This window comes from Dromaius novaehollandiae, chromosome 1, assembly GCF_036370855.1.
Source record: "Dromaius novaehollandiae isolate bDroNov1 chromosome 1, bDroNov1.hap1, whole genome shotgun sequence".
Lineage (NCBI taxonomy): Eukaryota > Metazoa > Chordata > Aves > Casuariiformes > Dromaiidae > Dromaius > Dromaius novaehollandiae.
The window spans coordinates 149,208,855-149,785,570 of record NC_088098.1 but is presented as its reverse complement, the minus strand read 5'-3'; the positions used below and the strand labels follow the sequence as shown (position 1 = coordinate 149,785,570).

The 576,716-nt window shown below is 41.8% G+C and overlaps 9 protein-coding genes, 3 long non-coding RNA genes and 1 other non-coding gene across 34 annotated transcripts; 7 read left to right on the top strand and 6 right to left on the bottom strand.

The window, feature by feature from the left end:
* Positions 1–4,054: 4,054 nt before the first annotated feature.
* IL1R2 (interleukin 1 receptor type 2) lies at positions 4,055–19,016 on the bottom strand. The gene is made up of 9 exons (XM_026103165.2): positions 18,949–19,016; positions 17,024–17,154; positions 16,673–16,931; positions 14,098–14,272; positions 12,573–12,747; positions 11,081–11,146; positions 9,721–9,856; positions 7,386–7,531; positions 4,055–6,058 (listed from the first exon to the last, which is right to left on the bottom strand). The coding sequence occupies exons 1-9, from the start codon at positions 18,960–18,962 to the stop codon at positions 5,931–5,933; spliced, it is 1,230 nt and encodes a 409-aa protein (XP_025958950.1). The 5' UTR covers positions 18,963–19,016; the 3' UTR covers positions 4,055–5,930.
* Positions 19,017–47,623: 28,607 nt separating this feature from the next.
* MAP4K4 (mitogen-activated protein kinase kinase kinase kinase 4) lies at positions 47,624–214,205 on the bottom strand. Of its 10 annotated transcripts, none has more exons than XM_064502615.1 (32): positions 213,824–214,205; positions 213,447–213,512; positions 136,557–136,613; positions 107,986–108,111; positions 107,123–107,233; positions 104,032–104,122; positions 102,321–102,451; positions 99,975–100,029; positions 97,505–97,583; positions 95,350–95,525; positions 94,581–94,653; positions 93,892–94,102; positions 86,398–86,559; positions 84,208–84,294; positions 83,314–83,550; positions 79,801–79,962; positions 77,564–77,794; positions 76,548–76,654; positions 75,479–75,630; positions 74,618–74,715; positions 73,161–73,336; positions 72,509–72,629; positions 71,134–71,325; positions 68,586–68,703; positions 68,146–68,313; positions 64,114–64,257; positions 58,425–58,559; positions 54,889–54,989; positions 53,973–54,122; positions 53,157–53,316; positions 50,991–51,130; positions 47,624–50,822 (listed from the first exon to the last, which is right to left on the bottom strand). In XM_064502615.1, the coding sequence occupies exons 1-32, from the start codon at positions 213,878–213,880 to the stop codon at positions 50,739–50,741; spliced, it is 4,158 nt and encodes a 1,385-aa protein (XP_064358685.1). In that variant the 5' UTR covers positions 213,881–214,205; the 3' UTR covers positions 47,624–50,738. The 10 variants fall into 10 exon arrangements, with proteins under 10 accessions (XP_064358685.1, XP_064358694.1, XP_064358679.1 ...); XM_064502624.1 differs by having other exon boundaries at positions 68,146–68,316; positions 77,564–77,788; positions 213,824–214,204; XM_064502609.1 differs by having other exon boundaries at positions 68,146–68,316; positions 213,824–214,203.
* Positions 214,206–214,440: 235 nt separating this feature from the next.
* Positions 214,441–216,171, top strand: LOC135325115 (uncharacterized). The gene is made up of 2 exons (XR_010386305.1): positions 214,441–214,761; positions 215,732–216,171. It is a non-coding gene; the product is annotated as an uncharacterized LOC135325115 (long non-coding RNA).
* A 43,920-nt stretch (positions 216,172–260,091) lies between these two features.
* On the top strand, positions 260,092–294,958 carry RFX8 (regulatory factor X8). 3 transcript variants are annotated; one of them, XM_026103297.2, is made up of 16 exons: positions 260,092–260,418; positions 263,516–263,573; positions 266,911–266,972; positions 268,558–268,644; positions 272,690–272,752; positions 274,383–274,446; positions 275,492–275,584; positions 275,670–275,747; positions 276,294–276,407; positions 277,073–277,223; positions 278,686–278,744; positions 282,974–283,130; positions 284,684–284,778; positions 285,983–286,097; positions 290,054–290,346; positions 294,183–294,958. In XM_026103297.2, the coding sequence occupies exons 1-16, from the start codon at positions 260,369–260,371 to the stop codon at positions 294,342–294,344; spliced, it is 1,701 nt and encodes a 566-aa protein (XP_025959082.2). In that variant the 5' UTR covers positions 260,092–260,368; the 3' UTR covers positions 294,345–294,958. The 3 variants fall into 3 exon arrangements, with proteins under 3 accessions (XP_025959082.2, XP_064358674.1, XP_064358667.1); XM_064502604.1 differs by lacking the exon at positions 263,516–263,573 and having other exon boundaries at positions 275,450–275,584; XM_064502597.1 differs by lacking the exons at positions 260,092–260,418; positions 263,516–263,573 and adding an exon at positions 263,798–263,894 and having other exon boundaries at positions 275,450–275,584.
* Positions 294,959–296,120: 1,162 nt separating this feature from the next.
* CREG2 (cellular repressor of E1A stimulated genes 2) lies at positions 296,121–315,161 on the top strand. Its single transcript, XM_026103150.2, has 4 exons — positions 296,121–296,734; positions 298,764–298,933; positions 310,468–310,581; positions 311,540–315,161. The coding sequence occupies exons 1-4, from the start codon at positions 296,276–296,278 to the stop codon at positions 311,685–311,687; spliced, it is 891 nt and encodes a 296-aa protein (XP_025958935.2). The 5' UTR covers positions 296,121–296,275; the 3' UTR covers positions 311,688–315,161.
* Positions 315,162–318,277: 3,116 nt separating this feature from the next.
* On the top strand, positions 318,278–342,504 carry RNF149 (ring finger protein 149). 2 transcript variants are annotated; one of them, XM_026103149.2, is made up of 9 exons: positions 318,278–318,909; positions 326,586–326,836; positions 329,411–329,479; positions 332,352–332,434; positions 333,454–333,550; positions 334,064–334,093; positions 336,271–336,466; positions 336,835–338,895; positions 341,878–342,504. In XM_026103149.2, the coding sequence occupies exons 1-8, from the start codon at positions 318,450–318,452 to the stop codon at positions 336,891–336,893; spliced, it is 1,245 nt and encodes a 414-aa protein (XP_025958934.2). In that variant the 5' UTR covers positions 318,278–318,449; the 3' UTR covers positions 336,894–338,895; positions 341,878–342,504. The 2 variants fall into 2 exon arrangements, with proteins under 2 accessions (XP_025958934.2, XP_064358645.1); XM_064502575.1 differs by lacking the exon at positions 334,064–334,093 and having other exon boundaries at positions 318,380–318,909.
* LOC112985010 (small nucleolar RNA SNORD89) lies at positions 339,192–339,305 on the top strand. The gene has a single exon (XR_003259638.1). It is a non-coding gene; the product is annotated as a small nucleolar RNA SNORD89 (small nucleolar RNA).
* Positions 342,505–345,122: 2,618 nt separating the features above from the next.
* CNOT11 (CCR4-NOT transcription complex subunit 11) lies at positions 345,123–357,170 on the bottom strand. The gene is made up of 7 exons (XM_026103285.2): positions 356,573–357,170; positions 355,777–355,941; positions 351,325–351,477; positions 350,555–350,757; positions 349,251–349,453; positions 348,185–348,281; positions 345,123–345,463 (listed from the first exon to the last, which is right to left on the bottom strand). The coding sequence occupies exons 1-7, from the start codon at positions 356,991–356,993 to the stop codon at positions 345,266–345,268; spliced, it is 1,440 nt and encodes a 479-aa protein (XP_025959070.2). The 5' UTR covers positions 356,994–357,170; the 3' UTR covers positions 345,123–345,265.
* Positions 357,171–357,542: 372 nt separating this feature from the next.
* LOC112984981 (uncharacterized) lies at positions 357,543–380,734 on the top strand. Of its 5 annotated transcripts, none has more exons than XR_010386300.1 (5): positions 357,543–357,793; positions 361,541–361,713; positions 362,367–362,470; positions 376,157–376,233; positions 380,264–380,734. It is a non-coding gene; the product is annotated as an uncharacterized LOC112984981 (long non-coding RNA). The 5 variants fall into 5 exon arrangements; XR_010386301.1 differs by having other exon boundaries at positions 357,544–357,793; positions 361,599–361,713; XR_010386298.1 differs by lacking the exon at positions 357,543–357,793 and adding an exon at positions 372,938–373,069 and having other exon boundaries at positions 359,446–361,713.
* Positions 380,735–381,223: 489 nt separating this feature from the next.
* Positions 381,224–383,365, bottom strand: LOC112984982 (uncharacterized). Its single transcript, XR_003259632.2, has 2 exons — positions 382,806–383,365; positions 381,224–382,401 (listed from the first exon to the last, which is right to left on the bottom strand). It is a non-coding gene; the product is annotated as an uncharacterized LOC112984982 (long non-coding RNA).
* Positions 383,366–383,381: 16 nt separating this feature from the next.
* Positions 383,382–434,264, top strand: TBC1D8 (TBC1 domain family member 8). Of its 3 annotated transcripts, none has more exons than XM_064502527.1 (20): positions 383,382–383,688; positions 397,144–397,299; positions 401,166–401,284; positions 403,649–403,877; positions 407,547–407,787; positions 415,252–415,459; positions 416,653–416,847; positions 419,197–419,379; positions 419,769–419,919; positions 420,803–421,017; positions 421,865–421,982; positions 426,296–426,581; positions 427,123–427,252; positions 427,517–427,615; positions 428,187–428,255; positions 429,602–429,842; positions 430,889–430,954; positions 431,560–431,649; positions 431,880–431,980; positions 433,327–433,576. In XM_064502527.1, exons 1-20 carry the CDS (start codon positions 383,562–383,564, stop codon positions 433,336–433,338), a joined length of 3,036 nt encoding a protein of 1,011 aa, XP_064358597.1. In that variant the 5' UTR covers positions 383,382–383,561; the 3' UTR covers positions 433,339–433,576. The 3 variants fall into 3 exon arrangements, with proteins under 3 accessions (XP_064358597.1, XP_064358590.1, XP_064358579.1); XM_064502520.1 differs by having other exon boundaries at positions 383,383–383,688; positions 397,144–397,254; positions 433,292–434,264; XM_064502509.1 differs by having other exon boundaries at positions 383,383–383,688; positions 433,292–434,264.
* Positions 434,265–434,808: 544 nt separating this feature from the next.
* RPL31 (ribosomal protein L31) lies at positions 434,809–440,140 on the bottom strand. The gene is made up of 5 exons (XM_026103164.2): positions 439,983–440,140; positions 439,329–439,445; positions 437,645–437,770; positions 435,417–435,529; positions 434,809–434,875 (listed from the first exon to the last, which is right to left on the bottom strand). Exons 1-5 carry the CDS (start codon positions 440,123–440,125, stop codon positions 434,844–434,846), a joined length of 531 nt encoding a protein of 176 aa, XP_025958949.2. The 5' UTR covers positions 440,126–440,140; the 3' UTR covers positions 434,809–434,843.
* A 2,786-nt stretch (positions 440,141–442,926) lies between these two features.
* On the bottom strand, positions 442,927–548,325 carry NPAS2 (neuronal PAS domain protein 2). 4 transcript variants are annotated; one of them, XM_064502486.1, is made up of 22 exons: positions 547,097–548,324; positions 496,701–496,754; positions 491,607–491,755; positions 490,255–490,332; positions 488,258–488,349; positions 484,809–484,898; positions 478,841–478,961; positions 477,752–477,865; positions 468,866–468,984; positions 466,480–466,562; positions 465,422–465,528; positions 464,037–464,184; positions 463,327–463,408; positions 462,477–462,618; positions 461,668–461,774; positions 461,399–461,491; positions 455,007–455,153; positions 448,861–449,055; positions 447,801–447,952; positions 447,447–447,539; positions 445,605–445,791; positions 442,927–444,419 (listed from the first exon to the last, which is right to left on the bottom strand). In XM_064502486.1, the coding sequence occupies exons 1-22, from the start codon at positions 547,387–547,389 to the stop codon at positions 444,222–444,224; spliced, it is 2,844 nt and encodes a 947-aa protein (XP_064358556.1). In that variant the 5' UTR covers positions 547,390–548,324; the 3' UTR covers positions 442,927–444,221. The 4 variants fall into 4 exon arrangements, with proteins under 4 accessions (XP_064358556.1, XP_064358564.1, XP_064358571.1 ...); XM_064502494.1 differs by having other exon boundaries at positions 461,399–461,473; XM_064502501.1 differs by lacking the exon at positions 477,752–477,865 and having other exon boundaries at positions 547,097–548,325.
* Between the last annotated feature and the right edge of the window lie 28,391 nt (positions 548,326–576,716).

The following is a 576,716-nucleotide window of genomic DNA, read 5'->3' as shown; positions in this document are numbered from 1 at the left end:
CAGAAAGGAAAAGAGTGGTAGTCACATATGGATACTTGTAATGATACTCTTTAATTAACTGTGAGTTCAGCTGTGTCCCCAGCTTGAAAGCCACAAGTCACTTGAGTGTCTTTTTTTTTTGTAAGTAAACAAACATAATATCAACTATTTCCAGGCATAGTCTGGCCTAACTAGCACTTATGACGAAGCATAGCTGGGAGCCAAAGTAAGCAAACAGGATGACTCATTTATCCTACAGCTAAGCAGATGGACAGATCCTCCAGGACCACAGCAAAACAGGACCAATAAAGCTTTAAATGAAAAGTACTGTGCAAGCCCTGCAAGACAGAAATGCTGCATTCTCTGAAAAGCAATCAGAGCCCACCAAGAGCTGCATTTTTGTGAAACTTAGATATATAGAAGTGAAGTTCCTGCAGCACTATTCAACAGGTGACAAAACAGTAAAAATGATGAAAAAGAGGACTTTCACTTTGTGTCAGGACTGAGAGATTTATATTTTAAGCCACATTACAGAGGAGTTTACTGTTTACAGTGGTCAGTTCTGAGACAATTTAGACTTGTGTAAAAACGTAAAATTGGTTGGTTCACCAGTATAGGGTGCGTTTCCCAAGTTCTAACAAGCTGGTTTGGATCCATGTGAGTTTTTGAAAGTTTCTGCATTATTACTAGGTGCTTGGCTCACCATGTAAGGAACCTCAAGAAAATAATGATGCATCATACTTCTTGAAAACCAGTGCTATATTAGCTCTTCCTGATTTAGCAGTTTGCGTCATGTATAGTAGTCAATGTATAGACTGCTATGGAGTATAAGGTCTAGTGTAATGAACACACTAGAAATGACTAGTGAGTCAGCAAAGAAGGACAGAAGGAAAACGTTTGTTGCCTTCTAGAGGCAAGGTGTTGATAATTAACCAGTTAAGTGCAAGAAAAGATACCAGTGTTAGAAGGAGACAGGGCATCTCTAAGGAAGGGGGAAAAATGCTTATTTTAATTAAGAGATTCTTCTAGGACATCGATCAATCCTGCAGGTAAATAGTCTTTCTCCCTGAACCACAATAATTTTTTTTCTAAGTCTGTCCAGACCCTTTGGAGGACTTCAAATAAGATACCGGCCATAAAGGTAATGTTCCACCCATACGGCATATGCTGTAAGGTATGCAGCATGCAGTTTAACCTGCGAAGAGAGACTGAATCCCTGATGGACAATAAGTTAGGAGAGAAAGAGAAGAGAGAGAGAGTCCATGTTTCATTTGATATAACTACATTAAACATGATTTTCTTTCATTTCTTAACCTGTGCCACTTAAAATATTTGTTTCATCCATTTTAGTGAATAAACGCCCTTCTTCATATCAAGTCATATGTGATTTTTAAGGTCCTGGATTACAACAAGGCCTTCTTCACCAAAAGTGAAGGAAAATCTATAAACTAAGCCAATGCTAGTATTATCCTTCCCAAGTAGTCATTTTGACTACACAGGTCAAGTAGAGCGCCGACACCACCAATGGAGGAAAAACAGAACTGTCATCCAATAATTGATGGCGAATAGGAAGGGTCTGGCAAGCAGCAAGAAACAGGGATGCATGCTTGAATGCAGAGCACCCAAAGGAGACCGTCACAAAGAGCTTGAGGTGTTTACCATGCTGAAGGCTATAGTTTCAGCTGCCCTCCTGCAGTGGTACAGATAGGACTCTGATACAGAAATTCCTGTAAATGTGACTACTTTATATGTTGAAGGATAGTATCTTTTTTTTTTTTTTTTTAGTGGTGTTCTTATAAACAGTCTCTGTTTTTCCACTGGCAGTAGATTAGTTTTATGGTATACCATTAAGTAGCAACATTTTTTCTGATCTACTAGTGCTGCTTGGCCTGCTAGGAATACATGGGCGCTGGCTCCAGCTGGAACTGAGCTGGCTGAAGGCTGTGGAACGGCTGGCAGCCCCTTTTGCAGTATGCATGCACCGAGAGCCCTTGGCTTTCCTACAGTCGCACAGCAGACTTCCTCCCGGGGAGACTCTCTGTGCTTCGGCCTCACACACGCACACTGCAGGTCTTTGTTTTCTTCCTGCAATAGCTGTGGCATTTCTCCAACTCATGGACCATTTTCCATGAGCCACAAAAGTTTTTCCAAGACATGGACCAGACATTTTCAGCACATCTTGTATGCTGCGGTCCACGAGGCATACCTGGATGCCAGATTTCTGACCTTTTGCAATATTTTCTTTTAGCATGAGTCTGTGTCCTTGCTCTGCACAGGGAGCTGCCAGCATGAGAACCATTTCCCAAGGTAGCCCAGCAGCCTCGATTATGTGAAAGGATGTCTCTGGGGTTAAACCTCTCCAACAAACTGCAGTCACATGTCCCGTGACCAATCTTTCCTGTAATCAAGGGTGGATTCATCTAACTTTGTCTTTAAATTAGTAGTTTACCCTGAGTAGCTATTGGAAAAAGACAGACACCTCTAGAGGGCAATTCATCCCTTTTATTTTAGACACCAGAGATAACCGTCTTTCTCCGTTGAGTGGAGAGGAAGCATAAATGGCTAGCTGGGATCAACTGTATTCCTTTCTGATGGTCAAAGGTTGGGTGAGAGGCACCTCACCCTTGGTTATCTTTAGCAACTCCAAGGTTATGGGTAGACTGGGAGTTCTCAACTCAAAAACCCATTTCTTTTCTTGTTTTGCTCTTCTGGAACTCTTGCTTTGCAGACTTGAGTCAGAATAATCATCAAACATTTTCATCAGCTATTCTCATATTTAAAATGATATTTCTGGCTTTCCTGGCAATTTATATGTTTGTTGTGCTTCCCCCCCTTCCACCTTCCCAGCTAATAAAATACAAAATTTGTAAGCTTCTCCCTATCTTGATCTACTAAGATAAGTTCTGTGCACAGAGTCAGTTCTTATTTCCACTGCTCTGACATTTATGCAAGGGTTTAGTTTGGGAACCAGCATGTCTAGTTTGCTGCTCTTCAGATTACAAGTTTGCTCTGTTTTAGATGCTACTTTTGTCAAAATTATACTGTCTGTTTGGCTGCAAAGCTGACATCAAGATCACCTGTGCTGAGCAGAACAAGAAAATGATTTTTGGTACCTGAACTCAGTTTTCCTTAGAAGAACTATTACCACAGAAGCTGTCACTGCCCTGGACGCTACCTCACACCAAGACCATGGGACACCAGCCTGTTTCCCCCTGTAAATGTTTCTTTTAAGTTGTTGCAGATAGATGAGCTCTGCTGACCAAGTGCTACACAGTCCCATGAATGAGGTGGCCTGGTCGCCTTTCCATCGTTAATTTTTCTGAACACAGATGTTGTGGTATAGAGCCTGAGTTCTTGATGTGAGATGGCACTCTCTGATACTGTAATGTTTTTCAGGTCCAATCAGAAACTGGTAAAAATAAGTCCTTAGGAACTGGAGTTTGCCATGAGATTCAGGACATTTTCTTCTCAAAGTATATTGGGACTAAAATCTCTGAACTTGCAGGGATGGCCCTCCCCAAAGGGCTATACCTATGATGACTACCAGCATACCATAATTCTGACTGAAAAAAAGGAGACAAAAATTTTGATGTTTGGAAGCTGAATAAAAGTGACACACCACTTCGGGGAGTTCATGTTAAATTCCTATTCCCACAACAAAAACCATCTCTATTAGTCTAAATTTCCAGCCACAGGCTCAAGAGGAGCCAGTACTTCAAGTTAGTAGCCAGAGAGACAGAGATTACCCAATTCTGCCTGCCCGCAATGAGCCAAAAGCCTCAGGGGACCCCAGAGCAAGGACAGCCATGAGCGTGCTGGGCCCCGAAGGCCCAGGTCCTTTGGCTCGCCAGTATATGGTCTGCCTTTGGCATGGAGGGGCACAGCTGTGAGGATGGAGTGGGAGAGGAAGTGGCCGAGGGATGAAGATCATCGCAGAGCGCTGCATTACCCCACAACACGGGCGTCACTGTGCAGTCGGGGGCTGAGCTGGGAAAAACACACCACTTCGAGAACGGCCTGCCACCCCCATTAGCCACTTCACAGCTTCCTTCCCATCCAGCCAGCACGCCAACACTTATTTTGGGTTTTATTTTTTTCATTTTTCATGAAACATTCTCAAGAACAGTACAGACTATGATACATTTGTTTATAACAATACAGATCAATGTAAAACATTTACATCATTTACTTGACTTGAAAAAGTCTACCTACCATGGAAGCCTTCAGCATGTTAGTATACTAGTAATCAGAGAAGCAAATATCACTTACTTCTTAAAAGATAAACCTTTGTTTCTTTACATTCCCACTGCGTTCAAGACCCCACTGAGTATGTAACATCGGTTCTCTGTATGCCTGAATTTTTATCTCACATTCACATTTCTTTCCCTCCTCTAGGAGGATCTGAGGTATTTAACCTTTTTATGGCACAAATATTCCATATATCAAAAGTTCTATTTCTTTTCTACCACTTAGTCAAATCCAACCCTGCTGCCTACAGCCAGATGTGCTATGATGCTCTTGGAGGATACAGATGGATGGAAAGAACGAGTCACCTTTTGAAAGGTTATACTTATTAACAAACCTAATTTGATCTCTAGTTAGAGACTAGCAATTGCTGATAAAAATGGGCATTACCAGTGTACCTAAAACTTTCTTGTTTTTTTCATGTTCCTTCCAGCAATAGTTCCCCTATAGCTTTCTTCCTTCAAAGAACAGATATCCAAGTGGATTGGCTTTTTTCCACATTTGCAGCCAGCTTTTTCCTATCTGCCCATAAAACGTGTATTTCTTCTCATCTTCAGCATCCTGCACTTGACAACAACAATTCCTGTGGTCTTGTTTGGTTATCACCAATGGTTACCAGTTATTTACTCCCTCCTGATCTGCATCAAGACTGGAATCTAGTTAGATTAACCTAAATAGGAAGTGTTTTGCCTTATGAGTATTCAGTTTGCATACTTCAATTTAAAGGATACATGGTTCCTGAAACTGCACCAGTTTTAGATTGGTGCAGGTTCATTGTTTATGGGAATCCATTCCACACTTTTATATTCATATCAGAGAGGAGAATCAGGTCAGTAATAAAAGAATTAGAAGCACAGAAGGGCAAGATTGCACATCATTACCGATAATTTGTCAAATCACTTCCTAGAATAAAAGCTGGCATTAGTCAAATGACTGTCAAAACAATAAAACATTCTCCAAGTTCTTTTCATGGCAAAGACAATAACATTACACTTGCCTATGAATCTCTAGCTATGAGAGGTCTGTAGATTAAACAGATCTGAATTAGCCAGCGTGCAACCATTATGTTGATGAAGTTACCCCTGGGGGAGGGATATTCTGAAATAGGACACTTAAGCAAAGATTAATCGAAATGGTTAAAAAAAAAAGTGGAAAAGTTCATGGTCATGCAGTTGCCATGACAACTGTATTTGGCTCTGGAAAGAGGGGAAAAAATGGTTCTTCTTAGATTGAAGTAAAACAAAGTGAATCTGGGTATGTAAGAAAACTACTTTCACTCTGGTGTGGAATCATCCTTTTAGAGCAAGCCGCCTTACTTTATTTTTGTAGGTGTTAGGATTTTTCTTTTCCTTTTTTTTAGATGATAAGACTAGTGGAAGTAGAAAGGGTGGGAGTACCTCCTTTTCCCTACACTTCATGTAATCAGGACACAAATCTGGGATTCTAAGTGCTCCAAAATAATATAAATTGCACTCTAGTTATAAAAACAATAGAAGGAGGTTTCCTGCATCTAGGCAGCGTTTTATACAAACTTATATTTATAACTTAGTCAGATCATGGAACACTTGGAGAAGAGGAAAACAAGCTGATATACATCCATCCACTGGGAAAGCAGCAGGCCTGTTCTGAAATGTCTCTCTGTGTCTTATGCGAAGGATATCCAGAATGAAACATTTTCTGCTTGCAGTTGGAGAACACAGCAGAGTTTAAACCTTCGCTATTCTATATCCTTTATCGGCTCTCCGCTTCCAGCACTTGTGTATGCATATCCCCCCCACAATCATACAGGCCAATGCGACGGGAATCATTGCAGTGTACCAGGACATGCCGACAGCTGGAAAAGTAAAGAAATAAAATATTTTCAAAAAAACTCCCAGGAACATATTCTCTAAGTACAAGGGGGAGGAGGGGAAATCACAATAGAAAGGATGTCTGTGAATTAACCTTTCAACAGGGTTGATCATCTGTGAGAGGAACAGGCCTACTGATTCAGCGCTTTGGGAAATGGGTTTATCAAGAAGGGAGGAAGATATTGGAAAACAATAGAGGGTGAGAATTTAAACTTCAGTCTTTTGGCGTACACGTGGCTCCTCCCAAGCCCTGTTCAGAGTAACTATGTGCTCCCTATCTTAATTTGGCCAAAGTAGAAACACTTCAAGCAGGAAATCAAAGCATCACTTCGAGTGTCCCTCACCTCTCCAAGTGGAGAGGGAATATGTAACTGCTAGTCCACTCTGAAACTCTGTGTGCAATTTTCTCATACAGCAAAGCCTATGAATCACTCATTAACAAGCCAAAACTGTGATCTTCCTAAAATACATCTAATTTCCAAGACCAATGTCAATCCACACCATTTTGGATTACACTGGCCTGTACTAGTTCATGAATTGCCTCCTCTGTAGTAACACCTGTGTAGCTCATGGAAGATGTGAGCAGCATATCATTTAACTAAATCCCTCATCATAGGATGCTTCAGTGAGTCATGAGTTATAACTCATAATGAAGACTGTAAATATTCATGTGCCTTTCTAACATGATATGAGCAAGCCTTAGTGATTCATCAACATCAAGCAAAGAAGCAATTAGCATTGCTTAACATTATTTTTACAGCTGGTTCTTGGCCAATGGTCTCTCACATTGTAACATTAATTGCACTGAGCTTAGGGCTTCTTTTCCCGTCACTGTAAGCCAAAATAACAACACCCACCATAATTTACACTTGTTGGGCGGCAGTCTGCATATAAGGAGAAGGAATACTCTGATCTTTACTCTGCTACAGTCTTCCCCCCCGCCCCCATACTCGTTGAGGCACTGGGGGAGATCTGGCCTTGCTGCACCCAATGGGAGTTTGCCACTAATCTTGCTGGGGCCACCATTTCACTCAGTATGTCTAAATTTTACTCCTATCCAATGAACAGATCTAACAGCACAGATCCTTACACCTGTGAAAAAGTTCAATAAGGGGTCTACAGAAAGTGTTTTTTGTGCACAGGCTATTCTAAAACACAATGTAAAGTTGAGTCTACAGGAACCAGTTGTCCCAGGCAATAATCCCGGTAATACTTCCAGCAGTGTAAATGGCTTGGATGGCAATTTAGCACTAGAATAATGAAACTGATTATCACAGGTTTGTCTCTCAAGTAAGCTGACAAACTAGCTACCTTCCTGCTTGACCCTTGTTGGTAGTACTTGGTGTCCGTATCTGTTCCAGGCCAGACACTTGAAGTCTGTGTAAAAATCCACTTCTTTGACAGAATCAAAAATCAATGGTACTTCAATGAAGTTTTCACCATTTTCTATGGTTTCTCTGGAAGAAAAAGAAAAGTAAAATTTGAATTCCTGTTATAAGCCAACTTTTCCCTATTTGATACATTCATTCTAACAGTGCATAGCAGGAAAATGCATTGGATATTTGTTCAGTTCTGAACCAACCCCTCTGTATTAGAGGACACCTGTGTCTTCCACCCCAGTTGTGCCAATAATTTGAGTCTCAGTACGCAGTATCCCTTCTACACTAATTGAATCTTCCAGGAGGAAATAAGAGCTGGATTTGTCCTGCCAAAATAAAGGGAGGGGAGAAAAGCAAACAGAATTCTGTGTACCTTTGAGCTCTCTACACAGCAAGGAAAGACAGACCTAATTCCTTCCATCTAAAACCTATTCATTTCTTACTATCAGCTGGAAGAAGACCTGTGGAGAACATAACCCTGCAAACGTTCACTCAGGAAACTGAACCACTATTCCTCTATAGCATGTGCCCAAAACCAAGAACTTAGTACAGGAAACTGTCTAAAATGTTTCCAGCTTACTTTAACCTGATCATATCATCACCGCAACTATTTAACAGTGGTTTTCTAGCCGCAGTCAAACATTGTCTCTCAATATCTTTTAGTCATTGCTGGAGAAGTCATACAGCTCTTTAATGATTTCTTCATAAGCCTGCTATGCGCTGCAGCAATGGAGTTCCCTGCAGACTCATCCCGGTATTGTACCACAGGAAGGCAGCAACACAACTGGGGGTGCTTTGCCAGAGATTTCTGCAGACAGTTTGTTTTCCTAGCGACATTCAACTTATTTCACCTTAACGCCATTCTGAGGGCTTCCAGCAGAACCTAGGTGGTTCGTACACCATGGGCTCCACGTGACCCCAAGCTAGAGTGGCCATTTTCTGGTGCAATTATGTAACACTCTGCTCATTTGAGTAAGAAACTACACATGCTACTCCCTCCTAAAGCCTGCAGAGACTATAGATATTCCGCAGTACACTTTAGGGCTCCTGAGCATGGGTTTAAGGCTCTCCCGTTTACCCACATACACAACATTATAAATGAATGGTCTCAGTCAAGCTTCAGGGAATATCAACACACATAAGAGCTCTGGCTCACAGCTTAGTTACCACATCACCTCTGGCTACAACTGTGCAATAAATCAGACATGGCCAAGTTGTTTTCTGACACTGAGGCCAAATGGCCAAAAGCAGCCTATATCCATAACTGTTAAACACTCTCATCCCTCAAAATAGGGTTGCTACATGCCAAAGCCCTGTTGGGAATGGTTCCTGCTCCATGTTAAGTCTCAATCCATAGCCAGGATCTGTTTGGGAAGGTGCTAGTTGGAGAGCAACCAGTCTAGCCATTAACATCGTGGGCAATGATGTTCCAGAGCCCAGGAGCTTTTCTGGGTTTGTCTATCAGTAGAGGCAGAGCCACAGTGACCCAGATGAGGGTAACAGGCTTTGTGGACAACCTCAGACCTAAAAGTATGCACGCAGTGAGTTAGCGCTGCTCAGGTGACAGGTACTAAAAGCAGATCTTCCTCCTTCTAGCAGAAAAGCCTTGAGGCATGCAGTTAGGAAGCAACTCAGACTGTCTCTGCAAGACAGGGAGAGACAGTGGATCAGTGCAACAGGATGTGGGACATCCTCCTTCCCCCTCCCCCTAGCACCCCTCCTTGATGCTTCCTTGGCACCAGCTCTAGCACTCACTGGGCTTCTGTGAGTCAGTGTAGCTCACTAACACAAAAAAGAACAACCCTAAGGGAAAATAATAATAATAAAAAAAACCACTGCATCATTTTCTGTTGTCTTAGTGTGATCAAAAGCTCAGTGAAATATGTCATGAATGTGAGCGTTGGCACAAGGGAAAGGATGTTGCAGCTTCCCTGGAACAGGGCAAGGGGAGAGATAAGAGAAGGACTGTGGAGGATCAAATCCTGTTGCTTTCTGCTGCAGTCAGCTCTTACATCAGCTCAGCTGCCCATGAAACTACGCTTCATAAGAAATGAAGTGTTAGCTGCTAGGATGGCAGCATAATATGAACAAAATTCGGAAATAAAGACTTGATTTCACTCCTCATGAGGCTTTCCAGTTTGCCCGTTTGTTTTTCAGCTATCACATTTACCTCAGAACTGTTCATTTCCCATTTCATTACCCGACTTTCAGCTGCACAGTGCAAGTTAAAACAATGACCACAACAAAACTCTTTCAGCCTGACTTACTGTTGTTCCCCAACTGTAACTCTGCTTTGCTTGTAAGCCACATCAACGATGGTGTCATTTGCAAGCCATTCTACCTCAGTATAGACATGGCTGCTCAGTCCAACAAACACTTTACATGGGAGAGTCATCCTGGAGCCTGTTTAAAAAGAAAGATGAAAAAAAAAACATTTGGAGACGTACTAAGAACTGCTCTTTCTCTCGGTGAAAACCAACATCTCCAGTGGGTGATCAAGTTCCTACACACACCAGCCATTACCGCATTCAAAACTGAAGTTAACCCCTGACTGTTTTTGATCACCTACTCCTTGGCAGCAAGATCCTTCAGTTTGTCTATCCTATCCCCTTTTAACCAGATTACTTTACCATTGCAACAATTAGTAACTCTTGCACTGGACACATTCATCAGGAGGCAGAACTGTGATGGCCCACCTCCTTCTCGTGTATTGCAACCTAAAGGGACTGATGTGATCTACTGCTCCAGAGCGACTTGCTTAACCAGCTGTGAAACATCATTCATGGACGCTATAGGCACGGGCACTCAGTTCCAGATAGGATCTCCAGTGATAAAGTGATGATGCAAAAATTCAGGAATTTTGTTATAATTATCGTAACACAGAGATAAAGTGTCTTCACACATTATATTGAAAACACAGGGCTCAATAATGCATACAGCTTCTTGTTATATCTGCGCAGCTGATGATAAAAGGTATATAAACCACTTCAGGGAGCTATACAGGCAAGAGACTGACTTGATAGTCAGTGCTGGAAAGAAAGGTGTCAGCGAAAACTAAGAGTTATGGGACACAGCTCTATGTGTATTACTCGAGTAAAAAAGCATGGTGTAAGATATACCTGGCATTTTCTGAGAAGGGGGAAAGGGAACAGAAATTTCTTGTCATAATATAATCTTCTAAGAAAAATTAAGACCTTATCAAGGTGCTTTATAACTAATGACAAGTGTCTGGGTCAAACATTAAAAAGCAAAGAAAACTGTTTCTTCTCAAGAAAGCTAGATGGCCTGTTCAAAGCTGTCATTCAATATATCTATTTTGAGGAATATTGAAAATGGAAAGTTCTTAATGGAGGAGAAACTCTAAACAGATGATCTAAGGATATAACATGGTTTTCTTGCTTTGTCAGTTGCTAAAATCTCCAGCAGTTTTGTTTTAGCTTCTCCTACATGGAAGATAACATCCAGTCATAGACGATAAGAAGCAAAAATCACTACAGCACAGACCCTCAGCTGATATAATCGAGATGAACAGAACTATAACAATTTATACCTACTAATTACACTCTGAGAGGACCTACTCCAATTTTTCCCTGATTAGATATTTTCAAAAACAACTTTGGGCCTTACCAAGAGCAGCTGATGTAGTCTTTTGAGTTGGATACACAATTACTGGAGTAATTCTCTTTTCTTGTTCTGGACAGAGAGAGAACAGAGGGTCAGTGCTAGCACAACAGAAAATTTGGCCATCCTCCCAGAATTACAAATAGAAATGTGCCACATTGCTCAGCATCTTTCATTTCCCAGTTAACCATTTGATTATACCCACTGTCAAAGAGAGGAATTCCAATTTCAAGTCCAGACAGATATGTTTGTGGAAATAGTGAGATAGGATCAAGCTCAGCTCACATCTTGATCTTGAAAGCAGTGGTCATATGCTGCACCACAAAGAGTTTATGGCAGATGGGTGAGTGTCTTTTGGAAGCAATGGTAAAGGTAAGCGCAAAGCACAGTCCTCTTCATGAGCGGCAAGTGTGGAAATCCTTGCACACCCATTCTCATACTTGCAAAAGTGAAAAGGCCGAGAACTTAGGCAGAGAATGGATGTGTACATCGTGGTAAAATTAGACCTTTGACACTAGCACACTGGCAAGGTACTCTTACTTCAAAAATTGTTTTCACTAATAGGCATCAGTAAATAGGAAGCAGCACTCACAGCCTATCCCTCCCAAAGCCTTATTTCCCTACTTGTGATTTTGTGCTTGAAGGCACAATGCTCTGTACTTGGACCTGCTGGAAAGCAAATTATTGCAATTTAAAAGCACATCCTGAAGATTTCTCTTTGTCTCTGCAAGTTACTGTATGTAACTGTAAGTACTCTGGAAGGTTATTGTAAGAAATCTGCAGTCTGTGAACAATTAACTTACATACTGCAAGCTGGGGAGCAGAACGGCAGTAACTGCAAGTGAGGACAGGTCAGGAGGGTTTGACCCACCTTGTGGTGCCAAGAGGACAAAGATAGGTTCAGACCTCGTGGTCTTTGCAGGCTCTGAATTGTGCAGCCCTGCAGCTGCCGAAGCATCGCCTGGGCTGGGTGGCCAGACTTGATGTGACACTCCTGTCCTCTGGTGGCCGAGCTGCGCACTGGCACTGTGCTCACCGAAACACTGCCGCAGCCATACAGCCAGCAAGGCGATTTTGTTTTATTGGTTTGCGAAATAGTGGCTTTCCCCCATCCCTATTAAGTATATCAAATGTTTTATTTCCTAAGCTCTCTGAAGTCATTTTCAGTGACCCACCGTGACATAAATTATTCAATTTAACAATCACGGGCACTTGCAACATTGAGTTCTGTCTCCCACAAATGTGCTGCTAAATCCCACGGTAAGCGTGATGGTTAGCCAAAGTGCTGATCCGAGCCGCATCAACAGTGCAATGGGAAACTGTTGGATCAGTACCAACAACAAGCTCCTCTGGCGCCCCACGTCCCACTTTTTTGGGCAATTAACTTGGCAGGGCTAAGAGACTGAATGTGAGTTCTCCTCCTGAGTTTCACTAACAAAGATCGCTCTGGCAAGACATTTTCTTAAGTTCTATAAGGTTGTAAAAGGTGAATATTTACCAACAGTCTGCAGTTGAATTGTCCTGGTGATTTCATATGTTACACCTTCATATGGAAAAGACATCTTGCAGGTATAATAGCCAGAGTCTGTCGGTAATACTGAAGTGATGATCAGAGAAGTTGAACCTTCTAGTTTTACAAATTTTTCATTATTGTCTTCCAAAGGCAGCGCATCCTGGAGAAATGACAACAACTAGTATTATGGCTCAAATAGGTGTGGGTCTCTATTACCTCCAGGTGAAATCACTTATCCTTGTCTCTTATAAATATAAGTTCCCTTATGACTGTGGAATCTGAGCAGCTCCATTTTCCCACCAAAGAGCAAGTCCTTCAAATGTGTAACCATCTCTAAAATGCTCTGAGGCACTGTATGAAGTGTGAAGAATTGCTATTTCAATATACATAATGTGCATGTATAACTTATCAATAAAACACATATTTTAAGACAGAGAAGATGTAATAGGCTTTTTCCTGAGTCCTCATAACAGTAATCTTATAAGAGACAAGTACATTTCAGTAACCATGCAGGTTTGCGACAACACTATTACTTTCCCTACATGATCTCAAAAGCTGTGATAAATTCCTGCTCTGTATTACTAACACTCTGTTCATACACAGGTTGAAGTGCTGCTGGGAACTGTTACGTTCCTTTGCCATGAAGACAGGGTAGCTCTTTCTGACAGTTGTGACATGGATTATGTTTTGGAGTGAACCTTTGACTTAAATAAGTTAGTTATAGCCTGGTTCTGAAGGAAAGCCTGCACAGAGAAACTTTGTTAGTATGGTATCAACCATAGCATAGGCACTGCTGTATGAAACCACCCTAGGTGTTATGTCCTATGTTAAGAATGATAGTTGCAAGGGGCAGAACATATGATCATGGTATGAGTGTAAATGAAAGCTAAACCAAGATAAGAGGAAAGTATAAGAAAAATCCCATGCTGTCCAGTGCAAGATTAGACAGCTGTGGCCAGTCAAGTGAGGGATATTTGGCTTTTCAGGCAAAACCAGGCCTGCCTACTTGAAAAGTAATGGACTAGCAAGTTAGGCAAGAGACCAGAGTAAGCTTTGTGTAATAAGTCTGTTTGCAATACCTTCAAATGCTGGATTTCAATTGATAATGAAGACTACACTATTTGAAACAGTTCACGCAGGGGATGCATGCAACAGGCAGTCCACTACAGGGGCCATAACAAGAAACTCACTACCAAAGAGAAGGGCCTAGTGTGAAGTGGCAAACCCTGAATCGGGGTAATCTAGCCTTAAAAAAAGTTAAACTTACTGCAAGAGCATATAATGTGGAGCATTTCAGCCAGCTTATGCATCACATCCTCCTAGGTCTACCCTGGAGAACCTCTCCTAAAATTCACATCTGTCCCCAGAATCCCAGAATATAATGCCATACTGTCAAAATGTTAATGACTTTAACATCCTCACATTCAAGAGAAACAGAAGGTGGAAATGTATCTACCTTTACAAGAGGGATGGGATTAGGCTTTGCGCAAAGAGAAATTGAAAGTTCTACCTTGTACCACCTGAGCTCCAGGTCTGTTTTATTTTGTGTAAAGTCCCACAGGTCAGGGCAAACGACATTTCCAGCAGTGAAAGTGAAAAGGACTTGGAGATAGGCGATCTCACGAGCAGCTGTTTTTTCCACCACTGTGAGGTGGATGGACACCTCAGCACAGTAGGAGACATTCCTGCAGACAGAGCAGGGGACACATTCAGCTGTGAGCACACACCCACTACGAGGACTCAAGTTACACCCTTCAAATCAATGGGAAATGAATTTGAAACCTGACAGCCGCGAGTTAAAGCTGATTTGAAACTGGTAACTCCTGGCACTGAAACTTTTTCTCTAGTAATTGAGCTGATGTGACCCAGGCCAGTGTATTCCTCTCTGCCCCTGTGTTTCCTGCTGATGTGACCAAATCCTGACCACCTTGTGGTTTGAGAGGTGCCCTCGCTCCCACAGCCAAGCTCTCTGCCCCTTGATTTGATGCCTCTATTTTGTGTCATTCATTTCTTCACCGCTCTATTTCTCTCCTTAGCTCTTGCTAAGAGGTCAAGACTGAGGTCATACCAGCAGGGATGCTGGAAAATCACTGATACTGGTTTTGGCACAATCTAAACATGTTGATGACGTTTGCTTCAGAGTTTCAAACTTTATTTTTTTGGTACATCAAGTTTGCTCTAGACCCTGAGGCCAAGTCATGATTTTAATTTTGCAAAGAGGGGAAAAAATGTGTCTTCCTAAGTAGTAGCAGGTGCGTCATGAACCATTGCTTTCAAAGAACTCTTAACTGTAAAAATTCTAATGATCGGGACGTAAAGAACAAATAAAAGCTTAAAGTATGTATTAAAACACATCTACGCATCTATTGCACAACAACTAATAGACATTTCTGTGAGAATATGTTGTTTTCCACAGAAAAGAAGGCATTCCTGCTTTGAAAGTTTGACAATAACTTTTCTTTCTGGCACAAGGTGGCAATCACTTCCAGTCCTGAGGAGGAACAACTTTCTCTTTCTGTTTAATTGCTGCACTAACAACATCAGCATAGATCATTTGGGGGGGCAGGTTCTTAAGCCCTGCCCTTTCCAACCTCTGAGAGCATGTCTCTGAGAAACACCTTCATGCACAGCAGCATTTAACTTCTGCCAAGTGTCCCTGAAGCAGGGGTCTGTGTGTGTGCTGGGCTGAGAGCTGCTGGAGCACTTCTGCATGCTCCATGAGTCCAGGCAGATGGACTCGCAGTACTGTGGAAGCACTCTGTTGGGCTGTCACGTACAGCTTGGGCTCCTAAATCCAAAATATTTGTTCAACAGAAGCAGAGATCTGCAACATTTGTCTCTATGCTCATTTTAAAGAGTGTTGAAAAAATGGAGTAGTTGAGGAGCTGAAGCAGAATAGTCCCCAAAAAAAAAGGGGGGATAAACAACCCTTCAAAGTCTCAGGCAACCCATCGATGCTCTTGGACAATGATTTCCAACCTTTCATTATTCCAGCCTCACTATCAAAGTCTTCTCTTCTGCCCCACCACTGCAATCTCTGTTAAGACATGCGGAAGGACCAACTTATTATGCACAGCATAATTTATTAGCTTGAGTTTTACCTGCCTCTCTCTTCTACTATTGACACACCTCACTCATGAGGTATGCCTTGCCAGCAGGAAAACAGTGCTTTATAGAGGCAACTCCAGATACCGAGTTATGTTTTACACCATAAATCCCAGAACAACAAGGTGCCAGTTCTCAGATGTGTACTGGAAGGCCGAATGGAAAGCAGAGATGGCAGCGTACAAGGACACAGGAAGCCTTCCAAAGTTGGGAGGTTCCAAGGTTCAGGCCCTAAGAAGGACAATTATTTCCTTCTTCCTCAGTCATCCACAAATGCAGATTCTGGATCCTCTTTTGAAACTATAGGGCAGGCTGTCAGACTGCAAAACCTCAAAAATGACCAAGAAGGCTCAGAAAAATCATGGCTCAGGTTTTACCCTACTGCAGTATCACAAGTCAAGTACTGTTCTCGTAAAAACACTAGCTATCAGGTCTCACGAGATCTTCCAGAGAAATCAAGGCAATCGAATTCTGTTTTAAATGTAAAATGGAAAAACAATTAAGATCAGGGAAAAGGAACAGTCACTTCAAAGCCACAGTGCCCCGATATATGCTTCATAATGCAATCTGAAATGAGAATGATACTGTTTGCTTCTTTAAAATTGTCAGGTAAGGGTTCCATTCTATAGAATAGTGTCTACAGTATACTTCTGTTTGACGTAACCCTGACTGACTAGTAAATAAATTAGAACAAAATCTTTTGTATGCTATTTCCACATGATATTGCAGTCAGATTGGCAATATTTGGTCATGACTTATCCAAATGGTAATGTATTTAGCAGGCACACAATGCATTTAACAGTTCTAACTTTCCACATTTTTTCTCTAATAAAGTTGGTGAGGAAATGATCTTATCCAAACCTGCTACAAGATAAGCTGCTGCAAGATATACAAGATAACTAGATACTAGAATCAAGCTAAGAATGCATTTTAGATACAGTCTTCTTGTTAGTGCACTGGATTTTCTTTTCCATACCTACCTTCTGGTGCAGATATATACTCCTGAGTCTTCTAACATTGCTGGTAAAAACCAGAGTGCATCTCCTTTTGCCCAAATTCTTGGATCTTCCTCTCTTCCTGATATCATGGTTTTTGAATCATTTTTATACCATGTGATATTAAGGGTCAAGGCAGAAAAATCCAAATGTTTGTATCTGGGGGAAGGGCATTTCAGAACCACAGGTTCTCCATGCAGTTCATAGTAGTGTTTGAAAAACACGGTGTGATCTGGGCATTTTTCTACATAAATCAGAGACATTTTTATATTACTATTAGTCTGTCACATTAAAGAGGGAGAGAAATAGAGACAGAAAAATGAAGCATATCCTTACCCGTGCTTTCCACTTGCTGGATTCTGAAAGCAGAGGCTTCCATTGTGCATGCAACCAGGACAAAGAAGACCCCACACATTTTTTCCCAAAGGAAATGGAAAGGAGGAGACTGGGGGAAAGCTTCTTGAAATCTGCAGCAAAGTTTATTGAAAGACACAAGATACAATATAAAATACTCTACATTAACTTGTATTGTAATAGTTTTTACATCATTAAGAATTAACTGCTCTTTTCCTAACTGCAGAACCTGGTGAGCTTTGGTTCACCCTGAGCAAAGAGAAGGGCTTCTTCATCTCTAATTCATGCAGGCTGACTTGTGGAATAAGAGCATCTGGTTTGGCACAAACACATCAGTTCTGTCACATTCCTTTCACTCCAGGATATGCCAACAACATGCAACAAGATGCTGCTGTCCCCACGGCTTCTGAGGGCAACAGCTAAGGGTGGAAAAACATAGCTCTGCTTATTTTGCAATAAAGTGTGACTGAGGCACAGGCCATCAGATTTGAGTTAGCTGTAGCACAGCTAGTCTGGGTAACCACAGGAACAAAACTGCAGCAGAACAAATTTTAGCACCCTACACAGTCACTCCACGTCTGTCCCAAGGTTGTACAGCCCTCACTAAAGCCTGTTTTGCTTTACCTTTCCCCCCTCCAAAGTAGACAAGCTAGCATAGCTCAGGCTGCAGGCATACTTCCTCATATAGCCAGAGCCAAGCTTTCAAAGCCTTCATCCAAACTTTCTCTTGGGACAAAATACTTTGCATCCCACAGCATACATACCCACCTTGCTGCTCGTACGCAAGGGAGTTTTCAGTGTGCCTGCTATTACCATCTGTGCAAATAAAAGATGAGGAAAACCCTGAACAATTTGTCCTAAAAATCTGACACAGTGATACAAGGGGAAAAGAACCTATCCACTGCCAGTCATTCATTAACTATATCATCTGCATTGGCTTAGCTGGCACAGGACAGCTTCTGTGTACATCACTGAATATTTTCTGGTCTGCCACAAGATTTCAACTGCTGTAATTCAGTTGATTTCAGGAGAGTAAGTCCTGTGGACTTGGTGTATAACAAATAGAGACTTAATATATAGCAAGTGCAAATGTCTCATAGCATGTGTTTATATGTCATCTGAGTGTACAGCATGCAAAAATACATGAAACATGCTATATTTGGGCATCAGTTTATGCCCTATATATAAAGTATTTATATACATATACACACATGACACATGACTATATGTATTATATAGTACATATAGACACATGACATATGGTCTTTCTACTTGCTGTAGCTATACAAAAATGTAAATTATATACACTTAACGTTAGCCTAACACTATGATTGTCCTGTAGGACAATTATTAAATGACTGGAGAGCTACTTCAAACTGTATCCAAAAGCAGAAATGTATTTCTCACAGAATGAATGCACTCATACTCATAGACACATACAACCATAGACGTCTTCTGTGTATCCATAGTGCTTGTATTTATAATGTGTATTTAGTCATAATTTCTCCCTATTCCAGTGGCTAAATGTAGCTGACATCTAATAGTTTGACTGTAATAAACTGTTTCCAGCTTATTATCTTCTTTACAATAACACAAAAGCAACAGCTATCTCAGTAATACTCTTTCACAACGACGTCTTCTCCCATACTGCTAGGTCTGCAAACATTTCCAGAGAATTGGGATGGAGCAGTATCTCCTCTCCTCACAAAGTCTGTGCCATTGTTTGCTGCATTAATAAGCCTCATGGTTCAAATGCTATCCTAGTTTGCCCTATGAATGAACTTGGCTCTTTTGTTCAGAGCTTTCCAGTCCTTCCAGTTTGGTATCTAGCAGCCTCCACAAGTCCCTATCCAATCTGAGGCTTTAGGGGTGGTTTTCATTCCCAAATTTCCATCAGATTCACTTACCTGTGGTTCTGCATTCTTTCAGCATTAGTTTCTCCTGAAAAGATGTAAGATCAAAAATTGCTACTAAGCAGTTTATATAGAGTTTAACTCAATACAAAACGGAAATTTGTCTCTTGTTGCCCAATCAAGTTTGTGTCAGAACCAAATGACATTTTAGACACACCTTTCTTTCCTTCCGTAGAGTTACAGTGAGAGAAAGAGAGGGAGAGCGAGAGAGAGAGAGAGAGAGAAGAAAAAAATATGTGTATGGGTTTCCCAAAAAGGGGAAATGACTGCTAAATATATGACTAAATTTCCCTTTTTCTGACGAACTGTAGTTTGCATACACTCATATTTTCACATGACTATTTTACATTCTATCTAATATAAAACATTCTCACAAGGAACAAAAGCTATCTTGCAGTTTATTTGGCGTCAAAATAATCACAGTCTTCATATGTTGTCTTTAGTAAGTTTTCTTACGGACAATATGGCAGGATTTTCTTCTTTTGTGATTTCTCACATCACTTGTGAATCACAAATGTGTTGGTTTCTCATCCCTTTCATAACATCCACCTCATTGTTACAATTTATATTAAAGCTCTCATTATAATTGAGTGTAAAGAATTAAGAGATGTAAGCAGATTATGGCCTCCAGGCTCATGAGAAGAAAGGGTAAGACGTGGCTTATTAAGTGTAGTAATGTTGACCTCAGCCTGTCTAGGACAGGGCTACCGAGTGGAGAACTTCAGCTGGAACTGGACCACAAGCAAATTTTTCCTGAGTCTTGCCTAGACCCAGGTGATATTTCTGGCAGGCAACTCTGTGCTTTTTACAGTTTCTTGATCTATGAGGGACCAGTTACCATGCATTTCCATCTGCTAGCCCATGAAGGCAATGCGTGGTGTCTAACTGACCTGCCAGAGCTGGAATCAACACACAAGTCCCTGCTAGCAGACCTCAGTAAAATGTCCCCACAAACTTGGTAAACCTCAGCTGAGCAGCCCAGGTCTGGAGCAACAGGGTCCTAGCCTGAGGGTAAGGCTTCGTGGTGCTGTCATAAACCAAATAATGACCAATAAAAACAACATAGCTGTTAACAATGCACAGACCCCTCATATACCATTTATTAATAAAACTCTAATATAAACCATGAACTGTTTATTTAACTGAAAACAGCCTCAGTTATACTGAAGACCTCAAAATATTGCTTAAGAGCTGAAAAATTGATGATTTATGAGACCATGCTGCCATCTTCACAGAGAAGAAACATATAGCTGATAATATCTGTTCATGTACTGCAGCTTTTGGGGATGTGTCATATGTTTGTGTTGCACCTATTCCTTTGCACAGGCAACAGCCACCACATTACAGCAATTTCAGTGAGTAAAAGAAATGAAAAAAAAGTCACAAAGCCCCAAATTTACATCTGGAATTCTCTTTACAGTTTTTATATTCTGATCAACACAGTTGTTGCAAGGGTCACTGTAGCTACCTGCCCCACGATGGCTGTCCCATTGCTCTTAAGCAATCCTGTCAGCTATAAGCATGAAAGGCTGCTAAGGAACGAAAGTTAGCTACAGCCCTGTGCTATAGCTGCAGCTGTGGTGCTGCACGTTCTCTGTCAAATGAAAGGAATCAACTCCATTGATGCTAGACTGCCACATTTGGGGAAAGAATCCATTGGTCTGGCTCTCTGGAGCCACTGCACTTCATTCTGAGAATCTGATCTTACGAATTCTAAAATGATTATAGTTCTTTCTTTGACAGTTCAGGGACAGAAGGACCAGACAGAAGGACTATCAGGTAAGAACACCTATTTTATATTAGATCTAATTCAGGATTTCGCTGTATGATAGTCTTTCTACTTATGCCACAGAAGTGGGAAGCTCAAATGGTAACTTCGTACAACATCATAGGAACCAGACAAATTCCCAGCAAACAAACCCAGACCTTTACCAGACTCAGAAAGAGCAAAATTGCAGGAAATGAGGTTTGATGTCTTTAAAAAGCTGACACCTACCTGCAAATTCATTGCATTGAGTGGATAAAGTCATCTGAAAGCAAGATGTTCAATGAAAAGAATGAGGAATACTTGCTTTTCTGGGGATATGTGTCCCACATCCTTAACACACACATGCATACACGCACATATACGCCATCCACTGCAGCCACTTCAGCTCTCCCCTCATGCTGTTTACCTACCACACTCCAGCCCTTGTCTCTCCTCCCACCCTCACCCATGACTAGTTTGGCTGGGCAAGATGCGGCACATCTTGGGGCTGGCTCACAGCTACATCTATGCTAACTGGTCAGCTCCTCACTGCCCATCAGCACAGATAAGGAGCAGTCTTGACTTGCCCTCAAGGAAGCAAAGCTTTGGGTTTCCCATCTGTACACACCACCAGCTACCAATTTTCTTTACACTTCTACAAACCTAGACTCTTTGCGAATATGACACCTTAGAAAACACAGCTGACGCTGGCTAAAGGATTCAAAGTGAATTCATAGAACAATAATGTGTGCTGCCCAGCCTTTGAAAACTAGCCTAAACCCAAGTATCTACAGAATAACAGTGCAGTTTCCAGATAGTGTGATGTCTTCAGCTACACCTAACAAGGGCCAACACTTTCAATCAACTTTCTTCAGAAGAGTTCCATCCTGGCTATCTTTTTCTCCATAAAATATTCTGGTCACATGCCCCAGTCCTAGAACTTTAAGTTAGAATGTTACAGGTGCAAAAGCCTTAATATAGCTCAGGAGGAAATGAAAGATAGAACAAGTGTTTTTTTAGGAGCTTCGTGCTGAGAAAACCTTGTCACTTTGCGGTCTGTTATTATCGAGTCTTTATAAACAGAAATACACAAGTCTAGCATCTATATATATATAGACTCTTTTAGGGAAGCTGGTGTCATTCTGTGGTTTGGCTGTGTAGCTGATTCATTTATACAGCTCAAGATGCTGGAGCACAGCTGTGAAATTCCTGATCTGAAGACCTGGCTATTCCCCATGTCTCACTCTTTGCTCATCTCAGTAGGTTAGCTATTTCCTGCCTCAGGGCTACACGCAACTGCCTTGCTACATTTGGGTAGATTTTTCTTTCCTAGGAAATCCCACTAAAACAACCAAAATCTTGTATAATACCTAGCATTTCCACAGTTCCTTACAACAGAGGCTTTCAAAAGGCCTTCACAAGTAAGGTCCATCTGTTTATTAACCCTTGTTCATGGAAGGGGAAATTCGGGCATCACAGAGGGAGGGATAAGACCATTTGTGTGAGGGATGGTTAAAGGTGCCAGCTTTTTCTACTGACTCCCAGCTTCTGCTTTCTTTCCTGAAGGAACTCATCAAAGTGGCTCTGTGGTTAATGCTGCGTATGGCATCCAGGAACTCAACTCACATGAATTTTGCTATTTATTCTGTTCCTCAATTTGGCTGAGCCAAATTCACATGATTAAATATAGGAGTCAATTTCTCTGGTTCACATAAGAATAAGGTGGTGAGGCATTAAGAAATATCGAATGTTGAAAGCTGGCTGGCAAGCAGATGCAAAGTAAACCACAGCTATTGCACCAACACATGTTCTTGGTCTTACTGATATGGGCAAACCCGGTTTTAATTTATAATGTTCCTGTGAGTAGTTCCCAGATGGGCTCTTGGGGACCACAGGAAGGGAGAGGGAAGAAGCTTTCCAACTCAGAGAAAGACCAAATAGATGGGACAGAAAGAGTAAGAGCAAGCAAAGGAATTAACTTGATGTGCAGCAGACACCAAGAATACATGAATTCATATGCTTTGCCAGAGAAATAAGTGCTGTCATACACCAGTTGTGTCTAAGTGTGACTGAGAGACTGGGAGGGGTGGATGAGCCATATATACTCTGTTATGAGACAGTACTCATTTTGCAACAGCAAGGACACCTTGGTAACATATTGTTTCCCTGCTATCCCTTGGTTTCCTAAGTTTTCATAAGACCCTTTTACTGCAAAAACAACTGGTGAGGCTGTGAAGGAGCTAGAAGGGGAAGGGAGGGGGAGGAGAGCCTTGCTGTAGACATCAAAAGGCTGCATGGGACAAAGTAAGTGCTTGAAAGCCTCAGAGCCAGCAGCTATTAAGCCAGAAGTACTTGAGGTGGACAAGGGAGGCACTGACCATGCGACATTGCTGGCCATGGCGGGCACGCCTGGCAGCACAGGCAAGTGGAAGAGCATCACCAGCGTTTCTTGGAACAAGAGGGGTGTCAATGGCCTAACGTAATGTGGTCTCCCTCTCTCTCTTATCCTGTAATAAAAAGCTGTATCTACCTTCTTTGGTGCCTCACCTGCCCAAATCAAATGGAGTTTGAGTCAACAGAGGAAGGCTGGTGGAGAACATTCCCCCATGTCAGTCATTGCCATTGGTGTACACATCACACCCATGTTTGCAATCTGTGCTTCGGACATTAGAAGATCTTTATCCTGACCACTACTGTTGCACAGGGGCTGCTGGCAGCTGATTACATTGTCTGTGCACATACGCACAGCTGTAGACTGGTGTAATAAAGGAATGATTAGTAAAAAAAGTGGGCTTTTCTGGCTTTATATTTAACTAAGAAAACCACCCTGACACACTGCCTTCACAACATAGAGTGCAATTTCAACAAGCAGTGAAGGAGGATTGTTGCAAGATTGTTGTGAAGTTGGGATTGCTGAAAGTTGTAAAGTTAAATGCAATCTCTATGCCTATATGCAGAACTGGCGAGGATAATCTAAATCACTAAGTAGTGACAATCTCACCACTGCCATGTCTGAATCTCACCACTGCCATGTCTGAATGCCTCTCAAAAGTTAAAAAATGTGTCTTACTCCCCTTCCCTTTCCCACATGCAAAATGATATATAGATTCATATAGTACGATTTATAGTATTCACGGTGTATCAAGCAGCTGGTTCACCACGTAAAGCCTCAAATGCAGATAATTACGTATTACAAGTGAAGTCAATAGGATTACTGCTGAAATGAAAACACAGATGTGTGTGTACTTCTTTGCAGATCTGCAGATGATGGCTGAGAAGATAGGCAGACTGCAGCTTGCAGTTCAGCTTGAGCAGTTTCCCAAGCTACCAACTATTCCCACTGCTCAGATGCAGTAAACCTACAATGTAAGTTCCTCTACTGTGTCTCCATGCAAGGCTTTAAGCAAAGCTGCAGCACCAACAAGGTCACTCACCATGTCTGGGCTGACCAGTGGGTGCTGCTGATCCTGAGGAAAAACAGTGAGCAGACGCTTCCCACAACTATGGTAGTTTTTCAAACCACAGGCAATGAGTCAGTAGGGGCACCAGGGACATGGTTTGACAGCTAGCAAAAGCAAACCTGAGATTGCTGAACAAGTATTTTTTTTTCTGCTTCCAAAATCACAGTGTCTGCTGGCAATCACAAACACTCTTTTATATGTGAAGCAACATAACATGCTTTATAGACTTTGATGTGAAAAGTATACAGGAATCTAAAAACACAACAGTGATTGTGAAAAGCCCACAGTCACAATAGATGGGGGAAGAAGAGTACTCTGTACAGTCGAGGAGCATGGAGTCATATGGAGTTACATTGAGCCAGAATAACAGGATTTCTAAATCCGCTGTGCTTGTTGGTTGAAGCAGCCAATCCAGAAAACAAGGAAGGTATTTCAGAAGCTAAGCAAAAAGAAAAACAGATGAGAAAGGCTTTTTTTTCACAATTACCTTTTTGTTAGCTGAACTTTAACTGGTGAGAAGGTACTTCATAGCTATGAAAAGCAGTGTCAAATATATATCCTATGGTCAGGAAAAAACTGAGCTAGTATGGATCCTACATTATTGTTGGTGTACTGGGAGAGTAATAATTTTTTTTTTTTTTTTTACATGGACCTGAATGAAATCTTTGTCTCACCAAGAAGATGAAGTTATTTACTTAATGCAGGCAGTAAATCTAATTTATCTTAGTTTTAATATCCTTCTGATACACATGTGTATTGCACCCACTTGTTTTAAGAAGCAGAAAAGTGAAATACACTTAGTGGACACAGTTACCTGAGGTATTTCTTTCCTAATCCACCACCAAGATGTGTAATTCAGAATCACAGAAGTTGCAAGGGGCTAGGAAAGAGTCACAAAGCAAAACATATGAAAGGAAAGATGATAAAGAAATAAAGACACCAAAGTTTCAGTTGTACTTTGCATTCTTTCTTGGTACTTGATCTGCGTTTAACATCATGATGATCAGCAATTCTGACTGGCATTAAGAGTTGCTTGAGAAAAAAATGAGACAAGATAGGCTCATTCTGGACCAGTGATATATTGGAAGAAAAGATTACAAATAAATGTGTAACAAATAAATAGATGCACTAGATAATGCTTCTCAGGGAGAAAAAAAAAACTTTTATGCATATTTGAAAACAGAATTTCGGAGAAATCAAGTCAACTCAGAAGAAAGAGAGAAAAATCTCAACATCACCATTGCACCTCTAAGAAAGAAATGCAAGAGCAGCCTAAAATCATGTTGGGACATAAGATCTGCTTGCAGCAAAGTTTGGATATGCTTAGCCTTTCTTTTTATCTTCTACTTCTCTGTTCAGTATGTGCATGTAGACTGTGGAGCGATGAATAAGATAAAATTTTGGACCATTAATTCAGGTTAATGAACACACTTATTTGAATAAAAACAATTAACATCAACTAAGCCTGGTGGGTTCCATTGTCTTCACAATGGCTGACCACATAACAAAAGTGCAACTATCTATGGGGCAGCAAAATTAATTTTAAGTTGATGTCAGACTTTGAGTACACTAAGCTAAAACCTTCTTCAGCAAATGTCACTCTGTACAAGCTGCAAAGAGAACTCACCATTTGGCAACTGGTTTTTAAAGACACTGTGAGGTTTTTGCACATGATGAAGTCAAGACAATATTTAATGTTTAATTGAGGTCAGTGTTATCAATTCCATGTTGGAAAGAAAGAGTAGAGGTTTCAGCAACAACAACATGGCTTTACTACGCATGTTTTCCTTAGTCACAGTCTGGAAGATGCTTCACTGGGATGCAGATAACTGTAAAAAGAAAGAACCCGAAATGAGGGTTTATAGTTCACAGGAAAATTTGGGAAGCTTTAATGAAAAATTGCCACAATTTTTTTTTTAACCTCTTCGAAACATCCCTGGATTCAGAGCTTCCCAGCAAAACTGAGATCTTTGTTGATCCTTCTGGCTGTAGCTTTCAGGATCTGTTATCTCAGGGACATTATTTCACCAGGGTCCTGGCAGGGACCAGGCAGAACCCTGCATTTACTTTAAGGACAGCTCATCAAACCTGACCTTTTCAGAAGTGCTGAGCCATTCCTCTCGTGTTCACGGAAAGCTGAAAGATCTCAGGACCTTTACACATCAGTATCTTGATTAAAATACCAGTTCTCATGAGTAGGCTTCCCAGGGAGAGTGGTTTTGGCAGGATGTATGAATAATTGATACAGCTCTTGGCTTGATACCACAGTTACGGGAACAAAAAAAAAAGGAGGAACTAAATTTAACCATGTAATGCCCTAATGATATGTCAGTACTGCTTGGAAACCTTAACCACCACTGGCTTTCTTAGAAGTTGCAACTGGCCAGGTCTGCACAGCAAGAACACAGCACCCAGGAACAGGATACCTTGCTGCTGCTTGGCAGTTCAGAGCTGCTGCCTGTTTCTTCACATGTTTGTGAAACTGGCCTGGGATGAAAGGTCTGTCATTCCATGTTCCACATGGAATTCACAGGGGGTTTTTTTTGCTATGTTTTAAAAGCTTCAAGAAAAATTCTGAGAGAGAATAAGTAAGGAAGCACATAACGCTTGGCACTCCAATGGTAATTTTTAGATTCATTAGAGTCGCTTTCTCTCTCTCAATATATAGATCGAGAGAAAGAGAGAGAAATATTTATAGATACATATTTGTCCATATATGGATATATAGAGAGGCTGGCACTTACTGAGAGGAAAGACATGTATTCCAAGTGCAAAAGTTCTGAAAAGAAGGGAGGAAAGATGAGAAAAACAAAGGAGAGAACCAGGAAGTACAAAAGTAAGCCCATGCAAAACCAGCAGTTGTCTTGGTGGACACTGCTTTACATGAGTCTGGAGAGATTTTAAGTATTGCATCTAAATCTACATTTTGGCCCACCAGGTCTGGACAAACATTTTCCGTCTCATCAGAATGCCCTCTTTCATAACTGGGCACTTCGTGAGGATGAGCCAGAGGGCTTTAGACATAATTCATGTTGGTTTTTGAAAATGCATTACACAGTGCTGACAGTGTGGGGAGGAGGAGTTGATTTTTTGACAGCACCAGTGAAGTTCCACTGTACATTCAAAACATCTCACAGATCTTATGTGTCTTGTAGGCCTTTTTAAGGTTGCAAACCTCCAGCATCAAGAAACATGTTCTCACACTCTGAGAGTGTAGCTTTGTGCTCTGCTTTGCCACATCAGATCTTGAAAAAGGAGCAAGAGAAAGGGCCCGCTGATTAAAATCTCTGCCTGGAGGGACAGGGATCATCTGAAGGCTTTTGCTGGTGCTGTTTTGTGTTGATCACCAAGCTCAGTGAAAACCCTGGAAAAGGGTGACCTGTTCATCATATCCTGTCTTTTGCTATCACAGACTGATGACATGTAACTCCTTCCCCTGATTATCCTCATAGCCAGACTGTTACAGTTTAAGTCCACCATTCTTAAAGTGGAGGGGACCAAAACTGTGCTGGGTAAGACCTTCCCAGCATCTCTGTGTGTGCAGTAATGCTTCCTTGCCCACCCAAAATGCCCTGCCTTACAGCTACTGATTATGCAGACACATTAGCTTGGTATTTTACAGTCTAAAAGTCAGCACTATTTGTGACTGATGTGCTGCCCACAGTAGCAGAGGTTAATGAGGACCCAGCAGCTCGCCCTGCCTTTGGCACAGCTGACTTTCAGCCCATTTCCACAACTTTAGGATCATTCAGTTCTCTTCCTCTCTCCTCCCAACTCATTTGTTATTCAGTCTTCAGACTAAAGTCAGTCATGAAAACATCACAGCAAGCAACCCCAAAACCAATCTTTGAGAAATTCCACTCATCTTGTGTTCCAGCCAGATATCCTCATTTCAGCATTCACCTCTCGTCTGGCTCATCAGTTACCTACAACTCTTCTCCATACTCCAGCCTAATAACATTTTCCTTGCTGTTCATCTTTCTATCCACAATATTTATTTAGATCTTCAAATAGGTAGGTTGCAACTCAGAAAGACTATGAGGAAAATGAGCACATCTTCAGAAAATTACTGCTAAGAGGTCTTTACAGTATTCTCCCCCTTTACAGTCAGAACAGTCATTATTAGAGCAACACCAAACACTACTACCAATAGTTAAGATGATTGAGACTTTTAGGCTGAATCGGGGGGCTGAACCTGAATCTCCCACAAGAGTCTACCTAGCCTCTTTTATAGCGTCTCAGTGTCTCCTGCTAAAGCAATTCTCTTTGATCCAGAATGCTTATTCTTTTCTTGCTCTTCAAGAAACAGACTTGACCAAGGAACCCCTTCAGGGTTTCAGTTCCTGCTCTACTGCCTTTTTTCATTGTGCCACGCAAAGTGAAACAGCTACAGGACCTTGGATGTGTTAGCCAGGGGAAAAATCTGGCTGAAACTATTTGCTGTAAACTGAGAAAAGTTTTGGGAAACTCAAAACTTTTTTATAGCAAAATACAAGCTAAAAAAAAGGCTACTTACTATAACACAATTAATAGCATTTTAGTGAAGTTTATATGTATAGTGAGAACTTGAGGACTACTTTAAAATGTGTTTATTTTGTATAGTTCTACTACATTAAAGAGTTCAGTAGCAGCAGTGCTGTGTGTTTTTTAGGTCAAGATCAGTTAACGGCTTTACTGGTGATATCATGCTTACTACAGGTTGATAGCCTCTTGAAAGCCCTTGTAACTAGTTCATGGAGCCATCAGAACTAGAATTCCACTTTCAAAAGCATGCTCAGACAATTTGTCTTCCTCTTGGATAAATTTGCTTCTTTACTTTCTAGAGCCACTTCTATAATAGAAGACTGATTTTCTAGTATATCCTCAACTCCTCACATGTTTTATAGCTGAAAGTTTGGTAGAGTACAAGAGGTATGAAATTTTCTGGCACTGAAGTCTGCAAAAAGGAGCTATGCAGTGTTTTCTTAATGATTTAAACAGCTACCATTTTTAACAGACTTCTTAAATAAGTGTTTCAAAATCTTGTAATGTTGTAATGAAAAAAGGTGCCTGGCAGAACCATTCCTTGAAGCTGTACTTTCTGAGAAGATGAGGAAACAGCACCTTGAGGAAAGGATTCTGTCAATGTGTCAACTTTGATGTTTTTGTAAGAGGGGTTTTCATCAGAAGTTGGTGATTGTTTCTGATTTCATCAGGAGAAATAATTATCTAAAGAGGCAGCGCTTTCAACAGGGCTCATCTCTGACTCAAGATCTGTTGTGAGTAAACTTGAGCTGCTTTGAGTTCAGCTGTTCTATGTTCAGCAAACAAAACATAGTGTTTGCAAACCCTGTAGTATTTTATGCACATTATCAAACTCATTTCAGAAACAGATTTCCCTAGACAGAGGACAAATTTCTCTGAAGCAAAGTGAGTGCAAATTCAGCCACACTGAATCAAGTTCTGCTGTGCCTTTGACAAGTGTTCTTATCATGTGTCACCCCCCACTCTGCTCAATAACCCTCACCTCCCTGCAAACCTGTCTGTTCTTCTCCTGGTACCCTGATCAGTCATGCCCTAGGCTGCTGTATCACATATTTGAGATGAAGGATTTTGTTACCCTTTGCTGTTAAAAGAAGCTTTATTTTGTACAGAGGCAAGTTGCCTGCTCATACATCTACAGTAAAGGGTAGGTCATAAGCAGAAGCAGTACCATGTACCATAGGCAGATAATGCATAAAGTTGTACAAAGCCAAGAGAGATTGTTTTACCATAAGGAGTTCAACTGTATCATGCTCCACCTTTGTACCACTGTAGAGAGGCCTCTCAACCACGTGCCTGCTTCCCCCACAGAGGCTGTCCACATCGCAGCAAGCAGCTCTCATGATGTCTCCTGGCAATGTTCAGCCTTCATCACAGTACCTCTCTTTACCTTTCTTTCCTGCAAATACACATCCCATTGTGTACATATACATGCACATATATATATATATATACACCTTGCAGCCACTTGGGATAGAGTTAACTCTTTTGCAAGTAAAAGTCTTTGCAAGCCAAAGATGAAAGGTGTTCTGGATCTTCCACATATCAGGAGGAAGATCAACATCATACAGGCAAAAGCTCCTTAGTGAATAGACAATGTGGCAGCAATCACCTCTACACCTTCTAAGGGCCCTTATGAACCTTCACAGGCCATCCAACTATGAGGGATCAGGGCCTGCAGCATCCCAGAGAAATATCTGTGGTCAGATGGTGAATCTGAAGCTGTAAGAATATAAGAGCTGTCACAGCGGGTCAGACTGAAGGTCCACCTAGCCCAGGATCTGACTGCTGACAGCAATCTGCAGCAGATGTTTAGGGAGATGCAAGATGCAAGAACAGGGCATGTGAAGTGTGACCTTCCCCCTTGCGTTTTTCTGGCAATCCACAGTTCAGGTCGTCCAGAGCTTCCAGAAAGGGTTGATAAGGATCCCAATGATATTTGACTTCCAGGAATTTGTTGAAGCCCTCTTTCAGTCCATGATTACTTCCAGCTTCTACCACACCCTGTGGCAATGACTTCCACAGCTTAAGTATGTTTTGGATGGAAAAATAATACTCCTTTTTGTACATTTTAAACATACTGATGATAATTTCACTGGGCACTCTCTAGACCCTGTAGCGTAGAAGCCAGAAAACACCCATTCCATATTCACCTTTTCCATACCATCCCAGGTTTTTTGCCATAACTCCCACTGGCAACTCTCCTTTGTACTATTGAGTATTTAACTTCGCCACAGAAGGATGAAGTTCCAGGTTTTCTCTCACTCCTGCTACTCACCTGCATACTTTTTGTAATCCTATACCTCTGTTGAGGTAGATGGCCGGAACTGCACATATGTATAACATGGACTTTAGAAGGTCCAAAGCGATATTTTCGGGTTTGCTCTTTGTTCTGTTTCTACCGCAGTGCAGTCCCAGAAATCCAGCCATGTCTAGTCACTAACAGTTTCCTGTTTGCCAGTTAGGCTTAATACTGGGCAAAGGCACTTTACCATGGCATTGCACATCCCTCTGTCATGCACTATCATCATCTATCAAGTGGGTTAGCAAACAAGGGCTGGCAAGTTTGCAAAGAGCAAAGTCTGCATGCAGGAGTTCTTGTGTTGGCAGGCCCTTGCAGCAAGCTCTACCCACAGCCCTAGGAAACTGGCTTTTGACATAATGGAGATCTTCCTCTGCTGCACAGTCCATCTGACCCTCAGCACTACCCCAGTGCCTGCTGCCTGGGTGCTCTGTTGCTTGACCCTTCCCAGAGGTAGGGCAACCTGACTGCTTCCTTTCTTATTGTCTTCAAATTCAGTTGCTCTCCAGTTCCCTATTTATATGCCCAACTGCAGGGACCATTTCTCCAAGTGACCAGGCAGAATTTTAAAAAGGCATCAGTTTGCAGGAGCAATGGAGCTGCGGGAACAACTCTCGTAGGTCCCAGATGTCCTGTACTTTCTAGGGTTCACCATATTACATGTGGATGTTTCCAGAAAATGTCCAGGAAGGTGCTGGAGCAACTCATCATGCGACAACTGACCAGAATTCAGAGCATTTATCAGCAACCCGCACGTGTGTGCCACATACTGAAATGAAAGCTATGGACATTGATTGCAGAACAGAGTGTACTGTACGTGCTCTACTCACGCAACCACATGGAGCTCCAGCACAAATATGCAGCTGCAAATGTAGATATGCCCCTGAGGGCTATCTCACATTTGAAACCAAAGGGCTGTGGATTCACCCCGTGCCTACATTTTGTGCCACACTCCATGCTTTGCACTCTAGCACATAAGGCAGGTTTTCTAGGTGAAGGAGGTAGCCATAAGGTACCCAGAGGCAGAAGGCATCTGTACAGTACACAAATTCAGTAAAAATGCTTGTGAAATAAGATCCTGTGACTGTGTTTACTTAGGCAACATCCCTGTGCAAGTATTCATTGATCTGTTTTCCACGGGGGCCGTCCCGGATTGCATGTAGCCTGCACTGTTCCGGAAAAATTGCCACACACTGAGAGGCTTGAACTTGCTTCCTCTTTACAAACCTGATTTTGACAAATATGCTACTCTCTTTGACAACAAAATCTCAACCTGTTTGACTTGGTCTAAATTTCAACTAGTTAACTCCCAGGGCAAGTCAGCAATGCTGAAGAGTGAGGTGACAGGACAGCACCTGAGAACAATTAGAATCTACTTCTGGAAATGTTTCCTCATCGATACCAGGCCAAATGTCCATTAATAATTGCATCTGTCATAAATTTTAATATGGCCTGTTGATGTATAATTTCAAAATTTTCTGCAGTCCTTGAGATATGGGAGTTTGGAAAACCTAGCTCAAATTACTAATTATTACATCTTGCAGAATATCAATTATGACCATCATTGCCTACATGTTTTTCCTTAACAAATATGACAAGGAATTTGTTCTACACTGTAGGATACTTCCAACCTACATTTCTCCAATTTTGGTGCATTTTGGAAGTGTTTCCCTTTGATGACTTCAGTCATCTAAGAGTCTGTACAAAAGTATGGACAGCCAAGAAATGGCAGTTAATGTGAATGGCAGACACCTTAACATTGCCATAAGTATGACCCAGAGCACTGGCCTTTCTTAACAATAACCCAGCAGTGTTGTGGTGACTTATTGGAAAGCAATGCCTTTCAAGATATGACAACACAGATGCCTTGTTTCAGGGCTCAGCAATCATCACAACATGGTGGGAAGAGTGGGAGAAGCGAGGATTTTCCTTAATAGCACATCAGTTTCAAAAACAACTAGTACAGCTGTGGACATGGCAGTTTTAAGAAACAGAGGTCACTGTTTCCAGACATGATCTACAGGTGAGAAAGAAGAGCCATGAGCTCTCGTTAGCTAGTCTGGACGGTAGCATAATCAGTTCAACATAACAGAATATATCAACAGAGACTTGGGGCTTTTTAAAAAAATTATTCACCAACTTTCTTATCTATCTAATCATTCCCTTCCAGCAGCTGGAGTTGAAGGAATATCCTATTCAATAGTCATTCTTGCTGGTGAGGTTATGGATACTGAATCAGTGACTATGTGTATCCAACTAGTCCAATTCTAACTACATTGTAAATGCAAGTACACTGGGGAAAAAGTGGACACACAGTGCAATTTGCCATGTCAGTACTTAACTTACTTCTCCTTTCAGCCCTAATTCTTCTTTCTTCTTCCTTTTTTTCTTTCTTTTTATTGGACTCTTCTCTCCACTTTGCCAAGTTTGAATATGCGATATAAAATTGATGTTTTCCAAAGGGTGGTCTTGTTTTCTTTTTTGATCCACTGTTAGTTTTCTTTTTGTGAAAGATTTAATCAACATTTCAACAAAAAAGACACCATGTATCATTTTTGCCTGTCTCCAAAAATAATAATTCCCTTCCCCATCTGTGATCCACAATAAATATTCATTTTATCAGGTATCCAGAGGTTTTTCAGCAGCATTAGAGACAGGCAACTTACAGCTTGAAATGTTTTCCCATTCAAACATTAAAGAAAAACATACACTTTGCATCAAATATGACCCTATTTATTTTAGAAAAAAAAAATCATCCAGGTTTCATAGAGTTTTTTTTTTACAGATCTCCTTTGCCATTCTACAGTGTTAGCAGGGTTCAGTTCCTCTTCCCCAGTTCATACAGCATATCTTGGTCTCTCAGCAAAAAGACAGCTGGTACCCATCTGTTTGTACAAAATGCCACTTACACTGCTAACTTAACAAGCTCTGTTTTTAGATGCTTGTTCCCTCCCTTCCTTTCTCGTATCACACACTGTTCACTTCAAGGATGCCATACTTTCTTTAAATATGTCTCAAATACATCCCTTTTTAAAAATAATTCCCAACACCGATCGAATAAATATGTTTCAGTCCATCAATTTAATCAAGTCTCAGCACAGCAGCACAGATGTTGGGGGGTTGTCCATTGACATATGCACCTACTCATGCACCCTTGTACAAAAACCTTAGAGACTCAGATCTAAACAATATGCCTAAACTACCGCAAACCTGGGAAGTGACAAAATCTGAATCTGACCCTGTCCCAGAATTATGTGTCTCAGCACTATCACCAGCCATGGGGAAACCTCTGACAACCACGGCTAACCAGCTTTGCTCCTCTAGTCCAGCTCGTGTTGTGCAGCACAAACCAGTCATACTGTTCTCTCAATGAGGAAAAGTCTAGGTTTCTAGACAGGGCTCATTTAAGGCAGCACTTTCACTTTCTTGCAGCATCTAAAGTGTTTTTTTAAAATATAATAAAAAGGTTTATATCAATTTTCTTTGAGTAAAGCAATACAAAACATGCAAAGTATCTTCCTGAAAATCTACACACATTTACACTTGTGCTGTTTTAAGACTGACATATGAAAATAAATGCTCACAGTTGTACAGTATTTGAGAAATAACAGACATGCTAGTTGCTATACCTGGAGATCAGAAACTTAGCAGAGAACAAAGCATAAGATCACTGTAGTTAAAGGAGACCTCTGGTAAATGGCAGCAAAATGGACTACAAACCTTCTGTTTCAAATCACAAAGAAATAAAACTATTTACCTGTGAATACCAAGCATTCTGCAAAAGCAGAAAGGATTAACAAGTGTTTGGGTACTGTAGTATGTTGTGAACAACATCATCAGGTCAATACATCACGAGCTTGCCTTGCAGAATTAGCAGGAATCATATTCTTCCAAACTGGGTGCATCTGACACTTAAATTTTATTCAGTAGAAGTAGTTTGAAGCTTCTAAGTATAGTGAAGTGAGAATTTTAATCTCCTGACATGACAAAGATAGCAAAAGGGGTTCCTAACACTTTAAACTGACAAGACTTCAGATATAACCTTTGATTTTTTTTTGAAAAGACAGAAAGAAGAAACTAAAGGATAAATTAAAAGGATGTCTTCAGCTTTACTCTGTGTCTTTTTAGAGGCTCTCCCTCACCTGCCTTCTGCAGGCAGCATCATCACTCCAACCTCTTAACTGGTGTCGCAGGACAACCGACTATCTTTACAGTCCCGGACTATGAGGGTTTCGTGTGGCGTGAGGGAGGGGAGGAGGGAAGCGGGGGAGATTTACTGCATGACTCCACAACTTATTTTTTAAAGATCTAAATTTACCACACAAGTTACAACAGTAGAAAGCAACAATTCTTATCAACAGAAACTTAGTTCAACTAGAATACTTGTTTTCCAATCTTACCCACGCATTGCTTGAGTGGCCAATGTACGCTCTTATCCACGTGTTGCCTGAGCAGCCAACATACACTCAATCCCAGGGCAGTAACTGCGGGAGGCTGTCCCCGTCCGGAGGGGATCCGCAAGTTGGCAGACCTGCTGTCACCCAGGAAGAGCCAAAGACAGCCTCCGGGGCCAAACTATTTACACCCTTTAGGGAAAGGTGGAGGTGGAGTCACTAGGCCAGTTGCAGTTCTCTGCACGCAGTCGCAGTCCCTAGCTCTTGGCTGCTGCAGGGTTCAACTCTCCTCCATTGTGTTTATGACTATCTCACCCACAGTCATGGGGTGAGGGAGCAGAGGGGGGGGGATAGCCAAACACCCCCAAGGGCAGGCTAGCTGCCTTGAGCACTCTTCAGCACTGGAGAAAGGAGTTTGAGTGGCTGTGAATGACTGCTTTACTCTTGCAGTGGTGGTCCCAAGGAGAGATCCCATAGCTCGGGTAAGAAGGAGTTAATTCCAGTCCGCAATGATTAACACTGCCCCAGCAGTGAAAGTAGGTGTTATCTCCCAAGGTCCTGAGGAGGAGGAGATAGTCCAGACCACCCTAATTAACACTGTTTCAGCAGTGAGAGGAGGCTTTGTTTCCCAGGGTCCTGGCACCCAAGCAGCCTTATTTCAAAGCCTTGACACCCTCCTTTTCAGACAGTGAAGCACAGGAATGAAACTGCTTGTAACTGGCACCAGATGGGGGGGAAAGCTGGGAGCATCCCCCCACAACTGGCAACGCATATGCTTGAAAGATCTTACACAGGTAAGGTGGGGCAAGCACAAGCTTTTGACGCTGAGCCACAGGTAAGTGTGCATGGGAAACAGTTCTCTCTCTGAGATTTTTCTGCCGCAATACAAATCTCTTAAAGCGAATGCAGGAGTACTACCTTCTGTGTAAGGGACTAATACTGTCCATTTAAAATGTAGCATATTTCTACTTAAAAAGCATTGTTCCCTGTTGTCTATTACTAATAATTCACCTAAATTAATTGTCAAAATACCTAGACAGCAGCAGCCTTCACAGAGCCTTCCAGGAAAAGTGTCTCTACTTTAGGAAGACCACAACGGACATCCCAAGTGTGGGAATTAATTAAACTGCCTTCTAATTGTTGATAAATGAAATTTTATTTTTCTCAGAGGCCTTTTCAGAATAGGCTTAACTGGTAAAAATCTTATGAATTAAAAAATATATACAGTCACTATTAAACCTTTTTAAGGCAAGATAAAAGAATTCACAGCCTCTTCATACTTGCATCCTGACAACACGTACACATGGAGAACAAAACCTCTCCTCCCAAATACCTCTCAAGTCTCCAAGGCCTGTGTGAAAACTCTCACTCTGAAATGGCATTAAAATGTACTTTATCTGAGACATGAACCCCTGTAGGCTGTGGCTTGAAGTTTACTGTCTTAACTTAGTTCATCTTGAAAAAAAGGGGGGAATACTGGCAACATGCAGAGTGGTCAAGATACTGCAAGAAGTAGAATTTGCCCATCTTGACTGGAAGTATTTACATACACAGCACCAATGTGTTTCACCTGAACAGAGAAAGGCACACTTTATTTTTTTACCTCTGACACCATCACAACATCCAGAAGTATTAACCACTGCTGCATCTGCAACCTGCAGATTTGTGAGCACCTCCCCACCTATTATCATTGCACAAACCCCTCACAAGAACCTGCATGGCCTGCCAGCAAACTCCTCTTGCTGACTGATACTAGTTCAGCTCAGGTCTTACCGGAAGCCAGATACACTTTTCTATGGTCATCTCTTTATGAGAATAGTGTGGGCTGGAGTGAGATTAGAACTTGCAAAATGGGCTTGCTTAATAACACCACATTTCAAATCCAAAAGAAACTTCTAGGCCTTTGCATTCAGTGTTTGAGAAATGTCAGCATAGAAAATGCTTTCCAGAGTAAGTAGTGAAGAAGGCTATTACAAAATGTCATTAGTCAGGCCTCAGAGTTACCACAGTCAACTTGAACCCAAGTCACGTACATGAAGTTATAGCATTTGCTGATATATATTTTGCAAACAGATGGCCTATTTAGGAGCAGTAGTTGGATTTGGCCTGTTCAAAACCCCTTTTGCAGCTTCATCCCTTCATGTAACTCCTCTATTATTTGCACAAATTTCCATACCAGTCCAAAGCTTTGTGATTAAAAGGTAGAGCTTCGGCCTATCTTGGGGAATTTTGTACTGGAATGGGCACATGGTTATACACTGCAGTGTAGAAATGAAATCCCAGTACCACACAGAGCGCATTTTTACTAGAAGGAGCAAGAGCTGCATTCACTGAAAAATCTTCAGTGTAGAATTGCTTCAGCCCATCACATTGCAAAACAAACATTGCTTTGGGCAGAAACAGAAGTAGGGTAGTAGCTATTTCAGACACTCAGATGTTAGATCAGTACAAGAACTCTGAAGACAAACCTATGAAGGAAGCACCGAGGCAGCAAGGAGGAAAAGCAGTAGCAGGAGGGAATGGAACCAACAACACTTTTCCACAGAAGGTTAATGTCACACCAGCTGCAAAAAGCCAAACTTCTAAAACTTCTCAGCTCTTAGGAGTCCTGCAGGCCCTAAAGGCATGATTCCCAGAGGGAAGAAAGCTGCTTCTCCTGCAGTGGAGGCAGCCAGTTTTGCAGTGGCCGTAAGGGACAGGTCTTTATTGTACAATGGGATCTGATGCAGAGAGATTTCCCTAACTGGTGGAAACCCCCTTGGAAGCCCTCACGGTGCAGCACAGAGCATGCAGCCTCACCAGCTTAGGCCTGGCTTGATGCCCTGAGGTTATGGAGCATGGCCGTCTCCAGCACCCAGCCTCAGTGCAGCTGGCATGCAGCCCCTGGTGTCTCAGCATCCTTCCCTAGGGTCATCGAGAGAGGAACTTAACCTCACCATGCAAACATCTCCCAGTCCCTCGGAAATCATGCCTTTCTCCATCCAGTGCTGTTATTGCAAATGAATGGGAACAAGACCTGAAAGCCAGTCATTTAACTAACGGTCATAAGAGTGTAGTGCTCTCAGTACCACTAGAAATAAAACTGAAACCGAAAGGGTGACCTCTTTATTGAATGGGAGCAAAATGAAAACAGCAGCTTCACTTGGCTCATTTTCATGAGGAGGCCCATCTCTCTTCTTCCTGCTCTGCACGGCTGAGCTGCAAGGTGGAATAGGCAGGGCCTGGCTCACAACAGACTCCCCTGGCCAGTGCATGCCCAAACCAAATCTCTCACTGCCATCTGGGTTGCCCTTTGCAACAGTCCTGCACAAGGAGAGCTGAAATTCCTTCTACATGATGCACACGAGTCTCAGAGCACTTTATCACCTTCCACACAGAGAGCAGATAAAGGCCCAGGTGGGCTTGCTGGTGTAATTTATCTGAGTTAGTTTTTATTGTCCTGAGGTATTTTGGAGTGTGGTTGACTTGAGAAAGGAGCAGAGATTTCCAGATTTCTTCCAGTTTATGCTCTAAGTTCCTCCAGAATCCAGATTCATAGATTTCACTTCCAGGCAATATTTCTGACTAGAAAAGGCGTAAGGGAATGTTTTAACCATTAGTACCTCCCTAAACCCTCTATTCTGACTGGTCCTTTTGGAACAAATATTTTGTTGCAATGAATCTTATCTGTAAACTGATCCCAGGAGATCAATATCTTGGGTCTATTTCAATTAAAAAACACAACTGTGAGGCATTTTCTGTGAAAGCATGAACAGCTCTGCATAATGCTGTTTGAATTGCAGCTGCATGCACATGTGCAACAGGAAACACAGGGGAATCTGTTCCCCCTTTTGCCCACATGCTGCAGTGCCCATCTCCCATGTCACCAGTGCAAAGAGTTTCTCTTTAAAAGCTCCCAGGCTGTATCATGGCAAAGCTTCTTTGCCAAGCAGAATGGGTGGAAAAGTCTATTTCACACCATTACCTCTTCCCCCCCCCCCCCCCCCCCCACACACACACACACAAAAAAAGGAAAGATATGAGCCTTATACTTCTGGACAGAAGATGCATCTTTAAAGGCAGTGAATAAATCATCTTCCAAAGACAACCTTGAGAAACAGACAGCAGAAATGGCACAATCATCCTTTTTCCTCCTTTCACCCTAAACCTCTCTCTGTTCTACTGGCTACACATTTTTCTCTTAAGAGACAACCAGCTTATCTCCTGCAAGGTCTCTTTCCTCTGAACAAGTTGGAGGCAGCCAACTGAACTCAGAGGGCTCGTTCTCTGCTCACATTTGGCCCACCTGAGGAAGGGTTTGTGTGCTTGGCAGAGTCTCTGAGTTGTTTTTTTCCCAGAAATATCCATTGTTCTAACAGAAAATAGCACCTCAGCCCACAAATCCTGTCTGGTAAACTCTTCAACAGCTGTTACACCGCCTCCCATATCCCAGCAAGAACCAGAATGTGTTGTGCATAACATTTTTCCACCCACTGAGCATGCCACACTACTCTTTTCCTTTTACTTGGAGGCCAGGGCATGGCAACAGATGTAAATGTCCCCAGATGCCTGCAGGCAGTTACATCAGCCAGCAATACCACTTGTGAAATACTACCCTTGTCATCCGGTGCCTCTTACCGTCTGTCTTTGTTCTTCTCCACTTTTGTCCTTTTCAGACCATCCTTTGCCAGCACAGCTATTCTGCTCATTCTACCATTTCCCCTTTATTGAGGGCACCTTTGGCTCTTGCTGTCCACAGAATCAGCGGTTTGCTCTGGTAGAGATGTTGAGATGAAAAAAATTTGTGACACCTATAGTTCCATCTTTCATGTTTCTAAGTGAATTCATTTGTTCATCCACTTATTCATATGTGTTGGTCAACTTGATCATTGCCAGTGGTTTCATTAAACCAAGAGAATTTGGTTTCTGCTTTGTTTTCAGATCCCTCCTCAACTTCTGTAAAAAGTGTTACAGTAAACCCACATCAGAACTGGAGCATTTTGTAGCTAAGGCTGGAATTGAGCTCTGTTCTAGTGTCTCACATAAACCAATTTGATTATCCCACACTACCCATTGACCTCAGAAAACCCAGCAGCCACACTGTATCTGCAGTTCCATGAGAAGAAGGTAGGAAGCAAACAGTTCTGACAGTGAAGGAGTAACCTTAGTGTAAGCTCACCTGCCTCTGGTAATTAAAAGAAATGGAGAACACAGCATTGTTGTTATCAAAGGCATTGCTTCATAAAGTTTGGAAGCACTGCATTTTTGTGGAGGCCCTGAGGGTGCAGGCAAGACCCACCACTGCACCTTGGAGAATGCAATGTGCTGGTCTGCAAGGCAGGACTGTCAGGAGGCCTTCAGTCAGGTAATTCATCTTGCAAAAACAGCCCTTGCTGCTTGGTGAGCATGAGAAATGAATGGCTACACATAGAGTAGCTTAAGAACCAGAACTAGACTCACCAAAGCCAAAAATAAGTGATCGTGCCTTTAAAAAGGCCAACCAAAAAAGCTTTTTTTTCCAGTTTTCAGGGTGTTTCCAGGGGGGTTTTGAAGCTCTGCCTGGTGACTTTGTGAGGGGACACATGGCTGGGGGCAGGGGGGACAGGATTCACCTGATCACCAAAGAAACCAACATCTCTGTTATTCCCCCTTGGCATTCTTAGTAGCCACTATTACAAAATAGGTAGTATTACAAAAAACATTTACCACCTCTCATGTCAACAGTTAAAAAAAGGTCAGATGAACAGCCCTACTCTCAGAAAATTGGATTTCTCTCTGGCTTCTGCCAGAGATCCTCCCAGCCCAGGTAAATGTCTGCAGGCTTGTTGCTGTGAGCTCTTCTGCCTTAGGCACCTACCTGGAATACATGTGACTGGTCTGCAGCCCTCAAGCTGCAGCTGAGATCTGCAGGTGCTGTGGTCTGAAGGTAGCTAAGGGCTTCCTTCTCACATGGGGCAGCTAGTAAGGCACCCAGCATCTCATGAGTGAAAACACTGGCTAGCTGCATCATACTGTTTCAGTTCTTCATATATAGAAGTCAGAAGGGGCTATGAATTTTCCATCTGAATCTTTCTTTTAAATCAGAAAATTAATTTGCCATTTAATTGATACTTCCCATGGAGAAACTTCTCATCCTGTAAAATGTATATATTCTGATCAAGGAAAGTGAGAGGTAAATTTCCTTTGAGGTCAGTTTGATTGAGACAGAATATTATGTTTAATCAATACATTCTGAAATGCTTAATCAATGCCATAGAAATTATAACATATTTACGGATCAGCACTTTGTCTGATAGGACTCTCGTTTAGCACATGGGCTTTAGAAGTATACCTGCCCCCTCAAAAGCATACATGTCACCTAACATAACACATTTCCTTCAACCTTTTTGAGCTGGGCTATGGCCACTGACAGAGAAGCTATCATTTCAAAAAGTGTGGCCTGTAGGGAGCAATGTGAAAATACACTCAAAATTCAAATTACAATTAACATAATGACATGATGGAGGTTGTTAAAGGAAGGTCTCTCTATATATATTACAACATCAGGAGCGAAGAAGTTAGTTTTGACCAAATACTGTAATGTTTCATTTTGACTTTTCTGAAACAAAATGCTTTTGAAATTCCTTTCCAAAAAAATTCAGGTTTACACTCCTTATTTCAAGCAGGGACAACCAGCAAAACATAAAAATACTTCTAATGATAACCTTCCCATTTTACAGGAATGTAGATAAGTTCATTAATATTTGGGATTCACAAGTTGATACAACCTACGAGAAAATGGGCACTTTGGATGACACAAAATAAGACATATATATCAGGCTTCAGACTAATTAATGAGGATAAAGAGAGTTTTTGAACACTCATCCACCCAGTGAGGACCATCTGTTGTACAGTAAATAAGGCACTTTAGGAAAAGTTCATAAATGTAATTAAATGATGAGCAGTAATAAGATGTGTCTGGGCTAAGTCAGTAACATTAAACCCTGAAATTTTCCAATTTTTTCAGCTTTTTTTTTTTTCTAATTTCTGTTTTTAAAGATTTGTATTACAACATGGGCCGGGCATGTTACGCAAGGCAGTTCACAAACACACGCAACGGATGACAAGCTCTACACCGAAGAGTTCAACGTCATGACGAACGTGGGAAAACCTCGCATGGGATGTAGGTACCTAAACCAAGCGTGCACTTCTCTCAAGGGTGGCCAAGGCATCTGAGCTGCCCTCAGCGGGCTGGGAACCCCAGGCAGCTGGGCGGCAGCGGCTGGGAGCCTGCCACGACACCAAAGGGCAGCCAGAATAGTGTGAGGTTTTGGTGTCAGCACCTGGATCACTGCCTCCACAAATATGCCTGACCAGACAGGGTCATTCATAGAGAGACAGTGCTAGAACAAAGCTGCAACTATTGTCATTGCTCTTTCACTCTAGCTGCTATGTGATATAGGCAAAACTGACTTCTGTCTCAATTTTGGGTTGTCAGTCGTAACATCTGAGTTTGTAAACCAGTACTGGTAGGAAGTTACTCTCCTACTGCAAAGTCTTCAATGTCATCATTCATAACATGCTGCCATGTCAGGTCTCCTCATTTCATGAGCAGATTTTGGGGTCATTTGCACTCCAGCCCTGGCTCCAGGATGGCTGGGCTGCTTGTGACTCAGCTGCTCACCTGCCACATATTACAAGGGGCCTTTTAAAGCAAAGTGACATCGATGACTGTCTCAATATTGAGACAAACCGAAGCTTTCCAAGTTCAGACATCTCAGCACTGTGAATTGATGCTGGAATGCTGTTAACCACTCTAAACTGTGTATTCTTGCTCTGAATTAGGGCCCCAAATTACCAATTTACCAAATCCTTACCTAATGTCAAGCATGTGAGTAATTCTGTTGAAACTGGTTGCTGGGCTTACGTGATTGATGGTAGGCATGGGTTTATAAGCTTCTCTGAATCTGAGTTTAAATGATGCCACTAAACAGCTATGTGACATGAAACAAATCTCTTCATAAATATCCCTGGTGTTTTCACTAGTGTAAAACTGGGATCCTTCCCACTGGCACATTTTGAAAAGCACTAGAAAACTGTTTTTATTTGCATCACAAATAATGGATAAAGTCACACTTGACTTGAATTACTTGATTTAAAAATCTGAGTAAAAGGAAAAACCGTCACAGAAGTACAGTAATGATAATTGCAGCTTAATTACCCATAACTGATTCTTTATGCCCTGAAATAATTTATTCTCCTTTTATACTTGTCTCTGATATCCATTAGAGTCATTACAACTGCGAGTCTATAATTACATTCTCTGCATTTTAACGTTCTATGCTGGTTGATGCTCTCCTCTTATCTTACAGCTAATTTCATTACAGAAACATCGGGAGAATTTCCACATGAATTTTCCAGAAGTTCTTGTGATTTGATTTGGGTACATTTAGGACTTAATGAAGCCAGTCCTCAGGATGGAGCTTTTGTGCACGCACACGACTCTCGCTCCCCAGCCACTTCACATAGCCTCTGCACTGCAGCAGGCTCCATCGCAAGGAAGTCTGCCTCCAAGTCTGGGGCTACATTTACAGATACTCCTGGCCCAAAACACTGTGTTCGCCTGCAGCTTGCATCTCCCACCTGCTCTTGATAGGCACCGTAAGAGCTCTTCTAGGAGAGGACTCAAGTCCACTTTCTGCCTCGTGTCCCCAGCAGTAGGAAACACCAGGCTGCCAAAAGCCAGGAACCCATCCACGTTGCGAGTAAACATGCTCTATGCCATATGTATGCATGTGTACACTCAGCACCAGTGAAAAATTCAGTACATTCATTGCAACACAATAGAAGACTAAAAAGTCAGTTCCCTCAATGCTTTGCTTTCTCACAGGTCTAATCTTGCTAATGGCTTTCTGTCTGACTTATCAGAGGTTAATATGTATGAACATCTGACCCAAAAAAGCAACATTTTTATCACCTAGAGCAAACGTCAAGTAAGCCTGCAGCACCCCGAGGGGATAAGTCGGTTTAACGCTTAAGGTGAAAGATTTCAAACTAAAACCTCTATTTTCTTACTACAACTCTGACTCACTAAAAGCTCCCAAATGTATCATTTACTCTCTTGTCTTTCAGCTTCCCTTATTTGTAAAGCTGGAGTCTTGCTAACTATACCAACAGGCCTGTACTGAAAATTGTCTGTAATCGCTCTATGACAAAAGCTGGGGCAAAAAGTATTTTACAATTCCTTCACTCTAACAGTTGTTTCATAGCCAGAAAAATATTTTATCATGCCTAACCTGGTGTGGGCAAAATGACTTAGGAGATGCAAATATTAAATTAAAACGGAAGTGTGGCAATGCCTTTTAATGGACAGATGATGTTGAATGACAAGTATGAGGTCGGGCAATAAAAAAATTCACACAGAGGGCAGGTTAAATTCGAGTTGGAACAAATTAATCTTACTTTCCCATGCCACACATTTACCCCATAGAACCACAACAGCCTGAGAATGAAATGTTAAACTCAATTTCCTGTTACAATTTAACAGAGGAAAAAACCCTGTAATTTCCTCAACTGGAACGGGCACATTTTTATGGAGTCAGGGGATCTATTTTCTTAAACAACAAAACACCTTCCTCCCTACTTTTCTCCCTAGTTTATTATTGTTTAGAACAAGATTGGGATAAACCAGAGAGAGAAACAAGAAGAAATAAGATGCTTGGCATTTTTAAAACAAACCTTTTACCCTTTATTGGAGAATATGCTCTGTGGAGCAACATGATCACGGAGAGAAAATTAAGTGACTGCAACTCCCTGATGTCCTTTAATTCCTCCAGCCAGTCATCTCCATAGCAGCTCACACTGCAACACTGGTGCATCAGCCTGCTTTTCCATAAAAATGTACTGCTCCCTGAGCAGTACAACATTGCAGTGATTTAAAAAAAAAGAGAGAGAGAGAGATAAATCAAACGAAGATAGTTGTTTCCAAGTCTGCTCTACTTTAATGGGTAAGTAATAGGCCAACATCTGGGTGCTGGAGCTCAACAATAAATTTGCACATACTGGAACAGAGCTGCAGCCCAAATTTTTTCAGCTGCTCCACAGACACAGCTCTTTGAACATATGTCCTTTATATGCACCAAAGTGGCCCAGCAGGCAAGGGACCCCCATTAGGCAAAGCTGAAATCCTGGCCACGAGGCATGTTCCTCAGCGGGCAAAACAAGTCTTCGCATAGTTAAGTTCCCAAGATTGCTTCCCCGCTGGAGTACTTGTGATTTAAGGGCAAAGTGGAAGCTAGCAGCAAGTAAAACAGGCCAGCAATGACAAGTGTTTATGGAATACTACCGAAGAAATACTGCACAATGCAGCCAGAATTTAGTGCTGATTTTTCTCCAGTGATGTTGGGAGGGTGCCGATGTGACAGGCACAGCTTGTGGGCTCTGCCACCTCAGAGGAACTATCCCACACTAACTGAGCCCTATGCCTCGGATCCCAGCGAGGCGGTGACAGGGCGCTGAACACTGGAGTGGAAATGCATTTGCACTAAGATTATTAGCAGTCCGCTGCCTTTGACTATTCCGACATGGCAAAGTCCTGTCGAACACACAGCTCTCAGTCTTCTGTCTGCCGTAGGCTCTTCCCTTTCATTTGCAGTTGTTTCTTCTACAACTTCCCTTTTTTTGAGCTCTCTGCACAAAACAACAGTCCACAGAGGTAAACTTCCCCCCACATAAATTCCTATGCAATCCTATTTCTCCAGCAAAGCAACCCCTGACAAGGGCTGCCTCTGTATCTTTTCTGATTTGCAGTTAACTTCAAGCTCATGTTTAAGTGTTCTTTACTTTTCAGCACTAATATTTAACTTGCATTTTTATATCTTTCTAAAATTTTTTTCCGAGTGGTCCCTTTGGTGTTTGATCATTTCTTTCTCTGGTTGACTACTGCAGTTTTTAATTTTAAATGTGCAGGTACTCTTCTGTTGTGCGATTTACTCTTTTCTGTTGTGTGTATATCCCTCCTCCCCTCACAAGATACTTCTTTGGGCCGGTCTCATGACCACTATCTACACAAGTCCAATGGAGGAATAATACCTGCTTCAGAGTTTCAGATTTTCTAATTTTTATTTCCTTCTTCTTGGGAATGGCTGCTAATTGTGTCTTTCTTCGAAGAAGCATGGATTTCCCATATTCTCCATTGCCTCTGTTAACACCCCCTATGAGGCTCACACCACAAACTTACCACTGTGATTGCTGGTTTCAGTTACATACAATAGCTTTTGCCCACAAAGAGCAACATCTCATACTTATCTCCGTGGGTGGCAATGGTGTTTGACTATGCTAAACATGTTCTACTTCAGGGAAATTTTCAAAAGGTTAAGAATGACTGAAGAAAACCACCAGGTCTGGAGCAGCAACTGGACTGGAGCCAATATGAGCCTGACTCGCAGTTTGTTGTCCCGCTCATTTTTTAAGCTCAGTCGCCCTCGGTATCTAGTACTTGCAGAAGCGGAAAGCTGTGCGGCTCGAGGATTTCAGATACCTTTGTCCATAGGAAGCAAGTGAAACACTGAAACATTTTTCAACTTACAACACACCTCTTGCCTTCTGCAGATGAAAATGAAAGGAAAGCCAAGAGGCCGGGAACACATACTTCCTCTTCTCCTAGCAGAGAGACCAGCCTATTCGGAAGGAAATGTCTACTGCTTATCTCCACTTAAGAAAATAGATGCAGCCCATGGTGGAAAAACACGTGCAGAGGCCCACAAAAATCCAGACAGTGCAAACAGCTGCTTTATATCAAACCTGCTTAGTATTCGAGGCTTATTACTTGGAAGACCTTGATTTTTTATGGAGCTGTGCTATTATACCATGCAAAACTCTGGCTCAAGACTTCATCACACTCTCATAGCCGTAAGTAATCCTAGTTGTTCGAAATCACATGTCTCAAAGTGGTGTGGTGGGAGGGAATATTCACCACACATCCAGGTTCTCCTTTATGCAACTTCTTGTTTCTGAACCACTGGGCTGAAAAAGTTTCCCAGCTTTTCACTTACTTTTTTTTAAAAAGGAAAACTGTAATGCTCAAAAGAGCCCCAGAGACAGGGCTTTATGGAAAAAAAAGAAAGGACAACAAAAAAAGCCCTCAAAAGCCTGTGTTTATTGTCAAATTCTCTATAAAGTTATGAGATTTGACAATAAGGCTTTTGTTCTTACCATACATGCAACTATGCAACATGCAGCTTGATTTCTGCAGTCAGAAGATACTCAAAATACTTTCCACATACAATAGGTGTCATTTTGACTTTATTTAAGGAAAAATGGGGAAAAAACAGTAATTTCCATAATACACAGAAGACAAGTTAGATAGCACTGCAAAAAAAAGGCTGAGTGTTTTACTTGTCACCAGTCTGCTTTGCAGCTCTACGATTAGTAATTTTAATGCAGTTTGTCATTTTGTATTATTGTTTAGCATCTTTATAATCAGCAGAGTTTGGGGTTATAAATCACAAAAAGTGTACTACTACTACTATGAAAAACTAAAAAACCCACGAAAATCACTTTCAAATAAACCATAAATATGTGATGCACATTAGTGTAACAAAACCATTTTTGTAAACATTTTCTCCAACATAACATGTGCATAAGATAAAAAATAAAAACACTGCAGTCATACAAGTTAGGGTTACTTTGACTTAAAGATACAGAAAATTATTACTTATTAAAGCTTAAAACTAAATCTAGGAACTTTTCTTTTCTTCTTCGCTTACAAAAGCACTGTTTAAAGAGTTCAAATGTCTGTTTATGTAGTGGTTGTGTAATACTGTTTTCACCTTGCCACACTGCCACTTCCGCGGAGGCAAAAGCCACCCTGCGAGCAGCCACCCTGAAGGAGATTCCCCCCAGGAGCCTCCAAGCTTCAACGGCATGTATGCGCCACCGGGGGATCCCTACAGCACTGGAACATCTATGTGAAGAGCATCAATTTTTAAGGACTAAATTAATTTTGACCACATAGCGCTGGAAGAATTAAACCACGCAGACTGACATTTGATCAAATCAGTTTCCGCAAACTATACTACAGGGCCACTGTGTGATTACACCCACATCTACAATCAGGTTGTTCTTCTAAGTCCCCTTTAATTCATTATAGTACAAAAGACTGACCGTTCCTCTGGCTGATCAACCAGGCCTGAAAAGAACACATCCTCCACCTTCGACGCTATCCAAAAGTCATACAGTTAAAAAAAAATATTTCTAAGTATTCTTCTGCCAGCAAAGTAAGGCTTTATTGAGTTTTAAATCTTTTGGGGGGGGGGGGGTGGGAGGGGTGCGTGTGTGTTTGTGTGGGTATGTGCGCGTGTGCTTGTGGTATGCATTTACCACTCACTTTTAAACCGTCTATGATGGTCAAAGGAGAGTCTTCAGCAAGAGCGATGGGGAGTTGAGGAATTTACAGCAGATTTGATGCCGAAAGATGGGGTTTGCTGAGCCTAAGCTTTGCACGGGCCATGCTCCTGACCGCTAATTGATTGTGTGACCAGTTGCCCAAACGAGCTGGACCGAAGAACGTGTGTTTAGAAAGCCCTACCTGTCATGCCATGAAAGAAAGCTAACCACAGCAGAAGACAAAGCCCATGAAACACTGAGAGCCTGTTCACTGAATGAACAGCTTAAGGCAGCTGTCAATAAAGTACCCCACCGAAAGAATAATAATAATAAAAAAAAAGTCCAAACAAAAATAAGGAAATCGGCTGACTCATGACACTGTGCATTATTACATCACCAACAGATTATTATACACTCAAGGTTTCTCAAGTAATGAACATGTAGCCATTAAACAAATTATTCCTCTGAAGACATTTATTACAAATGTCAGAACTTATTCATAAAATAAAACTGACTTAAAATTAAAAAAAAAAAAGAGAGAAAGAAAAAAGCCAGAGCTGGGATCTTACATCTAAACACAGGTATATGCTGTTTTTATGAATAAGCAGTATTAACTACATTCTTAAAAGAGTTTTAGTGCATTGCATTCTTAAAAAAGAAAAACATCACCGCCCCAAAATGTTTCCTACGACATTTAACAGTTTATAGAACTAGCCTAGTTATTTTTACCTGCCTGTTACTAAGCCCACGTTAGAAGAGTGAAACCTCCGGTTTTAGGCTAAATTCAGACTTCTATTAAGGATGAAACTCGTTTAAAAAAATGCTTGCTTTCCAAATTTAGTAAGCAAATTACATTTATCAGTGTCTCACTGCCGTAACGCTACCACTATTGCCCCAATGGACCACTCTCTCCTCCTGCTGAAACTTGCTACACAATAACAGTCAGAAACCTCTCAATCTGGTAGTTTTGGTATTAAGATTAAATTAGACATTAATGGTTTTCATCTAAAAATGTATAAACTAAACCACCTCTTTTATTTTACGTATTAAAAACAATGAGGTAGGCACAAAAAATAAACATATGTAGTTTCGATTTTATTTCTTTTTTTTTCTTTTTAATTCTGCGAGTGCAGACTGTGGTAAAACTGCTGTTGCACTTCTAGGTTTAAACAAAAATTAAACCTTTAACCGAGGCAGTGCTAATACTGTGACATATCCAAGATCTGGCCTAACACAGAATCATTATAGAAAATGAATTTTTTTCTTTTTTTCTTTTTTTTCCTTTTTTTCTTTTTTTATCATCTGCACATGTTTCAGGCAATACCTGGTACACAGAAAAAGACTAAAGTTATTGGCCAGGCCAAAATAAAACTGCAGAAACAAAAAAACAAGAATTCCACCCCGACCCCTTCCCACCCTCCCTGTCCCCAAGAAGAAGTTATCCTAGTCACTGTGTCTTTCACATTTTATAAATATTAACTTCTTAAAACCTGCACCTTCCTCTTTGTCCACATATTGTCACATTACAAAAAAGAAATGTCAATTAAATACATTGTTAACATTACTAGACTAGATCTGCCCTCTGTTTCAGCAAGTCTGACTCTCAATACCACTTGTCACCTTCTCTTGCCTGCCTCCTGTCCATTCAACAGCATGGTCATGGTAAGTCTTTTTTTTTCCCCCTCCTTTTCTTTCCCCCCTCCTCTGTTTTAATGCTAACAAACAGAGTCCTTCAAAGCCTAGGAATCCTGGAGCTGAAGGGAAAAAAAGACCTGTAGCTTTCTAGTGATCCCAAATCTCAAAGACATTGTAGCACCTGATGGCAATATCTTTACAGCACCAGCTGCGTTGCAGCCTCAGTTGAAAAACGAAAAGAAACCTAACACCAGTGACGCCTGCACACACATTGACACAGTGCTGCCTTAGTGCAGGTCTGTACTCCAGTTGAAAATAATTCCGAGTTATGAAGATCTCCAACTCTGGACGTCAGCCACTCCTTGTCAAAGCCCACCGCTCTACCAGCTCAGAAGAGAAGTCCTGCCCAGGGTCATGAAATACACTTGGCTGCTGCCACCCGACCGCACAGAGGCGAAGAAAACCTGCCAAGGAAAGAGAACCAGAAGTTCAAGCAAAGGAGCCGTGACACGCCCAGCCTCCCCGCTAGGACAGCACAGATTTTAATCTGCCTTCGCTATCCATGATGTTGCAGCACACAGCTGAAGCACACAGTCAAAATCTCGGCAAGAAATTGGGGTGGGGAACGGTACCTTGTCATTGCGTTCACATAAGAACTTGAGTCTTTGCGCCCTTTTGTGCATGAACACGCCGTCCAAGTGTCCAGTTTCCACTGATCGTATTTCAATAGCTTTTTCTCCCCAGCCCATAATCTGATTGGATCGAATGTATGCTTTGGAAACAAAACACAACACGCGGCAATTACTACAGGCAGAGGGCAACACGGAGTAACCGAAAAAGCAAAGGACTCTATGCAATCTTGGTTACAAACCACCTGCATGTACAATATTATAACCACATACACGTTCAGAGTGCTATTTTTGTCTTAAACATCCTCATGATGTCTAAAGAGTCCTGGTTTTTTTAATTATTATTATTTTCCCATGTGTTTTCCATGTTCTTGCCTGAGCATTCACAACATAGTGGGAACTTCGCAGCCTTCAATTAAAGGGAAGGCGCACCGAGTTTTGCACAGACCTTCTCTCCCAAGTTTGGCAAAGGGACAGGCTTAATTAGGTGTTGACAACAAGGGGAAAACAGTACCCAAGGTTTAAATAGACAAAGTCTATCCCCTCGGGAACATCCTCTGCATCCATTCTGTGTCTTACAGTGTTATTTCCACTCTCTGAAGGAGTCTGTCAGCAAAAATAGAGAAGGCAGAGAGGGGAAGGGAAAGCTTGAAAAAAATCAGATAACATCCTTTAATAGGAGTAACACTTCAAGAAACTGTTTTCCTTGTCGAGAAATTCTGTTGGACTGAAAAATATGAGAGGTTTATATTAGCTCTCCAGGGGGAAATAATATTATTTGTCATAGTACTCTCCTCTGCACACAGAAAAAGAAAAACTCAAATACTTTTCCTTAGAGTGTCACTAGGCTAAACAGATTAGTACCAGCAGGAGGAAAAAAAAATCTGTTCTGGATAGCAGTAAAAGTCAAATAAAGGAGAAAGGCTCCAGTATTATGAAAAGGTGTTTTAAATAAGCAATTTGACAGATAGTCTTAGGAACTCTGCCAAAGATAGCATATGGGAACTTAATGAGGAGTAAGCTGTTGCCTCTGATTTGCATTCATTTTTAATAGAAAAATAAAATGAAAATCAATTGATCTTAGTAATGATAATTAAAAAAATTTAGCAGTATTCTCCTTTTAAATTTTTTTTCATATTGATCTTCAATGAAATTAAACCAAATTATTTACTACTGTATAAAATACACATATAGCATCCAACATACTATCACACTGGAAATTTATTTAAACATGTCTGGTGTGGTAACTGGTTTAAATAGTTTCTTAAAATTGTCAGACAGATCTCAGATGGTGTCAACTGCCTCAGAGCAATTTACTTCACACGCATCTCCGTCCCCAAAGACTGAGGTTCTGGGCTCTACAGTTTGCCAGTTGGTAAGTTCACTTGCTTTCAGAAGAGCTAGTCAAGAGTTAATCGTCACAGGAGCAAACATGCTGGACATGAAACCTCCTTTATTATTGTTTGCATTGCTCTAGCAGTTATCAGAAGTAACCTCCTAATATATGGATCCATTCCAAAGCAAGTAAACCCAGTGTGTTCGCACAACAAAATGAAGCTGCAGCACTGAAATGGGGAAGCATAGGCAGTAAGGGTATCTCCACCAGCCAGGGATCCTAGCACATACTTGTGTCCATAACATGTCTACATCCATTTTGCCACGCTTCATTGCTCCTGCTCTCAAAACCACCTATTTTAAACTGAAGAGATTATGCTATCGTGTTAGGGCAATCTAAAATACTGGAAAAGTAACCTGCAGGCAAATTACAATAAATGCATTAAATTGGATATACAGACTGTTAGCAACAAAGAATTAGCCACAATAATATCCTACTCATCTGCTACCTTATATGCCTTTATACTGAAGGGTTTTCATAACTTTGTTGCTGACGAGAAAAAATTTTGTAGCAGCCCACAGAGCCCTGGTGTTTATTAAATGAGCTTGTTCATTCATGGGCACCACAATACTTTTGTGTGGATTTTGTTCTTCAAAACTCAGCAGAAAACAATCCCTATGATTACCCTCCACTCTGCACAGCTGTTTTCCAAGAATATTATAGCATCACTGCTTTCAAACCTGAAGTCAAACCTGATGCATCTCCCTTCTGCCTACGTGCACACACTCCTACTCCCTAATTGCTTGTTATATTGATTCTCCTGGGGCACTTACCAACGGATGTTGGCATTTCTCCCCACTGCAGAACCACATCTTTGGTGATCCTTCCATACGTGTTAACATAAACTCCCTCATCCTCGTAACAAACCAGCAGCTCCATTCCATCCGTGTTGGGGAGAATTATGATTGCATGAGGTTGGATACTACTCTGGATCTACAGAAGAAGAAAAGAAGACCTTTTTTTTAATGCCACAGAGCCTGCTCTGGCAGAAAGGACTGGGTGACCTGTTATTTTGGCAGGTAGCAGAGTGGGGATTTGCTCACTTTGGAGGTGCTAGCGCTCTGCTCCCCCTGAGCTAGACATCCTACACAGAGCCAACGAAGAGAACTGGGCACATTTCAGGCACTAATCCCCTCATCCTAAGGCAGACATCTAAAAACAGGTATGATGAACTGCTCTGTAGGAGTGCCCATTTCTCCCCATTGGCAGAAAGGGAGCCTGGTCTTTGCCAAGTCCATCAAATCCCATCAGTTGGCTGTTGTACCATTTGTACTGTCACGTTCCCTGCAGCCCCTGCTGAGCATTTTCAGTGGACTTTGCCATTAAGCTATTACGTAGGCCCACTGCAGACTTGACTGGGCAGCTCCCAGCCAGTGAGATACACCAGCCCCAAAGACGAGATGGACAGTGAGTTGGAGAAGCTCATACGTTCAAATAGCCCCATCAGTTTGGACACCTCCACCTCATTTACCATTGGGGGCAGCTGGTGGTGGTTCACAGGGGCAGCCTGAGGTGTTGGGGATCTGGGGAAAGCGAGTGGTGGGAGCCAGAAGCAAAGAAGAAATCCCCACCCCAAGAATAAGTCTTACATGTGTTGGTAGATAAATATCATAGACTGATCCTGAATCCACATCAACGGCATGGAAGCCAGCACAGGAACCATAGATCACTTTTAGCCTCTGACCCTCTTCTACAGTTAGATCCACCAGCAATGGCTTATGTACCAATTCTCCAAACGACTGTAAGACAAGAATAAGTGAGGAGTGAGACTTACTGTATTGCTGAGAACCTCAATGGTTTTCATAAAAATCATGCTCTAATGCACATATCGTTGGTTTATTCCTTCAGTGTACCTCTGGCCTCCACCCAACAGACCAGCCAAGCTAACATGTCTTCCAAGGACAAGGATAGATTACTCCACACCCTGTAGCATTTCAACCACAGAATATTATAAGCTATTGGGGGGGGGGGGGGGGGGCTGTGTTACTTCAGTTGTTTTGTTTTTGGTAAGAATTATTTTCCCCACAGTTCAGGGCAATTTCAAACCCCTTTACTGTTTACTTCAAATTGCACAACTGGCAATAACTAATTGTCTGCAGATCAGTTTGGTAATGATACCAACCAGCTAACGTCGTTCTTGCAGCATGCAAAAAGTAATAATACTAAATACCACTTAATGACTCGTTTTGCTCACATGAAGATTTTTAGACTGAGTTCACTTCTCTCTGCCTCATATTTTATTTATAGAGAGAGGAAATAAACGGTTATGCTATTGTGTCATCTTGAGTCTTCTGATTTTACACTCAGTTTCAATTCAAAATTTTAGGTATACTGGTTTTTTTAGAACTAATGAGCTCCTAAATTAAAATATTCTACAAAGTTCATGACTGATTTACCAAAGAACCTGCAATACTGCCATGAAAAAGTGTCAGAACATCTTTCATGAAAGGGGTAGCTACAAGTGGATAGGTCAAAATCCTACATATGGCTGAAATATACTGTTACCTTAAAGGCCATAAATTTGTGGTATGGCTTTGGTGCCCATGCATAGACTTCCACAGAACTCTTCAATGCAATTACCAAAAATTTGATTCTTTCATATTTTACTGAAATTAAAAGAAAACAAAAAGAATTTAGCAGTAATTCCACAGTCATTTCAGTTACTTCAGAGAAGCTGAAAACGACAATATTTCTCCATACTTTTATACTTTAAAGGTTTTTAGTAACAGTGTATTTTAGGATTTATAATTATATGTAGTTAAGTATTTTGACATATTTATGCCAAAAAACCTTCACTCTTGTCAGTGTCACCACGTTTGGAATTATCCAGTCAGCACACACTTATTTACAGTTATTTTTTTCCACATTAGATGCGGCTCACTCATCAAAAAAAGAAAAATTCAGTTTTCAGTCAGAGGTATTTCCTATAAAAGAAACCTATGACTGTGGCACAGTTTATTGGCAGTTACAATCACTATACTGGCATTACTCAAAACACCAGTATATTTTGAGCTGATAGCAAAAATTCCCCAGAGGAAAGGAGGAAAAAAAGGGAACTGAAATGAAAGTTAGAAATGAGTCCCTTTAAAAAGCAAAGGGCAAATTTGATAGTGGAGCACTTTCCTTTGCTCCTGAAGCCTGAGATTACTCATTAGTAGGAAAATAATTAAACCCAAGTAGAGAACAGAGAATAACCATTTTCATACTGTTGAAAAGAAAAACTGTTACCAAAAACTTCACAGAGAAAGACTAAGTGGCTGCCAAAAAGGCTTTTTGTTAGCCAACAACTTAAAGGAAACAGGTAGCTAAGCAAATGCAAAAAGAGTTATACCACCTGAAGTTTCTCTAACCGACCTTATTCCCCAATTCTGAAGTAAAACAGAGCAGCTCAAATCACCTTTACTGACAATTTTGTTAACATATTTTACCTTCTGTCTAAAGAATGGAAAAGTCTTCTTAGGTTTTAAGGAGTCAGGATTTTCTCTAGGACATTTCAGAAATAACACCCCAAAAGCAGATTCTCCAAGAATATATGAGATACTCTTCAATATTTCACAACTTCCCCCCCCCCCCGAAACAAAAGCAGCAACTGTACTATTTCGGCCACAAAAATGCTGCTGGGCAGTGTTACTCCAAAGACTGGAAAAAAATCACACCATTTACCAGGGATAGTAATGTGCCATTACACAGCAAACTGCTGCAAGTTCTTGACTATATCTCTGTTCCCACATTCAGACAGCTGACAAACTAACAGTCGAGCAAAGCTCTGCTGCTACCATTTTCAAGAGCGGACTGATGAAGCCTAGAAGTGTTGCTGGATCTGCATTTGCAACTGCCATCTGAATTTGGGAAAGAATATACCCTGGGGACTTCCAGAATGTTACATTTTGTTAGCCCATTTCCGGCGCTCTTTTTCAGGGAAGAAAAAAAATCATTATTATTTGGATAATACCTATTCAGACTCAAGAGGTTTCTGGTATCTCTTAACCCCAAGTTTTAGGCATACGATGCCTTTCAGAACCAGGGAGTAATGCCCTGGACCTCCACCTTCTACTATTATATCTCCAATCCAAACCTGATTTTGAAACAGGGCAAGAGTGAAAATCGCAGTCCTGTGAAAACAACACTGCTTTAATAAATACTATTTAATGCCTTTTAGATACTCTACTATTGTACAAGTCTGTAGTTGTTCTCTCTTGGTAGGCAATAGGGAGACAAAGCTATTACTTGCTCTCTCTTGCTCTGCAGGGAAGGAAGAATACCGAATTATAAGTGTTAAAGGACTTGACAATTTTTCAACGGAAAAAAAGTCTCAACCTCCCCCAGCTGTACTGACTGTACTGAAAAAGACAGTTTTTGTTCAGTTGTGTCTACAAGACTTCTTGGAATTCTTTTTTTATTTATTTATTTTTTTTTGGTGGTAGTGGAAGGGGATGTCAAATACAACCACCTTATTTGTGAAAGGGAACCTTTGATAATCGTCATTCTTTGCTCTGAGTACTATCTGGGAAGGCACCCAAGTTTTAGTTTCAAAAGAGCAATTTATCATTTAGAAGAGCCAAAAGTTGCCCAAAGCCAACTGAGATCCATAAATACCACTTCACCCGGAGGTTTGAGACCCCTGGTGCATCAAAGAGAGAAGGAAGCGAGCAGTGCCAGCTGCATCACTGACAGCTCCCCGACTGCAAGTGCAACTGTTCACAGCGCTCATCCCCCTTGGGGTGAGACACAGTCCTCAAAGAGGCCTCCCACTACCTGAAGAAATCTGCTGTTCATTTGTGGTTCACACTAAAGCCCAGTGCCAGGCTGCAGCCCAGTTTAACAAATCACTCTTCATCTGGAAGAAAATGCCCTTTGTATTCCCGTCCTTCACTGCTGGAAAGGCTCCCTTAAATAGCTGTTAATGTATTGTTAACAGGCCACTTCATTATGCTGCTGGCACCCTGGGGTGTGATACCAGAGAATTACATTATAAATTGTTTTCTGGGTCAAGCTTTTGATTCAGCACTGACTTACTGCAATATTTATTGACTATGCCCCACTAGCAGGTTTTTCCAAGGGCGCACGTATGAGAGCACATGACTGAGCGCAGCCCAATTGCTGCTGCTCTGCATTGACTGATGCAGCCTGAAGGGTACTCAATCGACTGCTGGGAGAAAACCAAAGAAAACGCAACATCCAGGGTCTGCTAAGACACACCATTTCCAGAAGATGGTATCAGGAAACTGAAGCAGGAGAAAGAGCTCTTAGTTCATATCCCCACCTGCAGGGCAGCAGGCTCACTGCATAGTCTGCTGACTGGGAAAATGCTAAATGTCTTTCACTGGTTTCAGTGGAAGTTTCTACAGCTAAATCCATTTAAACGAGTTAAGACCATTCACAAGCAGCCTGCCTAGTGGAAATATGCTTCAGCCCATAACTGTACCAGAGTGGATCTGAGAAGGCGTTAGGAAATATCATGAGGCAAGGCAAATCAGTGAATCATCGGGAAGTTAAGCATATGCTTCTGTTCCCAGGTGCCCCTCCAAAGCTAGCACACTAGTTGGGCTGGACTTGCTTTCTCCTTCTCCCCCCCTGCAAGTTCTACATTAAAAAGGAGACATTTCATCTTTCTGTTTCAGCACATGATTTCATCATGATTGAAGTTCAGAGAAACCCATTAGCACAGAGAACAGCAACTGGATGACATGAGCCCCTCTGTTGCCTGCAGGGTCTAACAGAGGTGGCTAGGTGTCATCAGCCCTCACTGTCCATACTACCACTCTCCTGGTAGTTACCTCCAGCACGGAAAGGAGACAGAAGGGAGTCTGTGCCTGTTCCAGTTCATAGCCCCACATCCCATTGCAAAACTTCTTCCATATTCAGTTTAACCAATATGCTGGCATCTACTCTGTCACTTTGCCAGAAAAGTTTGCCCTTAGGGACAGAGAAGACAGGCAGAAATAGAAACAACTCTTAAGCCCAGCAGCTACATGCACAGCAGTCCTCTGTCTCAGCCAGCTTTTATCCTGACAGTTTTGATCACCTCATTTGCTACTTACCAACTTTATAGTGCACACAGCCTTCCAAGTCACCCACAGTTGTCCAACCCTGTTTCTTTTCTACTTCAGGATCATTGTGAAGGATTTTATTTCTTAACCAGGACAAATAGTAAACTCGCAACTTGTTCTTCTTACCTAGCCACAAAGTGAAAAAGATTGGTTTATCTCCACAGAAAGATAAATGCAACCCCCCCACAGCCAAACAAACAAAAAACACCCGCAGAACAAACCAAAACAACAATGAAGGGGAAACTGCTGCAAGCACAGGGATCTCCCTCAGCACTTATGTCCACAAGAGCTTTATTTGAGACTCCACCCCAACATACACTTACGTGATAATCAATGACAGAGATACATGGTAATACTACATGAACATAAAATGACAAACTCAAGGAAATAAGTCTTCGGTTCTCTGGTTCTGCGGACTCAGATAACTTTTATTTCAAAAAGAACCACAAATAAACCCACCAAAAGGACCCCAGAGATTCATGCACCGAGATAAAAAAAAAGTAACTGAGACACAACAGCTCTTTTTTGCACAGAACTTTAGGAGAGCAGCACGACAGAATTTGAGGCCTAAAATCACCCACACAGCTATCAGAAGACATAGGACTGGTTTGAAAGGAGGAAGCAAAAACCAAGAAGAACCCGGCAACAAAATATATTTTCTACAGTCTTCACAATTAGTGATCTGGCCATTTCCATCACTTAAACCATCCACTAAGACACAAACAGGTTAAGTTTTATTAAGATTGTTTCTTATTCAAGTTTCTTACTCAAATACACCAAAGAAAAGTGCTAAATAATCTCAAAGTATAACTAACTACTTTACACCCATTCTGTTTTAAGTAAAAATGTACAGTATCTCGAACTGCAGCAAGAGAATTCCCCATTGCTCATGTAAACTTCAGCTTGCTCAGAGCTGACAATGGCTTTGCCAGCAGACTTTCCCTTGCGCTCCAAGGGGTGTATGTAATACTTCTCAGGCTGCAAAGTGAAACTCCAAAAGCTGCTTCTTCTCCACAGGCTAGAGATTCTAAATACTTGCTCACCTTGAGCTATCTTCAACTGACATCGTATCTACCATGGTCATTAAAATACAGCTCAGACTAACACTCAATACTAGAATGCCTCCTCAAATGCAGAACAAGGTTCACAATAAACTTTATCAGTGGTTCTTTAACAACTAACAGCCTACAAAGCATTCGCTGAATTAATGAGAAATAGGTCCTAATGCACATCCTCAAAGTTTGCAACTGCCTTGCTGTACAAAGCCATTAAAATCCTGCAGATGAAACCAGAGGTGAGGAAGAGTGATCTTTGACTAGGAGCCCCTAAAAAAGGCTCCATGAGGTCTCTGCACAAGGAAAGGAAATAGGAGATGCTCGCAGGGACCTGACTTGTCAGCAAAGAAGCTCCATGTTTCCCTCTTAATGCTTTAGCAGTCGCTATGAGGAACCTGCGTGACTGTGGAGAGTGTTTCATGGCCCCTGGAGCCGAGTGTTATACAGCTACAACAGTATGAGTCCACTCTGCAGAAAGCTGTGACCCACCAGGATGGTCCACCTGGCAGCCTGACAGCCAGGTCCTGTTACAGGGCAATGCTGTTCAGCTAATGTCTTTAATTTGCTTGCAAGTTTTCATACAGTACCTACTGCTGCACCAGACCAGGGCTAGCTGCTCGTTCAGGAGGAGGCGATGGGAGCACGGCAGCAGGGGATAGCTGCTACAGCCGTACACAAAGCCTCAGCGTTGAGAACTTCCTACTGCACCGGGCTGGATCCCCATGGGGGTCCTGGAGCTGGCACACAGCCCCTTCCCCTGACCGAAGAGGCTCGGCTGTGCCAGCCAAGATCACACTGCAGACACAGGCGCTCAGGAAGGGCTGAAGAAGCACATGTGGAAGGAAGCACAGCTTGTGAACAGACTACTCTATTGACAACAGTGCCATCAATCTTTCCATTACAAAGACGCACAGTCTAAAAGATCTCATATGTGATTAGTTGGAGGGGGAAGGGCAGGAGGACGAGAGAAGGCAGTCTGAAAGTGAAAAATCTGTTCACTGAGTTTAGATGTAAAGTGGAATTTGAGACCCATTTTCAAATACTGGATCTGCTATTTCATTTTAAAAAGCCCCTCTGCTCTGATGGCACCACATGAAAAGCGAGGCAACATCATGCTGTCTTTTGTTTATCCCCACTACAAATGCAGAGAGCAGTCCTGGCAGCAAGTGAGCACAGTGATTTATTGTCTGACTTCATATTTATTGAGCCAAGTTTCATAGAGATAAAGCTTCACGACCGCCACATCTCTTGAAGATTAGGAAAAGGCACCAGAGCATAAAACAGTAGTCCCAAGAGACCCACATCTGACTAAAGGTCCCCTCACAAAAGCACTGGAAAAGATGGTCACAAGGGATGGAGCATAGGAGAGCTCAAGGTCAGAACGATGGTAGTGACTGTTTGCAAAACCATGACAACTCCCTGTCCATTAGGGTACAAATTCTCACTCAGATATTTCCATGGCTTAATCCTCCCCATTAGCTTAGTCAAACTTTAAGACTCAGAACAAATAGCACATACGGAGTTTCCCAGCACGTGGCTCTTTTTTTCCCATGCCTCCTCACATGATATGCACCAGAGTGTTTCTCTCCAGAAACATTTTTCACAACAACAATAGAAAAATATCTGAAGTGCATTCCCATTGTGTTTTAGTGTCTAGACCACAAGGAAAGTCACAAGACAGGAAATTCCTCTGCCTTTCAGCAAGCTGACACAAAAAGAGCACAACCAGTTAGTTATATAAACATGGCAATGCATGTATTTCAACAAGTTATGCTGCTCTTAATATTTAAATTGGAGATGGGGGGTTGGAGGGATTAGATCCTTCTGCTTGTTAATCTATACCAGTCAGCTTAAACAACTCTCAAAAAACCTTCTTTTTTGGGAGTGGGGTGGTAATTGTTACGGCCATGAAAGCAGGAGAAGAAACCCTCTGCTCCAGCCATTAATAAGCTGATCAGACAGTGACTTCTATGAGAACTCCTAGTTCTGCTTCTCCCACAGACACTGTTTCAAATGCAAAGTTCCTTTTCCTATACCAAGTTTTTTCTTTTCACTTTTGCTGTGGTTTTAATTATTAAGCAGGAAGATTGCAGTTGTTCTGCTCTGTCATCCTGTTCTACCTTTCCGGAGCACCACAATCATTCGGCTGTGCTTGCAAAACCCTTGGGGAGTCACAAATGGAGCATGTTCTGTAGGCACGTCGTTACTTTGTTTTCCAGTATTTTTATGGTTCTCATCTGAGCATCTGAAACTGTTTTCTGCCTCCTGACTGTATAAACTGAAGAACTGATTAACTCATGTGCTTTAACCTGCAGAGCTGCCTTGTATCATGAGTTGTGGCTCAGCATCAGAAGCTTTGCTGTCCAAGTCAGTTTTGCACTCAAGATATATACTGAGCGAAAAAAATGATCTCAGCTCTTCAAAGTTAAAATACTGTATATTAAAAGCAATTTTAGGTGCTTTTAATTTCCTCAAGATTCTAGTGCACAGCAATTTCTTCACACAACGTGTGACACCTTTCAAATCTCACCACCACGAGCACATCACTTCCTGAAAAAGCCAAGTGAACATATGGCCCACAGAGCAGTAATGAACTGAGCAGCGCTCCAAGCAGAATGATAGCTGTCACTTGCTGAAATCCTGAAACAAAGCACAGAGCGACAGCAACATAACCAAACTAAACGCATTGTTTGCAGAAATATGATAACATTTCAACTTCTCCTACTTACTTGGACAGATGGAGCAACTTCCATAAATACAAACCAAAAGGACAGTAAGAAAAGTATAGTAAGAGGGTATGTTAGGCTGAACATTACAGCGCAGAAGCCAGAACAGCAACGTAAGGGAGGTCTGGGTATAAAAGGAGAATGGTTTCCCCAAGCGTGTTCCCCCAGGCCTGCCTCTCGGTGGGCAGAAATACCTCTTTCCTTCCATGTACTCTAGTAACCTCCCATAAAATGCAGGATAAGGGACAAAGATGAAGGCATAAAACAACCAAAAGATCACCCGATTTCTTAAGGGTTAATGTAGCGTGTCTCGGCAGAGGAAGCAATAGCTTTGAAGGAAACAAAGAAAACGGATGTGCCAGGGTACTCGGATCGTGACTGACGCAAACATAAATAAACCTAAAACAATTACACACGAGATTTAATCACAGACACTTGTCATCTGCGTAGGATATGCTTCAAACCAGCAGGTTTTACACAAGCTGGATTATACAATACTTCTGTTTCTGAGGTCTACTATGCAGCAAACTATCAAATGATCCTTCCCAAATAGGCTTTCTTTTTTAATGTACAACTCTGTGTTAGACATCAAAGGGACACCAAAGAAGACACACAAGAGGCTGGGTGATTTTTTTTAATCATCCTTGATTCATTTTTTTCTTTTTAAATGTTTTGCAGCACAGCTGTAGCTGAAAACTGAACAAGTTTACAAGCCAATAAAAAATACAGTTGTTTTAAACAGCAATGAAGTCCAGTGTTGATCATACTAGCATGGGCATGGTTCTTTGGCCTCATAGCATAATACCACTAATAAATTAAATTGCCTGGGTGTATGTTTACCAGTAGCCCTGGCAGATACAATCATTACTGACTACTCTGAGTCCCGCAGAGCCTACCCCATTGGCACAGAATAGAGCTTTTCCTTTTGCACAAGTGTTGGGAGAGCCGGAGAGCTCCTCTAATGGAGCCAGAGGGGCTCTGGAGCCGCAACAAAACATTGGATGGTTTTGAAGAACACCACGCTTCCACAGTGCAAAATGCCGCATAACATCCTCTCTCTCACCACAGCATAGCAAAGACTAAGTTCACAAACAAAATGAAACAAAAGCAAAGGTAAACAGCTGAGCTACACCTGCGAAGAAAGATTAACAGTACACCACATCAGGCTGCTTAACAGCAGAATGACCTTATGCAATAACTCGCTGGAGCCTAAGAGTCTGGAACCTCAAGCTTCATAAAACACATTTTTCATTGGCACACACAAAACAAACACAGCCATCACCACCACCCTTCATCTGCTACTGCTTAGTTGTCTGCTGTTGCATTCAGGGAGAGACAAGGCCAAAAACTGCACCAGTCTGCCTTCTCACATCTGTAATCTCCCCCACATGCCTTCTGCGCTCCTCTCTCTCTCATACACACACACCTCCTCCATGCCATTCTTATTTCCCTCCTTTGCAAGAACATTTCCCATTCTACTGATATAAACACACAAGATGTCTTTAAGCCCACGTAGCAAATCATGTTTTGATTAAAAGAGGACAGGTTGAAACTAATCATGCAAGAGGGAAAGAATGCCATTTTTACGACTTCACAAAACATTAACTTATAGCTCCCAAACATGGAACAAACAAAGCAGGATGTTTCCTCCAAATCTGTGCAGCTTTCCGAACAGCTACCTTACAGGAGGAAGAACAAGGGGCAAGCAGGCACAGGGTGTTGTATGGAAAATGACTCATCTGTAGAAACAAACTGAAAACTCGGATAGGTGAAATGAGGGAAAACCCATCAACTTCAGTCAAGTCAGGACTTCCCCCTCAACATATAGACTGCCGAGAGAAGTTTTTTGCCATGCCATGCCAGATAGGGGGAAAAATGACACTGAACAGTTAACTTTACCAGAAATTGTCACCAAGACATTCAGCCCTTCAAGTACATCCATTTGCTGGAATCGTCTTCGATTGATGAGTGGATAAACCTTCCCCTGACCACTTCTGTCTAGCAGCATCAGACCACTCTCAGTGCCCACTAACAAGTTCACTCCTAGATGAAACAACAAAAACAGAGATCGAGGTTAGCAGGCAAATTTTACACATACATTGATGAACTAATGCTTTACATAGCAATTGTCTTGCTTCAAGCATGCCTAACCACTGCTGGTCCCACCTGACTGCCAAATAGAAGACCTCACGATGTAGAAGCTCTCTTAGCTAACTGCCGCCAGTGGTTACTGACACAAAATTGCACTGTACAGGACAATGGAAGACTAGTGTACCACGGGGAGTTTTCTAGAGCACCAGTTTCCAAGCAAAAAGGCATGTCATCATTGGAGGAGCAGTGAGGCATGGAGCTTATATATTCTGAAGGGTCTGTAAGCTGCAACCAGCCTAGCTAATGGGACGCTAGACAACAACATCGCGAAAAAGCAGTGGCAGGGGCTTGAAAGGACCAATGGGAGGAGAAGACTGTGGTCTCCTCCTGTAGGAGAGGCACAGGGTTGGCTCTCAACTTCCCAAAAACCTGAAATAGTAGAATTCTGGTTATAACATCTTTTTCATCCAAATTGCAAAATTACAGCAATGATTTTAATCTGATGTTTCCAAGTAGTCACAGATTTCTTCTAAAGATCATGCAAACAAAAATGAGAAAGGTCAGTAGGCCAGTTTCTTTGTACAAAGGTCCACACTTCCATTGAAATATTCTTTAAGAGTCCACAAAACCTTAGAATATAAAACCAATTACATTTCTGAAGTAAAAAAAAATCGGTAAGAATAGGTTTTAAAAATTGATTAATATATTATCACTATAAAATTTCGTAACCATCTGCTACAATTATTACAGTGTTTCAGTCTAGGATCCCACAAATTGTGCAGAGACAGGTCAAATACAGTACAAGGAATGGAAATCAAACCAAATGCAAGGCTCACTTTATTAGACTTCTGTGTTGCAATCACAATGTTAAACTTGTTATCCTTAAGCATAATAAAATAATGAAATAATAAAAGAGAAATTTACACAAAAGATAATCATAATTATATTGCTAAATGGCTTTAATCCCTAGTCAGACAATTATTCCCAAGATATAACTATACTGGAGCCAACGGAAACATCATACAGACTGATGACATAACAAAGCTCTTCTAAAGTTGTCCCAGTACATGGGAGTCTGTTTCCCAGTACACACAGTCTGGATCTGTAGCAATGACAAGACACAATATTCTGCTAGTTCACTAACAGAAATCTCTCTGTTCTCTCCATACCCAAATATCCAAATAGCATCCAAATTAATATCCAAAAAGCGCATTGTTCACAAAGACTAATCATCCCTGAGACATGAGAAGCCGACCCAAATGCTACCCTGTCTACCACAAGTGCAGGCGGTTTGCAAAAGGGAGGGCATTTTCTCCCAGCTCAGGGGAGACAACACATGAGGCTGGAAACACGGACATGGCCTGTGGAGAGCTCAGAAACCACCACGCTGCTCCGCTCTCCCTCTCTTGCCCTCTCAGCAGGGAAACTTCAGAACTTCCCCAGAAACTACCGCCTCTCCTTGCTTGGACTCGTGTTTCACACCGCCTGGCTCCCAGCCTCTCCCAGGGAAGCAGTCTCAAACTGGGAAGAGGAGGAAGGAAGAAAGGCGCAGGGGGTGCACCGAGGCAGGACTCCACACAGGGTGCACCGGGACCAAACTAGCCAAGGAAGCGCCGTGTACTTGGTCTTGCTACTGCAACTCCCAGATGGAACAACTAAAGCTGTGAGTGAATCAGCTTTGATACATATTTTTGTATTTTTTCAGTGTGGTTTATAGTTCAAACAAAGCCACATGCAAACTGCTCCCACACGGTCTCTTCCCCTTTGCACGCCAGGGCTCAAACGTTTCTTCCTCCACCCTCATCTTTCTCTCTTGGCTTTGCGCTGTAGTTGTTTCTGCTTCAAGTTTCTAGACTCCCCTGTCCATGATGCCTTTCCTTAGCTATATGCATCTCAAGATGAAACTAATGAGGTACTATGCTGGTGGCAGGCAGCACCTGTGCTTTAAAAATGTCTTTACATGCAGCCAGCCAACTTCTTCTACCTCCACCCTACAATTAAGCTGTTCTGATTTTTCAAACAAATGGAAATGCTGCCTAAAAAAGTACAGGTTCCTTGTGGAGACTGGGCTTAAAAAGCTATGGTACTGCATCCAAGGCATTAACATTAACTTTCACGACTTAGTACTAGTAGAAATAGTATCACAGATCTAATGTAATCAGCAACCTACCAGATACTCTATGAACACTAGAAAAGGTAAAACAAAACAAAGCAAAGCTAGCCCCCCCCTTTTTAGTAAGAAACATCAGCATGAAATGGCTTAATTTGCTGTTGAGAAAAAAAAGCTAAACTTTATCAAGAAATAAGCACGTGCACCAGCTTACACCACCATCAGTTTGGCCCTAAATATTCAACAAGAGAGAGCTTTGTTACAGCTGTAAAACACCTCTAGGATTTTACACTTATACTTTAAATCACCATAACAGTCAGATATGTAGATCAAAGAAATACAAAATCATTAACACAAATTGCTATTGGCAAAACAAGGCAGATCAGAGAGACTATGAGTCATCTTTACTGATCCTATACAATTTCCTGCTGCCTTCACTCTCTTGCAGTCAGAAAGTTTACATTTGCACAAATCTCTTCATCTTATCAGAGAATTATTCATATGAATGCATGCAGAAATTGCATTTGGGTAAAAATTCTTACCAATGAACTCTGGAAAGAAAGAAAAAAAGCAGCTAGAAAGACAATAAGGTGTCAGGGGGTTGCTACTTAAGTGACATGGTTTTGCAGGCAAGATGAATAAGACAACAGTGCTGTTCTGAGAAACAGGAAGGCTGGAAATAACCTGAAAAGACAGGTAAAGTCTTGCAAAGAGCTATGTAGATGTAAACAAGGAATGCACTCTGCTACTATATACCCATCATTTGACTTTAAGGAAAGGCTAACTCTCTTCTTAGTCTTGAAAATGATATACATGTGCATTTACAACGTTTTCACTTCAGAACTAGCATATAAATATATACATAAATATAATATACATGTATATACATAAATTTAATATACACAAGCATCATCTATTAACATCTAGATAATGAGAAATTTCAGGTGGCCCCATGGGTTCTGGCCAAAAGAGAAATTACCCGGCAGAGAAAAGCTTTCAACTGGGTGTTGCTGCAGTCATTCCATGTTGTAACAGGCAATAAAAGAACTGCCCTAAGCCTTTTACCAGTGTAGGATCCTGTCTACACTGTCTGACACCAATATAAATTAGCCCTTGTGACCAGAAAGCCAGACATACTTAAGTCAGCTGACATCCCATATCCAACTTCTCTCTGCACTAACCAGCATTAAAGAATCTAAGCCATAGTTTCACACTGGAAAAAAATGTCCCAGCTCCTTCCCTTTTCCTTTGGCCTTCCTAAATAAACTGATGACTGAGGTGGAAAGTTATCTAACAAAACACATCTTCATCCAGGTCTGCAACAATACTTTAGCAAGAGAGTATCAGGAAAACGGTATCTGTCAAAAGATGTGAACAGGCGCTGGCGCAAAGTGTACAATGCAAAGATGACCGCAAGCTGCCAAAAGCTGCAAGAGATGTACTAACAGGGGGCTAGAGAAAGCTGAAAAGAACATCCCAATAGGTTGAATCGAGTCTGAACTATACCATTAGGAGTATGTATATAACAGTGGGAAGCTGTATCAAAGCAGAAGCAACATATTTTAAAAACATAATAATCAGCTCTTACAATGAAAGCATGTAAGCAAGCATTGGATAACGCACAGGAACAGCTAAGGTTTCAGAGACTTGTTCTTGAAGACCTTATGCTCACACTGGCAAGTCTACATTTCAGTACTGCAGGAGGTAAGTGAGAAATAGGAATTCATTACCCCATAAGGCAGCACACAGAATCTCAGAATTGAATCTCTTCTTGTATTTGCGAATCTCTGGGGTATCGCTCTGTGGCCGTGTGTTTGTAGGGTTCACATTGACAACTGATCCTTTCCGTGTGGGGTCTTGCCTTATTGCCTCTGATCTCATTGCTTCACTAGAAAATCCTACTGAAAAAAAGAAAAGTAAAGTGCATGTAATATCCCCTAAGTCCTAAATTCTGACCATTTATTCTTTACACCAAACAACCCAAATCAGTAACTGAGAATACTAAGCAAGTCTTTCTTTTTGTAAGAAATGTAAATGGAAAAAGAAATAAACTATGCAATCCATTGCAAATCAAATAAAAAGCATGATGATAACATTCATAAGTACTTTAAAGAGCCACTGAAGTCACTGAACCCTTTTTCAATTGTCTTCTTGCAGCTACTTTACTTACCCACAGAAGTCACAGTTGTCCCACTAGATGGAGAAATCTGTAGTAATCTGGGGTCTATAAAAGGTGTAAAGGAGGAGGAAGATTTGTGTTTCTGGAGTGTGTTACTAGCGGACTGAGTCTGCAATGTAAATTTCAACTTTATTAATATTAATGACAATAAAAAGCAAGGATAACAACAACCAACATTTTTAAGTCACTACAGAATTGTGTTACAGAGCCTCCCCACTCTTTTATGCTTCCTTTATAGATATATAATGCACTGCAGGCACCATACCTGAACATATGCAAACTGCACGTTACAGTGAAATGCAGTTAGCTAAATTTTCATCCCTGTCACCTCAGCTGCTAGATAAAATTTTTAGGACTGGCCACTATGATCAGGCATAAAGTGAGGGAATGTCTCTTTTTTCCTTTTTTGTTTTTTTTTCTTTAAGTCTGCTTAAATGCATATGTCTACTTTCTTATCTGCAAGCTGTCCACTACATACAACTTCTGTATTTATGAAGCATATTCTAAAATGAGCTAGTTTAATAAGCTATGAAATTTGATCTTTTGGCTTGTGCAACAAAACCCGAAACATCTGGGATCAAGTATTCACTCCTACGATGGATTATGTTTCAGTGTCCAGTACTGTTCATTCTCCCTATTTTGTTTAACCTGAGCCTCTTGCCAGAAAGCTGCAGCAGGTTCTTCCACCTTTATTTGACATAGCAAAATATTAAACCTGTATCGAACAAAGGGGCTCATTAGTGTGGAAGGTGTAGAAAACGGTGATATGAAGCTATGAATATGTATTGGATAAAATCACTGGTGCTTGCTTGAGTTATGTGGTCTAAACATGAAAAAACATAAAGAAAGGAAGAAGACAAGTGAAACAATGAACTGTTAAAAGTGGAAATGGAACAACTTAAAAACCCTTGCCAGTTTAGTATTATAGTGACAACATTGCACACTGAAGCAGAATGGGACAAGTAAAAATATGTGTAAAGGGTGTGCATGTGGGTAAGTTATACCAAGCAGAACTGGGTCTTTGCTCAGCTTTATGCAAACATAGTTAGAGGTACTTCATCATCATCAACTAATCTTCAACCTCTGATTTTTCTAAGCCTCTACTCTCTGCACAAAAATAGCAATGGGTCTTATGAGGACACAACTCCCCTGCACAGCTAAATAATGAATAGCTCCAGCACCACCAGCCAGGGCCATAGCTTCCACTTCCCAAGCTCCCCGAGTTAACTGAACCCTGCTTATTCATTGCCAAGATCAAAGTAATGAGCAAGTATATCTCCGTATCAATCAACCGATCTATATAATCTACAAGAGCGTGCTTTTAGAAAGATCAAAGACCAATGAAGCATAGCTGAAAATGAAATATTACGCTAGCTGAGTTTCGAGGAGGAAACCACCTCTCCCAAACCACACACGCACACCACCCTGCTGTTACACGGTTTCACAAGCATTTTTAATCCTGTGGTAAAAATGTGTATTGCCACGAACTCATCCAGCTCACCGCACCCTATTCTTGTCACAGCTCTTGCATGCCTGCATGGCGAGACACTTCTACCCTTTTTATAAAGTTCACTCTCCCTGTACCACCCTTGTCTGCATATAAGAGAGTGGTTCTCCCTAAAGGCTATGCTGGCCACCCAACCAGGCATGGAAAAGTCATGCCAGGTTCCTCACTTGCTGCTAGAGGTGGTAACGGGCAAATGACACCCTTCATTCACACGTGTGCATCTCCTCTGCTCCAAGGAGCAGGAGAGTTCATACACGCATGAACCATTAGGCACCACGAGAGCCCCGTGAGCAGAGGAAGGCACCACTGCCACGTCACACCGAGAATAACAAGAGAGAGCTCCCGCAGCAGCGAAGCATTGCTTCTCCATGCAGACACAAGCTGCGCTGGTGGAGAGCCCACAGTCATCTTTACACGGTTGCTTTTCGGAGTACAAACATACTTGAAAAAACACAAATTTTCCCCTGTTTTTTATTCCAAGACAGCCACCATCCAGATGTGAGAATCCTCCCGGGCAACACCTGACATATTCACCCACCCCGCGTGGCAAGTTCTAAAAATTCCCAGATCCCCCTGTGGCAGCTTCCTCTCCCAGCAAGTTTCCGCAAGCAGCTCCTCATAGATGCATAGTTACTAGCCCAGCCTTCAGCGACAAAGCCAGAATTAACCACTAATTTTTAGGAGGCACACTGCTTGAAATTAGCCTGCTCCCAGAATAAAACAGAATTAAAAAAAAGAAAAAAGAGTATTGGCTTGAAATTACAGTAGTCAAGTTTAGTTTAAAACAAATGCCATGCAATTAATGACTCACTGAAAGGAAGCAAAAATAGTAAACTGGCAAGTTTGGCGTGGGACTGCTCTAGAGTTAGGGGCTTCTTAAACAGAACTGAAATGTGTTATTTTGGGGGTGGGAACAAAGGTGACAGAAAAAAAAAAAGCAAGGGGAGATTGGCTGGAGTTCCTTTGCAAACTAGCTACTAGGCAATGCTACTATAACCCTACGAAAGCAGCCAGCTGTGGTGTACGACATACCTCATTAGTAGTGAGCTTGTCCTGGGGTGTCTGTGGGGACATGGTGGGTGTCGGCTGGCTGGAGGATGGGGAGGAGGAGGTGGAGGAAGTGGAGGAGGAATGGCTTTGCTGTAAGAGATCTGGCAAGAGGTGAATGCGACCGGCAAAGCCATTGCTCTCATGATGGCTGGCACGCTTTTTGTCAACTGTACTCTGCAGAAAAAACAGGCACACTTGTCTTGCTCAAGTGCTGCTTACAGGCCTATATCCCTAACAAGCTCTCTGCTTCTCTCCCTCGCTCTCTTTCTACCTCTTCTACATTTTTATTTATTTTTTTAAATAAGCTGATAATTCATGCCTTGATGCTTGGGTTGAAAGGGAAGTGGGCAGAACTACCAGAATTCAGCACATTCCCACCATTTCTGGCAGGCAAAAGCAAAGATGATGTGGTTAACTTGCACAGCCAGTTCCACTAAGAGAAGAGTAACTGAGCTGGCAAGTCCTCTACCACGACACGGACAAGCACACTTTGTTGGGGGTGGGATTTCTTCCCCTGTTGTTTTGTTTGAAACTAACTTAAATCCTACACAGATATGCACTTGGACCGTCTGGTGAATGTACTCAGCTAACTATTTAAAACAATAAGCATGAAATCTTAATTTTCAAACCAGCGGGCTCAATTAAGAAATTGGCATTTGGTTGTGAAATTCAGAAATGTGATTACTGAGGAAACTCCTATAAGCTAACACGCTTATTAACAGATGAGCTCATTTAAAAGCAGGGAAGCATTATCTTTCACAGGCACAAGAATGCAACATTTCAGCATCAAAAGAAACAACACAGCACTCTAGCTCTGTCCACATTCTCTGCCTTGCCACCCATTTTGCCTCTTCATTCCCCTGTACTAGTTGTTTGTTGTGTGAGTTTGTATATACGTGTGTGTGTGTCTGCGCATGTGTTACCTGGGTGGTCAGTATGCCTTCAACTTCAGGTTCAAAACAATAATAATTAAAAAAAAAAAGCTTCCCCCCAGCCTCCTTCCCAACCCCACTCCTGAGACCCCTGTTTCATTCTACAGTAAAACTGAACTAAGTTTCTTGCTCCAGGTACTTGCTTCACACACCTGCAGCTTTTCTACCATCCTCTCCCATAGTCTTTGAGGTACTCTGCATGGTGCTGCCATGGGTGTCACCGGAAAGCATGCAAAACAGCAGCAAGGGGTGAAGACTACTCTTTTCTTTGCATGCATCAAACGTCTTGCTCATCTGAAATTCACTACAGCTGTGTCTTGATAATATGAACAACAAATATAATGTAGAAACAGCATGGGTGAATGAGCGAGTGGGTTAATGAGCACAGGAAAGGTGCAACGCTGCACAGGAAGGAAAAGCAATACCTGTCGGACAATTAAGGTGCCCTCCTTAGAAGGAGTCAAGGCTGGTTCACTCTCCACATCGTCATGGACAATCATGGTTTTCACTGATTCTGTTTCACCATTGCTCAAGTTCAACGTTGACCTATTAGCCAGGCAAGAAACAACTGGGGTGAGATAAGAGCATTTGTGCTCTAGCTTTCACTGCTCCACACCAAGGCACAGTCAAAATTCATTTATGTTGTGTCCAAAGTGGACTATTTACATAACCTGCCTAGAAAAGCTTCTCTGTCAAAAAATAAGTCAAGAATTTGTTAAACACCCCTTCTCACTTAATTACAAATCAAAAGGAGAAGGGAGAAAGGACGCTATTTCTAGAAGTACCATTCAGTCTGCTTTAATACATACCAATAAAACTTTCTTGAGGAGCTGAGAGACTTGTTTCCCATTTGCAGAAATGACTTAAAGAGACTTATTTGCTCACTTGGCTCCTAAATGCTCAGTTTGATTTTGAAAACATTACCCTCAGAGTTTGAAAATGTGAGCATAAATGCTGCTGTCTTGCTCATAGATTGTTGTAAGCTGAAAGAACTAATATACAAGCCAAAGTACCTAACTTTCTTTTCCTTCAAAACCTCCAAGAGGGAAAACAAAAGCAAAATACAAAAGAACTAACACTGCTCGGACATCTTCAGGTCCAGAAGTAGATTCATCTGCTCCTTCTTGTTCCATATCATCGTCTTCCTCATCTGTTGTCCCTGATTCTTCACTAGAGGATGAATAATCCGTCACCTTATGTGGAGGTCTCACATCTTCTACCGCTCGCAATTCCTTTGCCAATGCAGTTAAATCCTGATGGGAGAGGGACAAGAGAAGTGATGATGCAAGCAAGAGAGGAAGACAGCTTGCAAGACAGCCCCACTGAGTTACCACTTAGTGCCCGAGTTTGCTCAGCAGTCCACTGCTGTTCCCATAGCTCCAGGCAGTATGTTTTTTTGACTTATTCATTTCTGATAGTTACCAATACTCCTTTGCAGATAAATCAAAACATCTAAAGAGCCAACCTAAGGAGTCCTTGCCATATTAAAGAAAAATGCATATATATTCTGAATCTAAACCATCTTGACTATGACCTTATTTTATCCCATTATACTATCCAAAAGACTTATATAAGCACCTGGACCCACTCTCACACAATGGTTGCCTGTCACAGTTCATTTTTCTTAACCTTGCAGGCTAATAGCATCTACCGCAAGGAGCTCTGGACACTGAGATAGCAAAAAGATCCTAAGATTTATTGAGCTATCCAAGGCACAGCATATTCAATCAGCTCAGAAGTTCATCTAAATGGTCAAATTCATTAGCACTGGCTCACTCATACACAACTGTCAAACAGTTTGAGACATAAGCTGACTTTCTCCCTGCAACCTGAAGTGTGGGAAAAGCAGGTTTGCAGTGATCTGCTCTCAATCATGTAGCTATGCATTATTAAGCTACAAACAGTTTATAGCAAATACTTCACACATTATACTAATCAGAAGTGAAGGAACAATCTCTACGTTTGTTTAAGAAAGTAGCTTTAACTGGCAGATTTGTGTGCTAATGCAGTAACAGCAAGAGAAAAAAGTTTTAAAGAAAGATAGAAGTACTGTGAAAACCTACTGTGATCCCCTGGATACAACAGGGCATAAAACTGTAATCATCTTAACAGTAGCCACATTAAAAAAAAGAAAAAAATCAGAAATCTTTCACAAAAAATAGCAACAATTTAATGTCTTACCACTTCTCCCTGCACCATTCAGCACAGCATTGATACATTCAGGTCAAATGCGTTATCATTGGTCCAGCCACAGAAAGGAAGCACAGGATGAAAAAAGAGAGAGAGAAAGGTTAGAAAGGAAGAAGATGAGAGAACAGAAACCAATTCCAAAGGCAGAGTAAATTCTCATATTTAAAGCTCTGTCATGTGCACAAGCAATAGTATAGCACAGAATATACAGCCAGGCCCATGGATACGAACTCAAATTAAAGCTGAAGCTCACTCTCAATGACATCACGAATGAATGTTCACCTTGTGTTTGTAGGGGCCCATGTAAAAACAAGCAGGGTCGGGGGAGGGCAGTTGCTACTTACAGCAGGCTTGATAGGTCTGAAGACTTCCTTTTTCTCTTCAGGCTTTTTGGCTGCATTTTCATGACGCTGCGATGGTGAACCCTCTGATTTTGATGATGCTGTGTGCGCCAAGACCCCAAAAGGAACACATAACAAAACAGGGATTCACCAGGAAGGTAAAATACATTTTCTTATTTCACTTTGGAGGAAGGAACATAGGTGAGAAGGTTTCAGTGTCTGATAGCAAGACATCAGTTTCACTGGTTTACTGTTACATTTTCCCTGAAAGACTATACAAAAAACCATCATAAGTTGTGACCTGCATAGGTGCAGCTGACCTATGACCAAAGTCAAAATAAACTGTCATGCAAGTGTAAAGTCAAAGTGGTTGTAGATGCTGTGTTCACTTGCACAAGGGATTGGCTTAACAAGTAAATCGAACTGTTTAACTCAACTGAAGTCACAAGCTGAAAGACCTGGACTCAGCATCCGAAGTACTCCAGCTGAGACCTGTCCTTAGCAGTCTGCACCCTTTCAATAACCATCAGGGTGATATGGAGCAAGGGTCAAAAGGTGCCCTTGCACACGTGAGGAAGGGAATTATGAAAGCATGGAGGCCAGGCTGTCTGCACACTGGAAAATGCAACAGTAACTGAACATGAATCAGAGAACATCGAAATATTTTCCTGACGTCTTCTACATCTATTGTCTTTCCCGAGCAAGAGCATACAGCCAGGAGGGGTATTTCAAAGTGCTGAAGCTAATCTGGTTTTGGTACTGCATGCTCAAAGGTCCTTTGAAGTGAGGGTTATCACTCATTATTAAGTGTTGCATGACTCAACTAACTCCAGAAATGTTAAGAAGGGAGGGAGAAGGCCTTACATCTCATCCGGAACCGCTCTCCAGATCCACTCTGAGAGCCGGGATGGGAGCCGGGCTGGGAGCTGGAGTTGCTTGAACCTGAAGAACTGCCACTGCCTGGCCTTGGTACGAGCTTCTCCACCCTTTCCCACAGCAGACGAGGCTCTATATTGCTGTTTCAGGGGAGGGAGGAAAGTCTTTGTCATTCACGTCAGTTTCAGATTCCTGTTTCTAAACTCAAACATCATTTCTCCTCTGTATTTTGCTGCTAACTGATCTGAAGGAACACTTACAAACACTGAACTGAGAGCATCAGTGACACTTCACAATCCAGGCAGTGGCTCCCTTTGAAATAGCTACTACCTTATTTAGGATGGCAAAGAAAGTGTAATTGGGTATTAGCTGCTGTTTTCTATTTGGGACCGTGTTGTGTATCTAAGCCAAAGCAGACAATTCTCTCAGCCTGCATACAGCAGGTTTAAAATTAGCTCACATAAACACATAACTTAAAGCCAGCACTATCTTTCCCTCTCAGAATACCCTCAACCACCTTCCAGTGACCGATTCTGGGACTGTCCGTCCACTTTGCTCTGCTGCTTTGGAGACAGCCCTTCCTCCCCCTTTCTGACCTCAAATGTTCTGTGTCACAATTCATGGATGTTTCTGCCTTTCTTAAAGTCTAGTTCTGGCTGAGATGCTGGAAAGTTTCTGAGATCTCTTTGCTTTAGATCTTACAAACACTTTTGCTGCCAGCAACTCCCACAGCAACCCAACATGACCTGTTACACCAAAAGGCACGATGTTCATGAATGGCTATATTTTTTAAGGAATCTTCAGGATATTTTGAAATTATTACAAAAGCTATAGGACAGACAATTCAAAGGAGAGGCAAGAAGAAATTTTGCCAGTGTTTGCTGGCATACATGATACACCAAAGAAAATTAATATTAATCACTGCTGAAAAGAAATCCAAATTCCTCTTCCTTTCATGTCCAATAGACAATGCCAAAAGCCCTCTGAAGAAAGCCTGGCTTCCCATCAGCCTTTTCCTTCCAGCACAGGAAAGGCAAGGACACGTAGGCTTACAAACCTCGTGGAGTTTCTTTGACCTGCTTGGTTATTTTGCTGCCCACTGCCCTGCAGTGGAGAATCACGACGGGACAGGACAGGTGATCGGGACGTTGTTCTCACAGGTACCTTGGGAGAAAAATGGTTATGTTAAACCCATGAAAAGGAGAGAGAGAAGAGGAAAATTAAACCTCTCCTGCTACAGGAATATACTCTTAAGATTTTAACAACACTTATTTTAAGTCCAAGTTAGTATCAAAGATCAGAATCAATAAGCAAATACCCACAAAACCAAAGAGCCTTAGTTGGGATACTGTTCAGATTTTGAAGAGAACTCCAAGTTTAGTCTTAATACTAAGTAGTACTTAATAGCTACCACACAAAACACATACACACCCCCTACTATCCAACTACTGAGACATTTAAAAAGAATATGGCATTTTGACTGAAGCAGGGGAGGCACAAAGCAATTTGCTGAAACAGCATGAGAATTAGGAGAATAAGCTCAGGGGAACCAAACAAATGCCTGGGAATGAATCAGCAGAAGGCAAAGACTGATGGGGGAGCAAGAATATACTCAGAAGAAGCAAATCCCAAGTGGATGGGGGAGGGAGAGGAGGAGGAAATATATTGAATGTTTCCTTTTTGTTCAGTTCCATCTCAGTTTTAAATACGTGCATGATTCACAGTTTGGGTTGCGAACAGATGAAGAAGAAAATTAACTCTGAGCAATAACCTCGGGGATATTTTAAATTCTTTCTTGAATACGGTAATGATTTGTTAACTTTGCATAATAAATTGTCTCTCTGCAATAGCTGCATTCTCTAAATAATTGCTAATTTTATATGAAGTTTCAATATTGTACTCAAGGTTGATTATCATTAACCCATTGACTGAATATCTACAGTATAATTTCCCTTCTAAAATACCAATACTGGCACTGTCCCAATGGCATGGTCTTCCCAGTGCCCAGGCTATAACATCCTCAAATAAAAATAAAAAAAAAGAATAGCACACATCTGTCTTTCTACGTCTTACCCTTGGAGGCACCTCGTCACTGTCTGATCTAGCCCAAGCCTTTTGGGTGGGGTCAGGTACCTCCGACTTAGAGTCAGAACTCTGATTTAGCACTTCACTGCGTGAAGGTGGATATGGGTCCTGGGAACGAAGATGGTGATGAGCAAATTTGGGAGAAGGGTCACTGAAGGAATGGGATCGCGAGACAGGGGAAACATTGTTCTTGAGAGATGCCAGATGGGACCACTGTACCTTACAAGAAAACAAAACATAAAACATTCAATGCGCTCAGTATAACTGGCTTTCCAATTAACACAGAATAAAGGCAGGTGGGGCGGGCAGAGACAAATTGGTTATGGCATTAGGTAAGCGTGGGGTGGAATCAATGCACTTAAAAGCAAGGCAAGCGCCCAAAGAACGTAAGAGACTGAAAATACAGCACATATGCACTTTTGTGAGATACACTCTCCACATACACATACACTAGTGCCTGGAAGAAAAGGGGACCTAATATTTGCACTGTGAGGCTGGATTCAAAGGCCCCTGAAGACAGAAGTCTTGCTCTGTCTCCCAGTCTTCAGCAGGTTTTGACCAGGCCTCAGGGCAGCACCAATGGGTTGGGAAATTTGAAGCAGATAACCAATCGAAGAGAAGTAAAAAATTAAAGAATGCCACCAAATGCCGCCAGATGTGCAAACCAATAGACATTGTAAGGAACTAGATACAGTTCCAAACCTTTGGAGGAAGATCATAACACAAAAGCCTTTATTCCATTACAGTCATTGCAATATATATATATAAAAAACCCATAATATATATTGTATACAGTATACATATGTATAATGCATATTATACATATCCCATATATGTACCATATACTGCACATATAAACACATTTATACATAAACTACGCACAAACACAAGTACACACACACACATATTCAATTACACATACTAAGAAGGCACAGCAGTGACTCCAGAATTAAAAATCCATTGGGATTTCCACTGAAATCCATACTGCTCCTTCATCCTACTCCCTCCTCATGCATAAACCCGTGTTTCAAAATTAATTTCTGAAGCTGAGGAGAACGAAAGGTCATAACTGAGGAACACACTCTTTTCACACCTAATAATTAATTAAAATTTTGCTCTCAATCCCAGTTTCAGTAGGCTGGTTGTATTTGTTTTTATATGATCATTATTTCCTCAATTTTTGTACACACAGCTGTTGAAGAGCCTGATTATTCTTAATGTGAGTAGAAGACCCAGACTTTAAAAGTAACTGGCACAGACAGCATGAAGATACAAGTCCAATATTTTGAAATAATCATAGAGGTTTGAATTAAAGCCAGGAATTAATGAGTAAGAGATGAAGTTCTGTCCTGATTTCTCTCACTCTCCCGTCTGCTCAATTTTTCCTGTTGCCCAGAAGAGTTGCAATACCTATTCACAATAAGGTAATCAGGAACAGTTTTAGCATGCACTGTCATCAACAGACTTATTTGGGAGAAAAGAATTCTTCATAGACACAGAGGAACTATACTGTTTAATGTCTAAATAGCTCAGAATTTTTGGGCTATTTGTAAGTTTTAGGCAAAGGTTACTTTTTAAATTCATGCTCTTATTCCTATGAGATACAGATACCAAGCTCTGAAGGTTATTATGAAATAACACAATGATGACAACCACTTAGTTCAGTTCAACCTCTTTTTGATTTTTCAGGGGTGCTACAAAGTTCTATTTAGCAAGAGTGAGCCTACTGACAACCAGCTTGCTTTTCTTTAGCCATGTTTTGTGGATCTCTCTGAAGCAGCACTCACACCATAGCATATCCAAACCCACTTATTTAGTTAGCTTTTCCCCTAATAATTTAAAAAAGTAAGCTAGCTCACTGTTTTCCTGAACATCCTCTTTCATAGTAAATATTTTACATACATCACATTCTGAATTGTAAAAGCGTACTGCAACCGTGCCCAGTATGTAGCCTACCAGTCCACTGTTGGGCAGATAATCACAGAATGCAACAGTTCTAATTTAGTTCTAGTTAAAAAAAAAAAAAAGGAAGACCATCAGCTCATTAATAAAATAAGCAAAAATAGACAAAGAGCAAATCTACTGAATAAACTGTTTCGCATAATAGTACTACTCTTTGCATAAGACTTTCTATATGCCAAGATCTGCAAATCTGAAGTCAAAAGAGACATGGTTGGGACTTCTGCATTTCTTCCAGGCTGACCAAGATTTTCCTCGGCATTTACCTGGGGCTCCATTGGCCTCTGCAGGGCAGGCTGAGCAGGTTCTGAGTTTCCATTGGAAAAGGACTCTGATCTTGAAGGCACTGGTGGCTCCAACACTTTGCCCATCTGCTTAGACTGTGCTTCAGGGGAGCCCTGATTAGTTTTTCTAAACCTCTCCTCCACCTAAGCCAAAATAAATGCAGGTTAAGCCCAGAGTCAACAAAACCAATTACAGTAGAAGTATGAAGGTGACTACCCTTTTTTCTTTTACCATAAAGAAACCAAATACATTTGAGGTTTGGCAGAACACTTCTGCTTTTCCCTATAGCTTTCACCAGCTACAGAAAACAGTGAACGGCACCAAAGTGGCAAGTATGCCAATATGGAAAATCCGTACTAGGAAAGAGGCTACAGGAGGCAGTAAGATGTGAAGTGATTTGATGAAAGACCATTATGGTGCTTCTTTCTGTCTAGACTATCCACCAGAATTTTCCTCAGAGACAACAGAAAAGGATAGGTGAAAATAGAAACAACTTTACAATAAAGAAAATACATTTCCCATCGCTATCTCTTAGTGTAGGTTACCCACCTCATTAAACCCAAGGGAAGTATGTTATCTGATAAGCTGAATTCCTGTGCCTGTCTCTCTGGCAATGCAAGAACAGATAGGATACACTTCTCTTTCCAGTAATACTGGAGGCAGTTCAGCTTTAGGTATGAAACTGTAGGATTGGTCATCCTTATCAGATATTCCCAAAATGACATCAAAGCACTGTACTCTGACCTCACAGACTGCAGAAAACAACCCCATCAACTTATTTCCAGCTGGTTCTGAGGGGTGGGTAGAAGCGACTGCACACTAATCTGGAGAGCTTTTCCAGGGGAAGACTAAACCGGGAAGTGCTCAGTCCTCAGAAGGACATCAAGCGAACTCCCCGTGCAGAACCCTCACCTCTCTCAAGTCCACAGCCCTTAGAACAAAGCAAGCAGTAAGGAGGGGAAAAGATGGAGGGGGGCTACAGGCAAAAAGGAAATATACTCCCATTTCCTAAAACAGTCTGTTGTTGGAATCATGGCAGAGTGCGCATTTCTTCCAGGGGAGCTACCACTGAGGAATGTTAAACTTCCAGTACTTTATCAAAGTGTCAAAGAAAGATCAAACTACAGCTTGGACTGATTTCATATGTTGAGATTCTGCTCATAAGATTAGTTTTAATCCTTGAGCCTGGAGCATAAAACCAGTTTGGGGATTGTTTCTTAACTGTTCCCTAGCAAGGATGGTCTGGAGAGACTGGCTGTTTGCATACCCATGTCGGAAGACAGAGGCAGGTCTCCAGGACTCATTGGCTGGGCTATCTTTACAAATTCAACCTGCCTCTGCCTTCCAAAATTTGAGGACAGCAATCGTTTGCCTATGGGAACAAGCAGACAAGCTTCCTCCAGGTCTACATGCATTAAACTGTGTCTTGGGAGATACGAAAATAAAGGAGGTGAGAATCTTCATAGTACAATCATTTTCGCCACCATGTTCAACCACCCAAAGCCATCCTTTAAAGTTTAAAAATAGGCCAGACTCCACCTAATAGTTTTCTTGTTATGCATAGAACAAGGAACAGCTTCAAGTCTTTCTGTCTGAAGGACTAGACTTTATATGTGTCTAGCTGTAGACAATAGGAGGTTTCCTCCACAGAGCACAGAAACTGCACCAGCTACATTTCCTTACAAACAAGCAAGAGGTGGGAATGAGATGGCCAGGGCATTACTGGATAGAAACAGGCCCCGTTTCAGACACCTGAAGCTCTGAGCTTCCTTTTGCTTCACAAAGCCAACATCAGAGGTCCTTTCTCTGGTATCCCCTTTCCAACTGGAATGGGAAAAATCCCTAATCATCCTAATCACTTTGCCAGAAAAACCCACTTTGGCTTATCATCATGGTGGTCATCATCTCAGTAGACAGATGTTTTCTCTGGACAAAAGTCCTCCTGAAAGTCATTATTCATTCATTATTCATTATTTTATGTCAAGAATTAGATCAGCGTTAATGTCTGCTTTTAAGATTAACTGGTGTCACTCCCACTGCCAAGCACAGAGATATTTTGGATACTTCTATCACACTTCTTTAAGGTAAAATATTACATAGCAATCTCCGAGAAGATCTGACTAATACCATGATCTTTCTTTGCTCTTGTTTTATTCCTTTTAGCTAACTCACTCATAACAGAAAAGGAGGCTGACACAGAAAAAGAGCTGAGTTAGTGGTTCTGCTAAAGGACACAAGCAAACCTTCAGGAGCCTCTCCTCTTTCCAACTCTGAAAGGAAAATGGGGGAGGAGGGATAGAGACAGTTCTGCCTCCTTCCAAAACCAGCTTTCAGAAACCCTGCTAATGGGCTGGACAGGAGTGCTGGATTGGCACTGTACTTTCACGGAGATGGGCCAAGAATTTGCAACAAGTACATGATGGCTGATTCCATGCATGCACATGCTGGACAAGTCTGAACTTTTTCCAGAAGAGAGAGATGTACCAGGTATTTCGCCCAAGAGGAATGGATGAGATCACAAAAACATGGTTTTTGAAGAACAAGGACAATAGCACCTATAAGAAAATGAGTTGGTGTTTACCATGTCAAAACAGCAATACTTCAAAAGCTGTGAACAATTATTGGATAAAGGTGGATTGAAAATTATTTATCATGCTCAACTCCATGGATTTTTTTTTCTTGTTCCAAAATGTATTTATCTAGTTCCCACATGCTGGCAATGAAAATCATTAAGAGCTTTGACCAGTACTTCCCAGTCTAGTGGTTTGTGGGCAATACGGTGCTCCATTATTGCTTAAGCGAAACAGAAGAACAAGGCCACTGAAAGAGAGCCAGCTATGCATCAAAGAGGCAATTAATTGCTTAGCAATGTTACCCACAGACCAGTGAAGACTGGGGACCACTCATCAAGACAAACAGCACTCTGATGAGTGCGCTCAGTCCAAGAAGGCCTCAGAGAGTTTTATAAGAGCAGGATGTGCTCTCAGAAAGGAATACTTAACACTCCAAAAATGAAGTGAATGAAATTCAGGTTTGTGCTCATGAGAAGGAAAGTTCCAAGAGCACAGGTGAAAGCAACAAATCTGTAAACAGGGGCTGTGCAAGCATCCCTCGCAGGTTTGTGCTTTCCAATTGCCTCACAATTTCCAGTCCTCAGGACTTGCCAGAAACAGAGTTCACCAACTGCACCACCGCTTCCCAGGAAAAAGTGTCTGATGTGATGCTTCCAAAATCAGTTCCCCTCAGTCTGCAGGGTTCCAGAATTTCTTTCCACCCTTTAAACCTAAAAATTCTGCACTACAACACTTGCGGTAGAAGTATTCGAAGTACCTCTCAGGTTTGGAAACCTGTGACTGACATTTGTAGATATCCTGCCCCTTATCAGTGACACTTTGGCCTCCAAATGTACTATAACAGAACCACAATCCCTGTGATGCCTACAGACAGGGAGAGAGGAACAGCTAGCAGACCTCCTCTCCATCTGCACAACTTACCTCCCGTGCTCTTTCAGTAGGCTCATAGTGGGATTTTGGCTCAGGGGTATGATAGCTTTGTTTATTTCTTTCCTGCTGCTGTTGCTGCTGCTGCTGCTGTTGCTGCTGCTGCTGCTGCTGCTGCTGCTGCCGCCTGTGATCGTGCTGCAGCGACAGGAGGTAGGCTTGCTCCTGCTGCAACTGACGCTGGAGCCGCTCTGCCTGCCGATGCTCCTCCATCTCTCGCCATCTGTATTCCTTTGAGAGAACGCGTGAGCAATTCAAGACATGACACTGAACGTATGGCAGATGCGTCCCTATCCATCCCGTTAAAAACACACCTTTCTGGTTGCTGTTGCATCTTTTTTTGTTTATTTTGTTGTTAAAGTGTAACCAAAAGCTAAGTTGGACCAAAATGGCATGTGTCTCGTGTTGGGAAAGTTGAGAGTGTACTGCTAAGCTTGACATGATTGGAGAGTTATGTCAAAACTGATTTTTATTAGAAGAAAAAAAAAGTTATTTATACTAAATCCAGTGTAAAGTTCATAAAGCAATGATTTACAACAACACTAGGCCATTGTATCCCGGGGTAGATTTACATATCATGTGTGCTTTTGATCTGCAACATAAGCACTCTAGTTCTTCACTGAATGCCAAGGTCTGTTCAGAAACTCGACCACCAAACCAGAACTGTTCCACTTTAACATAAAGCCTCCTCTTACTGCCCAGAAAGCAGTGTGACCATACAGCACTTCTCGTATGTGCCTGTCAGCCCACGACGCTAGCATAAAGGGCCTTTTAATCAAGCTCCTTTGTTCATACTGTTAGTGCAGCTGTGCCCAACTAAGGGAAGCCTAGGACTGGCCAGATAAATGGATCCTATAGCTACTGAACAAAACAGATACAGTGCTTTACCAGTAACATGGCCTGCTCCTGGAGCAGCTGCTGCTGTAGAATTTCCAAGTGCCGCTGCTCCTCTTCTAGCTGTCGCCTGATATACTCCTGTCACATAGAAATTACCCAGCAATAAATTTATTCAAAAGGAATGCATCAGAAACCCCTGGGTGGAACACCACACACTACTTCCCCAGTTCAGCTTTAATGAGAAACGCACTTCAGGATTGATTAGTGCCTACAGAACAATTTAGGAAGTCCTGTCACCTAAACATTGTATTTTGGCCCATCGGGTCTGAAATTTGGACTCCTGCAAATGTTGCCGGCGTGGGCCAGAGCTCATTTATGTATTTTGGAAGTGATTTCAAGAAGCAGCAAAATGCACTTGAAGGTTTTGCAAAGTTAAAACACAGCAAGTCTGACTCAACACAGCCAACACAAAGTCACATGCAAGTTGTATTAAACATTAGTTTGTTGCACTGGTGCGATGAACTGTTAGCAACAGCTAGAGCCAGGCTTAGTGTAGGCAGACCTGGTGTAAGCTTCCCCAGAGGGGCTCTGCCAAGTGCAGTTCAGTCCTGCCCTGCCGTCTCCCCTGCCACCCTCACCAAAAAGCTTCTCCTGAGCAGACACTGCCAGCCTTGCTGAATTATGCGATGGTTATGACACAAACAAACATCCACCAGGAAACAGATATTAGACCAAACTCGTTTGCTCTTGCGATCTAGCCATCTTTTCACTTGCATCCTCAACAGGTCGAGATGTTTGCCTGCTGCTTCACCTAACCCCCTGGAACAACTCAAACTCTGAAGCACCATTCCCAAGCTGGTAACATCCTATCATGCAATTAATGGAAATGTGTAATATGTGCATGCGCACACACACAAGCACACGCACACACACACACGCACACATTTACAGTGTATGCATAAAGAAATTAATGAATCAGTGATACAGTGATGGGAGCTACAAAAAAAATCTTGTGACAAACTGATGATATACACTACATTGTCATTATACACAGTCTGATCCATAGTTTGAGTTAAAATTTTTAAGAGGGGATGTGTCATTCCTTTCTTTTACAAAAAGGATAAAAAATTCACAGTGGCTCAGTCTGACCACATCAATTAACCATTTGTCATTAGTGGCAATGTGCATAATTAGCATTTCAACAGATTGAATAACAGCTGGGGGAATACCCGGTGTCTGCCCAAAAGCAAATTGCTGTGCTGTAATTAGAGATTTTCCATATATTTATTCCCATTGGTTAGTCTTCTTTCAACTCCAAAAATGTTTGAAACACAATAAAAATTCCCTAGTAACATGATCATCAATGTTCTCAAATACTATGATTTTACACAGGAAAAATAAAGTACGTCAGGCCAAAACCCATATTCCTGAAGTTAATGGTAAATTTACAATCAGCCTCTAGGAGAACAGATTTTGGCCCTTTATTTGGGATCAGTATTTTGCAATACATGCATAGTAATTATTACCCTGATTAAAGTTTGTAAAGGATTTTAAAACATGCAGATTTCATGCATAAATATGGCAGCTGAATTTCACAGTTTCAGAGGTTCCTCACCTGTACCTTCAATGTTTCAAGGGCACACTGATGCAACTTAAGATATACTAGCTGCCTCAGTTGGCGCACATATTTATAGATGATTTTAGATAGACAGAGTAAGAGAGAGGAATTATATATTTAACTATATAAACTTAAGGAAGGAAAACCCTCTGCAGCTCAAAGGTTCCATTTCAAATACCAAATACTCAAAGTTTATGAACAAGCCTCTGACCAATTTGGGGTGCCAGCATCTGATACGCAAGACAGCTGCCTTTCTCTCAGAGGCCTTCTGAATGGGGGCATATCCCACAGAACTGTGGATCCAGCAAGGTAACTCTAGCATCAATTTTCAGCACCAGTGATTATTTCACCAATTCTGCTGAGTTTTAGTTAAGCCCAGGGGTGCGAGCTGAATTTAGAGAAAGTATCGTAACAAGAGCTCTTTTTCAAGGGACTGTTGACGCTGCCAGAATTTTCCATAAAGCCCTACAGTCTATGTTAGTGCATTTGCTGTCAGAGATAAAGATTAAAGGGTCAGCATTAGATTGTCTCTAGGCTTCTTCATTCTTACTATTTTTTTTTTAATAAAATAAGAATTTAGGAGAAACAAACCTACTGCACACATATCTCTATCATGGACTCACCTGCTCCCTTTCTACCCTTCTCTTTTCCTCTTCTGCTCTTCTTCTCTCTTCCTCTTCCTTACGCCTCCTCTCCATTTCTTCCAGACGTCTTTTCTCTTCCTGTTCTCTCCGCCTTTGCTCACGCTCTTGTTGCCTTCGAGCTTCCCGTTCTCTTCTTTGTTGCTGCAGAAAGGGAAAAGAAACCACAAAGTTTTACTTTTGTTGTTATCAAAGAAAGAGGTGGGGTCTTTTTCTACTGGGAAGAAAAGGATTTACCAGGACTGGCAAGTTCTGCTACTGAGCAATAAAACTATTTATGCAAGCGTTCCATCAGGAGACAACTTGTAACCCCCCCCACACACACACACACTAATATCCCTAAAAGCAGAATCACTTATTCTCTTGGGTTTCCTCACCAAAAAAAAAACCATTTTCACACACCATCTTCTTGGCAAACAAGGTGTGGAAGCTCACTGTTGCTCGTCAAAACCAAGAGGGGCTCAAGCTGAAATCTCAATCTTTGAAGAACTGTTGAACTCGCGTATTAACCAAAGTGACTATTTTCTTGACTTCAACACATTGAACTCACAAATGTTGCCAAAAGGAAATTATTAGCCCCACTGAATCTGCTAAAATTCAAATGACAATCATCTGAGTTCTTCGTAAGGAGTTTCACTCTTAACACAGTCCATGGTCTGCTAAGAATTTGGTGTTGCTGGGACAACAATCAAGCTCGATTTAATGCACTGCCCAAAACTTTGCCTAACAGAGAATGAAGGCTGACCAACAGCACCTCAGCCCCTCCCAGAACATCAAAAGCACCTATATTTAAAACAGGAAAAAGAGCTGAGCTAAGCTTCTATGGTTACACAGATAAGCTTCCATGCATGATCCAAATGTAAACTGGTGCTGAGAAGTCATCCCAAGTCTGAAAAGAATCTGGAAAACAGCCCTAGAAAGTACTTTTGAAATTCAGAGAAGAAATTTAAGATGTCCATATACTTGTGACCAACTCTTCCTGCACTTCTGCAGAAGCTTCCAGTAACTCCACCTACATCAAAATTCCAGGCAGCCTCCCACAGCTCCTTAAGTGTCAAAAGACCCAGCTGTCTCCTGCTCAACCATCAGCTGGGAATTTCTCTGCAGCATCTACTTTCACTATAGATTTCTACAATATGCTGAAAATCGTAAAAGAAATTTAGACAAAAAAAGCACAGACAAATTTAATCTGATATCAAAAGACACAATAAAGAACTATACTGGTTATTCTTTTTCACATTTAGGTCAATGAAATCACCTCATTTTTTCGTTGAGGCAAAGCTGCCACAGATTTGTCAATCTTAAAACACTTCCAACAGACACACTGTTTCCTCATGGGATGAGCTTTCTTTGCTCAGTATATTACCCTACATGTCTGTGAAGTAACTAAAAGTTCAATAGCTTTTTCTGTCTTCTGGGATCAACACTGACCCCAAGGTAGGGTATAACCACTGAAAGAAAAGTGGGTAACACATGGTAAGAACTGGTAATACTTAAATAAAATGGAATGCTTCCCAGGTCTCTTAACTAGCTGCAGTTTTGTGGAATACGCACGTTTCTTGAAGATCACTGCTTAAATATACCCAATTTGCAACTAGGACACTGTTCTTCCTTCTCTATAAAGTCATCCTGGGTTCACTACTACCTTCCTATGCCACAAGACATAAGCTCTTTTCTCCCCTGTGTTTTCTGTATGTTCTCGGAAACAAAGCTTCCATGCTCTTGCATCTCCTCTCCTAACTAAATACATCTGCTACGTTTTTCTCTCTCGTTTAAACAACTTCTTTTCAATGCATGGAGATATAAAAATAGTGAAAGTGCTCCAAGGCAGCTATCGAACACAGTGGATTTCATAGGTTTCACTGCTTCCCTTCTTTCATTTTTAAGCGCTTTAAAAGGATTAAGCAGGCACTTTTATTTCTGAATATACACATCTGTGTCAAACAATTTCTATATTTAAGTCAATATATTCAGGTGCCTCTTGGCTAATCAAGTCTGACAGGCTCTTTGTTTAAGAAAACTAAGATATGAAGTACAATAATTCTGCTGCCCTGAGGATGCAAGAGACAACACACTGCTGACTGGTTGATATGCACATTTATCAACTCAAACGCTTCTTAAACATATGAAGCCTGTCTGTCTAACAACATTTTGTTGACATCGTTAAGTGGATATATTGCAAATCTTGGGATGGCATCAGTTTCATTCCAAGGAAGATGGGTGGACTTTAGGTCATTCTGAAGAAACAAATTCATCACTGTTTGAGTCAATGGAGAAATTTTCAGCAATAATTATAAATAATCAAACTTAATAAGATAAAAAGAACAGAAGTTCTGAATTGACTAAGAGGACTGATTTCCCATGACATCATGAAATAATCAAAATCCATTCCACTTTAAAAGAAGAGATTTTTAAGCAAATACTGAACAAGACTGCTAGCCCAGCACCTACAATACATATTTACTAATATCTATCAGCAAAAGAAGAAGGAAAAGAAAGGTTCTCTGCCACCAGTGTGTATTTAAGTCAAATCTCCAAAGCACAACTGTGCTATTGTCTGTGCGCCAAAGCACACAGAGATGGGGTTGCTCTGCATCACTTCTACCTTCCTGTCAGAAACCACTTCAGCCTCCTTGCCAAGTGGGTGAAACACAAGGCACCTGGCAGCAGAAGAGTCTGCAAAAAAGCTGGACACAATCTGGTCATGCCTAGACCTAGTCATAAGAAAAAAGCTTCACTTCCTTTGAAGGTGGTCTTTGAAACCTGAGCATTGAACTGTTGGCTGCTAACAAAATGGAATTTGCTCTAAGCAAGCACAGGGAAAGGAAACCTACTGCGACAAACATCCCTCAGGTCCTACTCTAAATTTTGGCAAAAGCAATGTCAAAACTGTTTAGCTGCAAGCTGCCACTGACCCAAGCTGGCTTTAGAAGCAGCCCTTCGGCTGACTTCCTACTATGACTCTGTTGGCATAAGGTCACCTTCTAACCAGTTTTAGTAACTCTTCCATGAGGATATACTGAAAGAGTGTGTCCTTTAGGTTTGCCCAAAGGAGGGGGAAGGAAGAGGGAAGAACATTACAATTCCTGGGCTGAATTAAAATAAATGTAAGCTTTGTTTATAAAATTTGCACTTCTACATTTTAAAAGTGTGTTTGTTAGATATTTTAATTCTTATCATACACCATTAAGCATTAAATAACCCTGATGTAAAATACTATTCCTGTACATGCCCATTTAGATAGCAGGTACAGACCTGGATTCACTGAAATTATGGATGCCTATACAGATCTTCTTCAGCTGGATATAAGATTGTCAACCTTCTTGAACATGTCAAACGAAAAGGTTCATTTCAAAGAGTTAAATGTTAACTGGAAGGTAAGCGGAGAAATTCTTTAAAGAAATTTCAAAAATGCTGAAACAGAATTTTAACAGAACACAATCCCAAACTTCTGCATCTAACAGAACATTACTATGTAAAAAAAAAAAAAAAAAAAAAACCAGAAAATATAGTGTAAATGCTCTGGCTTCTTATCTGACTTCAGGGTGACATTAATGATGATCTCCTATGGTACTCTGCCATCTCCCAATGGAAGACCATGCAGTAGAGCATGATTTACCAGGAGGGGGCAATGCAACTACACATGCAGTTGGTATACACAAACAATCAAGGGACCTAGCTCATACAGTAAATCACAACAGATGAATACAGACTTTCTAATTTTATATTCATAAAATATTATTACTGTGTCTTACATTCAGAAGAAGGTTGATGCATACATATAGTAATGATTCTTCCATGAAGAATTAGGTAGCCCGGTATCATCTTTGGAAGAGGATTGGAAAGCTTGATACAGTACCAAAAGAGACCTTTTCTTTGCCCGTACTAGAGAAAAGCCAGAAGTAGAACTTCTTACTCAGTACTTCTTACCTAAACCAAACTGCAGGCAATGCAAATGAAGTAGCTACAAATACTCTCCCCTTCTAAAAGAAGCAAAGTCCTGCCAAAAAGCACCTGTGGGTGCATCTACATGAGCATCTCAGTTCAGATCAGGAGTGCTCTTCTGATGTGAATCATCCAATCATCTCCATTTACCAGGTTTTGTTTCGTATTTTGAAGTGGTCTTAGAGTGCCAACCACTCCTTTTGGATGAAATTAAAAAGGCGGATGCACTCCAACTACAAGCAGGCATGCAGTGTAGACCACAGCTAATCCAAAGCAACTCCTCCTGCCTTCAAACACATGTAGTGAAGTGTTTGGGTCCTCAGCACTGGAATTATTCATGCTCCACAAATCTGTTTCTACTGGACTGGACTGCACTACTTGCCAATGGAGTTCTATCCCTATCAGTTCAAAAACATCCATCTTAGGTTCCTGTAACCAGGAACAGAGACATCATTTAATCCAATTATCCTGAACTGAGGAGGCCCACACAGAACGGGATTCCATCACCGCTAATTCTGAATTTGCCAAACCAGACTGATTTTGGCAAAGTGCAAATTCAAATGCCTTTCCGTACCTGTCACACTTAGCACTGGTATCTACCTTTTACTGAACAGAAACACATTAGAACAGCCTAGAACAGCTCTGATTTCTTGTTTTAACCATCTACAGTACTTAAAGTCATACAGCTGGTATTTATGCAGTTAACATTTACACTGACTTAAAAAAAGGGGGGAGAGGAGCAATCCCCTTCTGCAGTGTTTCAAATAATTTTCTGCACTTTGACCACATATGATTTCTGCCTCTTAAGTAATACAAAAATTAAAAGGTCCCTGCAACAACGGCTTTGATAGTCACCCACATGCCTTTAAAAAAAAAAAAGTAATCTTTTCTCTAATACTGCTGAGAATTACACAGCTTTTGGCAGATGTCCTAAACACCGTTCCTGTAGCAGTCTCAGTCAAAACTGTCTAGGCTCTGTGCCAGCATTGTAAGAACAAGCCCTCAATTTTAATTTAGGAAAGGCGGGGGGGGGGGGAAGGAAGATATGAGCAACTCGTCCAGGGAGAGATTATCTAATGCATAAAATTCTTCTCAAGGAGTGTCAAACAGGTTTACCAAAATACACGCTTACTGTGCACAACCAAGTATTACAAGAAAGCCACACCTGGTAAAAGTCTCAACAAACTGATGGAAGCCCAGAGATTCAACGTCTGATACTAATCTTAACTCACATCACCAAGCTTTTCCTTGTTTACTGCCTTCATCAACACAGTGGGTGAGTTAAGGACAAAGCAACAACATTTCAATATTTTGGCCTTTAATTGTGTCACAACACTGATGTTATCTAAGTATGTGGCTATCACCCTTCCCCCATCTTAAAGAGAGTTTGTTTTGGCTGTTGTTTGTTGAGAATCACTTGGGATCATACATTTTTCCAACAGAAGATCCAGTGAACTAAATGCATTTAAGTGCTTGATGTGAGCCACTTTCTTCTCTTTTTTTTTCTTAATAATTCCCTTAAGAAAAACATTCCCCCCCGACTTGAAAAAGGGAAGTGTTATAGCTCATCACTCATACTTGTATCTCTAAGGGAACCAGGCAGAGGTTATAGGTTCAATAAAAGGCAAAAGGTTTTCTCTTTCAAACTTTACATGGTTTACTGTGTAACTTTATTCACCAATATCAACCTACAGTATGCACTGTCATGTGGTTGCTAAAGTTGTTGGTTCTGTTTTGTATTTTAAGAGGCAGCAGGACTGATTAAACATAACTTGCAGGTAACTGCGTTTGCTTTTTAATTGCTCATTAAGTTATGATTTCTGCAACATTCCAAAAAGCTAACTTTCAACTCTGTGCAGCCAAGAGATGCATTTTTTGTTTCCATTATTAACAGTAGCATATCCTTTATTTTAAATGGAAATTCCAGACTTTAAAGATTGTATTGATCACTGAAGATAAACGAGCTAGATAATTTAATCATAATCCCCTTCCATGCCAAAAATAATTCCCTCTGAAGAACCTTAGAGATCATACAGGCATTTAAAAGAACTCACTGACTCCTATACTAAGCCAAATTTTAGAGGATAACTTTTGTTTGCCTTTCATAATATTAAAAAAAAATCAGTTTTCATATTGTCCGATGTTAACTTTGCCTAGCCTCATTTTATCACCTTCCTCCCGCCCCCCCAAACTGCTAGAGAGCCAGAGTCTAAAAACAGGCCTACAGCTGGAAGAGCAATGATGTTTATCTTGGCAGTGGCAGAAGGGTGGGGAAGAAACAGCAGAGAAATGGAGTTTACATGCCTCCCCCTTATCCCACCTCCTGCTCCATGTGTGGCTGAGTCTTTGCTACCAGTCCCTCCTTACAGCAGCACTAGATTTGCTTGCATACCAAAAAGGAGGCATAAGGAGCATAATGCGGACCAAAAGGCTATCTGGAACCTTGCACTAGTTGTTATGCAAACGCATCACGTGAAATTTAAAGTTAGGATGCAAATCAACATTTGGTCCTCGTTGTGTCCTCATTAAACATTACCAGCATTTGGAAAACTGGACTGAGTGTAGTTTTTTCCATCATAGCTGCGTGAACAGTTGAAACAGCAATGCAAACAACAGAGGTCATTTAAGGACAACTGGAATTTGACCCTGTGCTTCCTGAAGAGCTAGATGATTGGTTTCACTTTAGCTCTCATATCCAGTTTTGGCCGGCAAAACTGTTTTGAAATCTTTCTACCTCTGAAACTTACACTGAATTGTCCATTTATATATACACCTAAACACATATAAGATCTCATGAAAACTAGGACAAAACAATATTGTATATGTACAGCTACTGTTTTTTTTTAATCTTCAGGTAGTGTATGCAAACTGCGCATTTACCATATCACAAAAGTATGATTTACTTTTATAAATCTTACATAACTATAATTTTTTCACAGATTTATAAATCATATTTGTATTCCTTATTTATAAATCGGGGGGGGAGGGGAAGGAATTATTCGTCAGGCTACTGTGGATGGAAGAGTAATACATCAAAAAATAGGCTTCTACCTACCCTGAATGAGTGCCAAACACAGATGTCTGTGAAAGCTTTAAAGTGAAATTCTAAGCATGTAATGTCCCCAAAAAAGTTATCTTGGGGCACTGCTCACTTAAAAAAAAAAATCATATGGGAATAATTAATGTCTCCTCTTCTGTACAGCTACCCAAAGTCCAGACATGTTGCCTCTTCTTTTGAACAGGGACCAAGACACAGCCTCCCCCCAGTACCTTCAAACAACCAGGCCTTGGCTCCCACTGCCTCCATAGGAGCTGCTGGATATTCAGTGCTTTAAGAGACTGCTCACATTTAAGTAGACAGACATGGATTTAAGTGCTTTGCTTTACATTCGCCAAGGGATTCGTACGTGTTGTTTTCTTTCCTGAGATGTGCTGGGACTACAGGGAGCTCTTTCTAAATGGGTGTGGGAATGGGAAAAACAAGTGGAACAGGGGCTCCTGCAACCTGAGCTCCAGCCTTCCGGCTTCTACCTCTTCTAGCCGTCTCCTTTGCTCCTTCTGCTGCTCGATGCGCTTCTGCCTCTCCGCCAGCAGCTGCCTCTTGTACTCCTCCTGCTCGCGGAGCTGCTGCTCCTGCAGCAGCTGCTGCCTCCGAAGGGCCTCGGACCGTTCCTTGTTTTCCTGCTGCAGCCGCAGGAAATCACGTCGGAGGGTTGATTCTCCAGGCACATTGACAATGGAACTGCAATAAGAGGAAGTTAAAGCCTCCCTTACAATGAAGCCTGATGGACCATTAAATACCTTTTCCAAAGCAGGAGGAACATTAATAAAATATACTGTTTCTTTAAATTTTAATCTTGTTTCTTTCAGAATGAAGACACTGGATGAATATCAAACACATGCTCTCAGTGGAAGGTGTGAAATGAGGCCAAGCAAAATAAGGACCAACTTGGACATTTTTGAGCCCCTGACCAGAACGCACCGACCATTCGCTGTAAATCTCCCTCCATCCAGAGCCCTCTGACACTAAGCCATGTGAGGGGAAGCTTTAAAACCTTTAGCAGTCACAGAATAGGTATTCAAACCCTTTGAGTGGTAGGGTTTGTGTGGCTTGTGCGTGCACTTAGAGACAGAAATTTAGTGTGCTCCTGATTTATAATCATTGATTTTTAGATTTATTGGCGTGGAGTGCCCAGAGCCCTCCGAACAACAATTATTACCTCGGCTCTCCTTCTTGTTCAGGCACTTCCTCCTCCTCTTCCTCACTTCCACTGTATTCATACTCCGTCTCATCTAGCAGGAAAGAAACAATGGCCTAAGTAGTGCTTATCTCCGAATTTTAGGACACTTGGGACTTGCACTAGCACCTTCACGAACCAGCTGCCAGCCCCTGCAGTGACAAGATTCACTTCAGACCCTAGAATTCATCCTGCATATACCAGCACACCTTCCTAGACATGTGAAGCAGCATCGTGCTTTCCAGCAGACTTTCAGCAAGATCTCCGAATGACGCTATGTTTTCAGTATAAGACAAGACACCTGGAAAACCTCTGCGCCACCTGAATAAAGAGTGCAGGCTGCCCAAGACATTCACTTCATAGCTCTTGTGATGGGTTATTTCCTGTGTGTGAGCCTGATTTATGGCATCATTCCAGGAATGAACCTACCACAAAACAAGAAAGAGAAGTGGAGGGATATGCCAATATCCTCCTAAGCACTGTTTAATGCTCGTCTGGAAGAGATAGTGGCCTAGAAGTGAGTAATTTTAACTTATCTGAAAATAAGACATTTGCAATTCATAAGTCCTGTGTAGAAAGACAGAACAAAACACAAAAGCCTGCTGACAGTCAAAACATGAATTAAAAAAGAACCTTTTGAGGTTTTGAGCTGTTTGTTTGTTTTGGTGGAGTGTGTGATTTAGAACGCAAAGCAGGACAAAAGTACGTATTTTTAATAAGCCACAAGACTTGATTTTTAGAAGCTGCATACCTTTCTCTCCTCTCTTCTTTCTGGTCCTGTCTATATGGTCCTTAAGCTGGATTCGGACTTGCCTTTCATTTGGTTGGTCACGTATAAACGGATGTTTCAAAAGTTGCTCTGTAGAAGGTCGCTGCATGTAATTCTTCACTAGGCAACCTTCTATAAAGCTGAAAAACTTTTTTGACCTGAGAAAGCAGGCAGGGGGAAAAAAAAGCAAAACAAAACAAAATCACAGCTAAAACTCAGCTCAAACATTTTTTTCCGTTCTACCCCAAAGCTTAATTCCTTTCCCCTAAGAGCAGCATGTCCCAGAGGAGGATTCAAGCGCTGCCTGAAAGTGTGCCGGCAAACCAGACCCGAGCTTGCTCCAGCTGCACACGAGGCTGGATGGACACTGGGCGATGCACACATACATGCAGTACTTTGGCACAGCGTTACAGCGACATGCCCTCTTTCACAGGCACCACTGCCCTGAAAGGCAGGACGCATTCATGAAGGCGAATCATGCAAACCCAGCTCTGCAGCTTCTGGACCGGAGCTGGCTTGCATCCAGCTCGCTCAGAGCACAGGCAGGGCAGCTCTGGTGTGTCTCCACCTGCCCATGCTATCTAAGGGCATGTCTCCTTCAGAAAAGCCATGAGGAAAGCCGCAAGAATTGCTGCCAACATTCCACTGACGCAAGTAACACTAAGCTACTTTTATATGCACCTGGGTGCAGTGAGATAGGTTTGCAAGAATTTAAGATTATTTTAATTTTTACATGAAAAGCCACACACAATTCTTTGCAGAACACTATGCGAGTGCTGAACGGGGCCATTTGTTTAACATAGGCACCTGAGGCCACATTCTCACTGATGCAATTTAAGGGCGCTAACAGAACTGAACGTACGCTGTAACTGCTGTACGCGGGATAAAGTGACAGGGTACATAAGCTTGTTAAACTGGAGCACCACCTTGCTAAAACTGCACTTCAGTTGAACCCCTGAAAGTAGACCCACCCAGATAAAAATCATTCAACAAGCAGAATGCCAATAGTGAAAATATTCAGAACCGTATTTTTCTTCACTTGGCCTATTTTCTCATAACCCGCCAGTCACTTCACTCAATGAGAACAGTTGAATCACAGCAGCCTTGGCTTTGGCCAGATTCACTTTCTGATTGTTAGGTGCCCTCAAACTGTTGCCATCCTTGGATGGCAGACACCTCCACCAAACAGTTAAGTGTAAAAACCAAAATGGTTTCCATCTGTTGCTTCATTTTCCTGCTGTAACCTAAAAAGTTAAATTCAAGGTAGCCTCACCATTTTTCATTATTCCCCACACCAAACATTACGCTTCCAAGCAAAAAGGTGCAAGAAAGGCACGTGCAAATACTGTACACGCATCTCTATCCTTTAATATATGCAGAAAGCAAGTGTGAGAGACAGAGAAGGATGCTCTGACAGATACAAGTACATAAATAAGCCAATCCAGGCAAACACCAAGCCCAGCAGCAAGCCAAATTTCTATTAGGTTGATATTGAATAAGCAGTCACATCACTTCATTATTTTGACAGGTTCACAGCATCCTGTGATCACGTTCAATCTATACGAAACCTCTTTCTAGGGAATATTTTTGTTTCATACATGCCAGTTGTAACGAGTAACTGAGAGGAAATCCTCCAATACTAATGGATTCTTCTCAGCTGGCAAGAAGTGCACACTCAATTTCAATCGTTTACAATAATTATAGTAAAAGCTTTCATTAGTTTTAATAGCTCCTTTCAACTTAACAACTAGAACACTATAGTACTGTTCTGTTTCTTTATTATGCTACATCTGAGAAAACATACTGCATATGAAGAATGCTGCAGGAGTTTATTTTGAAAAAATATGGTACCATTTGTCACCATAATATGGATGCTGTTCTGTCAAGAAAAAAGCTTGGTTTTTATATTCCCAGAATTCAAAGATAAAATTCTCTGGGATAAACAGAACTAAAATAATCAATGCACACTTTTTATTTTATGCTTTGATTTGATGGCACAGAAGATAACAACAGATTGATTTTAGCCAACTTCAACTGCTTTACAGTTCTGTGGAAGCAATAACAAAGGAGCATGCTGTGAAATGCAAGAAAGCATTGTGATATAAAAAGGGGTTACAGACCAGAAACTACTACATACCATTTCTTGGATTTTAACCGCGGGGGAGGGTTTCTGGGTATCAGAAAGAGCGCTCTCATGGGATGCATGTCACAAAGTGCTGAAGGAAAGAAAACAAAACCAAACAGAAACATACAGACATTTGCTTTGCTGCTCTCTGTCTGCTCAAGACTCTGTCAAGACAATGGCTTCAGCTGCCACGAGCATCCCCACCAAACCCAATCACTTATACAGTAGATACAGATAGGAACACAACTAAATGGAATTAAATGAAAACGACCACAATTCCACAGCTCGATGCGCGAAGGGAGGCCCCCAAAGGGGAAAGAAATCAAGGCACAGGTTAACCTTCAGAATTAACCATGATGGCAACATTTGTGCACAGCCCTCCTCCACTTCAAAGTCATCTAGCTTATGTTTTGGTTAAGATGATGCCAGGAAAAGATCATGGAGGACAGGAAGAATGACACAGTTACCATCTCATACAAATTTATTTATTCCATCTGCCCTCCTCTCCCATTTGCAAACAAATGAAGCAGGACACCTCCTCATTTCTGCTCTCCAAATTTGTGGACCTTTTCTTTATTCCAAGACCTGCTGGTTTTAGAGCAATGAAGGGTCTGCGTTAAGAAAAAGGGTTCCCTGTATAATCAAAATGCAGACCCGCCACTGTCAACAACAAGCCCACTGGCTTCAGCAGATGCTTAATGTCAGAGATCTCTGCAGAGCTGTCCTTCGGGGTCCCGCTCCAGAACAATAGCCCCCACTGCAGGGCTGACAGAAAGGAGGCTACAAGCAAATCCTCCATTTGTACCTTCTTCCTATGCTTGACCTCTTGCACCATCAGTCTCAGCCTGAATGAGCACTGCAGGAAGCGATAATGTTTTCCCAACAGCAGAAGTTCAGGCGAAACAGACTGATGGGAAGGAGGTTCTGTATTCAGAGATACAGGCGATACACCCTTTGCACAGACAGTCCCCGGATTCCTGTGGCTCCTATAAGAGCACCAAGTTCAGGGATGGACTTTTCAGAGCAGGCAGATCCGGCACACCAAAGGGCAGCCCAAGATGAGAGCTGTTTAGGATTCACAATGAATCTTTCTTTGCTTCCCAAAAGCCACTCCTGTGATTTTACACTAAGAGGGGCCAAACCAGAACCTCTGCTTCGGTTTGGAAATGAAAAATATTATTGTCCAATTCCAGGCTTGCAAAACCCAGTGATAAGAGCTTTTAATTGAGAGCCAGACAGGCAACACAATGTTCTGAAGAAAAAAGTAAGACAGAAAGGAGGTCAAGTGGTAGCTCAAATACTGTTAACATGGTGCTAGGTGAGGTACCCTGGGAGCAGCTCTCATATGGGCAGTCATGCAAACGTGAAATTAGGACGGGGGCAGGGGGGATCAAACCATCAGACCTTCTAAAACACGAACCAAAACAAGATCATTGTGCTTCATTTTATAAATTTTACATTTAAAAACAAACAAGCAAAATCAGTCAGAGGCTATAATGAAATGACCATTTTCTAGCCAGGAAGATGTCAATACTTCCTTCTCAACATGATCATTTCAGAGAGGGTTGTCAAGATGGGCTGTTGAGTTGGGGGATTAATTTGCTTACGTACAAGAAAATGTATTAACTCACTCATAAGTAACTCAGGCTGCTATTTTTAAACAGAGTGCTCCATTTGGGGATGGAGGAAGCATATTTGCCTGTTCACTAATAAAGGATTTTCATTAAAAACCAAAACAATACGTATAATTTCTGTTTGTTTGCTTTGTAAATCCTCCTTTCCGCCTCAAAAATATCAGCTGTATGCTTCATTATTCAGAAGGAACAAGTATGTGAGGGGAAGAAAAAGCTATAGAGTTCTGCATTTTTGGTTTTCACGTTTCTCTCAAAAATATCAGTATTGACTCATGAATATTCTGAAGTAGTGAGCATTAAATTCTATATTCTGTGCTGAAGATGGATTTATAGTTTAAGTCACATAATTTCTAAGGAAGATCAACACCATGCATGATGAGTTGAAACAAAAGAAGAGTAATGTTACCATTACACAGACTGATGTAAAATCAACATAGAAAAGAGTGCTACAGAAGCATTTTTCATGAAGGTCTATTTTCTAGATGCCCCACTGCACCTCTCCTCAGCTGAGGTTTAAACATCCCAGGCAGGCCATAGACAAATTGGGACACAATTCCAAAGTACAGAATATTTATAGCAAGGACATTTAAAGCTCTATTAGCTTCCAAATATTCAGGCTGGAGAAATTAAATTACTGCATTATAATGCTTAAATACTATCATATCTTTATCAAAAGCATTGCTGTTTATGGGATTTTATATTTATAGTGCAGGCAAAACCAAAGAGAACAGAAATAACAACGAGACACTTTCAGAAACCTCAAAGCTAGGCTTAGATTACAACCAGCATCTCCTAAGTATATGTTTCAGCTTTAATCAGTCCACTGGAAAAGCTCACACATCACTTACGGGGAGCTCCTTCTGCCATCTCAATGGCTGTAATGCCACATGACCAAAGGTCACTCTGTATAAAGAGAGACAGAGACCATATGTTAGTAGGTACACTTCCCCATTCAGGCAGTAAAACAGTACTATTTACAGAGGCCCTGTAGGTGAGACTGAAACCAAACACCAAGGCTATTTAAACACTATAAGCTACTTTTTCTTCTAATAGTATCATAAAATGCTACTTCTCATATCATATATATACAGACAAATGCATGCGCATTCACACCGAGTATGCAAATAGTACTTGCTAATAACACCTAAAAATACATTTACATTACAATAGTCACATATATTTGCGCCAAACCTAGGTCTATCAAACAATAGAAGAATTTTTCAATATTCCCCTGTTAAAAAAAAAGTGAACATCTTCCTGTAATATCTTCATAAAAAACCCTGCATCCATTCTCTCATACGAAAGACAAAGCAAATAAAAGACTAAGATGCTGGGCGGGGGGGGAAGAGAGGTCTTTTTCAGGGTCTAAAACAGCAATAATAAACAAAGAAACAGATTAGTGGGCTATACTTCTGAATATTTTCTATTCCCAAAAATTAAATAATAGGTTTATATAGGGAAATAACCATCACTTCTGAATTTGTAAGAAGCCTCTGTTTTACACGATACTTGTAGCCAAAGCTCCTTCCCAAACATCTTAGCTTTGCTTGAGACATTATGAAACAAGAGTCCGTCAGTGGAAGTCTTTCAGGACACTACCTCTGGATACTGTCCCTGACTAGCAGTTAACTGCACTCACTGCTGAATGACAGCCAACGAGGGTCAAATACAGGCAACTGATGAAAGGGTCCTGTAGAGCAACAAAATCAAGAGACTCCCACAGCTTTAGGGGCAAAATGCTGGAGGGAGGTTGCTGAAAGGAGTAAGGCAGTCTTATAAAAGATAACCGTTCTTGAGAAAAGCAGTGTTCATTTCTGCTAGGCTAATGATGATAATGATTAAAATTTTTAAGTGAAAACTAATGAGTAAACAAGCTTTTTTGTACTACGAGCAGAAAAGCACTTCTAATGACTTGCCAATTGCATTTTCAGACCCAGCAAGGCAATAATTTCTCTTGGTCCAATCCATTCATTTAAGCTAAACTGCATAGCCTCATGGTCTTAAAAAGCTTTGAACCATGAATTTTCTAAAGGATGGAAAAAAAGGATGACTGCTCCAAATCCCTGCAGGTCTCCCCAGAAACAAAAAAACAGGTGGGATCAGACAAAATGAATTTCTTTCTACTACATTAACAAATATAATAAGAGAGTTTTTTCTCCTTTATTAGTCTGCATTCCTTCTTAATAACTCCATCCTGGACCAGAAGGAGGAAAGCAAAGATGTAAAGTGTATCTTTAGTACAATGAGCTGATGGATGTAAAATGCCATTAAATCAAGAAAAATAGGCTCAATCTTAGTCAAAGGTGGAAAAACACCAATTCAAATCATCTGGCAATTTAGACCTACACAAACATACTGACAGCTAACATCATTATCAATTTCAGCAAACTGTATTCATTGTAAGAACTCAATCATAGATTTTCTAATATCCTCATTGCCTTTCTTGGGTAAAAGTTGGAATAGTTGCATTAGTCTAAGTGAGGATTTTTTAAAGCACATTTTTACATTTTTTCTTCTTTTGTGCTTTCATAAGAACATGCTAATAAACACTTTGAGGGTTTCAGAATGTTTTTATTAGAGAAATATAGCTTTAAACATATATATGTAATACTCTCAGGGTTCTGCAAATACCATCAAGGCAATTATGGTTTTGCAGTAATGAGGTCTTTGGTTTGCAGCAAATTATGTGAAAAATAATCTTTCTTAAGAAATACTGAGATGGATGAATCTCTATCAACACTTATACAGTATCTCAAAATCAGGAACAGGCATGGTATAAACAGCTCCTTCTGTAGTTCACTTACTCTCCAGACAGTGGTTCTATTTAAGGCAACACCTAAAATGTACTGTTCTGAACTATTACAATAACTGGGACATATTCAAACACAATTTAAAGTACAAACATCATACAAACTGAGAACATCAGCATTTACAGTTAAAATTCTTTTTTTGTCTTATCTGAGTACTTAACAGCACACTAAAGTCCTCCTCCTTATGCCTGGAAGCTATGACAACACAAATAACGTGAAAGGTCAAAATTTGACAGTGACCCACACCTTGCACTCCTGTACAAGAAGGCACCTATACAAAATAAATTACTCTTACAAACAATGAGAAGTCTCAAAAACTGCAATCATCCATGAACATTCATACTGCAAGTGTAATTTGTTTTACTCTGCAAACAGGACTCTTACTCTGTAATCATACGTAGCATCTGGATTCTCATCACAGGCAATAACTTCTGGAGCCATCCAGTACGGAGTTCCAATAAAAGTGTTTCTCCTGCCAACTGTCCTGTCCAGCTGAGCGCTCACACCAAAATCCACTGCGGGTGGGAAAAGATTAAAATAAAACAAGAGGGGAAAAAAATACACAGTGATTACTTCTGTAAGATGATTTGGAAATAAAACCATGTAGATGTTCCTTGTGGGAGGACCATGCTGAAGAGAAATATGATGATTAATACCAAGGCAGCCAAGTCCTTGTGTTTCACATGCAATGTGCTCAGGCCGCAAAGTCAAGAAACACAGCAGCGTACGACCATCTCTTCTGCACCTCTCCTTGGCCTCCCTGTACAGCTTTCTCTTCCCAGAAGGGAGAGCACAGCTGCAAAACTACTGTCTTGGAGGCTAAGGAAAGACTCTTCCCCTCCCAAACGTTGGAGCCAAGAAAATTTGTCTATACAGAGGGACCCCACCTCCCAAAGGTACTGCTCACGTTGGGGGAGAACCACACTCATGAACAAGTCTCTTTTTCAGCTGTCTGCATTTTCTGCTCAAAAATCAGGCAGCAAAAATAATCTGCTGCTCAGAGAATTGCTCTCTGCTCTAACGCACAGAGCAGATGCAATGATGAGAGCAAAAGATGAGGATTACTCAGGAGGTGCTAACTTTGAGCACATACGCACATGGGTTCTAACAGAGCTGCACACTTCATTAGGTGAGTGTTTTCCTCCCTCCGATTCTCCCCGCTCTCCCAGTGATGCTGGTACGATGGTAGTCACAACAGCAGTGGTACAAGCTTTTCTATACCAGGAGCTGCATCTGCTCTAACAAGGGCTGCGTCAGTGTCACTAGATCCATCATGTGAGTGACACAGACACATGAGCGTAGACAAACTCTGTGGGAGCACTGGTTTGGGAGCTACTGTGCTCCACTTTAGACCAGAAGGAGGAAAGCTCTCCAGAGAGCTTCCTCCTTCAGCAGCCAGGATGTTTTCCCATGCCTTGTGCAGCACGAAGGTGTAATGCAAAGCATACGGAATGTGGGCTGGGTGGGAGGGCTTCAGCATCGTTCTATATTTAACCAAAAAAAGGTGGTGAATGCAGTGTGATACAAGTACAGAAGGTTAAAGCATGCAGTAACTGGAAGAGACAAATTAGAGAAAAAGAGTATGTCCACTTGAGAGGGATGGGGACAGGCCAGGGATGAGAGTCGTTCCCAGCAGGTATCAGCAGGTATTCCAGGGTGGGAATTATATTTTGAACTTCATGCTACAGCTTCACTGAGAGGGCTGTCCAGATCACATATTTGTGTCCAGAACCTAAACAGCATGGTGCTATTTTAATTAATTGTTAAATACAAGAGTGATCCCCATCACTTCCTGAGTCCAAAATAAATGGAATCAGCATGAACCCAAGTCACGCAAGCCTCAGTAGGAGATGCAAAATGATCTGCTCACTGATTCTGGTGTGAAAGCTAACAACCTCTAACAAAATGCAACAGTCTGGATTCCAACATCTCAAAGCAGGAGACAATACGCGCAGGGCCTCGATTCATACAAGCGCAGCCACAGAACGCACGTGCTAACAAGCACACAATGCTCTTAAAGGATGAAATTAATTTGGGAACATCAAAAAAACCAGAGGCTACGTGAATCGGGAAGTGGATGCGCTTGCCTACTTACCAAGTTTCACTTCTGCATTCTCTGTTAGCAACACATTTTGCCCTTTGATATCCCTGTGAATCACGTGATGGGCATGAAGATGTGCCAAGCCCTGCATTATAGACAAGAGAGGAAGGAGATGACATTTAGTTAGCTCCTTGCTTAGCACCAGACTCTGTGCCCCCCACCCCCAAAGCCCATCGCACGGTCCCCTGGGGCCACCCGCGCAGCGCCTGATAGCTGAGCCAAAACAAAAGCCTCGGGCTGCGCGTGCGGGCGCTTTGCACAAACGAAGGCCAACATCTGCACTGTGCAAGCACTTCTCAGCTGTCAATTAAAGAAAGTTCATCAACCAGAAAGTCTCAGCACAATGGCACTGTAAATGGCATTTGTGCCAGAGTATGTCAGTGACATCTTGACACACACAGGGTCACCCTTAAAAGAATGGGAATTTAGGGAGGGAAGGGGGTAGAAGGGAGAAAGAAGGAAGCACCGACATACATATGACTGATGCCTGTGAACCCCTGAGAAGGGGCAGGAGGGTGAAGGACTAGCATTTATGTTTTGTTTGAGGACAAGGGAACACTGACAACAAAACAAAAGCTCCGTTGCAAAGCTGCACTTCTCCAGACGCCATAAATATGAAGCCAGATAATTGCTCCTCAGCAGAGATCATGTCACAAAAAAAAAAAAAAAAAAAAAAAAGGGAAAGAAAAAGGAAAAAAAAAAAAAAGAGCAAGAGAGCAGTATACTTTCCAAAGGAAACAAAACCTCCTGGCATACGGTGCTTTTTGTTGAGACAGCACCTGGATGCATGCCCCAAAGCGTTAGCCATGTGGAGGGAGGGATGAGGAAGACATATGTTGCATTTTACTCTCTAATGTAATTGGTAGAACAATAGACAACCGTCTTGGCAACTGCCTTTATTTTGATCTCTCCTCAGCACTCTGCTTGGAAAACTGCAGTCTCTGGTGGGCTCATCTTGCCTGTTCATGTTGCCCTCATAGACTTTTAATGTTTTATGAAAAATAAAGAAATTGAACCTTTACAGCTGCAAAAGGTTATGAGAGTAGTGGTTGCTGCAGAGAAATATTTTCCAACACATGTTATTCATTAAATGGTCATTTACCAGTTTGCCTACATAACCATTGGGCTATTTCTTTTTTTAAAACAGTTAATGAGCGTGACAAATAATAGAGTCTACAGCTCCTCCCTGCATATGTCACAAGCTAACAAAACGAACGGTTAATGTCCTCGATACCATTCACTGGCTGTTAACACTAAGTGTGGTCTTATTTTTTGGAAGGACGAAGGCTTTTCCACAGCTTCACACAGGATACTTTTTAAGGCCTTATGCTCCACTGCCCCAGCCAGGAAGATAATCATATGTTCTCTCCAGAGTACAATCTAATCTAACTGAAAAAAATACATTTGGGTTTGTGAAGAGTTAGGAAGAGACAGGGGGTCAAATGCTTGATTCTTCTGCAGTCCCCATGTTAGTCCCTTCAGGGACTCTCACCAGCACACCAGGACCCATTAGGTGCACTCTCACCCGTGTCTCCACCTGTAAATATCTTTGGCACTTTAACTCATCTAACTTTCACTCTATTACACAACCCCTCTGCGTCCATCTGTGACATAAACTCAGTGTCAAATCAGGTTTTGCAATGCCTCATACCAATGTGAATTTAGCACTCCTTTTTTTCCAGATGTTCCAGTTCCTGCTGGCAAACAATTAAGGCTTCTTTGAAAAATATCTAACAAGAACGAGAAAGTAGCTTTCATGTACCTCTGTTCCAAGGTAAATGATTTTTTTCCTCTTCTCAGCAAGCATGACTCTACCTCCTTATTTACAGAGAATTTAGGACAAATGCAATATGGCATGCAATACATCCAAAGTGACACAGGTGTTCTCAAATCAAGCATAAGGTGAGTATTGCAACAGCTAGCTTTACTAATATTAAAGCATGAAATCCATTTGATTTGAAATACAACCATCAGTCGGTATTCATGACAGCAACTTTTCTGCTTGTTAGTATACAACAATTTAAAATGTGCCAGCCCAAACACCAACAGCAGCACTCTCTGCTAGCGTTTGGAGTTAGAGCAGGAGACCACAGTTGCACATCTCCCTCCCTCATAATCTCAAAAATCACTGAGACAGAACAAATGTGCAACACAGACAACAGAAGCATTGATTTATGTTAGAGCCACTGGTGGTTTCCTTTAACATAAAGCCTTTAGAACTCCCTGTATGATGAGGCAATTGAATAGACATACTGTGTAATGGTATGGGTAGGAGGCAATTTGTTTTACAAAGAAGCACGAGGAAAACCATACCAGATTTATTCAGCACAGCAAACAAATGCCAATTCAGAAAGCACTTTAACTATACCAACTGGAAATTAAATATGAAGAGTAATTAGTTAAAGCTTTAGTTTAAAAAAACCTGCTAAGTGGCATCCCTCTTCCTGAGGAACTTCTTCAGTGCCGTATGCTAGCACTCTACAGTGCTCAACCATATAAGACATATCCGTTTGCTTTAGATAGACTGCAGGAATATTCATCATGTGAACACATCACAGCTCAGAAGTCCCAGCCGTTGCCCTGAGCCAACAATCTCCTTTCTCTGCACACTCCACTAGCAGCAGAGAAAAACAGCTGCAAGCACATTTGAAAAACCCATTCTGCACCCCGTTTTGCTATGACACTCCTGCAATCTTGGCATTCTACAAGCAAGCACCTTGTAGACACATGGACGCTGTTTCTCAGCTTCTAAAAGGTAAGGGCACTGGTTCTTACTCTAGCTTCTCAGGACACAAAATTGCTACTTTCTGCAAGGCTGCTATTACTGTATAGTACAACTCACACAACCCGCAAATATTTGGAGCTCCTGTCCTCACTGCCAGTTACAAGGCAGAGTTAAATGATGTGGAGCAGTCATCCATCTATGATGACATGGAGCAGCCATCCACCTACTCCTACATACTCTTCAAATGAAGATGTGGCTAAAGGAATTGGTCAGAAATAATTTCTTGCAGAACCTCAAGCCAGGTTACATCTCTGTAAGATTGCTTCTGTATTTTCAAGTGCAATGGACTATTTTACTTACCCTGAGAATCTCTCTGGAGATATATGCTATCCAGTCTTCTTTCAGAGTATTCCCTTTCGTGTTCTTCACGAGGTCAGTGATAGAGCCTGCTCCACAAAACTCCATAACAAGCTGTAAGAGAGAAGCAAAATAAGCAGGGTGCAGCAACGATTTGGGAAACCCTCACGAAGCACAGAATATAATCTATTTTATGTTCTCTGCCTGGAACGTGGATCCAAACCAAATGTCTCCAGCGTGTGTCAGACATATATGGAATATGTCTCACATTAGTTACCACATTTTCAAGGACTGATTTAATCACTGTAATTTAATGCTAGGAATCTGGATTTGCTCAGCTATGCAAAATGCATTAGTAGTAACGGGAATATAGAACACATCCGGATGCTGAAGGAATCAAACTGATCACACCATCGCAACGCATCTTATTTACAACCCCCGCTTATTTATGGGAGACAAGAACACCCACTGGTGCCTGTGAACTGCCATTTCATACCCAAACTTCAATCCTCCAGGGGGTATAGATGGGATGACAACTGTCATGAGTAAAATTTCCAAGTGCAGCTTTATTTTTACAGCCACACATTCTTACTGCTCAGGTCATCTGCCTTGCTCCCATGAAACATGTTAACTATCCATCTGGGAAGTGAGGAAAAAGTTATTTAAAGAGCAAATCAATTGCTAATAGCAAATCTTGGTTGAGCCTTTCTCTTAAGGATACCTGATTAGCCTATGTGATTCACTTATCTGTTTAGGCAAGCACCAAATTCTACTAATTTGTCTTTCCCAAATATGATATTTGTGTTGTCCTCAAATGCTATCCAAAAGGAAAAGGCTTATGAGCATGTTGAGAACTATCTGCTTACCCACAGTTGGTCGTCATGTCCTGGAGGACTTTTCTTAATGAAAGCACCATAATAAGTTGCAATATTTCTATGATGAGAATATTTCTTTAGCATATTAATCTCCAGTTTGATTTCTTCTTCTTCATCCTTTGGAACAAAACAAAAAAAGATACGTTTAATACAGTGTGTGCATCGCCTACTTCCTCTTCTCTCTCACATAAGTAGGTTTAAGAAAGTTCAGTTTATACCAGCATCATGCTCAATAAACACATCCCAGGTTCGTGCCAGCAAAATCTATTGTTTATTAGGATGTTCTGAAAATCTATTGTTTAGTAGGATGTTCTGAAACAGACCTTTATTTTCCCCACTTTTCAGCAGTTGAAAAAGCAAATAAAGGATGCACTGGATTTCAACTAGTAATGAAGCAGGACAGGATCTGTTTAAAAACCCTGTGCTTATAATACCTTAAACAACCATGCAGCCAGCAGGCTTCTGCTTCTACATAACCCAGAGAGACAGAAAAACCTGTGACGTTCTGTTGGAGAAGTAGGATTTCCCTCCTCATTATTTTTGTTCAAATTCCTCCAGCTTTTAAAATTTTGAATTCTCTAGTTCAAAGGTGATCCGGCGCAGCACTGCCACTCAGCGTGTGGCAGGGCCCACTGGGGCCCAAGGGCAGCACGGCCGCCTTGGAGCCCCCTTGACCCACCTTCCTGCTCCTCCACCATCCACCTCGGCAGTGGAAGAGCAAGTGCAGCAGGAAGCAGGAGCCGGGAGCCGAAAGTGTAAACAGGATGCTGCCGCGCAAAGGCGGAGGGAAACGATTTCCCCCGACCTCCACCAGGTGACCCGCACAGAGTCACTCAGGTGAGAGGCGGCCATCCCGTCCTGTCCCCACCACGCGCGAGGTGAGCTCGAAATAAAGAAGTAAGCGTGTCTGCAATGAGTAATGCTATGCACAATTCCTTAAAAACGATCCATTTTTGCAATTCCGTTTCCGACATTTGGGTAAGAGGCGCGGAAAGGGCGGGATGCCGGCCACGGGCACTCCGGGACCATCGGGCACTCCGGGACCATCGGCACACACGGGGATGAGGAGCAGGGAGGAAATCCAGGAGACGTCACCCCTCGCCACAGGGCAACGCACCTCCACCCACCTTCCTCTTAACACACGTAGGCCACGGGCACCCTACTTTAGTGCTTCTCAAGCCAATGAATAAAAAACCAAGCTGATTTACCCCTTTAGTCATAATCTTTAACCCCTCTGCAGCTTTCGGCACCTTAGATATCCAGGGGGAAATGCCTAACTTGACCTGATTTCAGGAAGAAACTCTCTTCTCTCGAAGCGGCAGCAAATATTTTGATTATCCTGTAATGTCAAAGCTGATTACATAAGACAGTTTTAAGCCTTAAATTTCCTTGCAATCTGTATCACGCTAGCAATCAAATACCCTCTTCACAACATATACCAAGGTTAATACTAACTTCATGTTAACACTACACACTAGCAGGCACAGCTACAGCTAACGAAACCACCATTTGCAACAAAGAAAACAATTACTTCAAATAGACTAACAGGGGGATGCAACGCTTACTTGTAAATGAGTATAAAAGAATTCCCCAAATGCACCAGGGATAAACTATTCTTAAATCTGTTCATGATGCTTCTTTAAAGGAAAATACTGTGCATTTCTGAAACATTGAACAAAACAGTAAAATAATCTTGTAAATCAAAGTTCCCAGTGAGCCTGGGGAGAAAGCATGACCACCAGAACAGCCTGTTGAGCCAAAAGCTAACTCGGTGCTTCCTCAGCTGTTTCTACTGCCATTGCTGTTGTGTGAATTTTTGTTTCGTCCATATGTAAAAAAAATTTAAAAACACAGAAGAATACATGCTTGTGCTAGAAACAACCATGCTGAACTTTGTGAACTTCAACTTCAGACAAAAAACTATAAAGGGAATTTTGTTAACCTTAGTAGTTTGGGACTTGCTCACTACTAGGTTCAATATATATAACTTGATCAATCTGCTATTTTGTATTGAGTCTTCATATAAAAAATTATTTTCTGTCCTCAGCACATGAACACAGTAACTTTTACAATACAATGGGCAGGATGTCCTAAAGGCTGTTCATGCTTATCTACTATAACAACAGTCAAAATGACAATGCTTAGACAGGATCTACTCCTGAAAAAAACAAACAAACCAAAAAAAAAAAAAAAGGCATGTATAAATCCAGCAGACTGCAGGTGGTTAATGCTCTTTCAGTTTTCTCTTGTAGCTATATCAAGGCACCTACTCCGTGACCTGCAGCAACCCTAAGCATCTCCCTTAACTCAGACTACAAACGGTACTAAATTGCTGTTTTAGCTGTAGTAGAACATTTGTCCACCACACAGAAGAGTGTGGTGATCTGTGATTCAATCCAACTTGAATAGCAGCTTACAAAAATAGATGGATTCAACAATTCTTGCCAGATTTTGGAGGATTTCACTTACTGCGGATCAATAACTCCATGGCACTGAGTCCTGAAGACTTTCTGGTGACATGAACAATTGTAAGAATTAATCAGTTTAGGCAACTGTGCAGCATCTCTGTATTACATGAATCATTAAAAATGGTGGCTCATCTAGAATAAAATTGTTCTGCTCAAGTTCCAGGTCCATTCTGATGAATATTCCAGCCTTTAGTCTTGAATGTGTCAAAAAGCACCATTTCATCATTTTTCTGAATTGAGAACCATCATTGTCCAATTCAAAATATTGTTTGCAGTATTTTATTTTCATTAAAGATCAACCATTGGTTTTTTTTGGCGGGGGTGGGGGGGGAGGTGACACATTGTGTCTGAGCCACAATTCCTTCACAGTTTCAGCCCTTTAAAATTAGGGATAATTTCCTTTCTTGATTCAAGGCCTGAAAGCATCTCAAAACTGTGGCTTCATCTGACCAGCTCTGTCACCCAGACTCCTTTTTCTATCAGTGGAGAAAAACAGGTTTTTTTCAGGGTACAGCTGATTTCATCCCAACGCAGACATCCGAAACAATTTGTGCCCTACTGGTGTTTACTTCTCTCCGCTAACTATAAGAGGAAGGATGAGGTCATTAGCAAAGACAGACACCAGCCTTGCAGATGTCTTACATTAGGCGAGGTGAATCCCATCCCAAAATCTCACCGGATAAGGAGGTTTCCGCACAGTCCTCTCTACGAGCACGTGCGTCGCAGGGAGAACATACTGCTGACTGAGGGGTTATTCCTGTGTGCGGGGGCCCCATTTCTGCTGCCGCCCCAGGGTTAGAATGCGCTACGGCCAGCCTGAAGGATGGCAGCTCCCTCGCCTGCTCCCCACACGTGCCCTGCGCAATTGCCACTAATAGCCCTGCAGTTTGACGGGGCTCCAGAACCACAATGGGAAAAATTAAAACCAACTGAGGAGAGCAACTGTCATTCTTGAGAAGGAATACAGAAGTACCTCCTTTTTCTTGGGGGAGAGAGGCAGCTGGTAAGCCCTTCCTAGTGATTTTATGCAGCTGGCATCAATTACCACTTTAGGCCATTATCTGGGGATACAAACTGCCATTGAAACGCTCTTTGTCTGTGTCTGCAATGGGGCTGCTGTAAGTGTTTGCACTCACACATCCACTGTCTGTTTGTGACAGCATGTCTGATTACTAGTAATTTTTGCAGTAAACTACACTCCTGCAAGAGTCACATGATTAAATCAAGTTTCAGAGCGGATTTCCTCTTCGGTTTCCATGTATTTCCCTTCAAAGACTGTATGGACACGTTAGCATCTCTAGGCATTTTTAAATACCATGCTGTTTTATCAGAAGGACTTTGTCCATAAAATTAAAAACTGCATACACATCCACGGAGAAATTCACCACCATGCAGTAAAATAATTTTTTGACCATTTGAATAACACGTCAAAAATAAAAGCAGGAGGGAATATCACCTATCGGCATGCCACCTAGTGGCTCCCAAACAGCTTACACTGCAATATCCCCAAACACCCTCTCACTTCTCTGCCAACACTGCGTGCTTTTCCGTTATTTAGTGCTCCCACTAAATACGTGATCACACTCTCTCACACAGAAAGCAAATCAACTACTTGTTATTTCTATTACTTAAATCAGGTTTTTGCAAGTGGTGATCTAGCTGAACACCATGCCACTGGAGTATAAATAACAGCAAATAAAAGCAACTAAAAGTTTCATGTGAGGAATATTAAATTGGACAACTCAACTATGCAACTTCAGCAGCTTTTTCAAAAGTAAGCTTCTTGAATCATTATCTCGAAAAAATCCTGCTTATTTACACACATTTTTAGATGATGAGGAATTCAAAAGCACATCGGTGGATACGCTGGTGGGGAGGGAGCGGAAGGGGACTGAAGCTCAGGACGTGCCTATACCATTTGCTGGAAGCAGGGAGCACATTACCAAAGGGAGGGGAGAGGGAAATTCACTCCATGCCCACCCCATTTTCATACCCTTCCTTAACCATCACTGTTCAGGCAACTCAAGAGACTAAGCTAAATAGCCCTTGACCTCTCCCAGCACTGCAACTCTTACGGGACCCCTGAGAAGATCTGACTTTAAGAAACAGACCCTGGGGGAGGAAAGGGGAATAACGCTGTCTCCCAAGCTCTACAGCACAAGGAGATCACTTCAGCAGCTGAGAATACTACCAAAAAAAAAAAAAAAAAGTAAAGGTACAGTGAGAAATTATCCTAGGCCATGTAAGTGGTGACTTTCCATCCACCCTCACCTTGATGAAGAGCTGCCTCACCACTGCAGCTGTCTCAAAAAGCAGCACGTGCTCTTTGCTACTTTTTGATTTTATGCTCTTAAGGGATGGCACAGATGGGGGAGGAGAAACAGAACATTTTCAGAAGATTTTATTTATCCTAGTAGTACTATGACGGGAAACATGAATGAGCAAACACAGCCAAGCAGGGATAAAGCAAAACAAACTTGCTCTTACCTTCATTACAGAACCTTATCTATCCTGCCAGATAATTTATATGCTGCTCTAAATCAGTTTGCAGAGGAATATAAATTGGTTCTTAACTCTCCTTTTTGTTTTATGAAATGAGACAGTGCAAAAATCTCAGCCCTCCCCACACAAGCAACATTCAATGGTTTTAAGCTATAACCGAGGATTTTAAGAATTAACAACGCTACCCCAACAGTGGCAACCCAAATAAGCAGGAAAAGGGGTGGAGGGAGGAAATCTGCACGTACCCTTTTGTTTGCTTTTTCCCCATGCTACCCATGAAGCTCTGCCAGCCGGTATCAAGGGAATTGCATTGCTAGGAAAATGACAGCTGGTTACGCTATACCTGGGATTTCAGAATAAGCTACGCTGGCTAAGAAGCACTAGCTTCGGGGCTGGTTTCTGGTGTCTGAGGACCTTAAAATTGTTTGAGAATTCAGATACACGTGGAGAGAGAGAGAGACATAGCAGCATCTGTACAGCTCTGCTACAAGACGGCAAAGGGAGCACTACACCACGAGCACCCAGAACGGCGAAGAGGAAATGCTTCTGCCTTCAGAGGCATCAGGACTTGGACAATGCATCCTTTCTTTCACCATCTCCCCCCCAGCCCCACCATGTGAGTTCAGGAAAAATCAAACAAGCCACAAGAAACCCAGTTTGTTTTCCTTTCCCCTTCCTCTCCCCTCTCATTTCTGGTCCCCTCCTCCAAAAAATAAAGTCTTAGAAGGCACCAAAAACCAAACAAAACCTTCCCGGATAAATCATGACACCAACTTTTGCAAACCACCATTCCACTTGTGTGTCACATCCTCTCTCCTCCCTCCTTCCCACACCCCAAACCTCTGGCTTTCATCCATTTGAAACTGGATTTGTCCAGGACAGGGAAAGGCTGAATAGTGCCTAGCACAATAGGTGACCTTTTCTGGTACTGGAATCCATAATATATACAGTCATTAATAAAGTTCTCACACACAAGGGGGAAGTTTTGGCAAAAAGAGCTGGGGAAGGATTGCATACAGCACAATATTTAAACCAAGAGCTGTGGTACTCCCTTCAAGACGGGAAGGAGGTTGTAACTTTGGGAGGAACCTAACCACAACAAAAATGAGATCCCAAATGCTAGGCAAGTCCCTGCCAGAGCCTGCCAAGGTGGGGAGTTCATATAAAGAAGAACAGTTTGCAATGCTGAGAACGCAACTTAGAGAAATCTAATCCTTTCCAGCATCACAACAGAGTGTCAGAATTGGGAATATGATACAAAATAGTTCTTAAAGAAAACAAACACAGGCTTCTTGGGAGGGAAAGTCTAAGCTGTTGAAAAGACTTTAATCACGACATTCAGTAAACATTTAACAAGTTCATATACAGTCCCTCCTAAGTCTTAACATATGAGAGCCTCTGCTTTGTTACTACAACCCACCTTTCTTGGAGTCTTTTACTGAGCTTTTGAGCTTTGTTATCCTCCAAATCAAAGACCTCAGGCAAGTTTATTTCACTTCCCTTTCTCTTCCCTGTTACTTTTTCACTCCCAGCATTCATTATACCTATCCTGCTTCAAGAGTAAGGTCCTTCTTTCATGCACCTCTTTCCCACAGACTCTCCCCACCTTAGAACCAGCACGTTCATTTCTCTGCACCGTCCTTCAAGTCCTTCCTAAACATGCATTTCTCCAAAGGCCTGCAGACTGTTCACCCTTCAGCAAAAGCATTCAAAGTGCTATGCGCTGAAGTGTTTCAGAGGGAACACTGTAGACATCTAGGAACTAACAACATGGGCGCCAACCTTCCCCCCACCATCGCTGTCAGGTTGCATCTCAACCTCTGCCCCTTGTCTGGGCTGCCACGCAGAGTAAGACCATCGCGGTCTTCACCATTTACAAGCGCTCTGCAGCCCATCTTGTCACTGCGAGATGCCCACAAGTCTCTGAAATGCTGCCAGAGTTGGCACATAGCCAAGCCACCAGAAGCAGCTGAACAGCAACATCCTGCTCTGGTGCCCTCAAGTAGAGGGATTGCAAAAGACAGCTATAATATTTTTTCAAGGGTCAAAAATCTCAGTTTTGTCCAAACTGGCTAGGAGAACAGGGCTGCCCCTTCTTACTACATTTGGTTACCTTCAGTTACAACATTTCATAAAGCAGGTTAAAAACACACTTCCCAATGCATTCAAAACAGAGAGAGCACTGTCTCCCTTTGGCACAACCCCCTCTGCTGCATGCTCAGGGCACCATCTGAAACAAGAGAGAAAAGGAGCCAAACTGTTTGCAACAGTGCCATCACTGAGGCTGCCGCCATAAAGCAACAATAAAGTTAACAGGACAAAAAAGCGCGAGGGACAGATAGCTTTTAAGAAGGGTCCCAGCACTGCCCAAAGGACCCCGTGTAAGCACTAGTGCACGGACACAAGATGGAATCACGTGCGCACAGCAAGGAGCCAAAAACCACTTGAAGACAATACTTGTCTGTTGTCTCCCCAAGACTACCTCCCCTGCCGATCACTCCGACAACAGTATTTTCTTTCTTGCCCGACGCACCCTGGGTGCCTTTGCTGATCACTAAGCGAGCTGCGCTGATGGCACAGAGACTGCACTGCTCCTGACCTCCCCTAATAAAGCCCCAGGACACTACGGGCTTTTCAGAAGACAACCAAGAGGGCAACCTCCTTAGGGCAAATCCCTTCAACCATTTCCAAGGCTGGCCCCTTGATCCTTGGTCACGATTACTTAAGAGTTTCCTGCTCAGACTGCATGTTGATCTCAACTATACAATTCAGTTGTCCATCCTCATCAAGCCTAAATTATTTACAAGTTATGCAACAAGCTAGCCTTGTACTGACATCTTCAGAGCTCCCATAAAACAGGGAAGGTTTAGTACCCTTCTTACATTACTTATTACTCACATTAAAAATGTCTACAGCTGTACAATTGTATGTCTGTTCTCAGATTTTTGTGATCAGGGCAAATCCTTGCTAGCAGATATCAAAAATAAGTCTGCATACAAAGGAAACAAATGAAAACAATTTTGCTTTATACAAAGCTCTGGGCTCGAGCAAAAACAGGAGAGACAGATGACAGAGAGAAAAATCATCTCACGCAGAAAGCAAAAAAGTTGCCTGACATTTCAACCTCCAATCTCAGCATCCATTTAATGCCAAGGAAAGCAGCATCTCTGGGAGTTGGCAGGGGCAGGTTTTCCCAGTACTTGGCCCTGGCAGTGTCCAGCCCTAGCGTACCACCACTCCCACCTGGACAGGCAGGTTTCCTTCCCAAAGGGGGCCGACATGCAGACACCTCCTGCACGTGCAGTCCAGGCATTGCTGGGCCACCACCTGGACCCAGGAGCTGGGAAAGGCTCTGGAGTCCAGTGGTTTTGATACAGCCAAAGGGAATCAATGAGAAATTAAAGTTCTAGTTTGAAACTAAGCTTAAACTTTGAGGGGGATGGGGAGAAGGCAAACATCTGACAGAGGCGAGAAAACAAAAGGCTGAAATTACTGGAAGGGTTGTTCTACGTGCAAAATACCACACGGAAACTATACTAACAGCTATCTAAGACGGGAAGGTAAAATACACGTCAGAAAATGGCAGTTCTGGCATAACATGAATTGTCTTCTGGTATATATGTCATGATAACCTATAATTACATGAACAAGCTAACAAGTGCCTGACAGAACAGATTCATCCAGTATACAGCTTCACACCCCAACTGACCGACAAGTCCTGTACATGAACAGGAAAAAGAGACTTGCACAATCCCTCTTTCGTTTTGTACACTGAATGAAACCCAAGTGCTAAAAAGAAAGTTTGCAATCAGGAGACCAAAAGCTGCCACCTTGCACAGGTGAAAAGGACAAAGAAGAGGAAGAAAAAGTAATCCCGCTCTGGCATTTCCTCTGAGCTATTTCAATATGATCCTTTATTAAAAAGGGATCGGGCTGGAGAAGTAGCTGAGGAGAGAAATGCAGAAGTGCCACCGCACACCACCATTTCTTCATCTGACAGCCACAGCCCGGGGAAGGCTAGAAGCAAACACATGGTTTTGCAAAGCCGAAGGAGCGGACCGGTGCCAGTACTCCAAAATCGATTATATGTAAAACAAAGGAACGGAGGAGCATGAACCAGCACCAATGTAGGTGCCAACAGTGAGCAGCTGGCAGGCACGAAACTAGCACTGTCTGCTTCCAGGAGACATAGTCATCCCAGTGACAGTCACCCCTCCAAAGGATGAGTCCAGTCCTAGGAGGGCAGACCCATCCTCTTATAGGCATCTTTTCCCCCACGCTATATTGCAGGAGCCCAGGGCAGCTACGCTCCAGGCTTCAGCACGACAAGGCCATTAAGAACATCAACAGTTTTCTCAGAAGGCCAGCAAATAGCCACTGGAGGCCTAAAAATGTTGTTTGTTATCGCTTCTGAAACTAAATCAACTGGTAGGTGGAACAACTTGCTAATCCTTCAGCTGCCCAGACTCCCAAAGTCTTTCAGGCTTTAATTAAGCAAACCCTCCTCATTAAAATGTTGCAAGTGCTGTAATTATTCCTTCCACATATTTATATCTCTGTATGCAATACTAACACAGTATTGCATTTTGTCAGAAAATGAATATTAAAGAAAAAAACAGATTTACTGCATTTTCTTTGCAGCCCACCAATACACTCATATAAAGCAAAATACTTCACTTAGCACATATCCCATGAAGAAATAGATTTAACACTTCCTTTTTAAAGAAGTCGATCTGAGGTGTACCTGCCAGACAAAACAAGATCTAATACACAGCCATCAAACCTCCAAACATCTAAGGTAATATGTTAGCTTAGGAGCTAACAGCCCTGTTTAAAGCCTGCTGTACGTGCTGTCTTTAACCCATGCTCTCTTTTACCCACAAAAGGAAAACTTCGAATTTTGGGCCACACTACAGCCTCCAAAAAACTCCTTGTAAGCAAGGACTAGTGTGAGATCATGATCAGCCTTATTCAACACAAGGTTTCTTTTGTGAACTAGCCAAAATACGTAAATTACACAGGAATAAAATGAATCGTCCCATCTGTACATGTGTCTTACAAAGATGACTGAATGACATAGTGAGAACGCACAAGTCCTTACAAGTTTTAATCTCAGGTAATCTTTGCCTAAAGGTTAAACACTTCAGCTGCTCTGGTCCAATATTAGTCACCGTTCAGCCTCTGCAGGTAATCAGCACCCTTCTGCTGTGCCTTACATAAAGTACTGAAAATGCAAAATGACAATAGCTAGCAGATAGGATCTGACATGTCCAAATGGCAGTTTCTCTCACAAGAAGAGAGGCAGAATGGATCACAGAAAGAAAACTGTGTTGGAAAGACAGCAGCCCACTATCGTCTGTTTAAAATACAGGCTTAATATACATCATATGCAGAGACTGCAGGTGGCTGCAACGAGAAGAAAGAACACAGAAAATCTGAAAACCCATCAAAAGTGACACTAGCAAAACACTCTCGTGACAAAGGCCTGATTTGCACAAAGAGGGAAAGACACCAGGGAGACAAGATGACCCAAATTTTATTTCTGAAATGAGAATGAGACTGTACACAGAACAATACAATCATGGAGTTAAGGTGACTGGGCCCCAAATTTGCCAAATGACTTTATTTCTTCCCTTTTAGAGGCTTGTCAAATTCCATTTTCTATTTAAAAAAATCCCCAGAAAAGTAGCTTCATTTTTTTCCACCAAAATCACAAAGAAAGCAAACTTCAAAAGCCCACAAAATGAAGTTTTACTCCCACCACCACCATTTTTCCCTCCTCACCTCTACTGTTCGGTAAGAACAGCTCCTCTCAGTAGCTGCAGAGCAGAGGACCAACATCTGCTTTCTAGCTATGAGACAGTCAGCTCTATAAAAACACAAAGAAGCCATACCATCCTATGCCCTAGATCAGGTTGACTTAAAATCCTTGATTCTTACTAAGTAAGAAATGGCTCGCTAGATTTGGTATCAGCGGTACTACTGTAGGGTGCCTTTTTAGCCACAGGTCTGTGGCATGGAAGGAAATGCTCTTCACAGTTGCGAGGTCTCAGTCCTTTTTCCTTAAGAAGAAAAGTCTCCTTCTGCAAAAGGCAAATGTAGGCCCATGACTGATGTCAAAATAGACCCAAGAATTTCTGCTCTTTTGCACTCTTCAGCAGCATTCCTGAAGCCTACAACCAGCTAACGTCTTTGGGTGTACAAAAAAACCCACTGAATGAGAGAGCTGAATTAGTCTGTGGGAATGAACTCTGAGACAGAAAAGAAACAACTAGAAAAGTATGGCCTGAGAGCATTCTGATGGAGCAATGATCTCTCTTCAACTTGCTTGTTCACATAAGAGAGAGATGCACATTTATAACCCTAAAGGTTCTCAAAGCAGGAAGGAATACTGATACTACATTTTACCTCCAGAATATGTTTGTACTCAGAAATTCAGTTTTTTTTTTTTAAAGGAAATCCATTATAGAATGATTTACAACTGACTGACAAGATGATGATGACAACTCTGTAATTATTAGGTCCAATCACTCAAATTATAATTTACCGGCAGACACACAAACTACTTGATTCACGGCTAGCATTTCCTTCAGCATATACTAGGCTCTTCCTAAGGGAGGAGACAGATAATCTCTATCAGCGACAAATAAATGTGACTGCTCAAGAAAGCAAGCCAGGGACATTTGCAAGGGGCAAATCTTGCTTTACGTTTGTGCCAAACCCTTCCAGAGAGGTGAAGGCAAACAGGGCTGTGACAATAAGGCTTTTTCCTTTATATTCAGATGAGAACAGTTATTAGACAGGTACAAAGGTATGTCCATGTCTGTGCATACACGATAAGCGAGTTCTTTATCAAATCGGCTGCTCAGGTTTTTTCTTATTATTATTACTATTTTCTTGGGTAGATTTATGCTGACTTACCCACAGCATTTAAAATCCCCCTGCATTGCCAAAGCTCTATAAAGGCTGTGCACTTTAGTGTACAAGTAAGTGTGCTTGGTGCCGTGCCACTATGTACAAAATCATTTTCATACAGCTGCCAGCAGAAGGGAACTATATTCTTGGACCAGATGTTTTTGGTGCCAGTGCTGCCAAGCACGCCTGGAAACCTCGCAGCTGAGCGGTGCTGCAGGAGTGAATTAACAGTGAACAGAGCCACAAGATGCTCATGTCCATCTATCAGGCAAGGCGTCGCAGCCCACTCTCCCGGCCTCCCCCTCTCAGAGCAAGGAAGCTGCCGACAGCCAGCTAATTATTTACCTGCCTGAGAAGAAAAGCCCTTCCACCTCTATCAATATAAATAAAAGCAGCAAACGCTTTCAGAAAATATTGCACCCCAGCTGCATCTATCCTTAGCTGGGCAGGTGACAAAGAGACCACGATTAACAACTGAGAAAACAGCACTGGGGAAAATAGAAATGGTCCTAATATTACAGTACAAGTGTGTTTTTGCTGCAGGCTGCGAACAAGCTTTCATTTATTAAACAGAGCTTTTCACCTCAAAAATTAGAGCTGCTACAGCATCTCCTCTCTAGCTCAAAAACAAACATCTCGGATCCCAGCACAAACCTCTCACTCTTGAGCTCAAACCCTGAGGATCCCCAACCAAAAGATTTTGTGGCCAAAGCCCTAGCCTAGGCTGAGGACAGGAGTCCGATTCCCAGTCATGACCCAGATGCCCAGTGAAACTCCAGCTCCAGCTCCAGCTCCTGCAAAACAGGGGCTCCCTCCTGCCCCACCAGCCTCCAGACTTGGCCTGAAAGCCCCAGGGCCTTTTATGATTGTACTGTGACCAATGCAGGGCACCCACGGGTGCTGCAAGGACAGAAATAGTAAATCAGCTGCCTAAAACTGTGGACCTGCATACGGCAGACAGAAAGTGACCTGAGCACGAGAAAGGGAGCCGGACACCCATGTGCTGATAAGAAGAAAATCAGCTTCGCTCAGTCCAAAAGCAGGGAAACAACTACCTTGATAGCGCCACTCCCAGTCAAGAAGTCCGTAACAGACTATAACACAAAAAAAAACCCTGTATCAGGAACAAAAGAGGTGAAAAAGAGGTGTGTACACACGTGTACATACTCACACTGGAGCAAAGTCTGGGGTGATGAGGGGGAATACTGCTTGTTTGGTTTCATGGTGAGGGGGTTGTTTGGTTGTTTGACTTCTTGTGCATTATACGTGACCAAAATAAAAGGTGGACAGAAAGAGGAAGGGTCTGTTTTGAGTCTACTGGAACCTGTCTCAGTCTCTTTTTCTCCCCATCTCTCAGAAAGGTAGTTCAGACCTGAGCAGCCTCAGCTGCTGCTCTAGGTTATGCCCAGAGACAGAGTCCTCCCTGGCAAGTGTCAGAGCATCACTTATAGCTCTGCAGGCTGCCGTTCCTCATACTGAATAAAAACACATGCACCTGTCTACACGGCTGCTTCCCAAGCAGGCTGCTTTATGTTTTCATTTCTAGCGCTCCTATTTTTCAAATGAAGTCACAAGCTAGTCGTCCTCCTTGCTTCCATGGTTAAAAAGTGACGCACAGCATCTTGACAGTAAAACAAATGTACTCGTGGTGTATTTCAGTGAAATCCTCCTATATGGAAAAAAGCTGATCTCCCTTGGAAAGAATATCATCTCACTTTCCCCAGCCTCCAGTAGCCACGACATCTCCTGTGCCAAATACAGCCCCAGCTTGCTTAGCGACGCCAATCAGCTAGCATCTGCACAGGAGCTGCGCTCATGTCTAACATTTGGAGTAGTGCCTAATTTAAGAATAAATTCAAAACTCATATGCTTTAAAAAAAAACGGAGAGCTGTTCTTGTCTGCATAAATAAACAGTCTCCTTCTCAGGGACTTTTCCTTTAAAACAAAAGTAATGCTATCACTACGGGGTCTCTTGGGAAGATGATTCATAAACAGGAAAAGGACTGTAATTCTACGCTCGGGCTACTCAACCTAAAAGATATTACAACTTTTTACTAGGCTAGTCCCGTAACATGACAAAGTGACAGTCTGATTTGAAACCAAACAAAGAGCAACTTGCCTAGCCAAAGGCGGCGTTGGGGGGAAGGGTAATTTTCCATTTACATCTGAACAAGGAAACCTGGTTGTTTGGAGAGCTTCACAGTTCAGGGGTATATGCTGTAAGGGCACCAGATTTGCTCAAAGCAGAGCAGTCTGACAGTTAAGCCCTGCACAAAGGCACAGGCTGCTGCAAACGTGCCAGCCTCTGCCCCACAACCCGGGAAAGGACCTGGGGGTTGGTTTGGAAACATTGCTAAGCATCGTGGAAGCAGCAGAAGTGCCCCTCCACAGCAATCGGACCTCACCAACAGCTGGGGAGAGGCAGCTAAGTGAAAGACCGTGTGCGGCGAAGGTCAGTCCCTGCCAGGCTGCAGGCATCCGAACAAAGCCTGTCACGGCTGGCGGCTCCTCGCCTGTGGTTTCCCCTAGCAGAGTCCCTCCAACAGGCACATGCAGAGACGAAAGCCCAGTCGAAAAGCAAAGCCTCATGGAAAATGCTGGTTGGATTGGTTAAGCTCGTGTTTGCCTTTTTACTGACAAATGACACTCTGCTAGAAAAAGCCCTTCGCTGTACTTTGGCTGGCATGAATAGAAAAAAAAATAGGAGGTGCAAAATAGGAAAAGGAAGAACAGGGAGGCTATTACAGAGATAGTAAAACAATAAATTAAAAGAAAGAGTTCTAGGGCTCGGGGTGTTTCTTTCTTTTCCTTTTTGAAAACTCTGTCCCCAGATCAGCTCCCTCTGTAGTCTCAGAGCATCTGGAAGTTTCTGTCAAAGTGATCAGTAGCAAACAGCTACCATTTGTCTTTGAATTGCAGCCATTATGTGCTTCAAGGTTCACACAGCACAGAGACATCGAAGAAACTCAGAATTCTCCTTCGGTTAATGCTGAGCCTCCGATCCCAAGCACAATAAACGACTACAGTGCGCTGGCTCTACCCTATATAAAGGCAAAGCATTGTAGAGAAAAAGAAGAAAAAGAGGCATTGCTTCTTTTCATGACCTAGAAAGCTTCCTCACTGAAAGCAGGGTTGGCTGAAGGCAACTCTCCAACCTATTGGCAAATTTCTTCAAAGCAAGACATCCAGTTAAGGTTGTCTTTCATACAACAAAGCCCTTATTCCCTCATGCCTTTTGGTTCATTAGTAGATACCTTCCCCCGTAAGCCTTACCTAGCTGCAGCACGTACAGCAACGCAACAGTCAAAACCGAGTTCACCCAGTCACCATAATGCTAAAGTCAAGCGCACGCATGCACACGCGTGCCGGCGCACACTGCCAGCCTGTGCATCACGGCTCCTTCCTTCAGGGAAGTGCAGGAAAGCACAAAACCACGTCTGCTGTTACCTACCCAAAAGTCCTAGTCGTCTCACACCTGCAAGACCTCGTAAGGCCTTGTTTTACCATTCACATTGTAAAATGACTAACAGGCATAAGTTAAAAGGGAGGGGGGAAAAAAGGAAGAAACGAACAATTTCTCTGAATATGAAAGATGCAGGAACCACCAAACACCAACAAGCTGTTATTAGCACAACTCGAAGGTCAGTGCTGTGCTGCTGCGTATCAAACCTCAGGAGAAACGTCTGGCTCTTCCCACCATGTGGTAAGCAAACAGGCGTCTCGCTCTGGAGCCAGCCCTCTAGTGATGGTCAAAAGCACAGCAGTCATGCAGCTACTCCTTTTTGGTGCAACAAGGAGAAAAACTTAGACAGAAGCCACTGCACAATAAGCTACTGCTCATCAGCCATGGTAGGTCAAGATAGGCAGCTCCCAAGGAGCAGGTAACAGCTGGGGAAGCCATGCTAAGCAGGGCATTTGCAACTGTTTACCCACACTCTAAGTAGCTGTTTGTCCTCCAAAGGCTGATGATATATACGCATTTTGTGAATGATCATGGATTAGGCCCCTAATCCAAAACAGGCATCAATCAATGAGTGGTTCTTAATTAGGCCCCTTTCAAAGGAAAAAAATCTGGAAAATTCCCAAGACAGTAGGCATGATACTAAATGTCATTAATTTTTTAAACCTCAAAAACTGAAATCCAACTTTTTGGTCTATGTTGTGACTTTACAATAGGCTCAATCACTGCTGTCCACCAATTATACATCTCCCAAATATTCCCAAGCTTCCACAACTACATTCATCCCCATACTGCAGAGGAGACCAGTAAAAAAAACCATCTTCAATCCTTCTTAAGAAAAATTCCAGCCAGTTAAATGCCAGCCCACATCAGCCCCCCTCTAGATCCAGCACTGCCTCAGGGATGCTACTGTGTCAGAAGATCTTTCCTATCAAAATTTATAACACTCTGCCCAAATCCACCGACTTACATTTTCCTGCTTTGACAACCAGCTTTTTGAAATGCACCTATTAGAGAACTTGCTGCCTTTTTTTTTTAATCTGCAAGTGGTAAATCATTAGATGCATCATATGCAACAATGTTAAAATGAGCACTATTTCCCACAGTGAAGTCTGCAAAAACATACATCTTAGACCACTTTGAAGCTACTGCCAAAGAAAGTGGTGATTTAAGTCTTATCTAATTAATATCTGGGGGAAGAAAAAGCAATATCCCCTGAATTAGCAATGGTACAAGTACAAAGCAAGGGCTGACTGGGCTTGTGATTTCAGAATTCACTTAAAGCAAGCAGATGTCTTTCACAGGTAAACCATCTTTGGCTACCTAGATTGAACTGTTAACAGGTTGTTTTCTTTTGCCATTCACTAGCTAAAGCACTAGCTAAGGCAGGACTGACTAGGTTTGCATGCCTGCAAATCTGGGGAGGGTCCAAAGCGTGGTTTACCTAAGCCAGCCTGCTGTAGGTCACCAGATGACAGTCAGCTGGCACACACACCTCCTCACCACAGTTCTGCTGGCTCCACCATTAGCACTGAGCTTGCCATCCAGCAATTCTTTGCTTCTGACATTATCCTGAACACTGGAATCCAGAATCACAGTAAGTGTTATGGAAATGGTCCAATGCAAAAAGTGAAGTAATTTCTGAGGCAAGCAAGCAGGCTAAAAATAGCTTGCTGCACAGTGGAAAGTATTAGAGGGTGGGGGAATCCCTGCCTAAGAGCTTCAGACTTGGTTCTTTGTTCCTCAACCTACAGGTGTGGAGCACCGCCCGGGCGCCCTCAGCGGCCACTGCGCGCGGCTCGGAAAGACGGGGGAAGGCGCTGGGAAGAGAGTCGCAGGCAGCTTTCCTCCGAGATGCAAAAGGAGACCCTGCAAAGCAACCGCTCCTTGGGTGCGGTTTCCCATACAGCTTCGCGGCGAGTTGCTGCTGCGGTCCAGCGCCCCGCCACAGCCTTTCCTGCCCCCCTGCCCTGCCTCAGCCAACCCCTCTGGCCCCACAGCGAGCTTTTGCTGGAGTGCAAACAGGAGAAAGCTAACCCATTTGGAAAAAAAAAAAAAAAGGCAAATATTTCTTCGCTATTTGAACTTCCTGAGCTATGAGATGAGACAAATGCCAGTGGTGGCGCAAGGGAGAGGGCATGAGCACGCACCTGGGAAAGGGGGAGCAGAGAGGCAGGGCTGCCCCCTCAGTTGCAGCCAGACATTAAATTAGCTCTGCTGCATTGTAAAACCTCATCTTTGAGGGAGAAGTAAACAGAAAATAGGGAAAATCTCTAGATACTGTCACGCCTGTGTCAGGAGGAGGCATTGCTATCACACCAATGCCATCTGAATATTTATAAATAGGAAATGCAACTGTTCCTCCTGTCTTTCCTGTGTGCAGGAGAAAGCCTTTTATTAATTCATACGGGTGTTTGTTTGTTTACATTTGCATTTGTATACAAGGGAAAGAGACGGAGTTTGTGATTTACATGCTGATCAGTCCATTTTTGCCAAAACAGTGCAAATGACAACACGCGAACGATTTGTGTTGCAAATCAAGGATTTGCTACGTACCTTCCCCAAATTGTTTTAACAAAATCGAGGAGCAGCAGCAGCTCTGAAACAGGAACCAACTTTACCCTCAGGAACTTGCATTTGAGTGGAGACCTGTTTGACAATGCAGTCCTCCCTGATCCATAACTCAGTACAACTCTACCATTTTAAAATCGACCCAAGGCTTCATAAAGTCTTGACACTTAAACAAGTTGTTTCAAACTGCCACGGCAGGACAGGTAAAAAAGCAAAATTCAGAGCTGAAAAACAGGTAACTCATTTACAGTTTGTCTCACAGAGAGGAAGGGGAAAAAAACCCCACACAAATCCATGCTAGAGAAAAGGCTGCTGGGTGAAACAGGCAAGAGACAAATAAAACCCTCTGTAACGCTGGTGCTTTTGCCTCACTGTTTCCAAAGCAGTGAATCATTGCGGCCTCGCTGCCGGCAGCCCTGGCCGAGAGGACAGGTTAGCGCAGGAGGAGCCAAGCGAACAGCTAGCAACTAGGATTCTTGCCTTCCCGTGTTTCTGTGGTCTGTTTTCCCAATTAAATTTCCGTTCGCTAAAATATTCCGCGTCAGAGATGGATTTTCAGGAATCATGTACGTTCTCCTCTCTTGCTCCCACGCTCACATCCAAGGCGTTTCGCCAGGCGAGTAACCGTTACCTGAAGCAACGCGAGCTGCCCTGATTTACACTAGGATTTCCACTTAATTCCTACCAATTCATTTAACACTAGAAATCGAGCACTAAAATTCAGTTCAGAAAGGAAGAGCTACAGTGGAAAATATCCCTGCTCTGGTGAAAAACTGCAGAAGGACTTCACACATCAACCAAGAGGCAAAAAAACTGGAAGCCTATTTCATTTCGGGAGCTGACCTCTCCACAGACAAGCATTTGTGACGGCCTCCCTGCCATCCTGCTGAACTAGGCACAGAAGAGACCAAGGTGCTCAACTCTCACCATACCTTTTGCATCAGTCATGTGCTAAGTGCAGAAACTACTATTTTAACTCGTGGACACGATGCAAAACCCAACCGTAATGTGCTCTCCACACAGAAATGGTAGCTGCTTCTGCAGCTAATTCTCTCACTCTGCAGAGACACCGTTCTCAAGTTAAAACATTGGAGAAGTAAAGCCTGACATGAAAAAATTAACTGAGAATCATTGGAACAAAAAGAAGGGATCCGTTCCTTCGCCAGATTCCCAGTCTAGTCCAAAAACCCACCCCTGCTTGAAACAGGGCTTTATTAACAAGAAAAAAGGCAAGGACTAAAGAACAAAGCTGACCTGTACATTTACTATGAAGCCCCAATCCTTGTAATACAATGACAACACCTTTGTGGTTTTAATTTAGCAGCAGAAAATGTTCTCTCTTTTTGTGATGCTACATGGAGCCCATTCTTTAATCTTTTTTGGATTAAACCTAGCTGGAGGAGCGTACACAAGTCCCGTGCTGGAAAAGGGCTTAAGACATCTTCAGGACCAGGAGACAAAGAGCATCTTCTCCTGAACTGATCAGCTAAACTAGTTTGCAGAGCAACTTCATGGCTCTCCTAACACTTGGCACAGCCACATGCTTCCTATTGCATATGAAGAGACTGGGCACAGGCGAAGAAGAATGCTTTCCTGCTAGGCACAAGGGGGGTGTTAATCGTAGTTGCAGATCAGCTTAGAGCACAATGAATTCCCATATCCTTCTGCATTAGCACTTTCCGCCATAATCTCTAGTTTTAGGAGCTGGGTTTTGAGACTGTATTTTAGCCAACAATTCCCTACACAATCACTCAAACTCTCCATCTTGCAAAAGGAGCACTGCTGAGGGACTTAGAGCAAATATTTTTCTCTCATTAAACATTGCTATTTTATATCTATATATACATGCACATGTTTAAAAAAAAGGGGGGGGGATGACATGAGATAAACTCAAATGCACAACCCTATCTGTAAGCCCATAAACTAAAGAAAGAACCAGAGGAAGATTTTTAAATGCTTAGAAGTTGTTTGTGTGTGCCAACCTGCATGAATTCTTATAGCTGCAGCATGAAAGCCAAGCATTAGAACTTTCTCTTTAAAAAAAAAAAAAAGTTATCTACCTCCTCCGCTGATTTATTCAGTGTGCCAGCTGACTGATAATGGACAGTGGCTAAGTTCTGCCTGCCATTCCCAGAGCAGAGGCAATAAATTTCACCTTCTCCTCTACTCAGCCTGCCAATTTCCACATAACATGTGGGGAGCTCCTATCTTTGGAATTTCTCTCTCATTAAGCTTGGCTGAAGTTGGCCAGTGGATTCAAAAGGCATTTGGTGGAAAAGAGGGCAGGACACAAATGCATTATCACTGAGAAGCCTCATTTCCTTAGGAAGTCAAGATAAAAATATGGAATGTCACAGTAAAAACAGGAGGAACCCAGAGGCAGGTGGAGTTTATGAAACTACAATTAACAACAGTCAAGAAAGATTATGTTTCAAGCAGATACTTCTCTAACATAAACAGCAAATTAACTCCCATACCCTCAATCCTAATGCCCAAGCCTAAATTTAGAGTGCACCTCTGTAAAATAATAGCTCGCCCTGAAAGTGTGATTTCTTGCTTGCCTATTCAGATAGTAGTAATAGGCTACAGCAGCAGGTTTCAGCCTAGATACTTGCTAAAATTAAAGCACAATGCTCTGTCACAATCCTCTTTGTTTTCATTCTGCCCAAACTGACAAGAGCACACATGTTCTAGCACTGTATTGACAGAATTGTCTTGTTTTCCCTGAGCAGACAATATGTCTGATTCACCAGTGGTAAATTGAGCTGTGCTGTGGATCTGACAGAAATTATACAAAATGCAGCCCCATGCTTTTTGCTGTTATCTGCACACAAAACATTTCTGTTTCCCATCAAAATTTGAATGTCTTCAGGCAGTTCTAACAGTGCTTGATAACACAGCGGTAAAACGCCTGCGTCGAGGCTGCCTGCATGGACGCTCACATCAGCGCCGAATAAATGCTCCATCATTAGAGCACGAGCAGATTATTGCTCAAATTCATGTCAGTGCAGGCATGACCAGTGGGTTAAGTATCATGATTGTGAAAGTACCCACAGTCTACCCACACACAGCTTTCACTACTGCTCGCAGTAGGGTCCAGATTTCCCTAGAACAGATGCTATCAGCCATTCCCTCGAAAAGCATTTGAAAAAAGATCACACTATCACTGGTGATGTTCCCAACAGTGCAGGTCTCCAGATTATTGCAGATACTGCACGTACTGCAGGAATATATAGGCAGGATTAGTTAAATACATGAGTACTGCCTTCTTGGGAACTATAAACAGTACTCAAAAGCTGTGATTCAAGCACCTGTCCTACCCATTAAAACAATGGTGATAGTCATCATTAGCTGGTCTATGTAACTTACCCTTTGCTTCTGAGTATGTCAGTGTAGTTTCATTACCAGACCAAGGGAAATAAATCTTTAAGAAAAAAGTCCACACTTGGCCAAAGAGCTCAAAACTTGCACACAAACCTTAATACATACCGGCACTCCCACCCTCCCGCCAATGGAAGTCAGCTGGGGCCTACATAGCATGCTATTTTGCAGTATGCTCCAGGTACATCAGCGCACATGGGTCAGCAATAACAGATCTCAGCAGCACAGTTTGGCTATGGATTGTATCCTGACTCTCCTCTGTTGTGCTACAGGAGGACATTACCTGGTTCTCTTACAGCCAAGCTGGGCAAAATGTAAAAGCTGTCTGCCTAAAACGAGGAGATTTGACTGCACTCTAGACTACAGCAAAGCTTCCTCTATGTGGCCATAAATTCAGTTAGTACAGTCTAAATTACGTTATGATTTATGGGGCAGCAGCGAAACATTTTCTGGTAGACAGCACAGAAGCCTTGCACATCAGACCTGGCATAAGCACAGGGATGAGGGCAAGGCAGAGACAATACAGCTCTCTTTGCACCTTCTTAATATGGTGATTCACGATCAACCTTGAGTATGAAGCCAGCTCCTGACATCGGCTGACAAGCCATGCAACAGAAATACTACTAAAAGAGCCACACTAAGCCTTCACAGTCAAAGCTCTTTTGCTGCTGACAGATAACAGATATTGGTGAGGCAGCAATGGTGCCCTCAAGGATTTTTATGGCAAAAGGAGAATATCTGTTTCTTCCAGCTGTGAAGCAGTCAGGTTCCAAAACAAAGCATGTTAAAATATATATATATATGCACACATATGTATATCCACAAGGACAACTGACAAAAGGCTGCACGTACAATCAGCTTTCCACCTAGGTGGAAATTTTTCACTAAGAAGAAACTGTCTGCTGGAAAAAGCAAATATAGAAACAAGCACAAATTGCAAATCAACCCCCATTGCCAGTTTTTCCTCCAACCAAACAGTACCAGCGTGAAGGTACTCTTTGCAGGGAACATCGCAACCCAGCACCTTCTAACTAGCTCTCTCCAGTTGATCCACGTTGCACAGTTTCCCAAGCTGCTTCGCAGCAGCCTGGCCCGACCTCAAGCAGCCTGACCCACTTCCTCGTGGAGCTCCCTCTCCAGCCTCCCTCTTGTTCTGCCGCTACAGAGTGAAACTTGGCATCCTTCCCCTTCCCAATTTTAGCTTCTCCAGTCTGACAGTCTTGCTAACTACCCCAGGTCTCTGATTAACAGAGTGAAAACTTGCCCTTCATGCAGACTGGTGCCAGCATTGGAATCAGTTCCAGGAAAACTCCAGGAAAGTTTCTTGGACTACGTCCAAAATCTCAAAACTGACTAAAGCCAGGTGTTAGATGTACTTGCTTTGCCAGGAGATAAAGTCACTGTTTCTAGTAGTCGGGCTCTCTTCACTACAGGGGACCAAAGGCTGCCCAGGATTAAACGTCCTTCTCCTCTATTACAACTATGAACTGGCAGGTTAGGCGCTGATCTGCCACACACGGACTATGGCCTAACTCGGACACTGCAAGCCCCCGCAAGGCTAGCTATGCTCTGCTCTGCGTCCCTCGGAAGGCGGACAGCCTCTGCTTGGAGCACAGCGCTGGTGCCCATCCAGGCAGGGCGTCTCGGAGAGACACCAACAGCACAGAGCTTACGCAGCTCCAGCAGAGACTGGCCCCACGCAGAGATCACTCGACACAGCAAGACCACCACAGCTCTTTTCAACCTTCTCCCAAACCAGAAGTCACAGCTTGAGGGACCATTCTGTCCCGCTCTGTTTTTCTCTGAACTGCCATAGAAAGCTCACAGCAGCTCTTGCATTGATCCAGTCTCTGGAACAGATCAGAGGTTAATCAGCTTCAGGAAGACCGGACCAGCAGGGCTGAACACATTGTAAATACCTTTCCTATTTACTCCTCTTCTGGGGAACGATTCTTTGTTTTGCCAGATAGTTGTTTGGCCAGAGACTGCAGCATTTTGTATGGAGAGGAAGCAAACTCACACTTGACAGACAAGCCACGAGGGTGCTAGTGAGAAATTCAAATTTTTAAGTTCCCCAATCCATTTTCCACACTACTTAAGAGGAAGGGACACAGCAAAGGCTTATGGCAGCTCTACTGCCTTCAGGTTTGCTTTGGCTAACTTAGCAGTCAGGCACAGCCGTAGATTGATGCAGAAATGCTGTGTTAGGAAGCTGTGCTAAGCCAGGTAAAGCAGCGTACTGTCATTTCCACGCTACCAAGCCAGCCACATTCGGCCTCTTCAGACTGGCTTGGCGCCAGCTCTACTGCACAGTGCAATGAAGATTTGCATTTCTCAGCCTTTTAAGGTGATGCATCAACATTTTATTTTTCCTCCAAAAGATCAAGATTCATGATCATCTTCTAGCTTTTTTTTTTTTTTTGGGGGGGGGGGAATCGGGCTAAACTTCTGGTGTTTATTATTTTTGTTTTCTCCTCATTTTGTCTGCCTGCAAGTGTGTGAAAACACATGCATTTTTATTTATCTGCATTCTGCAGACCACTTTTGAGATGTCTTATGGACCATGGATATAAAGATTACAGGTTATAACACCATATAGGCCATAAGATACAGGCTCACAAGAATAAAAGTGATTTGCCTGCTACAACAGATAAAAAGCAATCAGCAGAGTTGGGGAGATGTCAAAGCTTAATTTGGTAACTTTTACTGCCTAGGTATGGGAGATGTGCCATGTTTCTGTGCAGGCCTGGAGGTTTTGGGTTGGGGTTGTTAATTTTACTGCATAACGTGCAGAAAGGGCAAGACAGGCAAGCACTAAAAGAAATCCAACTTCTTTCATAAATCAGCAGGATATGGTATCCAGTTGTTTACTTAGCACGATTTTACACAGACTAGACTAGACAAGTCATGAAACACTGGGCACTAGAGCTGAGAAATGCTGCTATTAAAAAGGCATGCGGAAAACTTTCCTAAAGGATGCCAAGAGTGTGTGTGGGAAGAGGTAGGAGGAAGAAGCAGCAGCATCAGGGGTTATAACCTATAGAAAGAGAAGAAGTGATTGCGTTTTTCCCTGAAAATTAGTTACTAAATATTTCAAACAAAAGCATCTCTGGAAGTGGAGCACAGGACTGATACTGGGAACAACTCTGCAGCCGCAGAGAAAGCCTCCAAGAGTTAAGCACAGTCAAGCTGTCTGTTTAGGGTGTAATGCAAGCTAACAGCGTAGATGCACACAGATTTGCCAAGTAAGCTTTGCTAAGTTTTAAATGTGTTTTTTTGCTTCACAAGAAAATCAATTCTTCTAACTAAACAGTGACTGCCAAATCTTACGGCATGCTTGTGTTGCATCTGATAACATCAGTCATGGTTCACTTGGTATGCTACAGTACTACACTACAGTATGTAGCAAGTAACTTCTGGAAACCTAACAGTATGGTTAGTAAGCGCCCTTTGTGAAGGAGTCAACCCTGGCTACAAGCAGTCTTTTCTAAAACAAAGCCCCATAAGGAACTGAGACTCTACAGTAGAAAGGTTAAAGACAGCCTACAAGAATCTCTCCAATAAGGCCTTCCCCCACTACCCGCACGCAGCCTGAGATTAATCAGAAAATAATTTTTAAAGCATGTATATGCTGATAGTTCATGTTGTTCCCCTTTTAAGGTCATTGAATTCATTCCAACAGCAGAATAGCTTTCAATTGATGAAGGCTGGTGTTTGTTTTGTTTTTATTTGTTCTATGCTGAAATGAAAATTTTCACCCTACATGTGCTTCAGCTTCACCCTCAGAAAGTGAAAAATCTGATCTACAAATGCAATTCTGTAAGAATACTTGTAGACCTTTTCTTAATTTGTTTAGAGAGGAGGGAAGGCAAAGAGATAGGAAAGTTTTATGCACGTCAACCACCCCCCCAACGTTTCAGGCAGCAGTACTAACTAGTCATAATATATTCAAAGATCAAGCTGATATTTTCAGCCCACCTCCTCTTTTCTCATCCTTACCACCATTCTTTTCAAAATTAAAATCAGAAGAGAAAACCACAAGAAAAGCAGAGAAGGGTGAAGAACATTTCAACAGTGCAGTGCACAGTTTGAGATACAATGTTTCTTCCAGCTTCTCTAGTTAGAGGTTATACCACCTCATTTTCTTCATGCCAACCGGAACTTCTTCAGAAAAGCATCCACCTTGACTTCGACATTCCTTCTGTTGAGTAATCAAAGCTTTGCAGCCCAGAATTGATGTAACCTTGGTGATCCCAAGCAATGCCAGAATTGCAGAAATGGGCTTTGATAACTGCAAATTTGGGGTGTGCGCACACAGCTTGCCAACACATTAGATATTCTAATGCTTGGCAAAGCAAACGCTGGATCAGAGCTGAGAAGGAAGGAAGTCTTCTGTCTGTTCCCAACACAGGTCAGACAAAACAATCAGATATCATCCACAGCAGCAACTGTATTTAAGCAGAAAGACATAATATTGCCAGAAAAACATTTATAGACGTACAAATCACCTAGAGCTTCAGTAGCTACTCATCAAAATCACAACTTCAGTTTTGTGGAAGAGTTCCCAATCAAGCCCCTTTCCCCACTTGCACGTGCAGTTACCATTAGTCTGTGAGTGCAGCTCATATGAACGGAGCTTTTGAAGCAGGGTGAGAATGTAAATCTGAGGCTGCAGCTCCTTCAGCATTTCTTTCAGGATGGTGCTGGCTGAGGCAGCCACTTCTCCTCTCTGCCTCCCCATCCATCCCCACGTTCTCTCCTCCTACTCTCTCCTTAAGCTGTGGTGAACTAGAATGAGGATGGAGCTGCTTTAAACACGGTCTGCCAACCAAAGGAGATGTTTGCAAAACCACACCTCGAGGTACTCAAGCCATGGACTGATGATTAACGCCATCTCTGGCAGCAACGTCAGTCGGAGCTATTCCTGCCCCACCGCCGTCAGCGCCTCTTTTACAATCTCATGCCACCTTTTTCATAGCAACGGCACAACTGTTTGCAATGTCATGTGCTAAACTAGATCAGTGAACCAATCCAGGTTATAAATAACCAGGGTAAAGAGAAGCGTGAGGGTATTTTTAACCTGGAAGCCGGGCCTGTTCGCTGATCCAGTTCACCATCTGGCCCCAGGGGCAGTTGTGCTGAGAGGGTACACAAGTGTTGGGAGGCAGATGGGGAACGAGCAGCCACAGGCAGCAAGAGTGGACAGGAATATCCTAGGGCCACATCTGCCACTGAGAAAATGGTACATGGAACAGCATCGTCCATGCCCAGTGTTAAAAAGCGGAGCTGACTTAGCACGACTTAGAAGAACTTATACCACCTTTTTAGCCTCCACACACTTATTACTTTGAAGCAAAACACATGAACCCCATTGGTAAAGAACTATGATGCTTTTAAGTCAAATGGGGCTTACATGTCAAAATTCCTCCCTCTGACTGCCCTTCACTCTCCCCAAAAAAAGGAAAAAAAAAACCTAAAAACACCATGGGCCTGTGAGATAAAAGATAGACAGTGCCAATACAAAAACTAGTGTTTCAAAATCAGCCAAAAATTACAGAAAGTTTCAAAACACAAGCCATCTCCTGCAACATAAGCTCATCTATACTATACACAGCATTTTTCAGTTGTTTTCCTTTTGCTCTGCAACTTCTCAGTTACAACTGTTTGTGATTAACATATGCTATTAAAAACAAAGAGAGTGTGCAGTACAGCCAAACAATGTTATGGAAGAAGCTTTCGTTCCACACTGTCCAGTAAACTGCCTTATTTAAAACTGCTTGCTGCACAATGGAAATATCTGCTGTGCAAAGCTGCTGTGCAAAGAACATTCACTTTAAGTCAATGCACCTTCATTCTTCCCTGTTTTGTCTACATGTTAACTGCAGTAAAATGGTAGTGCTTCTTCATGAAGGCACTCTTTGAAAATCTCCAGCTGAAAATTGATTTTTATCAGACTATCTTACAAAGCAAGAATGTCTTGCTCTTGGCAGACACAACAGCTTAAGTTAGAGATCAGCAGTTACACTGCATCGATCACAAGGAGATACAGAGATATCACTGAAGTCCTGTCAGTCGACCTATCCCTGCCTTCTTGCTTCCCTCCTTCTCCTGCCTGTTTACCCATTACTCCCCATCTGCATTTTTAGGAGCCTGTGTCCGAGACCATTTTTACTTGCTGGGGCCTATGCACACACCATCAAAATTTAAAAACATTCTGCAATGATGTCCCTGTAGGAGTTTATGCTTAATATAACCAGCTTGCCAAAGGACCTCTGCTTTCTGCAATGCACACTCTGAGCATTAAAATAATTTTTCCCTAATATAAGGGAAAAATATGTTCCAAATATATTCCTTAAATGTAAGACTGAGGAGTTTAGTAAGATGCTTAGTTCCAAGATGTGCAACCTCGCTTCAGAAATGCACTATCCGTTAAACATTGTGCATATCACACAAAAGGATTTCATCTGATTTTAAATCTGAAGCTATTGTGTTAATTTGAAGATGTAAATCTATATAACACAAACAGAATCAACAGGAAATAATCCATTTTTTTCTAATCTGTTTTAAAAACTTACTTTAAACTGATTGCTTTTGAACAGCATAACCTACACTTGCAGGACATCTAAGGATTCAAATACTGGTATATATCTTTAATTTCTTTGACTGGGTTAATTTCCCGTCTTTCCCATCTAAAGCTCCACAGTAAATCCCTCTGGGTCACTTACAACTACTACTTTACACTGCTGAATTCTGCCAGCAATCTGCTCATCATTCCAGCAGATGTTTCTGCTTTCAGACTTCTGGGAACTTTATTGGACCTATTTCCTTTGAATAAATGTATATCCTTTTTAGGCCGCAAATGTACCAGGGAAACTACTGTTCTCCACTTCAAGCAGGCTCCTCATCTCCTCCTTCTGTAAGGCAGACGTAAGTAGAAAAAAAGAAAGAAAAGGAGGAAGTGGGGAACCTGTCCTCTTTCCCCCTCCTTTCTTCTGAGAACTTTCTGAAAAGGAAGCTCTACACGTGCTCCTATGTTCTGGGACTAACCAAAGCAATTTGTGTACAGGGGCCTCTGGCCCTCGTGAACACACAGAAATCTCATAAAAGGCAGATGGGCTTGAGAGGTCAGGTCCTGCAAACAGCAAGCAAATGTTCAAATGCAAGAACCATGCCCTTAAAAATAAATATGAGTTAAGCCATATGCCAGCCCTTATTATTGAATTTTACCCTTATTGCTAACATAGCAGAATGTTTCTCTACTCACCTCCGTAACGTCCATGACTTTAATGGCTGCCAACTGACCCGTTTTGACATGCCGACCCTGCAAAACAGAGAGAAGCGTCAGCACCAGCATTTCACCCCACCGCTTCAACACACAGGGCAAAACATCTGGATGGGAGCTCCTGACATGGGGTTTTCCCTGTCCCTGCTAGACCCTTCTCTTTTGTTACTTCATGTTAAGAACAATAATTACTCCAGATCGCTTAAAAATAAGGAAATTTCTTTTCAAACTGTTCTTACACAAAATCTTGGAAGCTATTCTTTTTCTCCACATTGAAAGGATGATCAGAGAGATTAAACACGAAGAGAATGCTTGTGCAGCTTCCTTTCCATTTACTTTTGCAAAACTCATAATCAGTCCTGATAGCTCATTAACATTCAAGAATAATCATGCTCCAAGAACTGCATGTTTTAATTCCAGGCACTGGTGCTTGATATCTGGGTCAAACTTTACTTGGTAAACAAAAGCATGCTTAGATGGTTGAAAAAGGACAGATCTCTTTGGTTTGGTCTTCACAAGGCAAGAAGACGACAGTCTCTCTCCCCAGCCACCCCACAGTAAGGGTCTAGGTACCCAGTGCACCCTGAGCTGAATTAAGAGATCCCAGCTACTGCGAGAGGGAGCTCTTACCCTTCCCCACCGCCTCCCTCCCTTCCCCTGTCACATACTTCTCTGATGAGCACCGAGCTCATTCTGGCACTCGCCTGATCATATGATGAGCTGATTTAGATCACTAAAATGGCAGAAAGTTAACAAAGGGGAAAAAAAATAAAACTGCAGGAGGAGGGGTGGATGCAGATCAAAAAAAGGAGCTCGTTTGCTCTGCAGCCAGAGGAGAGCCAGGGCTGGCACACAGGAGAGCACGTGGCTGGGAGATGGGGAGCAAGGTGGCCTCCTTCCAGCACTTCCAAGGTTAATTCAGCTCAGCTGACTTGTGAAACCATACCCAAAAACTTTTTTCTCCAGTACAATTTTACAGGGGTTTGGGCCATAAAAATTAGCTATTTCTTTTAAATAGGCACTTAGCAATGGTTCTAGCATTAGTATTTTCCTGCCCTCCCCTTATACACAGCAGTCTGCACAGACTTCCAGTCAAGCAGCCTGATCTCCCAATGCTTCTCCCAAACCTCATCTCCACATGCCCTCTTCTGAATCACTCAGCTTTCCAGGAAGAGGCATACCAACTACATTTCTGGATTTCTCCTCTTCGCCCACAAATAAAGAATGATAACAAAACACAACAGTACATTCCACTAAAGCGATACTTCCTCTTTACAGAATCTTTCTTCTCACTGATTTCTAAGCTTCCCAGGCAGAAACCTACACATGCATTTTGTTGTTGTTGTTATTGATGGACATTAATGATATTCTTTTTCCTGGAGTAACTTCCTTATATCGTTACAGTTTTCTCAAAGTTGGCATCCCAGAACCCAAGCACCCCAAACCACTGGTTTATTCAGAATAATCTAGGCCCCCTCATACCTTTTCACACCCTCCATGTAGGTAATGTCCACTTATTGCTGGTCCATTATAAAGGATTCGGATCATGGGCTGCAGAAATCACAGCCTCCATTTTCTTTTACAACTTGTAGGTGCTGCACTCTCCCCTTATTAACCAATCCACATGCTTTCTATAAATAAATTACTCAGGCTTCTGCCTATTCTGTAAAGTCTCTTTATTACATGCATTTCTTTTTGTAGTTTGGTCTCAAGCTAGCTTGGATTTCGAAACAAAGCTAGGGTCCTAATATATGCGCAGTGGCCAAGGCTGACCTTACCTTGACCTTATTTCTTTTTGAACCAAAGCCTTTCAGCAAGCCCAGGAGAGGTATAACTGAAGTTTCCCATCTTGGACCTCTGCCTAATGGCAAAAGCCTGTGGTCCTCTCCTTAAGAACTACCACCACCAAGGGAGGAGGAAAAAATGCATCACACCCTGGTGGAAAAACACCTCCTCTCTTAGCTCTACCCCTCGTTTCCACTGCTCTGTGGAAGGAGTCAAAAGGCCCAAGAATGCAGTGAAGCATGGTTTGAAGTACAAAAAGAATATGCTAAAGATAACAGAGGAACAAGGCCATCTCAGGGGGGAAAAAAAATAAAGAAAACAAGCCCACAACACTGAGGAGGGCTGAGGCAAAGGAAACTTTTTAAAAAGCAGTGAGATATCACTCAGTGTTGATTCTGCAGAAAACCAGGGACACAAATGGTGGCAGAGCATACTCCAAATATAAAAAGTGGCACACAGAAGAACAAAGAAAGTAGCGAGAAATCCACAGGACACCATTTGTTTTACAGAAAGTTTGCTTTATTTGTCATTTTAAATCTATGAACTACTGCTGGGCTTGCTATTTCCAGAGAGAAGCCTGAAGTTTCCCAGGGCTCAGTTTCACAGCTTTGCTGGAGAAGACATTCCTCTCTGTGAGACTAGTCCACTCCGGATGACTAATATACACCATCCCAACTGTCTTTCCCCTGCAGCTTTAAAGGTTCCTGCTGATGCCTCTGCTATTCCCTATCAAAACTTGGGCCACAGCAGCTACAGCAGAGCACAGCTACTGCTAGTGTTTTGCTCTGCTGTTTCTACAGCGGGGATGGGAAAGGCTTCTCTATAGCCCTCCTAAGGGACTGCAAAGCAGGGGAATTGCAGACTGTGGGAAATGTGGGATTCCCAGTATCCCAGGCCAAATTTAAACCCTGGTCATCTTCAGAATATTGTTAAAAATTACTCCAAATACTCTCACAATGTATGGAGCACTTCAAACTCTAAGCATCTACAGTGTACATGGGGGGGGGGGTCGGCATGACAAATTGATTTATATGCGAGAAGTAAAAGGACAGTTTGAAGCCACATTCATCTTATTAAAAACATTTTTAGAGGGAGGAAAGAAAGCAAACATCACAAACACAGCATATAAGCATGAGCAGAGCTTTTGTTTGTTTGTTTATCTGCTTAAGAGCTCTGCTCAAGAACAGACTTGTCAAACTATTAGCATGCTGCTGCAATTTTGCTTGCAACATAAAATAGCTAAGTATTCCTGTTTTGGCAACTGCTCTTCAGATTTTCATAGCCAGCTTTTGCTCTGGAAAGATTTGTCCAACTTAAAATAAATAAATAAAATCAGAAGTGGCTGAAAGCTATGAAAGCACTTGTAGAAGTCATAGATGGAGGAAACCCTTTGAACTCAGTCTACTTGGATTAAAACTTATTCAGATCCAACTCCCAAGGCACTTCATAAATGCGGTAAATATTAAGGCCCCATCCACACACCAACTCGGCAACATGACTGCCTAAAACTTCAGCGGGACAGCATTTTTCTTGCAGAATGACGCCCCCATTACAGCGCTGTCTGGAGTTGCGATGCCTGGGGGCCTGTCGGGCTCCCTCACCCCCAGGACACGGGGCGCATGGAGCCTCTCAGGACCTCGTGTCTCCCAGCAAATTGCCTGCAATTACCGTGCAAGCATCCGAAAAACATTGTGAGATTGCAAAACACAACCCACACTAACTGAAAACAGCAGGTTCTTAAAATATTGCTTGATGCCAAATCTCAGACACTGGAGATGGCAGGATAACTGTCCCCCGGACAGAAAGCGAAGTGCAGATATAACATCTGCAACAAGGACAGCGATCTAGATATCGCCCTGACCTTGTTAACCGCAGGACGGCTGACTCCACTGCCCTGGGTAGCAGCAACAAGTAACGGAGGCTACGCCACTTCGGGAGCGAGGGTCTGCCCATCTACCAGGTGTTGGGGCGGGGGCCGCAACCAAAAGTGAGCACTGGCACCAGAGCATCGCTTCCCCCCCTCACAGAAAACAACACACCAGCACATTCGCCCTACGCAGACCATGCTAAAAGGTTTATTAACCAAGATTTCTAAACTGCTTTTTGTTTCTTCCATGTTCTCCCCTCCTATCTTTCCCTCTCTTTTTGTGAATCTATTTATAATAAAGCACACGTTTTTTCACCCCAGGAAGGAATGTAAGAATATTTTTAAGACAACTACTGCACGGTGCTATTTTTAAACAATCCAAATATCGAACTGGGATGCGCAGGTCAATGGAATTGAGCCTGCTTACCCCAAATCTCGTGCTGTTTCTTCTCATGTGGATGACAAAAAGAATCATTTACATATGGAGGATTTTAAAATGCAGCTCTTCTCATCAAACACACTTCATGGAGAGTTAAACTCAGAGGAACATTTAAGCAGACCTTAAACTGGATCTGCTACTTAAACATATTCCCGATCATGTCCGATAGCAACATGCTGTTTATTTCTCATCTCAGTGGGCTTTTTGCATGCTGGAGAGCTATGGGGACAAGGGGAATCCATGGCAGACTGCCAGGATCTGCAGAACACTATAAACTTCAGTCCTGCCCACACTCTCAAAACCAGTTAATACACCTACTTCTTGCCTCTTTCTTCCTCTCCACACAGTATTACTGTCGAATTTTTGTTTTGGAAAGGTTCAAAGGCAAGTACTGTTATGTGCTGAGTGTTTTTGGTGGGGTTTTTTCCCCCTAAGATGCCTTAATATTAAAGAACTATGCAAATTAAATGAAAAAAAATCCTACCAGCACATTTACCTTCTCGCCCCACTAATGTTCCAAGTTATGTATTCCATGACAATTTAGATCTCCTACTAACACAGAGTTTCTGTCCTGTGTAATTGTGTGTCTTTGGGAGGTCTGTTCCTGGAAGTCTGCTCCCCAGCTAAATGGCAAGAAAGTGGAATATGGGGCAACATCACAAATTAAGCAAGGAAGGCAGCACGCATGACTCATAACTTGCAGACTTGGTTTCTCCTGCTCCCTGCACTCCATGAAGTCTTTGGAAGACCTCACCAACCTCCCCTTATCTTATGCTGAGCATCACCGCTGCAAAGAGGAGAGCAACTGAGTTGAACAAAATCTAATTCACATTTCAGTTGCTACAATGTATGCATAAGCAGCAGGCTAGATTTAAACATGCTATCAAGCGAAAACTTCCTCCTGTACCACAATGCCCCAGTGCCAAAATTAACTTTTCAATTTGTTTCTCATTTAGTGGATTCTAAACTCCTGCTAGCCTGAGGCAATAGGTCATACAGCAATGCTTTACTATTAGGCTGCACCATTGCAGTAACTGATAACATATTATTTGAGTTCGTGTTTACAATCAGCTCTTTTTGTCACTCACCAACACAGAGAATTTCAGACCAATCAACTTTACATCCTGAATACCCAGACTCCACAAGATATTTCTTCCCACTCCACCCAAAAAGACTAGGTATACCCTGTAAAAAGCAACAACAGTAATGCTTGTGGAGGAAATGAAATATATATTTTGACAGACAAAAAGAGAGAATGGCACAAAGTGAAAGCAACTTTCTCATTAAAAAGAGAATAATAATGTTCTCAAGTAAGAAGTCTATCTAGTTGCATTCACAGTCAAAATAATGCTAGTCCTACTGATAAAGTGTTCTGTAACCTAAACAAATTTGTAAGAAGGGGATAACGTTTCTCTGGCACAGAAGTTCTTTCTAAAATAATAATCAGCAAAATACCTCAGTACAAAGGAAGGTCTAGCAAACCACCCCAGAAACATGGGGGTGGGGGTGGGGGGGAAGGACCCAAACCAGTGTTCTTTTCTCCTTTTAGATGAATTCTAAACCAAAATCAACCAGAAGCTATTAAAGACTCCAATTGTCCAAGCCAAAAGACAGGACGGGGGCTCTGTGTTTTCCCTGTAACTCTTGACATCAAACACCTAGAAAGCAAAGCAGAAAACATACTCTCTATCCCGCTTTAGATATTCACAGGCTCACTAGCAGCCTATTGAAGAAATAATAATGGCAATTTACTCATGCATAGTATTGCATTCTATGAACTATGAAAGATTCACAGTTACTATCAGTTCTGTACTTCCAGAGTGAAAAGATGTAACCTGTTAACATATGGAAGAGTGTCCTTATGTGCTGATTTTGTATTTCTACTACCAGCTTTATGGTGGCTTTCCCACTCTGAAAGATGCTGGACATACACAACCAGAGGCACTTCCTTCTCCCAAACAGCTCATTGCCTAAACAGGCAAAACAAAAAAAAGCCTGGTGGGAAAAACAGGGCAGAGGGCCATACTTTAGCCTTCCCAGGATCACAGGAGGTCAGTGGCAGAGCTCAGAATTACAAAACCCATCTCCTGACTCCCAGCACCCTGTCCAGCGGTCTTCCTCACTCTGCAGATCAACAGGAAGTGTTTCTGTCAGGGGGCAGAGGAAACAAACAGAACTGTAACTCAGAAACACCTGGAAAACAATGCCAATTCCCAGGAATATCTGTGATAGATTTGCCCAAGTGAAGCCCGACAATTACAGCCGTTTCAGTCCATAGCCACCGAGAAATCTATTAAACGACTGAGCAATAGATGAAAAAATACTGGCAAGCGAAGGAGAGGCTGAAGGGGAAGCAGAGGGTAAGGAGTCTAGCAGCCATGCTATTTGAGACTATGCTTGCTCATTTATTACCCAGTCACATCAATTGGGGTACATTCAGCCAGCCAGGCTACCCTTGTGACCTTTGAAGGCCACCTATTTACCAGCTCAAATGGCACCAAAAGTTCCTTCAGCAAGTGGAGTCACAGCTTTCCCTCTTCCCTCCTCCTTGCCGACTACCAAGCAGGAAAAGCCGATGAGCTTAGGTCCATTAGCAACACCTGCAGCAAGGCTACAATGCATTTTTCACAGGGCCTTCAGGCCACTGAATGTTTCTGAAAAGCATTCTTTGCTGAGCACTATACCCAGGCCCTCTGCAAGCCACACAGGCTATCAGTAATTGCTGGGTCAAGCTTTAGGAGCTGGTTTTGCTCTGGAGTTTGACTGCTTAGTAGGCAGCTGCCTGGAACTTTCCCCTTTCTGAATTTGATGTTTCTCCTACAAGGACACTTGAGCTACCCAGGCTGAGGCCCCAGCCTGGAAAACACTCTCCTCAAGGGCAGTCCTCAGAGTTGAATTTCACCCCCTCCTTCCAGCCACCACGAGATGATGTCCTGATTTATTGACCTTCCCTGAAGGCAGCATCACCCATTTTCTCTTATAAGTGTGGACTTCCTTTCCTCAAACCTCTCCAAAAAGAGAAGAGCTGCCATCTGCCTCTCTGTCTCTAATCTTATTATTGTTTGTGCTTTTATTTCTTTTTTCAAAGGTACCTAGATAATTGAGTTGGGACATTACTGAAAGACACCAGGAAAAAAAAAAAAAAGAAAGGAATGAAATAACAGTAGAGGAATACCTCCCACACAGACACAGTTGGCTCAGAGCAAACTTGGCTTCCTCTGAAAACATCAGTTAAAATTTGCCACTTCCGGCTTTCATTCAAATCAGTTCTTTACCCTATCTTAAAAGCTTAACCATTCATTATATCCGCCACTCCTAACACTGATTTGTTTCTTCTGACCCTCTGCAACAGTCTCTTTTATGAAGAGTAATTTATTTCTGGCAATTATAATTAAAAACAAGCTTAAAAAGAGAATGGAGAGCAGAATTCGGATCAAAATGATTAAACATGCGTGTGTGGATACGAAATGACACGAGCTACAGATATTTATGACCCTGGTGATAACCTCTCATTTTTCTACCTAAGCAGTCATCTTAATCACAAAAAGCTCTCCCTTCAGATCTCGGCCACCAACTGTGAGGTGGGTCCAGTTCAGTGGCCATGGCCATAGCGAGTCCCTACAGCAGATCTGGAGCTCGACTGTCTCCATCAGGGACTACTGGAGGTCACCAGAGCAAGCTCTCTGCTCCCCAAGTGCCCCAGGAGCCTCACAGCTCTCCGGTGCCACTGCAGAGGGATGCTCCCCATGATGCGGCACGCACCATGTGCTGCTGCACAACGAACACGGCCCACCCAGGTCAGCGGGCCTTTGCTTACACAGGCAAAAGCACTTTCTTGCAGTTTTACCCCCAAAACTAAGCTCCTGAGTCTCTAGAGTAAGATGCTATTTAAACAGCCCACGCGAATATGCAAAACATGATCCTGCCATTGGCTGAACGGTCTGAAGCAGGGCTTCAAAATGGTGGGCAGCACGGGCTGCTTCCTAGTTGAGAAATGCAGCAAATAAAAGGCAGAGTCTTCCAATCACTTCTCCAGAATGGCACCAAAATAAGCCTAAATGAAAAGCGCCTGAGGCCCTTTCTGTTTGTTTGTTTGTTATTAAAATGGACCCCCCTGCTGACACTGAGCTCATCACTGCTGGACATGCATATCTCAAGGGGGGACTTCACAGCTCGCGAGCACCAAGGCCCTCTGCGAACTTGGACAAGCCCGGACCTATTTCACTCAGCTCGGAGTTGAGGCGTTTGCTCAGAAACCACCTCTATACTAGGTATTTACCTTCTGAAACAGGAGGGGAGATCCCAGAGGCTATGGTCACTTCAAAGCAGTGTTGCTATGGCAGCTCTAGCATGCAAACATTTACCAACCTTCTCAAAGCCTTAGTGCTTGGGCAGCTCACAAACCTTAGGATAAAAGCTCAAAATTTAAGCATTAGGTACACAGGAATGCCATCAAAGACCCCTAGTTTTCTTCGGGGGTTGGGGGGCAGACCAAAAACAAATCAACCAGCAGAGCCCTGCCCTTGCATACACAGGAACATGGTCCGAAGGAGCCTATGTTTTCTTGGGGGACGTTGTCAGAGGTCTTACACCAGGAGAGAGGGAAGACCAAGCATACGCACACCCAAACAGTCTTGTTTCGTTTGGTCTACCCTCAAAAACGGCCATGGTAACAGCTGCTGAACCAGCACCAGCAACTTCGTCTTCAAATCGAGGATGCAGCCAGCAGTTAGTTGCACACAGGTCAACGAAGAAAAAAATAAAATAAAAACCAAACAACGGCCAAAAACCACGACATTGCAACCGACCCTGGAACAAACAGCAAGCGAAAGCGTCCCTCACCCGATGGCAAGTGAAAGCACCCATCACCTAAGGATTTGAGAGATAACAAGTGTGTGTTACTGGCCTAAGCCGTTCAGCGCCCTCAGCTGCTGCTGCCGATGCCACGCTCGCCTGCAGCTATGCCGCCTTGGGGCAGACACCGGCCAGCACCACCAGGCAGTGCCTCCCAGAGCGACTGCATCCACATCAACGTCTTTAAGTACGCTGAACATAAAGGCTCTGCCAGAGAATTATTTTGCAAAGTACAAATCCTCATTATAAACGCAAGCTCTGCCTCAAAAGAAAAGATGGGGAAAGGGAGGAAGATTAGTCCTACTTCTTTTATTTCCCTGTCTAATGTTTCTTTTGGTTGTGCTACTGTTCATTTAGACTGGTCGACAAGGAGGAGCCTAACATATTACCCCTTTCGCTTATGCCCATTGAGAGAGGCCTGTCTTTTGTCTAGCTGCGGTATAAGATGCTAACAAACATATTTTATGGATAGGATTTGAAGCTGTAATTGGACAGCTTAATATTAATGAGGGGCAAGGGAAAGGAGAACTATTTTCATGTATACCATCCCAGTGGAACAATACAGCTGAACAGAGCAGGAAAGTTAGACTGCATAATGAGTTTTATTTCAACATGGTTAAAATAAAAGATTTCACATCCATGACCTTCAAAAAAAAGCCAGAACATTAGCATTAAATGAGAACAGTTAGTGAACTCTAAAATATATGAAACATATACATATAATGAAATTCCAGTCCAACTGTCAATACTCCGCCAGTTCTTCAACATGTGATAAAGAAGGACTGGAATTGTATTTTGCAGCTTTTTGCTTTTCTTAGTGAAGAGCAGACACTGACTGATGGTTCTTGCACTTAGCCACGCATTACAAACACCATCAGTGCCACTTCTTGCTAGTCACATCTCCTGGTCATTATGGAGTAGGGAGCCATAATTTACTAGACAGTAAATGCTGAAACTAAAATGCACAATTTTCAGGGCTCAAGATATACAGGGAAAATATTGTAAGAGGAGGTATTAAGAAATATATAACTAGCTAGTGTAGAAGCCACACAAATGGGGTCTGTGTTTTATACCGTGACCCTGTATGTAAGAGCTACCTGAGAAATATTTTCCCAACTTGTTTGCAAGATGCAAAACACACGTTAAGCCTAAGGTTGTATGTATTTTAATTAAACGAGGGCTTGCATCATAAGACTCTTTCCAGAATTTCTTTTTATCTTCTGACATCCTGCCAAGTACATCTGTGATTCTAAAGCAAAAAACACCTTGTCCTTGAGACGCTGGCAAGTAGCCAGAGCCGTCCATGAACAGCTTTGTGTCCACATGAACTGTGTTCAAATACCCATACAGTATTTTCAGACCTCACATTATTTCTGCTTTGTCAGCATCAGAACCTGACTCAGAAATCCAGCCTGTACTAACAAACCTTTCTTTACCAAACGTGCAAAGAGCAAAACCCTAACCTCACAAGTCTCCAATCCTATTATTTATTTATTTAGCCAAAGAGGGAGACTGGAGGAAAGGACCAAAATGAACACAATTTCCTTTTGGTTGCTACCTGAATAGTATTTGGGTTGCATTCCCAAAGCCTGTGGCCACTATGTTTATTATTTGAAAGGGCCACACAACAGAAAAGCCATTATGCAACATATTCAGATTACAGGTTAATCCACAGGAAAGAACAGTATTCATTAAGTAAACTGAGCTTGCGCGTTCTCTGATTATTACTTTTTACCAGCTACTCAAGAACATACTTAGTGCCTCACAAAAACTAGTCAAAACATGTTCACTGCTCTTAAATAACACACCATGGGCCTTAACAGACCAAGGCTGTGGCAAACAAAAATGAAAAGAAATTTCTAGGGAGGACTTGCAAAACAACCACACTGTGCTTCTTCCACTGAAAGTAGTCCCCACCTCCCTTCAATACACTTATGGTACAAATATAACACAGATTAAACAAAAGTTATTTCACTGCAAAAGGATTTGTGAGATTTTTAGTTCCAAATACTTAAGCCTTCTGTAAATATAGGTAGTACATACACAGCAGACTTTTTAGCATTTCTATTCACGACGGCACTTGGGAAAAATGAAATCTCTTGCACACATTCATGTCATGATGCGATACCAAATATTCTCGCAGACCACAAACCACTACTCTGGAGCAGAACTGTCATTAGATACAATAAAAAAAACTCACAGTCAGAAAGGCCAAACTTATGGTTGTAAATCATGTAGTAAACTAGAACAAATGAGACAATTCAGTATTGCCTTGGACTCCTTAAAGAGCTCAGTAAGTCTCGGTGTTCACAGAGGAAGAAACAAAGAAAAAAGAAAAAAATAGTGTTTTCCTTTCAGCTCAAAGACGAACCACAGAAAGGAGTTTGAAAAGTTGTTCAAACACTGCAGCAACGGCATCCCAGGTAAATACAGTGCGATGACAACCTGCTCTTCAGGTCTGTAGTGACCACAAAAAGGCGCACTGCCATTGAGGAATGGGTACCAAAATTTGACCGGGGAGAAAGACCAACACACTTGGTAATGGGTTGTAATCGACCACAGTCAAGAAGCTTGACTGTAACAATGAGGTAGTTGTGAAAGATCCCACGTGTTTTACGTTTCTCCACAAGCTGGGGCGGCTTGCTGCTGCAGCCCCTGGCGAAGGCACGTGCCCTGCCACATCTGGCCAGCTGGGGCCAGCCCACTGTCCAGCCACTGCGAGCCGAGTGGCCCGCCAACTCCACTACAGCCGCACCAAGACCGACCCAGGCCAGCAACCACCTAGGGAAACCGGTGGTAAAAGAGCGCTGCTGCTGCTTAGGGATTCACAAATGAAGAGACTAGTTAATCAAACTCAGAATTAAACCCCGAAGTTTGTCATCCTACAAATGTAGATGCACAAAGGCTAAAGCTGTACCCAAATTTAATCTCTAACCACTCTTTTTCACGACTACCCATTTTACTAAAAGGGGAGGAGGAATGAAAATAAATAAAAAAAAAGAAACATAGAAATCTTCCACTTATTTTAAAGTATCTGCTCAGTCACACTTTCCTAGGAGGCATGCAAACCTATCCACAGAGGAAAGTTTGGGAAATGCTGCCTTAAAAACTACCTACCATTTACAGAAATCACCACTTCAAACTGTGAAATGGTCATGCTAAACGCAATCAGGCACTCTGACCAAACACTGTAACTGTGACATAAATACATTAGGTGGTATGGTGTTACAGAACAGCAGTTCCTAGAATTAAGCAATCTTCCAATTAAGCGTCAGGCATGGAAAATGAAATTAAATCAGCTGTGATGCTACCCTACTCCTCTCTCCCCACATCAGGGAGAGCAAACAAAACACCCTTCATCAATCTGAATTCTGCAGCTAACAGCTGTATCAGCGACAGTACTGGATGCCTGCGACTCTGGGGAGGGGTCTGCACGCGCCAGCTGTGTCTGTCCCGAATTACAGTACTCGGAGTAAAGCTAAAACAAAGTAATTGTTTTTAAATTGTAATAAAACTGGATTTCTGAAAGTTCTGCTGCTTTTAAAGTTTGCCTTTCAAATTTACAGCCACTTGTCTAATTACTGAAAGAGCATTACAGTTTATTATAATCATGTGTCTGCACTGAAAACATCAATATAACATGTTGGAATTGATTGCTCAATTACACAATGCACAGCTATTGGAACTGCTGTCAAAGTAGAATTCATAACAAGTCGAAGGGCTTGTCTTTCAGAACACTAACGAGAGTAATATTTGGTATTTAAGCAGTCTAACTGAGCCAATGGACCACTGAGAGAAGCACACATAAGACTCAGCTCAAAGTGCCATCCAACACGGGCCACATTTGAACACCCATGCACAGATGCACAGCTACTGCCACGTGAGGGGTAGACCCTGAAACCCATAGCTGGATTACAGGGCTATGCATTACGAGTGTATTTTTTCATGCCAGACTGTGGCACAGCGCTCCAAACCTGAGCACCACACACCACTGCGCCACCTCCAATACCTACCGAGTGACAAGACCATGATGAAAAGCCCAGACCCCGTCCCACCTGCCAGCCTAGCAGGGGTGCTCCACTGCCTCGGCGTGCTGCACAAATGCCGAAACCACCACGCACAGAGGGCAGGAGGGTGCAGGGGAGCCACGAGGGCACAGCCCTCTGGCTCTCGGCAGTCCCAACTCCACCAAGAGGTTCTTCTGCAGCAAGGTGCCTGCTCCAGTTTCACTGAAGGTGGCGGTAGGGAAAATCTTACACGTGCGTGCGTACACACACACCCACACACCCCAAAACTTTTTTTCCGTCAGCATTCACCTCTCATCGACTTCTATAAACAACAGGAAGGCAGGCTCCTAACAAATGGCTCTTTCCAAGGAAAGGCTTTTGGCTTCCTGACCCTCCAAAGAGGACCATGGGAGCACTCTCTGCAGCTTTGCAGAGCCTGGCAGAAGCCAACAGGTCCATATAGACACACAGATCTGTCCTGCGAGTCTTGCTCTAGGTCAGGGCCGGAGGATGATTTAGTCAAAACTCAGCAAAAGGAACAGGGTTCTTGTGCTGCTCTTACTCCTCGTCCAGTTAGAGCACACCTCAGATAGAGGTGCCGGGAACAAAAATCAACAAACACAAATAGGCCAAAGCCTCCAGTGAATTTCCACCTGAAACATCAAGAAAACCCCAAAAGGTTATTTCATCTTACACTGAGCTTGAGTTCAAATAAACAGGAGAATTCAAACCCGGCAGCATAAAAGATGCCCAGTACTGAAGAAACCAGGGAAGGAGCTCATATTTTCCACAGGTGGAAAGCTACAGGGGCTTCTCATCTGTTTTTTGCCACAAACCCTAATCCAGCCAACAAGAAGCAAGGTTAAGAGGGATCAAAGGTAAAATCATCCAAGGCTTATCTGGAAGATGAAAACTGAGGAGTTGTAACAACTGTGATGCTGAAGGGAGCACAGAGCGAGCATTCCTAAGGATACAACAGAAGGGCCAGGGCAGGGAAAACAACCAAATGCAAATTACTGGCAACGGCTACCACTCCATTTTAGCAAAATTAGCAAGTGCTTAATTTCTTTTTAATTAATTTTGATGACAGGTTATTTATTTTCATTTTTTATTAATGCCTCAGTAGATTATAAGCCATCTTATATACACATTTAAAAAGTGATAATGCACAACTTCAATTTAGTCTGTTTATTAGCTTCAGAATTTCAGGAGAGACTGTTCCAAAACAAAAAGAAAAAAGAAAAAAAGAAAACATTTCTGCATTACATGAATGAGCCGGTAGCTAAGCGAGATTTAATCTACTTAATTATACCATTCGCCACTTGCATTTATAGTTAACACTGAAATCAGGGGTGAAAATTCAACAAGAAGTAGCAAGCGAGAAAAAGCAGACAGTCAATTTGACTGCTACATAAAAACATTCAGGAACCACCTTTAGCTACAGTGAAAGCTATTAAAAATAATCACGAAAGCCTACTTGTATGAATTCAAAAGTAGATCGTTTCAGTTCTCCAAACTTCCCCTTCACGTTCATTGAAGGTAGAAATTAATTTATTTTACGTTATATGGCTCTCCCGTGAATATGTATAGGCACACACACTCAACTATAAGTATATACTTCAATGACAAGCTTTACTTCCTCTGCCTCAAGATAGAGGCTATGCAAAGCCTAGACAAGTTTGTGCCAATATATTCCAAGCAAACAAACTAGAAGATACACAATGTGCTTGAAATCAAATCTTATTTCTTTAAGGAAATTAACTTTAAAAGTAGGCCTTCAGGCTTGGTTTCTCCAGGCTAGCATATGGCAGAGACCTGATAGGCAGCGAGTCAGAAACATGGCAGAGAGGAAAGGCGATGCCCAGTGATGAAACAGATGGCGGGCCCTTGCCCGGCTCGGTGCTGCTGCCCCAGGAACCATGCTGTCCTAGGGCTGAGCATGGGCACACACATGGTAAACGTCAACGGCAAGCGAGACTGTCTTTGGTGGATGGGTCAATGGCAACAGAGTTGAAGAAATGACATGCAGAAGCCCTATCTTTCGTCTCTTCCTCCACATCAAAACTTCAGCACTCCCAGTGACTACTCCATTCAGCTTAGAAAAGAGGATCTCAACTGCTAATACCTAATGAATTCAAGTATTGTTAGCATTTCTTTTCCCCCTGCTAGAATCACCTCATAAACAATGAGCAAAGAGTTTCTTTCTTCAATCAAGATTACCCGATAGTGGATTGCATGTGATATTCAAATAGCGCCTGCCCTCCGATTCAGGCAGCAGTGAAGAACAATCAAAAATCAACCAGAAAAAAAAAAACAGCTTCCTTCCTAACATCTTTTCTTGCTTTAAACCCCCGAACTCAGAGAAATTGTCTAATTGATATACTGCGACATAAGGAAGTGGCACGTATTCCAGAAAGCTGGAAGGAACAGACAGAGAAAAAGAGAGGAGGAAAAAGAAAAGAATAAAACAGATTGCTTCCAGTACCATTAGCCCTCACAAAGAATCCCTGCCTCGCGACTACTAGAAAGCCAACATGTGACAATAGACCATTATCACAGACAAGCTCAGGAAACAAGTGTGCACAGAAGAGATTAAAAGGATGAGGGAATTCCAGCATTTAGTAATCCTAGCTACCACTGCAACTTGTGTATTTGCTCTTTACACAGAAGTCTCTCTTTAGAGTGCCAAATTTCTTTCCAAATGAAAAAAAGTTGCCTGAACAATGTCAGTGATTTATTGCCAATATGAGATTAACTGAATTCAGTTCCTCAATGCCAGATTTAAAGAAGACTCATCCATTTAATGATGCCATTAGGGGCGGTTAACAGCACTTCTTTACACAATGGCTAGACATTGGCATTTTCAGGACTGCATTCCACCTGTACTTGCCAGCACTTTGGCCATGACTGAAAAGCCAACAACGAAGGATATACACAAATAAACACATATTTGGGATATTTGCCACCACAAAATATCGTAAAGTGGGAGAATGTATGTAAAGGAGAGAGGATCGAAAGGAGATGACACATTTCCACTCCAGCCATAGACTTCCTGTGTAATTTTGAACAAGTAACTCAATTTCCTCTGCTTTTTTATCTATAAAAATACTAACTAGCTTTATAGTTGCATTGTCAGGCATAATTCATTAATGTTTATTAAAGAAAGTGCTTTGATGTTCTTGGGTAAAAGCCATTACAGATAGATCACATATTAAGGAACAGCTAAATATTACCAAGACTAGAGCCTTATACAAGTGTTTAAAGTTATACTCTGTATTGTGCTGCCATTTAAGACCAGAAAACCACAGTGGATGCTGCCAGCAGCAGGGTCAGTTGCAGATGGCGCCTTGGAGGATCTGGAGGAGCGTGTCTTCTACTACGGAAGACAGCAGCAAAATCAGGGGTGCTGGGAGAAGACCGAGGAAACGGAGTCCAACTTCCCTTTCCTCCAGCAAACTGCCAAGCCAGGACTGCCGGTGTCCTTTGGTTCAATCCATCTGGTCTAAATATGGGTGGCTGACGCCTTGTGAGACATCCCATGGCTGACAAAAACTGGTGTGAGACCTACCACAAATCTGTGCCCTTCCGGAGCAGATGCTAGGAGCTGGGCAGGATGCTCCTGAGCATCCCGAAAGAGGCATTCGATGCCCGTGCTTGGGGATGCAAATCAAGCCCCTCATGGACTTCAGGGCTTTATGTGGCCTCTTGAGAGGTGTCTACAAAGTATCTACTTCAAGAAGCCACCCCAAGCCCTATTTCCACAACTGGATGCCAATGAGCTCATTTTGGCCAGGCATCCAGCTGGCTGGATGCAAGGCAGAGCTGGTGCATCAGCCACACAGCTCTGCTGCACACACACCTAAACCGAGGGCAACCCCTGGGAGAGGGGTGCCTGCGGGATCCTCCTGCAGCCAAGGTCCTGTCCCCCTGGTGCTCTCCCTCCGACACCCACCAGAGAGGAGCAGAGGCTGCAGTGGCCCCTGGAAGCAGGCAAAATTCCTTTGACTTTGAGGAAATGCCTTGACACAGACAGAGCAAAGCACACTTTAACAATAGACACAACTTTCCAGCCTTAGTAAAAAGACGCGCCCCACAAGCAACGCAACAATTTGGCAGGCAGTCTGAAAAAAAAGGAGTCTCTTTTTAGAAAGGCTACTGTTTACTATTTGTTCATGTGAGAAGAGATCCTTCCAGTTTTTTAAATTTTTCACTTTTACTTCAACACATTAAAAAAGTTCTCCTTTTCTTGAAAAGGATGGCACAACTTGTTCACAGAGTGTATGCATTCTAACTTTCAGCTCCCACATATTAAATGCTTTCCATGTTAAATCTGGAAAGGCAGAAAGGGCTTACAGGAAGAATTATCATTAATTTGCTCAATGCTCTTCAGTAAAGCAAAAGGGAATGAGCAGGTTAAGACCATCTCTAGAGCAAGTAGATATTTTATTAAAGAAAGATCTGTTGAATAAACATTAACAACATCATTTGGAAGTCTTCAAGAGACTGTAAATCCAGGATTTGCTGATGTTGAGGAAATGCAGATCTTTATCTACAAGCCTGGAAGCAAAGCAAAATGAAATAAATTTCTATATTCCCTCTCTGTGAAGACATTTTGTCCTTTAGGACCAAGACTCCACTACTTCAATGCCGTCATTTCTGTACCTTGCCCTATTCAGCGCCGGAGCTGTTGATGTACTTTCAAGTCTAAGGTGTTCTTGCTTCCAAATTTAAAAAAATCACTCGATCCTCCGAAGATTCCCTGTTTCAGAGGTGGTGAGAAAAGACTGCCTTTAACACAGGCCAACTCCTCCCACACCTCTCCACTGACGGCTCACTCTATGCCAAATTACTTTGAAAATTCTGCAAATCCAAGAAAGAAGATTCTAGAAACGCAAAGCAAACCCCTGACAGGCAGCACCACCCCACAGCAGGGCCCTGCAGCCCGCAGGCACCCTCCCCAGTGCCCCGCAGGCGATGCAACCTTGGCGGCAGTTTTAATCCTCCACTACCCCAGCCCTGATCCTGAATGGCAATTTTTGGGGGGCAGGACGGGACTCCCGAAGAACTTCTGAAGTGAAAGATCCAAACCTGTGCATCAGCATTTATTTAACATTATTATCGAGCACCACCAGATGCCTCGGTGTGGTTGACCACCCTTGGGACCTCTCAGTGGCTGGAGTTCCTCCTCCTCCTCCTCCTCCGCTGTTCAGCTCTAAGAGCTCCAGCTATTTAAAGAAAATAGTACCACACGTCCAAGGCCGAGGACTTGCCACCCTTCTTTCCCTACGAGGAGCAGACATTCACCACATCATTAATTAGGCCCTAAACTCCCCCTCCACTCTGCGCTTCGTGTGCCTCTGATTCATTAGAATATTACTGAGGTACAGTTCAAGATAATCATGCCGTCAGCAGGGCAGTTTACAAGATTACATATAATGAGCATTGGTTACGGGGGAAGTACGCAAGTGCATCACGATTTTAATAGAACAGTAAAAGAGCAACATTCCAATTATCTTCTCTGTACGCCAAGTTTCAAATAAAACCCTCCGCAAGGCTAGCAATATAGCACAGTGGGGAGCAGCACAGTGGGCTAAAATTCTGTTTTTCTTCTCTTTGTTCGGAAAGGAAGACTAAGAATTTGGACTGGAAGGCATTTAATTATCTATTTGATTAGTCATTCAACACAGTGATTAAGGTCACCAAAGCACAATCAAGCACAAACGCACACCTGACCTCACGGGACACGCAAATGTAAAGTCCAAGTGCAATTCCTCCCTGTGCTCCTCCTCCCATGTCTTTCTACAGCTGGCTTTGACACCAATAACCTACTTTACCCCATTTCTCTTAAACAATCACGCTTTCTGCATTTTCAAAGATGACAAGACCATTCCAAGTTTACAGCAGAGAATGCGGAATTTACACATGGAATATTTATAAATAACTATTGTACATCCCCCAGGTTATCCGTTTGATATGAATATGTCCAAACGTCAACAACTAAAGCAGAGCAAGGGGGAAACTCATGGCAAAAATAAAGCTACTTAAAAAAAAAAAAAAAAGAGCAGCGGGGTTTTTTTTGCTGAGTAGAACAATCAGCTACTTTCAGGTTTACCCAGTTCACTCTTCCCTAGGCGAGTCAAAGATCAAAGAGGATCCTAAACCTCAAAAAAATGCTAGAAAAAGGAGCAGAGGCTGAGTGAGAGCCTGCCCTGGCTCAATGGGTGGAACCGACAGACTCCACAGACACTGCAGCAGCAAGCCAGAAATTGAATTAAGCCATCTAAGGAGAGGCAGAGATGGGCGAAACTTCATAGCTGGTAAGGAAAGCCTAAAGCACAAGTAAATAAATCCCCTACGCAGATGTTCTGCAGGTTATTATCAAGGTACAAACCAGGTACAGGAATAAATGAATGAGGCTCGCTTTCCCAGGCACTGTTCCTGCAGCACTGAAAATATATATGATGTCACCAGCTCCCAAAGGGAAACAGCCAAAACTGGACGGGGACTGTGTCACTAAGACAGCAGGGAAGGAGGAAGCCTGCAGCCCACACAACTTCCCTCCCGACGATGTCCTGAGACTCCCACCCAGAGCAGGGTAACAGGGGAAGCTGAAGCCCTTCCTTCAGGAGCGCCCTGCGGAGAGAGGAAAGGAGCTCACAGCACAGCTTGATGCAGCACTGTGGCAACGGAGGCAGCACGGATCTGATTCCTCAGAGTTCGCGCAGATATATATGGGTGCATAGGGGAAAACACGGGAAGACCCAACGCAACAGGAATTCTGTAACTAGGAGTGCATGGGAACTGAAGGACTCACACTGCAGAGACACTGGGAAGAGATAAGGCTACAGCCTCTCCATTAGCTACCAAAGCAATCTGGTTAGTGGGGGAAGCTCACGCTGAACTCTAATTAAAGTTAGAACAACAGCCTGTTGGGGCTGAATGGATTTACACGGGCTCAGTGTGGGAGTGTGGCTCAGCAACAATTTATTTCTTATTTATACTGCAGTAGCACTCGGAGGTCTCAAATCACAACCAAAGCGTCATTGTATTAGATACTGTTCAACCACCCACATACACAAACTGCTCAGCCCAAACAGCTTACAAGCTGAAGCACTGATTCAAGAGAGCGTTTGCACCCCAGCTATTCAGAACAGCTGAGAGTTAAATCCTGTCCTGATTAAGGAAGAACTCCTAGTCTTTCTTGCACAACTGTTGTAGCAAATTCTGCTCTTTCACCTTGCTGTTATCATCTTTAACATTCAGCCCTGCAAATCCTCAGAGCCTGACAGCCATTTGGTAAGTTGGGTGGGAAAACCCTATGGTGTTGTTAAGCATTAGTAAAAAGTTTTCCAATGGATAGTCAATATGAAACTCAAAAAGAGGCCATGCTGTTAAAGAAAAAAGAAAAAGAAAAAAACACTTCTTGGAAGCTTAGACTGAAACAATCCAAGCTCTATTTAGCTTCAAGTTTACTCCTCCTCCTTCAAGGCTCAAAGGCTTCTGCATCCAGAAGTTTTTCATCTTTATCAGTTACGCTACGTCTCCCTATAAATATGGTTTCCTCCAAATTGTCACAGTTCTAACCTATAGGATCTCTGATACTATTTATACTCCTAATGTATAAATGTTTAATAAAACCTTGTGAGATTCCAATGGAAGCAATTTCTCAGGGCATTCTTCTGCTGCAGGACTGCTCTGAATACAGGAATATTTCCATGTCTCAGCAACAGTCAAAGTATTGTTAATGCCAATTTCTCCCCTAGTTGAAAACTTTCGGTATAGCCTACTATAAAAGAAGAGATAGCATTTAATCAGATGAGGGAAACTAATTCCTCCCATGACCCTCTCAATTTCAAAGGCCCAAACAAAACTACCCAAGACACACTTTCAAAGAAATCTCCAGGGAGAATGAGCCAGACACAGACTTTTGGCCAAAACAGAAGAGAAAAAAAAACAATTAGTTTAAGAGTGTACAATCAGAGGCTCATAATGGAAATTGTTTTGCCACTTGAATTACAACTTACACTAGAATCTGACTTTATAGTATTTTCTTAGCATTTGTATATATGCCTAAATCAAATCAACAATTAAGCTTTGGGCTTATAGGATTTACTTTGTTATAGCATCCTACTTGGCAGGGTATTTTACAGCAGAAAGTATACTTAGCAGTTCATCCGTAACCATGATTTACTTCACTTTCATTAGCTTAAAGACTAAAATCAGAAGACATTTAATTCTTTTAATTTAATATTTATAAATTAAGGAAGTAGGATCATGAGCACAGGGTTGCTAAAAGCCACTTCCATGCCAAAGAGTTCAAAAAGAAAAACTTGCTGCTGCCAAGGACATCACTTTCAGCATGGCTTCACAATTAACTACCGCCGTGTTATGTGACTGGATCTGTGATGAGCCCTGTCAGGAGGAGAAAAATAATATCTACCTTTCCCCAGGCATGTTTCAGAGGGTATTCGGAGAAGTGCCATGGAACTGAGAAGTAATTTGGTAAGGCTGAGGCGGATTCCTGACCGCACAGCTTTAGCATCTGCTACCACATTTATTGACTTCAAAGACGGATGGATGGCTGACCTCATGTCGCAGTAAGGAGAAATGAATCCACGTCACCAAGAAGAGCAAGCAGATTGGATGACAGGCTGCGCAGAGGCCTTGCTAATAACGAGCAGGAGCTCAGCAGCAAAGTGGAGGGTCCCCAGCTTTGTCCCTTTCTAGGGGAGCAATAAGTAGCTCCTCACCTCTTCCCTGTGCTCATGCAATAACAATGCCGACAGTTAAAAAAAGACAAGTAAATAAAATAAAATGATGTTATTTCAGCTGCAAACAATTTTATTATTACTAAAAATACTGTCATTTAAAGATAGTCATTTATTCTGTTCTCTGCTATGAAAACAAATTTTGGTTTTTGAGGATAACGTTAGAGTAACTTAAACCTTTTGCAAACATAGCTCTGTGAAAGCAGCCTCATTCACCCTAGACAGATCAACACACAATTTTTTATTCCTAGCTTGACTTCATCCTTTCAGTTAAAGCTGTGGAAGTAGGAGGGTTGCTGCTGTTTATGGGAAGAGCATCTTCTTTAACACATGGGGAACCCAAAAGTTCCAGTTTGCCAGGAGTTATTTCTCTGAGCATAGAAGATCACTTGCAGAACATCATGGTTAATTTGATCAGTTTCAGTAATTATAAAAAGCAGATTTGAAAATCTGAAATATTGAGAAGTCTCCAGAGAGGAAAGCGAGAGTGGTGAAAACACACTTTCAGAGACGTTTATCGCCTCGCCCACAAAAAACGAGGGTGTTTAGCAGAAGGCTTTTTTGTGCGTAGCTTTGGCCAGGCTGCATGAAGTTAGCTGCTGTCCTTGTTTGGAGGTAAAGGCAGCAAAGCAGGGACACCACTGCATGAGCAAGAAGGAACAGGCAAAAAATGGGCAAAAGCATTTGAGAACATAAGTAAAAAGAAGGATACGGATACAGCGGTGACTGGAAGTCCAAGTCTGTGCAAAAAAACCTAGCGAGTCCCCGCTGTCAAAAGCAGTAAGTCTGTCTACCTTGGGTAAACTGCACTGCTGCAAGTCACAGCTTATTCCTGTGCTTCTCCCCACTGCCAACGCGCCAGCGGTTAACACCTCACTCAGACAAGAGCTGAGCAGATGTCTGCGGGTGTGCTTAAGGATACCGCTAAAAACTGATCTAACGGCAAGCTGCTGCCCCAAGGAGCAGACTCCCGCTTACTCCCCAGCCCGCGTCTCCAACGGCAGTAATGTTTCCTCCCGGCTGCTCCAAGGCTTAGCCATACGAGCAGAAGTCTGTTCAGGGAGCTAAACCAGCAGGAAACTGAATCACTTTTCTTTGTAGTATTAAGGAACAGGCAAAGAAAAAGAAAATCGGCACCCACCGCTCCCAAGCAAAACTGGCACTACTGCTCTGTGACACTAAGTATCTGCGTCAGCAAATAAGTAGGAAGGATCAGGGCTTTGAAAAGAGATGAATCAAGCTAGCATACACACCAAAAAAGTGTCTGTTCTGAGAACAAGACACAAATTCCTGCTGATTTTAATTTATCAGATGGAAATTTGGGGCCTGCTGCTGAGAACAGCAGAGTAAAAGGCTTTCCTTATGCACATTGGGTAACATGAGAAACCAGTGACTGCCCTTGTGTTGGGGGAGATTCAGGGTAGGCATTAGGAAAACCTTTAACAGTAAAAACTAGTAAGACACTAGATCGCTTGAGGGGGGCAGCACCGTGGGATAACAGGTTACACACAGTATCTGTCAGGAACAAGCTGACAGATAAAAGTGTATCAGTCCTGGGGCAAGGGAAGGACTGGATGATCCCTTGAGAGTCCTGCTAGCCCCTGCTTGTTTATGAGTTGATTGACTAAGTATCTCTGTGTGCATGTAAATGTACAAATATACTCACATATATACATATGTGTAGATACACATACACACACACTATTTATCCATAGGCAGGGGAGGGTGTCATGCTTAATTTCACTACTATGGTTTGCAGCTGACTAATCTTACATGAGAAGTGGGGGAGAGGGGGGGTCAAAAACCCTTCAGATTACCTATACTTACAAAAAAAGAAAGAACAGCAATGCCAGTCAGTGCCGTATGTCCTATACCTACGGACTGCAGTTAAAAACTTCGGCCTGTTACGTAAGGCTTTCGAGTCCCACTTTCAGCAAGAAAAGAAAAGGCTCCTACCCCGAGCCAAAGGAAATCTGCCTAAGGTTAATCTGCAAGTTGTTAAGTAACTTAGGCCGGACATCCGAAGGAGACACAGTCCCATGCATTCGATTAGCATGTCGCATACACATGAACGTGACAGCCAGCGTCGCCCTGGCAAACACTCGGGCTGCAGACGCGTGTACAAACCTCAGCTTACATCCCTGGCGCGCCTGAAGTACTTGGTGGTGCACGCGGGAAGGAGGCAGGGGAGAGGACTGAGTCTTGTCGCCCACCCCCAGAGGAAACGCTCCTTAGAAAAACACGCCGCCCCGCACTTCACAGCAGCTTGTGTGCAGGGTGGCGTCAGGGATCAGAGCTACAAACTTTCCTGAGGAAATGCCACTGAGATGGTATCATAAGATCCTGCGAGAACAGAGACTAGATAAGACCACGTTCTAGGAGATAATTACCCATTTGGGCTACAAACATATTTTCTTCTACAATGGCCAGACTTAGACTTTCACTCCTAAACCACCAGGCAATTTTTTTCCCATAAGGAAGGTTAACCTGCTATTACAAAAGCACTTATGGAAAGTGTACACTGGAAGTTCAGGAGTTTGCTGAAATGACCCGGATAAATCAGATGCCTCCTGCAAGTCGATTCGAGCGAGCCGGCTTGCATGGGGCGCTCTGCACCACTGTTGGCACTGTGCTGCGCCAGCCCTCTGCTCCTCGCCTCGGTTAACCTCCCGCCGCTGGAACGTGTGTCTCATCTGCAAAACTTCCTTCTTCCTACAGGAAAACACAGCAGCTCGCTGTGGCTACCAAACCCATATACTAAAAGGAGGCTCAAGCACCGCTCAGACATGGTTATGGCTGACTCAGGTTATAACGCAGCTCAGCCAAGCGGTGCGCTCCTGTCTTCGCACAGGCGCTACCTAGACCTGAAGCATGTTTTTTCAGATGGCCATGACATCAGTTGGCTCCCACCACAATGCCGGCAGAAGCGTGTTATAATTTTGTTCAGCTGTAAGAATTTTAAACCATGCTTAAGCATGTTTGCTAACCACACTTCAAAGATGTACCAAAGTGCAGCCAAAAATGACTGAAGCCCTTCAGCTGGCTAAAGGGCACCATGCATAAGTAAGGAAGCAAAAATGAAATGTCTGCTGCCGCGGACAATGAAAGCCTCTCTGAAATACTTCAAAATAAACTTCAACAGGATTTCTAAGTTGGTGCATGGAAGTACTATGTTAACATGAATGAAAATACAAACAGCAATCTTGTTTTTAAGGCCTGCACAGGAACTTCTCACACAAAGAGGAGAGGGGAAAAAAAAAGAAAAAAGATTAGCAACAAGGCCTGACATTTGCTCAAGTCAGGAGAGGAAGTCTGAGATTCTCAAGACTGACTGGCGACTGAGACAGTGATGGGAGATGCATCAATACCACAGCACCATCAGAAACCTCTCGGGCTGCAAGACTGCAAGAAGTCAGGACTGCCGGGGTGTCCGTGTGGCGAACACTGTGCTCTGGCGCTACCCACCCTGCTGGGCTTCCCTTTCCTCATGACATCCAAGAACCTCATCAGACTCTGTCCTTGCAGGGGCCTGGACCAAAGCAGCTGCTCCATGGCAGGAGGGAGGGACTGGAGACCAGGTCCCTCCTTCCCCTGGAGCAGTGGCACGCAGGGGGCTGGGGGGAGCTGTGACTGCGGGTGCAGCAGTGGTGGCAGGGAAGGGGACCCTGGGCACGAGGGAACGCAAACAGAGGGAGGTCCTTGAGCCACCGTGCAGCACACCTCGGGGGGTAAAGTCCAAAAGGACAGGTCACATCCCCCAGCAAGAGCAAAATGGGGAGGGACAGGAAAACAGGGAGGATAAAGCAACTACTGCCCTCACCGCCCACCATGACCACCACCAAACTTGGCTGCCTCTGCGTCCTGAAGCAGGAATATTTATCATACTGGTAATTAGTATTTTTGTCAGCATCAGCACCACAGAAGATTCAAACGACATCACTCAATGTTATCACTGCAAAGCAAAGAAAACAAAAAAAGCATTGTGTAAGTTTTCAGAAGACAGATACTATGCATACTCTGAAAAGCCAAGTTGCTCTATGCCCCCTCAAGAATGAAAGGTCACGTGTGTCACATCTGAAAGTTTTGGCTCTAGGTCCAACACTCTGTGAGAATTTAGAAACTTCACTGAGAGACTAAAAAACTACTTGTACAAGCCACAGAAAAAATGACTTCAGTCTGCCTCCTCCCCTCCAAAACCAGGTATTTTATCTGGCACAAATTTGCTCCTTTAATAACATAAAGACAGTGGTGAGGAGTGTTTAATAGAATTTACCCATAATGAAAGCAAAGGACTCCAGAACATCAGCTTGGGCCACTCACAGGGCAAGAAAACGCAGTTCACTCTTACCTCTCACTGTTCTGCCCTGAATATACATGCCTTTCAAAGCCTTCTATGGACACAGACAACCGCACATGCCCCAAACTGCTGAACTCTGCAGTGTTATACGATGTGGGTAATAGAGGGAGGCAAAAAAAAAAGGACCACCAGGAGCCATTTCAAGCCCCACCACAGTCAGTGACAGAACACTTGCAGTTTCAGTAACAATTACAGAGCACAAAAAGAGAGGGATAATAATGTGTAATATTTGTAACAGCCGGCTCCAGGCAATATCAGAGGCTAACAGTAATATATAGGATTTTCTCTTTGACTGCGCTATTACAAAACATTCAGGCTTAGTAGGCTGCTTCTCCCCCTCAATATGCAAACCTTCGTGTAAGAACTAAAAACTTGGACAGCAAGAAGTTGCAAGAAGTTTTGACTAAACTTTGGTGCAAAAAGCTCTGAAAGATGCCTGTTTTCTTTAAAGCTGTGGTGGGTTTAACTCGTTGTGAAAATCCACAGAACTGTGCAAGTTCATAACGTCCTCGCAATCCAGCAACCCGGACAGAAGCGCTGAACAAAAGTAACTGAGATCATCTCTGCCCTAGAGCTCTGAATGAAGTTTGTTGGACCTGTACTTGAGGCTCTGTGAAATAGCTCTACCTCGCAAACTCCTCCAAGATTTGGAGGCTGTGAGGGAAGGCATGGGGAAGAAACGTCCATTCTAATAAAAAGACAGTAAATAGGAGCTTTATGTAATATCCATTTAAGTATGTCTTCTTAAACAACATGGGAAAGGCTAATCACTAGTGCAGCCTATCTTTTTTTTTTTCTTAATCAAAGCATAGCAAAGATGTATTCTAACTCTTAGAAAAAAAGGATTAAAAAATGCACAACCTGAAACATGTATTCTTCAGAGACTTGCATCTTTTGCAAGATGCTGTAAGCTCTACTGATTTTCAGCCAAAGTCTGAGATCAGCGATGCCAAGAATTCACACTTTGTTCACATATCTATTGCTCGCAGCTTCCAAAAGATTTTAGGCGTTTATCAGGCGACTCTGCCCAGCTCCGTTTCTTTCCTGATCCCCCCACAAAACAAAGCCAAAAAAGACCTGCACTAAACAACTGTAAAGTTGTGTTTTAATTCCTCTTCCTTCTGCCCATTAGATGCAGAGAATGTAGGTCAAGAATGTGCAGCAGTCTCACTCCCTCCGTAAAGATTAATGGCCGAGCTCAGAGAATTAATACCTGATGCACTTCTGAAATAGCCAATCCTTACAGTTGTGATAAGCTGAAACTATCAGAGGGAGTAAGTTCAAGCTGGAATATGCCTAGGCATCTTGTTTCTGCATTTGCCAAATGAGAGCTGAAAGGGAGCTTAAAAAACAAGCGGAGGAACAGAACGGGCTCAACCCCCACCCCAGGCAGCAGCGAGAGCCTCAGCCCCAGAGAGGGGCTGCGCTGCCTTCCCCGCAGCTAGTACAAGGTGGTCAGAAAAGTGGCCAATAAAATTAGAAGCCAGCTGAGAGGATTTGTAACATGAAACCGTTAGGCACAATACTGAAAATTTTCCTGTCTGCTGAGAGGAGAAAAAAAAAATGCTGGAGAGGTCATTAAAGACAGATGGCTCCTATACACAGTTGGTGAGAGCACGCTCCCTGCCCCCACGCAAGCTCTTCTGAAATACAGGCACGAGTGTCTGCTTGCAAAGGTAGACTAGAGGTGGCTCTACTGCCAGCAGAAAATGCAGGTGTGACCAGAAGTGGTGCACAGCACCCACCGGAGAACGAACCGGCACGGCGGAGAAACACCCGAGCGCCAGCAACCTCCGACAGCCTGCTGGGGGCTATTGCCTCCTGCGCATGGGGCAAAACGGAGAGCATGTCCTAGCCAGCAGAGGAGGACGAGTACAGAGTGGCCACGAATGATTTTTGCATTTAGCCAAAAAAAAAACAAAAAACAAAAAAAACCTTACAAAAGGTTTCCTGGACGGGTATCAGTGATCTGTCAAAAAAGGAAAGAAAAGCCCTAGCAAAACCATCAGCTACGCTCATTAAAATACTAAAGATGTCTGGAGAACTGCACTTTCTGTAGCATTAAGTCATTGGGAACTCTATCTTAACTCCAGTGGAGATTTCCCTGCCTTCCTTCCTCCCCCCGCCCGAGGCTGAATTTAGCTGCAAAAGGGAAGACTGGAACATGCTCAATAAAAAAAATTAGCCAAGGGCCCACAACGGGGTGAAGGTGGAGGAGATGGGCTGGGAGGGGGATGTAAAGATAAGTAAATCCTTTGCTTTGCACATGTCTTGTAGTTATTTATCCCCTTGTCGCGGTCACGTGAACTGAGAGAGCGTCTGCAGGCAGAACAAAAGGCCTTTGCTGGGAAGCCTACAAGGAGCCTTTAAGAATTTCTGCCTAGCACACAAGTATCTTTCCAATTAGTCGTTAAACTGTGACATCAAAATAAAAAAAACCTTTCATGCAACAATGTTACCCCTTCACCATTCAAAAAAAAGTAACAGGGCTGGAAGCACACACCCCCACTGTCGGGTGAGAAAGCTCCTAAATTTAGGCAGGTTGTCCATCTCCCACATCAACCACAAAATCAAGCTCTTCATTAATTTTGCTCAGTTAGCTGGCTAATTTAAAGGACAAGATCCCTCCTGCTGCATCACCTTGAGTGGCACAGTCAGTTATTTCAGTTCCCCCACTACAAAGAAAACAGCCCTATTCCGCACACGGATAAACCTCAGCACCGCGTCTGCACTGGCCGGCAGCCCCAGTCCCTGCTCCCCGGTGGGACACGGCTTCAGCTCGCGGCGGTGCCACCGCCTGAACCCCCGGTGCGGGGGCACTCCACGCCGCAGCCTTCAAGAGGTCCCCCCTAAATCCTAATGAGTAAGGTTAAGTTGCCCGAGTAAGTCCCGCAGCACTTGAGCAGGCCATCTGATCTGAAAACTCCAAAACGGGTAAAAAAAATTGCAGAATCAGGCTCCAAAGTGGAAAATCAGCTCCCCTGCTTAACCACAGTAATCCTCTCCTGCCAATACTTTTTAATTGCTAGACTGACAACCATGTGGTAAATTCGATGTAGCCAAGTACTTGTCATTTCCTCGGTGTTGCCAATTCCCATCTTGCTGAGACAATGACACATCAAAAATAGCTTTCATCTGTTTATATACTGCATGCTCTGTAAACTATGTCACCAACTGCTGGTGGGGGGGGGGGGGGGAAGCGCCTTTTTTAATGACAATAATCCCTACCCTGAAAAAAACAGAAGATTATTCTAAGGACTCTCTGAAAAAACATGAAAAACATATTTTGTATTTTGGCAAACCTTCAATGCATTCCATATTTCATTTCAGATAATTACATTCTGAAAATGTTTGTTACTATATTAAATAGCAATCATTCTCGGTCTTCACTGATAAAGTATTCACAACCAAAACATTTTTTTCAATAAAATACTGGTGTGTGAAGGTGATGAAAATATTTAGAAGACAGCAGCAAATACCTGAAAGCACTTTTTTGCATTTTCCTGATTTTAAAATACTTTTTTTTTGGCAGATCCAAACAGATGCCAAAAACAACATACACGAAATTTCACATTTTTTTTCACATTTTCAGTTGGTCTCCTTGGAAGACATCAACTGCATGAGTCACATCCTTTTGTTCCTGTCTTCCTGGGTTATTCAAATTTGATGAGTTTTTTCTTGGTGGAAAAGATAATTAGAAAAAGTCCTGCTCCCATCTGATCCAATAAACATACGAGTTTGCATACATAAGAATATACTGTGAAATGTTTATTTGTGAAATTTTTGCTCTGTTCTTCCCATCTCTCTATATATATAACACAAACAGTAAAAACATCTGCAAGCACAGAACTCCACACATGAACCTTTGGGGGCAGATGTACAAGCAAGTCCATGAACTTAGAATAAAGAACCACATTAGAAAATTATTGCGGATCACCCTACTATATCCAGCATCAGCCATCAAACACTGCGTGCCAACTAACGCCTAAAACTCACTTTGGTTCTTTATAAAACTAATCCTATACTTCATTCAGAAGTGTGAAAGTAACTGTAACAATTTTAGAACAAGATTTCTTTCACAGCTAAAAAGAACATTTATAAAGCTGAAATGGCTATTTTACTGAGGACCAAAATTCACTGTTAACACACAAATTTTAATCAGAAACTTACTCTCCTGACTAGAGATCACATCTAAATGTTTCAGCAAAAATAGTTTTGGAAGGGAGTCACAACTGAGACTGCAGAAAACCGCAAGTTTCGTGCCTTACTTATGGCATCCTTATGACAACCTAATTAATCAGAAAAAGAAAAATGTCTCTTTCCAACTTCCAGATTAAAACAAATACCAGTTTGGTGATTGCATGCTCTTGAGCAGCCATGTTCCCAATGGAAAAGCAACTGTTTACACTAGCTTTATACTATAACAGATGGATACCAAAAAGTCATTAATTAGGTGAACCACATCAGTAGCTTGTCAGAAGGAAACAGAGACTATGAGTGTGCCTGCAATGCGACCCGCAGGTCATCAAACTGCAAGAGTGTAGGTGTAACTTTGCTATCTTAAAGTCAGCGAAGATGACCACCGGGAAAGATGACGCCATGCCAGCTGCAGAAGGCTCCCTGGTACTCCTCCGCAGCTGCATAAATCCACACAGAAGGCTACACTGCTGTGTTTCTACCGCTGCTTGCTGGGCAGCAAGTTAAAGCAGTATTTTTTCCACATACCCAGACTCACTGACATAGGATGCCACTGCAGCCAACGGCATAAACATGGTTTATATCGTAATGGCTATTAAGCATAATGAACGGGATCCAAGCTTAGGTTCAGAAAGTCAATAAAAGAAAACAAAACAAGCCACACAAACCATCAGCTGCCAAAGTAAGGAAGGTATATGCCGTGGAAGGGATCTTTTTCTATCTATATAAATAGATAGATTATACATTGTTATTATAGTATATTATTATGATTATATGATATAAAAATATACACAGGCTATACATATTTTATATACATTATATATACATTTATATAAAAAATTATTTCCTCTATTACTGCCAATTATTAGAAAGAACAACCTAGGTTTACTGAACTGTTCTCTGATTCAGTATGGAAGCTCTTAGGCTAGTTTAAATATATTTAAGATTTCTGTGTAGGAAAAGCTTAGGTTTTGACCTGCAAACATGCTTTTATGTCAAGGAGGGCAGCTCACTGGTACCTTAAAAAGTAGGTCCCAGCAGTAAGTGCGAATGAAAGGGTGTAATGCTGATGTAAAGCAAGTAAGCAAAGGAGAAAGTTCCTGTGTTTTGTCTTTACCAGGATTTAATATTAAGTTAGCTAAATGGAGTTGTATAGCTCAACATAAAAAGCAGATCTTTTCCCCCACACCAAAGGACCCTTTTAAGATGTCTCCTTTTTTATGGAAGAAGCAGCACACAAATAACAAAGGCTCCCCCTGCCTCTCCGAGACAGCGCAGACCTGATTCTCCAGAAGGGCATCAAAGAGACGAGCCAGCCTACTAGCTCTTGGAAGACAGCCTCAGCGCCGAGTTTATAAAAGTTCCTTTGAAACATTTCTCTGAATGTAAAAACATTCTCCTGGGGAACTGTCAATGCAGACACGGCAGCACTGGGGTGTATATGCAACCAGATATTGGCAGTCACGGATATTAGCTACTAGTCTGTACACACAGTCCAAATCAAACAAGTGGAAATAGGAGAGAAATACGTACTTATTAAGATTAAATTCATTTTTTAAAACACTATCTGCAAAAGACTGGTTTGGGATCTAATGCAATAAGCTCAGTGACGATTGCTGGATTCTTTTTGCATTTTCTTCTCTTTTTTTTTCCCCTCTCAGAAAACATTCTGCAAGAGGAAAGATATTCACATATGGTTAAATTTTAATTTGGTTAGTTATATAAACTATAAGTCACTATAAAAATTCTCACCAGTAGTTTTAACTTCATAATCACAAGCTGTTATTCACTTTCCATGATTACATGTTCTGCCCCTCTAAAAAGTACCTCCTTCCACTTCAAACATGGGTTAAGTAACTCACAGATGCATTTAAATCAGACTGTAAAAAAACTTATGGAACCTTCTGAGCAGAAAGTATACTAAATATAAGCCTTTGTCATCATTCTTCATCAACCTGTCATCAACTTCCATCATTTACCTAAAGGTAACATTGTTCAAACTGAGATACAGCATAAGAATGCTATACAAAAAGACAATCTCTCAGTTTAATATTTCTTAGATTAGTCTATGAAAAACTAAGCAATTAACAGGCTTTTTAAAAAATATTATAAAACTTTAAATCAAAGCTTTTTTAGAAAAAATCTTCATCCTAAAATGTCATAGAGCAAACACCCAAAATGCAGTCTTCCTATGAAAATACAAAATATGCTCTTAGCATAAAACTAAAGGTCTTTATGAGGTGGGGGGGTTTCTCCAAATTTAAAAGCAATTAAAATATATTATTTGCAAATGTTAGATGGGGCTAAGCCTGTGACTCAATTCTCATGTCAGCTCCAATCAGAGTGATGAATCTTGCTCTTCAAGAAGAAATCTGAAAACTATGCGTAAAAAGATTTACTACTGCTAACTCTAATTAATCCAAATCCAAATGCTTCTAGTTCTCTGGTGCATAAAATAAACTATAGACAGGTTTCTTCCATTTGCGATGCATGAAGATCAAACAGGAAACTCCTCAAATCTAGTAATACAAAAATGTGATGAATAACTTGGAATAATTTGTCCCTTTTGGACCCTCATCAATAAAACAATTTGTGAATGTAAACTTGAGAGCATGCCTATATATTCCTCAGTATCAGTGCCCCAGTATATCCATCAAAAACTGTAAGATAACTCTTCATATCACAGTCTTCTACATGCATGGGCCTAAAGGCGTGCTACAGAGTAATCAAGCTGAACAAACATTGCAAGGAGACATATAAAAGAGAAAGAGAAAGAGACTAAAATTGCCACTTTTAACAGAAATTATAGCATTTATCTAGTAGACTCTGCCACAGGAAGGTACTTTCAAGGGCTGGTTAATGTGTGTACCCAGTTCTGAAGAATGCAGCACATGATAAAAATATTTTTTTTATTATTATTAAGCTACAAAGGCACCCCAAATAATACACTTTACTGACAGCCTCAACGTGTAGCAATCAGCATAGCTTAAATCACTGTAAATAATCTCCGAGGAGAGCTATAATGTACAGTCAGCCCCGAAACAGCAAACGGGTGTTGTGGGGCAAAGAGCTTATGATAGTTAAGCGCTGCCGTCTCAAAAGAGCAGCTTCCAGCTCCATCCAATATACGGCACATTCGCATATGACCCACTGCTGACTCCCAGGACTGGGATGCTGATCCCACTAAATCTGGGAATTACTTTGGATTTGGCCCGTATGGTCAAGAGCTGACTTAGATATTTAATACGTACCTACCCTTCATTGCAAGATTAACCTAAAGAATTATTATTTCGGAAAGACCCGAAGAAAATACAAATGTTTGGCAGCTACGCTGTGAAAGAACAGTACTTTTCAAGAAACATCAAAGCACAGAGACTTACAATCACTGAAAACAAAAAAGCTCAACACCCCCTGCCCCCAAATCTAACACAGAAATCTTTTTTCTTTGTGTGGATCTATCCAGTACACAGCCCCAAATCTGAGCTGTACTGAGACAATTATTTCATCCATGCAAGCTTTCATTCAGTCTGCATGCAAACTGGCATTACGATAAGGTACCACCACACTCCGCTTTTCCTTGTTTTAGGCAACACGCAGGCAGGATGCAAAAAAGAAGTTGCTGCAAGAACAACTGCGCATCTCCCATTTCACAACTTCTGAGCAAACAAAAGCAACATACTTAACTTGGTTTTTAAGTACTTCTGTGGGGTGGAGAATATGTTCTCATTTCCGTTGACACGCTCAGTAACCGAGCCAAGAGACAAGCTCTGGCCAGTCGTACTGCGGTAGCTGAAGGCCTTACTGATCCCAGCTGTCCGCCGTCCATCCCTGCCTCTGCACCACAGCTTACCCCAGGAGACTTCCCTTCTTCTCAGTTACCACCAAGAAAGCACCTGCAGCAGCACAGCAGCATCCATCGGGGCCCATCCGCCAGCACTCGCAGAGGTGCCTGGCCATCCCCTCACATTTCAGTTTCTGAATTGCAAGTCAAATAAAAAGGCAATCACAAATGTCAGCTCAGCTAGTTACTTTGCCAAACACTTGAGCGCAAGAATTTAGCCGGGAACCCAAAGGTCTTTATCCTGCAATCCTGCATTGGCCATCGCAGCTGAGTACCAATAGCTCCCAGTGCCACACCAGCAACTTCCCCTCGCATGGCAGTGTAATGCTTTGGTGGAAAACGCTGCAGCCCAACAGCAGCTGAAAACTGGAAGCATATTAATTTTCATATCAAAACAGGATATTCGCCACATTATTCATTCAATTAAATGGAAGATGTTCTGAATTTAAATGAAACTATGGCAGAAATTTCATTGTGTCACTCAAATCTCACTGAAGAAACAACTTCTGGTGTGCTGCAGGCAAAGGATGCAAATATCCCTGAAGAACCGTAACAAGCAGGCTAAGGAGAGACTGGTAAAAAAGGTAGTGCCTTTTGCCCTCCTTTACACACTTAGATGAGACTGAAAGAATTGGAGTGCAGTTAATCCAGACTTGCTTTCCTGTAGTCTTTCAGTCACCTTTTCTCATAGAAAAATAGCCTCATAATAGCAGGGTTTAAAAAATAAAATGTAATTGGGTTACTGCAGTTCTTTGTCTACTAGATGTCTAACCATTTTTTGCTCTTCTGAATTCTGCAAACAAGTAGACCTTGACAGAGATACATTAACACCCACATGATTCATGGTACAAGTCAGAAAACAGAGTGAAACCGTCATTAGAAAGATAAACGAGAGAAGCTACAGGGACAACTGCTTTAAAAAGGGATTTATCTAAGAGGTGCTTTATTAATAAAATACACAACGCAGCATACCGTATTGGAAAACCACTTGCACTGCGGTCGGTCTTGCAACACTGAGATTTATACCGACATGCTAAAACTGCCCATCGATAGCACTGAGTTTTGCCCCCCTGAGTGGGGGCTGAGTCCATCCTCCGGTTTCCCTGCTATCACAGTGCTGCGAGGCAGAGGGTGGCCAGCCTGCGGCCACGGGTGGCACCCAGGAGCCAGTGGACAGCCCTTGCCCAGCCCTGGCCTGCACGGTGCGCCAGCCAGCAAGGAAGAGCACATAGGAAGCCCTGGCAAGTAGTTCAAAGTCTTAAGCTAAAAAAAGCTGTAAACTTTAAAAAAAGATTATAACGTAAGCACGGTGGTTCTTTTAAATCCCTAAATATGCTTTCACGGAAGCTGAACTCTCACATCGGGAACTACACGGCGACAAAACCAGGACGTTCAGCTGCAGCACATGACCATTTCAGCACAGACTCGTCCCACCGCTTGGACGCTTTCCTACCGACTGGCCTCTCCACCCTGCTCCCTCCTGGATCCCCCAGTTCCGGGAAGGGGAGCCGCCCGCCACTCCCCTCGGCTCCAGTTTGGGCTGCAACCTGAACCAGCACTGGCAAGGGCAGACCACTACGTTTAATTACACAGCTGGGATCATCTGCTCCCTAAAGAACTCTCTAATCGCTCTTGGCTTTGCATCCCATCCCCCTCTCGCAGCAAACAGGTTTTGCACATCTCTAAACAACAGCGCTGAGCTCCCTGAAACATGAACACATCATTTCTGGAGTCTTTTATTCCACTTCTGTTTTTTCCAGTGTCAAGAAAGTCTAGACACGTAAGTCCTGAACGAGTCATCGGAGGCACCATCACAAGCAAAAAGTTCAGCAGAGAGAACATGCACACCTTCCACAAAAAAGTCTGTGTAATTTTAATATTAATTCATATTTGTCCAAGCGTTATTTGCCGGAACAGCCATACAACCGGTCTAAAACTTCTAGAGAATGGGAAAAGTTAAAAGGTCTTTTCCACAGGCAAGGAGGGGGAAGACAGGCTACACAAATGCCAGAGTCAGCGTACTGCAACACATGATTCAGCTGCAAAGCACCCAATTGTTCTAGGCGATACATACGGAGCCATGTGCTTCTTTAATGCGTCTCACCCGGGGAATTTCACAGAATACAAGGAAAGGCTGAATGAGAAATCTCTGACACTCATATCTGGAGTTTCCAGACACTGGCAGAAACAGAAGCCAGCTCACACATTACTGTTTACTTGCGGGAAAAGATAAGGGAAGAATTACACCTGACAGAGCAAGGAAATGTTCTAAACACTAATACTTTAGCATAAGCGTGCTTCCGTTTGAAAACTGAAAGTGAGGACACCTCCATGCAAATGCCCCCGGGAGCAATGCAGCAGAGCTGTGGCACTGCAGGTGGCACAGGTAAGGATGATTTAAGGGGGGGGGGGTCTCCTGGACCTCCCCCGGCCAGCCCAAACGGCGACACTGGAGGGCTTTGGCGAGGCAGGGGCAGCAGCACTCCAGCTCGCATCTTATTTCTGCCCACGGCTCATCCCAGCCTTCACACTACGTCACTAAATTTGCCGCCTCTCAAATATCTACCCCTTTCTATCACAAACCACCGTTGTTCCCCAAACTCGCGTAACGGGTGCTACGCCTACCAAACCAATCCTCTGTGAGAGGTAGTATTAGTAAAGCACTTAAAGAAAAATGAAGTGCTGAGCAGAAATAAAATAAATACATGGCAAATACTACCTCAGTTTATATCAAGGGCACTTTTACAAACCCTGTGAAATTAACTTTTTTTGTTTCTTTTTTTTCCATTAAAATGTCCACTCACACATTCAAGGAACAGTTCATGAATATTACTCTCCCATTTCCCTCTCCCCCCACCCATTTTCCACTAGTTGTAGAGCTAGTAAATTAAATATACGAAGAAAGTTTCCACTGAAGTTTCGGTTTCTGACTTCATTTAAAATTTCATCATGTTCAGTCTATTTCAAACATCCCCAGCCATTCCAGTGCTGCAAACAATACCCATCCGTAACTGGAAAATGAAGTGCTTAAAATTAAGTACTTCTCACCTAGGTCAATAAAAATAAGAAGTCCAAACGCAAAACATTTGGCACGTACTTTCTCATGCTACACTTTTAAAGCCTCTTATTTTCACAGAACCATACAGAGAGATGGTGCTTATTAGCGTGCTCTGCCCTAACATTAATTATTCACACACTATCTCCTATTACACACCCACTCTGGTGCAAGTACATTGCTCTGCTACACGAATACTATGAAGTTATTTAGCTACCCTCTGCACTACCCTGCTGTCTATCATGTTATCGGGGACACAAGGACAAACTGACAGTCTCAACTTTGATCTCCCTAACTATCTAGAAGAGCTGCCGAGCCTCCTTCAAAAAGGTGGCTGCACGTGAGCTGTGGGCAAAATATTCCTGCTTGGAAAATCATTTACAGCTGCACCTTCAGGACACATGGTCTCATAGCTATATCAAAATAAAAGCTTGCACTTTACTCATTTAAAAAATCACATGAATATATAAAGTCTATATAGACAAGCACATGTGTTCACCACATATTCTGCGAGAACAGAAGCGTAAAGGTATATTGCCCCACTGCTAAAAACAGAGAACAGCGCAGGTTTACACAGCCATATTTTTATACCAACCTACCAGAAGAATATTCACACATAAATACAACCACCAAAATTACTAATGAGTACAAAAGCTGGGTAATCATTTTTCCAGATTAAATCCATCTGTCCGACAGAATCCATCTGTCCAAGGAGCTTATTGAGACTGAAATAAGTCTTTTATCGGTTGGGTTACCAGGATCCAAGCCTTATCTCTGTCACCTCCGCGCTGCCCCAGCAGCCAGTGAGACAGGGTGCAGAGCACAGCTGGCCTCTCTCCACGCTCGCTGCTCCCTCTGACATCTCCACCTAGGAGAAATATTGAGGGGGGTCTTTTTCTTGTTTTTTTTTTTGGTTTTGCTTAATTGTGTTCATACGTTTCACGCTTGGAGAGAAAAACTGAAGTCTGAATAAGCCCTCTCCAAAAACAGGAAGGACCCCAGCGCCACCACCGCCAACTTTGGCAGTCCCTAGGCTTTCAGAGACAGTACAATCACGTTTCTGTGTCCGCACGGCTGCAAAGAGAGCCGCTGAAACCTAGCGCGAAAGGAGGCAGTAATGTCCTCGCGAGCCCGCAAGGGCACAGTCCCAGCGGCCGATCTGGCTGCGCTGGGCTCTGCGGAGCAGCAGCCAAGTGGGAACTGAACAGTGCCCCGCCAGTCTTCCCCACTGCTATTCAGAGCCCAGCAGGCTGCACGAAAGCCAAAAGACTGCTAAAGTTCAGCTTTGTTTTCTGCTTGGCACAGCCGGGAGCAGCGGCAAGGGGAGGCAAAAGGACTGGGAACATTTATAGGAGACGGGGCTCCCAAAAATGGAAACGAGGGGAGGAGTGTCTAAGCAGAGACATATTCCCATCACAGATGCCAGAAAAGAAAGGAAATGACCAGACAGGGCAAAATAAGAAATAAAAGTGCTGAAAGCCACTAAAGCAAGGTTACACTATGCAAGAAGAGAAAGGGACATAAGATCAGTTAATCTGAGAAATTAGTGAAGGGAAACTACAATAAGAGCAGCTACCAGGCTGCAATTTTTTCAGCCCGTTTAAATAAAAGATACCCATCAACAATATGTTGCAATTATATAAAAGACACAGCTCTTCCTCCTTTGCATAGATACGCTGTGGGTATTTGTTCTTTCCATATCCTACAGCAACTTATTCCTGTGTTTTATAAACTCTGTATAAAAACAAAGAAATATATGTTTACAAGCTGATATACTGTAGCAGACAAGAAACAGCAATAGAAACAATTAAGTCAAAACATCACAAAGTGGTGGCATATCCATGTTTATTGTTCTTGATCTTTGCTAAACAAGGCTAAAAGAATGCTTCAGAAATAGGACCCAGCACTGCACGTCATAAAAAGAGACTCGGCCAGAACACCAAAAAACCACTGCTGCAATTGCCATACTTTGCAAACTGTATCAATGACACCGCACGCTCTGTGGAAAAGAGGAGGAGGGTATAATCACTTTGTTTTTAAGCATCACACAAACAGGGATGGAGAAGAGCAACATAAATCCCACCGTCCCGCTGTGTGTGCCTCTAGGCCATTACAGTAGTGGCCCGTTAGGACAGCACAGACAGGGCCTACGGCAAGGAAATCTGTAACGTGCAAATCAGCCCTGAACCTAGCCAGCATTTTCTATAGTTCAGTGAGTGTTTGCACATGTTTGCACAAGATCCTTATATCAAGACAACCCTTGAGTCTTTATCCCCAAGCAACTCATCCTCCTTCCCAGATGGAAACACTGGCTGGAATGGACAGCATCCAACATAAGCACATGTGCAGGAGTTGTATGTGAGCACACATGCACTGGAGACAGAAGAGAAGGAAGTGACCCTCCCTCTTTATCAGGGTTGGGGTAGACAAGCAGAAAAAGCCTTCTGTGAAACCCCACCGTGAATCAGGATACATATTTGGGGTGCCAGGATGGTGTAACACCACACCTGACTCATTTCACCCATTTGACTGGGTTTATTTTAGCACAGCGAGAGGAGCTGAAAGGAATTTGCTGCTTTAACACAGTTAAATTACCACACCATCTCACCCACCTGTTTAGGAGGAAGAAACTCAAATTTATGTTCAACCAATATTAGTTTTTAACTCCCTTTTTTTCCAAAATCTAGATTGAAAATCAACAGGACATACTCAAATTTCCATACACTAGGCCATACTATATCTAAAAACAAAGCCACTGAGGGCTCTATATTTTGTACCAAATCATGCAACTTTCCTTCTCACATTTTCCACCTCCCAAAAGGAAATAAATGGAGATATTAGGCAATGAGATGTGATGAGGGAAATAATCATCATTGACTACATATAACAATGTATAAACAAGTATCTGTTTCCATAATTTCCACAATACTAATCTACCCAGATATCTCAGGAATCAAGAACAGAATTATTGCCTTCACTGGTACAAGAATTACTTTTTTGGTTCCTTAACTACTGAAGATTAATATTGAAGATTAATCAACCTACAAAACCTACTTTTTAACATATAAATAAATAAATAGCTCCTCATTCTAAGCAAGGGGCAGTTCATTCCTCCAAATCACAATGCTTTTTCAGCTTTTGACTACGCTGTTTAGGCTGGATCAAACCCACCTTCTGCTCTGGGGGACACGCGTCTAGTCCAGAAACATTTTACACTTGCATGTGAAATACTTGCAGGTTTCCCTTGGAAGCCATTCGTGCCTTCCCCACCTCCCAACTGAAATAGACAGGTTCTTCACCAGAAGGGAGGATGACAAGGCCCTGTTAAAATTTAATCTGCACCGAATCTGCTTAAAAAAAAAAAAATTAAAGCCAGAACTCTCAACAAGGGTTTTTTGTACTACACTTACTAAGGGCTTGTCTACATGGGAAAGCCAGGGTGAAGGAAGCTACAGTGTGAATTTACAGCACACTTTCTTTCAGAGGACTAAATTAGCTTGCACACCAGGCGCCCTTAGTGCACACTCAGCATCCACAGGAGGAGTTAGTGCAGAGCAGCTAGCGTGCTGTAAATTCACACCCTAGCTTACTGCGCACTAACTTCCCCTTGTAGACAAGCACTAAGCTGCTGAAGACTTCATTTTCGTAAACACATCCATTTTTTTCCTCTCAGTGGACTAGTTCTGGCAACCTCAGGCCTTCGCTCTACTCAAGGAAAAAAATTAGCAGGCTAAGGAGGACAAATGCTCATTCTTCTGGTAAAGCAAACTGCATCCACACGCAAAAGCACCTTATACTGTACACAGGCATGCCAGAGACTTTGCTGTTAAATTTGTCTTCCCTGGGTCTAGTCAGCACCCCCAAAACCAGGGCAGGCAAAAGCCAGCAGCACAAATAGCACCAGTAATTCCCTCTAAAGTCTCCCAGCCTGACAATTGCTTTTCAAATTCTCCCAGGTTCTGCTTGTTAGAGCAATATGAGAAAGACCCTGAAAGCAGCAGGATTGTGCCTCGTTATTGTCCACGCGAGACAAAATCTCCCAGAGCGGGGACGCTGAGCTGCCTCTGCTTGAGTACAGGTCTCTTCCAGGGCTGCGGGTCAGAACGGGTCGCTTCTCTGTCGGTTAATTAACGAGGGCTTTTTTTCTCCTGACTAAACCCAAATTTGCTAAGTCTTTCCTTCTTAACAGCTGCCTCTAGCACTCTATCCCGTGAACTTCCCCTTCTCCCTTTAGAAAGTTAGCATCTTCCACATTAGTAAGATAATGATTCAGCTTTGTCCAGACACTGACACCCCGATACAGTTGTTTAAGAAGTTGTCTGTACCGAGAGGGGATTTTCCTGCTTCACCCTTGTCCTGCTTTTGGCGCTGCTGTCTGGTGAGCCGTACAAATTCATTGCACTTTTACAGAAATCTCAGCTAACATGTAGGCACCTTAAAGCAGCAATAGATTAACCTGGCATCGTTCTCAAGGAAAACAAAGCAGCTTAGCGAACACCAACTCCGTCCTCTTGTCTGTCATTGTTTCTGACCACAGATTTAACTAAAGCGATCAGACTTCAGACTTCTGAGGCATTCACAGCACTTATTTACCCAAAAGACCTTTACAAGGTTAATATTGCACGGAGGAGAACAGAGAGCCTCTCCTGAACCATAACTCTAATTTTACTTGATCTCTTACGTTTTGTGCCTTACTTCCATATTGATAGTTAAAAGGAGAAACAAAAAGAGACAAGGTGCGAGTTCAAGGAGTTCCCATTTACAGTGCTGGATTCTGTAGAACAGATGGATTTAATCTGGAAAAATGAGACTACCGAGAGTCACATTTGTAACCAACTACTGACAGAGCAAAGCTGCAACAGAGAGACCATAAAACCTATAGGATAGACATAACTCTACACATAGTTTTCCTCCTCTTAAGGACTACTGCTGAGGTCTCAGTCCCATCTGCGCATCACCTCCAGGCAGGATGCCACCAGGCAAAGTGTGCTGGTGAGGAGCTGGAACTACTGTCATCACTGCCAGGTTCTTAAACCTTAACAAAATTAAAAACTTTCTTTCAAAAGAACAAATAAATAAATAAATTATATATGTGCGTGTGTGTATACATACACACACGAAAGAACAAGGGAGCAGATCTCTTGACTTCATTCTACCTCTTCACTTTTATTTCAGTGATTTCTGTCTTTACAGACTGTGTCCTAAAAAGTCGATCACCCCTGGGCAAAATAAAGACAGAACTTAAACACACTGGAAGCATCATGAGGCTGTTGGCCTGACAGTACCTGCACTCAAACAATACCTCAGAGGAGACAGTTTTCTACTGAGTATGGCCTTCTTCTTTTAAGACAAGTCAAACATTCCTCTGTAATTATCCACAATAAAGATTTACCCTTATCTGCAGTGACAGTTTTCTGAGGTGGCAGCAACTTATATGCTCTGGTCTTCCCTAACATACTGAAGCTACAGGACTCCTAGGTTTCCCTCTAACAGTAAGGCAAAACTTGATGTTGTCTTTTCCAATACCAAAACCTTTTCCATCAAAAATTGGAATACAAATTTTCTGCTTTGGCCAATTTGCTTGCATCTTGAGATACCACACAGCAGAGCCACAAGAATATTTAGTTTTTGAGTTGAAATTGTTCATAAAAATCTCTTAACTCACATCGACCAGAACTACTCACAAACTCAGGCTGAATTTGACAAAATAAGCCGGAACTAAACTTTAGATTTTTTTTTTGTTATAAAATGGCAATTTACTTCTCCATTTGTCTGAAATTTGGAAGAGAAACTCCCAAAATTAATTGTTGCAGGTAAGCTTAAAAACAAACAAAAAAGAGGCAAAGGATAAATCCCACATTTTTCACACAGCTTTAATGTCTTTTCCTCGCAATACCTTTAGCTCTAAATCACCCACAAATTAACCAAAATCTGACCTCACACCTCTGCTCTGCAGAATACAATCAGTCTGCCAAAAAGTCCAAAGATGAAAAAGAGGTTTCAGGAAAGTTGTTTAAAAATATTACTGCCTGTCGACATTCAACATTATATTTCCTACAAATATTGTACCAAACACAGCAGTCCCATTTAAATGGGGAACACGCTGCTCCACTAGGCAGGGTGACCAATAAGGAGAAGCACTCCAAGAATAAGCAGCAGCTTCTTGAAGCACTCAGTGGAACGAGAGGATCTAGGCAGCTTCCAGACAGTTTTCAGCCCTTCTACCTCAAGCTATAAGCTAATCAGAACAAAAATAGATCTGGTCATTGCATGCATCAGAGACTTTCAGACTTCCCAGTGCAGAAACTGATACGGACAATTGCTCTTCCATGGTCTTCTCTGGATTTAAACAGAAGCCTGAAGGTCTGGAATAGCTAGGAGGCATAGCATCACTAGAAGTACCTTTAAAAGAAGCAAAAACATACTACAGATCACTGCTAATCTCACGCCTTGGCTTTAGGATCAGAAAACTGAAAGAAGTAGGAGAACATTAATCTCAGCCTTTTGACCGAACCCCAAATGTTCCAGTTCCCTTTAAGTCTTCCAAACAGAACCCAAAAAGAAATTTTGCAGTATTAGTTGGGAATTTCTCCTCTCTCCCTGCACTTTGGGAAACGAACTCAGACCTTTGAGGAACCAACCGTTTTGTTTGCAAGAGGTTACTCCTATGGAGCATGCTGCGCTCCTGTTGGGTCTCTGTCAAACAAACCTGGACTAGTCCACATTCCACATGTCGCCACTTACTTTCCTGTATGGTGCTAATGGACGAGGAGAAAAGTCTAAGACAAGGGCTTACACTTCTTCAACAATACAGATACACAAAATAGAGGAAGGCTGAACCCCAGCTAGAAGTATGCAAGGACAAAACTACTGATTTGGCATCTCTGAATCTTAAATTTTTCCCACCTTGTAGCTTCCAGTACTAGGAGCATCCACACAAAATTAAAAGTAGATATTTGGGGTTTTATTGCTTTCCCTCTTTAAATCGCAATTTCTGCTGTAGGAAGTAGGGTTCCCATGGCTCACCACCTGTTCGAACTAAAAGGCTGTCTTTCCATTCACAACTCAGAAGGAAAGCTTCCAAGCAAATAAGCCAGGTCAGGAAGAAAAAGTCTTCCACTTATTTCTACAGTTTGGAAGGAAGGTGGCAATTCTACCACAAAGCAACCCTTCCAACTTTTCTTTAGCAGCCTACAGAAATGCTCAAATTTGATTTTAAATGAAGGTCTCCCAAGAAAGCAAGGGCTGGGGAATGCGTTTGAGTACTGAGTGGGTGGCAAACATCCCATTCGTTGCAGGAATATGCAAACAATAAAAGAAGAAAAAAGATATGGAATTTAGAGTGAAGAAAAAATATAAACAAGAATGGGAGTGCGAGAGTTTCACTTCTGGGTTTGTTTTTTGCTGTTTTTCACTTTCAATTTAAAATGCCTTCTATGAAAGGCTTTCAGATCATACAGACTAGTATTGTGAAGGCTACAATAAGGATCCTTAAAATGCAAACAAGAGCAGGGTTTTGTTTATGCTGACAGAGCAAATTGAGCAGACCAAAACCTATCTTCAAATATTTATTTTCACTTTGTGAATGTCAACATTCTTTTCTGTCTTCACGACAAGTGGGTAACGTGCAGTAACTGCACACAGCCAAGGTCAAACACATGCCTTCAAGGTTTAATTTGGCTAGATACCACTGGAGGCCTTATTTGTGCAAGCTTGGAGATGTATCACCAAGCATGAGACTGCACTCATTTCAGCGAAGTTTGGCAGGGAGGACGGTGTATTTATTAGTGTTTTAAATTATAAATGGGTGAAAGATTAATTGTTAAAACAATAAGGGGGCTAGAGCTGAGGGGAGGCCCACAAGGGCCCGTGCAGCAGGGTTCTTCTCCCCTAAAGCACTGTCACCCCCCACACATGCCCTGACCCCACAGCCTAAGGAGGGAGGAGAGGCTTGTGTAATGAAAGAACAAAATAAATATCTAAGGCATTTAAGCGCTATTTTTTCTACATTTAGATTTCTTTCATGATAGAAGGGTCATAAATCAAGACCTTCCTGGCTTGAGCCTACCATTCTTTAGAAGGCTTTCCGAGGAGAATGGGCGTTCAGGAGAATAATTTCAGAAAGTGTTTTGTAGTCAACCTTTTGCAAGGAAAATAAATAGTCATCTGAAGTACATGCAAGTGTTTGTATTTTTCCACAGGGGGTCAATAAAACAATTTTTCAGCAGAGAGCATATTTGTGTGCCTATTCACAGTGGGGATGGAATTTCTGCACACTAAGGATTTCAAATGCTAAACTGCAAGTGTTGTGAGAATGCAAAGAATTTAACTGCAACGGCTAGACCTCAACAGGGCTGTTTGGAAGGACAGCGGCAGCAACCTATTATAACCCTAAAGGCTGCAATTAATTTACATTAGCACTGATTTTTTTTTAAGCCTCGTAAAAGAGATGCCTCGCATTTGCCCTTTTTAAAAATCTTTCCACCATAAAATGAAAGAAATCGGTTCCTAGAAGAGTTCAACATTAAAATCTGCATTCAGCATCAGATTCTTTTAGCAATAATTAGACACTTCTGCTGATAATCTGAATTTAAGCAGACATATAAACAGACACAGGTATTAAATACAAAAACATGGCACACTGTGGATTTTTTGGTATTTCTGTTTTGCGTAGATTGATCCACAGAAGAACACACAGGTTCCAAACGCCACGAGTGCTTCCCACCCCCACTGATCACACTCTGAGTTGTACTGTTTCAAGATGCTTTGTATTAGACATTAGGTCAGGATTCAGAAATCCAAAACATTTCTTTTTTTTTTTTTTTTAATTATTCCTTCTAATGCTCCATCTGGGTGAGCTGTTAACAAATACAGCATCAAAGCAATCCTCCAGTCACTAATTTTAGCCAACACTCATTTCAACCGACTAGGGGTCAGATCTTTTTGTCTTTTGCTGATCCTCCAGTGAAATCTTCACAGTGCTACCTTCATGAGAGTCTCCAGTTCCCTTTTCCAAGACACTTTGCTATTGACCAATGTTCAAAGAGGGGTATTCTGGAAAATAAAAGCTATGTTTATGTTTACACTCTTCCTCCAGCATGTAATTCATTTTTGGGGGAACTTCAGAACATTTTACTAATGCACATGCACGCAAACTTCTCATCCACCTTTATGGCTGACTGGATTGCCAAACAGATGAGGTGCAGATGAAAACCAGTAAGGATGATAGTGTGGTAACCAGAAACTCCTAGCAGGTGTTTTCTTGTCTCTGAGTCACTGTCTAAGACTTGCAGCACAGGGTCATTGCTCCACGCAAATCAAGTGTGATGTGTAAAGGAAAAAGAGAACATTTCAAGACCTTTTTTTTTTTTTTTTTTTTTTTTTTTTTGGTGTTTGCATGTGTGTTAATCATCTTATTTATGAGGGGTAGTCACTCCACCTACAGACAAGATCAGTGCTGGCTTTTCTCCTACTATTACTATCAAGCACATCTTTCAACAGTATTCGCTGATCTATCATATGAAACAGCAATTAGTAAGTCAGATAGGGGAGTGTAGCACTAACCAAATCCATATTTGCGCAATTTTGAGCGGAAACTGCCTAACCAACCTGCACAAAAGGTTGGATGTAAAAGAGACATATTACGACATGTGGTTGCGAATCAGACACACTGTGACAGAAGCTCACATGCAAGAACACATATTTACACACACACACATTCATGGATGACAAACATCACAGTAGAAACCTAGATCAAATGGTTAAATTTTTTATTTTTTTATGTTGCGAGTATCACTACTACGTCACCGTCTGCAGTTACTGCGTTGTGAAACCACCTACTCTAGCAGACATTTTTGACAGAGACAAGCCAGAAGGGGTGCCAAGGATGCCTTAAGCTAACTAAGTGCAGTACATCAGAAACCTTGTCTTTAAGGAAAACACGGACGTGTTTCTAGGAATGTAAATAAGGCACCTGCACATTCAGAAAAATGGGATCACTTCAGAAACATGAAGAAACTATGAGGCTTACCCAGCTGACTTTTTAAGTGCTTTTCAAGGAATATTCAAGCAAACGATGAGTACCACATCCAGCCTAAAACTCCAGAAGCGGAGCGAGGCCATACTACAAAGCCACATTAGGTCCAAACAGATGCTGCACTGATCCGGGCAAGACATGAAGGCACCTAAGACTGAAGCATGAGACTCTCTCAGCTACTGTGGGAGAAGCTCTGGGGACCACCCTGGAAGGCTCCCAGGATTCAAACGGCTTAGCTGGAAATTTGATCACAAAATAGGCACATTGCCACACACGGGCAGAATTTGGGCTGTGGGTTGTCACTGGGTGGGCCACCTGAGGCCGGTGAGCAGCCTCACACATCAACCTGTGCACAGGCTTAAAAGCTGCATTAAACAACACAGTATTTATGAAGAACTGTAGCAAGGAAAATCAATAGCACCACATTTAGAGCCGTTGTTCATGGTCTCATACACAAAACCTGTAACACTGACAGGCCACGCAATCCTGTTAGTACTCTCCATTTCTGCATTGTACCCCCCAAAACACGGCACAGTCACAGTCAGTCCTAGAAAAACAAATTATGATTTTTGATATCCTCATAGCCAGAAGCTGTCCAAGTATCCTGACCTTCTGTTTAACAAATACTATACGATCCTTTTTATACAGAATCCAGTATGGGGCATTTGGCCAAACGACATCTTTTCAAAGTTCACAGTAAAAGGGGAAAAAAACCTGGCCCTCATCTTTCACTGCATCCCTCTGGCTCACCTGGTTAGAACTCAATCACAAAAACATATGCAGCGCTCCAGTGCGGAAAAGGGATTTAAGAGAAAGACAAACGGTATCTGCAACTCTCCTGCTTTGCCTTAACCTACAGCAATTATCCATCTCCGCAGCAGGAATCCAGAATGTGTCTTTTCCTGCAGACACTTGTCCTCTTCTTGCCTCCACTCCCATCCTGCTCAGCTGCACATCTGAGGGACAGCTGGCTTGCAAAGGGGGAAAGAAACAGTAAATGTAAGGAGGGACCATCCCCAGTTCAAACAAATAAAAGGGACACAAAGCCAAAACACAATCTCAGGGAAAAAACCTATAGAGAAAGTTGCACACCCTTGCTACAGCCTCAGGGTAAAGCTAAATTATATGCCCAGTTCTGATGTGAGTTTTACATGTTGATTTAATTTCCCATCAAGAAACAACAACAACAACAAAAGAGAATTTGGTAACACACTGGCTGGTACATCCGCTATCCCACGGACACGGGGCAGGTCCGGGAGGAGGCTGCGCCACTCCAAATCGCCGGGCCCACAGCTCCCCATGCGCGGTCACCCTGCCAGCTGTGTGCTGGCTGTGGGAGGAGGCAGATACCTGACCCAGCACAAAGCCCTGCAAGTGGAGAGATAACCTGCTTTAAAGAAAAAAATTAAAAAAAAAATTAAAAAAAAAAATTGGGGGGGGAACCAGCACAGTGAGTTTGTGTAGCGAGGATTTGGCACTTCTGCTCCAGCATCAAAGGCCTTTAAAAGCAGCTTTCACAAACCGTCGGGTCTCCAGGCACAGTTTCACCAGCGCCGGTTTCCACAGCCAGGCCAGGCTCAGCATCCCTGCTCCTTCCCGCCCGCGCTGACGCAGCCCCACGCAGCCGCGCCGCATCCGGGATTCAGTTCAGCATCGGGCAGGGACCAGGCGGTTCGAGGCACCGTGTCTGCTGAAAGAAATGCCTGAGACATTGCAGCATGGGGAAGAGATTACCAAATCAAAGACTAGGGGTTGAATTTTTCACACTCTCCTCCAGAGAAAAGCCGAACAGCGGCAGCATCCACTTACAAAGTTCACAACTTGAACGCTGCAAGGGTAAAAGCTTGAAAGAAAAAATAAATGTGAACCCAAGTGAAGCCAATCTCATCTTACAACAAATATCTTACAACTAAACTGTTCTCTGCCCTCCCTCCTCTCTTCTAAGCTTGTTTAGATCATGATCATTGCCAAGGTAGGTGCCAGCTTTCTTCCACGCGAAGCACCCAGCACGCCAGAGCTGCTACATAAGCCACAGCTTAGCGCTTGCACAAAAATAAGGTAACACAACAGTGTGCCGCTTCTCACGTAGGCAGTCATTATTTTGTTCCTTACTTATCACGTTCTTGGCATTCCTTTAATTTTTTAATGCTGGAAAACTTCTGCCGTTTTCTAGAAAAGGAAAGCCAGAACAACTTGAATTTGAAGACGGTGAGAAGGCAGGAAGCTGTGGACATGCACGCAGACTTTTGAATGCAGTAGCTGATCACAGCAGAGGGCACAGAGTATGTTTGTGAAATAACCATGCAATCTATTATTATAATTACACTTGGAATTTATAATGCTGAAAACCCCATACAGATAAACAAACAAACAATCTCATCATTATGAAACTCAGACATCCAGCTCACCCAGCCAAATCAGACAGAGTGGATTTGCATATCTAAGAAACAGCTGAATACTTGAGAGTCAGTATTGTACTGTATTTCTGCATGCCAGTTGGACTGAACTAATATCTTTCAAGTACAATTCTCTTTAGAACTCATGTAACAGCTGTGAACTTGATTTGGAAATTTCTCAGGGTAGACCAAAATGACCCTCCTCATCATTTCCACAAAGCAATCTCAGCTAGTGAAATTACGGGGGTGGAGGGAGGGAACACATCTGTCCTAATTTAGGGAATCTAAATGCTAGTTTCATCTAGTCACCTTTTGATCAGGGTCTAAGGCAGGTCAGATAAATCATCATCTTGAAGTGCTTATTCCTCTCTCGACTATAGAGGGAACAATGTCTGAGTAAATAGGTAAGTCTTAGACATTAATTGCAGGTGTCTGAAAGTCAGAAGTGAGGAAGACAAAGTGCCAAAATTACACCACCATATTTAGCGAAGTAAAAATGGAAAAGAGTCAAAGAGAGAAAGGGAGGGGGAGAAAAATCACTGGCTCTTCGCAGGATGAAAAGGCATACAAATACACCAGGCAGACATAGTGTTCTTTTCAATATTCATTATTTTTCCACCCTTCTTTTGCACTAAGTGCAAACACTTTGGAAAATTGCCCAGCTTCACTGCAAATTGACATTGCACCTCTATGTTCAGCTACATTTCTGTGGGTCAGCAATCTTTATCCATTACTCCCATTAAGGCACAGTGCATATTACAAAAATAGCCACATTTAAATAAGCACAGTTGTGTAACATTATGCAGCAGATTTCCAATATAACCCGGTTTATTCTTGCTAGTGTGGACAGCAGAAACAGGTTATAATTACATTAGGAAACCTTTCCTTTAACCCTTCTAGAGACCTAAAGAAGATAAGCCTTGTCCATGTTCAGGCTTTCTGCTCTGTTTTTGTTTTGCTACTACTGTCAATAAAAGCAGAAATGTGTATCGCAGCACACTTAAGCCAACCCATAATTCACGGCAGCATCCAGAGCTGATCAGTTCTGTTGTATAATCAGGTCTCCTTGATACATTAGGGGACTGCTGTTCGTGCAATAGGAACTGGCTGTGCCACTGCCATGAGGGGCCGTGCTAGCAGGTCCCTTTTTTGCCCTATTTCAACCTGTTCAAGTCTCACATAAAGCTACTGATTGATACAGGAACTACAAATGCATACGTATATACAGACGTCCAAGGGACAGGTGCCACAATTCCATATATTAGGGAAAAAAAGCTTCAGTTCACAAGTCCTGATTTTAAAGCCTGCCACAGCAGTTAGCATTATATCCTTAATATGTTAACATGCACGATTTATGCTATTCTGATGTGCAATACGCACACAGTGTCTCTTGTACACTGAAAAATTCATGATAAACTACACAGAGGAGACCAAGCAACCGCAGTGAGAGCTCTCAGTCAGAAGTTGCATGAAATGCTTGAATAGCAATATTCCATGCATATGGCTTTAATTCAGCACAGTAATTCAACCTCTCTGTATTTCTACCACCTTTCTATTCTTTTTGCCTTCCTTTTGTTTGCCTAGCTTTTGTGCAGAGGCAAAGCTGTAGTCCAAATTAACACTTTACGTGATTTCACTGTTCAAACACTTGTTAAGATTTTGCTCAACATTTCCAAAAAACAGAAGAACAGCTAAAAGCACAGTACAAAGGACGAGACCATTCCAGCAAAATTTCATTTGCTTTTTGCTATTTTCTGGCCCACCTGAGTATTTCACCCCCAGATTTAGAAAGAAATTGTTTTAGACCCAATTTACTGCATCTTTGTAAAAGAAATGTTTAATAGAGAAAAAAGTTTTCTAAAAATACAGCAAGCAACTAAAGTGTACAATAACTGAGCTTCCCACCACTGAAAAACCCTACTCCACAGTACTCTACTAAAGTCACATAAATGACTTCAGGACTGATCTTCTAAGTACACCCATGTGGCAGCAAACTGCTGTCTGTACTAATCTTTGAACCTTTCTGAACCAAACTTTAAAGCAAGACATCGAACCCAGAGCTCTGTCCCTATTCAAGGTTCAGCAGCAACCAAAGGTCATTCTGATTCACTTCTGGTCTCAATACAACAAAACTTAAGAATTTATCTGAAATAGAAAGAGTAATAGTAACTTAAACTAATTTTTGGTCCTCATTCAGTTCATCTCCCTGGCTAAAGATTTTGGATGAACAACTTAACAACTAACAGTTTTTGCTCCTGACACATCAGTGACAAAGGCTAAGCCAGGGCAAACTACAGCCTCTTTAGGAAAACAGTTACCCCCAGTTATCTGGGAGTTATCTCCCAGTTTATCATTTTTAATTTAAGTTGATCAGATCTGTGATTTGGGAGTGGGGAGAAAAAGAGATGAAAAGGCAAGTACAAGGCTCCAGGTCAGGATTAACACCAAAGGCAGCAAGTCAAGCTAAATGAATTACTTTTCAAAGCAACAATCTCCCTTGGAGCAGGCACTTGAAAGTCACTGCCTGGTATTCTTGCTTTCTCATCGTCCCTTCCTCTGAGATGCAATTATTTGGGAAGAAAAAGGAAACAAAGCAACACTTCATCACCATATACACATAAAATGGCACATCCAGTTCTTACTCAACTAAAAATCCTCTAAAGCTATTCCTGATAAGCCAGATAACAGCAGCCAACAGAAACATCCTCTGCATGTGTTTCTGAGGAGGCAAAAGTAGAGAGATATCATTAACAGTTAGCATAGTGTTCTTTGATTTTTCTCCCATTCTGTGGAAGGAAATGTTGGTTCTTAGCTGATATACAAGGCATGGTTTGGACTTTATAAACCACTCGAACCATACAAGCCTAATAAAGGAGGCAAACAAGCTTCCCGTTTTGACCAAGCACAATATTTACAGAAGTATTCAACTCCCTCTGCTTCTCAGTCCCTCACTGGGGGTAAAACTGGCAATCAACAGCAATTTATCTGTTCAACCAGGCCTCATCCGCGCTGTCTCACCTCAGACATTTGTATCCTGGACATAAGGCACACAGTAAAATCCACACTGACAACATCTCTACATTCTTTGGATTAAACTAAGCTTAACCCACCATCAGCTTCTACAGTTCACTCATCACTACCCAAGATCTTCTCAGACTGTCTAATAAAACCCTAATCTTTGTTCTCCCCCAAGCATGCCAGGTAATTTTCCCATAGAGAAGCACTAGCTTCTGGCACTGGCTATATATAATATTTCCATTGATCAAATGACAAGGACATCTTGAAAATATGTAGCACTGTATCATATGTCCACCCTCTCCCTGGACTGCGAAGGTCACTCCCAGCTTTTGAAGGAATTACAAGCTTCTAATAGTTGGACCTAAGGCAGCAGCAGACTCCAAGAAGGTTGTGCCTATTCCTGCTGTGTTTTGTCTCTAAATGCCAAATAGGAGAACTTCTCAGAAAGAACCAATCAATAGTGATTGAACAAAAGCTAGGGCAAGATCTACTGAGCCAAATACCAACACTTTAGACCCTCAAAAAACTCTGCTCTGCTCCACCTATGAATTTCAGTTGAGGTACCCAGGCACTCTTCTTTTCCCTGAAAGTCTGTTGTCAGGGATGGGTCTGAACTAAGTACTAGCATCCCAGGCTCCCCTCTCCCTGGTGGAAAAACTATCACTAACTCACAATCCTTCATCCTCTTTTTCACTATAACATATATTTCAATATTCTTAGATGTGCAGATGTGAAAGGGACTTTCTAGAAAACACTGCATGAGATGATGTATCACACAAAGCCATATCATATCATCATCTTCGTAAACCGACTGGACACATTTATTCATGCAATGTATTAGAGTTTCAACATGAGAGCTTGATAGATTCTACCAAGATTTCCCTGGAGTAGCCTTCAGGGAGCAGGAGATAATGGATCAAGTCTCAGCAGAAGAGCTTGAATCCAAATTTCCAGCTAGCCAAGTGCTCTAACTAAAGGTCTACAAAAGCAACACATGCGCTCCCCATATTTTGTTAGTGCTAGTGTCAACTGTTTTCCTTCATGACAGAGTTCAGGGCTCTAAGTCCTAAACGGAAAGAGTGCTTTTTTGTAGCCCAAAGGTAAGTCTTGAACTCTGGTTACAACTCTGTTGCACACAGTTCTCACCAGCATTTTACTTGCACGCACACACGACCCTCCAGTCAACAAGCTGTTTCTGGGAGATCCATCTCTAAGACATCTGCTACCCTAGAGTCTTACAGAGGTGCCCAGTTTGTGCTGACAGGTTCCAGCAGATAGCAAGACACTGCCCACAACTTTCCTTTAGTCTATTTGGGATATAACCCAAAATGGAACAGATAGCACATCACATTATGAGAAGAGACAAAATAAATCACGGGGGCTCACATCATGCAACCATCCCTCCCTCAAAAACATACCATATTGTCTATGGCATCATTAGTAGCATACTGCCACCTCCCCCATCATATGAGGGACTTTGGCTACTGCCAAACCAGGTTGGCATAGGATCAGCAGGGAAACGATTCATGGGACACCAAAACATATTTTACTCTACATGCCTCATAACTGGAAATTCGACCTGGACTTCCCAATTTATCAAATCATTGGCTACTGTGCTTTCCAGGCCTGCAGGAGAAGGCAATACACAAAGAGAGAGGCAGAGTCTGATGACCAAGAAGTGATGTCCTGTTTTCCAATTCCTCCTCTTCAAAAAGCATTATTTTCCAACAACACTCTGCAGCAAACACAGCCCACTTGAGATAAGAGATCCCCACAGAGCAAGCAGAACAAAACGTAGGCACCCAACTACCAAATAGCATGGGATGCAGCCAAAGCCCAGGAAGTCTGCAGCACTCGGACAAAGCGGCCCATGGTGCAGGAAGTTCTATAAACACGGGATCACTGAGTCCAGGGAGCCCTGGCTGTGACCTGGAAAATGAGTGATTCAACCCTGACTGGTTTTGCACCCATACATGGGCTTGGCACATTGTGGTCAAAGTGGTTACTGGATGACTATTATCAAGATGAAATCGGCATCCTTGAACTCCACCTCTAATCAAGGCCAACAATCAGCTTGTGCAGACATCATGTATTATGGCTCTTATGGATGAAAATTAAGCATGCCAATCACAACACTTCCAGCACAGATAAATAGAAGATTTGCAAAAATCAATTCAAAAAGAGTTCCTACTGATGCACATATCTACATTAATATATGTTAAAAAAAATCCTCACTCCTTCAGGCACAAGTCAAACATTGTGCAAACAGCCAGACACTGTATTTTGAAAGAGTATTAAGCAAGTGCAGCTAAATTCACAGGGCTTCTTCAGAAGTGTTTGTCTGGGGTATCCCTGTGAGGTTGGGTTGACATTGCCTTCTCAGAGGAAAGGAGAGCTTGCTTTAGCAATTTGCTTAATGCTGAATCTATTTTAAGAGCAGTGACCCAGATCTTTGTTTTGTCAGCAGATGATTTGTATAACAGAGATGAATTGGCAAGTAGTTAAACAGGCATGGGGCAATGCCAAGGTGGTGATGAACATCAGCAGAGCCAGGTGATGGAGGAAGATGGCATCAACAAACTCAGACCACCTAAGCTTAAGCTTTCACCACCAAAATTGTAGTCAGTCAGAAGGTCATCTAGGACCAACATAAGCCCTAATGCAGATATAGCCTAATCAGCTATATGAATGTGCCATTATGATCTATACCCACAGCAGGAGCATTTTTACCATGGTTATCTATCAGAATAGAGTTCTCTCAAAATATATCAGGTCTCAGAATAAGGAACAGGATGAGCCAGAATGCGTTAGTAAGGGTTTCACCAGCATTTTGTATTCAGCAAACAAATCCTCTACCCAATCATATAGAAGCTTCCCTGATGTTTTCTGAGAAATGAGGAGCTGCCTGATACCTCTGACTGCCTGAGGCAGTAGGTAAGAGTGAAATGGCTGAGCCAGTGACTACAGGTGAGCCGCTTGCTCAATTAAATCTAAGAAGTATGAATCACTCCATCCACAGTCATTATCAAAGAGAACTGGAGAGTCTGAGAAAAGAAGACATTTCGCCTTGACTAGCGTTGTTAGATACTTGCCTGATCTTAACCATTCATTTATTACAGCTGATTAATATGCAATTGAGCTCTTGGCAAATGAAGAGAGGATAGACTTCACTAGGGCTCTAGGACTGAGGGAAAATAAAGGCTGTAAAGCAGCTAGAAAAGACAAAGAAACTCAGGAAGCTTGCATTACATTTTTTGTGTGCTAAGGTCTCCTCTTTCAGCTGTCTCCAGCATTTCAGGAACTGAAGCTACACACAACCGTATGGAAAACATACTTAGGCTGACAAAGCGCAGGGAATATTCTGTGGGACAGAGAATTCAAAACTCATGAAGACTAGGAAGATGCCATTAGGGGAACAGCTGCAAAAAAATATCTTGCGAAAAGGTCTTAAAAGGGTATCGGGAGAGCTCTCTCAAGAGACAAACAATTGCAGACCTGGTCAAGAGGAGAAAAAGGGGAAAGACTTTCAAGTTAACCACAGGTCTACACCCCTAGCTGCTAGAAAGTATTTTTACCAGCACCAGTTTGCACTGGAACATGTTGACTCCTCACAAAAACACTTTCCGCTCAGCACACTAATGTTTACAAAACATTAGTCATGGAAAAATTTTCTCGGGTTTTCTGATTAAACCAAAGGGGCAAACGTACATGACATCGCAGCAACCTGAGCAAGGGCCTTTTCTACTCATGCAGCTGGTCTTTGAGTTGGGCTTCTCTAATTTTCAATCGAGTTTGGTTTCCTTCTCTGACAGGGGCAGGAAAGCTGTTTCCCACACAGCTTTGAAGACTAATGCTGAACTCTGTTAAGGCTATTAAACCAAATATGCAACAGTACTGCAATTGCTCACGTGGGATTGGTGCTTTTGCCTTCAATGTGTGCTCTTGCTAGGCAAGATAACCACACTGTAAATAAGCGAATCAGGTCTTCTGCGGGGTGGAATTTTTTCCCTCCTCTGCAGTCCCAAGTCTGCCGGACCAAAGCACGTGAGTGATAAAACGGCAGCAAGAATAGACCAACTAAAACAGCTACAAGCAACTGCTTACAGCTAGGGTTTTCTCCCCTTTACCTCCCTCACTGTTCAATGTTTTGAGAACGACCACGCGCTGCCTAGCATAAATTACAAGGGCAGATGCCGCGGGTCCATCTGCTGGGCAGAAATCACCTGTGTCGGAGGCTCCCCAGAAAGATGAGCTTACAGAAACTCCCGAAACGCAAACGGCCTGCTGAGCACAGCTCAAAGGCTGCGAGCAGGTGAAAGGGCTGACCTTTGCTCGGCCGGGAGCAGGGGGAGAAAGCAAACAGGCATGACATCCGGGGGCCTTCACGCAGCCAAATATCCTCTAACTGTAGCTGTACAGGAGAGGAAGAGACCAAACTCTCCTTTGAAACACACAGGGAAGTATCAGCCTCCAGGAAAAAAAAATATATGTATTTAATTCTCAAAGAAAAGAAGAGATTCGAAGAGGGGCACTTGGCCCCCCGCCACCCTGTGCTCCCCCACCCCGCCGTCCCTCAGCGCACTGACTGCTAACAACACTAAAGCCAGTCGCTGCCGAGAGCAGAGAAAGAAATGGTTCATTAGAAGCAAATACACACGCTCGCACTTTTAATAATAGATGTTTAATAAAATATAGGAAGCAGCAATAAAACTAACCTCATGCTAATACAATAAACTTAATCAAATATTTCTGATGCAATAAATTCCAGGACCAGAGCTCTCTGTGACACTGGACCTCCTATGGTTAGAAATTTAGCCTTATCGCCATGTCTGCAGGGATTGTTCTGCACATCACCCGTATGAGACTATGTCCGATTATAACCACGTGCTCGTTCCAATATGAAATAGGATCACCGTGGGGGTGGGGGGATGAAGGGCAGAAAAAAGGGAAGATGAAGGGAAATGTCAGAATTCTGCAGGCTTAAAAATCAAAAGTAATTAAAACCAAGCATAATTCAGATCTACTACAGATTTATCAAATATTTAATACAAAAAACCCTTAAGCATGCCACTGTCAACTGAGCTTGAGAGAAATTTGCTTCTCTGCTAGCATATGGCTTAATCTGTTCCCAGGATGCATTTCTTTGCTCAGTAATTTTAGTTTAAACAGCAATGAACTGTGGATGTATATTTTAGCTAAATAACTGCCTTCTTTAAACAGACCCTGGGTAAAAGGGGCATTAACCTCCTCTGCGTCAGCCTGCTCAGCACCACTTATCGCTGACACGAAGGAGTATCTTTTCAAAGCACGCCCTTTAATCCTTCTGGTGCTGAAATGTGAAGCTCCAGCAGTGCAATGCCCCTCACAGTGGTAAATCCCCCCCATCCCCTCACTCTAACCTTTAATCAATCCCAGCACGAAAGGCATGAAACAGAACAGGTTAAATTCAGCAGAGCAGGACAAACAGGATCTATGTCTGAGGGCAAAAGCGTCTCTCTTCTGAGTTTGTTCTAGCAGTCCAAACACTTAGAGGGGTCAAGTTGGAAATGTGTTGTAATTTAAACTCTTCCCAAGAATTTACCCCAGTTTCAGCAATTCCTGCCTGAGACAGGCCCAGATAGATGGAGGGAAGGAAGCGATTCCCAAGTACTTAAGCACCTATACTATTATTGAATTTGCCATATAGGAGCAATTAACAACGATTAGAACCTTTTGTCTGCTTAGTGCACTAACGAGGTCAGCAGCAGCCCCTCTACGAAACAGATTTGCCCGTTTGCCTGGACTTCCTGCTATTTTTCATTTAGTTAGTTCTTTAAGACATACACAGCCCTAAAGTAACAGTATAGCAATGTATACCTTCCCTTAACGCCTTTTCAGCATACTGGTAATGTACACATACGCACCACATCTAAACAATTTTCTGCTGGAATCAGTGCAGCTCCTCAACAAATGAATCTCTGTCCAGATGGTGTTCTCAACAGAAACTCCTCTAAGTACCTCCTAATACCTAAAAAACAGACTTGGCTCAATCCTCCCACAACTGTCACCTCCTGGCAGATCAAGGGGCAGGAGGAAGAGAGGTAATCCTAAAAACCAGCTTGAGCAATGCTCAAGAACCGCATCTTTCCTGAAAAAGAGGCCAGGTGATTGCATTCAAAGTTGCAGATACCCAAGCTAGCAGGTTCTGCTCCTTCTAAGCTGTTGCTTGCTGTTACCAAAGGGACCAATGCAATACCACCCATCACCTGAAAGACTGACCAAAGATACAGCAGCATCTGGCATACATATTGCTGGAGAGGAGGCACCTGTCAGCTTGTTCTTCATCCCCCACAGCTCGCGTGGTGGCACAAGGCCACAGATGCCTTTATGCATGCCTAAATTCATCCATAAGGCAAGAAATAGAGGTAACTACTTTTACTTCACCTGGCAAGCTGGTAAACTGTGAGTGTACAGTATGGCCAATATTTCAACACAATACTTCCCGCAGCTCACCCACCCGCTCATTTCCCTGCGAGGGAAGGAGAAGTCGTTCTTGGTTAGCAAGGTATGTACAGGGGCACGCAGCTCCCAAGACGAGACCGTAAATCGTGCCCGAGGAGGGACGACCCCCTCTCCGCTTGTGCGGGGGAAGTGTGCTCAGCAAGGAAAACAGTGACTAAGTTCCCGGTTCAAAGGGCAGGCACTCGACACTGAAAACTCATTCACTGAATGTTATTATCATCCCGACAAATTAAGCAAACTATTTCTTAAGGCCTTGAGCCCCATACAGTCTCACACAGCAGCAATCACACAGGCTCCCATGCAGAAAAAGGGACTGATGCTCTAACAGGCCGCATGGCAGCTACAAAAGATTACACCAAAAACAGAATCATGGGAATGACCTGCTCTTCTTCCTCTACTCCCTCCATCTCTACTATTAGTTTACCGGTTATAGCCCTACACACTGTCATTCAGGGTTTATAAAGCCATGAGGCACTTCCTTATAGCCAAAGGAGTGGGAAAGAAAACATGTGCTAAATGTCTTACGATGTACTGCACAGAGCATTTACAAGCTGCGTCAAATTTTGGAAAATCAGAAGTGTTGAAATTTTTTAAAACAGAATGGCTTAAGCGGGGGGAAATGATGTTGCACTTCTGATGGCAGTGCAGGTAAAATGCACAGGTTGCAGAAATTGCACAGAAATTGGAGAAATTTTAGAGAAGGTTATTAACAATTAGTTACTTTAAAATATAAACCAGTCCTTCTCCTTGTACCTTTCAAATGTCTGTCAAAAGGTCTTTTTCCCCCGCCACACCCAACTTCAAAACAAGTATCAGCTAAACTGTGGTTTATCTAGCCCGTATCACAGACATTTTCCTCTCCTGCATATAGCTACAGCCACCCCCAGATTAAAAAGAGATTCCTTAAGCAGCTGCATCAGAATCCGCATTGAAATGCCTCAAGAGCTTTTGCTTAAACCCACACTTGGAGAAGTCATGACTGAGCTGATTTTCACAAGTCTGAAGAGATACAAAAGTGAAATATTTTGCTAAAATTTGTTCTGCATACATGTAAAAACGCTTTCCTCTAGAAATGCACTTTGCAAAATCATGCAGACAAGCAGCTTGAAGCCTTTCCCCTTATGAAATGGCAAAACGATTTGCAAAGGTAGGGTTTAAGGCTTGAGGGAGCAATTCCGAGCTGACAAGGTCCTGTGTTTTATTTTGGCCATTATGAACAGGCCTGTGGAAGAGTTTTCCAAAACTCATTAAGATACAGGTCCTAAACACTTATCCACAAATTGGTTAAAGACTTTCCCCTGTTTCTACTCCGCACCAACGCAAGTACTGAGTAGCTTTGTAAGAAAAACCCAAACAAACAAAAAAAATCCCAACCAAGTCTACTCGGTGATTCAGCAGAAGCCCGTATTTCTGCAACGGATGCAAACCGTGCAAAAGCGAACCACCTTCTGCCCACCCAACAGCTGGGCTACACCTGGATTATAAAAAAAGTCACAAAATGATAGCAACCCTTGCAGCCAGCAAGAGGTGCGGGCTTCGCGCAGGAGGGTAAGCCGAGACCAAACCGTTCCGTGTAACAAACCGTTCCGCTTTTGTCTGGCACCACCAGCAACGAGCAGCAACCCTTTTTGTAAAAAAATCGAGTTCGTGGCAGGCCCCACGATGGTTTGCCATCACGGGCTTAGAGGAAAGGACGTTTTTTTAAGCCTGCACTTTTTACGAGTGCGTGGGTGCCAGGGCTGCTGCTGCAGCTGCTGCTGCTGCTGCGTGAGGGAGGGAGCTGCGCATCACCACGCCTCTGCCGGGGCCAGGGCATCCTTTTGTCCTGGCGTCGCCAGCTCCTCCAGCGAGCGAGCGGAGCCCATGGTGCCTCCTCTCCTCCCCTCCTCCCCGAAAATAGAGAAACAAAGGACTGCAGTCTCTGGCAGTTCAAGTCTGAGGGATCTGGCGTTTGGTTTATTACATGCTTAACTGAGCACTGAATTGCTGCTGGTTATTGCCTAGTTTAACTGCTCACCTTAAAAAGAGAAACATGAGTAAACAAGCATGTGTCATGAGAAAGCCCCTGTCCAAACAGGAGCCGACAAGAGGAAAAAGCATCCGCGTTTTTTACGACCGTTTAGTAGTAGTTTTGCATTCAGACACCAGCTGAGATGCTAGCAAAGACTAATGCGGAGCAATCCCCACCTTGTCCACTGCCACCTCGGGGGCTCGTCTCGCCGTGGATTCAAAGCATGCGAGGTTAGCACACGCTCAGTACTTGAGGCTTTAACTACGCTGCCCTCGCCTCCCTCGCCTCCGTTAAGGGCAGCAATGCCTTGTCTAGACAAAGACTTCAAGGCACTTTAGTTAGCATATACCAGCTTAAAGCCTGCCTGCGAGGGGTGAGCATCTCCGAAGGGCTCCCCCACACGCCCACCACCTCTCGCCCGTGACGCATCCGCCGGTGAGCAGCAGGACAAAGCGAGGTGGCCACGGTCTCCCAGCCCGGCAGGAGGCAAGGAGACGCTCGGCTCTCTCCCTGGCATCCTGGAGGATGTCACCAGCTGCCCCTTGCGCCCCAGAAACAGCGATGCAGAGTAGCTGCCACACTGCTCCTTCCCCAGGGTGGGAGGGCATCCCCTAATTTTGAGAGCCACCTTACCTCAGTGGAGCAAAAGACAGACCAGAGACTATTTTCATTCTTCTTTTTTTTTCTTTTTTGCAAAGCTGACAGGTAACAACTGCCACCCCTCTGCCTCCTCCTCCTCCTCCCAGACAGCTCTATTAATGGGGGTAAGCCACAAGCGTTCGTCTCTGATGCAGATTTTCCGAATATCCAACAAAGCAGGAGTTCAACAGGCTTTCTCCAGGGGAAGCAGGTGTGAGAGAACAGCAAATTAGTTCTCTCTCTTCTACCTGCTCATCTATTTTTTTGAAGCTTGTAAGGATTTCAGACCTCTGCCCTGTACCAAAATATAACTGAAGTCAGCCCTGAGGTTGAAAACTTGTTGAAGACAGAGTAAAACTGACTGAGCCTCATGTCTCTGGAAAGACAGCCTAAAAGAAGACTACAAAAAAGGTCTAAAAAAGGTAGAGAACGTGTGGAGAAACATGTTAATTCAGCAACAAACAAACCTCATACTGGCAGAACTACAGCTGTATACCTGAGGTCACAGGATTTAACTATATCCGTTGTATTTGTTACTTACATGTATACCAAAAATGCCCCAGACAAGCCTAGAGGAAGGATTACAAGGGATGAGTGTAGAGTTAGAGAAAAGGAGAACTGCAGGAGGAGCTCACTCACATGAGGATGAGTATGAGGGAAGAGAGAGAAGGACAAAACGAGCCACAGAAAGGGAGAGAGGCCTGCTAACACCTAAAAATGGACAAATTTGAAAAGAAAATTAATTCTAAGAGAAAAAAATAAGTCAAAAATGTTAAAGATACAAGGCACTTTTGACAAGCAGTATATCTGGAAAGAACACTTCTTTCTCCTACGTTTGATGTGAGAACATCGCTTTACACCAGAAATGTGCAAACTCTTTGTCCGTGAATCTAACTCGAAGCTGCAGAACCAGACTGTTATCCGATTTAGTTCTACTGACTTCAGCAGATGGGACCAGATCCTGGACAGGCATCAAAGCTTTAGAAAAACAGTTGAAACCAAAGCAATCTTCACCTAAATGCTACAATAAGAAAGACTACCTCTATCATGACCTTACTCCGTTGCACTTCTTTTTTCTCTCAAATGGTATTTATACCTCTTAAATTATGAATTTACATACTGTCCACATCATCTGTTACGGTTATAATTCCTGCCAGCCTAAGACAGTAAAAACATTTGAAACATTTCCTTCAAATACTTGATTTCATGATCTGAATGTTTTGTTGACAAGAACTTCGCCTCAGACACTCACAAGACTTTTTCTGACGTCATGCAAAATTGTTCCTGAAACTAGGTGGTTTTGCTGATGTTTGTGATTCAGGCACAAGTCCCTAGTCATTTCAGTGTGTTGTTTCATTGTTCAAAACTGCCAAGTCACTATTAGAAGAAACGCACAGAATTCAGCCCAGTAAAGGCAAACCTGATCTGTGCATCCCAAAGAAACTCAGGACTAAGCATCCCCCATCTCCCTCTCAGGAGGAACAGCATCTCAAGGTCAGGTTAGGAACACGGCTCTCAGGGAAACACTTTGTACCATTGCTGGATACACAGTGCACAATCCGCACAGGGAAGAAAAGAATAGCTATTAAATTTTTACTAGGTGAAATGCTTACCAAAATAAACCTAGTCCTTTTTGCTCTTAGTTATTATCATAACACATATGGTAACTGATGTACAATTAATGGAGCTTTAAACCAAGAGTTCTTGGATGGAAAACATACTCCCAACTTTTCAGCTAGCCTTGAAAAAGTGAGTTTTTAATATAGTTCAGCAATGCAAGGTGCTTTATGAGATCCCTTGTTTATTGGGCACCTCTCACTCTATATTACAGCGAGCATCAGTTGGTGGCAGAGGGAGGTTTGAAAAGACCCTGCCAAGTCAGCACCATTTACCACGACTGATACAGAATCACGAGCTGTCAAAACTCTGCAGACCAAACCACTGTCTCACAGATACGGTAAAAACCTCATCATCTTCAATGGATTTTCCTGCATATGAACCACTTCATATTACTCAATAGTTCTGACGATGGCACACACAAAGAGAATTTCAGTTCTTCCTCCCCAAGTGTAGTCATTCTGCAACATGAACTGATTTAAAAAGTAATGCAACATTTTAATAATCAAGGCTCTCATGTCTCCAAACTCCTGTGGAGGGAATGGATCTACTAGCTGAGATGACGCCACCTTTACAGATTCTGTTCATATTCCCTTTCTCCATCTTCTCCTAAGCTACACAGGAGGACTAAACCCCACTTTGTAGCACTACTGCATCAGTAGATTCTCCAGTGAGCTGAGGTACTTCCAATAGAGGTTGCTTTTAATATAACCCTGCACAACGTGACTAAGCAAGGATCCTTCTTCCTGCCGGAAAAAACTAACCAATATTTCCCAAGTAATTTTCAGAGATCTGCTTAACTCCCTTTCTTCTTTCTGACACAGGAAATCATGCTGGTGGGGAGCGCAAAATAAAACTGCCCTCATGAGCTTCCCCTTTCCCATACTACCCAGTGGAACCATGCTGTATATATACAATACGTATCTCTTACAACAACAGCACACACACACACGCTACACACTTTGCTATGAAAAAGCTGAGAGATATAGAGCAGCAAAAGAGGAGAATGCTCCAAACTCACAGCCAGGATGCTACCCTGAAAGTGGTAAGGACTTAATGTGCGGCTAAAGTACCAGTATCAATGACAGCTGTTTCACTGCACATTTTCGTTTACTTGTCCCAAAACAAATACAAGTACTGCCACTAAATCCACAAGTAGGCATCTCTAAAACTCAGCAACTTAACCAGAAAGAAATCTGGTCAATAACGAATATATTTTTATTTGTGAAGAGGAAACCAGAGCGCTCTTCCATTACCTCAGAGGAAACCTAAGGAAAGGTAGCATTATTCAGGGCTGATTTACTGCCTCAAGCCATTCAGAAAACCATAAAGCCAGTGGCATATAAGACAAGCAACTCATTCACAAGAGCTCTTTGAACTTAAACACAAATAAAATTAGGTCAATAGTAAAGATTTTCATTCCTTGCCATATAAGACTTCTACAAAGGCTAAGAAAAGCTTTTCCCATCCCCTCTCCTAACACTCAAGTTATTTAGCAACTGAAATTTCTTTCACATGACTTCGAACATTTTCTCAATATTCACTTGTCATCACTCCAAAATTTAACTCTTAGAAGGCACCTAAAATGCATGGGAACATGTATAAAGTGTCTTTCACAGCCCCGAAGGATCAGTAAAATCATTTTTACTTCATTTGATGTTAGTGAAAGGAAGGAACCTTCCTAAGTGCACCTTTCCTAACACTTAGATTAAATAAGGTTTTCAAGAATTTGCTATTCAAAGCATTCCAGGGATTTGTAATAGATGAAGAGGAGAAAGCTTGTACTGTCACTATTAATAGACTGACATTCTTTCTTCCCTCACAAGACTACACCAGAAACACAGGCGAAGGTGGCAATTTAAACAAGAATGGAGGTATGTGAGCTCTCCTAAAAGTCAACATAACAGCATCTTACAACCATATACCCGAATTGCTGGTTGCATATCAGATGTGAAGTATGACACCTGTGTAAAAATATATTCTAAAACATCTGCAGTGAAACAGGGAAGGACTTTTACACCAGAGACTTCCCTGCAGTTCTCAACACTGTTTTTTCCATCCACCTCCTGCAACAGTAGGTCATTAACTTAATCTTTCAAAATAACAATGGATTGAAGAATAAGCTAAAGATATGGCATCACCTTGCATTTTCAGTTTAACGTGCATGATTGGGTTAGTGTGGTTTTAAAATTTTATTTATTTGCTTTCTAAATCAACCAAGAGCTCTTATACACAGCAGAAGGCCCCTGAAGCTATCATTGTAACGTGATATCTGCTAATAAACGCCAATATACCAATTTTAAATGTATTAGCACTGCTGTGTAGTCATGGTAAAATATCCTAATACCTGCCCCACCTCTGTTACAGGCAGCAGTACAGTTAAATGAGAACAGTTCTGTTCAGGGCTTTCCGCAGAAGTCATATAACCATATAAACCTCACCAATTACAAGATGGCACGTAACAGTTCTACTATAAACACAAGTAAAATATGCAGGGCTGCCATGAGGCTCACAGTACAATATCCACCTGCCCATCACCCAAGGACATTTAGCCCTTCTTCTGGGCTGCCCTTAAGAAACTATACGGTCAATATGCAAATTCTACCCCCTCCTTGGACAGGGTAGGTGTGAAAGCTGATCTCAGCTGTTACTGAGGTGAAGGGATCTCTTCTGATTCAAGTGCAGACCTTCGCTTCAGGAGATTTGGACTCTGTTATTTATTTCCTGGGTGGCTGGGAGTAAACTACATCAATACCAGGCTGCAGTTCCCTCCCACATTCTCATTCAGAAGTAAAGCATATTGGGTAACTTGAATATCAGAGAAACAGCACTCGTGAGCTCCACTTCCTTCCATGCTTATAATGGAGACTACCATTCAATTGACGCTTCAATTTAACAAATGGTATGGAATATGAAATTTCAAATACCAGCAATGTCTGCTGTGGTTGCTGAAGGAACATGTGCTACACTGCCTCAAAAGAAAAAAGTGTTAATTAGAGAAAAGATTCTCAGATTTGCAACAGATTGAGTTTTAAAAATAAGATTCACAACCAGATTGAATTCACTCAGCTGAGCTCATGGCTACAGAGAAGCAATACAATGATATGGCTGGGCAAAAGAACAAAACAAAACAAAACAGGTTTTGGAGTGAAAGGATACCTTGCAGAAAAACACACCTTTGAAAAAAGTAGCTTGAATGTCGGGCACTTAATTACAACCCTTATCAACATCATCAAAACATCATCAACCCTTTTCAACATCATCAAGTATTTCTCTAATTCTGTCCTGAAAAATAGTAACCTAGAGTAAATGCATTCTCTGTAGAAGTGTAATTTATCTATACAGAAGAAAGCCCAGTGCCAGCGCACAGAGCGGAGATGCCTGCTTTGCACACTGCTAGCTCTTGTCTGGCAGATTCACTAGAAGCTCTGCAAGAATAAACCTGCCTGTATTTATGTCCCCTGTCTTCGTACAATAGTGCAGATGCTGAGGGAAAACACATTCACTTTTTGGTAAATGCATGCAAAAAGAGGTCACTTATTTACAAATCTTTTGGAAAAAGGGAAGCCTCCCTTCCAGTGATGGGACAGGCGGGTTATACACTTTGTTCACTTTCACACATTAACATACAAAGGGGTTTTCACTCCTACTATATATTCCCCAATGGAGGTAGGAGCTACTATATGCATGGTTTAGAGCAGGGTCCATCTGTCTAACCACAGGCATCTAGAAGACACACATCTCTGACCTGTTCATCCTAGGTTCCCATTATAACTAATGGACACAGACAGACTCATGTAAAGAGCAATTTATCTCTTCCTAAGGTAGGTACCTCCATAGGCCATTCATCTGACTTACTTCTCTCCACTACGAGTCCTAGAGCACATAGCTCAGATTTAGACATCAGAAGCACAGTATGCAGCCCAGCTACGTAAGCACCTTTCCAAAACATAATCCAAGCCCACTGCACAGAAACAAGCTGTAGATTAATGACAGGACATGTATATCTGCAGCACTCACTGCAGAATGCATTTTTTGCATATCAGGCCACTGTAAAATAACTGGAGACAAAGAGCACTATCAGTTACTTGGAGAAGCACAAAAGAAATTCAGTTAGAGCTGCCACTCAGGAAACACCTCATCATTAGATTCAGACACCACTGCGCCACTTCCTCCAAGAATTGTTTGAATTATTGCAGTAGCATATGCTAGTGGCACCACAGTTGAGAGTCCATCAGCATTTCTATTTTCTCTACGTGGCCCTACCTGCAAGGGTTTGTAACTCAGCCACACTGTATTCCCGCTCGACTACCACCTTGTATGATGGGCACAGTTGTGCTTCCTTTTAGATATTCAGTAGAATTTTCCTTGTGATGTACAAAAATGAAGAAAAATAGTGAACTGCAATAGTGTTGGGAGAGGCATCCCCAGACTATTTAATATACATAAAAGCAGGTACAGCATAGGACACTTTACTATAATACATTAAGGCCCGGGGACCATAGGCTTTTCTTTCCTTGTTTTGAAAATGAAACAACCTAACACCATCAGACAGCTCAAAATGTAGGGGGCAAGTTTTTAGACAAATTTATTTTGGTTTGAGCTTACTGATTAGATTAAAATAGTGAACTCTTATCCACTGTCATCCCCTACAGTTACTCTCCCAAAATCCTGGGAAGAAACAAGTGAAACTATCAGAGCCTAACTGAGCATGGCTGATTTATTTTTAATCCTTAATGTAATTTTTTAAACTTCCAAATGCAAAAAGCTCATACAAACTGCACCAATTTTGAGGTAAATCAGCAGGTGTAGACTATAGCCTTGGTAATACCCAGGGACTTAATAAAAATCAGATTTGTTGCAACAGAATATTTCAGGCAGCTGCCTGAAATGGCAGCTGCCATTTTTTTATCTACTCGAAAAATGTCCCTGCATTTCACCTCTGTCCTCCCGCGAAGCTGCCAGGTGCAGAAACCAGAGCCACATTATGGACCAGTCCATGCAATGGACTGCTACAACATAAAAAGATGGTAACCAAACCAGTCAAATCCAAAAAAATCTGATTTTCAGAACTGCTGAGAAATGGCCAGTGAAGTTAAGGAGAACTCTGTAGGCATGTTAAAGAGAAAAGCCACTTTGGGGAATAATTTAACGCAACATTAGGCCCCACGGCCACGTTGTTGATACCAGTCCACAGCGGGCCCTCTTCAGCGGTGGAGCTACCTCCAGGAAGCATTTGCCTACAGCCTATTTAACTACTTCAATCGGGAGTACATATTTCATGATTCATTGTAGTCCTTACATGGACTCTTATCAGCGGCTCGTGGGACAGCTCCAAAGGGAGGTGACCGAGACATACCAGATAAGCACTATGATACCAGCATAACTGCATCCATGGTAGGAGTTTTCCCACATCAGTCGTTTTATTACTAGACAGGCCGATCAGGACTTGTCGGCGCTTGTGGTGTCCTGTTTGTATAGCTGTAATGACAGTTACAGTGGCACAGCACCCAGGGAGGTGCGGCGTAGACTGGTAAGAGCTATTTTGCCAAGAGCAGGACACAATTCCCCCCACCCACCCCCAAAAATCACCTATTCTGGCACAAAGACACAGCATGGCCAGGTGGGTTGAGAGAGTTCTAGCCAGCCTGGGATGCACTCAAATCAGCACAAAAACCTGTATAAATAAACCTTTCCCCAGCGTGCATATGCCCAAAGGTCGGCTGGCCAGTGAAAGCAGAAGAGCCCTGAACTGCCATGGGTCAAACCCAATGTATTTTAACACAGCAACACTGTGTGTTCTGTTGGTTAAGTAAAGATTTCTACTGACAGTGAAGTTAACCTGTTACTTTTTCTTAGCACTTCACTGACTCCTTGCTACTTTTTGTTTCGCACAACTATGAATGTTCTACTGATTTGTGCGTGGTGCTCATGCCTACTTCTCCACCTTCACTCTCTCATTTCCTCAGTAAATTCACTTTCGCTAGGGCTGTTTTTCTCTAAGTAGTTTAACTGTCTCTTCCTGCTCACTTTCCAACCCCATATTTTACCATAGACTAGGTCCTTCACTAGTATGATTTGTTCTGGAAGATCAAGCAGGAGGAGAGCATGGGAAGACCCCAGAGATAGATCAACACATTTCATGCCCACTTCAGGGAGTTGCACAGTGCACTTTGGATGGAAGTAGCTGCACCAATTTCTAAACAAAGTGCAGGAAAGCTGGCTCTGTCCATACGTCCATCTGACCGCACATGCATTAGAGGCAGCAGTCATCTGCAAGGGTGGGCATCTCCATTTCCCAGTCTCTGGGATTTCATCCTCCTTCAAAACCAACACCGCCGAGGTCAAATGTTAGTTATTCCTTACACTCAGAACAGCAGTTTTCGCTCTGCTGCAGGATGGCAAAGCACAGCAGAACGACGGACTGCTCTATCTGCAGAAGTATCAGATCTCCAGTCTGTACTTGCTTCACTTTCAGAAAGCTGTCCTGCCCTTCTTCAAACACTGGAAACATATATCACAGACAGTCAGACTGCTGAGCCCCTTCACCACCTGGGAGGAGGTGTATCAAGCCTTGCTCAAGATAGGATGTGGGGACAGGAACGAAGGCACGAGGTGGAGGCATCATGAACTACAGAACAGCATAAAAATCACCTGGCAGCGCTCTGCAGATTGCAATCCATGTCACATTTTGTACCTCTGTGCAAGTCTTTCACACTGCATCCAAGGCAAGAAAAATACTTTGAAAGTAATATCAAGTTACAATGGTAAAATCTCAAAGCTTCCTACATTCAAAGTTACCTCAAGATTCCTAAGTAGTGTGCACAGTTGCTTTTTTTCCCCTCCTTCCCCTTCCTGTAGTTGACAACTTCTAGAGCCAACACTGTCTTTTTTTGAGCCCGTGCCGATCTGAAAAACAATCGGGGACCCAGAATGCTACACGCATCAGGTATTTGATAAGAAAACGCTTACGCAAAACTAGGAGATCCCCTCCCAAATCCAGCTCTCATTCAAGTGAGTTGAATTCTTTCCACCGTCTCCAGTGGGAGTTGGACTAGGACCTAAAATAATGCTGTAGATAATCATCTACTGTAACTTTTGACGACAGTCAAGCCCACATTATGCAAGTCAATGCTATTGAGCTTAAGCGTCAACATCATCCAAAGGCAGGGAAGAAATACTTCTGGAGGAACCAGAGTGTACAGTCAGAAATGTAAAAAGGGAACAACAAAAATACCACTTTCCTCTGAGGAAAACAGATCTTGAGAAAGTAACTACACACCTACCAGGCTGAAATCACAGTTGCAGCAGAAAGCACCACTTAAAAAGGAGATGACTAGAATATAATGTGTATACACTAGACCGCATGAGAAGTCAGCCATCATTCCAGTCCAAAAATTTATATTAAAAAATGTATACACTGAAGGCAGGGAAATGCAAAGGCTGAGCACTTCTTGTAATGCTGGATTCCCTTTGGAGACTTTCCTCCCCATCATCCCCTAGGACAGCAGGCACAGATCTGCTGTCATCACGGAAGCAAAACCCTGCATTTCTCCACACTCCCACTAAGGCCCTGGTGCCTGCTCCCCTGCCTGAGCATGAATGTTGATACCTGCCATTGAAAATTCCACTACCAACATTTACAAGGGAGCAAAAAGGGAGGAAGAAAAAGGAAGGTGTCCAAAATACGTCCATATTTTTCCCTGCTTCTTTTTTCAAGGTCCCTAAACTAACAAAAATCTCTATTCTAGGCCTTATGAATTAACCTAGCATTCCTGATGCCTGGAGTGACATGCAGAGAGAGCTTCATGGGAAAAATCATCTCCCTTTGCAAGCCTGGTGGGACGACCCTCCTGCAGAAGACAGGCGCAAGTGGGGAAGCTGGGCACCAGGAACAGGTCTCCCAGAAATGGCTCAGCTAACATAATAATAGGAAGGAAGAGTTGCCAAGAGAAAACACACACATGCCAAAAACAGGGAGAGAGCATGATAAGATTTCAACTGCAATTTAACCCAGATCAGCTGAAAATCTTCCCACAGAAAGCCAAAAATTTTCCTAGGAGTCTGCTATGTCTCTGTGCTATATTTTGTTACATCCATCACCTCGAAGCTCTGCACCCATCCAGGTCCCAAAGCGCCAGCCCCTGTTCTAATTACTACAAGATTAGAGAGTCCCTGCCCCAAGAGCCTGCAATTTGATTTAAGACAAGATACAAAAAAGACATTTTGACAAACAGACAGATGGACTGGGGGAGGAAGAACGAGAGGGACATGTGGTTACCCACAATTAGCAGGTTGCTTTCTTTTTTTCCTTCTTTTTTTTTTTAATAAAAATAAATATCAGTAATCCCCACTGGCCACCTGCCTAGCTTTTGTATATTTAATTAAAAAGGATTTGGGTGATGGAGAACTGTTCAAAAGTTCAGCAATTTTTTTTTGGGGGGGGGGGGGGGGGCAGGGACAGAACAGTGCTAAGGGAGAGACTCTATTCGGCCTCCGATCCAGGGGAATGCCACTATTCCAGCCACTAGTTGGTCCTTCCTGTTTTTTCCAAAGGCAAACTGTCACTTTGCAACAGAATCCGCAAAAAACAACAAAAAAAAAAAATAAGAGGAGGAAGGGAAGAAGATCAGTTTATACTTAAATAAGCTGGTCTGGACCAGTTCCTGAGAGCCAGTGACCTCACTGATCCTGAACACAGTTTGTCTTTATGCTGGAATTGTATTCGTGTTTAACAAAATCATTTCAATCCACAATGATGTCCGTTTAGTAGCAGGAGAAAGAAAGGGGGAGCGGGGGGAAATCAACTGACTTAGTTGAGAATACCAAGCACTGTGCCCTCTCCCTACCCCCCAAAACAGTCACCTTGTAAGATAGAAAGTCCATTAAGATAAAAATAGAGTATCCTCAGTGTGGGAAAACATTTATCCAAGTTTTAATTAATTTTCAAATCAGCATTTAAACGATCACATCTTACATCATTTCCTTTTATAAGCCAGCAGTTAGACAATGCACATCATTTACATGCAGTTTTGGAAGGCTGCAACATAAATCAACAAAAGAAGCCTTCACTATGAATTAACTATTACAAGGCTCTTAGAAAGCTACACCAGCCTGAGTTAAGGGCAATTAGGAGTATCACCCCTAATTCGGATCTTTCTGGTGCATTCCTGTTATGCCTCAGAAGTTGCACAAAAACATTCTTCCCCCCAGACATTGCTGCTAAAACAGAATTATGTCTATCTGCGAGACATAACAGCACACTCAGAACAGCTATTTTAAAGTGTTATCTGTCTTTAAAGGCATGTACATACACACACACACACACCAAAAAAAGGGAAAGTGACTGAGGAAGTTAACACAATTAAGTCTCATAGCAAAATTAATAAAATATGCATCTAGAATGATCAGCTGGTACAAATTTTAGAATACGCCAATTTCTAACCAATGCCTTTAATTCACAGCTCTTTTTTGCATTAAAAAACGGAAGCAAACACTTGGTCTGAATCTTATCTCAAGGTAAACTTAGGGAGTGTTTTCATTTTGCGTGAGCAAAACTTCAAATAAGTTTACTACTGTATGCAAGAAATTAAAAGTTTAACTGTAACAACGCTAAAAATGCTCCTTTGCTCCTTGCAAAACATCAAAAAATAATTCTTAAGACAGTCAATCACTTGCTAAGCTGCCTACAAGTCCCAGTTACGTTGAAGTGCCCTGATAAAGCGTGATTGACTCTAGGACAAGAGGATGCTCTATGCATGGCCTTTGTTTCAAGACAGCAAGTTGGGCAAAAAGCACAATTACATGATAACATGGGTTTTCTGCTGAATCCTGTGCCATTCGGATCGTTCCCAGCTTGCATCCGATTAGCTAAATAGGGATATCACGACTCTGCCTTTGTTGTGTGGAGGAGGCATTAGAGGCGCGGCAAGGCGACCCAGCGCCAGGTCCGCCGGCCACGAGGAGGAAACGCGCTCCGGACAAGCCCGCACATGACAAGCCCGCACATGCCGTGCGTGGCGCTCTCCTCAGCTGATACCAACCCGTTGGAGGGCAATTCATCCCTCAAAACTGCAGAAATGCAGGTGGCTCTTCAAAACCCACGTTCTTCTAAAATACATGCTTAGAGGGGTTCTGCGGCCAGGCATTTCTGCATCAACTCGAAGGTGACCCCACTGGCTGTCTCTTGCAAAAGTGAACTGCTTGCTTGCTAACTTAAAGGAAATGCTACTAGGAAAAGCTTAATCCTTTCTTTTGTGTTATCCTGCTTACATTTTGACCTAACTACAGAAGAGCAAACAACTTCCAGGTGAGCTGGACTTTCGGTCCTGAGGATTTCAAATTATCTGCTGGGGAGCTCTGCTCCGCTCAAGGACAAATGAACCAGCCCCCTCCATTGCCCCTTCCCCCTCCACCAGCGGGAGGTACATCCACGAAGCAAAGAGTTTCCATCCCTTTTAGGCATGCCAAGCCTGGGAATCTCCAGCTCATTTTTTCCCCTGATTCACCACTGTGTAATAAACTCTCCTTGAAACGCAAGGCTAGCCTCTCCCGTGTAAAGCAGAGGCAGAAGCAGGGTTAGGAAGGTGAAAATAACACAAATTCCATGGACCGTCATGGAAGCAGCCGTAAGCTTAATATTTTTGAATACCTTATCACGTAGGTCCCAGTCCCACAATACAGCCCACATAGGCCAAGCCTTTTAACGGCATGAAAACCCAAGAGTGTCTACACTGGTCTGTGCCAAAGAGTGATCCCACTTGTGCTACAGGGCTGCATGTTCATTTAGGTGCCAAACAGCAGTTGAGGACTGCCATCATATTTTACACACATATATATGCATATACACACACACATATATGTTTTATGTATCATCTCAGCTATTTTTTCTCCATGCAGAAACATGCTTTCAACAAGCTCAACTAAGGCAATGACGAGAAAGCCTGGCCTATTTGTGGCTTTTCAACAGGTCAACACGTTCTTCTTCCTCCAATTCAAACCGAAACTCCCTAGCAAGACAAACGACCTGCGGGACCATCACTGATGTGCATAAGCTAGACAAAGAGCTCACGTCATGCCCTCCGTCGTCCCTGCGGTGGCATGGCGCCAACCAATCCCGCTCCCACCACTGGGGTGACATCACCACCGATGCCGATACACAACTGTGGAAGCACCTCAGACTAGCAACACCGGGCAGGCCACGGAGCATGCCTTGGCGCCCCAAATCCTACATTGCTTGTCGCGCAGCATTACCAACCAGCTAAAAGGAAAATAAAAACATTTGGGAAAAGGTATTCCAAGCCTAGGTTGCTGGGTAGGAGGAAAGTGGAAGGCAACAAGCAACCACAGTTAAGAGTTAATCAGCTTTTTCCCTCAGCCATGCAGTTCCTCCAAAAGCCCACAAAACATAGACACATAGTTTCATCTTTACATGTCTCTGGAGTATTTGTCCAAACAGAACAGTGGCTGAGAAAAGTTAAATACTATTGCAGAGCCCACTGACATTTTCTTTTTGTTACATATTCTTCTATGAACAAAGCACAGCTTTGCTCACAAAAGGATGTTTTTGTTTATGCACAACCTTGCTACCCGTCCACATCTTAAGGATACGTGCTAGGCTAGCACAAACATGGACAAACATGCAGTTACCTGGGCAAATCCAAACTTACACACCTGCCCAAGGTACTAAGCTCCAAACGGTTCTATAGCAAATCAGTATTGAAATACTTCTTTTATTTCTGACACCCAAGCCAGCATTTCTTCAGCTGGTAGACAAGAGGAAACATTTTCACCGTTTCCTACACAGTGAGGAAGGGCAGGGGAAATCTGATGGGACCTACACTAAAACTAGTGCCCTGACAGAAACTGTCTGTTGCTATCCACGTTATCAGAGCAACACGACTGCCCCTTACATCTCTCTCTGGTGATCATTCACTGTTCCAAATTGATAAATGCATTTGCTGAGTCTCATTAAAAAAAAAAAAAAAAAAAAAAAAAAACCTTTCTGGGAGAATTCTATCACACTTAATGAAAATGAAATTAGCAATTTCTATTGTCAAGACAGTTAAACCAGCAAGGAGTTCACTAATTAAGTCAAAGTGTTAACAAGTAAGCCACGAAACAATGCACCAAATTGCAATAATTAACAGGAGATTTTAAAGTTACACATTCACACCCTACTTTTTTTTTTTTTTTTTTTTGTAAGAGTTCAGGTGATGCAAGCTCTGGAGCAGAAGGATTACTCCCCCCACACACACACACAAAAAAACGGTCTAGCCAAGGTGATGCCAAAGTGCAGCTTCTAATCAATCTCTCCATCTTCCTCCGGCCTTCTGAGCCACATATGGTTTTCCAGCTTTTTGCAAACGAAGCAGCCCGGTTATTTTATTTCTAGTCTTAAAATGCAACTTGCTTGCTGTGGAGACAGAACGCTTCTCCATCATGAAGGCTGCAGTTCACTCCCTCAAAACAAACTGACATGTGTTTCATTTGCAAAAGACACACGGAAATGCTTTCTTTTAGCTATGCAAGTTGCATGCAGCAGTATCTTGCCATCATGAAAACTTAAAAATTAAACTGTCTTGTTTATAAGCAAAAAGAAAAAAAAGATAGCCATATTCAGTTACTTTCAGTTCTCTTTCCCTCTGCAAATTTTCCTTGCATTTTTACACAATTTAAGGCTAGATCCTTCTGCCTTTAGCCAAGTGTTAAGACTGTGTGAATAATTAGTCATCCTGGTAGCTACCACTCGCTGCAAAGTCATGCAATCTCAAGATTTGTTTGTTCCACTGACTGAACACTGGAAAAAAAAAGTAGGCTAGTTTCACACCCACATGGACACTCTCCTATTTCTATTTTCTAAAGTCATACGCTTGTCAAACAGGTTATTCTGGGATTTCTGATTTTCAGAAAATAATCTTCCCTGCCTAGGCTGCCTTCTGTCACTTTGTCCCCCCACTACAGCCGCTGCACAAGGCATAGCAGCAGGCTCTGATGCAGTATCCTGGACTGTACAGCTCAGGCACTTTGAAGGTTTTCCAGCAAGGAAACTGGGTGACAATTTTAATGAAGGCCAATGCCTTTGTTTAAAGTCACCGCAGCAGCAGTAACTTCCATGAGGACTCGTGCGACTTTGAGTAAGCCCGAGGACCTATTTACAGGGCTCTGCACCCACTCTGGACAGTGTCCACTCGGCTTGGTCATTTATTGTGGTGGGGCGGGGCGGGAATATTTCATCATTTCAGCATGGGTACTTTGGAAAGCGCTGTATGGCCCTTCCCTCCGCTCCTTTTCAAAAGCAGGAGCCAAGAGGCTGGCAAACTTGTCACGGGCAGCAGCAACGACAGGGACAGCATTTTTATGTCCCCCAAGCGCGCTGCTCGCGGGGAGGGCGGCTCGCCCCCGTCCGTGCGCTCGGCTCGACGGGGCAGGCGGTGCCGTCCAGAAACCGCCGATAACGCGAGGAGAGAAATTCTGACACGAACCTTGTAGACTTGCCCGTAGGTGCCATTGCCAACCACTTCCACCAGCTCAAAAATCCCAGCGGGGTCCTGGAGGGGCAAGAGGGGGGCAGGGGGAGAAGGGGAGCGGGGTTACATTTTCGTCCAGCGATGGCCCCGGCAGGGCCCGTGCCTGGCGGCAGCGAGCGGGGCTGGCTGCTGGCGGCGTGCAGCTGTTGAGCCCTGTTTTTCCACGCACATGCCAATACATGCAAACAAAGGAAAGCAGCCCCGGGCCCCGCGCCCGCCCCCGCGGGGCTCCTCCGCGCCCCGGCCCCCCGGCCCCGCCGCTCCCCACCGCGGGCGCGCCACCGGGGCGCGCCGGCCCCCGCCCCGCCGCTGCCCCCCGCCCCGCCACTCACCCGCAGGGAGGAAAGGTCGATGTCCACCAGACTTTTTGCAGGAGAATCGTTCGCCATTTTCCCGTCTCTTCTTTATTTTTTTTCTCCCCCTTTCCTTTTTTTTTTGTCAAATAACAGAGACACCGCCCCCCCCCTCGCCGAAGAAGATGTGAATCGCGCGAAGCTCCTCTCCTCCTTTTCGCCCTTCCCTTCTTCACTCCAGCCCCGACGGGTTGAAACTCTTCAGCATTGGGAGGGGTTGGAGGGGGGGTGATGATGGATAGATAGATGGATGGTGGGAGGAGGAGGGGGGAGAGAGGGAGGCGAAGGCGGGAGGCAGGGGAGGGGGTGCTGCGGTCCGTCTGTCTCCCCGCGGGGCGTGCGGGGCTCTGGGCGGCGGCGGCGGTCCCGCGCCCGTCGGTGGGCGGCTCGCTGGGTCGCTCGGTGCCCCGCGGCGGCGGGCTCACACCATGTCGCGGCGGCGGCGGCAGGAGCGGCGCCGGGGCCGGCAGCCTCTGGCAGCGTCGCGGCGCGCCCTGCGCCCGGGCATGGCCCGGCCCGGCCCGGCCCGCGGCGGGGCGGCGCTCACGCCGGGAGCCGGCGGCGGCGGCAGCAGCCCCGGCGCCGCTCTCGCATGGGGGGCTCACGCCCACCGCCGCGGCCGAGCCCCCGCCGCCTGCGCCGAGCCCCCCCCGCGGCGCTGCCCTCGCATGAAACGGCGCCGGGCACCGGCGGCGGCGGCGGGGCAGGGGCGCTGCGCTGGAGCGGGGTGCTGCGAGCCAGACAAAGATAACCGGGGAGGAGGCGGCGGAGGAGGAGGCGGCGGAGGAGGAGGAGAAAAGGGACACAAAATACACCGCGAGCGCAGAGGGAGCGAGGCAGAGAGAGAAAACAGCTCCCCCTTCCCTTCTCCAACAGGAAAAACCGGCGGAAACGCACGCGCACCAAAGCACTTCTGGGTAACATCGCGCACAGAGAAAGACGGAGGGGCAGGGAGGAGGAGGAGGAGGAAGCCGTCTCCGGGAGCCCTGCCCGGGCGCTGCGGCGCTGCCCGACGGCGAACAATAGCCCTGCGGCGACGCCGGGGCGGCCCACGCATGTCCGCGGCGGGGCCGTGGGCTCCGCGCCGCCCGGCTCGCCAGCCCCCGGCGTCCCCCGGGGCCTCCCAGGCGCTCGCCCCACCCGTGGGGCACGGCAGGGAGAGCCCTAGCCGGCCACTACGGGTGTCACGGGGCGCTTGGTGGAAATAATAATGCAAAAGGTGCTGGGGTGCAGATGCAGCCACCGGGGGGGGGGTGTTTCCCCTCCCATCTCCATCCAGATGACCAGCAAAATCTCATCACCCTCTTTCCCCCACCAAACCCCACAGGCCCATAGCAAAACCGTTCCTGCCTCATCAAAGACCTCAGAGAAACAGAGGCAAATACTGGCCTCCGGGATCAGATCCAACAAACTCGTTGAGGGCATCTTAACAAATCACTTATTGATAGCCAAAGCTGTCCCAGTCCCCATTCCTGCGCAGAAAGATCCACCAGCAGAAACTCAATCACGTGGGGAAACCTCATTAACCTCTCCTGAGCTAGTCACATCAGGCGGTTGCACCCAGGTGTAAACCTTGGCAGGATTTACCTCTCGTTGAAGTTCTTTATCACACCGATATGGCAAGAATGCTACCTGTTTTCAAGAAGTCGAGTTATGTTTCCTATGGGAACCAAAGTTTTCCTCTCTCTTTTACTTTAACCACAAAATTACATAAACATAGCTATAAGTATCACAGAAACACTTTTAACACAAAGCAAACCTGTTGAGCAGAAAGTTTAAGAATAAATTATCATAACAGTTTAATGGAGCACTTCATCTTCAGTTAAAGTGTAGTTACAGAGAAAGCATACTTAGGCCTGGACCATGCAACTTTTTTTGTCCGGACAGAAACCTGCAGTCCTAAGAAGGCAAATGATTTCAAATGGGCTTGATGCTGGGTCTGTCTGAGTGTATCTACACATACTAGGATCAGGCATAGGTATGCTGTAGGTTTTAAAGTTAGCTTTCCACAGAAAGTTATTATCAATGGCTTCATTTGCATTACTTGGCTTGTTTAACTCTTTTGTCTTTTTTATGCATGAAAGTAGCCTTGGCTGGTCAGACCAAATTGTCCGTGTCTGGAAACACATCCTGTCTCGAAATGTAGCTAGTGGTGAATGGTGAAGGAAGAGCAGAAGAATAGCATACTGGTCTCATGATGCTTCCCTGGGGCATCGTCCCAGCTCCCAGCTGCGTGTGGCTCAGGGGATTCCACAGTAGGATTTGGTGTCACTGTGTTTGATAGTTTTTGATGATTTTTTCTTCCATTAAATTACTTTGTGAATTTGTATGGCTCTTTTGTCCTCTAGCAGCAAGTTCCACAGGTGAACTACTTGTTACAGGAAAGACTGTCTTTGTTTATTGGCTTTGAACCAATATCTGCTATTTTGCAAGAAACCCCTGCTGGTTCTTGTGTTGGAAAAGACAGAGAACAATCATTTCCTGTTTATTTTCTCCATTACATTCATGTTTTTATAGTCTTAGAGATGCCATGAATGGAAGCCATTCCATACTTCTGACCATCCAGGTTGCCCTTCCTTGAACTGTTTCTACTTCTAATGCCTGCTTTTTTTAAGAAAGCAGAATGTACTTCCATATGGTATCCACGACACTGAGGGCCCCATGCAGCGTCATGGCCATGTCCTTGTCCTCAGTCCTTTCCTAACACTCTAGTCCCTCTTTGCACTGCCATTGAGTATGAAATGATGTTTCCATTGTACATGTCCATTGTAATTGCGCAATCTCTTCGTTAGTGGTCGTGCTATCTCGGACACTGTCACTGTGTACTCTTTGATGCTACAAAGATTTCCAAGCCCAAACTCTGACCTGCAAGATTTCCAGGCCCAATACATAGCACCTTTCTCATGCCCTTGAGAAACAGAGTGTGAGTTTTGCAGAGCCGACACTGAGTCCAAGTATACCTTTTCACAAATACACCTTTTCACATAGCAATGATGTGCCTCCACCATAATGACTCCTCTCTGCTTTTGAGCTTATACTTTACTACAGTAAGTTTTGTTATTTGTTTTAGTTATATGTTTGTTTTAGTTATTATGCTAGAAGACAGATAGAGAAACAGAAGTGCTAATGAGGAGATAGTGATTCATTGAACATTGTTGCATCCCCTAACTTTAGGGAAAAAAAAAATCATAAATTAGTAGTTCTCAGTGTGAAGCACCACAGCACCTCACCTTCTTTTTCCTTCCTACACAAGCTAAGAAGATAAAAAGGTTGTTTTCTTGAGGAAGAAGTCTCTTTGGCTGCAGTCAAAACCTCTCTGTTCACATGTTCGTGCTCTTTACCAGCACAGTTGAGCTTGCCCAGTTTGGAAAGCCTAAAGGTTAGAAGACCAAACCTAACACCACTGGAAAGAAGACTGACAGTCTGAATCTTCCTCACAGAGTTAAACCAGCCCTCCTGAAGGAGACAAGTGACATGGCCGGCAAAGACCATAGGGCAGATGAAATCAAAGGAAACTTAATTTCAGCCCTGTGGATAGTTGCCCCACACACGGAGCAGAAAATGACCTGTGTCTTCTAATGACAAATCAAGTACAAGCATCAAAAAATCTGAGTCAACTCCATCTGTTCAGGAGCAAAGCAGGAGAAAGCTGCAGAGCCAGCCAGGGTTTTTGTGACTCTCAAGACGTCTGTTTTCTGTGCTCACATTGGCAGAAGAACAGAGAACCTATAGTTTCTGGAGCAGTTTTGGCATCCCTGAAAGAGGGAGGTCCAGCCTCCCTGCTTCTCTGGCCATTCATTCTATCCTATGCCACCTTGTCCCTCGTCCCAGCACAAGTGTTCATACATCTGTGCAGTGAACCAGGGCTTGCTCATGGTAAAGCCAGCCCAGCAAAGGAAAAGACAAATTTAATTTTAATATTGGTCATTTCCCCAGGCTGGTTCACTGCATGGCTGCTTGAACTGCTGTGTTGGCAAAAGGGAGAGCAGCACAGAGGCAGAAACAGCACGTGGGGCAGGAAGTGTGACCATGGCATTGCCTCTCAGGTGATAATTGTATGGCTTATGCCAATCTAAACTCTCAGTGGACCCATAGGAGTAGAACTACAGCAGCTTCCTTCCTTACTGGAAGACACACTGCAGAGTAATTGAGGGGGGCAACATTTATGTTCTGGCCACAACATAAATTCCTTGCTCTCTATTTTTTCCAGTTCTTTGAAATTGTCTTTGTTTTATTCTGTTCTACATTTAGTACACTGGGGCCCTGATCACTGACCAGAGATCTAGAGGTCATCAACTACACTAGTGTTGTAAGAGCTTAATCATCGACAGTATTCAAGGAGATGAGTAAAGAGGCAGGAAGTTCTGTCTTTTCATTTTTTTTTTTCTGGTACTCATTCAGCATGTAGCCTTGGGGCATCTCATTTCCTGCCTCCCCTCCCTTTCACTATTTCAAAAATGGGAGTGATTTTGACCTACTTGACCGTGTGCAGTGTTAGACCTGTGCCCCATTGTATTTTTTGGGAAAATGGTTTTCACCTCGTCCTGGAACCTCCATAACAGAGGCTTGAACTAGTATGAGGAATATCAGAGCAGCGAGTGTGACCGAGTGAGGCTTTGCACAGTCCAGCTTTTCTACTACAAAAGGACTTCTGAAACCTGAGGGAGGCTGGGTGGTTCTTTCAACTTGTTCTCCCAGTGCTGGTTAATACAACATGTGGCGAGAGCAGATCAAACACAGAAGGATGCGACGCAATCAGCATTCCCGTGGCATATGCTCTTCTCCTCCTCTGCCACGTCTACCACTGCTATCTCGCACGTCCAGAGCCCCATGTGCATGCTGCTGACATACCCAGACTCTTAAATGTCGTATAGGTGGTTGTGTTCCCGCTGCTCTGGTTGCAGCTGGTCACGCACGGCTGTTTCCCACCTCCCCAGGATACCACACCACCTCGCAGACCGACGTGCAGACAGCACTGTGGTGCGTAGTAGGCCCCTGGCACTGGGAAGCTTGCTTAGATCTCTTTGTTTCGCTGTAGCTGTAAGTGACACCCAAGACAATCACTGTCCACCCCCCTGGCTTCTTCGTGTGTGTTAAAAGACCCAAGGTAGTGGATTGAAAGGACTGTTGCAACACGGGCTGCCTGAAGAGAAATTCTGCCAGCACAAGAAAAGTGGCGAAGAACAGCAGAGCACTTTCCAAGGCCCCTCGGAACAAGCCAGGATGGCACCGTACCGTCAGTGCTATCAGCGTTAGCGGTTCCCCCTTCCCCGTTCCCAGCCTGGCTGCATGTCTGGGCTGTTTATTCACTGTGCCAGTACAACTCACCTGTATTGCCATCCGATCACTGGACTGATCTGAGCTAAACGGACCCCACCTTTTTTATTTTTTGCAGGCTTTGCTTTGACTTGTATAAACGCCCTGCTTTGAAGGAGTGGCGGGCAGTAATGCAAGAGCAGGATCCCTTAAGCTGGTATTAAGCAGAAGTCATGAAACTATGTCCTAAAAATCATTTTGGGTGAAAGAGTTACCTCAAATGGGTGAACAGAGAGACAAGGTAACCTTAGTCTTACAATCATTAATATCGCGTCTGGGCAGCACTCGAGTACCCAGCAATAGTAACTTGATCCAGATCGTGAATCAGCATGTGACAATGTTCTCTCAGAATTAACCAGAGTGCATAATACAGGGTTTATGTCACATGTATGCTTTTATTCTGGCTGTGGGGAAGAAAGACAGTATCTGGTCAATCTAAAACTATGTGATATGAGGAGATGATAACTGAAATGGCATGAAGTTTGTCAGGACAAATGCACTCTCAAAGAAAGCTGTGAACAAATCTGAACCGGCAGAGTAAAGTTCAGCAATTTGCATCACATAGTTGGGCATTTTGAATCTGCTTCTAAACATGCCCACACAGGATTTACACCCCGTGGAGCTGCAGCCTCAGCGAGGAGGCTGCTCCCATCCCAGGAACAGAACAGGACAAGGAGGGGTGATTGCATGCTGCCACAGCCTTTCGCTGACTCCACATCCCTAATTGATCTACCCAGACTGTGAATTCCCAGCTCAGCCCAGGATCTCACACTTTACGTCAGACCAGGTATTGTCAGTTCTGCGGCCAGGCTTAAAGCTCGCAAAAATGCATAAAGCTGTCTTAAAAATAATTGTTGTAAGCTTGGGCTAATCCAGAAGATCCCAGGTATATTTTCAGATCCTGTGTATGCTCTAAGTTTTAACCAGCTATCTGTCTCTGGACCAGCTGTGTATCTACCACAAAAAGCATGCAATTAATGAATGTGGCTCACTGTCTCAGGCTATCTCTGCTTGCAGCTAAGCTGGCTTGCAGTTATCTTCCCATGACCAAACCGTGACACCTATTTCACCCTTTATACAGGGCCATATCTGGCCTGAGCTGTATCTGTAGCTGCTTTGGCCAAACTTTTTTCCTCCCAGTCTGAGTCAGAACTCCTCAGACAGTATTGTCCCTGCTCACATTTGTCTTTACGGTCTTTATCTCATTCAGGGATTACCTGGGGATTCTCACCCAGAGTTTCTGAGATCCATGCTTCGGGAGGATGACCCTTGTCTTCTAATGACAAATCAACTACAAGCATCAAAAAATCTGAGTCACATCACGGTTGTGGTTTTTGGAGTAAGAAAAACTGCTCTACCAACATGATAGTGGCTGTGGCTTTCTATGGGCAGTGCCAAGCCCTCTCCGCCATACGCACATGCACATGCCCCACACCTTTCTGCCTGCCCTCTGGTTCCTGTCCCTGCACTGTTTTCCTGGTTGTGCTGGTACCTTTGCTTGCAGGGCTCTGCAATCAACCAGATCAGGGAGCTGATCAGAGTTTGCAATAATGCCTTTTTTCAGATTTTCTTTAGTTTCATCCAGATCAGTTGTGCTCGCAGTGTGGTGAAAGAACAGAAACGAGCAAAGCAGTGAGCATGGAGGTGGTTGGGTTGCTCTTTCACAAGCCTCCAACTTATATAAACAGAGTTCAAGTTGAGTTTGCAAGTCTACCAGGCTCTTGAGCAGATAGGTGGGGATTAATTCTCATAAACTTCGTCCTTGTTTTGACATGGCCATGAACATAGTCTTTATGTACCACGTACTGAGTCAGAAATGCCACAATGATATGATGCAAAGCACTGAACCTGTACGGACTCAACTCTATCAGTTCAGATGTGTTCAAAAAATTTGGAAGGAATCATTTTGTGCCAGACCATCTTCTGTCAGAGCAGGTATTGTCAGTTCTCCTGTAGCCAGCTTAAACCTGGCAAAAAGGTTAAAAAAAAAAAAAAAAAAAAAAAAAAAAAAAAGCATAAAGTTGGCACAAAAGTATTTCTGTATACTTGGACTAACTGAACAGAAAGGAGATTACATCTGGACCAAATGGATTCAAAAAAGCCCACATGATGATATTGATAAAGTGGAAGCCCACATGATGGTAATAACAATTCTGGAACCACGGCCTTAGTTGGTACAGAAGTCATCAAGATATCAAAATGGAGCCAATATACTGTGGGCTTCAGGAGGAAAGCTGAGAGCGCAGATTCCCACAGTGCACCTAGTCAGAGTGCTACTGCATTTAATCCTATAAATTTATCCCTGTGTTTAACTTCATGCATTGTGCAAACTCCCTGTGAATTCATAAATCTTTGAGGACTGTGGCTTAAGTGAAGTAAATTAGAGAAAATAAAATTAAAGTATAAAGCATATATTTTAAACAAATATTAAGGCTACTGAAGTCTGCCCTTTGAAAACTTTCTTCTTCAGTTTCCAAATGACTTTTATTTGAAAGTTGAAGGGATTTTTATTTTGTGTTATATTTTATAATGAGTAGGGAGTTATGTTCTGAAAGTAGCTCTAAAAATGAAAAGTGAATTATCACCAAAATGCAAAAGGAAAAAACAGCATAGGTGAGCATTAGCTGTCCTTTCAAATGAAAAATTAAAAACCCCAGTGCTAGGAAACTTAGAGCAAAAATGATACCACATAAGGTTTTTAACAATTAATACATGGTCCTAATTGGTTTCATTTCCCTTTCATTTTATACAGCATGAGGTCCACAGAGGCCATAATTTCTCAAAACTCTGGCTTTGTCAGTGAAGCTAACTTAAAATGTTCCCTCTCCCCCCTTCCCTGGCGCCTCGTACCTTGGAGCACTGCCCCCTCAGTGGGCAACCCCTATTGCCAGAGCAAGGGTTTGCAGGGCTGAGCTGCATATTGGATCATCGAGTTAAGAAGTGAGTTTTAGTGTGAATCCATTCTTCTGATTTATGGCATGGCCCCACAGATAACTGCGGCGACCTGCCTGAGGAGGCCATGACGGCGAAGAGGAAGAAGGAGGTATTGGCAGACTGAAATGGTGACATGGCACTGGAGACTTCTTAAGTTAACTCTGACATCAAAGCCAAGATCTCATGGAGCTGCTGCTGACAGGTCAATAGAAATGCCAGGGAAAGGTCTGTGGGAAGAGACAAAGCCTTCAGGCATCACCATGCAGCATATAATTTAACCAAATACACCCACTGGTCATAATAGATGGTTGAAATGAGAGGTATTTGTCACCCTTGGGCTGGTGATTGACACAATGTAATCCTCCAGGTATCGTTATTTTAAACAAAATGTTGTCATCAAAATATAGTAAAAGGCTGAATGTTCCAGTGCATTGCTGTTTTTGGTGATGTGAGGCAAAGTATTTTAGCTACAGTGTAGCTTGGAAGGATTTTTTTTTATTCATTTTCTTTCCTTCTGGATCTTGTTCTGTGATCTGGTTTTAAGAAGCCAAATATCAGGGATGGTGTGACACAGCATTTTGGTAAGACTTCTCAGTGTAACTGTCAGAGATGAACTTCATAATCAGTACAATTATTTTATCTTCCGAAGTGTGGAGGCTTTGGGGGATCTTCTGATTATAAGAGAAACAATTTGAAAAAAGCATGCGAGTCTAGAGATAGCTATCACCTCAGTATAAAACATGTGGGATTCACCTATCCACATGTAGAATACATTTTGGATGTCTAGATCTAAGCTGATTGCCTTAACTTCCTTTAACAGATGACAGGAAGAAGGAAGCAGCTCCAGGATACAGTTCATCTCATCCTGAAAGAGAGACGTAAAACAAGTCAGAGAAATGAGATCTTACCCTGGCTGCAAAGAGGGGTCTGGCATAGCTGGTTCAGGTGTCGAAGTCCCCAGCGTAGACATCTCAAGCTTGTGAGATGAATCTCGTGCAGCTGGTCAGTGCTCTTCTGTGCAATGCCAGCTGTTGAAATTTTCAACTGTCCACTCCTCCATATTTTGGAAGCTTTTACTGATTTGACTGGCAAAGTGAAGTTGAGGGGATAGATTCTTAGCTGGTGTGAACTGGTGTAGCTCTTGTGATATTAAATGGAAGCTCTGGTGACCAACTTCTAAAATTTAAGATTGGTGTATTTGCTACAAGCATTCATCATCAGAAACAAGTATGTCATTAGGCAATGGTGATTAGGCACTTTGCCCTTAGCTCAATTAACCCTGAAATGGAAAAAGAAAGTAAATTTATACAAAGAACAGAAAAAACAGCACATGATTTCCCAACAGCATTGAGAACTTGAGAACTTTTATTGCTGCTGTAATCACTATCATTCTTGCACTCATGAACCCAAACTGAATCCTTTACTTGGACTAGGTGTAAATACCTAGGTACAAATGATGAGCTGAAGCCATACACCACAGGTGAAGAGAAGGTCCCAGTTCAAAAGAGAGCTTAAGTACTGAAGGCAGTGGGACGTTAATGGCATGCAAACATGTGCTTCTGAACAAGGGCGTTTCCCCAAATCAGATCCTAAGTATTTGGCAAGAATGCATTGCAGAGTTCCCCAGAACGCTGCCAGATGTACGCAAATCCTGCCTGTAATTCTGTTGTTAATCAAGCCTTTGATTTCTCCCAGGAAAGAGAGGATGTCTTTACACTAGTGGGGTGACTGAAATTTTGCTCATTAAGGATGAATGTTTGCTCACCAAACTAGTTGTCCCTTGCACTTGAATCATGACAAGACTGGGGGTAAAAATCCCTGCAGGCAGAACGATGTTGGCCTCCACAGAACCACACCAGCACAAAAAATGGTCCTCTGGTTGATCATGCGTTTTTACCAAGGTGGAAACTCATGCAGCAGGGAAAAGAAAGGCCCAGACTTGGTGTTCGTTCTGCTCTGCTGGGAAATAACATGTATATATATTTTCATAGTATTGAAAATGCAATAGAAAGTGGCCTGGATTAAATTACTGAGTTTTAAATAAGGGCCGGTTACCCTAGAGTCAGGCGTTCCAAGCATTTTGTAACAATTAGTCACTTTCCTCTCTTGGCTAAAATAACGTGGGACGGAAACACCTTCTTCCCAATATAATTTTTTGATGATGAAATTTTACAGTGGCAAGGTAACTGTCATGATATTTAAATAAAAACTTTCCTCTGCATCACACAGCAGTTTCCAACATGTTTGTGTGCTCCATTTTACAAGACAGTAGATATAGTATCACATAAATCTTATATAGTTATTTGAGATCTCAGAGCACGTTAGAGAAAAAAAAATTATTACTTTATACAACTGCCAAGAAATCGGAGGTCATGGGTTCTTCTAAAACAGGCAGTCATTTTGGGTACCCAGCTAGACACAAACTACTTGATTTTCAGTAACACTTAGCACGTCTGTTTTTTTGGCAGTATGCTTTATATACTCTTTCTCAATCCTAATTGTTGTATTTTCATAGAACCTTTGCAGCAACTTCAAGGTCAAATTCTTAGACCATGCTATCAGACCTTACAATACCTTCTGAGAAGGTCTTTCCACCAGAAATCCAGGACATCTCACTGGAACAGTGACCACAGGCCACCTGCTCCTACAGTCTAACATTAGTAGAGAAGCAGATGAGTGTTGGTGAATCTGTTTTGGGGGCTCTCAAAGGGAGTCATGGATAGAGATCTCTGGAGTAAAAGGTATCTTCTCCAGCTGTTCACTGGAAGAAGAGCCAAAACAGGACGTTCTTTTGGAAGCCAGGCCCAGGACCACACTGCACCCTAGCACCCCCCACACTCTGGCCTTCGCTTAGGCATAGCGTGTTTATCCAGCCTAGCTTCCTATAGTGTGTGCAGGCATCATGCTGCATAGACAAAACACCTCTGCCAAATTATCATGCAGCCTTCTGTCCAAATCCTGCCCAGATGTGTACCGGCTAGTGCAAAAATGGACAAGAGTTTTATGCTGTGTTTCCTCATCACAACTCAAAACCCAAGGCAAGACAGGTTGTATGATCATGCAGTGCCCTTCAAGCATTTGACACTTCAGCATGGGGCCTACCATTGCGAAGGACATGCATTATCTCCTTACTGCTTGCCATTGCAGGTCAGGGCTTGTCTATGAATAAAAAGCTCAGTCAACAGCATGCTGATGTGCAGAACTTCTGCCCCAGTAAGATGCTGTTGATGAATGTACACAAGGGAATCTGGACTTCTAGTTGCAAAAGAGGATTTAAGACATCTCATGCCTGAGCCATCTTGTCCTGGTAGCAGTTATTCACACATTCCCTCTGCTCACCCCAGTGATGGTAGCATGGACTGATCAGCTTATCTGTTCCTTGGACTCTCTTGGACTCAGGGACGGCTCTCAGGGAGAGTCCCAGCCACACAAGGAATCTTTAAGGTTGGTTTGGGGTCACTGGCTTTGGCCCAATGCAGTACATGAGGCCCCATTACTCAAAGTGCTCTTGAGCTGTATCCTTAAAACACTCAGTGCTGGAATAATAAAGAAGGGTTTTGTCCTGCTTCTATGATTTTTTTCTACATATTTTTGACCTTCAGCACCCTGAGGTTTGCCTGTCCTTTTCAGTTGTCTGTTTATTTAGCCCTATTTCTAGGCAAGAGAGATTCATCAAATTTGACTACTCATGGTGTGCAAAAATATACATTAGACAACAGCGGATAGACTTCTGCACAAATATCAAAGGTAGGAGTCATTCTACATATCATTAGATGTCTACAATGTAGAGGTCCAAACTTGACCTCTTCATACAATCTCCACTGATAGTCAGCCGAGAAAGAAAGGCATGATTCATTTCATCCTAAAGTAGACATGTAAAATAGGTCACATGAATCACTTTCTATAAATGCCTATTTCTCTGTATTCACTCTAAAGGCAGTCTAGACACATAACTCAGATATAAATGGTTATACTGTAAATGTCCAGAGTTAGATGGGATGAATCCCACATTCCTTGTTTGGTCTTCTGACTTAAAGCCCTATGGGAAGACTCTTTTTGTCTCACCTTTTACCTCCAAATCTGGACTGCATTTGTCAGCTGCTCAGGTGTCTCTGAGTATCTGCTAGAGAAGGGATAAACTGTCATTTCTCCTAGGAGTAGCACACTACTCCAGATGGTTGATGGAAAATACAAGTAAGGGCAGTGGCACTTGGCCACAGAGCGTGAAGCTCAGCAAGTGGATCATAGACTCATCACAGACTTGTAGAACAGCTGAGGCTGGACAGGACCTCTGGAGATCATTTAGTCCGGCCCCCCAGCTCAGAGTTATGTCAGCTCAAGCAGGTTGATCAAGGTCTTGTCCCTTCAGGTTTTGAATATCTCCAAGGATGGAGACTTCACAGCCTCACTGGGTAACCTGTTCCAGTGTTTGATCACCTTTACAGTAAAGTTTTTCCTTATGTTTAAACAGAATTTCTTGTATTTCAATTTGTGCCAAATGTCTCTTGTCCTGTCACCGAGCACCACTGAGAACAGCCTGGGTCTGTCTTCTTTACCTATCTCATCAGGTATTTATACACATTAGTAAGGTGCCCCTGAGCCTTCTCTCCTCCAGACTACACAGTCCCAGCTCTCTCAGCCTCTCCTTGTATGACAGATAATCTAGCCCCTTAATCATTTTCATGGTCTTTTGTGGGACTTGCTCCAGTATGTCCATGTCTCTCTTGTACTGGGGAGTTCAGAACTGGACTCAGCACTTCAGATGTGGCCTCACCAGTGCTGAGCAGGAGGGGAGGATCATCTCCCTCGACCTGCTGGCGACGCTCTGCCTAATGCAGCCCAGGAGGCTGTTGGCATCATCTTGAGCTATTGCAACAGACAGTGGCAGAGGGCAGCTGCCAGCATGACTTTATTTTGGTTTCCAGGAATGCCAGAAGCATGTTAAAGAGCTGCAGCCTTTAGGTAAGTCAAGTGGGACTTGCTAGGGAGAAAGCTCCACAGGGAAAATGTATGTGTGAGATGGCAGGTAGTGAGTTCATAAGGAGGACTGCTGCTCTGGTACTGACCTTCATCTGCTGCTGAAGGGTCAGCTATACATGTCATTGTCCTATGGTTGATGGGGTTGGGGCAAGAGAGGGGCAGCCAGCTCTCTGTACAACAGGAGATCTGCCCTGTTGTTGCCAGCTGAGAAAAAACTGAAGAGGGGAGAAGTGGGAAGGGGAGCAGGGGGGAAAAGGTGGTTGGCCAGGCACAAGCAGACTTGTCCTTGTGTAGGATCTCCACGAGAGTGAAACCACCACCATTTATGCAGATGGCATTGCATGTGGTAGTTCCTGCCCAGGAGCCTTATTTGTCAAGGCCACTGCCACGCTTGTTTGCAGGTAGATGGAGACTCTTTTCAAGCATAGGATCCTGCTGGAGTCACTTGAGTTGGTGGAAGGGGCCCAACCACCCTTGCCTGGACTGCAAAGGACACAGATTTACCATGCTGATCTGGAGGGTATTTTCCATTTTGGCTTTGAGGTGATATTGTGCACAGTACAAGCAAGCCTTGAGCTTCTCTTGAAGGTCTTCAGGATACATAAAGACAGGGCACTTGATCCTGCAGAGACCCTCAGGAACAAAATAAAGAAAACAAAGGATCAATGTCCACAACAAAATAATTTCTGCTCTCTGAAACACTTCTTTGCCCTATGAGTGATTCACGGTATGTGTGGGCCAAGCCATCTGTTATCTAAAGTGCAGGTTTATCTAAACAAATACAAATACAACATACATGTAGCTTTTTAGATGTTTTGGTGGAACACTCTAGATAAACTTGTGATAGAAGCTAGGTTTGTTATAGTTGTTACAATGACCTTCAGCAGGTCATTTCATCTTCCCTTGGGCCTTTATCTTTCATCTCTCTCAGGCAGGGGTTGTGGAAAACAGTGAATGGCTAGGGACTGCACTGAGAGCTCTGGCAGACAGCGCTATGAGGATGTTATTAATCACCAAGGTGCAGAATGGGGGACAAGGTGCAGAATGGAGGGATGGGAAAGATGACACAAAGGCTGCCGTTGCATGGCAGCCTATATCGATCTGACTTCTGGCTGCTATGATATAGACCTTCTCCCCAACCAGGTGGCCCCATCTCCTCCCTCTTGGCCTGTTTGGCCAAAGCACTAGCAGAAAACAGTTCAGTGTTTTGTCAGTTCAGAGTCATGAAATGACTCTGGGGAGGGCCCAGAGAGCACCCAAGGTGGCACCAAGACAGGGCAGAGCACACAGGCAAGAGCAAGGAAGGGCTAGATCGTGGCAGTTCACAAGTTAGGTTGGCTGAGGCTTTTGTGGAACAGGAGCCAGGAAAACACAGTCTTAATTCTTCTGCACACAACCTATTTGTGAGTGCTCTTTTAGCTGTGATGGGACATTTGTAGAAGGTTTGTACACCTGAATATGAGTCACCGAAGAATGTTGCTGGGAATTTTTTTTTCGGGTTTGCCCAGTCCACTGAAATGAGTCAATTACAAATGGAGATAACAAAAAGTGTTCACTGAAATAAAAAAATGCCAGCATTCAGCAGGGTGGCACCCCAGCTTAGGAAGCACGCATTAAAATTGCAGCAGGCAAGGCCATTTTGCTCTTGTTCAGAAACCTGCAGGAAACAGCTCCCACTAAGCTGTGGTTTGATACAAAGAGAAAAGAGAAATCCTTCCTGTGTAACAGGGAGCATGCATGAATTCGGCTGCGTTAATAAAGCAATGCTGCCCTGTCACATCTGGAAACCCAGGTTGGAGGGGGAAAAAAAACAAACCAATTAGCTCCAACTGTCATTACTATAGTGGTCCTAAATCAGCCCCTAGAGAGCTATTGCATCAGATAACTGCATCGCACAATGACTGCCTACATGCTCTACAGCATTTGCTACAGATGGCAGTCACCAGTCAAGAGAGAGGGGTGCCCATTAGCAGAGAGGCAGACTTCAGCTAGAAGTGCCTCTCCCGATCCCAGAAAGGTAGTAAAGGCAAGAAATGAAGCTGTTTGCTAGCACCTTCTCCCCCGTCCCATGCAAAAGAGGTTGCTGATCAAATTAAAAAAAAAATCCTACAAAGTATTCTTTTTTTTCACCCCCAATGTAAAAGCACCCAGACAAAGCCTGAGTTGGTAACCCTCCCTTATTCCAGGTGCTAAAGCTTGCTGTGTGCAAAAAAGCACCGTGAGAGACTGGCTGGATTCTCTCAGTTAGCAGGTGTTGGGTGCCTGCAGGGATCTGCAGGTTAATTAATCCTGACTTACCAGGACTGGGGAGGCTCATTAGCCTCCACCCTAAAAATGAGGAAGACAGGAGTAGCCCTCTGGGGGGAAGGAAGGCAGTGTTTGTGGGGATAGGAGCTGAGGGAGAGCCAACTCTGGGGAAGAGGCTTAAGGTGGGGTTTATGGATTCATTTTTCATTCCTTTTCTCTTAATAAAAACAAAGTTCAGAAGAAGTACATTTTTACACTTTAAAACAAACATGTAATTTGTCAATGGTTAGCAGAAGCTCCACTAGCTGCAGTGCAGAAACCAAACGAAATCTCCCCACGCTCTACCACAAACCTGGGCAAGTGCTTGCCCAGGTGCACTTTGGTGTTTCTTGCATTTGCTGTCTCAGACCCTAAACAGGGAATTTTTAAAGCTTGCAAGGGGGAGGGGGGATATTTGACTTGTTGTCGGGGCTCGTGAGACCACACGCTTGACTTGGTAGCGTTTCTGTGCTCGCCTGCCTGTGTGTCATAGAATATACATTGCTTTCTAATCAAATCCAAAATGTCAGGGAAGGTATCACTGGCCAAAACCTTGTTGACTGTGGGGGAGGGAAAGGGGAATGGAAACACCAAAGGAGGGGGATGGAGCCAACTGTTTAGCATAGCTACAGCTTCAAGCATCTCCGGATTGTTTGTAGTTCAAACAACTGGCTGATGGCACCCGCTTGCACCTTCCTGCTCAACAATACCTCTCTCTCTGGTCTTTCCCCCTCCTCCTCATTGCCTTTGAGGCGTTGACACCCTGACAAACTCAGCCCTTGTGCAGCGAAGAGGGTGAGGTTTTGCAAGGAGGGCCGAGCCCTGCATCGGGGCTGCTCCCGCAGGCAGCTGCAGTGCACGTCCCCGGCCACCTCTTCTCCTTGCCCTCCCTCCCGGCTCCTCCAGGTGCGTCCCACACCAGCTTCTTGCATGACCCCCGCCCCAACGGCTGGCTCCCAGTGTGGGGAAACATCAAGCCCCTGGCTCAAGGGGAAGGATAACCAAAGGAGCACCCTGGAGCAAGGGGAAATGGGAATGGGGGCAAAACACAGAGATCTGGTATGGAGGGAAGCAAGGAAATGAGTAAGCAATTCCTTCAGGGCAGCCCTGCAAAAGAGTTTGGAAGGGGGGCAGGCATGAAAGCCTGTGGAGATCACCCCTGTCATGTGCTGGGCCCATAAAAGCTCTGCTCTGCCCCAGTATATTGGACTCAGACCTCTCATCAATAATGTGTTCTCAAGGCAAACTCGGGTCAAAGCGAGCTCTTAATGATGGTAACAACTGCCTGCAATAGAACTTAAAAGAGAGGAATAATACACGTTTGTCTTTTAGCAGGAAAAAAAATGTGTGACTGGTATTCCAGAGAGGATTACTAGGCCCCAGGCTATGAGTTGTCCTGTTTCTCAAGGAGTAAATCAAGAGAAAACTCCCAGTATTTCATTTCACGTGAGAAATGAGAATGAGCTCGTTCCCATTTGAGACGGTTTGCTGGGATGCCCCTTTCCCTCCTCTGGCATCTGCACCCAAGATCTGCAAATTGCAGAAACGATCAGGGTGGTGCTTACCGCCCAAGGATAATTTGCAAATTCCTTCTCCCCCCCAACACGCATCCCACTGAAAGCCAGTGTCTGTAGCGGATTCAATACTGAGCCACCTAGCGGCATTTGATAGAAATTGGTGTAACAGGCAACATCTGGCTACAAACTAAGAAAGAGGCAAGAGGCTGAGAAGGAGGCTTAATGGCAGCCTTGTGGTCCATCCATGCCTTGTTGTCATTGCACTGAAAGCCCTTTTGTTGATGGCAGAGTAGGTTGCCCTGAAGCATCCTTCAGGGCCTGGACCACAGGCTGCGTTTCAGCTCAATAACGCATGGCAGGGGGCACATACCCCTGCAGCTACCCTCTCCCGAGACCCAACTCCAGCTGCTTTCCTCCGCTCAGAGCTGAAAACCCTCTGAAAACCCTCACATGTAGCAAATGCCTTAGATGAACAGCAGATCCTCTCTCCTGTATAGACGAGGCAAAGGGGACTGTGTAGGGGGCTTTGTGGGGCCATGGGCATGGGAAAGGAAAAAGGACTCATTGTGCAGAGCTGGGGAAGGGGACGGTCTGTCTGGTGCCATTTCCCTCCAGGCACTGCTGAGGGGGAAGGGGAAACCATGCCAAAATTAAGAAAAGCCAGCCCTGGCGTATTGCTCAGAGTGATAAACTGCTTTGAAATGGACATCTGAGTCTGGAAAATAGCCATCCTGTGTTACTAAGTTTTGAAACATGTGAAACAAAATGAAATTGGTCAGCCTGACTGCTATTCCTTGCACCATGTCAACGAATCGCTTGATTAGTTACTTGTCTCTCCTGCTTTCTCAAGAGGGAAACCTAAGTCTGTAAAAATCATAATTCATCTCCCCTAAAATCATCACACATCAAAAAAGGCAATTCCTTATATTCGCTTTCGCTTTTTCAAGTTCTGTGGCTATGAAGCTTTAATCATTTAAATATTTGTTTTTCGTGAAACGATGCTAATATTCTCACAAAGTTCTCACTTGCCAGAGCCAGTGGTTAATAAAAGCACCAAATATCACAAGGCTTTCATTAAAATCATGAGGATTCAGAGTATTAATGTATGTAACTTTGTCTTATAGATTAGTTTCAGTCTTCTGAAAGCCAAAGTTTCCTTTCATTTTTTTCTGCAGAACATAACTCAAAATATCAAAAAGCCAAGTGTGACTCAGGCTTAAAGAGCAAGATACATAATATATAGAGGCAAGAGTATGGCAAGAATACTGTGATTGGACATATCAATCATTTCTATGGCAACAGACAAGGATATAAGGTAGAACTGAGGAGACTGTGCAAAAAAGATCATCATTATACACTACCAATACTTTAATTTACTTGTTGTAGAGATAGAATCAAAAAAACACAGAAAACCATAGACCAAATATCAAGAATTATTTTTTATATTTTCACATTTATATTTTGCGTTAGCAAAAAAATCTTTTGTGCAGCGAATGTCTCCTTATTCTTCCAGGTTCCATATGACTATAAACAAAGGATATATTTTGTCAGCATGTGTGTAATGTAATATGAATGTGTTTGTATGTAGAGACACAACAAGATTGAATCTTAAATGTCCACAAAGCTTGTGCCATTTTACACTTCTCAAATGAAAAGAATAATATTTAATGCAAAGATTCATCATTTTTATATTTTTCTCATAAATGTATTGATTTCCTCTCTTTTTAGTGGGTGTGATTTAGCTTGCCTAAGTTTTAGTGCCTACCTGTGAAGAACTGCCTGAACTCCCGTGGAGGTCAAGGGAGCCCTGGTCCATACAGTTAGTGGCACCTGGCAAGCTATTCTCCTGAAGTAGCCCCTTCTACCTTGTCAGCCAAATTGCTGTCCGCACTCCGCTGACTGTACTGTGTAGATCCCCACCGACTGTCACAGGAGCTTAGACACCTTGCTCACATGCAGACACTTGCACTTCAGACAACCGGGGCACAATTCAGCTGCAGACCCGCAGGTGTCTGATAGCACTTAAGACCCACATGGGCAGGTGAGACATCCCCACGGGGCTGGTGCGGGACCTACGGGAGCCTTCTGGAGCAGCAGCTCAAGACCAAGCAGGATGCCCTAAGTCATTTCAAGTGGCACCTATGCCCAGGCACCTGAATCAAGCCCTTCCTCAGGGAGCTGTGGGTGACTGACCCCAGCACGGACAGTGCCCTCACCGACCAGAGCGCAGCACATTGTACTCACGCTGGGCGGAGTGGGTGACAGTGACAGGCTCCCTCAACCACCTGGTGAGCATCAGATGAGGCGAGGTAATGAATCAGGTGCGTATGGGAAGTCCAGCCAGCAAGTCAGGATCAGCAGGGGACAGGGTGGGCACAGGTACACCTACAACATAGTGCCATCAAGGAGGAGGCGCCTGGGTCGGAGCCCGCATGGAGATCCCAGAACAAGAGGTAGAGGGTGCATGAGGGCTCCTGTGGCAGGCTGGTCAGGGCATTTAAGACTTATTAGTGCATGCAGGGCCCTGACATCCTAAAATTGGGATGAGCTGAATCCTTACCCTTGATGTTTGCCATGCAAGTATCTGCATACGAGCCTGTCACCCAGGCTTCCTTTGTAGTAGATGGAAAGAAACAGGCACTGCCAGGGGGCTGTATGATAATACAACTTAAAGATGTATCCTGAGGAGAGAAATTATGCCCTGGAACTACCTATATCTCTGCACTGACTACAAAGGGAATCTCAGTGTAGATGGATATACAGTAAAATTCTCCCCCAGGTCAGATGAACCCTGCCTGATGTATCTTTAAGAAGATCTAGAACGGGCACAGGTGGCAACAAGCACACAGGGGTATAGCCAGGTAATGTGGAGTCTTCTTATCCACTCACAAACGTTATCTCTATTATGCTATTGAAGACAATATCAACACAGATTCTCAGATTAAGCAATGATGATGTCATGAAAATGTTTAATGTCTGGCTGAGTCCTTAAAGGTTATTCTGTTTCCTCTACCCAGAGAACAGAGAGGGCATTTACTGCCATTCACTGCTGTTCCCAGTTGGTATATCCTTGCTGTTATTTCTTTTTAGCTGCTTCTGTGTGGCAAGGCCACAATGAAATACTGCTATAGATTCCTAAAGTCTTCTATTTTAGAGCTGGGACTGGGGGACCAACAATAAAATCACGTGCAAAACAAAGATATGTAGAGGGGGGACCAGCAGCAGGCTGACAGCTCTGTAAACTGGAGCCCTCCCTTGGTGGGGCAGTACAGGCCATGGCAGCACAAGCTGTCTCCTGTCACCTTCTAGATAACTTCCAAACCTGACCTTGAAGGAGAGTGCAACAGCCTTAAATGTTTCCCATTTTTAACATAGGTGGTAATTAGTCCTGCATGCAGTGGTAACTTTGGTGATGCTGACAGGTTCATAACAGAACTGGAAATGAAAACATCAGCTATTAGAAGGTACCACATGTACCTTTTATTGAAGAAAGCTAGACACGATTGTTTTGAATTAAGATACAGAACAGCCTACTACACAAGGCCAGACATAGTTCTGCAGGTCTTCTGTACACCTGTGTGTAAATACATACACCACAGAACAGATCATAGAATAACTTTGGTTGGAAGGGACCTCTTTAGGTGCCTCTCATTCATCTCGCCCATCCCCTCACTAAAAACAGGGCTAACTCATAGCAGATTGCTCAGGGCCATGGTTAGTCTTGTTGTGAATGTCTCAAAGGGTGGGGACACCAGAGTGTCTCTGGGCTGTCTGTTCCAGTGCTTACCCACCCTCACTGAGATGTATTTCCCTTTTATCTGAACAGAATTTCCTATGTTGCAGTCTGGGTCTGTCACCTCTTGTCCTTTCACTGTGCAGCTCTGAGAAGAGTCTGGCTCCATCTTTTTTATACTCTCCCATTAGGTAGTTGAAGGCAGCAATTAGGTGCCCTCGAAGCCATCTCATCCTCAGGCTGAATAAGCCCAGTTCCCTCAGCCCCTCCTCACACACCATCTGCTCCAGCTCCTTGATCATCCTGGTACCTTTCCTCTGGACTGACCAGAATCTGTTAGTGTCTTTCTTATACTGGGGGGCTCAAAACTGGACATGGTATTCTAGCTGCAGTGCTGAAGAGAGGGCAAAAATCACATTACTCAATGTGCTGGCTAAACTCTCACTAATGCAGCCCAATATGTGCTTGACCTTCATCACCACAAAGTCACACTGCTGACTCACACAATCAAGTTGTCCACCAGGACCCCCAGGTCCTGTTCTGCAGAGCTGCTTTCTAGCCATGTGGCCCCCAGCCAGTCTTGATGCCTGATGTTATTCTACCCCAGCTGAAGGACCCTGCATTTCCCTTTGCTGAACTTCATGATGTTCCTGTCAGCCCATTTCTCCAGCCTGTCAAGATCCTTCTGCGTGGCAGTCCTGCTCTCTTCCCCATTAACTGCTCCCTCCGGTTTGATGCCATCCACAAACCTGCTAAAGGTGCACTCTGTCCTGACATCCAGGTCGGTAAGAAAGATGTTAAACAGTATTGGCCCCAATATTGACCCCTAAGGAAGGCCACTAGCAACCAGCTCCCAGATGGACCTTGTACCTCTGATCACAAACCTTTAAGCCCAGTGATCCAGCTAGCTTCCCACCACCCTTATAGTCCACTTATGCAGTACATATTTCAGTAGCTTGGCTGTAAGGATACTGTAGGAGACTTTGTTGAAGGCCTACCTAAAGTCGAGGTGAAAATCACGCATTGCTCTCCCCTTGTTCGTGGAGCCAGTCATCTCATCATAGAAGGCAATCAGGTTGCTCAGGCATGATTAGACCCCATCAAATCCATGCTGGCTCTTCCCACATGACAGTTGTCTTCTTCTTCATGTGTCTGGGCATGGCTTCCAGAATGATTTTCTCCATAATCTTTCCAGGGACCGAGGTGAGGCTGATCAGCCTGTAGGTCCCTCATTCCTTTTTCTTGCCCTTCTTGAAGATGGGTGTGACATTTGCCTTTTTACAGTCATTGGAGACCTCCCCCGAGATCACAGCCTTTCAAAGATGACAGAAAGCAGCCTTGTGATGACATCAGCTGTCTCCCTCAGTACTCTTGGATGCATCCCAGCCAGTCCCATGGGCTTGTGTCCTGTCCTTCAGGCCAAATATCCTATCACATACATTTTACAATTCCAAAACACCACACCCACCTACAATTCCATATTAAACAGCCAGTGCCAGGAAATGTAATCTTATAGCTGTGTTTTTCCTAAAGAATCTTTCACATCTCTGTAGTTCTGGCCTGGGCGACTAAACAGAAAACCTGATCTCCATACTGCTGCTTTGCATCCAAAAGTGGCAGTATTTATGGAAAGACATGAGCTGCTCTTTTCTTTCCTAAAAAGGATTGCAACCACTATCCACCCTGCTCTTAGAAACTCTGCAACCCTTAAAGTTGCATACCCTCATAAACGTCTCCACAAACAACACAACACTCCCTATAGAATCAGGAACTGGAAAACAGGTCTTGAAGGTCTGCTGTTTTTTCTTCCTTAGTACATTCTGCTACTGTAAATAAGCTACTTCTTGCATCAAATCCTGCTTCTTGTTCACTCACAAAGGGTGGGATGTCATGCAGACAAACTGAGATGCAGATTCCTACATCTGAGCTTGTTGCCTGGATCCCTACACAGTTAATGGAGAGGAACAGGCTTTCCTAGCACACAATTCTTTTTCTCCTGAGGCAGATACCTAAACAAGTCAGATGTTTCTCACCCTTACTAGAATGGAAGATAGAGGACCAGCTCAAATGTAAATGTCTACACTGTAGGTGTTTAATGTTAGTTGAGATGAATGTTATCTGAAATGCATTAAAAAAGCAGCACAGATCTCTCAGAGTATGTACCTGGCTCCTGAACTGGCCCTCCAACTAACCTCTTAGTTGCCAGAAAAATCCCTTGGGAACAATTAAATCTTCTGATAAATTACAGCAAATCCAGGAAGGAAGTAAATTCTAAGAATTCTCCCCTGAAAGCATCTATCCATTAATACCAAAAATGAGGTGTTAGTTCGACTACCTTAGGTGATTTCAATGCCTATAGTAATACAAGAGGAGGAAGATTATTTCTCAGACATTGACAATTTGTTAACAGTTTTTAAGTGTCATAATACATTTCTGGTATTAGCTAAGCCTTTATGTCCACTATGCATGTCCACTGTATACTAGAAATTACCTTCTTCACTGCCTTGTGCATGATGTAATGATTTACTGTTAGAAAACACATGTAAAACTTTTCAAATTGTGGATGTAGCAGCACAGGATAGAAGACAGTAAGGAGTCCAACCCCTTGTTTACAACAAACGTTCGGAAGTTGAATGCAGGGATTAGCCTAGATACTCCCTACAAGTATTGCATCAACATTATGTTTGTATGGTTACTCCCCAGTCTTGAAAAAACAGTAAGGAAATAGTGAATCAGACCATAGAGATTTCCAGAAACTTGAGCAGACAGATTGACTGAGGTGCTTGTGCAATGAATAGAAGTACTGTCACTTCTCCTAAGCCAAACTCATTCTGGAGTAATTTACTGATTACATGAAGCACCTGTAAAAGTTTCAACATTACGACATTTATCATTCTGCTAGAGCCTTGAAGCTGAAAAAAACATTCTATCAATCAGGCGAATGCACAGTACATTCAAGAAAGATTTCTGCTTCAAGACAAAAAATTCTGAGACTAACTGAAACTTGTCTTTTCATTAATGAATTAAGCCATGTCTGCATCCCTAAGTCATTATAGGCCAAATTCTGGTATCCTGGTTTGTGTCATCTATTAGAAGCAAGGGGGATTTCACTAGAGAAGGTATTGGTGAAAGATGGAGGTCTAGAACCAATGATACTAGACACTGAAGGGTTTCCATTGCGCTAACAAGTGTCTTGAGGTGAATCAAAATTGCCTCAAATAATAATATGCAAAAAGATACAAGCATATGTTAAAATATTTAAAACAAAGGCAATTTCTTTTTTATTATTATTATATGAAGCTGCTTAAGGTGTTCCTGGTTTTATTTCATGGCTTTTAATAGATTACTCTCAGAGGGTTATATTCTGTGCTGTCCAAAATCTGAGGAAGTCAACTAAGTTATAAAATATGGCTCCAAATTTTTAGTTATATATTTATTCTCTAGTGGATCAAATGCAGCAGATTCATCAGCTCCCCTCCTGCAACCAGAGTTAAACTCAGAGAAAGTAAAAGCAGCTGTAATCTATACCTTTCAGGTATGAAACATTTCCTCTAATATTAAAAGGAAAACACAAAACAAATTAAAAAGAAATCTTTATCTCTATTCCGAGATAAATCTATCTGTGAAGCTAACACACGTAATGAGAGAGGAAAAGGTGCCAGCAGACAGGTGTGACCTAGCTTTCATTAGCTTTACCCTTATCTAGCTGGGTGGAGATACAAAAGAAACAAAATCTTTCCATTTAGCTGTGTCATTATGGGGTGAGGCGCTCTGGCTTTGGTGCACTGAAACTCTGACAGTGGGTTCAGTCATGCACAGCAACAGCTTCAGTTGCTACATCTCTCTCCCAGCTTCTCAGATGGCCTCACTTTCCCTAGCTTTCCTCACCACTGGAAAGTGGTCATGTGCTCACAGAGGAATGTCCCTCTGCACCCTGCCAGCATACCAGCGCATTACGGTACCTCAGGCCACCCCCAGCATCCTCCTCGTCACCACCTTGGGTCATCTGACAATCCAGGCATTTGATTCAGCAGACAAAATTCTGCTCTTGGAGATGCACTTGCTGCTCCTGCTGACTCCAGAAGAATTTGCACACGGGTTACTAAATGAAGATTTGCTCAGAAGAATTTAAGAAAATACAGCTTGCAACATAATGCAAATGCAAATTCAGCTGTGACAGAAAATATGTTCATTAATCGTTTCACAAAGAGGAGTTTACCTCGTACAGGAATTTACCTCATAGGACTGCTTAAATTGTAAATAAAAGATTTGGGTGCACCGTGAATATAACTGTAGAATTCAATGGACTGCAGTTTCTGGGATAACATAATGGTTTATCTGTTGGTGATTAGAAGCCATGCTGCAAATGCCGAATGTAATATGAATTTAGCATGGACTATCTTCAGAAAAGTCAAACAGGAAGCACAGAGGTATGCAATTCCCCAAATGTCGACAGGGAAGTTTTAGCGCTATAATCATGAAGCATGTTGCTTAGCACTCAACAAGACCGAACAGTCAAATCCAATAGCTTGCAGATATCAAATACTTTGAAAACATCAAATAAAATATTTCACAAACTAACCACGGTTTGAATATTGTTCCAAAGTATTTGAGCAATACTTTGAAATATATCTATTCAAAGACAATTGGGATTTTTGAACATTTCGCTAACTCAAAAGGGGCCAGCTTCATAATAAGTATTATTTTTATCTGTTTCTACCAAGAGAGTATAAAAATTCTAACACTTAATATGTTTAGCAAAGCAATGCTGTAGCTGGAAGCAGCACAAAGGAAATAAGGGTTTGTTGTGTTATCCAGGGATTAAAATTGGCAAACATATTTCACTAGCCTGGTTTTCCAACAGAGTCACAGAGCACAAAAAAGAGAGGCACTTACTGCATTAAGGTATCTCCCTCTGTGAGTGAAGAGTTTGTTCCATGCAGAGCACTTAGTGGTCCTAGCGGGAGACCTCACGTAAAGGGACATCTGCCACTTCTCTGGACGACTGTGCTAGGAGGTCACACGTCTTCCAGTCAGAGTGCAGACGAGGCTCCATCATCTAGTAAAGACTTATCCCATAAAATAAAATCCTACTTGTTGATTATTCTAAACGGTTCACAACAACTTTCTGAGTTGGCTGTAGTATGTGACTAGGCTTCGCCAGCATATACAAAGATTTCTAATCGCCTCCTACTACAGCCCCATTAGTGCAACTCTATGTTGTAAATACAGAGTTTCTGGAGTACTTTTCTGAAGCTTTTCAGATAGCATTGAAGTTTTACAGTAACAGAAAATCTGGACCATATGGCTCACTCAAAATGGCTCACCCTCTTCAGGCCAGAAGAATGAAGGTGAGTCCAACCCCAAACCTTGCAGCATTTCACAGCCCTCACATAGCTTGTGGGGAGTCTGGAGCAGGGCTCAGGATGTGGCTTGTTGGCTGTATCTGGACCTAAGCTGCCTAATTCAGTGGGAGCCTCTGGACTGACTTTAATGGTAGTTATATATGGCTCTGTATGAGACGTGGGCTGAGTCCAAACCACAGATGGGAACTCTGCAGCATAGCCTCTAATTAGCCCCTAATTGAAAATTTTCTCCAACAGTCTGTCGATAAGAATCATTATCAATAATGGGATCTGGACAGCTGCAGCTCCACTGGCACTTAGGAAAGATTTTCAATAATCTGGAATACAGGTTGTATTTTGTATGCATAAATATTGAATGCAGAAATGTGATTAATGACAATGATGTATGAGAAAATGTTTGCCATGGGCTTCAGCCAGAAACGTCTGTGAAAGAACGTACACATTCCTAGCTAAGCTGAACCTCACATTGATGTGAAAAACACCTTAGAAATGAACACAAGTTAAAATGGAATGGATCTGGCCAAGAAGATAGGTAAGTTCTGTTTCCAGAAAGATTATTATCTCCTGTGATAAAACAGGAAAGTCTGGTCCAGAGCCAGCACTGCGACGCAAGGACATCCGAAGCTCAGGCATGGTACAGGGCAAATATGATCTTATTCTCCCCTGAGGTTGCAGTTCTGACCAAGCACCAGTCAGGTTTTAGTTCCTATTTAGGTTTTGCTAGTCAGATGTTAGCCATATCTCTGTTGTTCCCATCCAGTGTTAATGATCAAAGATGGTGGCACAAGATATACTACTGAGTGGTGCTACACAGTGAAATCCTCATGAAGAAGTAGATCCCAAGTAAAGTGTTTCAGAAACTTCTGACAGTAATTTTCTAACACAGAGCATGATCTTCACATCTGTGGTCCTGTAGCAGTGGAAGAAGGATGTCACAGCAATTGCCTCAAGACACAGAGACTGTCAAACCAAGAATGGCTTTTCCCAAACTAGCAATGTGACTTGTCCTCCAGTGAGAAATTTGTGGAACAAAACAGAAGAATACAGATGTTTTCCAGCCCTTCCAAATTCATCAGCCTACCGTAAGGATCAGTGGCCTTTTTCCCATTTTGTGGAGGACATAAACCCAGCCTCTATCTCCAGGGAGATAAGTACTTCAGTTGAGCTGGCTTGCATACCAGCATGGCATAAGGCTATTTCACCCTTTCACATCGTTCCCTCCCTGAGGCTCTATATCCTCCCTTCTCACAGGTCTTTCCCACGGTATCTGCTGAGCCACAAGGTTCTCCAACTTTCTATATACAAAGAGTTTTTCACTAGTCCTAATGTTTCCTTTACTACAGTAGAGACACTCTGGTTCTCCTCCGTTACAAATAATTCCTTTCTGCCACTCCAAGGCAACAACCCTCAGCCTCTGTCCTAAAAATGGCATGTCACGGTCAAAAGCTTCTTCCTGCATCACATTGTTCATCTGGTGACATGAGAGAAGCTGAATTATGACACGATAAAACCTGTTTGCAACGGTCACCAAAGCTAATTCTGTTTGCTTCCTTGTTTGTAGCACCTTGAAAAGGTCAGGGCCAACCATCTGGCAATAAGTGACTAATTCAAGGTCACAGGGTGAGTCAGAAGCCACAGTCTGACAGGATTCAGGAATGCTGACTGCCGGCTCTTACAGTCACCACTAGATAATGCTTTCCCCACAGTTGCCCTAGCAAAACTCTCATGGGTGAGTACAGCACAGAAATAAAAACTATAATGAAGATTTCCCACTGCAATTCTTGGCAAAGTTGAATTGCCACAAATTTATGAGCCTTCATTCAGATCCTCTCTAATTCCTCTTTTGAAAACCCCATTACCTCCATCTGTGATTCCTTTTGCATCAATCAGCCATTTTTACTTGATGGGCTGTTTTTTTGTTTGTTTTGTTTTTTTGCTAACTCTGATAGAATTTCACCAACTGAATTTCATAGACTGTTTCATTACTCACATTTTGTGTGCAAACAAATGCAGCTTTTATGAGGGAAAAACACAAATCAGCACTTTTTTTTCTGAGAAAGCAGAGAAGTTCTGAATTCTACCCAAAGCAAAGCACTTTCATTGCAAAAAGCAGTGTTGACTAACAAAGATATTATGGAACCACATAAAAATGATTCAGAAACATTGCTCAGAAAAATGCTTTTTTTCAACCACAGAACTGATTGTTTTGCAGCTTCCATTTCAATTGCATTCATTGACTGAGGGTCAAATTCAGCCTGATGCTGACGAGTGACTGAGACCTACAAACTTTAGCCTCTGAGGGCTGCTGTGAGCCTCCATGTCCACTCCAGGTGCAATTAAGTTCCAGTGGCAGTGGATTATCATTTTGCCTTCCTAAGTCATTTGGTATGGGCAATAGATGGATGAACAAGTATGTAGGCAGACATCCTGGTAAAGGAGCAACACCCAGGACCGTTCCCCATCAGTAAGGCCAGCTGGGATAGAACAGCCCGTGTCCATTAGATTCAGCTCTCTTAATTGGCAGACAGGGTATCTACAGAGAAGTAAACCAGGCCTGTGCTAGCACCCCTATCTTTTAGAAGAGTGTTAGTCACCTAGGGCCAAAACCATGCCAGGGACCATAACAACAGTATAAATGACCAAGTGCCAGTGCCTGGGAATGTTCCCTGTTACTGTCTAATTAATTAATACAGACATAGGGAGTAATTTCAGCAAAAGACAGTCTCTTTTGTGCAGTGGGCTTAAGGAGCTACACAGTGTTATAAACACACACACAGAGCTGTTCTCATCCCTTCACAGGTTAGTGCCCTCTCCTCTGCACCAGCTGAATTGCTTATCCACAATTTTGGGGATTGGGGGGGGGGAGCTGGGAAGGTTTCATTTGGATCATTTCAGCGATGAGCATGGATCACAATAAACCCTTGTGATGGCCCAACAGAGAGGACATTGAACTGAAGCATGGTGGAGCAAGTGAGGGACTGGAGCAGAAAGAGGGCCAGAATTCCTCAAGACGGCTTTGCTGCCAAACATGCTGTGGAATGGCACTTACAGACAGATCTGCAACAAAACGGTCTGGCTACAGAGATACAGCTGCGTAGGCTTCCCCCAGGCTGCAGGCACTCACTCTGTTCCTTCATTCTTCTCTGCACTAAACCTAATTATAGCCCAAATTATACATATTCTAGAATGAGAGGGACAAATTTCACAGTGTGAGCCAAGCACTGTTTTTTTATTCTTTTCTTTATCAAATTACTGTCTGTCTTTAGAACTTGCAGGACTTGGTCTATTCATCCAGCAAGCTACATACTTGTTTATTTATAAGAGATGCTGATATCCAGAATAAAAAGAAAAATTATGATGTGATTGCTTTTGAATTAATTTTCTCTGATGACATAATTTTCTTTAGGTGTTTTTGTTTCCAGACATTGCATTGTAAAAATACTGTTGGTCATTCCAGATTATATGGAAGTTTTGACTTCCAATTGTGTCAACTTCAAACAGCCTTGACAAAAGGCACTTTTTTTGTCAATTTGCAGAAAAACAGTCTGATTACAAGACCTCCACTCAGCAGCCAGAACTGATCATGAATTATAGAAATACATTTCTTTCAAAAAGCAAAAAGATCCTGTCACATGTTTTAGTAGGAAACACTATTCTGAATACCTATCAGAAAACATAATGTCATCTTTTGGTCACAGGAAAAGATCATTCAGCATCCTGCAGTACTGCTACTAGTTGTCATTCCTCTTGGGAAGAAATGGCAAGTTGAGACTGAGGTCAGAATTCCAGCTGAAAAACCTCTCTTTGAAGATGACTGTGTACCAGTTCCACCATCAAACTTCTTTGATTACACCCTCATGTTGTAATCACATGGTCATTTAATTGCTTCAGAAAGTAGATCTTAACTAATAAATGTTTTTGCATGCTGCATGAATTTTATCTGGCCATACACTACACTTTTCAATGTGTGAGGAGGGGGAGAAACATTGTTGACAGGTACTGCCACTTTATTTTACGAGTGCAGTGACAAATCCAGCTTGAAGTGTCCAATATGATGTATGAATGCATTTTTTCCTCAAGGATGACTCATAGTCACAATGAGCTTGCTGAATTTTGCCTTCACTCCACAGTAGCAAGCATTGCACGGATCCTACTGTTCTAGTTTGCTATCATTGTGACTGCTGCTTAGGGTAAGCTTTTCTCTTCCTCCAGACCTCGGGCTACAGCTCCAGCAAGCTTTGCACACCATCGGCCCTTCACTATTGCAGGGGGTAATAGCAAAACCTGGTAGTTTTGCAAAGATTTGGTCTTTCTCCCTGTCTCTCCTCTCTAGAGGTGAAGGAGAATTGTAAATCTCTGTCACTACTGACAACCACGACCAACAGTGCAGTGTTTGGAGAGGAAATCTTGCCTTTGCCCTTCGAACACACAGTAGTGTAGTTAGCTCTGGGAACACTGTTTCTGCCCAGCTGATGCAGAGCATCAAGATTTCCCATCTGAACAAATTAGAGAAGTTAGTCGGTAGCCAACTACAAGCTCATCTAATAGAAGCTTGATTGTAAATGTAGCCCAGTCTGGATTCAGGACAGGACATAGCATAGAAACAGTTTGGGTGTTAAGTCAGCTTAAGCTAAGAAGCCTCAGCTAACAGCTTTCCTCCCACAGACAAGAGTTCAGATTACTCAGCAGCCTTACATTGTCACAGCCTGGCACATGATACAACATGACACAACCCAGCATGGGAACAGCATCAGGCTGTTCACAAGAGTCACAGGCTGGCCATCCTTGGTTTAGACAAACTGGGTCCTATCAATACCTGATGAGCAGACATTCATCGTCCTCCCCTGGGAGTCCGTGCTGATACTGTCAACAATGAGATACTGTTTCTCCAACTTAGATAAGTGGTAAAAGTCCTAGTTGCACTAAAATAGTGTGAGCTGAAAGATGTATCAAATATGTATTGGTGTGAAATCACACTTCTGTTGTTTGTCCCTCTATTTTTTTTTTTTGCATTTCGCTAAGAATCAGTCCACTTAACAGTTTTATCCTGCTCTGTATGTGGATACTACTGAATCGGACTTGCGTGTCAGCAATGCATTGATGTAAAGTAGTTGTAACTCCCTGCAACAGTATCATTGCCATCAACTTTTTCCAGAGTCTTGAGAAGAGCAGAGGGAGATAGTTACAAGTGAATCCTGCAAAAGAAATATTATACTGTTATGTGAAGGGAAGAACTCTAAGGAGTTTGCTGCTGGCTTTGGCTGAAGTTACAAAACCACAACTGGTACATTGGGTCAGCCGCTTGCAGGGGCTCCAAGGGTTCCTGACTGATGCCAAGTTCTCGCTTCCTACCACTCCCTGTCATTTCCAGTTCTAGGAGACTTCCTCCCTATTCTGACAGATGATGACCTCTTCCCCATTATACAAGTTTTTGTCAACTCCTGTGTAGACTAAAGCAATGCCATCCACACAGGCAAGAAGCCATGAGCCCTTAGGAAATTTCAGCACATACAGAGGGCTGCTGTACTCCTCCTCACCAGCACAGACTATTGCAAGTACCCTGTTTTATCGTCTTCATATAACAGAGTCCAGCTGAAGTCTTGTATCTTCAGAGCACTCAGTGGCCTGGGCCTCAAATTCACCTAAAGTTCCTGTATGAAGACGGTGATGACCAGCTGTGCTCCTCACTTGCAAGAGAACTTACCGTAACGATAAACCTTATCTTGTGGGGAACCAATTCGCCCAGAAACAAACAGTACCAACCTCCCCATGTACCTTTTGTGCCATGTGCAAGATCTATGTTTTAAACCTTGCTTTTCTCTAATATACACAAATAGCAGCATGTACATTTAAAACAAAAAACTCTACCAAAACAGAATGATACACTGCACATGTAACTTTCACCACAGGGAAGGGACAGCAGAGAAAACGTATTACCCGCGACACATGTTAGTCATGTATTCAGTAGGCTCACAACTACCAAACTGGTAGGCATGGCCTAGTGATTTCAGTAAAACATAACAGAAAGCACAGTTGGTGCTCATGCAGCCTATATTTGGTAGTTTGTAAGCATTTATGATTATCACATTCTCTCTCTTGAGCTGGGTATAAGAATGCTTGAAGGTCAAACACTTGCTCTAGTAAGCCAGATAGGCCCTCTCATCTCTCATCTGCTGTAAGCGAATGCATGCCTATCCTATCCGCACAGAAAGCTAAATTCAGAGCAATCAGCACTGTTCCAACCGGGGCTTAGGCAATCCAAAGTCAGCAGCCCTCATGTACGTAGCAGCCAGTCACCTGTGTCAGTTCCCAAGTGGTAGCAACACTTCTGACTTAAGAATCCAGATATTCTGTTCTATATTCAAATACTTGTAATGTCAAAGTATGGTAACAAACCTCTTTTCTCCTGGGCCCCTTCATACATAAATGCAGCTGTGACCGAAAAGCACAAGCAAAGGTAGCCACTTAGAATCCAAAAAAATTGCTGCAGGAAGGAAAATGCATTCAGAGATGTTAAAACAGTTTTAATACACATTTAGATTGTTAGCTAAATGGAACGTGCTCTTTTCCATTCTAAAACCCTAGATATCTAGACCAAAGTCATGTGGAAGCTCTCAAAATATATCCTCCCTTCTGTCTGTTATCCCTGTGGGGGGATAGGGGCAGTTCTGAGAACCGATCTTAAAGTCATCAGGGCCTCATGTTTTCTGAATTAATGTCTCCCACTATAAGCTTTACTATCATGTTCTAATGGTGGAGGGGTAGGCTATGTGTAGTAAAGAAATAAAGCTCAGCATTATTTCTGATCAAAGGAAAAATAGTTTATGCTCCTTGATTTTGTGTGTATGAGATTTTTCTCCACTGTATCAAAAGGCAAAGGTTCATTGAAGCCATGAGTATACCTGAAGGCTCTACTGTTAGAACCTGAATTTCCCCATATGAACATATTTCATCAGCCAATTTGATATATATATATATATATGTGTGTGAGGAACAAGCACAGCCAAAAAAGTGACAACAAATAATTCTTTGTGTTTCAAGAAGTCCAAAGGCTTGAGGAGGCAAAATGGCACAATCAAGTATCATTACCTTCAAATAATTTTTGAACTATGATGACCACTAAGAAAGAAATATTTCATAACATAAAAGATAAATACTGACAGAAAAGGCAGATAGGCTCAAGAGAAGCAGAAATGGCTTTTCCAGGGGTAACTCTGTCCCCAAATTATTATGCTGTTAGCACTACTAGCTGTACGAGCTTCACAATGTAATACGGTGATCAAAGATGGGTTAAATTCTATTCAGATCACTCCAGCAAATGCCTTGGAGAAGAGTCTTTGATAGAGGAAAGTAAACTGCATCTGTCTCATGAAGCTTGGATTCTTTTGATGAAGAAGCAATGGCAGGAAATGTCATTACCTCTTGGGCTCAAGTTTGCCAGTCTCACAGTACTATCACTGAATGCCGACAATCTCCTCCAGCACAGCAGGGGTTAGTAGACTACTTCACTACTTCAGCACAGATTAGGAAAACAGTATAAGATTAAAGAAACCAATTCATGAATAAATGCCTTAGTGGTACTATACCGAAGGTCAAAATCTGAGCCTAGTCTATGGTTCTATTGTATTTGAGTATCAAAGCAGATATCCAAAGTATGCATGAGTATGCATGTGTTCATTCATTAATAAAGGGTTATTGCAGTACATTTTTTCCTCATCCTTTTTTTCCCCCCTACCTCAGGGCTTTTCATAATGGTGAGGTCTCAAGAAAGATTACACTGATGTAAAATGATAGAGTCACACTTAGATAATGATGAACAGGCTTTCAAAAGAGCTCAGTTTCCATGTAGGCACCTAAATGAAGCAATCCAAATTTTGTGGAGACTTCATTCAGAAACACTGACTAAAAACTGTATCTAAATTATGGTTGTGGAGTTCTATATACCAACAAAAAAACAGTGACGAGGGCCTGAGCAAAAAACATGGCAAGCCTCAACTGCTTCAGACTGCCAAAAATCAGTGTAAACAACAGTGCTCAAAAGCTACATTGACTTTGCAGTATGACTAGCAGCACCACTGATGAGGCAAGTGCTAAAACTGGCCACGACCTGGGCATTTTATCCTTTCTGCTTCATATGCATAAAAACCATTGCTTTTGGGAAATACATAAAAGGTTGCTTTTCTCTGGGCTACAAAGACTGTGGTTAAACCACACAGCTGAACATGTAAAATCTTACAAGCCTGCAAAATGCTCTTTCACTGTGAAATATAGAATTAATGTCAGTACACGTGAGGACTAAGCAGACAAAATCTGATGTTGTGTGTGCTGATTATTTCTGCACTTGAACAAAACTTTCCATGTCCTTATATTTCAAGCATCTGCTGGAGTTCAGAGCATGTCCTTTACACTTGTGTTGAACTGCAAAAAAGTCTTTCTACTTTAAGAGCTCAAGAAGACTTTCCTGTTTTTAACCAAACCTGGATATTGCACCTAATAGACAAGAAGGTCTCTCTATTTATCCAGATATTTTTAATTTATTAGAAGCAGTCATCTACAATATTAGGTGTTTTTGTAATTAAAATGCACAAAAGAACAGGATTAACTGGCATAACATGAATGGCTACCTAGCCAACAGACAGGGCAAAATATCACAATTAATAATATTACTCATAATGAAAAATTACCTTAGATTTAACCATCCACAGGTTCTTTCCCATCCTTTTAGCAAAGGCCCAAAGTTTTTTAGCATGCACTAATAGTGAACGAATTGGGCTTTGGGAGACTGAAAATGCTTTGTCATACAAGCACACAAATGATCTTCTTTTCTTTCAAACTAGCAGGCAGTGAATATTAACACTTTTGTCATTAAGGTGTTCATCCCTCCCTTATTTGAAGTTCTTCCCAGTTCCTTTGATTTCTCCCTGAAGGTGATAACCCACTCTTTAATTTAAGAGTCAACTCTTATTTCATTCATTGCATGAGTAAGAGAAAAGCTGAATCAATCAATCAAGCCTTTGTAGAACAACACTAAGCAGAGTAACTCTTGATTAAACATCATTTTCAAAGTGGAATTCGGCCCAAAGAAAGTTAGCATTTTAATATTAATTAGTCACAGCATTAAAAAAAAAGTTCTAAGACTGCACTGAATTGCTCACCTGAAATGAAAGCCGTAGATGTGGCTTCATTTTTTTGCCTGTTAAAGTATGGCACTACTCAGGCCATTGTTTGTACACTTCTAACCCAGTTAGGGAGATGATGTACAAGGAAGAACACCACTACAAAGCTTTGTCAATGGCTACCAGTATGTTGTATTGTGGGTGTTACAGTGCCTAGATGGAGCAGGGTTGCCAGCAATTTATGGGAGTTTCTTGGTAGACTCCTTACTAGAAGCCCCTGGAAATTTTTCAGCCAGGCTTCAACCTGCAGGAAAGGATGTTTCAGCTTGGTATGGTTTTCCTGTATTATACTGCTTGGTGTACTAAGCACTGTTGATGGAGGAGGGTCCCAAGATGGAAATGGAAAGAGGAAAAAAAATCATTTGAATGGTAAGGGGTGGTTGAGGGTTTCAGAGATGGAAGATTCATCCAAGAGAAACCTGGGTTGGAGACCTCCCTTCACTGTGACCAGCAATTAAAATTAAAGAACCTCATCAGAGTGATCAAAGGTCGGGGAGGAAGTTGTTGTGAATACTCACTCCTCCAGAACAGCATAGGTTTACCTGCAAGGCACAGGCATCATGGTCCCTTTACCATTCAAGTGCAGGAGAGCACAGCTCCTATGCAGTCCCAGTGTCCATTTTCCTCATCACAGACAGGAGGAAAACAAGGGGATGCTGATACATCCCTCCAGGTTATGTCCCCATATGGAGTCACATTATGGCCAAGGGTCCTTCCCATGTGTTTAACATGGGTAAATATTAGCTGTATGGAAAACAACGTATGCAATAGGTGTTGCATAGAAAAGTAATACTACAGTAAGGTTGACTCTTCTTAATATTTATGCATTTTTAGTTGGTGAAGCTACATCTCCACACAGACTGTGGCCACGATTGTGATAGTAACCTCCCTTTAATATACAATTGTTAAAATGAAGACCGTTCCGCACTTTCTAGAATTGCTGAGTAATGACTGTGCATAGAGCAATAAAGTACTTGTCATGAGGCTCACTGCAGTTCATGCAGAAGTTTCTTTAACAACTTGAATTCTCACATACCAGACTGCATATAAATGGAGTGGATGATAAAAATAATTCTAAGGTAACTTGTAAAAACAAACTTTTAAAATCCATTTTGTAGCTAAGAAATATGAAAATTAGCAAAAGAAAAGATGACTGCTGAAGCATAAAAAAGTGTGCCATAAGATTGTCTGAAGTCATTCATATCTGAAGTCATTCAAATAGATCACTTGACTATGACAGCAAATTAAATCATGCTGTTCTCCAAGATTCATTCATAGCTAAAATCATATATCTTGCAAAACAAAAGCTTGTGTATTTCCAACAATACATTAACACCTCTTTCAATTCAGAAAACAATTAAATATTTGATTTGGATTTTTTTTCTCTGTGGCCCCAGAGGCTTCAAATAACAGAAAACATTTTATTGGAGTAATCCATTGTCTGCTTGACTATTTTCAAGACAGCTGTGAAAATACATTTATATTAATATAAATTTTGTTATATATGTTGTGTATTATGTATTATGTTATATGTTATATATATACATATTTGAAAATGTAAAAGATGTACTAAAATCAAACATTTGAATTTTGAAAATACAGAATAGCTTGTGAATTCTAATTTCGGGATATGTTATCCAATAATCAGAAATTCAAATAGATAAGTGCTTCCAGCTAATTTCCCAAGTTACTTACCATAGCAAAGAGCTTCAAAGATAAATTATCATTTCATCTTGGAAGTTACATAGCCAAGGTTTTCAATGAATTTTCCTCATATGTCAAAAATGTTTCAGAATTACAAGAGAGATTTTATCATACTTGAATATACAGAAATTTTGAGGCATGTGTCCACAAGATATTGACCTCTGACCGTAAAACTGAAAAGACCTTAAAATGTCCAGATTTTCTTTTAAATGCCAGGTTTTGTAAACAGACATTTCTTTCGTACAGCAGGTTAGGATTCCTCAGCTGCAATTTTAAAGTTGTTTAAGGTTGAAATATGAGGATGATGAAGAGGCATTAATCTTGCATAGTATATTAAAAGTTTGTTATAATACAGTTTTAAAGTCAGAACCATATGATTTTGTATGGTCTGAAGTTTATGACATTTCTTCATTCACTGAAAGGTAAATTACAGCAAGTAACTGAGGAGAAATTATTTGGTCATTAGCATAGTTCTCTTAAAATTCATTTTGGCAAAACAGAAATGAAACTGTGGTATACATTTTCTATCAAATACTTATCTCCACATTTTTATTTCAGCAAACATGATCCAGTTATTCCCCCCCCCCCCCAAAAAAAAAAAAAGTTGCTTATTCTGGAAACAATAAGCATTACTGAAGGTTTGAAACATGCTGAAAAGACTGGACATAGATCACTTTCATGAGGAATACTGCAGACCAAGAGTTTCTGAAGAGTTGGTGCACATTCCTAGGGAGTCTTTTATTAAGCACAGTCTGAAGTCCCATCTTCAAATCCTGGCTATCTCAGTTTTTTACAGCTTCTGGAACTTATTAGATCTGGTCTGAACTCAAAGGCAGCAGTAGAAAGTATATTTTCTTTTATAAACAAATTTGGACAGATTGCAGAAACCTGTTAAATACTGTTTCTGTCATGACTCAGCTTCAAATAAAAATGAATTTCAGCTTCTGCAGGAAAATCATTTTATAGATTGACTAAAAAAACTCCAAGGATGTATTGGAAATAATAAAACATACAATAAAGCACTGTTTGAATTGTCTGAGGGCAATAAGAGTGCATTTGAGAGAAAAATATAGGATGTGCACTCTCTGTCTCTTAAAATAAAGTTTTGTCTATTGTTTTTGCTGTGGTTGTATTTTCTGTGCTGGAAGGATGGTTGCACTGCCACTGACTGGAGTTGCAAGAACTGCCTGGGCAGAGTGACTGTTAATGTTGCCTGCTCCCACATTTTAGATTTGAATGCTCAGCAGTAGTGTTCTTCAAAAGCAAAGGGCAAAACCAATCTACATACTCTGAAGTGCAAAAACACTGTGCTCTCCAGGTGAACTCCTACTAAGTAACTAAGCAACCATATCCTGCATCTTTAACTCACATGATCTTACCAGAGCATACTCTTTGGCAGATTTTGCCCTGAATCAGTCGTAGATCTGCAGTTTAAGTTTCAAATACGCTTATAAGAAAACTGTGAATGAACTACTTCAGTGAATAATTGTAGGTCTGCTGATCACTTAATTCATGAATTTTGTAACCAAATTTTCAACTGGGAATGTATCTTCTGCAATAAATCAGGTAACTTAAATTTATACCATGTATATCTTTTGACCTACATTGGTACGGTTTTTTAAATTAACAAGTAAAGTGTGAATGTTAATTGTCTGATTATACTATTGCCAAGTTTTGCTTTGCTTTATACGTAAGGACCATAACACTTGATTTGAATAAGTAACCAAAACAAAGTCAAAAGAACATTTTGAAATAACATATACAATTCATGACTGCCTTTTGGTGACCGAATACTTGAATTAAATGTTTGCTTCTCATGAGTAAGTCATATGGGAATTCTCACAGGCAAATATTATGTTAGTAAAGTGCAAATCATTACATATTCATAGACAATAAATATGAAAGAATTACAACCACAGTTAAATAAAAAATCCCTTTTGAATGCAAATAAATATTTATGGTATGTATTCACTCAACTCTAGTCCTTGCTGATGCAAAGCTCCAATAGTGCTAACCTGAGGGCCAATCACGTTACAAATAGCACACAGCTGAAATAAGAAGTTTGCAGTGGTTGAAATGTTTCATGTAAGCCATCTGAGAAATGCTTAGCAATAAGGAATGTATTTGTAAGTGTCAGGAATGGCTAGAGTATAACTCAAGAGCAAGATCACAAATGAGGACTATAAATCAAGGATGTCGACCTGTCTAGAGACAGACTGTCTGCTCATACTCCAAAACCCCCCAGAATTCCTTCATGTCAACGGAGAACTGTAGAAAAAGCTACAGGGTCAAGAGTATAAGCATGCAAGCTGGTCAAAGGGGGATTTCATACAGAATGTTTCAAAATGGTTGATTCTGCAATTTATTCCAATGGAAACATATAGTGTAAATCAGTGTAGAGGTCATCTTCTCATCCTAATTCCTATCAGTCTAATCTGATTTGCTAAATGTGGAAAAAGGAACATATTCTCATTCTATCACAGCAATTGTTCCCAGCCTGTATTTATCCTGGCATTTGCTGCTTCTCTTTCAGCTCTAAAAAAATGTGTGTGTGCCCACATATATATATATTATTTTTTTATATATATATATATAAAATATAAATATATATATATATATATTCTGGCTATATCAGCTGGTCTAAAAAAAGATAATATTTCTCCATATAAAGTTTGTCTTGATTATATGTTTATACTGTTCTAGCTACAGTAAAGCTACTACTAGGAATATAAATGAGTATTCTATTTATTTGAACAAAAGCCAGCCATAGGCAATTCACAAGTGCTTAGGCCAATTAAGAAACAGATCTTGCAGTAGTCACAGAATCAAAGAACAATTTAGGTTGGAAGGGACCTCTGGGGGTTGTCTAGTCTAGCCTTCAGTTCAAAGCAGGGTCCTGGTAGATCTGGACAGCTCAAATGGACCCTGGGATTTTCATGTTTCATTATACCTGTAACAGTTAAGTGGAAATGCTTTTAAATCTGTTATCATATTTTGTCTATCTCTACAATTGCTTGTGTGTCTTAGATATCAGTATTAGATGAAGATACCATTTATGTAAATATAAGCAAGGCATAAAATATGCTATCTCCTGTTCAATGTTGTAGTCTTAAGGATGAAATCAGCTCTGTAAAAGGAAAACAGGAATATAAGGCATACAAATATGTAACTTGGAGAGCAGTTATACAACTGTAAAAAGTTTTAGTTTTCATCGTACCATTTCTGACAGTAAATGCACACAAATATTTCTTTGATATGCCACTTCGGTCTGAAAAACTCAAATGATAGGAAGATGAAGTTACATCATTCATGTAATGCATGCTTTACACTCAAACAACAGTTGAGAAAGGATTTTGTTTTTCTAATAAAATCATTCTCAGAAGAGATTAACTGTTAACTGCACTGTCATATAATTACGTCACGCTCTTACTATATTGAAGCTCTTCAGCAAATACTTTTCAAGAAAATTATTGCTAAATTTAGCTACTTAAGTGAAATATTTTTACCTCACTTTATTTATTTTTTCCAGTGCTGTAGAAAACAAATACAAAATAAATAACAAAAATATCCATTCCAGATGATTCATTTTTAAGTTAGAAAAAAAAAAATGGCTATTAAAGCTTTCTGGTATGCAGTACTTTCATATTACTGAAGGAATGCATGTTTTTCAAAGAAGAAATTTACTGCATAAGCAACAACTACTATTTACTGAAAGATTCAGATGCTTCAAATCAGAAATCCACGCTGTTAAGTATTTCTGCTGTAGTTTCCACAAGTTGCATAACATCCTTGCTATGGCTTTTCAGGCAGCTTCTAATTCAAGGAATATACTCAACTTTGAAAGCATCTCTTTTGACAGTGAAGATCTGTATTTATTCTAGTGTGGGAGGGAGCTGTTTTCTATCTTTTCAAAACTTTCATAGATGGACTTTACCTTAAGCATTTTCAAAGCTGCCCTTGATCCCATTCCTTCCTTCAGAACTAATTGATTCACTGTGTAAACATTCCTGATGTACAAATACAGTCAAAGATTGTTTGCAGGTGGTCTCCTAATCAGGCACAGAAAGTAATGTCAGAGCTGCTGTTTTATTCACCAGCCTCTGAGATAAGTTGAACTTTACTGAATGACTCACCACTGCTTTTTATATAAAGAAGAAACACTTTGTTTCTGTTCAAGTAAATGTAACATGCAAAAATACATCCTAATTATTTCACAGCTTATAGCACAGCTATTAGTAAGAGATTCATCTATTAAACGGAAAGTTAACTCCAGTGTGCATCTGCAAACACAAAACACACACACACACGCACACACACACACAAAGAATGAGGGCACTGCAATAAAATATTACTTAGACTTGCAGGAGCAAATGCTGTATCTTCTGCCAAGCAGAAATGAACCAGTTGCTTTCTGCTGCAAGCATTACCTCAGCCACTTCTGGACAGATAGGCAGTTAGCTTTTATCCATATCTCAATCTTCATGAGTCACTGGGTAAATTGTTTGGCTGCCCGGAGAGGATCTGAAGAGACAGAAATATAAAAGCAAGTGTCATCAGCACATGGTGAAAACTGTAGCCACAGCTCAGCATTATCTCTCCTAGAGGAACTGCGTGCAGAGGGAACACGTAGGGCAACAAGCAGAATGCCATGGAAGGCATTCGTACCACAGTCTCTCAGGAAAAAAGGAACAGAGCTGCTCAAATAGACCTTGCAACCATCCGCGGCAGGACCAAAAGCAGCTAGAATCACTGATAACAAAGAATACGAAGAGATCTGCAAATATTATCATGGTACCCTCATTCTTCATCCTAAAGGAGGTCATTAGTCAACACTGCAGGGCTGCTTCTGGACAACATCTAGGATTAAAATTGTACCAACTTAGCCAGAGACCTAAATATTTCATTTACTGTAGGAGGAAGTGTTTCCCCCCCAGTCTTCCCACCAGACACTCTAAAAAGAAGTGATTTGAGATGGTGTCATGACTAGAGTGATTGTCAATGATTGTCACTCATCTCAGTCAGTAGAACCTAAGCCTTTCTAATGGCTTCATATCTTTTAAGAAATCTTAATCGTACAACGATCACATTGTTTGAATCAGTTCAGACAAATCCTGATTTACATACTATTTTGTGTTCCCAGCTCTGTCATTAATGTTTAATGCCTTAATTCAGTCATCAATCCCCACTCAGCAAAATGATTAAGCTAAGTACATATTTAAAGTTAAGCATATTCCTAAATGCCTTGCTGAACTGAAATGGTGAAAAGCACATGCTGACATGTTTTGCTGAACTGGGTTTTCATGCACAAGAGTTCATTTGCCTTAGGCACTTAGAAGAAAAGCCTTCTTCTTACTAATTTGCATTCATGATTGAGTGTGTAGCTTGTGAAGGCCACAGTTTTCTATAATGTCAAAACATTATATTCAAGGAGAAGGTGATTGCAGTCCTGTTTTGTTTTTGCTGCTGCTCCAAATACCATGACATAACCAGGTATCATTTTTTGTATTTTCTAAGTTCTGACAAGTTTATTTATTTTAACCCAAAGTTTGAAATGTAGCTACTACTCTGAAGACCTCTGTTCACAGTAAACTGATCAGATCAAGGTGATATCTGATCATCGGCATTATTGGGATCTCAAAGGAAGGAAAAGTCAGTAAATCTTTACAGAGATGTCATTATGTCCCTGGTACATCATCTAGTAGAGATGCACAAAACCCAACAAAATGTAGTGATTGATTTCTCAAAGCAGAATATCTACTTTTTTCTACCAAGACCCTTGCTTCAACACTAAATTCTTTAACTTTTCTTACTGAATATTTAATAGTATGTTGCTCCAGGGCCTTGCTTCAGTGTTTTTATTTGTGTTCTAACTGTTTAATCTCCTTCACCAATTTCTTTCTACAGGAGAATGAATCAAATAAATACCTCAGAGGCCTTTTCAACTCTAGGGAAACATGTAGTTTATTACATGAACTTAGTTCCACTGCTGCTGGTAATGGTGGAAGCAATACTGGATTTATTTGCTTTCATGACCATGTTTTATACCTACTTTAGCTTAATGGTGCTAGACTATATAGTGCTTAAACATCTTACAAAGTGTTTATTTTAAATATTTAAAGTATTTGAGAGATGTTAGAACTTTACTTTTCCTGTACAAGACAACTGTCTCCAACAATAGTTTTAAATGTTCCATATACCTCTACAGTAAAGAATAACTCACAAGGTATCCAAATTCCCTCTTCAATACGGGGGGAAGGGTAATCAGAAAAGGCAATTTTGTGCTAAAGAAACTCACTTCAATTTTTCAGAAACTTCTGTAACCTCAGATAAAGTTTGATTCAAGTTTGTTATAAGGGGTGAAAGTCAGAGGAGAGGAGATCCTTTAGTGTTTCTTTTAATTAATTCAACCACACCTAATTTTAGGTCACAATTGTATTCAACTGAAGCGCATGTTCATTAAATATTCTTTCATTCGACGCAAGCAGGATGCCCATGACAGTAATAAACAGCCTTGCAACTTTCAACTTATGCAAGAAGAAAGACTTACTATAGCCTGACCTACTGTACATCCATCTAGTCCTATCTGACTGGATTAAACTGAAGAAGCAGATTTCAGGTTTTCAATCAAATTCTACTAAAAGCTTGGTATTTAAAGTTAGAGTTTCCCCCTGTAATGTATTAGATTTACTTGAAAGGTTAAAGAGACATTTTCTGAAAAACTGAAACCCCTCTATCTGTCAATATCTGAACAGGACACATCCATGTACCTCATTATTGTCATCTGGAAATTGGGCAGGGGAAATTCTGTGTGACCTGCTTCTGTACACCCTAAGCCATGAACAATAATTGGACAGTTTCTTTGTGTGGCATTCACTTCCTCTTGTCAATACTCTTCTGAGTAGTAGGTGTTGTCAAAGGACCAATTAATCTGTGTGATTTACCTTGTTTTCAGTCTGTCGCCACAAAAATTGTCTGGTTTTAGTTCTAGATAGGTTGTCAATATTTTTGCTTTTGTTTTCTGCTAAAGCCTCTTTGAGCATTTCGTTAAGGAGCTTCACCAGTGTTGTGGTCTTTCAGCTAGGCCCAGAGTATCAGTTGTTGGCGGTGAACCTTAGAAACTAGAACCAGGCCCAAAGGCACATGCAAAAATGTAATCAAGTCAGCTGTTGGAAACTGGAGATAAGGCTTCATCTTTCTCAGGTACATGAACCTTGAAGGCACTACTATGATTGCAGTGTGTATGGACATACCTGAATTAGCAATAAGTGAGCCAGGCACAGATACTGCTGCAATCTCACAGGGGCAGCACAGTGTTGTGCGCTTATTGGAAAACACAGTTTGGAAGTTCTATAAATACTTACATGGTAAATCCACACAAGGCTTACAGTTGCTGCAATATGACTGCTGTCGATTCTTAAGATAGCTGGTCTAAAATAGCTCAAGAAAGTTTTCACTATACAGTATTTACAAGAGTATTCACTGTGTAAGCTGAATGTCCTGCAGAGAAGGCCAGCAGACTGGAAAGACAAAGAATCAGAGAACAGCCGAGAACAGTTATAAAGGGAAGCTTCCACTATAGGGTTGCAGAAATCTTATATAAAGTTCTGCTATGAAGTTTTTGCACTACTTTTGCTTCTTCCTTTGCCTAATAAAATGCCCCTTAAAAATGCAAACGGAGTTTGGCTCAAGTGCATGGAGGTCTTTTTGTCTGGAACGCTCTCATCTACCAACTGCCTGGATTGATATTAAGCTTTGAAACACTGGCTTGCACAGCTTTAACGTCATGCCTGTCACATAATTAAATTTCATGTAAGATTCACATAAGCCATTTGATTTGAAGACAATAGGTTATTAAGCACGTTTATTAATGACAGATCGTACTGGTTACTGAGTGTGTATACTACCTCATATTTTGAGCAGCCACAGTTTTCAAGGCTTTGGTTTGGGGCCCTGGGAGTGAACAGGGTCTTCCCATGGGGATCTCAACACTGTATGAGGCTTTACAGATTAAACCAACATATATTATGCATGACATCTGTATGCAGGGCTCCTTGAATGCGAGAGACATTGAGAGGCTAGAAAACCAACAACCCTCTATAATAAATTTGCCTTTTTTTGCCCCCCCCCCCGCATTTAATATTGCCGTCTACCAACATGTTGGCTTTGATTGTCTTGTCATAAGAAATAAAGCAAATCTGTCTGTGTCATACCTAGGCTTTCCGCAACTAATTAACATTAAGAAGCCATGGGAGTTTCTGAGAAGCACAACTCTGATGTAATACAATTCCATCCACTAGGAAGCTTTTAGACGCTCCGGCCATACATAATTTATTTTCGTCAGTCACATGGTTGTAAAACGCCTTTTGCATAATGGATAGTTGCAATGGAAAACTGCTTACAGGGTTTCAGTGGAGCAGACAGCCTTTTCATCTATCTGTATCAAAGAGAAATCACACAATTATGGGAGTTCACAGCATTCTTGTATAAAACTCTGAAAATGTTTTAAATGTGTACAAAACCTATTAAGCATCACTTACGCTATCCAAAAGTACTGCTGCATAATTGTGCACTTACGCCTCTTTCCAGCATCTTTGCACCTACTTATTTACATACGATTCATTTTCTTACTTGTAATTCCTATAAAATTCACACCTGGGCATAGGTGATGCAGTACCCAGGAAGGCTGCGCTGCGGCTTGGCCTGGCACCTGCGGTGCGGGTCACACCGAGTAATCCCCAACGCGTTGATTTGGGACCCCGCTTCACTTCACGCAGGAGCAATGCCCCTGAAATCTGCCCACGCCGCAGCAACTGAGAGGTGTAGGGCCGCGAATGGGAGAACACGAAAGAGGCTATTTTATAACCTGTCATTGACTACAGCAAAGGCGATGGGCTATTGTTTTGCTGTTAGTTTATTAGAAGTGGAAGCTAAGTGGGTCTGCTTTTGAACTGGCTCTTAGCGTAAAGAGCCAGGGCAGGCTGTGGCGCACCACAGTATTCCCATTTCCCGTAAGCGTCCCTTGGAAACGCCAGCGCCAGGGTGGAAACCTCGCGCTGTGGGGGCTCAGGGCACCCTTTGCTCAGGGGCTGAGTGAGCCCCGCGCTGCAGAGGCCGCTTCATGGGCTCAAACACCCCCTTGCGTTTCCACCCGCAACCAGCCCACAGGCTGCCCCAGAAACTTGATTTTGGGGGGGAAGGCGGCGCCTCCCGCCGAGGGCGGGCGCGGGCTGAGGGGGCCGCGCCCGCCGCCATTTCGGCGCCCCAGGCGGAGGGCGGGGACGGCAGGGGAGGCAGGCGACCTCTCCGCGGGGGAGGGAGAGCCGGGCGCCGCAGGGGGGAAGGGGCCGCCCGCCATGGCCCCGGGGGGGGAGCCGTGTGCTTCCCCGGCCGACCCCCCCGCCGCGGGCGGCCGCCGAGGAGCCGCCGGCCCTGCGCTCTGGAACCGGCTTCCAAAGTAAACAGGGCGCCCGCCCGGCCGCCCGTTCGCGCCGCGCCGCGCCGCGCCGCGCAGGATGGCCGCGGCCAGCCCCAGCGCCGCCTTGTACCAGTCCATCACCCGCTGGTGCGTGCCGCCGCCTTGCCTGCCGCGGCCGGGCGCCCCGGGGCCGTTGCAGGGAGGCACGGGGAGGGGTGGCGGGGGGCCTCGTCGCCCCGCGGGGGCGGTTTGGCTTCGCGCCTCGTCTTGCCCCCCTGTCTGGGCTGTGGGCGGCTATCCCGGGGGCGAGGGGCTGCGGAGGGCGGCGGGGCTGGGGCGACGAAGCTGGGCAGCAGGTCTGCACTCATCCCTATGTTGCTGCAGGAAAGGCAGGAATTTGGCTTTAACACTTAACGGCAGTTTCATAAGGCAAAAGTCTGGTTTGCCGTAGAGGCTCTGGCGTCATGGTGGTTTAGAAATGATGCCATGGAAGCAGGGAGGTTTCCCTGAAAGCCCATCTCCTGGCGTAAATTGTACTGATGTAGGGGTGGTCGGATGGGGGGGGGGGGGGGGGGGAAGGGGTTTTATCCAAGCCTATCCACTCAAATCTAGCCATTAAGCTGCTATTCATTTTCAGCGACGTTGCAGTGAGGTATATGGGTGGCTAGGCTCACTCCCTGGGTCTTGGCCATCGTGCTTTTAAAGCGCTGCATGGGCAGCTGTGAGGCTGGCTCTCCTTCAGAGCCGTGCTGGGCGACAGGTGCCCTCTGAGCTTACATGTCCTTGAGCCTCGCAAGGGTTGGGCTCCTTGGAGAGACGCTTTCCTGTGACAGGGTCAGGCTGTCGCTGTTATTTTCCTTGTACTTTGAGACGTGTGTCCTCTGTTGTGTGACAGTGAAGAGAAACCAGCGTTGCTTTGCTTCTTTCCCCATGCACAGCTGAGTCTAGGTAGTGTGGAGGGAACAGTCTTGAAAGTCTGCTTGAACAACAGTAGCACTTAGAAGGGAACTTTAACTTGACAACACCCAACCTTAAATCTTAATATTCTACTTCTGGGTCACCTTATCATATTTTGAAATTTCTAAAAGTTGTAGCTTCATCTTTGTGGTTGGTATATGGACAATAGCAAAACAGGTTTTGGTCCAGAAAAAAAACGTTTAATAGCAGGTATGCAAACCGATAGAATGGTCTAGCTACCAAAGCATCAGGCATAACAGGTGGCAAACCCCAGAAGAGCTGGAGTAGGTTTGAGGTGATTGCCTGGAACGGATCACATGACAGTCCCAGGAGAAAGTGTAGATAGAAGGTAGCAGATAAATGGGGGTGGGCTTTCCACCTGTGCTTTTTCTTTATCCCCCAGCTTCCTCCTTCACTGTTCTCTTCCCTTTTGATTTTGATGTCTTGATTAAACTGTTTTGTTTTGATGCATGCCATAAACATTCAGGTTTTGAGGACCTTTGGGCAGATGAGCAAGAAGATAAGCACTGTGTTCTTTTTTTGTAGATTTTTTCTGATACACAGTACTTCTCTATTTATGTGTCAGCACTAAGAATGTTTAATTTTTGTATTTGAAAAAGGCTCACAGTTTAATGGGCAATAAATTCATGAAATAAAATTCCCAGATATTTTTCCACTAAACAGTTAAATGTTGAGGCAAAACTGTTGGCAGTAACCAGTTAACTAAAGTATGGATTAATTTCTGCCACTTTTCCAGCGACTCTTGTGGTGTTAATACTAAGGATGAATTTGGACTTGGGCTTAATCTCTGGGACTGCTCTATTACAAGGGGTTTTGAGATGGTTGCTCTGGGAGAAACAGGTATTTCTGGCTGCTGGAGGCAGGGCTCAGTCAGGACTCTTATATGGAGTAGGACTCATTTATGTTTTTGCTGCATGATGGGAAATATCCCATCAGCACACAGGTCCTCTCCCTTTCTCCTGCCTATCCTGGGTGCTGGTTTCTGCTCCTTTTTTGTAGCTATGAAGCATTTCACAATAGGTGGTCAGGCTGGAGGTGCTGAGGACCTGGTGGGTCCTGCAGCCTCAGCTGGGGAAGCGGAGCAGAAGCGCAGCCAGGGACTTGGCAGCATGAGGCTGTTGGGTTGGTGGGTGGCAACATGGGCTCCACATAGGCAAATGCAAGGCATTTCAGGGCCTTTTTCTAGGGAGAGTGAAAACTGGGGGAGGAGGTCAGACTTCTCCCCTGGAAAAAGGGGAGGAGGCGTGAATAATAAGTGGAGCGGAAGCTGAAGCCAGACGTCACTGGCCTGCACAGTGATAATGTTCTTGCTCACGGGTATGGAATGGACTCTGCTCTAGCAAGCCAGTTTGCGGAAGACCTTATCCATTATCTACTGCCACTAAAGCTAATACAAAAATGTAAACACTGGGTAGTTTGAAATCAGGCTATTAATAAAATGGAGAATGCTGACTTAAAGCCTGAACTGTTTATCTCACCTGGTATTTATGAAAAGTCTGCTTTCTCAACAAACTTTATTATCAGTAAAGGCACAGGGAATAACTGGCACTGTGTTGCACTAGCATTCATCTGATAAGATAATTAAATATGCATATATCAGTATAACGGAAGCAGAGTCACAATGAGAAAACACTGTCATACGATCCGTGTGTCATGCTTTGAAAATTAATCTCCTCTCTGCGTCTCTGCACCAGCTTTGCTTCTGATTTGTACTGCAGGAAGCTATTGTCTTCTGACATTGAAGCTGTTGGCATTATCTCTTAATTAAAGGCCTTTTTCTGGTGAAGGTAATAGCTTAAGCTAATAAATAACTAAGTTCACATCTTCCTCACCTTATTCAGACACAAAGTTGCATTTACTTGTCTGTGACTGTTCTGTCAAGTAGGAAGAGCAAGAGCTTTAGCCAAAGGATGAGTATTTGGACACCCTTAGAGCACTTAAAATGCTGGCAGTTCTATTACATAGTAACTGTAAATAAAATTCTGTTCAGTGTTTATAGTCGTCCTAAAATCAGTGGGGTTGTATGCAAAGAGAATTTGGTCCTTCATAATTTGTGCACTTTTCATCCCAAAGCATCTTATTGGGCAATGTTTTTAGATCGAAAAATGCTCATGTTATTATCTTTGGTGTAGTGGAGACCTGTATAGTTAGAAGATCAAAGTTAAGTACTGTTAGATGCTAATACTTTGCATATTGGTTTTAATGTTGTAATGATATTAAGTTGTATTTTATTATTAAAAACTATGAGATCTGGTCTCTTTCTTAGCAGAGTATCACACGACCTCTCTTACACTTTGGAAACAAGGAAAGTAGAAGTTAAAAAGGTAAAAACAAACTTAGAAAATTCTCTAATATATATCTATGCAGATGTCCTGCTTTTTCAAGAATACAGATTAACATAAGAGGAGTAGCTCTTATTTTGATTTTACACCTCTATAAAATGGTACAGAGTTCACTGTAAACCTGGCAAGCGATTAAAATGGCAGGCTAACAATCCTGTCTTCTAATCTTTGTTTTAAAGGATAGCTGATAATTTCTGTGTGTGTGAAGGATGCAGTGTACCCCGTTGTCTACTATATGAAATGTATATAGAAAACTGCAGTCAAAATGTCAAGAATCAAGTAAATCCAGCCACCTTTGGAAAGGTACAGAGTAAATAGGATGTATAAGATAAGAAGCTGAGCTACCTAAAGAGAAAATAGGACAAGTTTGTATCAAATATATACATTGCATATCAAGAGAGATGAAATTACAAAAAAGGGTGATTATAGTGCATTGTGCAGTAATTAATTCCTTTACGATCTGGAAAAAAGATTGTGTTTGAAGGCTTCTGTCAGATCTTTGATTCCTCTTTAGTCTGTTAGGGGAGTTGTGTCTTTATTACTTATTTTCTGTGGCAGGTGCAGAGAGAATTTTGTTGATGTAGTAATGACAGCTGTGCTTGTGTCTTGTCTAATACATTTCTGGTAAGCGTCCTCGTGTTGACAGTTATACTAGGGAAAAAGTGTTCTCTCCGATGGACTTTATTTTCTTCCTGGAACTGGTGTATGTTACACTAGCAAAGATTTCTTTTGCCAATGTATTTTAGAAATCTTTAGCAGGGTAAACAGTGTAAGGTTAATAAAGTAGTCCTGAGTAGTTGCTGCTTCTGTTCTTAAAAGCCCTGTTTGTTACGTAATTAGTAGCTTTCAAGTGGAAAAATCTTTTAGTTCTCAACTCTGTATTATTGGTGAAGGTTTTCCGTATTTTTTAAGTGTACATAGGGAGATTTTGCTCCAAACACACACCAAAAAAATCGTTATAGAATCATCCAAGTGAAACAAATGCAGATGTAAAACCTAATCTCCTTTAGACAGTTACACTCTTCTAATGAACAGAAGCTGATACAACCCACAGGGCATTTACCATTTAAAAATCTCAAATGCAACAAACACTCATAGATACCTAACTTTACTTAAAAAATTAAATAAAATAGAGTGGCTTGTGGTTATTTGCTGCTCAAAACTTTTTGTTCAGAATTTCCTATTGTTACTGCTAATATTTTTCCATTAGTGTCCATGGTAGGCGCTAGTAGGCATTGTTTTAACCCAAAGCCAAATTAATGTAAGTAAAAATTGTATCTGAAATTAATTTTGTGTGTGTGGATAACCCCATTTTGTTTTAGGAATCATTTATTTCAATTCAGTTGAATGGGATTTTTTTACTGGGTAAGTTTATAACAAATCACTCTTACTTAAGATTTGACTGAGTGGTCCAGCATGATTTATTTGCCACAGCTAATGATCATCACCTATCCATCAAGCCTATGGGCAGAATTTGTCTGGCTCAATGTAGATGTCTGCCATGAAGCTAGTCACCTTAAAATCTCATGGTAGTCAATGGAGAGAAATAGGTAGTTGCATGTGATTCCTCTCACCTTAAATTAGTCATCTAAATTAGATCAGATGAATTGTGTTTTGGAATTGCTTGGTTCTCTCTATTGACTGTAGAGTGTGCAGTGACTATCTTAGACATCTCTACCTTGTAGCCATGCAGGTAAGATTAATCCCATGCTCTCTGTGCACTTTCAGGTCCCCCAGCATGGTTGAGTTACCACCTGTAAGCTAAGCCTTCTTACGGCTTAAGTTAGGGCATTTTACTTTACAGTTGAGACAGGCATGGATGAAGCATGAGGCTGGTCACGCTGAAGAGCTTAGCTGACGATCAATAGCTGTTATTAGTTGATACTTGAAATTGTTTATTCTTAGCCCTAACCAACTCCATACATTGCAGTGCAAGTTAACACATGACAGATGACCAAACTGAGGTGCAGCTGCCTAATGGCTTGAACTGGTCTGTGCTTCTGCAGCAGGGTGTGGGACTGTGTGTCAAGAGGTTGAGGAGAGCAGGAATTGCAGCAGTGCTGATTTCAACTAAAGGTGCACCTGCAGTCAGTTACCACAGCTCAGCTAATGCGCTGAACTATTCATAACTGGTTAAGCTGTGGTAACCTGATTGCATTAGATGTGTGTATACTGTAATGACATTTGCAGTCAAGCTCTGTGTGAATCAAACTGTGGTGGCTGAAGATGTTACTAATCCCAACTGCCCTATCCCTCTGCCCAAACATAGCACCACCTCTGTAGAAGAGGCAGTGGGAAAGAATATGTGCCTTGTGCCAGAGCAGCTCCAGTTCATCAGCTGGCCTTTTGGGAAAATGGGATTCTCCTAAAACACCAGATTGAGAAACCGGAGGTATATGCTCACGGAAGTGTGCAAAGAATAAAACCACCCAAACACCACTAAAATGAAGCTGCACTTTAGTGTGCGCTGGGGAAATTTATCTTTTACAAGGCCTTTGGACCACCCAAGTGCACTTTCCACAAGGTCCAAACTTTGCACTGCTCAGTGGAGGCTCCCTTCACTCATCCAGAACAGTTTGTACTTGATCCTCTGTTCTTGCTCTGTAGAGAACATTAGCTCCAGCTCTCTGTGGTTAGCCTCTGTCTTCATAGGATAGCTCATGCAGAATAATTGTAATGAAGTAGATTATTGCACTGACAGTATCTTATTTTTATGTAGGGCCTAACCATGACAGATGCTGCACGCCCTCAGATTACATTTGCCGTAGTGATGGTTAAAAAGTCACTGTGCAGCTTGATGATTCACGTCCTTTTAGAAACATAAGTCAGACCCCATCCTGCAAGCACTCCTTGTAAGTGTAAGTAGTAGGGAGGCTAAGTCCCTTGTGTGAGCAAGGACTACATGAATGAGTAAAGCTTGCAGGACTGGCAAAATATTAGACAGTCACAGTGCCTTTACAAGGCTTTAGTCAGATGTGCTCTTGCAGATCAAGTTTCCCTAGTTGATATACAGTAACTGACTGTGTGTGGTCTCCTGATGTGTGCATCAAGTATGTTTCAGTACAAGGCAAAACAAGCTATTCTAAAATATTCATCCTGGTGGGAGGTAATCCCTTAGATTACTAAAATTTTATCCATAGAAGCCTGTCTTACTGAGTTGCAGTTCAAGCGTTACCATTTGAGAGGTACATGAGAATGGGTATTAGCCTGCAAATGGTAGAAGGCAAAAGAAATGATGAAGGAGAAAAATGTAGTAGATGCGCTTTTGTGTTTTAGAATGACTTAGCCAAGTATCTCTTATTTTCTGTTTGCTTTTTAGCTTGTTCGGTTAGTTTTCCCAGGTCTGGGGACAAGAAGGCTGGGCACAAGAGGGAGTGCCAGGTATTATTTTTGCTTTCTTTGTTTAAAAATCTTATACATGCCTGTCCTAACAAAATTTAAAAATGCCTGACTTTTGAGCTCCAGCACTGTGATACACCAGCTGAATTGCTGGTTGCAGTCTGTAAGAAATCACAAGAACAGATGCAGAGTGATTCATGATGTCACCAAGTGCATTAAAATAGAGTTAATTCCATGAAACTAACCACATTGGTGTTGCTTCGGTAGTGCATGAATTCCAGATCAGATTGGTTCTAAAAAATTTAACACACTGAGTTGTACTGGCTTTTACAGCACAGCTTGCATAGGCAGCCGCAGGACCTCAGAACCTCAGTCAGGGCTCTTGAGATGCCATGTCAGGAAAGCCTGGCTCAGGAACGTGCAGGGATGGCAACTGTGATTAATGTCTGTGCTAGGACCCTTGTGCACTGAGAATGCTTTTTACCCTTGCACATATCCGTGGAGTGACCCAGCACATATTGGTGGTCAATGGAACCGTTACAAACGGTTGAAAACCATTTAAATCAAATCACCTCAGTTTCTCCTCCTGCATTTCCCTTCTCTTCCTCTTTCCCTCCTCTCTTCCTCCAGAAGAGCAAGGAAAGAAGGAGAATTGAGTTCAATACACTTTCATTGATTCACTGTCCAAATTTATAATCGACCTATGAACATCTAGACTGGAAAAAGGGATGTTTTAAGGGCATTGAGATGCAGTAATTTTACAAGCATTTTGAGTAGCTGTAACGTATTGGTTCTGAGAATGACGTGCCCTTACTTGATTTGTGATTTTTCTCCACTAGCCTGGACTTGCTATCAGCTTGATCCAGCGAGATCTTTTATTTTGGGAGTGTTTTACCACAGACGCTCCCAGGCTTTTCCTCATACCTGACTGGAATTGGGATGGTGCATGATAGCCCTCAGCGCTGGCTTCCCATCAGCAGAAGGTTACCCTCTGCTGGCTGTTTGTGGCCAGGAGCTGTTGCACTGCTCTTACCAGCTGACCTGTATCAGGTAATAACCTAGTCTGAAAGTGCCAGGGAAGAGCCAGTTGGTGGCATATGGGTAGCAGGAATAATCACTCTGCTGCTCACCAAGATTGGCAAAAACTTTAGAGCAGGTCTTGCAAGATTCTTGTTTTTTAATTTGTTAGGACAGCAGATGAACCATCCAGTCCATACGCTGTTGTAAATCATAGTGGTGCAACTGAACTAAATCCTTCATCTTCAGTGGGGATACAGGGACATAGACCAGCTGAGACTCCACTCCCTAGCTTATGTAATTGTCTCACACAAGTTTGTTGCACTCCATTCACTTACTTACTATGTTCATTTAAAAAAAGGTATCGTTACAAACTTTTCTTAACAGTTCTAGCACTGTAAAGTCGTTCTAGAAAGATTAGTTGAGTATGTACAATTATCTTATTTTGGGGAAAATAATGTTTCAACAGAATTTAAAAAATAAATGTAGCTTTTTCTACTTGCTCTCTTCTTGTTTAAACAGAATGATCAGCTGGAGGAATATGAATTTTTTTGCTGACTTTATGTTGAAAATTGTAGCCCTGTCAATTCATCAGTTTTTTATTTTTTAGGTATCATTATGATGGAATATATGTCAAGAGGAGTTCTTCCTTTTATGCACGATATTGCTCTCTTCTGTCTGAAAAAAATTATCACAGGTTTGGCTTTTAAATGTTTTGATCCTAAAAGGTCACACAGAAATCTATATATTGTCTTTATATAAAAGTCTGTAAATCATCTGATGAACATTGAAAATAATACTATTTTTCTTCTTACAACAGTGCTATGCCATTAAGTAATGCAACTAATAGAGAAGCTCCATTTTGAATAAGTGGCCTGCCTAATTGGACTTGCTTGGATTTGGCACTTTAAACATAGATCTTAATAGCGGGAACTCTTGCCAAACTTGGAAGAAGAACTAATATATTGAGAATCTAAATGGAAGCTAAAATAAACGTATCAACAATTGCTTAATGACATTGTATCACCTTCCTTGTTAAATAGCAGGCTGAAAAGATATGTATTAAAGTATAAATGACTGCATTGTTTTGAAGAGAGTCCTGTATGTAGTCACTTGTTATCTGTTTATTTACTACTTGAACTCGTGAGGCATATTATTTGGAAAGTACTTCCTTTTTTTGTATTGAAAATACAGATTTTAAAATCATCTCTTGTAAAGAAGCAGCAATGCAAAAATGTATAAGACAAGACTATAAATTGATTGCAAAAATTCAAACTCTGAAAACAATTGAAGAATATAAGATACTTAGGTAGACTGTAAACTATAGACTTGATCATGTTCCAGTCATAGGCAGGGCTAGAAAGAGTTCTCGTGATTAAGCTCATGGTCAAGATAAACAAATACACGCTTGCGTTTCTCCTGCGTCACACCTTGTGTAGTCACACCTGAGAAAAGAGGAAATGAAAGCTGCCAAATCAAAATCCATTCTTTAACAGTTTTGCACTCATTTTAAATGCAGAGGAGAAACAAAATGGGGTGCAGCCTTTGCCTTGGACTTTGGAGACCCAGGTTCATAGCCTCACTCTTTTACATACTCGTTCATGACCTTAATGTACATTCTGTGTTTTGGTATCCATTTGTTAAAATAGGGATAATAGCATTTCTCTATAGCATGAATGCTATAGGCATACCAGAAAGACTGTTAAGCACCCAGGTATTTTGGTGATGATGAAAGCTGTTTCAGTGTTTGCGATATTTCAGATTATAGGTACATAACTGAATACATGTTCTTCAGGAGACTGGGATGATTATACCGATGGATTTGTTGCCCTGCTCCACTGATTTTGTAGCAGAGTAATGTTGCAGAAGTCCATAGAGTGACAATGGTGCAAGGGTAAAGAATGGAACAGGGTAAAGAAACAGGCCCTGTATATGATCAAGTAACAATTGGTTGCTGTGAGACTAAACAAATTAGGCAACTTGAGATTCAGTTCGCTCTTATTAAAGTGCTGTCCCTAGCTACCCAGCGCACCCAGTATAATCAGAACAGGCCTGAGGTTTGGCGTCCATAATGGGAAAATTGTATCTTGGCCGCTGTTCAAGGAATATTGTAGGTATGGGACTGACTCTCTGCTGCTCCTTCAGGAAAAGAGTAGTACTTTTTTCCTGAACTGTCCCTTGAGAACAGCCAGCTTGATGTGCCTAGTAGGAAAGCTGCTAGTTCTGGTAATACAAAAGGGCAGACAGAAAACAGAACAATTTATACTGTTGTTCTTTTTCCTCTGAGAGTAGAGGCCTGCTGAAATTACAAAAAGTAAGAGGAGTGACATTGGCTAAGTCGAGGCAAGCTGCAGGAACAGTCTTTAGCCACTGCTGAGCACCAGAAGCACCAGCTATGTCAGCATATCTTGTGTCATTTGCCCATCACAGGAAAGAAGCTGCTTTCCTTGCAGATCTAGAGAATACTCTAGAGCCCATGCTTACTTGCTTGGGAGTCACTGCACTGACTGTATGGCCTCCGTTTCATTTTCCATTAGCTGCCAGAGATGCCTTCCAGGACACCTACTGCTAAAAAGTGATCTTTCATTTGGTCAAACTGAGGAAAAAGAGATGTTTTGCAGAGAAAGGGCTTGCATCAAGTAGCCACGTAGTGATCATGGTACAGTTTCTTGGGATAACTTTTTCAAAATTAAAAACTCAGAAAATATAAATTGTTTCAGATAAGACCCCCCTTTCTAGTGTCAATAGAAAAGTCTCATAACTATATGATAATTTTGTCCGATACTTCCTTTGTTTAAGACAGTTATATGAAGCGATTAAGCTGTCTTGTGAATCCAGATGGCTGAAATTAGAACAGCTTCCACTTTAAATACTGCCACTTGTCACTGTCTAGAGCCAGTGCGCATATCAGGAACACCTGGGCAGCTGAGTGTCTCAGTTACTTCTTGATGTTCTTTATCAGAAAGAAACTAAGAGAGAGAAAGCAGTGAAAAAGCACAAAGCACAGCCAGAGAAGCATGAGTATCATAACTGAAAAAAATAATTAGGCCAGCAACAAAATAAAATGCAGGTTGGACCAAGTAAGTGAATTTGTTTCCTTAGGAACACATCAAGAAAATACCTGACTCTTAACACGTTTCTCCTCTGATGGGGAACAATTTGCAGAACGCTTGTTTTGACTTTAAAGTCAAGGAGGGGCAGCAGCACCAATGCATCTTCACTGACCCGTATAGGGTTCAGCGCTTTCTGAATTCAAAATTAATTTTCCTTTGATTCTATAAAGTTGGTATAACTGCCACCACCACCACTATAGATTTTTTTTCTTAATAGGAAGCAAATGTAGAAAGAGATTAATCAAAACCTGGGGATTTTTCTACCTGCAAGGACAAGTTTCTTGCTGAGGCAATCTTATAATTGCAGCAGAGATGTTTGACCCATAACATCTTTGAAATAGAGTGTTGGTGTGGAAATTTCCGACTTCCAGTGAAGAAGACTTTTAATGTGTTACTGCAGTGCCGTGCAAATGCCAGTCTGCAGACCAGACCCAGCTAATGGGATATAGCCCTCTGGCTTGTTGCCATTTTCCCCTGGCAGAGACAGGGAATGGCTGTTTAAGCACTGATCATGGCCTAAATAACTATTGCTTCTTCCCATGCCTGAATACAATCCAACACGCAGATGCTCTTTCTGTTGCATCAACCAGAGGGGAAGGTGGAGTCAGGAGCCCAGCTGAGAGCCCAGCACACCCACCCAATCTGCGGGCTAGCAAGAAAAGATGGTTTCAAATTTGGGATCCACTGTCTCTAATTACTGAAAACAATCTCTGTTGACCTTACTAAGGTTGCTGTCAATTGACACGGTGCTGGTAGGAAGGAACTGAGCCCTTGAAGAGTCTAGCAGGTTGGGAGCTTTGCTTGTTGGTGTAATATAAATAGCAGTAAGACTTATTGTTTGCCTTTGACTCCAAAGAAGGCATTTGTCTTTTGATAGTCAGCAAAGCCTTGGATGTGTCAGTTTGCCTTGTTGAAATGTGTGCACAGTAGGGGTGACAATGATGTTGTCATAAAACACTTGTGGGTTGGTATGTTTTGAAATCTTAGATTGAAGATACTGCTACTGCCACTCCAGTGATGATGTTGTTGTGAAAGCAATGTAAATAAACAAAACTGCGTTAAGGAGATTTGAAGAAATATATTATTTTGATGGTTTGCATTCCAGTAGGGTGCCTTTGAGGAGTGAGAGCTTTGAGGAGGTGCTTTCCCTAAAATGGTACCTGCTCTGGCAGATCAAGGAGGCTTGAAGTATGGCAGTGTTAACAAAAATGCGAGCACATTTTGGCTTTGTAAGAGTTGCTTTATGATTCTAGTACTATGGAAGGTTTGTGCCTCTTATTTTCTAGTGAAGCAAACCTATGATTTTTTATAAAAGAATCTAATGTGATTCTTCAGGAATCAGGCTGGCAAATGTTAATGGGGCCTTCTCTAATCTCAGTATAATCTGATAGTCAAGGGCATGCACATTCACCAGCCTCCCTCATTTCATTCTTCCTTTGTCCTTCCTGTTTGCCTCCTCCATTAGTTTTTTTCCATCCCAGTCATTCTATTTCCTATTTTAGCTCCAGTTCCCACCTCATAGTATCATCCAAACTCAGCAAGATATACAGCTAAATCCCTTGCAATTTTATTGCTACCTCTTTTTTTCCCCTTTTCACCCACCTTCTTTTTTTCATGTCTTGTATTTAGGCACCGTGTTCCACAGGAAAGGGACAGCTCTCTGTGCCAGTCAAGCACATGTATGGGTGCTGGGTAAGTCTGAATCGCATTTGTTAACAACAGGAGCACATAGATGTTAATATTCCATAGCAAAGATGACATAGGTATTTGCACTTAATTATCACTAAGCTTTCATCTGGCTGCTGCAGAGCAGAGGGAGAAGGCTACCGCTTGTCTGTTTCTAGGCAGCACCCGTTCTCGCATTGTCGGGCCCACACAAGGGGTGAGCCCAGGAGCCAGCACGCCCCAGCCTGCTGAACGAGAGAGCTGCTGATACGTGTTGCCATAGTAGCAGCAGCAGAAGATACAGCTGGCCGCCTTCTCAGTCAGGAACTGGAAAATATTCGTTAATTTTGTATTGCAGGCTTTAGAAATCTGCGAGAATGACCCATTTAAAAGAAGTGTTATGGAACCTGTCTGCTTACATATTCTTTTGTTTGTCCAGGCACAAACTTTAAAAGATGTGGGAAAAGAAGTATTGCTAAATGTAAGCAATATTAAGGTTGTGCTCTGTAACAGTCTTTGGCAGACAGCTTTTTGTTTCAGTGGAGCATAGCTTTCATGGCAGAGAACAGTAGCAGAGGGAGAGGTGATTTTTCAGGTGGCAAGGCTTTTGGACAGGAAGTGATCCCTGTCCTAATGAAGAGCATTGCTCAGACTGTAGAGAATTGTGAGGAGGCATTCTCAGTGGCTTGAGTTTCTAAGCAGATAAGCTGCTGCATTTTGTCTCCTGCCTTTTTCAGTGCATATGGTGGCACCCTGATTTACAATAAATCACAGCAATGAAACCCTGCAGTCAGCAGCGCACAGTCAGTATCTGATTAGTTAGTCTTGAGTGTTGGATTCTGGGCACTCACCAATGGAAGCACATTTTTTCCAAAGCCCTGACTATGACCCTCCAAAATAACTTGAGTCCAAGAGGACCCTGGAGTTTGAAATGACTTCACAGACAGCGAGCAGGTGTCATCAACAGATGGGAGTTCGAATGGAGGAATCCAAATCTCACGGCATGTGCCTTTTCCTAGCAGCATTACCCCTCTCTCCTTGAGGATTAGCCTCATTGAAACAGGCATAGAGAGAGGTAGGAGATGTTAAAGCAAGAAAGCAGCCTGTGGTTCCCACATTCCTGGTTTTTCAGTCTAATTGTCAAACCAGCCTCCTCTGCAGGTCCACATGAATTCTGAAGGTGTGGAACATCATGGAAGGCTTGTAAAGAAAACTGGGGGCAGAGTCTTTATTTGTTTACTATCTAAACTGATAAAAAGTGCAGAAAATGGATATACTGTGTAACCAAAGCACTAGGATGGTTATGCTTTCATTATTTGCATGTTTATATTTATTTTGATCATTGCAAAGGAACTGCAATTATAAATAGAAAATCATGATTTTGGTACAAGAAGGTGGAAGACTTTGCACTGTTAAATGGCTAATACTTTGATGTCTTTTTAATGATTCAGTTTTATCTTACAATGAAGAACTAAGTCTTCAGACTCAGAAAATCATAGGGGTGCTGCATAACAAGAAAGAGTGTATTTTTTTTCCATAAACTAAATGTGTACTTCAGCCTAGTGCACTCTATCCAGTTTGAGATCATTTGCATACTAAGCACAGAAGGAATTGGTGGGTTTTTTAAAAGGTTTTTATGTTGTGCATTTCACCACAGTGGAGATGCCTGCAGTTCTGGAGATGCAGCTGGTTGCAAGAGCAATAGCCAAAAAAAAGAAACAGTGAGTTTTGGATAAATCAGACTTACAGCAAAATGGATATCTGATGTTTAATTAGAACAGCTGTATGAAATGTTTTAATGAAGTATAGTTAACCTGTCGTATTCTTTGAAATAATCTTTCTCTGCATAGTCTCACTAAATGCTTACACCTCCCATTCTTATTTCACCTGTTTGTTAAATGTTTTTGTTGTCTCAGTGTCAGCTCAAATAATTTTATCTATGCTGAGAGTGGAAATTGTTGCACCTGAGTGCCCAGGTTTTGAATACTAGGGGAGTTAGGGGGCACAGCCTTCTTTGTCTGAGGCCCACAGTTAGAGACCCTCATGCTGCTGAGCCAGTGTCTTTTCAGTTCACTGAGAGTTTATTGGCATAATAAGTATTTAAATGCTATGGAAGGATTAAGAAAAAAGAACACAATCTCTGTTCAGCAAGAAAGGGTGGTATTAAGCTAACCTGTGGCAGTTCTCAAGTAAGCTTGTTGTTATGGATTGGCCTGACACTGGAATTGCTGGAAGTCAGCCAGCAGAACATGAGCAGCAGAATTATGTGGACCAAAGTGAAGAAAAAAAAGAGCCTGGATGTCTTATTTTTACAGAGCACTCAGATACGGTAATGAGTGCAATGAAGTGTATGTAATGACAGCTGATGAAAAATGTGCTGTCACCTCTATAGCGGAGCCAACTATCTGTAGCCTTATTTAGAAGGTTACAACTGTGAAATGAGTGCTATGGCAAATATACGAGTAAGATATGTATAGCATTAAATATTCACTTGCTTTGAAAAGAAATGGACGTACTGTTTAGGATTTAAATATTTAGTCAAGCGTGCTTGTTTCTTTCATCCACCCTTACTTTCTAAAGAAAGGGACACACATTCCTGTGGAGAAATACATGCTGTAAAAAAACAATGTTATGCAATTTTAAAAAGTACTTAATACCTTTAATATAAGTGACAGGATAATTGTTGATTTTTTTATTGTTTAAAATAAATTCTGTTGCATTGAGGGTAAGGATTTGCACTGTTTCCCTTCTGTCATTAATTTGAAGAATGAAGAAGACAGATTTGAATACTTGTTGCCTGAATTCAGGAGACTCTATTCTTGGGAGCAAGAGCTAGGGAAGAACCACCCCTATGAACTGGTATGTTTAAGTATTCAGTAATCAAGCAAATTAGCTCTTTGTGTTTGTGATCTTTTTGTACACTCCTTTTGTTCACATTCTCTAGGTTGCACTGCTTGCAGATGAGTATTGTAGCTATTGTCAAGATATTTTACAGAATGTGAGAAAGGAAGAGCTTGACAAGGTATGCCTTGCCTATGCTTGAGTAACATTCATTTCAATGACAGCATACAATTGTAAGGATGAAATTGTTTCTTTGTAGCTTATTTACCTGAGTGTGTTATCTAAGGTAGATGATCATTTATAAACAAAAGGCACATTCAGTCAAATCATTCTGGAATTTTTAATTAACATACCATGCTCTGAGGACTGGATTGTGTAGGCATATCCAAAGCATTCCTAACACGCCAACAGGTCTGAGCTCAACACAAAACACAATGGCCATGGACACATATCTTTCATTATATCAGCATATCTGTGACCAGACCTACATTTCTTTGCTTCGCTCTTCTTTCTTACTCTCCCTTGCAGGCTTCAAGCTTGGATTCAGCTTGTTGCCCCCGGATGCTTCTACTTATGCTTGAGCCTGGCCAGGACAGGGCCAGGCAGAGAGCCAAGCTCAAAAATAATTCTTTTGCTTCCATGCTAATATGTGTTGTTTTACTGAATTGCACTTCACATTTCACAAATGCAAAATTAGTGGAAATTAATAAAGGACTTTGTGCAATAGGTTGAAGACTGTATCATATCATTCTGGAAGTCTTTGCAGCCTGAAACAACGACACTTATGTCATTTCCAGATGTATGCCAGCTATTCAAATACTATGATAGGCAGCTATTCAAGGTATTGTAGACACATTTGTTTGTTGTAATTATTTTATTATGTGTTTGTATCTTTTCAGTGGTTCTACCTGAGGAGAAGGATCAGTTGTTTACTATGTGCTGTACAATGGGATTTTTATTTGAACCTCAAGTCTGTTCTTTGTATTTTATTTTTAGACAGTACAGTTTGGATTTTGAAAGAAATCAGTGGAATTTGAAACAACTTCCATTTTACTGCCATATATTCCTTTGAAAGTCCCTAACATCAATGGAGTATGCTGTTATAAATGTAGTCTGTTCTGGCATGAGCATATGTGTGACTGAAATAGTGACTGATAGCTGTTTTCTAAACTATGACGGTGTTATTTCTCCTTTGATAACACTACTACATAGACTTTCTCAGTGACATTCCGCATAGAAATAGGCAGTTTGCTGTTCAAAATAATTTGTTTCTCACTTATAGCTGTTCATCAAGTAGTGTCTAATAATTAATGCAGGAAACAGTTTGTATAGGATCTTTTTCCTTCTGCTAATGAAGTGAATGCAGCTTAGTTATTGACTTCAGTGGAGGAAAAAATGGGCTTCTAGTATAATTTATTTTTAAGCCATAAGTATAACTTTGTTTCATGATGCTGTAAACATCTGTAGTACACCAATCATATGCAGTTCCATGAATTTGTATTACAGGAAATGGAGAACATTCTACTTGATGATTTCCTGGAGGATGTGTCTATACAATACTTGAAGTCAATCAGATTGTTCAGTAAAAATGTCAAACTTTGGCTGCTTAATGCTTTGGAAGAGTTTCCATTACTGCTTCGAAAGTCCACATTTAAAGGTATGTTTGAGCAATAGATTTTCAGAAAATAATCTTTGCTTAAACTGCAGAGAAGACTGTGTTGCAAGACTCTTGCATAATTCAATTTTAAAACTTTTTTAGCTGCCGTAATTTTGTTAGTAGTGAGGACTAGAGTTAGTTGGGATACAGTTAAAAATAAATGGTCTCAGATAATGTGTGAGAACAAATTTAAGCCAAATTATTCCCAGTTTATGGTAAATTAAAGTGTGCTTGAATCTCTTTAAAGCTCCGTGTCTTGCCATGATCATTCTGGCTATGTAGGTGATTATGAATAATATGCAGTGAAGGCATCCTCTCTGACAGTTAGGTATTGTTCTGTCTCTTCACCTTGCAAGTGGTTTTATGAAGATAATTAATAGCTATAGGACAGTTCAATATTAAAGTGAAAAAAAAGTCATAGGCCCTTAAGGAAACTGTGACTGTCATTAGAATAGGATTTGAATAGTGTGTAATATATGAAAGTGTGTGTATATGTGTGTGTTTGTAAACATATATGTAAATTCATATATATATATGATGCTAAAGCATTTGGCTAATACAAAATGTTGCTCAGTTGCTCATTGAGTGAAAACCATCTCAGTGACAAAGCAGGGCTTCTGTGTAGACAAAAGATTATATTATCATTATTTTGCAGGAAAGATTTGCACAGTCAGTCTTAATTCTGGCATTTCTTACCTTTTGAATGTTTGACAGTGCAAACTTAGAAATGTATTTTTTACGTATTTGTATACGTGGAAGTACATGTAATTAATCAGATACAATCCTTTCTGTACACATCCTGGGCTTTCTGGTTTGTACAAACTTCAGGGAGGCAGAAATTTTCACTTGAAAGCCTTTTCACTTGAAAACAGTTGCCTGTCTGCAGAAGTTTGTAAGTCGCTTTATACTTGATCTTTCTTCAACTAAGAATCAATTATTTTATATTTTATTCTTAAAGAGGATATTCTTGGATCATGCTTTTCATAATTCTAACACATTATGAATGGGAGCAAATAGAACCAAAGAAATCAACTTTTATTAGCAGTGCTGCAGAATTATAGATGCACAAAGGTGAAGATTTAAACTCTTTAATCAGAGTGTGGAAGGTTTACAGTTAATGTTGCTTTCATTGATCTTAAACTATACATGTAAAACAGTGCTGCTCTTGATTAGGAAGTATTTCATGTAAAAATTATTTGAAGTATTTTTCCTTTGTGTCATTGGTTAACAAATTTGCAGTGAAGGAAAAGCGGTAACCTAGGCAGCTGCAGCTTGCAAGCTTTAAACCGATAGGGTCACTAGTGCATAATGCTGGCTCAGTGCCCTCACTGTGCCCTGGTTTAGCCTGTTACATTGCTCCCTCAGGGATCCACTTTCTAACTTAAAAGATCTATCTTCACTACTGTCTTTGGGAATGTAAGATATCAATGATATGAAACATCTGCCTCTTACTCTTTAACAGAAGTTACAGTGTTTGTAAAACGACTCAGAAGAAAGACATATCTTTCTAATATGGCCAAGGTAAGTTCCAGAATCCATGAAACAAAAAAAACTGAACATCTCATTCATTCAAGAAGCCCAGCCTCAGTTTGTTTTATTTATCAGATGCTCCACTATACTACAACAGCAAAACAGGTGTTGTTATTTGTATACTGACTGTTGTCTGAATCGTGCTCGCCCTCCTACCCATCTCTTCCCACACAATACGTACACTGAAGTGGCATTTTCTTTCCCTTTGGCTTCTGTGAAAACCTCTGAGAATAGAGTTAATGGTCCTCCATGGAGCAGAGAACAACCGCAGTAGTTGGAAGGTTCACATGAGTGTTTACAGCATCTTTGCCCAGCCATAGAAAGTAAGTCAGTTAACACATGCTGGAGTTACCTTAAAGTTGGTTTTATGTGGCATCCTGACCACTGTCTCTGAAGAGCACTGTAGCAGCCTTTACAAGGGAAATCACTAATACCCCAGTTTCACTGAAGCCATGCTCTTGGGGAGCTGGGCATAAGATCTTTAAGGGCTCAAGCTGTTGCAGAGACCCTGACTTTTTTCATGGACCCTTGGGGATCAGCTGATAAACTCTTCTCCACCCTTTGCCCAGATAGTGTCGGAAGGAGCATTGCGGGGGTGTATCCTCTGAATGTTTTTCCTCAGGATCATCATTCTGGCTTTTTTTTCTTGGGAAGAATGAAGACAAAACGGGAGTTCTTAAACTGTATCTCCATTTACGTTTTGCTGTACAGTATCATTCTTCTCAGCTGTAGTGACAGAGGAGATACATCAGCCATTTGAACACTGTGTCGTATATTGTTTCATCAAACTGCAATTACTCAGTGCTGTTTAAGTATAATGGGCTGTACCCTCCCAGTAGGGTTCCTTCCATTGCTGGCCTTAGATGCCTCCAAATCATTGGCTTTTGAGGTGGTCCAGGATACACTAGAGCAGATAGGCAATGAATGGGGAAGAAAGCAGAAGAAAATAGCCAGTATTGCCTGTTGGCTTCTCTGCTTCAAAAAGCAAGTGCAGGATTCTGCCAAGATACTAGCTGGACTGCATCACTACACTGCGTCCCAACAATGAAGGGAATGAGAAGGGGAACTGTGGCTCTTTGGACTGCATCCTGGTGTTGCATTTTCCCTTACTAAATGTAGCTTTTCTTTATGGGAAAACTTCATGGCCAGCAACATACAAAAGTCACACTTGTTTTAAAAAACAAAAATAAAAAAATTAATGCACAAACATACATATGTGTGCTAACAGAGGCAAAGGGCCTACCTCTCTGAAGTTCTGAGCATCCTCAGTTCCGATTTACTGCAGCAGCCCTTGGAGATACTGAACACTTCATAAGCACATAAGCTTCTAAACAGTGCTTTTTATGCATCAAAGAACTTGATCTAGCAAGTCCGTGAGTGCCAACTATTCCCAGTCAAGTTGAAGCTGATTTGTGCATTTAGACTTTATATCTTTCTTCTTGTGCTTGAGCTATGCTGTCAAGGGGCTGGTTGGAGCTTTTTGATTCTTTCCTGCCCATTCTTAATATAAGGAAAAAGCCACAGAGAGTCAACTTTAATATATACCCTTGAGATTTATGCCAGGAGTATTTTAGCCTAGTTGGGGGGAATTCTCTTGTGGCAGCCTGTAGCTGCTTTATGTCCACTTTACACCATTTAACCAGCACAAAGTGAACCTTGTAGACTTGCGAATCTGGGTCATATGTAGACTTACAGCTGAATGCATTCTGAGCCTGGTTCTTGTTTATGCTAAAGAGCTTTTGGCACTGTTCTCACAAGCAGATGATATTTGCACCCTCTCCAGGGCCTCTTTAAAATACAAGGGAAGGGCAAATGAGTTCCAGTGTAGCTGACTATTAGACCCATTAGCTATTTAAAAATAATAGTTTCAACAAGTGAAATTGTATAGTTCTTGTAAATGAACACCCCCATAATCTTTCAGCAGTCATACAGCCTGAATTAGAACTTCTGTGAGAGAACTTGCTAAGGCTATTAAATCTGGGCTCCAGCAAAAACGAGTAGGTAGTATATATCAGAAGACAGTTAGTGTACCACCACGGATGTTTAAAATTTTCAGCTTGTGAGAAACATGCGGATACTTCATGGGGATGTGGATGTCACTCAGACAGAAATACAAGGTCAGAGTAGATACTAGGTTTGTGTTGACTTGTATCTTTTTTCCCCTGGTGGCCCTCATCAGATGCTCAGGTGAAGTGGGTAAGAACAGAGCAAGTGATATCTCACTCCTCCTGCACTGTACTATCCTAGCTTCCAGCAATCTGAGAGGAAGGTTGTATCCACTTCTTTGTATTTAATAGCTTGTTTTTGGCATCCACAGCATCTTGGGGTAGCAAGTTCCAGGGTTTAATTGTTTCTTGTATGAAAATATACTTTGTTTTAAAACTTCTGCCCTTCTTCATGCTACTTTTCATGCAAACCTCTATCATATCTTTCCTCAGTTATTTCTATCCTAAGTTGAATTTTATTTAATCTTCTCATACAGGAGTCATTTGATATTTCTAATCATCTTTCTCTGTTTTCTCTGTCAAAAACACATCTTGAATTTCAACTAGGGACTGATGGTCAAAGCAAGTTGCTGTGCTCCCAATGAGAAGTACTGCTGAGGAACTGTACAGCTGCAGTTTTTGAATGGTGTAAACACACAGTCCCTTGTAGAGTACTTTGCAATAATTTAGCCACCTGGTGAGAAAATATGGACAATTTTGTCAGGGTCAGCATTCAAAAGAAAGAAGTAACTTTCCCATCATGTGTAGATAAAGCAGGCTGACATCTGCTACTACCTGGTCATATAGAAATAATGGGGGTATAAAAAGGTGAGAATTCCCTGTGAGAAAGGAATGTGAATATATTGCTTATCATTTCTTGTGGCTGCTTCCTGCCTCTGGTAAGCAGTATTTAAGTGTTGTCAGGGCTGGCTCTCAGTCACTTATGATGTTATACTTAGTATATTGAAGTGAAATGGCTCAAGAAAGTAGTCTAAAATATTGGAATATGGAATTGGATGTTAGCAGCCTATTGAAGGTTCTGTGCTTAGTAGTTCCTTTCTAATGTCCAGGTTGTGTGTTCTTGTTTGAAGCAGCAGCTGTTCTTTTGATACTGGAAACTCTAAGCGAAATAAAAGAGACTTTGTCTTTAACTTTGTGGGAAAAGATTACTTTGTCAGAATCACAGTTCTTTTGATATTTCAGTAAAATTAGCAGAATAATGAAAAACAAAAATCACCAGATTGGGAATTACATTTTCAAACAAACAGGCAGCTGGATTCATTGCTGTTTGTGAGGTGTAGTAAGCAGTGTTCTCTATCATGTGTATGATGAATGGGATTTGTGAAGATATTTATGAATCCTGAAATTTTTCTGAATTTTACCAGAAGTTATTTTTGCTCTGGAAGGCCAAACTGGGCATGCATTATTTCTTATGCACTAAAAAGCCCAAATTCAACAATTTAGGCTCATACTGGTACCAGTATGAAAGTGACAGACTAAATGTATAGATTAATGAATTTTAATGTCTTCGGATTTAATTTTCTTCACTATTTTCCCCCTTAAAATTTTTTAGTCAGGAATCTGAAGCAATACTGTGTGATACTGGCAATTAATTGAAAAAAAATAGTGAAGAAATGGGCAGTTCATCAAAAGTTAGGCTGAAGATTTTTTGCAGTACTTGTCTGAGTAATACTTTTTGGGACAAATATGAAACTAGACTCATCCACAAATGACTCATAAACAGGTAAATGAGATAAAATCTCCAGTAATATTATTATAACTAATACCATATTTCTAAAGATTCCAGTGTTATTTTTATTTTCTCAAAGGTCTGGGTAACTTGAGAAAAGTTGCCTTTAAATTTAATTGAAATGTATATGAAGGACAGGTGGTACTGCGAGAAAGTTGGTCCTGATACACCTTTCCATATTTTAGACAAAATACTGGTATTTGGCATAACTATAATAACTATAGGCAAAGATTGCCCAGGCAATTGCCCAGATACTCTAAGTATCTGTCAGCCTTGTCTGCTCCATCACACACAGCAATACAAAGTGTCATTGAAAAGAATATCATCCAGAACAAAAAATGCTTGAAGACAGCTTACGATTTATCGCGTTCATTTTTTCCCCCATTTGGAGACTGTGTATGTATTTAAAGTCTAAGGGAAGCTTTTTGACTGAGTTAAGGATTTAACAAAATGAAAGACATTAACTATTTTCTTACTATCTGTAGACAATGAGAATAGTCTTGAACACCAACAGCAAAGTCACTGTTCTAAAATCAGACTTGCATGCTGTCATCGATCAGGGATTTGTGGATATTCATGGAAACCCCTTTCAAAAGAAGTTTAGGAATCCGGATGAACTGGAGAATGACATAGCACTCAAATGTAAGATCTTCTTGTATCTTTTCTATCCATTTAAGCCCTTGCTCGACATTGTTAAAGCTCTAGCATTTCCTCTTGTTTATTCACGGCATCTGCCCTAATGGGAATTACTGTCTTGCAGTAACTCTGAGTACTGGAAAAGAACCAATCAAATTGAGAATGGAGCATGTAATATTATCCTTTTAACTTTAAAGGTTAAGAATGAAAGGCTTTCGGTTCTGATTTTGTCTTAAAGCTTTCTATGGCAGCAGGGGTGGGGTTTGTGTTATTAAATGATATGTCTTCTAGAAGAAGGTTGACAAACAGGGACATTGATTTGTTACTGTTTTCTGTGATAAAAAGTTCGAAGAGTTGCATTCTGTGTTTAACTCTGTTATTAATCTAAGTACCCAAAATTCTTTCATGTAGCCAGATTTTAAATATTACATGTTGAACTGGACAAGGACTATTGACCTTAAAGCATTCGTGTCATTTTTCTGTATTGCAGCCTCTAGAATTGATGTTGTGCTATAAACAATAAAATACACAGTTTGTATGGAGCCATGACATAATGTGTTTGCCAGTTTAATGAAAAGTGATGGGAACATAATGGCAAGTTAATTCTTAGATTAATGAGCTGCCATTTAAATTATTAGCAAGAGACAGGCAACTCAAACTAGACTATGCACAGAACTGATAGCGAGAACCTGAGCTCTTTGTTCCTAGCTTGCCACTGACTCTCTCTGACGAGGGATGCATTACAGCCTCTGTGACTGTTTTCAGTAGGAATAATTTGCCTTTTTCACAGAAGCATCATGAGAATCATTTAAATAATATTTATATACATGTCTTAAAATACAAAATACTGTGCAGAATGTTTATTACATGTTTTCTCTATATTAATGATGATCTTATTCTTTTTAAGTTGGATTTACTGCATTTTCTGTTTTTGTTGTGTTTGTAAGTTTTGATTTATAATAAACAAGGTCTCACAAGCCTTATGCACACACCTTCCTGAAGGAAGACATTTCAATTAGAAGGGTGTAAATTCAGAGAGGTGCAATAGTAATACAACTTTTGGCACTGGGTGGTAGATTCTTATACTTTGGGGATACACTGCACTGGTATTTGGCAATATTATCTATATTTCTGATGGTCAGCAGAATTTTCTGTGTTATGTGTTATTATTTTAAAAGTTTTCTTCCCCTCAACAGATAAAACAAGATTTTTTTTTCTCAGCCACATAAAAGCCCAGATAAGTAACTTGATACTGTATAACCAAACTCCAGCTTTCACAATTAAACTGCTTATTCTTGCTACCTCTACCATGATGACTTGGTCAATACAGCCATGGTGGAAATGGACATAAATCTGAATAGGGTAGGACTGATTTCAGAATATGGTGCAATTCCACAGTAAAAGAATGATATGAGTGTATTAATCAAAATGCTATAAACAGATGTCTTAACATATTTTAAATTAAAGTTGAAAGAAAAAAAAAAAGCTAAAAAGTGCAAATCAAACCAAAAAGCAAGCCAACCGTTTCAAGTAATGTATGTCCCTTACATATTTTATAGGCTTGAATGACTTAATAGCTTTGCTGGACACTTCCACAGATATTCGGATTTTTCTCAACTGTATGTCTTCAAATCTTCAGGCTTTTGTCATTCAGGTATAAAATTAACTTTGTTATTTCAGAAAAGAATGAGTGATCACCCCATTTATCATGTTATATGCTGACTTACCGATAGTTTGCAGGACTTGCATTGTATACTAGCAACCTGACCAGACTGCAGATTTACATAAATACAATTTATGCATGCTGCAGAAAAAGGGGGAATTAGTTGACATACAAAAATTCCATTTGTGCAAACAACCACAGGCATATTTCTGTGCATATATCCACTCAGGCAATTTCAGTATCTGGTCTCACTGTATAGACATTCATTATAACACTGTCTTGTAAACCAAAATTTATAAGAAAAAGGTTTGTAAAATGAAGAGAACACTTCATGATTCCTGAAATTGTTGGTTCATGAAACTGTTGATTCGAGCAGGTGGTAGTAGAGTGATAAATTCTAGTACAATGGCTCTAGCATTTATTTCCGAAAGATTCAAGTATAATCATCCTTGCATATACACCTTTCCCTAGGTTATCAGTTCTGCCCCCCACCCCATTCCATTGGTGATTCAGAAGCAGCAGTAGCTTGATGGTTCCACTGCATTCTGATGGTTAGACAGACCAGTTAATTTTACTGCATGGGGCCAGGGGTGGTTAAAGACTTTTCTTTCCTTTCTGAAAAAGCAGGGTAAACTGTACATCTTTAGCTTGACTATTTCCCAGTAGTTCATGTTTTTTTTTTTTTTTTTTTTTTTACTAACAGTAGTACCTTGCAGTTCTATGGTGCCTTCACCTCACAGAACCTTCAGCTGCCTGATGGGATGAAGATGAAGCCAGACTTTTGTTGGGGGTTCACAGTGATAGGCCATGAGGCGCAGACACAAGTTGCATAGGAACACAGGAAATATCCAATAAATATAAGGAAAAAAAAGATTCCTTGAGGGTAGTTGAACACTGGAAGAGAGTGCCCAGGAAGGCTGTGGGATCTCTATCCTTGGAGGTATTCCTTGGCTGGAATAACTTGACTAGACAAGGCCATGAGCAACCTGAACTAAGCCGGCCCTGCTTTGAGCAAGAGGTCGGACAAGATGACCTCCAGAGGTCCCTTTCAACCCAAGTTATTCTAGGATGCTAACCAAACAACTGTTTGTTCCACCTTTATATGCAATTTGTATATGGAAATAATGTCTGCAATATAATAAGAAATTCTTTTAATTAGCTTTATTGCAAAGCAAAATTTTTCTCTTACTTGCAGCCGAGCAAGAATAAAGAGGAGTTTAAAAAGCTGGCAGCTAATTTCCAGCTCAGATGGAACTTCCTGTTAACTGGAGTAAGCAAAGCTATGACACTCTGCCGTACAGTCAGTTTTGGTAAGATCTTTGTGACTTTCATCTGATACACCCCTCTGTGACCTGAGAAGATAACAGAGGCAGCAGATCATTTTAACTGACATAAATACAAGCTACAGTCAAAAGGGGCATCACTTGTTCCTACTCCCTTTCTTGCTTCAAGCAGTAGCATTTGTCTGTTGATGTGGTTAGCCAGATAAGGAAAATAAAATCATTAGTTTTCAACCAGATCAGTTCTCTGACCCAAACTCTAGGATAAGCATAAGGGGGGAAAGTAGGATCATGCAGCTGGAGATGGTGGGAAGGGCAGGACTCCCTCTTTTGGCAGAAGCTATCATTTGTCTGAGGGGAAAGGGCGAACAGTAGCCTGAGGTGTGAATGTCTGTTCACCTATTTTACAAGAACTGCAAACTCCAGCAGGGTGTGATGGAGAGCTGGGCCAATAATATCTCAAGCCATAAAAGTTCCAGATCTCCCAAGTGATAGTTCCTAGTCTTTCAGACTCTTTCTGTGTAACACAATATATCAGAGCCAGTGTAATAACTAGTTGCCAAAAAGGCAGTCCCACTGACAGCAGCTACACTTTCCTTCCTCTTCCTTGTGCCTTATACTGACACAAGTGTTTGACTAGCCAGCAGCAAGCACGTTTAGGGTGTGACTGAGAACTGACTGAGAACTAGTCAATCCTTTAGTTGGATTAGTTTTCTCTCTGTTTTAATGCTCTGAGCTGTCAAGCGTCAAATCAGTCACACACCAGTGCAAGGCAAGGGAAGCAGTCAAGTGGTAGAGAGGACAGGACCCCAACCACATTTATTCCAATTTTCTTGAACTGGCAGAACTGTGTCTTGAATCCATTCTCTCTCTGTGTCCCTTCCATTTCTATATTGCATCAAACTTAAGTGCCTTTTTCTTTACTTGCAAAACCTTGCACAGACCAATTCATTCTGAAGAAATTCTCCTCAAGCATGAGCCACTGCTTTTTTTTTTCTTCAAAGAAGCACCCTCATATTTTTTTACTGTTCTTTTGGGTGGAGCTCCACACAAATAGCCAAAAATACCTCATTATCTTCTTTGAAATCCCTCTTCAAAACTCTACTTTCCCATGTTTCCTACAAAGACATAACAAAGTGATGTGCTAAGCTTGCTGCCTTTTGTATTCTCCGTTCTTCCCAGTTAATTTCTGTATGTGTGTGTGCGCACGCACGCGTGCGTACATGTGCATGAATGCATACCCACTTTTCTGTCTGCATCTCGCTGTTACCTCTTGCCTTAAATTTAGATTGCAAGCTCTCTGGAACAGGATTGGAATTTTGTTCTGTGTCTGCCTTGGCACACAGCACAATGGCATCCCTGTCCATGACTGCCACTACAAGTATTACAGTAAAAATAAAATAATTATTCCTCTCTGTCTCTCAAGATCTTGATTTCTCTACAGAATTCTCCAGTGCTGGATGCAGTATTATGGGCAATGAGGAAATTGTTAATGAATTCCAAGAACAGCACAGAAAGCATAACATTTATTGAAATTCTCCATAATGATGGAATCCTCTCCCCTCTTCCCACCACAAGTGAAGTTTAATGAATTGCTTCCCTGTTCTGCAGTTGTCAGTGGTTGGGGACACAGTTAATGCCATTTGATGTAGAGCATCCCTTCCTCTGCTGAGCTTTTCTTAAACTGGTTACAGATGATGTTTTCATCCTACTTATGATAGTCTTCCTATTATACTTCATTAACACTAAGATTGAATTTATTCTCACATATGAAAAAAGTCAAACAATCTTTTCTATTCTTGTTCCCTGATGCTCCAGTTAATTTGGTCATTATTATCTTCTTTCTTGATACTCTTGGTTCTTTAAGATGTTGGGTCATATGATCTAGTAACACCCCATTCTTTCCTATGAGAGCAAGTTCTGTAGGATTTCAAGTTTTAGCGGACAAAGCTGAAGCAGTTATGTTAGCAAGCCATCTGGTATAAATGTTTTGTAGTCAGGGTCATTGCTTTTCAGAAAATGCTTAAATCTCAGCATTTCTTGCAGGAACTGTGGGCATCCTGCAAGTTGAAATAAGCAGCATCCATGCTGAGGAGATATAATTACTTTGGCAAAACATGGAATTTTCTGTAAATGTGTGAGTGTCATGTTAGTGCAGTGTGACTCCCCCCCCAAAATAAATGGCACAGCAGTAACCAAAACCAAACTCACCTCCATCTGGAGGCTCTTGCTTGAAACTTGGTACTTTTGGCAGATGTAATATACTGGCATACTCGCACCTCTGAATTCAGGATCAACGTTTACCTTCTTCCAGCTCAGTCTCCATCATGATGACCAAGTGTGATCAGAGGAACTGTGCAGCTACTCCCGTGTAAGGTAGCAGGGTGCAAGTGTGCTACAGCAGTCAGTGCTAATGGGACTGCTACAGCTCTTTCAGCCCCACCTCCTCTCCAGCAAGTGTGTTCCTGTCTGTCTGCATCACAAAAGCTTATGTCAGCTGATACATCTCCATTTTCTTTATCAGCCTAGCTGTGTGACATTTAAGGATGTATTGCTGAGCCATGCAGGCTGGATGGTGACCTCGGTATGCATGTACACCTGTTTCAGAAATTCATACTTACAAAACAGTTCGGTGGGGTCCTGGTCCCTAACATAGCTCTGTTTTGTTTCTGGTTATGGTATGAAAGGAGAAGGGAGGAAGAGTTCTCTTAGCTGTCTTTAATGGTTAACCCTGTGCTAGGGTACATCCTCCTTTCAGATAGGAGGTACTTGCAGATTTATATCCAAATAGCTCCAGATCCATGAAGAGTACCTTGGTTTCCTGACCACTGACTTCCCCAGGACTCATCTAATCTTTGGACAGCACAGATGATTCATCAGATGCCATTGATTCCTGTACAAAAAGCTCCCACGCCAGTTTTCAGCACACACTACCTTACACATGCTCTCAAAAAATGACTTTTTGTGATGCTATTTATGATTAGCAGTTTATGCATTCTTCTTTTGTAAGCAAACTACTTCAACTTAATGTCAATTCAAAACTGTATTCTTCCATATTATCCTAAGGAACAATTGGAGTGGTAGCTTTTGTTTCACACTTACTATTTTTGAATATATTGAAAACACCTGTGCCGTAAGACTGTTAGAAACACTTATGGAGCACTAGCATCAGGCTGTATAGTTTGAACTCTATGTATGATAGTCACATAGATAAACAAGCCATTTCACTTACTTCACTATGATTTAAAGATGTGCAAAAGTACAAATAGCAGAAGCAGCAGCTTCTCAGAAATATATAACATCAGAAGAGGCAATATTTTTCATTTTAAAGCTCTTGGAGACCTTGGTAGCGCATATAAATTGTAGTATCTTCTTGCTGATGCCCATGTATACATGTTTGTTGGTGTGGAGGTTATGAATTGCTTGATGAGTTCCTGTGCAGATTTATGATGTGGAAGAAGACATGCTCTTTACTGTAAGGGGCTTTCATCCAAAGGTATGTTTCAAAGTTCAGTCGCCTCAGTGAGTCTTTCTCTTGGTTTTAGCAGCTGTGCCCCAAGCTGAAAGGTAGGCCATCTAACATCATAAATACAGAATATACTGAAGTCTGTAGGAGGGTTTGCTTGGGAAGAGGTGGAATGATTTATCTGTGTGAGAGGGGAATAGGGATGATGAGTGGTTGTTAACCCTTGTAGTAGCAGTGAATTTTGGGGAAGAACTTGAATAGGAAAATGAATAAACACAAGTGTACTTTTATCTGTAGCTAAAATAAGGGGGAAAGGTTTTTGCTTATGTTTAAAATCTGCAGCTGGTGCCTATTTTGCTGATATTTGGAAGTACAAAATTTTGTAAAAACTATTTGATGAGTGCTAGGCTGCTACTTTGTCTAGTCTGTTACATTAACGAAGTCCTCAAAAAGAAATACATCATGAAGATAGGCAAATGAAGAGGTTGTTATAATTACTTTTGTTTTTCCTTAAACCTAGGATCCTGGCATTTGTTTAATTTGCTGCTCTTGGAATATGTTGCTCACATTTTCCAGTCCCACCTAGAGGAGGAGGGAGATGAAAATCTCTGTGTCATAGAGCAAAATGACTCAACCGTTCTGTTGGTTCATGAGCCTGAGCATCCTTTGGACGATTTTGCAGAGCAGCAATCTCAGACCGAAGCCCCACAGCCAACTCCTGTAACTTTGATGCAGAGCCAGAGCGATGTCAGTTTAAGCAACATTTTTTTCAGAGTTCTGAGTTGTTTGGTGGACACGGACACAGGCAACAAGGTGAAACAAAACATTAGCTTTACAGAAAATTACAATGAATGCTAGGTTTTAAGTGGGGAAAACAGGGAGGGGTATAGGATTTGTTTTGGGTTTTCTATGTGTGTGAAGTAGAAATAGCGAAGTCTAGTTTCACATGGAGCTGTGTCCAATGTCACCTAACCCCCAAGCCACAAAACATCCTCCTCATTGCCCTCCTACCTCATGATTCTTTTTTGGCATAATTTCCACGTCACCTACATCCACCTCACCACAGTTCCCTAATTCTTGCACAGGTAACCTTAGGTTTCCAGAGTATCTTCAGCTCTCCTTTACTGCTGTCTAAGCAAGACCAGCACTCTTCTGGTGTGCTCCATGCTGTTCATGGGCTGACCTGACAGGATGCATGTATTTATTGACCAGAAGAGAGAGCGCATCATATCATCTTTTCTCAATATTAGAAGCACTGATAGGCTTTCTGTCCTCCATCTAGCTATTAGTTTTATCAGAACATATAGAAATATAAAATCCTTGAGACCTTTCTGCTCTGCCAAACGTTTTTTTGCAGTCAGTCCACTCATTCAAAATTATTAGCATAAGGAATGGCAGGCAGAAAACATGATGTCTAACTCTCCTTAGAAAACAAGACTAAATATAAGGACATGTGGGAACATAGATCAAGCCTCTGTGGTTAATACAAGTGATGCATTAGACACTCAGCTGTTTTCAGATTTCTCTTCCTTGTAATAACACCACACGTCTTAAGTCACAGGGAACATTGTGTTTTCCAGAAAGCAGAGCTGGACAAATGTTAGTGGCACTGAGATTCACAAAGAAAATTTTATTTTAGGGTTATCCTGCTCTATTTCTTTTGCTGTTTATCCTGCACCTCCTAAGATGTATGCAGTTTCTGTAAAATAGGATGAGGATTAGAAAGGAACTGTTTTAAAAAGCGTCTTTATTAATTAAGACCATTGAAGGGCTCATGTTTTTAAATATAAAGTAAGCTAAAACTAGATCAGCAAAGAAAACTGGAGAGGAGAAAGAAGGCGTAAAGGGGATGAAACACAAGAATGTTTTATAGGAATATCGTGGGCGTGTTTAACTGATTTTTTTTTTTTTTTAAGTGTAATATAATGTCCTCAACCTGCCATACCACCTTGACTTCAAAAACCAAACAGCTGGATGCAGGCTATCATGAAGGAATCTCTAAACCACTGATGGTCAGAAATAGGGAGATAGAACAATAGAGAGTTACTCTGTGTCTGCCCTGCTTCTTATGCTCTTCCCCAGTGCTGCTAATATGGGCTTTTGGCACGGTCCAGTATGACCATTCTAATGCTCTTATGCAGGTGACAGCAGACAAGGATTGCCCAGGCTTTCTGTTTAAGTGGTGTGCTTATAAATAGAGTTATCATTTTTGAAAATTTTGTACATGATCTTTGGTCTCAGAAATAGAGCAAGGCTGATTGAAGTGAGGGACAACGGGTATCAAAGTAAGAGTGGATGGGTATAAAGCATGAAATGGGGAATAGAATGACCTGATGGAAGGTATGGAAGAGGGAAGGAGGAAGGGAAGGATTGAGAGACTGTAGAAAGTGCTTAGAGAGATGAAAGATCCTGACAGCTAATGGGCTTTAAAGTCCAGGATTCTGCCAGTCCATGTACAATCAGCAGATGCTGATACGGGTAGGATGAAAAAGAGAGTCTGTAAAGAGCTTGCTGATGCAGTGGTTCAAGTGTTTGCAGTTTGTGAGGGAGCTGAAAAGCTTGAACCTGCAGCTCAGAAGGGTCTCGGGAGCTGTGGTGGGGCCAGTGAGCACTTCTGGCAACTTGTGTGCTTAGAAGAGGTGGTAACTCCCAGCTCAGTGGTTGCAGATTCCTTTCCTTGGGTGTCAGTACTAATTCTAGAGGTTGCCGAAAAATGCAGCTGCCAAAAGCATCTCCATCACCCACCACTTTGCTCATATTGCTGTCTCTGTAGATCCCTTGAATGGATTCCCATTGCACAAGGATTTCTGTTCTGCCTTCCCATTCTGCTTGCCTTCCAATGCTCCTAAGCAACCATCTATCTCTGCTCCTGATTAATCCCCGTTCAGCTATAACCCCTTCTGAGGTGTATGTAAACCCTCAGGGGCATCCACCAGCCATGCTGCTGTCTCCTGGACTCTCTTTCTGCTGCCTGACATATTGGTCTATATATCCAGAGTGTATTTTGTAATTTTTCCTTCAAAATCTTTACCTCACGCAGCTTCTGCAGTTCTCTTTGGCCAAGTGTCTTTCTTCAACTCCCATCCTCCACTTTATCATCTGCCAACAACACCAACCTCCATATCTTTTTCATCTTGTCCCACAAGGCATTTCTGTGCCTTCTACACAGCCTGTTATGCTTGGAAAAAATCTGTTCATTGCACCTCCACCCTCATCTCATTGAAATTAGTGCTAAAAACTCAGTTCTGCTATGAAGCCCTGGAAAAATGAGAGGGAGGACTGATAACAGAAATCAGAAAAGAATCTTCGAACCCTGCCCTTGCATCAGCACTATCAATATGTGTCTGTGTCTTAACAGATCACTCCATGATCTTTCAGTTGTCACCTTCATCCTTCCTTTTCCTTCCCCATCTGTTTTTGGTCTTTCATTCGTAGTTCATGCTGAATATAAATTACCCTCCTCGGCAGAGAGACCATGTTTTTCCATTTATTTTGAACAGCCAAGCACATCTTTAAATCTGGTTTTTTTAATTTGAAGCATGAAAATTATTGTTAATTATCTTGAAAATGCAATAAATACCAAGTTGCTGACATCTCCCAAGGAAAACATTATTTTAATATGAAAAGCTGTAGAGGAAGGGGAATGAGACAATGCAAGATTTTTTAAAAAGTGGGCTTAATGGACTGTGGCAGATTAAATACTGTATAGCCAATCGGAATTAGTATCAACTAAGAATTGTTGAAACTAATGGCACAAGTGAAGAAGGTCTGAGTGAACTGTAATCTATAAAAGTGTGGCTCAGAGAACATTGGCCTGATCTTTATGGCTTATCACAGAGCTTGCAGTTGCTTTCTCTCAGCACCAATAGCATTTTTTTCATCTAGAAAATCCCATTCTGTCCTTCTTCTCTTTGTTCACCTGTTACCAAATTAAAATCCTATTAAACTGCACACCTGCAGTGGGTTTATCTGCAGAGCACTGTGGTATAGCTTTTAATCCAATTCCACACCCCCATGACATATAATATACTGCACATCAGAGCAAAGAGAGACCAAGGTAACACTGTTCATATGAAGCTCAGCTGGCAGACAGCAAATCAAACACTTTGAGTTAGTAGAAAGGGAGAAAAAATAACAAAATAATGAACTGTTTCACATAAATTAATAATGAGTGTTCATCTGAGTGGTGTATGTAAACCAGGATACAGAGATCAAGTAAAAACAGTAACTAAAATGATCAGAAATCAGAGTATAATCTTGAACCTGCTTAAAGTCAGTGGCAAAACTTCCACTGACTAAGAAAACCAGGATTTCAGAATTAAAAAGTGGTCCCCATGAGGGGGAGAGACAGGACTGAGATTGTTTTGAAAAAGTGAAGAATAGAAAGAATTATAACAGACAGATAAAATATGAATTATGTATTAAAAGATAGTTGTGGGTCCCTATCAGACCTTTGCCACCCCATGAAGAAACCCAATGTGTATCTCTGCTTGTTGGGTCAATTGATGGAAAATTAGGTTGGGTATCTGCAAAATATTTTGTGTTCAGCAGGAAAAAATAGAGAAGATTTTTTTATTCAGTGAAGGGAGAAACAGTAATTTACAGTCTCTATAGTCAAAACATTTATAAGTTTATGTTCTGATTTTCAGCTCATCCAGGTCATGTTGGAAGACAGAATTACTAAAACTTCCTTTAAGTTGGATCTTCCAATTGGAAAGGAAGCACTTATCACTCTAAAAGATGGACAGAAATTCATTATTTGTGCCTCTGATACCGAGCAAATCTCCACAGAACACCAGTCTGACTTTTGAAAATTATTTATGAGGATAGACCATACTTACTTTTTGATACTATTTTAATTTTTTTAATTTAAAATCTTTTTCTGTAAATACTAAATTCAAAACTGTGCTAATGATTATTGGGCAGGGTTTTAAGTTTTCATGTGAATTAGCTATTTGACTTTATTTGAATAAATCTTCAGAATACAAAGTGAAATACTTATGTTTTATCTGTCTTGTATTTCTGTCATCAGTAAAGCTGAAGGTCTACCTGAAGTCATTGTGGTGAATTTATCTGGAAGCTACTGAATAGATTAATGACCCTGTACCAATGCTGCTTTGTGTCTACAGTGCACAATTTAAAATTGCTATTTATTGCATATAGAATTTAGCAGTAATCCCTATGTCTTGAAAAATTCCTGCATTGCTTCCCATTGCTGCTGGATACAAGAGAGTCGATATCTCAGATGTGAATCTATTAACTGAAATAAAATAGGTTTTAATGATGTTATTGATTTGTTTATAATATGTCAGAAACTTAAGCTGTTTAAACTTGCTCTGTAAGCACAGTACGAGCAAAGAATCTATAGAGAGAAATCATGGAATAAATTTATATGAAATATTAAATAAAGAGAACAAAAGTTGTATCACATACGCATCAGTTTGCATTAGGAAATTGACTAATTGTCCAGTGAGAAACACAAGGGAAATTGGCTTTTTAAAATATGTTTGAAGAGTATGACTGTGGGAAGTTGACTCTAATCTCAAGGGCCTGCTTCACTATTTTAAGATGGGTATCTCCTGAACTAGAGAAAAAAAGGGGGGGAGCTTATCTAGCTTTTATTTATTCTGATTTTGGAAATCTACATTTATTTTCCACTTCTGTCTACATTCCTCTTTCTCAGCCCAAGCACTGAAAGAATCCCAAGCACTGAAAGGACCATATGCTAAAGGAAAGGTAGAAGTGTATTGAGTTATGCTGATAAGTTTAAGATTTTAGTGGAGAAATGACTCTGAGAGAAGTATCTTCCCAGTTTGAAAAATGAATTTGGGCCTTACGGCCTGTTATACCTGTTTACACCATTTCTTCAGGTTACTACGGTGAAGATAAAATACAAACAGTGGGTTTAGGAAAACAGAAGCTAAAAATACCCAATATTTCTGTTAATTTTTATTTATAAAAGTTTCTATTTTAGATTAGGTATGCAGCATATTCTCATGAGACAAGCAGAAATGAGAACAGCAGACCAACCTTATAGTCTGTTCTTCATGCTACAAAAAGTCTGGGTACAGTCTACTAAATGTATCTGCAAATGTTATGAAAGGAGGATTCTCCTGTGAGATTTATCCCTCCCTGCCTAATACTGAACCAGTACTCCTTAAATAATTTACATGAATACAATGAAAGTTTGAGAGTACATATTTTAAAGAACTGTAGGATTGCATTGAAGGGGTCTACTGCCAAGAGCAGAAAAAGAGCCACAATACAAAAATAGTTTTATTGAATGGGGCCCTTTATTTCAATTCAAGTATACATTTAAATCTTTGCCTAGTTAAGCCCTTACCTAGTGACCATACTCTTTAATAGTGGCTCCGTGTCCAAAGGAATCCCACAGGTGTGCGAACTAATGAGGTCTGCCTCCCTGAAACTTTGGGTCTTGCCGGTGCCTGGCCCTGGTGTCCCGAGGAGACTTTCCCTGCAATGGGAGCATTTCTGCGGGCGCACTCTGTGGTGGATCCTCCGTTTTCTGACAAACGAAGGATCTTCGCTTGTCAGAAGGAGCGATCGCGCTGCTTCTGTCCGGCAGATGGGGACGGGCTCGTTTCCTCTCCCGGTTCTCAAAGAAACGTGCAGAGGAGCGGACGGTGCCGCTGCCGGCGCGGCCGCGGGAGGGTGCTGCGGACCGGGCGCGGCGGCGGCGGCGGTGGCGGTGGCGGCGGCGGCGGCGGCGCTGCGGCAGAAGATGTCGGCGGGGCGGCAGGGCCGGGCGGCGGCGGCGTGCTGGCTGGCGGCGGTGCTGTGGGGCGGCGCGGGGCTGCCGCCGGCGCGGGGCTACGTGGTGCTCACCTCGGTGTCCTGGCCGCTGCCCGACGGCGACGGGGCGGCGGGGGACGAGCTCCACAGCTCCTCCACCGAGGAGGCGCTGCCCGCGCTGCTGGAGGAGGCGAGCAGCCTCTGGAAGCAGAGCTACCCGGCCTCGGCGTACCAGGAGGACGGGGAGCTGGGCCCGGGGCCGCCGGGGCGGCGGGCGGCGCGGGGCGCCTCCCCCTCGAGGATGTTCTCCTACCGGCGGGAGAGCGGCCCGGGGCCCGGCCCCGCCGCCCCGCCGCAGCCCGAGCGGGAGCGGGCCGCCGCCACAGCCCGCTTCCTCGCCCACCACAACACCTGGGGCTTCGTGGCTACGCAGGCGGCGCAAGGCAAGGTACCGTGCCACCCCACGCGGCGCTGCGGCCTCGCCGGCGGCACCCCGGCGCCTTGCGCAGCGGCGGGTGCTCGGGCGCCCGCGGCAGGTGACAGCCCGGGGGGGCGGCTAACGGCCGCGCGCGGGCAGTGGCTAATGGCCGCGCGAGCGAGGGGCGGCTAACGGCCGCGCTTGGGGGCGGCCAGCGACCGCTGTCCAAGCCCCGGCGCCAAGCGCGTAGCGACCTTCACAGTCGTCCTTCTCTGCCGTCTAGGGAGAGAAACCACGCGTGGACCGCAGTGAAAGAAGCATGCTGAAAGCAGCCGCGCGCGCGGACGCGGAGAGCACTAACCCGTGAAACCAGATCAGCGCTGCCCTTAGTGGGAGGCGTCCCGCCTCCGCGGGGGGGAGTTAAAGGGCAGGGTTGCCGTTGAACGCAGCATGCAGCGCCACTCTGACCAGAAAAGACGGGTTTAACTTTCTCACTGTCTTGAAAACACTTGAAATTTAAAAAAACGCAAAAAGTTAGAAGCAAGTTAAACTTCAGCAGGCTGAGTTAGTGGCAATTTTATTCTGAAATGCAAAGCAACAGGGATAAGAAAGACATCATTGATGAAGTATTCTCATTTATTCACAAGAAGCCTGCAATTCTTCCTCATGTTTTCAGAGATACTGTTAAATCATATGATCTTAACTATTCCAGTTTACGCTTTCACCAGAAGCCCATGGTAGAATTACAGCCTTAATACAGTCTGCAGTTATCTATCTCTAACTAAAACACATAAGTAGTACAGAAAAATCTGATTCAGAGTAAAATTTGGAATTGATGAGTGGAATGTTGCTACTCCGATGAGTTATACTGCCAGCGATCACAGTTTTTCCCGAGCATCTGCTGTGAAGTTAACCATGCATGAAAGATTGAGAATATTTAAGCAATTGAAACATGTAGTGCAAAATTACTGACAGCTACTACCTTTTTACTTTGTAAATCTTAATAGTACACAAATAGCATATTAGTTTCTAAGTCATGCAGTTTCTTTAAAACATTCCTACTAGCATGCACAGCAAGGACCACCCTTAAGCACTATAAACATTAAAATTTTAATGACATATAAACATTGGAAAGCATGAAGTCCAGGTAATAACATTAACCAGTGTTTTCTTATTAACTGCTCATACTTGATTTTGTTATGAAGCATTTATCAGTAACATTAAATTAATATATTGACTGATAATTTTACTATTTATCAATCATCTAATTGACCATGAGGAAAGAAATATCTGAAGACATGAAAAAATAATGATTCATTACATATCTGTCACTGTGATTTCTAATGGCATGAAAAGCATGGTAACAACAGAAATTGTTGCAGAGAATGTTAACGTGTGTCATTACTGGCCAAAGACATTTTTGCATGTGTAACATCCATCGTGTGTATGCAAGTCAGTGACTGGGAGTAAACTTGGAAAACTTGTCTTCCTCAGCTCCCTCCTCCTACATGGAAGGAAGCTTTGCTGCTGGCTAGTCTGATGTTCAGTTTGACTTTAAGCACAGTTCTAGCTTAAATGTCTTTCCCTCTGTTTTGGCAAATTGATGCAACCACATTCCAAATCAAGGTTAAAAGGGGAGCCAAAATTAGACTAAAAAACAGAATGAATCAAGTCTAAGTTAGAATCTATATCCTTTTCGTTTTGAGAAAGGGTATCAGCACTGTCTGGGGGTAAACATTTCTTGATGCTGATAACATTGATTTTAATGCACTTAAACATTTTTAATTTGCTAGTTCCTTTAAGTTCAGTGGAAGAGCAAATCTTCTCTGTAGCATCACAGACAGGACTGGGAAGAGAAATGGAGGAGAGATCTGTTTCCACAGAAGCGTGATAGCAAGATCTGATTTAGAAGATGGTCTGTCTAGTGGTGACAACAGAAAGTGTGAGATAGAACAAATGGGTTTTGTTGCCCTTTCTGCTAAAGACCTTGAGGAATTCCCCAACATTGTAAACTGTTTACATGCAAAGTTGTAAGGCAATGCTTATTTGAATTTTCCAGATCCAAGGTATGCCTTATGGGAACTGTATACTTGTCAGCGATGGTCCCATCAATAACAGCACTGGAATCCCTTTCTTTTATGTGACGCCAAAAGATAACACTGTGGCAGATCTACTGAAGAATCCTGTAGCTTCTCTGACCCTGCCAGAAGCGGATGGCAATTTCTGCAGGTAACAGAATTTTGTCTGTGTAGTACTGCCTTCGGTGAGAACAAATACAATCCTCAAGATAAATCTATGATAGCTTTATGCTGTGTCCCAACCTTCAATGTCCCACTTCTATTCTTGGCTCTCACCATCAACTACAACTTCTTCTTTAGGTTTATTTTGCAGTAAATTGCCACAGTATATCTTAAAAAAAAGGAGGAGTGTCATTTAAGTGTACTGTAGCATCAAAAGTTGGGGTGGTTTTCAGATTGCCTGTTAACAAACCTAAATTTGAGTCTCTTCCTGGAGGTGTCTACATAAAATCTAGTTGTTAGAAATCCCATTATAATCCACAGAGATCTAGTCACTAAGGTCAATAGAGTCTGGAGAGCTATTCAAGTCACCATAAAGTAGACACCCTTGGTCTACTGAACAGCTCTTGAGGCCTTATTGTTTGCATCAACTAGTTCTCTATGAACTATGATGGGATCCCAAACTCTTAGTTCACAAGTTATACACAGGACCATGCCATACAGTTGAATTTCCATCTCTTTCAGAGCATACAATTAAGTGTGATACCATCACACATTTTTAGTGTGTTGTACATCATAAACTGTTGTCACATGATCCGCCAAATAAAGGAAGCCAGGCTTGGGATTTACTGATCTAAAATAAAGCTGGCCCTGGGTTTGTCTCTCCATAAATAGTATTGAGTTCAGTTCTTTCTTCCTAGTAGTGTACGTAATTCTAGATCACTGATGCTTTACATATATAAAATGTATGTATGCATAGAAACTCAAAAATGATACAATTCTCCCTCATACTCAATCCCCTTGAAAAAGACATATCTATGCCATATGTTTGTTTACAGTCAAACCATGTGACAAGCTTGGCTGGGTCAGCCTTGTGTGAAGTGTTATTACCAGAGGCCTCTTTACATGACGAGGTACGTGGTGATGCTGAAATTGTGTCAGACGGGACAGATCTTCCAAGGAAGATCTTCCACACTGATATTCCAAGGAAATAGAAAAATTGGAAATTACAGGCTGCCTCAGAAAGAAATGAGTTTAAAATAAAAGTTTTTACTCCAAGTTAAGGTGCTATTTGGGGGGGAGGAGAGGTTTATCTTAAGAACTAGATCCCAGATTTACCCAACTAGGGATCATCCTGGGCATCATCCTGCATTTCAAGCCTTCTAGCTGAAAAGAACAGTCGGGAAAAAAACAGTGAATGGCAAATATAAAGCACATTATTGTTTCACTTGTCTGTATTGTCTCCAGAATATACAGCCTGTTTTCTTAAGAGTTATATCATAATAAAATTAACTGCTTCTTTATCCTAAGCAGTGATTTCAAGCTGACATCCCATTCCCAAGGAATGGAAGGCCACCAGGCTACCTCTTGCAATGTCAGACACCCAATATATATTTTTCATCACAATGTTTATTAAGGTGCTTCAGCTTTGAATGCTTGAGAAAGTCAACATAATTGTAAAGTTAAAACCAAAATAGTTCTGTTCCTTAAAATTGTTTAATTAATTTTGAATTGATCATTTCAAACTGCGAATAAATGTATCAGCTCTTTCTTAAAAGACTAACAGAACTGATTCCTGCTTTTTCATTCAATCAAATAACAAGCTGAATATCTAGAGACCAAGTGTTTAAAAATGTATGTTAAGTCCTATGTCCTAGCACTTACGTAGCTGCCCTATTTTCAGTGGCTCTAGATGGAGAGCAGTTTCCATTGATGATAACTGCTGGTGATGAGCACTTCTGAAAATTACACACTCATTTAGACACCTAAATATGGCCTTTCATCCCCTACTTTAGACATCCACTTTTGACAGTCTTTGTCTTTTATGATTTAGCAACAGCAACATCACTGCCTGATTCACCTGTTTGGGAAGTGCTAATTCACCAGTAACAGAAAATCTATTCATGATTTATAGAAATATGAAAGTCACATACATCACAACCCTTCAAGAATATTCACTGGCTTCCTGTTAAGCAACCATTAATTTCCAAAATTAACCACTACCCTTCTGTTTAATGTCCCAGAAATTACTTGTTTCTACTGCAGCCAGGGCAACCTAAATTTTACCACACGATTCTCTAGTTCTCTCAGCAGCCTGAGACTGAATTATATGGCAAGAAATGCTCTCTGGACACTACTAGTAAGCTTAGCCTGTATTTCCATGACAGTTTAGGCCAAACTAATTTCCAGTTGCCATATCCCCATTCTCCCTCCCTGTAACTGGTCGGTCGCAGGGTCCCTCTCTCTCACATCAGCTTCCAGGATTTGCGTGACCCTGAATGAAGCATAAATCAGAAGAAAACTAACCCAACAAAGTGAATAAAGTTTTCTGCTGGTCCTCCTTCATTTCTTTCTCTGCCCGCTCCTGCTTCTGGAGGTGGACCTGCTTGGCTCAGTAACCCAGCAGAAACCTCTTTCCTTTTTTTTTGCTGGATTAGATTTCTGCTGGGATAGTACATTGAATCAGCTCACCAGGAGCCAAAGTAGTACAAAGGAGAAGGGAAGGGAGAACGTGGAGGAGAACGCGACATTCCCATTTCAGCGTGTAACCATAGCCTAAAAATTGAGGTTACTACTGAATTGAATACAAAGATTAACAGTCTAATCAGTCCTCCTTGCATTATTTATTTTGTTGTTACATTCATTTTGTTTTTCTTTACTTCTAGAGCTCCCATCTGCAACAGATGATGGTATTAGCACAAAGAACAAGTGATACAAAGAATGGAAAATAGGGGCAGTTGTTGAGCTGCAGTTTGAGTTTTTGATAGGTAGGAAAACGTGAAGAGGTTTCGGGGCTGTCTTGCAGTCAGGAACCAGGAAAGAGATGAGGACTGGGAGAGTTTAATCTTCCCCCTGGGAGCTGGGTCAGAAGTGAATTTACCTTTTAAACTAGAAGAGAAACGTTGCAAATCTATACAGGATCCTACTCTTACCCCACAGACAGGGCTTCTAAGGCCAGTGCAATAGTGATGAAAATAACCAGCATTTAGGGGTCCTGCTGTCAGTGCTGTGGGGTTATCTGTCTCCCAGCACTGTCTGCACATCGATTGTGCTGTTGGTAACAGAGTCAGGTTACAAGGTCTGCCATGGGCAAACCAAGCCTCTCTTTTGGATGCTGTCTGTCTGATGAGGTATTAAGATTGTGCCATGCAAACAGCACCTAACATCCTTAGTGCAACATTTATGTGGTGGTTTAATTTTCATGTAGCAAATTCCTTTCTCTTTACTCGCACTATATGGGGCAAAATCTTTCAGTGTGAAAGACCTCAGATTCTGCTTGGTATTAAGGCAATACCTGTGGGGTTTCCTTTTCAAAGGAAAATATCATTTATAGGTAGTTTCACTACTAGAAGTTCCCTGGTCAAAGCCATCATTAATTGTTTTGACTTCAAAATCAGCTAAATGAATAATGCTCTAGGTAAGTTCATGCCCTTGTATGCCAGCAGTGAATTTGGCTCTATAGCTTGTTTTCATATAGAATTTCATTATATACCTACACTGAGGTTTAAGAATTAAAACAAATCTGAAAGCTATTTGATGCAGGTAGTCAATGCTCGTGGGAGTATTTGGCACTCTGCTGAAAATGCTTCTGACCTGTATAAAAGAAATCTCTAGCCTTTAGAAAGAAAACATAGCTGACATTTCAATAGTCTTGTATCTAATGAGTATCAAGTGACTTGTGTGCTTGCACATCAGTTTATTATTAAATTTAGTTAGCAGTGGATTTCCTTTGTTTTATTTCAGAACATACTCCAGTTTCAAACCTTGACAATAAATGTTTTCACTTCTGGAGAAGTGAGGAATGGAGCAGTCTTTTTGGTTTTCCAGTGTTAATATTTAATCATCTGGAAAGAAAATTTGAAAAGCCTAAACTAATAACAGAAATAACATTTAATAATGAAAGAAAGAGAGCTATGATGCATCTCAATAGGCACTAATTGCAAGACATTTTAATGTTGCAGCTATTGTCTGGATTCTTCATCTCTGACCTAGAGATTTCCATTTCCCAAAGGGAAACAAGCTGCACTTCTTTGAGAACATTCTCTGATGATCAGTCTAAAGAAAGCATTAGTACTATTAACACTGAATTTTATCGGAAGGCTAATAAATGGATAATAGAGGGGAGAAAAATTGAATGGTTCAAGGCTATATATAGACAAAGCTGGCAATTCTGCTCCACAGAAAAACTGAAAAGATTGAGTCCTATTCTTACAGATTTCAGAGGGAACAAGACTGAGCCCTACATTAAAGAATAGAGCAGCTATTGTTCTAAATGAATGTCCCAACACACAAGCTGCTCAGATGATCTCTCTTTCCGAGTAAGCTCCTGGGCCTGCCTCATTACAGCTGCAGTCTGGAAAACAGGCAATTAATTTTAAACGTGTGTTGTCTCCTTCACATCAGGTTCAGCACCTTCATAGAGACCAAATGCAGCTTTCTTAGAGAAGTAACAGTTAAATTGGATGCTGCAAACTGATTTTCACACAAGGGAAAAAGAAAGAAAAGCAACGCGCTTTGGGGTCAATTCATAGGTTTGTTTTCCTTTACTATTAATTTGGAGGATGGTGTTTCCAGTCTGCACTGCAGACTGGTATTTTGAGTGATCCACATTCCCCTACTTTTTGTGACTTGCATCTGGGATGGGAAAGCTGCTTCCTTCAGAGCCATTTTACGTACATGTTCCATCCACTGCTTCAGGCGGCAGGTAAAACTGACAGATAAAACTGCCATGGGTCACAGACACAAGCTTTGAGATGCCAGCTGACCATCCGAAATTTATCTACCCCTGTGATTATATCGTCACTGTTAATACAAGGATGAATATGACAAATACATTTTGCATTACACCTTCAAACAAAGAAAAATTACACGTGCAGAAGAGAAATGCATCTGCTAGAGAAGAGCCTGGGCTGAAATCCTGACATCAAAACATCTCTCAATTTTTGAGAAGTTGAGGCCAACCCCTTAGTTCTGTGGCACAGACACATCTCTAGCTCTGGCATTTATACTGGCCCTCTTTAGTCATATGCAAATAATTATGTCGGTAGCTGTTCTTGAAAAATCTGTATTTAAAAATTCAGGAAAATACCAAATTAGAAAGTTAAATATGAAACCTACTATCATCATGGCCCAATGCACACAATATAGCTCTAAATTACTGTTTTGTTTTGTTTTTTTCTGTATTCTTAAATAACCAACTTTACAAAATCCCTGTCTGGTACACTAGTATGTGCTTCTCTGTCTGCTTTTACTGAAATAATTGATGCTATGATTCTTTTTTATTTCCTGTGAATTGTCTATTGTTAAACTATATAAAACTTTCCCAGCTTAGACATATAGTTCAGCCAAAGAAATGGGTTGTTATTGTCAGCAAAGACAGACAAACAAGCTGACTTCACTTAAATTATATATTAAAAAAAACATTCTAGGAAGGATTATCTTCTAGGAACAGTGACATGATTTAAAACATTAAAATAGGTATGCTCTGAATACAGAATCACTTATATGCAAAAAAGCCATTTTAACAGTATTCATTACTACTAAGCATCACTTTAGATTCAGAATGGAAGACTGTGCTTCTGAAAGCAAAGATGACTTTTAACTATCTTTGCTGGATCTCAAACCTGACTGATAAAGAAAGTTATTCTTGTCAAAAATCAGGGCAAGGCAGGGCAAAACTGCTCAGCCGTATCCATCTCAAGGCCAGCAACAGCTTTTCTGATTATGAAATGGCTTTCAACAGGGATTTTGTTTGACATTCATGCCATGCAGATTAGTAACACTAATACATTGTTTCTGCTTCAGAGCCTTCATTAGTTAATGATGAGCAAATGGAATATATAAGGAGGATGACTTCTGCTTTTCAAAATATACAATCAAAATTACATACACATTACAATGATTTTTCCAGGACATTACATTTCCTCTATTTCTTTCTGTAGATTTTAGGGAAAAAACATGATGATGTATCATATATTTTCAAGCTAACAAACAACCCTGAGTCTTCACCTCATGCCCAGTCCTGGGCTGGGCAAACAGGAACTCTGCATGGGACATCAGACTGCTTACCTCATGTCTGTAGAAGGTCAAAGGGATCAGCTGTTCCAGTAGCAAGTGCATCCTGAACAGCCAGTCCCCACCTCCTAATTGCATGGCTTTGTGTGGCTGCTGCTACCACTGAAGGAGAGATCAGGGTGTGTGGAGCAAAATCCATCATTGCCCTTACTTATGCCACACAGGAGGCACATGCTCTGCAGTAGCAGGAGTAGGAAACTGCTCTCTAGGGTTTTCATCTTGACTCTTTGGCTTAGTCCTATCTCCCTTTCCGCAATAGGGGAAAGCTCTTCCCCAACTTCTTTTCCCTTCCCTTCTGTTCAAGAAGTAGAGGGGTAAAATGAGTGCTTTCCCACAGGGCAGGGAGAACTGTGTTCAGGGGAGATGGGGAGGATTTAGGAATTCTGAAGGGGAGGAAGGAAGCTCCCATCTCCCCAGGGGAGTGGAGATGGATGGCAACTCCACAGTGGCAAAAGTAGGTTGGTGAAGAAGAGATTCCTACCCACAGGCTCCTGCATCCTCCCACAATCCCTGGAACATTACTGATCCCTCCCACCTTCCTCCTACTGATTCCTTCTTGGAAACACTTGACTCTCCTTCCCAAATGCCTCCTACACTCCTATTTTGCCTTCATTGCAGTGCCACCTCACTAGTGGACTGCTGAGGCTGAGAATGGAAATAATACCTAAGAATACTCTTGGTCAGAAAGCAGGAGAAAGAGCATCAGTCAAAGCAGGGATCTCAACTGTGAAAGAGAATCCTAAACCCCAACATCATCACCTTGTGTGCCAGTACAGCCATATCAGCTGAAGCCATAGTTTCATGAGATCTGGACTTAGCTAGTTTTCTTTTGAGAATCCTCTAATTAAAATGCAAGAGATTGCTAGCGTAGTAAATATTTTAATGAGTAGGTGGCACTCTTTACTCTGAACCACTTTTGAACCATGACCCAGAAAAGGCAGAAGTGGAACGTAGTGAAATAAGTGGGAGATGTTCATTAGCAGTGTGCTTCATTGCATTGCATCATTGTTGGGAAGCATATTTAACTTGGACACGGACTTCTCCATACGCTCAGAAAAGCTGACACCTTTTTAAGAGATTGCTTTCTATAGGCCAATTGAATGAGACTGCACACAGCTCACTCTCTGATCTTACATACTCAAAATAGACAACTGCCTGGACAGAGTCAAATGCTGCATACATAGTTTGCTCACTGTAAGCAAAGGAACAGAGACAATCAATTCTTCCCTGTCCTCAAATCAGATGAATAATTAAGATAATCTCTCTTAATGCACTATGTTCTTATAAAATGCATAAACTGAATCGTCTTCCATTTTAATCTGGCTTCCTTCAATTTCTTCCACAAGGTGAACATATTTTACATAAGCATAAATAAGTAAATGTGTTTTCTATTGATTTGTCTTCTTCCACGGTTTCCTGCTTTCTGTTTCCCTCAGTTTATATTTTATCATAGCCTTCACGAAATCCTCTCCAGTAATACCAAGGACCTGATTCTCAGCACTGGTAAAGACAGGGCCTAAGAAGCCGTCTCGGGTTTCCCTGATATAGAGGCTGTATAATCAGCATGCATTCTCTTCCCATGAACTCTGCTTCCCTCAATCCCCCAGTCAGTAATGCACAAATGTTACATAAAGCCACTTCTACGTACCTACCTGTTCATGTGCCAACCAAGATAAAAGGGACCCAAGGACTGAGAGCTGAATATGTATTTATTTATACAGAAGGCAAGAAATCACTGGTGAATGCATGACTAGACCTCTACAGATTTATCCCTAGTATCTATTTTTCGTCTTTAGTAAAAATAGGAGATATATTCCTGGTTATATCCCTTTCTTCCTAGGAAACAAAGCCTGCACTTACACAAGTTACACCAGTAGCACCACTGAAAATTCACAATAGAGTTAGCAGTGGTAGCTGTAAGTTTAGTGATTTTTAATGGTTTAGAAAGTATAAAAATAATTACACATTATTAGGGAAATAGCATGCCAAAAGTGATGCAGAAACAGATTTACTTCAGAACATGAACAACTCCTTTGATGAATAAAATACTAATGTCAATGTAAGCCTAGAATAAAAGGTTACTATTCTGAAATAGAAAACCTATGATAAGAGGCAGTGCTAAAAATAAAGAAAGTAATAACACAGCATACTAAATTCAAGTGTATCATTGTCACTGTTCAGCTCTTCCAAAAACTTTGTCAAACATAATCATAACAAATAATTTGTTTGCCTCGTTTCCCTGAAAGGTAAATTTCTGACCCTCCAGAATATTATTCCAATGTGCAACATTCAGTTTAAATAACTTTTACTAGGAATGATAGTATTTTACTTTTGTGTGTCAGTGCAACACCCAGAGTCCAGAGGAACGAACATAGGGAAAGCTGAAAATAAAAGAAGTCAGGAAAAAACAGAGATGAAAACATTCCAGATACAAGTGTACAGTATATGGGTTCTGTTGTAAGCCTTTATGCATAGAGCAGTTTTTCCTGTAAATCAGTGAAGAGTCAAAGTCATACCTGACACTCCAATCTTAGGCAAAAGGCAAAAACCTCTCAGTGATTTCAGTAATGAAGGTAGGATTCATTGCTTAACGACAGCAACATCATGTCTGTTGCCTACTCAAAACTGGCAAATACACTTTTAGAATAAATGAGTACTTACAGAAAAAGATTAAATAATTATAAATTTTGCAATTTGAGAAGGTATCAGACCAAAATCTCTCGCTGCTCATCATCACACCCAAACTTATCATCTTGATCCATTCTATGAGCTGTAGACATCCTTCACTGACAATCCCTTTATAATTCCTATCTGAAAATAATTAACAACATCTAACATAGGAACTATACCAAACAAAAGCGCTTGCAACTATTCCTGTTTTTCCCAGCTGTTCTGTTGTTTTACAGTACTATTCTGCTCCACTGGAAAGGGTTTCATGCATGCAGGTATATGGTTATTAGTTTAAATTAAATTTCTAAAGTGAAATTTTGCTTGTGAGAAGTCCCTTCCATTTATTTTTAAGAATTATCAAGTTAAACATACACATATATGTAAAATGTGTTGCTACAATACAAAGATTAAGCACAAAATGTTAACAGTAGATCAGAAAATCCCTTCAAATGGACTTTATGACTTTTCTATACAGGGCCAATTGTGTACAGGAGTGTGGATTTACGCTGCCCTAGATGCTGGACATTCAGGCCCTGATCTCCCACTCTATAAGTGGGATTCATTCCTCCTTCATATTTCTTTCTTCAGCTACATACACTATATTCATTTATGCTGTAGGTGAGCTGATTCCCACTTAAAGTGCTTTTCTGTGAGACAGCTTATCCCACTTCCAAAGTGAAGTAAATCATTGTAAACAATTAACAAAAGGGGTAATTCTGCCCCTTCTCTGCATCTTTATTCAGGCTGTGTGCTGCTGCTCCTTTCTTTGCATGAACTCTAGGAATTAAACTCACAGGAAACTTTCCTTTTTAAAAAAAGCTAGGTTAGTTTTCTGCCACGGAGGTACTCCAAAGAGTCTTACCTTGCAGCCTGAGAAGTGCCACACCTACCATGAGGGAGAGAGAGGGAATGCAGTTGGGAGGGGAAAATGAGGTGGGAGGGAAAAGCAGATCTGCACCGTTTGGTGGCAACTAACTGTTAAATCAGCTCAGCTATAGTTAGCTTAATCTGGTCTTAAACTGCAGGCTATACCTAGCTGCACATACCCATTTCTTCCTTTGTTTCAGTTATAATGACTGATACTTGTATTTACATTTGGTGGGTTAGTTTCCCAGTGGATCACATACACTGAATGGCCACACAACATCCAAAGCCAATGCAGAAGAAACAACATGAACTATGGCTAACGTTGGGGCAAAAAAAGTCAGCCTGGAGCTGCACTGTTTAGAGACAGTACAGTCTTAGACCACCTTAAGCCAGTTGTGAAACTGCATCTTCAGCACGTGGTATGAGTTAGTGTAGAGGCTCTGCAGTGTGCAAAGGTGACCACGTAGACAAGTTCATACTCTGAATATACACTGATAGAATTAAATCCAGAGTTGGGGCATGGAATGCAGATTTTCAGGGACTTAGACCACCATTCATTTATTAGTTCATATTTCCAAAAAATGTACTGGAAAAAAAATCTTCAGCATTATTTATTAATGTGAATAGAAAGCTTGAGCTGGATCCCTGGCTGCTGTCCTTCTTTCCATGCAGAAGGTGAGGTAGAGGAAAAGAGTATGAGTGACATTTGTCCAGAGATTATCAAACTGAACAACTTCAGAGAAGTGCTGCTCCAAACTGATCAGGATGCTGAAAAAACATCCCAGAGATGATGTGACTGCAAATGGCTCTCTGGAGCACAGGCTACAAACTGTGCCAAGTGCTTACTGGGCATAGCTGAATATCAGCCTGTTATATTTTCTGGCATATTTCTGCTCATGGTCCTATGTATAAAAGCATACACTTTATCCAGTAAGTTACACAGTCTTTCATAACCATCTGTGGGGAATCTGCAGGTGTTAAATTAGCTGCAGGAGAATGCCCATATGTTTCCTGCACGCAATAGACATGTACTGAGAATTATAGGGAAAAAAGGCATTGCAGATTGCATATACAGTGAAGGCTAAAGAGTTAAAGCCAAGTTCTTAAAGTAAAATTGCACACAGATTAGATTTAATTTACTGTGCTTTGGTGCTTCAGATTAAAGCACAGAGAACAAGAAATGCAATCTTCATTTCCTAATGTGATGCTTTGAGCTTATGTTCTTATGAACACCGTGAGATACTTGGGGGTGGCTCAGCACGTCACAGGATCAGGCCTTTATGGTGATTTCCTGCAACTTTTTTGCTATTGGTCAAGTTATGTATAGTGTATGTCAGAGTCAGCAGCCGCCTCATAGCTATTCATGGGAGTTTTTTAAATACTATTATTGTGTAGAAAGATCCAAAAAGCAACTAATACCTTTCAATTCTCGGTTTGAAGGATGGAGATATCTCAAGGGTCTTTTTTAACAGATTCTGTGTGTCTCTTGTTTGCAGATAGAATCTGATATAAAGCAATCAGCAGGGTACAAGTAAACAGGGATTGAGTCTGCAGGAAGCACTAGGAAAAGACCTTGTATTTTATACCCACATATATACATATGCACACTTATTTTTTAGGCTTAGGTCCAAACTAACCATTTCACTAATACTCTTCAGAATCCTGACTACATACTCTAGTCTAGTTTTAAAGAACAAAAATGAAGATTAAACAAATCTCTACAATAGAGGTCTACTTTAGGTGAGTCTTTCAGTAGTCCCACTGAATGTTATTGCTGAGTGTAGAAAAGACCTGAGAGGTCTGACAAAATATTGCAGCTAGATATATGTGAGAATCAGTTCACATTCATATTTCTCAAAAACTCATAACAAAAAAAGCAAGCTATTATACATAAGCATTTTTCTCTGTGCGCAGAAAAAATGTAATTGATCCTGAGGATCCAAGGTGCACCAGACTGACTCTCACAGGACAGATGGTCACGGTGCCTCCGGAGGAAATGGAATTTGCCAAGCAAGCAATGTTTTCTAGGTCTGTATGTAATATGCATATAGTATAATACAACCTGTTGTTTTGAGACAAATGTACAGACATGGCCATTTGGGACTGAAAACCTGAGAAGTAATGAACCTGGTCTTTATTTGGAGATCACAAAAGTAGTTTGACTCCTCTGTTTCTTACAATGATATGCAGAGCTTTAGAGCCTTCTTTTAACTTTTGGGGTAATGCAATATGGAAATACAATTAGTAAATATTAGACTCCAGTAGTGCATGTGGTTTATAATCTGGGGATTAGGAAACTATTTCACACAGCTTTGAGGAGAGATTCCTAACTACAAGGTTTATTTGTTCAGTGTGGCACTACCTTTAATAATTCTCCCCTACCTTAGGATAAGATAGTGCTTTTAAGACACAGACTATTAAGATACAACAAAGAACTTTGTTGCTTTTAGGCATCAGGCTCACACCTCTTTCTGGAGTGGAGTCCCACAATAGTCTTTTGCGATGCTCACTGAGCCTAATGGCCTATGTCAAGTACAACAAAATTATGGGCCATCTGCTTCCCATCTTCTGGAAATTCTTTGCAGGCTGAAAAGGAACAATTTGGCCCATGCTTCCAAGAGCTGCAGTTCTTCACACTTTCAAATGAGCGACACTGGAGAATAAATGAGGATGCTTAGAATCTTGCTCTTACTGCTTTTTACTTACTTGTAGACCAAACAACATCAGCCTTTGGAGATGAAGCTCTGCAAGGGGGTAGGGTGGTGTTCCTTGGCTGCCTTAGTTGTATTTCTTGCCAGAGTGAAGTATGGAGCATTATAAACCTTATTACAAGCAAGGAAAAAAAAAGATGAATGGTGGTGATCCTCACATCTCAGGTTTCAGTCTGGCTGAGTGCACTAGACTGTAGAAAAAAAGTGGACTATGCATATGCTTTGGCACATCTTTCCTTTTTTTTTTTTTTTTTTTTTTTTTTTTGTCTTTCCAGGCACCCAGTGATAAGAAAGTGGCCTCGTAACTATGAGTGGTTCTTCATGAAAATGAACATTGAGCACATTTGGCTTCAAAGCTGGTATGGGGAAGTTTCTACCATTACAGCAGAAGAGTATTTAAAAGCAATTCCAAGTAAAGCATGATGGAAGGGGCTTTGAAATACACGTCTTCTGAGTTTCCTTTCCAAACACTTTTAAAATTTCATGCTGGATGTTTTCTTTACAGTGATTCTTTTTTTCAAGTGTTCAAAATTGCCCTGTCTTAAATGGAACAGAGTGAAAATAAACCAACGCAGACTTTGAAATTATAAAGGAGAGGTGAATAGTAACCCTAACCTGCAAAGTACAATTATGTCATTTCAAACAGGCACTATATCATCTTGAACATCACTTAAAAACATTTTGTATCTGTTTTTTTTTTTACTTTTATTGCTGCACACCCACATGGAAATTATAGTATGTGCTAAATATAATGTTCTGATTTACAGAAAAGCGAATTGCCTATTCAAAACACCCTGTGTATTGTGGAAGTATTATTGCTGCTTGGTCTCATGTTTTGTAGGCATTCTAAGCTAAATCTAATAGCTGCAACTTTAGCTATCCAAGTTAAAAATATTTTAATAAAGGTGTCCTCATTTGCTAACTTAGATTTTCTACACGTATTTTTCCCCAATTATCTAATTGGATATTTAGTTTGAAAATTGAGTAGAGAGGCTGGTGGTAGAACACAGCCTCCCATCATGCACTTAGTAGAAAAAATGCAAGCAGCTTAAACAACACAGCTTCAGTACAGCCTGTCTCCTACTGACGCAGAGCTGGTTAAACATGTTAAGGGCCAAACAACAAATCAGCCCCACAAGGATTATCCCAGTACAGGTATAAACATTCTTGTAAAAAAATTAAGTAAATGTTCTCAGCTAGCCTGTTGTAGATTATGAGACAGGAAAAGTATTTTTAATAGCCTATAGTCCCAAATTTTTTACATCCCACCTCCAGCTACTGTATTATTTTTAACTCGTTTGTGCAACTGACTTTTGTAAAGCATCACTAACTCATTTAAGGGTGGAGCCAGTCTCTTAACTGTTTTCTCACCAAGTTTAAAAGGGTTCCTTCCTGAATTTATTTTTTAAAGAAGCCTAATGATAGTTAGATATTTCAGTCTGTGAAAAACTCCCTTTTTTAGTGCAGACAGTGCAAACTTCATTGCAAACATGTTATGTGTTGGCATTTTTCACTGTAATATTAAAATAGTTCAAAGGTCTTCAGCCCTTTCTCTAGATGGTAAACTTATTCTGTAGCTTGTAAGGGTATCACAGTTAAAAAAGGTCCCATGACTTAACTGGCTAATTCATTATACGGTCTGTAAACTATACAGTTGTTCTCCCTGTAACACTAAAAACAAGACAAATTTAGATGGGTTTTGTGTGCCTGCGAGGGAATGCGCAAGTCTTTCAGCATCGCTGGGAAGGAACCAGAGCTCTTAATAGTAACCCATGCCAAGGTAGGCCTGAGGAAGAGCACGGGTCTCTCTGTTAACAACCTGAGCTTTTACAAGTTACGCTTTGGACAAGTTAAGCTCGGGGCACTGTGACCAGCTGGAAGCCAATTAAGCATAGCTGAGCTTATTTTGGTTCATGCATTAAGAGAGGGCATCATTCTCTGAGCCAAGTTAGACAACATGCTGTTTTAACTACTAGGGGTCACTTAGACCTTGGGTGATTTCAAGGCTGCAGGCATTGCTACCATTACTGATATTCTATAAGAACTGCAGAAAAATTGGGGGGTGGGGGATCTTTGTTTGGACACTTGCTAAGCATATTTTTTTCTTGTTTCACTTCCAGTGAGCCTGTTAACAGTGCTGATCTTTTGTAGAGGTAATTATGCAAAAAGAGGAAGTGTCCTGCCTGAATATGTTTCCTTTTTTTCTTGTCAGATCAGCAGCATCTTCCCATACAAGTCTGCCCCCAAATCTTGTGGTACTGAAGCAAAACAGCTGATCCTATATAGCTTTATAGAATACCATTAAGTGAAATCCTCCTGCATTCGTATTATTTTACCATGGAGAACTTTGTCCACTGTGGATTTGATTCTATCCCCATTAAGATTAATGGGACTTTTTAAAGAAAGTTCAATAGGTAGAGTACTAGACCCAATAAGACAGTCTCCACAGGTCTGAAGTACAAATTTATGTGCAACTTTAATTACATGTTATCCTAGTTCTCTATTATTCCCAGAGAAATATGAAATGCTCATATTCCCCTTCTCACACACACACAAACACACTTAATGTTTAAACAAGCTGAGGAAGAAAATAAAAATTTTAGAAATGTTCTTATTACTATACTCTCATTTTCACTTAGATACTTGGATAGCCTAGTAACAGTGATAGGGCCCTACCACGTAGTATCTGTTACTTATTAATACTCTTGTCTTAAAGTAGTAAGGGATAGTATCAACAATATTTAGTAGAGCTTTAACTATTTAAGAAGTCAATGTGCACCAAGAAAAGTCTTGAATTTACAATACACTTTTTGCTATCTGCTCTCTGCCTGCGTGGTTAGATTAATTGGAGTAGTTACTAAATTACAGTGACACATCAATAGGCAAGCTCTGCTATATGGACAAGCCTTGAGACTTGACAGAACCTCAAAACACGAAACAGCAGGCACATGTAAAGTGACAGAGAGGGCTTTGTAAAGAAATGTCATGTTAAATCACCTGTTCTCATTTCATGCTTCTTTCTCCCAAAGAATAGTTTTCATGAAAGCCCTTGAAAGTCTGTAAAAATTCATCAAAAATATGCCCTGCAGGGTTTGAATGGAATTTTCTGCAGCAAAAAAGGAGAGGAAATAGTCACTAGTTTGTTTTATTGGACTTTACATTGTTAATTATATATTACTTACAATTTTTCTTTAAGCTGACAAATGTCTCAAGTGATACTGGTCATCACATGGTAAGTGATGTTTGTTAAAGCTTTTAATCCAAAGGTTATTATTAAGATCCATAATAAGATCATATTTTCTTGAGACCATAATGGGTCTGATCTTGCTTTAGTTCAAGTTAATAGCAAAAATCCTATTTATTTGTTGTGCTTTAATTGCTAGATCAAATAGACATTTTATGAAAGGCTTTGTAAGCCTTTATGAATTTATAAAGCATTGCAACTAGCTGATTTTTATTTTCATGTATTCTGTATTTTAGCTATTTATTTCTGTAGCTTCCCCCAAAAACCTTGTTGTGCAACATATAATAGTTAAAACTTGAACTGTAGTTTTGCAATACTTAAGAGATGCATTTAGTCATGTCTGTGTATTTGCTGAAAAAAGGAAGACAAAGTTCCTATACTTGAGTTCTAACTTTTAGCTACTTTGTGCAAATGTAATGCATGCACAGTATTTAAGTACAGCTAGTTTTAACTGCTGTTCTTATTTTACCAAAGAATGCTCCATTTCTAATGAAATTTTCATCACTTAAGTGGATGAAATTCACTATGTTTTATTTCTGGATGTGTACTGCAATTTGCAATGTATTTTGACTTCTAAAGATATTGAATGTTGTTAACAAAATGTCTGTCAAGCACAAAATGCAAATAAAATAAACTTCAGAGGTAAAACTGCAGTTAGAACATTCTTAAGTCTTCAGCACAGTGCTAGCCAGAGTAACTGGCCTTTTTTTGACAGCCATTATAATATATATCTGATTTGAGCATCTGCTTTTTTCCAGTTTTCCTGAACCAAGCTGATTTCTTTCAAGGGACTTTTGGGAATTGAGACTCAGATCTGTCTTAGTATAGCCTAGCTTTTCTCTAGGGCAGAAAAGTCTAGCCAAGCACTTTTTATCTTTCTTTCGTCTTCTCATTTCTATCAGCTCTGCTTTCAAGGTAGCAGTTAATTGCCACTCTTAGTAAAGTTTGCTATTCCTTTCTGCACATGGAGATTGAGCACTCACCTATCAGGTGTGCATTAATGGTGTTTGGGAAGTTTCCTCAGTGCTGTTTCTTCCCTTGCTAACCTTGCTCTTGTACGTTCCTATTACACCTTGTTCTTTACTGTCTTCTTTCCTCTGCCACTTTGTCCCACACTAAGGTCATTAATTTACCTTCTCATTTTTTATTTCCTGGCATCTCCTTTCAACAAAATTCACGCTTTCCCTCTAAAATTCCCACTTCTTATTCAAACACGTTATGGGAAACAGCCTCTGTTTCCTATTTATGCTGTACAATCTTTGTCTTGTCATTCACTTCATTCTCTGTGAAGACTGCGGCAATAGTGTTTCTTAACCTGTATAAGCATAGTCAACACCATTTTCCTGTTGCCAGTGTCTCCATATTCTTAAAAGAACATTTCCTGCAGCTGTTCTTTTCATTTTTACTGACTATAATGAACACTCTGTACTCTTTCTAGTTTATCACATTTCTGGAGTGATTTCAGTTTCAACACTGGTGTCTATTCTGCTTTCACTAAGTGTTTTTCACTTTCTTTCCAAAAAATTTTCATTTGAACTACATTTTTGGGCTCCCTAAAAATACCATCACTTTTCTTGATTGGCTTTTTACCAAACACTGAATTCTTGTTTATTCTGAATTCTCTGTCACTTGCTGTCTGTAAACAATGTTTACCTTTCACCTGCCCGTATCGCTAACTCCATTCATCATCTCCCATCTAACATTCTCTGGCTCATCTGTTGCCTTATCTTCTTTTCTATACTTTTTTTCTTAACTCTGGTTTTGCTGTGTTTTTTCCTCAGCTTCTCATTCCTGCTCCACAGCTCCTTACACACTGCTTTCCCTGTTTCACAAATCTCAGTCTTGGCTGTCTTCTTGATTTTGCTACTTTGATCTTGTTCTCACAATGCTCAGTGCCTTTGGATAGAGTCCTAAAACTACATTGCCAAGTATTTTAGGAGAATGCTAAAGAGTTACTGTAAAGAATAAATTCGGGTTTGAAATTTTTTTTTTTATTTATTTCAACACCAATTCCAGGTCAGAACTTTGAATGCATTGGCCTTGATGCTGATACGGAATATAGTAATTCTGCTGCTAAAGAGTTAACCAAGCTCAAGGCTTCTGTAAGATGGAGGCCAGTCACACCTTCTGTAAGAAGTGTTCAAACTCTACTAGAATCCGTGTTGGCATCAGCAGCCACAACATACAGTCACGATTAGGAAGAAAAGGGGAAGCCTTGTTTGACAACATATGTAACAATGTAAGATCACATACTGATGACTCTTTAAAGAGAAATGATAGTGTTTGACACCATTCGAAAAGGCCTGGTGAAAATGAGAGATCAATTTTGCAAGCCAGAAAAATAAACAGATGCCTTTTATGCAAAAATAGATAGCCTTTAAATATGTTTATGCAAGAAGAGGTATACATTTTTTTAATGTAAAACTGATCCATAAAACTATCATCTTTATTCAGTACTTTTATTTCTATTTCAATATATTTTTCTTAAGTTTATAGGGTACTGGCTTTCTTAACATTTGTCACCTTTCTTATATAAGGTTCCTTCAGTATAAGAGAACAAGTACCTTTCTTATTTGAACTTTTAGCTTCAGTGATTTTTCAGATTTTTCAGTTCTTTTCTGTTCTTTTTCTTGCTGTGCTGTAGATCATGCTCTATTTCCGGCTGGCTTCTGACCATACCTTCTTCCCATTCATCCTCACTTCCTTTACTCCCAGTCTGCCTTCCATTTGGGAGGACACTTATTTTACCCTTGAATGTGGGTGAGGAGTGCTCTGGAGGGTGGAGCAGATGACTAATTCAATTTATGCATGTGTCACTGGGCAAGTTGACAGACTGGACTTAAAATAGTTACCTGTTGTTGGGGTTAAAGTAAAAACAACGTCGATGGGCTTGTTTGTATGGGAGGCAGGTGTACGGAAAAGTACAGAGGAAATTTTCAGCACACTAGGTACTTTACATTAATTCCCCGTGTGGCCACTGTTTGTATGCAGTGAGTTAGCTTATTACACTTTAAAAGTAATTAAGTCACACCATGTGAAGACATGCTTACCACACAGAAAAAAACATCCTCATGGGCTCTTAGCACGCAACAGCCATCAGTCCCACTAAGATCTTGCTCAACCAATTTGCACACATCTCCCTGCACTGAGAAGCTTTGCACAGTCATTGTCTTCTGCACCCTCTGAAATGCCACCTAAACCTTTGGCATGGGCGTGAAGGTCTTGATGGGGCACCTCAATGCAGAAGCATGCACCCAAGCCGTGGCTGTGCGTCAGGAGGGCTGCACCGAGGGAGGTCAAACAAGCCCACCCGAGGCAGAAAGAGAGCAAAACGTTCAGAGCGACCCGGCCTGCAGACGCGAGCAAACAGCCTCCGGGCTGGTGGCAGCGGGGGACGGAGGGGGGTGCAGAAAACCACCCCGCAGCACACCAGCTCCGCAGAGGAAAGGCCCTACCGCCTGCGGACGCCGCCACGCGCGCGGCCGTTTAGCGCGGCCGTTGGCGCGGGGACGCGGGGGGAGGGGGGGCGGCGCCCCACAGCGCGCGGCCCCAGCAACGGCTGCTCCCCCGCCCCCCGCGCGCCCGGGCGGGCGGGAGGGGCAGGTGCGTCCTTCCCGTCATCCTCTCGGCCGGCGTCCCTCCCCCCGGGGTGGGGGGACCGTTGGGCGGCGCGGCGCCTCGCGCTCTCCCGCGGCAGCGGCCTGGCTGTGTCTGGTGGGGCGGGCGGGGCGGCGGCGGGCCGGCCTCCGCCTCGCCATTAGCTGCGCGCGCGCCGCGGCTCCGCCCGGGGCGGGGAGAAGGCGGGAGGGACGGCAGGAGGGGTCTACCTGCGCGGCGGCGGAGCTGGGCGCGGGGCAGTGAGAGGCGCGGCGGCGACGGGGCCCTCTTTCTGTGCGCAGCGCCCCGGCGAGCCGCCTCGGCGTGGCGGCGGCGGCCGGGCCATGCTGCGCCGCGCCCGGCTGGCGCTGGTGGCGGCGGCGCTGGTGGCGCTGGGGGCGCCGAGCGGCCACGGGGCCCGGGCCCTGGAGTGGTACACGGCGTGGGTGAGCACGGCGTACGTGGAGCCGCTGAGCAACCGCACGGTGCGCGGCAACACGGAGAGCGGCCGCTACGGGGACAGCTCGCCCAAGGAGGGCGCGCAGGGCCTGGTGGGCATCCCCCGCGGCGCCTCGCCGCGCCACATGGAGGGCTGCGCCGCCGACACCGACTACGACGTGCCGCTGCCGCCCGGCAGCCGCGCGCCGCCCGACGGCGACCTGCCGGCCTGGATCGCCCTGGTGGCCCGCGGCGGCTGCACCTTCAAGGACAAGATCACCAATGCGGCCCGCAAGCGGGCGGCGGCCGTGGTCATCTACAACGAGGCCCGCTTCGGCAACAGCACCGTCTCCATGTCCCACCTCGGTGAGCGGGGCGGGCGGGGGCAGAGGACGGGACCGCCGGGAGCGGCTGGGTCGCCGCCGCTGCGCTTTGTCGTCGCGGTTTCCCCGCACTCGCAGGGGCTGGGGGAGAGGGGAGGAGAGCAGAGGGCTTTGTCTAACGCGGGGCCACAGCGCTGCCTCGGTGACACGGAAGCGCGGCGCGGTGAGGGATTGGGGCGAGGGGGGGGATAGAAGAAATCGCCGTGAAAACGATACGAAGAACTGATTCTGACCTCCTCTCCCCCCCCCCCCTTTTTAAAACACTAAACGTTGCAATGAGAAAACACAGAGGTTGTATTTTTGCTTTCAAAGTTATACATGAGGGGTTTAGGAGAAGAGGTGGCGAAGCCATCGAAACGGGAAGCCCTGTAACAATTAAATTGCAGTCAAAGGAGAAATGGTCGCGTTGAAAGCTTTCTTTTTGCTTTAGCCTGTACCTCCAAACAGAATTGTTAGGATAATAACAGATAGGCTTCTTTCTACAGACTGTGCAGAAATATGTGAGGTATCCTGAAGATGTCTTCTGGTGCCTCTGAAGGCACAGGCTTAGCTACTTGAAGATAGCTTTTAGTGCAGGCTTTATTGTAGTAGCTTCCCCTTTCTCATTTGTAACTCTGTAAGAGAGGGGAAAAGATAAAAACACAAATGCTTACGAATGAGGTAGCAAAATTGATGTCTAGAGAAAGATCAAGCTGACTTGGCTTGCCCAAGCATGCCTATCCGTACGTGCCTATAGAAAGGATCTGTGATTTTTGCCAAGATAAGAACTCAAATGTTCTAGCATCAGTCTCTGTTCAGTCTACTAGACTAAAATGTGTTGCTGAATTTTGCGAACATGACAGTTTTAAATGATTAAACTGAACAAAAAAATAAACTCTGCTAAAATCTGACTGCATTTGTAGAATTTTGATGAATTGGAAGGTCTGCAGAGAAGGATGCAAATAAAAAGCAAAATAAGGAGGAAAAAAAGCTGCAGATGCCTGTTTCATATGGTTTTGGTACAACGAGCTTGTTAATGACCAGTCCATCTTTCCTGGTGGTGAGAAGGGGGAAGATGGGGATTGATTGGTTGAAGTAGAACTGTAATGTGCTTCTAAAGAATACAAACTTACTTACATTGGTATGGTTAGCTGAAAACCTCAGTTAGGGAGCTGTTGCTGATATTGCGGGGGACCTAGCCTCTCTTTCTGAAATACTGAGCAGCACCAACTTGAATGTTGAAATCGTAGTTACTATTCCTCTTGGTCTTCTGCTTGCTCGGGTATATCAGCTTGGGCTGTTTCTTGTGTTCTTAATCATTCATGAAAGTGGAGGTGGGATGCTAAGCAAAATAGATCTTTCATTTTGATCTTACGTGGCAACTGAGGTTCTTTGTAGTAATTCTTTATCAGTTGCTACATTCTTTTTCTTGCCATTACTGTCAAATCAGCAAAAAAAAATTTTTCTCCCTGTTGATTTTTCCATATTCCTCTCCATGCCCCACCTCACCCTCTCATAAGTATTCTCTGCTTTTCCGTAGAATCTCATCTTCCTCTTTTTTTTTAATCTTGTTTAATCTTTCTAATTTTCATGATTTTCTTGCTTCCTTATCATCTCTGTGCTGCAGAAGGCTTTCTTGAGTTGGTGCTCCAATTTGGACTTGCTAGTCTAGCTGCATCTAGCAGTGGTATGAAGAGAAGTGCTTGCTGAGTGCTACTGCTCTCTTAACATTTTTATCGCTAGACTGATAGAATTTTGCTGATACAGGCTCCATGTAATGAGTGCTTTGTTATCGTTGTACATATGTTGGTATATGTTTGTATCCACTTGTATGGCTTTATATGTACTTCACGAATGCAGGTTGGACCTCAAGATGGTCTGGATGGGGCAGGAATATAATAGTATGTAATCACTGGCTCCGTTGGAATAAGAAATATTCATGTTTGATGGCTGAAACTTTCAAATAACTGAACATCTAAATAGCTAATAAAATTTTCAGTGCACTTTGCTGGGAATATAGGGAGTAATTACTGTTAGTGACTTGAATCCTGGATTGCTTGAAGAAAAGGTTCCTGGGCAAGGGAAAACATGGAATGTGAAGCTATTTGTGTTATAGGGTTCAAGTTTGCCATTCCTCTGAAGGAATTTGTGAACTGGCATCTGAGGAAGCCCTGCTTCTGGGAGGTGTGCTGAGAACAAATACCCTGGGAAATCTGTAATGCTGTAACTAAGAACTGGAGTTACATGTATAAGGCATGTCCACTTAATGGATTTGCAAGCAGTGGCACTGGCAAAGATGTGAGGTGGGGCAGCTGTACTTGACAGAGGTGTAGCCTGAATTATATGAATGTGATAAATGAGTAGCTTTTCTGATCTCAAGGTTACCTATTTTGTCTTTTTATCCCCTTTCTTAAAAAAAAAAAAAGGGGGGGGTGTGGGGGGCTTTGAACTTTCTTGGGGATTTGTTCTAGCTAAAGTAAAGAGTTCTTGATAAGGCAAAGATGTGATTTGTTCTAGCTGGTGTCAAAATACTTGATAATAGACAAGTATTGCAAACATTCTGCAGTTTAGATGCTTACTTGAAACCTTGTGTACTTCACAGGTACAATGAGTAGAGGCTTTTAATTAGAGTATGGATCAGCCAGTAGTTTGAATATTTAGCCTTGCAATCCTGTTCCTCCTTCCAGAAGACAGTTCTTCAAATAGGACTTTCTAACAATGTGTCCCGTGTATTTTGGGCCTTTGTTCCCTGCCTGAATTAAGTGGCTCAAAATGCCAGATGCCTTGTGTCCTTCAGGGAAGTGATACTGAAACCTGCTCAGGTGGGGCAGAGAGTACTTTCCACTAGAAAGTGTTCATTTTACCTGGCTGACTCAAAGAATTATACTTTGTCTACTGAATCTGAACAGTATAAATTTGAATTTCAATTTTGTCAAGAATCTAGACTTTGCAGGCAATTTTAAATCTGTCAAGCTTTATAGGAGGGGGAGAGGCACCGTATTGTAACACGGTAGCTTGAAAGCTTTCAGATTCTTTTCCAAAAAAATAAATTGCATATGTGAATATTAGCTGGGAGAGGTTGGTGATGAATCTGGAGTGGCAAGGTGGGGAGGATCATAAAGGGTAGACTAAGGAGAGTTAAAGGCTCTGTGTCAGCGGAGAAATCAGGGGAGACGAGTACATTGCAGTGGAAAGAATAAAGGGTCTTTTGGTTCTGCATTTTCTGTTATACCTTATGCTATGCATCCTGCCCCAAACATGGTGTAGTGTGGAAGAATGAGGGATGGCCACAGTACTTTGAAAATTGGGGCCGAAGCTTTGGTGTGTCACTTACAGATTTAACAAGAACTCAGGACTTAGCTTGAGTGTATGGCTTTGGCTATGTAAAGAAAATTGTTTTTGACCTCGTGCAGCTTTACTAAAGTATTCCAACTAATTACTTCGTTCACTGTCACTTTTTTTTTAATTAAAGAAAACAGATGAGACTAACTTTGTACTAACGATTCTAAAGGCTCTTACCAGCTCCAGAGGGGCAGAATTAGGGTTATTTTTGCGTATACTTCAGCATTTTGCCACATAGCTTTCAGAGACCTGAGTTCTTACCAGGATTCTGAAGTGGTGAATAACTTTCTCTATTACTGTTGCATTCTAATGATGGCTTCTGGTATAATTCTTCTACAAGAACAGAACTGAAATCAGTGGCTGCTTAATTTGGAGAGCAATTACATTATGTTGAGCTGCTACGTTGTTCTGAAGAAACAGACTTAACTTGAGAATGCTCATATCTTGCATTATACATAAGAGCACACATGCACTAGAAACCTATGCGGGGGGAGGATGTGTATCTGTATTGACTTCTTGACTACTTGACTGTTCTGGTTACACATCTTTCTCCTCAGGCAAGTGAAAACACAGCTGAAATCTGGGATTTGGGGAGATAGAATCGGGCAGATAGTTGAGGCAATGAAGCTTATATAATTTTTAGTGTACTGCTGTATGCTTGGTAAAGGTCAGAACTTTCGATTTGCAATCACAAGTGAGAGAGCACATTCAGTGTAAATTCTGGCAATTTGAGTAAGATGCCTAGCTTAAATAGATTGACCTCAAAAATAGACTGACCTCAGACATTTTTACCAGGGTGCTCAAGCTCTGAGGATTTTCTGGTGTTTCTCATGAGGACAGGACTAGACTATAGCTGCATTTGGTTCCCAGGTGATAGAAAATGATCTCTAAGTTATGTGTAAGCATGAGTAGGAATAAATGTGATAGTTTGGAATGTCTGGAATCAAGATTTGTATCTGTGCTGCTTCTTCCTCGTCAGGAGAGTGCTGGTTTCCATCTACAAGAGAAGATTGTAACAACACTAGGAGTAAAAATGACCTTGGCACATTGACAGGAAACATGCCTTCATCTCCTCAGAGTTCCAAACTTGTCCTCATTTCCAGGTATCCAAAGGATTTGCCAGCTCACACTGCTTTATTTGGATAATTATTTTAAAAAAGCACATACCAGTTTCAAATCTACCTAATTCCACTCAAACATCAAGCAGTCCTTCAAAAAAAAATTTATTCTAGCAGAATGAACATGTGCTTATTTATTGTGCAATTGGAAATAGTCACAGAAGAGTAAAGCCAACAAACCGTGTTTTCTGTGCGTATATGCACGTGTGCATACGAGATGCTTGAAATTCTTTTGTAGTTGTGATTTAAGGTCTTTTGGGTTGTATTGCAGTTGAAGAAGCTGATGGAATGACTTGGCAGCTTTCTTTCTTTCTCTTTTTTTTTTTTAATGCCTTTCAGAACAGAAGTCTAAAATTAGTGCAGGGAATGGGAGTTGAAGTTATAGTCCGAAGTTTTATGGGCTGCTTGGGGCAACTGCTTCTCTGAGCCCACTCTTGTTCCTTTTGTAATAGTGGATCTCCATTTTTCTTCCCCTCCTTCCATCTCATGACCTTGAAGGCTGTCATATTTAATTTTATGTATTTTTAGTGGGTTCATCACCAAATGTTTAAAATGTTAAAAATGCTTTTAATGGAAACTTAAATAAAAAATGTCGTACATATACTATTTAACTTGAAGCTTGTAACAGGTAAAAGCAAACTAGAAACCAAATGTGGCATATGAGTAATAGATATGATAAGATTGGTATTGGTTTGCCTCATCTCTCTTTTATGACTTTTGTTAAGTTTTAAAACTGGAAGGTGTCACAGTGTCTAGTAGCCATTGCAGAAAAGTATCCTGCTTTTCTAATCAAGGCAATAACTAACTGACAGTTTGACATGCTAATGCCAAAACAGCTGTTCCATCAGTAGGCATTACTGATTGTTGTGACTTTTAAAAAAAATTTTTGTTAGAAATGGTGCAGAGAACTGTATAGCAGGATTTAACCAACTCTAGATTTTGTGATTGAAGAGGAAGTAGACACTGATCTAAAAATCCAAGCTTCTTGGATTGTTGGAGTCTTGAAACTTTCTGTTCTCTCTTCAGCCTGGATGAAACCATGCAAATCTTCTTCCAATGCTCCTTTACCATCCAGTAACAACTCTGAAGCACCCAGTTATTTGAAACTCTTACAGTTGATTAAAGACATAATAGAACCTAATCTCCTGTTTTAAGTTTGTGAGAAACAGTTCTCAAGTATGTGAGAACTGAAACACATTTCTTCCTTCCTACTTTCTTTTCTTGTTAATTCATTGTGGGTTTGCCCAAGGCCAGAAGGCAAAGAGAATTTCAAACTATCTTTTCTCTCCAAAATTCATTAGTCTCTTTGATAATGCTTTGTTGCTGGTTTATAGAGGAAAATAATATTTGTTAACCTGTTCTTAGCATGCTCGGACTTCTGGTGTCGCGTGAATAAGCACATTGTTTCTGGCAGTAGAACTAATTAGTGAAGCCTAGCTGCTTGTGGATGTGTCCTAGTCATCTTAAACCTTCCTTGCTTTATGCCTCCTACTAGGCAAGACGACACATGCTGTGAGCTGGGTGAATGCTGACTGGTCAACTGGCCGCTGGTGAACAATGTGTTATGTCTCATAAGTTAGGCCTTTCTCCAAAGGCACCTTTTTCTTTCTCTCCACACAACCCTCAAACCTTTTAGAAACAGCCTTATTTGAAAGATCTGCTCTTTTGCCAGGTCTGAAACGCACAAATGGGTACAGTAGTTTTTAAGAGGAGATGAATGGAAGTGGGATGATTGCCTAAGCTGAAGGTGAAAAAGGCTAACTGGCAAATAGATAGGAGGATTATTCCACTAATTGGAACTTAGAGTGTTTTATCCACAGCAGACTGTAAGCACCTTATGGAAGGAGGAGCTACAGAAATGAAACTGTGTTATATCCTAGCATACCAATGGATAAGAGTTTCCCTGACTTTTTTTAATGCTTCGGGCAAGTAACTCTGTCTTAGTAGGCAGATGGGTGGGTGGTTGGGTGTGAAATGCTTTTTTTCTGAGTTTTGAAAATCCCCCCATGATGTAATGTTATAAATTAGGCAGTGGTTTCTTTTGACATAGCATTTTAGTTGTGAAACTAATGCAACTGTGAGGAAAAAAGGCTTTATAAATATTCAGTGGAAGGTCTTACTGCAAGTAGGCAATTTTTGTGCATCTAAAAAGGTAGTCATGATATTACAGCTTTAGTTTTTTGGATAGGAAACCCCCTTTCTTCTTTTTCCTCTGTTTTCTCTCTGACAGGAGCTGGCTTGTAATTTAGTTTCACTTTTTCTCTGAAGCATGAGTGAAAAGTAGGCTATAAAACCATGATTTGTCAGGAGTATATAGCAGTGTTAGTACATGAAGTGAGAAGTATTCGAATAAATATGGTTTAGGCCAGGAAGATGTGAGGTAACGTTTTTAACAAGTAGATTTGTTTGCCATTTATTTTGTAATACTCTTAACTTAGATGTTTCCAGAAAAAAAACTGAGTGAAGCCAAAAGGTATCTTTGCTTTCTGCTGGTCAGTCTTGACCATATCTTATCATCTTTGGTCATACTAATGTGTTTTTAAAGTCTTTTTCTGGAATGTTTTGTTTTCATATGGATTGAAGGCTTTCAAGTTTTAATATAATGGAAAAATCCTTTGATTCTTTGCTCCCAAATGAGTCCCAGCATGTTTGTTAACAAGAGCTTGTCATGAGGTCTCATTAAATTTTAAATTTTTAAGTATTAGAGTATTTAATATAATTTAATATTAATGTATTTTAATCTTTTTTTCCTGTCTACCTCTCCAGTCTAATTGTGCTGTGGATTCTGATTCAGTTTAACTGAATGTGCCTCTTGGTACTTCCCAGACCATCTCCGGCTATGGCTAAAACTTCTGCACTGAAAAATAAGGATTAGCTGTTTTTGAAAGCATGTTAGAACTTTAGCAACTTCAAGATGTGAAATGCATATAACTTGCCTGTTCTTGCCTAGCATCCATATCCTGTCTCACTGTGTGGAATGAGGAGTAAAGAACCTTGATAAAGGTGCATCTGTTGAAGTTTTTTTTTTTCTTGCATTTGAGAGTTTCATAATGTGTATTCTTTACTATTAAACTATATATAAGGTCTGCTATGCATGAAAAGCTTAGACATTTTCCTATAACCTTCCTCCGTGATCTTAACTGAAGAGGCCAAAATTACCATCAAAACAGATTGCCTTTCTTACTGTGTTGACTGACGTTTCTTTTCCCCCCCTTAACAGGAACAGGAAATACAGTGGTGATAATGGTTGGTTATCCAAAAGGAATAGAGATACTGGAGCCAGTACGAAGAGGGATTCCAGTAAAAATGAGTATCGTTGTTGGTACACGACACGTGCAGGAATATATTAGTGGTCAGTCGGTTGTGTTTGTAGCCATCGCCTTCATCACAATGATGATTATATCACTTGCTTGGCTCATATTTTACTATATACAACGTTTTCTGTATACAGGATCACAATTTGGAAACCAGGTAATTAGAGATGATGATGCTTTAAAGCATTGATGTTTGCAGTCGTCTCATGTCAAATCATTTTCCTAACTTTGCCTGTTTACTGAGGTATTCTTGAAGATCTAAGTTTGCTTGCCTACTGCATTATCTATGAACAGTATTCAGTCATGTTTAGTAAGACTAATAAGTAGTGTACTAATTAGTATCACAAGTTTGTACAATGTTGTGGGAATATATTTAGCCAGTTGTCAACACCTGAATAAAGGCAGCTTCTTGTGTGATTTGCCATCTTGGTTAATTTAACTTTAGAAGGAAGGAAGTTATTTTAATGAATAAGTAATTTTCATTCTGAAAGCACTAACTTCACTAACCAGGACGCATTTTTTTTTTTAATGGAGATTAACAGTGTTACATTTAATTGGTTTTAATAGGACACTCAAGTAATTAGGCCTGAGATTTTTTGGTTCTTTGAGAATTACTTTTGAGACTTATAATCGTATCATTCCACCAGTGTAGAGTCGGCATGGTCCATCCATGGTCATCAGCAACTGTGCCATAATTCTCTAGTCACAGTGAAAAAGAAAATTACATCTGGTTTTCTTTGCAAACAACTTTTTTCCTTTTTTTAACCTCAATTTTGTATGAAAAAGTAGTTTCAAATGATTACTTAACATTTGGACTTTCCATGCCTTCTGTTCGGATGTGTAGGTTCTAACTATGGAGGAGGAGAGAAAGGACAAATAACTTTTGATTGACTTCAGGAGTCTGAGCTCTGATGTAATTTACAGGACTCTTCTAGGAAAGCAATTCTTCTTTTCAGCAGCTGAGGATAACACCTGGGGCATCCATAATGATTTAACTTGCAGTCTGCTTAAAGATGCTTGGTTTGGTTCTCTATTCTTTTTATGAAGCTTTAAGTCTTAGAACTTCAAAATTCTGAGGGTTTTTTGAAAATATTCTGAGAATGTTTGAGAAATGTTTATAGAAAAAGGAATGTTTATATCTGTCGTAACAGCTATTTGGTGAAGAAAGTTGCCTCTTCCTGTTATTTTAGCTTTAGGACAGTTACAGAAAGTTCAAACTCTTTTTATAAAGAGTTTTAGGAGCATTTTTATAGTTTGAATGGGATATTTCCCAAAAATACATGTCACAAACACTAAGAACAAAGTTTGTCATTTGGTTTGTCTTTTAAGCGCTTTTTAATTTAATGGAATTGTCTAGCATTAGAAGGCTATGCCACTTTCTTGTAGTTTCCCTCTTTAAAACAGCTGCAAAAAAAAAAAAAAATCCCCCCCCCCCCCCCGGCAGTTTTCAACAAACTAGGTTTTAAACCTAGTTTGGACACTTTGGTCAAGATATATTATTAGAGGTTTAAAATATGGGTTAGAAAAGTGGCTTTTTGTTCCCAAAAAGCCTTTATTTAGTTTGGCAATAAGACTCCATAGTATTTAAAACTTGGAAGGAAGCTAATGAAGCTTTGCTTTAATGCAAGCTACTATATATTTGGTAAGTGAAGCTGAAAAAGGGCATCTTATGAGTTGTCCTACTATCAGTTTAGCAGTAAATCTTTGGAAGAACTCCTTGTTACCAAAGATGAAACAGGACTGTGCAGAAAATCCTGAACTAGTCTCTTTTTGAGGGTACTTTAAGATAAATTCTGATATTGACTATTGGGATTTTTCTTTTTTAAGGAATAAAAAATATGCTTGTTTGAAGGGTATAAGTCACTGTAATCATCATTAAAGAGAAAAGCTGCCATTATTATTATTTTCTGATTTCTTAATGGTGTTTCATCAGTGATATGGGTTGCTGCTATACAGATCAATATCTGTTGATTGGGTGTGATTCATTCTTCAACTTCAAATGGTAGCTACCACTTAGTCTTAGAATATAGTACCTCTTCATTTTCTCGCTTCCCCTGTAAGCATAATTGGGACTGTTAATGTATCACCATCTGATATGGTGTCTCATGTCTGTTAGGCCTTTCTTGTGACCTCCTTTGCATAGCGACTCCTTTCAATGGAAGGCTTTGTATAATGTCTTATGCAGTGTTCAACTGAGGGGAAGTATTAATAGCAAACAGCCTTTTGACCTTAAGCCTTGATAACTAGCTATAGACTCTTTGGCAGAATTCCCCCTTCTCCCAAGCTTGTATAAAATGTGCCAGTGTGCTTGCTTATTGGTTTGACCAACAAGAAGGCCTGGTTATACTACTGTTGTTTCAGCTCTGATTGCCTCTAAAGAGAAAATTCGTTTTAATTTCATTGAGTGGGAAGTTCCTTAATGCAGGCAATTAGTGTACATGACTACATTTGTCAACCTTGTCTGCATAATTCTGCATCCAGTTTAGTTCCATTGTTAAGTAGTATGTTTATAGATAGTGTTTACTAGTGTGCCCTAAGAATGCAAAACATGGTGTTCCCTAACATTTGTTGGCTGGAAGTATTTTGTAAACATATGATCTAGACAAATTGTTAAATTTTCTGGATGCATTCAGGAGACTTAGACTACATGGCAAGTGTTTAAAAGCTTTGAAATGTCACTCTTAAAACTAACCTGTGTACTAATATTTAAAATTGTCTGGCTTTATTCAAGGGGCATAGGAAAGAAACCAAGAAAGCAATCAGCCAGCTTCAGCTGCATACTGTGAAACGTGGAGACAAGGTAATTCAGTGGCTTTGGTTATCGATGTATGATTTGAACACTGCTGTAAAGTAATCTTTGTAGAATTTAAACTAAAATGCTTGCAAGGTTGCCGAACTGGAGCGTGACCCTTAACCTCTTTAGCACCTTTGCTTAGAAGGCCAAACTTGGACTATTTCTGAAATGTAAGGCTGGTTTGTTGCAAATAATACCTAGTTACGTAGAATGTTGCAGGAGACTAAAAAAGGCTGGCTCTGTAAACATGAGGAAACACTGATATCCTATCGGCACTTGCAAGCATCAACAAGTCAATTGCAAAATACTTTCTAGGACCTATTGATTGCATTAATTTTACAGCTGATGTAATGCTTTGTTTTCTTATGGAATATCTATTTTTTGAATTGGTTAAAAGGCTTTAGAAATCTTAAGCTATGAAAAATAAAATACTTTTTTTTATCCCTGTTGACATACAATACATTAAGGAGCTATATAGACCTGCTTGAACCATAAATTAAAATATTTCTCTATATTAAAAACTTTCTGAAAGTTGTATTGAATTTTTAAAATAGATCAGTTTGGCATATAAGGCCTAAACTTATTAAATGTAAGATGATTATGAAGTAGAAAAAGCCCAGGTTTTGAAAGAAAGTAATACTGTTTCAGGCATACTCTAGATTTCGATTCTGGATGCTGAATTGGCTTCTGACTGCAGACTTCTGCCAGTGCAGAGATTTCTTTCCCCATGTTGGGCCCCCTCTCCCACCCAGTTTGGCTTATTTGATTAGTTTTTAGTTAAGGAGTGATATGCTCAGAGTAAAAAAAAAAAAAAAAAGGAAAAAAAATGCTTTCAATCCATGAATAAAACTAAGGTGAGAAAGGATGTTGAAGTTTTAAAAACTTTAGAAGACACAGTTGAACAGAAGCAATTGGGCCTAGGTTGCAGAATGCTTCCTAGAATACTGCCTTCATTTATTAAACCACTTTTAAATTAAAAGAAGAACTGTCTTTGACTTGCCTTTTTTCTCCTTATGCATTCAGCATGTTTAAATAACATTTTACAACTGTTTGTTAATCTTTATTTTAATTATATTCTAAATTCCAGTTATGTGTAATCCTTCTCAAGCTACGAATAGAGGAATATTCAAACTTCTGTGCAGTGCACTGATGAGATAAAGAAAGATGGAATTGAACCAAAACATGTGTAAAGTAGTATCAAAGTATAAAGCAGCATAAGAAGAAATGGGTGTAAATGGGTCGGGATGAAATCTGTGATTAGGGCCATAAGGTGTTAACTGTTTTTAAGTTGATATTCAGTAAACCTTTGAAAAGGATTATGAGATTGTTTGCAGTGTACCAGGTAGTTCCTTCCCATCTGTATACCCTTAAGGGGGAATGTGGGGAAGCAAAATTTAACTAAGTTGTTATACAGTGTATTGGTTGTAACTGTGAATGCCATGTTGGTTTAGCAAAGTAGAATGAAATTAGATTAAAATCTATAAAATACAGGTTTTATCCTTGGTGAATTATGTTTTATCATTTGGTTTGAATCAGCCTGCTATCAGTAAATTTATGTAGCTTACTGACACAGATGTACTTTTGTGAACTAATGTGAATTCATCTGAAAATAGTCTTGTCTACTCTGTAAATGTACATTTTTCTTCTAAATATTTCCTTTCATTCAGTCATTATGATTGAAAGAGTATATTTCTTCTTTTTAGTTATTGTGACACAGTACAATCTTTCATTATTTCACTCAGAGTTGAGGCATTTAACTAAAAATAGGTCAACCTTAAACAGTGTATTGGCTATCATCTAGATCTTTCCTGAGAAGCTTAAGGGATTATTGTAAAATGGACACTCATTTGATTACATGTTACATATGGTGTGCTTGGACTTTGTCTCTTCTATGGATTGAAAAATATTTGCTGTAGAGTAAACACAATTTTTTAAATTATTTTTCCTACTTTTGTAAAAACTAATTTTAATTTGACTTATATAGGAGCTTAAATCATTAGTTATGTAAATTGATATTATGCAAAAAAAAAAAAAAAAAATCCCCAGAAAAATTTGCTTTGATCTTGAAAGCTTGCTTGTAGTACTAATTCATATGAAAATTTGCGGTAGCAATATTGAAATAGTGCAGTAAGCAGCAAAGTATTTATTTTGCAGGGGATGAGAAAGGAGTTGGCCTTCTCTCTGTTGTTCTTCTAATAGTTGTTTTTAATATAACCACTTAACACTGAATTATTTCTTCTGTATCAGGATATATCCTTCATATATAACTTGTTATGTATGTATGTATGACCTATTAGGCTCCTTTGATAGAAGCAAACTGGGGAAAAAAAATACTGTGTTTTGACTACATCTTTGGTATGGGCTTGGAGAGGAGTTTAAAATCATGCAAAGTCTTTACTTCAGTTCTCCTCCTCTAGCCCCCCAAGGCTATTTAGTAGGATGTGATAGAAGAAAGAAGAGTTTGTAGCATTCAGCCCCCAGAGTCTCTTCCTACTTGAGCACTTGCAAGCCTTTGGGACCATCAGTTAAGCATTAGATGATGTGCTTGCATCTCTGTGGACCTCTCAGAAACTTTCTTCATGTTGTAGTGATGTTAAACTAAAGTTTTATTGTGCTCCCATGAACACAGCCAGCGTTCTTGACTTAACAAGTGGCCTAAGATGCCACATATAGTTGTATAAATTAGAAAATCAGAGTTCGGCTGGTTTTAATCTTTGGTATCACTTGATCAAATTGCCTCTTGATGGAATCTTGAATTAAGTGAAGAAGCAGTTTATTTGCTAGACCACTCTATACCACATAAACTTAGACATGAGACACAGCTTGTTACTGTATTGACATATGGACATAATGTATCTAAATGTGTTGTCATCTTCAGGGTTTAGATGTTGATGTGGAAAACTGTGCTGTATGCATTGAAAATTATAAACTGAAAGATACTGTCCGAATTCTGCCATGCAAGTAAGTTACCATAATTGTTCTCTCCTTTTTATATGTTTTCCCTAAGAAATAGTTGATGAGCTTCCTGGAAACTCTTCTGAAACTTTGGTGGCAGACCTGTATACAGAGTTGAAGCTGTGCCATTTGTATGGCCAGTTACGTGTTAAAGGGCTTTGGGAGACTGTATAGCATTTCATATATGAGGAGGCAGTAGCAATTGGGAGAAGTGTAACAGCAAAGTACAGCCTCTTAACAGTAAAAATTTGAGCTGTATACTGTTGAACTGCTAGCTCAGTGGGTTTTATGTGGTTAGATGTGGTTAGTAACATTTCTTTCTTAAGGCTAGCATGAACTTAAAAACTTATGGTTATGCCTGTACTAGTAAATTAAAAAAGTGCCTAAACACATTCCTGCATACTGGATGCTGCTGAGCTCTTAGTACATTGTCTGCTATGCTTTTGCCCCTTGCCAGTGCAGCACTCTCCCAAACAATTCCCACGTGTAGTTCAGGCATTAGAACGTCCCAGGGACAGTTGTGATGGGCAGCTCACGTGTCACCATTGGTTTTGGAAGCTGGTTTTGCTAGTATAGGCATGGGTAGCTCTAAAGGTGGGAAAATATCCTCAACATTTCAGCGTATCTTAAATTAAGAATCACAGGAAAACACCATTACACATGTGATGTTATGGACTTTTTGAGCTTTAAAATGGCTGCTCTTAGATGTGTAGCAGCTGTTTAATAATTTTTAGAGTTTGCTCAGTAAAATACTGGCTCTGAACGGTTAGTGATGCAAGTCATGCGTATAGTGGTTCTGTGTATTCAATTTCTGAGGAATTATATTTTTAATCTCGTATCAACTGTTACAACTTTTTCATGTGATACCACTTTTCTTTAATCACTTAGACTGCAAAATGATGCTTTAAGAATATTAATTTTCTATATGAACTGTAGAATAGTTGTCAAGATTTTGAAGGAATTGGCTTACCTCTTAATGTAATGGTCTTTAATGATAAGTTCTAATGAGTATTTGTTTTCTTTAGGCATATCTTTCATAGAACGTGCATTGACCCTTGGCTTTTGGACCACCGAACTTGTCCAATGTGTAAACTAGACGTTATTAAAGCTTTGGGATACTGGGTATGTTGCATACTTATTTTAAGTACAATGTGAGAAACAAGACTTCATCTAACTGCTCAGAATATGAGAACAGTTGTTATTTGCCTGGGCTGAAGAAGCTGGGCAAAGATGCAAGAGTAATTGAGTGAGAAGCAGAAAAATAGGGGAATTTTATGAGTAATAGCTTAAACAGTGTATTGTACAGTTGGCTAATCCTCCATGTACTCTTCTGTAATAATGAAATTTTTCTATCCTCAGGTGACAATAGTAATGAAATTAAGGCAGAGGTGAGGCAATTTGCCGAAGTTGCACAAATCTAGCTTATTTCAGTAGATGTAGAGCATATATACTCGCTTGTTGAGAACTGTGATTCAAAGGAAGAATTTAGTGTTTCTAACCTGTGTTTATGTATGCTTCTACATATGCCAAATGTTTTATCCTTGTACATGAACCAGTACTCAGAACCTTCCTAAAGACTTTCACCAGGGCTTACATAAATAGAGAAAGTGATGTGCTTTCATTTCTTTCTGACAGCACCAGAAAAGAGAGATGAAGACACATGCGGTAGGTTACTCAGTCGCTGTTGATAAATAGTCTTGAGTTCCACTAAAATGCCATAGGCATGAATATACTTCTTTTCTCTTCTACTGATCTGTGGAGATCTTGAGAAAATAGTGGCACTCTTTGGTTTTGGGTACCTTCCTTTCATAGACTACGTGTGCATTTTGACTAGCTTTTCTCTTATTTGGTAAAAGAGACTTAGCAGATCTATGAGACTTTTCTTTTATGACTCACCATTTAATTTTTGTCAAAAGTGACAATACTCTTGGTATGCAATATAATATATAACAGATCGTGGTGGTTCCGTGCATCAAATCTGACTTTACCGAGGATTTGTAATCTTTTTGGTCATGTGAAACAACTAACACAGTCTTATTAATGTAACTGTAGTAGCTTAATTTTGGCTTATTTTCTGTTCTTGGGGTTGATCTAATTTTTTTTATATGCAAAGGGATATATTCTTTTGTGTATGGTCTGAATACTGAAATACATCCTTCTGAACATCATTTTTCTTCACTGAATTTGGACTGTTGCAGGGGATGCTGATACCAAACATAATCAAGAGGAGTAATACCTCCTCTGCTTTTTAGGAAAAATGAATGTTGGAAGCAGGTCAAATGGCATTATATTATATTATATACAGAAGCCCATTTTTTTTCCTAATGGAATGGGGGAGATGAGCTTGCTTATACTGCAAACATTCAAGCTCCACTGAAATTAGTAATGTGTGAAATCATTCAGTATTTTATCTAGTTTAGCTTTCAGCTTGCCTCAGGTTGCTCAGTCTGGTTCATAGAGTGATTGTGTGAACGTTTTATTGACATGAGAAAAAGTAAGTGTGAAGAACAAGACAGCTTCTTTCACTGGTGAGCTCACTGAGTGACATAACTGCAGCCAGCAATGTACAGCCTTATTATAGAAATCTCTTAAACTTTCTGCAAAGAGGCTGAAGGCTGAATTCAATTTTATGGAAACCAGAAATATTTATATGCTTCAAATTTTAAAAGCTTAAAGTACAAAGAAGGCATTAAGTTCCATTTCCTTCAGTGATCTAGTTCTGCATTACGCTATTTCTTATGAAAAAAAGAGAACTGGAGTTCAGCGTGTCTGACTGACTGATTTAGCAGAGCATTGTTGAATCTTGTAACTTCAGTGCTTATTTGACTGCCTGGAAACCGAATTTTTTTGGAAACCAAAGCCATTAACCACCATACACACCCCTCAACAAAACGTAGAGATTAATTGTCACGTGTTTTAACTTGTGTTTAAATGTAGCTGTTGTGTAACTTACTAAAATTCAGCACAGTTTAAGCTGTACTGCTTTGATGCTAAAGAGTGGACTAGCCTAGAAGTTCATAAATCTTAAGGAGATGAGTTTGCTAATTGTTTGGGATGGTGCGGGCAGGGGACTATTCATTATAAAGCCTTGAGGAATAGCTACTTCATACTGCAGTTTACTTGCCTGTGTATATATATGTCGTTACATTAATTTCATAACATTAATGACAATGGCTTTATGAAGGGGGTCTGTTTAATTTTAGGAACAGAATTGTGCATGTAAGACTTCTCTGATCGATTCTGAGAGCTGGTTTTAGTAAAGTAGTTCATGCTAGACAATAGCTGAAATAAATCCCTTTGTGTTGAAGATGTTTTATTCTTGCAAACTGAGAAGTCAGCATCTTCATCTTTTGGAAGAGTTTAAGGATAGGCTGTAGGGAGAGGAGGAGGAAAGTTTTTTTTCTGATGTCAAAAGTTTGCTTGCCTCAGTAAAAATAATAAAATCTGTCTGAACTTGCCAACCTAATATCATGAAAAAGAGGAGTTTCCACAAACTCAGAACCTTGCAAAGGATCGGCAGGTTTGCTCCGTGAAGACCTTGTATGGGCTGAGCATGCTCCTAACCAGACTGCAGCAATACAGTTGCTAACAAGTGTTGAGATACTCCATCCTGAAGGCTAGCTAAGTAGACTCCTGCGCTGGTTATTCTTGGTTTATTGAGGCTTTTTTTGAGTCAGATATTAACACTGAGAGTAGACACTGCTCAATTCTGTCTCCACGAATGTAGAAAATGAGAAAAACGATCCTTTTCCCAATAAGGTCAGATTACAAAGTGGTAAAATGGAAGACTGTTGATTCCTAATGGTGGACCAAAGTGTCAGTTAATATACTTAATTTTGAAGGGGGACCCTGAAGATGCACTTGATGTTCCAATACCTGAATCAATAAGTGGCAGTGTTTCAGTTGGAAGTCTGAGTATTGCTTTACAAGAAGATGACAGAAACGAAGTAAGCGAATTGTCAGCTTCCTCCACTAATGAATCTGTATTGCAATGTACCAGTTTGAAAGAGGATGCAGGTGAAACTACAGCATTACTTGGTAAGTAATAATGCAGTATATCACTTGACAAACCTTAATGCCATTAATTGGGTTAGAAGAAGCAGCCTTTCTCCCAGTGTTGTTAGTAGTCTTAGTATTGCAGTGTTGACTAGATTGAGTGGTGTTGCTACTGATGTTCAAAAGTTACAAGCAGGCAGACTTTGAGAGACTCCCACCAACCTGGGGAAGATGGGACTTAAGAGAAAAAAGATGTAAACAATGTTTTGGGAATTGTTTACCTAAGAACCTTGAACCTTAGATATATCTGGACATAGCATTTTTTGCTGGAGATGAGATTAACTTAACAGATAAAGTACATTAAAATGGTAAATCAACAAACAATTTGTCTTCTAATTCCTGACTTCTAGATGTGGATGTCAGTAATAACCGGCATGGAGAACATCTGGCTAATGGAAATTCCCACTGAACTGCTTTGTGGAAGATATCTTGAACAGACTGTTAAAGAACTATTATTTTTTATTTAATTAGTATGAACTTTTGTCTAGTTAACAGAAAATAACAATGTAAATTATTTTACCTTTCCAACTTTTCTAGCTGGTGTTCCAAAAGGGCTAATAATTTAGAATTTTGTACAAAAGAGGATTTTATAAAATCTCCTCTGGATGTCTTATCTTAAAAAAGATGCAATAACCCTTTTTCTGTAAGCATCATTACAATGTCATTGTGTTCCAGAGGGCTGTAACAAAGATGAAGACTAGGCAGTGAAAACAATGTAGAATGTGTAATGGTAAATATTTTGGATGCACTATTTACATTCAGTACCTACAGAGAGCACTTACAAGACTACAATTTACTAAAATGATCTGAAAGTTCTGATCTATTGTAATTGGAGATGGATGTTCTGAGAAAAGACACAATCTAAGGATTATTTCAAGGAATCAAATAACTCGTGGATATGTTACATATCCTTTTTCAAGATGAAAAACTAATAGTTGCAAATTTCCTTATATGTAATAAATACTAATTTGATCTTGTAATGTGTTCCACTCAGAGTGGATGCTGAGAGAAAAGGAGACTTTCTCCATCTCACTAGCTTTTTATACTCAATATGGCAGTAATAGGTTGTGCTAGGGGGTCTTAACGTGCTGAGCATGTAGACTTATTTAGGTATATGCACACTGGTTACCTCTTTCAATCTTAAACTCAGTAGAACAGAGGTAAAGGGCTAATTATGGCTAAAAATATATTTATTAGTCTATTTATAAGATTTTACTGAATTCCTTCTTACTCCTGCTCTCATCCTGTCCCACTTCTTTATGTACAAGTTGGAACCATTTCTTAAGATCTTCTATGAATTTTTTTTCTTTGTCTATAGATGCTAGAATTCTTTTTTTGGCGGTTCCATATTAGGAGTTTTGACTGGGTTTATCATTAGCTTTTATTCCTTTCTTTTGGATTAGCAGTATTGTGCCTTACAGTAAAACATTTATTAAACCTGAAGCATCTGAGAGTAAATATAAACCCTGGCATCTCCCATTATGACCTCTTATTCAAATATTTATATACTGTAAGTGGTATAAGGAATTGCTAAACTCTTTTGTAAAGAGATATGTATATTTAAAACACTACTTACCAAGAATGCTAAATGAATTGTTTAGGATTTTAGTATTGTCATGTTATAAATGTGCTACATTCCTCAATTTTTTTGTAAAGCTGTTAATTACAGGTTGTTTAAAACAGTGTCTCTTACTAGACACTTGTTTTAGAGTGCATTTTGTTTCTTAGATGTATATTTGGAATGTTTTTAAGAAAATATGCAATTCTTTTTCTAACTTATATTGAGCTTCAATAGAAGCAATAACTTTTTTTAATTTTAAAATGAATGTTCCAGAAATGACAGAGGTTGCAGCTGGGGAAAAAGAATTTGAATTTGTATTTTGCAGAGCAGATGTTTCATCCTAAATTTTCTTCAGAATATTCTTACTAATGCCTACTTAAAAAAAAATATATATATGCCTCTTCCCAGTAGGAGTTTTATTTTAGGTTTACTGGAAAATTGTCAGGTTGTAGTTTTCTGATGTCACCAGCAGGTGCAAGTTTTTGTGATGCCTTTATCTTATGAGAAGCACATGAGAATGGAATGTGACTGACCAACCATCTCCAGAACTGAACAAAAAACCAAAACAAAACACACAACTAAACCAATGTATAGGGACCTGTATGTCTCCAAAAGAAGCTTATCAATATTTCCAGAAACTGCCTTTTTAACTTGTTCTTCAATATGAAAATTAAGTCTTCTCCCTCTTCCTTAACACAAAACTGAACATTGATATAGTATTTATTGAGAGGTTTTAAACTCTAGCTCAATGAGGAATCAAAAGGAGTCATCAAGAGAAGCCTTGTCCATCTGTGGATCATGACTTGCTGATAACTGCACTACAGTATTCATGCTGGAGGGGAGAAATGTGGTAAGTACTTCAACTTTTACTTGTAGAAGTAAAATCTTCTAAGAATCTGAGCTGCAATCTGACAGGAATCGGGAAGCAAAGTTAAAGATCCCACCAATCAAAAAACGTTAAGTAATGCTTAATACTACTGATTTAGAAAAACGCCTGAGTGTGAAATTCCTGGAATATATTTTTAATGATGATACTACCTGTTTCACTCAAACTTTCCGAAGAAGAGTTAGAGTTGTTCAGTTGAGCTGATTTGCATCACGGCTAATCTCTGATACAGCTAGGTCTCTTGTAAGACCTGCTGTGCTGCTGAGGAATGATGACAATAAAAGGCCGAATTGCAGTGCTTCCTTAAGCAGTTTGCTCTCCTTGGATGCACGATGACAAAGTCTTCTGAAGCGAGTCATTAGTCTGACCTCAGTAAAATAGCCACATGCATTAGCAAAAAGAAAGGGGTAAAGAAAAGTATAGGAAAAGACAGAAAACCTATGGAACTTCAAACAGTAACAAGGGATGATTAGAAACATGAAGGATATCCTCTACTATTACAGCTCCAACAGATAACTTTTAGATTAAATGGTTGTAAGCAGCTATAGTTTCCCAGATCTTGCTCATCTGCACCTACTATGTTGGATAAAACTAGTGTTTCTAGCTTCCAGCCCTTTATAACTCCCAAAGGTTTATATGAGGATCAGAACTAATGAGCCTTTTCCTGTGAATTTCTTCCCCCCCCCCCCCCCCCCCCCCCCCCCGTAGGGCTGGTGGTGTGACTCTCCTCCCCCTGCCTGAAGAACTTGTAATCTGCCTGTTTTGTTTAGGTTACTTGCTGCCTAATGTGGGAGTTCATGCTTATTCCCCACCTTATCCTGGGATCTTCTCTTCCTATCTGCATATTTTTCATAAAACGTGCAGGAACTTGTCTCTGAGATCTGTCCCTCTGTCAGATTTTGTTGATATCAGCCAGAAGGGTTCTTTCTAGAGACATGTATGTGGTATGATTATACAAAGCATAGTGCTGACTTAAGTGGACACCCACCCTGCCCCTAAGCCCCACTATACGCTGTCGAAGCTGGAACTCAGAGATGGGAAGAATCGCAGAAAGCTAGAAGACAATGGTATAATAAATGCCTGAAAATAATACATTGCAGAAAACAGGTCGCATCAGTCGAATCTTACATGTATATGTCTATTAAAAACTAGGACTTAATATGACCAAAATAATGTATATCAAATCTCCTCTGATATTATAAAATGAATGTCTTGATTTGTCAGAAATCTGCTTTCTGTCCTTTGTTCATTTGATTGTCAGTGGCTTGGAGAAAAACAATCACTAGTAAAACTGGGAAGTGTCTTATTAGAATAAATCATGCTGTTGAGCAATTCAGGTCAGTCTGTATATATATTGAAGTAGTAGCACAGCAGGAGTAAGAGACACATGAATCCTTCTGTTTCATATCTCTGGGGTGGAGAATTCCATGCTGTTGAGCAATAAGCCCTAAAGGCTTAATAAGCATCACTTGATTGCATGAAAGTAGTATAATTCAGAGTGTAAATGGCAGTGTTGAATAAGTCAGTTGGGCAAATAGTGTTACTACTGGGGGAGAAAAGTTGTAAAGTACAACAGTATTAAAAAGGAGCTATAAATATCTCAAAACTGTTTCCTCATTTTGTGAAATGTTAAGTTTTTGCTGCCTTTTGATTTAGGAGTGTTCTTCCTTGGTTTCTGTCTAGTCTGCTGTGCTTTTGCTGAGAGTAGCTCAGTAGTAGCTGTGTAGTGATTATTTTCCCATGTCCTATGCCCTGTGGTTCAGAGAAGTTTTGAACTTAAGAAAACCTCTGAGTGTAGATACAGTCTCTTTCTGAGTCAGAAGTGTAAGTTGTTGGTAGCAACAAATAGGACAACAGGTTGGGATGATTATTTAGCCCTCCCCTAAAAGCAGACTTCTTACAACTCTAGGCAAGTCTAAACATATAACTTCTATTAGCAAAGCCAATTAGTGCTTTGAAGTATACATCAGGAGTTTAAGAATGGCATTCTGAATTTGTGGAATTTTTTTTTTCTGTTGTTGCCAAGGCTGTAAATGTGTAATAAAGATTTTTATATGTGTAATAAAGGGTTTTTTTGTTACAGTGGGCAGTTATACCACATTCCAGTGTTTAGTAAAACTGAGAACATTTGCTCAGAAAAGCCTTAAGGGCTCTATATCAAGGCAGTAATTATCTTACTGTGGAGACTGTTGGCTTTATTTTAACTTTATATTTCTAATAGAGTGGTTATATGTGTAATCTTTCATTAGTTTGATTTTCAACACTTGGTAAAGTATTGCGGTGTTTCTGTGCTGGGCCAAGATCCTGAGATCAATAGGAAAGTACTGACTCTGCAGTTCCACAAAGAAAAGAGGAACTGAAATTTAGCTTAAAAAGGAAAAAAAAATTAGCTGACAGTATTATGTCAGGTTAATCTAAAGGGAATGGAATTCCTGATGTTGGCTGTCTGGTGGATCAAATTGTGCTGGCAGCTTGACAAGACTGTTCTGTCTCACTTAAGCCACCAGTCAGAGTGAGACTTCACAAAATGGCTTGAACCAATTTAATAGCTGCTTCTTACCAGCAGGACATAGTGTGGTTCTCCCTGTTTCCCTGTTCTGGTCTCACTATTTACTTTGTGCTGGTTCTTGCATTCAAATGAAGAGTATGTGCTAAGCTAACTTAGCTTAAGTAGCAGAAAATAAGTTTATCAGTTACATTTTGCTGAGTAAGGAGTTGAATGACCCTACTGTGTAACTAGGTGAATGTTAAAGCTGGGCTAAGGGAATGAGGAGGTGGGGGGGGAAGACCCTCCTCTTTGAGCTGTTGAGATGCAGTTTTATAGTAGGGCTGTGCTGGATTATTATACCTGAAATGGAATATTTCTCAACCAAAAGTGTTGTGAAAGTTGTAGCATGTTTTCTGTCCTTGAGCCTGCTCTTCACTGGATGTTCTCTTTTCTCACAGGTGATATATGAAGATTTGGGAATTGGAATTGCAGATTAAACATGCACAAACCAAGTTGAAGGCTTTTGCTCTTTTTCAGTATAGGTCCTGATCTCTCTCCTCAGATATCCTGCTGTATTGCAAAACTTGATTTGAGAAAGTTTAAAAAGTAGAATGTCTTTATAATTGCATGTGTTGGTGTGAGGAATGCATTGCCTGGAAACTGTCCATTTATACTTTCATTGGACGTGAAGCTAGTTTTCACCATCCGAAACATGGTAATGATACTGCATTTTTAAATGAGCATATCCTTAATTCAGAAGAGAAAAATAATTTGGGCTTCCATCATTTCATTAGTCTGAAGCTTAAGTCCAAAACTTGGAATTCAATTACTTCTACAAAAATGTCTGCACATAACCATTTGAACTTGCTAGTCTTGCTGTCAGCTGCTACTCACAATCAACTGTCTTCTATAGTAACCTTGCATTAACTTGGTTGCATTGATTAGATTGAGCACTGAACTCTTTTTCCATTGTGTTTGTACAACTGTAAGAATGTCAAGTTATGCATTGTTGATGTAACTTAAAAGTTAATGGCTGAAAGCTCAAATTCCATAATAAATTATAGACCTTAAAAAAAAAAAAAAAAGGCAACACTTGTTTTCTTTACTACATTTTTGTAAATGGATGTGAGACATTCCACTAGCATAGCACAGAGCAAACTTAACTTTGTGCTGGGGAATTAGGAGAGTGTTGTCTATGCAGAAGTTCACATCCTTTCTGCCTGTTGTGTGTGTGTTTGGGGTTTTTTTTCTCCCTGTGTAACCTATACCTAGGATCACGTTCACTCCTAACAAGAAACATTGGCAGAAGATAGTAGCAAATTCAGTACCAAGTTAAAATGTTTTCATCAACCCACAAAAGTATAAAATGAATGGGATGTTCTGCCAAGTTCCTGAGTATAGGGCTACATTGCAGAAGTTCCGTTGCTAAATCATAAGACTGTTCTAATGACTGATCACTGATAATTTTATAATTACAGGACTAATCCATGGATAGGGGATTTATGAAGGTTAACATAATTCAAGCAAGTGGTGTGAAGAGCCAGAACTACTAGGCTTTTGCTGTAGCATAGTAGCCTTCTGCAGCTTTTAAGCAACCTACTTTTCTTAAGGGTTAAATGCTTACAGAAATTCTTTTAAAGTCATAATGTAAATTCACTCAAACTTATGGAGCAACTTAGAATAGACTCCATCAAAAAACTGATTACTATTTTGTTTAAAGCTGTAATAGTAAGTTCCAAACAGAAGCTTAAATGTTCCATAAAGGACTTTTTTTTTTTTAACCACTGTCTGAAGAGAGATACCAGTGTTATGGAAATTAAGTTTGTCGGCCACCATAACAGGGCCTGACCCTGTGTTCCCACGGAAAAGTTCAGAGCTAAATCAAAGCAAATTAAATAATTAAATTTTAATGAAGTGTGTGCCGTAATTACAGCTTGAGCTGGGTGCCTCTGAAGAGGTACCCCGAACAAGGAAATCCCTGGGCAATTATACCTTCCACTCTAAGCTCTGTTTTGGTCTGGGGTCTCCTGCTCCTTATTGAGTCTCATCACTGTCCCTAGGTAGGCTGTTTACTGTTGCGGTTTCTGTTGACAGATGTGTCTTGATTCCTCGGGTCCTGCCCTTGTGTCTCAAGGCTCTGACAAAGAGGTGTTGTTCCAGCAATTAGCACTGCTGCAGCAGTGACAATAGGTGTTATCTCCCAAGGTCCTGACGACGGGGATATAATCCAGACCCCAAGATAGTCCAGACCCCCTAATTAACACTTTCAGCAGTGAGAGGAGGCTTTGTTTCCCAGGGTCCTGGTGCCCAAGTAGGCCTTATTTCAAAGCCTTGACATCCTCCCTCCTGGAGCACAAAGCACAGGAATGCAAACTGCTTGCAACTCCCTTATCATTCCAGCTTGAACCAGCTCTCAGGCCCTTTTCTTACTGAACTAGGTAAAAGTTCATTATTTTATCTAAGTGCAGCCTAAGGCTTCAACAAATTTAGCTACTCATGCTAAGCAAGTTTTATATAAGTTGTGCTATGCAGCTACCTCTACACAGTTTCAGCTCAATATTCTTTAACAACTAGTAGAGAGAAGATAAATCCTATTACAGCAGTCAAATGCTGAGCTTTAATGACTTCAGTAGGTGTGAAGCAGTAGGTTACAAACTTAGAGCTGTATTGATTGTTAATGGTGATTTATAGCAAACTTGTCTAGTTTAAGAAAGAATTTCTAGAGTTGAAGCAGAGCTTAAATAAATGCTACTTTACTAAACTTACACAGCTTTCCCCCATTAAGATGTATTAAGTCTAAACCTAATCCCTGGGCAACACTTCTCACAGGACTTTTTATTCAGCATAATCTCCTGGTAAGGTGAGAGACTAAGATTTTCAATTGGCAATTTAGCCACTTTCTTTGGGCTTTATCTTTCCAAGTAATTTAAGTAAATCTTGATCTTGCACTTCATGAAAATTTGAGAAGCAGGTGCAAACTTACACTATTAAACAGAACTAGCTTTTCAAGTTGTTATTTTGCTTTTAAATTAAACAACAGCAATCATTCTATTATCAACCTGAAATAATATTTTTTCCATGTTTCCTCAGCACCTGCCTTCTGACATATGAAGGCTACATGCTTTAGCAAAAAGAGGCTATTTTAATTTTGGTAGCCACAAAGCAACTGCCTGTGCAAGTTTCAAAGTGTGAACATGTTCCTGGATTTTTCTTTTATGGAAGAAAGGGCACAGGTTCTCTTCAGTGGAACATTCTTGCATGCATGACACATACCAGCTACTGCTGTATTTTGCAATTTAGTGATCATGAAGAGAAAGTGTACTGCTCTGAGCATATGGAGCTCAACATTTATTTCTGTTATTAATATTAAAGATGAGGCCTTAGTTTATTCCAGACATCAGATTTCCCTTACTCCCTGAAAACAGCATGCATCATTAAAAGTTGCATTCAGCTTTTAAAAGGGTTCCTAGAGGGAGGGTAGAGAAAGGGCTAACATGGACTGAAGTTACTTGTCTTGACAGAAGTTGACTTAAGCTATTCATGAACTGTTTTGGACACAAAGACAGTGAAAAGACCAGGTTAATATTTACATCTCTCTCTGGGAACAGAGCCTGCTAAGTACATTGTAACTAGAGGTTAAATGCTGCATGTCATATACATAGCATGTATAAGGTCTAACACATTTCATCAGCTCAAGCATGTGTATCAGAAAAAGCAATATTTATTGTTTAAATGCATAAAATGCTATTTATAGTATATTAAATCATTTAATCTCATGATTTAAGCTTAAAATGTACAATAAGTTGGTATAGAATGTTGATTTTTCTTTCCAATGACAAAATGGTTTTATTTTGAAGCTTTTGTCTCTGATGGATTCTCCCCAGTATCTAGTGTCTTCAGCAATCTGAAAAGGCCAGCTGCTTCTCGTATCCGACTGAATTCAATACAGAATGCTTGCACTTCTATAAACAAGTCCTGTACATTAATAATTTTGTTTCTGATTAAAGACTGGAGAAAGACACAAACAAGGCGTACCAGGCGGTTCTGAAACAGAAAAGATGCAGTTTCATCATCCAAATAAGTGCTTGCAAGCAATTCAGTTAAAGGACTGTTGGCCCCCAGTCAAGAAGACTTATTTCAGGAGTACTTAGCTATATCAGTAATCATCTTTTCAAGATTTTTATATGTTGCCCCTACTCTTCTACCTCCCATACTACTGCTACTCTATTTAAAAATACAATCCTCTGCCTTATAATACTGCACTTCTGGATACAGGAGCTTTCTCTTAAAATTAATCTCATGCATAAATGACATACCAGATCTACAAATACACTGTTCTTAATTTATTAGGTAATCACTGAATGAAGTCCTGGGAGAAGGGATCATATCCCAAGACACTGTTATCACTAAGAGCACCCTTCTAATATTTATAGAAAAAAAGATTAAGTAACACACAGAAAAAGAACAAGCTTCACATCTCAGAACTCCCCGGTCATCAAGCATTTAAGGCACTCCAGCTGGGAGATGATAGCTGCTGAATCCATCCCCAACTTGCTTCCTGGAAAAGTGCTCTATCAGCAAATATTACTACCCTCTTGCTGTATCTTAGAAGGAAAGACAGTACCAGAGACACCTAATTCAAGGACATACCTCAGAGCTCATGCTATGAGCTGTAATTCCCTGCCTGGTCCTATGAAAAGATGGGATTTCAGAAAAGTTCCTCTTTCCTAAGGGCTGCTTAGCTAACACCTTGCTGAGCATACTAGGAGTTGCAAATTCAAGACCTAGGAACTGGCACCTACAGTCTGCCATACATAGATTCAGTCACTAGCTATATGCCTATATGGGGTGCATTTTTCTCTTGCTATAACTATCAATAAAATAGTTTCATGCTTTGCATTGTGAAAGAGTTGAACCCAAATCTTTCTCTAAAAGGCAGCCATATACATGAACAATGTCTATCAGACTGAATTGATTAGACTTAATAGAAAAGTTCAAAGTATTTTACATTATTTTACACTGAAAACTGGAGACAAGTCACCAACTATTTTTACAAGAACTGAGTTTACAACTGCAAAATTTGCTACCTATGCTAAGAGAATGTAAAAACTGAGCAAGTTACTTCCTTCACTGCAGTCAAAAAGGCATCACAGGTTTTCTTTCCAACACAAGAATTAATCAGAAGACTAATAATTGGAGTATGAAACTCAGAACAAAAGTACAAATGCAAGATGCTGGCTGACTCCCAATCTCTAAGGATCACGGCTGTTTAACTTCTAATAGAAGTGTTTTTCGTACAGGGCTTCTTAAACAAAACATCTTGTGTTCCAGTTGCTGTGAGACCTCATATGTAGCATTGACAAATGTGAGAGCTTTTGGTTTGTTCTCGGTGTTTTGCCATCATAGTTTAGGAATGGGCAAGTTGCAGCTCACAAGTCTTGCTGTGCACAACTCAAATGCTACTTGGCTATTGCTATGCTCCCTGACCCTCTTCTCTTTCATCCTCAGTGTGCCTGAACCACAGCTATTATGTGCTCTCTGGAGTCTGCTTTCTACAGCAGCCCCTTGAGCACAGGGTCCCACTGTGTGGGCATATACCAGCTGCAGCCCAGCTCTAGTTTTTTCCTATTCTGATACCAAACAAATTGGCACAACTATTCAGTAAGTCACAGACTAAGCCACCCATGCCTATCTGGCAGAGTCGCATCAGCTCAAATGTGCAGGAGCCACCAAAAAAGTCATCATAGTCATCATCAGGAACAGCACCGAGAGCAAGACAGAGGGCATTTTACTGCTGTGTAAAACCACACTGCACCCCTATCTCCAGTACTGTGTGCAAATTTAGTCTCTGCAGCTAAAGTAGAGTTAGAGAAGGACAACAGAAAAATCTTAAGGGAAAGGAACATCTGCCTCACAAGAGGCTAAAGAGGCTGTAATCCTTCAGTATGTCAAGGAGAAAGCCTGGGGAGGAACTGGTCAAGGTCAAGGTTTACAAAGCCTAGGGTAAACTCACATGGAATTGTTTTTCACCAAATCCTGGAATACGGGGCACTTGGTGAAACAGCAGTTTAAGATGGAAGTACCTCACACAGTATGTAGAGGACTTTGTGCCAAAGCTTGGAAGTCTCATCAGGTGGATAAAGATCCTTGAAGTAGGCACAACTTACATGCTGGTATTAAGGAAGACAGACAGGCTTGGGAAGCAGTGGGTATGGTATTAGGACAGCAGGAGAGAATGGGTTTTAGGTCTTTGAGGAGTTCTGCAAGCTGTTGTGGGTCAGTAATATGCATGATTGAAGGGGAAAAATTCCACATGAGTTTTATAACAGTTTCAGAGGTCCAGAAGCAGTGGGCACACTTTGACAGAAAAGGAACTGGAAGCTTGAAAATAAGCAAAAAGGCAAACAATGTGGGGGGGAGAGGGGGTGAAGAAAAGGCATCCTGAGTGACAGATAAGTCCTTGCATGTAAGGATCTGAGTCACACAAAATCACAGTTTTGCGAGGGAGAAGTATATGATGCTTACAGGAAAAAAGAGCAGTAATTACCTGTGAAGTCTTGTAAAAAAGGTGAAGAAACATACAAGATGTGTCATAAACACTATGAAGAACTGTGTACTTCATTACGAAAAAGATTAGCCTTTGAAATAAAGAAGCAGTAAAGCAGAATAATTTAACGGTATCAGCCTTATAAAAATCTCAGCACATACTACACAGAGCAAGAGATGGGACCCTTTTTCCTAACTAATTTACTATGAAGTACTCACCTGCATATATTTGTCTTTAATCTGTTCACAGGTGGAGATACAGTTAGAGATGTAAAGATGAATAAACTCAGGAGGGAGATCAACTGCAGTAGTAAGCCTGTTCAAATTAAAGATATCCAATGATTTATGAAGCCAGAAATCTTAGTTATTCCGTTACAAATCGGATGAATTACAGACCTGTAATATTAATTCCTGGAACATGTCATATAGAACTGATTTCTCACAGCTTCCACAGACATGTTTATGAACATTTTACTTTTTCCAGTAAGAGTCCAAAACTCATTTTTTGAGATTAGGCACAGTACAGAAGCTAAGCTGGATTTGGTTTCTAGTGTATCTAACACACCCCTGATCTTTACTCCACAAACACTTGCTGTATATTACATAAAGGAGTCAGTGATACTCATTTCAAATTTAAGAGGAATTGTCTGAATACCACTTGTTTGATTGAGCAAGATTCTACTGCAGTAAGTACTGCAATACAATTTTGCATTTTCATATTTGAGTTTCAAGTACTGAATCTAGATGCTGAGCTCCCTCCTGAAGTATACAACCAGAATAACTTTTTTGTTGCTTCAAAAGTTTCCTTAATTCTTTCAGATCCAGATTTCAATCATCAACCTACAGCTAACTTTACAAAATTAACCTAGCCCAGAAGAAGAGTTTTTTGTTTGTTTGAACTACAGGCACCACCAATAAGAAACTGCATGCAAAGCAAATAAAGGCTTTACAAGAGAAACATACTTAGGTAGTCCAATAGGTGCAGAAATCTACAAATCCAGGACACTGTCCTCCTCTACAGGCTGTATCTGAAGACACTATGTTTTAGTCTTAGTATAAAAGAGGATTAAAAAAAAAAAAAATCACAAACAGCATAGAGAAATTGAAAAGGAAATGATTGCCTGATACTCTCCCTTTTCCTTCACTGTAATATGACTAGTCATTTTTTCAATTTCTGTTACTTTTGACAGTCTTTGAAATGAATCCAAATATAGCCCCGTGGCCAGTGTCACAATCACATTTTACATACTTAAGAAAACTTTCTTAGATTGGAGCTACTACTTACCGATTTACCACTTCCATCGAATGTAAAGACATGTCCATGTTGACCAAGACAGAAAAATACTCTGTTATCTGACTTGACTGCATCAGTTTAAGCAACATTTCTATAGCTACTAAAGGATTGTTTTCAACAAGGTCAGGCAACTTGGCAGGAGTGAGACCAATATGATAAACAAGTTTGGGGTCCTTTTCCAGTTCTCCAAGGAGCTACAGAGAAAGAAGAGACTCTTAAGTTACAGTAATCAACCGCAAACAAGCTGCTGACCTAAAACACAGCCTGGACTTCATTATGGTTTATTTCTTAATATCCATTGCCTTGAAAAGAAATACCAGAACTATGAAGAACTGTTGCACTTCACAATCAACAAGATTCATATTCATCACAGCCAAATTTAACAATCCAGGAGTAAGGTATCTACTTTAAGCTATTAATCTAGAGTAACTCTATTCCATGGAGATGGCAATTGATTATACCCTAAAACACAAGTCACTGATCACCCATCTCACTCCATTTACTGTAGAAAAAAAGTCAAAGGCCACCTGAGCAAGTTAGACCACTTAGAGATAAGGTGTACCATCAAACAGTTGACTTTTTCTCAACTATTCATATTGCCGCTTGAAATAACAGCTATAATACACTTAAGTTACAGGAGAAGGATCATTTAGATTTAGACACCCCTGTTAAAAGTCACTGTAGATGTATCTTTAATATTTCTATGTAAGGACACCTGTGCCTTTAAAAGGCATTTAATAGTCTTTCGTCAGTGGAGAGCAAGGAGGAGAGGGGAAAAAAAAAAAGGCATTACAAGGTTCATCCTTCTTTAGTTTCCTATTTAGCAGGAAAAAACTTCAGTTTTAAGTTCTCTGTTGTCAGAAAGTTTTGTACAAATGATGGAGACTTCACAGTTCTAGCATAATGAATACCACAAAAAGCCCAAAGAATTCAGAGGCAATATTACCAAAGATTAGGTGATGGCATTTCTGAACTAATTTCTTATCAAAAGCTTCCACGGAAGCACAAACAACTTTGCTATGAGAAGATTTTCCAAGCAGAGAAATACTGGTGCCACTTACTGATTAGCTTTAACCATGTCCAGCCAATGCTATGAAGTATAAAGATTTTTTCCTTATCCATACAAAGCCAAGTCAAAACTTTTGGGTTTTGACAATTCAAAGTATTTGGAGTTTCCTGAATCAGAAGATAGATCTGAATTCAGTTAAAATGACCCAAGTTTTCTAAAATACATGAATAAATAGCTTCTTAGAAAAATCAACTTAAACAGAAGACTGCAAAAGCATCATACTTACCTGTGTTTGCTGTGGGGAAGTCAAGGGACTTTTGAAAGCTTTTGCCATGATTCGTTTTATCTCTACTCCAGTGCTGTTTTTAACACACATTGACTTATCCCATTGAATTGTGTGATCAGGTTCTATTGGATTTAACCATGCCAATTCATCCTCACATATATGGAGCGGAGGCGGTGGTCGAATGAACTCTGGTCGAAAGTGACCTGAAAAGGCAACAATATGAAATGGTTTTTAACTTCATGTATTTCAATAAAAATAAGTAAATAAATAGTCCCCCCCACACCCATTTCTTTAGGTTATTATAGTAGCAAAAACAACATTACAATTCCTATTCCCAGATAAATGTTTATTCTTGATTCTTCTTGATGCTGGTACATCCAGCCAGTAGTTTCTCTGTGATCCAGCTCAGTAAGTTACTGCTTGCACCACAGAGGCATGGCCATTTCCCCTTCCACAGTAACTTGTTCTTTGAGGTGTTACAGTCAATGCAGATCTTAGTGTAGAGGACTAAGATCTCAAGGGCCCAATGTTTTAACCAGCAGATGATGCAAGTTAACAGTTTGAAGACTCCAGATTTTGAAAAGTCCGGAAATGGGAACTGTGAAATCTGTGAAATTTGAATTCTGACAGAATTTTGCACTGTTTCATTCATCTCCGTTCACATTTCATACCTTCAAAGTACTTTTGGATTACATTATGTTTGATTTGGACAAGTACAATAACACAGCATGTCAGGAGTTACAGAAACAAAGATGTGAAAAAGCACATACTTTCTATAGGAGGTTTTGGTCCACTCACTAAGGCTTCAGTGATCTGGGAGGCAACAGAGCTGTCAAAACCAGAGTTGGAAGAATCTGGGTCAGGATCGCTGAGAATGCTGGGGAAGCTGGCCTTGCTCTGCGTTGGCAACTCGGATTGACGTTCTGAAAGAAGGTCAGTCCATAATATTAAAGCATAAAATCGAAACAGAGGTGTCTGGAATACTAAAAGTAGCAAGAAACAATCAGCTTTAGAAAAGAACTAGCTTAAAAACAGATAACAATATGAAATTTAGTACCACATCAGTCAGCTAATTCTCAGGGTGCCAGCAAGGATAAAGCAGAAACACAAATGATTCTGAAGTGTAGTCTTGGCTTTAAGAAAGGTAGGTTAACTGATCTAATCGGCTTCTAAAAATGAACTAAAAGTAGTTTCAGACACTGTTGAAGAAGTTCACATACCACCTTGCATTTTGCGATCACTTTTCAGAGCAGGGAAATGAAAAACCTACATGGATACATTCACAGCATTTACACTCTACAACGATAAGGGCCATACTATTCAGCTATTCAGGTTTATTCAGCACATTTTAGTGGTATTGCATAAGCTACTCCTGCATTTGCCGTCAAAGCTACGGCAACTGCTTGCATGAACAAGCCAGAATTGAGTTGTTACAAGATTCTACATCACTGTAAAAGCAGGCCTGAAAGAACTTGACAGTGTCCCTTCAAAGGCCAAATTAAAAAACATAATTTGCCTAAAAATAACATTAAGTCTAGTACATAAAGACAAAAAAAAGCCAGTTTTTGGACAGGAAAAACAAACAAAATCAGGCTCAATCCTTACATTGTTAGATTTTAGGTGTTTAGTTTCTGTCCCAATCTATTACTCTTCTGTCCCCCAAGACTTAATGGCTGACCTTATATATTCTCTGTACCAAGAGACAATGTTTTCTATGACTTTGGCACTCTGTTTTAAGCTTTGCCAATCTTGCTGCATACAACTGCATGTGTAAATACACTTTTCTCTCACAGAACGCTAGACACCAGACTAAACCTTAGGTAAGCTGAATCCCCAAATTGTTGGTCCCACACAGTTTACCTTTTGGCCAAAGAATCCCTTGAAAAAGTTCCACATAAAAATAAACACCGTTTCTTTGTGTGACCAGCATAGCGCTGTCAGATTTTGTGACCTGTCCCTATCTGAAGTAAAGCGTGCTTGCTCCCTTTTAGGCAATCACGTGATCCTTCATGACCTCCCATGCATAAGGACTCTACTTTATGTACCACAAGCCAAAACCATGAGAGATACTGAAAGTGAACTTCCTATGAGTGACGAGAGGTCATCAAAACAGCACTACGCGTTGCTAATTTCTTTTATGTCTCTCTGTCCTGCTTTACCCAATTATTTCAGATCATACAAACATTTGAATATATGCTCACTAAACACAGCACAGCAGGGTATGTTTTTCTGTTAAAGACAAGCATTATAATTTTTAGCTATTTTCAAAAGAGTGATTTTGAAGTCCAAGTCCAAACGAACTGGTTTATGAAATATTTCTTCTACTTTATAAACTGTTGCAAACTCCAGCTTGTGAATACTCTCATTTAGCCACTGAATAGAACGGATGTTTTAAGAAATGAAGTTCTCTGAGGGCAAAGAAAAAAAAGATACTGGATGGTTTGGGTTTTTTTCCCCTCCATCTTGCAGTTCATAGTATAGAATTTAAATCTCTATCAAGTCAGTAATGGTAAATCACAGATTTGTTTGGATCTCCATGATCTTAAATCACCAATGATGCTTAATAAGAAATATAAAAGCTTAGGCTACTATCCTTCAGTTCACTGATTTCTGGAGCCTGCATGAAGCCTTAGTTAAATACAGTGAAGCTCAACAGCCCACCCTCACTGCTCCAAGAATCAGGGCTAGATCAATAATTTCAGATAAGTGGAAGCAAAAACTGAAAGCAGTCAATTATAGTTAAGGTACTGATTTAACAGAAAAGAAGGTACCCTGCCTCTTGAACTAGTGTATTTGATTTGAAAAGCTAATCAGAAAACAATCACTAAGGTTCCATTACAGAGCTGCTTTTTTTTCCTTTCTTCAGATTACAAGAGACTTCCTTTAATTCTTAAGAAAAGGTGCTACAGTGCATTAGAAATCAATTTTCAATACTTGTCCATCACCCTTAAAACAAGTAAGGGTTATCAGAAGAACAGCTGAAAACACTTTCGCAGGAGACATGTCCCTCCAACTACTAGAAAGTGACATTTTTGATAGGGTACACACCAGGCCAACGAAAGCAAGTTAGAGAAACAGACAGCGGCTTGAATGAACGTTCTGCAGACCAAAGTAAGAGAAAAAAACCTTTCAAAACAACACAAACAAACCAAAGAACAACCAAGAACAAACCAAACAAAGCTTTCGCATCAATTCCCAAGACACTGTATGCCAACACTCTGCTCTTTGAGAAGAGAGCAGAACAAACAAGCAACAAAAAAACCCACATCTTACAGCTGAAAAGGAAGGTTGTCACATTTAACTTAAGGAATGCATAAGTTATACCTCAGTTCTGGTACCAGAGGACAAGCTAAGTGTTTTTCTTCCATTTATGAAAAAATGTTTGGGATAGAAAACATTATGCTCTTCAGTGAATCTAAGTGGCTTAAGTTGCTTTTGCAGATACATTCTAAAGCAGGTCAAAATCATTCTCCTCAAAATAGCCCCGAATTCATTTTGTGGGCAAAAACTTTCCAGAGCCATCAAATCTTACAACTTTTATATTCCAGGAAATGTGGAGAAAAATGGGGCAAATCCAGCACCTCAAACATTGTATGTAAGCATCATAACAGAAGTAAGTATGCACTGTAAACATGTTTTGAATCATTAGGAGAAACATACTGAAGACTTCTGAAAAATTTACAGAGCTTCTGAAACATTACAAGTAGACAGTTAAGAAGCATGACAGTGTTAAAATAAGAGCAAAAAAAAAAAAAATCTTCCAAGAAAGTGGATAGAAAGCAGACAACATTTATTCTCGGAAGCTACAGCTAGAAGTATGAGAAAGGCAGCATGAAGTTGTATCAGAAGTATTGCTATGAGTCCTTGCAAGAGTTGTATAACAAGGCTAGTTATGCATGTTGTTTACTATCTTAAGTAAACAAACATACACACACATCTTACAGAGCTTCAGTTTGCAAAGCACCACTACTGTTTTTAAAGACATCATTGTCTTGTATTTTAAAAAAAGGGCAGAATAAAATGCATTGATTAGAGTACCCATCCATACAACTATGACAACTCTACATGTTATACCTTTGATGTGAACAAAATCCTCAGAAAGCAAGCACTGTGCAAAAGGGAAAAATAAGCAAAAACAAACAAAAACCCACTAGGCTTCTTTAAAGCACCATGTATTGGGCAGCTAAAGTCACAAATTACCTGGAATTTTGTGAAATCTGAATTCACAAAAATATTCTAAAAAGCACAGACAGAATTGACAGAAACAAAATCAGAAGAGTTCTCCCCCCTCCCCCTGAAGGTAGGTTACTGCATTCAATTTGCATTTTCAAAAGATCCTGCAGTCTGGGCATCATGACTGAGGAGGGCACCAGAGAAGATTTATACACTGAAAACAAGGGACAGCATGACAGAGCACAAGAAATCAGTGACTGATCCTGCAGAAAATGAGGGTATCAAGATACAACTGTGGGACTGAGAAAGCCTAGTCAGTGCCTAAGTCAGAGAGGTAAGCCACATTATACAGATACAGAACCAGGAGGATCAATTTTCAGGTGAGTAAGTGCATTTGCACATACTCAGGGGAAAAAAAACTACCAATTTTTGCTGTTCAAACTGGCTTCTTGCCCTCAACAATATTTTCTATTTCATAATAGCTCCAGAAATGACTCAGTCAAAACGATAGGTACAATCATGTTCCTTTCTCCTGTGAAAGGACAAGCATCACTTTGCTTTTCTTTTTAACCCAGTAAAAGCAGACTGTGCTCCCAGTCTCAAGCTAACACTTGAAAAAACTGACTATTTTATAAAACTGGAGATGCACTTGCAATAGCCAATCTGCCAGTGCTATGTATACATAAGTTAGTGTATGTAAGTACTGCTATGTGACAGTCATCCCACATTCTTTCATACTAGAACTACTGCAAAAAGTGAAAAGGGATATTCACAGAAAAAAAAAACAAAAGAAAAATGATTTAGATGAAAATCTTTTTATACTTGTAAAACTTTCTCATTTTTAAGGTAGTGAGGACTTTTGTGCTTAAGAAATTGCTTTTTAAGTAGGACAAAGATGCAATCTGTGTTAAAGTTTCTATTACTGTAAACCATTGATGAACCCTTTTAATATTTAGGATAGACTAGTGTTTCTCAAGTAACTCACAGGCTAGTTACAATTAACATTTCAATTCTTAACTGAACCCTGGCACGCTGCAGTTCTTCCTTACCTGCTAAGGCTAGCTGAAGGCCGCTAATATCCACTGACTGAGCCATGTTCCCTACATCCATTGAAGCAATCTGTCGAGGAGTCTTCTTGAAGAGTTCTCTAGGGGGGGCCAACATCAGTTGGGAAAGAAAGAATTTTTCTGGAGGAGTTATGGGAGGTAAAAAGCCTGCAAAGACACAAGGAAAAATAATCCTCAACTTTTAAGGCTGCAACAGTAATACTTTCAATACTCTTCATGTAAAGCAAGCAAACAAAAATAGAACATAAACTACTATATCACTTATGCTGACATCAGTGCTACTGAAAAGTCTTAATGAGTATGTACAAAACCTGTATCTACTCAGCTCCCAAGGTGATGTAAAATACAATATTATACCTACTGGTTCTTAAAGAGAGCCTTCTTCTTGACACACAACACCCAAGTCAGTTATAATGGTTTCTTTACCTGGTTTCTAATTTAGATAAATAATGAGCTATTAAGCATGACATTTGTCACAATTCATACAGTAAGTATACAAAACAATTTTAGAAACCGGTTTACCCATCACTATCACGCTTGTACCTACTGCTGGGGGAAAGCGTTTCACGTCAGGGTTTTGCGTATTTCAAGTTTGCTCCACCATTTCTAAGAAGCTGTTAAGAGCCTCCTATTACCTTCGCACTTTTGCAAAAGCTCGGTTTTAGGGTCGAATTAAGCAGGCTATCTGGCACCGCGGGACAACGCGGCGGCGGCCCCCTGCCGCCCCGTCCCGGTGTCCCTCCTCTCCTCCCAGCCCGGCCCCGTCCCGGGGACGCACCGGAGAGCGGCGTTCGCTCCGCCTCGTCGCCGCCGCGCTCGGGCGCGGGGTTGAGCAGGTGGGCGAAGACGGCGGCGAAGGGGTTGGCGGCGAGGGGCTCGGTGCGGTACATCTCCCAGAGGAGGTAGAGCGCGGTGAGGCGCTGCGCGGGGCTGGGCAGCAGGTCAGGCTGCTGCAGCAGCAGGACGAGCACGGAGCCGAGGCGGAAGTGCTCGGCCTTGCCGAAGTAGTGGTGGAAGGCGCTGGAGAGGCCCTCGAAGGTGCTGCCGCCCGCCTCCTCCGACACGATGCTCAGCAGGCTCGACAGCTCCTTCGGCGACAGGCTCATCCTGCCGCCCGCCGCCGCCGCCGCCGCGCCGCCGCCGGGCTCCTCCGCTCCCAGCTGAGTGCAGGGCGCCGGGCTGCCGCCGCCGCCGGGCATCCGCGCCGCCGCCGCGCCCCGCGCAGGCCGCCAGCCCCGCCGCGCCCCGCGGCCGCAACGCCGCGCCCTGCCGCGCCCGCGCCGCTTTACGGCGCTGCCGTAAGGCAGCACGAGGCCGCAACGGGGCGGGCGGACGGCTCCGGCTTGGCGGGGGGCGACGGCGGGGCACGGGGCGCCACCCGCGCACACGATTGGCCGCCGCCGCAGGCAAGCCGGCGAGTGGCCGTCTGCCCGTCCCCGCGGAAAGCGATTGGCCGCCGCCGCGCTGCGTGGAGGGGGCGGGCGCTTGGCCGGGGCTGCGCGGCTCCGCGCGCTCCCATTGGGCCGCGCCAGGGGGTGGGGCCGGAGCGCGCCGGTGCGCGGTCTTTGGGGCGGGCCGGCAGGGGACGCTCGGCGGCAGCGAGCCCGGCGGCAGCGAGCCGCCGCGGGGCGGGGCCGGGCTGTGCCGGCTGCGGGGGGACCTGCCCGCTGCGGCGCGCTGCCTCCGCCCCTCGGTGCGCGTGTGGGGATCGGGCAGCGGAGCGCCGCGGCGGGGGGCGGGGCGGAGCGGGGCGGGGCGTTTTTCTCGGTTTCCTTGCTATTCCTTCCTTTTTTTTTTTTTAAAAAATTAGGGGAGAACAATCCCTGTGTAAGGTGCGGGGGAAGCACGGGAGGAGGTGCTCGGCTTCCTGATGGCCGCCTGGACCGACCTGCAGGGAGACGGTGGTGACTACAAACAGCACATGAGGGGTGGAGGTGGTTCTGGTACAGTGGTCTGAAGAAACGAGGAGCTGTTTAGGAGGAAGCAAAATGGTTAAACGGTAGCTGCATGTGTAGCTCTCTCTATCTTTGCCTATCCCTGCTGAGGTGTAGATCGGGCATTTTTTTCTTGTCACAATTTCTTTTCACAACAGGGCTGTTACGTGATTGATTACATCTTGTTATAATGTCCTTCATGTAAGTTGCTTTCTGAAACAACAAGCGAAACTGCCACCCCAAACATCTTCTTGTGTCAGAACCCAGAGTGGAAGCAAGGGCACATTCCTGACACGTGGACAAATGTGTTGTGAAAGGTTGTGTGTCTGAGGAAGTGTGGCAGAACGGAGACGCCAAGGCCTTGCTTCAGCGAACAGCCAAGGCAACCTTGCAGATCTCTGCTGCTAAAAGGCAGCACTTATTCTCACTGCCCACTTTTGCCCTGCCCAAAGGGGATCCTGGTGGTGGTGCTCATCTGTTTCTTCCATGAGTTGATTCAACTGGAAACTGTCCACTTCACCGAAGGGTTTCTTGGAAGAGCTGAAGGCAGGTGAAGGCTGCAGTAGTGCGTGGCTGGAAGTAAGGGAGGGAAGATCTGGTTCATCAGCTTATCTTGTGGAACTGCATCTTGAGAGCCAGGAACTCACAGATGTGCCAAGCATAGCCTGAAGCAGTGCTGATAATAGTTAAGTCAATGTCAGCTGTATGAAAGACAGTCTTCTGAAAACCTTGTTGGTACACCACCTGCTCACTGACTAGATACCAGTGAGAAGTCAGCTTGCAAAATACTCAGGCTAGAATAGTAAAGGAGATGGAAGAGGAGGCCGGTGAACTTGCTGCTATGGCGCAGAGTGTTTTCTAGGAAACATGGAGCCTTGGAAGTTTTGGCTGGTTTGGAAACTACTAACAGCTACAGCAAGGACTTAAATTGTAAGATTTGGGAGGGAGATCAAAGGACCACAAACTGCTGAGGAAGTCATCTGTGTAGGTGTGCGGTGAGGCTAGCAGGAGAACTTGGGGAAGTTCAGACATGTACGAGAGCTTTCCTGCCTTACTTGTGACTCATGGAGGAAGTTGATTATCCCCAGTCAAATAATGTAAAAGCTCAGTTTAGAGAGGAGAGGAAAGTTCCTCAGAACCCAAATGGCTTTCTGGAAAAATAGGTAGAAAGATGACTTCTGCAGCTGGCTTGAACTCTCAGTCTTTGAGGAGACATTTCAGCTTACAGAGGAACTGAGGATATGCAGAAGAGATCAACTTTGTCTTCCTCTCTGACCCACCAACACTCATCTGCAGAGGCATTATTGTAGTTCTCTGTTCTTGTCAGGGAACGATTTTTGGTTTTGTGGGGTTAAAGAACTATTGTTCACTGGGAGGGTGAAACAATGTCAATGGTCTGTAGAGTGGAAAAAGCCCTAGTGGCTGTTCCTATCTCTCTTTTAAACCAGCCACACAGACAAGGGAATATGGTTTGATATAGGGATATAAAAAACTTGGTAGCTTATTACAGCAAAACTACGTTTCCCTGATAGGAGCTATGGGAACAAATGAAAAAAACTTGTATGGGTAGCTGTGGCTATAAATGTCCATCTTGGTACACAAAAACGGTGAGGTTCATGACATTCATTGAGCTCAGTGCCCTGTCCATGACCGTTAGCAGAAGCTTAGAGAAAGGGTGTAACAGGGGAAGCACGGAGTGACACTTCCCCCCGCCCTCCCCCCCCCCCCCCCCCCCCCCCCGTGTACTCTTGGCTTCTGTCCATCTGCAGCTTGGGGACTTCCTGAGTCAAAGGTTGAATCCTCATCACTGTGCTTTGTAGCCCTTGATAGAACTTGCTTTCATAAGCTCGTCTTAGGTGCTTTTTGAGCTCATTTATAATTCTGGCATCCGTAAAACCCTGTGACACTGCCATCCTGTGGCACTGAGTGTGGCAATTTAAGAACTATGCTGTGCAAAACAGTACTTCCTTCTCCACTCTCTTCGTTACTCATTATTCTGTACATCTTTTATCCTATCTCAGGTGTTCCCTTTCTAAGCTAGAGTCCTCGTTTATTCGATGACCCCTTCTGTTGAATCCATTCCATAGTTCTGTCATCCTTACTGCCCTTCTCTGCTTTTTCTGCTTCTGCAGTATCCTTTTTTTGAGTAGTGGGGACCAAGCCTGCATCCAGTATTCAACCTGTGAGTGTCCCATAGATCTGTATGTTTACACATCTTTATATAATGAGTTGTGTTTTGTTCTCTGTTCCTTTTCCAATAATGCCTAATGTGTTATTTGCTCTTTTGATCTGTGAGGGTTGAGCTGACACTATCAAAGACCTGTCCTCAGTGACTTCAGGTTAGCTTTCCTCAGTGGCAATAGCTGGGTAGCACCAACCACTACAAAAGGGAAGGATTCCTTGCCTTTGCACTCCACCCTTGCTACAGTGTTTTACTTTGCATTTATCAAATATTTGATTTCTTTGCCATTCCATTTAGTCATTCAGTATTATGAAAATTTCCTGCAGCAATTTCTCGTGAGTTCTAGTTTTGACAATCCTGAATGATTTTGTCTCACTGGGAACCTTTGGGCAGCCACAGCATGTACCCGGGAAGAGTGTATCATCAGTCCCTTAACGCACACGCATAGGAGTTACTCCTCAGTGTCTCACCTCTCTGTGCACATTTATGTTCATTGCTATAGTTTCATGCAATGTGTACACAAATTGGACTTGGTGGTTGGTAGTTTGTCGGATTATCCCCATGGCCTTTTTAAAGATTCATATGACATTTGCCAGCCTTATTTCTTTGACACTGAGACCATTTAGATCAGCAGGTTACACACCACAGTTCATAGTTTAGCATCTTCATCCTTCAGCTGATATAAATCTCTTGGGTGAATCCCATCTTCTCTTGGTGATAAATAATAGCTCATTTTATGCATTTAGTTTCACATCCCTTACTAACACTTCGATGTGAGACAGTTTTCTTGACTTGTACCCCATCAGTAAAGGTTCTTGTCTGGGAACATCTCCAGCATCTCATATAGAGATGCAAAGAATTAATTTGGCTTTTCTCTTGTAAACTTTTTCCCTCCGTGTTTTTTTATATCTTGCTCATCTGTTGGATTCACAGACTCTCCAGATTTTCTGCCTTTGGTGTGCTAGCAAAAGTTCTTTTTGTTCATTTTTGGGATGAAGTTTGTGGTTAGGGATGATGATTCCTGAAACTGTAGCCCAAATTGAAGGACAGTTTGCTGGGTGCTGTTTCACAGTCAAATAGACCTGTGGTTCTTCTGTTCATATGGTCTTTTTTGTACAGCCTTCTTAATAAGAAACTCTGCTGAAGAAAGCAGAGCAAAGGATTTGTTGCAAGAGGAACAAACATGTTTAGAAAGAGAAAGCTTCTTTTCCTAAAATTTGCAGAAATTTAAATCACCCTGGTATAACATACTTACTGGAGTAGATGTAGATTTGCAGAAATGGACTTCGGAGCGATAAAAAGTTTCTCCAATGACTGCAAAAAAACCCTGTGTGACTCATGTGGCTAATGAAGCCATCTTAAATTATTCTATCCAAAATAAAAGGTTTCTGGTCAGAGCAGGAAAGCTAGAAGACGGAATACTTCATAGGAAGTGGGATGGGCAGCAAGCATCAGTTGACAAAGGAGATTCTGAAGTCCTTGTGACTTTTAAAACAGATGGCCATTTGGGGAGAGCAAAAATCTTAATCTAAGGAAAAGACAGGGGTAAAATGCTACTGGGGCGGGAAGTATAGTAAATGTGCTACCAAAGAGGGTTTCAGTTACCACACAAGGTACTATGTTTTGTAAGCATATTGACAGAGTGTATTGCTGTTGATGTTCTTGGGCTTGAAACTTGCGTACTGAAGAACCAAGAGAAGGTGATGCTGGCAGAGACTGAAATGGATGAATTCTCACTAGATATGACTTCTGAAAGAGACCACGTTACTCTCAAGGATGGAATCTGGGACTCCAGCTACTTCGGTAAGTTTAGATTCCACAGAAGTTGCATCACTGCAGCACAGTCTCATGGTGTAAAGGTAAACAAAGGTTCAGTTTTCTGCCTTTGCAGAACAGCTCCTCTGGAGCTAGGCAGTGCATACTCCATTTCTTCTAGATGGCTTACAGAATAGCCATTAAATGGTCAGGAAGAGCATAACATGTATTCCATCATTCCTTATGTTTGGATTTGGCTAAGAACCTCCGTAAACATCATGCATTGAGTTCTTAAATATGGACAAAGGGATTTGGGCTGTACTTGAATTACTGACTCTCCATTTCTAACTCTGTTCCTTGGCTCATAAATTCTAATATTGATGCACAGATTTCAGACTCAAAGTGACACAAGTAGTCTGGTTTGTCAGGTAAGCCTTTACAAACACAAATAAAACTCTACAAATTATTTGACTGCCATATGCAATTGGTTTAATATTGAAATGAACACCAGCATTTGAGAAATTGTAATTGTTGTTGGAAAATTAGATTCATGACCAAAAGGGCATATTCAGTTTGATTTGATTTGATTTCCTAATAGCGGGCAAAGCTAAGGGAAAAGCTATGTAATTTCACTTCAGAAATTATTTTGCCTTCTTTCCTTATTAAAATAGATTATGTTATTGTTTGCTATTTTATTTTAGGTGACAGCCAATGAACAAGAACTGCATTGTGGGTGCTAGCAAAAAAGCTACTAGTGAAGGAGCAGCAGCAGAAGATAGCATTAGAAAGGAGAAATAAACAAGAGGTAAAAAAGCTGTTTTAATTTGATTTGTTCTATAAGTATTTGAGTTTCTTTTAGCAAAGAAGCCAAATACTTAGGAAACAACTCCCACCAGCATATTTTTGGTCTCATATTTCATTTGGGAGGAATATGGTGGGAAGGAATTAGTTCACACCTTAAAGTCTAAGGGGAAATTAAAGCACTTCCAGATTGTTCTGTTTATTCTCATGAATAGCACTTCTCTCCTGGAGACAAATTCCTTTCCTTGATAATTTAAGTGGCCAATCCCATCTACAGTGTATTTTAAATAGAAACAAATCAGAAAGGGGAAGGAGAAAGTGTGCTTTGTCTGCATCTCTTCATGCTTATCTTTCTAGCACCCACTGCATGTTTTTCTTCCAAGTCGTGTCTTCAAGACACAAGATGAGACCACCAGTGCAGACAGGGATTTTGTTATTCATGGCGTAATAGACAATATTGGCACACAATGCCTAAAAGCTTTTCTGAGTAACTGTATGAGAATGAATCTTCACTTTTTAGTCAGACGTCGAAGATGTCAAGGGATGCTTGGATATAGCTTGAAGTGCACTTCAGAAACGCCTGTAATATCAGAGCACAACAACTATATAAGTGCTGAACGCTGGGTGGTTTAGAAATAAACATGTATATTGCTGCATTCTTAGGAATTGCGAATTTTAGTGATACATTTGCATTTTAAGCTAGTTTTCAAATGTCAGATGCTCAGATATGTAAATTCATGTTAGGCTACTCACTTGTTTTTTTCAGTATGCTAGACACTCCAGAAGAGATGACATTTTGGCCCCAATTAAAATCAATGGTAAAATTCCAGCATGTCATATTGGCACATAAAAACAAGATAAAATATGCCTATTTATACACATACATACACACAAATGTATATCTTTGTATGATCTCCCCCTTCTGACTACAGAACCCTTCACTGATAATTTAGAAACATTTTCTTCTCAGCAAATGATTCAAAACAAAATGATCTTTCCATTTATCCCTTTTTCTTCTTTTTTAATCAGACAGGGATTTTTTAAAATCTCTGTTATTCTAAAATTGCTGAGCATGTCTTTTGTGTGAAAAAGCCAGCATATGCACTGCTTGGGAACTCTTCACTGTGAACTTTGAGTACTCAGCATTTATAATTTGAGCTGTGCAATTGTATAGCTCAAATGGCACTATTTCTCTTCCGTAGCTTGATGACTCGATTTATGCTTTATGTTTCTGTTTTTATCTAAAATCAGTTTCAGCTGAATCTTTACCTATGCAGATAGAATTGCAGGAGGAAGGACTTTATGCCTAAGCTACAAATTTGAAATCCACTTTCTGAGAAAGTATTCAATAATTCAGAGCTGATTAGAGCTCTTACCCAGGAAGTGGGAGACTGAGATTCTATTTCTTCCTCTGCTTTAGGGTTTCAAACTCAAATCCTATGCTGTTGTTATCCTAGGAGCAGAGGGGAATGTTCAGCTCCTCTGGTTGAAGTTATTTTGTTTGTTTACAGGAATTAAGGATTCACTGGAAAGAAAGGGAGCAAAACCAGGGTCTGATGGTTTTAGGGAGACTGTTCTTGGTGAAATGCAGGATGGTAATCTGTGTTCTAGTCCTGCTCCGGGAACAAGGCAGGCATGATAACCAGGTTCAATGATAAGCAGGTATAAAAGCACAAAAATGCATGCGTGTGGGGTCTGGAAATCTGTTGCTTCCTTGCCTATTTTAAATCCCAGCCATTATGAGAGGGCATCACTTCTTCCCATTCTTTCCCTTTAGAATCTTTTTTTTTTAGAAATTTAGAAAGGAAATTCACTTTCAGATATATATAAAAATGTACGTGTATATACCTGTCCATGTATGAAAAAATATACACACATACTTAAATGTTAAACCATAACGTTCTCATTAGAAATACTCTATTTCAGATAGGGAAGAAAGAGGTTAGAGTATCTGATGACCTGACACTTTTCCACATGACATTTGATCAGAAGGAGGCTTGGAAATGATAATTTTTAAACATGCTTTTAGGTCCTAATACAATCTTTTGTTTGCAAGAAAGAAAATGTGAGTGGTGTTTTAGGGGCATTACTGGGCATTATGTTACAGTGATATTTATAGACCAGGTAAAGAGAGAACCTCAAACTGCAAAGGCTCATTTGTAAAAGTATCTTTAATAATGTTTGATGATTTTATTTTTCTCCAGCAGTGCAGCTCTAGAGAGATTTGTCTCTACCCTCACTCAGTCCTGTGTTTTTCATTTTATAATGTTCCCAGATGTTTCAAAACACCTACTGAGCTTTTTGCAGGCCTTTTTTTCCAACTCTCTACAAAGTTTCTCTCAAGATTCTTTATTGCCTTGTAAGTATGCTGCATATCTTCAGAGTGTCTTGATATTCTTCCCATATCCTGTTTTATGGTGAAAGCTTTTAAATACATTTTAATGATGCATAACAGCAATATAACGAGCCTAATAGCATGCTATTGATTTTCATTTGAAACACTGACATTTGAACATTTCAATAGCCTTTTAACAGTGTGTATATTTAATGTGATTCAAAGATGAGGCAAATGCAACACACTATCTGTCTACTAAAAAAGCCCCACAATCACTGTCTACTGACCTCGCTCCCCCTCTTTCCCCCCCCGCGGTCTGTCGCAGTCAGCCACATTAGGAGTATATCCTTTTCAGTGTCTTAGAAATGAGTAAACCATAATCCTTGGTACAAAGGAATAGAAGGGGAAAACACAAGATCACTGTATGCCCATACAGCTTTGCTTATCTGCTGTGGTCACGAAGGAGTTATTAATGATCCAGATTCAGTCAGGGTTGTCAGAGAATACAGTGCATTAGCTCCACAACAAAATAAACCTCCCAAGGATGCCCTCTAGATAGGAGATAGCTTAGTTATAGTGTCCCGTAACTCGGGCTAAGTGAGTAGACCAAGAAAAGCAAACAGAAATATGACACTAGTAAATATACATGCCAATATAAGGTAAGAAAATATAACAGTTCCCTTTTAGTCAGTAACTCAGGAGTTAGAGAGCACTGCATTTAGGAGAGGTTTCCAAGAATTCAATGAAAAAGATGGAAAGTACCTATATAGTGCACTGGCCAGCCCACAAACATGGGTACTTTGAAATAACATTAACAGCAGTGTTGTCAGGCTGCACACGCCATGTATGTTCCTATAGTTCCTTGCATTATAACTGTGGACCTCCTTTTTCTAGAGCCATTATGGTGTTTTTAAGGGATGGTCTATAACAAATGAATACAAGTGCAATTTGCATCAAATATAAGCCTCACCTTTTTGGCTTCTCACAGCATCATTGTATGCTTTACACACCAATTACCTGTACAGCCATATAAATGTGCATGATATCATGCACTATCAAGATATTAGGAAATACAATTTATCCCTTGAATGGACATAAGGTATTATACAAAGAGAGAAAAGCAAAAGGACCAGGGATACTTAGAAGACTTATACTCGTACAAGCTTTTCAGTTCATTTGCTTTCACACTGTGCAGCTGTTCGTTTGAAACCACATCCACCAACAAGATCATCTGACAGGTCATGACTCAGACTGTATTGCAGTTAAGTATAACCAGACAGGTTTTTTGTTGTTTAGCAAAAAGCAAAAGAAGGCCCAGCTGCTTTGATTACCATTTTTTTCAGATTTTTTCCAATCTTTGAGCTTACCTTTTGAAATCATGTTGCAGGTCAGCTCAGGAGCAAAATTCTTGAGAATATTATGTAAGCAATTTTGAACTCTTTTGAAGACACTTTTTGATTTAGTAGTAGTTCCCAGTATGCAAATTAGGCTGAAATTCAGATACCTGAATGTCAGAGGTTACCTAAGAAATTGTAGAGCATTTAACAGCTAAGGTACCTAAGACAGGCATAGGCGCCTATGTACTGTGATGGAAATGTACATAAAGTTCTATTTCTGCCCATGCCCAGAGGCACTGACTTCGAACTAGTGACAGAGAGGATCAAGAAGACAGATAGTCTTCATTTGATTCACAAATTTGGAAATGAGAAAAACAGTTTAGCTTTACTACTGGTGGTAGTAATGAGGAATTCTGTTGAAAGCAGCAGAGTAGAGTGCTGATTTTAAACCAGTCTGAGAAGACATTTCAGATATATCACTGAAGACAGAAGAAGTGGCTGTTATCTTTTTATTTAAAATAGGTCATATGAACGGTCTTCTGGAAGTACGTGATTCTTTCTGCTGACTGCAGGGGGAATGTACAATGATGAGCTCAGACGTCTCATTTTTGACCCCAAAGTTCGGGCAGATAAATCCCATCCCTGAAGTCATGCTGAATCCCTTGGGGAAGCAAGAATAGGTTTGAAGCCAAGAGATGAGGCTAAATCCTGATAAGAGCCCCAGTTATACCTGCAGGCAAGATATATGTTCAATTTCTTGTCTTGCAAGGATGTGTTGTATCCCTTTTCCCCTGACTGTACTTGTCTTGCATATTTTAAACATAGATTATTCAGGACAAGGACTGACCCTAATGACATGTTTACATAGGTGTAGTACAGTGTTTGCTGGGACTGCTAAGTACTTGTGTAATGGAAATCATAGCATGTCTCAAGAAGAAGATGCTTGTGTGCATACACCATTGATGCAAAAACTAAAAGTCAGTGCAGAAGCAAAGGAAATGGAGAATGCAAATGCCTTCTGTTCTGCCAGCCTAATATGAGGGAAGTTCCCCTCGGCTCCTGCTGTATGAACTGTTCTCTTCTCTTTGATGTTACATCTGCACTCGTGTCTTGCAACAATCACAAGTTTTTAGAGGATGTGGAACTGCTTTGTTCCCCTTCGATTAAGTCTAACTATAAAAAAAAAAGTCAAAAATGCCAGCAGTTCAATCGAACTGAAAGACAGTAAATTCAAGTCTTGTAAAAGAAAATCATTTTATATATGGCATGCATAAAAAGAACTTACTGCCACAGACTATCACCGAGGCCAAGGTTGTAAGGAGGGATATTTTCAAAGGTTACAAGAATATCTGGAGTTAACGAAAGAAAGGACTATTGTAGAAGGCATATAAATGCCTCTTCAGCTTAAACAACCCATTAGCGATGAATGAGACTGTTTGGTGGAGTGTTTCCTCTGAAGTAGCTAGTCTTGGTCACTGTCAGACAGGAGTCTCTAGACCATAAATCTGATCAAATATAGCAATTTCTGTATTGCCCACTTACACCTGTGAGAGTCTGCTGACTTCAAAGTGCATGAGGAATTTGGTCTAAAGCACATAATTCATTTTCTTTATAAAAGTGCGTTTGTTCAGTGGTGGAGAGAAAAATTGCCCAGTAGTGTCAAAAAAAACAGTGGTAGACAGGCAGCTGGTTTACAGGCCAGCCGAGTAGACATGGGTAATGTGTGTTAGTGTGCAAGACTCCCTGTTTGTTGCTGTGCTGTCGTATGTCTGGACGGATCACAGGTTTTGAAATCCACACACCTACTGCTCTTCCTTTTAATTCTCCACTCAAAAGCCATGCAAACTTCCTCTCCCATCCTTACTATTTATAAGTATACATAGAAACAAATGTTTTGTAAAGATGTGAGAGACATTCTGGTTTATTCCCAGGAGCAAATAAAGCCTTTTATTTTTAGCCTAGTTTCCTAAGGAAATGAGACTGATGCAATCACATTGTCTATTTGTCTATCTATCGAGTCAACCCCCTTCCCCCTTTCCCTCCCCCCTCAACTGCTGGACCGTTAATCTTTTTCAGCCAGATCTGACGGAAAGGCAAAATTCTTTCAAAAGTGTTAAATGCACACAAATTCTGTGAAAATCAGTGGCTGGGCCAGAGGAAAGACCTTATTAGTTCACTCACTGGAAAAGTAAGCACTGGTTGAATTCTGCAGCTGGGCAGCAACGGGCTGGCTAGTCAACGTGTGGGTAGTCACGAAATGTCATGCCACATGCTATCTGCAGAATGTGGGAAAACAGGAGGGATTGGAGTTGCAGTTTAGAGGTATTTCTGCAGGGACTCTCCTGAGTATGTGGTGGTATTTGAGGGATGGGGAGAGAGAGGTGGCACAGGAGAAATGAAGGAGCTGGCATTGTTATTGTAGACATGGAGGAGGTAGGGGTCAGAGAACACTTGGAATTTTTCTTTTTATCACAAGATTACTGAATGTTAAGGTCACATTTTCGGGAGTTTTGTGGTTGTGGCTCAAGGAACAGGTGGAAATGAAATGCTTGTGGAGCCAGAGATAGAGAAAAGGTCGTCACTGTCTTCGTTATTCCCTGGCATGTGTTTCCCACATAATTTCTTTTATGGAGAATAATATGCACTGAGGAAATAGGGGTAGGTTCACGTCTAACCAGTCATTTGCTAAACCTCTTACAAATACATGTGTTACCTCAAATGGAAAGTGAAAATTTGCCCATATGTTTGTGGCCAATCTCTGGGCCTTTTCAGTGTCACTGCTGGGAATTTTTTACCTTTGAAACATCTCAAGTATATTCAGATCGAGGCAGAAGCCCAGGCTGTTCCTTATCTGTCTGTAACCACCTGTCTGTTCCACCACAGGATATGATCCTAAACAGTGTGTGTATGTTTGCATGTTGGAGGGAAGTATGTAACGTGTAACATTTGTAACATACACATATGTAACGTAATTATTCACTTACTCTACCTATGTTTGCAATGATGTCTGGAAAATAGTCCAGATGTCTGGAAAGTAGTTTTAAAATAAGATTATAAGCTAAGATTGTAGGCTTAGTGAACATCAGTTCATATTTCCTTTGTAACACAAATATGCTCTTATATTTCAATATCAGAGCATTGTCTCCACTGGCCTGTGTTTTAAGTATCAGTGGCAACAAAAGTGTGTAAACCCCTTGGCGATATATCGCATGATAGTCAGATTATGGGAATAGGGCACATAGGAAGGGCACACAGAAAAAGGGAGAAAATGGGAGAAGGAAGAAAAAAGAGAGAAAATGGAAATAAGAAAAAGAAAAAACAGATTTGGTTTTTAAAAAGCGCTTGCACTCTAGTCCAGCATCTGCTAATGCCTTATGGGACTCCTTATAGTGATGTCTGAGAATTTCTTTTTATAGAGATGTTGGTAAGTTATTCAAAAGACCAAGCTTCCTTTAGTTCCTCCCTGTTCACCAATGTGCTAGTCAGCTAGCTGATGTTTAAACATCTCCTTAGGAAAGCAGATTCTTCTCCCATTAGGAAATTACAAGTCAGTACCTGAAAAGGTATGTAAACCAGTATTGGTGGCATGCCTTTTGTTCAATTGTCCTACTCTTCATTAAACCTGAGACACTTGTTTCCCTAATTCTTTTAAATTTAAATCTGAAGTATCTCAGAGTGTCTGGAAACTACTGTCTTAGCTTGCAGAGGATTCTGAACAGGCTAATGGGCAGAGATGAGATAAAAGAAAGCAGTACCCTGTTATGATGGACAGTGTGAATAGGAAAATTCTTATTTTTCCCTCATAAACAAAAAAGAAGGCTTTTTAGCAGGAGGAGTAGAATATACTTTGCTTCTCAGATAAGATGACAAGGCAGGAATCTGGTGGGAGGTGGTGGTGTGGAAATAGAAGGTTCCCAATTCTCCTGCAAATGCATAGTATTTTTGAACACAAATCAAACCTTCATGTGAAGTATCAGGAAGATAAGTAGGACAAGGAAAGGAAGAGGGTGACCAAGCGGTCTTGAAGTACCTACATAATGATTAAAGAAGGAATATGCATGACTAGCAGCAGAAGGTATGGTGTTTTTAGCTGCTGAAACTGATGACCACTATGTTTTTCTCCAGACAAGCTGGGCTTGCTTTTCCCTATCTATGGTGCCATCACCTCTATCTCTGTGTGGACAAAGCATAAGCTGGTAATGGTTGTGCGATGAAACAGGAAGTGAGTGACAGACCCAGTCCATCCTGCAGTTGTAAGAGTGGTTAAAATGCATATTCATTGATTGTTTTATCCTCTGTAGACTGCAGTTAGTGGCAAGTGCCACTTACAGTACAGAGATGTGAGACCATGTGGTATCCCTGATTTCTCTTGCTCTTCCTGCCTGTCACAGGAGGAGTCATGTCCTTGACCGACACCCTCACAGATGCTGTGAAGGTGCAGAATGGTGTGTTAATACAAATGGCATTGAACATGCTGGCATCTGAGCTGTTTGAAGGCTTTGAGTTTGAAGGCTGTGCCATTTTGCCTTCAGCAACTGAAACTATTCTGCAAATATTTATTATATAATTAAACCTTTTGCCATCAGGTGCTCTGACCTCAGCACATAACTTTGTATGCTAGGACAGAATATGGTTAGCTGGGCCAAATAATGTAATACTGGGCACAGACATTCTGTTTGTATTATTGGAAAAAAACCTGAGTCCCTTGTCCAAATGGGGAAACACTAGCTCTTCTCAGGATCCTTTTTTCATTCACTATGCATCCCATACTTGCATTCATGAATCTTTCTTTATGATCAGCCAGTATCCGCAGATCTCTCCAGGAAAGTCCTTGACTGCCAATCATTCCTGTGTTTCTTACAGATATCACAGCAAGAACCCACACATGCAGTCAGTGTAGCTGGAGAAGTGCATTCTCCCCCATCCAGCTACTATTTCACATATATTAGCCACTGGAGCCTGTGGTTTGGCATTAGCAACCACAGTACGAACATCTTACTATCACAGCATTAAATGTCCAGTCCAGTCAACATGGAAGTGGTTACCTAAGTCTGACACAGCCATCTCCCAGATAGCAGTGATGACTCATTTATGCACTGGCCTCCATCTCTGATTCATTATAGCACTTGTGGATCAGAGCAAGGTCTTTTCAGGGCTCTGTGAAGGCAGCTTTCCCTATACAATAACTCTGTAGTATGTGCTTATCACCCCTAGTCTAGATAATAATGTAATTTCACTGCCCTGTGACACTAGAGGCCTCAGGCTGAGGCAAGCAATAGCGGTCTCTATTCTGCTACAGAAGCATGACATCTTTGCTGAGAACCATCACAGCCAAGTAAGGGTTAAAAAAAACGGTGCTGAAATGCCCTTCATGGCCAGAGCCCTCTGTGTGCATCCTACTGAAATAACATCACAGTCCAGAACAGGAACAGTTCACTCACTGGGGCAGGATCCATGCCTTGACAGCAGCTGGAGAGGACATCAGGGAAAAAATGCTGAATCAGAAGTATTTTATTTTTGGTAGTTTAATAATGGATTCACGACGTTTGTGAACAGGAGCTGAGGAAAGACAAACAGGGCTTTCTGCAATGCATGGTGAAACAGTTCCTAAGGTAGTTCATTTGTGAGGCTTTGAGGTTCCAGCCACCCTCCCAAAACTCCTTGTGTGGAGCGGGCAGCCTGCTCTAGGTGACCCTGCTTGAGCAAGGGGTTAGACTAGATGATCTCTAAAGGTCCCTTCCAACTTCAGCTATTCTGTGATTCTGTGACTTGAACATAGACGTGTGAACTGAATATTCGTGTTCAGGCTAGTTTGGTTTGCCTTGGTGTCCACACCTACATACATGAGCAGGGTAGTTCTACAGTAAGACGCAGAGGCAGAGAAGTAATTTGCCACAGCTGGCAGTAAAAAAAAAAAAATCAGATCTCCTGCATCCTAGGGCTGCCTTCTCAGCCAAAGAAGGGCACAGCACTAACATGACTAGCTTCATTTCAGTTTCCCAACTAGCTCACTGCCTTGTCCATCTAGGTATACAGAGTAACCATATGGATGTGCCTGTAGCTGTATTTTTGTGGGTATGTTCTTTGACTTTAGAAACAGCATGTCCCAGAGTGCTTCTCAGCTTACAGCATCCTTCCTCTGGTCAGAAGACTTGCTTCTACTTGCAGAGGCAATGCCGAGACAGAATAAACATTAGGTCACATTCACACAAGGTAGACCAATTGAAAGTTACCATAGCATAATTTGATAACATGAAATACTTCTGAAAATGTTTGGGATCTGCACATCACTTTTTTTGCTAATGTCGTGATTCTTGTCACTAGAGAATACAGACTTTTCTGTGACAAGCCACCACCTTTGCAGGACTTCATGTGTACCATGGACAAATCAAATCACATACATGTTGCACTGTAACTGCAACCACGTTAAAAGGGCCATAGGTCAATACTGTACTAGGACAAACAGTTTCAGCAGTAAAAAGTGAGCTTGCTCAGTGCAGTTTGTTTATGGTCTGAGTATTACTTTGGAGTATTTCAAATGTCTGTTTTATCAACAAAGGAAGAAACAACTCCATTTGTCTGTTTTCATGCAATCTTGTACCAACCTCCCCCTCCCCATTCCCAGTAACTCTTAAACCTGTTGGCTAATTTCAACCAAATGAAAGAGAGAGGCCTGAAAGTGATGAGTTTTTACAAGTTTTGTAAAGGGGAGGCCTGGCAGAGGAGAAGGACTGTACTGTGGAGTCTGCAGTGGCTTGTGCTCTTCAGCCTCTTGAGCTGACACCCATTTCTTGGCTAGTCTGCAGAGGTATCGAACCACCTAGCCTCAGCACACACTGCCGCCTGCCTGGAAGACTTGGGAGTCCCAAGGCGCTCTGGAAGGAGAGTAGACAGGAGGTGTTGCAGGAAGGAGAGGATCAAAGACATAAAGGTGATGTGGGCATATCAGGATGAGGGAGAGGGAGGCTGGAACAGGTGGTGAGGGAGGGCACAGAGGAGAGCAGAGGCTGTCACAAGCTTTGGTGGCTCTGCTGCTCACAAACTCCACTTCTTTGGCATGTGAAAGAAATGTGAAGGTGCAGGACAACAGGGATGAAAAAATAATCAGTAATACTCAGTGCTTTTCCATTCCAAGGGTTTTAGGAGCACTAATGAACCTTCACAAGCTGTTGGAGAGGTATTTAAGCTGCATTGCATTTTTGTAGATAAGGAGATGAAAGCTCTGGCTGAAGTCCAAAGTTTTCAAAAGTAAAAACTACTTTTAAAAGCCCCACTTGGCACTCGGCACTGATTCCACAGTTGCCATCATTGTCAATTAAATGCTGATTAGTTCTGTAAAGCCGGGCCTAAACCCACACACTCAAAAGCAGCAATACCTTTTGAAAATTCAGGCTGTGTTGGCTTGTTGAGTTTTCCCACTGTGTATAGAAAGAGATTGGTTCATGAGAGGAAAAGATATATATAAACATCTAGCATTTATTAATTTGTCACTATTGCACTGTGGCAAAAATGGAAACAAAGACTTCCCAGTCTTAAGGCAGTTACAAAAAGGACAAAGATAAACAAGATTAAAAGAAAAGACTTCCAAGTAGACTGTTCAAATGGGAAGGGAAGCAGAGCATGTTTTGAAATCATTCTACACCTCCCATAAAGACTAGGCAGATGGTTTGGGTGCATTGCTGTAAGTGTGTGATGAGTATTTTATTTCTGAAAGGAATATAAAACATGGAAGTGTATGTTGTTACCAGCTTTGCCAAAGTGAGGGGGAAAAAACACAGGGCGTTATTAGAAACCATGTGAATTGATAGTCTTACCACAAACACTAAAATCCAGAGAAGCAAAATAAAAAAATATGTAACAGTGTAATAGGAAGAGTAGAAAAGAGTTATAGTTATTTTCTTCAGAATTAGGCATTCTCAATTTTAATTGTTTTGTGGTCATGTTTATTTCGAAGAGTCTTGTTTGCCTACTCTCAAAAATAGCAGTGGTGAAAAAGCCTCCAAATTTTGTATGAACGAAGACTGTCACATTTAATTTAGCCAGCAGCAGAACAGGAGGAAATCACAGTTTTCACACAGAGGAAAGCCTCAGGATATAGTAATTGTCAGGCAGATGCAGAAATACCATACTGATCAAAGAGCAAGTTCAAACCCAATCACAGGTATGTGCAGCACAGTTCCTATCCAGCAGTATCAGCGATGTGCTGAGTGTACAATCTCAGCGCAACCTTGGATGTTGTAGCAAATCAGTGAAAAATAAGAATCGCAACAGAAGGGCTCCTCTGGGGAATCCCCAGCGCATGAAAGTGAGTAAAAGATTGCCTGAAAAATTATCTTAAAGGGCATCTCAAAGGCACTCACATCCTCATTTTAGACTTGGCTCAAAGCACTGAAACTTCTGGGATACCAGGTTTGAGTTATGATATAGTTTTACTATTCGTGCAGCTGCTGTTTCCCGAAGGTGGTTTGAAATCCTCAGGGCATGAGCAGAAATGGTAGTTCACTGAACAAACTGGACCAAGGGGCAATAGACATCTTCTGCCGTACAGCCATGACCAGCCTTGACAGCACCGTCAGCCCTTCAGTGCTGATCGCCTCATAATGTGGCGTGGAGCTCTGCGGCGGGGAGGCCGTCTCCTCCGCAGCTGCCAAAAGGTCGGGCAAGATTAGAAAAAATGGAAAAACAGAGAAATTTTACAAGGCTTGAAGCTGGTGTCTGGTGCCTGTGGTTGTAGGATTACGAGAAACCCAGTGGGACAACAGCACACATCAGACCCTGCTGTGTATAGGCAGTACTGAGACCATAATAACCTCAGTAAGACCAGACACTTTCATGTGTTTCTATTCTGTAATTGTTGTATGCCTTGGGTCATCTTTGACTGAGAAGAAGGCACGATTATTTCAAGGTTTCAGAAAGGTTTTACTATCTACACAGATGATGTTCTGGTGTGTGGATGTTCAAAGGAAAAGTGTGATAAGCACCTAAAGGAAATCTTCAAAACAATAAGAACCTCTGGCAGGAAAACAAAATGCAAATTCTGCTAGCTTTCTAGGCCATATTATTAGTCAAGATGGATTGTACCTAGATCCAGCAAAAGATTGCTAGAGTAGAAAAACTACTGCCGATTTTATACAGAAACCAGATAGGGCACCATAAACAGTGCTGGCATACTTTTGGAGGGTTTTTTTTCCAGCATCTCCTGATTATTGCTGAACTCTTGAAGACTTTTTGATCTTGAAAGTTGAATTAGTATGGGGATTTTGGATCAGGAAACAGCCTTAAAGGAAGTTGCTACTAACACTGACCACTCCACTGCAGGCTTCCTTTGAGACTGCATAGCATGTGTGAATACCAGAAGCTACAGTTTAAATAGCATGTTAGTACAGCATTACCTTTCTGTATCAAGGTCATATGCTTTCCCTCCTAAAATATTACTGCTATACAGAAAATTGCAATTAGAAAAATGGCAGGCCTGAACCTCAGTTTATGAAGTTTTGTCCTCTCTGCCGTGGATTTTTCACCTTGTCAGAGATAATAGAATCTTTACATCTTTAGCTCTGATTGTGCCACCTTTGTTCTTAGCACTGCTTATTTGTACTGTTGTCCAAGATCACTGAGTTTAATTAATTAAATTCCAGAAGGTATCAAAACCATCGGCTGCTTGTTTGATTTTCCTTGAAGAGTGCAAATGTATTTTAGGAGGCCAGCTCTTCCATTCCTACTATAATATAGTGACTATGCCAAAAATAACTGGTATTCTTGGAATGTGGTTTCTTATCTGAGGCTGGGCTTTTTTCTCCTTTTGCACCAGTGTAATTTCAGTGTCTTATTTCAATGTAAACTGGGTAATATATAAAAGTCCTGAGAGAATTGGGTCTATTAACAGCTATACCTTTGAGAATAAAAATGCCTATGGGACCAGGGATCAGGCTCTTGGAGGATGAGCAGGGAGGGAATCCTGGGTGGGAATATGAGAAATACCTTCTTTGTATGATACCATCTCCTCTTGGCTTCCCAGGCCCATTACCAATGGAGTTTGACAGGCTGGGATGGAGATGAAGAGGGGTGGCCTATTGAAAGTGCAGAGGAAATCAGGTAAGACTCAGCTCTGGTAGAGTGGAGAAGTATTATCGAGGGGTAGGAGGATCAGTGAATGGCAGGGCATGTCATGTCACACCTCTGTGCTGTCCTTCATAGAAACAGTGGCCGCAGACATCTGCCTGGGGTTCCACTCTACTGCCTACATGCTCTTTAAGGATTTGCTGTGTGCGAGTATACAAGGTTAACGGACTGTTTTACTCCAGTCTTTTGGAGAACTGGAGTCATGGGAGACAAGAAAAAAGTTAGAGAACTACTGTATTAAACCACACCTATGATTGTAAATACATGTCCTGAGAGCAGTTGTCTTCTTAGGAGGTGATTGCCAAACACCTTGAAATTTGATAGGCCTTCTGGGTGTCTCTGTGGTTCCCAGAAAAGATTCTGCAGTCCTAGATTGCAGAAATGGGATTTGCCACTAGAAATAAGGGAGTGATGCTGGTAGTAAAACAAGAAGTAGAATCAACAGCAAAAACATCTTTGGACATTTCTATCCTAAATAGTTCATCAAAAGACCTAGTACATGAATGAGTTCTGCCAGCTGAAATGTAAAAATGTGTACTGTAAAAAAACCATGCAATCTTACTGCACGACACTGAAGAACCCTAATCTGTTTTTACGGTGTTGCCTGTAGCTTAATTGCACTCGCTCCTGATAGCGTATTACATCTTTTTATATCTTCATTATTGCACAGACATTAATTTCATCAGAGATAATAAACTAAACCTCTAGAATTAATTACAGGTCATGACAGTTTGTTACTTTACTAGAACAAGCCGGAAGACAAAAACATGGGCCATTAATGGGCTCTTCCAAGACAGTTTTTACAGGACATTGGAAATGTAGGCACTTCCACAGCAGTCCTTAGTGTAGGAAACTGAGTACCTTCGCCATCTGCTGGGTCCTTTCAAACCCAAATGCATCTTGCATTTAAATCCATTTAATAGATCTAAGCTTAATAATTATTTTTGCAGATTCCCAGGATCTGATACATCTAGGAGGAAGGGTCTTTGCAGAGTGGTTTCAATGAAGGCACACTGCCAGGAGTTGGGAGCTCCTTGTGAATTACCCTGATTTCCCTTTGGGCCCTCTTGTTTCTGCCAAATTTGAAGTGGACTTTCTGCAAGTGAGAGGCAAAAATGGCTCCTTTCCAACAGGACAATGTCTGGGAGGAGATTTAGTGTGAAAAACCTTGCAGAGGAGCCTTCTAAAGCTTCTTTAAAAATCCCCTCTTGTAGGGGATTTCTTGTAGTGAAGAAAGTCATTATCTGGGCATAGGAGACAGAGGGCATCTTAGTTGTCCAGTCTTTCTGACTCCAGAGTTATATTAGAGAGAACGATCCATCTTATACTATTTTTAATACATCTCTAATCCCTTGATAGACTATTCAGCACAGTAACAGACTTCATGGTCAGCAGGATTTTCTTAGTATTTAATCTAACCTTTCCTTTTTTAAAAAAATCTTTCCTACTGATTTTAGTGATTTGCTTTTGAAACACAATAAATACATCATCTTCTTTCCTTGTGTTTAACACACCAATACTTGTAGGCAGCTATTTTGTGTTCTACTTTAGTTGTCACTTTCAGCCAAGGTACACATATTTCAAACACATCCAATCTGAGCTCACAAGCCCATGTTTTAAACCCTTAATCATTTCTATTGTTCTTTTCTTAAACTGTCTCTAGATCTTTATTGCTCAAGCTCTGAAGTACTCTGAAATTAATATGATGTATCAAGAATGGTCTCTTTGGACTTTTGTAGTGGAGGACTGTTATTTACCTGGCCTCTGATGTGGGATTTGGCTTTACAATAGGGGAAAAGCGATGCTGTGTTATGTGGACTGCTTGACAGTCTTATCAGCAGGTGGTGGATTTTGAGGGTGCTTTCAAAGGTGACCTGGTGCCTGGGAACAGCGTGCTGAGTGCTTAAGCCTGCTCTGGATGCTGACCAAGTTTGTACATCTGCTCTTTATTTCAGTGTAGGTGGGAGATAAGGTGTTTTCAAAATGCAGCTGAGTATCTGAAAATTTGTAGCTCAGTTCTTCAGAAAATCTCTTCCATGCTGTCAGTTAGAGTACTCAGTAGTTTTCAGCTGGAGGTCCATGGACCTCCGAATCAGTGGATGACTTCAAGGGGACACACGACTAAGAAAAGCAAGTGTATTGATGCCTGCTGACAACTGGTGTGCAGGGGTCTGAAGCTGTAGTGGAAAACCTTGGGGGTTGCAAATCAGAAAGGGTTGAAATCAGCAGCTGTTGGTTAATCTCTGTGAGGCTTATTTTGGTCCACTGGAACAAGTATATTTTAATTATTTTTCCCTAGATGTATTAGCTGGCAGTTTGAGTTCACTACATTACATTCACTAATATGTATTATTTCTCCAAAACCCTACACATTATTCCACTGTGCTCACTGTTGCCTCTAATATGTCCAAACTCAGGATCATCTGGGAATTTCACTAACCAGTTCTTGGGAATTTAATTAGCTTACTGACTATGGCTGTTTCAGATATCAATAAAGACACAAGATAAAGCCTCAAAACTGGAAACGTGTATATGATAGGACTATTCACCTGCAGAATGCTAGCCAATTTCCAAGAAATTTGTTTCTATGAGCATAAATACATCAAGCTCCATCTTTAGCTGTCATGATGAATGGAAATGAATCTCACTACAGTCTCTTGCCAAAAAGGGCAGTCGTCTTCTTTCCTCCATCCCAGGGCATGTGTTTTCATCCTAATGTTCCTACAGTCACAACATTGCTAAAAACGAACCTATCCAAAATACTTAAATAAAAGTTAGCTTTCAACTGGGTCAATCCCTCGATCCAACTCACTGTATGAGTTGTATTTGGCAGGGGGTGAGTGGACAACCTGTTTTGGTGACAGCCTGTATTTGTATCAGCTTAAATGGCAAAACTGTAAGTGTTGGAGCCTACCCTACAACGCTGCAGGCTCTTGCAGGTACGTTCAGCTATTTGCAGCCTCCAAATCGCAGCCCCTCAGATCATCTCACAGGCCTGGGAAACCTTCCCCAGAAGGCAGGCAGCCAGAAGGCCGAGTGGTGACATCCCAAACCGCCGCAGCTGCTCATTTCCAGGCCCAGAGATGCCTGATGAACCTTATGCACATGAGGAATCTGCTTTGCCCAAACATTTCTGTGACATTCAGAGAAAAAAATTATATGATGTGCTTTATGGCTGAGAAAGGTGAAGCAATGTGAAGTTAAAGGACATGCCTGGGGTCATGAAGGACAGTGACAAAAGCACGAAGAGATAGGAGAGTTTGACCTGTGACTTTCCTCTACTGCCCCTGTACTATGTACTCTGTCTCACAAATACTCAGGATCTATGTTGTTTATGACATTCTCCATGAAATTGTTATTTATTCCAGGTGTGACTGTGATTATGTGCTCTAATATAGCCTGAACTGCAGACTTTGTTTCTTGTGCTGTTTGTTACTTAAATCTAAGAATCATACATAGGATCATAAATGACCCAAATACAGTCATTTCAGAATGCATGTTAAGGATGGAATAAAGGCCAGAAACCTCATTTTCTTTCATTTTTTTACTTTCAAATGCATCTTCTTTTTTTTTTTTTTTAAAGTTACTTTTCTCCTGCCTCCTAACCTTAAATACCTTCAGGCCATTGAGTAATACAATTCCTGTTCCTTTCCAGAGTATGCAAGGGAAGACCTAAAAAGGAATATAACTTTTCACAGCACCCTGTTTTCGTCTAGTAATCTGACAGATCAGCATTGTAAAACTATTGCTTCACATGAGATTTCAGAAGGAGATCCTTAGAACATCGAATCCTGTTCAAATACTGTCTGTGGAAATAGCTGGTACTTAGCTGCAGGACTTTCTCCCTGAATATAAACCTTTCGTTAGTTGCTGCCAAATAATATCTAGTTAGCAGTTAGAGGTTACTGCATTTGGTGATAAGAAGCATGTGTGTGTGGAGGGTTTTTTCCTTGCAGGTCTTTGGCTAAATAATATAATAAGCATATTCATCTTCTTTCTGAAGCCCTTTTTGACCTTCAGTTTACTGGCATCTGTTCAACGCCAAGGCAGCTATGTTACTTCTTCCACGTGTGTGTTGCTGCCTTCCCGCCTGAGGACCAGTGGACTGGCATGTGTGAGCAGCCCTCAGCCGTGGCAGAATGAAGGCCAGAGGCTCTCTTCAAAATACCTTAATTGGCAGCTTAAGGTGTGTGGTAAACGCTGGACGGTTTTGTGCTGAAGTGCCTCCAGAGCATTCACGTGTTCTGCTGACTTTGGTGAGAAAGGGCACCTCTGGCAGACACGTGCTGACAAGCGAGTGAGGGCGATGATACCTGAAAACTCACAGGCATTTTGGCAATGGGCTTCTCATTACAATCTCTTTGTAACGTCAGGGAAGTCCACATGCAGCTCCATGCTGAGGAGGAAGTAGGCTCCTATTCTTAATGTATGTGAAGTATTTATTACGATATGTATTAAAAAGTGCTTTGTCTTACTCAGTTATCCCAGATTAGTTTTCTGTCTTCGTATCCACCCTCCCTTTTTTTTCCTCTCAAGCCATTTACAGAAAGGTTCTTTGTTAATTTTCTTCTACAGATTCCACATTAGAAAAATTGCTTATTTAGAAAACATAAATTACAACATTTTGATTGAATGATTATTGAGCCAACTTGGATGTGGTTACAAAGCTTGAAATTTTGAAGGAGTATTATTGGTTAGGTTCAACCAGAAGCATGTCTCAAGACACAATTACCAAAGGCAGGTGTGCATGACACATGACACTGAAATTAAAGAAACTGTTTTGCTCTTTCTTTAACTCACAAGACTCAGAAACACCTCAAAGATCAGCAATCCACTCAGTCCTCTTTTCAGTTATGTCTCAAATCACCACACTCAAAAACCAAAGTTGAATGTAAAAAACCCTGAAATCCAATAATGGATATTAATTTTCAAATAGCAGAAAAGGAAAATAATATTCCCCATCTCACTCAATTGAGCATTTATTTAAAATTTTAAGACTTGCATGTCTTCAGGATTATTCTGGGGGTGGGAAAGCCTCTGGGCTATTCTTATCCTGAACAAGCATTTTAAAATAACCCCCTTCTTATGCTGTCATTAATTTTTAAAATACATTGTTACGTGGACATCCATCATCTCTTCCTTTTAATAGCTTTTATTTTTATATCAGACAAGTAGTATGCTCACAATGCTTGCTTGCTGTTCTGTTATATGAAAATGAAAAGATTGCTTTACACTGAAATTATAAAGAACAGACCACACAGTGTTTACTAGACTGCAATTGAGTACAGAATTTTTCCTGCTCTACTGGCAGCTGGAAATCAGTCCACGTGGTCACCTTCCAAATCCCAATTAATAATTACCGTTGGCTATACCAAATAGCACACTGCAGCATTAATCCCTTTTGAGGAGTTTGGAAATTTAGAATTCACATAACAATAGCTTGAGCTTTGTAAACTGAAGCTCAGATCTTTTTCCTTAATCAAAATGCTCCGCTAAAGGGGATCTTTGCCCAAATTGTGAGTACATGATTTAACCCACAATGATTGCAGTCTGTAATTCAAATTAAGAAAGAGTTTGTGAGGTTTAGCTGTCAGCTAAACCAGTGGTTATAAAGAACTTATTTAATATTTGCTATTAATTGAAAGCAGGATCTGACTGAAAGTACACTGGTCATGTTCTGATGGCAAGTTGGGTTACTGAAAATGTGTAATATAATACCAGATTCTAAAATAGACACATTTCGTTTTAAGTACCGTATTTGAAAATAGACAGGTTTGGTTTTAAAAAGCATTTCCTAGAATATAGTATGAATGATAATACCACAGTGAATTTCTGAGGTTAAGTGCAGATCTGCTGCACACTCTTCTGCTTATCTCTGTACTTCCCACAGTCTGGTCCAACCTGCAGAAGGGGCTCCAACAAGCTTTTGTGATGACCATTTTGGTGCCAGAAGGATTTCACATTAGGCTAAAGAGGACAAGATTGCCAGTTCCATGATTCAGGGATCGTCATTTTGTTCTGTATTTGTTCACACCTTAGCCCAAAAGGCTTGATCCATTATTTCCAACACAAGATGATGCCTGATAACTATTCGTGTAGATTCACAAATGATCCTACAGACAGCTCAGCCACAAGCAGTGCCTGATTATTTTTTAAATGAGAAAAAAAAAGTAATAATTAGGATTTGTTTTTTTCAGTTGTGATATTAAGTTTCAAACATTGGCATTCATTCATGACTATTAACATCAAAGTAAGTAGCTGCAGGCTTATGTTTTGAGCTGTTATCTAGAAGAAACAAACAGGAAAACTGAAGTTGCTATGACCAAAGTAAAGGCACCCTTTTCATCCAGCCATCCTTTATGACTCCCGGCTGTGGGTGTGTAGGGTATACACGAGAATGTATGGGTATATAGCTAAGGGTATACGTGGGGTATACATGGGATATATGGCTACGGGTACACATGCTGGGCATCAGCACCCGCAGACTGTGGAGGCCCGTGGAAGCAACCCAGCTGTTGCTTGCTTTAACAGGGAAAGGCACTCACCTTCGCCTGTGCCCGGCACCACGCCGAGATGCTGTGAGTCCCTCGGCAGTGCCTCAGTGGCAGCGGATACGCTGGGCCCCCATGTGCCATGGGGCCTGCTGTGCTGCGAGCCCCTGGGTGCCATGGGGCTGGGGTGCCACGGCCCCAAAGGTGCCGTGGGCCCCGGAGTGTCATGAGCCCTGGGGTGCTGCGGAGCCGGGGTGACGCGGGCCATGGGGTGCCGTGGGGCCGGGCCGCGGGCTCCGGGCCGGCACGCAGCCCCCCTCACCGCCCTGCCCGCCCGCCGGGACGGCCGGTGACTCCTCCGGCGGGGCCGGGGCTGGGGCGGCGGTTTCGGTCTCGGCCGCGGCTGCCGGCACCGGGGGGACGGGCCGGGGCCGCCCCCGCTGCCCTTCGCGCTGCTCGGCCGCAGCCTCCCGCCGCCGCCGCCGCCGCCGCCGCCGCCGCGCGGGACCCCCGGCCCGGGGGCAGGCGGAGGGCCGGGATCCCGCGGCGGCAACGGAGCGGCGGGGACCGCGGCGGCACAAAGCGGCCGGAGCGGCGGGGGAGGGCCGTGGCGGCCAGGCCCCTCCTCCGGCCCCTCCCGGCGGCCGGGCCCCGCGCGGAGGGAACCGGCGCCGCGCCGCGCCGCGCCGCGCAGCCCGCGGGGGGCGATGTGACCCGGGCGGCCCGGCAGCAGTGCGGGGCCAGCGGCGCGGTGCGGGGCCAGCCGCCGGCCCGGGGAGAGGGACGCGAGGCAGCGGCGGCGGAGGAAAGATGTGGCTGAAGCCCGAAGAGGTGCTGCTGAAAAACGCCCTCAAGCTCTGGGTCACCCAGAAGAGCAGCGGCTACTTTATCCTGCAGCGGCGTCGGGGCCACGGCGACGCCGGCGGCCGCTTCACGGGTACCTCGGCGGCGGGGGGGGAGGGCCGGGGGCAGCCGCCGCCGCCGCCTCCCCGCGCACTCGCCGCGCCGCGAAGTAACTTGGCGGCGCCGGGGGTGGGGGGAGCTGGCTGGCGGCCGGAGCAGCCGCCTTGCCGAGTCCGGGCGAGGGGCGCCGCGCCGGGAGGGCGCCGGCGGGGAAGGGAGGAGCGGCCGCGGCGCTGCCCCGCAGTCCCCGGCGGGTGGGCAGGGCCGCGGAGCGGCGCTGCACGGCCTGGTCCTGCGCCCCCGAGGGGGCGGCGCGGCGGGAAAGGGCCGCTGGCTGCGCCCCTTTGTGCGGAGCGCGGGCGGCCGTTACCTGCGCGCGGGCCGCGCGTCCCGCTCCGGCCAACGGACCGGCCGCGCGCGCGCGCTCGCTCGTGTGTGTGTGTGTGTGTGTGTGTGGGGGGGGGGGGATCAGTTAGCCCGCTCCGCTGAAAAAACGTGTTCTGACTTTTTTTGTGTGTGTGTGTGGGGGGGGGGGGGGATCAGTTAGCCCGCTCCGCTGAAAAAACGTGTTCTGACTTTTTTTTTGTGTGTGTGTGTGTGGGGGGGGATTACTCGCACGCAGCTCTGCTGTTTGGGCGACCCTCCAGATCTGCGGGGTCGCGGATACCTACGGAGGAAGAAAGGGTCGCGCTGAGCCCCTCGCAGCGGCGTAAATCCGCGCTTAGCCGCGGCGAGAGCGGCGTGTTGCGCTGCACTGGCGTGGTACAGCGGCTGGATAAGGAATTTGGGGCAGACTCCTGGCTCAGAGGCGTTAGCAACCTGATTTGAACCAAAACAGAAAATAATGCGTTGGAGAAACAATACAGTTCTACCAGTTTAATTCTTGCTTGAAAGCAGATTAGTATATGTTTCGTGCCTTTTAAGAAATCAGAATTTTTAGTGGTGGTTTATATATTTGAAAGAATGATCAGGTATTTTCAAAGCCATTTTTTTATAAAGCTACATTATCTGGTTTAATTTTTTATTTTATTAAAAACTTTTGCTGTTGAAACGTTGACCCTTGCCAGTAGGTAATATTTTTTCCTGCATGTGCTCGCTCTCTCTCTCTCTCTTTTTAATTGCAGTTTGTACTGGCTTTGGAATCATAAAGGAGCATGAAACTTAATTTGGACTTGGTTATCAATATATTACTGATGAAATCCCAGCCTGGACAAAATCAGTGGGAGTCTTGCCATCTGTCCTTCTGTTTTCCCCTGCACCTCGTGTGGAGCTGATGGGCCACTCTTCTGTGATTGTTAGGATGATGTGGATTAATTTTCAGACTTAAAATAGTCTGCTTTTACAGCTGCTTGATTTAGGTCCAGGTCATGAGGATGAGATGAGTTAACAAACGTTAACTCCTCATGCCTAAGGTTTCTGTGGCAGACGTTTGCAAGCTTGAAACAAAACCAACTGCTTTTCTATCAGGTTAAGTTTCAGGCGAATCATTTTGCTGAATCTACAGTGCACAGGCTTGCACAGATCTCTTTTGCCTGGCTAAAAAAAGCCACTCCTGTCTCCCTTCTCCCCATTCTTTTTCTACCATCAGAAAAAGTTTTCTAAGAGAACCATCAATTCTGATACTCTTAAATCATTTTAAATGTTGGTATTTAAAAGGGCTTGGAAATTAGCATCCTCTAACAGAAGAACAAGTGTGGGGGAGCATTAAGCATAGCTGGAGTTAGACAGGTAACTTATTTTTTGTTGTTATTTGTACTTGGAACAATCAAAATGGAGACCAGAACTGAAAAACAGTTTGACTTTACTGCTAAATCTGTTTCCTTTCAGTGCAAAAGTTATGTCATGATTCTTGCCATATAAGGATATAGAGACACTTTATTTGTACCTACCTTTTTGAAATTTACAGATGAAAAGGTCAATAAAGTATTACTGTATTTCAGTATATGGTCTACCAAGCTGTAGAGCCCTAGGTTAGAACATTTTGTTTGTTTTACTGCAAAAACAAAGCTTAAGTGAGAATGTTATCTGTATCTGTTTTCCTTTCCCTTCCCCTCTAGTAACTTGAGCTCTGGCCAATTTCAGTTAAATTTGACAGAAAGTTTCGAATATGTGAGGATCCTGTACATTTCATCAAAATAGGTGACTCAATAAGGAGGGTCTTTTAGCTTCACCATTAAGGAGTGGGTTGAAGTATATACTCAGGCTTTGTTAGACTGAGCTTCCATGTGGGATCAACTGAAAAAAACCTCCCAAGAAAACTAGATTTCATAGATAACATGTGCAGATGATGCAGTGGACCACCCATGACCCCACCTGTCTTTTAAACAAAGTGGAAGAGTGGTGGCAGGATCAAGTGACACTTGAGCTGTCCTTGTGTGTGTTACTACAACGTGATATTTTCACTGAGCCTATGTGAGGACATCTGTTCTTGTATTTGCATGTTTTTTCTTCCAGGACTATACTCTTCTCTCTCCTTACCAGGGCACTTTGTCCTTTATATAAAAGCGAATTAGCACAGCTGGAGGGTATATTTTGTGTGGATTCAATTCCTGAAGGATGGACTAAAGAGGATACATTGCATGAAAGCATTTTACTCCCATGTCTGCATTTTTTTCTTTGGGTAGTATGCTTGAATCAATCTCTGAGCAGGTGCTTGTAAGAGAGAGACTGTATTTACTACTGTTATTTAATTTGTGTTCTAGGGCATTTACTGAATGTACACTGGGCTTGCAAGCAGTAGGTACAAAAAATGATGGAGGTTGTGTTTATCTGTTCATTATCTGACCAGTGTAATTCTGTTTTCTATCTTCCCCAGGCTTATACTTTTCGAGTAAATGTTTAACTTACCAGCTAATCTGGGTGTCTACTTGAGAGCTTTGTTGGATCAGAGACTTAGGAAGGAAATTCGGAATGTTTTAGAAACACTTTATCTGCAGAAACTAAATTATAATTTTGTAACTAATAGCTAGTTTTTAACTAATTTTAAATTATAGAATTCTTAGAATGTTTTAGCTCAGCAGTTTCTGTTAGTTCTGGGTTTTTATTGCCATAATGGAAGACCTCCTTAGATATCTCCAACAAAAGAAAGATTTATGATATAGCCATGTCATAGGTCAAAGTGGTTTGGATCTGGGTACTCGCTGATACCTTTGCTTCTGAGCTTACATATTACTGATAGGCTTGAGATGCCATCAGTAGCCAAAAATACTGTCAAATCCTTTATGGTAGAATAATGCAAGATAGTTTAGCCTCTAAGTGAATCAGTGTTGCTACTTTCATTTTTATTAGGGGATGTTGAAAGTTCCATTTAGCTTCCTGTTTGATTAGATTAGCTTTTTGTGTTTTGACAGCAAAACTGCTTGTTCTGTGACCTGTTGGGAATGTTTTCGTCATGGGCACTGGATTAAGCAACTTTTCACTCTTCCCAAGCAGTTTCTGTTTACACAGTATTTAACACTGCACACTCTTGGTATATATAAAAAAACTACTTAAGATTCTTTTAAATACTTGTGAATTTTCCCTTTTGCAAATAACATTGAAGACCTCTGAAGGCTGTAGACTTTGTTTCTAGCAGCTTTTTGTCTTTACTTTTTGAGGTATAGTGATTCTATTTCAACCAAGAAGTTAAAGATTGATAAAAGGTTATGAATTGCTCCTGTTTCACCTGTGTTTTTAATTTAATTATGATACTTCCACCTGATATTTTCCCAGCCTCCAGAAGTTTTCAGCTGAGGGCACATTCCAAAGTGGATGTGGTCTTTTTAATTCTCAGTGGATTAACATACTGAAGAAAAAGCCATTTCTCCTTGAGCTCATGTAAACCTTTACAGTTCACAACTTTAAATATCAAATAACACACTGTCAAAAAGAAGCATCTGCTGTATATGAGTTTGAACTTTATTATTCCTTCAATAAAAATAGGCATGATAAATACACTTACTTGAGCTGTATACCACTAACTGAAGTAAACTCCCCATCTTAGGGTTTTATTTTCTCTTTAAAAAATTCTTGTAAGGTGATAATTTTCAAATTGATCTATAGAGCACCTCCTCGTTGTGACTGGAGATCTGATTAGTTACATAACTTATTTCCCCTTGCCTGGATTTTAATTTTTTAACGCATACAGAAAAATGCTTACTAATAAGCTCTATGTTCTTTTCTAGAAATTAAATGCACAGTAAAAGTTCTTTTGCTGCTCTTTCATTCTCTCTAGTCCAAATGGCACAGTAATCATGTTATGTATGTCAGCTTTTGTTAGTCCTGTTCCTCTCCCAAGGGCAAATAATTTCATAATACAGTCTGTTTTGGAGAAAGGCAGCAATTGACCTGTTACATGGTCACGTCTTAAATCATTGTTTTGTTGGAGGTACCTAAGGAGGTCTTCCATTATGGGAGTAAAAACCCAGCAGGCCGCAGAAGTTGAGAGTTCCCCATGAATAAGACTGGGTTTCCATGTCGATTGCCCCCAGTTATTACAGAATAGCATGAGAAGAGAAACAGTTTGTAGATAGGCTTGGTGTAGTGGGTCAAAAATATGGCCAAGTCTTGGCTTTTTAGTAGAGAATGCAAATGAATATTCATGTAAACTTGTCTATCTTTCGGGAGGGTGTTTAGTAAAGGGCAAGATGGGCAGCTTATTAAAAGAGCTGTCTTGATAAAGACCTCAGTAAAGCCTGCCTGTCAGTATCAGGGGAAGTTACCTTTTAGTATTAAAATGTCCAAGATACCAAAACAAGTTGCTGATAGGTAAAGGTTACATTTGATCTATAATTAAAAAAGCATTTATTAAAAATAAATGTAGTAGTTTGAGCGGAGGAAAATATCACAGTAGTAATGTTAATAAAAGATAGTTGTTAGTGCTCAGGGTCTGTATTTATGTCTTCGTTTTCTTAAGGAAGAACTCTCTCTGAAACCTTGCACACGGAGGGTGAAAATCCAAATAGTTTATCGAAAACTTGGACTATTGTCAAAGTGTTATCTAGCCTTGCCCGCGAGTGGAATTCAGATCAGCAGGTTTTTTTCCCTTCAGCCTTTTTTTTTTTCTTATTTTACTGTAGCTTTTTTTAAAAAGAATGCATGCTTAGAAACCCTCTGTTAAGAGGGTGACTTCTCCGTGAAGGAGTTTGGCCTGGAGGCCTGAGTTAGAAGTAGAGATTGCAGTGGGAAGGCCCCGACTCCGACACCGAACTAGGAAACCGAACACCAGGATTCCTGACACCTGAACTCTGCTTTCTTTGTGTGCCACTGGCTCTCTTAACTTGCCTTATGTATTTTATGCTCATAAGCCACAGCAATGCTGAGATGGGTAAGCTGAAAAGAAAAGCAACATGGAGGCATGCGCTGAAAAGAGAACATTGTGTTGTTAAGTATTGATATTTAAGGCAAGGATATATCTGTGTATTGAGAGAGGTGTCTGGGCTGTGTCTGCTTACAGAGTGGCCAGTAGCCTATTCAACATTGTAAATCATCAGTAAAAAGTTAAAATAACCTTTTTTTTTTTTTAAATGTTGTGGAGGCCAAAGTAAGCATAAAAAGGCAGGAAAATAACTGAGCATATCTGTGGTGGCATAGTTTAAGTAATGCCAGGTTGTTCTCTTTATGTTATGTAGAGCACCCACCAAAAAAGAGAGAGATGGTTTTTATGATAGTACCCAAAATAAATATATTGTGTCCTGGTAATCTAGGGGACTACAAACAGCAGCTTGTGTGTCCCACCTTCTTGTTAATTTTCAGGTAGAAAACAATTCCGTATTTATGGATTTGTAATGTGAGAATCAAAGCATTTGGCTCTGTAGCCTTCAGGGCTATAAAAATAGGTTTGGCCTAATCTGAACGTGACTTTCATTAATGTGACAGCAGACTGAGATAAACAGCTGCAAGAATACTGTAGCAATAGTATTCTTATAAAAATGGTTTGAAAAGAACAGGGAATGAGAAGAAATATTACTTTGTAACAGTATGAACTAGTATTTCAGGGATACAGTGCGGTTTCCATGACCTGAGGATGGTAGGTGCATGATTCTTCTGATTTTCTACATTGTTGACTTTCCCTCCCCATACTGTGGTCTGATATGAGAGGAGTATCAACAACTTAATTCCCAAGAATATGAAAATTACAGAATAAAGGGGTCACCGAACTCCAAAGTAAAATACCAAAACTGCCTTAATTTTCTGGGGTATTTTCGTGTCCTGCATCCTATGGAGCACTGAGACTAAGGAATAACACTTTAACAATTTGTTTCAATTCATTTTTACATGTTGGATTAAAAAAAAAAACCCTTACCTGGTGCCAATGTTTGATCTGGCAAAGCATATGTTAGAAGTAATTTAAGGGCTTGAATGTTTATGTTTCCCCAGTATAATGAATGTTTGAAGCATTAGGCCTTTTTGCTGAAATCTAACATTGTCTGTGCTTATCTTCAAATGTGGTGAGCTGTTGTCATTACAAAGGAAACACAGTCTGTCTACAGCAGAGCTTGAGTAGTATTCCTGTATCCTTTTCCTTACATACTTATCCAAGTAAGTTCTGTAACTTTTTTTTCTGTGTATGTGGGGGGAAAACCTGATAGAAACAATCTGTGTGCTGTGTTGCATCAAAAACCTGTTTATATAATTTTGCAGAATTCAACAGAGATAGGGTCCATTGTAAAGCCAAGAAGTCAAACTACTAAACTAAAAAAAAATTAATAGCCTGCATAACTGACAGTCCTCTTACCTAGCAAAAATGTAGATTTTATTGAGGCCTGAGTGAAAGTAAGAATCTGTTGAACACCTGTGTTTTGAACTTTTAGAAGAAATAAGACACTATGAGAGAACTAAAGACACCCTGACTTTATGCTGGGAGCCACCACTGGCGAACAGTAGCTTCAGCACTTTGGCTTGGGCCTAGTCCTGCCTTGACATGGCTTGACAACCTCTGCCCAAGCCTGCGGTGCCATGTGTGTATGAGATCAGTTGTGCTCTTCTGAGTTAAGATGTAAGCCCCTAGGAGAGAGGCGAGGTTCAGGACAACGCTAGGGTGGTCCTCGGTGTAACTTGGCTCCTCGTCTTGCTTTGGTGGCTTTAACCAGTCATGACTCCTGTGTTGCAGGGCTGGTGAGGCTGGCGAGGAGCTGGCCATGCAGCATCTGCATCCCTCTGTCAGTAGGCACAGCGCTTGTACAGGGAGCTGCGGAATGATTTTGCAGAGGCGGGTGGGTAGCACTGTGCTAGGCTGTGCTGCCCTGCGATTGCCCTTCTGCAAGGTGAGGCTGGAGGTTGTCTCTGTTGGTCAGAAAACTGCCTTTCTGCTATAGCTGGAGCGTATGGAAAAATGGGAGCCGAGGAGGAATCGGGACTTCAGTGTTTCTTTCCTGGTTCTCTTGAGTTCTTGTCTGATGGTGGACTGGTTGTTTAGTCTGCTTGCTCACCTGCATAATACAGCTAGTTGCTAGCCTCCATGGTTATTGTGAAGTTCCAATTGCTCACAAATCGTTGCGAGAAGTTCGGATGGAAGAACCTGCGGAGAAGTGTAATTAGGATTTAGGGTAGTTAGCATTTCTGTGCCTCAAAGAGTTGAGATTAATTCTGATTTATTGAAGCCATTAGCTCAATTTTACTGTCCTCAAAATGGGGGTGGGGGGGGTGGGGGAACCTTCATTTTTGTGACCATCTTAATTGTTTTATTTGCTCTTTCCTCAAAATTCTCATATCTGAACAGCTCAGAGTGCCTCTTGTAGCTGTTCACTCCCATTGCAAAACCGCATCTGCTGGGAGGCAACCTGTACCATTAACTCCTTCCACATTCCAGTAAGAGCCTTGTACTTTTGTGTAAAGCATTCATTTTTTCTGACTGCTCGTTTGCTTCCTTGGCTTTTTTTTTTTTTAGCTTATAGATTTTTGTTAGAGGAAAAGAAGTAGGAAGCAGCAATAAAATGTGGCAGTAAGCTCTTGAGGATGAATTCGGTAGTGTACTTTATACTGTGGCTTTGTATTGGAGCAAGAACCTGGCAATATGTTAGACTTCACTGTAATTATAAATCTTTCAATCCAGATTCAGTTGTCTGGTCTTACCAAATTAACCTAGTCTGATTCAAAAAAAGGGTACAAATATCTAACATGGAGCTTTGTTGGGATATAGGTAAGCACATGAGCCACAAACTGCTCTTGTGAGTGGTCCTGCAGAGCAACCACCAGTGTGTGCAGTTCCTAGAGTCCTTATGATGTTATTACTTTTTTGACTTAGGAAGTCTCAGGTGCCCACAGTTAACTTTTGGGCCAGCCAGGAGGGACCTCAGCTTTAGAAGAGTTGAGCAGCTTGGCAAATTGACATGGGTCCAGACACTGTGGTGCTCCTCTGCCAGGTTTCTCTGCAGGGCTCTATTTGGTAGATACTCTGAAAGCAAGCCTTCCTGCACACCTATCCAGCTGTGTGGGTTTCAAAAGCAATGGGAACCTCATGTTTCTTTTCAAGTAGATCAGGGAGAGGTGGTGGGGAAGTTTCTCTGCTTTGAATTTCTGCAGTAGCCTGTTTGCTCGTACAGTAGCTAAAGCTGTTACCCAGGATGCTGGAGACACAGGTTGGATCCTATCATGGGTGCGACTGCTTTGGTTTTGAGAGAGAGGGTGAGAGTGCCTCTTCTGGGAGGTTCAGTGCTGTGGAGCCAGGGTGGAAAGAAGTGCTCCCTGCTAGTGTGCTGGTGTCCTGCAGCACTCCAGGCTTTAAAATGGCATCAGAATTTCTTATCAATTCACTGTAAATACTTCATGTTATTGTATCTTTGAATTATGTTGTCCTTCAGTCACCACTCTGTACTGAATTCCGGAGTTTGTGTTAAACAGCAGATTCTGGCTTTGGAGGCCAGATACCTTTTTTAAAAACCAAACCCTAAGAGTGGTATTGCTCAGTATTGTGGTACTGCAGTCTTCCTTGTGATTTAGCCTGAGATTTAACTCTGTTCTTTTGGAAATGAATAGTAGCAGCTTAGGTCTTTTAATTTTCTTTTTTTTTTTGAAGATTTTATTTTTCAGTCCTAGACTCCTAAATGATCAGTCTGAGTCCATCTGTCTTGCAGAATGGCTTAGCTGCCAAAGTGACCACCCCATTTGTGGAAAGGCATTTGGATATTTCTGAAAAATTTTCCTTTAAGGCCTATTAAAGAGGATGGCTGTAAGCAGAAATGGCCTTTTTGTTTTATGAAGAGGGTGCCTCAATTCATGTGCTGTTCAGCTGGGCATAATGGTTAGTTTCTTGGACTCTTTCTCGAAGTATTGAACTAAAATATGGAAATAATAGATGCTTTTTTCATAAACCAATTTCAGTTTTTAGTGTGAATTCAGCTTTAATCATCCACTGTCCAGTGTCTCTGAAGTTTAGAAGAATTTTTAAAATATTACATGGATAGTTGACACTGATTCAGGCAAGGAACCTGCATTTTTGAGTTTGAAATGCTGTGTTAAGTAGAAATTGCTATTAGATTAAATTACTGTAAATGTGTACCTTTTTCTAGATTAGCTATGAGTATGATACTTACAGAATGACTTGTAATGGGATCCTTTATCTTTCTGCAGGAGTGTGAGGTGTAAAGAAACATATCTTCAAAGATCAGAAGAAGGGTAATACTTTTGATAGCACATTTGAGAACCAGATCGATATAAAATATCCTTGACTTATTTTTTTTATTTGAAGAAATGCTGAGCAAGTTTGTTGTACATTCAGTTGGGATTTACTTGGATAATAAAATCTAGTTGTGCAGTGTGTAATGTGCAGTTTTCATACCGTTTATATTATATATTGACTTCTGTCAAAGAGAGACTACCTATTTGTTGCAGGATTTGAAAATAAATCCCCTGGTCCCTTGCAAATTTTTATGCTTGAGGTTTTCTATGGTGTTATATGCATAAGACCTGCGTGAATTTGATAAAGTTGATTTGAAGTTAGAAGTACATCACTTATTTTTACTTTGAGATACTCTGATTTTCAGTATTGAAGTGATGAAATATGTACAAAAGTAGGTGTTCTGAAAGTAGCAATGAAGTAAAAGCTTCCGGTAAGGTGTGGGGTTTGTAGTGAGTTTTCCAATTTTGTTTTATAGGCTTATTTCTAAAAGAATATAGGTAGGTGTTTTCTCCATCCGAAATTCACCTTGTATGTGAAGAAGCAAGTACCTTTTGAAGAACCTGAGATATTCTGTTAGTGGATGTTAATAGAAGTCTTACAAAACCCAGGTCTGCAATTTTCCTTAGCGAAGTTAGTATACAGTTAACTGCTTTCCTGAAATAGTTCTGCATTTTTGAGGGGGCCAAAAAGCACATGAGAAGTTGGTAGAATTTAAAGGGAAGGAGGTACTTTCAATTATAAGTTCCTTCCAAAAATCTTGTCCCACATAGAGTAAGAAAAAATACCTATGAGAACTGACATAGAAACCAGTGTAGCAGTTCCTCTCTCTTTCCCCTTTCTGCTTCTGTTTTCTTTTAATTTTTGACTGTCCTATAGATATAAATGATTTCACTGTTGCCTGTGATACAAAAAGAAGTCTGCTTCACCCTCTTTGAAGACATCCTAATGCATCAATGTGTGAGCCGGAGACTCTTTGGAAATACCCTTTCATGGAACAAGCTATTAGGACATCATATTAGAAGGGTGCTTGCTCGCAAGCTAAGAATTTTTCAAAGTATGTTTCAAAAGCTGTGTACTTTGTAAATTTTCTTCTTTGTTTTAGGGCATTTTAGCTTGTTTATTTTTTGCTGCTTCAGTGAGAAGCACAGTGCAAGTGTTCTGATTCAAACATTAGTCAAAACGAGTATGATCTAAATAACACTTGGAAAATTTTGCCTCTAGTTTTAATAATTTTCATTCTACTTTGGTTTCAACTGAATTATCATATAAGGCTTTTATTTTTTTTTGTTAGTATTGCATTCTTTTCATACTCTTGCAAATGCAGATTAGTTATTAGAAGTTCTTTTTTTCATCTCTCTCCTTTTTTTCTTTTTTTTTGGGGGGGGAGGGAACAACAGTTATTTATTTGAATATCAACTTCATGGGTGGCTGTACCACTGCAAAAGTACAGGTGCTAAAGCACGGTGATGAAGTGGTACTGAACAAGGTTACTGCTGTGTATGGTAGAAGAAAATGAAAATGTCAGACTGAGACTCTGGCATAGCCTACAGCAATACTGAATATTCTGGCTCGAGGGGGTTGAACGAGAGCCAAATACAGGTATGAGACTGATGTGTATTGCTTGCTCTGCTTCCGAAGTGCTCATTTATTTTTCAGCTGTCCTGATGTTATTCCTGTGTGCTCCCTACCTACTGTCTGACCCCACCACAAGCCCTGCTAGCAGAGGGAAGAGAGGCAGGAGGACAGGACTCCCCTTTCAGCCCCTGGAGAAACTCCCTGGAGTCCATACAGCCGACCTTGGGCTTTCTTCTGTATGTGAGAGCAGTAAAGCAAAGTGACAGTGTGTTTGGATTTTGGTTGAAACTGCTATCATGATGCCCACATTCTTTTTTCCCCCCTTCTCTTCGATTCCTGGTTATGACTTCTCTCTATTGTCCCTAGTTAATATTTTAGTTATGAATAATTTAGACTAGGGAATTATTTTCTTTTATTTGCACAGCTTTCATGTTGAAGGAAGAAATTTTTTTTAAAATAGTTGATAAGTAAGATGGAAATTGTAAGCAGAAGTAAAAAGTGAGAAGAGGAATTGGCTGCTCGGGTCAGTTATTCAGGAACAGAAAAAGGAATTAATTTTGCATAGACAAATAAAAACAAAATTTTGCAGTTCTGTACTTCATGCATATTTTGTCCTTTTTCTATAATTCCTCTATTTCATAGCTCAGATGTTTAGGTGTTCTTTTGGAATTTTAGAAGTACTTGCTTTTAGTTGGCTTTTTTCAGTGACTTTAGTCAATTAAAAAGGAATCTTTCTCCTAGAGCTATCATCAGGGGAAAATGTGCAGTACTTCATAGGTTTCTTCTTTTTCTTTGTTGTAATGTCTCATGTCTCCTGAAATTTGAAAGTTGGACCATGCCTTTGTTCTCTGCATCTTTTGATGCTATCTTACTGGCTGTAATCAGACTATTCTGAAGACTACACAATGAGTTTGCTCTGTTTTCTGCAAGCATGGATAATTTACTGGGTTTTGTAATTGGAGGAATTTTGGTGTCTTTTTCTTGCAGTTACAGGAGAGCATTTGGCATTTTCTGACATGATACATAGCACTGGTCTCCAAATTCATGTCTCTGTTTTATACAGATGGATATGATGTCTTGAGATGCATTTAATTCACAAATGAACTGTTACTGAATATCTCACAATATAGTTTTAAAACATATTTGTGTTCAATTTTTGTTTGGCTTTGAAAGCCCCATCAGAGATGTATGTGAATGCAGGGAGGAAGTGGTTGGTAAAATTATCTCCATTCTAGGAAGGCTTCTGACCCTGTTCCTTGTGAGAGTCTTATACCTCCTAGACTAGAAAGGGGCTACACTGCTGCTGCTCGACTCAAATTAACTTGCTTTGCTCTGCTCAAATTATCTATCTGTGGTTTGTTGTCCAAGTGAGAAGATGTTTCAGATGAGGTCTTGTAGGTCTCATTTTATTGTTTCCATTAATCGTTTAGGTGATGGACTAGAAAATGCAATTATGAAATCTGTGCATGACACTAACAGCTAGCAAAATCTTTGCAGGCTAGGAATAGTTCTTTTTCTGTTGGATAAATGGTGAAAAAACAAAAATACAACTGTAAATGCAGCATTTAGGCTGGAAAAGTCAAATGTGCAAAGGCAAAATGTAGTATTGCAGAAAACTTTCTAGATATTTTAGTGGCCTAAACTAACATGGCTAAAGCAACTCCTAGGTGTTTACTATCTCTCTCTGTAAGAGGTCACTGCTTTGCAACAAGTACAGATGAATTCAATATAAAGCTATAATATAAAGGGTGGGGAACCATGATGATACTTTTTCAGGATGGTAAGTATTAACATAAAAAGCATCTGTGGCCAATTACTCTCCATGTTCCTGGGAGTGGGACTAATTTCCAGCAGGAAGGTTTGAGGTGGTTGGCTTGTTTGTTTGTTTTATTGTAAGAATATGTAATTAAAATAATGGAACAGGCTAGTTAGGGAGGTTGTTGAATCTTGGTTGTGGGAGGTTTTGAAGAACAGGTTAGACAGATACCATTTATGGTATAGGTGTATTTATCCAGCTTCAGAGCAGGGGCTAGAAAAATAACTTCTTAAGGTTCCCTCAGGTCTTCCATTTCAATTTTGTGTGAATGTTTGTATATGGCAAAGCTGGAAACACAAAAAACTTGATACGCTTGTAATCTGGTTTGCCTTTTGCATTTTGAACATCTGTAAATTGGAGCATAAAAGAAGGAAAGTATTGCTATTGTTCTATTCTGTATTTTAATTTTATGGTTTTAAATGTGAAAAACTATAGAACTGGTTACAGTGAAAGCTGGTGCTAATTTCTTTTTTTTCCTTTTTTGTTGTGCGTGGCTGCAGGTCGCTTGGTTGGTGCCCTGGATGCTGTGTTAGATTCTAATGCACGTGTTGCTCCATTTCGAATTTTACTTCAAGTTCCCGGATCGCAAGTTTACTCTGCCATAGCATGTGGTGAGTTATTGAATGGATCCGAAGTTTACTGGGCCATAGCTATTGGTGAGTCACATATGAAAAAACCCAGTTCTGAGCATGATTCTGAGCATGCTCAGTATCTGCATGTCCAAGAAGCTCAAGGTAACCCAGACTAGTAGTGTGTGTAAAGCTATTGGCTATAGCTTGTTTAACAATCAAATTAACCTTCGGTTGAAATTCCAGATGTTAATCATGAAAATGTATTAACCTGGCCAGTCTTCAGTGCTATTCTCATTTCTTCTTTTCCAGTCTGTAAAAATGCTACTGTTGAAATTTATGGTAGGTTTTCTTTTCATTTCTTACATGAATCAAGCAGTGAAATAGTTTGCTAATGTAAGTGTTGACCTATTGGTGATGGTGTCTGACATGGTAGTCCTTTAAATGAAAGCACACTCCTCCTTTACATTCTTACAAGCTTGTTCAACATCTCTTCAGTGGTCCCAGCTGAGATCAGTTTGTATTTCACCCATTAATACTGTAATTCTTCCCTGTGTCCCTTAAGGAAATGTTCTACACTGAGAAAGGGCTGCCTAGGGGAAGTTTCTGTGTATCTGCAAAAGAGCTCTGTTTTGAAGGGACCATACTGAAGTGAAGGGTTGCAAATCAAAACTGCTGTGCATTGACAGATGTGTGTGAAGAAGATTGTGTAAAGCCCACCTGTGTTATTTTTTGTTGTGGGTGGGTTTTCTTGTTTTCTCAGTTGCCCTGTGCTTTATGTCCCCTTCCCATCCCCCCCTTTTCTTTTAATGCCACCTCACTGAGAAATTTAAGAATTCAAGAGCTCCATGCCGTTATACCCCTCTGAGGACAGTTAGCTTTTACTGGAAATGTGAGTTCAGTGTTGCTGTCATGGGTTTATTGGTCATTTAAGCATATGTAATATTCCTTTCTGGGCTGATCCATGCCCTATCCACACTCTTACTGCACAATGGCAGCAGAGTTCTCCTTATTAAAGGAAATATAAATCAAAAACTTGCCTAGTTGGAATGATTCAGGATTTTGCTGAGATAAAATTATGTTTAAAGTTTTCTAAAATGTACTCTTTTCTCCTTCTAAACGAATACACAGCCCCAAGAAAATGAGATTTATAGTAACGGAATGGAAAGCAGAGGGTTCTGTTTTGTATACTGTATAGGTAAAACACATTTGTTGTTGCAGGAACTGGGTAGAAATTAAGAAACACAGTAGCAGAAGTTGGTTTTGAATAGTACTTTTGTCGTGAAATCGTGACTTGAGTGTCCAGGGAAGTATTGGCTTTGGCAAGAGCAGACAGAACAACAGCATGACTTGATGCTTTTCTTAGGAAGCTGAAGGCCTGCAAATTACTCTTCTTTCCCCACCATGCTACAGCTGTCCTTACATCCTCTTTCCCACATGTTTCTGGTTGAGTTGTTTGGGATGGGCTGGCAAAGGCTGCTCTGCGCTGACGTGCTCCCCACACAGGGCTAGGGTGTGCTGTAGCCATGCTGGAGTGCCTGCTGCATGGGAGCCCCATTATGCGCTTCTCAAACTTGCCATCTCTTAGTGAGGTGCTGAAGAAGCTCACGCAAGTGTGATGTTAGAGTTTTGTTACTGGATTTTTAAGGAGCAGTCTGTCAAACAAATTGAGGATGGTTCCTGCTACACAGTAAAGACAAGAGCAGTTCCAGGAACTCTTAGCAGTCTCCTGATATAACTTCATTAGGGATAGCCATTGTGTTGTTAGAAATTTAATTAAAATGACATTTTTCAATTGCATGTTGACAGTTCTCTGTTCTAGGAGCTGTAGGCTTAAATGGTAATTTATGCGTAAAGGTCATATCTGTATTACAGTCTTTTTCAAATCTCTGAGGGCTGCTAGGAAATCTGATCCATACCCAGCACAGCTGTTCTGGCAGAGCTGTTTTCATCCAGATGGTTAACTGTGTTACACCAAAAAGGGGAAAAAATCCCTAACCTCAGCCATGGTGTAGATTCACTTATGACTTTCTTTTCAGACGGCTTGTAGCCAAAATAGAAACATAAGTAACAATCAGGTGAAGTGATAACCATTTGAGAGAGGGAGGGCATGGCAATTATTCAATAAGAAGGTTTAAAGAAGAGCATAAGAGGAGTTAGATGATGGTTAGATGAATATACATTTGGCACAGTCACATAGAAAATAGACAAAAGGTGAAATAAAACAAAATGCTGTGAAGAGCACAGGAAGAGAAGTAAGAAAGAGACTGACAAGGCATGCGTGGTATCAGTATTAGCCATGAAATGTGAATTAGAAATAAAGAAGGGACCAAAAATTTGTTGGGCTGGCCTGTCAAATAAAGGAGAGAACGATCTTTGAGTATTTAAGCAGAATCTGTGGGGATACCTAAAGGCAGGCAGGAAAGACTGCAATAGTTTCAATAAAAGATAACTACTACTTGAGCCAAGGCTTAGAGCAGTAAGAACAATGTGGATGCTGCTGTGAAAGACTCCCTGCTCATGCCTTATTTCACAAGAGACAGCCCACCAGCTCTCCCATGCAGTTGATATCTTTTAGGCTGCTTAGATGTAAAAATTCAACTCAGCATTTGCTTTTGCACAGCCATTTCAGCATAAAATGACTGTGTTTCTGGTGTTCTTAACAATTAATATAATTTGTTTTCTTTATGTAAAGGCTGTTTAAGTGTCTCTTCTTTCTTGATTTTTTTAAATTTTTATTTATTTAACCTTGATTGATGATACTTATGAAGTTCCATCACCAGATCTTCCTGTCAAGGAAGTTAAAGCTTGGAAAATTTCCCTGCCAGTTGGCATTCCTTATGGGAAACAGAGCAGAGGAAGGTGGAAAATCTTAAGCTAAATTTATCATCTGTTATTGTGAGGCAAAATGCTGTCTCTCTGAGATACGCACAAATCAGAATTTGAGATAATGGGTCTTCTATTTGAGATTCATCTTATTATTATACTCCTCTGTGCTTTTTATGTTTCATGCCACACTACTACTCTCCCCTTTTCCACTAGCTAGGTACTAGAAAAAGCACCTTTTTGCTGCCTTTATGTTTTTACTGATAGTATTTATTCACTGACTAGTAAGAGCTAGAGCAGCCAGATTTTCTCCTGATGTTCCTGTATTTTGCCTCTTTTGCACTGATTTTTCTGTCCTTGTGTTATAATGAGATGCAGCTATAGGTCAGTTTTAAGCAGTAACAGCCAACACAAGCAAGTGACCGAAATGTTATTTCTGGAGTTAGTGTGAACATATTACCTTTTTTTAAAAAGAAGGGGGGGACAAAACCCTTAAATCCCACCATTTTTCTAAGATTTTTCTATTCACTGTATTTGTCCCCCGAAACTGTACAAACACACTCCTGTAGATCTTACAAGTGTTGTTGAACTGAACTCCTTTATTTTTAGGTGCTTTAATTACTACAGAAAACTTTTCAAATAAGGTACAAATTATGACTATGTAACTTCCTCTCAAAACCTGTGCAAGGCATGTGTGTATACATACGCATGTGCATACAACGGAAGGGAGAAAGAAACAGGGAATTTTGGGAATAAGGCCAAGGTTTATGCTGGCTGCTTAAGGAGTGTCATGTCAAAATGAGCTGTATTTTAACAGATTGATAAGTTTTGCTGTTTTTTTTTCCTGCTTTGACTTTTAATGTAGCATTTGCTGGCTGAGAATTTTTGTGAAGATACTAAAAATGAAAAGCACTAAAACTAATTCTTTACAACAATAAGGTTTTTGTTTTTTCCTGTAACTATACTGTTACATATTAGACTTTTTTGACCTGTTTGCTACTGAGAATTTTGAGTTTGAAAGTTCAGTATCTCATAATGAATTTATGAAATGTATTTTATTGCTTTTTCTTCTTCCTTTCAATTTAATTTTATAGCATGAATTTCAATATATTAATTTTGCTTTTTAGGTGCCACTGTAGAGGAGATAAACCAGCACTGGGAATGGCTGGAGCAAAACTTGCTCCATACTTTGTCTGTTTTTGACAATAAAGAAGATATTGTTAGTTTTGTCAAAGGGAAAGTAAAGGTAAGGAAACTTTGTCTTGGTTTCACCCTTCCCTGCCCACTCACATGGGATTTGTTAGAAATAATGTCATGAAGTTATTGTCATTCAGATTTGTTTTTGCCCATGTAAACTTTCTTTTTCTTTTTTTGGTAAAATACACTGACCTAACTACTGCGTTCATCCTGAATGCAATTATATTTATCACAAAATGTGCCTACTTTTCTTGTTCACGTCTTTATTTCCACACTTCTGCATATCCATGGTCTCGCTAATTTATTGTCATCCAGTCTTGTAAGAAGTTGGGAGATATTTGTACTCCTGTGTTTTCATACAAGACTACACAGCTAGCGGCTTCTTATAGAGCAAGGATTCCTAAATCTTCCTTGGGCCAAGTGTCGCCATTGGCATGATGGTGCTGGCTGCATGCTCCATGCTAAGCAGCAATACCTTCTGTAGGGTGGAGAAAAACATGTTCCATCATGTGTGTTCAGTCAAAAGAAGAGCAGCTCTATGGCCACTTCTGTGCTGTGGTTAGAGTGTTGATAGGTTTTTCTCTGTGATGTTTGAATCTGCTGTGGCCTGCATTCTTGTATGTCCACTTGCATCTCCATGGAAGCTGCCTGATATCAAATCTAATTTCATCTTCATCACTTCCTGTTCTTTTTCCTGTAAGAGGTTGTGGTGTATAGCTGGGCTTCCTTAAGCATCTTTTAATTCCTTCTCCTCTCCAAAACGTTGTTAAACACTTTCCCTTCATTTATCTCAGCTTTCCTCCTTACTACATTTCTCCTCTCATCTCCCATGTTTTTTCCAGCTTTATCCCATCAATTTCTACTGGCCAGTTCTGTCCAAGCATCCTTTTTCAGTACTGTCATCCCACTTGATCAGGCTTGGAGATTTCAGTAGGTAATAGCCCAAGTGACTGAATCTACTAGCAAAACATTCATATTGATGATGATGTAATCGCCTCTGTGCAGGGAGAGCAGGCCCCTTGCAGGGAATCAGCCTTGGCCTGGCAGGCTGGGCAGTACCCAGGGTGCTTGGACCCTGCAGCGAGGGTGCTGCTTGTCTTCTTGGGCTCCACTCATGAGGATTCAGCGTGGAAATTGCTGTTGGCTTTGAAGAGTGTATGAATCTTGGTCGCTGGACTGCAGTGAAGCTGCCGGGTATCCGCATTGCTGTACTAATAAGCGTGCCTCTAAAAGGCTGAAGGTGGAATTCTAAAGTTAGGGGAATTTGGTGACTGAAAAGCAAATTTAAAGGAATAATGTCACATCCAGTTGAACTTATAAAGCCTGGCTTCTGGTACACTGCTTCTAATAAAATACATGCTCCCACAGAAGTTTGGCAATGGCTGTCACCTGTGCAGGTCTGCTGGTGGCTGTAAGTCAGGTCCTACTGCAGCTTTTTCCTTGGTAAGAGTTTTAGTAAGATGCTTTTCTCTACCCACTTCTTTGTTTTGGAAAGCTTGTGGGAACATAATGTTCTTGGCTAATTTCAGCCCTGCTGTTATGATCTCAGTGGGTTCTGGGGTTGGGGAAGAAGGGGAGGAGAGACGAAACAGCATTGCATAAATCTTGTTTCTTTAGGAAAGTAGGATGAAAACTTGACTCCAGTGCCCTGCACTTTGCTGAAAAGCTTCACTGACTTCTGCTTCTGTTAGTAGTACAGGGATTCTTAGTACAGAACAGATGTCTGAGTGCACTGCATGGCTTGATAACTGTGGCAGAGAATTACCTAGTACAGCGGAGTATTTAAAATTCTTCAGGTTTCATTACTTAATACTAAAGGCCAGATTTTGGACACTCTGGCCTCTGCTGCAGACTTTTGGCATATTGGGATTGCTTGGTAAATGCAAATGATGTCAGGTGCTGTAATATGCAAGTTACTTATCAGAATGGTGCAATGTGTGTTTAACTTCTTTCTAGTAATACTGCTATTAAAATTCTCAACGTGTCATTATTTCCATGTAGATGTTCTTAAGTTGTATTTGTAATGGTTTAAGGCATGTTGCAAGTTACTGGTGTGTTTGATTGTGTTGCTTTGTTGTAGGAAAATAGTATTGATCAGTATACAAAGTTATTACTGTACTTTTGCCAAATAACAGGAATTACAAGCAGCAATGAAACTCTCAATATGTTTCTGCCAGACTCATTGTGGAGTGGGGGGAGATAGACAAGGAGTCTTGGTGTGAAAGTATAGGTAATGTATGAGAGATACAAACACTGTAGAAATTTATTCATTTGTGAAACTTGCAAATCAACTTCAATTTCCTTTTAAGAAAGAGCTGTGTTTTCTTAAAATTTGAATGGGTAGCTTGTAGTAACTTGTCTGAATGCGAATACTGCAGACTTATCATAATATGTTATCCTGTTTTTGAATCAGGCACTGATTGCAGAGGAAACCAGCAGTAAACTAGCTGAGCAGGAGGAAGATCCTGAAAAGTTCCGAGAAGCCCTAGTGAAATTTGAATCCAGATTTAATTTTCCTGAAGCAGAAAAGTTGATCACCTATTATTCCTGCTGTTGTTGGAAAGGAAAAGTTCCACGGCAGGGCTGGCTGTATTTGAGTATCAATCATCTCTGTTTTTATTCCTTCTTCCTGGGCAAAGAATGTAAGTGTAAATAAGTAAGAAATCTAATGCTATGCAGAGATGTAAATATAACTAAATGCAAAACAGTTATTCTTTTTTATGAAAAATGTAATTCTGCTCTGAAGTCTCTCTTCTGAGTTTTTTTCTGTTTGGATGAAATATTTTGTTTAATTTGTTTTTCACTTCATCCTTTACCAGATTAAAAATAAAATATGAACATAATAAAAATGAATATATAAGCATATGTAGATACAGTTGCTATTTAGGTCTCTTTCTTTTAATGTTAAGCAGATTTAAAATGTGAGAGACCTCCTACAGATTCTTAAATAGATAGTTTTAGTGCTGAAAATGGTCACTAAGGAACAGTCCCTCCCACATACATGGAAGCACAATAATAGCTGCTTTTAACACAGCTGCTGGTAGAGCAGGAATAGACAGCAAGATAGTAAAGGAAGTGCTATAGTTGACTAAGAAAGCGTGCTACCAGAAATGTGCGAGTTTAGCTATGTGTTTGAAAATAGAACAGGAAACAAAGCTGTATCTTGCTCTCTAAACAGTGGTGTGAAAATTCAGTATTTTCAAGTGAAAAGGGACAATTTTCTTTTCTACACATTTCAGAACAACAGTACAGGAAAGTTGGAACAAGTATGTCCCATGATTTTAAGATCTTCACAAAGTGGCAAATTTGTGTGTGATGGTGACTAAAAATCTAAGTGTATACTTTAGGAAGTTAATTGTAAGACTTTGGTCATGATTTTCTGCTGCAGAGGAAGAGTTGATTATGATCTGGTTTGATTATGAAAAGCTCGTCAGGAATAAATATTGGAAGGTAAAAACAAATGTAGCTGTTTAAAGTGTGTAGCAGTCCTCTGCTTCATAAGAGTGTGCTTGAACTGATATTTTTGTGAGTCCTGTATATTCTGCTGTATCTTCAGCAAGGATAATAAAATAAACCTAAAAAGAATTGCCAGTTATAACAATTAGGAAAACGTTACTATTTACTGGCCAGATTTAGAATTGGGATGGCTAGTCAAATGAAAATGTAGATTTAAAGCTGAAGAACATTACTGTAAAAATAAGTAAGATAGTAATTGTTAATTGCTAAGATTTAAAACATACAAGGGCATACCTAGAGCTGGAGATCCTTTTCTTATTATTTTATTTCAGGCCAATTATTTTGTCATATCTGCAAGAAGTGGGTAGTTAGATTTAAAATACCAGTATGTTTGTTACTCATTATAAATACAAAAGTTGAATCTGATTTGAAAGAATATAGTGGATTTTTTGATGCATACTAGATATCTGAATCCTTATTTAATTTCCTTATTTTCTGTGTAGTATTAAGTAATGTCTTTTGTGAATTATTTCTTCTTGCTGTCATTGCAGACTTTCACTCATTAAATCTCAGATAACCAGTCTGCCAAAGCACACAAAGCAAAAATGATGCTTATTAATGAAGGATAAAGAGTGAGAGAGGAAAGAGAGGAGAAAAATCCTTCATACTGTTCCAGACATTTTGTTTATGCAGTACCTTAGATTGTTAAATGATACTGGAAGAACAACATCACACTGTATTACTTAAGAAGAAATAATTTCTCTTTAATAATAATTCATTACGAAAAGGCACCCACCCCCTCCCCCAAACAGCTACATGTTTGTGACTTTTCATTTTGAAGAAGGAGAGTAAACTCTTCATTCAGTGTTACAATCAGTTTTACTGCCTTCATGTTCCTGGGCATTTGTCTCGAAATGAGCAATAAAAATTTTTTTTGTTCGTTTTTTGGTTAAACAAGACTTCTCTTGCTCAGTGGGAAACATTGTATCTTGAAATGCTTCCTACCTCCCCGTTTCTGATAAATATGTTTGCTACAGTTTCAAGGCTAGTTTTTGTCACATTTATGAACCACTTGAGTTATATTGAATAATCCAGATTTACTATAGCTGGTTGTTAACAGTTAAGAACTTGGTGCTGATCAGAGGTAGAACAAGGGATTCATTATCCTTTTTTCAGGTAGTAATCACAAAGTAACATTGTTTAAATTGATGTAGAAAATAATGCTTATAAATTACAATTATTGCATTCTTCACTACCGTGCTGGGAGAAAACCAATATATGAGTTGCAATAAAATTAATTCTTTTACGTGTTTTAAGTATAAAAGTTCCCCCAAATAGTACACTGAAATATCTTTTATAGGCAAAGTATTAAGTCTTCTGCTTCTGGCAAGCCTTTTCTCTGTTTTATTTTATGTTGAAATGATCTGGAATGCAATCCTAGAATCTGTTTTCAGTTTCTCATAAAATTATCTTATGGTTTATTGAATTTTCTTCAAGATAAGTCTCCTTTTATCTAACTTCTAAGTATTTGCAGAATTTTAAGGGTTGGAACGTCAGATTTCTTGAAAGGAAGTGCCAGGTTTTCTTTACGTTCTTAAATACAATTTCTCTAAAACATTGCAGACTTTGAACCTTTCATTAAAAGTTTTGGCCTATTACAGTCTGCTGTGCTGTCTCTATGCAAACATTGTAGAACCTGTATGATTCTGATCTGTTTGAACAGTAATGTTATTGCTACAGCACTGTTTTTTAGTCTTTGTTCCCTTGCCTGTGCTGGTATAGACTATTTTATGACCGTTCACCATGGTTTGTGTGTTGACGCAGCTGTACTTTATTTAAGAAAAAATTTAATCTGTAAGTAATCTTGACAGTTGTGGTTCATGTAATATAGAAAACTTGCCAAGGGTAGCTACTCCTGTAATTAATGATCACGGATAAGCGTCACACGTATAACAATGTTTGTTATTACTGCTTTTTTATTACTTAGTGGCATCATGAGACAAGCTGGGGATGTTACGGGACATAGTCTTTGGTTGTTGGCACAGAGATTCCTGGGCAGGTTCCAGCAGTTGTTAAGTAGAAATCTGTTCAATTTTAAAGTCCTTTTTAGCCTAACTTCTAGCCAAAGATTCTTACAAGAAGCAAGTACATCCTTCAATGGTTATCTAAAATAAGCTGATTCTTTCTTCTGTTTCTATTTATATGATTCAGCAGTGTGTTTTACTATAGAGACCACTGGCCTATACTTTTTCTCTAAATGTATTCAGTCTTGTTGCTTACACTAATGTTTATGTCAAAATCTGTCATTGTACCTTTCAAGTAAAGGGTAACCAAAATGGGAAGATCCCCATGCCTAGGTAGTTTTCTTTGATGTTCTAGTCACAGTATTACTTAAACTTTTGAAAAATGTCTGTGTGCAAAAGCTTCTTTTTCTATGGGAGTAACCTTTATTTTAAAAGTTAAAATACTATACATGTAATTGGAATACATTTTCCACCTGCCTATAAGTTTACTTCCCCTATTTTCTTCTTGCTCTTCAAAAGACATTTCTTCTGGTAGTAATTAAGAAGGCTGCAGAAACATCTTGTAAAGAAATTATGAACAAAGCTTTCGGAGCTGTTCTACAGAGATGGAGCTCCCCAATCTAACATTTTTTTATGAAAACAGGAAAAAATTTGCAGGCAAAAAAATTTGAGGGGGCAAGAACAGGCATTTCATTTTTTTTCTTGCTTGTCTCTAAAAATGACTGTTTAATCTCTTCTGGTCTTTACATTTCATTCTGCACTTGCGTATTCCCAAATCTGAAAAAATTTAAACATAATTCCTAACGCATGTTTCCTTTTCTCCAATGGCAGTAAAACTTATCATTCCTTGGGTTGAGGTCCAGAAATTGGAAAGAACCTCCAATGTCTTCATGACTGATACTGTCCGCGTCACCACTCCAAACAAAGAACGTGATTTCTCCACGTTCCTCAATATTGCTGAGGCATTCAGGATAATGGAGCAACTGGCAGATGTAACGCTCCGAAGACTACTAGATAATGAGATCTTTGAATTGGATCCAGGCCTACAGGATCCTACTCAGATTACGAAGAGGTAAAAAGCTAAATTGTTCTTCTTTGTATGCACTGAGGTAAAATAATAGGATTCTTGGTTTGCTTTATTAGCAGGGTAAAATTCAAAGGCTTGCGCGCACATGCGCTCCCCCCCCCCGCCCCGTATCTTGCCTACAAGACACACACTGGCATTCTTTTGCTTATAATTTCAGCTATACATAGGTTCTTCTACTGCTGTCACTCCTGTAGAATCATTACTTTTGATCATATTCAATATGTGTAATTCCCTACTAGTATGATCACTGTAGCCAACTGAACAAGCAGCTATAGAAATCAAAACAAACAAAAACAAAAAACCCACACAGACTGTGGTAACAGATTTATATGCTGTTGTCAGTTCTAGCCAATGCCTTTCTGAAATGCATCTATGCATTCCTTTCCCACTGCAGAAATGCATTTGATTCTTAGGGAGAAATTGATAACTATTCTCTGACAGTAGCACAACACAGAACTTTGTTTTATTTGCTGTTATTTGAAAGGGGAAGTGAAACTATAGAGAGGAATTTTAGGTGGGCAGAGTGTAATAGCCAAAATTGGAATTTGCCTAGGGCATCAGTGTGAGTTGAAAATACTTTTTTTCCAACTAAATGCGAGTGGAGCCCTTATCCACTTCTAAATCATATTGTTTCCTGTTTTTTCCTTCCTGTCCTTCTGCCAGAGGTACAAAGAGAATTAGCCAGTTGTTACTTCCAGGGTATCGTTTCCCAAAAAACAGACAGATGTCCCATACCCATTTTATTGTTTCAGGGGTGTATTTTTTTTCTACTAGTAGTGGATATATGTCTCAGCTAAACAGTTCTGCAAGGTTTCATAAGAGATTTAAAAAACAAAATAAAATTTACTTTCCCTGTAGTTTTATACCCACATTAAGTGAAATCAGTGAAATCATTGAGACCAGGATTTCATCTGTGACCTCATCAAGAAATTCATTTTGAGATGTTTGTTAGATTGATACAGTAGTGATCAGCCACAAACTTTTTATAGGCTTGTTTTCAAAGCCAAGATTCCTTTAAACACAATGGCTATAATTGATTTTTAAAATGTGTGTGTAACTGCATGTGGCTAATATTGTGGGCTTTTGGCCTAAGAAATGTAGGACATATGTTTTGACTGAGTAATAGATTGCTTCCAAGCCTCCTTCTGTGCTTTTCATTCTTTACTGTTCCACCACCCTCCTGCTTTCAGACTAAAAAATTATATCCTCGAAGCAAGGAAAGTAAAGCTGGAGGAGGTGTGACAAAAAATTTTGGGGGGAGATATTTTCAGAAGCTACTGATTTTTAACTCATTGTTTTCTCTTCCCAAAAGAGTCTTTGAATAAAAGGTATTAACTGAAAGAAAAACTACAGTAAGTCCTAAAATTACAGTAACTGAGAGAAATATAACCTTAATGATATGCCATAATATGGAGGTTCTTGGGGAATGAACCTGAAAGTACCTGGTGGCACTTTTGAGAAGTAGTATGTATGTTAACAAGCAATAGAAATCACCCCACACATTTATTCAAATGTTTCTTTTTCTCCTCCCCTTCCTTCCAACTTAAAAAACGGAGGGACGAGAGGGGAGGGAATGAGGAGGAGGAGGGCATAAAAATGTATTTGCTAGTGGATTCCTGGGCAAGGTGTTCTCTCACCAAGCTGCTGTGCTGTAACTTGAGATGGCAGAAAGGAAAACCTGGAAGATGCTGAAACTGCATTTCCTCTGGGTAAATTGGGTAGTGTCTGGAGAAGTTGCAATTTCTGGTGCCCTTTGTCACACTTCAGTAACCATTTTGATGTAACATGATGAAGCAAGACTGTAGTCTGAATAGTAGATAAACTGGTTTCTAATGCTAATGTATTTGGGGGGGGTTGAACTTTTTTGTGTGTGAAGTTGTTGTGTGTTGCTTTTTTCTAAAGGCATTGTAATACTACAAGAACAACTATTTTTCACTTGACGTTTTTCCCTCTAATACATTATCTTTATTAATTCTCGTGCTTGGTTTGGGAGCAAATACTGCAATGTCATCTATCAAAATGAAAGCAGTAAGCCACACGTTGTTAAAATTATTCCAACTGAGTCAAATTAAGGAAGGTTCTGTAGACTGCTTTTGTTTGTTGGTGTTTCTTTTGCAAGAGGCTCATCTCAATATCTTTATTTAAAAAATGCATTTTTAGTATCATTATGGTCCATATATACTGCACTCTGAAAAATAGAAATCTTTGCCACTGTTTCTGAGGCTCTTGGTGGGGGTCATCCAGCTGAAGAGTGGAGAGAAAAGACTCATGAGTTGTCTTGTTTGACTCTGGCCATGACATAAAATGCAAGTTTCCATGCTCCTGAATGGAAGGATAGGACTTGGAACAGTGGATTACAAAGGGATTAACAACCATTTAATTGCCTTAAAAAACAAAGTGAGGCTGAGGTGTTTGATAATTACAAATGCTGTTCCTTGCAGAACTGTGTCAAGATAGCTTGACACAGTTGTGTGAGATACAGTCTCACAGGACCATGGGGTAACTATTCTCCTTTTCTAATAAGGCAGTAAGATCTCTGTTACAGGTTTCTTTTACTTTTTATTTCCATCTCTCTTGGGATACAAGAATGTCAACTGCATTCCTCAAATGTGTTAAGGAAATGGCCTGAGCTGAACACGTGGTTTAAAAGCTTCAGTGTCAATAAAGTCTCAAACGTGTGATGCATTTCTCTAAGGTCCAACCTGTTTGGAATCTTTTCTTCATGTACAACTGTGAATTGCCAGTAAGGATGGCTTTGCTTCCTGTAAAAGCAAAGAATGTTTTTAACACTGATCTAAGCTGAATAGAAACTATTTGAAATATCTTGTATCATAAATGTCACTTCAGTCCACACAGTTCCTTTTGAAAGAGAATCTGAGAATGCCACAGAACTTAAGCAATAAGGAGATATGACTAGAAAGGACCTCATTTTATTCCATCCCCTTGGCAAGAGGCAGAGTTTGAGTTATCTCTGTGTGTCATTATTGACAGATGTTTGCCTAACTTGTTTTTAAGGATTTCAGCAATGGAAATGTCAGAATCTGTACCAATACTTCACTCTTACCATTAAAAAGTCTTTCCTAAAGTCTAACTTAAATCTTTCTTGCTGCTTTTTAAGTCTGTTGCTGCTTTTCCTATCCAGTAGTATTAAACAGAACAGATTTTCTCTTTATTTACAGCAACCATTTGTATTTTTGGAGATTGATACATATCTCCTTTATCTCTTCTTCTTTAAACTGCACTGCCCTAGTTTGCACAGGTTTTTCTTACTGCTCCTGTTTTTACCCCTCTGATCCTTCTGGCTGCTCTTCTCTGAACAAGCTTCATTTATTCCGTACCTTTGCAGAAAGGTGGTAGCCGGATGCAGAGCTCAAGCTGCAGGCTCACCAGCGCTGGCCAGAACCGAAGCATCACAGCTGCGTGTGTGTTAGCTCCAGGACTGCATTGCTACGTCTTGGAAGCTGGGTGTTTCCTTGTACATCCCAGTACTGTGATCCTCTTTTTTGTAATAGCATGTTGTTGTTAACTCGCCTTCAGTTTGTGAACTGTTGTAACCCCTAGGTCTCTTTTGGAGAATCTCTGGAGTAGGTTTCCGTGTTGTATTTGTAGTTTACTATGTACATCTAAAAATGTTTCTACTGTTTTTTTTTCCACGTCATTCCTTCAGTTTACGAATATTGGACTGAATACTGATCCTGTTCTTTCGCTCATTAGCCTCTACCAGCTTCATGCGATGTACAAATTTAATAATGACAGTCTCTGTTCCATCATCCAGCTTGCTAATGAAAATACTGGATCCAGGGCAGACCCCCTTGGAGGTCCTTTCAATATAGCCTTCCATTTAACAGTGAGCCTTTGATGGCTACTTTTTGGGTACTGTCTTTCAACTAGCTTGGTACAACACTGTTTCATGTGATAAAATATCAAGACTTTTGTAAAGGCAGGCTAAAACATCTTTCTCCTCCAATTACAACTTCAGTGCCCCTGTTATATAAAAGAATTATGTTGGTTTTACGTTTGTCCCTGACACAAGTCCATGTTGGCAGTTATCTGATAACTTTTCCTAGTCTGGTTACAAAAAGCTTTCCATGCCACAGGGATTTAGCAGTTCTTCAGATAAACAAGGTGGATATCGCTGGATATATTGTTTTCGAAATCTCTAACTTTCTGGAGTCTGAATAGCAAGAGCAGCATCCTGTAGTAACAGGTCTCCAAAAGTGAGAGGTCAACTAGGGACTAATTTGTTTAGAGGTTTTTTTTTTTTTTCCCCCCTCCCATTTCTGTGGCTGCACATTATGTGGTCTAATTCCTTGCCTGAGAGTAGTCAGTGAGTGACTTGGCAAAACTAAGATCTTGCCAAGCTACTTCTGTTAGGTTTAAAGCGGAGAAAAAACATTTGACAGCGAGGACATAACATTAAGTTTCCTGATCCTGTTAGGCATTTTTAGTCTTGTGTCTTAATTCCTTTGATTTAAAACTCTTATAAGGTAACTTATGGGTCACGCACAAAGAGTTACCACAGTTCAGTCTTGCAATTAGCTCTCAAGTGCTGGAATCGGAGATAATCCAAGAATCCAGTAACATGCAGGTCAGGACCTGTATTGAAAACAGACCAGAGGAGAGAGCCTGCTGATTCTTCTGAAAAGTAGAAAATTACATATTTTAGGTTTTTATTCTTCTGGTGTATGCATATACGCATAATGAACATTAAACCTTAGCATATATTTTTATGTCAGCTTTCCTTGTTTTCTTAGGTAGCAGTTCAGTATGTTACATTTGCTTAGAAACCAAACTATTAGGAAAAACAAAGAGGAAAATTTCAAACAGGTTGGGCAGTAAGTGGAAAAGTTGCAGTTCTGTTTGGTGTTAGAGGCATTCTGAAACTCAAATGGAAGTTGTGGAAGCGGATAACCTGGACCACTTGCTGTATCTTTGCTGTATCACATTTAAACAATTGCCTGTCTTTTTTTTTTTCGGGTGTTTTTTTGGAGGAGTCATAGGATTTTTTTTTTTTTTTTTTTTTACAAGCTCTAATACTGTTTGTCTATATTTATGAAGAGAAACAATTGCTAGAAGCCCTAGAATTTGCCTACCTAACGGGAAATAGTACCAGTTTGTGCCACTTTCTAATAAAACTTTTACTTGAGCCTGCAACAACAAGTGCTGACAGTATTTCATTCTTGAGCTACCGTTTTTCTTTCCTGGATCCTGCCTTCCAGAAAGTTGACCCTTGTTTCAGCACTTTTCTTGAGGGCAGCAGTGAATAAGGTGTGGTCTCTGTGGTGGCCCTGTATGATCCTTTTAATGAGTCATTGCGGATAAGCAATTCTGGGATGTTAAGGTTGGCGCTTTTCCCAGGTATGTGATGTTGGGCGAGTGGGGCCAGTTGCTGTGCCACAAAGAAAATTGCTTTGTGGATTTACTTAGCTTCAAATATGGTAAAGTTTTTCTTCAGCTAAAAAAAACTGTAGCTAGGGAACTTCTTGTTTGAAAGACCCAGCATTTGAAGCTTGCAGCCCCAAGAGATACAGCAAAATCCAAAGCACTCAGAATTGGCATGTAGATTTTGGAGCATTTGAAACAGTTCTCTCTTAAATTACTGACAATCTCTATCTTAACAGAGATCCCATGCTTCTATATAATGCTTCTTTTAACATAAAGGCATAGAAATTGTAAGAACTGAATAGATTCTGGCAGGAACTTACCTTCTCAGCAGAGTAACAGGAGAAAACAGCTCTACATAGGACTAACTGTAGATGCTATCAGTAACATTCATCTGTGTTGTGCAGAAATGGAAAATATTTTTGTGCTGAGTTAACTAGGAGGCATATCCTGATCTAGCTTTGTCACAATAGCAGATCACTGCAGGCACTTATCAGAGTTTCTTTTGCTGTGGAAATTTAACTTGGGAGCAAACTCTTTGTCTTCTCTCACAAAGAGTGTTTCTCTTTGTTCTTTGAAAAACAGGAGCCTGTTTGTCTGTTTTCCTTGGATAATCTTATTAAGGATGATAATTACTTTAGAAGGAAACGACAGCAGAATTCTGGTCAAGTGTTTTCTGTCTTTTCTGTTATTCACACTAGATCCTCCCTTCTCGTTTCTCAGTTTGTTCTTGATTCTTTTTCTCCCTGTTTCACCTGGCTTTAGTTTTTTACAGATTGAACTGAAACTTTTTTTTAAAAAAAGGCAAAACCAAAAATTCCCCTTGACATACTTCCTGAAGTTGAGCCTTCATTTATGTAACTTTCTTACTTTTAAACAGCTGGGCTGGGGCAGGGAGAGAGTATAAGGAGAAGGGGAGGGTAGAGGAAGGAGTGGAGAGGGGATTTACAGCAACAAGGTACCACTCCCTCTATACTTCAGCCCATGCTTTAAATTCTTTCAGTGGAACAAAGTCAAGCTTTTTAAAAAACAAACAAACAAACAAACAAACAAAACAAAAGAAACCTCTTCCTCCCCTCTAAGGTGAATTGTGTTTGGAAAAATTTACTTGTAGTAAAGAAAATGATAGAATTTAAGCCCTAAAGTTTCTGGAACTGCTGTGGGTGGGATACCAACCATGGCGTGTGTATAGTGTAATTGCACAGCTCTATAAATTGTTGCAGAATTCTTCATTTAAAGGGGAGGGAAAAAAGACCCCTAACAACCCTGGCTTGTATAACCATCATTCAGAAATAAAATGTTTATTTATAGAAAACTTTTCTCTCATTTATGTGGATGGGTGAATGGAAGCAAGCCAAATCCAAACTGAATGTAGCTGATGCTGTTATTCCCTCTTGAGTATGTAAGTGGCCTGAAATTGCTTTGCATTTTGCAACTGTTTGATGGATCTGGGAGACTGATGCCTCTGAAAGTCAATGATGTAATGATGTAAATGTCGCCATCATTAACTGTTCTGTTACTGATCACTTTGGTAATGCTCATCAAGCAAATGTATTACTTTTGGATACAGAAATCCCTGGGGTGCAGGTTGCAGAATTCTGGTGATGTTACTGGGAACAGAAACAAGAAACTCAAAGATATTCTCTGTTGCTCAATTCTCAGAAAGGAAAAAAAAGTACATTCAGATGAAAGTTATCTCCTAGGCACTGAAACTTGTAACTCTTTTTGAGGCTGGAAGGCAGTACAGCAATCATTATAGAAAATGTATGGCTAAATGAAAAAATAAGGACTGATCTGAATTAATTTATGTTGTTCCCTCTCCTAGTTAGTAAAGTAATTGCTTTTGATCTGTTAAACAAGAAAGTTTTGATGGCTTGTTTTTTGTATTTGAAAGTTAATTTTGTATCGATCTGTTCATATAGATGGTAGTACAGTAATGAAGATTGTATACAGTGCTTTTATTCTATATTTCTTGCTCTTGGTGAGATCAAAAAGGTAAAAAAATCTTTGCACTTAATATCTTGGCTTTCAGGATCTTGTGATTCGTTCTTAATGCTTTCTCCTAAGGGATCTTGAAGCCAGAGCGCAGAATGAATTCTTTCGGGCTTTCTTCAGATTACCCAGGAAGGAGAAGCTACATCAAGTTGTAGACTGTTCTCTGTGGACACCATTTAGTCGCTGTCACACAGCGGGAAGGATGTATACTTCAGACAGTTATATCTGTTTTGCCAGCAAAGAAAATGGCTGCTGCAATGTTATCATCCCACTTAGAGAGGTAGAGTTGTTTGTTTCATTTCAAGTTCATATCTGTCTTTTTCTGTCATAAACATACACTGTCACTTGATTTATCTTCAAACTATCATTTGATGGAAAGGAGTAGGATGTTTGTGTGCACTGTGCCTACAGGATTGTTGTAAAGCTTGTTCTGGGACTTAATAGTATGCAAAAATTCCTAAAATGCATATGGGTGAGTCAACGTGGTTCTCAAAATGGAGTGTTGACAGATATTGCAGCATGATGGAGCATTGCAAAACCAGACTCTAATCACTCCAAGACTCAAATAGTGCTCCCAGCCTAGCTCCACAAAAACACCCGTTCAACTTGGTGTTGATGGAGACACTACTTGCACCCTTCTAGCAATGTAACAGTGTTACATCCTTCTCTGTTATGGGGATCTGGGTGTAGCTTTAAGGTGTTGATGCTCTCCCTCCATATAAAAACTCTAGCAAACCTGTGGATGCTCTACAAACCTGTGGGGCTGACAGAAAAGGGGATGTTCTGGAAGCATTGAAGAGCTGCCAAATTTCCATGAAATAAGAGAGCAGCTTAAATGGAGGGAGGACGCATGGGAAGATGGTGCGAGTAGAGGAGAAGAAGGAGGCTGTCAGCAAACACCTGCCTGATCTGCCGTGGATACAGGGCTGTTATGATCTCTTAATTAAAGCTTTCCTTTCATCCTCAACTAATAACAGAGTAACATTCAAATGGTATCTTAACTGTAGCAACGTATCTTCCACTGATACAGAAACAGAAAAGAAGAAGAATGTTATATACTTAATCAGAAACAACAAAACAACTTTTTTTCCCAATCTTTAAAAATGTGAAAGTAAATTTTCACCTGCACCACAGAATTTGATCAAGTTGATCCTTTTCTAAATTGCATGTTAATCATCGCTTTCTTTTCTTATCTTTCTCTCCCCTTATTCCACTCCCCAAAAGTGGGTGAAGAAGTCCTCTTTAAAAAATGTAACTGGGGTACTTCTTCGTGCCTGCTTTGAGCTTTTAAAGAGACCCTAAACCTTCATGTGGGAGGATGTGTCTGACCAAGGAAAGCCAATATGAATAGTCATGTTTAAAGCATGTGTGCAAATAAATGTCATTGTTGTACATTTTGGTACATGTAGAATATTTAAAGATGTTTCTATGTATGTGGTGAATCGTGTGTTTTCTGTAATGTTTCTGGAAAAGGTAATCACCATAGAAAAGATGGAAGACACAAGCCTTCTTCCTAATCCCATCATTGTTAGTATAAGGAGCAAGACTGCCTTTCAGTTCATTGAGCTGAAGAACCGGGATACTTTGGTGGAGAACCTGCTCCAGAGACTAAAAGAAGTGAACTCTAGCAACCCATCGCACTGTAACAACTTGCAAAATAAGAATCAGGTATTGAACTTCTGGGGGGTTTTTGAATTATAAATTCATTGTGTTTATCCATTCCTCCATTGTCCTGCATTCTTCAGGGGTTGATTTTTGGGCCAGTGCTGTTTGATGCCTTCGTTAATGACCTGCGTGATGGAATGGAGTGGACCCTCAGCCAGTTTATGGCTGACACCAAACTGGGGGGGGAGTGAATATGCTGGAGGACAGGGCTGCCCTTGACACAGACCTCACCAATCTGGAGGAAGCAGCTGATAGAAATCTTGTGAAGTTCAGCAAAAGCAAACGCAAAGTCTGGCACCTGGGGCAGAGCAACCCCTTGCAACAGGAAGGCTAGGGGCTGGCTGGCTGGAAAGCAGCTCTGTGGGAAAGGCCTGGAGGGTGGGCGTCACAGTGGACAGCAAGTTGAGCACGAGTCAGCGGCGTGCCCTTACAATGAAGAAGGCCAACAGCGTACTGGGCTGTACAGCAGGACTGTAACTAGCAGGTCAAGGGATGTTATTCCATTTTATTCTGCACCTGTGAGGCAGATCTGGAGTACTGTGTCCAATTTTGTCCCTACCCACCCTATACAAGAAAGTCATTGACAAATCGGATTAAGTCCAGTAGAGGGCCAAAAGATGGTCAGGGGCTGGAGCCTGTGCTTTATGAGAAGAGGCTGAAGGAGTGGGGCTTGGAGCCTGGAAGAGGAAGGTAAGGAGGGACCTAGGTGCTGTCTTCCACTGTCTAACAGGCAGTTAAAGAGAAGATTGAACCAGACTTTTCTTGGAGGTGCAAGCTAAAAGGTGAATGGCAGCGGTGATGAGGGAAATTCTGATTAGATGGAAGGAAGAAAATTTTCACACAGAAGGAGGGAAATGCTGGAACAGGATGCCTCAAGAGACTGTGGCATCCCCATCCTGGAAGATATTCCAAACTTGGCTGGACACAGCCGCCAGCAACCTGATCAGAGTTGCCCTCCTTTAAGTGAGGAATTGAAAAAGACGGTCCTCTCTGACCTAAATTAGTCTGAGATCCTATGTGTGTTTTTTTCCCCCAACTCTGAACCAGAATAGAGGATTGGTTGGTAGCTTGACATTAAGGGCACTTAAAATTTACTAGTAACTTCTTCTATTTTAAAGTAACAACTCTTTTTCTGATGTACAAATGAATGATAAGGTAATTCTGATAAAGTCTGGACTAAGGCCTTTCTCCTAAAAGGTATAAAACACTTTGATGCCTTCTTCATGCAGATCCAGAAACACTAAAGGTTTAATGTGGAGCTAGGCATCTATACATATGTAATCTTGCAGCATACAGACCAGTAACACATGAGCAGGTACTCACTGAACTGAAAAAACTGTAGCTGCTTATATTTCAGAGGTTTCCCTAGGACAGTCAACCATCTGTAGCGAGCAGAAAAGAGTATGTGCCTTGGCATCCTTGGTACCTGAATATGAACGGCCATTTTCAGGGCTAGATTCAAGCATTTCAGGGAATCAGCATTGCTGTCTCTTTTCCCTTACACTTTTAAAGACATTTGCTATGTTTTTTTGTTGACGTTGAGGAGTAAAGGATGTAGAAAATGTTACCTGTTTTTCTTTGTTTTTTTTTTTTCTTACGCCCGAGTTCAGCTTTTCCTCAAGTAGCTGTGGTCTTCTGTGTCCAATAAAGTAATCTTGAAAAATCATCCACTGTCTCAAGTTAATGCCGCCCTTCATCTTTCTTCCCTTCAGAGAGTAGTTTAAATTACATAGCTCTTTCCTCTCCTCAGCCAAAATAACAGTTAGTTGATGCTGTAATGGGCCAGTTTGGTCTATTCTAGTAAATTAAATGTTCCTGAGACAGTTCTTTAGTTCTGAGGATAGCTGGCATGGAATGGCCTGTGCCTGTTGTACTTAACACTCCTGCCATCCCAAACAGAGTGGCTATATGCAGGCCCTGGCCCTTGCTAATTCATGATCCATCTTGGAGAGCACTAACTAGCAAGAGCCAAAAGCTGGCAAGGACCATTCAAGCAATGTAACAGTGTAGACAACTTGGAAAGACCCAAGACTTGGCAGTCTGAAGAACTCCAGTCAGAATTATCCAGGAGGCAAGTCTTTCTGTCCTTCTTCCCTTTAGAAAGAAGAAAGTGAGAGAAAGTGTCGGGAGGGTCCTGACGACCTGCAGTGCTCACTGAATTTGGGCAGTGATGGCAGATGACCAAGAGAAGCACTGCTAATTCTTAATGAAGCCCCTAGCTCTAGTATGAAGTCTGAACAGCCTCAGCAAAAGCAAAACCAGGAAGTTAGGCCGCTATTTGTCCTGAACAATGGTCAAGGCATACTTCTTAACAGCTTCTCGGTTTTTACCCCCTTTGATTCTGTACTGCAGAACGCTCCTGTGTTTGGATCAACATGTGTGTTCTGGGACTGTGAGTCTGGGGATCTGGGAAGAGAGGCTCCACAAAGTGAGGACAAAAGTGAATGCGAAAAGGAGGGCAGTTACTTGCTCAACGCAGAAGCACTAAGATCAGACTTTCATCAGTCAGGAGTGGCAGGCCTTGACTTTGGAAAGGTATGTAAGATTTGGTGGACATTGCAGAAGCTTAAAAATAGCTGTGGTAACATTCAAACATACTTTTTTTTTAGTAGAATGAACTGTGTATTGGCTGGAGATGCTGAATATGGGGTAATTACTTCTCTGATTGGGTTTTTTTCCTTCTCTCTCCTCCCCTATTTCTTTCTGGTAAATATTTATAATTTCTGTCTGTGGTTAGTTCTGCTCTCCCCTATGTGGTGAACTGCATATGCAAAATGGAGAAAGTTTTATTCCGTAGAACAGACTTCCCACGTCCATTGGTGCTGGAAAAATCTTGCAGGATTTTTAATGTGTAAAATGTTTCAATTTACGAGGTCTCGCACTCACATGGTTAGTTCTTTTAAAAGATATCTTCTTGTTTCCAGTCTAGGGAGCAAATAAAAGAGAGTCTGTGGGATGACCACTTTGTAGAATACGGCAGAACTGTGTGTATGTTTCGCACAGAGAAGATCAGGAAGCTTGTTGCTATGGGGATCCCGGAATCCTTAAGAGGCAAACTCTGGCTGCTCTTTTCAGGTGAGACCTCCTAGAGCTGATGGCCTTAGCCGTCCTCTGATTCTGAACACAGCAAAACATTTGGGCAAGAAATCTCCCCAGGGGAATTAAGACGTCTCTTGGATGGAGTTTATGGTAGTAATCTGATTCCATGCTTACAGATGCTCAGCTGCTGAAATAATAAGTGCAAGTAAATACCTAAGTAGAGCTGTAAGAATTTTATCTCGGAATGTTATTACATGATGGGCAGAAAGCTTAAATAACGTCTGCTGCATCTGTGTAACATTTAAAATCATCCTTCTGTTTTCACAAAATAATGTTCTTCTTCAAAGAACAATTAGATTGAACATAAATATTGGCTTAACCGTTGTCAAATCAAATTATTGCAAAATAATGACGTCTTAAAGTCAGCAGTCCTGCTCCTGCTTCTCGTTGCACCTTGGCAGGAATAATAGAAACTAGAGATGGAAAAAACAACTCAGATCAGAGCTGGAACGTTCCTACAATATGATCTCAAGTTTAGTCCTTAATCCACTGTCTGACATGTTCAAACACTTGTAAAATGTATTCCTTCATGTAGAGTTTTTCCTCTTTGGATGGTATAAACAGCACTGATTACATTTCTCCCAGTAATACTTTCTCCTCAGTAAGCTTTCTGTTCAATGTTAATATTAAGGTGTTATGCATCCTGTTGTGTTGTGTAGGCCTTGATAATGTTTGTTTCATTTTCAAAGCAAGTATTCTGCTGGTATTTTATTTCATTTGGGGATTTACTGAATTCATAAATTTTGGGGAAAGCAATCTCATTGCTTACGTTCTTTTGACCAGTAATTCCCACAATACTAGGTTTTAAACTATCCCAATCCACTTACATCTCCTCTTGGTTTCTTACTGCTGCCTTCAGATGCTGTGACTGATCTTGCTTCACACCCTGGTTACTACATACATTTAGTGGAGGCCTCCATGGGCAAGTGTTGCATGGCAACAGAAGAGATCGAACGTGACCTGCATCGCTCACTGCCTGAGCACCCTGCCTTCCAGAACGAGACGGGGATAGCGGCGCTCAGAAGGGTTCTCACAGCATATGCACACAGGAACCCCAAAATTGGATACTGCCAGGTGCAAAGTCCTTCGTGGGATAATGCTGCTTTTTTTTGTTTTTTCTTTCTGCTTTCTCGGTTTTATCACTGATTTGAAGTATTTTTAATGGTGGTTTCGATAAGTGTCTTTTTAGCACCGAAACTGTGTAATTTTAAGTATTAAATGTGATTTACTCTGGAGAACAAGTATGTGGAGTGGTACTCTCTGACTTAACACATGTATTCCCTCAGCATTTTGGAAGTCCTTTTACATGTTAAAGTGGGGGGGGAAGTTTCTAATGCTTCTGTTTGTTTGAAAGTGAGTTTCTTGCACAGCGCTTGGAGAGCGGGAAAGTAAACTGGCCTGCGCAGATGAGATTCACATAAAGTGCTAGGGCAGAGGTTTAATGAACTGAAATTCTGCTCTTTTCCTTCAAAATTGATGACAGACTATGAAGTACTACACCCAGCTTGTCAGCTAAAATCATCTGTCAAGCTCTGAATTCTGATTAAAAAAGCAGAACAGTTCCAGTTCCTTTATTTTCTTTTGAAATACAAATCCAGGGAGCAAGGGGGAAACCAACCCCAAAACATTTTGTACTATAAGTTACCTACTTTGCATCTGGACACATCCAGTACTGTGCTGTTCTCGGTTGTTTCCTATTGCTCTTATGAAAAGCAGTATATGTAAACTTGAAAAACTTGTTATGCCTTTATGTCTCACCTGGGTTGCAGTTATGTGTTCACTATTACCTTTCTCTTGCTGGTTTTTTTTAGTTGTTTACATCATGTTAGGGTACTTTCCTTTCTTTAAAAATTGCTACAATTTAGCTTTTTTCAGTAGGATTTTCTGTCACTAATCACATTTTCTTCTTTGTCCTTGTAAGTCTATGAATATTTTGACCTCTGTGTTACTGTTGTATGCCAAAGAGGAAGAAGCCTTTTGGCTGCTGGTTGCTGTGTGTGAGCGAATGCTGCCGGATTACTTCAACCACCGAGTGATAGGTGAGCTCACATCTCTCCCACTCTGCTTGCTAAACACCCCACTGGGAAGGGGCAACTGAATGGCATTGGGATGAAGTGCTTGGGGTTCTTCAGAGGTCTGTAATCCAAGGGTGAAGTGGTCTGTGTATTAGTGTGTAGAGATAGCTGTGGTGTTTGCTCAGCCATGTTGTTTCCAGGTAGTGTTGCTTTTGTTTTGAAGTATTTGAAGTGCAAGAACTGTATACGTGCCCAACTCTTATAGTTTGTCATTTTTTTCCTGTTGGTCAGGAGGAGGTGGTGCTTTTGCCAGTTGCATTAAACCTTAATCTTAGATAAAAATAGGACAAGAGCTTGCTCATCTTTGTTGGTTAGAAGTGTTCAGTATTGGAGACTCCAGCTGTTAAGACAGCGTTAGGAAGGATCTGCTCTGGTAGCTGTTTCTGATCTGTCTACATTGTCTGGTTGGTGGTGTAATAGAGGCCTGCATCTAAAACGGCAGTTTGTAGAAAGAACTGATACAAAACCCTGTTAGACCTCTGAGTGTGCGATATAGCATTGAGAAATCATCCCAGTCCCTCTGCAGTTTGTGCTTTGCACTGCATCTATTACGTCTTCAGTTCTTTGCAATGCAACTATTTTTAAGATTGTCTGAAAATATACTTGGCAATTGTGCATGCAGGAACTGTGTGTCTAATGCACAGAAAGAGAGGGGCTGAACTGTTTGACACAGTAGCTGTAGGTGTGCATACCAGAAGAAGTATTTGTTCTTTACAGTGACTTTACTTCCTCTGTTGTAGAAGTGTTTGATAGCTTTTCTTGCTTTAATGCTAATCTTAATCTTTAGTTACAGTGTCTGCCATGACATCACCACCGTAGCAAAGGGAGGGATCTGGGTTACTTGTGAGGAGATGGGAATAGGAAGAAGCCCCTGGCAGCAGAGGTTCAGACAACTAGAAGTGATGTGGGTCAGTCCTGGACTGCCTGGGAGCAGGAGAGAGAAAGCTGGGAAGATTTCCAGTATTTTGCTTGGAGGATGGCATTGTAATACTTCCTCACGCTGTGCTGCTGCACAGGTGTTGTCTTGCCACTGAACTGGGAGGCAGCACAAGTTAAAGCAGATTTGCTCCAGAGTCAGCTGGATGCTTCAGAAGTTTTGTCATGTTTTGAATGTCATCAGTGTTTTCAACTAGTGGATTAGGCATTGTAAATATCTGACTTGTTTGGAGACAAGAACCAAAGTTCTGACATGACTTTAAACTACCATCTTCATGGTTTACCCTCACATTTGCCTGTTTCCTTCCTTGATTTTAAAAGTCCCAGCCTTTATCCATCCTTGTGTATTTCTAGAGATCATCAGCCTAGGGCTTGTTTTGACTTACTGATAACTTTGCTGCTTGCTGGGTTATTGCCCATCAGTAGCTTTCTTATTGCCCATAAGTAGCATTCTTTGCACCAACATAAACCTTAGTGGTCCCATGTGACCTGCCGTTATAGCTGCCCTGAATTCTACTTAAGTTTGGGATTGTATCAGGCCTATTACTCACCACAGCTACAGCCTACATTGTTGGAGTGCCGATAGATAGTCTTAGTTATACTGTCTGCCTGTTTTCTCATCCTCTGTATCCAAAAGAAGAGGTGAGTACTCTCGCAGCATGGTTGCTTGATTGAGCAGTTATTTCTGCAGCTTTGATACATCCTAAGATTTAGTATGACCAAATCAGTTTTACTGATCTTTTGCACCCTACCTCCTCTGGTTCCTGTTGCTTGAGTTCATGATCTTGGCTTCTTATTTGATTTGGCCTTCCTTTTTGACTTGTAACCAGCTCTTGTCTAAATTTGGTATTGTTTATTCCTGCTTATACACTTCCAAGACCCAACTTTTCCTCTTTATCCACACTGACAAAACTGTTGTCCAGATTTTGATCTCTGCATAGCTGCAGTAATCCCTGCCTTGGTACCTGTCCCTATGCTTTTTCCTTTGTAGCGTGAGTCAGTAATCTGTACAGTCAAGATGGTTACTGAATTAATGACCTTGTTTTTTTCAGGCCTTCTTAGCTCCATCTTCTCTTGGTCTTTTTATGACATTCAGTATCAGGGTTTTTTTTATTTTTGCTTTCAGTACTTTGGCAATCCAGCCCTATTCTACCTACCCAACCCTTTTACTTTTATCCTAAGATTAGCTCTTCCAGTCATGCCAGCTATGACCATTCTGTCTTTCAACAAGCCTTTTCATCATTTCACTGCTTACAAATGGGAAAAACCTGCAGGCAGGGTTGGTAAGTTGACCTTTTATCTCCTACTTCAGGAATTACCTCAGGCTTTGCCTCTTCTGCAGTGCATAGAGGAAATTACAACCAGATAGCTGTCAGATAGAAACAAGTTGTACTTTTCAGTCCTTTACTGATGAGAGTGATGCATAGCCTATTCTCATGTTACTGTGATTTTTCCATCCTGTCCATAGATCTGCAGGCCGTCTTATCCCATTTTGTCTGCTAGATTGTTATCATCTTACTATTGTAATTCTTAAAATAGTGAAGATGTCGCTTCAGTGCTCTGATTTCCATTTTCAGTCTTGAAGAAGTCATTTCGTTTGTGTCTTGGGTTCTTGTTTATTAAATGGATGTCCTGGCATTTTCCTATCTCACCGTGGTTTCTTGATATTAGAGATTGAATTGCTCAGAAATCGTGGTTACTGAATGACTAAAGAGAGGGAGGGCATAAAAGTAACTTTGAATAGACCCGCTTGACTTTTGTCTGTGGTGTCAACTTTTAATTATAATGTGATCTTCAGCAAAAGATCTGGGCAGCATTTCACATTTCTTCTAACCTTCTGCTTTTGCCGCTCTCTCCCATGCTGCCTCTTCACCTGGAATGATTTTTCTATACCTCTGCCAATCTGTCTCTGTATCCTTCAAATACCCCTAAAAACCTTCTCTATTTTTTTTCTTTTTTCACGTGCATTAACTGTGGCTATTAAATTGTTTGTATTAAGCCTGCTTTAAAACAAAAGACAAAAAAAAATTGAAATACCCCCCCCAAATGCATTCTGTTGAGTAACCCTATTGCTTTTTCTTCTCTATTTTCTTTACCCTTCTTATTTATGATCATCTGACATGAGAAGGCTTTTTCTTCAGAGCAAGCACCATGTCTGATGTGTTTCTCAAAAACTCTTTGCATGTCTCTGGGCATTTAGTTTTGACTTGTGATGTTGTAATGCTTGTTCAGCCACTAGTGGAAGCTTTTTGTGGCTTATTGTGAGAAGTTCTAAGATGGAGCAATATATATATTTATATATATATTTTTTTATGATCTGGATGCAAAACCACAAGATGCTGTCTCTCTGCCAAGAAGTATCCAAGTTGTATCCTGCCTTTAGGCAACAGTAGTTCTGAGCAATAGGGATATATGTATCGGCCCTTTCGTAGCAATCAGACTTGTCTCCTAATATTAGCAGAATATGGACAATGAGAAAGAACATCTACGTGAGGTAATTTCAAAAGAAAGACATAAAATAATTGAAACGCTAACTGCTTTTTGTAGTCAGGAAACATTTTTAGCTAGTAATATCTTCAGTCAAAACTCCTGGCAGATGTGATTTGTAGACACAAGCCACTTCAACTTTATGAAATTATATTGATTCTACAATAGCTGCTGACAAAACAGGATCTAGTAGCTAAAACAGAAGGAACTGGGCTCAGATGTGCTCCTTTTGGAAAGACTGGCTGGGACAGTCAGGAAAACTTATATCTGGGACTAGCAGAAAACTTCTGTTCTTAAAAAAACAAAACCAAAACCCTATATATACACATACATACAAATATATATGTATAATATTTTTCCTCCTGCTTGGTGTATGTACCCATCTTTGATATAGTCTTGTATTTTCTTACCGAGAGAATGAAAGCTGTACTGCTCACTTTCTTGGGTACATATGCTGGAGGAGAGGAATGTGTACTCCTTTATTTTCATTGCATAGGTCCCAAGCTGAACAGTAAAACGCTGCAAAATTGTTTTTGCTAGCACTTAATTATTATGTGCCCTTTTAGCCAAAACCAACAGCTGCTGCTATTACTATTTTATAGCACCCTGAAGGCACTTAGCAGAAATCGACCTGGTCTTTTTGCAGGAAGATGCATAGTAACGAGTGCAGACATTAGGGCTGGGGCTGAGATCACAGCAAGAAGATAACGGGGTTTTTCATTGTAGGTGTGTGCATATCTTGTCAGTTTAAATGTCACAAAAGTCTTGCAGCTGATAGCTGACAGTGATCATTAGCTTTAAAGAACAATTTTTCTTGCTTCAGTCCTGGCTAATGCTGTTTCTTTGACTTGCAGGTGCTCAGGTAGACCAGTCGGTATTTGAAGAGCTTATAAAAGAGCAACTTCCAGAGCTGGCGGAGCATATGAAGGATCTGACTCCCTTAGCTTCCATTTCTCTTTCGTGGTTCCTTACCCTTTTCCTCAGTATCATGCCTTTAGAAAGTGCCGTGAATGTGGTAGACTGCTTTTTCTATGATGGGATCAAAGCCATTTTTCAGTTAGGCTTGGCTATCCTTGAAGCCAATGCAGTGGATCTGTGTAACAGCAAGGATGATGGACAGGCGCTGATGATTCTGAGCAGGTATTGTCATGCATCTGATTTCCAGTGTTACTTCCATTACAAAGCCTTCTGCTTTAAAACAAAGGCATTTGGATGCCGTTGTCATAACAACGGCGTTCTGTACACACAGGCAGTACCCTTGTGTTAACTTGCTGCTGCGGCTTTCTCGGCTTTCTCGGTGTCTGCCTTAAACAATAGGCTTTGTAAATTTGACGAATAGTTGTCCTGTGAAATTTCCTGGCAGTGCCGAGACATGCATTGGCTGCGTCAATGTGCAATATTTACTGCTGCTCTTAGTGTCTTCCCTAGAGTGACGAGCTTCCTGCTCCAGACTTCAAGGAGACAGAAGTTTTCTTCTTCCTTGGGCAAAATTTAGTCATTTGGCTGGCTTGCAGTTCCTGGGATGACTAATAATTAAGGCATTTTTGACAAGCCTCGCAGCCTAAAAAAACAGTTTATTTCTGCTAAGGCTGAGCCATAACGCTTATTTGCTTTTTTATATTATGCCTTGAGAAGAGCGTACTGCGAAGTATTCTATACTGCTTGTATTTGTTCCCTTTAGGTTTTTAGAGCATGTTAAAAATGAAGAAAGCCCTCTGCCACCTATTGGTAATCACCATGCATTTTTCAGTGATGATCAGGAAGCCACTCCAGTGACTGAAATAGCTAACCTAATTCATGATTCCTATGAGGTAAAATACAGTTTGTTGCCTATTGGTCAGATAAATTATAATTTTAAAAGGTTAAATTCATCATGGATATTTTGATAGTTGATGCACATCATTAAGGAATCCTTGAATATGTGCTCAAATGCACAGTGCTAGGTGTAGTATAAATACCTACATTGTTAGATGAATAAAAGACTGAATATACTTTAACCCATGTTTTTTTTAAGGACTTGCAAAATTTTCAAAGTTGCATTTCCAGTCTAATAAAATTCTGTTCTTCCATCCTAGAAATTTGGAGACCACTCTGTGGAACAGATAGAACACATGCGCTACAAACACAGAATCCGTGTTCTGCAAAGCCATGAAGATACAACCAAGCAAAATGTGGTGAGTAGGATATTGTTTAGATTGTAGTAGTCTGACACCCCAATCACTGCAAGTTAGCTTCTTTTTTTTTTAAGGCACCATATCATGAGAAAAGGAAGACTTGTTGCTGACTCTGGAAAAAACGTTTTCTCAGATGCTGATGTTTTTGTTTTTCTCTGGCAGCTAAGTGCATTATTTTCCAGGGCTGTTAAAACATTAAGAACAGCCTGCTGGATCAGCCTGAAGAACAGTCTAACCTAGTGTCCTGTCTCTGACAGTGGCCCTAGGCAGATGCCCAGGGCACAACGTAAGAAGAGAGCAAGCATGATGTGAGGCTTCCCCAGCTTCTTGTGACCTGTAGCTTAGGGACTTCCTGTTTTTGTTTCTAATAGCCCTTGAGGGATTTCTCTTCCATGGGTTTGTCCAACCAGGGAATCTAAGGGAGGGGGAGAAGTTACAAGGACCTTCAGTACTCCAGTTCTCAGCTGTACAACATCAGCACCATCACTGGGAGAGCTCAATGGGCCTGCTTGTGTCAATGATGACAGTAGAAGGGGTTGTCACTGACATGGTTTTTTTCTTTCTTTTTAAGCTCCGAGTCGTCATCCCAGATATTTCTATTCTTCCTGAAGATTTAGAGGAATTGTATGACTTGTTCAAGGTCTGTCTACTTGAAAAGTTGAGGATGAAGCTATTTGAGGCTTCTGGGTGTAATTTCCAGCCTTTGCTTAGCAGAGCTGAATCGGACATTGTGTGTGGAATTGCTGTGAGGGTTCATCTGCCTGTGTGGTATTATTTAGAGGAGATCTTAAACTGGACCTTGTCATTTTGTCCTTTATGTGGTTGTCCAGTTATTAAAGAGCAGTATTAATGTACTGGTCATTCAAATGAGAATTACTTCAGTGTTGCCTTTCTAACTTGCTGCTTGGAAATGTTCTGTGGGAAATTGGGTTCTGGTCATTTTCACAAAACTTAGTAACATGGTGCTCTGCTCACTGAGAGCTCTGCAGTACTTTAAGTCCTGCTTTCTTAATACTTTTAAAGACAGACTCTCAGTTCTCCAGGGGGCAGAACTTGTGCCCTTCCTATTTGTTCATTTTCTAAAAACTGTATTTTACAACTAAAAGTAGTTTCTATTCCAGTTCCTTTACATCAGGATGCTGATTGACAAAACTGGGTGGGATAACTGGAGAATTTTTTCACGGATTCTTATAAAACAATCACCTGTAGACAGACACATCTGAACTTGTGCAAATATACTTGATTTAGAGCTCCAGTCATGTAATTATCACCTGTAAAGGACAAATACTGTAATTACCTAACTGATTTTTTTTTTGCCCTAAATACTGGGCAACTGAGAAAGTTATTGTAGTATGTTCTTAATGCTGTATAACTTTGTGGAGAAGAGCAGTTTTATCCTCCCTCCATCAGTTGTCATAAGAGGGTGCTGCTGATGGCCTGCTCTTCAGTGCTTCCCTCCTGTTCTGTGTTGCTGTGTTTTTGATCTTTGACTCGCTCGTTCTCCTTCTCTTTTCTCATTTGGTTTCTTCATGGTTCTTTTTTCCTTAGCCCTTTCCTTCCCCGGGACAATTCATTTTGTTAGGACTCTGTTTTATATCAACTGGTCCCTAAAGCAAGACAAATAGGAACAGTATCCAAATAAAGAGGTCAGAGAGAATAAATAAACAAGTGGAGTGTGTATGACATCCTAAATTTTCTCTAATCCCTTGTGCTGTTTGATGGTTAGAGGCATCCTGGGCCAGATGTGGCTAATAGAGTTTCAGTAGCCTGCAGTGAATTTGAAAATCATGAGGGAGCTTGGCTGCTCTAATTAAAGACTCATACTTTCCTTTTTCCTCATAGGAATGGTCTTTGTATCATCATAACACCACACACACGCAAAGAATTTTGATCGTTTCCTTGATGTGAATGCTTTTTTTCTGCCAGTCGCACTCTCTTTGATAGCGCACATTGTAATTCTTCTCTACTGCCTTTGATTTCTCCTAGAGAGAGCATTTAATAAGGTGTTACTGGGAAATGACGAGTCCAGTTGTTGAGCGACACGACCCTAGCAGACCTTACGCTGAGCAGTACAGAATAGATTCCCAGCAGTTCACTAACCTTTACAAACTTCTCTCGCCGTGGACTTGTGGGGAACACACTGACATTCTCGCTGAAAGGATGTTCCGACTCCTGGATGAAAACATGGACCAGCTCATTGAATTCAAGGGGCTTGCTAGCTGCTTAGGTATCACCCTCTCTCTGCGACACCCAGCTGTCACACCGGGTGGAAGGTGGACAGATGGGGGTGGCATTTAGGTGGGACATGGATTTTAAAATGTGATATGACTGAGAGAAGAGGATATAAACGGATGTTTTTCTTGGACATATAATTAACATAACTAGTGATATTTACTGACTTTCACTGTTTCAATCATCTGAAGTACATTAGAATTAAAAGCAACCTAATGACATGATTGAAGATTTTATTAAAATATTTTATTTGTCATAGTAGTAATTTTGCCGAAAATATTTTAGCATAATTAAACTTACATTTGGGTCTGTATGGAAGGCTGTTAAGTCCTCTCTTCTACCTGCTTGTTGCATTCAGCCCTTGTAACCTCAGCATACGTGTTTTTAACTGCTTCTTGAAGACTTTAGTCGTAATCTCATAAAGCAGACTGTTGCTTGACCCATATGTCAACAATTAGCAGAACAGAAACATATGACCAGCAGGGACTGAGAGCCGTGATAGAGTTGTTCTCCAGGCCTTCAGCTGTTCTAATGAGATGAGACTACCCATTAAAAAACCTTGCTGAAGATAAAAGTGACACATAACTATTGCCTGACCTTAAGTTGAAAAAAAATGAATCAGTACTCAAAGGTTCAGTAAAATCCAGGGCTGAAGAGAAGAAATACTAAGAATATGTCCCCAAAGGAAAGGAGTTCTGTGTCTCCTCTCTCACATTCTTGTTAATCTGTGGCAACAAACAGCCTTTGCTAGATTCCCTGACATCCTTTTTGGTATTTTTAAAAGATGATTAAATTCCATAGGGTTAGGTACTCCCAGTCTATTTTACAAGAACAAAGAACAAAACAGATGGTTGTCACCTGCTGTTCCTCATTGACTGGGCACAACTTAAATATCTCCATGTAATATACTGGCCATGTGTTTGCATGTATTGTCCGTGCAAACAATTATCTTTTGTGCACAGAGATGACCGATTTATTTTAAACTATAGAAGTAAATGCTCTCGTCCACTTCCTTCTTGTTTTTTTCTTTCTCTCTTGCAGATGTTATGTATAATGGAGAAATGAATGAAAAGATAAAGCTATTATATAAGCTGCATATCCCACCTGGTAAGAAATTTGAAAGAAAAAGAGGACTTAACTTTCCTCACAACTTCTGGCTTAAAACTTTTGGGAAAGGCTGCTTAATGAAGAACCTTATCTTGCTTCCTTTAGCTGGGAGCACATAGGATTTGCATGTGTAATTACATTCACTGGAATTTAAAAATCACTCCAGTCAGAACTTTTGGGGGGGTGAAATTTTTAGATATACAATGTTAAGATGCTGCAGTCTGAGATGTTTTGCAGTCAATTATGTGGCTACTTCCAGACAAAGTATGAATTGGAAAACATTTCTGAATAGCTGGCACTCCATTTACGTTAGAAATCTCCTTATTGCAGTTTGATCCTGTTTTGCTTATATGACACAATTTTGTTGTAGCTTTTCTAATGTGCAAAGTTCTCCATTAATGTGCCATTCTTGGCAAACTTCCTGCTCTTTCACTGCAGCACCAATCTTATTTTAACATAATTTTACACTATGCTTTAACGAAGTACTGTTTAAAGAACACTCACTCTTGCCTTATTATTTTGCTTTCTGCAACTATTTTAAAAGCATAGCCATTAGGTAACATTTGAAGGATCAGTCACTACATTTCTGACTTTTTGTTTTTTAGCTCTCACAGAAAATGAGAGAGACAGTCAGTCACCATTAAAGAATCCTTTGCTGTCAACTTCAAGACCACTAGTTATTGGAAAAACAAATGGTATGTCTGAAATGGTTCTCTAATGCATGTGCATATGAGCTATCCAACTTTCCATTTGTTATCCCCATTCACTTATTTCCACTCCCTGGGTTTTATTTTGAAATAAGTATTGTAGTGGGCTTAAAAATAATAAATACTAACAATACATAATATAATAAATAATAAAATTATTATTAATTAACAATAATAAATAATAATAAAACTAATTCTTTGTGTCTGTTCCACACAAGGGGATGCAGTAGATTACCAAAAGCAATTGAAGCAGATGCTTAGGGATCTAGCCAAAGAAAAGGATGCTAAAACTGAAAAGGAATTGCCAAAAATGAGCCAGGTATGTATACCAGCGACTGAAGTCAATTTGTAAAGAAGTGGAAGGAACTCAAAAATGATGCGACTAAAAGCAACTGTTTAGTTCTTTTTCCTTTTTCCTTTTCTTTTCTTTTTTTTTTTGTGTGTGTGTTATTTAACCCTAAACTTAGATTCAGTCTTTTAGATGTCTAGGATGTCTGTTCTGAATCAGGGAGAGGGTATCATGTTTACAAGCTCTCTGCTACTTTTCTAGAGGCTCCCCCTGCTCAGACTGGCTGGTGAATAGAAAGAATTTCATGGCTTAACAGATCGTTCAAGCTGGAAAAAACTCCTCCTCCTAAGCCCAGAGCATTCCTGTAAGCTTAGAGAATGCATGTTGCTGTTTTGCCTTTCAGGACCTGTTTTCCACTAAATCAGTAACTCTTTTCCCGGTCCATCATTACCTGGGACTTGCCCCAGCTTAGCCAAATGCTGACTAGAACTGTGTGAGACAGCTGAAGGCTCTGGCATCTTACCATCTCTTTCATAAAGCCAGTAGGGCCTTGTTTATGTTGCTGATATACAGAGCCCCCCAGTGTAGTTCCTGTATTTGTAAGATGTATGAATGGATAGGCAAAGGAAGGTGAGAATACACCCAGAATCCCTTCTGTGCTGATGCTGCATTTTGATGCACCCATTTTTAAATGGTGCCATGCCTAATCTTTCAGCTCATCAGGGCTGCATAGTCTCTCATAAAGCCATCATTCCATTGAACTTCCTGAGGTCCCTTCCAAACTGAATTACTATTATTTGTATGAACATCTAGGGCTCACAGATTTCCTAACAGGATATATAAACATTGTCTTACAGCCTGGGAGACATGTGTGATGGGTAAATGAGGGAAGGTGAGAAGGGAATGGGCTGGGAAGAGGTCTGAATGTTGTTATTAGAAGAAAATGAATTGGGAAGAGGTGGAGAAAAAGCTTGCAGACCTTTGGGTGGCCATTTCTGTCATAATTTATTCTGAGTAACAGCCATCCTAGTTTTCTACCATAATGGATTGAATCCTCTCACTTGCCCTATTCATCTGTGTGGTCCTAAACTCTTGTTCTGGTTAAGACAGCAGAATACTTTTTTACTGTTTCCCTTTTGATTTGCAGTACCAAGGTTTGCTGCAATCAGTGGAGGTCAAAATCCTTTTGCTAACATTTTTTTTTTTTTAAAGCAGGTAAGTTATAAATGAGCATGACTGTACATAGCACTCTGCAGTTGTTTGCAGCACTATGCCCTCTGAGTCTTACTGTTTTTTGTGGCTGTTCAGTAGCTTGATTTTACAGTTTTTCATGCTTTCCAGAGGGAATTCATTCAATTCTGCAAAACCTTGTATAGCATGTTTCATGAAGATCCAGAGGAGAATGATTTATATCAAGCCATTGCCACTGTGACCACACTGTTACTTCAGATTGGAGAAGTAGGACAAAGAGGCACCAGCCTGGGGAGCGGATCAGATGAATTTACTGAGGACGTGCAGCCCGAGGCTTCTGCTTCAGACCAGGATGCTGTCTTTACTGACACTGTGAAGACCCCTCACAAAGACTGTCAATCTTCACCTGTGACTGAAGGGGACTGGACTGTCTCTTTTGAACATATTTTGGCATCCCTCTTGACTGAACAGTCATTAGTTAATTTCTTTGAAAAACCCTTAGAACTGAAGCCAAAACTTGAGAATGCAAAACTAAATCAATATAGTCTCAAAACAAATGGAATGAGCTGCCAGTCACGAGGTGAACATACAAAACTGAACACACAGTAGCAGCAAACCCATCAAAATGAAATGCACTGAAATTATGCCAAAGCACATATTGTAAAAGGCTTTCAGTTAGCAGTGTACTTTTGATAAACAATTTGTTGGTCTGTGGTTTTCAGTTTAAGAGCTTTAAAAGCTAAAGGGTGTGTAGATTGTTTTGTGCCACTGATTTATTAATTATGTTCTTGTTTTGAATGTAAAAGGAAACATCTGTCTGCAGTGTGAAGATGCTGCAGCCCTCTTCCGTACTGGGAGAGCATTGGCTGGCTCCATTTCTCTCTTTTTTTTTTTTTTTAAACAGGGGAAAACACTTCTCAGCTACTGTCTGCAGTTTGTTTGGGTTGCCTTTTTTGCACTAATACTGAAAACTTGTTTCAATGCTGGTAATTGAAACTGTTTTAATATATTTGACTGTATCCCTGTTTGTATGTCTTGCTAAAACGTTAAGTGTACATGGACTGTGCTTTTGATGTTGGTCTGTGAAAACATGCACTTTTCAATAAACCCTTTTTGTACTAGACTTGCAGTGACAGTATTTCTTCATTGACAGAAGGTAAGTGCCCTTATCCCTACTTCATTAAAACAATACCCTGAGCTAGCGCATTACCCACTTAATTCATTGGTCTAAATCCCATCTTTCAGTGTAGTGCACAGACTTACTTGGGAGGAGCCTGCTGATTCTACCTAGAAGACCAGCAGGAGACCGTATCTAGAGAGAAGTTAGCTGCACCAGAGTACAGCTGTGAAGTATTGATCTAATTTATCAATGCTAGACCATCTTTTTGCAAACTTGGCCTTAACTTAAAATCCCTGTGTAATGGCTCTTAATTCCCACCAGATCAAAAGCTGGGACTTTGCCACTAACACAAAAAACATTAGCACCTCCTCCTCATTCCATTCACAGATAACAGAAGTCTAAAAGATCTTTAATTGAAAAAATACCACTATGTGCAAGCCCCCAAAAAGCAAGATAGTTTAAGAGCTCATCACCTATTCTGCTGAATGCTTCATGGAACGAGAGCTCAAAGACAGTGGTCAGCAAGAAACCTTAGTCACAATAAACATTGTTTTTACAGTTTTATTGTAATGAAATTCAAGTTTAATTTTCATCCACATTGACTGTCTGTAGACCTGCAAAACAAAAAATTTTATCATCATCTATTACCAGGACAATTCCCTATATATATGCAAATCTCCACAATAAAGTGCACCTGCAGTTTGAAAGCTAGTTTGTTGCTTTACTTCTGAGAGAACAAAGCAGACAGGCATGTGTTTCACCAAATATTAAAACACAAAATTTCATATTAAATCAATTTTGCAAATAAGGTATTTTTCAGCTGACAAACAGCCTCAACCTGCTCGAGTTGGTGACATCAGAGGACGTACTTTGTATATGAAAACATGAACCTTAAATCACCCTAACAATTATGATCAGTGTTTCTCATTCTTTCAAAATTCGTGTGTAACACTTCACTAAAATCTGCATTTAGCTTTTAATGCTGATGAAGCAAGCTAGCAACCCTCTCCTCTATAACAGAGCTAGGTAAGCCAGCAGTCAGACCCCCTCAACATGCTTTTCACATGAATTTTGCATTGCAGGAGGAACAGTCTGACTGCACTACTTGTTCAGAAAAACGTGGCATGGAGGAAGAAAGAGAGCATGCAAACTTACCTTTGAAGGTTGTGACTGGTACATAGGTAACCAGAGTGTACAGCTTGTTTGGTGAATCTTCATCCTCATTGCGTTTTCTGGACAAACGCACACGGATTCGGTAAGGAACATTCCTACAATGAGGTGATATTTATATAGTTTAATTTTCAGTGAAATACGTATGGAAACATTCCAGTTCACTATAGAAGAGAAAGTAAAGGTTCTTTCCTCCATGGTTACTAACCCTGCAAATGCTTAAGCTTCATATACTTGCACAAAGACATGATGAGTCAAGCCTACACCTGTCTTAGCACCTTAAAAAGAGAGAGTTGTACTGTTTGCCTTAGAGGAGCATCTACCATCTCTTTTTTTAAAAAGTGAGCACGTAAGAGTTAATTGAGCCCTGAATAAAATGAGGGCCCATAATCCAGCCAGAGTGTCAAAGGTGGAAGTGCACAAGCAGCCCACTACTGATCCTAGGAAAATGCTATGAAAAGCATCAAGATGATCAGCAAGCAGCTGTTAGTGACATGCATTTTCTACTTAAATAGAAAATACTGAGCAAACAAAAAAATCCTGTTCTGAAAGCCTGATGCCTCTGTCAGAGCTGTAATGCCTGAGCTGTAATGCCCGAGCTGTATGCCAGAAGTCAGGCAGGAATTCAAGTCAGCATTAGAGCAGTAGAACCAAGGTCTTATTTATAGTCATACAATCTATCAACATTTCTTCCTCACAAAGCCTGTGGAACAACCACTAAATTATGTAAAAGGTTTTGTTCTTGCAAGCAAGTCATAGCTTTGTTTCCTCCCCTTAGACTGCCCAAAATGAACTGCTGAGGGAAAGTACAAAACATTCTGTCCACACCATTTTTAAAGGACCTTCCTACCTCAAGTAAGCTTACAATTTCAGGAAACTCCTGCTCCAAGTACTCTGTTCCATAAAATATGAGAAGGAAATTCCTCCTTGCTCTATGTTCTCAGAGCACATCTACTAAATCAGACCCAGCACACAGCATTTTTTGACCACAGTAATTAAGACATGGGAACTTGTTTCAATTCTCCCCCTTCCTCAGTGGAGTTGAAGGCATTTTTACTACTTTGCTTATAGCACTGATCATCGCACTAGCTAACAATCTGATCTTTGCCTCCCCTTATCATTCGAGAGGAAGATGCTGCAGGTGAACTCACTCACATTGGAAACACAGCTGTGGTGATTCCCTGCTCCACAGAATGTACTTCTATACATTAATATCATGACGGAAGTCGTTAGCAGCTTCACTACTAAACTCCACGGATACGCTGTTATCTGGCTCAATACTCCATTCATTGTATTTGAAATGAAACAGCTTAACAGGAATGACAGAGAACCCAAATTCAGAACACCCAATAACTACTAGTCATGTCTTCCCACTCTGTTAAGAAATGACTGGCATAAGCACAAAGCTCCAGGTCAGTGTTGCAAGTACTCAGTATGGCTAGACTTGGGCATCTAATTCTTGGAAGACACGGGCTGAAAGTGAGGTCTGTTCATGGGTAACTGGTTCATCATTTATAGTATCTATTTCTGCCAATTTACTTTTTATTACAGTTTAAGAGGTCCCACTCCTCACAGTCAATACCCTTCAGGCCATCTTCAGATGCGTTAAAAGGTAGTTGATTTGGCATGTAAGTTTTCTCTCTGCCCCCAAACTACTTATCATTTGTACTTTCAAGACAAGCTTAATGGCCCTATTTGAAACATACCTCAACATCTTGTGTAGCATTTGTCAGTTAGTATGCTTAGATATGTAACTCTATTCAGACACATAACACAAATCCCAGGTACCTAGCCTGGGACTTTAGATATCACTAAAAAGCTAGGCTGCTCCAACAGTGAACGTTACACTACCCCAATAGTTTTGTGGCCAAACCCTCATCATCCCCTCCTTCTTCCTTTTGTTCCTTCTTATAAGAGGAAGAGAAGAGATCTTCTGATCCCAGAGTTTACTGGAGCTTTGCTACAAGTTCAGTGAGGGAGCTCCGCAGAACACAAAGGTGAAGGAAAAATTAGCTTTGCTATCAGAAGAAATTTAAACAGCCCCTGCCTTGATTCTACGCACTCATGCATACTGTAAGAAAGGAAACATTTGCAAAGAAAAGGCAAATACAACAAGAAGGATACAAATTTTTCTACCCCTCCAAATCCTGCGCCTCCAAATACACAGATGCAAGATCCTTTCTCATCCGATAAGGAAAATTGCAGAAACGTACCTTATTCCTTTAGCCCAGACTGCTTTGTTCAATCTGGTGTCGATGCGAACATCAGGAGTACCCATCTCCTTCATAGCAAATTTTCGGATCTCTTTGAGAGCACGTGGTGCTCGTTTCTTGAAGCCCCTAGGACAAACACAAGAGCAATTCTTCAACTTCCGGAAACTCCCAGCACTGGATACTCATTGCGGCATTCAACCAACATCATTCTCTAAACATACAGCCCAAGAAATTTTGTTCATTGTTCGACAGCCTTAGCTGCAAGATAGTATGATCAGACTTTTACTGTAGTAAATACCTGCTAGCCTTAATGTCTGTCCTAACAGAAACCACATACAATTACGTGGAATAATTTCAGTACAATTTTGCAGCTCCAAGATCTTTCAGGTCTTAGGACTCTTTTCTAGCATTCTGACATTAAAGACTTCTTGCTAATACCACTGAAGAGACATGAGTTTTCACAGATACTCTTGAGTAGTCGACAAGAAACGGTGCAACAATGGTAATGCAAACCTGAAGGAACTATGTCAGTATTAAAATATGTGGCAAAGGAACAAAACTGGTCCTATTATAAATAACAGTTTCTGCTAAATATTATTTTATAGGTACTTTATGTGCATTATCAGGATTACATTAATACCACCACCAAAACTGTTCTTTTGCGCATACAGCTAGGCTCGTGTTATTGATAAATTTTGCAAGACCATGCATTTAGACTAAAAGCCACAGCTGCACTTGAATGTCTTGCTGTATATGTTATACTCACACTGTGGCATGGTGCTAGCATCAGGTCAGAGGTCCCACAGCAGATTATTTTTAGTTTGTATGCTACTTTCGATATTTAGTGCTAGAAATCAAGGCGGGGGTGAGGAGGAGTGATCACAAGTGACAGAAGCACTAAACAAAAAGTGTTTCACCCCTTATGCCCAAATACATGAGAGAACCTTAAAACAGGATCATCAGCATTAAGATTAAAATGAACTGCCACAAACAATCAACAGGCAAAGCCAGAACACATTCCTTCAAGTGTCTCCTACCCTTACCCGTGGTTTTAAAATAGCCCGACTCATCTCTCTCTTACTCTCTTGTAAGTTAACTTTAGCAATATAGGTAATTGTTTTGCTTTGGATACAGTTTTCTTCCATGTGACTTTAGCCATATAGATTTAAAGAGCATCTAAAAGAGACAACAGTTTCACAACAAGCCCTCCTCAACACTTTGACAAAGTTACTCTTAACTACACAGCACTGACCAATGAATACTGTTTAAGTCAGATCATATCCCAGTTTACACCTCACACAATTCAGCAATAAGCATAGAACCAAATATTTGATTACAATGGTATTTAGCTTCTATAAACTAAATACAGTGGACTAAATTTTAACTTCAGATGGGAAAGAATTAGGACTTTGGCACAGAGGTAAACAGCTCTAATGTCAAATTAAATCCAAGGACACTCATGAAGAAAACAAGCTTGTTCCCGAAAGCCATTTACTTGCACAGATCTGTGCAGGTGCAGAGCTGGCCCTTGGGGACACAGCTGTAGGACAAGGCACTAAAAAATCACACATCAGAATTGGCTCCAGTGAGGACTCCCGTTCACAACAGTTTAAAACCCAGCGAACCCATTTCCAGACGCCACTTTGCATAAGACTAATTTCACCGAGGTAAAACAAGAACTTACACTCCATGGATCCGTTTGTGAATGTTAATCGTATATTCCCTAGTTACCACCTCATTGATGGCAGATCGTCCCTTCTTCTTCTCACCACCTTTCTTTGCAGGAGCCATTTGAGCAACACTGAAAAGCACATGCGCACGTGTCAAACGTAAATCCGGCTTCCCTTGGGCTTTTCCCGAGCCAACCTTCCTCCCATCTTCCCTTGCTCCCTGCAAGTCACACAGATCCCACGCTCGGAAACTAACCTGAGATTGAGCCGCCACCCGGCCCAAACCGCCTGCAGCTTTTCAGCAGCGACTTTTCAGCACTACTTTACAAACCTTCACTCCCGTCTCCCCGTCAGGACCGGGGGACACGTCTGACACTCCCCCACCACTTCCCAAGGCGACCGGACTCCTGGTCAACCCCAAGAGCCCCCTCCCCCCCCCCCGCACCTCCCCTCTCCGTCCCCCAGGCCACCCGGCCCGCGCCCCGCCCGCCCCAGCGCAGGGCCGGGGGGTGGGGGGCCTGGGTCCGAGCCCCATCGAGCGCGGCCCCGCCGGCCCCCGAGCGCAGGGCTGCCCCCCGCTTCGCGCCGCGGCGGGGACCCTCCCGCAGCAGGGTCCGCGCGGCGGATGGAGACAGATTTGGGCGGCCGCCCTCAGGACCGCCACTCACCCTGCCCGGGCGCAGGCCGGAAAGGAGCGCGCAGTGGATTGTGGGCCAAAGGAGCCCTTCCGGGTTGCCGCTGGGGGTCTACTGCGCCTGCGCGAGGGCCCCCCCCCGGATGAGCGGCGGGACTGTCTCGCGATGGCGCGCATGCGCAGTGCTCTCCCTGGGCGCGAGCAGAGCTACGGGAACCGAGGGGGCCGGGCAGGGGATACCGCGGCGGGCTGAGCGGGTCTGCAGGGTAGTCGCTGCCGGCAGGCAGAGCCGGCTGCTGCCGGGAAGGGGCCCAGCCGCCTCCCGGCGTTGCTGCGCCTGCTCTGCCCGCAGGGCAGAGTACTACTGAGGGAGTAGGGGCTGCTCCGCGGCGGGCGCAGGCCTGGGGCCGAGCTGCAACATGGCGGTGCTGTTGGCGTCGCAGCGCCAGTCTGAGGAGACCCGCGGCGCCTGGCAGCGCCCTCGGTGGGAAGGGGCCAGTGCTGAGGTCCTGGAGCAGCCCCAGTCCGCTGCCGCCCTTGTGGGGGCCGTACTTTTCTTGTTCACCGGCTGCCGGTGCGGCAGCCCCCACGGGCCCTTAAGTACTGACAGCTGATGTGTCGGCCAGTGAGGTGCTTGGGGCCCTAGGTCCGGCCTGCAGGGGGATTTGTAAGCAGAGGGGACTCTGTCTGACAGGTGGGAGCTGCCCTTACATGTGTGCTTGGGACACACATAATAGGGGTGAATACAGCAAGCACCCTGGCCAGTCTGCCGATTTGGTGTATCTGTGGGACTTGTTGCAGAAAAGGATTCACGGCACTTTGGCCTTGAAGGAAGGCGCCCCCTCGCAGCTGAGGAACCTGCCTCCTTTCTGCGTTTGACCCCAGTGACTTGGAGCTGCTCCCTAGCTACTTGCTGTCTTTCAGGAGTCTTTCTCTTAGGCTGTGCATTGCATTGTGTAGGGAGCTTGGCTTGAGGACTGTACATCAAGCAGGCAGATTTTCTCAGGAATAGAAGTTGCAAGGCTGAATAGAGGAAAAACTTAAGTATTCCAGCATAGGGCAGTAGTCTGCAATAACTGCCCCATCTGGCAGACTGCCTAGAAGAGTAACCTGAGCTGAATGATTACGGGGAAACTATAAGCCAGATCTCAGCTGTAGTAAGCTAGAACAGCACAGCTTTCTAAATGAAGACTGGCATGTATGCACATGCAACAGGGAACAAGTGCAACAATCCAAAATCAGAATGAGTGTACAGAGGAGAAATGAGACAGAGCATGAAAAACTAGATATTGACCTAAATCTTGTTTCTCAAGTGTTCTGTGTCCTTCCAAACAGCATAATAAGGCAGCTTATTGGAAGGCAACCCCATGCCCTTTACAGCTTCCTGTTAACTACTTATTGTACTGCTGGTTTTAGAACGATAAGTGTTTGCTCTAAGGTTGGGCTTGGTTTGGACATACTCACTGTAAATCTGGACAGATGTGGGTGCATTATGACTGTCCCTGACAGTAAAGCAATTTCTCAGCAATTTTCTCTTCCTGTGACTTCCATCATAGTAATTGAGATCCATCAACTGTTACTTCCACAGGTATTTACTCTGAGACGTTCATGTTCCTTTGTTACCTCTTTCCTGCATGAACTTTTTAGCCTACAAACAGACAGATAATGCATTCCCCTCCCCTTTGCCAATATAAGTCCTTACAGGAGCAGATGATATTCATGAAGTTAGGCTTCCAACTTAGCTGACCAGCTTCCATTAAGCTTTGTCTATAGTCAATGAAAAGAGTCTCCTTCAGACATCAAGTGAAAGTACCTGAGTTAGGGTTTAGCTCTCTAATTTTCATCTGGTGGGGTCACTCTTGCTTCATTGTATGTAAGAACTTGGAGATAAACGGGCTAACTCCGATAGCTCATACTGGTGCCTAAAGTTGGAGGTAAAGAGACTGTCCTAGAGACCAGATACTTGCTTCCCTCATCTTCCTTCAATACAATACAGTGAAGGGATTGTGGGGACGGAAGTGCCTGTGCACCAGTGAGTGCTCCCAGCCTGCCTTGCTGCAGAAGCAGCAGGATCACTTTGCCAGCAGGTTTTCTCCAGGAGGTTGGTTGTTAGCTTTTTCAGGTATTTTCTTCAGAACTCATGAGAAGCAAACCTTTTTGGTTTTTTTCTGAAAGTTTTACCATTTCCAGCCCCCAGCCCAGTGCTCTCCATTGTTCCTCTATCTTACAGAAACCAGAACTGAGCCCATGGACCCCTGTGACATGACCCTTGATACAGCAATGTGGGAAGGCCCCTCACCAGCAGACTTTGTGCTCCCATGATGCTAATACTGGCTCAGGCAGCTGCGAGCTGCCCCAGGTGGCTTTGAGGGACACCCCTTTGAGTCTTGCTGTGGTGGATTAAGCGGTATCCACCTTGCTTCTCTGCTGGAGGTTGCTGCTCCTTCCTGCAACAGAGTCAGCTGAGTGAAAGCAGACCTGTCCCTTGGCTGCTCCATCTGGTAGTCAGTTTAAATTTAACGTGAAGAAGACTCTGTGCAATGATGCCAAAGTCGGAACGAGACTGTGGTGTGGGCATGTTAGCAACTCCAGCAGATACGTATGACGAAACAACTCAGAACAGCGATGTCTTAAACACTGAAGCTGTTGCTTAGTGGACATGGATCAGAGCCCTGGTATATGCTGGGTCAAACCACTCTTCAAGCTGCCTGTTGGGCCCTGTGTTTTGTCCTAATCTAAAACTGGTTGGTGGAACTACAGGGCTTGTGGTCTTTAAAGCCTTAAGTGAACTAGGGAGGAACAAGCTGTCTTGGCTAGCAGCTAATACAGCTTCTTAAACTATGTTGTTTGTCTATGATATAACAAAGATCCCATAGATTAATACATGTTTTTGTTAACTTGGTGCCAAACATCTTGCAAGGCTACAGCTAATATTAAAACTCTAAAGTGAATGACATAGTTGAACAGCCAAACAGAAATGTGTGCAAGTCCTGCAATAAAGCCTTGTAGCTATTTTATTTTATTCTACAAATAAAGACAACTGTCCATCATTAAATGGAAAAAATAATAATTTGAATTGTATATAGCATGAAACAGTAGTTCCCTCCACAAAAACATTTCTAGTTCATTAGTTTATTACAAAATATCCACTCACAAAAAAGCACAAGCACAGTCTTTATACTTGTGAAATGAGTTGATATTTCATATACAAAATAATTTCCACATAATTCCATATAATTTTATTTTATATAGAAATAGGTCATTATTACAACAGCTGTACAATACACTACTTTTTATTTAATAATTACATAAAATCTTTCTTAGAAACATATCAACAGAAAACATACAAAAAAAGCGAAAAGTGCATTTCTTTTTTCCCCCCCAAAGGAAAATTCATCCTAAATGTTATAATGAAAGAGATATGTAATAGTCTGCAGCATCCCAAGTCAATGGGCCAAAACACAGTGCATATTCCTCAGAGACTTGCTGTGGGTGAGTTACTCAGTTTGAAGAAGGATCCATGTTGTATTACTGGAGAGTTGCATGATTGTGCTTATAATTTGAGTTCTCCTTTGCAATTGCAATTCACATAGAAAACAGTCCAGTGTTTTTTTGTTTTTAGTCATGATGAACAGGTAGGGTAAGCTGCATAATACTGTTCAGATTCTAAATCAAGGGTTATGAGCTGTAGAGTATCTTCACCAATGACTGGGCTTCATTCTCCATTGGATGTGCTAATTTGGCCACAAGAATAAGGAAATTTCTCTTTACAGAAAGTGCCTGGGTTTCATCCTCTGTGCAGTTGTGCAAAATAATAACAATAATCATAATAAAAATAATCTTTTGTTCTCTCCTCGATAGACCTTTGACGCAGTGCTTTTCATACACAAAAGAAGAACTGAAACAGTGAAGGCCAAGTACCTCATGTGTCTATGCACAGTCTTTTGGAATTGCTAGGTCACTTTTAGAGTGACACACAAAGATTGATCTCCCTCCTGTGCTCCCATCGATGCTGGAGTTTGCACAGGATAGTGTTCCTTTTTATTTTGCTCTGACAGTACATACTGTACTCACGAGACAGTGCAAACTGAACCCAGCATGCCTTGAATGAGCGCTGTCTGTGGCAGTCTGCACTCTGTGGCCTACTTCTGTCATGGAGCTTTGAAACAAATGCTTGTGCAAAAGCCAAAACAGTAAGTACAGAGTCATTCTCCTCTGCCCCGTGTGCCCCTTGGTTAAAGCTAATCGTGCATTGATTGTGCTTGGTGGGACTCTATCGCAGTGGCTGTGGTAAATTTGATGATTCCGATAAGCTATTGCTTCTTCTTGGTGTTAGTTGCTGCTGCTGCTGCTGCTGCTGCTGCTGCTGCTGCTGTGTCTGATGATACCCCATATTTCCTTGCTGTGGTGAGTAGGATGGCAGGAGCAAAGAATCAGGTTGCTCATTGTGCAAAGAACTTGCTGTTTGCACCTACAGACAAAATAAAATTCATTGTGTGGTTTGATTCTGTCACAGATTAAAGCTCTTCACCCTCAATGTGCAGGGCGCTTAAAAATATTGCCAGCTTGCTGGCTGTTATTTCTGAGGCTGTGTGTTTGGCATGGGGTTAGCTTACCTAATACTAGATGGAATGGACTTAAGTTGCAGCAAAGAAGTTTACAATTAGGCATTGAGAAAGGTTTTCTAATAGGAATGGGCTGCCTAGGATTTTCAGGTTATCCGTTGCTGCACAAACATGTCAGAAGTGACACAGATGACAGAAAAGACACAAATGACACGGGATCCTAATGTAGCTCATGAGGTCCCTTCTTAGCCCTTTCTTTTTGTGAGTTCACAATGGTAAACTTTTAGTGTTGAAGTTAACGTGAATTTTGCAGATGCCTTTATTGGGAATGGAATCTGACATAGTTATTGAATTAATTCTCAGCTATAATAAGGATTCCAGCACAATAATAGGAGTTTAATCATTTGAGGTTGATGATACTCTTTCAGTGACTCCAGTGGGTTTGTGATCAGGTTTTATAGGCTCAGTTTAGCTCCTTCTGAGTTAATACAGGGACATCTCTTTCCTCCCCTCCCTCATCAGTATGTGTTGAATTAGCCAAAAAAAGAGTATTTTTACATCTTCAGTTCACCTGGTTCTTCCAGGCGATCTGCTCCAATTTATCTTCTTTGCCTTGTGGAGATGAGGAAATATGTTAATTTACTGAAGGGATCCAGATATCTGATCCAGATCTCATTTTATGCTGATGCCGGTAATTAAAAATCATCTTTTCACTTGTAAACTAAGCAAATTTTATACTGAATAAAGAGTACAGAATAAATCCTAAGGCAGCAATTTTCTGAGTCTATACACTTTAAATATATCCAGGATAATCTGATTACATTTCCAGTGTACAGGATTAGTAATTTCCTTTGAAATATTCTGACTGTTCTCACTGCTCCCTTGCTATCTCGCTACATGACACGGTATCAGTGTCTTGCACATTTTGTATCGTTAAAATGGCCATCTCTGGCATGATCAGGCTCCCTCTGAAACTCATGGCAAAGCTTCCACTGGCTTGTGAGGGTGTGAGCAGGCCCCATTTGCGCAGCCCAATTGCCCTGTTACTCCGTGTGTGGGCCTTGTACGTTGTCCTCCTTGTCCTACCCTACCTGCAGGTAGTGTTGTTGCTGATGCTGTTGGTGCTGGAGTTGCATAGGTAGCAGAGAGGATGGCTGGGAAGGAGGGGTAGTGGAGAACCCTTGGTTTAACACTGCTTGTCCCATCAGAACGATCGGAGAGCTGCTGCTGGAAGTCTGCACTTCCAGGCTTTGAAACATTTGTTGGTTTTGAGAATATCTGAGAAAGAAAGAAAGAGGTAAAGCAATCAAGAATAAACGGTTAGAAAAAAGGTCTTTTCTGAGGATACAGGCGTGGACAGCCCTACTCTTAACAAATCATTTTAATAACGGGTTCCAATACCTAGGCCTGTTGACATGAAAGACAGCATCACTGGCAGTACTTTTCTGCTTAATGCTGTGCACGAACGTTGGCAATACTGGACTTGGAGGACAGAACATGTCTCACCTCAAGATCCCAGCCACCTTTTAGGTTTACTGAAGATTCTGGTTTAGGCATATCTTCTCTCCAGCAGCTGCATTCACATCCCAGACTCATTAAAGCAAATGGCCTTTGGTTTTATATTAATATGCTGAGCTCGGAACTGCAACAGCTGCGAAGTAAATACACCTCCTTTTCTGCTGCCTGTGCTCCCATACCACTGCCTGTGGGGGTGGTAATCTCTTGCAGAAAGATGGGTAGGGTTGATTACTTTTTAAGCTGCTCCTGTACAAATTGCCAAGTATAGTCAGCAATTCCCCTAGCTATGAGCCACATTATAGGAACAGAAGAAACACAGATTCTGCCCTCTAGAATAAAGGATGGGCCAGAAACAAAATACTCGGTTCCTCTTGCCAGTCTGCTTTTGCACAGCAAAACTTAAATACTTGCTGTTTTGTGGAAGGCTTTGGGCAAAACCACAATGGAGCTGTTGCCAACCCAGCCTAATTCTGTTTACCCTGTAATGGTTGATGAGATCATAGTGTGGTGCGGTTTTGCTCTACAGCTGTTCAAAATTAGGGGTCAGACAAAAATGCTAAAACTTGGGTACTTATACTAGGACATGAGCTCCTAAAAGGGTCCTGTGAGTCAGGCAGAATACATGAATTGGGAGATGTATGTTTGAAAATCAGGCATCTTTTATTTAGATGCTTAAAAGCAGATCTAAAACCCTGTATTTATATTTGAAGTAGAAAATTTTAGCTGAAAATAATCTTAGAATAGCAATAGTGTTGCTTAAAAGATACTGAATACCTACATTCCTGAGGTATCAGTTTTAAAGTAATGGTATACAACCAGTTGCCATATTACATTGACAGTTTGCCATTAAGTACAATGAGAAAAAACAGCCAAGAGAAAAAAAAGCATTTTCTGACAGATGTTTCCTGCTTCCTTCATCTGAGTTTTGAGCAAGAAACAACTACAGGGGTTCATTTAGCAGCTCTTCAGAGAGCACTCAGAGCCTGCGGCCTGTTTGCTCTTCAGTTTTGCTGGTGCAGGTTAGGCACAGCTCCACTGAAGTTAGACTAGCATCGCACTGGGCAGAGGGGAAGAGCTCTCTTGGCCCTGGTTATTTCTGTTGGGTCGGAGCTGAATTCCTCCTTGCTCATGTTTGCCGCCGTGGCTCAGAAATTCGAGCGCCCAAGTAAGTGCTGTGTGAGCGAGGGAAGTTCCCCCAGCCCTGGCTTGCTGAAATACCGTTGGCACGCGCTGCGTTCCTCTCTGTAATCACTTCTGATGTGACCAGACAGGGTAAGGCTCGCCCTGGCACTGGAAGCCAGGCTTAGCACAGTAACACATTCCTGGTATTTATAACTACTTTATCATCTTTCATTAAAGAAGACTGCTTCCCCTCAAAAGCGACTTTGGTGTTTTATCTTTGACAAGCCACATACTTCGCCTGGGATCCGGCCATGCTGAGGTCTGAAGGGTGTCTTGTGTTACAGGACCCAGGCATCATTGGCTGAATAGGCTGGCTGAGCAGCAGTCTGGTACGTGGGAAAAAGAAAAAACCGATATTGCTGTAAGCGAAGGACCACACTGCTGACACGCTTCGAAAGCCGAGACGGGATGCTTCCGCAGGGCTCCAGCCTCAGGGTTAGAAACTGGACCTCGGCTCCCGGCAGCGACAGGCACACCCTGCGTGCCGCCAGCCCCGCGGGCATGTGGGGCCGTGAGCTCGCCGCGGCCCGGCCCGGGCCCGGCCCTCCGCGCAGGGGCCCCGCAGACCCCCCCAGCCCGGGCCCTACCTGAGCTGCTGGTCATGGCCGCAGGCGCCGGCGGGGCCGGGGGTGCTGCCCCGCGGCAGGGCGCCAGGGGCCGCCGCGGTGGCGAAGGGCGCGCTGCGGGGGGGGCGGCCGCCGCCCGGCGCCGGCTCCGCGCTCCTCGCTGCCTTGGGGGCCTGCAAAAATCCCGGCGGGGGGATAAACCTTGTTAAAGAAGCACGTGTGTGTGTGTGTGTGTGTGTGTGTGTGTTTTCTTTTCTTGCTATTTATAATGCAGATCCACATTTTATTTTAATAGAGCCATTATCGTACGGGTATATAGGAGGTTAAAAGCTACAGCTGGGGGGTCTGAGATAATGGGGCAGCTAGGTTTGCTGCATGCTCTGGTGACAGAAATAGGAGCCAAGTGTTCTGGGAAGGGAGGTACAGCCGTCGCATGGAGGAACGAACACTGGAGATGCTGGGAAATCTGCAGTAAGAGAAAAAAACCCGTGCCAAACGACTCTGAGCTTTCACGGGTCTCACTTATTAATGACTGGAGATGAACCTTATTTCTCTGCGTGGGACTCTTGCACTCCAACCTGGGAGTCTCAGGCCAATTTCCATGTGGTCCACCAATGTGCCACCGCACTGCAGCAGGTCTAGCTGTGCTGGTGGCCCCTGGTCAAGAACTAATTTGGCTTCAGAGAGTGAGCTACCCTTAAGAGCAGGGTGAAAGCTTATTCTGAGAAGTCGCACTGCTGACACCCGTATTGCTGGGTTACAGTCTGGTCAGTCAGATTTCTTGCATGACCAACTGAAGGAAAATAGGTCATCCACACCTTTGCATGCTCTCCCTGCTCCGTTTTAAAGCTGAAACAGCTGCTCCAGTAACACTCGTGGCTGGGATCTTTTATAAGGGATTTAAGGTAAAGTAAAGGCTGTAGACAGATCCTTTATATAGGGTCCCTTTATACAGGGAATAGGGAAGGAAAGGCAAAGACACCCTTACGTATGGGACTGCCATGATTTTACTTGCTTGTTTAATAACAGCTCAGTGTCTTCTTCCCATATAAATGTTTCTCCGTTCAAAATAAATGATTACCTGGCTTGATATCACACTGGCTTCTCTCAGTGCTTGCTGGTTCACTGTTTGTGAAGATGCAATTTGCCCTTGAAGTTGAGGACTGGGAACAAGCTGCTGCTGAGAAATGACCCCTGGCCTCTGCTGTAGCTGTTGTGGCTCAGGCTGTTGAATATTGCTAAAGCTCAGGGACACTGTTGGCTGCTGTAAAAACATCTGGAAAAGAAAGGGGAAGGTTTTATTCACATCTCCCAGCTATCTAGATACAGATAATGATGGTGACAGAGATAAATCCAAAGATATGTTCTAAAATAAAGTTATCACAGTTCTGAGTTAACTATAAATTTATGGTTAATTGGAAGTCAGAAATCATTCCTACATTAACAGTTCTGCTGTCTGTTTTCCTTCTTTCTTCTTCTGAAAGTGTATTCATTACTCATGAAACGTGTCCTGAAGGTAAAAGTCGTGGGGCAGGCACAGTCCTTGTAACAGCAATTCACTGTACAGTCACGGTGTTCTGGGGCATCGTCACCAGAGAGAACAGAGTCATTCCCTGTCTTTTCAGTCCTTTCATTTCTCCCTTCAGCAAAATCAGCCTGCCTTTCAGCCAAGGCCGCTTTTGAATTTGTCTCTGAAAAGTCAACACCATATATGCAGTTGGGCTGTTCAGTCTTTTTTTAATGAGGTCACGGGCAGGCCTGAGTTGTCCAAGCTGCGTGGCTGTGTCCTTATCATAGAGCAGATACGTAAACAGGCAGTCACTGTCATTTGTGTGATTTCCAGTCAGATAACTGTCACCTGGTGGTCTTCTATGTGTTTGGCTTGTACAGAAAAACCAACAACCCCTCTGCTACTATTTCTGCAAGCGACACACTGTTTTGCTTTGCAAAATGAGACTTTCTTCTTTATAAGTTTCTTCTTTATATAAGTTATAGGGTTTTGGATTTTTTTTCTTTTTCTATGTACTATTCATTTTTTTATAGCCATACAACAGCATATTTTTATAAAATGTTTATGCTACAAGCTCTCCTTGCAATGCATCAAACCTAGTCGGATATCCTCTTGCCGCCAAGGACTGCAGGAAGCTACACTTCCCTGGTAGTTGAAAGCATTCCTGGGTCTGATTCTCATTCCTCACCACTACTACCCATATACAACGCTATTAATTTAAGTGGAACTACTTATGGTTTAAATGAAATCAGAATCACAATTATTCTCTTCATTATGCATCCATCAGTCTCATACCCAGCATTACAGCTGAGGTACGCCCAGTAATTAGTACACCTTTCTGCAGCTTATTGCTATATTAACAATTCCCTAAACTATCACGTCCCCTGCAATTTCTTTTGGGAAAAAAACATACCTTTCTCCAAAGACCTGACACAATTGCTCTTCAGTTGCCTAAGTATGGGTTGATCCATCATATTTGTTCTTATCTATCTAGCTTTTAAAACACAGTTTATATTTAAATATGTTAATTTTTCAATGCATTTCCATATGCCAAGTTTTACTCAGAAAAAAGGCACAAAGCTTACGTTAATCAGTTGAGAGAGAGGGGCAATTAATGAAAATGTTGATGGTCCTAAAGGAATGGCTTGTTTCAGGTGCTGTAGGCTAACAGCATCTCAAAGATGTCTGACACAAATAAATGAGTCAAGTAGCAGAGTTGTGGCTGCTCACAGCAGGTCTGAAACTAGCTCCGAGTGTTTTCTTTTAAAAACATTGCTCACTGAGTTTGGAGCCATTGCATATCAGAAAGACAGATGGTCTTGCAACTTCTGCCAAGTAAATTGGTCTTATTATGAATAAATCAAAGACAGAAATTATGAAAATTCATTTTTTTGTTTATTTTCTCTACTTAGAAGCTGAGCTTTGGACATGCTTAGTAAATGAACTTATTTGGTTAGCTCCAGCAATGGAACTGGTGACCATTTGTTTGACATAAAATTCAGAACAGGTAAAGCAAGTGGTGTGTTTCAAAAATGTGATGTGGAATGTGAGTCCACTCTTACTGGCAAGATCACCACAAATTAAGACCTTTAAAAGCAGTATCTTAAGCATCCTCCCTGTACGTGGTGCACAGTGCAGAAGAATACTAAGCTCATCCAATGCAAATTCAACACCTATCAATGCAAATGTTAGGCAGGGTGTGAATTTATAGCAAATTACTTATTCTGCAGGGAACTGTCTGTGCGCATGCTTTACTTTGAAATGAAGGCAAAGTAGCTTATCCTTCAAAGAAAGCAGAGAAGCCTGCTTCGCAATTATCAGTGTGCCACTGGATAGGAATGTGCACAATTAACGGTTGGCAGCTAACAAACTATAAATTTACAACCAAGTTCATCACAGTAAACCTTTCTTTTTAATGTGTTCATAGCCTGAGAGGCATACCTAGAGACACTCTCTGTTGCCTACTAATGGCCAAAGCAACATTATCACCACCAGAACATAAATGCCCTGGAAAAACAAGCCCAGGAGAAGAAGCAATGGTGCCATTTAGCCTGTGTGCCCGTAGGACAGGAAGATTCAAGATGCCTCATCAAAACAGGGGTCAACCTGAGAGAGGATCAGAAGAGTGGAATTTCTACCTGCTAGTTAAGCATAAAAAGCAAGAACATACTTCATTCATACAACACTTACGAGTGTTTCTTCATAAAATATCTCCTGTGGTAATCCCGCCTGAATTCATCTGCAACGCTGAAATACTACAGTTTTAAAGAACAACAGAAACCCCATAAGAAACAAACCTTGCCCAGTCTGAGCAAATCAAGGAGATAAATTAGCAGCCCCGTAACTGCACTGTGGATAATGACATGTCTTATGGCTGATTTTGTGTACTGCAAGGTCAGTGAAGCATCTTAAAGATATTTTTTTAATTGGCCAGCTTGTTAACATACTCAGCAAAGCAGCGCGCGTGAGAGAAGGGACATGCTGACACTGCTGCCCTCTCATTCCAAGGTAGATGTCCCTGCAGCTAACGGATGGATCCTGTTGGCAAGACATTGTAGGAAAAGTGGCTGCTTGACTCCACTGGTTCTTTAGATAATCAGGGGCTTATAACCTTCGGGCTCATCATACAGATATCAAGACTCTTCCTTTGCGTAAAATATGTAAAGATGAAATGTACAGTACTGGCAATCTGAGATTCACTAACTTCCAAGGGAGACTGGTTTGCAAATTATGGGTGGCTACGGATGGGCTCATTTGTAGTTCTTGCAAGCTGGTCAGGCTCAGCCCTTCTGCCTTCCTCTCCATCCGCAATTCGTTAGTTAGACTGCTCAAATCTGGAACAGACACAGCAGCCTCCAGACTTCTGAGGTTACACTTGCTGCTCCTGTCCCTAATACTTTCATTTCCCAGGAAAAGCAGTAGCAGGGATTTAATGGGTTTTTGAACACTTTTGTTCAAGCCCTGCGACCCTCCTGCTAGTTTCATCTTTCATCACACAAGGCTCGTGGAAGTAGTTACTAATGCCGACTACTGTGCTCAACATCTGTCCACCTGGGAAAGCATTTCTTCGTGGACTCCTGTGCTACAGTGTGAAGGAAATGGAAATCAGGCTCAGCTCACCATGGAGCTACCTGCACCCTTCTGTGTGGAAGGGAGTGAATCAGTGTGGAAGGGATGCTAATAAAACAGCTAATGAGGGAAAATTGGAGAAAAGGCCCCCCCCCTTTTCAGAGAGCCGATGGCACTCCCCTGTGCTTCCAGCTCTCACGGTTGTGTTCTCCACGCGGAATATTAAAGAGATCAGAAATATGCTTGATGATAATGCTCCTCTCTTTGGCACTATGCTTTGTGGCTTTGATAAGAGGCACGGACCAATATCTTCAGACATCTGGCTCCATGAATGATGAAAGCTGTATGGCAAAGCACGTGGTTAGATTTCTGATTTAACAGTTTACTCCTGACTGCTTGTGAGTAACAAGAGTGCTGTATGCAAAAATATGAGGCTTTATTTTAAATTGCCCTGATGGTTTGAGTAAGACAAACCTAATTCCTCATCTCACTTTATCCCTTTAACAGCACAGTAATTTCTTTTTTTAATCTAGAGAAAGTTGGAGAAGGAGAAGGTCCTGGTCATAAGTCAGTGTGACCACTCACATCCCATTGCTTTGTCTGATTGTTCAGAAGAGATGGAAAGGTGCTTGGACTACAAATACTGGCTCTCCCAGGCCAGCCATGCCCCTCCAGACAGACACAGCAACCTCTTCATTTCCAAGCCACGCTCCAGTTCCCCTCCGTTCTGCATCTGTAATGAGCTGTGATATGGTCAGTGCTAACATCAGGCAACTTGTAGGGTTTTGAAAAAAAATTGCCCTGGGTCCAACCTGGCACATTCTTCACGGGGGAGAGGGGATCACACGAGTGCTGTGACTCAGAGCTACAAACCTGGAGGGGCTGAGTGGTGCAGAACCACCCTCCCTGGGCCTCTTCTTCTCTCTGCTTGAGCTCCCAGGACCATAGAGGACAATCTGTCTCACGGTCTTTGGGTTATTAAATGCACCATAGTGCATATGGAAGACAGCTAAGTAAAAGTAAAATCCGTTCCCTGCATATAAGAAGGTGCTCTAATCTTCTACTTTTGTCTGAATTGTGCAAAAAAACCTGGATCAGTGAATATGAATATTGAAGACTTCACCAGGAAAGAGTAATGTTTTTTGCCCAATTAAAAAGAGGGCAAGTGAGAATATCATGTCTCTTGATACTTGTAATAACAATAATAGCTTTCAGACATGTGACATGATTCTGAACTGAAAGGCCAGTTAATTGCAAAGAGAATTTCCTTTCCCGTTAATCAAAGTCAATGCAGAACCAATGGAAGAAACACACTGATATTAAAACTGGCCTACCTATATGTTTATATGATACCAGGAACAGAGAGTCCTGGTTTTGGGACCTGTCACTGCTGTGTCATATTATTAGCACTGCATATGCAGCAGCTTAGGTGACAAAGTTTCTAATTTGGCTTCATGGATACCTTAATTGCCTAAACCTACAATCCCAAATTGTTTTAATTTGTGAGCTGCATTTCACAGACGCTGATTACAGGCGAGCTTCTGTTTCTGTACAAGTCAGGAGCAAAATCCCCACTAACTTCAGCGAGTCCCAGGTTTTTATACTGTGCTTAAAATGTTCTTTGGGACATTCATTTCTGTGATGGAGCTTGCCTTCTAAAAAAATCTTGCTGGTACAATATTCACAGTGGGTCCCCAATGCAGCATTTCTAGCAAGGGTCATTTAACTTGATATTCCTAGTTAAATTACAGGAACATAGCTGTAATCATCCTGCTTTTAGAAAACTTCCATAAAACTGGATGATTTCTCCATTTGTCATTAAATGAAACTTGAGATGTACCAAATTGCATTTGCTATTATTTACAAGGTGCAGCAGGCATAAAGGGTAGTACAAAGCAGATATTGTACTTAGTGAGTTCTAGCTCAGTGGAGGAAGTGTATCAAAGACACAGGAATAGCAGGTTCAGTCAGCTTGACCCTAATAGCTTAAGCTGGTCCAGGGGAGGACAAACTCAGACAGGGGTGTTGGCCTTCCAGGTGTACACAAATCAACACTAGTAGAGTTTTTTTTTTTTTTTTTTTTTTTTTTTTTTTGGTAATATGACAAGGAAAGTCATCTCTTGTGCTCTTTATCCAAGCTGGGGCTGGGTCAGGAAGCAGGGAGTGAATGGAAGAGATGAGCCCTTGGGGAGAGCCTGGAGGAGGGTGGGCAGGAGAAGCACAGGGCTGCTGGCCAAGGAAGAGCTGGACAGATGTGACAGTGAGGACTGGCAATTCATGTCTGAAGCAAGCACTGAAGCTAATGAACTAGAGCGACATGATCATTGCCGAATCAAAACTTGAACACTTTGCTATTACCGCTGCTCAGTCTGAAGACTCGGTAGATGAAGTAGTGAAGTACTACTGTGAACAACCTAATTTCTTCCCACCATGGTTGAGAAATTTCTTCCTCTTCTTCTTCCAGAGGCCTCTCAATCTTTCTCAATGTAGGATACTCAAGAGGCTAACAGAGGCCAAAATCCTCATTCAGATAAGTTAGTTTTCTCATGTGCAGATTTTGTGGACTCTGCACCTACATTGAAGTTACCAACTCTATTAAATGCCAAGTGAGAAGATGCTTCACTCTGCCCCTTCCAACACCACCTCACCTGTACGCTGGAGTCCTGGACCAAGCAGAGTTGCTCCTGTATTTTCTGGAGTTCCTCTTGCTGCCACCGAATGTTGGCCTGCAGGATCCGGGTTCTTTGTTCGAGCTGATCCTTGATGGTCTGGAACATACTAAACTGTGCTGAGAACTTACAAAAAGGAAAAAAAAATCAGTCGTTATGATATGAATAGACCTCAATACTATGTTAATATATAAGAAGTTATGGGTCCCTTGATTGTAAAACACAGTCAAATAAATAAAGTATGTGTTTATAATACTTTTATACTAATATCTAGGCAGAGATAAATCTGTCCTATTTTCAATTTTACCTGCATATATTAAATTGCCTCAGTTACAGTGATCTGCTCACAACTGACCCTGTTCTGTTAGTGAAACATCATGGCGATATTTGAGAGTATGCTACTTTAAAATATTATCAAGTGCATATTAATCAGACAACAAAGGAGTGCATTATTATTACTAGCCTGTAGTTAGGAGCCTTTAGCATGACATAACCCTATATTCCAAAGAGTTTTACTAACACTTCCCTTTTCCTACACAGAAATAGCAGTCCTGCGACGATTTATTCTGCTGATTACTTATCTTATCATCATGCAATGGTTGACAGCAGTAAATATTTTCTAGATTTCTACAGCTAAGTAGTAGTGAAGCTACAAGCAATACTCATTAAGTTATTTTTATACATGACTTAAAACAAATGGTGAAGCTCAGTAGCAAAAAGGTTATTCTAAATAATTATATAAAATGGAGATCACTGATGAGAGTCAGGAAGAAAGTGAAACAGCCAATAGTAGCAATGCCTAGCACAAAAGGGAATCTCATCCAATAAGCACCGAGAAGACTAGTACGGTAATAAATTCCTGGTTTCATTTGGTGTTTTAAGGTATGATTTAAAGTTCACCAAAGTTAATTAATACTTTAATTGGCTTTGGAGTAGCTGCTTTGCATGAGTTTCCATTCTAAAAGTAAGAAACACACTTTGGAAAAATCCTACAGCGCAACTCTTTGAAAGATCTGTAAGCTTTCCTGTTATCAATCAGGCCATCCCACATCTCTCTGAAAACATGCTGTGCAACGAGTGTCCAGGTGAAAAATCAAAAATCTTGCAGTGACTGGAAAATGGTGTGTTGTTCCTGTGGCTCTTTTAGTGGCCTTGTGCTAGTGGGCAAAAATGGTGCAAGTTGCTGGAGCCTTCCTGCTTAATGGAGCCCTTGCTTACGCCATTTCTGGCTTTCACTTTCTTTGAATAGGAAACCAAAAAGGGCAGCAAGGAGGGAATTAAGGAGTGCTCTGGTGCTAGCAACGTTGTACAGTTTAATGGATTTCAGGGCACTTGGAGAAATCTAAATGTGACAGGTCAGATTTGTCTCCGCTAACTGCTTTGCTGTGAAACAGGTACACGGGTGAAACAACCGTCGCGTTCCCTCCAGCAAACAGCTGAAACCTCCATGTTACTGTCCTTCAGCTGAGAAAGGAAGAGAACTTTAGAGGATTTTATATATATATATATATATATATATATATTTATGCAGGTGGAAGGCATCTCTCCAGCCATGTCCAGGAGGCGGCTGCCCGGCACGGTTGCCTGCAGTTTCCTCCTTCGGCAAGACCGAGGGGAGTCTACTCGCCAGCCTGGTTCGCAGCCGGAGGGCAGCTGAGGTGGCACGTTGGCTTGCTGGGAGAGGCCTGGGGAGCCCACTCCGATGGCAGAGGTGCCTGCGAGCGCTTCTGCAGCTCACGTGAGCCAAGCTGCCCCAGGGGTTAATGTGGGGGCTTTGCCTTGGCCGCTGCCGTCTGCCCTGCTCTTGCCCTTGAACAGCAACATTGGCATCTGCAAACTGGGATCTGCAACGTCACCTCCAACCTATCTGCCTCTCCTGGAGCGGAAAAATGGTGTCAAACCTCCTGAAGGGAAGTTTGTGCTGTTTCTAATTGGTGTTAAAGGGGAGAAGTCAGAGCTAGTGCTACCCCTTATTTTATTCCACACAGAAAGTATTAACCTGGCTAATGGACGAGGGGAAACTTCTGGTGTTTGGGAACAAAGATAAGTGACTGCAAGGGGCACTCGGGTGTCCGTGCTCTCGTCTGGCTCAGAGCTGCTGAAGGCTCCTGGACACCCTGGGTTTAGCAGTGGTGTTGCGCCATGGAGCAACAGCTTGATTAGATCAGACACAGCTAATTCCTGCTTTAACATGGGTCTATATGGAAGGATTTTTAAAAAAATCTACATCTGGGAACCTAATTCTTTCTATATTAATTCTGTTACTGAGGACTTCTCTTAACTCTTTAAAGGGGTCTTTATCAGAAAGGAAGAAAAAACAGTCTTAGGCAAAAGTTTCATTTTAACTACCTGGCCTGCCAATGGTAAATTTATCATTGAGACAGTCCAGGTGTGTGAACTCCTTTAAGACACTTTGGGAGAGAAACTTGATTTTCTTCAAATAAGAAATATAAAGAATTTTAGAAGAAGTAATTTTATATTCATTTCATACTTCAATAAGAAACAATCTCTATGTCCAAGCATTACTTTTAGATTTGAATGTGCTTTGCAAAGTTGCACACAAAAAAACACTGCTTTTGATTTTAAATTATTATTCTATGTTATTCTTTTCAGGACATTCTCATATGTGACATACATTTCTAGTATTTTCTTTTTATTTTCTTCTCCATGTGCTTCTGGTATTAACAACAACAACAACAATTAGCTGGCCTACTAGAATGAGAGCCATTAAGGGAGAAGACAAGAAGCTTTCTCCTTTTCTTTCTTCCCTTTCCCACTCTAAAAACAAAATTAGGTGGTAACCCTAGCAGTGACCTGTCTGCTAAAAAGCTTCCATTGTTTCCCCTACAGTGAGACACTAACAGCAATTGACCTGCACCAGAGAGTATTTATATCAAGATCATTAACTGCTCAACTAATTAGGGAAGAAATCTGTAATTGTGTAATAAATTAAAGCGCTTAACTCAAATTGTTCCACAGAAAACACTACATGGCTTTAACTCTGTCGTTAGGGTCGGCTAAAGGTACTATTCATCTTGCTTGGGTATTTGCAAACTTCCTCCCGTCCTCAGAAAAGGGAGCGTTGTAGGTATAGCAGCTTTGCAGACACAGCCAAACATGCAAGGCAAAGATCTGCGGAATAGCCGTAATTGCAGCGCATCACCGGTTTGATCAAGGTTTACACACAAATAGCAATAATTTTAGTCTGATTTCTTAGAACAAAAGGGAGGCCTTTGCGATCTTGCGGGCAGGTGCTCTCACGCGGGTGGCCGCAGTTCGTCTGGCTGAGTGCCCTCGGCGGGCATGCTCCCCTCGCCGGCTGCACAGGCAGCCCCGGGCTGCCAGACTGGGGCATGGGGCGGCTGAAGCAAGGGGAGCTGCAGCCCTCGCGGCCGCCACGACGTGCCCCAGCTGGCTTGGAGCCCACTCGCCCATTGCAAACATGTTGAACAGAAAGGAAGCCTCAATGACGTTATGTTCCTGTGAGCGCCACGAAATAGGCAGCTGGGTAAAGGAAAGAGACCCTATTTATTTTTTAGCATGGTTTTGTAAAGAAATGAAGCTTTAATTTCCTCCTGCCTTCCAACTTCTAATCCCGTTGGCTGAGACTTGAGACATGCAACGGAGTCGCGAGAGTCCTGAAAATGTCAAGCTGATGTAATTTTCATGAAAGCTGTAACTGAGCAAAGCCATGAATAGCCTCAGCTGTAGCTGAGGGACCCACTGGTTCCCCTCCTGACGGAAAGGCTGGGACCACGCACTGGCCTTGCAAGGCACTGGGGGTCCAGCCACAAGACGCAGTCCCTGGGAAACCAGGTTTCATTAGTTTTGCTGCTCACCGCATCCCTTCTGCCTTCTGAATAACACCTGCACGTTCCCAAGCAGAATTATTAGCACTAATTTTTATTCAGCCATCGACATCCGCTGTGTTGTAGGGGATTTTAAGTTATTACAATGAGCAAGACAAACAAACAAACATTTTAATGAGGAGCGCTTGGTTTAAAGTAAACCATTTACATTCAAGCGGCACCCAGCACTGTGCTGTAGGGCTCCTTTCAGGCAAATCGGCAAGTCGGAATCTAAAACTGTATTTAGGTGGCGACAAAAACCAGACAGCATTTGCTTGAAATAAAACTAATCAAAGTTCAAGCAGATGGCGCCTGAGGCGGGAGCTAGCTGTTTGCTGCAGATGCAGTTGTGGCTGCTTGAAACATCCTTCCCATGCTGCTGCCCCTTGGCTGGATGTTTGGGCTCCTGCAGACGAGCCCTTGCAAGGAGTCCCAGAAAAGTGCCTTGGCCCTGCATGCATGCACTCAGAAAACTTTGTTTTAGCAGCTTCCACCACTAAACTTCAGTACAGGGTGAGCAGCAAGAAGCCGTTGGATAGCAACTTCTGAAACTGTTCCTTCTAGATCTACAGCAAAGTGACTGACCTCAGCCCAAGTGCCATTTCCACTGGGGTCCATGGCATGATTTTGTTAGCACAAAAGGATCTTTGGTCTAAATTGCATTTGTATGTAGGGGAAAAGGTGATCCAGTGTCATAAGTTTTGTGGCCTGTAGCAGAGGTGCAACTTTCTTTGAAACTGTGACACGGTAAAATGATACGGGAATAATTCAGTAGTGATCCTGGCGTATTTGTGGTAGAGGAGTAGATGTTCTACGACATCTTGTTCTGCTGCTAAACTGCTGAGAAATAATCAACTAGCAAATTGAGGAAATGGTAACAGTGGAAAGTATGCCGTGATTTCTATACTATACCTGTATTTCATCACTCGTTCACTGAGTGCTGTAGGCACATAGGATGAATCTTTTTCTTGTCTTGCTAAATAATGGATTATGTTGCTGTAGGCTGGCATGTTTATTATTTTAACATGGCAAGTACAGAAAGAAATTAATAGTTTATGAAAAATCACCCGAATCTGTGGAGAATTACTACCTTTTCCAGGAGTGTCTTGTATGAAGTGCGAGCTGTAGCAACCTGAGCTGATCCTGTGGTGCTATTTTCACAAATATTTCACAAATATTGCTTTGCAATAAGGGAAGCGTCTGCCTGAGCTTCTCTAGGGGCACTGCTGTGATTGACTGAGCCTTGCTGCCACTCAAAAAGGTGATCAGCAGAGGACTGCTTATTTAGACAGACTCAATTCTTCCCTCTTCATTTCCCCAAAATTTAGCTAGTCCAAAGAGACTGAGCTGCTGGCTGTGCCCCTGAAAAATACTCTGATTTGGCTGAGAAGCAATGGACCAGGAATACCAGTAAGACTGTTAAACTGGGTTTTCAGTAAACAACCAAAAAGCATCTCTCCAGAATGAGTTTTGATAGAGAAGAAAGGGAAGTAGAAAACAGTCGAGCAAAACATGCACAGGTTTATATAAATAAACTAATTGATGTTTTGAAATGTGTTAATGAATAGCAGAGAAGAATATCTGCAAAAGAAAATGAATGCTCAGAGCAGATAATTGATACTCTGTTTCTTCATTGCAGGCCGGTGTGGAGTCGTGAAAAGAATGCTAAACATAAAAGATAAATGAGAATGTGTTATTTTAAAGCTGGGATCCTCCAGACTTTATATGTTTTATATGCTACAGGAAGAAACTCTGGGATCCTGCAAGGGAGTATAGAGTACAAATGGTAGAAGCCACCAAGGTCCAGGCCTTAGTCACTTCCGAAATTATAGGGTGGCAGGACATCATCACAGCATGGTCACAGGACAGAAACAGTGTGATGGGAACATGCTACTCAAGTCTGCTCCTTCAAAACCCACTGCCAGTGAAATACAGAGATGGCTTTTCGAGCCACCACCTGCTTTCAAGATGTGGGTTAATAGACTCCAGCATAGGACTTTGCCTCTAGCAGCATCCTCGTTGTTACTGGAGATCTCTCAAAATGGGTCTTGTTGACCTTTAAAATGTCAAAACCTTTACTGCAGGTTAGTTCTGCATCGGCACAGCCAAACAGGGGTTTTTAGGAGGATTAATTATCTGTCTTTGTTTTTGTCTTTTAATTCTCATCAGGACCTTGATTTTGAAGGGACTTGATTCTGAAGAGGCAGGGTCAAAAACTGTTTTTCTATCTCATTGTTTTTTGTCCTCCTATGACATAGACGTGGGTGTGCACTTGGACATACATGCACCTGTGCTTTTGCTGTGAGTGTCTGTATATAAATATATGTTTAAACACACAAGCTTACAAATCAGATGACGCTCCCATAATATTTTGAGAGTTTGAGAGCTGGTGGATTTGGGGGTTTTAACTGCTATAGAAATATCCTAAAAGCCCTGGACTCTGTCCATTTATTCAGTAGATGAAGGGAGAAAATATCAGGAGATAGATAAGTGACCTATTCCATTTCCAAGTCCCCAACTAACCTGTGCCAGAGGTGCAGGCTGATTTGGCAAAGTTGCTTGGGGCAGCAACTGCTGTGGGAGAAGCTCACATGAAGGCTGAGAAGGCAAAGAAGCCTAGGTTAAAAACAAAACAAAATAAAACAAAACACAATTTTTAAGTTTGGCCCCTTTAAATTTTAGATTTCTTCTAATGCCATGGCCTTTGCGTAAGTCTTTTTTACTTGCTAAGCTGCATATGTGGCACGTGCTTCAAACTTTCTGCCTATTTCTATGACTGTATGTAAAGTTACCTGAAGAGCAGTAGGCTGACTGAGTCTATGCACGGACAAATCCTGCTGCGTGCTAGGAGTTCTTTGCAAGGGAGCGTTGGGCTCTGCAATCAGCTTTGTCGGTGTAGCTGTAAAGAAAGTATCAGTGAGTTCTCACAAACTGAAAAATCATGATCATTTTAAGTCAGAGTTAGAACAAGACACATCTGAAAGTGATGTGTGGTCTGGCTAAATTCCAGCTGGAGTCAAGGCTTTTCCTGTTGACTTCAACAGCAGTAAAATCAAACTGAGAAGGAGAGTCTGGGCAAAGATGAAAGTCAGTGAGATAGATTATGAGTCTGTGCACCAATGAACAGAGCAAAAGGACCCCAAATCAGTTCTAAAACAGCTGGAACTCTATACAAAGCTAGCTCATCAGCTTTTCTTCCAGACCAGAGAGCATGAAAAGTGCATAAGGTGTGCCCAAGTCATGGCTGGAGCATTCTGAGTCCTGGCCAAAAGAGTACCACCCACAGGCTGTTAGAGCTCGTGTAAGTCAGGATGGGCCTTGCACTGCTCATACTGAGACAAAAGTCTTCATTTTCATAACAAATCTAAACAGCAGGTGTCATGGCTAGTCCCACTACCCAATTTCCAGTGTATGGATGTTTGCACTAGAACCTTCCCTCATGTACGTTATAATTTCAGATTATGCACTTCATTGTGAGTGACAAACACCTATTATTGAGATCTCATAAATAACTGTTAAATTAGCAGCTGTGGTACATAGGCACACATTCTGTAACTTGGCTAAATTTAGAATAATGCAGTAACCCAGAAATGCCACTCACATGCAGGGTCTGACTTCGGTGTGTGGGAGGATTTTGGGGAACTCCTGGACGATACTGAGGGTGTCCGACTAGCACTGAGGATTGAGGCACCAATATCGAGTGCATTAAAGTGCTGTTCAGGATCCAAGCTAGAGCCACTGTCCTAAAACGAAACAAAACAAAAAAGAAAAGAAAAGAAAGGAATAACTAAAACATCTGTCAGAGGAAAAACATTTTGTCGTGCATATGGTGATTCTTGCAGACCCACTTCTTTGGCTAGCCTAAAATGTCTCGTGCAGAGCTATTCCGCAGTAGGCCAGCAGAAGACCTAGGCCCAAATGTCAATGTCCTTTACAAATAGCATTTTACTGATTCATTTTCCAATGCACTTTTACTGAGGTGGAAGGAAGTAGCAAGCTGCTGCCATAGTCATTTTGTGCTTTGAAACGTACTGCTGAATCTTTCTTTTACATTCAGTTGGATGTGATGGTCACCACAACCTGTGAGAGACACTCAGCAATGCATTGAGGAGGAGCTTGTGTTCCCTTCCCTCAGCAGACCACCTACATGTTGCCAAGAAAGGATTGCCAGGACATGTCCAAATGAATCTCAAAACTAGTACTCTGTTGGGGGAACACGGAGATATCTCACATTGCCCCTGCCCATGTTCCACATATTTTATGGCTGTTACTGTTCTCCAGGTGTATCCTTTCATGAACTTATCCAATTCACTTGAAAATTATTCAAGCGAGCAATGAATTCTGAGGTTGAGGGAATCCACCCAGAAAGACAATGTTGAAGTCTTTGATGATAACATAGGAACGGGTTGTGATTGATGCATATATTCGCAAAAAACCTTATCTTGTTGTACCTTTAGTGCTGAGGACACAACCTCTGAGGACACTTCTTCCAAGCCCATCTCTTGTCTCCTCTCCACCCGAACATCTGCATAACTGGTTGTAAAATATAATTCTATGTTTCAACATTATATTGCTATATTTCATAAAATATACTTTAAGCAAATAAAGGCACAAATTACTATAACATTTTACAGGTTAAATGAACAACTGAAAAGCACTTAAGTCATATGCTACTGCACAACATTTGAGACACCATGTTTTAATTTTCAGTTGCTGCTCAGTTCCTATATTTGTGGAGTTAAGAGATGTATTAAAGAGCTGAGGTCAAATTCAGATCTCAAGATCACTTTAGAACTTCGTTAGAAAGCTTCCATACATCTCTTTTAAAAAGCAACACAAGAATTTCAGGAATTGAACAGTCAAGGCATCTGTTTATTCCCTGTTTTTACACAAAATGGAAAAATGCAGCAGTTAATCTGTCTCTACACTAATGGTTAATAATAGGTGAAGCTTAGAATGAATTAAGGCTTAGTCTGCTCATTTTTCTATAGTAAACTTACTTTTTTCACAGAATTCAGACTTAATTTTTGTTACATAAAAGACACATTAATGTTTCTAAGAGAAATGCTGGCAATAATTAGAATGACCTTATCTTACTGTCCTTTACGTCCCTGCTGTTTGCTACGACTACAATGGTGGCAAATACGGCTGCTTTCCATACCTTACTACCATGTGTGTGCACACAATGAACTCCGGCTTGGAGTTCCACTGGTGGTACGTGATGTAGTAATGGGTCTGTAGCCAGATCCACTGTTGTCCTTTGGTCAAAAACCGGTAGCAGCAAGACTTCCCCTTGCCAAACTGCATCACTGTCATCAGAAAAGATACACAGCTTGTAGCACAATGTAAAAACGACATGAAATGCAAAAAGCGAGACAAAAATATCTATGGCCCAGGTCCTAATCCCTATTGATTTCCAAGGGAGATAGGAGCCTAAACACTTTTGAGTGTGTGGGCCTGTGACTCTAATGATGAAGCAAATATCATAAAGATCAGTAGGTATCTTTTTCTGACACTTTAAACAGTAAATTCTTAAAGAGTACAAATACAATTACCCTTAACTTTGGATACTAACACATTAATATCACCTACAGCTTAAGCATAAATCTTTCCCTGGTTTATGGGCTGATCACCTACTACCTGATTAAGTAGCTGGGGTTAATTTCTAAGAGTGATCATCTTAGGTTCTATACCAGAAAAACACAGGATAAAAATGTTTGAAAAGATGAATAGTCTGTGCAGATGGATTTCAGTGACTGTGAAGAAAGAAGTGAGTATGCAGGGATAACATCGTGCTAAGATAAAAATCAGTTGGAACGCAAAGAAAATTCCCAGTCTGACAAGAATTCAAAGCACAGTAAGCAGCAATGTATCTAAAGGTTTTAAAGATTCATGGACCAAATTCATCCCTGCTTTTTTTCCAGTGATTTCAAGGGGTTCTCACACATACCCTTATTTAGCCTTTTTATATTTTAAAGTCAACACATAAAAACTAATTTTGTCTGTATATTTTCAGGCCACACAGAGACAGTAAGATGGAGACATACCAATCCATTCTGTAAGCAAATATTTGAAAAGAATTGTCTCATTTTCTTTGCTTAATGAAAGATTTTTTCAATTAAATCTTAATAGACTATATTTAAATAAACACAGGTAATCCTAAATACACAGTGAACAACATTAGGATAAATAATCTGAAAGAATTTAAAAAACATGATCTCCTCTGGGATTGCTTGAGCTCTTCTGTATCTTTTTTACTAATTGAGTGGAGGTCAAATCTGGCAGGTCTTATCCATTCAGTGAGTCTCACTGCCTACTTATGGGAATACGGAAGGTAAAATTGGTCTTCTTGCAGCTAAAGAAGTCTGGCCCAGACTACTCAGCTACAGTGCGCGCAGTCTGCTGTAACGCCACCAAGACGCACAGCCGTGTGACACAGGTCAGAACCTCACCTTCCAAGTTTAAACCTATTTTAATTGAAACACCATTTTATTGAAAAGAGTTGTCCCGGTTAATTCACAGCAGCTTGGGCTATGTAATACTTACAGTGTTCATGGCACCTTGCTAGCAGCTCTAGGTCATCTATATGATAATAGTCATAGCCAGAAGTACCCAGCACTTCAAAAGGCAAGTATCCTATAATCGGTGGTGCCCTGCATTTAGGCACAACATAAGTGAATTGGTACAACCACGAAACAAACAGCAGTTCCATGCATTGCCGCGGATATCCAGAAGCCGAAATCCTGCTCTCACTTGCACGTGTCCAGTCCCCCACCAGGGGACCGGATCCTGACTCCCCTGGGTGCCCAGCTGCCCCGCTGGGCAGCTGCCTTGCAGCTGGGGCCGGCACATGCACAGCGGTGCTAGTGAGCTGCTGAGCTGCTCTCCTCCTCCCCAGGGCAAGGCTTATGAGCCCCTCTTCTTTTCAGGGAAGACGTAGTTGTGGAAAGCAGCTCAGTTTCTAAAGGAGCCTTGCACAAGAACCTGCTTTAAGGGAGTCATTCCCTGTTTGTTCCTACGGCAGCGGCTCTGCTGCAGTTCCCGCATGTCCTGCACATGAAAAAAAGTGTGTCCAGGTGATAAGAAGCCACTGTCTGTTGAGGCTAGAGCAGTGGGAAGGGAGCTCATTTGTGCCATATCTCTCTGGGTCTCTGCAGAGCTGGACCGTGCAGTGCTTACGCAGTTGCCTTGAACCTTTGCCAGCATAGTTGCCTCAGGCCAGCACAGACTTTCCCTCCATAACTCAGTGAAAACTGCACACATAATCAGTGGCTGGGTTTCGGAAGAATAATTTCCACCACTGTGTAACAACTAGACATTGTCTGTCATGTTACAGGCTTTGGTCCATTGATATTCTTAAAATAAACAAGAACAGGCTAATCAAAAGTTCTGTCTGAGAAACAGAGTGGCTTTGTTTTTAGAGTCTAATAAAAATAAATGAAAGGTAAAATACTAAAGATCAGCTTTTGTAGGAATTTTAGTGGTAGCCCTCCTCTTCATGTGACTTAGATGTGAGGCATAATGCTATTTGAGAGAATTGCACTTATGAAAATAGCAGTAAACAAGCACAAAACACTATCAAGAGTACTTTTCTTGTCACCAACCTGTGATCCAGGAATAAAAATTTCCATTCCAGACTGTGCCTTGAAGTGAATTCCTCTAAAGGTTCTTCAACTATGCACATCTCCTGTATGGCGAAGGAAACCTACTTAGTGAGAGTTGCAGCTTCACCTCCCTGCTTCATGCAGCTTTTGTTAGCTATAAATACATGGTACATAAGAAGATAAACCAGAAAATTCATACATCCCCTGCTAATGCCAAAGAGCAATTTATGGTATTAAGCAATGCCCACATTTTTGCAGGGGCTGGGAAGAGGAGTTCGGAATCACGACTGTTCTTCAGGGTGCCAAGCATTTCGTGGCCTTTTCACTTAATGGATGGGGGAACTACGCACTGAAGGAGTAAATGGGCTTTCAGTGCTGCAGCCTATGAGGAAGAGCAGGGCACGGAGCCCGGGGCAGCCAGGGCGCCCCGGCTCTGTCCCTGAGCACCCAAGAACAGACACCGCATGTGGGATGTCACACCCTTGGCACACCAATGTCAGCCAGGAATGATCTGACCCTTAAGACTCACAACAGCCCTCTGAGCTCATGATAATGATAATTAGTAAATGTATTACAGGAGGTAGGACACAGGGCTCTTTGTGAGGCAGAAAATCCTTGGGGCAGAGGGATGAGGAATGCAACACCACTGATAATAATCAATTATTGGGGTGGAGGTAGGAAGGAGAGGAAGGATGGCCTCGCATATGCCAGCATGCCCCATGGTCTCCTCTCAGCCTTGTGCGCCTCTCCTCTGAGCTCCTGGCTGCCGATCACTCCTCTCCCATCCATCTCTCACTCCCTGGTGGTTCACAGGACTCCTGACACTTCTTCCTCCCCCGAGTGCCCAGCAAGCCTCGTCCTCCTCCCTGTGACACTTGATGGATGAAGCCATGTGAGCCTGGAGACTCTGACCTGGGACTCACCAGTCATCTGAGGAGCCAGCATCAATATTCAGGATTTTGTGGTTTCCTGTACCTTGTCCAGGGTCACCATTTCCCCCTTGTCACCCCTGCCAGAGGGTTCCTTCTTCACTGGTAAGAGGACTTTGGTCTGCCCACTGCCCCATGATAGCAGGCTGCCCTCATCTCCCTGGTGCCATCTCCACCTGGGCTGTGGGCTCCACAACACCCTCCCATCATCCCTCTGCTACCTCTATTTCTGCTCTCACTCCTCGGGAGAGAAGTCTTTCAGGCCAACAATATTTTCAACCCTCTTAGGACCACAGAAAAAGCTGAGGTGACACTGCCATCAAGTGTTTCTTTGATATATATTTAATCACGCAAAGGTGATTAAAGTTGCTGGCTGTACAGTGGCAAAAGGCTTCACGTATCTCTTTATTTCTTCTCTCCTTCTCTCCAGTGTACAGCAAAATCAGTGCTGACCAAGAATATACCCTAAAGTTCAGGAGCTGTTCAGGTGCAGTGTGTGAGCATTGCTGCGTGACACCAAAATGAGGATTCTGCCTTACCTAGCCAGTCGGAGAAATATTTTTGACTTCATTTCAGAGGATGAAGTCAAGACCATGGGTTAAATGACACACCCAGGTGAATTCAGGAGATTAATGTTCAGGATTTCCTGACAGCTAAAGCCTTCTCTGGGTTGTTCAAAAGCTGCTTTCTCCCTAGTGCTATGTTTGTTTTGAGATGTTAGTTGCGCAAAGATAAGGACATTTATTTACAAGGATCCCAGAGCAACCTTAACTCTGGCCTTGACTACTAATATGATTACTATGGTTAAGATTTATAGAAAGTGTTCTTATTTACCCAGAAAAAAAGCTCTGCTTGACTGTCAGGGCTATGAATCAGTCAAGATTGCCCTGGAAGGTCCCTGTGCAGTAATAGAGTCAGGCCAAGGGACAGTGACTTCATACAGACTTTGTCTCAATTAGACTTTTTAATCTCTTAACCTCTGAGGGTGGGACATTTGATGCAGTAGCTCACATTTGTTAATTAGGGAACTGCAGTATCAGGCACAAGGTTGAACGGTCCAGGTTTATTTCCAGAAGCAACTGTTTAGTATCAAGATTTGGGAGGAGGAAGGTTAGCAACACAAAGACACCAAGGAACCCAAATGAAAGTGTAGGTAGCCAGCTGTACCCTGTCCCTTCGCAGACAGAACAGAAAGCTGCAATGAACAACCTAATTTTACAGTGACATTGCAATTCCTAATGCAAGGAGGGTTTACATTTCCTGCACAAGGCGGAGCAGAAATGATATTGCTTCTACAGATCCTGCTCACACCGATAATCCTCTTCACTGGATTTTTTATGCATGAAATGTGATATCTGTAATTCATGCAATTAGCAAAATTAAGAATTTTGCATGTATCCAGTCTGGAAATGTTTTGAGAACTTCTAAAATGAATGGGATCCAGGATATGTACTTACCTTCAAAAACTGAGGCGTTGCCAAACGAACAGTAGCAACAAAGCAGATCTGCTTTCCTGGTGATGTTCTGTAAGCCCTTGGAACAGCATCATCAAAGCCGTTGCAAGTGGAGTTAGGCACTAGGTAGGAAAAAAACAGGCCCCCGAGTCATGCCTCATATGAGATTTATTCCCCCTGAATATTTTGCACACTTGAAGAGTACTAATACTAATTTTATTCAGAGAAGTGCTCTAAAAGCTTTTAAAGCTGACATGCATATATTTAAATCCAAGTCAGTCATGTTAGGCAGAAAGACATCAGAGCTTAACTTCAAGTATGAATCTTATAGGTTAATCCTGATAAAATTAAGGCCAAACCTTATTACAGAGCATAAACCAGCTTTCTGGAAAGAAACCCCACGCATCCAGTTGCACCTTTTCACCACTCTCAATAATTATATATGCTGCAGCATGCCTAGTGCGTTACTTCCATGAGGCAGTGAAAAAAGGTGTTGGCAAGGGAGGTAGCTGAAGGGCGCTCTTCAAGTCATCAGTGGCAAAACACTGAGGACCAAAGCCAGCAAGGCTTCACTGAGCTAGCAGGAATTGCTTGTGATTCTCAGCTGCCGAAATGTATATTCCCATTCTATATTTAAGGAGAACGGACCCCAATGTGTTCAAGGTCTGTTTATTTTAAAGAAAGGCTGAGGGTTCTGTGTACAGCACTAGCATCCAGAACTGGGCATTTTTTGTAGGTCTGTAGATGACCTGTTGTCTCTTGAAACCTTGGACTGAAGGAAAAAACAGATGTGATGTGGCTACAGAATTTGTACACGTTTGCTATGTGTGTCTTTCGTGACTGCATGGCTTTTGTGTTGGTTTGGGGGGCCTCGAGTACCTCCTGACTTAGCAATTCATCGCCAAAAGATCACGTTGCCTTAGCTTAGCCCACCATCCCATGTTATGGTGACATAATGCAAATTCTTCATCCAAATTTGGACTGCTTAGAGATCGCAATCCCGCTCCTACGGGAGTGAAGGAAAACTGCATGAAGCTGCAGTGCGAGCTGGGTTTGCCCCACGGGACTCTTGCCCTGCCCAAGTCACTATCCCTGTGAGGGTAGATAGGGTCCCATCTAGCAGCTGGAGGTTGCCCGTGTTAATGTGATGCTAACAGGGATTAATGCTAATATGAAACAATCTTTCCTTACTGTTCGTCCCCTATAATCCCACTTTATCAAGTTTTCTACAATTTATTTCTTCTCCACAGGACAAAACAAAGACAAGCATGTCAATTCCTGTGAAAATAATGAGTTTTGTATATGTCTGGGAGGGAGTTCACTAGCAATTTTATTCTGGGATACTTCTGCACTGGGCTTTAGCTCACTAATCTAAATTGTACAGATGGAGGTCTCAACCTAGTTATCACATGTGCTTTTAGAGCCCAGTTCAACCTGTTACAAAGCCTTAGCATACCAATATAAAGCTGATAACAGGGGTAACAGGGTATGAGACAGAAAAATAAGTACTCTGAGGAGAATGGTTTTAGATCATTATGTGTGCAAGAATATAGCACCAAAAAGGTGAAGAAAGATTCCACATCTGAGAAAGCAAGGCAGATGTGACCATCTGCAGAGATTACAGCCCTCTCCCGTAGTTGAGTCTTGAGGGCATGGCTTACAGGATACTAAGATAAAAAATATGTGCAAAATTCTCCTCCTTTCACAAGCAAAACACACTTGCTCTGGGGACCTCCTAAGAATATGTATTCGAATTCTGCTCCTGGGGTTATGTGCCTATGAGAGGGCTTCTGTGGGATTATTAACACGAGACGTAGAAAAAAGGGGAAAGAGAAGCTACAGGATACAGGAGAACTCTGAGTAAAGAATTATTTGTTCTGATCTGATACTATTTAACGTGAGTTAGTTGATTTTGGTAGTCAGTCCTGTTCAAAAATTAATGGTAAGGCTATACACCCAAATTAAGGTTACTGTAAAAAGTTACTTCTGTGCCTACTACCTAATAATGTAGTCACGTTTTTAAGTCAATGGAACAGTTTCTCTCTGTAATAGCCAAGTTCAGTAGCAAATGTTTGCAGGCTGATCTCTAAGAAATAAAAGTGAGATAAGCACATTCAGCCTCTGAAGTACAGGTTTGATAATTTAACCTAGTTAATGAAAGCATGAGCTTGCAAATGACATCAGTTGCAGAAGAAATATGGAATGGAAAGTGAGATGCACTGAAGAGAATGGATGGCCTATTTACTTAAGCTGGTTGAGGTAAACAAGCTTGAGTCTGAAAAAAGTTGTATTCCCAGAAAGGAGCAGAATACATCCCTTAATGTTGCTTTGACAAAATAGAATTTTATTTCCAAGAGGTAAATGCAATACTGACAGAGCAGTAATTGTCATACAACACAGCTATTTAGCAGATTTGGTATTTCATCACTGGGAATGTTGAACTTTAAAGGCAGTGAGTGAAGAAGCCTGGGGAGGTGAGATAGAGGCAGCCTGGCTGACAGTCCCCCAGGCTTCGAATGGATACTCTGCCTTCTCCGTGCTCAGATGCTTTCGACAAGGTCCAAGGCATTAAAAGCCAAATAGTAGCCTTGAGAGTGCAGGCAGGTAACTACCAGCTGGAAATGTACATCTCAGCCTGAAAATAATAAATATTGTAGCTGAAAGGAACAAAAACAGCACATTTGTTTCTGAACTGTTTTGTTTCCTGAATTATTTTGTAAGTATTTTGGGCTTTTGGCAGTTCTTTCTACAAAGTCTGTTTTACTCTTTGCTTGCAGTTGTTCAGTAAATTTCAACATTTTTTACCGAGACCTTTTAAAGTGTTATCAAAGAAAGGGATAATTACATGTATTCAAAAAGAACTCCTAGCATAATCTTTTAAACAAGCCTTCTGAAAAATCATATGCTTTAATTCTAAAAATCCCTTGGAAAGAAAAAACACCCAACATCTTAAAGGAGCAAAGGTCAGTACTGAACTTTCTGCGAGCACCACAGAAAAATAGTCTAATGTAAAATGTAGGATGAAGTCTAAAGCTATGACGATATTAACTTTTGTAAGTCCAATACAGATCTGGGAGTGCTTAGAAGGCCTTTGACGAAAATGTGAAGCTGGCTATAAACGGGTGGGGTCAGGTAGAGGAGGAGATGTGTATTTCACACTAAAATGATCTAGACAAAAAATCCTGAATAGAGAATTATGAGGTTATGTGAAAAAGCTAAAGACATGATCAGAAAGGCAAAACAGTTGTTTCATGTATGTTAGGTAGCTGATGCTCCTCAGCATGAGTTTTAATAGTTTTTGTGGTTGCTTATCACATCTGCTTCTTTTAGAGGTACAACATAATTCTTTTGCAGTAGAAGTATTAAATTACCTGCAAATATAATACAAGAGGATAGAAAGAAATCGATTTGCATAAATACAGGGTTTAAGAAAAATGAGGACCAGGAACATTAAGGCTAAGATGTTAAGAATAAGTAAACTAAAAAGAACCAAAGCCTTTAACTACCATAGAAACAAAGATTTTTATCTGTGGGGACACAAATCATGCCACATGAAATGAATGAAAACATGTTTAAAAAACCCCAGATGCTGCATTATTCGTTTAATAATAGTACAACAGTCAATTGCTCAGTCATTTTAATGTAGGATGTTTAAAATGTATTCTTTCTGTAATAGCAAATCTCTCATTTATGTCATTTGAAAGATGAAATCTCTCCTTCCTATTTTGTCAGTAGATGTTAAAGTTTAAAGCACTAATCTTAGCAACTGTTAAACAGACAGAATAGCAATTTCAAAAAAACACCAGCCAAACAGACCAGAACAAAGACAAGATAGTTTCTTATAAGTAAATTCAGAACACAGATCAACAGAATATTCAGTAACTGATGCATCTAAAATGAAGAAATCTAAAATGCTGATGGCAGGCAAGGCTACACTCAATAGCCTTGGATGAATAACAGTGATAGTGTCTATTTGTTTATTTTGATCTACTCCCTCCTCTTTCTTCCTCCTGTTTCTCCCCCCACCCTGTGTTGATATAAATCCCATGTAAATTCTTTAGGATAAGAATGGTGTCTTTTTGCATAAATGCCCGTAGAGTGCCCAGCAGAAGAGATGCAAATTGCAAGCTGCAGCTTCTACTATATTGTTAATAGCCAACATTAATAGGTGACTGCTGGTTTTGAGCAAAACATTTATTTCTGTTTGGGTTATTCTTGTTATCAGATGTTTATACCTTTGCTTATGTATGCATATGCATCTATATGCTCAAGATCAATATATCTTCTGTACAAATCTGTTTATTTCCTTTGAAAGGGAATTCAGATTGAATTAATTGTTCTGGGAGTGAAGAGAATTATTTTCTCCCCAGCGTAATAATTTCCTTGATGGTTCTTCTTATCTGAGACATATATTGGCTAACAGTAGAGTATCTGCTATTATTAGCATCCAGTAACTAGATACTTCTCAAGTTTCCATAAAGTTGGGAACATAAGATACACAATTTTAAATTCCACTATAATATTTAATTATATTACTTGATCAGGAACTCTTTTTACATAACAATTATCTCCTCCTTTAAGAGGAGAGCTTCAGGCATTTTGGATGAAAGGACAGATCTGTCACTTTAAAGATGCTGGTGTTCCTTTTTTCTTCTAGTGAACTCTTTGAAAGGTAGGACTCTAACTTTGCCCCTTTGGGGAATTTTAAAGCAAATATGTCACCTCAGAAATACAACACCAAAGCCAGTATTTGGTTATATAATTGTGAGAGCTTTTTCTATGTACAAACCTACAAACAATTTTTAGAGGAAGGATAAATCCAGCTTGCCTTATTTTTTCTTATCAGAGCTAGCTATTAAGCTGCTTTGTAAAATAATTTGTTCTCACTTAATTTGACATATTTTATTGGGAGCTAAGTGTTTCCTTGAACTTTTTTTCAGGGGGTTATTTTTGTTACTTGCCTTCCCCCTCAGACCTCAGGCAAAACTGGATGGGGGCCACTGCATTAGTCTTTGGTGATGCTGACATGACTCTGTCCCAGAACATGCACTACTGGTCAACAGCTGCAGTGATGGCACGCTGCTCCATCAGGCGTTCGAATATACGCAGCACTTGTTAAAATCTAGATGACAGGAAAGGCTTTAATTAACTGAGTGGAGACTAAAGCACTTAGAACCAGAAATATAGAAATATGTCGGAAGATCTTCCTGTTTGGAAATCAAAAAAAAAAAAAAAAAAAAAAAAAGAACAGAAAAAAGAAAAGAAAGAAAAGAAAATCATGACTTGGAGAGCAAGTAGGCATTTCTCAGCTAGAAACAAAGAGGAAACTCTGCCTTCCTCTTCCGAGGGACCCACTGGCCATCTCCCCTCCTCTCAAGGGACTGCTGAGTCTTCACGTCAGGTTATTGTCCTGCTTTCCTCATTGAAGCCTAATTAATGATGGTTATATAACCCTCCCAAATGGAAAATCAAATCTCTTGTATGTGATTTAGCACAGCCAGTGATTCATGCAGTTGCTCTGCACCGCTTGCGTAGCTGTTTCCCTGGCTGACCGCTCTCACTTGGGCATGGCCAACTCGAGGGGAGTGCACTCACAGATGCGCAGCTCGCGTCAAGCCCCCGGTGAGGATACGGCTGCAGAAATGCCTTTACAGCGGGGGTCAGAGCACGGCTTCCCACAGCCCTGGCTGCAGGACATGCCTGAACGCGGTCCCTCCTGTAGAGCCTGCACAGCTCCTCCAGCTATAGCTGAACCCAGGAGCTTTAGGGACGCCGATCTTTTAAAACGCTGAACACATGCCTGGGCGATTTCTGGGGGTTACACCTGCATCTTCCTGGCTGGACTATCTCCCTCCTGGGATGGGGAAAGGTGCCAGTGACCCTCCCGCTCTGGGGGAGAGCACTGGCAGGGCTCAGTGCAGGTTCTGCACAACCTGGCCTGTGGCAGCAGTCCTGGTGACATGCCACCTTGGTAGATGTCAGGTATCTGTTTGGCTTTGATAGAAACAAAATTCTTGGTGTTACACTACAATGGCCTTAAACAAAGAGGGGAATTAGCCCTGCAGCTCCCAGCAAAATTAGGGAGAGTAGCTAAGCCCCTAACTGGCTTTCTAAGTCTCAGCCCTTCAAATTAATCCATTCAAACCCATCCCTGTACGAACTTCTCAGCTGTAAGTCACAATGCGATTAAGGGAGAAGGTACAAGGGAGGGAGGGGGGCAAGGCCACTTGGACCCCAGCGAGCATGACCCCCCTTCCCCTCACTTTATCCTCTACTGGGACTGAGGCAAAGCACTGCTGTAATAGGAGCAATTAACAATAATAAAAATGAGCCTAAGAAGCAGTTATTTCAAGGGCTGTGTGTGTGCAAAAAACAATGTGTGGAAGTAGGGTAAAACTAGTGATATTGCTGTTAAAGAGGGCAAAACCTGACCTAGCAATTTTTCAAAACTTTAGCAAAGGTTAAGTGAGAGGCAAGGTGAGAGACTGTTAGGACTGTCACTGCCATGACACTACATTAATGAGAAGGGAATATTCAAGTATTCTGATGGCATACAGCCTTTGTAAGGATAAAACAGCCTCTCCAGCTATAGAGGGCCTCATATTAATATAGCAGGAACATGCACTGAGAGTAGCTTTGGAAAACACTAAACAAATCATTAAAAACAAAGGTAGAATTTGGCATCAGGCAGCTAAAAGAATGCTGGAGATTTGTATTTAGAGAAGAACATCCTGTATCAGTCTCCCATGTGTAAAAACATGCTCACGCTTCCACTGCTGCAAAAAGCTACAGGGAAAAGCATTCTTGAATACATTCATAAGGAACATCTCCCGCTAATTAAGCTTAATTTGCAATTTCTGTCTTTCTCCCTCCACAGTATGCTCTACTAACTCTTTTCTTATCTTTAGCTCCATCTTTTCTCTCAACCAACACCTCTGAAATGCAGGATTTGGGGCCAGTAGATCCTAGGCACATTGGAAAAGCGGTGCCCCGTGAGGCTTTGGTACGCCTCTCCCCTGCCACCCGTCGCCTGGCTCTGTTTTTCACCCACTTCGCTCAGAAAAACTGGTGACCTCATGCTGTATGCTGCCAGAGCAAGGGTTGGCAGAGCCCCGTGCTTGCCTGAAGTGCTGGGCAAAGCTGGCTTTACTTCTTCTGGTGTCTGAGCTTGCTTATGTATTGCTGCAGGGCTCTGCACTGAAGTGGGTGAAGACTCCCCGCATGGGGATATGAAAATCGAGGTGGGCAAGTGGCCGTTCCCCCTAGGGAGGAAGGGGAGGAGGCCAAGCGGCACCGTCTCACCCATCAGGGACAAGGGCAACCCTCCACATGGGGCGCAGGGTGAGGCTACGGCAGAGATGAGAAGAAATTGAAAGAGACGAAATAAAGTGAAAGATTTAGAAAAAAAGTTGTGCAAAGGGGAAAAAAAAAGCAGATAGCACATGTCTTATTTTGAAAGCTATAAACCGGAGTCTTTGGAAGATGATTTGGTGTCTCCTGAAATCCATATATTCTCATCTAGTTTATAAGCATTAAGCTAGGGAAGATTTCTGAGTAGCAGGGTGAAAATGTAAGTTTTATGTTTCTTCAGAGAAATAACTGATAAAAATGCTAGGTTATGAAATCCTAAGGGGTAAGAGGGCAATTTTAAGGTCACATTAAAAAAAAAAAAAGGTTGAAAGTCCTTGAAGGAAATGGATCAAAAATTCCCCTGATAGAAATGTATCCTTATGAGTCAGCACCTGAAATTCAGTTTCTGCTCTAGAAAACAATACAGCTTGCTGTGTATGTCTGCCATGCAGCCACATCTCACTTCATTCAAACTAGAAAGCATAAAGGCAGTTACATTTTTATACAAATAAAGCCTCAAATCGTATGGCACCAATCAAGAAATACATATCTCCATACTGCACGTAGGTTTCTATTCTAGTCATATGGATCAAGACCAGAAAGTTAAATGGGGACAGGGACATTTTTTCGCAGTGTGGTGTGTGGTTTTTGGAAAGCACGGTGGGGAATTTTTGCTGAGGATGACCTATTTGGAACAATACCAACAACTTTTGAAATGCCACTCTGGAGTTCAATCAGGCAAGTAACTAAGACTAACTTGGATGGGCAGGAGAAGGGAAAGTAATAAAAGAATATTTCATTTCTGACACTAATAGTCATGCAGCAATCTGTTTGTTAGGGAAAGCATTAGTTAAAAATCTGCTCTTCACCCCTCGAAAGATGGTTTCCTTAGAGTGACTATGCAGTATTAACGATTACATTGATCATATCTCTCTCCTTTTTATGTGAATATCGGGTGCTGTAGCTGGAGGGGAATGTAAAATGGCAGAGTTTGAGACTGAGGAGGGTCTAAGTGTCCTCAGCTACTTCGATGCCAGTGGAAGGTGACATGCCACCGCAGTGTGGTATGTTGGATGCAGGCACTCAATTACATGGCGCTACAGCATTTCCCCAGAATTCCCTGGAGAAGGGTGAAAAGGCAGATTCAGCAGATTATCAGTTCTGGAGCAAGCCTGAATTCATATTTTAAATAGGCAGTAGATAAATCAGCAATCTTATTATTTAGCCAATAGGTACAGTCTTAGCACCTAGTGTCAGTGAGCACAAGCTCTGAACACGTCATTATTTGCAAAGTTACCCAGAATCCAGAATTACAACTTACAAGTGAAGTGCATTAACAAAAGGAAGTAACACAATTTCAGACTTCATAGGTATTTATGGAGCTTTTGCAAATCGGTTGCTAGATCCATGTGAAGTGAGATTCATCCCATAATGTTAGAAATAGTCCTTTCAGTTAACAGCCTGTCTTGTTCTATGGAACCATACTTATATTTTATTTTGCATAGCTAAAGTAACATTTATACAACAATTAAAGCTTACCATTGCTGTAAGACCGAAAATTTCCTACAAATTTTATGTATTCATATGTTGGAAATTCCTTTGGGTTCAAACTTCCTCTCAGAAGATGACAATAAAACTCTAGTTCATTGTCAGCTGGATTGTTAAAAGAAGAAGAAGAAGAAATAAATATACTATTTAAACTAAACACAATGAATGGTGCCTTTCAACCCCAATCTTGCATTCGGCAGCACGAGAGCAGCTTGTTACTACTCAGATTCCTATACACCAATGTACTACAAACTGCAGGATCAGCGCCTCTATAAGAAAATGCCTTGCATGAGATCCAGGATGTTCAGCACTATGCACAGGTCTGGATATAGCTAACACATATTTTGAGACTAACTCACCATTCTCTTACACCGTCTTCCTCATAGGAGTTACACTGGCATAACGTTGTTGTACTGAAGTGGAGAAATGGGTTTATAACTTTTTTCTATTTAGGCTTTTCATGATTCACAGCTGTGCTATATCTCATGTTGGAAAAGTGTGCCTAATTACCTCAAAAATATCTATTAAATTAACTTTGGCATATTAGCTATCAGCTGCAGGTTTTGTATATACAGTAGATTAAGCAGCTGTACATGTTATATTATCATGTGTTTTCTGGATGAGGCAAGTGAAAGGATTTTTAAGAAAAACAATATTCAATTAGAAAAAGAATTATGATGACTTTAGAGGTATTTTTCAACTATAATGCAAAACAAAGGTGTGCAGCATTAGCGTATCTCCAAACAGCATCTTACTTTAGTAGGCTGAAATATCAATTAAGATGTGATTTGTCTCAGGTGAACTCTCAGTTTCCATTGGCTAACCTATTTTCCTTAGCTGTCTCAAAAGATACAATGTTTAATAATTAACACAACTGCAAGCAGTCATAGCCTAGTAAAATAAATGCAATATGAGTTTAATTTTAAAATAGTACTGAAGGTCATTCCAGGTGGCAAGATCTTTTTAAAATGCTATGGACATAAAGTTTATATTGCATGTTACAGAAAAACTCTTTCTGAGAGAAAATTCTTATCCTGCCCATGCTTTTTCATTTATTGGGAATGATAAAATAAAACTCACTTTTTAGGTAATCCGATGAGGCAGAATCTGTCATAAGCATACAAGAAGACAACATCTTATAAATTTCTGAGTGTTCTTGTTCTGGGAGGAAATTTAACAAATTCTGATCCAAGACATCGCACTGCAAAGAAGAAGAAATCTTGAGAAAAACAGAACTATCATGACAAACAGTGACGTGGCATACACTTTCCCTATCAACCCATTACTCCAGTAGTTGCTACCAGTTTAGCGGGAGACTACGCGGGGGCACACAGCAGGCCAGGCACGAAACCCGGGGGTTTTCCCGCTGACTTCCAGGCACTGCTGACAAAGCTCAAAAGAAGAGACAACTCATAGGTGAGCTGAGCGGGCCCATGTCGGTGGCCCCGTTCTCTGCTCAGCCCTGAGCACAGGTGGTGCTCCTACACCATGTCTCAGACCATGGGATGCGTTGGGCACGGCTGCACAGCTAGAGCAGAGGACCTGGGGGAGAGCTGGGAAATGGAGCGCGTCCTCGGCTGTTGGCCCTGGCGGTGGCAGCCGTCGCTCTCCCTTTACAGCCCCCTGTGAATCACGCCAGGGAGGTGGGAGCGAAGGTGATGCTGCGGTCTGGTCATCACTTTGCAGCAGTGACTGTCCCCTTGGACCAGGACTTCACGGTGTCACCAGCACCAGACCCTTGGCCAGCCCTGGACTCAATGCTGAAGTCCTCAAAGCATCTGCAGCCTCCTCGGCAGCTGGCAAGGGCATGAAATGCTTCTGAAATGTGTGCGGGTTCTGCACGACCGATACTGAGATTTGGGCGTGGAAAGAGGGTATCAGTTGGTGCAAAAGGGGTTACTGGCCTGTGGTGGATAAGACAAGAGTGTGTCACAAGGTTGCCAAGGGGCAACTCTCACTACACTCAGCCGTGGTGACAAACCTAAAGCTAGAAAAGCATCTGAAAGGAAGTCCTAAGGTAAAGTAACCCTCTAATGGCTTTAACTTACATTCATCTCACTTGAGAATACCTCAGGCTGAGGTGGCATACTGACACAGCTTCATATGTTGTCAGAGCAGCTGCTATCAGGCTGTATTTCATGTTGAAAATGTGTTAGCCCTGTATGAGACTGGCAAGTTATTAATCATCATCATTTATTTATGTATTTACTTAAGATTATGCTCTGCTTTCCACATATGCCTGCTGTTCTGTGTGGAATTTATACTTAAGTATTGAAATACATTAAATATACTTTGAAAATGATAGTGCTACAGTTTATACACTTTTCTTGATGTGATAAAATATTACTTTAGATTATTAAACTGTATTTATTTATTGTATGAGCTCGTTACTTGAATAGTCTTTTTGTTTAGAATATTTGAAAACTATTTTTGTGACTCATTTCGTATGTACCTTATTAGTATTCATCCTATTGATACTGCATAGGATTTGGTTATATATATATATGTATATATATAATGTTTATATTCATACAAAATATATTACATTGTTCATGTAATTTTGGGCATATGCAGAAATACTGAGATAGAAAAATCTCCAGGAGGGAGCACCTGATGGGAAACCGCAGTGGCAAGTCCTATTTGAGGCTACTGGTGAGACCTTGGAAAAGTAATTTTTCCTTCTCATTCCTTTTCTACCTGGAAACAGTAGATAATGATAAGTATATCCACCAATTTCACATAAGTATCACGAAGGTTAATTAATCTCCCATACACTCAGCCATACTTGTAGAAGCATTGGAAGGACCTACTTATGGTAGGCTGTATCCTTATCCTCACCTATGTGAGCTATCACAGCTCCTCAAACTCAGTGTTGCTTATTCAGCAACCTGAGGATCTGTCACGCTTTGCCTTCCATATTGGCTGAGTTCTGATTCAAAACACATTATTAAGTCTGCAGTGTCTTTTCTGATTAAGGTTATTTAATTGTTGAAGCCCACAACTACGTGTATGGTAGGAGTTGCAAGAGACTCTCTTTTTCCACACACCCATCTCAGAGCAGCGTGCCCACCTGCTTCCATGAGCACTAGCTATCGACCGATTTCAGCAACATACAGGTCCTGGCATTTATATTTTTTGCCTCTGTCATGTACCATATTCAGAATTTAATCTTTTCTGTTGGGGAATACCAACTTTTTTTTACGGGTATGAACAAAACAATGAGATTTATGAATGCGAACAGAACTGTAGGATTTATACTCTTGCCTCCTGCAGGAGTTAGCCCCACCTGTAGAGCAGCACACAGAACACAATTTCTTGATCTTGCACAGATGAAGAGTAAATCAATATTCTTGAATCAATATATCAATCATGAATACATCAACAGTTCAAATATAGAGCAGGCAGCAAATATTCCGCAGTCTCACAGGGGTTGTAGGAAATGTCAGGCAAGCTATTCAGAGCTAATTCCCCACCAGATCCAAAAAGCAGACAACTAGTGCCATGGCAAAAAGGTGACAAGCAGAGATGGACAAAATCTGGTTGCCACAGACAAAGATGCATCAGTTGGAGGGGAACAGTTTGCAGCTTTGCCTAATTATTCTAATTGTTCTGCAGGGGCCAGTTCTGCCCCACCGGCAGACCCAGCCACAAAAAGCTTTGCTGAATGAGGCAGGCAAAGCGGATAAGAGATAAATTACACTGCCTGTGAGCAGAGTGGTTACATGAACTACACTAATGCATATTTATGCGGCTAAGCTTTGAATCTACTCTGCACCTTCAAATCTGTGGATCCTGCCTGCTAACGGAAACTTCTGAGTATTTATCCCTGATAGCTGTGACAGGAAAAGAAACACCTTTGCATAAATGAATGATGGTCAGTCCTAAAAGCAGTGCACAGCAAACCTGCCCCTAGTTCTCTGATGGTTTGGTGCAGAGCTCAAATATCTGTGCAGTTTGAACAAAACAGCTGTACTCCAGCGTGGAGCTCTTTCCTCACCTTTTCACTGCTCTTTTGGGAGGGAGAAGGAGGAGGAAAGATGACTAATAGTTCCTTATAGCAGGGAAGAAAAGCAGGGCAACCGGTTAACAGACTCTCTACAGGAATTGGAAGGCAGAGGGACATAGATGAGACAGGCTTCTTTCACAGCAGCCGAAAACCAAGACAGCTCTGCTGTTATGTGCTGGGATTCAGCCCCAGATATTGCAGTATGAATCTGTATATGCTGCAGCCATGCCTATCGCTTCCCTATAATATGGCATACAAAACTTGTGCACACCGGGAGGTGCTAGGTCCTGGATTCACCCAGTGTAATGTTTCACTAAAGCACCTAACGCAGCAATGCAGCTGCCTGAAATCCCTCAGGAGCCCAGTGGGAGCAGGAGCCCTCTCGTGGGAAGCTCCATGTACCCAGGACCTCCTTGCTGCTGGCCACTGAGCACCCTGGTGAGGGCCAGCTCCGAGCTCGGACACCTTGGCTATGGGACTGGAGCTGGGTGAGAGGGAAATATCCCCAGGAACAGTGCTGGGAGCATCTCGAATGTCTTGTGTCTCTTGCCCATCAGTTGGTAAGCAAATGAAACACCTCCCACCTGAGCGCATGGGGGCAACATCCACAAGAAATCTCTGTCTTCTCCTACAGATGGGAAATAGTTGCTCTGATGTGTTGCGTTTCATTGTAAGGTAAGAAGGTAAGAATGGACCAGGAGGATCCTCCTCCAGAGACCTGCATAGTTCTGGAAATGTAATGTAACATTTGACTGGACAATGCTATGTGCTGTGACCAGATTTATGGGAGTAACTTTACTAACATTTAGTCTTACAGTATGGGACCAAGGTCTCTTTATATCAACCAGTCTTAGGAGTACCCTCTAAATCTTGTAATAACAGACCATTTAAAATTACAACAGATGTTTTGAAAAGTTTCATGGAACTTAAAGCAAGCAAAGCTGTTTTAGAGAGAATTAGATATATTTGTTCCCAGCACCAAGGTCTTTCATGATTTTAATGCAAAAAAGACATCAGATATTTTGGTAGGGGCCTCCAGAGACCCTTGGCTCACATTCTGCCCAGTTATGCTTTCTATTCAATGCTCAAAGCAGCAGATTTGCAGAGCCTTTTTTTTTCTGCAGCCACAAAAGAGAAAGAATTTGTATTTTGTCCCTCAAGCAGTGACTAAAATTAACTTACAAATAGCCCCAAGAAGTAAAGAAAATAAGCCATATAGATTTTTCAGATAGCACTCCAATCAGTTTTAAAACTTAAAAACACGTACAGAACAGACAGCATGGGACTAAAATGCCCAGTATGCTGCCTAACTGCACACTCAGCTGGACCTCTGGTCATGGCTGTACCAATTTGCACACCTCAGGGAGATAGCAGCCTTTATTGCTTACTCAACTGCAGGATGCACACAATCTCTCCACAAGTGTGGGTGGACGGGACAACTTTTAACCAGAATCAGCTATTCAGTCCTGAGAACATCTGTGGGAACTTCCTCTGCTGCATCCGAGTCTTGGCAAGCTGGTCCCTGACTTGGGCTGCTATTTGCAATGTTACTTCAATGCAAATGAAAAATAACGGTCATCCTTGTTCTCATTTCGGAGGGGATTCGCAAGATTATAATAAAAAGCATGATTTTGGGAGGGAAAAACAAATTTAGTCTCTCATGGGCCAACTCAGGACTTATGAGCCTGAATCCATCCATGTTCAGCCAGGGCTCGAGATTTTAGGGACACAAGCAGAAATATGCGTTTATGTGACTTTTCTGAAAAGTGATACTTTCCTGCAGCAGATCTACAGTTTTCACTAAGTATTTGGAAAAGATAGCAAAAAACCCCCCCAAAACTGTGAAAGCTGAAGAGACTTCATGGAAATCAGTAAGTGTATGAAGACCCAACAGATTGCAGGACAGGGCTCTCTCTGCCTTTGCAATAAATGTAAATGTCAGGAAACAGTCAAATATTGAGTTTTTCAACTGTTGAGGATTAAAGAAAACTGAAATGGATAGATTTAATTCAGTCTACTGTTGCATAGCAATATTCTTGCTTTTACCAGGACCTGCTGCCTTTCATCAAGTCCTTTAAACCTCAGAAGAAAATATTTTTTGTTCATATTACAGCAAGGTAGTGTGTGTGAAATATTTGGCTGGGTGGAAAACATAACACATATTTGGTGAAAATGTAAGTAAGGGAAAAACAATTGTAATTTTCCTAAGTACATGGAGGCAGGGAGGTACAATAATGATTTGGCAGCTATTTTTTCTCCTGGGCATGTACTTATTTGAGACCAAGCTACTAAAAATGAATGTGAGAATTAATCCTTAATTATTGTATCATTTCTCCTAGAGCAGCCTTAGCATCAGGAGCAGGGTTCAGAGCAGTCCCCCTCCACTGCTGCCGCAGCCCAACCCAGTGGCACACGTCAAGAGCAAGCTCCAGCAGCCCACGGGTAAACAAGCTATCTGAAACCGGAGCGTGAAGCATCAGCTCCAGGACTACCACCCAGGGGCAGGGTGCATTTGCCTTGGGAAACAAGAGTTTAGCTGTGGGGAGCAGCCCTGGAAAGCTCAGCAGCCACCACCAGCTAATTCAGGGTGCAATCTCACTCCTCTCAATTCAGTTGGGGTTTTCTCCTTTGCTGTGGTGGTAGCAGGATAAGGCCCTTAGTGAACTCCTCGCCAGGCTGACGGAAGCACTGAGGCTATTCTCCACTAGCTTAGAAATCAGAGAATGAAAAGACCAGCCAGGTCACCCCGTCCCCCCCCCCCCCCCCCCAGCAGAGTATTCCTGCAGAGCTTTGCTGAAATGCCTCATAGCAACAAAAACCTGAAGTGTATGAATCATGCTTAGAGTGAACGGAGCTGATCAACAGCAACGACCAGCATAAATCACCACATTTTCAGGAAAACATCCCCTCCACCCTGTTACAGTTGGTTCTAAAAATACAGGGCCTGATCCTACATCCACCATGATTTACACAGTCACCGGATGCCGTCGTTCATGTGCGCCAATGTTTCGTAGCAGACAAGCTTACACCAGAATTACTCACCGGTAAATGCCCTAGAAGAGGTGTAATGCTGTCAGACACGTAGATGATGCTTCCACCTGTGGTTACAGCTATAATGAAGCCATCTAATGCCTAGGGAAAATACACAAATGGAGAGTGCTTTAATAGGGATGAAGGGTGTAAACAGCGCATCTCATTGTATGTTGATCAAAACCGTTTTACCTCAGCACCATATTGTCATCAGGTTGTAGGAATGTTATCTCAAGTTGCAGAACAGTAATTCTCTGATTTTATAGTCTGATTTAACTTTTACAACACCCTTTGTAGTCTAGTAAAACCTACTACTGAAGCAACAAAGGGCTCACAGGAACATTTCATGTCTCAGTTTTTAAAATAATCACACATTTTAATAATGCAAAATGACTAAGACTGGATCCCTTGGAAGTTATTAAAATGAACAGTTGAGGTCTGTGTAAATATCAAAGGACGATGAAAGGATGCAGTCCTGTCTCAAAATGGTAGTTCTCTGCAAAACCCATAAATCTCAGTTTGTATTAATGTAACGTTGTATATTATTGGGCTTTCATGTAAGTAAAAGCAATGCAAATGATCAAATAATCCTTAGCCTGAGTTTTAATTGAGTGATTTATTTTAAAGGTCATGATATTAGATTACTCATTCAAGGAGAAATTCACCCTTCTATAAAGTTTCTGCCTCATTTCTGTCCCACCTTGCAGTAAGCCTTTTCATTCCTGGGACTGAAGGGGAGTACCAGCTGTCAGTCCTGTCCTCTGCAGAGAAGCAATTTCACCTTCAAAACCAGTTTCCTCTTCATCCTGAGCTGCAAAGTTTTGAGCTAAATCTTGCTCAAAGCTAAATCTAGCTGGATTTCCAGACTTAAAGCTAGGTTTCATCTACTCTGAGTAGAACGTCCAAAATAGTTAAGAATCAACACCAGGTGCTCAGGGACTACACTAAATCCTTCCCACTGAAATTAAGGAGTCACTGGTGAACTTCCAGTGCCTTTTGAGTGGCGCAGGTTTGGGTCCTTTTTGTCAGTTTACTGGTGATCCAGAGCCGGTGTTGACTGCAGTATTTGAGCAGTGCAAAGACTGCAAACATGAATGAGTCAGAATAGAGTTGGAGGATACGCTAGAGGAAATGCTTGCGCAGAAGACAGGTGTATTGCAAACAGCCTGATCAGGGTGTCACGGAGCTACAACAGCTCACTGCAAAACCCGGCATCCCTCCAAGCCAGGCTAGCAGTTGCTCCTGCAAGCTGCAGAACATCCTTCCCTCCCCCCCCGCCCCCCCCCGCCCCCACTGACTTCAATAGGGGGAAGGATTCGGAGAGTACTGGAAAATGCTAATTGTTTTTTTTTTAAAAAGGAAAACACAAAGCCTTGAATAATGACACAAACATACGTTCCTTTTTCCAGAGAATGCTGAGCACCCACAACTATTTAAGTCAATGGGAATCTGCTGGTGCTACAATCCTTTGAAAAGCAGGTCAATAACTTATACCCCAATAGAAAAGTGTGTGTTTAGCATCTCTGAAAACCCTCCAGCAGCAATAGCTAGTTTGATTTTGTTAAGCTAAGTGCAGAGAATATGTTTTTCTTTAGTACAGTACATTCAAGCTGTTCTCTGAAAAACATGATAGCTGTTAACCCATAGAAGAGAGCAGTGGCTTTACAAGGCAGCTGGATTGTGCATGTTACTATGGTGAAGGTTTTTTTTTTTTTTTTTTTATCAAGTCTTTGTATAATTTGCATTGGATATGAGATAAAGTGACTCACACCAGAATTTTGTGGTAAAATCAAGTTAATGTATGCATACATAATGCTATTTTTATTTACTTGCAACTAGTTCTTCTAATATTAAGATGGCATACCCCCCATCAAAGATTTCACTATTGCAACAAACATAAATGGGCATAGGGAGCCTAATACCAGATCTTATGCAATTCGATGACAATCTTTTTACTGTGTGAGAAAAGGCCATTTTTAGGAAAGCCAATGCGTTACTGCAGTCAAATATACTTTGATTCTTTTGAACCAGTGCTTAGAAGAAACCCCTTCCCATCTTTCAATAACAGGACAGGAAAAATTTTAAGCAGACTTGTCCAAATGTTAATGAAATATGATTAGAAGAAAGGCAAAAAAGAATAATGAACAGCTGGCTCAACAGGACATCCCAACACCCAGCATTAGCTTGAAGGGCATGGAAATTCATAGTAAGCAGTTTATTTATAAGCTAGGAAACTAAAAGCAATTGTTTTCATCTAAAATTGTATGGCATACAAGTAGAATCAACAAAGGCACAGCCAGTCAAGACATCTGCCGATCTGTTGCCATCTGAGGGAAATATTTTAATGCAGACTGAAGGAGTTACGTATGTTAAGTTCCTGCGCACTGAAATGAGAATCCGTGTTTGTCAGTTCATTGTGAACTCGGAGCCTTTTTACCCCGAACCAGGATAAAGCTAATTGCAAGGAATGGAAATGGCAGAGGGAGGCCAGGAGCCCCTGAGTGCCAGGAAGGCGCCGCCACTTCATGCCACCCCCGCGGTGCTGAGCGCTGCTCCGGGGTGGCTGCTCCTGCCGGCAGCCCTCCCTGCCCACAGCCAGAGCCCGAATCCCGCGCCACGCTCATGCCACGTGTGGGAGCCGTGATGGAGACAGCACTCCTGTGCCGCTAAAGAGGGAGAGGCTGCTGTTAAGGGCCATGGCAGAGTCGCGAAACCTCTGCGTGTTCAGTGCTGGAGGAGATCGTTGTTAAAGAGGGCTCTAGCTGTTACTAAGAGAGAAAAATGCATTTCAGCAGCTGATTTGCATTTCATCTCAACCCTGCATAAACGCCGTTGAGTCACCTCCCTTCAAATCCCAGCTAGCATTAAAAGCGCCTATGGTATAATTTAAAGGTAATTTAAAAACTATCATTGCAAAATAACTATGCTCCTTGTTATAATAAAGATATGTTTGATGAGGGCCTTGAAAATCATTATACTAGAAGTATTAACTGTATCAAACCAACAGGAGCTGTCAGTTTTTATCTGCTTGTACAGCACCTAGCACTAAAGGGACCTGACACTGTAGCTTTTTAGGTGCTACTTTTGCATAGATATTAGGTAATAATAATGCATTCCAAGAACAGGAGGAAGAAATGCTGCTTTCCCTTTTGCTCACCTCTGTTTGTAATAACAAAATACGAACTGTGATTTGAATACCTCTTCTGGCTTGCATTTCTTGGAAGTCTGTGTGCACTGCACCTGGCTGCGGCAGCACCGTGCAATGGTGCTGCCCCTCCAAGAATGAAAAGGAATATGTGGGACTCCAGTCCCTTGTGCCAGAGGCAGCTTTGCTCAGTGGTCAGACATCGGAGTACCTGAAACCTCCTCTTTTGGGATGGCAGACAACATCTCATTCTAGAAGCACGGGCATTTCCACATCTGTCAGACATAATTAGCAAAAAACATATATGCACATTCACCTCCAACATCAGCTGGGTGAATTCTTCATTGCTGAGAAATGAAGGCTTCCAGTCCTGCTGAATTTCAGAAATCTCTGTCTGTGCCGAGACTTCTAGACAAATAAAACAGTGCATATTTTTAAATTCAAAGAAACTTGTATCTTGCAAGACTATACATGAATTGCCATGAAAGGATAGAAATCATCTCTATATTCAAAAACTGTGATTTTCAAGCATGAGATTTGCATACAGAGTGAGAGTACAACAAATATATAAATGGGGCCCAATCCTGAAATGTTTTCCTTGAGTTTTATTCAGCTTGACTGGAACTGGCTACAGTGGGAGCTGTATTCACATAGCCATTGACTTCAATCAGCCTTACTGAGGTGAGTATTGATCAAAAGATAGAAGTGCATGGAACTAAAATCAAGGCAAGGATTACCACATGTCAAAGAGGTGGTTGCAATTTACTAAATTTTCAGAATTAGGATGCCAAAGAGTTGGACTTCGGCCCACCGCTTCTGTGCCAGGAGAGCAGGGGAGCGGCGGGAGAACTTCGGAGGAGCCCCGCAGGGCTGTGGCCCCAAATGGCACAGGCTTTGCTCCGTTCCCCCAAACGCAAGCAAAACATGAGTACTTCACCAGCCTGACGCTGGGCTGCCTCGTCCCTCTCCTGTGCCCGCTGCCAGCTCCAGAGAGTGGGCAAAGGGGGAGAGGGAGCGGAGTGCCGGTGTCTCATCCCCAGATCCTGCCTGCAGGGCAATCTCCTATGCTCTGAGTCCCCGATGATGACCCCGCTGCGAGACACGCTCGCAGCATTTTGCCCCGCTGCTGGCCCAGCCTGACCTGCAGCAGACTGCAGGCACGAGCTGCCTGCCAGCTTTCCTTGGAGGCATGCAGGTGCACCGGGCTAAAAAACTGCAGCGAAACCCGGAGCCAAAAGAAGGATTGCTGGGTGCACTTGGGTAAGCCGTTTGCTCCAAATAACAGTGACTCATGTTAGCTTTACCCAAGTAACGCATTACTAAACTTGTCAGTCAGTGTTATGGGGGACAAATTTTATGATGTGGAGAGACTTGCGCTGGTTTTGCTGGCTGTTTGCTCTGCTCCTCTGAAAGCGCTCCTGAATTCCAGCACTGCACCGAGCGGGATGCTGAGTGCAGCCTGTCTTTTCCTTTCAGTGCCACCTGCTAATTAATCCGATTGATTAACACTTACAGAGCATGTAATACCCAATGCTCTCCATTCCAAACACATAGGAAAACTGGCCAGAGAAATGGAAATGGCTAAATGATATTAAAGGCAGTAAATTTATAACAGTGCCTGTGCATATTGTCTCCTAGAAATAAATCAAAGCCTCCATTCAAGCCTTATTAGTGGCGATGCAGCTGTTTGCTTCTAACAGCTTAGTCAGCTTGCTTTCTGCACCGCTGGGGGTTGTCACTGATAGCACAGTGGCTCTCCAAAGCCAGGACTGTTTGATATGGAGCTCTCAAAAGAAAACTAAGGAAAAAGAGAGACCAGCCCCAATCAGATTTTTATTATGTAGTCTCAGAATATAGGATACTTTCAGCAGATCGATAGCATGGAAAAGATGCTATATGCAAAACATAATTGCTAGAAGAATTACTTGAGATTTGGCAAATTCCATGGATTATAAAGAAAGAGACTGTGTATGAAACAGAAAATCTGAAAATTGATCTGCTCCTCTGTTATCTAAAATCTTGATTTAGCCCACTAAGTGCAAGGGAAATATGAACCAGATCCAAATTACTCTGAAAATAATCAACATTTTAAAACCGTGTTGATTTGTATTATATTGTGTGGCTATTAATCTAGTTTAAAAATAGATGACATTTGCTTTTTTTAGCAAGTGCACAAAAACGGTCACAGTTTGACCCAATTGCTGTATAAGGATTTGAGGGTGTTAACTTTCTTTTATTTAATTATTCCTCTAGAAATGAAGTGCCTTTTTGAGTTAAGTATTCAGGTTATCAGCTACTCTTGTCTACACTTACTCAAATCCCGTGTGATGGTTCTTTGCTTGGCCTTATAACTGAGCATAGTCACATTCTCCTTTACTCTGCCTTGGGCAGCTAAAAAAACAGACATATTATTATTGTCACTTTTTAATAGGTATATACAATTATCAAACTTTCAGATGTCCTAGTCATGCCCTCCTGTATGAGATCATCTTGTCTATGGTAAAAATTCATTTAAAGAGGAACTTCAATCTAGTAACAGAATCACTATAATTATTTCCTCCAGAAGTCTGACACTTGCGACTCCGTTATGTTGGGAGTCATGATATAAGAGTTTTTATGCTCTCTTCCATTTCACCCAGAGCTCTCCAGGGAGTGTGGGTGGGAGATGGCCAAGTACATGAAGGTGAACCAGGTGACACGGTGCTTTAGCTCACTAGAGTCCATTCTGCCTTGCGGGACCAGGGATGTTCCCAGTGGTCACTCGCTGAAGCTCTCGGCCTCTTTCGCACAGGAGCAGAACAAGAGGGCCCCGTTTTAAACCAGCCCCAGCTGGTTTATAAGGCAGAAGCATTTAAATTGGTTTTTTGAGCTGCTGGCTGAAGTCCATGTGTCAAGGGGCCTGCCGTTCACATTTCTCTCACCTGCTGGAAACCAGACCAACCAGACTAGAACAGTTGGTCAGAAATCACTACTATGGCGAGGGCACATTTTAAAAATACTTAGCAATCGCTGCAGTGTGCATTTCAAAAGTAAGCTCCCTGCCTTCTGAGCCCAAACTTTACAACTGCATGTACATGCTGTGCAAATGTGACATAGTTTCTGCTTGTGCAAACTGGGTGGAACACATCAAGTACCTGTGTATACAGTTTGCCAAAACTGACTTTAAAAATAGAGGCCTTTTCTGGTCTGAATTTTCCACTGCCTGTGGAAAATCGTGTCCTACACAGACTGCTGAGGAGCAGGGGGCTTGACAGATTGCTTCCCTACATTTTCAGTGGCAAAGCTGGGGTGAGTGCTTTGTTCTGCTCAGAATATTGCACATTTCAAGGGAAGGAAGTCTTCTCTCTGGCCCAGATCCCTTTTTGTTCAAAACATCCCTCTTCATCAGGTACACTGCAGAGCAGTGCTACCCTCCTTTCCCTTCATTCCTGACATTCGCCCCCTTCTCTGGCAGGTTGAGAGTTGTTCTCAACTAAAGAGCAGCTGAGGAGATGGATTTGGGCAGCACAGTGGCTGCATATTTTCTCATTAGAAGTTATGAGACAGAAATGAATACCTTGCAGTAGCACTTTTAGGCCCCTTGAGCCACTCTGATCATCACTGAAGGAACAGGGTATTATTGTACTACCATTTGGTTACTGCATGAAGAACTGCAGTAAATTTACCATTGTGTTTCTGCAGGAAGCCAATGACTTTTTCCAGCACAGTAGTTTTGTCCATTTTGCGGGTGTTGCCTGGAAGCATGGAGCTGAGCTCTTTGATGAGAACATTGAACTGGTCGCGTCTCTTTTTCTCAGACTTGTTACGCGAAGCCCTGTAAACAGGGGGAGGGAAAAAAAAAAGATCAGCCAACCAAGAAAAATTCTGAAGATTTAGAATTAAGAAGTCTTTAGAAAGTGTGTTTTAGATTACAGACTTCTCAGAGAGGGTCTATTTCTGCCGCTGTGTTTGAAAAGCTCATAGGAAGAAAGGACCTGACTTCATTTGGGGTGTTTTGGCACCATCATAATACTATCATTAAGACTGTCGATAATCTCTTGAGTGAGTGCCCTTTAATGTTTTTTATTATATATTAACCTATACACTAGAAAGTGTTTTCTGAACTGTTCCCTTGAATACTGCAATCATTCTATTTCGAGGGTATTGCCCAGACTTCTGTAGCTGTATGAAAATAAAAAGGAATATAACCTAGAAAATTTTTCTGTTCTTCTGAAAGGTCCTCAAGCAAACAAGATTTGCTTTGTTAAATACGTAAACCAGATCTAAAAATCTGGTTACATGTAGACAGGAAAGAAAAGCCAACAGGCCAATTCTCATTCTGATGTTCTAAATCTAAAAAGAGTGTGAACCTGCAGTATTTCATAAGGAGCTCTGGAGGCACACTGGTGAAAATTGGAGCAGAATTAAGCCCAGCATTTACATTCCCCAAAGGACCAATATGGCGATAAACATTTTCATCAGAGAAATCACAGCAGAGGCTTCTGGATGTTACTACTGACAGAGGGGTAATTTTTGTTTGTCTTGCTCTCAACCGTGAACACTCTTGGAGATACGCTGGATAGAAGCCAATGCTTGATTATTTTACAGCTTTGAACGCAAGAGATTGGGTGGATACTGCCTGACTGATTTCAGCCTGTTCTTATTACAATGCAAAAGGCTGTCAGAACAAGATGTGAAAAGCTCCATCCTTATCCTATTTCTGTACAGTTCAAGGGAACCTAAAGAACATCAACACTTTACTTCCTCATAATTCAATCTTCACTCCATTTTAGGCTCAAAGAGTCTTGAGCCTCCCGAAAATAAAACAGAACAACGATCATCTATAGGGGAAGCGTTGCTTTGCCAAAAATAAAGATGTCTCAACAGAAATATAAGGTATCTACTTTTAACACTTGACATTTTATTCACAAAGGAAATATAAAAACTCCTCTAGTGGAAATAACTCTACCAAGATCTGAATCAATGATTGCAGTAAAATCTTAAGAAGGAAAAAAAGAGAAAAAACAATTAGGTCATCTAAACTACCATTGTGCAGTTGTAAATGTTATGTTCAGTCCAGTTATAAACCTCTTAAATAATGCAGTTTTCCTCACTTTTCTCAGAAGATTATTCCCTAGCCTTGTTTACTTCACCACTAGGGCATGTCATTTATGGTAAGCCAAAACAGTTTGTGTCTTAATTCCATACTATTCGTCCCAGTTCTCCTCTCTCCTCACTACTCAGAAAAAAATATAGCCTATTCATGGCGAAGAAGACACAGTATGAATAGATTTTGGATTTTTAGCAAATACAACTGAACATACAGGACAGCTTGAACTCAGAATGATCAAAATTGCCAATTTAAAATGTCATTAAACAGTCATTTTTATTCTGTTATGTATGTGCTGTTTATTGTCTTATAGAAAGAATGTTACTTGCTTATTAGTAGCCATTCCCCCATGCTGACTGACAATAAATTGTGATTTTACACTAAATTTGGTATTTCTTTTTGCTGTCCAGCAGGATACATTGTATACACATCAAAGCAACTAACTGCATAACATACATTGATTCAGACTTTTGAAGTTATATTTCATTGGAGTGAAAAATGGCAAATGCTAGTTCTAATTTATTAAACGCTTACTCATGTTTCACTTCAAGCAGGTTTTGGATGGAATTTGGAATTCAATTAAATTGCAAAAAATGTATTTCCAAACAATTTCCTATTAGTTAAAGCAAACTAAAAGAAAAGAGGGTGAGAGAAAAAAATTCATAGTGCGTGCTTTCTGTTTCAGATTGATTTATAAAACAAAGTAATTTATAAATAAATTATTTTATAAAACAAAGTAAGCCTTGTCCAGTGCCAAAGAATGCATGTTGTTTCTCTCTCCAGAAGATGGAGATCTCAAAGAAGTCTTAGATGTTTTCAGGTTTGGTGCTACCATACCTAAATTTTAGGCCTCAGGACTTCGGAGGGAAGTTAGGTAGTGTCTTAGGAGAGCCAGATGCAGCAGAACAGGGCTCTACATAACCAGTACCCTGAAGGAAGAGCAATGCAGCTTGGCTAAATAATAATCCCTTGGTGAGGGCTGAGACTTCAGATGCCTCTCCTTGGGAGAACACGGCCCTTGTTCCCAGCATAGGTAATATATCAGAGGCTGTTCGGGTTAAAAAACTTCCTTCTGTAAGGAACAGCTCCCCTCACACGTAACAGTCTGCTTGAATCAATAAGCTACAAAAATTTGGCTATTTGGGGCCTCCCTCTGGTCTCCTCCTCGGCACGTGCTTGGCAGTAGAATGGCTCATGGTCAGCAGAGAGGGCCGTGATGCCCCACAGCTGCCCTTGCCCACGGCCTGGTGGCGACAGCCCCTCCTGGGAGGAGGACACACGGCTCTGCCCGCACTGCAGACAGCCCGCAACCTGGGCCTCCCGGCTCTGTGGCGAGTGCTTTGTTTGCTGTCCTAGAAGGCTTTAATGATGCTGGCCCACTTAAGATGCTGGCCCTTCTCAGCCTCGACTTCCTTAGGCAATCGCAAATAGGCACCGAAAGGCAAATCGGATGAATGTGAGCTCTGGTACCTCACTCTTGAGGCAGCATATCGGTATAATACAAACTGTACACGCATAATAAATAGAAGCAAATAGTAAATATGAGGGCATCTGGTCACACTTGAGGCTTGAGAAATCCAGCTCCTGGCTGAGATCCCTCCCCAGAGAGTTAGACCCAGAAAGTTCCACTCTCATCAACTTTTACTCATAAAATGAGAGAAGAAAACACTTTTCCTGGCTTTTCTTACTCCCTCTTTGCTTTCTTAGCTCTGAGGGACCTGCTCCTTAGACTGAACAAAATAAAACAAAGAAAGTGCTTCCCCTGCAGCACATGACAGATGAGAGCCATCAGTTTTCAACAAACACCAGCAAGACACTTAGCCAATGGCTTCGCCCAGATTTGACTTTCTTCAAAGCTTTGGGAGAAAACATGTACCTTTTGATTATTTTTAATGGATTTGGAACAGGTTTAGTATATTATAGCAACTTTAGGCCTTCATGTAGCCTCTCATGCTTTCAAAATCAATTTCAAATTTCGGTTTATTTATAAAAGGCAAAGCGTAGTGAAATTAAAACATAAAGAAGCCATTTTTTTTTTTCATTTTAAAAGTTGCCATTTTTCTATCCACCTTGATATAGGCCTGCCCCAGGGTATCACAGAAATTCCCTCCCTGAACAAACAGCGTAAAAATCGTACCAGATGGTGATGACAAGCACTGATAGTGAAGATATGTGTTATCCTATCTTTGCCCTATATGTATGTGTTTAATCCATTTTTCTGTCAATTACCTCAGAAATATTTTGAAAATAATCAGATCTTAACTGTATGAAGAGTGCTGAAAGCTATACATGGGCTTCCTTCCTCTACTTTCCATTTCTTTGAATCCATATTTCTAGCACCAGAAATTCACATTTCACAGCACTCTGTGCTCACTATGGCACCTTCAGCTGAGATATCCCACCTCCAAAGACACATCTTTTTGTGATGCAATGTGGCATGAGGCATCCCTTCCCCGAATCCACCTCCTCCCCTGTCCACAGATGTCTACATTATTTACAGATGGTTTGGCACAGCCGCACTCTCTGCACTGCGCGCTGATAGCTCTCTGTTCGGGAAGTCTCATGTGCATGAAGCCCACCCGGGAGATGGTAGCGGAGGGGCTTCAGGGACTGATGGACCCTTTGCCTCAGCAGACATCCCTTGCAGCCCTAACTGGAGGTCAGCGCTTTGCTCCCGGTATCAAACGCAGGCCCTGAACATGCACAAATTAGAAAAGGGAGCAAAGGAGAACAGTTCAGCTTGGTTGCAGCGTATGCTGACCTATATTAGTGAGAAAAGGCTGCAGGGAGGAAAGAAGTGGAGAAGGAATCAAAAGAGATGAAACTGGATCAACTAGTTGTGCCTGGACTGAAAATACTCTCATTAGAGAGAACCAAGGGAAAAAAATATGTGCAACCTACGGCTTCCTCTGCAGGCTGCAGGTTGCAGTATTGATAAAGCTTCCAGAAAAAAAAAAAAAAAAGCTTGCCAACAGCTTTTGTGACACTGCAGATGCCACTCAGATTTGACAGTTATTACAGTTTATTGTCACAAATCTTCTTTTGCCTCTAAACATGCCCTCTCTCCTCCCCACAAAGTGTTCACAACAATTTCCTGCCTACTTATCAACTGGGACTTTATCAGAGAGAGATGAGTATATGTGAATAGATGTTTGTGCCAGTTCAGGGTTGACACAGCACTTTAATGGTCTTTCTCTGTTATGAAGATAACTTCTGGGTGTTTTCATTACTGTGAGATAGGCACAGCTGAATAAATGACCATCATAATAAGGAAAAAGATCATCTTTTTTTTTTTTCTTTTGCAAGATGCCTCTTGTAAAAAAAAAATCACACATGTTTTATACACTCTGGAGGCTAGGGTGATGTATTACAGAACCAGGAGTATTTTGCTGGTTCTTCAGTTCTAGTGCTCTGCAATAATATGAAAAAAACAATCAATGCCTTTGCTTCTTTGACATTTTCCACAGGAAACATTGCTGAAGTTATTTTGCTCTTACAGGGTAGCTGAGAATAGTGATCTGTGATAAGGCAGTTTTTTCAGGTTCTGCTTGGCTTTATTTTACTCTCTCTTTTTGTTTAATTAATTATGGATAAAGCAGTTTCTGCGGCAGCAAACAGTATCAGGCTCACCACAAGATAAACAGAGAGTTATAAAAGAAAAAGTGCTCACCTCTTTGCCCTGTCTTTCTCATCTTCATCCATTAGATTGTCTAAGCAGTTTTTTCTGTTAAAGGAATGTAAGAATCATTATAAATTGTCATTTTGTTAGCTCTACTTTCAGGTTGTTCTCAGAGTCGCTTCTATTTCATTTTAATAACAGAGTGATGATATCCAGGTCAGATAAATGTGTCAGCAGTGCTTTATGCCACAGTCCTTGATTTTAAGAAACATCCGTTGTAGATAATAATATTTCTTAACATCACACTAGCTTGTAGGGGTTCCAGCCAGCAATCAAAGCCCCAGGCACAACGCAGCATGCCAATACAGTCGAAAAAAACAGTCACTTCTTGGGGGATTTTCAGTGTTGAGGTTATTCTCTGCAAACCTGCAGTCTGAATGGGCCCTAGCCTCTCTGCCCAAGTTGGAAAGGTGTTTTCAGCACTCCCATATTCCCAAAGCTGTTGTCCCTGGTGCACTGACCAGAGCCGGCCTTGGTCTTGCCTTGGACTCCTCATGTGGAGCCTCCTACTGGGAGACACTTCGTCCTCGTCCATGGGCCCTCACCCGGGTCCATAGAAATGGTTGCAACCTCATTGAATTACAGCCCAAACTCAAAGTGTCCTCATAAAGCCTGCTGCCTAAGTCCAGCTCCTAAAGGACAGATATCCACAGGTATAGGGAAAAACCATCCCATAACTAACAACAGCTGACAGACCATCTTCCTGGTGCTCCCAGCACTGAGCCTGGGGAGGATGAATTAAACTGCTGCCTGCACAGCTCTTCTCCATCTCCGCTGAGGCTTAAAATGGCTTGTGCTCAGTGGTCGAGCAGCTGCCAGGCCTTGATTTGCGATATAGGTGAAGATGTAGCCCCGGCTCTAACCCTGACCATGAACCATGGCCATCAGTGTCACTGCTTTTGCTAGCGTTGACCAAAATGTTTTGACCTGCAATCAGGTTTATGGTCCAGTTGCTCGGGCAGCTCATTCTGTAAGGATAAAGTATTCTGAGCACGAGATGTGTTCATAAAGCCATGGAGCAAAATGGAGTAAACAACTAAATCAGTAAATCGTGTAGGTGAGGCAGAGGGAAAAATACAAGACCAACACAGCTGAAGGCTGAGATCCTCAGAAACATTTGTCTCCAGCTCACTGCCTGCCCTTCTTTTGCTCCATGGTCTCATGAGAAAGGGATGCTTGAGACACAGCCCTGTTCAGCCTGCGGACAAGGCTGTACACTACCTGCCTTCTCTCGTGGCATCTTGCACTTGTGCCAGAGCATGAAAGCTGCGTTTTGCTGCATGCCACACAAATGTTTTCCAGATCAGGAGCACAATGCTGTTACTGGCTCTGGATATTGTCAAAGGTCATTTTCAAAGTGTCACTATAATGACATGCAATGATAACACTCACTTTCAAAAATCAATAACATTTTCACGTAATGATTCCTCAAAATGTAAGATGTATGAATAAAATTGAAAAGGGGAAGGAGGGAAGTTAATTGTTATGCATTATTTCAGCCCACAGTATTTTCCACATATAAGTCACATAGAAATTCACCTGTCTAAAGAACATTTTATTAAAAAACAATAGTGAAAACTTCTCAATAGTGAGAACGGTGGATAAACTCCTTCTTTCTGTTAGTAGTTCCTCTACAGCATTACTACATTGGCTCATTAGTCAACAGTTAATTAAGAACATGAAACTACCTGTAACTTTTTATCAAATATAAGCGTAATTAGAGATTAAAAGCTACAAGTTACTGATTGGAGGGCAAAGCTGCTACTTAATGGGTTTCTACTTGTTAATGGAGGAACATAAGTAGGAAATACAGAGACATTGGCTTTTTTAGCTGTGATTGGCAGATTTAAATTGCTGAATCCTATTATACAGAACAAAATAACAGATAATACTATGCAGTTTTTAGCCCCATCTGGTTTTGTGAGGCAGAAGGTACCTAATAGAAAGAGGCTTCCAAAGGCTGTCCCCTATAAACTGTCAAGGAATTACGCTGTTGGGAAGCCTCTACCCTGATAAGAGAGCAACAGGTCTAAGTGGTCTGCTCTGCCAAGGATTTGGCTAGATCTGTAAAGCAATTTATGGCCAGCTTCCAGTAAACAAGGTTTCTCACTGACTGACATAAAATTCAGGACCTGCTGTGCTGTTGCCAGTGTTAGACAATATCTAATTGTCATTTTGCTTCTATTTCCTCACACGGCAAAATCTCCAGAGCATCGTAAGCATTGCTGACAGTGTTTGCCAGTACATATGTACCATATGCAATTAAAACTATTCTCAACAAAATAGATACAGCAAAATATACAACTCCTGCTAGCCAGTATGGTCATCTTTCCCCTAAGCCACACCAGATGTTGCCTAAGTGCTGGAGGAAAGCCCCATGACATGGAGTTTAGGTTTGCACTTAGTGCAACCTGTCTGTTCTACATTATCCTCCCAGGCCTTGAGCTGAGAGGGCCCAGAATAACAAAAAGGCAATCTACTCTTTTATCCCCCCCCCATCAGTGTCAGGTTTAGGAAGCAATTCTGGCTCATTACAATGACAGAGGCAGACAGTAAATTCCATGGCTCTGTGCCACTGTTCCCCTGCAAAGAAACGACATTAAAACACGTAACACACGGATTTCTCAAAATCTGAACAATCCTTTCATGCTAACAATGAGAGTCTGAAAACCTGAGGGTAACAGCACCACATGGCGTAACTTGCAGCAATGGCGTATTTGACAATGACAGCCATGTTTGGAACTTGATTAATATCTTCATTATCAACAGAGTGAAGAAACTGTCAGTCAAAAAGATAGGAACCACCTGGAATAAGGAGGAGAAAGCTCATGTACTCCTACCATCACAGTACTGGGACAGACAGGCACACAGAAAGACAGATACACCCAAGTGGAGCAGAACAAACCAATGGCAAGCTTTTAAAAGGTTGGCTTGAGTCCTTCCTGGACAAGCTCCTGCTTTCAGAAGAGTTTGAGAAGTAGGATGGTACAGCATGAGAAACAAGGTAAACAGTAAGGGCCATCTTGGCACCCAAAAGTCTGAGGCCTCTGGACACCCTGATCGCTATGCCCAGTCCAAGGGAGCCTCCTCAGCAGTGGGCAGGCTGCAGCGCCCCAGCTGATTGCTCCCCTCACTGAGGGCCAGCTCGTTGCTAACTGAGCACTGGTCTGCTGGTCTGGTTGCTAGCTAGGCTCCTTTTTGTGGCAAATCATGTCCCCTCTCTGCCTCAAGGCCTGGGCCTGTTAGCCAGTTGTGTCCCTTAGAGTATTTCCCTTATGGAGGGGGGGAGGATTTGGATAAGCCATAAATCTGTCATAAGGCTATAGGTCATTTGACTAGGGAGACTGGCTTGAGCCTGATGTGATAAGCAAAGTGAGAATTTTTTTACCCTGATAGTACGTGGGAAACTGATCATCAGAGCTTTTATGGAAATGTTTTATTTTAAATGTTTTCATTTTTTAAGTTTTTTTTTCATTTTTTTTAATGTGAGTTTTTCTGGAAATGAATAGGTAAAACAGATAGGTAACCATGTATCCCTGGCTTAGGTATCAGATGGAGAATTACAACCTGACCGTCCCCACACATTCATTCATACGATGAATAGCTGCTTGGGAAAGAAGTAATTCAGGCACAATGCCAGGTCACTCCAGGGACTCTCCAGAAGAAAAGTTGCACATGTTTATTTTGCTACAGTCTATTCTCAGTGGACACAGAGCTGGCACTATAAAATTCATCTGGCCCTGATCACCTTATGCTGCACTTGAAACATGTTCTTTAGTGAGTTAAGCTATCACTCATCTGTGTCTGCTAGGCTGGTTTCCCTCCTTACTGTTCTAGTGCTCATAAGGCTACGCTATCAAATGACTGACACTCAAATATAAATTATCAGCTGTTGATTTCCCACAAAGATGCTATGTGGCCAGCTAATCTCAGTTCCTACTAATCAGCTTGGCATTTAACAAGAACTTTCAATCATACTCGGTTAACTCGGCCTAATTAAATCTCTACTGATCATGACAAAGACCGAGACATAAATCTCTCCAAGAGGTCCCGGGTTGCGCGTGGTGAGGCCTGGTAAGAAATCATGGTGTTTGCACTCCTCCAGCCCTACGCTGGCCATGAAAGCCAGGCTCTGCCTCCCCTTGCCTCTTACAAGCACTGGAGTAGCTGCCGCCCCTGTCCTGCAGGTCTTTTTGGGGTGTTCGGCTACTCGTCCCTTCCAGGGCATGCACAGTCCCAGGGAGAGGAGTGCCTTGGCCATGCCCTGGCATTGCTGCTCACCCCTTGTGCATATATATACTTGAGTCCACCCTCAGGTCTCACCCTAGGACCACTGAAGATGCTGGTACAATACCACCATCCTAAGTAAAGATGATGATACTGCACTTGGACAGCAGTCCTGCCACAGACAGAGCGCAGGCGAGTGTTGTATGGAAAATTCGGACACTGGGAAGAAATGTATTGAGCTAATGTCTGGCTCCTGGGCAGAGCCTCCAAAACTGCTGTCTCTGTGGGGGTGGACAAAGAAAAAGCAGCTGGTGGATACATCCCTATACATCCCAGATGCAGCATTTAGCCTGCAGGGTCCAGCCCTGCCAAGCCTGACTTCCACCAGGCGCTGAGAGCTGCCTCGGTGGGACGAGTTACCCTCCTTCTCCCCTTGGAAAGGGAGGAAAGGGGCTGCTGACGATGAGCGCAGCAGCTCAAAGGAGGCACACGGTTGTGTTCAGTTGTTCAGGATTTGAAGGCTGGATCCACACGTGTGCGTAGGAATGGAAAGCGAACAACAGGACCCTGTGCGCGTTGAGTATGATCCAAGGTTGGGCAGGCATGTAGCAGCACTGGGGACCACCACTGCGGCTGGTGCCAGCAGCTGCATCCCCTCTGCTCCAAAGTGGAGTAAAATGCACCAACACATAGAGTATTTCCCTTCAAACTCTTGCTGTGGGGCAATGAAAAAGATTCGTGTACAGCACGTGAGAGGAAAGGTCACAATGTGACAGGCAAGAAGGGACTACTTTGGCTCCTCATCCCACGTCCCTCTGGCATGGATGAAGCACTTAGGTGTGTGTAGCACTTCTGAGGTGTTTTGTATGTAGAGACACAGGATGGGTCTGTATAAATATGATCAGAATAAATCAACAGATTCACAGACAAGTCAAACTTAAATCAGAAATGCATCCCTCCATGCTTATTTTTCAATGTAAACCTATGAACTGTTACAAGAACATACTAGACCCCATAGCTAAATACAGCATAATTCCACCCATACAAATTAAAATTGATTTATGAAAATTTAAACACAGTAACCTTAGGAAAATGGAAACAAATAGTAAAAAACCACTTTCCTTATGATGTACACTGTTATTTGAGAAGGGACTGTGATTCTTCAGAGGGAGAATGGCAGTCTGCAGTTACCACAGGTCATGTAATACTGAAATTGTTACGGGAATTACTCTTTTTACAAGTAAAGTGAAAAATCCAGTAGTGCGGTAAGTGCCTAGCATTAGAGTTAGGATTGTTTTTGCCTGGCAGTGTGTAACATAGTCTTCCTGTTCTCACTAATTTGCTACATTTTGTTTACACTAGAGAAGAGGATGTTTGGGGGGTTCCAAAAAGAGACAAAGCACAGGAAGAAAAGAAGAAGAAAACTTTTGGAGAAAATATTGGACTTCATGAAGTTATTATCTTAGCAGATAACTTGTGCTATTTTAGATACAGACTTTTGAAAACTCAGAATGATTCTTACATAAAAAGCATTACAGTGAAAATCACCTAGAATTCGGTGATTACAAAACCCTAGTAGACAATAATTAAATATATGAAAAAGACTAATGCTTTATTAAATGCATTTTATTGATCATTTCAATTGAACAATTATTCTTCTAACCTTCATGTTTCATATTTACAATGAATCTGTAGTTGGTAAGTGGCTTAAAGCAACCAATATTCAAAAAAAATCCAAATGGAGACAGTGAAAATGGTGGAATTAGGCATATATTAATGGTCCACTCTTCTGAACTGGGAATGCCAGGGAAACTTTCACAGGTAAAGCACTTGAGTGTTATGGGAGTATAAGAAGAGATGTAAAGTCTCATAATATCTCCCAGTATTATTCTTTTCGTTACTTCTATTTAGTGGAAAAAGTTATTCTTTTCCATGTATCTGAAACGTAGTGCCTATTGGTGTGTGTTGCTGGACAGCTACCCCCGTCTCTACCACAGTGATGGCTCTACTTTTTGCACGTGTAGTGCGTGAACCCTCTACAGGTAAGGAATAATTCGCATCAGTTTAAGGCAGGAGTAACAGAGCTGATGTCAGCAAAACTATGCTAGAGTACAGCCAGGGTAAGTGAGAAAAGTCATATATCTCTAGCTTGTGAGCAATGTGTAAAGTTTGTGCAGAGCTTGGGATCTTTGATGAAGATCAGTATACACACGCTCGTTATCTTGCCTTATTATCATCACTGAATGACTAGAGCCATTCAAACTTCAGTGACTAGACTAAATGAATCCCCAAGTTCAAACCCTGCTCTGCTCTCCCCTCTCACTACTGGAAACAGAAAGGCAAACCAATTAAACTAACATTAATCAGTGAAGACTGCCATCTGTGTAACTCAGAGCACTTCTTGGTGTGCCCGTCCCCTTCCAGCAATGCTAAACAGGATTAGCGGTCCGTGGGCGTATGGGAAAAGTAGGTCAGGTCGGGAACATTGTTCCGTGTGACGAACGGATGATGTGATTGCAATGGGCTGCTCGCAGCCATCTCTCTTTCTGAATGGACTGCGGCGATGAAGCACCTAGGCTCGTCATAGGGCACCTAACAGCAGTTCAGACCACTGCAGTCTTTGCGAGGGAAAGCATGTTCCTCTGGGAGGAAGGATGGTGCCTATCATTGAATGGATGGTGCCTGCAAGAAGGAGGAGTTTTACCAAACAGGTTTAGTGCATTGGAATTAATGACCATATTTTAGCAAGGAAACTGTGACATGAGGCAGTTAAAGGCTGAATTATTACTAGCTTGACATATCTGTTTCTCCCTCCTTACAACACTGTATGAAGCCAGGTAGAGTGTTACTCCCAAGAGGCAGGAGAATTGGGACTTATTAGAAAACTAGGGTGCACAGCCAAACATTTATAACTCTACAGGGTGGGTAGGGATGGTGTTAGCAAAGCCAAGGCTCACCTACAGTTGTCACTTGCAAGGGACATCAAGGGCAACAAGGGTACTGCTACGTCAGTAATAAAAGGCTGAACAAGGAAAATGTGGGACCACTGCTGTGGGGACGTGAGTTAGTGACAGCAAACCCAAACAGGGCTGAGGTACTCAATGCTTTCTTTGCTTCAGTCATCACCGGCAAGGCCTTGCAGGCCTCTGTGCTCAGAGATGGGGGTCAAGGATGAGAATACCGACCAGCAGCAGATGAGGGTTGAGCCAGGAAACTGGAGGGGACTTGACCCAGACAAGTCTGTGGGACCTGACAGGCTGCATCCTTGAGCACTGTGAGAGCTGGCCGCTGTCTTTGCAAGGCTGCTCTCTCATCTTTGAAGGGTAGTGGAGATTGGGGAAGGTCCCTGATGATTGGATAAAGGCAAATGTTGCCTTCAAAATAGGCCAAAAGGACGATTCAGGGAACAACAGGTCAGTCAGCCTCACTTCAGTCTCTGGGAAATCATGGAGCAAGTCCTGTTGGAGCACATCTCTGGGCACATGAAGGGGAAGCTGATGGTGAACAGTCAGCATAGATTTATGAACAGTAAATCATGCCTGACCAATCTGATTGCCTGCTATGATAAAATGACTAGATCTGTGGATGGAGGGAGAGCAGTGGATGTCATTTATGTTGCCTTCACACTCAAAGGCAGGGCTGCCATTGGAGGGACCCAGGCAGGTGAAGGAATGGGCCAACAGGAACTTCATGAAATTTAGCAAGGACGAATGCCAAGTCCTGCACCAGGGAAGAAAGAGCTCCAGCAATGACACAGGCTGGGGACTGACAGTTTGGGGAGTAGCTCTGCAGAAAAGGCTCTGGGGGTCCTGGCAAACAGCAAGCTGAACATGGGCCAGTGGTGTGCCCTTGTGAGGAAGATGTCCAACAGTATCCTGGGCTGTCCCAACAGGAATGCAGCCAGCAGACTGAGGGAAGGGATTATCCCCCTCTACTCAGCACTCGTTACACCACATCTAGAACACCACATCCAGTTTTAGGCCCCCCCTCCCCCAATACAAGAAAGACATTGATAAACTGAAACAAGTTCAACAGAGGTCCACCAAGATGTCTGGGGATGGAGCACTTGCCCTCTGAGGAGAGGCTGGGGGAGCTTGGGCTTGCTTAGCCTGGGGAAGAGGCGGCTTTGGGAGCACCAAACAATGCCTCAGTGCTTACGAGGGGTCATTGAGCAGACAGAGCCAGGCTCCACACAGGGGGGCCATGGGAAAGCCTTTTTCCCAATGAGGACAGTCAGGCAGTGGAGCAGGTTGCCAAGGAGGCTGAGCAGTCTCCGTCCTTGGAGGTTTTCAAGACCTGGTTGGATGAGGTACTGGGCAACCTGGCCTGACCTGAGAGCTGGCCCTGCCTTGAGCGGGAGATTGGTTGTGAGACCTCCTAAGGTCCCTTTCAACCTGAATTATCCTGTGATTCCAGGGCTCTGTAGGGACCCCAGGGCTGCTGGGATCCTATCAGCAGCATGTCCTGTTGCACTATGCTAATGCCTGGTGTCACTTCTGGATATTGTGAGCTAGCTACCATCAGGAACATCCTGAGCATATCAGTCCCCTTGAATGAGTTCCTATATTATATACCTTCGTGGAACCTACTTTTTTATGTTTTTGGTCTTCTGTGCTGCGAATAGCTCAGGCACTGTCTCCGCTATGCTGACATCCCTCCTGCTTTATAAACCTGCCATCTAGGAGAAAGGAATGTGAGATACACATCTTAACATTATATGTCTATATGCCATGTGCCTGTCATGTCAATTTTAGACATTGATTTGAAAGTGTATACACTTTATAATAGAATTATCAAAAAAGAAGAAAAATATCTCTCCTGAGAATGGCCCTTGACTGCAAAAATGTATACTTTTCTCTCTCTCCTTCCCATGTTCTTAATCTGTTTTAGGTATTTATAAAACTTTAATTCTCATAGTATCAGAAGTCCTGAATGTACAAAGACTTTAACATATGCTTAACTCTACACTGCTATAATAAGTCCCTCATGTATGTATATATTTGCAAACTTGAGGCCTAAACACTGATGTAGAGCTGCATGGATTATTTTGTAATTATCAGCTCTGAAATCTTCCCTTGAAAATGGTCTCAGTTATAAAATATCCTTAGTTGTAAAAACATATTAAAGTTTATTTGCTTCTGCAAATATTTAAATAAGCAGAATAATACAACATCTGACCTATGATTTTCTGATGGTCAAATGCTCAGCCAACACATGCACATTGGCAAAATATGTGAGCATAATGCTTTAAACATTTGACAAAAACTCAAGGACTTCTGTTTTGTTTGGCATGAACTACCTGGAAAACACTAACACAAGCAGAAAAATTGGTCTTTCTGGGTGGAACCATTGTCAAAGTTGCTCTCTTTTTTTTCTGTCAGCAATAGTCTTGACAAGATCCTTTTAATCCTTTCCATCCAATTAACGGGCTACAGCTGCACTAAAGTACAAAGCAAGATATTCAGGAGCTGAAACAGGTTCATTTCACCCCACATTTTTATTTATTTGTTAAACATCTATGGACGGTTCTTAAAGGACCGCAATACTCTCCTCTTAAAAGGCTCTGGGCCTGGGAGTAACTTTACTAACAGCAGAGAAATTGACTCCAGAAGGCAATTTTGGATATTTGACAGTACAATCACAGTTCACACCGGCTGCAATGGTGCATACCTCCATACCTAAGATGCTGAAATATGAGACCACATGTTTCTGCAAAGAAAGGGGAAAGCACACCAGAAACTCAGTGTGATGCCCTATTTCTTTGAAGGTGTAGATGTTTTGATGTCTAACCTCATGTGGTAACTCTCTCTCCACTGAGCAGAACCTAGGTGTGAAGAATTGTCTTCTCTTGTGGCCTGACCTTCTCCCAGCCACATGGGAGCTGCATTGTCCTTCCTGCATTGGCCTCTCCCCCCACATTGCTCTTGACCCAACAAGACCCTAGGCACTGGTGGGTCCCAGCCTGAGGAGCAGACCGGGACTCAAGCCAGGTGGCGAGTGCTCACCTTGGTCACTCTCATCCTCGTAGACCCATGCCCAGCTCCTCCAGCCTGGGTGTCCCAGCATGGCAATGACCATGGCGGCCTCAGCTCTTCCCACCAACGGGAGCTGGAGGTGAGAGGCACAGAGGGAAGCCCTATAGCCTGCAAGAAGGCAAGAGCTTCCCTTCCCTCTGTGAAAGGTAAGCTGTGGCCTAAATCTGCTGCGATACAGGGGAAAAAATCCCTATACAATATACAGAAATAAATACAGATATCAACGTCAATAATCCTATCACTTCTGTGTTAACAGCTTGATAACATATCTGCTTATAACTCACCCACTGCACTAAATTTTCTGCTCTATAGGAGCTATCATATTCCTGTCAGCAGAACTAAATATTTAATCATCTGGGGAGATGAATCATGAAAAGCTGTTTTGGGGAGATATTTTTAAATGGACAATTTGTTGTCACCTAATTTTGACAACTTGCTGCCTCTCGTCTCTCTCAGGAGGGACCCTGTAAGCTTGTGTCCACCTGGACTATTTCTCTGTACTGCTTGCTGTCTCCCTTGCTGGTGAACCGTGTCCTCTGTGGGGTTTTAAGGTTGTGTCTGACAAGACCGAGGCAGGAGGGTGCAGCCAGCTCAGAGCTCATTTGGGCGCTGCAAAGCCCAGAGACTAGAGGCCAGAGACACACAGCATGGCTGGTTGCATGGCACTGTGTGGCTGGGTGCTGCCTGGTTTTGGTCCCCAGTTTTGTGTCTGAGTCCATACCCTGGCCAAGCATTTGGATGCAGCACCAAGCCAAGGTCGCAACTATGTTTTGCACCGCATCTCATGAATTTATGGCCTCGGGTCTCTCCTGTCACCGGCTGAGGGTCACTCCAGCCATAGTGCTGGTGTGCCCCACCAACATGGTGGGTGCTGCTGCCCTCAGCTTCATCATGCTACCGGTGGTTCCTATTTTACAATGAAAAAATTTCTTCAGTGTGATGTATAATTCAAATCAGGTTTTGCAAAGCGAATCTCTGAGGAAAAAGGATAATTATTAAAGATCTTCATTAGTGCTTTGCAATCTTAATTATGATAATTATATTTTTGTAGCTAATATAACTGAACTCCTGCCTTGAAACCCACTAATAAGCATTTTTAATCCTCCTCCTACTGGGCCAACAAAACCGTAACATTGAACTTTATATTTACACAGGGTACTATTTTTAATAAAAGTGATGTGCTGTTTACTTAGTATTTCCATTCCCTTTTATCTGCACTGTGAAGGTGTGCTTTCTCCCAAGGCACGGGAGAACGAAGGAAAAGAAATAAAGGCGAAGAGGAAAGAGGGATTCAGGAGACGGGGCTTGATTTCGTTTCCCGGCAAGAAAGGGGCACAATCCCTGCACCGTGACAGCAGCAGTTTTTCTGGGGTATTTGCAAGCACTGCCATCTTGCGTTGGGGCAGATGTGAGCTTTCCACAAAAATTCCACTTGGGCAAAGTGAACGGTGCAGTGAAACAGCTCAGTGGGCAAATCTGGCCTGGAAAGAGGGTCCAGCACCAAGCAGAGGGGCGGATGCACCAGGCGCGGTGAGGGCAGGCTGCCGGGAGCATGCCAGGGTGGGAGCACCTGCCCACCCACTGGAAATCTCGGAAAGCACCAGCATGGGACACAAGCGGAAATGGGTCTTTTCTGAGCACAGTTTATAATCCTTGAGAGAGCAGAATTTGCTCTGCTCTAAATTATAGGACCCCCCCCCCCAACCTTTTGAAAACTATTGCAATGGACTTTTTAATTCCATTTAAAAATGGAATTTTTATATGGGAGTTTGTTTGCCATCAAATATCTTACAGTTATTAACACAGAGAGAAAGTATAAGATCAAAGGTGGATTGGCATACATATTCAGACATCTCAATAAAGAAATGAAAATAATAAATTGTGTATTAAATATTATCTACCCATTTATCTCTGGAGTAAATTCAGAAGACTAATTAAAAGCTTCTACACAGATAAATGATAAGCTGCTTTATTCAATGAGCTCAACATATGAACAAACAGAGGTTTGTGTTGATATCATGATTGTTAGCAATTGCATTAAGGCAAATGATTTTTGCTGTGCTACTGGGAATACAGTGATTTGAAAAACAAAATGTTAAGAGAAGAAAAACTCAAACCTTTAGTGTACCAAGCCTATTGCATTTCCTGTTCTTTTTTATTTATTTCAGGTAATGATAACTTTTTACAGGTCAGCATGACAAAAAAAACCCCACCAACAAAAAAACCCCTCAAGACCTGAAGAAGAGAAAACAAAGCTGAAGCCTGTGTAGAACCAAGAAAAATCTCTGCATAATCATTTTGCAGTGTAAGTCTGGCTTTAATGGTAATATCGTCTTCCTGCGTGGTAAATTCTCTAATCCATCAGTTCTTCCTGCACCTCATGTCCCTTTTTCTACTATTGGATTCAAAAATGCAGGAGATTTTGTCTGAATTATATACAGAGGTTTTGCCTCCTCAACCGTAATTGATAGATGTTCTATTTTTATGATACTACAACTGTGTCTTGCGTGACGAGGCATTGCAGTGCTGCACAGAGAGCTGCGGGAATCATGGCAGCCAGCGGTGCTTTTCCTTGGTGCTAGGGAATAACCCCTATGCCAGGCATCTCTGTTGAGGAGTGCAACTTAAATACGTGGAGCTTAGAAAAGGGGAATCCCGAAGACCGTTCAAGACAACAAATTTTACAGCTTAAGCTGCCCATTCAATTTAAATGCAGAGCCTGAAATAATGAATTTAAATATAGAATGGGTCCTGAATCAGATTATTTGGGAGCTATTAAAACTGATCTGACTCCAGGATTCAGTCCTCCTTCTATGAAACATATGCAAGAAAATTACTTGAAAGACTTGGTTTTGCTATCCATAGTGCATGGCAGTGACTTGCTGCTTATTACCATAAAAACAGCTTTAAGTCGATGAAGTGGGGGAAGGAGAGACAACTATAACCGCTTTTGTTTGTATTTTTTATTCATATTCAAGCATCCCCTTAGTTCATATTGTACATTAAACTCTCCCTATTGACTAAAATGAAAGAGAGATTTCAAAAAATCTCAGCCTAATGTCCTCTTGAACCTGAGCTAAATGCAGGATATAGTCCAGAGAGTGTAAAGTGCACTTATTTTTTAGCATATTCTCTCAACTGCTATGTTTCAGAAACAGAAGTCATTAAAAGCCCCATAGCAAAATATCAAATTATGCCTCTGCCAGATATTAACTTTGAAAAGAAAGAATAAAGGCATTCTGAAAACCGTAGTCAAATAGTGATATGCTGATTCACCTCATGCTCATGTACTGTGCAAGTTAGAATTGCAAAATAATATGTCCTTGTCCCAAATGTTATTGGTAGGAAAGCATGCTTTGGCTATGATGGGTGCTTCTTGCAATTCAGAATGTGCATTTACCCTTTCCACTAGCGAGAAGATTTGCTGTCAGAATGTCAAGCTGACTTGCTATTTTATTTGCCATCTGTGTCAGATACTCACACAGACACACTAAGTATGTGTCTAGGTCCCTAAAAGCCTGAGTTGTTGCACACTGCTACCTATCCTTCATAATTACCAATGATAAAAACTAAGAGGGAAAAAATGACATATTTTTGGATCCTTACTCATGCTGAATGGCAGTTTATTTCAAATATAGTGCCATGACTATTACCGGAACACTGTATATGGGGAAATAGGACCTGAGTCCTCAACACATCATGAATCTAGAAGGTATTCCAGTAAATCAAGGTTAACTATTCTGTAGAAAGCAAGATACTTAACAGCATAACTCTTCCTGCAGCCACTAGTGTGATTTCAGGTCTTATAGACTTTTTCTGATCTGGCTTTAAACAAGTAGTGAAGCAGGAATGCAGCTCAGTGTAGGTCTGGGCGCTTCCATATTTGCCCAGTTTCACACACACAAAAAAAAAAAAAAAAAAAAAAAAAAAAAAAAAAAAAGCATAGGGCAGTTAGATTTAGGGAAAAAAGAAAAGAAAGAGAGAGAGAGGAAAGTGCTTGGCTGGGGTTGGTGTCCAGGAGAGTCCCCTGGCTCACACATTCACGGGAAATGCCCAGGAAAGGTTAATTGTAGGGCTGCGATCAAGATGGAGAGAAAAGCGAAGGTCCTGCTCCAAAAACCCAGACGAAAAAGGCATCCTCAAGGCCGATTTGGGGACCCTAGGGAAAAAGCCTGTCACAGGCTGGATCAGGGTGTTTGGTGACAGAGGCACTTTTGCTGCTCCTTGTCCAGGGGTTTAAAGCAGGCTCAAGGGTGTCTACATGAACTGTAGCAACATTAATGTCTGCAGAAAAGACATTAGTTTATAGAAACTGTGCCAAAGGTAGTATAAAATTTGGTATCCCAGCGCTTCACTTTACTTATACTTCACCCTACTGCCACACGATTATGGGGATGTGTGGGTCTGGGGAATTTTGTTTTTAAACAGAGCAATTTTTGACTGCCCTTTAGTGTTTTTTCCCCTTCATCCACCTTCCTTTAGATAATTCAAAAGGCAAGCTCCTGAGAAAACTTTTATGCTGGTTCCTATTGTTTCCTACTTTAAGCAAAAAAGTACGTAATGTTAAATGTGAACACCAAGACTTTGCAAATTTGTAAACTTCAGAGCTTTAAACCTTTCAGACGGTGCCAATGTAAACCACCTAAAGTGCAGAGAATTAAGTAGGCTCTAGCCTCCCTGCCCATGACTGAACATATTCCAGTACTCCTAAAACAGGCAGCAGGGAGTCTCTCAAATCCTCCAAAGCAGAGCAGGGCTTTTTCAAATGGGCATGAGAGAATGAGGGAGATCCTCCTTCAAATCTATGTGCCAACCCTTTAACCCTCTCCTTTGAAAATTTTCACCTTTTGCGTTTAATCACCTCACTCTCAAGGACACAGGGCATGAAAAAACGTAACCTATCTTTGCTAAGTGAAGTGCTCCATGTCCCCCGAATTCCTGGGAAGATTGCACGGAAATTTTAATAAGCGCTTCCACAGCGCATGTTGGGTCTGTCTATATTGCCCACTGTTGACATTGCTGCATTAATGTATAACCAGCTTGTTTTCTGGAAAAAAAACAGGTTGAACACCTGTTTTTAGCAGCCAAAAGGGCTAAGATGTATATTAGAGTCTATTAGCTTTATATATTGTATCTTAGAGCAAGCTGCTGCCAACCCCACTCTCCTCCAGCCTGGAGAAGGAGGACTGGGAGATGGCTTTCCTGCTTTTCCACCAGCCCAGGGGGGCTGGGAATAGGAGGAAGAGGTGGGAAGCAGAGGACAAATACTTCCCCAAATTTACAGGTGCAGCTTTACTCTCTTGGCAGGCCAGGCCAGCGGCTGCATGCGGTCACGTGCCATGCAGTGAGCACGCCGGCTCCCTGCACTGCCATAAATAATATTTTTTATGAGCTGGAGTTGGATTTGGGAGCATGTATGCCAGCAAAAGCCTCATTTACATGTTGGTCTTTAAGGAGCTGGAGTTTGGAGGCCCCTGCTTCGGTCGGCAAAAGAGTTGAAGCTGATGTTGGTCGGGGGAAGGCAGAGCAGAAAAATCAGTAAAATGCCAGCATTCTTTAGATTTGCTCTTATGTCTTTACAACTCAGAAGTGTTTTAGTGGAATGAACTGCTTCAAACAACAGCAGCTTCAGTTGGTCCATTAACTAATTGTAAGCTATTTTAAAATTGACATTGTTCTGAGAAATAATGACGAGTCCTAAACTGTCCTGTGAAGCTTGCAGTAAATCTTTAGTCAGCTAAAGAGAGAGGAATGAAATGCTAGAGACTGCTTTTCCTGATATATTTTTTCTATCTCTTCATAGAAATATTGATGTGAAGGATAGTAACACTGCTGCCGAAATCTGACCCGCGTGGCTGTAAAGATACATTACTTGTATCAATCTACCAGACAGTTCTCTCAATCTTTTTTTTTTTTTTTTTTTTTTTTTTTTTTTTTGCAACTGCAGTTATCTTGCTCTGGCACTTTGCAAAATCCTCTAAATTACTATTAAATTAAATACTTCTAATTTATGGAGGATTTTAGCTGAACTCATATTTCTTTGTCATTAATTATCAAGTATTTTAGTGACTGTGAAAAACATTAATAAATCAATCTAAATGAACTCCCACCTTCTCCCATGAAATGGGAATGCAGGTCATCAGTCACATGCTATGCTCTAACCTGAGAAGGTTGTATTTCCCTTGGATTCATCACTGATCTCATTTCAAATCATGTGTTTTTGACTGGGCTTGGGACACCTTTTTCAAACATGGGGCTTCTAAGCCAGTGGCAGAAGTATATTCAGCTGCCTGGATATGTGGATAGATTTTCAGACATCTTCTGTGCCTGAGAAGGTTGTATTTCCCTTGGATTCATCACTGATCTCATTTCAAATCATGTGTTTTTGACTGGGCTTGGGACACCTTTTTCAAACATGGGGCTTCTAAGCCAGTGGCAGAAGTATATTCAGCTGCCTGGATATGTGGATAGATTTTCAGACATCTTCTGTGATTTGAAACAATTACCCTTTTGCAATGTTAAGGTTGCCTTGGTTTTTTTTGTTTTGTTTTGTTTTTCACAATTACACTAGTTATCTTTTGGCTAAAATACAACTTCCAATGTATTCTTAGACACTGTGAAGCTCTGAGGAAATATCAGCAGAAGTGCTAGTAGTGATAAATCACTGGAATTGAAAGACATGTGGGTGCTTGGAAGGGCAGTTATTCAGATGGCTCAGTATGGATTTAAGTGCTGACCTCTCAGTGCCCAAAATTGAAAATATTGACCTTGATATGCAGTGCTGGTCTTTACTGTGCTTTAGCATGGCAAAAAGATCTGCAGGGGGCCAATACACATAAGTCATGTCACCAAACACAGCCTAAAGGGGGCTGTAGTAGTAGAAAAATAGGCAAGTGAGAAATGCAGACCCCCCATCAGGGGTATCTTATTGCCACCTGAAAACTGTGCTAACCCAGAGTGAAAAAAAGAAGTGTGTTATTTCATAGACCAGTCAACCAAAGTACATGTTCCTTTTCCATCAGTGTTTCATCCTCTGTTTGCCAAAAACAACACAAATCTTGGTGAAGGAAGGTGTTTCACGAAGTTATGTGGACTGACTAAATGTATTAATCTTTACAGTGACACAGCTTATTAGAAACTCAATGGTATGTAGAATGTTTTATGATGTGCTTTCAGTCAGATAAATAGCTAATCACCATATATTTGTGACAACAGAACATTACAGGAAGCAGTGATCTGTGTTCGGAAAAACACCATCGGTTCTTTTATGCCCTCTACACTATGCCCCACCATCTGAAGGGCTTAATAATGCAGTGTTACTCTCAAAAACACCAACAATTTTGATGATGAGAACCCTAACCTTGTCAAAGCCTCCTTTCTGGTCCTTTGTGCTGTTTTTTTTCAGTGAAACTGTATTACATGCCATTCAACAGCTGGTAATGGTATGTATATTGAATTAAAGCATTGATTTTAATTTTCACAGTTAAGCTCACTCTCTTTTAGCTGAATGAATTACTTTTTTCATTAGAAAAAACATTGGTACTGGACTTGTGATACAGAATCAGAGCTCCCACAACCTGTCCTCAGGGGTATTTCCTACTGCTCTCTTTTGAAATATTGAAAAGTTCTAACTTGCCCATTACCCACAAAAAAGACAATAAATCTCTGAACAGCTAGCACAGCTCCTAAATTCATAGCTAGCTTTCAGCTATCTTGTGTTGTATTCCAGCTCCCTGACTGCTAGTATGATTTTTGATCATGCAGGATAAGCAACGACCGGCCAGGCAAAGCTTCTATGAGAAACCTTGAAAGAAAATCTAGGACCTGTTAGAAATTACAGTGATTATGCCACAGATAGCAATCCATCTTTGAGTCAATTGTAAGGTGCATTAAGAAGGCATGGAGCTCCCTGGGAAAGCAGAGACTTTCTGACCCTCTTCCCCGTATTATACTTTTCACAGATACAGGTACTTTTCCTTCTCTAGTCTACTCCTGAGGAACTTACTGCACATTGAAGCAGTCACTCTTCTGTAGAAACCATACCAAAAAAAAAAAAAAAAAAAAAAAAAAGAGGGATCATAGGTCGTCATCCCAAAGAGACGTTCAAAACAATTTGAAGCTTTGTGCCTAGTTTCAGAAGATAGGCTTCTCCTTCTCTCTCAAAACCTCATCACCATGGGCCAAGTCTCTGACATGTTGCTCTTCTCACGCATTCAAAGACATCTGCAGTTGCCATATTCTTAAACTATCAAACCCATTATCTTTGGCCCAGTCAGGATCATGCCCCACTTGGGGGTGCATGCAGCTATTCCCTCTTCCCCAGCATGTACCTTCTCCTCCCTCCACAGCGCCCCATGCAGACGTGGTGTCGGGGAAGCACTGCTTCCCCCACCAGCGTCCTCCAGCGCTTCAGCTGGGACACGGAAATGAAGCCAGTTTCTCATTTCACTCACAGCAGCATAAAACAACAGTGAGTGCTTTGAAATGAATGAAGTTAAAGCCATGTAAAACCAATGCCAAATTACAATCTAGTGCTATATGCTGAGCCACTAAAGGAGAGCTGGAACAAACAGGCACAGCAGCTGCTTCCCTTCCATTATCAGGCTTACTGCTAATGAGGAGCCACATTTTGGACGAGGAACCTGGCCGCTCCATGCAGCTCCAGCCATGTTACATGCTAAAGATGTGACAGCGTCAGAATTTGTCTAGAGACTTTTTGTCACACTGCATGCTGTATTTGTGGCATAGCAGGTTGACCAGAGGAACTCTCTGCTGAGTTTATGGTATTTGTTATTATTGTGTTTTGGTTCCTCCATGCTTCAAGATTCTGTATGCATGCCATAATTTTCTCTTGTTTCTTTATCAAGCGTGTTCCAGACAGACTTTATTACAAAATTCGACATCAGGTATTAATTCAATTCCAATTTACCTGTCTCTCACAGGAAAAAATATTACATTCAGAAAGCTGTGGCTGATGCCCTGTCTCATGCATTTTTGAACTTCTGCCAAAGTACGTGAAAGAAAATGCTGGTCCACATAGATTATGTATATTGGTTACTTTGTGTCTTTTTTGCTCTAAGACCTGCAATTCTTTTTGCAGTTGTGCATTAAAATGTGTTTCCTCTGAGGCATAATAAAAATATCACCGTAGTGACATGCATCATCTTTTGGATGCCATGTTATGTGATGCAATTTTTCATGGTACACTTACTTCGCATTTGTCCAAAGCAACTGGAAGTGAGAATGTGCACTGACCTGCTCCAGAGCCATCGCATTAGCCAGCAATAATTCAGAGGATCACACGAGTTAATTTGACTCTGTGCAGTACAGTGTGTTTATTATTTCTACAATAAACTGTGGAGGAAAATAAAGTGTGAAAGCATTTCATTCATGTCTTGCTGCCCTATTGCCATGGTATTACTTTAATAGTAGTAGTAAATATAGGGATCTATGCACAGCTCTGCCAACTACTTTTGTTTTTCTGATTCTTATTTTAGTCAAACCCTCTGCAGCCTTTACCAATGGAGTATGTTGATTTCTTGCTACTACTTTCATGCTCAGATTAGCCACTGTTACAGTTTTTTCTTTTTAGTGTGATAAAGGGAGATATTAGTTCAGTATCTTGTTGCAGTATTTGAAGGGTTTCTGCTTTTCCACAAATGGTGGGAGCAATTGATGTGATTTCTTGGTGTTTCTTCACTGCATCCATGAATAGCTTTTGTTCTTCAACAATTTTATTCCTATAAAAATGAAAGGTGCCCTTATAGATGAGGAGAGGGGATCATGTGCAAATTAAAGAGTTGTTGGTACCAGAACTTGGGAATATGCTCTTAATGAGAGCCATGGATGCAATCAGGATTCTCCTGGAAGTGGATGCAAAGGTGACTCTTGCAGTGAGGCATAAGATTGTTATTACATGGGCAATAGCAGAATGATGGCAGATCTTCATGTGGGGTTGAAGGAATCATGATCATTACTGGCCTCTGTCTAAGGGCAATCATAATAACTTGGGGAATCAGTGCCTTCTTCAAGAGAAGGGTCACTGTCTGCCCCAGGATGATGTGGAATTTATATATGGTTCTTTTGTTACTTAGATTATGCAAGCTTTCCAGTCTTGTCTTTGCAAAATATTAGAAGATTTTAAATGGCTTTACCCCAGAGAGACAGAACTGAAAATACTGTTACGCAAATAAAATGATGAATGGGATTCCTATATATCATTTATTTCCTCTTGGAATTGGTGACCTTCCATTGCTCACTAGTTTCCTTCACACTCCCTCACTTGCGAATTATAAGTTAATCAAGAATACAACAGAAACAATGTATCCATAGCCAAGCCTTTGCATTTGTCTTTCTCCTTAGGGTGGATTATGGATGTTAAAGTTGTAATGAGCTTTCTTTCTGTCCAGTTTTGACCTCAGTTCTGACTTAACCAGCAAAAATTTCTCGTGTGAGTTTATGCAAGATGTACTTGGAAAATACATTTGAATCTGGAAAAGGGATTCATGAAGCAGGAGTAGTTTAAAAAAGCAAAGAGTGTCTCATTACTTTTAGCAGCTCTAATTTTGAGGAGCAAAATACATCAAAAATAATTTAGATCAAAAATCTTAGAATTTATTGGTTTTACCTGGCTTCGGAAGGATGAGAGTCTGACTATTTTTGAAAGGTGGTTTGTTATTTCTAGTGATACTTGATCTCAGAATTTACAAACCCGTTGTGAGGGCCAAGTGTAGCTGATATAGTGAAGAGTAGTTACGGGAGAGAGATAGGTCTCGTACATACTACTTCCTAATTTCTGTTCCTGGTTTTGCCACACTGAATTAATTTTATGCAATTGCACACTTATCAGTGCAGAGGAACCAGTATGTTAACATAGCTCCCTGTTTTACAGAACCTGAGCCTAGTATATGGGACTTACTTCCCCACAGAAGGGATGCAATGCATCTATTATGAATGAGTAATGATATATAAAATACACAGGTACACAAAGCCAGTAAACAGAGTACCACGAAAAACTCTTCTCTCACAGCTGATAATACTAGTGGTAACAATGAAGGAATTATTCTCATTATAAAGAAGAGTTAGTCTGAAAGGTAAAGAGAGGTAGTAATTAATTTCCTTTAGTAGTCACACTGGGATCTCCTGTAGTGTGAGGTCTGATGTTAATAATATATTTTCCCTGCTATAATTAATGTTCATGTTCTGTTCCTGGGGGACTCTTCTCCACTATCCTCAGCATTGTCATTACTTAAGCATGCACAAGCAACTTTAACACCTTGGTCGATGCAACAGCCAATCTAAGCACTGCTTCTCTTGCCCTTGTCTTATCTACCGCCAGGTGGGTGGTGAATGTCAGCGCTGGAACATGCAACCTTGGAAGAGGTGGGAAATAGTAAAGAATTTTGTCCCACTTTGGCAAAATGCTAAGTATTAAAGAAAGCAAAAGGGTAGCAGAGAGAGAGTGGGTGGGAGCCCTCTCCTCCTATCCTGCTTTCTGAGGTTTGCATTTCAGAGATGGGGAGCTGGAGACTGACTCCCCGGAGATGTACGAGAGGTGTTGGACCTGCCTGCCCACACAAAGCCGTGCCACCGCAGAGTGAGCAGGGAAATCCTTCCATTTCAGGGCAGCCTGCGGCTCTCAGCCAACCCACTGAGGGCAAGGGCAGAGAACGAAGTCAGGACAAAAACAGTGTGTCCTCAGCACTATTTAGCTGTCAGTCTCTGGTGTAAATCAAAGCCTTCTTGAGATAGTTGTACTATGCACCAGAGACCAATGAACATCTGAATTACTCTAAGATCCTCAGACTAAGCCATGCTGGATCCTCCTTAGCTGCAAATGCAGACTTGATTCTCAGTCTTTTTTGAGAGGAAATGAATCTGAGTGATGAGCTGTTTCTTAACAGAAAGGGCAGAAAAGCTTAAAGCTAAGAAAGGACGAGCAAAGTAAGTGCTCTGACATTGTACCATTTCTCCCTGGAGTTTTATGTATTTTTTTTAAATGTAGGGTTCCTGGAGCACAAAAATGCCACAGAAGCAATTCTCTTTTTTCTTTTGTCCCTAAATCTTCTTGAGCTTGCAATGCAACAGTAATGCACATTCATCACATTTTAGAAGATTAGGCAGAATGATTCTCAAAAGATATGTAAGAAAAGAGACACCGTAATAAAGAGCTCAAACATGTACATCCTATTTCTGTGTGATAGCAGAGATGTGCGTTTAGGAGAACACTGCATAGAACTGAGACCTAAATCTAGTCACACAAATGCAAATGTATTTTTCTTTAGGTATTTTATTTTGGATGATGAGGCAAGAAGTTTGCAATCCCAGATGTTTCTGGAGGTGCCTCATTTCTTTCTGCTTGATTGCCCTCAGCTGCTGCCGCTGCCTGCACCTCACGTGTAATCCCACCGCTGGAGCCTTCCAGCCTCACACACACACGCACGCATCCAGCTCTTCACCAGCACACGGTCAGGTTAGCCTTGACTCTGGTTTTGAACCTGTTGGCATTGCTGCAGGGTGGCAGTTACATGGCAGCAGAGCTTGAGCATGCGTCTACAATACCTTTTGGGGCTGAGGGATGAACTGGGGTGACTGGCAGGCTGGCTCCTTGCTTTAACATGTGCAGTTTGGCTCACAAAGGCTGCTTGTGGAGCAGCAGCAAAAGCGAAAGAAACCCTGAGATTCACTTTCTCCATCTGCTCCCTCTGCCCTCCACTGCCCTCCTTCCTCTGGTTCCCAGCACTGGGGAGTGGGGACAAATGAAAGACAGCAGAACCTCCATGTTCCCAAATGGTCCTCCCTAATTCCACTGTTTCTTTACACCCACAGGTCTTGAGTCAATGATAGTCTCTGATTTTTATTACAGAAGTGTAGCCTAGCCAGAGATTTAAAGTCTCTGGAAATGTCTGTATGTGTAAAAAGGAATAGACTTTTCTGGGCTTTTTTTTCCCTTTAAGGGAAAACTCAAATAGCTACTGCTTTCTCATTAAAACTAAATTTTATTTACTTCTTTATGAATAAGAACTGTATTATGCCTAGTTTAGTTAGCACATAGAAAATGCTGCTAGATATATTTCTGAGAAAAGGGAAAAAAATTCCTGGCTTTTCAACACCACCAAAAATACCCGGTATTAAAGACAGAGCTGTACTGCACAAACATCCTGCAATGTTTTGCTTCTTGTCATGTCTCTAAAACAGTAAAAGTAAATAAATAGCTAGAATGATGGAAATCAGAACTACCAGCATTACTGACCCGCTAACAAAATAGTTCCGTAAGATTTAGAGATACTGTGTAAATAGATCTAAGGTCATAATGCAAATACAGCACAAACCCATATTTCTGGAAGAAATGTTTGGGAAATAAACATTCCTACGCATGAAACAGTTAGTATAGCATAATGACTTCATAATAACCTAACTGGAAATATGTTATTGTTATGGAAAATATTTCAAAGGATTAAATTTTAGCAGTTATTTTAAACATCACACATTTTTCACTGTTCATCCTGACAGAAGACATTTCTCAAAAGCATTCACTACAAGTTTTTCCCAAATTTTCCAGCTTTGTATTTCCTACTTTGCATTGAAAAAAAAGGGGAAGGGAATGGACACTGCAGACAAATGGGTTTTTTTTTGGAAAGAGTCAGTGTCTTTTTCCAGATCCTCACATCCTTAGACCTTGCACATTTAAACAAAAGTTAGTGTGAAATGTTACATATGAAATACTAAGGAGAGGACTGCCAAATATGTGATAGCTTTTTTTAAACCTAAAAAAAAAGATATATTTTGATTATTGACAAGAAAAACAGGGACAGTTTGTATATCTTTTAAAGAAGTCTTTGTATATCTTTTAAAGAAGTCTTTGGTTTTATGTGAAACTGGGGTACATCTTCTCTTTATTGAACTAATTCAGTGTTTCTGATTTTTTCAGTAAAAAATAACTATTGGCAAGAGACATGAATATTACAGAATAAACATCGCAGCTGGTGTCTGGATCCTGGCTTCAAGCAGGGGAAGGGTCCTGCTGAGGGGGAGCAGCAAAAGCTGAGGGCCACTGCCTTGTGCTGTGGCGAGTTTTTGCTGCTGAGTGTTATCTTGCCCCTATGTAGAAGAGCCTCTGTTAAGGAAACCCCAGAAAAGAATACCTTTACATTTTCATTTACATTAAGAATGCACCCATTTGTCTAGAAAAAATGACAATATGGAGCCGTTTAAAATAAATATTGGCAGTACAGTGTGTGGCTGCATAGTGATGCAGCTCTCCCATCCACCTGGAGAGCCCGTGTGTTGAGATGCACTGGTTCTGCTCTCATCAAAGGATTGCTTCAAATAAGGTAGTTACTAAAGCCCAGTTTAACACCTATACTGTATGGATTTAATATGTTAATGTGTAAACATGTCTCAAATATCTAATCCTAGAAATGTTTTACTTTCTTTTTTGATACTCTTAAGTAGTTAGTCCTAGCTAATTTTACTCCATCCAGGTGAAAGGCATTAAATGGAATGTCTAGAGGGAATTAATTTAAGTCCTTATCAAAGACTTGTAATATCAGTTTCCACTGGTAAGTAAAATGAATGTATGCGAACTGGAATCAGATACATTCATTCAGCTCTATTGTGAAAACATAGCTTGGAGGTAAATAGCATTACAACTATTCACCTAGGAAAACGCACATCATATTAATGGAACTGTTCTAATGACCTTGACTAAACTAACTGCATCCTCACTTTCCCAAAACCAGTGCAAAAATACCAAGAGTATCGTGAAGAATATATGGATTTTCTGGAGTGCCCATTTTACAATGGGGTATTGAGAAAGAAATCATTTTCCACAAACATTTATTGCTTTTATACATACAGCTACTGCTGTACTTCTGCATAAAAGGAGAAAAAAAGATGGGACAATGTTCAGGGCCAGATTCCTGGGCAATATTTGAATGGCAAACTACAGGCACTGTTGGCATTTTCTACGGACTAGCTGGATACAATCAGTGCTGTAAAAAAAAGCTCAGATTTGTGAGTGAGACACGCCCAAAGGCACCATTCTGTGCCAGGGGCTCAGGGCACGAGACTGCACAGGCTTCCCATTGCCGCTAATGCAAGTTTAGGAACAGTATCAGGTGGTGTTTGAGTTCAGAAAAGCTGAAGCTGAAGATTTCTGGCTGGCTCCTCTAGGCCTGCAGGGCTGAGATGTGATCTAGGTTCATATAGATTAATTCTGGAGATGTATTCTCAATTTCTCAAGCCCATTAATGATATGGCTGCATTTGGGGTTAGGGCCAGGGACTGATGGGAAGGAAAAGCAAGTTTTTTTGCTGGGAACTACAAAGCTTTTAAAGCTCAGAAGAGCATGAGTGAAGTAAAGCATGAACAGCTATAAGGCTGGAAGGCGGTAATACACCACAGTTTATGTTCAGCTTGGGTTTAATGGCTTGGGGTAGCACTAGAGTCTGGACCCAAAGAGCTGAATTTATTAATGGATCCTGCAGGACCTACTGATACCCCAGCTATAGACAATGGGTGAACCTTGACGTAGGCCTCCTTGTGCAAACACAGGACTATGCCTGTGCCAACACTGACTTCCTCATCACTCACCCTTGTGCAGCATAAACTCTTAAACTCTTGTTTTACAGTGGGGATCCTTTTTGCTGATATATAGGATTTTTAAGGGCTATTATTAGCTTACTGAAATGAAACTGCTCTTGATATGAAAAGCTTTGATACAAAACCAGGACAGAGTGACCTGAAACAAGGATGGCTTCACTGTCTTGCCAAATATACATATTCTGGTAAGGTCTATCATGCCCTGGCCATGTGCACACAGAAGCTAATGAGGCTTCACATGCACATAGCATAGGGATAACGCTATTAAAGGTAGTCATCCCACTTTAAGAATACAGGGAGAGGAACCATCCCTCAAGACCCTGCCTCACGCACTGAAGAGAATACTGTCTAGCCTGTGACTTGCTCAGTCTGAGTGAACAAGAGAGCAGGTGCATTAATCACTGATGTAAGGGATCAAGCAGTTTACAGTTTCCTATGTTTTGTTAAGTTTGTATGCGATGTATGCTCATTAGCAAAGATTTTCAGTGTTCTTGCTCCTGTCTTCTGCACTTGTCTTGATGCCATAAAACAACAGCTCTTGCTGGAACATCATAGGCTCCAGGATGGTGGCTGGTGCAGAGAGGGGCAAACCATTTACTGGTTTGAGTCCTGCACAGGCTAGGGTGCAAACTGGGAGCAAAGCTAGAATTCTTGTAGGCCCACTGAGCTGGATTGAATGCAGATGCCAGCAGAGCAAATGGTTTGTATATAACCTTGGAAGAGGTGTGGGTTACTAGAGTTCAGTGAAGATGAGGGTTACTTTCAGAGGTAAGGTTAAAATTGGGTAAAAGTTGCCCAATATCTCCTCCTTTGCCCCCAGTGCTAGCTGTCAGCCTGTGCCCCTATAACTCCAGAGCTGGGCTGGAATCAGCAAGAAACCTAAGCGTTCCTCTCCTCATCTAATATTAAAGTATAGCTTGATGATCTCTTCTAGCTCCTCTGCCCTGACTGGCACCATCCTAGCCCTTTGGGCATTGCTATACCCACTAGTAAACCCCTCTATTAATTCCCATTCTAAATCCTGATATTAATATTAGCGCTTACCCTTAACTGCCACACAACTATGCATAAATCCTTTTCACACAAAACACCAGCCTCATCCTATTCTGCTAAAACAGCTAAGATCCATGATCAAAATTAACTCCTCAGTCCTTGCTCTCATAACATTTTATTCTATCCCTAGCTATATATCTAACCCAGAGACTGATACCAAAACTGAACCTTTTTCAAATGATTACCATCAATTGCTACCAACTTATCCCTGTAGACATTGTAAGATTCAACAATAGGGAAAGATTTTGATCCCTATCTGCCCTATGACACAAACCCTCATTTTAGTCCCAGCCCCAGCCTCCACCATAGTTTAGCAACCTGAACCAAACTAGTGCTAAGCTTAAATCATTCAGCCAACCCCTCTGTCCCACAGACTGGAACCTGATGTATCTCTTCAGCCTAGAAAAGAGAAGACTGACAAGGAATACAGGTCTTTCTTTGAAATCATGAGTAGTACAGAAAAGGTGACCAGGGAATGACAGTTCTTTGCCTCTTCCTATATGTGAACAATTAGGGACATCAGATGGCAGGTTCAAAACAAACTGTATTGAAAATATGGGACTTTTTTCCAGAAGAGATGCAAAGAACTTAGGTTTGTTCAGAATGCAGCACGCAGCATGCACAAACTCATGGAAGAAAAGCCCATGAAGAGCTGTTAAATGCAGAGATGCTACCTTGGCTCAGGAGGTTTCTCAGCCACAAGATGCTGGTGGACTGGAGATTATGCTGAAAAAGAATCCTTGTTTGTTCTGTTTGTATATTTTTTTCATAGGCATTTAGTGTTGGAACCAGGATCCTGTATTAGATGGACCTTTGACCTAATCCAGTACAGTTGTTTCTATGTACTATGCTCTTGGATCCAACAATAAACAGAATTCTCCTGCCCCTGTGATTCCTAACAATAGCCTGAATATTAATCCTAGTTTTAATTTTCTCTGCCCCAAGGCCAAGCAGGAGAACCTGTGCCAGGTGGAGTAAAGGGCTGAGAATAGCTTCTGACATGGGTATGCCTTACCGACTTGGGCCAGTGTTACCATTAGCATTTGGGACCAGAGGTCTATGCTCATAGATAGATACTATAAGGCATGTATGGTGAGGATCTTACAGTCTCAGCTGGCTTGGGGCTGCAGAGCTATGGATAGGGCTGTAGTCAGAATTGGGAAGATCAGAGACTGAAGAGCTAAATTTACTAGTATATCCTGCAAGTTCTTCTGATCCAAGATGATATACTGTTGCCTGGGTGTGGCTATGCTTAGAATATAAAGGAGATTCTCACTTTTTTTATGCTGCTCATTTGTCTTCCTTGTCTGTAAATCCAGGTCCTTGAAAGCCCATACAGCCCTGCCTGTTCCCCTCGGCACAGCCCTCAACCACACTGCACTTCATCAGCCACCAGCGCCTTCTCCATCATACACCCACCACCGTGCACTCTCTTGCACACAACCCAGCTTCTCACAACTCCCCATCATTGCCTGCCCCTTGCCAACTGCCCCAGGCTTTTGCAAGAAGAATTGTTATCAATAAAGCTGTTATGAACTCTAAATTAACCCTATACTCCTCATGTGCCTGAGGCAGAAAAAAGAAAATTCAGCTGGGAGGAGGAAAGTGTATGAGGTGGAGGAAAGGGGGAAGAGAAACACTGATGTTCCTCTGCTTCCCCCAGCCCCACCCGAAAGATAAAGTAGGTGTCATCTTGCTTGAGCCCTGTTTGCCACATCAGCTAGTTTCCTGGCAGCAGACAGAATATCTTTAGAAGTGTAGAGATGAGAAAAGGCAAAGGCGATCTTTTTGCTTTCGAGCTGTGCAGGGATTCCCAGCCTGGAATGTCCCACACAGAGAGCAGCCTGCCCTGGGGTATGGGAATGAATCACAGTGTTAACCTCTGTACTTCATATTTGACTGAAATTTTTGGTTCTGAGGAAGTTGTATTTTTCTGGCACTTTTCTAGGAAAGTAGATTCTCAGTTTGCTGCCAGGTAGGAATGAAGAGCTGAGTTTTTAAGAGCACCAAGTGGCATATTAGCAAGTGTAAATGCTTCCAAAAAATGAAAGAGGACTATATTTCTGCTTCTGATTCCACTGTTTTGTGCCAAATTACACTTTCTCAGTCACCTTTTCTTCCTCAAAAAGAACAGGTTGTGACAGATTGAAGTCTTCTCCCTTGCTATGTCAGGAGCCTTTATGTGACAATTACAACATCATTTTTGTTTTATGATCAGCTGAAGTCAGTTCAAAACAGCACTTCACCGAACACGTGAAATAGTATGCCTTTATGTGACAGGGACTGAAATTTGGCAGGAGTATTTCCTCATTTACAATCTGCTTTTTTCTCTCTCAACATTTGACACTCAATGCAGAGTAAGTCTAGTTTTAAAGTCACTCAGGCTTATCTCTAGGTGTGACTCATTTAGGGCAATCAAAATAGCCGACTCCAGCTTACTCTGAGAGGAACTGAAATACTAAGCAATGGAGGAGGAGAAAAATTACAAATCCCCAAGGCAGAAGACCTCAGTCCTTCCAGATAAAAACTGTGATATTTATCAGTGGCTCTGTCAGCAGCAGGCTTGGCGGTCAACAGGCAGTTTTTCTTTATCTCCTCACTTTCCATGGTCATTTCCTTTCTCTGCTTTTGCACCTAGCTCACATGCCATTGATAAAGTTGGCCTCAGAAAGTTCAAAAAGCAGCCAGCTGGCTGCACATTCCCCCCATATCAGTGGATCCTACTGATGTAATAAACAACCCTGTGTTTCTAGCTTTTCTTTGTATGTCCGTAGTACAGCAATTAGCCAAGAGCATGTCCAAATGCTGTGGTGTTCCTAACGATTTTGGCTTTCCCTGGCAGTTTGCTATTTGACATAATCTATTAGACCTATGAAAATAATACAGCATCATCCATTAGTAATCCCTTGCACTTGCGATTTCTTTGCTGTGGCCAGTGGAGACGTAGTGTGCAGTCACCACTCAGAAAGCTCTCCAGAATAACCACTGCTATGATACTTCATCTGTCAAAACTGCAACCACCATGAATTTAAGAACCCTGGCCTTAAGCCCACCCAGCTTTCCCAATGGTCCCTATTTATTTTCTTTTCTAGTTGCTGACTTTTTCTTTTCAGAATGTTTTTCTTTTAAAACTAAATGCATGCAAATGTGGTGATCCTACGCATCATGGCATCCAGTTCAAGAATGGCTGTAGGTGGAGGCTAATAGCTGCGTCTGACTCAGCCAGACTGAACTTACAGTGCAGACGTGGACAGCAGAGATGACTGTCAAAACTCCCTTTGTAGTCAATGAAGAAAACCAAGAACTCTGAGGGTCTGATTAACCCAATTTCAAGATAGTTATCAAAAATTAGTCAAATAATTCATGCTCTGGAAGTGACAATTGATGGTAAAGGACCAGGGTCCGGCTAAACCCTTTGCGCTCTCTAGTCTCCCAGTATCTCAGAAAACCCCATGATTGAATTCATGTCAGAAACTTCAGAAGGGCCATCCTATAACTAGCTAGGTTTCCCCACCCCAGAATTCTATGGAGAGCTGCTTCTGAATTTTTCCCAGTGGTTAGAGCACCTCCTCTACATGGTAGCCTAAACTTTCTGCATTTATGCATTCAAAGTTTAAACCTTTTTGCTCCTCTGATAACATTGTACTTTAGCTTAAAGAGCTCTTCTCCTTCATGCTTACTTACCTAACATAAAGAGCAATCACATTCACTCTCAGCCTTCATTTTGCTCAGCCTTTTCATGTGTATGCTTCTTCACCTTTTTAAACAAATCAGACTCCTCGTTTCCTCTTTTAAAACAGAATCCCCATTCTCTTCATCTAGACTAGCAGGTCTTCTCTTCGCCTCCAAGAATGTACAAGGACAATCACTTGAAGGGGAAAAAAGGAATCTTTCTCTTTTTTAGACTTTACTTTGTATATATGATGACCCTTTATTTTATTGTTCCTCCATATATGTGGCCTGCCATTTAGCTTGCCCTCTGCTCGGATGTGCCTATTACACACAGAGAGAAAAGTAATTTATTAAATACTCAGAAACAGAAATGTAAAACCACAACATGGGGATTCAGGAGCAAGAGGAGTCTCTAAAATCACTTCCAGTCCATTCTTAAAAAACTATCAGACTGTCAGGTTGACTATATCCCTTTGAGTTCAGTTTTTCCCAACTCTTGAATATTTAACCAAAGAGCATTAGCATTCTACTGCTGTATTTTTACAGAATAAATCACAAATGAGAACATTGAGGGCATCTCTGAAGTTATGGCCTTTTCCTTTGGATACTTGATATTCTATAAAGCTAAGTGCTGCCTTAAGACTGATGAAAACTTCTTTAGTAAGCTGGATTTACGGTCTATATGGAGGTAAAAAGTACATTTAATACTTTCATTTCTTTGTTTCCTTTTAATTATTTCTTTGCATATCCAGGCTGTAGTCCAGGAAAAATGCAAGTTTTGCTGATACATTTAAGAGCCCTTGTATTATGATTTAGTAATATACATCAGCTTGTACTTACCTGTACATACTGAAAACTCAGTAAGGGAAAACATTGAGCACATGTTCTAAAATGAGTACCTACTTTAACCATACTATTAAATTAGAGTACTTGTTTTTCTTCATTTTCTCATTTTTCCATTTCCTTTCCTGGAGTTTTAATTCCTCTGGGGCATACCATAAATTCCTTACTCAGGCAACACTCCTTTTCTATTTACTTTGTTTAGGTTGAAAATTGCCTAAGACAGTAATATCCTAAAGACAAGGACTCTTTTATCTTTTAGGTTTGCAAAGTTCAAATCATTTTTGATACAATAATTACTGAATAAAATAATATTAAGCTCACCAGTCTTTTCTGGAAGGGATTTTCATTTAAAGCCAGGGAGGACTTCAGATTAGTAGTCATGGCATTTATACAGGTCTTATGGATGATCTCTGATGGCTTACATGCACTCAATTTTTGTACTGCTTATGCTTAAAAAATACAATGAAAGCAGTCTTGATCTTGCATGGAGAACAGCCTTGTGGTTTCAACACTGTCATCAGTTCTGTTCAGACAGTCAAGCACTTTGGAAGACAAATTCTCCTTTCTTACTGTCCTTTTTGCTTTTGTACTTTTTTCCTTTGAATTTGCTCTTGTGTTTGCCTTTCTCTCCATATTTATGCCTTTATCTCAGGTTGTTATGCAATGGACAGTGGGCCTATTCCAGTTTCCAGGAAATACGCTATGAAAGTGCACAGCATTTTATCATCACCATGTCATGTGGCATTTCACATCTTTTCTGTAATTGTAATTTCAATTTTCCCTTCTATACTGATGAAATTTATAACATGTCAGGAGGACTCTCTCAGATTAAGTTGTTTTCTTGTGTAGTAAAGGACTGTCATGGAACATTAACTATAAGACATCAACTAAATGGGTTGAGATTTGAACACAAGGTTGATGACCTATAGCTAGAGTTCAGCACCCTTTCTCCCAGGCGAGCTGCTTTATTACTCGACCGGTAGTTTCTGTTCATTCATTGAGACTACTTGTCAGAAGCAGGTGCTGTGATTAAGGAGGTCAGAGTCTGTCCCTGTTGACAAAAGACCGTTTTAACACTTCAGACTTTCTTTGTGCAGCTTTTGCGCTGACTAGTGAGCACTTCATCAGGTAAGTCATCCCCCTTCCCTGGACTAAAGCTCGCACAGTGCGATCCATCCAGATTTATGGGCATGCATGTGTGCGCTCCATTTAGCTACACCACTGAAGTGCAGGATACAGCTTTGGAGTAATGAGACAATCACTTTGAGCAAGTAATATTAGACTTGGGCTAGAAACACACTACGAATATGATGACAAAGGAGACGATTCCTCTAAAAAGGGACCTGTGCAGGGTAATGTTCTGTTTAACAGGGCTTAATATTTAGGCAGCTCTTTCATGAGTGGAGATCACCAGACTCAATCATGTGTCCCAATTTCCCAAGCAATATAACGGGGGAAGCCAGACACCTTGGGACAGGACTCACAACCCAGACGGAAGGGTTTGGTGCCTAAGCGCAAAAGGTTTGGGAGGTTGCTATTCCCATTTTACGCATGGTCCTAAGTGCAGGCTTTAGTAAGATACCAAAGTCCAAGAGAAATGGTTGGGTTTCATGCCACCCTTCTTCTCTGCACTTCCTGGGCGACATGCATTTCTCCTGCCCCATGAGTGAGCAGTTAAGGCATCTGGGGTGCCCAAGGCCATGCACAGTGAGACAGCCAAGTGGCTCATCATCACCAAACGGAGGAGGTCTTCCTCCCCTCCCGCTTTTCCTGCACTGCTCATCCTTACTGTCAGCCCTTGACCCCACTGTGAGCTGATTTAATTCAGTAAATCAGCAAAAATCTAGTCATCTTTTTTTTTTCCTGGTTTAGGGAGCTGAAGACATCTATGGAGAAGTCTCACTAGATCAGCTAGCACAAGGCAACTGGCAGAAGTACATTGCTAGCAGCACGGGATGGGGGTTGGAGAACTGTCTCAGTCGTACTTAAGGTGGAAATGGGACCGGCCCACCACCATTTATGTGCACTCAGTGGTAGAGTGAATGAGCTTCAGTCTGTTGCACAACCTCGCCTTTCATCCCTTAGCAGATCTGCCTCCGAATCTTCCCACTTGCTCACAGTTACTTCCCTGCACAGGAAGGCAATTGTTAATTTTGCCCCAAATCATTTAGAAATTGACCTGGGGAAGAACACTGCCACCTTTCCTTGGCAACTGTGACAGCATTATTCTGAGTACTAAAAATACCTGAACAACTATACAAAATCATGTAATTAAATTGAAACTCTTTAATTTTAAATTAAAATTCAAAATGCCATTCTTGGAGGTTGCAAAATCAACTTACAATAAATGCTTATCAATTCTATTTTATTTATCATCAAGCCTTTCTTTCATCTCACACTATGAACGATAAAAATGCCTGAGTTTTTTCTTCAGACTTTGATCACTGCATTACCATGACAACAAAGTATTTACTGTAGCTATAATAGCTGGATTTCAGATGTTAACTGGGTCCCTTGAAAGTCCATGGGGGAGCTTTGGGTCTTCATACACCACAGTAAATGAAAGAATGAGTCTCTTGATTGAGGAGTCATCTAAGAGGTTACTTAGATTCACTTTCAAATTCTACCTGCAAAGCCCAAAGCCTTCAATGAAGTTTTAAATCTATTGACTACTTTTAATTATACAGAAAAACAGATTGCACTTTTATTTACCAGCTTACTTTGATTTTTGCTGACTGAAGTCCATAATCCAACAAGCTAGTGCATCAGTCTGACTGGATGTGAAGCATGGACACCGCGAAAGGTTTTACAGATTGAAGGAAGTACAGATATAATACAAAACAGCACAGGCAACTCCAGCTCAGGAAGCAAGTAGCAATTTTGTTACAGCAAGATTCTTAAAGCTAATGTTTTCTTAACTTAAGTAGTATATGGATAGACAAAAACTTTCTTTTGCATGAGATTGTAGAGAGTAAATTATAAATATACATAAAAATTTTCATTAATGCCTGTCAATCTGCTTCTAAAAGATGTAATTAGAAGATCACAAAACTAATTAGAAAGCCTGTTTGATCTCAAGAGTTTGGTTACATACTGACAATCTTGAAATAACTCACATCAAAAAATAGAATAGTTGAAGCTTTAAATAGTTCAAAGCATGAACAATCAATATTTTCTCAGATATAGAAATAGTACATAGGTCTTTAGAACAAAAATTATATCATTTATGATAGTCGTAAAAATGACTTTAGCTATTAGTAAGAAAATTTCTTGATTGGCCCATTTAAACCAATTAGAATTTTTAACTTAAAATCTTGAAAGGCTGATTTAACCATTCCAAAACAGATATTGTAGCATCATAAACATCTGAAAATGAACAGGCCAGCAGCATTGCGGGACTTGGTATTTATTACTTCTCAATCACATATACTTCAAAATCAAACAGTTACAAATTATTCACTGAATTTAGTCTTTTACACTACATCTTTTGATTGTATAGCTTCCTAAAAATAAGGTTTCCAGGGAAATGCTTTACAGTTAAACAAAATGCATTTTTTTCTTCGACCTACCTAAAGCTTGCTGAGCCACAAAGCGCCCCTTTTAAAATATATGTGAAGGCAAAAGGAACTATGTGTGGTGAGTGAAAGTTACAGAAAGTTGTGAGCGGAACAGAACATGAGAGGCAACAACATCTAATGGCCTCATCGCAGCCCCCCAAACTCTGGGTTATACAGATCAAATTTTGGTCACACTGAAGTTCAAAAGAGTCAGAATTTCATCCTAAATTTGCCTTTCACTGCTTTCTTCATGCAAAGTAGACCTGAGCCCAGTAGACAGTCATCTGAAATGGCCTTGCCGTCAAAAGTGCAGAGAGCCACCTCATATTTCACCTCCCCCTTCCTACCACAACAGAGAGGATATAAAGGAACTGGGCATGACCCAGAGATATCTCTGCATTGTACTAATCCTGTTCTTCCAAAATATCTATTGGGGCCTGTTGGCTACCAAATAATTTAACTGGACAGCGCTGTTAATGGTGTCAGCTGTTGAGAGTTTCTACTCCCTAACCGCATGAGGTACTCTGACACTGCCCTTCATGACCTGGCTGTGTCATGCATAAAATTCTACTGCTTTGTCCTGTTTCTGCACATAAACACTCGTAGCTAGTAGGTTTTACAACTGAGCTAAGTATGAGCCTCATTTTTCAATTTTTCCTCTGACTCAAATTTAAAAACCAATAATTTTAAAAGAAAAGGGAGAAGCTTCTCTAAGAAAAGCGTTGCTTAGTAAATTCATCTACCACACCACAGAATGATCAAGAAGAAAGTCTTAGTTCTTGAGCATGTTATAAAGACGCTTATGTATTTGGCTCCAGGAAATACAAATTTTATTCAGGGCTAGCCTCGTCAGACCTCTCTCACGTCTCCCCTTTTCTTGGGAATGATCTGGGGACAGTGCCTGTCAAGAAGCTTGCTGGAGTCTTCCAATTATAAGAATCTTTCTTAGTTGCACAGAACATTTCCATTATCAAACCATTTATGTTGAAATTTTACAGACTGCAATCTGTCTTAGAATTATTACTTTCCCGACTTCAGCCAAAGCAGTTAAGAAAGACAGAGGGCATTTGCTTAAGATGAGTTAGTACACCTTGCTTTGCAGGTGGTGTGTGTGGTCTTTGCAATAAGGATATCTCCATCTAAAAATCTGCTCAGATTTGCCAACGTTTAATAAAACTGCAGTTGTTGCCCTACCACATGGAGATTAATGTCATTTCAGAATGAGTTTAAACCAGGAAAAACTAGCATTGCCAACACAGAAGTGGTCTCATCCTTCCTCTGCCCCCAGCTCGTGCCAGCATTTCTGCAGTGACTCAGTGAACTGATTGGGGCCTGTCAGCAAACTAATCTGACTTCAAATTGACCTGATAACAACAAAACAAAACAAAACTAAAAAATTATTTGATCATAGTGTGATCATTATATCATTAAATACTGAATCACAGTGAATACACAGGAAGTGAATAAACTAAACTCAGGCAGACATAATTATAGGATTCCCTAATTTTTGAGTGCTCGACTCTGCATCTATAGCAGTTACCATTTAACGTAGTTTCTGTGAGCGTGTGACTGCCCTAGGTCTTTCAAAAAGTGGAAAATGGAGATTTCCATTACTTGGCATTGTTGCAGCATTTCCAGAATATCGTCAGACTTCCAGTCACTTTGGCTAACAAAGTCACGAGCTGTGACAGCTGTAGTAATCCTAGGGTCCCCTGTTGTGGCAGCAGGAGCCAGTGAGAGGCAGGGACAAACTCCTTGCCACATGGGCTTTGGTGGCATTTGCTGCTTACGTTCTCCTCCAAACTCTTTCTCCCAGCTGCACTGCACCCATGTCGCCACCCTGATCCCTACCCCAGGCTTAGTTTGATGCTCTTTTCGCTAGTCTCTTTTTGCAGTCAGCCACAGTCCCCCTCCTTCCCCCAGCTCATAATGGGGTTCTTCTTCCTCCCTCCTTTCTCCCCACTGCTGTGGTTCCCAGCTCAAACTTCCTTGTCTCCCTTGCTCCTCATCCAGTCTCTGTATTCCTTCTTCTCTTGAACCTCATTTTCCACACCTTTCTTCTCCCCAGCTTGCAACTCCCTTGCCTGACCTGCACAAATTCCCCCATCCAGACTCAGCTTTGCCTCCCTCTGTTCACTTGTAGTTCCCCTTCTCCACTCAGTAGCTCCTCTCAGGACAGACTCCAAGCCCCATTTCCCTTCTTCTCCAGACTGCTCGCACAGGAGATGCCCAGTGAACACTATAAAGTGGCACAAAGCCACCCCAATATCAAAGGAAGTCCTTCCCTCCTTTGACCTCAGCCACCAACATTTGAATGGCTGCACAGTGAACCGGCTTAGGAAAACATAACAGCTGAAAATTAACCTATCCACACACAGAAAAGGTTAAATTTCAGCGAGATCAGCTTCCTGAACTGGCCCACTGCACCAGGACAAGGGAAATAACAGAAATGAGTATCCAGAATAGAGAGTATGGCAGGATCACCCATTGCAGTAGCAACAGAGACCTAGGTGGATTAAGGCAATCTTGCAACCATCGCTTCAGTAAAAGTGGGTAGAATTTGATAAAACGATGAAAAATTGGTCTTCAATGGAAGAATATGCTGTTTTGGCAGTCCTGCCTGAACTCCTTCCAGAAACGTCTCACAACTCCCCAGTTATTGTTTTGTTCTTTATGACAACTGTTTTGCAAGAGGTGTTACATTCTGGCAGAGTAACAGGAGTTTCACATGAAACGAACTCTCCTAGAGAAACCTATGGACTGTCTGGGAAACAAGACTAGAGCGAGATGTCCAAAAAGTTATTAACTGCAGATTAAAATATAGAAAAAAAGGTTGGTCTTAAGTGAGCCCCTTCCTACCTTAGATTCATTGTAATCTTTGGAAAACACTGCCACTGTAGCTGTGCTCCTCATTTAAGTACAAGAACAAAAGTAACAACTACAACTATTCATTAGACCATTTTTGGAACTTGTTCTCCATTTTCTATTTAGGCATTGTCTGCATTTTAAAATTCCAGGGGGCATTTTCAGTTAGGAATATGGAAAAAGCATTAGATAACACTACGCTGGAAACACCTTCATATTGACACTACTGTACTCCCCCCAAACATCCTTTTGCTGGGAGAGTTTACTGTGTTTGGGGAAACAGTTTAGTTTTGTCATTTAAGTAACTGCACACAGCACACCTCTGCTAGAGCAAGTCACCACTGTAGCCTTATATGTATTATAGTCAGCAAAGACTTTTAACCGCAGACAAGCTCTAGCCGTTCAAAAATGACCCTCCTGCAGAAGCATTTCTGAACTAGCTCTGCAGTGCCTTTCTCTTTGCCTGTCTGTGTTGCAAAATGTTGATCTAGATACATAGTTCAGCTCCTCAAAAGAGGCAAAAAGATTGCATCAGTGTCTGAATCAACTGTCTCTGCTTTGCAGACAAAACTGTGAACCCACATTTTTTCATGAATAAAATAGACAGAAAGAGCCCAAAGTTTTTGATATGTGCCCACTGCTGACAAATGCTTAATAATTTTCAAAAACTTTCCATGGTTGATGTGGTATGAATAATTCTCAAAGGACTTAACATAGAGTACCGGCATCTCCTGAGAAGTTTTGCACATAGATCACCCCCAGTATACGGCAAAGAACAGAGTTTTGGGGTTTCCAGCTGGGTAAATCTTAAAATTAACAAACGTGAGGTAGCAGAATGAACAAATGAGCTTTAATTATAAACCTGTTTCAGATCATCCAAGCCCTACACAGAGAAATTCTGAAGGAAGAGACACAGGAGAACAAGTGGATAGATGCAAGTAGAAAGTTCAGGCCAGCCGCTCTCCTTGGGGCCATATCCGGACAAAAAGTAGCTTCCCAAACTGCTGGCTCCCCGAAGAACGAGGACCATCTGTACTGTGCTGATTTTCAGAAGCATATCCCACTTCTGAGCTGCCATGTAGTGCTGCTCTGAGCTACGACGACTGCTCCCTTCCCATCCAACCTGTCCTCACTGCAGCATACGTGAGTCAGACCCAGAGACCTTGTCAGCCCTTAAGAATGTGCTCAAGTCTTCCCATATTCAGGAGAGAACTTAGATGAAATTCTGAGTAAATGTGTAATGAAAAGCATGTGCTGAAGTGTTTACCTGAATAAAGCTGCTTTGCTGAATCTGTGCTCAAATGTCAAGGGTACATCAGGCGAACCCAGTATCTTCCACAGTGCTCCCGTCAGGGGAAGAAGCTATGCCAGGAAAAACGTTGCATACCCGAGGGGTAACACTTTTTCCTGGAGAGCAGCCCAGCATGAAAGGAGCCATCAGATCAAAGATTAATTCTTATGTCCTCCACTACGCCCCTTCGCTTCCCCAAACAGCAGATCAAAGGGGAGGAGGTCTAGAAAAGAGGAAAAAAGAGACGTGGAGGAACGAGAGGTTCCGCTGTCTCCCACTCAGCATCTCCATGCAGCCCGTAACACAGCTAGGACCGGCCTGCGTTACTCGCTCCGGAGTTTGTAGCCTGAGCGGTGGGAAGTCACGGAGTGCAGGAGTCAAGTTATTTATTGACATTTCCTCCCTCCAAGCTGCTTCACAGCCTCACAGTGTGCAAGAGGGATTTTAGACTAACCGCAGCCGGCTGACCTTTTCTCCTACATGTGCTGGCTCACTGAGGAACCAGACACGATTGTCTCCAGCCCCTGTGCTTCAAGAAGCCATGGATACTTTTGTTAGCTGGACATTATTCATTATATTTGGGAGTCCAAGCTGTTTAAGCTGAAACTTCCTAGGGTGAAGAAAAAAATGTTGCACATTTTACATTATCTCTTGCAAATATGAAAGCTTGCTGCAGTGTCGGATACAAGATTTATGAATTGGTCTTTCAGCCAAATCCACTTTTGCGTAAGGATATACAGCTGCCAGTGCCAAAACGTACGATACTTACTGAATATATCTTTGCCATTTTTAAAATCAATTTAGAGGCTTGAAAATAATATTTCTTACATTGCAAATTAAATCTCTAGTTCTCATGTTTCAAAGAGAGTCTGAAATTAGCAGATTTTTTTGTTTGTTTGTTTGTTTGTGCACAAGAATAATTGATTAAATCAGCACAAGCGTAACTGATTATACACTCTAAGAACAGTGCTAAGGAATTCAGCTGCAAAACTGGCAGCGCTGTGAAGATCTATATCCAATTTTTATGCTTACCTCTCATACATGGAATCCCTTCCCAATTATACAGTAAGAAATTTTAAATGTATTGTCGCTTCCCAGCCTTGGATATCTAGATTTCAAATGAATTTAACCCACATTTTTCAGCACTTTTACAGAAATTCTTTAAGACATCTCTTTTAACTTTTGCATGAAAAGGTAAAATTTACATAGAAGAACTTTTACTCACTCCTTATAAAGCATAATCACCAACTTTTCATTAACCAGAGTAGCAAACCGCTAGTACATTTTTACATTGTTGTATTTTAGTTTTGCCAGAGTAACAGGAAGTTAGACACCGTGAAAAATTGTTTGTAACCATTACAATAACAGAAAATGCGGTTGCTTATTTAAGGAAGAATATGCAAGTGTAATGGTATGCCCCTCACTTTAAGAAATGTGTCTGCAGGGAGCCAGATGCTAAGAAACTGTAAGCTGATGACATTATTTTGAAATTCTATGCTGTATATTAAGAAGGTATACACTTACTATTTATTTCACAAGCACAAATTAGGTGTTCTGGAAAAGAATTTGAATTTCAGTCAAACTTGCAAGAAAATAACAATGCTTTACACTTTCAAACCACTTTCTGCTGGTGCCCCACTCAAATATCTGGGTACAAATGTCACTCAGAATTGATCATTGCCTACAGCACTCTGTAAAATGCCCCCCCGTTTATAGACCAGAAAAGTGATGCACAGAGGGGTTATATATGTAATCTCAGCTCGTACCATTACCCTGTGGAAAGATTTTCAATAAAACACATCTTTTTTGAGATTTTCTGCCTCAGGCTTTGTCTCCATCAACAGACCCCCTCTTATCCACACTTTAAAATCCGGAAGTATTTTTTTCTGAATGTAATACTTTGCCAAATATTTATTTTATCATTTCAAAACTCAATTTACTGCTAAAACTCTGAGCAAATACCTCAGAGGAACTTTTAAGATCCTGTCCAGTACAGGAGTAAAGATTACAGAGAGGAATATTGTACAAATAAATCTCTGCCTAAATCACTGATGTTATACACCGCTGCTTTGCCCTAAGGCAGGAACCTGAATATAGGCTGCTATACACAGAAGAGGCCTAAACAAGCTAAATGAAATTCCTTGATGTTTGCATCATGTATTTCAACTTTTTACAGTACTATAGTCAGTGACTGATGGTGGTGATAACAGAAGGAAAACTGAAAGAGGGAGAGAGATAATAAAAGGAGAGAAGAAAGGAGGAGATGGAAAGGTGTCAGGTAGGAGGTCATAAGTATTGACTGAAGTAAAAATAAAAAAGATCCAAGCGAAGAAAGCTATTGATAAAAAAAATATAGTTTATATATAAAGAAGTAGAAGGAACAGTTGAAGTAAAAGGTGAGATAAAAAGAAAAACAAAAACAAAAAAAACCAGAAAGTGCCAGCGAAAGTTTAGACCTTTCAAAAGCTCAAGCCAGTAATTCTTTGTCAGGCCAAACTCTCCTTGATTTCAGTGGGAGTTTTGCCTTAATGAGGACTGCAGGATAGGCACCAAATGCAGCTTTATTTCCAATACTTGAATAACAGCAAGCTATAGCAAGATACTCTGTTGTTGAAAAAGACTCTGCATTTTTGAAGAGATATGGATATTAGGGGCCAGGCAGTATAAATGTAATTGCTACAACCAGCTGGGTTACACCAGTGTGCATCAGCTGACAATAAGGCCCTTTGTGCTGGAAAGAAAGAGAAAAGATGAAAAAACTGACTCATGCTACCTTGCAAATAATCAAATTAAAGGTCCAGCATTATTCAAGCTAAGTTTCCATTGACTCCAGCGGCATCCCAGAAAACAAACAAGATTCTACAGTCCATCTTCCAAAAAAAATTATAAGTACAACAATGAATTTGAGTGACCTATTTATTTGTATCTGTATTGCTCTTGCTAAAATTGTTGGAAATGCGCCCATATGGTTCACAGACCTAGTGTCTGATTGGGCTGTTTTCAGGCAGGAAGACTGAGAAAATATCTTTCACAAAAACTGTATTAATATATTGAAAATGAAACATAAGATAACTACATTGAAGAAAAACATATTCTTTTCACCTTGCTAACCAAAGATAAAGCAAAATCAAAAAGCTAGATGCTTATCTGATGAATAGGATGAAGACTCTGCCTAGCTAAATAGTGTCCTTAATGGTCCATGTAGAAACCATATAACAGTTTTTCCCTTTATAAATCACAAATTAAAGGAACTCTCACTGGAAGTATAATTGGAATGTGGGTATGTCAAATGCAAAGGCTTCAATTTAAAACCTTTTACTGCTTTAGATGTCAAAATCAGAAACAGACAGAATACTGCAAGTGAAATCTGTAGAATTATCACTAAAGAAACCAAGGCAGATATTTTGAATGAGAAACATGAATAGCAGAAAAGTATCCTGTCTCCAGTTGATCACATTGCATAAAGCAATAATATTTATTATCTGTGAGATTTTGCAAGAATACCATTCTTACGCATAATACACATAATATTCTGTCAATTCTCCATGACATATTAATGAGAGTAGATCTACCCAAACCAATAAGTCTAGGGCATGGTCAAAGTTGGATTCATTCAGCTGTTGACTGAATCAGATAACCAGTTTCAGGTTTCTCACAGTCAGTTACATCCACCTGTTGATTTAGAGAGTACAGGTGGGAGCTTCCTCCTTAAAGAGCTCGCCAGCTAAAAAATATCACAGTAGCCTGAGAGAGTGAATCAAGGGACAAACAATCTGGTCAACTCATTAATAACAAAATAATAAAAAATAATCAAACCTAATTATTATTTTTTAGAGGACTGACATTTTTATGATTAAAAAAATTCATTGCAATTTGCAAACCTGTTGAAGTTAATTGTGATTTTCTTGTTCTGGTTCTCTTCCCAATGATTGAAATTTCTTGTTCATTTTTAAAGAAAAAGAAATACAGTACTTGAATAATAAATTGTGTTTTCCCAAGGCAGAACAAATCATAGTGATGAACCTTTAACAATGGTTACCAAGTTAGAACCTGAAATGAAAAATAAGTATTTTCTAGCTGAAGGTTTTGTTTTTAATGTGTTTGTATTTTTAACTTTATTGAGTGCCGATTACAGAACATTCAAGTCTATCAGAACATTAGACTGCTCCACTGACTGAAAACTTTGAGGATGTTTTTAAAAAGTGAGATTCGTTTGTGAAATGAAATCAGTATCACTGCTCCACGATAACTCTTGAGGAGAGAAGTTAATATCACTTATTAAATAATGTTAAATGAGATCAAACAAGAACAACAAACTTAGGAGTGCTCTTGGAGCTCCTGTTTTTCCCCAGGCTGCTTATGCAACATCACTCTAACGCACAGTTTACGGGCCTGCCATTTTGTTACATAAGGTACTCCTAAAATATATGTAGGCATTTGTTAGTTCAGTTAAGTGCCATATCTGAGCTTTTACCAGGAAGCATATCGCAATGTTAACAAATGATCATAAGTGCTTACGTATTGCTGGGGTTTGGATTGTTGTTGTTATTTTAATATAAATAGACCTCATCTAAAAGCTAGCAAATATTATCAGCATGCATTACACTTGAATATATTACCTTCTGACCATTGCTTAAGTGAAGAGTATGCACAGTCTTTGGTTTAGAAAAGCCAAAGCGATCAAGATGTAGGGCTTTAAAATCTGCCTTTCAAATTATTGAGCAGCTTCTCTGTTTATTATACGGTAGTCTACATAATATTATTGTTTTAATGAGCAGTCAAGTGGAGAAGTGAACAAAATTACTTTCCAACACATCCTCACACACACAGTTCAGACTTTCAAAGCCTCGCCTCATATAGATAGATAAAACTGTGACAACAGCAACCCTAGGTCAGGCAAAATGGCCATCTTGCCCCAAATCCTCTCTGGCATCGGGCAGTAGGAAATGCTTAGGAAGACCCTGCAAACAGTGGAGGCTTGTAACAATATTACAGACTCCCAGTGGAGATGTCTTCAGCCAGGCATTGTATCTTGGTATTCAACCTCTGTTGGTGGGATTGCTGCCGTGAATGTAATTGCTTTCTGAACCTGCTTGAACCCAAGGAGACAAGTGTCTATCCTTGGCACATCTGTACAGCTAAATAATAGCAGACCAGGGAGGGAGCTTGAGCACTGCACGCTGCTTTTTCCAGTGCTGCGTAAGCACTGGAAAAGTGCTCTCCTCGGGAGCACTTCAGCTAGTTCCCTCAAACTAGCTCTCTCCACTACAAATGTGCCATAAAGGGGGTGGGCCTGAATTGGGGAAGGTTCAAGCCACTTAGAGCCACTCGGCTTTGAGAGCCAAACAGGAGCCAGGCCCTGGCTCACCTCCTTTAGAAGAAATACTTCATTTAGCTGTTTCTGGAGCCAGGTCCACCTAGCTCAGCAGCCCACCTCAGCTGTGGCTGGACACGGGTGCCAAGGAACAAGGGTGAGAAGAAGGGACTCCTACCTCAGGACACTCACTGAGGTTCCAAGAATTTGCAGCCCCAAACTTCCTAAGCCAGAGGCGGTGGTTTTGTATTTAATAGCCCTTGATGGATTTCTCTTCTATGAACTCACCCAGTCACCTCATTAGCTGATGTAACATTTTAGCATCCACATCCTGTGGTGAGGAGCTCGACAGCCTGACTTTGCTACGTGAAGAGCCACCTCCTTTGGTTTTAACCTAGCCAGCTGCCAGCTTCATGTGATGCCCTCCACTGCTGGCACTGGAAGAAGCAGTGAACAGTCATTCCCAGTTTGCCTTCTCCACGCTGCGCATGATTTTACAGATTTCTGCTGTATCGCCCCTTAGTCATCTCTTTATCAGCTTTGTCACTACTCATGCAGAAGCTGTTCTGCTCCTCTGATCACCGGTGCTGCCTCTCTATGAATCTCTTCCCTCATCATTATACTCTTTCTGAGCTGGGGGGATTAACTATATACAGTATTCAGGAAGTGGGCACACCATAATTTATACAATGAAATAATGAGATTCTTTTTTATTATTTCCCATTCCATTCTTTTCCTAATAAACCCTAATGTTCTATTTGTTTGTTTGCTTGTTTCCCAGTCACATCTGAGCATTGCATTGATTTTTTCACAAAGTTGTCTACGGAAGATTATGTCTAACTTTCAGCAGCTTCAGTGACTTGTGGCAATGAATCTCCATTATTTTGCTTCAGGTAACATGTATTTTCTTTTATTAACTTTCAGCCTGACTTTCATATTACATTCATTTGACATGAAGATATTCAAAGAGAAAAGGTGGTTGAAGCGCACCAGTAGATGATGCTCTGTCATGCATGTTTTGAAATAAGTTCAGGTTTCATACTTGAACTTCCAAATTTCCATTCCAATCAAACACACATGCACATCTTTTAGATATTTTTCCATATCACTTGATTATAAAATTTCTATTTTATGCACAAAGATGTCCCTAAGAATAGTGGTAAAATGGATCAAAAATGTCTTCTGTTATAATCAGGCCAGTAAAACACCACCTGCTTCATGCAGACTTATGACCAAGCAGAAGAAGGTGAGATAACCTCCTTGTCCCCATCATTTACCATTACTTGATTGTTCTTAGTTTGGCATCTTGGAGCTCCCAGCATGGAGCTGGTCATGCTACCTGCCATGAAAGTGCAGAGAGAGAGGGGGGGGAAAAAAAAAAAGATGGCATTGCCTCAAAGAGCTTGCAATCTAAGCACAGGATAAGAAATAGCAGGCAGGTACTGACAGGGTACAGGGAAAAGCACATGGCAATACTAGTTACTAGTGACAGAGGTCCAAGCTCAGGGGTGACCTAACTTGTTGTGAGGGTTTTATTTTTCTGAAGCCACAGGTGAATTTTCAGATTGATGCTAAACTAGGACTAGCTCTGGAGATACGTAAGGATATTCCTCCCACATGTGGCAGGCAGCATGTGAGAAACATTGCCCTCTGCCATGGTCCTTGGAAAAAGGAACAGAAGTGTCTTTATCAAAGTGATATTAAGCCAAACATTTTGATTGAGTTGTGCTTCACAGTTTGCCATAATGGGGAAGAAATGTAAGAAAAGAAACATAAAAATGGCACTTCCTCCTCTCTCAAATGTATACAGACATTATGTGTACAAGTGCAAGAAAGCTATGGCCCCCCAAAACCCTCTGCCTAATCTGCAGAGATGCCCAAGCCACCACAAGATAAATGCAAGGAGCAGAGAGTGAGCCACGTCTGAAATTTCTCAGCTGACTACTCAGAGCACTACCTTCCTGATCACATACCTTCTCACCTGCTTTCTTTTTCCTGCCCTGCAACTCTTGCATTTATGGCTTCAGCTGGCAAGACACCTTTTATGACACCTATATGGCCCATAGCAGATCACAACGATTGGTATTGACCTTAGTCCCTACAAATAAAGCTGTGAAATACCAAAAGTACCCTTACATAAACAAATCCACCACCTCTACATTCTTCTTGAATTGTACTACACGGTGTTTCCTTTCCAAACTTCAATAATCTGCCTTATGACGAATCTTTCAAAAGTCAGCCAATGCTGACTTCTTTTAAACTTCCAGCCTGAATAAAGTTAGTTAAGATATAAGTATTTGCATGGTCTCAGCCTAGTTTTTCAAACACAAGTTTTAATAAGATCAAGGATCAACAGAAGGCTAAGCCAAATCTATGAAGATGACTGGTTTTCATACAGATAATGATTTCCCTACAAAATCTGCAGCTCAAGCGCATCTGCTCTAAGAGCCCAAAAGCAAAACTCTAAACACAAATGGAACAAAATTACTTAAACTCTATATTGTCCAGCTCACAAAGAGAAAAAAAGCAACAAAGCATGCAGTAAAGTACACATTCTACTGTCATTTTAATTTTTTTTATTTATTGATTATCAACTGTATAGCAATATTAGTAATCTGATTGCTCAAAACTTAGGGTTGAAAATGGGCAATGACTATAGAAATCATTATCTTTGTTGTGCAAAATGTCCTACCCTTAAAGAATACTAAAACTACACGTTGAAACCATCAGTTATTGGGAAATGCAATCTTAATTTACCTACCTTAAACAAAGGGGTCATGATGCAACATCAGTTGCAGGATTATACACTACTTTTTTTCCAAAGAACTTTACTATTTTGCTTTATTGTTAATATACTGTGAAGTAAAATTCCTTTTCCAGTTTAAAAAGTGGAAAAAACCCACATTAGTCTACTGCAGGAGCCATCGACTGGGTTGAGCCCTTTAGATCCGCAGCATAAAAACCTACCATGAAACTTAACTTAATAAAAAGTTATTATCCTCTCTGTGACAAACACAGCGCTAGAACAAGGTGGACACACACCACGTTGAAGGCCTGAGCCACAGGACCACTGGCCTTGCTCCTCAGGGCACTGCCTGACTGGTCTCAGAGGTGGAGTACAGAATAAGGTGGAGAGCAAACTAATGGCCTTGGCGCAACTCCTGAGTCTGGGCACCGTGATGGAGCTGGCACTGCCATACTGCAGCAGCAGCAAGGGCTCCAGGTGGAGGGAGAACAGCAGCCTGAGTTGTGCCTCGGCCCTTTCCAGGGCCAAGGTCCTGCACCATGACTGGAGCTTCTCCTCACAGCAAGGAGTTGGCAACACCTTCTGTGAGGGGAGCAAGGACAGGGGAAGAAGCGAAAGCAGGGGCAGGAGAACATGGCAGACAGTGTGAGGAGGATGGGAAAGATGAAAAAGCAGTAGTACCGAGACCTGATTATAGAAAGAGTGGAAACCACTGCTCTTGTGGGATCAGATATGTCCCAAGTCTCTCACTGCCCACCGCAAGTCTCTCATTGCCTTTTTCTACCTTTATCAACATTCCTTCTCTTGGTCTGGGTTTTCCACCTCTGTCACCAGTTCCAGCCCTTCCCATGCACCTTGTTTCCAAGGCTTATCATCTTCTGGCCCCATCAAGCCCTCTAACTTAATTTTAGGTCCCTGCTCTTCACTGTCCCCAACACCAAAGCCACTCCTCCTCCCTTCCGGTCCCACCATTTCTTGCCCCAGTGCATTTGAATCAAGCTGTTTCTTCCTCCTTCTCCACCCTGCCTAACTGACAGCAGGCACACCCTGCCAATAAAGCCTTCACGCTCCCTCCTTGTGGTGCTCTGCACAGCAGGAACATCTGAGAAGAATAAGTGGCAGTGAAAGTCCACTCAGGCCTTCAGCCACAGACTGGAGCATCTCGTTCTTTCCAGAAGGATAAGCAGTCACTTGGTGCATAACCACGCCGGGGCGTTGCTCCAAACTGACAGCGTCTTCAGCGACTGCAATGGCCAAGCCCTTAACATCCCTGCAGCGACAAAGTGCAACCTGAGCTTTGTAACAAGATGATGACCAAGACGAATCTTCATAGGCCCAACAGGAGGCACACCCCTGTCATAAGGCTGATCCCAAGCGAAGTATCTTTTGCCTGCTCCAAGACGCAAAGACAGAAGAACTCAACAGCCTCAATGAAAGTGTTTTTCAACACCTCTCAAAAATGCAAATTAACAGAAAAATAAAGATTAAGGTCTCCTAATGCAAGATGATGTACATTTAAGCCATCTATAGCAGTTACGTGGCCAGAGAATATATTTTCCTCTAACCACGATCTCAGCAATAGCTGAACCATTTTATCTGAAACTTCCCAAAGAGATTCTGTCTTCAGCAAATACTCAAACTGGAAAATGTCAGCCTAGTTTCAAGCTTAGCAGATGTATAAGCACCTGAAAGCAGAGCATTATATTGGAGAAGTACTGAATAAGCTTAACTGTGGACAATATTGCTGCCTATGATAAAATAACAATTTTTACTCCAAGTGAAACGAAGTCAAGTGTTCTTGCACACCCTGGGCTAGAAAATGGGGCATTAGTCATAATTCTGTGAAGTACAGTGTGTGGGTTCAACCCTGCACACATGCAGAGTAGCACCTTTATTCATGAGGCAAAGTACTTTTAGGCAAGTCTACTGTTTGCATGGTTTGGAGTAGGGCATAGAAATGTTGCTGGCTTGGGGAATCACCCTGGTGTCAGATACCTGGTTTGGAAAAAACTTAATTCACACATCCTCAATGGAGATAGTGTATAGCTTGGCAATTACGTTCTCCGAAGATTCCTGTTTCCAGGCCATCCCTGCAGAGCAACTCCGTGTCAATATTCATTTACAGAAATGTATGCAGGATTGGGCCCTTCGCCAGCCGACAGCTTTCAGAATCAGACACGGATCAGCGGATGAGCTAGCTCCGTCTAGAAACTGTGAACACTAATTATTTAGTATCACCAGACCAAGTCGAACCACGGTGGGATACAAATTAACATTTCAAACGGCGGGGGGGAAGAGAGGGAGAATTTTCCACTTCAGGATCCAGCCACTTGTTGAGTGCGCACCGAAAGCTCACGTTGGCCCTGCTCATCTGGGGGAATCCCACAGCCCTTCTGGAGATTTAGCACCATGGAAAGATTAAAGTTCCTCTGCTGGCTGTGATGCTTATAACCGCTAATTATCTCTGAGTCACTTGAGTGAAAGTAAACTGCTATCTTGCAGACAGTTAAGGAGTACCCAGTAAAGTTTACGGACGAGCATGCTTGCTAATTGCCAAATCACGCCGGTGACCATGCAGGAAAGCCCCACCGCACAACTCCTCAAGAAAGACGTGCTGCGTCGCCGCTCAGCAGCGTATTTAACATCTCCCCCCTGTGCTGCACACGAAAGGAAAACAAGCAGGAGCCTGACACATGGTTTCAGCAGCAGGGCTCCTGCAGCAAATGACACAACCTCTGGTCCCACCGGGAACCTTCCCCCACCCGAAAATACCATTGCTCTGGCTGGAAGTTTTCCTCCACTGAGCCCTGCCAGGTCGCTCCCCAGCCCCCGTGCAGCCTAGGCGAAACGAGCCCGCGCCGGCAGCGAGCTGCGGACTGCACCAACACCAGATGGGGCCCAGAGGCATTTCGTCTTCCCGAGCCGGCGGGCCAGCCCCGCTGCAGCAGGTCTCCCCCACGGCCCGTCCCCACGGGGACCGGCTGCCCCCCGCGCGGGCCACGCGGAAACTTGCCCGCGCCGCCGGCCGCGCTGCCACCCCGCTGGCAGCGCCGCCCTGCCGCGGAGAGGGGCGCCCCCCACGCGGGGAGCCCGCCGGGTGGTGGGGGGAGCGCGGCGCGTGGGCGCCGCGGGTGGACGCGGCGAGGGGGCGCCGCGGGGCCAGCGCAGGGCCGCGCGTTACCTGGGGGGCCGGTGCTGCGGGAGCGCGGCGGGGAAGCCCCAGCCGCCGCCGCCGCTGCTGCTGCTGTCCGCGGTGGCCACCTGGGCGCCGCCGGTGCCGGTGCCGGTGCCGGTGCCGGGCTGGATGCCGCCGCTTTTCCGGTGCCTGCCGGTGCCGCTGCGGCAGCGGCCGCCACTGCTCCAGGCGCGCAGGAGGCCGGGCTCGGGAGCCGGCAAACTCTTCCTCGCAGCCGCCGAGCCGGGGACGCTGCCCGCCGCCGCCTGCCTGCCGCCGGTGCCGCTGCCGTGTCTCATGGTGCGCGGGGCCGCCGCATGCCGCGCTGCCGCCTGCCCGGGCGCCGCGGGACCCACGCGCGCCGGGGCCAGGGGCTCCGCCGGCAGCGGGAGGCCGCCGGGAGCCCGGGCTGCTGCGGGGGGGGGAGGAGGCCGGGGGCCGGGGGGGCTGCTGGCTCGGGCTCCCGCTGGTGCATTAAGTTAAATGCGCGGCCGGGAGGGGCAGGGCGGGCGCGGGGGCTGCGGGGCCGATAGTTGTCCGCAAAGTTGGAGCCCCTCGGGCGAGGCGGGGGCATCCTCTCCGCGGGTCCTTCATCGCCGTCCTCCTCCTCCTCCTCCTCCTCGCCGGCGGGCTGCCGCCCCGCGCCCTCGGTCGGTGGCGCGGGGGGGGCGCCCCGCGCCCGTGGGGAGCCGCGGCCCCGGGGCTGGCGGCGGCGGCGGCGCGCAAGGACCGCGCTCGCCCGCGCCGGCTTCCTCTGCCGCTCGCTCTCTCCCGGGGAAGGAAGGGGTGGGGGGGGAGCCCAAACCCGGAGCCTGTGTGCAAAATGGGTCAGGGAGGGGGGAAAAGGGAACCCGCTGACTACGCGCCCCCTCCCCTCTTTGGAGAGCGGCGGGCTGCGGGGAGGGACGGGCTGGGGAGGTGGGTAGCGAAAGGGCTGCAGAGGAGCTCTGCCTCCCCGTCTCCGTTTGCACAAGTGCAGGGAATGTTCCACTGACCTACATATTTTTCCAAACATACGTGACCTTTTTTTTTCTCTCTCTCGCACTCGTTCTGTGGGAGGAGACAGGCGAGGATCCAAGAAAAGGAGAAGCTGGAAAGAGAACGAAATGGGAAGCAGGGGAAAAAAAAATCCTCAATCAAAACCCAGCCCGAAATCAAGGATGGTTTCGCAACGCCTCGAGCAAACCCCGGCGTGCCGGCATTTGCATATGGCTAGAGCCCGCTCCCCGCCGGCCGCCCCTACAGCTTGTCCCCGGGAGCCGCCGCGACCCGAATCGGCCCCGCTGCCGCCCGCCCCGCCGGGCAGGGCTGCGCCAGGTGCCCCGCCGCCGGCGCCCGGACCCCCGGCCCCCCCGGCCCAGGCGGCACGGCTTCCCCGGCGGACTGCGGCGCTCCCCCCAGCAGGCAGACCCAGCCGGCGCAGGGGCGACCCGAGGGCGGCCCGTGCCCGTGCCCGCGCCCCCGCCGCCGGTAGCCGCGGGAACCGCAGCACCGCGTTGCCCCGGGGCAGGCTCCCGGCCTCGGCGGGCACGGGCAGTAACTCCCGGCTTGGTTACGCAACGCCACGCCGGCAATTAGAGCAAAACCTTGACAGAGTGCTTTCCTTTTTTTTTTTTTTTTTTTTTTTTTTTTTTTTTTTTTTTTGCAAAGTAGGTCATTCTTTTTATTCCCCACTTTGCATTATTTTTTGCCTAATACTCCTCCTGAAAAGTAGCCAGTGAAAGATAAGGAAATGTGCTGGAGCCATTTACTTTGGGGCTCGCTTTTGCCTCACTGGGCAATCAGTCCTGCTGCCCTGTGCCCGGGGCAATGAGCAAGGCCGGTGGCTGTCCCCTGGCAGGAGGGTGACAGCGGCGCGGGGGCACAGCTTGCCTGCGGCCCCACTCACTTCCCCTGCGCGTACTGAGTGCCACTGCCCCAGGGCCCCGCACCCAGGCTCCTGGCTCTGTGTCCGCAGGGCCAAAAGACCCCCACTGCTCTGCCGGAGAAACACCCGGAGCAGGCGCCTCTTGCACCTGCAAAGGGTTCTCCCGCTAGCCTGGAGTATGTGCTTTTTAGGGTGGTTGTATCTGTTGTGGAAAGCAGTGATTTGTTGCGGAGGAAAAAGCCACTTCAGCTGGTGCCAGCTGTGTCTCCACCAGAAGGTCCTGCCATACCTGTGCTAGCAAAGTTGGTGTGGTGGGGGCCATTTCCCCATCTCCCCCGGTCCGTTCTGCCTCCTGCCTTATTAAAGACACGTTAAACCTTGTAAAATAATAGCCAGCAGAGACCTCTCTGCCCACACCAAGTCTGCGTGTGTGGGCGCAGTGTGTGGGTTGAAGGTTGCTCCAGCCACCTGGCTCCAGAAAGGAGCCTTACTGCATCCCACAGCTATACGGCGTATGCAGCTACCCCAGTTATCCTATGGTGATGCCCAGCGTTCCCCCTCCGACGGCAGATCTAGCTAGTTATATGATTTGATTTATTCTTGAATGCAAATGTTAATAATTACAAAGTATGGAAAAATGTTGCGTTCTTTTAGCTGAGCACTTTTACATCACCTTACTTTATACAACAGGCATGACTAATGTTGAAAGAGTAACATTGTTTACTTTTAACCAAGATTAAATACAAAACTTTGAACAGCTCCTCCCTTCCTTTGGATGAAACCCAGCATTTTTTCCCATTTGGAAACTGTCAAACAGTGGTTAAACAATCCTTTGGCAAACAAGTAGTGCCTGAGGGAATAAACCATCAGATACATGGGGAGTGGAATAAAAGATATTTCTCTTTCTGAGGTATTTTTCTTGTGTTGCGCAATGAAGTATAGCACAAGAGCTTCGAGCCTTGTAAGGTTAGAGAAGAGGGACTTCCCGTGATTATATACCACCTGATTTGATATTCCACTGCTTCTGAAAACAGAACAAAACCTTGCCCCAAAACACCCATACACTTTCAAAAACTGTAAAAACAAGTACCTTAAGGAAAATACCATGCTGAGAAAGGCAATCTGCGAGACATAGGAGCATATATCCAAAATTATACCTGCATCTTACTTTAATGTTTTCCCTGTAAATTCATAATGACTTCAATGCACAAGTGAAAAAGTGAAACTGGTTAAGGTTTGTTTATTAATTCATTCCCTAGGTTACCACTGTAAACTTTAATTAGGGCAACAATCAGCACTTTGGCTGAGCGTGAGGCAGGGTTTTCCCAGCACATACCTGTGCTCCACTGTGAAACACTAACCATTTAAAACACACATACTCCCTACTAGACCAGTTACCGATGGGAAATAACTAAACGCGATCAGTGCTGTGTTTTGTTTGGAAATTACCCAAAGGACTAAATGCCACGTATAAGAAATTAAGGAAAAGAGCCCAGCGTTTAGTTTTAAAATTTTAAAACATTTTATAATCACAAAATGTTGGTAAATTACTTTTCAGACATCAGGAGTCTGTGATCCGAAGCAGCAGTCCCTTTTTTTTTTTTTGACTAGAGTAAGCTGGCCAACCTTCATGGCCTAGCAATGAGACACCAGTGGTTTCAGTGGGCCGGGAACCACAAGATAGGGGCCTCCCAGGGTGGAGGACCAAGAGAAAGAGCAGGAGGTGACAGCAGTCCCCCGGGGACCTCTCCACCTCCACTGTGGAGAGTGCATAGGAGGGATGTGGAATTGGCTGCGCTTTCAGTCTGGACATACTGTCTTTAACTCTGCCAGCTTGCTTTCCCTCACTGCCAGGGATGTGAACTGTGCAGTGCCATCACCACCACATGATGTAACCCTCAGCTCAGGAGTTACCGTGAACATCTCTCGACCAACAACCTGGTAGTTGGGCATAGATGGTACCTGTGCAATATGAACACTTTTAATATTTAATGGACCCAAGCTTGTGCTGCTGAGAAGTAAAATGCAATTTGCAACCAATAAAGCCTATATTTGGATTAGCACTTGTGCATATGTAAAAGAGGCCCTCAAAATAATAATCCTGTAACGTAAGTGGCAAAAATGTCTCAAAAGTCATGGCACTGTGGAAGAGAGGGGGATGATCCAAAGGAATAAAAGATCCTCAAAGAGAAGACCAGCTTACACCGAATACAAAGATACTCTCTTAAGTTTTCATTTAAGGAAAGAGATGAACAAGAATTAACTTCTTTAATATTACCCTTGTATTATTTAAAGGACAGGACAGACTTCAGGCTGCTTGCTTTCTTACCTTCCACATCAAAAAAGGCAGCAACAAGGATAAATACATGTCAAATAAATCTAGGGGCTTCCGTTAGTTGAAGTAGTTGCACGAGCAATTCCTAGTGGGAAATGTGCTGCTTTCTAGCCTGGCTGGCTGGGGGGAGGTGAGCACGGGAGTGGGTGGACAGCTGTGAGGAGCTGCTTCTTTGTGTAAAACACTTCTGTAACCAATTTTGGCAGAATTTCTGGAGAGAGGAAAACTTTTTAGAGATCAGCACTATTTTTCAATCCGCAGCTTACAACTTCCTGAGGGAGGGAGAGAGAGTACATACCAACCAGCAGCATAGTCTCTGAATCAGGGAAAGGTGGAGAGATGCCAGAGAGAAATGGACTTCAAATGCATCTTAGTGGTGCTATCTCAAGAGTTAGGGTAGGATATGTGATGGGTCTTCAGGATCTGTTCAGCTAGAAAGCCAGAGTCTTGTTTTTCTGCACAGTTATTACAAGAGCCTCTTTGTTGATTTGACCTTTCTTTAGTCCGACCCCTTTTGAAGCAAAAATTTATCCTTTCCCAAGGTTTTCACAGAAGAACATAGTCTTGCATACCAGCTCTCTGAAGGTTTGATTTCTCCATCTTACAGAACCAAGGATTCGTAGGTTTTCTTTAAGTGGTTAATGCAAGAAGGGGAGAAAAGACGAAGCCGTGGGCTGAAAAAGTGAGTGACTAAATGTTGAATAGATTTCATGTCTAGAATGTCTGAAATTGTTGCTGGGGGTGAAGAAAGCCTTAAAGCCTACCTTTGCCCTGCAGTCTGGTGGCTGGGCATTTACAGCCTTCCTGTGAAGCGCAGTGCTTCTAGAGCCTGAGCTGTACATATGCATTCAAATGCCACGGAGCGCACTGCATGTGTGTGGCAGCCCAAAGAGCCAAAGCTCAAGGCTGCGGAAATTATTGTTCCTCCTGTGTGAAAGATGAGATGATCCTCTCATTCTCGGGTTGACAATGCCCTTTGTTCCTGTGGACTTCTTGGCCCGTACGAGACGTTTCATGCGCTCCTGCCAGGATGGGAATACGTCCTGTGGCGAAGTCCCATTTCAGTGGGACTGCATTGGTTAATAAGGAATAATGGCCTGGCAGTACCTGTGAGAAACGCTCGGATCCAAAATCAGGCTGATTGAACTCGTTTAGCTTTGACAGCTGTTAGAGAAAAAGAAGTTCAAATTCAAACCCTAGAGAAAAGGATCTGCTATTTTTCTCTGGAAATCACAATGAAACAGAGGATAATAAAGGGTTATAGTGCCACAGTCTTTGAATTAAGACTGGCTGGGAGAAATCTGAACACAGATGTAGCATCTGCAGCCTTACCTTGACTAAGAAAAACAACTGCATTAATGCGGGGCTCAGGTAGTACTTTTTGGCACGACCCGCTCCCTATGGATCCATGCAAATATTTCAATTGCCGGCAGATATGACAGGGACCTCCCGCCTATTTTCAGAAGCTGTGGATTAGCAGTGGGAAGGTGTAGCAAACCATTGCCTCTCTCCTTACAACCGTCAGCCTGATCCCCCTCACTGCTGACTTCAGTAGGAGATGGATTAGGCCTGTAGCTCATCCTCACTTTCAGGACTCTATAGTTTTTCAAATTCTTTGTTAACTACTCCCTCCTCTCATTTTTTCTGAGTATTGTTCTCACTAACAACCCGGTTGTTTTACCACTTACCAACATGCTCACTTTTTCAAATTCTTCTTAACTTTCTTTGACTCTGATGCAGCTCTCGTGACTATTTTTAACTCAAAATATTTAACCTGCATTAGTAAAAATATGGAAAATTTAAATGTGAAAGTTAAATAAATAAGAGACATAATAATAAAAATCTTCAAACTTAGGGGCATATGGCTCTGCCATTACATATATAACACTGTCATCTAAACATCCTATGATTTTTCAAAGCACCAAGCAATTACCAATAACAAGAGAACACGTAAGCCTGAATGTAACCACTTAACTTTCAAATATAATCTCTGAAAATTTTGTTCCAGGATGCTTCTAGCATACGTGCCTAGTTATTTCTTGTTATTTTATCTGATACATCCCCTACATATGAGAAGTGACTATTGTGACCACTAATTTTGAGGTCCTGAAGAAATCCAGAACAAAGAAATTTCCCTCAGTGTATCTTGTCAAGTGACTTACAGTCAAACTAAAGCATGCTTTGAAAAGACATTGATCTTGACTTAAAAAATCCAAGTCAGGATAATTTCTTCATAATCTCTTTCAATGTTTTGACTGGTGTTGCTTGAACTGCAGAAAGCAGCAAGCACTAGATGTCAATGAGGCACCAGAAATGTTCTACTACGATATATTCACCTCTGTCTAAACAGACACTAAATTCCTGATAAGAATACCCCCCCATTGAATTAAACCATGCATTTAAAAACAAATTACCTTGCCATTAAACTTTTAGTCTGAGCATCGTAATACATAAAAAAAGACATTTACAAATCTCCTTTCTTTCCTTGAGCTAGTTTATTTACTTTTAATATGGCCAATTAAAATGGGCTGCTTCATGGACTGTCCTTTTTGTCACTGCCACTTCCTCTTTCTGATATTCATGATTTCATTGTAAGCACTCTGGGATAGTGTTGAAATACAAACAGAACGCTAGAAAACAATTTCACTTATATGAAATCTGGTGAGATATTCTGCTGTTTTTGAAAAATAAGAGCTGTAAAAACTGGGAGTGTTCACTTCATCTCAGCAGTTAATGCAGACCGCGTGCAGATGTGGCTGGTAGAATAGGCTGTGCTATTTTGCTTGCATAGAGCATTACAGGAAGGAGGAAAGCTGAGGGAGAGAAAGGGTTAAAAAGGTAAATATTGACTTAAAGAAAGGAGACAAAAAGGAGAATGTGGGAGAACTGTAAATGAGCCAGGGAGGATGGAGAAAATTCCTCGGCAACTGTAATTAGGTTAGATTTCAGAAGTAATTGCAGTGTTCCAGCATCAGCAGATCCTGTAGGCAATATTTGCCCTCAGCTGCATTTGTAGAGGAAAAGGCAAGCAGTTTCAGCATGCAGGGCATGATTCTGATGTTTTTACACTAGCTATGCACAGATGTGAGTCCACTCTCCCAATCGATGCTCTTCTTATCTGTGCAACTGAAAGCGTGATCAGAGTCAGGCCTGGATGTTTCCAGTGAGTGGAAGCGGTAGGCACAGAGACAAAAACACAGCTGTGTGTATGGACACAAACATACAGTGCCTTTTGTTTCCCTTGCCTAAGTGGAAGAATATGTATTTAATGGAGCTGCTAGTGAGAAATTGTGTTAGTAACTTAATCCCGAGAAAATGTAAATGTTTGAAAGAAGTCCACTTCAAAGCAGTTGCTCACTTACAGCAAAAATAGTCCAGCAGCTCCTACGTGCTCTGGGGCACTGCCAGGTATAAGCCTGTAATGTGGATGCAGGCTGATGCCACAGGGTAAGACATTGCCCAGCACTGGCAGAGCAGCCGGTCGTATGCCTCTCTGCTCAGCAAAGGGAGGAAGCCGCAGGTGGAGCTTTTGCCAGAGTCTGGCCGACGTTGTATCCCCTGTAAAGGCCTTGGGGAGACCAGGCTGGTACTTAACTCTCCCTTACAGAGAAGTAACTGGAGCGTGGGAACTTCAGTCTTCTCCAGTTTCTTAAGATATACTTCTGCTGTAGAAAAAACAGATTATGTAGGCTTTCTGCAGAAAAAATAGATTCCACCTTTAAGTCTTTGGCAGAGGTTTTACATTAGCAGTTCATGCACCATCAGAAAATCAATTACCATTGGTATTACATGCAGATGAAATGCACAGAGTAATGGAGAATTCATTTTACACAATGCTCCTAATAAAATGCTAAATACAGCAAAATATTTTCCAAAGGGCTATTTATAGGCTCTGTGTAGAAAGTATGTCTCTGAGGGGAAGCCTGTACCTTTCTGATTTGGATGAGGTGTGAGTCTCACTCTTCTTAATGCTAATGTTGGTCAAGTACCTATTTCTGCCAGGATGGATTAAAGAGGAGAGCAGTCCATCATTTGTATTGCAATGGCTTTAACTTCACATGGAAAAGGACTTCTCTTTTAAAAGCAAGAGTTTCAAAGACTGTATCATTGCAGTGCCAGTTGTCTCAAGACCCTAAAATAACTGATTTTTTCCCTCGTTCTGGATACTCTTATCATCTTTTTCTGCTTTTAATGCCAAAGCAGTTTGCTGATTAGATTTTCAGTGTTTCAGTAAACCACTGACATCAACATCTCTTTACAAACAGACACATCTGCAATAGCAGCCCTATTCTTACTTGAGTTTGTGCATGTAGGTGGGGGCAAAAATAGGGACTGCAGTGTTATCAGGAAGGAATTAGGAAAATGAGAGCAGCTATGCAGGGTCGAACTGAAGTATTCTGCCTCTAACAGTGGCCAAAAAGAGATATCTCAGGAAGTGTATAAGCATACTCTTCCCTGGAGTGCCTAGTTTATGCTTGGGGAGCTCCTCTTATGTCCATGTAACCACCATGGGCAACATCTTCCAGCAGGGAACCCCACAGCTTAACTACATGCTTTATGAAAATACATCTGGTTTAGTTCGTTTTGAACCTGTTAGCTTTATTTGGTGTCCCTTCATTCCTGTGTTGGAAGAGAAAGTGAACCATCAGTCCCTTTTCACCCTCTTCATGTAACTCATGGTTTTACAGACCTGTGTCTTATCCCCTCCCAGTCATCTCTTTTCCAAGCTGAGGAGCTCTAGGCTGCTTCTTTGTTTCTTGTATGGAAACTATGCCATGTTTTTGATCATCTTTGCTACTCTTCTCTGAACGTTTTCCAGGTTCAAGATGTATGTCCTTTGAGATGAGGGCCAGGACTGCACATAGTATTCAATGGGCAATCCAAGTGGGCACGGACTGGATTTTTATAGGAACATGGAGATGTCCTGTGTTTTACTTCCTCTGTTCCTTCCCTAACCATTGCTAACATGGTGCAACTGCTCTTGTGTCTTTAAGATCTTCACAGATTCCTGGTACATCTCAGTTACATGAACTCAAGAGTGATTTTTTTCCATTTACTTTTTTTCAATCGATCTACTGAATACAAGCCAAAATAGTAGGAAGTTGTCTCAACTTATCCACAAATTTAGTCTTATAGAAGGAAAAGAAAGGATATAATATAGCTGAGGAGAAAGTGTATTCTTATTCATTGTAACTTCCAAGATGTTAGTCCCTTCTGGAGGGACTATATTTGTTATGCATACCAGAAAAGGGGGGGGAGGGAGAATCAATCACAGAAAATTTGAAAAGCAAAAGGAAATGTTTCGAAATGTTCTTGCGAAAATAATTGTGTGCTAGGAAAAAAAAAAAAACCTTTGACAATTTCCCTGCAATAGGTTCTATAAAGAATGTATTACCTTCTTTTAAATATTTTTGTTAGAGCTAAAAAACATGAAAACAACTAAAATAACACCAGATGAATCCTACTGCCAGTTGCTATTGCAATCTATTACTTGCAGGAAGGAAGCATGTTTATTTAAAAATATCCTCCCTGCCCTTAAAGATGTAGTCAGATATTTGTATTACTTAAAAGCTGTTGTAAATAACATAATTACCTAGTTCGTTTTTCGTTTCGCAATCCTTGCTAGGTATATTATTTTAAGTCTTATGAATTTTTTCTAATCTGTGCTGGTGCTATTAAAGAAGACTGATACAAAGCTGTAGAAAACCAGCAGCGATGATCTAAGCTGTCTCAGTCTGACAGTTCCTCCTCTCAAGGAAAGCGGTACATATGTCTCACCTGGGTCTACCAATATAAGAAAACCCACCAAAACTCCCAGTCAGGTTCTGCCTTCAGTTTTTCCATCAGTCCCTGCTGCGGTGGCAGATCCGTGTGCACCGCTGGCACCCCAAGGGTTACCCGACGGCCTCGAAGCTCCTCCGAGGCATGTGCCATGGGACGCCCATCCGGTCAATGCCCCGCTGGGAGGGTGGTCATGCTTCAGGCAGTGCCTGACCCATCTCCGTGCCAGCAGAAGCCCCGCTGGTGCCAGAAATGCATCAGGAGGCCTGCACATGGGCAATGTGTTTGCTCGGTGCATTTGCCATAGGCTCCGGCTCTCCTGGAAAAGTGTCGTATGCATCGCATGCACGTGGACAGCTCACACCGCACATGACATACCGTACATGTGGAGCAGATGTGATAATATGACAAGGAACATTGCACAGAGTTTCTCTCAGGTGAAACCAGGGCTAGTAAAAAATCAGTGGGTACACACTGATGAGAATTTGATCCGAGGGGACCTGTGCTGCTGTACACAGGGTCAAATATTGACCCTATATCTTAAAATGTCTTGCTAAACTTATGCCTAATTATGCCCAGCTGCTTTAGGGGAGTGAGTGAAATAGCCTGAAAGCTTCAGTTCAATTAAAGTAATCTCTGCTCTAGCTCTACTTGCAACAATCAGGAGCGGCACTCTGCTTTTAAAAGCTGATGGTAACACTGCATTGGCAACAGTGGTGGCCTGCTGACTACTTTCAGGAAGAGTAAACAGCTCCATTTTTACATCACAGAAACAGAACGTCATGTTTTCTAAACCTTCGATCTGCAAATTTCCTACTCCTGCTACCCTGTCTTGGTTTCAATATTTTAAAGTTTTTTTGTGGCAATGCAGACATTTCTTTGGGGCACTACAAGCTTCTGACTTTTTCCTTTCTTTGATTATTTTTAGAAAGATAGAAAGCAAAGATCTTTTCTGTGAGCATGCCTGCCTTAGGCAGCCACTATTCACAGTGGAACCTGAGCAGCAGTTTGCTATTCAAACAGAAATCTGAGTGTGTTGTACATTTGCAACAATACAAGATGGACATGGAAAGATGGCATGGAGCCATTTCCTCCTGTCTGGTAGAGAAGGAAGCTTTAGGAAAGGCAGGTAAAGAGATGGGTATTGCCAGTATATTGGCAAGACATGAGGTGGGAGGGAAAAGGCCATTGGATGATGAAAGGAAGAATGTGTGGAATGGGGCACGGAAAAGGAAGGACAAGAAGTCAGGGAAGAGATGCACAGAGGGCTGGTGGGAGATATGGAATAAGGCTTGCAGGGATTCAGTGCGAGATGTGAGTGCTTTGCTGAGGCCCTGGAGATTTGAGTGGAAGTCTGAACTTCAGTGAGCTGCTTTATTGCCTCTGGCAAGTCACTTCACCTCCCCATGTCTCAGATTTTCACTCCAGCTCTTTCAAACACAGCTTGTCAAATCATCATCAACAAGGAATTGTCAAGAGGTGGGAAAGGAAAGAAAAATTCTACTGGGATTTAAACATGAGGAACCAGAGCCTGAGTCTGAGACACAAGGCAAGACAACTGTTGTGATTCTAAGGAAAGAGGCGAGAGGATGTTAGCTCCCTTCAGCTAGATCTTGAGCAAAAGATCTTTATATTTTCATTTCTAAATATGAAGAAAATGCTGTTGAGGACAAGGAACATAATGTGTAGCATGCAGCTAGCACAACAAAATTATTGCCAGGTAGAGATAAATGTAGGACAGCCGAATTACATCAAGCCCAGCTCTCTGTGTCCTTGGGACAGGCAGGCCTTTGGTCTTTGGCTATTAAAGACAGATTGGAAGCTGGGAAACTCCTGTGGTGTGTGACAGTGTAGAATACAGCCAACAAAAATGCCTCTTTATTAGTACTCAGGAAGCAACACACACCAGTGCTGCTTTGGGCATTTTTTTTATTTTAATAATCAAAATTCGGTAGGCTATGTCCTCATGGAGATACTCTTATGTATGGGCTGATGCACCTTACCAAGCAACAGTGGACTATGTTTACGCAAGGTTGGCTTCAAATGCTCAATGCCATATGAACACAGCCCAGTGAAGAAATGCTCCAGTGTGAGCCTTGAGTCCTGACCACTTTCTGTGTTCAAACAGCCCCACAGAGAATTTCAGCACTCCAGTCCTTCATGCTGGACCCATGTCCCCTGGCAGCCAGAGGTCAATGCCAAAACTTAATTTTTAAGCAATTTTAGAGATTTTGAGAAAGGACTGCAATCCATTTGGAAATTACAAACTGTCTAGGTAGACATAGCAGTAGTGTACCTCCTTTCAGAAAGAAAGCATCCACTATAAAAATTATCTAAAAGTCAGTAAAAAGACTTCTGTGCAACCTCAAGAACTCACTTGGTTGTCAACTACTGGTCAGGTGTCCAGATGCCAAGGTACAGTCTCTCTCTATTGCAAGAAGGGCTAATTTAACCTAGACTCCTAGCTGATGTTACAAAAGAAATCCAACAAACTGTATACATCTTAATGCATCAATCTCTTCTGAAGTAATCATTCTTTTCAGGGAAGGAAGAGCCATTGCTTGGTGTGGGGGAGAGCTGTGGCTATTGAACATACCAAATCCGCCCAACATAGGTTAATTCTTTGTAACTCTATAGGGTTGAACTGAAATTATGGATGAATGCAGCTCCCCAGTCATCTCATCCAAATTTAGAGGTCTATGTGTCAGCTGGGTGTCTAAGCTTCCACTGTAGTCACTGGAGATTTAATTAATATTGTCAGTGGAGACCGGAGTAGTTCAGCTAAGCAAATGTTGGCGTTTACCTTATAATGTTATGAAGTATCTCTCTAAACTCCATTACCTATTGACTAAATTTCCCTTGACTCTAATGGAAGCTTAGACACCCAGCTCAAGTACAGATATCTGTATTGCAGTCACCTAAATTTAGGCATCTGTATCAGCAGCTACACCCCCCTGTATAGGGCTTATTAGGTCAAACTCATCTGGGCAGGTGTCTGGCCTTCTGTTCTGTGTGCATCTCTTCAGTGTAGAACTTCTCGTATCTGCAAGATTGAACATTGAAGTGACAGGTCTCAAAACAGAAGAAATTGCTCCAGAATATGGTTTATATAGATGAAATATATTTGAACTTTCAAATTCCTGAGAACCCAGATTAAATCTGTGTAAAAGAATACCTGAAAGCACCATCCAAAGAATGCCATTCTGAAATGGTCTTCCTTACATAGCGGGGCTGATTCCCACCAACATTTATATAGAGGCTTAAGAAGTCTAAACGGGGTCAAGTCCATCTGACCTCACACCCTTTCTTCAATGGGGACAATTAGGAGATAGTCTGAATAGGAGACAGTACTCCTTCCCCTTCTGAGACCTCTCTGCTTCCAGCGATCAGCAGCTTGGGCACTTGATGAGCCAGAGGATGCATTTGGAGGATTTTGTTTCATGCACCTACTGCATCTCTCCTCCATGAAGCTGTTCCAGCCCTTCTGGAAGCTGTTCACACTTTTGACCCCCGCAACATACATTTATTCAGGAAGAGAAATTCTGTACTTACTGCTGTGGCAGTAAGCTTCACAATTTAAATACGCTTTGTGGAATATAGACATTCCTTTGATTTGCTTCTGAGATGCCTCCTAGTTCTAGTGTTATGAGAAATAGTGAACAGCCATTCCCTGGTCACCTTCCCCATGACTTTTGTGATTTTCTCTATCATGTTCTGTCTCTGCCAGAAAAAAAAGTGGTTTATAATGAGTAGCAAATATTTGAAGAGGCATTAGTGTAAATGAGAATCAGCTCCAGGAATCTGAGCAAGAGCTCACTGTAGGAAGACATCCCTAATGACTATAAAATATCTGGGAATGAAATTATCTTCAGAGATCTAAAACTAGATTTTTCCCCAACAAAGCCCTTCTATTTGCTCAGACATTCTTAATATATGAGTTGTAGGTTCTGATGAAATAACAAAAAGGGAGAGGATGACCAGAGTCTCTTTGTCCATTTATTTTAATTCCCACAAGTGGTCCAACATATGAAGTCATTACCCATTCACAAAAGCCCCTCAAGCCAAATGCATTACTAATGGTGTCTTCAGTTTTCATTTATCAGAAATGAGGAAATTGGAAATATTCGTAAACGGATATTGCAAACTGCTAATTTAGATAAAGCTTGTGTCTATATAGTTCACATTAACTTAAAGCCTTAACAAGTAATTCAGTCAACACAGGATGTCATGCTTAGTATGAAGTTTTAATACATCTGCAATAAAATATAAAACCCTAGTGGCCATTAACTTGCAATTCTAGATAGAGGGTATATATGCCTTTCTTAATACGTTAAGAATGGTCTACCTATTTTATGTCATTTTGGCAGGTAAGTGTGCTTTTCAGTGATAAAGTAAGAGAAAGCTACTCTATTTCTATTGTTTTATTATTCACACACTGCTTAACACAATCTGGGGAAATTAACTAAAAGTTTCAGATGAATTTTACAGTAAATACTTCTAAAGTATTTAATAAATTTGCTGAGCAGTACTTATGAGAGATAATTTCAACAGTCAACAGGAATATTGACAGAAAAATTAAACAGAACTTACTGAGATGAAGATTGGAAACTGATAGAAGAGCATGAAAAATTAGTACCAATAAATACAGCATAAATTACAGAGAACTCAATTTCCTTCAAAACACAGATTCTTTATCATGCTTGAAGAAAAACTTATGATCTCAAATTCTGGGTGCTGATATGAAAGCCCTGATTTTTCCTCACCACTCACAGCACTGTGCATATGTTCAGTTTAACCATGAATCACAGCTTTTTGATGAATCTTTTCTTTTGAGATACACTATATTATCCAACAAATTTTGGGTGGGATGCGGAAATGAAACTTTTTAAACAAATTAGCTTACCAAAGCACCTGCTTTCCTTACAGTTTTTTCAAAGCATAAGCTGGTCTGGAAAAAGCTCCTGGTTTTCCAACATTTCATATATCCAATTAAAATGTTTAATTTTGCAGAGCATTAGCCAGTACTGCTCTTTTGAGGAAATAGGAACTTTATGAATGATGCCTGCCTTCCCACCGTGAGGAATAAAATTACACTATTGAAAGAAGATATGTATTAAACACCTCTGGCTGTTTAGAGAAATCTGAGATTTCATAATACACTATTAAGATGTTGTAAAAAAGAGTTTTGTGAAGCAAGGTAGTTAGTTTGGAAGTTACGTGGAAGAAATTGTGAAACAAAATTGAGTAAAAATACTTTTACTTTGTTGGTAAGTAATTTGCTAATTAAGAATAGGAAAGTGTTTATCTTGAGCTATGCTGAATAAAATGATGGGAAAAAATGGTAATAAATGTCTAGCTGTCTTTTGGAGGGAAAAAATGAAATCAAATTTAATTGAGAGCCACATGCATCTCAGGAGCATGTTGATGAATCTCAGCACTCTCAGCAACCATAGCTTATGAAAGTATGATACTAAATAAAACACTGGGAATAAATCCACAGTAGTGTCGATATGTTAAATACTGGTTCTGGTGAGGATGTGAGCACTTTGGGCTCAGGCAGATGATCAAAGCATGCATGGGTGCCCTGTGTGGTGGGCAGACAGGCTCTGCCTGCTGTCTGCGCCAGAGCCTGTACGGATGTCAGAGCAGGAGCTGCTCTCCTCCGGCACCTGGGAGCCTAGCTGGGATGTGGGGTGGCCTTGGTGCACCTGGTAGCAGAGGAACACAGGAGTCCCCGGACCCGGCTCCTCACATCTTACACTGCTGCCAGGAGACAGCCTAGGCACAGGGACCAGACGGGGAAACAGGCTGCTTACTAGCCACAGCAGGACAGGGGAGGAAACAGTAAATATAGGACAGCTAGGGGAGTTCAGAGAGCAGGCTAATATTGGTTGAGAGCAGGCTAATACTGGTTTTTGCTCTAGCCTTAATTCATAGGCCTGCCAGCGTGCAGTCCTGATAGCACCTATTGAATACTGCAGTGCTGATTTGATTCCAGGGTCTAAACACAACCCACGAGCTGAGCACTGCTGACCACAGTGACATTCATTTTTTCCAGTGACAGCAATACGTGTGTGTATTACAAAACCTTGAGACAGCCCAAACTTAGCCATTGGGAAGTTTCGGTTGTTTTCTTTGGAAGAAAGAGGAGAAGGGTTTTTTTGTTGCTGTTGGTTTGTTTTGATTGTGCAAGTGATACTACTGGGAAACAAGACTGTGCCTCAGGAAAAAGAAATCACAAAGGGCACGTTTATCAACCCACTTCAAACCTGCTGTAAATAGTGTCCAGGTAATGTCTGTATCAGTAGAGACCAAGCGGACAACTGTGCAAACACACTTGTGTGCCCCCTATAAATTCCCACTTTCACCTGCAAGTCAGGAAATGCAAAAAAGTATAAATAGAAAATGCCAATGTAAATATTGGTCCTAAACATTTCTCAGTTCATTTTATTTTTCTTGTGGAGCATGACTGGAAAAAGCAAGCACAGTAGAAGGAGGGGGAAGGGAGAAGGGAAAAGTACCTGCAGATTTCAAAAGAAATATCAAGAACTTTTCCATAAGGCAGTTTTAAGCTGTAAGTGTCTTGGCAAATCTGTAGCATGATTTTCCAAATGGTGAGCAAAATGTCATCCAATTTTAAATTTGTAATAATGCTTTAATCTCCAGAAAGGAAATAATAATGTTTGTCTTTACTAGTGTTGATCCAATCTTGCACTCCTTTCCAAACTAAGCTCCTGCTGATTTTAGTGATCTGGGCCCGATAATAAACATTTGACTTATCAGTTTATTTACAGCTGGGATCAGCCATTGCCATTAGGTATCTAGGATACACATATCGCACATGTACGGCACATACAGAACACGTACTTGTAGACATACTTTCATTGAATATGATAATGTAAGGATCGCTATCCTACCTAAAGAAATGCGTTTGAATTGCATATGTCTAGAGCTACCCTCCAAATACCAGATAAATACCTTCCCAAAATAGCATCACTCATTTTTTTCACAGCAGGTGTCATTCATCAGGTATGAGGCTGCATCTAAACGTGTTAGTAATAATAATTCAGTAGGGTATGTGACTTCAACTCATTACCAGCAGCCCCAGGCACCGACGGCTAGTAAAGTCACAAGAGCACTAAAGTCAGTAGAGCAGCGCAAAAATATTTAATCCTATAACAAATATTTAGTCCGACGACATGAATATTTTATAAATACTGATCCTATAAGGTATAAGGCTCTGAAGAATCTGGCTTTTCTCCTTCAGCTTTGTGAATTACCTTGATATTTGTTCTTCTCTGTGGTAATGTTTGTGGAGTTGGATCATATCCTGCCCCATTGAAATGCCCAAGAGAGCTGGTCTGAGAGCCGCTGCTGTGTACTTCTCCGCGCAGGCGGGAGTGGTGGGCACCAGGCATATCCACTCACTGGCCCTTTTGTCACAATTAGCAGATTTTTCAGAGAAGAAACGCCACCAGGCGAAGGCTAATTAAGAGTCTGCAGGGAATCTCGTTGCATGTTTCTGCCTAATTTGTAATATTCACACTAGGCCTGACAGAAAACCACTGAGGGGACAGGAGCGTTTCCAGTGACTCTTGATGGGCTCTTTGCACTGAGACGTCGAGAGTGAAAGGCCAGTTTGCACAGAAAGTGGGAAGGCCTCTCTTCAGGCCCCACCAGACACCAGAGCCTCTTGACCTTAATTAAATTTCATGGCACACTTGGCTCAGCCCTTCAGTAATTGTTCAGTCTTTACTTATATGTGTTGGCTAAACTGAAACGCTCTTCTTTACCCCCCCCCCCCGCCCTCCCCCCAGGCTGACATCTCAGGGAACACAGTGAAGATCGCATCAGCTCTCCTGGTATTTCTTTTTCTAGGCCTTTTGGAAAGAGAGATAAATTCCCCAACAATCCCCTGAGAGTCAGAAAAGAAGTCTTCAGGCTTTGACCGCCTCCTTGAGTGGGAAAAAAAGTAGAGAAATGGGCCAAAAAGTGTATGCTGTGCTGAAGAGACAAGAGGAAAGTGAAAAGAGGAAGGAAGGTGAAGAGCGGAAGGGCCTGAAAGCGGAGAACAAAGGGAAGAAGCCATGGGCATTTGAAAGAGCAGGTAAATGAGGGAGAGAGCATACAGGGGAAAGAGGAGAGGAACAGGACCTTAAGAGAGGCGTTTAACAAAGAGGAGAAAAGAGACGTTTTGGCAATGTATTAAATAGGTAAGAAACAGGGAACAAGCTAAAGAAAGACGCAATCAGAGAGGGGAGACTTCCTTGCAGAGAAAGGGAGATGAGAGCAGGCTGATTCTGAAAGGAAAAAGGTACTGGAATCTGAAGAACTAGGTTAAATACATTACAAGCTGGACATACAAAAGAAGAGACATAAACTGTAATAGAGAGCAAAAGAAAATGAAGTAGAAAAGGAAGCAGGTGGAACAAAAGGAAACAGGGCATGTAACACAGTTTTAAAATATTATTAAACGTAGAAGTTCGATTTAAAAAAAAAAAAATTGTTTCTAAAATTCCTGAGCTCATTCCTCTCTTTAGAACTCTGCAGTATGAAACAAAACATATGTACAGTCTGGCATTGCTGTTTATATCCCTTCCTTCAAATCTGCTTTTAATGGGTACAGATAATAAAGCTGGTAACCGTTTAAGAGCAAATGCCATTACAAATGATGACCTGTATTCCACTGTAAACTCTTACCCTCTGCTTACACAAACAGACCTGGGTGCTTGAGAGAAGAAAAGACTTTTATTTGCTTTCTTTTCCTGTGGAGATTCTCATTCTTCTGGCCAAATTTTGGTTCCCAAAGGACAAATGGATAAAACACTGGGTTGCAGTGTCTATCTAGAAAGAAAATTGTTTCATTCATTCCCCAGTATTAGGAGGTGTGGTAGTCTATTCTGTTTACTACCACTGAATGGCACAGGGAGGATTACTGAACAGTTTGGCAGAGGGTCATTTCTTCTTTGCTCAGCATAGCCTCTACCCAGCTTCCTGGAAGGCCCCTTGCTTCTACTTATATGCACAGTGCAGAAGGCTGCAGAGTGCTGTACAGAGAAAGGAGTAAGCCAAGCACTTCAAATTACCCAATGCCAACTTATCAGGCATATACCTGGGTACCGCGGGTGTGACTTACACACATGCACACATTTCCATGCAATAGGCAAGGGCATGTGACAGTGATAGTCCTGGTGAGGAGACTGCAGAGCCTTTGTTTCTGCGAGGGAGAAAGTTGCCCACTCCGAAAGGAAAAGTCGAGGCCACAGTCCCAGCAGTGTCCTGCCCTGGCCCACGTGAAAACAACATCCTGGGAAAACAACCTGTGTCACTGCTTCTGAACTCTGTGCGGGGCCACGGGGCTGGCAGTCAGCTGCACAACTGAGCTCTTCAAACTCATGTTAGTGCAAAGAAAATGTAGGGCAAAATGTAGCATGCCTTTATGCAGGTCATGTGTTTTTTAATCAGTGTTATTCCTCTCAAGCTATCCAAAATGCTGTAGCTCCTTATGCAGTAACCAAATGTACGATTGCATTCCTTGGCAACATTGTCCTTCTAGAATTAACACTTTTATAGTCACCCCAGCCTCTTTCCTTCTCCCTTTCCTCCATTTAAAGTGATCATCTATTTCCCGTTTCTCCATTTCTCATCAGAACAACAGGCACGCGACCTCTGCCCTTCACCACAAGGGCCACCGAGAAGGCCCCAATTAAAGGTCTAATTTTAATGTTGTTTTAACCATCACTGCACTTGTGAGATGATGGCAAGAGACTGAAACAAGTATGGACAATAGACTTACAGACCCACAAGAAAAACTAATGATGAACCATTGTTTGAAGGGTGAGTCATGCCTGAGTGCAAGCATATGTCATGCGTGATACTGGCATAGCCTCACTTGATTAACCCAAATGTGCTTTGCTTAAGTCTGCTCTTAGAGCAATGCTTTTAAGGGAACAGTAACCTGATGGTTATTTGTACAGTGATTTTATGGCCTATCTGTTCATATAGGCATTTTGATGGATGCCAGCATGGAAGAAATGGCTGGAAGGGACATCCTGTCTCATATCCTGTCCCAGCACAGGGTCAGCTCCACCTCAACCCTTCTTAACAGAGGTTTGCATGGACCGTTATTAAACACTGCTGGAGATGGAGATTCACATCAGCCACATCCCTCTCTGTCATCGTGAGATCCAGGCTCCTTACAAGCATTGTTGGATTTACAATAAGGGCTGCCACCCTTGTTTTGCAAGGGCAATTTCATGATTGCACACAAACATGCTGCTGCTGCTGCTGAACACAGCTGTCCTGCTTTCGCCAGCTGTGCACTCTCCCTGGGCCTCCTTGCCAGCGACACGCAGCCGCACAGCGATCCGGACATGCTTCTGAGCGGGGGTCCCCACCGGCCACCCAAGCCGGTGACGCAGGGGAAGGGGCAGCCGTGCATGGCCCTGCTGGCAGCAGCAGCACTGGCTTTGGTCAGCTGAAAGTGATGGTGAAGCTGAGTCCCAGGTGGTCGCCTGTCGTGGAGTGTCTCCGGCTACAGTTTGACAAACACTTTTAGCCCATACGAGCTGGTGGAGACGCTGAATGAAGCGATGGTGGGACTGCAGCTGCAGCTGGCTGGGCTGCCCAGCTTACCCAAAGATTAGCCATCCCCTTCAGGCACAGTTATGCTCCACATCACACAGTGAGACTGATCTCCTGGTAGCATCCCTGACGTTAGCCGTGCTACCTTAGCTTACAGCCATGAGAGGTGGGCTGAGGACCCTGCTCTGTCCGTGCATTTGTATGGCACTGCAATTAGTCACCATAGGTGCATTTGCATTTGCACTGGTGCACAGCTCAGCTGACTGCTAGATCGCAGACACCACCAAAGCTCTGCAGACATTTTTTCTGACTGCTTCCAGAAAAAAAAAAAAAAAAAAAAAAAAGCCCAGGATAACTTCTGCCTGTTAGAATTATTTTGATGTATTCGCTGGATGGCAGGAGGGAAGGAGATCAGCTATGTGACAGTAGAAACTGTAGCAGCTTCCCATGATAGGCACATAGAGCTTTCTCCCAAATAATATTTATTCGTTTATTAAACAGAAAGGTACTTGTATACTAATAGTTAAGGGTCCTGTTTTTTTTCCTGCGCTGATACAGAAGGGTTTGCGTTTTGTGTGCTGATATGGGTGACATAACTGATCTAGAATGGGATCCAAGAATGGTAAATGCACCAAAATTTGCTATGCAGCCAGGTGGTCTGGAGAAGCTGAGCTCAGATCCCCTGATTCCTAGTCAAGTGCTGAGCTGCAAGAACACAGAGATAATACTGTGTAACTCTTGCAAGCATTTAGCCATCGGTGAACAGCTGCCTAGCAAACTCTTTATGAGATTCATCTCTCTCTCTTATGGTTTAGTCAGGGAAACAGTAGTTGTTGACAACATTTGGAAATGCAGAGGTGCTATTTAATACTCAGAACAGCAAATAAGCCAAAAATCCCCTGTAAAAAATAATGTATGATCATTTGACTTTTTTGTCATTTTGCAAATCATGTGTGTCCAGGGCTTATTGTTTAGGGAATATTTATTTGTAAACAGTATCAGGCATTAGCAAAACTTTGTGCTCTATTTTATGCAGACAATTCTATTTTAACTGGTATTTCACATAGCATTCAGACTGTACACTATAACAACATCACTCATCTTCCTTCAGGCAAAACTCTGCCTTGTTTTGACAGTCATTCCTGATGTTTTTTCCTTTTGCAAAACAATCTACCGAAGATGAGACTTGGGACAGCTGTGGGGGCCAAAACTGGAATGCACATGGCAGGCCCAAAATTGATGAGGCATTTGTGCTCTTCCTCCTTCCAAGCAGAGCAGGATCTTCTCTCTGTAGAGGGAGGAGCTGGACAGCCAGTGCCAAGGTCTCGCTAAAATCTAAACATCTCTGTTTTTCTCAAAATGAAAGCATTGCCCACAGTCCCAAGCCTGTAGGAAAACCAGTCCCGACAGCTGAGTACAGTTGTGGTAAGCTACAGCACTTCGTTGATTCCTTTTGGGAGGGAGAAAGGCAAACTGGGAAAATAATGCTTGAAAATTGATTCCAGACTATCAGAAGAAACTCAGTCTTCCTCACCTGTGCAATTCCAGAAGATTTGCCATGCAAGTGGCAGCTAAGGACATAATTTGATGCAGAATTTTACAACATAAATTTTTGCCTTAATTTTGGCTTACTTCCACAAAAACACCCCCTGTGAAATCATTCCTACAGGCTCCACAAACAGCACACAGCTTAATGCCATATTAAATTAGCTCTTTCATTCTGCACAGCACAGCACAGCATTACTGGCAGAAACAACTAAATGCAAAAGCAAATCAAATTAGCAGAGCCACATTTTGAGCTGCAGATTTACCCTCTCCATTGTGGTAGACGTATAAGAGCTGCTCGGCTCCTCTAGGTGGAAAGATGGGATTTGGCACTACAGTGCTCCAGCTATTCTCAGTAAGAGCAAAAGGCTATAGGCAGCTTATGCCAGAGCTAGCACAGAGCATGCCCTAAAGTTAGGAAGCTGCATTTTATTTCTTTTCCACGATTGCTAACCCTTGCTACGCGTCATTCCTTGTTGCTTGTATTTCTGTTTGCAGTGATGCTGTTGCACTGGGGCATCTCTACCTACTTGGGTGTGTGGCGTGGACCAGCTGGCCAAATCCAGCTTCTGCAAGAGTTCATAGCAAATTTTTAACCCCATCAGAAATATCCCAAAGACTTAATACCACAGGTTAGGCATTACAGTGCCTCAAGTGCACACTTTTTCCTCTTGAAAGCCTTTGAATCATGAGTAGAAAACAATCTGTAGGCACATCCTAAGGACACCACTCTGCAGATCAAATAGCCCCAAATCTGACAGAACTGTGTCAGTTCAGCTGAGGGAACAGCCTGCGCTTAGTAAGCTCACAGCAGGAGAAGGCAGGTGTTGCGACAGGTCACCATTTTCATGCATAGGCAGGGACTTCTGCAGGAGCCTGAATCTCTGTCGCATTCAGTGTGCGCTTCCGATTCCTGGGTTAATTTCCCCAGCCGCGTAGCCCAGACTTCAGCTGGAGTTGCACGGGAATGCAGACATGCCTGCGCGCTGCTCGCTGCCAGCCAGAGCAAACAAGCAGAGGAGGAAGGAGGAATTACCCTAGTGATCCCTCCTGTGATTCCCTGGCAGCTGCAGTCCTTATCTGACCCCGACAGAGAGAGACTGTGAGAGTTATACTGGATTACAAATCCCAGCTGCTCTTAATCCCGGGGCGGCCGTGACTGCTGAGCCAATAGTGCACTAGGAATCGCCTGCCTTCACGGTTTCATTGCACACGGGGAGTTATTTATACAGTCTTCTTGAGTTCCCCTTGCCTTTATTTTATCCCTGCAAATCCTCACTGTGTTGTTGCATGGCAATAATACCATTGCTGTTAAACTTGAGACTATTCAATCATTCAATTGTTATGTTTTTAAACTCGACAAGCTGGTGAGGACTGTCCTGAGGAGTCCTGCAGCTCAGGGGGGCATGGAGTTGTTGGGTGGTCAAAAGCTGCTGTGTTTGGGAGTCAATGGTTCTTGCCTCTTCTTCCTACAAAGTTTCTTGCTTCATCTTCTGCTATAAATTGTTATAGAAAGAGAGCTGGGGTGTCCCTAGCACAGACAGCCTGTCCAGACATCAGGGTGATTTCTACTGATGGAGAGAGTGTTTCAAACAGCAGCACAACTGCACTGAAGCAAATTTCCCCAAGGTAGTTGGGACCTCACAACTTTTTCTCTTTGGGTCTGCCTGGGAATTCAAGTCCTTGCCCACAACGCATCTTTTCTTCTTTTTTTTTGTATTTCTTCTTGCCATCTTTGGGATGTTTATTTTCTATATTTGGTCTTCAAGAAAAAATATTTATACCATCTACGTCACTTCTCCCACAATAGTCAGGTCTCCACTTTTATCATTGGAAAGGTGTCTGAAAAGCTGGTCCCGGCTCCCAGGACTGATTAAGCTGTTACTGGTGATACTGGCTCAGGGCCACACACCCCAGGTGAGCATCCAGGCAGGGCTACCAGGCCCTCCCTCTCTTGCCCACCCTCCTCCCCAATCCCACCTGTCCCCTGGGCCACTGCTTCAGCATTTGTGGCTTTTCCTGGTCCACTGGAAAGTCTGTGGCTGCTTCTGGTGGAAGACTCGGGTCTGAGCTCTTCAGGCTGAGGGGACTGGAGGAGGGAGTTGAACACTGCTAACCACCAGGATTTTGTGCAAAAGCTGAGCTTTGCTCTTCCTCCCACGGAAGTCCCCTACCTGGAGCAGTGTCCCTCAGGGTTGTCCTGTGCACCTCCCACCAGGTTTTGGTGTTGCTTGGACCCCACCAACTGCAGGGCTGCACACAGACACCTGCATCCTCTGTAGGGTCTGGCCCATGGGGTAACAGAAACAGCAGGAAATTAAGGGCAAGTCAGTGGCCAAACTCTCATCAACTTTTAAGGGAGCTAACTTTTCCCGTGATATACTGGTATATTTTGTGCAGGCTTCTTTCTGTTTTTCTTTTTCTTTTTCTTTTTTTTTTTGTAGCTAGGAGAGTTATCTGTCTTTCAAGTACATAACATCTGCGGCCTCAGAAAAAAAAGAACAAACAAAAATTAAATAAATATATCTTTTCCTTGTGATTATGTGTTAATATTTCCCCTTGTTTCCTTCCCAGATTCCTATCAGAATGGCTGGCTGTAAAGCACAGGATAACAAGACTAATGAGATCTTCCAGTTAGGACAGTATTTTTGCTATTTCTATGGAAGTCCTACCTATAATAAAGGCTTCTTTATTTTATTTTTTGCAATATGAGCATCAAAGTACATTTTACTCTGCCCATATAGAGGCCTTCTAGAATTCTAAGTTTTACATAATATACAGTTTTATTTATCCCTGTTATTACCCATAGATCTTCCTAGAGATCACTTCTCTGGGATTTCATTACTATGAAACAGAGTCTGCTCTATTTACAATCAGTGGAAAACATCCATTAAATCAGTTCCTAACTAAATTAATTTCTAGAGTTATTGATCATATTATTTAAAAAAATCACTGAATGCTATGAGAAATGATCAGGCATGAACATGGCTTTTTTTAAACACAAATAGCTTAATCTAGAGATTTGGAACATATTACAAAATTAAATAAGTGAAAAGCTCCATATTTCTTCCCAGCCTGTTTTCATCATGCTGTTTGTCTCCTGCAGACGCTAGTGACTGCGTCTCACACTCAGCGCCATGCTACAAGTTTGCTAGAAAGGAGCAGTCAAGTTTTCAGTGATGAGATTTGCTTTCCTTTTCCTAAGAACGGCCAAATTCAGAGAATATCTTTGCGTGACTAAGGATATAGCTGTTCAATGCACCATTTAAGCACATGCTCATTTTTAGGGCTTAATGCCGAACTGGGATGAACAAAGTCACATGGTTTTGCTGAGTCAGGGCCACAGTTATCCATTATACACTTTGTCCTTTGCTTATCTAAGTCATGCTAACCCTTAATGACTGATCAAAACCTGCGGGTAATAAATGGGTTTACATTGCTAAAAATATAACATTAAAAGTTACTAATAACAATACAGTCAGCATGGTCTTACTGCAAAAGTATGTAGGCCACAGCCGTGCCCTGGCTGCACGAGGCAAGGAGCACTGACTCTGGACATGCACAGAGCTGAGCTGCCCGACTGGGAATCAAAGGGCAGATGGTGTCTTTGCAAAGTGCGCTTTCAGAGCGGCGTAAAGTCACTATGCTTATTAGGGCAGAGAACCTGAGCTGGCGAAAGCGATTCCTGCTGATGTATGTTGGAGCTGCCTTATGTGCTAACACCCCTTAATTGTCGGCGGTGGATAGAAAACGACAAGTTGTTTTCTTTCCAAAGGCAGTAAAAGGTTCTGTGGAAACTCCGCATCTTACACAACCCATAAGAACCAGCCACAGAGTTTAAGGAATCTGAGGATTAAATTACTTGATGTCAGTGATGGAAACTCCTACGTGAAACCCTGTTTGATGCCCACAGCACAGCAGCAACTCTGATTTTCTAATATTCTCAGCTAAATAAGATCAGACCCTGCTTTGGTTAATATACTGGATGTTTCAAACTTATTATTCTTGATCTGTGTTTGTGCATTATGGGGGAAGTAGCCAACTCCAAATGACAGGACAGATGGAGTTTTACGGTGCATAGAAAAAATGGGTTCTGATAATAAGTCATATGTTACACTTGCACATTCTTCTACACAATTAAGACATTTCCTTTAACAATTAGCAAAAATGGAAGAGAACTGGCACCACAGCATTTTGACTTAGCTGTAATAAAACTGCTGAACTGAGGCGGTGGAAGTTGACAATTCTTCCCACTGGACTCTACCCAGAAAAACAGATTTAAGGAAGCACTGTGAACTCACTGGGACAACAGAAATCGCTCCTCTCTCTGGGTTGGGAATACCTCTTTCGACAAAGAAGGCCACTCTGGCTCTCTGATGCTTGTGACCGCTCTCTCTGCACAACACTCAGAACCAGTTTGCTGCATTTCCTAACCCAAACCTCTCCAAGGATATGCCATGGGAAACAAGAGCAGAAGTTTCCAGCAACATGAACTCCCTCCCCCTCCACCATGTTTTAGCAGCAAGTATTAGGCTTCCCCTGACATTACAGCCTTCCAGTCATTCCTGAATCTGTAGGCCATACCAGGTAGGAGAGAGGAAATAATCAGCCCCCAGAATGAAGGAACCATCCATTTCAGCACCTGGGACCATGACACCCAGGTTTGTTCAGGCTCAGATTTAGATAACAAGTAAAACTGCTTACAAAGGTTGCCTAAAGGACTGGAAAATGCAATGAAGACGAGTTTGCAACCTCATCCATTGTAGGTCTGGCAGGCACCACTCTATCCCATGAGCCAAACCACACTCGTTCTGTAAATCTGCACCTTCTCTTTTCAGGGAAGTTGTTTATTTCCTCAGTGATTACTATGACCTGGAAATTCCGTCTTGCAGAAAAAAAAAAAAAAGGAAAAAAGAAAAGAAAAGAAAGCAAAAGAAAAGAAAGAAAAGAAAGGAAAAGGCTAACACAGAGAGAAAAGTTTACTGAAATGCTTTTCATCTTACCAACTTCGGTGATTATCCAGAAAGAAAAGTTGTTACCTCCATACTCTCTGGTCTAACATTTTTCTGTAATAACTATATCATCTGAAGTGTGCTATTGCAGCCACTGAAGTCAATGGACATTTCATTATTAAGTGAAGGGGAAGTCAGGTCAGATCCTGAAACTGAAATCACGTCACTAGAATCCTAATTGCAAACGCTCCCCGTGACAAGATGGAGCGCCAACAGCAATCAGGTACCTCAGTTAAATGTTGCATTACGTGTTCTGTGCCCCAGCCAGCCATTGCAGAATTAGCAGAAACGTTACCTGCCATCAGGTCACATTAACACATAGCACAGCAAGCCAAAGACACCTCCTCCCCTCTGCCCCATCCACCCTGAGGCTTTGCCAAAACTGTCCACTAAGTCGCTGGCACTGGCACTGGCAGTGCCAGCCTCTTCCTCATGAGTATTTGCAGGCCCACAAGTGGAAGTCCTGGACTAGCCCAGTGGACTGTTTACTGTGTGTGTTGGCACAACCTCTGGTCCCTTTATAGTGCTCATTGAATGTATAGATCCTGGTGGGTGAAGTCTATAGTCCAATGCTAATAGTTCCGATTGCCCAGAGATAAAGCTTTGTCTCTTGTCAACATACATTCAGCTTCATGACAGCCCCAGCTGCAGAAACCATTTCCTGGGAACAGTTCCCATAACACACCGCTCAGAGCCCCACCAGGTGCTATGCTGATTGCTCCGTTGACATGCTGGCAGCGCTCAACCAGCGAAGTCAAGGACTCTCAGCTTCTCAGAGACCTTCAGCATCATGAAGGTCTCAGCCCTCTGCTCTTTCCAATAAGCCCATAAGTAAGCAACACTGGAGCACACCATTTTACTGTTTCAGCTAATATTTAAGGCTTAATCATTCCCTGTGATTTCACTAGGTTAGGTTAAAATCCCCCCCCTTTTCCTCCCTATCATCCTTGCATAAAGTAACAGATTTTTAGTATTATCAAGAAGCAGCACCCCAATAACAGTGAGTGGGGAATGATCTCGCAAATGCATCTGCCAGTCTGAGCTGCAGAGGGGCTGGTAAACTGCAGAGTAGTCTGCTGCAGAGGAAAGCCAGGGAGCCGAGGGGAAAAAACGGCTCCTGGAGCTCCCACAGTTCTTTTCCTGAGATGCTCCTTGCAATGGCTCAGTCCTGTGCCAGCCTTTTGTTTTGGCAATTGTAGCATAACTTAGTCCTAAAATTAATGCTTATACCTGTACTTGAAAATTGTCTTAGCTAATAATCTGTGCTCAAGCAAGGAATGAAGCAGCTCTTACAATGTACTCTTCTGTCAGGCTGAATACTGAACTGAAGGTAATCAACTGCTTGGCCTCACATGACCTCAGCTGACTGCAGTGTGAAAGTTGTAAAGCTTTCGGGGGAAAAATAAAAGGATTTAAAACTTTCCTTGCATTTTCCATTTAAAATTTGCTGAAAGAATCCTTTCTCTGTATTCTCATCATTTTAAAAATACAGTTTTTCTTGCCAGCAAGGATCTTAATTACAATAATTTTGAGCTAAGGCATTCAAAATCAGTCAGGAAAACTTTATGAACTAAAGGCTGAGGGCAGGGATCCTGTTCAGCTGCTATGGGTTACCAGAGGTAAATTATTTGTACTTCTCACCCTTTATCAAGGAGTTTCATGAGTAATTCTAGTAAATTATTGATGTCTGGATTCCCATGGCCTTGACTGATTGCCTTATCTAACTGAACCATACTCAAACTTCCTGTCATCTCTGTGTATGTCTATTTTGGTGCTAAAATTCATGTTACTATATTTGCTTGTAGAAACTTTAGGGAAAGGTAAAAATTTGTTAGGTGGACATTGGAAACTGAGACACAGGCAAGACCTGTTGGTTTCTTTTCTGATCATTATCTAGCTTTTTAAACAGTTTCAAATATTTTGTCTGGCTGTAAGTATTTTTAATTTACTTCTGTACTATAATTGAGTTTGCCATTTATTTTCATATATTTATTGCTATAGGTAATTATCCTGCAGCATGAACACCTGAGGAAGAAGGAAACCAAAGATGGATCCTATGTTTTATGCCTACTTCTGCTGGAAGTGTATGAAATTTGTACGTTATTCATACTGTTTGCATGTAAAAATGACAGAGGATCAGGCTGGTGGTAAATTGAACCCCAGGAGAAAGCACAAGCAACCTTATAATGGGCAACTGTGGAATGACCTGCCATAGGGGAACCGTTTCTTTAACTCTAGGGCATGGATGTTTATCTTGCTTGGAAAAATTTGAGTTTCTATTTTTTGCATAGTTTACCACATCTTATTTCATTGCAGGCATTCTCATTGTCTATATGTGCTTTAAATTCCTTTCGAAATATGCATGTTTATATTTTCTGCTCTTTTTATATCCTACTAGGCTCCCAGTGCCTGCTGTAGTCTTCGGTACTGGGCTGCATGAGTTAATTGTGAATTGCGTGACCAGGATGCCTCTCTCCTTACAGGGAAAGCTCTACCCAAATA

Excerpts from the sequence above, each read along its gene's own strand:
- IL1R2 (XM_026103165.2), bottom strand. Across the intron at positions 16,932-17,023 it reads CCAGCAAGTGGAAAGCACGG|AAAAATGCCCAGATCACACC; the intron begins GTAAGGATATGC and ends TGATTTATGTAG. Across the intron at positions 14,273-16,672 it reads GTATATATCTGCACCAGAAG|GAATGTCTCCTACTGTGCTG; the intron begins GTAGGTATGGAA and ends CTCTGTCTGCAG.
- MAP4K4 (XM_064502609.1), bottom strand. The coding sequence starts at position 213,880 with ATGGCGAACGATTCTCCTGCAAAAAGTCTGGTGGACATCGACCTTTCC. Across the intron at positions 94,103-94,580 it reads GAACAAGAAGGAGAGCCGAG|TTCCATTGTCAATGTGCCTG; the intron begins GTAATAATTGTT and ends CTCTTATTGCAG. Across the intron at positions 64,258-68,145 it reads TCTGTGTGCTGCCTTATGGG|GAGTGAACTTGTTAGTGGGC; the intron begins GTAATGAATTCC and ends TGTTTCATCTAG.
- RFX8 (XM_026103297.2), top strand. The coding sequence starts at position 260,369 with ATGGCCGCGGCCAGCCCCAGCGCCGCCTTGTACCAGTCCATCACCCGC. Across the intron at positions 275,748-276,293 it reads GAAAGGAAGAGCTTGACAAG|GTTGAAGACTGTATCATATC; the intron begins GTATGCCTTGCC and ends TTTGTGCAATAG. Across the intron at positions 283,131-284,683 it reads GAATGACATAGCACTCAAAT|GCTTGAATGACTTAATAGCT; the intron begins GTAAGATCTTCT and ends CATATTTTATAG.
- CREG2 (XM_026103150.2), top strand. The coding sequence starts at position 296,276 with ATGTCGGCGGGGCGGCAGGGCCGGGCGGCGGCGGCGTGCTGGCTGGCG. Across the intron at positions 296,735-298,763 it reads CGCAGGCGGCGCAAGGCAAG|ATCCAAGGTATGCCTTATGG; the intron begins GTACCGTGCCAC and ends TGAATTTTCCAG. Across the intron at positions 298,934-310,467 it reads GCGGATGGCAATTTCTGCAG|AAAAAATGTAATTGATCCTG; the intron begins GTAACAGAATTT and ends CTCTGTGCGCAG.
- RNF149 (XM_026103149.2), top strand. The coding sequence starts at position 318,450 with ATGCTGCGCCGCGCCCGGCTGGCGCTGGTGGCGGCGGCGCTGGTGGCG. Across the intron at positions 333,551-334,063 it reads TTAAAGCTTTGGGATACTGG|CACCAGAAAAGAGAGATGAA; the intron begins GTATGTTGCATA and ends TCTTTCTGACAG. Across the intron at positions 336,467-336,834 it reads TGAAACTACAGCATTACTTG|ATGTGGATGTCAGTAATAAC; the intron begins GTAAGTAATAAT and ends CCTGACTTCTAG.
- CNOT11 (XM_026103285.2), bottom strand. The coding sequence starts at position 356,993 with ATGCCCGGCGGCGGCGGCAGCCCGGCGCCCTGCACTCAGCTGGGAGCG. Across the intron at positions 351,478-355,776 it reads CCTTCAGCTAGCCTTAGCAG|AACGTCAATCCGAGTTGCCA; the intron begins GTAAGGAAGAAC and ends ACCTTCTTTCAG. Across the intron at positions 350,758-351,324 it reads ACCAAAACCTCCTATAGAAA|GTCACTTTCGACCAGAGTTC; the intron begins GTATGTGCTTTT and ends TTGCCTTTTCAG.
- TBC1D8 (XM_064502509.1), top strand. The coding sequence starts at position 383,562 with ATGTGGCTGAAGCCCGAAGAGGTGCTGCTGAAAAACGCCCTCAAGCTC. Across the intron at positions 426,582-427,122 it reads GCGCTGATGATTCTGAGCAG|GTTTTTAGAGCATGTTAAAA; the intron begins GTATTGTCATGC and ends TGTTCCCTTTAG. Across the intron at positions 430,955-431,559 it reads TAAGCTGCATATCCCACCTG|CTCTCACAGAAAATGAGAGA; the intron begins GTAAGAAATTTG and ends TTTGTTTTTTAG.
- RPL31 (XM_026103164.2), bottom strand. The coding sequence starts at position 440,125 with ATGCGCGCCATCGCGAGACAGTCCCGCCGCTCATCCGGGGGGGGGCCC. Across the intron at positions 439,446-439,982 it reads CCGGCCTGCGCCCGGGCAGG|TGTTGCTCAAATGGCTCCTG; the intron begins GTGAGTGGCGGT and ends TGTGCTTTTCAG. Across the intron at positions 435,530-437,644 it reads GTCTGGGCTAAAGGAATAAG|GAATGTTCCTTACCGAATCC; the intron begins GTACGTTTCTGC and ends ACCTCATTGTAG.
- NPAS2 (XM_064502486.1), bottom strand. The coding sequence starts at position 547,389 with ATGAGACACGGCAGCGGCACCGGCGGCAGGCAGGCGGCGGCGGGCAGC. Across the intron at positions 463,409-464,036 it reads TGCACACACATGGTAGTAAG|TTATGCAGATGTTCGGGTGG; the intron begins GTATGGAAAGCA and ends TTTTACAACCAG. Across the intron at positions 447,540-447,800 it reads GGCCATGACCAGCAGCTCAG|ACTGCTGCTCAGCCAGCCTA; the intron begins GTAGGGCCCGGG and ends CCCACGTACCAG.